Genomic DNA, 576,716 nt, shown 5'->3' with positions numbered 1-576,716 from the left:
TTACAATTATAAGCAAACTTATATTTTACCTTGTAGCATGGAGTACAGACATTACATATGAGATTAATGCATGCAGCAACCTACAAGCATTTCATAGCGTCTAAACACTAAATACATTCTTATAAGATTAATACCTATTTTGAACAAAACTTACATACAGGTGAGCTGGCTTGGTTTCCAGCTATGAGTTTGTCAGTTCTTAGCTAACACCTGCGGCCTTGGCCAGAGCTGGCACTTAGTTTACCAATGTCACATGCCCCATCACAAAAAGTTACATGTGGACGTTGAGAGGTAAACGACCCCTTCATGAGCTTGTAAGAACAAGGAGCAAAAGTTTTTTTAAAAGTGTCAGCAGTTGCTTTGTTCTGTTCAGTTTTAAGAAGCTATACTTTTACAATTGGAAGCCCAAATCCTGCTTGCCTTACTCAGTCAGTTGAGTAACTGGGACTCCTTGCATCAGTGGAGTGAGCAGGATTTGACCCTCTGTAACAAACAATGCACATGACTTGGTGTAGAACACTAACTTGCTCCTGCAGTGGTCCCACTGATGCCAGGGAGGAGCATGAATGTGAGTAATGGTGTCAAAACGTAACCCAAATATAAAAATGGTTGCCCTTAAATGACAGGCAAGTTTAAAAATTACATCATAGTATTAGTTTGGAAGTAATTGCTTTCTAAATATTTGTGAGATTAAAAAAAAAAGATTCAACTGCTCTAAAGGGAAATAAATCCCTCCAAAAGATCTAATTCTAAAAGGCCGTAAATTGGTACTTCCATTAGTTTTTTTAATTATCTTTCATTGTCTTTTTACATTTAATAAAAATATAATACAACCATATCCCATCACTTTAGGTTATAATAAAAAGACTCATATCTACTCAAATTATAACTAAAGTTTAATATTTGATACCTTAAGGGTATAGTCTGTGAACAGAAATCAATATTTTATACTGCTTCCTGAAGCACAATCCTAGTAATTTCATTTGGGAGTAGAGATTGCAAACAAGTGTAAATAATGTTGTCCTGGTTCTCACTTCACCTCCACTAGTTTTACACCAGTGTAGAGTTTATAGCTAGGTTACATATTATGAGATAAGAATCAGGCTGTCTAACGTTTGTCCATCCTTCATTACACAGAGACTGAGAAGGAAGAGAAATGGGAGGAATATTTACAGACAAACAGTAAGCTGTAAAGAATCTAAGCATTTAAGATCTAAGCAGAAGGAATGAGAATTTCTGATTCATGTAAAATTTAATTCCCAGTGCAGGAGATTAGCAGTTCTACTACTAGTTTAGTAGGGATTATTTCAATATACTAGCACCCTACACAACTTTGTAAAGGCTGCATTACCTTGATTAATTCACAGTTGATTATCTAATCCTTCATAGTGGGGTTTTATACTGAACTCAACTGAAATCAGTAGTTATACTGCCATAGATTTGCTGAAAGGAAGTATAGTATCAAGTCCCAGCAATGCAAACTCCAGTCCTTAATGTGTTACTATCCAATTTATCTCCACATCTTTCTGACTTCATTCTGTTCCAATTAGATTTTTTATGAGGTCTTTCTTCTCAAAAGATGTATTTTCACTTCTAGTGAAGTGCTTTTCATTTTGCAGAGTGTAAAACTGCTACTTGTGAATTCTCTGTGGCAAAGGATTTTCTTATCTCTACAGACTCTTTACATTTGTCCCTCTGGGTGATTAGACTCCAGTCTGGGAATGAATATTAATTTGGTTGTGTCTTTTTATTTATATATGGCACCTTTCTTAGTTGATCGATGTGCACATACTCTGTCTTGGGTATTTCTAAGATACATTCACCATGGTATCTAAGTGCTATCCATTTATATGTCATTCAGTATATTCAAGAGTGATTGCCTTTCCTCAGAGCCTTTACATTCCTCTTGTGTGCTGGGCATATGTTCTCATCACTGTTACACTTGTCATCCTCCCCATTTTCCCTCCACTGTTGGTTAAACCCACTTTATCATGGCTTGTCTTTAAGTTGGATAGTAAACTTTTCAGGGCCGGGACTGTCCCTTGTATAACACAAAGGGCTCTTGATACTAACTAAGGCCTCTCAGTATTACATTTATCCAAATAATAATGGGAACGGTGACATTACTGCAGTGAATCTTGAAAAAAGGCAGAGAACCTTCAAGCAAAGGCTGATGACATGCCCTGATGTTTCTACTGTAAATAGATAAATAAAAACCCAAGCAGGAGAAAAAGCTGCATTATATCTATTTGGATAGATAAAGTTCAGCTCTAATTCCAAACCAGAGATGTTAATGCTAGAACTACTGTACCATACATGAAGCTAAATCACATTTATTTTTCAACGCTTGCAATAACCTTTTAAAAATAACTATTATTTTCATATACCTGACAACCACTTAAGTAGCTTCTGCAAAGCATCCTACTCTTGACATGTGCAAAATGCATCCTTAGCTTGAAGGGCTTGACCCTACAACACGTTGAGTATTTGTCTGGGTTGCTGAGCACCCTCAACTCTCATTGAAGTCAGTGGGTGTCATGGGAGCTCAGCATATTCAAGGATCAATTCTTTAATTGGGTTGGACACTGGAAATCTATTGCAAGAAAGGTAATCCTATCTTTTATTTTACAAATACGAAAAGAAGTTATCTTTATAGAGCCTTTGGCAAGAGCACCTTTTTTTATAACAGAGTCCTTAAAATAATTCTTCCTTTAAACAATGAACTTTTCAAGCTAGTACTTTATTTCCTCCCCACTAGCAGAATGGACTGTTTTCTATTTGCATAATGGGCTCAAGTAGCAAATGGGTGGTTAAATGCACATTCAGCCACTTGTCGGCAAGGATTTTGCTTCAGACAAGTACAGTGCTAAAATTTTTGCTGTCATGGAACATTAAACAGGTATTCTTTCAATTTTTTACACAGTTGTCTCAATTTCTTACACTAACCTAGTAGAAAACAGACACAGATGAAGAGCTCAGTTCTTAAAAAGCAATAGGTACCATTGACATAGCCGATCATGGTGGTCTCTTCTTACCTTAGAGTCTATGAATCTACTATGGAACTGACTCAGAAGAAATGAAAAATATGTGGGAAAGCTCCTCAACTGGTACATTAAATCATTCCATGGTTTACACCAGCTGAGAATCTGGCCTTGTCCAACTCTAGTGTCTTAAATATCCTACATATCACTGTTAGGCACATCCTGGCTTTTCTGTATTGACATTAGGCCTGTGCAAGGCAAAAACGGAGCAAAGTGAAAGGAGAAATACATTCTCAGTATGAATGTGAAAAAACATTTATTTTATAAATTAATTTATAAATTAATACGCATAGCTATGGTTTTCCATTCACAAAGAAGAACCACATAACTGCAGCCACAGTGAAAAAAACAAAAGCAAATTTGGGAAAAACATCAGAAGCAAATTTGAAAGGTCCTGCTCTCTCAAATAGTTTCCCAATGCTCTCTAATGTGGCATGGTCATCTGCTCTGAATGCCTACTAACTTCCCTGCGAGAATCATCTTCCACTTTGACCCAATGAAAGCAGGATGGAAAATACCCCTGGAAGACCTAAGACACAATGACAACAGACACCTGTCCATCACAGGGGTCCTACCCCATAATGCATTAGATTTGGCTCAGACACAACATCAGGGAGGTGTATAATGCATTTGGTGGCCTCTATACTGTCCAAGTGACCACATGAGAACTAACCTAACCTAAAATTTGCAAGTGTCCTGGCTTGCTTCTGATCAAAAAATGTCTGTGGCCTCTGCAGCAGAGTAGGGGGAGATAGCTCCATTTAAGGCACAGTACACAGAAAACACACCACACTTATGGTAGATCTTGACACTGAAGTCTTTTACGTACAAACATAACAGGCAGTTTCCCCATGCTGCCCAGCTGGTTCTGAGATGGAGCAACCACCTCTGTTTTGTTCTCAGCAGCCTCTTACCCCATGATCGTCACAGTGGTGTTTGAAAGCATCTCAAGATGAAACTTTGATACTTACCCTTGAAAAATTTCCCCTTGGATTCAGCCCTGAAACAGGCATTTGTCTGTGTGCATGCTTGTATTTGCTTGTGTGTTCACAAATTGAACACAACTGTAGCCTAAGTGCCTGATTCTGAAAAGTGCTGTCCATCGCCCTTCCACCCACAATTCCCAGTGAAGTCAGTAGCAGCTGGTGACGAGAACCTTGTAGAACTGAGCCCAAGTGAAGCAGCGAGAGAGATTTTACATTACAAGACTATTTATTTTTTCCCACTTATTCAGACTGAGCATTTAACATGGTAACCACAGCAACATTTGATAGATAAGCTACAGTGTGAGAAAACAATTGCCAGTATGCAGTGTAATGTTTTGTACTTTCATGGTTTCCAGGGGGAAGAACTCATTCTCCTCAAGTAAATATAGTTTCCCCGTGCTCATCATCCACTTGAGACATTGCATCCCTGAAGATCTTGGGGGTGACTTGAGATAAATGAAAAAGCTGAATGTTTTCTGTTTAAATATCTCAGACCCCCTTCTCTCCATTTTCTTATGCATAGATGACTATATTTGATATTAGTCTAGTTTATAGCTACTTATTGAAATGAGTGTGATGCACAGAATGGTATCTGCACCCTTTCCAACTCAAATCTGTAAGATCCTTATCTTGTCATGTGGAAAATAACATTTGATGTTTTTTGTTTGGTGCACGCTCATCCATCTTTTCATTTTATTAGATTATTGTATTTTTTAAAATATTACTTTTCTAACTGAATAACAATTGCAGCTAAAAAAGTGGCTATGAACTGTTTGAACCAAGTGTAACTGGGTTACTAAGATGAAGAGGGAAATGAAAACTGAGAAAAATATCAATGCAGAAATTTGTAAACATTTGAGTCTACTCTCTGCATCACAGATCTAAGCAGTTAGTGTCCTTATAGCCAGGGAATAGATTTAATAGACAGAAAATGGCAGAAGAACAGAAACAAAATTAATAAATTATCCTAATCTATATGTATCAACATAGGTACAAATTCTCTAACTGGGACTTGAACAGGAATCCTAACATCAAATGTAGCTCCATTCTCAGTTCCATTGCTCTGTCTGCTATTGTTTCCAGTCCTTGTGAAGCATGGTGTTGATACGGAATGATCAGTGATTTAGCAATCATTTGGGATTAACCAGAGTCTTCAATAATTGAAAATTGTACCTGAGTACCTGAGTGTGTTATTTCTACTGTACTTAGTCGGCTGTTAGAAATTGCACTGGATTGTGTGTTAGAAAGTTTGATGTGATTGAAGCAATTCCTTGCTTTCTACAAAGTGTTACTGATCTCACAATGATATAAATTGGACATAACTCCACAGTAGTCAATTATGATACACCAAAGTAGAACTCATGTATATAAATCCCTTTTTCCTTGGTTTCTTTTTTGATTGATATGCTAGAAACCATAATAGCTGTGTTTAAGTATTCATATTATGCTGCGTAAGCTTATCCACATAGGCAGCATTTAATATTATATTGTCAGATACCTGTCTGATTCATGTTAATATATTCTTAATTGAATATGAAATGGTGTGCTTTAAGTTAAGGACATGTACTCAGCTCTTCAGTCCACTCATGAGAAGAGCCTGAGACTTTAATTCCTCACTCAGGAGAAATTATATCAAACTAACCCTAAATGCCTTTCCATTTTCTCTGATGTTTCTGTGGTAACAGCATGTTTCCATGGTTTCCATTATAATACTGTAAGATGTTATTACTAACAAGTGTAGAAATGTGGGCTTTTTGTTAAATACATGATTTTTTTAACATGACAAATGTCTCTTTAAGAGTGTTACCCAGCTATTTAAATTTGCCCTGAATTCAATCTTGTGTTAATGGGAGTTAAAACTTTCTGTAACTTACATGCCTTATCTGTGGAATACTCTTCTTTAACCATTAGAAACTCCCAGTCCATATCTTTATTTAAGAACAGGGCAAAGAAACATTTGTTTGCTGCCACCGTTAATCGTTCTTAATTCTGTTATAAGTGTTGTAGAAATGTGCAATGCCTGAGGCTTAGCAAGTGCTGATTTTCTGCTGTTCTGTTTGTCAGATTTGGGTCCTTGTTAACAGAGTATTATAATTTCCCATATATAGCTGCAGTACTAAAAACTAGCCTGACAGTGAGACCCCACCAGTTATATGCAGGTGTGTTTGAACTTCTGCAGTTTTAGAATAGCATTACAGTGAGCTTGAACCTGGTTTTCTTTCATTGTGTTAACAGGATACAGTAGAGTAGGCCATTCTTAATAGTTATCATGCCCTAAAAAAATGATCTGACAAATTCCTGGGTTTGTTTCTTCATTATTTAGTTTATAGCTGGTAATGGCAAGCTTCCGTTATTCTAGCATGTGATGCAGTAGGCTGTTCCTCTGGAAACTTAATAGACTTCATTCTATTTATTCTTTATTTGTTTATTTAACAGACAGTACGTTTGCTGGAAAAACAAAGAACTCGCCTTGTACAATATCAAGCCATGTCAGGTATATCTATGTTCCCATCCTCATCCCCTCTGTGATTGGCCTACCAGCATGAGGTAGCGTTTAAGTCACTGATCAGTCTTCTGCCCAATTAATTTGATACACTTGCATAAGGACACTTTATTCTTCTTTGAGAAAAATATGAAGCATTATTAATGAAATGTGATGACCTGGGTAATTAGAATGAGGGTACTTGACAAAAAAAATAAAATAAAGGAGGATGTATGTAGTTTAGGTGACCAGTGGTCAGAAGATAAATTGAGAAGCCAAAATGATTGATAATTAAGAGTTTCCCATTATCCATCTGCGGAATAGAGACCAGAAATATACTAAATTCAGTTTGGGGGGGGGGGAAGTGTTTTGTAAAGCAACAGACCCAGTTGGCTTCATAAGGAAAACTCTTCTACAGCTTTTAAACATCACTATGGAATATAACCTGTTCTATACTGACAACTACTGCTAGGTCTCTAGTAGGTTTTCAGAGCAGAGAAAACCAGAGGACTTTCACATCGGTTCTGTCTGACAAAGCAGACAGAGAGAAACTGCTGATCTTCAAGATATTCCGTATGAATGTGGTAGAACTACATTAATTAAAAATACAGCTCCATTGTTAGATCTCTCAGCAACCATCAGTACTTGGCCATACAGTGCTTGTTTCCTCCAGGAGTTGAAGTTAGGTCCCACAGAATACCAAACTGGTATAAATTACACTCATTTTGTATACCCACTCAATGCCAAATTAATACAAGGTACACTGCTTTGCCATTTACACCCATTTAGTGACCAGTGTTTATCCACTGGGTCTGATTCTGCAATAATCCAGAATCTATGTCAATTCATACCCACTGAGGATCTGGCTAAGTGGAATCACAAGCTTTGATTATGAGAGCAGAATGAGATATATAACCTACATTTGCATTTATGTCTCTACTGAATTTTGCCCATTCTCATCAGAATTTTTGGAGCAGAAACAGCAAGGATCTTAGAAGAAAGTAATTAAATTATTTGGAGTTATTTCTAATAGTTTATAATATAGCCAGATATAGTACAATAGATTTCAAAGTGACACTCAGATTAGTTGGTTTCTCTGCCATGATGTTGGCAGGCCTCATTGAAAACTAGATGAGCAATAAATCAGTAAAATATCCTTCTTTTCTATTTCCGGTAGACTGTGTCAGAGCTTACTAGAAGAAACCAGGTAAATGTTCAGTAAACCAGGAATGACATTACTAATGCAGAATTAATGGTATAAAATGGAAAGTCACCGAAGTACTGGAGAATAGACAGTAGTGTAGGGACCATCGTGCAATAGCAGGGAGATAGACCAGGGGGCCAAATAAGAATTTCCCACCTCCAGTTTGTAATAAGAGTTGAGAGCTAGCAGTGCAGTTATCTAAAATCAAACTGGGCCTGATGCCAGTGTAAAACAGGGCAGATGTTTGACTGAAGTCACAATGGTTTAACTAGTGTAAAGCTGGCAGGAGTGAGATATGCTATGTCCTACCTTTTGATAGTGTGAGTGAAGGTGTAATGGTGTGTATAAACCCCATGCCTGTGGAGAACAGGGAAAAGGGTTAATGCAGGGCTAGGAAGGGGACCAGATGGGCTTAATTACAATACACTTTGAAGGAGCTTGACTTGGCATGTGTATCTAGGTGGCGGGAGAGAAGGAAGTTGTTCCTGAGAGCCCTGGAGGAAGGCTGAAGGCATTCAAGCTGAGCGACATTGCAAGTAGCTGGAGGTGCTCCATGTGGACAGAATGATTTACTGACAGTTTTCCTTTGGGGACTGGCTGGAACAGGCCACCTCCTTTTATTCTTTTTGATTTCTTTGGCCTGAGCTACCAAAAGGGGTTTTGCTGAAGTGAGGTTCTTCTTCAAGTGCTTGCTCATGTCCATTCCGTATTAGGTGTGTGTGCTCACCACATGCACCGGTGCCGGAAGTTTTTCCCTCAGTAGTATCCGTAGGGGACTGGCTCTGGTGCCCTCTGGAGTATAAGGGGCACCACCGGCTCCCCGCACCCTTCCTTCTTGCCTCCAGTGATGATGCTGGACTGTCTGCTGCTTCAGCTAGCCTTTTCACTTTGTTTGGTATTACGAACTTTTCTTGTAAAATAGTTGTACATAGTTAACAGTTATCCCTTAGTGTGTTAGTGTGTTTTATTTGGTTAGTCCTAAACAGGACTCAGCCTAGCGACAGGGCATGCCCCGGTCCCCAAGCTTTAAGCCCTGTGATTGCTGCAAAAAACCGATGCCCATCAGCAATCCGCAAAACAACTCTGGACTTTAGAGTGAAACCCAGAACCAATTTGAGGTTCAAAGTTAGAATCATGAATGCTATGTCAGAACTGGACATATCAGATAAATCTAACATATGGGAACTGGCACTGCTAACAGTAGCTGTCTTTTCCCTTATCTTCTTCTTTGTAACCGATACAGACAGAACAAAAATGGCTCTAGGTGCCTAGGCAGTCAGCCCTTTTCCACCAACTGTGCCTTTGAAGAATTGACAGAAGGATCGGGAGCCACAATCCTGAAGACCTGAAACACCTAAAGGAAGCTGCAAGATCTGAAACAGGCCTCTTATTCTTCAGATCCTATGACCCTTCAAAACCGGATGGCTTAGCAGCAAGAGCTTCTTTAAGCAGAAGCACCTGTAGTCTGTTCTGCCTGTCTTTGTGTGCTCTGGGCATGAAAGTCCAGCAAATAGAGCACCCAGAAGGAGAGTGACCTTCTCTCAGGCACACAAGGCACCAAACATGTTCATCTGATGCCGGCTGGGTGCAAAGCGCATCTCGTAAAGCTTGGTTTCTTATCTCCAGTTCTCTCATCACTAGCCTTACACAGTATACTTAAACTATCTATACTTAAAACAAAAGGCTATACTAAGAACAACAGCTATAAATGATCAAGGAACTATAAATGGATAAAGAAACGGATCCAAAGGACCGGAGTGATTCTCCTCTGTAGGCGCAGTGGTTGGAAGGAACTGAGGCTCTAGATGGTGGAGCATTCCCTTATGTAGCCTTACCTTCAGAACGTTCAGAAATGCTGAGGAGAAGGACAGGAGGAGGCGCACATATGCTGTAATGGGCACTGCTTGGGGAAGGTTCTACTGTTAGCTGCCACCAAGGGGCACAATATCCATAAATGGGAATATGAAGAATCACTTGAAGAACTTCTGTTGTCATAGGACGAGATTCTCCTCTTCCCTACTTCAGTGGAATTACTCTGCTTCTACACCCATGGAGCTGAGATCCTAATTTGACTCCTGAGCTATTTCACAAAATAGAAAACACCAGGCTGCAGTGGAAGATCTGAATAAAATGTATTGGAATATCTCCTTAAATCTGAACCTTGTCTTAGGGAAATTCTTATAAAGACAGGTGCTACAAAATGTGGGCCTGATTCTATGAGGTGTTAAAAGCTGGCTGAGAAGGGAGCAGCCTGGGATAGAGAAAGAGCTCCATGTATGACAGAAGAATCAAGGCTGAGTATGAACTTTTGTGCTATGAGTTTAGATTTATTGAATGTTTAAATAATTTCTATTATTAAACCAGCCCAGGTGGGGTGCTGTTAGCCTCAGGAGAGACTCTGTGGAGTTCTTCAGGGGCCTGCAAGAAGGGGCTAACAGAGGCATGGTGCCTGCAAAGTGACCTTTGGCCATGAGGGGGCACTCAGGTGGCGGCCACCATATTACATCCCCCAACTACTTATCTCCTGGGAATGTTGTTCTATAGAGAGAAGAAAATAATTGACAAGGTAAAAATAATTAGACAATATAGAATTCTTCCATCACTATGAAAGTGTAATGCAAAAAAGATATTCTGTGTAGCATGAAGAGTCCAGAAATCCCATGCAGAGAAATTTAATAAGTATTAATGATATTCTGAAGAAGATACTAGACTTGTTAGTGGTGTGCAGGATGCTTAGATCATGCTAATAGTAAAGCCTAACAGATTCCCTGAATGCCTTTCATGTTGCGCTGAGATTCTAGTTTCCATGGTAACCTAGGCTGAGTTAAGAAGGGTACTGTTAAACTGTATTGCAATTTTGCTTAGTCTCTCTGAAAGAAAAATGTTGGTGGAAACCATTTCTGCACCCACTGTTGTAATCAGTGTCCTCCTCTAGTTTCTATTGTCTGCACCTGAACAAGTTCTTTAGGGGAAAATATGAGTGGTTTAGTTAATGACCTATTTGTTGATATTGGAGCTTTACCAGCTGGCAAACTGTGCGAGACATTATACAAACCTCACGAAGCAATCAGAATATAAATAGGAAACATAAACTAAGTCCCAGAAACTCTTAAAAACAGAACAAAATGGGCCAGATCCTAGCCAGAAGATCTGCCCCCAAGGACTCCCCAAGCATGGAGTCACCAGAGAAACTCCTAAGGGATCCCTTTCCCAGCATCCCATGTAGGCATCTCTAGGAGGCATGGCCAGGATACATCTATACCTTAGCAATCTCCAGCTGGCAGAATGGCCCTTTAGGGAGCATTGGCAACCAATGCAATGCTATAAAACTGCTGTGTTTGAAAGGAGAATTATACCCAGTGGACCTGATTCTTCTAGTACACCAGTTATATATATGTGACTCTGAGGAGGTCAGTGTTTAAAATTGGAGTAGGACAATGGAGAATCAGGCTCATTGTTTCTGGTACAATAGAAAGAAGTATTCATTACTATAATCTGATGATGACTGGAAACCATCAGATTCACCAACACTTCTAATTTGCATTGCATCGTTCATCTTCTTATGAAGATAGGCTAGCACAGAACAGAAGTCTTTGAATTGGGACACATGGATTCTTTTCCCAACTCTGCTAGTGACTTGCTGGGTGATCTTGGGCAAGCCACTAAATTTCTCTGTGCCTCATTTTCCCCATAATTAAAATGAGAAAAATAATATTTACTGGTAATTAACCAACATGGGATTTTTGAGAGTTCATGCAATAACACCTGCACAGTGCATTGATATCCATGGTTGAAAGCTGCTATGGAAGTGCAAGATGGTATTATTATTATTACTCAGAGATGAAATATATGTAGAATAGTGTTTCAAATGACACAACAATTAACAGAGTTTATAACAGAAAATAGGAGGAATCTGTAAACAAGAATACAAGTAGCAGTAGGGGCTCGCAAAGAACACATATTTTTCCAAATAAACCTTGCTTGAGCCTCATATTGTGAGATGATTCCCCAAAGTAGTGGCCCTTAAATTGTCCTTATGAAAATTACAGTTTTGAAAATGCTGACTGTTTAATGCTATTAAATCTATTTTTAGGAGGATGTGTGTAAGGGAGTGAAATTGCAATGCTGTAGAGTCATTCCACCTATGTTTTTGCAGATATTTTCATTTTTTTAGTGAATTTAATGTGTATGAAAGTTCCTAGATCAATATGGAATATGAAATCTCTGTTTATTCACAGAACAGGCACAACATTGGCAGTGGCTAATCAAGCATCCCCACACTACCCAACCAAAACACTGTAACCTTAACCAGGAGGGGGCACTGCTCATGATTAGAGGATGGCTGCTATTGTTAAATAAGTGTGTTGGAGGTGGCTGGAGAGTTCAAAGGGTTACCCTTCACACTGAGTCACAGATTGAGCAGAACAGAGAGTTGCATGTTGCAGCTGCAAGCAAGCTCTGGTTTGTGTCCTGTTAGGAAGATGTTAAGAAAGAATATAATAATGTAACTGATGATTACGAACTCTCCTTGTTTTTATAAGTACAACAAAGGTGGTTCATTTTCCATGCCCATTCACACCATTAGCTACTCTTTCAGACTGCCAGTGAGGTCCCCCCTGTGATGTGGCCAGCTGTTCATTAGTAAGTAGATTGAGACAGCCCCTTCATTTCACATAGGCCGGGAAGCACTTTACTTTGGCCAGATAGGACCATCCATGGTACTGGTGCCCTGTAGGTGAAAGCCAACCTATCCTTTGTCAACTCTGAGCATCCCAGTCCCAGGAGGGAGGCAGGTATTTTAGTAGGAGCATCTATCAGTACAGGTGAACATTTGCACAGTGCGTATTTCTGTTTCATCTCCTCTCTGATAACTAGTGGTACATACAGTAGGCTTCAGTTCTTTTTCAAGTGCTAGTCCATACCCTATTCCACAGCTGGCGATCGACCATTGAGTGTGCGTGCATCAGAAAACTTTTTAGTTAGCAGTACCTGGGTGGGGGAGGGGGTGGGGCATGCACCTTTTTCTCCCTTTTGTGTTCAGCAAGGGTGTAAAGGGTGGAGCCACCTCAGTTTCCTCTTACCACTGTGGATGTAAAGGAGCAACTCCATTCAGAGCAATTTACCTCTGTGGTTAGTAAGTTGCAACAGCACGTTTTCTGGACCAGGGTCATCAGAACCATCATTCGTCTGTGGGGCTGGTACCACTGATGGTTCTGCATAGTGGACTGCATGGCCCCCAGCTTCAGGCAGTGCCCCTCCTGCAAGGTTGTCGTGCCTCTCAGTGACAGTCGCAGTGAGAAGCACATTCCAGACTGGTGTGAAATTTGCAGCTTCTTCTCAAAACGGAGTCAGCATTCAAGGGGGTCTCACTTGAGGCCTTCCTTCTGGTGTGGTCCATGCATCCAGACACCAACCCTGTATGCCAGACCTTAAGATCTTCAGGAGACCTAAGGTCTTTGAAGCCCATGGTGGAGACATCTTTAAAATGTCTGGAGGCGCTCTCCAAGTTGACCTCAGTGCTGAGGAAACTCTGGGACACTGAGCAGAAGTCCTCAGGGGAGAGGAGTCATAGAATGCCTTCCCCAGGCTCAGATGCTAATCCTCATTAAACTACAAGGCCATCCAATATCAAGGTTGCTTCAACGCTTAGTAAAAGCTCCCTGATGTGAGCATTAGATGAGGAGACTCAGATGTACCACAGGTCTCTCCTAGTACTGGATCAGCCATACTGGCTTCATGGATCTCACGAGCACCTGAGTGGCCACTGGTATTGGGACTGGATCCATCCTGTGAAGCACCAACAGCAGCAAAGCAGCTTTAGCCAGTGATCAATGTCTTCCCCTCTGCACCAGCACTGAGGCTCCCCTACTACAAGCTGAAATCACTAAAGAACTAAAATTACTAAGAGCTGAAATCACTGAGCGCTGTGTTAAGTAGTGTGGGGGGCCCCTGAAGATATATTGTGGAGCGGCTGGCAGAGCAGAGCAGTTTGCGGGACGGCTGGAGGGGTTCTCTGGACGGCTGGTGGAGCAGAGTGGCTGGCGGAGCAGAGCAGTTCGCAGGATGGCTGGAGTGGCTCACGGGACGGCTGGTGGAGTGGAGTGGAGCAATTCGCGGAACGGCTGGAGTGGCTCACGGAGTGGCTGGTGGAGTGGCTGGCGGAGCGGAGTGGCTCATGGAGCAGCTGGCGGAGCAGAGTGGAGTGGAGCCCCACGGAGAGGCGGGGCAGTCGGCTTCGGGCCACGTAAGGTGCCCCTTCCCCCCCCATTTCCACCCAGGCTGGGAGGTAAAACTCTGCAGATAAACTTTCAAACTCTGGGGCTGCACTGACCAGGGACAGAGACTTTTGGGTTGTTGGACTTTTGGGACTTTGGGTGATTTTGGGTTGCTGAACTTAAGAACCAAAGGGAAAGGACACGCCCCAATTTGCTTGGGGTGGGGTTTTGCTTATGGGTTGTGTTATGAATCCTGTTGGTGGTGTTTCCCCAACATAATGCCACATTGTTTCTCTCTGTTATTAAAAGGCTTTTGCTACACTTAGACTCTGTAGGGGAAGTATTGCCTCTTAGAGGCGCCCGGGGGGTGGTATGTATTTGTCCCGGGTCACTGGGTGGGGGCTCGAGCCGGTTTTGCATTGTGTTATTGGAATGGAACCCCTAGGTATTGAACCCGGCCCTCGTTGCTGCCAACTCTGGTGGGCAGAAGGGTTACACATAAGAACAAGTTATCTAGAGACCCCATCCTAGATTCCTGCCTAAGGTGGTGTTGGAATTTCACATAAACAAAACCATCAATTCACTTGTGTTCTTCCTGAAGTCTCACGCAGGAAGAGCCAAACAGAAGTTGAATATGCTGGATGTGAGAAGGGTCTTCTGTTCTACTTGGAGCAAACTAAGCCCCTCAGGAAATCCCACGGGCTCTTTGTTGCTGGGAGACAAGTGACATCCACTTAGAGAAATCTTCAACTGATAGCCCAGTGCATGAAATATTGATTGGCAGAGACACATCTCCCTGTCAGCACATTGCTAGCACATTGCACCAGGATGCCGGCTGCCTCAGTGGTATCTTTAGTGCACTTACCCCTCAGGGACATCTACAAGCCAGCAACTTGGTCATCTGTTCACGCATGGACAAAGAATTATGCATTGGTGCAGGCAACCAGAGATGATGCCAAGTTTGGCAGGGCCATACTACATCCCCTGTTGGTGTGACTTCCTTATACCATCCTCCAGAAAGGTCTACAGCTTGGGAATCACCAGCAGTGGAAAATAATATGGACTGTCACTCAAAGAAGAAAAGGAGATTACTTACCTATACAATACTCATGCTTTTTGAGATGTGTAGTCTGTGTAAGATTCCATGACCCACATTCTGTCCCCATCACTTGGGAGTCCACAAGTCATGGGCTCCGGGAGTGGGAAAGGAAGTGAGGGTAGTGGGGCAGCTCTCTGCCCCTTATACCTTCACTGAATGCATGAGGCAGTGAAAGATGCATGCGCTGCCCCACAGTCACTGCTAACTAGAATGTTCTATAATGTATGTGCACCGAACATGCAATCATCAGCTGAAGAACATGTATATGCACTACACATCTCAAAGAACATCCATTACTGTATAGATGAGTAACGTCCTTATTTTAGGATAATCTTCATTTTAATGCACTAAAGAGCTTATTTCCATTTCAAGGATGTTACACTGATGTTGTAATCTCTCTTGCCCTAGCATGGTTTGCAGTACTGACAACTGTGAGTTGATATGGCCAGTATTTGATGGCGTGCATGTGGATAATGTAATTTTCAGCATCTTTCAAGTTTCAGACAGGCCTTTTGTATCTAATGTGAACCACCAGTTAAAGCTAATCCCTCTAAAGTTTCTAGGAAATTTTAAATGAACTGAAAGCACCAGTTGAAGGATCCAAGGCTGTTCCATTAATCTCACCGAGATTTGTAAAACTGTAAACTGTGCCTCAGCACTGTTAAAATACAACAGGATCACACTAATGGGGCTGTGATAAATGAAGGGCAGGGAATTGCTTGCTCCCTTTTATGGACACCCAGCCAGCCAGTTAGCTATAAAAATTCCTCTTAGTAGTTGTTCTCTACTTGCGTTACCTGTAAAGGGTGAAAAAGTCTCCCTGCATAGGTAAAAGGAAGGGAGTGGGCACCTGACCAAAAGAGCCAATGGGAAGGCTAGAACTTTTAAAAATTGGAAAAAAACCTTCTCCTTTGTCTGTCTGTGTTGCTCTCTGGGAGAGGCAGACGGGGCAGAACTATGTTGTAAAAAGCTTGGGCCAGGTATGAAAAATCATCAGATCATACCTAAAAACTACTCATTTGAAACCCCAGATATGTAAGTAGATCAGGAAATGTCTAGGAAGACGTGATTAGGTTTATTTCCTTTATTTCTTTATGGCTTGTGGATTCCTCTGTGCTAACCTCAAATGCTTTTGTTTTGCTTGTAACCTTTTAGCTGGACCTCAAGAAGGTTATTCTTGATGCTGAATTTTTGGAAGTGGTTTTTTTAAATCAAGCAATAGCCCAAGTTTTTCAAATGTATTCTTTCCTTTTGTTTTTAATAAAATTTACCTTTTTAAAGAGCAAGATTGGATTTTGTGTCCTAAGAGGTTTGTGCACATGTTTAATTAGCTGGTGGCAACAGCTGATTTCCTTTGTTTTCTTTCTCAGCTCTTCCCGTGAGTGTCTGTGTGTGTGTGTGTGTGTGTGTGTGTGTGTGTGTGTGTGTGAAAGGGCTTGAGGGTACCCCATAGGAAGGAATTCCCAAGTGCGCCTTCCTGGGTTCTCAAAGGGCTTTTTGCACTTGGATGAAATTGCTCATGCTTTTGTTTAATTCATTCCTCCACTCCACTCTGTGAATGCAGGGGGATAAACTGTACAGTTAGTTAAGCTGTTTTCCTCAGTTCTTTTTTTTTTAACTAAAATTTGTAGATCTCTTTTTTTAAAAAACATATTTACTTGAAAAAGGAAGTGGAAGCCATTGTATTCTTGTCAGTGCTTCATTTATAATCACATTGGCTATTTCTTAAGGCAAATCAGAAAACCTAATAATCGAAAACAGTTTGTGCGCTCTTTGCTGCCACAACACAAGTGTTGTTGCAGATACTTATATTTGCGTGGCTTTTACAAAGAGAGGGATCTACTTGTTTTAATTCATAACGCTAAAGAAACAAAGATTTGTAGACAAATGTTTAAATGGTGGTTCTAGCCTTGTTCATTAGGACAAGCATTTTGCCAAAAAGTTTTTTTTATAGGATTTTGTTTCTCTACCACAGTTTGTTCAGCTTTGCAATAAAATGTTTTAAGTGAGACATTCGACATCATTGTTATGTTTATAATATCTGTTTGTTATTTCTATAGTGTGGCACCTTAGAATTCCTCTTTACAGACAAAATAAAACAACGTCCCTGCCCTGAGGAGCTTACAGTCTAAAGTACAGATAATGCTGTAGGCCAAGTTTACCATTGTTGTAACTGGGCGCTACTCTATTGAAATCAGAGACATGCCACCTGCATATGCCAACTGTGAACCTGTGCAATGGGTCAAGACAATAGCATATTCTGGGTAGGTGGATTGTGGGGTGACAAAACAAGGGGGGAGAAGAAATTATTTGGAGAGCATGATCATTTATTTAATTTTTCAATGTTGCTAACTCAAACAATTGTATCATGAGTCCTGTAATATTTAGTGATTGTAATGATCTGAGGGTGCAGGTCCTTGGTTTCAGCAGGTCTGGGACCATGAGGGCCTGAGGTCTCTGACATGCCCTTGTTACCAGAAAGGAATACAGATGAAGCAGCACCTCAGTAATCTTGGAAGATCAGATCCTACAGGACATCCTATTGGGATACCCACAGCCTGGGGCACCTAATTGGCTTGCACCCATACTTAAGACAGGAAGTGAACTGGGTAGGTTGTCTGAGTGACTGTGCAGACATCCTGTTGCTACTGCATTGGATCCTACTCTTTGCCTGTCTCCTGCGATCTGGCTCCAACATGACTCCCGCTCTGCGCCCATCCTGATCTTGGTTCCTGCCTTGCTCTTGCTCTGTACCTGATTTTTGCCTTCCCCCTGGTTCCTGTCCCTATGCCGCACTCCTGATCATCAAATCTGACTCCAGCTCTGATCCTTGGCTCAACTCCTGAGTCCAACTTTGACCCTGGCCTTTAGGCCAGTCTGCCTATGCCCTAGTTCCTTACAGTGATTTTCTTTATGTCCTGGATTCAATAGATCTAGAAACTAAAAAAAAAAAAGCTAAGATTTTCCTGGCATCTATTGAATCTTAGCTTTTTTTTTACTTTCTAGACCTCTCGATTGCAGAGAAAAACATGACCCAGATGCATGCTGAAGGCCCAAAAACCAGAAGGCAAATAAAAACCAAAAAAATTACTGTTTTTTTTTTAAACTCTTCACATTGGATGGTAATCAGAGCAGGTTGCGCAGCAGGGACAGAAGGACGGTGAAGAAATTTGGCAGCATGTAACCTCCAGAAGAAGGAAGAGGACTGTCCATGCACCAGCAATGCAGATACAGGTGAGCAACTGTTTTCATGTTCTCTCCACAGGTACTAATGCGGAGAGTGGACTAGATGATACGTCTGAGGGAAGGGAGCAGAAGGAGATTCCACCGATTGGAAGGCATGAGATGCACTGTCCTAGGGATGGGGGTTCCACGACCGCCGCTCCCAAGAGAAGGAGGTGGGTGGTGGTAGTCGGGGACTCCCTCCTCAGGGGGACTGAGTCATCTATCTGCTGCCCGACCAGGAAAACCAAGAAGGCTGCTGCTTGCCAGGAGCTAGGATTCACGATGTAACGGAGAGACTGCTGAGACTCATCAAGACCTTGGATCGCTACCCCTTCCTGCTTCTCCATGTAGGCACCTCTGATACTGCCAAGAACGACCTTGAGCGGATCACTGCAGGCTACGTTGCTCTGGGAAGAAGGATAAAGGAGTTTGAGCTGCAAGTGGTGTTCTCGTCCATCCTCCCTGTGGAAGGAAAAGGCCCGGGTAGACACTGTCGAATCGTGGAAGTCAACGAATGGCTATGCAGGTGGTGTCAGAGAGAAGGCATTGGATTCTTTGACCATGGGATGGTGTTCCAAGAAGGAGGAGTGCTAGGCAGAGACGGGCTTCACCTAACAAAGAGAGGGAAGAGCATCTTTGCAAGCAAGCTGGCTAACCTAGTGAGGAGGGCTTTAAACTAGGTTCACCGGGGGAAGGAGACCAAAGCCCTGAGGTAAGTGGGGAAGTGGCATACCAGGAAGAAGCACGAGCAGGAGAGTGCGAGAGGGGAGGGCTCCTGCCTCATACTGAGAAAGTGGGATGATCAGCGAGTTATCTTAAGTGCCTATACACAAATGCAAGAAGCCTGGGAAACAAGCAGGGAGAACTGGAAGTCCTGGCACAGTCAAGGAATTATGATGTGATTGGAATAACAGAGACTTGGTGGGATAACTCACATGACTGGAGTATCACCATGGATGGATATAAACTGTTCAGGAAGGACAGGCAGGGCAGAAAAGGTGGGGGAGTTGCATTGTATGTAATAGAGCAGTATGACTGCTCAGAGCTCCACTATGAAGCTGCAGAAAAACCTGAGAGTCTCTGGATTAAGTTTAGAAGTGTGAGCAACAAGGGTGGTGTCATGGTGGGAGTCTGCTATAGACCACTGGACCAGGGGGATGAGGTGGATGAGGCTTTCTTCCAGCAACTAACAGAAGTTACTAGATCGCAGGCCTGGTTCTCATGGGAGACTTCAATCATCCTGATATCTGCTGGGAGATCAATACAGCGGTGCACAGACAATCCAGGAATTTTTTGGAAAGTGTAGGGGACAATTTCCTGGTGCAAGTGCTGGAGGAACCAACAAGGGGCAGAGCTCTTCTTGACCTGTTGCTCACAAACCAGGAAGAATTAGCAAGGGAAGCAAAAGTGGATGGGAACCTGGGAGGCAGTGACCATGAGATGGTCGAGTTCAGGATCCTGACACAGGGAAGAAAGGAGAGCAGCAGAATACGGACCCTGGACTTCAGAAAAGCAGACCTTGACTCCCTCAGGGAACTGGTGGGTAGGATCCCTGGGGAGAAAAACATGAGGGGGAAAGGAGTCCATGAGAGCTGGCTGTATTTTAAAGAATCCTTATTGAGGTTGCAGGAACAAACCATCCCGATGTGTAGAAAGAATCGTAAATATGGCAGGCAACCAGCTTGGCTTAACAGTGAAATCCTTGTTGATCTTAAGCACAAAAAAGAAGCTTACAAGAAGTGGAAGATTGGACAAATGACCAGGGAGAAGGATAAAAATATTGCTCAGGCATGCAGGTGTGAAATCAGAAAGGCCAAATCACACTTGGGCCTTGGCTACACTTACGGATGTACAGCACTGTGAGTTAAACCCGCCTTCGTACAGCTGAGTAGGGAAAGCGCTGCAGTCTGTCCACACTGACAGCGCATTGTTGTGGCCACATTTGCAGCATTTGCAGCTGCATTGGGAGTGGTGCATTGTGGGCAGCTATCCCAGCATTCAAGTGGCTGCAACATGCTTTTCAAATGGGGGCGGGGCGGGTGTAATGGTCTCAATTTGCAGTGGGGGAGGTCTAGGTTGGATGTTAGAAAAAACTTTTTCACTAGGAGGGTGGTGAAGCACTGGAATGGGTTACCTAGGGAAGTGGTGGAATCTTCTTCCTTAAAGGTTTTCAAAGTCAAGCTTGACAAAGCCCTGGCTGGGATGATTTAGTTGGGGATTGGTCCTGCTTTTAGCGGGGGTTAGACTAGATGACCTCCTCAGGTCCCTTCCAACCCTGATATTCTATGATTCTATGTAATGAAGATATCACAGTGTTTTTACTACGTTGTATAAACTAAATAGTAGGTAAGTTTTGCTATCTTAATGGTGACCTCTGCAGGCCTTTGGTCATAATGTATAACATACCTATTAACGTGCTTACCTCCTTTCCTATTCCTTATGCGAGGGGCAAAGTGTGGATGGGTCTTGTGAATATTTTACTGGAATGATCTTTTGCTTGTGACTTAGCTTCAGGCTTTACATGAGGCCTAGGAGGGCAGCTGCATAAAAAAGGACATAAAATTTAAGTTACTTTGAACAATTCCATCACATATCTAATGATTTATGGAAAATGTGGACACATTCATCTAAAGTTGTAAGGTAATCAAGAAAATGCCACCTTAGCAGCACTGTAAGATCACATCACTAGCTGGGAATTCTGAGAGTTCTAGAACACAGGATGAATGTAGGTACTAGTTGGTAGTGAAGCACCGTAGGGTAACATGCCAGTCTTCAGATGTGAACAGACAATATGAGCCTACAACCTAAAAGCTAAATCCTGTAGTCCTTACAAGGCCTTTTATTCAGGCAAAACATTTAAGTCATTGGTTTCAATGAGCATTTTCCCTGGGTAAGGACTACAGTGTTTTGGCCTAGAATGTGACTATAGTGACCTATTCATTCTCAGATGGTGGTAGTTGGAGTGTGTATGTGTACCGTTCCTTTAAACGTATCAGGAGTGGCTCTGAAGGAAATCTATGGAGCAGAGATACTATTGAACAGAGAGATACACAGATGCAGTAAGTTTAGAGATAATCCTGTTTTCCGTATTTCTAATTCATTTTTGAAGAAAACACCTCTTTCTGTGTTGCTTAGAGGCCCAGGCCACTTCCAGCTTTTGAGGCCCCAAGCCATAATACAAATAAAAAATGACAGCACATGAAAACAAAATAAGGCACCAAAAAAAGTGAGACATAAATTGAATATTTTTTTATTTAACAGATGCTTTTCTAGCCTTTTTCTGTGCAAATGCACTAATTATTGAGGAAAAATCTAGCTTTCATGCAATGTTGCAGTTGACATTAAGCATGGTGACCCCATTCAAATGCTCTTTTCCCATAGTTGAACAGTGATAGTTCTTTACCTGCTTCAACACATTGAAGGTGCATTCACCTGAAGCCACTGATGTAGGCAAATGGACAAAAATACGCAATGCAATTGTGATATTAGGAAACACCTGAGAGAGTCCAAGTTCGAGTATTTCATGTAGCAATTCCTTTGGCTTGCAATCCAATTTAAAGTTTGTGGAATATACTTGTTTGAGGAAGATGACCTCGTCACTGAGATCTTTTGAGATTTCTTTGTTGTACTGTTGCTGAAATTGTTCAACTGCAGAAAGTAGATCTTCATTACTCAGTCTGTTGACCTGTCAAAGAAACCCAAAAAGGGTACAAATTAGTCAGAGTGACTCAAATCGACATGTAAGGCCTGATTGAATAGAGTCAATGATAACAAGGAAGACATTGACCCTATAATGCTGCTCGGCATTGGATTCAGTAGGTAAGTTGCGAATGGTGGAGAACTCAGATGAAATGCCAATATTCTGTGCTACTAATTTGGACTCAGTCAGGATTGCGTTGCATTGTTCATGAATCTGAATGTCATTGTTAAGACTTTCAGTGTTATCCCTCTCAACATCAAGTGTAGCATTGTGTGCTTCAATTACCAGATTAGTTTGGTGAATCATTGTAAGTAGCTTCATCCACAAAGATGACATTGGAATGTGTACAAATCTGGACATGTGCTTCTGAATAGACTGACGTTCAGTTCGAGCCTGTGCAGTGAGATTGAGAGATTCAAGCTCATTTAAAGCCTTTCTCACTGAATTCAGATGCTGTGCAACTGGTTGAACGCCATCAATCTGTGCAGACCATCTAGTTTTGGACATCCCATGCAGTGAAACAGGAAGATATTGCTTCAGAATTTCCCACCTTTGTGGACTGCTACTGAAGAGATTGTACATTTGCTGATCGGTTCCAAAGTAAGTAATTGCCTCCTTGCATGATTCAGCACAGTCAACACCTACAAGGTTTAGGGTGTGGTTTCCACAGCTGGAGAAAATACAGTTTGAATTATGCTCAAGCAGAACTGCTTGTACACCTTTGTACTTCCCAGCCATATTAGATCCGTTGTTATAGGCTTGACCAGTGCAGACTTGAAAATCTAACTTAAAACCTTCTAGAATTGCTAGTACTCGAGCAGCAATTTCTTTTCCAGTTTTTCTCGTGAAATTATCAAACAAAATAAACCTTTCTTTCATTGAAAATTTTAAGCTGTCTACAATCTTAACATATCAAATAACCATAGTAGTCTGTTCCTTCTGAGAACAAGCTGGAGTGGCATCAACGATTGAAAAATACTTGGCATTTCAAATCTCATCAAGAATTGTTGTTTGTACGAATGACCCACATAGCTCAATAAACTCATTTTGTATGTGTGTGGAGAGATAATGGACTTGCGTGCACTTTTGACACTCTTGCAGTTCTCGAACACATTTAATGTGCTCTGATAAAAGTGGGTCATATTTGCTGAGGAGCTCAACTATGCCTAGAAAGTTTCCATTTGCACGATCACCAATACGTTGACTGGAACCAAAGAAAGCCAATCCCTGCTCAGAAAGAAAAAGAATGATATCCAGGATGCACTCAAGAAGTTTTTTCCAGTTATTAGTTTCTGTAGATAGTTCAGTCAAAAGTAAATTCTCAACTGAACTTTCAGCTGATGCTGCCCTACTGGCTGATTTCCATGCAACATAGTTTTCTTTGAGTGATGTCGAACTCTCATGTGATGGTATTTGGTCTGTCAACTTTCTCCAACCTCTGTTGATACTCCATCCTGATGGATCAGAGAGAACTGATGCATTTGCAGCACTTTTGTTCAAAATGAAGCAGGATGCACAGTACAGAGATTGTTTCCAGCATAACCAGTTTCTTGTGTAGGTCTCACAATTTGGAAGAGTTTTTGTCAGCAGACGAGTAGGGAAAGCATGATTATCGGCATCATTTGGGCAGCATTGCTCTTGTCAATAATTCCAATGTCAGTCACAGTCAAACCTGTAGTACTCATGAATTGCTCTTGCTGCATAAGATCTACATCTTCCTGTTGCTGTTGAGTTTCTTGATGGAACACAGGATCTTCTGCTGCATCTGTTACTGTTGGCACATCTCCTTCTTTACTACTATCCTCATGTTCAGGTATTGGCATTGAAATATCACCTGTTGCAATTGCGGAGTTTTTGTTATCTGTAGTATTGTTTGTTGGCTAAGGTGTGTTTTCCAGTGGTTTAAGAAATAAAGTTATTGGCTTTGAGCTCTTAGCTGCAGCTTCACTCAGTTGTTTTCACCATTTCTTGCTTGCACCATTTTCAAATCTCCTCTTCAAAGTGATTTATCTGGTCAATATGTAGCCTATCCACACTTGAAATATTCTGCTATAAATAAGTAGCTTATCTACACTTGAAATCTTCTACTGTAAACATGTACACGAATGCTGAATGGTACACAAATGCAGAAAAGACTTAAAATGAAGCAATACTAATTAAGAACACAAAATGAAACAGTCAGGTTGTTATCCTTATCACTGAATCAAAACTCAAGCACGCAAGGTATAATATAACAGGCTGAGCTGAAGACACAGGGATGACATATATATAGTAAACACAGACACGGATACAGACAGAGGGTTAATGTCCAAAAATTTCAAACATGTGTCCTCACAAAATTCACTGTACAAGATTGTCCTCACAAATTTTCACCTTGAATCTGGGCCTATAGACTATGAAAGCCTGTGATGAAGGCCAAGCTACCAGGCTAGGGCTCAACCAACCAACCAGTCACCTCTTTTAGCTACCATATAAAGATAATAATGAGGAATTCTCACACATAAATAATTCATTCTTCAACTAAACGTAAAACTATAAAGACACTAAAATGTAACAATTCTCTGCCTTGCAACATGCACTTGATCCAGCACCAGCCATTACTAGTAGTTTGTTTATATAATCAGCTGATCTGAGAGGACACGTTCATCACGGTCTAATCTTGTGCCATCAGAGCCGATATATTTTTATTAATATTTATGAACATTTTAAACTCTTCAATATGACAAAATCTATATCAGTTAACAAAAAAATTATGTCTTTTACCAAATCACATCTCTTATTTGCTTAAATTTGCAGCTCCAAGCCGAGAGAGTGTGTCACATTTTGGTCTGATATGGATGTGCATAAAAAGAAGTTGCAAAATTATCAAATGCCAAAAAATTAAGAAGTGTTTAAATTTGAGGCCCCCTTTGAGCTTGAGGCCCAGGCCAAAGGGGGAGTAGTAAGAGCTGGTGAATCTGTCTCTTTCCAGATTCACAGACAGACATAAATAAGTTCATCCAGCCCAAATGAGTTGTTGATGATGCATTCTAGGGACACATGGGGAAACATATTCCTATGCAACATGGTCCCCATGAAGCAGAATGAGCAGGATGATTCTATTGTGTATTGCATGAAAAGAGATACCTTTAATTTTTAAAGGAAAAAGAAAATGGAAGTAGTGCAACGTGGGTCTTAAAAGGACTGGAGAACCTTTGCTGAAAGGTTTTGTTGTGTTTTTCCCAGTGTGACTGCTGTTCTGTGAGATGACCCATCTACATCCTGTGACTATCACTCCTAATCCTTTTATTACTGGACTAGGTCAAGAGAATTGCATTTATAATTCAAACAACTGTTATACAAAGAGACTCCTATTGCAAGTGTTATGGACAGGCGAGCAGAAAGAATCAGGGCAAAAAGGGAGGCATAATTAAAAATTAGAAGTTGGGCTTCAGAAAAGAAGATTAAGGTATTAGACAGAGCCAAAAGCTGCAGTGGCTGCACAGGAGCACTTAATTTTCTTTCCGAGGGTAGGCTGCAAGCCCTGACTCCTAGACTCTTGATAATGTTTCTGTGATTGCAGTGTGAGTCAGTACAAAATGTCTCTCTGCTTTCTCCTGTTCAGCCTGGCATTATCACACCACAGTAATTACGTTAGATTTTCACAAAATGAGACAAAATAAATATGGGTTTATTGCAGGCATCAATTTTTGAATAGGGGTAAAATGGCAATTGCTTGATTTTTGAAGCAATAATTTCAATGTCGGCTAGTCCTGTTTGTCTTTTCCCCTGGCTGGATAAATGAGACTTCTTGATTCTGCAGTGGTTACTCAGACAGAGGGAATAAGGGAGTTTACCTTTGAAAGGACAGCTGGATTTGGCCCTGTGAATTTTAAGAGTGTTCTTATTTCCTCCTTTTATTTAGTATATGTAAAATATTAAAACTGATTTATTTCAGTTCTCCTTCTCCATAAGAAGGATCTTTGTGTCATGCTCTTTCTATCTCTACATGGCTGGCAATCTTGTGAACTAAGAATTTTTTGCTTTACATCAAGGTTCATGTTAGAAAAGCACAATTTAAAATAATCTTCAGTGCAATTGAGAACCACAGTTGGAAATGCGTGACTTTACCTTTCTCAATCCCCTCTGGGTATAGTCTACCACTAGCAACTGTACAGGAGTCAATGGGTTAGCTTGTGCCAACCCCTCCCCGCATTGTCCACACTGAAACCCCCTGGAGCACAAGTCTCAAATCAATTAGAGGGTGAGCAAGCTAGCGCACCTGAGAGGTGTGGGTAAGTACGTGTGTTAGCTGTGGCATGGACCCATACCCATGCCAGTTTGCTGTGTGGACGGGGGCAATGTGCCGATCAATATCTGGGTGGGGAGTATACCATCCTCCACAATTTCAGCCAAAGCAGCAGGAATATTTACCTCTACTGGGAAGTTTCACAGAGGCAAGAGCAAGTAGTATGCATACTCTTCCAGAGTCGTCTCACTCTCCTTTTAACCCCTTCTACCTTGACAGATGGCCTGGGTTTCATGCTGCTACTTCTGCATGCACACAGCTCTCAGTGACTGCGGTGGGAGTTGCAGAACTGAAACAGCTGCAGAACTAGGCCTCCTGATTGCACACAGTAAGAAGAGGGATTGGAATCCTAGATTCCTGGTTTTCAAAGTGTTTTGAGAAATGACTGTATTAGAATGTTACTGTGGGGTTCCAACTTCTTGCTTGTTTCTTCAAGTGAGAAGACATTTATTTGTAAGTGTCAGCCCTGCAAACTTAATCTGCTATCTAAAGTACAGCTGTCTGGCTAGTGCGTTGCCACCGATATAAAAAGAACATGTAGACTGAATTCTACCTTCAATTATTTTTATTATTATTTGTATTTCAGTAGTGCCTAGTAGCCTGGTCATGGACCATGACCCCATTGTGCCAGGCGCTGTACAAACACAGAACAAAAAGATGGTCCCTGCTCCAGAGAGCTTTCAATCTAATTACAAGACAACAGGTGGAGACAGACAGATGGAGGAGTATAAAAAACCAGTGAGACAGTATAGGTCATCCTGATAGGCAGCGGTCTCAGTACAGTGAGATATAGTGACCTAACTGTTGTTTTTTTTGTGGACATCATGGAAAAGATCTTGAAGGAGGATAATGCCTTAGTTCTGCAGATGTTTACAGGGAGCTCATCCAAAGCATGAATGGCCGCGCTGGGGAAAGCACAAAGGTGTTTGTTTAAAAATTGAACAAGTGGCAGATGAAAGGTGATGACGTTGGCTTATCTGAGATGGGAGCTGACAGTTTGATAGTGAATAAAAGATCCCCAGGTATGGTGGGGATAGGTCATTTTATCCCATAGTCTTCAATGCAGCTGTGCAGGTGTCAATGAAGGCAGCATTTGGCCCCCACACTAGGAAATGAGTTAACAATTCTTTTGGTGATGCATGTACCAAGGCAGAAACTGGCTCCTCCCTTAGCTCCAAATGTCCAACAGGGATAGACCATAATAAAAACTTAATTTTCTGACACTTAATCAGTATGGCTGACTCTGGTGCACATAGGGATCAGATCTGTTGAGCAAGAAGCTGCTGCTGTGTGTAGTCAATGCTCAGAGAAGAGCTGTCCTCTTAATTGTGGCAGAATCATTATACAGTTATGGCTCAGTTATAATAACCTCTATGGTAGAGGAGGATGTGAGGTGCTCCACCCCAGAGGTAGCTTCTAGAGGAATTGTACTGTACACAGCTGCAATTGTACTGTACACAGCCACAGCCACATTACCTCCAGTAATGGAGGGGGAGTACAGCCTCTGCAGCAAGCTTAGAGCAGCCTCATTCCTTCCCTGCTCCCTTTGGGGAGTCAAGCCCTTGCAGCGGCACTAGCCACCAGTAGTCCTTGAGTTCATATTTGCTTCCTGCTCCTGTGCAGGGAGCGCAAAGGGTGAGGAGAGAGGCTACTGTGCTTTCGTGACCTCCCCACCCCTCTGTGTCCCTTCAAAAGGCAAGTAGATAATGAAAGGTTCTGTGAAGACGAAGTATTGTCAGAACATGCATATTGGCAGTTGTAGCTTCCAAGTGGCAAAATGTATATTAAAAGGAGCAATTAACGCTAACAGTCTCACATTAAGAATGAGTGCATAATAAAGAAGCCTCAGCTTGAATTACCACAGATCATCCCATGTCTAACGGTAAAGAGGAAGAAGGGTGGTACATGTGGGCAAAGGGATCAGCCAAGCTGCCTTTTAGTATCTCTTCCTGTCAATCCTAAAACTGATGACTCCAACTCATGTACAGTGAGCTGTTTGTCAGTGTCGCAGCACCCCTTAGGCTCACATCCAGCAAAGAAGGCATTTGTGCCTGGTGAGGTGAAGACAAGTTCTCTACAGTTCCCTTAGGGCCTAACTCTAACTTATACCTTCTTATGCTCTCCTGTTACTTGATTTTCTTGATATACTTATCTCTTCTGGGCCTCTGGCATGTAAGTCACACCAGCTTACACTGCCTCAGAATTGCATCTGAATTTGTCCCTGAGCATCATCCTGAATCTGAGAGAAGAGATATATATCGCCTCCAGTGTGGAAGGAACTAAGGGATTTTCAATCTCTTATTTACATACATAGCTAAATGTAATGATCTGTCTAATCATATCTAAAGTGCCCTTAACTGTAGTAGTCTTTGCTCTTGTGCAGTACTCAAGGATGTGTCACCTAAGTTGAAAGGTAATTACAGTTTAGGTTCTGGTCCTGAAGTCCTGGGCAAAACTCCTACTGAAGTCAATAGGAGTTTCGTCTGAGCCAGGATTGAGTAAAACTTGAGGCTAGAGAGGCCTGGGTCATGAACTGATGTACCAGGTGAGTAGCTGGTAGGTTGGGGGGAAGGAATTCTTCCCAGCCCCCTGTGCAAAGGCAAGGAAAAAGCTATAGTAGTAGAACTATATAAGAACATAAGAACGGCCATACTGGGTCAGACCAACTGTCCATCTAGCCAGTATCCTGTCTTCCGACAATGGTCAATGCCATGTGCCCCAGAGAGAATGAATAGAACAGGTAATCATCAAGTGATCCATTCCCAGTTTCTGGCAAACAGAGGCTAGGTACAGCATCCTGGCTAATAGCCATTGATGGACCTATCCTCTATTAACTTATCTAGTTCTTTTTTGAACATTCTCTGGCAAAGAGTTCCACGGACTGACTGTGCATTGTGTGAAAAAACACTTCTTTTTGTTTGTTTTCAACCTGCTGCCTATTAATTTCATTTGGTGACCCCTAGTTCTTGTGTTATGAAAAGGAGTAAATAACACTAGTTTGTTATGAGCAGTATATGCCCAATATTTTAAGAGAGGGGACACCCTGTATCATTTTCCAATTGATTTGATTAACTAGACAAATTAATCAACATTTTAGAATCTTTAAATCAAAACTCGATGTCTTTCTAAAAGGTGACAGGTTTCAGAGTGGTAGCCGTGTTAGTCTGTATCAGCAAAAATAACGAGGAGTCCTTGTGACACCTTACAGACTAACACATTTATTTGGGCAGACGCTTTCGTGGGTTAGAGCCCACTTCATCAGATGCATGGAGTGAAAATACAGGAGCAGGTATACATACATAAAAGGATGGGGGTTGCTTTACCAAGTGTGAGGTCAGTCTAACAAGATAAATCAATTAACAGCAGGATACCAAGGGAGGAAAAATAACTTTTTTGTGTGTGTTCTAACCCCCGAAAGCTTATGCCCAAATAAATTTGTTAGTCTCTAAGGTGCCACAAGGACTCCTCGGTATTTTTTCTAAAAGGTATACGCCAGTTCAGCCACAGGTTTCTGGGCTGGATGGTGTTCACAAGATCTATGAATTTTGCTGCATCTATAATATTATATGAATATTAGCAGTGTTCTTCAGAGAATACTGCATGTAGGAGCTGGTTAAAAAGAGAATATTTTGTGATTTTTATTTTTTTTTAAAGAATAACAAGTTTTTTGTTTGAAATTTTTGGGTTTTTTTTGTTTTATTTTGTTATTTTCAACAATTATTTTCAACAATTATTTTCAACTAAACGAAAAAATTTTAAAAACATTTTGAAATTTTCATTTTGACGGAGAAAAAGATTTTCTCGCTTTTAAGCCTTTTTTTCCCTTAAAGAGGGAAAAATTGAGGAGGATTCTCCCCACCAAAAAGAAATAAACTTTTTTTTGAAAATTTTCATTCAACAATGTTGACCAAAATGAAAATTTTCCATAGAAATTTTCAATACGGTTGAAAAGCCATTTTTCAATGGAAAAAACATTGACCAATTTTGGGGGGCTAGTTCTACTGCAGATATTGAGGTAACTGGTGAGTTATACCAGATGCTTTGAGGCCCCCTGCTGGAGGCCTCATGGTCCTACCATACCCTATCCCTGGAAAGAAGCAGTAAGGTTGGTCCTCCAGGCCTGCCTAGAAAGGCTGCAGGGAAGCAGACTATCAAAGCGTAGCAGGCTGAGATAAAAGGAGCTGCAGGGCCTGAGCAGGTCAGTTGCTGGCTGGGACCAGAAGGGTGAGGAAAGCTGGAAGACACAGAAAGTCTCCAGGCAAAGAGGCCGGAGAGAGACCCTGCTCTCAAGCAGGGATAAGACAGAGAGAGCCCAAGGACTGTAACCCAAAGGTAGTGGTTCCCAAACTAGGTTCGTGGCTTGTTCAGGGTAAGCCCCTGGCAGGCTGTGAGACACTTTGTTTATCTGAGCATCCACAGGTACGGCCGCCCACAGCTTCCAGTGGCCGCAGTTCACCGTTCCCGGCCAACTGAAGCTGCGGGAAGCGGTGGCCCAGCCTGCGCTGCTTTCTGCAGCTCCCATTGTCCAGAAACAGTGAACCGTGGCCACTGGGAACTGCGGGTGGCCATACCTGTGGACGCTCAGGTAAACAAAGCGTCTCGCAGCCCACCAGGGGCTTTACCCTGAAGAAGTCGTGAACCAAGTTTGGGAACCACTGCCCTAAGGCAATGGGTGAAGGTTATGGGACCGACTGGGAAGCAGACCAGGAAATGCAGCAGCAACTATTCAGGGAAGCAGTTTGTGGCTGCTGTATACAGGGTCCCTAGTTTGGGACCCAGAGTAGTGGGTGGGCCCAGGTTCCCCCAGCAGCCAGTGGGGAAGTGGCCTGAGTCCCAAAAAGGGGACACAATTCTTTACTAAAAGCCCAAGAAAGGGGTGGGAATTTAAACAGGCCCAGAGATGGGGTGAAGACCCCAGTGAAGGCTGACCAAGCCCAGAAAACAGGGCTGAAGACCTTGGAGAGGGTCAGCCATTTGTTTAACCTTGTTGCCCTGGAAGGGGTTCATTCATGCCCATTGACGGTGTGTGACTTTGCTGGAGGGCTGAGCCACTGAAGACCTGCCTAGCGAGATCAGCAGCCTATCGGGGCTCCAGGAGAAAAAGGAGACTGCAGCACTACACCCAGGGGACAGGAGGAACTCATGAGATGTGAGTGTGCCCCATGACAGTAACATCATGTAGTTATCTAATAGAAAATTGGAAAATTAAGAATTACTGCTGTATAAGAGGAAGTGTTGGGGAATCCCTGTCGGAGTGTTTATGTATGTTTGTGTCCGTGTTTTGGGCCAGAACATGTTATCCTTACACATGCTAAACTGTACCTTACACCAGGACCAGTCCTGTGAGGCCAATGGGAATAGTGGCAGAGTCAGATATTATTGAGTGAGAGAAAGAGTATTGCATCATACTATGGTAGAGGAAAAGACTCTCTTACTTTGAAACTTGTTTGCATTTCACTGGGGAAAATGACATTTGTTAGACTGAATGGAATCAAAATGGTCCTCAGGACTGCTTTCAAGATAAACCAGTGAAATTAGGTGAGGAGCTACAGCTCAATATGGATTACCTGATAATCAGTTTTATGTTTTTGTAGCTAAGAGACTTTTTATATATTCTTAGAAGAAAGAAACAGACTGACTTTGAAATGAGTAGATTCAATGACGAAACACACAATACTATTTCTTTAGAACATTTCCCCCCCTTTTCTCTCCTACTGGGATACTGAGGAGAGAAACTTGTTTGTTCCAAAAAAGTCATGGGGGAAGCACTTGACTCATTCCATTACAAATGGCAATTGAGAATTAGCCAAGAGTCTGCCATGCTCACTACCAGTTTGCAAAAAATACAAGCAACAAAGTAATTTGTAACACACAAAGGGCCAGATCCTGAGGTTCTTATTCTGTCTGGTTTTAGAAGGACCTCAGACTGGGCCTAACACTTGTTTACCTTTGCTAAAGCATAATTTGTATATATTAAGTGGCTTATTACAAGCACAATGTGAGGAGGAAAATGTTAATTTGTTGTGTTTGTTTATGAAATGGTGAAATAATAGAATGGTGTAATTCCTGAGGTTACTCTGTGCCCCAAACATATAGGATGACAGTAGCATGGCCGGTGTACCACAGCTTCAGCAGTGTTTCAGCAGTGAGGGATTGTAGGCCCCTAGTAGCCACTCAGACATATAGGCTCCAGAGGTGATCCTGGCAATTACAGGCCGCTAAGCCTGACCTCAGTACCAGGCAAACTTGTTGAAACTATAGTAAAGACCAAAATTGTCCGACACATTGATGAACATAACTTGTTGGGGAAGAGTTAACATGGTTTTTGTAAAGGGAAATCATGCAGTATCAATCTACTAGAATTCTTTGAGGGGGTCAACAAGCATGTGGACAAGGGGGATCCAGTGGATATAGTGTACTTAGATTTTCAGAAAGCCTTTGACAAGGTCCCTCACCAAAGGCTCTTAAGCAAAGTAAGCTGTCATGGAATAAGAGGGAATGTCCTCTTATGGATTGGTGACTGGTTAAAAGATAGGAAACAAAAGGTAGGAATAAATGGTCAGTTTTCAGAATAGAGAGAGGTAAATAGTGGTGGCCCCCAGGGGTCTGTACTGGGACCCGTACATAAATGATCTGGAAAAAGGGGTAAACAGTAAGGTTTTTGTTGCCCAGTCAGACAGTTTTGAGAGATCCTTTTGTAGCTCTTCACAGTCTGCCTGCAAAATTGCAGATGATACAAAACTACTCCAGATAAGTCCCAGGCAGACTGCGAAGAGCTACAAAAGGATCTCTCAGAAGTGGGTGATTGGGCAACAACATGGCAGATGCAATTCACTGTTGATAAATGCAAAGTAATGCACACAACTGGAAAACATAATCTCAACTATACATATAAAATGATGGGGTCTGAATTAGCTGTTACCACTCAAGAAAGAGATCTTGAAGTCACTGTGGATAGTTCTCTGAAAACCTCCACTCAATATGCAGTGGCAGTCAAAAAAGCGAACAGAATGTTGGGCGTCATTAAGAAAGGGATAGATAATAAGACAGAAAATATCATATTGCCTCTATATAAATCCATGGTACGCTCACATCTTGAATACTGCATGCAGATGTGGTCGCCCCATCTCAAAAAAGATATATTGGACTTGGAAAAGGTTCAGAAAAGTGCAAAAAAAATTATTAGGGGTATAGAATGGCTTCCGTATGAGGAGAGATCAGTAAGACTGGGACTATAAAACTGGGACTATTCAGCTTGGAAAAGTGACGACTAAGAGGGGGATATGATAGAGGTGTATAAAATCATGACTGGTATGGAGAAAGTACATAAGGAAGTGTTATTTGCTTCTTCTCATAACACAAGAACTAGGGGTCACCAAATGAAATTAATAGGCAAAAGGTTTAAAACAAACAAAAGGAAGTATTTCTTCACACAACGAACAGTAAACCTGTGGAACTCTTTGACAGAGGATGTTGTGAAGGCCAAGATTATAACAGGGTTCAAAAAAGAACTAGATACATTCATGGAGGATAGGTTCATCAATGGCTATTAGCCAGGATGAGCAGGGATGGTGTCCTTAGCCTCTGTTTGCCAGAAGCTGGGAATGAGCAACAGGAAAAGGATCACTTGACGATTACCTATTCTGTTCATTCCCTCTGGGGCACCTGACGTTGGCCACTGTTGGAAGACGGGATACTGGGCTAGGTGGACCTTTGGCCTGACCCAGTATGGCCATTCTTAAGTTCTTATGTTATGTTTTTATGGCTAAGGGAAGGTTTTTACTTGGGCTGGCAGGAAAGGAGGAAAGGTTGCAAATACACTAGGTACGGAGGCTTAAACTGTTACAGTTCAAATGAGCAATAGCAGTTCCTGTTTGAGTCCCTGGGGCAGTCCAGCTGAGAGTCAGGGCTTTTTAGGCCTAGTTCCTGGGGCACCCTCTCCTGTCCAGTCTATTCAAGCAAATAAGCATTTGTGGAGTTTCCAAGCCAGGCTCAGTTAGTGTCTCTCATTGGGGCCCCACTACCCAGCTTCCCTGTCCAGTTGCTGCTGCTCCCCCAGAAGTCCCACACAGAGCTGCAGCTGTGATATCCAACAATCACAGCCAGTTCCACATGCGGCTCTGTCCACGGTTGCTGGGGCGTCTCTCCAGGAACTGTCCCTGCTGCCATGTGGCTCCCGCTCCCGAACAGAACACAGTCACTCCCTGGTTCAGGACCTTTCCCCTGGCCAGGTGAAGGGGAATTGCAGTGGGGAGGGGCCTGATGGGAAATGTAGGATCTGCTTAGTGGGAGGAAGGGGATGTCTGGGGGAGAGTGGGAATGGAGCTGATGAGAATTGAAGTCCCCTGGTTTGCAATCCATCACAATAATTTGAACATCTCTAGAATCTTCCATGAAAGGGTCTATGTGCATTTACAAACATTAATGAACTAAGCTTCACTAAATCCTGGTAAATTGGGAAGTATCATTAACTGTCCATGTTTGACAGATGAGGAAATGGAGGCACAGAGGTGAAGTGATGTGCCCAGCGACATACAACATGTCAGAGGCAGAGGTGGGTGTAGACTACAAGTCGTTTGGCTCGCTAGCATAGTGTCCTATCCATTACTAGAGCATGATTCCCTGACTATTCTATAGTCTTTTTAACAGCTGAACAAATTCATCAAACAACTCCTCATTCTGCATTCTGAGGAGAAATGACACCCCCCACACACACACAGCTACTGAGTGAAATGTAGAAAAAGTTCAAGTATTAATGTGACTTTCACAGAGTGAATTGTTAATCGTTGAGTAAATCCAACTACGAAGTTGCTGAGCTGAAAGGTTATCTGTCAGTTTACTTGCATGTACTTTCAAAGTAGAATGCAGTAAAACTTTTTTTCTAGAGCTGACGCAATTATTGGGAAAATGGGGATCAAGCTGTATAGATCCAGAAGACACAAGTTAGAATGAATTGATGGTTGTGGAGGGATTGATTGCTAGAGCCTAGATGTACCACCCCATTGCTTCACTTTAGAAGTAAATGAATAAATACAAGTGCTACAGTGTCATCTTTGATTCCCATCCACCGTCTCATCAATTACAATAGGACGATAGAAGTATTTTCCATTCTTCATTTGGTTTCTGTGGTCTAATATTCTAATAAGTATTTGACCACAATCCCCTGGGCATGCACTTGAAAAGCTGGATGTGCCCTTCACTAGGGTTGCTGTTGCTAGCTACCTTCATTAGATTTAGCATGCCAGCTGAAACAAGATGTAGCAGGGTGTAGTGCTACGGTGCACCTGCAGCTACTGGGAGCCATTAATGAGAGTTGAGTAAATATCACTCAATGGGCGAGGCACTGGGGCCAGTGGCTGAGGCAGAATCAGCTTCATCAGGTTTGGTGGTGATGCCTGGAGTCTCCCTCAGTCCCCTTGTGTTGGACTCAGCAGCCGCCATTCCTTGGCAGGTAACTCTATTTTGTTTTCTTGCTCTGGGGTGGAGTTTTGTTGGAGAAGAAACTTTGGGCTGGAACCCCCAGAGGCCCTGTGCATTGTGCATACCTCGTGAAAAATTTCTGGGTGCGCCCAGAAATAGCCCCATGGTTGTGAGTTTAGGAGATAAGGAGGGTGGTGTTAGTGGCAGTGAAAGAAAAGGGGATGGTTTAGAAGGAAAAATAAGGAACTCAGTTTTAGCCATGTTTGATTTGGAGATGAAGTTGGACAACCAGAAGGAGATTTTGGAAGGTCAGAAAGAGATGAACTGGGGAGGGGGGCGAGGGGGGGCGGAATTCCAGATCAGAAACTTGGTCTCTGTAAGTGTAAATGAGAAAATTAAAGACCTTGAAGCAAGGTTAGGATTCAGCTGTGACATCTTTTTTCATCATCCTCTACCTCCATTCTATTCTTCACTGCCTGGGGACATCTCTTACTATCTGAGTCAAGGACTTATACATTGCCTAATGGTGATAAAGGAGGAAAGCAGTGGTAAAAACGAGGCATCAGCACAGCTTGTCATAGTGCTGCTGCTGAAGGTGAATCTGTAGCTGTGAAAAATAATATACAGTTTTCTAAATGAAACTTTGAAACATGCACATGTGATCCACAGCTTCATATATATGTCTCCATCTAGGGGCTGATCCACAGAGGTTCAGAAGTCTGATCCTGCTGCAGTTACATGTTGTAGCCCTTTACCTTGAGTAGCAAAGGTTCATGGTTTTAGTGCTGAAGGTTTCAGGTTCGCCTCCTGCTGTAGTCCTGGGTAGGGTTGCCTACAGAGAGCCCACCCAGAATCTTTCCCATGAGCCTGTGCAGTGCTGCTTTTAAAACATTTTTATTGGACTATTATGACTTCTTGCTTGACTGCGGAACCATTGTTGTGATTTCAAGCCTGTAATCAGAGGAGATCAATAATTGGCATTGCAGCAAGTGATTTCATTTCTATGGAAATGAGTTCATTAGCTTTTCCTCAAACATCAGTCAACTCATGCATTTATAATTTTAAAAACACCTCATGAACAAGCCTAAATAATGAAGGGAGAGTGTCAGGTGGCAGTTATTACTTACTGCTTTATGAATCTGACAGAATGGTCTAGACCTTAATTATCAAACTTGGAAGCCTAAAATCAGGCTACAAAATCCATATTAAGCACCTAAATAAGTGGCCTGATTTTCAAAGGTGCTGAGCACTTACAGATCCCATTGAATTCACATGCAATATAAAGGTCACAGCATCACTGAAGTCATCTGGAGCTGGGGGAGCTCGGAATCTTTCTTATTCAGGCAGGCCACCTAATTAGATGCCTACCTACGGATGTAGGTACCTAACTTTAGGCACCCATGTTTGACTATTTTTTCTTTATCTTTATTAGTGATAGTTGTTGCCAGTCAATATACACAAATTGTCAAGAGTCACCACACAGTGTTATGTGAGAAACCATAGTTTTCCCAATAGTGTTATAGGAATTCATGGTGGCATCTCACTTTTTAATGGCAACTACTATGCAAAAAAGTGAGCAAAACAAGAAATCACCGAGACACTGAAGCCAAAAGTTTCAAGGACCTCTGTGCCCAGTTTAAATACACCAACCACTGATACCTGTGCAACTGGGGTAGTGTGTGTCCTTCAGGGATTTGCACACCTAAGTCATGGGCACATCATAGAAAATTTGACCCTGAAACTGCTGGGGTAAAATTTCTTCTCATTGTGGCTCACTTCAAGACTACTTTGCCCATAATGAATAAATCTGACTTAAGTGTCATGAAAACATTACTGGTTTAAATTCAGGAGCTTCCCACTTTTGTTAATAATGGGCCCAAACCCCCTTTGACATCAATGGGAATATTTCCAGAGTAAGATCTGAGTAGAACTTGAATAAGGACTTCAGGATTTAGCCCACTCAGGATTTGTGTGTTTAGTCAATTAGAGAATTGTGTAGTTGCCTCAAGGTTCAGATCACTGACTAAACATGTCTAGAAGTCACTGCATTACTTCTATCGGGCCCAATCAATCACTCATTTAAACTGCAATAGCACCTTTCTTGAGAACATCTGATCACTTTCCAAAGGCAAATCCAACTGGAATAAAATAGCATGTTCTAAAAAGGGACTGCTAAATAAAATCTTCAGGCTTGATTTAAATGCTGCTAACCGATGCATGGAACTTCATCTGTGCAGGAAGTGAGTTTCATAGGTGAGGAGCATTGTGTAACTGCACATACTGATGTCTTTCAAGATTCTCTGAGAAGTGGGGAGAGACAGGTGCGGGGAAAGGGTATTTTGTACTTTTCCACCCAGGTTAAAATCTTCTGTATATAGTGGAGTGTGATCATGCAGGGTCTGCATGACACTCTAAAATGTATCCATTGTTTCACTGGAAGCCAGGGAAACTCTTTCAGCATAGGGATGATGCACTCCAAGGTGCTTTTTTCAGGAAGTCTGGAGGCAACTTTCTCTCTTAGATGAAAATGACAGAGGCAAGTAGAAAGGAAAGCCTTCCATCATCCAAGAACTTCAGTTGTCCAGCCAGGGTATGTCCAATATAAGTGTCACATCATTTCAGTGGAAGCAATTTCTGGAAGAACACCAATTTTATCATAAAAATAATAGAAATGAAGAGCAGGAAGGGACCTTGAAGTCCTCAAGTCCAGCCCCCTGAGCTGTGGCAGGACCAAGTAAACCTAGACCATCCCGCCAGGTGTTTGTCCAACCTGTTTTTAAAAACCTCTGGTGATGGGGATTTCACAGCTTTCCTTGGAAGCCTATTCCAGAGCTAAACTACCCTTTGTGACAAAGCTCTGTCCTTGCCTCCGTGGGTCCTGCATTTCCTGGTGGATTTTGCTAGCCTCAGACGCTCACTGTGACCCTCCACGTATCTCTTCTCTCTCTAGAGACAAGGGTCACAATCTACTGAGCCATTTTCATCATAAGCCTGCGAAGGAGGTGAGGAGAAGTTATCCTTCCTTGCACAGTCTCTGTTGTCTCCCAGTCTCAGTGATTAATCAGGGGGCACGGGGGGGCCCAGGCCCACCCTCTACTCCGGGCTCCAGCTCAGGGACCCTAATAGTATCAGCTATGGTAGCTGACCTGGAGCAGCTGCCATTTCACTTACCCTGGTACCAGGATCTATAGCCATCTGGCCTTGCCCCATCACATATCCCCCCCTCTGCTCAACACCATAAAGCTGGGCAACTTGGGACGTCAGGCAGTTTGCTCATGACAGACCATCAGCATTGCCATGGTGGCATCCAGCCCTGTGCCATATGCGGAACTGGAATAGTTGGAGGGATAAGAACCACCTGGCGACCCTTGCATTCTTTTCCTTATTCCGCTGCATCCACTGGAGGGGTGCATGGTCCGTCACAAGAGTAAATCGCTGTCCTAAGAGGTAATAACGAAGTGTCTCCATAACCCATTTGACAGCAAGGCATTCTCTCTCGACTACTGCATATTTCTGTTCTCTTGGGAGAAGCTTTCTGCTTAGGTAGAGGATCGGGTGTTCCTCTTCTCCCACCATTTGCAACAGAACTGCCCCCAACCCCACCTCGGAAGCATCTGTTTGTAAAATAAATTCCCTGTTAAAGTCCGGGGCTATAAGTACGGGGAGCCGTCCGAAGGTCTGTGAATGCCCCCTCTGCTGCGTCGGTCCACTTTACCATGGCTGGACCTCGGGCCTTCACCAGGTACGTTAGGGGACTTGCCCTAGTGGCAAAGTGGGGAATAAACCGTCGGTAGTAGCCTACCATGCCTAGGAACGCACGGACCTGCTTCTTTCGGGTCGGCCGGGGCCAGTACTGCCTCAATTTTCTCCAAGTGGGTTCCCCAGTCTGGCCTATGGATGATGACATCACCTAGGTATGCAGCTGCATAACTAGTATTGGGGGCGCAGCAGCTTATCCATGAGGCGCTGGAATGTGGCTGGGGCCCCATGTAGCCCAAAAGGGAGGACGGTGTACTGGAATAGCCCATCCGGGGTGGAGAATGCGGTCTTTTCTTTAGCTTCTTTGGTCAGAGGAATCTGCCAGTACCCTTTTGTCAGATCCAGTGTAGTCAAGAATCGGGCACTACCCAGTCGGTCAAACAGTTAGTCGATGCGTGGTATGGGGTATGTATCAAACTGGGATATTTCATTCAGTCGGCGAAAGTCATTTCAGAATCTCATGGTACTGTCAGGTTTAGGCACTAGAACAAATGGACTGGACCACTGACTGTAAGATTCTTCAATAACTCCTAATTCTAACATTTTCTTTACTTCGGCCTTGATTTCTTCTCTTTTGGCTGCTGGGATTCGGTAGGGTCTCAGTGTTACCTTGGCTCCGGGGATCGTGCGGATATGGTGATAGGTTTCAGTCGCCCGCCCTAGTTTTATAGAGAACACATCTTGGTTGCGATTAATCATGTTGGCTGCCTCGATCTTTTGGATCAGCGTCAAGTCGGATGATATCCTCACTTGCTTGTGTAAGTTATCCTCCTGGGGAAGGGCCTCCTGCATTACTAAGCATGCCTCTTGATCATGCCAAGATTTTAGAAGATTGATGTGGTAACTTTGCTCCGATTTCTGGCAGCCTGGCTGCCGCACCTTATAGTTCACCTCTTCCACAGCTTCGATTACTTCATAGGGTCCCTGCCACTGGGCCTACAGTTTACTTTCTGCTGTGGGCACCAGTACCATCACCCGATCCCCTGGTTGGAACCGTCGAAGCTTTGCTTGGTGGTTATAATGGGTTCGTTGGGTCTCCTGTGCTCTCTCCAAGTGTTCCTGTGCAATGGGTGTAACTCGGGCTATCCGATCTCTCATCTGCAGTACATACTCAACTATGTTCCTTCCGGGATTTGGCTCCTCTTCCCAGGCTTCTCTGGCTATATCCAATATACCCCGAGGGTGGCGCCCATATAGTAGTTCGAATGGAGAGAAACCCGTGGAGGCTTACGGAACCTCCCGGATGGCGAACATGAGGTAAGGCAATAGGGTATCCCAATCTTTCCCATCCCGGCTCACCACTTTCCTGATCATGGCCTTGAGGGGCCTATTGAAACTTTCCACAAGGCCATCGGTTTGCGGGTGGTATACAGAGGTCCGTAGGGCTTGTACATGGAGCAATGAACAGAGATCTTTCATCAACTTGGACACGAAAGGTGTCCCTTGATCAGTCAGTATCTCCTTGGGTAGCCCAACCCGGGCAAAGATCTGTACTAGCTCCTTAGCGATTGTCTTGGAAGCTGTGTTGTGTAGGTGAACACCTTCCGGGTACCGGGTTGCATAGTCCAGTACAACAAGCACATGTTGGTGGCCCCGAGCTGTCTTCTCTAGGGGTCCTACCAGATCCATGGCTACCTGTTCGAAAGGAACCTCTTTATTGGAAGAGGTATCAAAGGAGCCCGCAAGTGTGGGCGAGGGCTATATAACTGACATTCCGGACAAGAGGTGCAGTATCGCCGGACATCTTCATGTACTCCTGGCCAGAAGAACCTCCGCAGGATCCGTGCCTGGGTTTTCTCTACTCCTAGGTGTCCTCCAAATAGGTGACTGTGGGTGAGACTCAATATGGCTTTTTGATGTTTTCGTGGCACCAGAAGTTGTTGTATCTCTTGCTCCTGTATTTACACCACATGGTACAGGAGATCTTTCTTCACTATAAAATAAGGTCTGGGACCCTGGACATTCCCATCCACAGGTATCCCATCGATCTTGGCCACCTCTTTCCTGGCATTATCATATCTGGGGTCTTCCACCTGGTCCCACCCAAAAGTCTCTCTCCCAGGACTAATCTGTCCAAGCTCCCAGGGGCTGGCTTCTGCATCTTCCAACGGCTCGCCGCCGTCATGGCTGGGGGCAGCCTCTTGCTCACCTTCTGTGGTGGAAGTTTCTCTGTTGGCTGCTCGTGTCCATCTGCCTACTAGGGAGGTCTTCTGGTCCTGGGTCAGGATCCGGGTTCCCAGGGCCTTTGCGGCCTTCTTCTCTTTTTTTGTCTTCCCGTCTTTCGGGGGGCTGAGAACAGATCCTGAGAAATCTCAGCGAACATTGGGGGTTGACATTCCCCCGGTGATGAGTCGCTGTCCTCAGGGTCCCCACTTCCCTCCAGCCTCTCTGAGGGGAGTAAATTATCAAACCCTGGATAGTCCCTCCCAATGACTACAGGATATGGGAGTTTAGGAACTACGCCCACGGTCACCTCGATGGGGTTTCCCTGAACCTCTGTCTCCACTGGGATGATGGGGTAATGGCTCACGGCCCCATGCACGCATGTCACTTCTACACGTTTGGCTTGTAGCAGCTGCCTACTTTTTACCAGCTTACCCGATAGGAGGGTGATAGCACTCCCAGAGTCCACAAGCGCTGTAGTCTCTGCTCCATTTATCCTCACTGGCCTGGGGTAATTATGCGGGGCTAATGCGACCCCCTGCAAGGTGGATAAGGGAGCATGGGATTTTCCAGTCCCCCAAGTTACATTGCATAGGCTCCTCGGTGCTGGGACACTGTGCTGCTATGTGTCCCCACTCCCCACATGCATAACATCTATAATTGCTTTTAATCACTCCCCTATCCCGGGGGTTAGGGGGTTTAGTCTCGGGGTTCCCCCCACTCAGGCCAATCCCTTCCTTCTGGGGTCCCCACTGCTTTTTGGCCCCCCCCCTTCCACCTAGGACTCCCTGGGGGTTTGGCTGCCCAACCTTCCAGGGTTGGGGTCGGGTGCTTGCTTTGAAAGGGGCCTTCCTTGGGTAGTTGGGTCAGTTTCCTGGCTGTCATCTGTCTTTCTACCAGCATGATCATCTCATCGTACGTGGACGGATCATTCTGGCCGACCCATTTGTGGAGATCTGGCGGCAGTCCCTGCATGTAATGGTTTACGACCGGGGTCTACAAAATCTCCTCCAGCCTACACACCTCGCGCTGTAACCATTTCCGCGCGAGGTGTATGAGGTCGAATAGCTGGGACCTCAGGGGTTTGCTCTCCTGGTATTTCTACTCATGGAACCTCTGGGCCCTTACCGCTGCTGTTACCCCTGATCGTGCTAGGATCTCTGCCTTCAGATGGATATAGTCAGTGGCATCCATGGCAGGCAAGTCAAAGTAGGCCTTCTGGGCCTCTCCACAGAAAAAAGGGGTGAGAATGCTGGCCCACTGCTCCTGGGGCCACGCCTCACGCTGAGCAGTCCTTTTGAATGAGAGAAGATATGCCTCTAAGTCATCTCCTGACGTCATCTTTGGCAGACAACCAGTGGCCCTCAGGGTTCACGTCCCATCGGACCCCCCGGGCCGGGTGGTGAGGATCTTCAGCTGGTCTACCACCTCTCTCAAGAGGGCACGATCTTGGGTCACCTGGCTCATCAATAATTGGTTTCCTGCTGTAGCCGCATAGACTCCTGTTGTGCCATTGCCTGAACCCGGGTGGCCTCCTGCTGGGCTGCTGTGGCTTGTACCAGAGCTCTGATCACCTCCTCTATTGTGGTACAAAGCAAACAAACAAACCAAAACAAAAAAAATCCAAAACCCCAGTGCACTTTTTTTTTAAAAAAAACCTCTTTCTTCCGCCACGCTGTGAACGAAATCCCACTGTTAACACCAGTTATGACCAAGCTCTGTCCTTGCCTCCGTGGGTCCCACATTTCCTGGCGGATTTCGCTAGCCTCAGAGGCTCACTGTGACCCTCCACGTAACCCTTCTCTCTCTAGAGACAAGGGTCACAGTCTACTGAGCCATTTTCATCATAAGCCAGCGAGGGAGGTGAGGGGAAGTTATCTTTCCTTGCAGAGTCTCTGTTGTCTCCCAGTCTCAGTGATTAATCAGGAGGCACGGGGGGGCCCAGGCCCACCCTCTACTCCGGGCTCCAGCTCAGGGACCCTAATAGTATCAGCTATGGTAGCTAACCTTTTAGAAACATGACATGTACAATTCCCTGGGCTACTTCCCCCACAGCAGCCCTCACTTCCTCAAGCTCCACTTCACCCTTACCTCAGGGCCTCCTTCCTTGTGCCTGATATGGTGTGTACTACTCAGCCTCTCCAAGAGCGCAACTTCCTTCTACAGCTCCTGACATGCACACCCACCTGACTAACTGGGAGGCTTTTAGCTAGTTTCAGCCAGCCCCTGATTGGCTTCAGGTGTCCCAATCAACCTAGCATTCTCCCTGCCTTCTGGAAAGTTCTTAATTGGCCCCAGGTGTCTTATTGACCTGGAGCAGCTTCCATTTCACGTATCCTGGTACCAGGGATTTGTTTAGCCTGGAGCTAATATATCTATCTCCCACTACTTTTCTATAGCCATCTGGCCTTGCCCCGTCACACCTTATAGTTAGAAAGTTTTTCCTAATATCTAACATAAATATCCTTTGTTGCAGATTAAGCCCATGACTTCTTCTCCTACCCTCAGTGAACATGGAGAACAATTGATTACCATCCTTTTTATAACAGCCATTAACGTATATGAAGCCTGTTATCAGGTCCATCCTGAGTCTTCTTTTCTCAAGACTAATCATGCCCAATTTTTTTTAACATTGCCTCATAGGTCTTCTAAGTCTTTTTATCATTTTTTGTTGCTCTCCTGTGGACTCTCCACATTGTTTTGGATATTTCTGTTATTTATTCTACAAATGCCTCGTCCACCTCCTCTTCCTGATTTGGTAGTGTATAGTAGCTCCTACCCTGATGTCACCCCTATTATCTTTACCCAGAGAGACTCTGAACTGGTCTGCCTCCCAACTCCTTCTGGACCTCAGAACAAGAGTATATATTCTCAATGCATAATGCAACACCTCCTTCCTTTTTACCTTGCCTGCCTTTCCTGAACAAGCTATCCCCCTCTATACTAATAGTCCAGGCATGAGACTTATCTCACCAAGTCTCTGTGATGCCAATTAAATCATCATTAAGCTAATTTATTGAGACTTCCAATTCATCCTGTTTATTCCCCATATATTGAGAGGCCAGAGTGTGGATAGTTGGTTTACTTCCAATGATTTCCTATGGGTAAATAAACGACCATCTTTAATAAGTTCAAAGTTTTATTTGAGTTTTTTCTTCAATTTCTTCCTTTTTAAGTGAGGGCCTAATCCAATGGAAAGACTTTCTTTGACTTCAGTGGGAGTTAAATCAAACCCCTGAAAAGGATCCAAAATAGAAGTGAGTCAATAATTCACAGCAAATAATTTATACAAAAAATGTACTTTTTCTTTTTGCTCAAGGACTGCCTGCAAACAAACTGAGATTTCCCCAGCTGTTGTTTCAATTTGCTCAACCAGTTTTGGGGAGATTTTTACATTTATTTTTATTTTGTGGATTGATTATACGTAGTTCACTTGTGTATTTCATATTTAACATTCAAAATTCAGTCTGTGCTGGTTAGTTATGACTTAGCTGAACTGTCACATGATACTGCTTTTGGGATTGAATTAATACAACTCTTATAGGTCCTGACCCAAACTCACTGAAAGGCAATGGAAAGACTCCCGTGGGATTTGGATCAATCCCACAATCAAGAGGACGACTTAAACTAATGTAATGGATCTTTGCCTCACTCGGGGAGTGGGAGCGGATGAGCAGACAGGGGATTTTAGAAAATGTTAAACCTTTTCTGGACCATAGAAGTCTTGCCTGAGGCAACATTTCTAGAGAAATTAAGCATCTGCAAAATTTGCAGACTGGTTGTAAAATACATATGTAACTTTGTGACATTTGTACGGAGTAATTCATGTTTGTGCAATTGTAGCTGTGAAGGGGGCATTCGGAACCTTGGCGGTCTTATGTAATTGCCCCTGCTCCAGGGTTCTGTTACTCCTATCCTCTTGCTTTTTTCAAACAGAGCCCCATACTACAGGAAATAGATCACTTCTGTGCAAATATTCGTGTGTAAGAGTTTTAAATTTGCTGTCTACCAGCCCTTGAGTGTGCAAATTTAAAACTAGCTCATTGAGAGAATTTTGTGTGATTAAAATTCAATTGATAATACATAAAGTAAATCCAAAATTCAAATAAGCCTGTCCAGTTCATTGTTAAAGTCAAGAAAAGAGTTAAGGATATGTGATAATCTAGCTTTATTCCAAAACACAGGGGTATTGTGAGACACAAAGTAGCACCTCTCTTGTCTTTTGCAGAATATCTGAAATCTGAAGTAAAGATTGCACCTAGTCTGCAGTTGTTTTAGGCTTGCATAAATATTAAACCTAGGAACTAACTGTTTTACAATAGTGTAACTCCATAGACTTCAGGAGAGATACTCCTGATTTACAGCAGCGTAACTTAGAGGAAAAGTGGGCACATGATGTGCTAAATAAAGTCTTTCAAATCCTCCTTACTCCAGGCTTTGATTGAATGGCTTCATTACCAAGCTCTTCCATGCTACATTTTGCTTCATACTCTGTTCAATGCTTATGGGAACCTTCAGGGCACTTAGGGGAATTAATATTCACACATCTTTATTTTTAGTATGTAACATTGTGTAATATCTCATGCTAGTGCCATTCTTATGAACTAGAAATGAAATTGTAAATGATTTAGGTTTCAGCAGGTACTTCCAGATTTTGCTTTTGTGAATTGTCTACCCTACTTTTCGCTTTTCTCATTGCCGGAGAAAATATATGTATTCATGTATGTGCTGTTTTAAAAATGTATTACTTCCTACACTGCTCTTTTAGGTAACCTGTCTCATTAATTAACATTCATGTGAGCAGAAATAGATATGGTGATGAGTATAATACATTTTTTGTAATCAGCCCACTGAGGAAAAGATATTTAACTCCTGCATGTTAATACTGCTTTATCCTTTGAAAAGTGTTCCCCCTGCCCCCTCTGCCAGGATGCAGAGAGAGAATGATTGAGAGGATGGTGAGGATGAAGTTGTTTCTAATGCTAAGGTATTTAGCAGCACTGACTATGTTGAACAGAAAGACCCAGTATTATTTGACTTTAAGGAATGAAGGAACTTTTCATCTCCAGAGAATAGATTTTTTTTTTCTGAGTGTAGCTGACATTCCAGTATCATGGCTGATCTTAAAATTCAACTTTTAAAACTGTTGTTGTATGCTTGACTGGTGATTAATCTAAAAGAAAAAAGCAAAGCATTTCATTAGGACATTTATTTAAGAGTGTGTGTGTGTGTATTTATATAAAAATGTTGAGTGGGTAACTTATTTTTTAATATGCATCAGGAAATGAATAGGGAATTGGAGTTTTCTGCACTGTCGATCATTTATCTAGTCTGTACTAGTTACATCCCCTTCAGAATACAGTAGGAATAGAAATGGACAGGATTACATATAAATGCTACACAAAATCACTGCCTATTGGTCCTAATTCTACTCTCATTCATACTAGTTTCATAGCAGTTTAACCTCATTGGCCTTGTGTATAGCAGTGTGGGGGTTTTTTATTGTCTTTCCATAATTTTCATTAATCCATTTTTTCTTCAGATGTCACTAGCACCAATTTAGTTCCTTTGATGTAGCAATAGTGGGAGTGCTGATGTAAATATGAACCCACAATCAATTGCATTTTAACCCTTGTCTTGTCTAGACCTAGTCATGAATAGATAACATGATGGCTAAAATGTCAGCAGGCAGCCTACACTAACTCTCCCATTGTTGATAGCATTGGTGACAGTGCAAAGGTTGGAAGTATGAAAAAAAATGCTAGTGTAGACACTGTTAATGGGACTGATTCTGAGTGAAAAAAAGAGAGGAATTGGACCTATTAATTATAGTATAAACTACAGAATCTTTCTTCTGATTACAGGTATTGATAAATAGGGCACAGCAAAATGGAATTCAAAAGCCAGATTGTTCAAATTAAATTACAAAGAAAAACAAAGCACCTGGGATAGCACATGTAGATTCAACTAGTAAAATCCATATACTGAGAATAATTTATTCATTTCCTGAACTTCCTTAATCAGGAATTAGTTAATTAAGTTTGTTTATTTTTATTCTGAGTTATATGGTTCCTATTCACATTCTCGTCCCCTAGTCACAAATAATTGGGGAATGCAGAGATGTATTTCATAATGAATCAGGCTGTTCAGAGATTATTTGCTCTCTTCAAATGGAAAGACATTGTTTCCATCATTCTACAAGCTGATTCTCAAAACGATCTTGTCCTATAAAAGATCATCCGAAACTGAGTATCAGTCAAGGCATGGCTCAAATGAAAAATCTCCCACTATAATAGAGAAAGATGTAAATCTTATTCTGACTGCAGCTGCATTAGTACAGGTACAGATAAGCTGACATTTTTTACTTACTTTGATTTCTTTCTTCTATTTTGTTTAAGTCTGTAGACCCAGCCTGCAAATGGTCCTCTTTACATTATGTTGAAAAAATGGTCAAATTACTTTATTTTCAATCTATTTCTCTATGCAATATTGTGAGCCTTGTTTCAGTGGATGATAAATATGAGACACTCCACTCATCAGCGCTCACATCAGGGAGGGAGAGCTGATGTATGACATCACTGTTTAAGTCCTCCAGATTTCAGCCTCCCTATGTTCTTCCAGCAAAGAGGCAAGTCAGTACCTAATATCCTTGACTTAAAAAAATAAAAAAAATAAAAAAATAACAAGCAAACAGAATGTTAGTTTATAGTTTGAGGCTGTCTTCATACAAAGGAAGGTAGAGGTAAAGGGAAAACACTTTTTGTTATGCAGTTCAAATTTGGAAGTGACTGTGCATGCAGTAGTGGTTAATATTATGCCATTGGGGCACTCAAAGAATATGGGAGGAGGGAACATTTATTTTACCTTGGTTTAACTTCATTCCATAGTAATGTGCTAATCTGAACAGATTTACTCTTCCAGATGAACAATCCATTGGAGACGTGGTTCGGTGCTCCAGGCTATATAGTGCACGCTCCAGTATGGGGTGCCAAAACAGGAGCTGCACAAATTCTGGCAGCTAAAGTGGTCTGAGGAGTTCTGTTAAATGTGCTGTTAATTACATCTGCGCTAAAATGATTTTCAGTGCCCTATGTAAAATTTTGACCTGGCCTCCTCACTGTGTAGGGGGCACAGCAAGAGTACTAAGAAGTGCATAGTTTGTCCCAAGTTAAAAAATGAGATGTTTTGAAGGTGTATAGGTGAATTGGAAGTGTCTCTCTCTTCTATCTCTCCATTAGACTCAGCCTCAGGTCTGTGGGTACTCAACACCAGTTTGGGTCTGAGCCTATAAATCCTTGCCATGTGGAGCCCTTCCCCGTCCCCAATTGCACAGTTTGCAAGATCAGGTCCTCAAACTTTACTTAGATTTAAAAAAGAGAGACCAAAGCAGATCAGGTAAACTTTTAAAGCAGTGTGCAGGGTTTTAGCTGCTCCCATTAGATTGTAAGCTGTTTGAAGCAGGGGCTGTTTTTCTGTTCTGTTTTTGTACAGCACCTAGTACAATGTGCTTCGGATCCATGGCTGGGGCTCATTGGCACAAGCATAATATAACTAAGACGGAGGGATCACATGGTCACCTCTGTTATTGTCAAATATGTTTCCTCTTAATTTAATACTAGTTGCATTTCATGTGAATGTCTGCAGTGCTCTAAGCACTTTGTAATTAAAATAAAATAAGGTGTGAGTCAAAGACTGTGCATTGATAAATTAAAAATATTAATGTTCTATGGGGTATGAATGTTCCAGCTAAATTAAGAGAAAATATCTCTGCACTACAAATAACATAGATCGGCTTACGGCTGAAGATGTGAAAAGTAATGCACTGTAAGTGATAATATATCAGGGTTTCTCAGTTCACTGTCAGCATCAAAGACCTGATATACATAAAATGTAGGTCATAGCATTCCATGTAACACCATATTTATCTTTAACATAAGTAGCTGAATGTTACTCTAAAACAAGAGGCATACTGATAAGAAATTTAAGTGACAAAAGCCACTGTGTGTCTTTAAGATGACTGAGTGCATCATGTGCTAGCTTCTTTTAGCAGGAGAACATGTATAGCTCAAATGCTCTGCTCTCAGGGCTGTGATGCATTGGCTAACAAAGAGAAGCAAATAGGATTGCTGGCTGTGCTAATGGTTATATTTAAAGATGAATATGAAGAATTGATCAAAGGGACATGATAGTTACTGCAGGTGCAATTGGAAGAAGATAGACAATTAAGAGAAGTGTAATAGCTATTTTCTAATTTGGAAGAAAGGCTGAAGGAATTAGGTAGTTTATAAGAAGAGACAACAAAAATTGGAAAAGATAGTAAATAGTTGAGGCAGGGGTAAGGTAAATGTGACAGTATTTGACTTTCCAAATATCAAAGAGAACCCTGTAGGTTATATTTAAGGATAAGGAAGTAGACTACAGAATTTAGGAGGAGCAGGAGGATGACAGTTCTTGGAAAGTTATTGTTACTTTTTAGACACTGTTCTCCTACAGGATATGAAGAAATGTGGTGGGGATTTGATTGCAAGAACCATGATCAAAAACACTGATTTTATTTAGTAAATAGCATTCAACAGGCAAGCGAGAAACCAGCTGTATGTAGCTGCATAAAGAAATAAAGTTTTAAAACTTGACAACAAAACATCTCATGGAAAATGGGATAAAAATAATGCTTTTCACTTCTCTACCATCTTCCATTTGAAGATCTCAATATGCTTTACAAATATGAATGAATGAGGTCTTTCAGCCGCTCCTTTATGCCAGTTAGAGCTCAGATAGTCAAATACTATTCATCAGTTTTATAATTCACAGTTGTTAAACTTTACAATTTTATTTTTATTTTCAATATTCAATCAGCTCCACTAAGTATTACTATCCTGTTTTTATAGATGGGGAACCTGAAATACAGAGAGATAAAGTTATTTTTTTACCCGAGGTCCCAGAAGAAGTCTAGAGCAGTCATAAATAGTATCCAGAGCTTCTGATTCAGAACAGCGGTAAAGACAACGCTCAATTGTTATGCTGAATAGTGATGGATTTAGGCATGTTTGCTGAATTGGGCCCTGTCATGGGGTAAGCAGCCTTCAATGGGATTAAGACCCTGTCTTACCCATGACAACCCTCTGAACTCCAACTGGGAGCAACTGTGTACTCCCATAGGTCCTGGAAGTAGGTGTGATGGAGGTGTGGCCGCACCCCACAGCTTGAAGTGGTTTCCATCATATACAGGGTTTACAGTTTGGTTCAATGGCTCTCAGCACCCCAATATAAAAATTGTTCCAGCACCCCTGGGTACTCCAGGTAGTCTATTGGCCAGTTAGGGGTGATCTGATCCCTATAAGACAGCTATCTGAGCAGTATAAAGAGCGGCTCCCTGGGCAGGAAGGGAGGCAGTGCCTCTAGAATAAGAAGAAGTCTGTAACAAAAAAGGTAGCTTTTTGGGAGGGAGCAGAAACTAGAAGGACACTCTGATGGAATATGCTCCCAAGGTGGGAGAAGCCAATTCAGAGACAACTCTGAAGAAGAGATTGGTAACCCAGCTCAGATTAGGGAGAATAGCTGGGGCTGGAAGGCAAGGGATTTGTGGGGGCTTTTGGGGAGAGAAGAGCAAGAGTTCAGAAAGAAAGGACTAGAGGCTAGGACTGGTTTTAAATGTAAGCTTTACTTGTGTTAATTTCCACTGTCAGTAAAGGAAGCCCTTGGGTCAAGGGGTTTGTTAAAAGGAAACACTAGTTTGGCCTAGTTCATACTGGGGAAAGGGAAACTGAGGTATGATATTGGGATGGGATAATGGACAAGGCCTCAGTTCGTACTTCAATCAGAAGACCAGTTGTGCTTACTGGTTTTGTGAGCTTCATAGGGGGAGTATGGGAGCTGTAGCTGAATAGAATTTACTACCTGGGAGATAGGGAATAAAACTGAAAGGCTGCAGGTAGTGCTTAGCTGCCTGCTCTGTAGTCTACCAAATGAACCAAAAGTAGTGATCTGCATCACAACAGGAAAATGAATGAGAGAAGAGGTGCTGCCGTTAAACATTATGAAAATAATTATGTAACTGAATATATGTGCAGTAGAAGAGGATGCAAAAGACAGTGACGGCTACTCTGATGAAAGCTTCCAGTAGGTTAGTGTTGACCAGAGAATTACTAAGGAGAAAAGACAGTAAGTGGAAAGATGGGAAAATATTAATATCCACAAAGAAGAGCAAAAGTAATGAAAAATTAAAACTCCCTCTCTCCTTTCCTGACAAAGGCAAAAAGAATAAGCAGTGAGATGTCAGGAATGCAGACATAGATCACTGAATAGCTGAAATTTGTCTAAATCAGGATGATGAGTGAGACATTAAAGTGCAGGAATGAAACCTATAAAAAGAGATTCAGCAAGACAGGAGGGGGTGTTACAATATGGATGAGGAACAATATTACACCTGAAGATAGGAATAGCATAATATACTGGCTTTACCAGCAGGGAGGTTTGGATTGATGTGAAAGACAAACTTGGTAAAAAATGAAACTTATAAGCAAGATGAGAACACAGGCTAAAGAATATTAATGGGGATAAGAAGATTCTTATCACAATTTTCATTTTATCATTGCTCATTCTCAAATAGCACCTAAAATTGCCAATAGCTCTGATGTTGCAGAATCAAACTATCAAAATAAAGTCCATACCGTGTGGCATTCATTGTATCTGAACAACTATTGCTCACGGCCTGTTGTTGAAATGTTAATTGTTAAACTTCAACTTCATTTTTAAGCATTGTATATTAAACTGAAGAAATGGTTTGTGTCTACATAGAAAGCAACAGAAAAAATCAGAAGGATAATCCTTCAGAATGAAAGTGGAGAATTAATGCAGGGGTTGAGAAAATAATTAAGATAATAAATGAAAAGGATTGACTCTTTGCTAAATCAAAAATAGAACTGTCAGGAGGCATAAATGGAGAAACTGGGAAGCAATATCATGCTCTACATGGCCATTGACAGCTCTTAAAACCCAGTAAAGGGTTTAGAATCAGAAAAAAGAAGTATACATCTTAAAAAGACCAGGGAATGCAGGAGATACTGTCACAAATGCACAGAGCTCAGAGGAAGTTTCTGAAGTCTCACAGGTGGCCAAACTTAATACAGTATGTGCCGTGATTGGAGGGGAATAAAGCTAAAGAATCACCAGGATATTACAGGTCATTCAGCTGAACTTTTGATTTGAGAAAAGTTTTAGAAACTAGAGAGAGAGAGAGCACCTAGCAAAGCACAGTTTAGATCAGGGATATCCAATGTAGTTTTAGGGAATAGGAAATCTCAGTGACTCTTGGAGATTCTTTGAAGATATTTTACCCAGGGTAGGCAAAGGAGGGCCCACAGTGGTACCATGTAGTTATATTTTCTGCAAGCCTGACAGTTTCATACTGGATCTAAGGCAAATAAATCTCAGAATAAGAGAAAAGTTAGCTGATTGGACAGAAAATCAGGTAAAAAGGAGGAAATTAAGAGTATTTTTGATGGAGTTTTTCCCCAAATGTAAAGAATCTGCCAGTCTGGATTTATTTGTATCTGAGTGCCTTGCAGGCCTTTTATCAACAAAAGTGACTTAAATGACACTATTGTGATGGGATCCCTGGGGTACAACCTGGAACTGGGGTATTCCTGTGCCCCCTTAAATCTCCAGCCTGGGCTGTCTCTCACAATGCTTTGCTAGGGACAAGCAGCAAACCCTTTCAGGCGCTGTTATCACTTAGTACAACAGCATGTGTAGCTCCGCTCCCAGCTAAATTGCATGAATGCTCCCCGAGCCACACACAAATCACGCAGAGAAAGGCACCAGCAAATTTCCCAAGCCCCCAGCCTTGCACCTCCGGAATATACAATCTTGCCCTGGTCAGAAGCTTGACCAGCGTAAGTTTATTACCCAGTATACACCTCCCTCAATGTGGAGAGGACACACGCTAGCCTTTGTAAACTGAGTTGAGATTTCCCAAGCACTTCACCCAAAACACACTGTTTTAGGTAAATATAAAACAGATTTATTAACTACAGAAATATAGATTTTATGTGATTATAAATGGTAGGCACAAAAGGTCAGAGATAGTTATCAAATAAAATAAGTGCACAGTATAAATCTAAAACCTTATTAGAGTAGGCGGTACTTGGATCAAGCAGTTTTTCTCACCCAACTGGATGTTTCAGATAAGTTACAGTTCTTAATACACAGGGTTTTCCTCTAAGCCTGGGAGCAGTCTCCTCAGTTCAAGTCTTTGTCTTCCCAGCATTCTTGTTGTTTCCAGCATAGGTGGGGGAGGAGAAAGGCAAAAGCATGATGCCACTGTCCCCTATTTTATATCTTCAGTCCATGTGCCTGGAAAACACTAGTCCAGACGGGCTTTGCTGAGTCACAGAATTGAGCAATCCCCCATTGTGTGATGCTTGTGCAGCACTCTTACAGCATTGTAAATCCCTTGTTTACAACTCCCCTGCTGATAAATGGTTGGTTAGCACCCTCCTGGGAGTGGACCCTCTCCTCTGTTGTCACTGAAAAACTAGCAGAGGGGACTCTCAAACTTACAACGTATTCCCATAACAACCATACAGAAAAGTCTCATAACTTCATACACATTAATGATATGCATATTTTGACAGAACAATGGGTTTCAGCAGATCATGACTTTTCATATGTTATCTTACATGGCATGCTTTGTATGCAGTATATCATAATTATATGATGGGTGAATATGGGGGTTTCATGGTGCTGCTTTGAGGTACAGAGTTTCAACATTTGTAGGTGAAGATGAACAGCAAATAATGAAGATTAGACCAGTGAGATAGGGAACCCCCTGCAAAGGATTATTTACAAATCTGAGCCAACAAAATATAATGCAGTTTTGTACAGATCAAGGTAGAATAATTGTATCTTTGTAGGTTTCAGAGTGGTAGCCGTGTTAGTCTTTATCAGCAAAAACAAAGAGGAGTCCTTGTGGCACCTTAGAGACTAACAAACAACTAACAACGACACTGATACTCACACCTTCTTGTCAACTGTTGGAAATGGATAACGTCCGCCTTGATTGCATTGGCCTCGTTAGCACTACAAAAGTAATCAACTGTTGAGAATAGGCCACTTCCACCTTAATTGAATTGTCCTTGTTAGCACTGACCCCCAACTTGGTAAGGCAACTCTCATCTTTTCATATATATACTGCTTACTGTATTTTTCACTCCATGCATCTGATGAAGTGGTTTTTAGCCCACAAAAGCTTATGCCCAAATAAATTTGTTAGTCTCTAAAGTGCCACAAGGACTCCTCATTGTTTTTGTACCTCTGTAGTTAATATAAAGCAGGAATATCTGCCAAATTGAAATACTTTATTAGACTGCCTTTTTTGTTGTTTTAATATTTGGCATAAAATTGCTGAAAATTCTTATAGCTAGTGAATATCAATGCAATCCAAGGGTATAGTGCGGAATCTACAAAATATGAAGGGATAGGGAAATTCTGTGCGTTCTTCCTTCTTAATCTGAAAGATTGTACATGTACTTGTAACAGCAAGAAATGTTCTGCTATTGCTTCCTGCTGTGAGGGGGGAGGCAGGAAGACTGAGGCACTTGCTTCTGTTACCTCTAAGCCCTCATTAAAAAAGTTGGTTTAAATAAAATGCCTTCTTTTCATCAACTCAAAACTGGGTCTTATGCCTCCATTAAGTGCAATTCAATGAAGTAGAATTCCAAGTTCAGAATCTCCCCACTGTATTTTCTACTGCTTGCATCCAATGAAGAGAGCTGTAGCTCACAAAAGCTTATGCTCAAATAAATTTGTTAGTCTCTAAGGTGCCACAAGTACTCCTGTTCTTTTTGCGGATACAGACTAACATGGCTGCTACTCTGAAAAAAGTTCAGGAGAGTTTGTCAGGGAAGTAAAGAGGTAAAAGGAAGGGACAAGTCATAAAGATGACACCAGACCTATTCTGTGGGTTCTTTTGCAACAGAACTCTCAGGCTACACCTACACTACAAGCTAGGAGTGTGATTCCCAGCTCATAGTAGCCTCAGTGAGTGTGCAAGGAATACAGGATTGGATTGTGATGATCTAGGTCAGTAGAAGGTTTGATCCTACTTCCATATCAGTCAGTGGGAGCAGAATTAGTCCCAAGGGTTCTTAAGAGTGCTTACATCCTTATATGTATTTATTCTAAATGGAATTGTGCATGTGTGCGCACATGCAACTAGCTTTTGGGACAAATTTTGCTCTTGATTTACATTGGTATAACAGAGCATATCTGTCACTCTGAATAAAATTATTCCTGAAAACAGAATCTTGCCATCATTTCCTTCTCTATTTTCAGAATTTTCATGGACATGTTCAGAATTTTCTAAATGTATTAACTGGACTTCATATTTAAAACTGTAAAAGCCAATAAAAGAGTTCTAGAAACTTTAAGTTATCAACAAGCCACCACTCAATCTGGGAATAGCATTTTAATTAACGCTTGTGATATAAATTCCGATTACAGGTAATAAAAGTTACATTCAGCTGTAAAAATTTAGGAAGAAGCTACTACGCTTATACAGTAGCTACATTTAAAAACAGAAGACTAAGGCCATGATCCTGCAAAGACTTAAGAATGTGTTTAACACTGTGAACAGCTGTATGGCTTTGGCGGGTCTACTCAAAGTGCATAAAGTTAATCATGGATATAAATCTTTGCCAGATTGAAGCCTAAATTTTCAACTGGATGCAAAAGTGCGCAAACACTTGTTTCGGAGTCTGGTGTGAGGTTGCAAATATGTGATGCACATGTTTCATTTGCAGTTTGCAGATATGCAGAGCTACGTGTCCATGCAAACCCTAACTTGAGATATTTGTACAACTCAGTTGGGTTTTGGGATGTTTGAATATTTGGTCTGTCTTAGAGGTCCTAAATGTTCTGCAGTTATCTAAAGGTATATTTATTTAATATGAATTTTCTGTATTTTTTGGCTTTTTGCATGTGTGGGGCAATAGTGAGACTCGTTTGTAAAGGAGTACATTTCCACTGACATTCACTTATACCTTGTCTGAATTTGGCTCTTTTGGGTTAAGTCTCTTCTCCCCCATTATGCTTCCCATAAAAGTTGTTTGAAAACTTATTCAAATACTAATGCTTTACAAAAAAATCAAAACCCTTCATTCTAAACATGTTTAAAGATAAAATTATATAAATGCTGAATGTTTCTGTATGCTGCCATTTTTCTGCCTAATATTATTTGAGACAGCACTCCACCAAACTCACATGCTAGTTTAAGTGGAAACACCGACCCTGGATACACTGCCATGTATTATCTGAGGAATAGGAAAAAACCATTTGGTGCCTTTTGAGCCCTATTTAGCCAAAGTTAATTTAATGCAAATGCTGGCTTTGGAAACTCAGTGATCTTCTACAGCACCATGGAGCATATGCCTGATTCACCTGATGAAGAACAACCTCTCTTTCTCCCACTCTGTAGTCAATCTCTTAGCTTGTCCACAGCAATCCACTCCATTCTGACCAAACTGCTGCTGATACTCTGTGCCTCTTATGTGGAAAGTGGTGTACATGGATGATGGGTTAAGCTCTGAGAGGACAACAATGTGTCCATATCGGGGAGGGCTTTCAGGGTCTGACAGCACATCTTTATAGATGGGCAACCACACTTCATGTCAATTTGAGTATCTGAAGGCTGTTGAGAAGAGGCATTTCCAAGCTGTGTCATGACATTGTCAATTAAAGCTAAATGGAAAGTAGTTTCTAATCTATGAAATTGTGCCCAAACATTGCTGTTGTCATAAGTGATGTTACTTTTCAGCAGCATTCTGGGCATCAGTGGCCTCACTGCTTGTAGTTCATAGTAAATAAAGAAATGCAGTAAGGCTTTGCAGGTGCACTCACTAGCCCACCCTCCCCCCAGCAAACACTGGCACATATAAAGAGCATCAGCATTGACGTAGTGAGGAAGGATGATCTTGTGATTAAGGCTCTGGACTGGTCTCCAAATGTGGTGGGTTCAGTTCCTGGCTTTGCTACAGACATTCTGTGTGGCCTTCAGGAAAGTCACTTATTCACACGCTGCCTTGGTTCTCTGCAAATGATGCGGGGCTGATCTCTAATAACTTATGAACACTGGATGTAAACTGGCTATCAAAATAGTTACTCTGCTAGGTTATTGGAAAGTTTAAGGCATGCAGGTTGGTCTAGTTAACAGCCGGGCTGTTGGGAAACTAGCAGAAAGGCAATACAATAGCTCCAGCATAACAACATCCCAGTAAACAAGACAGGGGTCATTATGAAACAATGTCTGAGCTATCAGTTGGGAAGATGCTACTTCTAAGCTCCAGCCAAAGTTATAAGACTTGTTTGTCCAAAGCCTGGAGGCAAAAGATCAAAAGGACACTAAACAGTTAAGCCCCTCTCCCAGAGAGGACAGACAAGTATCACAGGGCTGTTCATGAAGAACAGACAGAGATAGATCCGCTGGGTCTGCGGACACAAAATCTATCTTGACCACTAACACAGAGTGTTGTGGCTTAGGATAAGACAGACAAGCATGTAGGCCTTTTGTTGAATTAAAATACTTTTTCTCTTTGTTCCTGCTGTTAAGATTAAACATTACTTTTGGTTTGAGAAAGCTGCCTGGTCAACTGTATTAAGATCTTGAAGGAGAGAATTCCAGGTGTTGAACCCAGCTGGGTCTAGAGTACACAATCCCAGGTGGTAAAGCCCATGGTCTGGTCTAAGAATGGGAGAATCTCATGATGACACCCCAGGACAGGTAAAGGCAAGATACCAGATGGTGTGCACACAGTGAGAACAGAAGAGGGGTCAGAGATGAAGCTAACCCTGTACCCCTGACAATATTGGTGGTAATGTGGTGGGATGAATGTGACAGTGGCAAATTTCCACTAAGTGACAAACACAGAAAAAAGTGTTGTAGAAGAAAAAAGTGTCTTGTCTTTTGGGGAAGAAGTAGGAAAAGATAGACCGGAAGAATTAGATATGAACTGTTCATGAAAAAGCAGCTAGCAAAGTTGTGCAGAGAAAGGAAGCTAACCTCTTAAATGCTGGAAAAGACACAGCTAGTGAACCTACTGTACTTCAACAACCAGCAAAGTAATTGTGGTCCAGAACTGTGTGAGGACTTGAAAGACACCATTCGGCAGTAAAATTTGGGGGAGCTAGAGGCAAAAATGAACCTGTGGGACAGAGAGACCAAGGAGGATGACTTCCTAGCAGAAGACGTAGAGGACCAAATCAGAGCATATGCAGCAGCTGGAGTGGCAGCCAGGCTCCATCCCTACCAGGTTCCCCGAATCCATTGGCTCAGGTGTGACAGAGGTTGCAGCTGATGAGGAAAATGCTGTAGCTCGAAAGAGATGCTGCAACTAGAATGCCAGCAACTTGCTGACTCAGAGAAACAGTGCCAGCACAAGCAGATACAGCAACAGCAGGATCTGGACCTCGTGCAGCCAAAGAACCAGGGCATGATAACTCTGGTAAACTGGGACAGAATATGGAGTGTCAACTCTGTAGAGAGCAAAGATGTTAAATTGCTACCCCAAGGTTTGAATGGGAGGGTAGGGGGTATAGATGCCTATCTCACCACCTTTGAGAAGGCATGTGTCTAAAAGCAGATAGAGCGATCTCCAGGGCCTATTTTCTTACTCCCTTACTCAAGGCGAAAGCCTGCAGCCAAATGGAAGGGACAGACTGTGTGAACTACGGACAACTTAGCACCCTGTAACCATGACACATCCCTATCTGTATAATGGAGATTGTAATGTTTCCTTTCTCTGTCTTCCGTATTTAGACTGTGAATTCTTTGGGGCAGAGACTCTCCCTTACTGTGTCTCTGAACAGTGCCCAGTATTACCAATTCTTGCAATTTTACTGCAAATCTCCTGGTATTTGGTGTTTTTTCTTAAAGCCTCAGCTCCTGGAGTCAAGTAATTACTTGAGAAACTCAGCTTTTCTTAAGTTTCTGTCCCTGATAGCTCTGGAGAAAAACTAGAAAATATGACTCCTACAGACTGAAAAGTTTTGGATTCTTACTAACCTTCTGTTTTACTATTTTTAAAAATCTCAGGATTTTCAGATGAACCTTGATTTTTTTGTGGGGGTTGGCTCATAATTTTTGCATGCTTGGGGCTGGCAATACTGAGTGCCTAGCACAATGGTCTTGGTTGGCCTGCATACAAATATATAATAACACTTCATCTAACCTACAACTGGAGGACCATAGACTCTTTGAAACCTGATTCTGCATTGCTTGCCAACCCTCCCCTCTCATTGACTTGAATGGGAATTTTGGTTGTATGTGGAGTGTCGGATTGAGGCCTTGAAGAACGAAGGAATCCCAGAGCAGTTTTGGTAACTGACTAGGTAACACAAGGAGGGCTGGCAAGTTATGTGGACCCGTGGTGCCCACGGTCCAGGAATACTAAGGGCCCGGGGGCCTGGCTCCACCAATATTCAGAGCCGGGTCTCTCCCCTGGCCCCACCTGCCGCCCCCACACACCTCCCTCGGAACGTCTCCTGGGCCTGCTGCCGTCCCCAGGCGATTTAAAAGGGCCAAGAGGCCCCCAGCTGCTGTTGCCACCACCGGCAGCGCAATGGGGCTAAGATGGCTTCCTGCCCAGCCTTGCTCCACACCACTCCCGAAAGAGGCAGGCACATCCCTGTGGTTGGGATGTGTGTATCTCCGCATGCTGTCCCCACCCCGAGAGCCAACTCTGCAGCTCCCATTGGCCAGGATCTGTGGCCAATGGGAGCTGCAGGGGCAGTGCCTTCGGGCAGCAGTGCACGGAGACCCCCCAGGCCACCCCGCCTAGGAGCTCCAATGTGATATATGCCATCATGTGTCAGCAATGCCCCTCTGCCATGTACATTGGTCAAACTGGACAGTCTCTACATAAAAGAATAAATGGACACAAATCAGACGTCAAGAATTATAATATTCAAAAACCAGTCGGAGAACACTTCTATCTCTTTGGTCACTCGATTACAGACCTAAAAGTTGCAATTCTTCAATAAAAAAACTTCAAAAACAGACTCCAATGAGAGAGTGCTGAATTGGAATTAATTTGCAAACTGGATACAATTAACTTAGGCTTGAATAAAGACTGGGAGTGAATGGGTCATTACACAAAGTAAAACTATTTCTCCATGTTTATTCCCCCCCACCCCCACCCCACACCATTACTCAGACATTCTTGTCAACTGCTGGAAATGGCCCACCTTGATTATCACTACAAAAGGTCCCCCCCCCCCCCCCGCTCTCCTGCTGTAATAGCTCACCTTAAGTGATCACTCTCGTTACAGTGTGTATGGTAACACCCATTGTTTCATGTTCTCTATGTATATAAATCTCCCCACTGTATTTTCCACTGAATGCATCTGATGAAGTGAGCTGTAGCTCATGAAAGCTTATGCTCAAATAAATTTGTTAGTCTCTAAGGTGCCACAAGTACTCCTTTTCTTTTTGCGAATACAGACTAACACGGCTGCTAGTCTGAAATCTGCTGAACTGTCACTCTTTGATAGCATCTCTCTCTCTCTCTCTCTCTCTCTCAATTTGTTCGATTGCAAAGGAAATTGATTACATAACAAAAATGTAAAGTTGGACTAGCTTTATCTTTTTCTGATTTCTTATCATCAACAGTGGACATAGAGAAAACAGTTCCTGTATTATTATTCTCATGTACGCACGCTGCAACTTGTTGATGCATGACTTCCTACATTTTTAGTAGAATACTCTGTACACTGGTAAAAGTAAGTCTTAACATAAAAAAATTAATTTTAATGAACTCAGTATGTTTATTCATAACCTGTTTAATATGACTATGAAATTGATTCTTAGATTTTGTAGCCATCAAAAATGTGATTTACTTTTTATTTTTTTGCCACTGAAAATCTTCTTCTATTTTAATTGGCAAATAATCCACTGTAAAGTCCCAGAGAGCATTCAACCGATCAATTTAGCCACTCCAATGCCATTATTTTTCAAAAATGCTGTACCATTATGTGAATAATTAATCATGATTTGTAATAGTGTTTTACGCCAAATCCAGTATTGCTACATCAGTATTGTGCAGCAGGTATCACTTTTAGTGGGAATTTTTATTTATAGATAGGAAACAGTCAACAGAGAATGTTCATAAACAAAATAGTGGACATGTCATGCATAAGTTACAAGTCCAGTGTGTGGGCTTGATCCAACAAAACCCTTACTTACCTGAATAGTTCAGTTGACTTCAGTGAGTCTACTCACCTGAATGAGGGCTTCTTCTTCGAGTGATTGCTCATGTCCATTCCACTGTTGGAATGCTGGAAGTTTTTTCCTCAGTGGTATCCATAGGGGACCGGCTCTGGTGCCCTCTAGAGTGGCATGCATATGTGCCGATATAAGGGGCACTGCCGGCTCCTTCCCTCCCTCAGTTCCTTCTTGCCACCAATGTCGGTGCTGGAACACTCGCCTTGCTTTAGCAAAAAGAACAGGAGGACTTGTGGCACCTTAGAGACTAATAAATTTATTTGAGCATAAGCTTTCGTGAGCTACAGCTCACTTCATCGGAAGTCGCTTTCCTTTCAGTAGTTCTTTGAACTTTTATTGTGTAAACAGTTTTAAATAGTTATCAGTGTTCTTTAGTGTTAGTGTACTTAGTTATTCAGTCACTGAAAGGAAAGCCATTTGCTAAAGTAAGGGGAGCGTTCCAGCACCGACACTGGCGGTAAGAAAGAACTGAAGGAGGGAGGGGGCCGGCAGTGCCCCTTATACCCGTGCATCCTTTTAACATAACTGTCGATTATACCAATAATGTCACATTGCAGTAATGGGTATTATTTGCGCTGCTGCATCATCTTGCAGAATATTTTAATCATAGTTTACAACAAAAGGTTTTGGAAAATGACATTATTAGTAGTAATTATATAAAAATTATATGTAGGAGAACAGTACTTAGAATCCAACCAAAATCAAAGTCCCATTGTGCTAATGCTGTACATACACATAGTAAGAGACAGTCCCTCATTTGTTTTATATTCTCAACAGCCAAGAGAGACAGAGCTTGGAAAAAAGAAGTACTATTAGCCCCATTTTACAGATGGACAACTGTGTCACAGAGAGATTAAGTGACTTGCCCAAAGGTTCATAACTTCATAGACTTTAGGCCAGAAGGGACCATTGTGATAATCTTATCTGGCCTGGATAACACAGGCCATCAGACTTCCCTAGATTAACTTCTGTTTCAGATTCAATAGCTGTGGGTGAACTACAGCATATCTTTTAGAAAAACATCCAATTTTAATTTTAAAATGTCCAGTTATGAAGAATACACCACATGGTTCTAATGGTTAATTATCTTAAAAATGTGTGCTGTATTTCTAGTTTGTATTTGTCTACCTTTAACTTCCAGTCATTTGATCTTGTTATGCCATTAGAGAGTCAAGGTGGGTGAGGAAATATCTCTTATTGGACATTCTTTCAAGCTTCCTTCAGGTCTGCTAGATTGAAATCCCTCTATTACCAAATTTTTGTTCCCCGTGTAAGTACTTAGAGACTGTGATTAAGTCACTCCTGTAATGCTGCCTGCAGTGACTCAACAGCCTGAGTATCAACCTCAGGGCAGACTGTTAAGAACCAGGGCACAAACCCCAAATTGATTGTGCATTCTATACTTAGATTTCACCAACCAATTATTAAGTGTATAGCCCTCAGGCACTGTAACAACCTAATGATAGAGTCACAGACAGTCCCCTTGGGTTTATCTGTCTTGCCACCCAGGTAAGCCTACCTTTGAGAGAGATGGTTTCTTACACCATCACAGCAAGGTTACTCTCAGTCCCAAAGGACCAGTTACTTACCCCAGGTCAGAGGCATGTTCGATCTAAGACCAAAGACAACACTTGTATCCAATCCTATCATAAACTATTTAAAGACTTATTAAATAGGAAAAGGAAACCAGAGAGGTACTGACAAAGTTAAAGCAGATAAACATATGTACACAAATAAGTTACAATCTTAAGTTTCAAAAGGTAATAGAAGCTTCTGTAATAAGCAAACTCTGTATGTTCTTTAGGGCTAGCCTAGGCTGAGCAGCTGGGGATCTCTTGCGTATGCCTAGAAAACCTTGCCCCCCACAGTCCAAGCAGAACAGAGATCCAGTTCCTTCTTGTTAGGGATTTTTACTCCCCTCTTCCCTTGTGCTTTGAACTGCAAACTCAGGTGATGGGAGGAATCCACTGCCATGACTCATCTTCAAGGGTCAAGGATGGCAGAACAACCAATGCTTTTGTCCCCTTTAATGTCCTACAATAGTCCATCTGGTGTTGATCGACTTTTCTTGTTGGGAAGGACATAACACTTTCTCTTGGAGATCAGCACTTCACACTAGTTAATGTCTCTCTCCTGTCTGTTAATTTACACAGTCACAGAGACTCACAATACAATCACTCAAATATTACCTTACAAATGGGATGCCGAGTTATGAGTGAGGTTAATGCATGCAGCAAATCACAAGCATTCCATAAAGTCTAAACACTAAGCATACTCATATCATTCTAATATTTATTTTAACAATATTAGCACATGTCATAAATATAAAGAGAAGGGTAACCACCTTTCTATATACAGAACTATAAAATCCCTCCTGGCCAGAGGCAAAACCCTTTCACCTGTAAAGGGTTAAGAAGCTAAGATAACCTCGCTGGCACCTGACCAAAATGACCAATGAGGAGACAAGATACTTTCAAAGCTGGAGGGGGGGCGGGAAACAAAGGGTCTGTCTGTCTGTGTGATGCTTTTGCCGGGAACAGATCAGGAATGCTCTTCAGAACTCCTTAAGTTAGTAAGTAATCTAGCTAGAAATGCATTAGATTTCCTTTTGTTTAATGGCTGGTAAAATAGCTGTGCTGAATGGAATGTATATTCCTGTTTTTGTGTCTTTTTGTAACTTAAGGTTTTGCCTAGAGGGATTCTCTATATTTTGAATCTGATTACCCTGTAAGGTATTTACCATCCTGATTTTACAGAGGTGATTTTTTTACTTTTTCTTTAATTAAAATTCTTTTAAGATCCTGATTGCTTTTTCATTGTTCTTAAGATCCAAGAGTTTGGGTCTGTGTTCACCTATGGAAATTGGTGAGGATTTTTATCAAGCCTTCCCCAGGAAAGGGGGTGTAGGGCTTGGGGGGATATTTTGGGGCGAAGACGTCTCCAAGTGGGCTCTTTCCCTGTTCTTTGTTTAACACGCTTGGTGGTGGCAGCACAGGGTTCAAGGACAAGGCAAAGTTTGTACCTTGAGGAAGTTTTTAACCTAAGCTGGTGAGAATAAGCTTAGGGGGTCTTTCATGCAGGTCCCCATATCTGTACCCTAGAGTTCAGAGTGGGGAAGGAACCTTGACAGCACACAAGTGAGGCAGACTGCTTCCAGCTATGCATTTTTCAGTGTTCAGTTGAGACATGGCAACTTTGACAAGAGCTGGCACCTGGTCTGGTACTGGCACAACCTCCTTAACCTTCTCTGATAAGCTAAAGAGATAGTCAGTTACTATGAGAATGTTTTCCAGTTCTCTAATCATTCTTTGATTCTCTTCTGAATCCTCTCTAATTTTTCACCATCCTTCTTGAAGTGTGGAGACCAGAAGTGGACACAGTATTCATGTAGTTCTAGCACCAGTGCCCCATACAAAAGTAATATATTTTCCCTACTCCAACTTAAAATTACCCTGTTTATTCAGAGAGATCATTAGCCCTTTTAGACATAGTGTCACACTGGAAGTTTCTTGTTCAGCTGGTTATCCATCATGACCCTCAAGTCCTCTTCTGAGTCACTGCTGCCCAGGATAAGTACGGCCTACAGTCTTTGTTCATAAATATATACATTTACATTTGACTGTATTAAAATGCACATTGTTGGCTTGGACCCAGCTTACCAGATGATTTTAGTTTGCTCGTTATCAGTGACCTCCGTCCTCTCCATTATTTACCATTCCCCCAATCTTTGTGTCATCTGCAAATTTTAAGTCAATTATTTTGTTTTCTTCCAGATCATAGATAAAAATGTTAAATAGCATAGGGCCAAGAACAGATTCCTGTGGGACCCCAGTAGAATCACACCTTCTCCATGACAACCCCCCATTTACAGTTACATTTGGAGAGCTATCAGTTACAAAGGATGTCTGTGATTAAATTCTGGGAACTGAACCAAGGTCTCCTGTGTCCCTCTCCAGTGTCCATCACATCATCCTTTTACTGGAATCTGGTTTGCACCAGCTCCTCTATTCCTGTACTTCAAATCTTCTTGCAACTGAGGGAGAAAATACTGTTTCAAACCCTGCTGTACCATATGTACATAAGGGCAGAACACCAAATGTTGTATCATTTAAATGAAAGAGGAATCAGTGATGTTTCAGAATCTAGGAGGGTTGGCTTAGGAAAAGCATCCACAGTTTCAAGCCGCAGATTCACCTCTGGTGCAAATACACTGAAGTCAGTGGAGTTATATCATGGAGGATTATGGCCCCAAGTGCTTATCCCAGTTTATCCAAAGCATCCTTGGGCTACAACGCAGACAGGATAGGTCATAGCAACAGACCTTTGCATGAGATTTCTGGTACTAGCTTCCAGCAAGATGCCAATTACTGTGGGACATATCTTAACGGAGCTATGCTGATTTACACCAGTCTTAGCCAAAAGTATTAAAGGGAAAGGTGCAGAAAATGGAGAATAAACCAAAATTAAACTAGAGAGACAATGTGGGTGAGGTAATATCTTTTATTGGAACAACTTTTGTTGGTGAGAGAGGCAAGCTTTTGAGCTTACACAGAACTGAAGAAGAGCACTGTGTAAGCTCAGAAACTTGTCTCTCTCACTAACAGAAGTAGGTCCAATAAACGATATTACCTCACCAACCATATGTCTCTAATATCCTGGGACCAATACTGCAACAACAATATTGCATAGAAGTTAAACTAAGCATTTTCAGAGTTCAGGAAAGGTCTACTTTGGATTCATTTATATTTCTTGAAAGCTTTTGGTTAGTTCTTATTTTGTGTGGCCGTGTTTCCCCACCTCTTCACTCATATGATTATTATTACGTAGTCTGTCTTGACCCCTGACGGTATGCTTGGCTCTGTATAAAACACCAAGTGAAGACTGAAAATTATTAAGAAAGTATCCAATTCTATCAATAGATACTAATACACATAGTGCTCACCATAGCATGTTGAGCCTGATCCAACTTCCTTTAAAGTCAATGGCAAAATTCCTGGTGATTTCAGTAGTGTAGGCTTCAACCCATTGTCCCACTGAAGTTGCTGGAACTATCTGTAGTAGCAAGCACTACTCCCAGTAGCAAATGTTTGCAGGATGGAACCCTAGAACACTACTAGCACTGATATTACTGTACTTTTCCATCACATCTGTGATATGGGAAATATAGGGGAAAGGACCTATAGGACCTAACATATAAAATACAAAACAGATACATTGCAGAGTTAGAAATTGGCCCCAGCCAAAACCCTGGATCTTAATAACAACCACCATTTTTTAAACAATCTGGATCCAAATTCTGTGGCTTGAACCCTTCCCTGTTAAACAATTTTAGCTTACTGCAGGCTGAGAGCCTTATCTCCTGGGAAGAATTTCTCAGCTCCTTACAATGCATGGCAGCAATTAATGTGGGTTTTTAGAAACTACTTACTCTGCAATTGAAGGGGAAAAAATGAACACTTACCATGGCAACTAAAGCAACACAAAGTACTGTATGTCCTCAGAAAAATAGAGTATTTATAAAGAAGTACATTTGCCTTATGGACTATACTCTGGTCCTTTGCAAGAGGCAGAAATGTGCCTAGTTTTATAACATTAATATTTATTAAAGAATTTTATGACAAAGTATGAGGAGGATACAAAATCCTATTCAGCACGCTGAATAATTTCTAATGCTTATTTTTAGACCAGCATAATTATATTTGATTTACATTGCTCTGTTAATAGTGTACGTAGAGCCAAAGGGCCACAGTCTTAATCCTTTTGTGCCATTCAGGTTTCAGAAAAGGGCTGTAATCCAGCCACAAATCACCAGCGGGGCAATCCTCTGCTGACCTGTCTATGCCACTGCCTGGCCCTAGACCTGTACTCAGCCCTGACATAGGGGAGTGGTTATGGCAGAGCTCCACACTACCATGGCAATCCTATACAGTCTTAAGGACCATTAAACACAAGACTGAGGTAGCTTCCACAGCCACTGTGTCCCTCACCTCTGTGAGAGTGTTGTGTGGCAAATTTGCTTAGCCATAAGCCCAGTGGACATGTCCCCCACCACCACCCTCATCCCAGAGTTGCTGCCATTTTCCAAGGACATAGCTGTTGGCCCTGATATGCTGCTGTTCATCCGAGACTGGCACTGGATGGGCAGCACTAGATTTCAATGCATGAATGGCTGCAGCAAAAAGATATTGTGAAATCAGTCATGGCAAGTCAGCATGAACTGCAGATGTAGATGTTTTCTTCTGAAGGGAGGCAGATCTTCTTGTGGGAAGTGTCTTGTTTATTTACACCTGCTGGAGCCATTGTCAGCCTTGTGTGCAGCAGGGTGTTTTCATCTGTTATAGCCCTGCAGGCAGTTTTAAGGGTGATGGCATCTTGTCAAAGTTTTGGGGATCTATACAAGCCAACACATATATATTAGATGTAAATGTGTGTCTAAAGCAAACAGTAATGATACAGGTGGCTATATTTAGCACTGATTCAACTAGATCTGCCCTAAACTGTTGCACAATATTCTGCTGGAGTGAATACCAGTGTCAGGAGTGAGGTTCGCAGAACAATTGTCTTTGCTCCCCAAGAGGTTCCTGTTAGCTTCTGGATCAAGGCCATGTAGGAGGTGATCTTTTCCTTTGTGTTCTAGATGGGACCAGTATGTTAGATTATGGTCCAGTTTGACTCCTAAATAAGTGACAACTGGCTAGAAAGGGAGTTAATGATCCTCAACACAGCCCGGAAGGGGTTGATTGGCCAGGTTGCATTGTTCAGATGCAGTATTGTAGCCATGCTCTTAGACTCTCCTAATGTAAGTCTCCACTGATGAAGGTAAGAGGCTAGAGCATTTATGTCCTGGCTGAGTGAGCCTTCGATGTCATGTAGATTGTTACCCACATCAGTGAGACAGATATCATCCACCTATACATACTTATTAGCCTTAGTTGTTGGTAGGCTGCAATCATGTATTTTGAAAAGGAGTGATGCCTAAGCTGCCTGACTTTGTCTCCAGCTTGCAAGTTGAAGCTCTGGTTCATTTTCATTTCCATGATGAACTGCATCATGGACTTACAAGAAATAGTCTGCAACAACTTGGTGGTCAGGTCCATATGCCAAACAGCATCATATGCATCAGACAGATCGACCAGAATAGTGCAACTTTCTTGCCCTTCTCAAAGGCATCTTTCATGTCTTGTGTTAGGTGAATGACCTGATCTTGGGTACAGTGTCCTTGTCTGAAGCCAGCCTTAACAAAGGGCACTTGTGGTTCAATAATCTTGTTGCTGCACATCAGAATAAGTCTCTCAGTAAATTTGTATGTGACACAAAGGAGAAGGATTTGTTGATAGCTCTTGGGATCTCCCAGAGGCTTTTGCAATTTCAGAATGGCTACGACATTTGCCCTCTGCCAGATTTTTGGGATGCAGTTGTCCTGGAAACACCTTTTGAGGAACCGAAGCAGCCAAGTTTAGGCCTAGGTGGAATAGGAACTGTATATGGATATGATCCAGGCCTGCAGCCTTTCCTATTTTCATAATCTTTATGGTCTGCTCCAGCTCTTTGTCTGAAAAATTAGTAATCAGGTTTGAATCCACACTTGGAGCTTGCCACCTCTCTGTAATCTCAGTTTTGACTGCACAGCTGAAAGACTCATCCAAGTTCTATGTAAGCCATTAGCCACTAGCTAGGATGCAACACTATTTGTGGTGACTGGAAAATCCTTTTGCCAAGGCTAGAATCTTCTGAAAGTCTTTGGATGATCTCCCAGGCTCTCTGGCTAGAATGAATAAAGTCCATCTTTGTGACTCTTTCTCTCTATAGATCGTGCCTGGTTTGATCTAGCAGTTGAATAAATTCATTTCTCTATTTAATTGTTCATTGCCAGAAGATTTGAACTGCTGGTAGAGCTTAATTATCTGTGACAACCACCCAGGGATTATTGTTGGCAATAGGCTTTAGGGATTGATTTCTTAGCAGCTACCTTCCCTAATTCACACAAAATTTGGTAGGAGTCATTTATACTGGCCGGACATGTCAGGTGTAACTCAGCCTCTTCGCTGACAGATGTCTCTAGTTCTGCTTGAAAGATCTTCCACCAAACTTTCTGAAAATTCCACCAGACTTTCTGAAAGCTGTTTGTTGTTTGATATCTGCAGGCCAGTTGTGATCAAAGATGGCCTATATTGAGATTTTGGGAAGCTTCAAGCACCTTCTGCTCTGACCACTGTCAGCAGTTGCCCGGAAAATGAAAATTGATATTTAGGCCCTATCAAATTCACGGTCCAGTCTGGTCAATTTCATGGTCATAGGATATTAAAAATAATAAATTCCGTGATTTCAGCTATTTAAATCTGAAATTTCACAGTGTTGTAATTGTAGGGGTCCTGACCCAAAAAGGAGTTGTCGGGGGTCGCAAGGATATTGTATGGGAGGTTGTGGTACTGCTACCCTTAGTTCTGTGCTGTGCTGGTGGCAGCGCTGCCTTCAGAGCTGGGTAGTTGGAGAGCAGCGGCTGCTGGCCGGGAGCCCAGCTCTGAAGGCAGCACTGCCACCCGCAACAACGCAGAAGTAAGGGTGGCAATACCATACCATGCCATCCTTACTTCTGTGCTGCTGCCTTCTGCACTGCTGCCTTCAGAGCCTTCGGCTGCTGATTGATGGCCCAGCTCTGCAGGGAGCAACACAGAAGTAAGAGTGGCATGGTATGGTATTACCACCCTTACTTCTGCACTGCTGCTGGCAGGGCGCTGCCTTCAGAGCTGGGCATCCTGCTAACAGCCGCCGCTCTCTGCGGACCAATTCTGAAGGCAGCACAAAAGTAAGGGTGGCAATACCATGACCCCCCCTAAAAAACCCTCTGCAACTTTCTTTTGGGCAGGACCCCCAATTAGAGAAATGCTGGTCTCCCCCATGAAATCTGGGGTGTTAGATGGGGTGGGATCTGAGTTACCCAGGAAAGAATTTTCTGTAGTATCTGGCTGGTGAATCTTGCCCATATGCTAAGAGTTTAGCTGATCGCCATATTTGGGGTCGGGAAGGAATTTTCCTCCAGGTCAGATTGGAAGAGGCCCTGGAGGTTTTTCACCTTCCTCTGTAGCATGGGGCACGGGTCACTTGCTGAAGGATTCTCTGCTACTTGAAGTCTTTAAACCACGATTTGAGGACTTCAATAGCTCAGACATAGGTGAGAGGTTTTTCACAGGAATGGGTGGGTGAAATTCTGTGGCCTGCGTTGTGCAGGAGGTCAGACTAGATGATCATAATGGTCCCTTCTGACCTTAGTATCTATGAATCTATCTGTGTAGTATAGGGTAAAAGCACACAAAAGACCAGATTTCACGGTCCATGACGCAATTTTCATGGCCGTGATTTTGGTAGGGCCCTAGTGATATTGGATGAAGAGCCTGTTGCCCATTTGCTACTGTGAAAGCTTGGCATTTGTTTTGGGCTGTAGAGCAGTTGTGGGTTAGTGACTGATCCCCACTCTATTTCTCTCTCTGTGTTGTTGTCAGGGTATTTCCAACTGACATGGTGGTAACTGAAGTTGCCACAGTAGATGGAAAGATGTGGAAAGATGGCAGAGTGGGGGAATCCCATTTAACTGATGGAGGCTTATAGACATTGATCAGCATAAGCTCATTCACCTTTATTGTCTGTCATTCTACTATGTCATTTGGAGCAGATGTTGATATAGTTACAGAGGACTGCCTTTCTCTAATGTGAGTTGCAATCCCATACAGCTTGAGATGGTGATGAGCCATGACAGTGTAGCCTGGAACTGAAAGTTGGACGTCGGTGGTGGAGTGTCTCCTGAAGCAAGATTATGCATGTCTCAATGTTTGTAGCTAGGTTGAGGAAGATATCCCTTTTTAAAGCCGATATCCCTCAATATTGAAATATAGCATCTTGAACTGGCCCCAGTGCTAGGTTTGTGGCACTGGCCCTGAAAGGGACCCCATTGGAGGATGGCTCTTTCGGGCTGATTGTCACTTAGAATGTAAGCCTGCGTTCCCCATTTTGTCTACATTCATTTTTCTTTACGCTGCTGACCAAGGGCATCATGAGAGAGCAGTAGACGTACCTCAGACATAGCCAGAGTGGCTGCCATAATGCAGGTATTTGTCTTAGCCCCATGTCCACAGTGGGGACTGTGGGGCAGCGATGGAGATGGTAAAGCATGTGGAGGAGGAGTGCACAATTACAATACTGGAGGATGGACTGCAATCCCTTCCTATCCTCAGTAATGCAGCAGAAAGACGGCCTATCTAGTTATTGACTTGTGACGCATACAAAAAGTCCATACCCCAGTCTCAAACTAGTGTGCCCATTTCCCAAATTCCTTTACATGGCCTATATTCATCCCCATCTTCAGTGTGGTGGGACATACTTGCTCCTCTGTATTCAGGGACTATGGCAGTCTTTACATAGGCCGGAGCATTTGATTCTAAGGACCCAATCCAGTGCTCTTTGAAGTAAATTAAAAGACTCCCACTGTCTTAAATGGCATGGCATGGGTCCCTAATACCAAAAGAAGGGCTGTAAACTGCATCCTGACAGGAGCAATTTAGTAGGGAAAGAGAAGAAGATGACACACCCAGCACTTCAGTGTACTTAAGTAACCTTGCAATATGTCCATCTTTTTTTTTTAATGCCGGAATACATGAACTACCACGTATTCTCATAATCTGGTCAGGAAATGCAACCACAGACTTCATGATATTGGTTGTTTAGTCTATGTGCGGGTAACTAGGGGCCGGGGCCGGTGCAACCACTAGGAAAACTAGGCGGCCCCCTAAGGCGCCAAGTGGTTGGGGTGGCCAAAAGCGCGCTCCAGGGAGGAGGTGGAGCGGAGGTGAGCTGGGGCAGAGGGTCGCGGGGAGAGCTGCCTGCAGCAAGTAACAGGAGGGCGGCGCGCAGGGGAACCGCTCCCTGCCCCAGCTCACCTCTGCTCCGCCTCCTCCCCTGAACACCGCCCCGCTCTGCTTCTCTCCCTCCCAGGCTTGTGGCTCCAAACAGCTGATTGGCGCCACAAGCCTGGGTGACGGGAGAAGCAGAACAGCGCTGGCGTGCTCAGCGAGGAGGCGGAGCAGAGGTGAGCTTGGGTGGGGAGCTGCTGCATGGCTCCCCGGGCCGAGGGGAGAGGGGAGCTGCTGCACAGCTCCCCGAGCTGGGGGGGTGGGGGGGCGGGAGCTTCTGCATGGCTCCCTGAGCTGAGGGGAGGGAAGGGAGAGAGAGCTGCCACACAGCTCCCCGGGGCGAGGGGAGGGAGGGAGGAAGAGGGGGGAGCTGTCGCACGGCTCCCCGGGCCAAGGGGGGGGGTTGCTGCAGGGGGGATGCCTCGGGAGGGGGATGGGGAGATGCTGCAGGGTTCTGGGGCGGGGGGGGGTGCAAGGTGGAAGTTTCGCCTAGGGCCCTGCTAAGGGCTTGTCCATATGGTGCCTTAGTCTACACTGAAGGACCATAAATTGTAGTGCACGCTGAAGTATTACCCACTGACTTGCCCATGTGGACCCTGTTGGCATGCAGTAAAAGTTCCCTAGTGCATGTTTGAAAGGGGACTACAATGAAATACATGCTAAAAACTTGAGGTGGAAGTTGAAGAGGTTGAGGAAGAAGAAAGGTTGAGGCTGCCTTTCAGATGTTTTTCTTTAATCACAAAACACACGCATCATATGTGCATCTAAAATGATAGAAAAAAGGTTAGATGCAAAGCAATCCACAATTCAGCTTACCAACAATCTTATTGATATAACAGTATAGAAGAAAACTCTATATTTTCTATAATAAAATTTGATGAATTATTAATTTGTCATATTATATAACTTTACTTTATTTCAGTTTAAATAACTACAGAGACACTTAATCCAAGCATTGGAGTCCCAATACATTACTAACAATGCCATTAAATCTCAGCGGCATTACATCATCAGTTCAACAGGAACTCAGCCTTTCATCTACAAAAACTCCTTTCTCCCTTTCATCACCTAGGAATAGGGTGACCAGATGTCCCATTTTTATAGAGACAGTCCTGTTCTTTGGGACTTTTTCTTATATAGGCACTTATTACCCTCCCACCCCCTGTCCCGTTTTTTCACAGTTGCTATCTGGTCACCCTACCTAGGAAGCATACCCAACCCTCTCCAAAAACCCTATCGAACAAATGTCTTTTGCAGTGTGCTAAGAAAGTAATGAAATTTGGGCTACTTCAGACCAAGATTCAAAGCAAATGCCAGAGTCTCAAAGTCCTTACAGAGAACACCCTGACCCTGACCCTTCTTATGAGTTGGATCCAGCTCAATCATTTCTGCTGACTGCAGCTGTGTCAGTATGGCAAGGCAGTCTTTCAGTGTTGCCTTTTTGTTATAATATAACAGTATAAGTATATCAGAATAATAAAAGACCTTAAAGTAATGAAAATATGCAAGGGGGCAGAGTTAAGGTGTGACTTCTGTGTGATTTAAATCATAGAGATCTGCTCCTGTATTTCTTGTGCACTCAAAACTTTTGTAGGATTGGGTCCCATTTACATAGGGTATTTTTCCCTGCATTTCATTTGCTTGGTTATTTTTTAAGATAAAAGTCAATTTCCAAGAGGAAAGTAATATATTTCAATAAATATTTTGTACCTGCATGTATATTTACTTATTGATCAATGGACTTTCTTCAAATTTCTACAATACCTCCCACCCCCAAATGAACACCTAAACCAACCACTACAACAACAAAAATTACTGTGGAAAATTATAAGACACTGAAAATAGGTTTGTAAAATGAAAGTGTTACAATAATAAAAGTTAATGCATTCTGACAAGAATAAACAAAAATTATAAAGCCTCATGTGGACAATGCAGAATACAGGAAGCTATTCAAGTGAGCAAACAACAAATGAAGAATAATCCTTACTGGTAAAGAATTAATTCCAGCAAGAAATTGAATAGAGGACTTCTGCATCTGAAGCAGCAGAGTTATCTATCAGGATAAAGAAGATTATGTTTTCTGTTGTTAGTAGCTCTACAATATGTGAGGCCTAAAAGCAGCAGTCTCTTTCACAAAGTACACATACTCTGTAGATACCTTTTTCCATTGGTGTCCTCTCCAGTGGCCTGATCTATTCACTTGAAGTCAATAAAAAGACGCCAATTAATTCAGTGAACTTTGGATCTGGGCCAAAGTACCTACCGCTCTTAGCACTGGTTACCTTTTAAAACTTAAAATCAGTCTATCCTTGCTATTTAATTGGGACCTGCAGGGGGAAAATGAGTTTGTACCCTTTTAGGCTTCTTTACGATATTTGTTATGAAGACAGGCTGTGACTTTTTGTTTTTTACTTTATACAAACATGTTGTCTTATCTTGCCTGTTTTTGCTGGAGGAACCTTATATGACTCAGCTGTAGAATGGGATGTGAATGAATCAGTGATGTGGATTTCTCAACCGAAATTTCTCCTTTAGTTGTCAGGAGAGGATGATGTTGGTTGAATTTTAACAAAGAGCACTTTTCTCACCCCCATGAGAAGTCCCACTGAAGGAACTGGGACAGTTTTTGTAAGTAAGGTGAGCAAGGTTTCTCACGTTTTCTGAAGCTTGAATAGACTCATATACTCCATAGACTTTAAGGTCAGAAGGGACCATTGTGATCACCTAGTCTGACCTCCTGCACATTGCAGACCAGAGAACTTCACCCACTCCTGAAATAGACCTTTAACGTCTGGCTGAGTTACTGAAGTCCTCAAATCATGATTTAAAGACTTCAAGTTACAGAGAATTCCCCATTTACACTAGTTTAAACCTGCAAGTGACCCGTGCCTAATGCTGCAAAGGAAAGTGAAAAATCACCCGTGCCTCAGACAATTCCTTCCCAACCTCAGATATGGCAATCAGTTATACCCCGAACTTGTGGGCAAGACCTACCAGGCAGATACCTGGGAAAGAATTTTCTGTAGTAACTTAGAACCCCCGCCATCTAGTGTCCCATCTCCAGCAGTTGGAGATTTTTCCTCCGGGCAGTTGCCGATGGGCCACATGCCATTGTAGGCAGTCCCATCATACCATCCCCTCCATAAACTTGTATAGTCATTAACAAGGTTCTTGTCATGACTTTACTGACAGGCATGAAGACAACCTACACAGAGCTTACTATCTAATAAGATAATCTATAAATCTATCTAGCTTTAGCAGCAATGATTGGAGGTAGTTGACCAACAGATTTTTTGGTTCACTGGCAATTCTGAAAAATAGAAAAGAGTTTTATTTCAGGTCAAACCAAAACCAGACTATTTTGAAAATTTTGGCTAATTGAAAAATCAAAAACGTTGTTTTGGGTCAAACTAAATATTTTGTTTCAACTGAGCCCTTTTTACATTTAAAATATTTTAAAAATAAAATTAAAGAACATTTTGAAACAAAATCAGAACTTTTTGTTTTAGAAAATGTTGAAACAAACTGTTTTGATTTTTTTCAGAAGAATTTGATGGCTTTTTTATTTTACCAGAACAACTGGGTGAAATCCACATGAATTCATGTCATGTTTCATTGTTGCCAAATCTTCATTTTTCATTTAGTTTTGTCCAAAAAATTTTGCTCGGCTCTAGAGGACCCTCTGTAAAAGACCTCTCCTATGTCATTGGAAATACCAAAGCTCTTCCTCTAAATCCTGTAAGGTGCAGTGTGTTACCAAAGCCTATTGAAGTTGGGAGCACGCATTGCTGCATGGGATTGTTCAGCACCTTAAAGAATTGCAGCACCAATAGAAGCAGCATATATCCTCAGAACTTATCACGGAGAAAATTATCTTCAAGAAACAATAGCCTGGCTACTAGGGAGCTGATACAAAGCGTCACATAGGCCATGATTTTCTCCTGCCAAGCAATAGCTATATAACCTGTCCACATCTCTCTGCTTATCCACATCCTGTTTCCAGCCTTCTCTCTACCTTTCTGTCTGTCTCTCTTGTTGTATTTTCTGTCTTTTCCCTGTCTTCATACTAATGCTCTTACTTAAACTTCAGCTACTCCTTCAAGTAACCCAGTGTGAATGTCAGTTAGACTTTTCTTATCAACATGGCATTCTTTATCCTTCCAGTATGTGAATGTTAGGGGGTTTTGTGTGTGTGAATGACAATGGTTAATATCTACATATGTGAGCCAGATTTTCAGCTAATGGCATTGCTCCATTGATGGCAGTGGTGTCAACTGATTGACAGCAGCTGAGGATCTGGCCCTAGCTGTAAAAGTGAGGGACTGGGGGTTTGAAAAGCAGCAAACAGTAGCATGATTAAGTGGAGCATGGGCTTTCTCAGTGCCACAATTCTAAAAGAAATTGCTGTATATAGTATTTTACTGATTGTCACATTTGTTAACACTTCCCTGTGACAGGAAAGTAGGGGAGTGAGTTTGTGTATGTCTGGCTGGCTGGCTTGTTTCAAAATAATTGAAATAAGTGTGCCTGATATTTTAGAGAATCAAGTCAAACATGTGAGGTCACATGTCCGGGCGCACAAGGGCAGTGACCTTCCAGAGAATCATACCTTTCTCCTGCGAGGGGTTGGAGCTGCATTATTATAAATTCCTTTCATTTGACATTTCATCCAGCGGATAATGAGTTTCTTTGACTGAGGGAAAATGTAGTTTACTGACTTGTAGCAAAAGGACAAATGGAGTAATAAAAGAAAAAATAAGTTGGCATTTAAAAAAAAAGGGAAACAGATTGAACTGTAGCATGTTTCCATAGCTACCAAAGTTCTTTAACACAACAGATAAAATAGCAAACAGATTGTGGAGTATTACAATTCAGGATTTGAGTGAAACATTCTCCTATTTCTTAGCTCTAGGTATCTCATAGATGAAAAAATTAATTCCTGAGAACATGGCTGTTTGTAATCTTGTGTAAGACCCTGCTGATGTATTCATATGGAGTGCGGTGAAGCCTTCTCAAAACTGATTAGACCCATAGTACTATACAGATGCAGTTTCCTGGTTTTCTAACAGATGAGAGAGAGAGAATAAAGCACAAAACATGTCATTTCAGTGGGGGCAAATACAATTAAATATTCCCAGAAGACATATTGGAAATATACCATTTGACTAAACTGAAACCAAATGTAAGAATACATTAGAGCTATAAACAAACAGATAAATTCAGTAAAACAGGAAAACTATTTCCTTTTCTTCAATTTGTGTTCTTTTTAAATTGATCATGATCACAATGTCTACTTGATTATACCTTTATAACAGTAATTAACAATGACTAGGGGTCTCTGGAGTGCTGTAGTCTGCTTATTTTTGTATGTAGGCTTATGTTTAAATCTGTCATGCACTCCCAGTGGAGGACAAAAGATATTCTGCTGGAGCATTACAGCATTTATTAAAATGTTTTGTGTATCAAAAAAGAGAATGAGAAAGGGGAGGGGCTTTCAGTAATACTCTAGATTCTTTTAAGGTAAAATTGAATGGAAAACTGTATTTTTAAGAGTATTTGACTTGTTAAAAATCGCACCACTTGACTGAACTGATATCTAAAGTATCTCTTTCCACTGAAGTTTCACTAAAATTTTTTGCAAATAGATGGCTAGCCATGCCCACTCTGTTCATAAGCAGCATGTGATTTGATGTTTCCTGAGTGTCAGTGAAAGCACCCTGGATGACAGTAGGACCGACTCTCAGCTGCACAGAAAAAGAGTTAAATTCCTTCACAGGAGAAAGGGAATCTGCTCTTCCCTATAAGGACCGTTTTAGTTACAAGGCCTGGAGGGAAGGACCTCAATCAATGGTTTATTAAGAGACAGTCATAAAAAGAGAGGATTTGAGTGGGCTGCCTTTCTTCCATGGGGGGAAGGAGATGAACTTCTAACAGTGAGTACAGAGAATCTGTGGTGACGTGTTCTGACATATGGCTAGGTCTGGAGGATTGCTTATTATCAGCTCTACAGGGAGGACTTATCTGCTAAAGAGGGCATGGGAGGGTCTTTTCTTATCTACTAAGAAAGAGGAAAGTATATGGGTCTCTTATTCCTTGAGGATGTGGACCTCGTAAATAAGCATCACTTCCTACCTTTTTAATGTCTCTTGTGTGCCCAGAAGATAAACAGTTGCTGCAAATATTGTTCCACCAGTGACCTTTGATTGTTTGGTTAATTTCACGCAAAGCTGGGCTCTGTCTCCATTACAGCATTCATCTCGCATGGTTAAACCTAATCATGTGCGGGACACTAACAGGAGCTCTGTACTCCAGTGAAGGCTCTTCTTTGGTCCTGTTAAATACCGTTTATCTTCGGCACACCTAAGATTTTAAAGGTGACCTGCCAGGAAAAAGAATTGTTTTGGGTCATTAATGCTTGTTTAAAGGACTGAAGTGTTTTTTTCGGGGGAAGGGGTTCTGTTTGTTTCTTGTCTTTTGTTTGCTTTTCAGTAAATTAGCTAGGATTCACAACAAACATACAATTCCCAGGAGGGAAAAGTAGGGAAGACCAGATTTACATCCCTGAGACTTTAAGGTAAAACACATGCATAATATTTTCATAAACGTTTCTGGTCTTCCTTGTTCACCAAAAACAAGCAAAACTGAGTACAAACCCCATTTGGATTTTTTTTGTTTATGAAGGCCACCTTTAAAAAAATCAATTTATCTCCATTAAGAGTAACATAGTTATGATGATCACCGACTCATGAGAGCTTACCAAAAGCATTTTATAGTAAAATAGCACTCTACCCACAATTTCCATATTCCATACAAGTCCTTTATATTTTTATTTTAAGCCATCGCAAATTCTTTTGCATCCCACTTTTAAAAGGAGTATTAAAAGTGCAATTGCATTGCCCTGTATGGCAATTAACAGAACTCCATATACATCATGGTCCTGATCATCATGGTTCTTACAAAATTCAAAACTTGCTTCAGAATTGTGCTGCGACATTTAACTTCTAATTTAGTTTCATTTTTAATTTTAATTTCTAGGTTTGTAGTCCTTACAGTTGCAAACAATTCTTCCAAATGTGCATGTGAATAGAGTGTAAACTGATGTATTGTTGCTTGCCTGGATCTGCAGACATCCTAAAACCATATCTCTGGGGTGTTGATCCTGAAGTCTAATAATATCCAGTTTTAATGTAATCATTAACTATTTCATGGCTGGTTAGAGTTAGTGGACATACCAAGATAATATGCATATTCCACAATACCAAGGATGAAATCCTGGCTCTATTGAAATCAATGGTAGTTTGGTCATTGACTCTAACGGAGTCAAGATCTCATCCAAGTCTCCTCCCATACTTTCCTAGAAGCCAAAAGCTCCAGCACCCAAATCTTCCAGGTTCCTTCCTGAAAACTTCTTCCATTGAGTTATTTAATTTCCATGCAGTATTCTGCCACACATTTTAAATTAAAAATTTAGTGACAACAGAAAATACATTCAATAATAGAGAGATTAACACAAGGATTAAATACTGTTTGGATTACATTATTTTATTATGTTTTTATTTCATTATTTTTCATACATAATTCAATGAAACTACTTCAAATTATAATTTATTTGCACTGTTTCAGAATCTCTGTTCTGCTGCACTGGAGAGATTGCTGCAGAGTTCATGTAAAACTTCCCATACTATACTCAGTACAATGGCAGTCTTAGTATTCCACTAGCATATAAAGTCATGGTCTTGTTTATAAACAGCCTAACAAACAGATAAGCCATAGGACCTGCGGCTGAAGTTAGTGATGTCACACTAGTTCAGAACTGGTGGAAGTGTGAGTAGAATTAGTGTCACCCTGCTTAAGCAAGCGGCACCTACATATACATTTTTCATGGATGAGTCTTGTCTTAATCCAACCTTTTGGATACCACTTTGGCCCAGTTGTTATGGATTTGAAGCTTCTGTAGTGGTTAGCTGCAGCTGACAGAGCTCCTTTTAATTTTTTTTATGATTAATATACAAATTTGTTTTCATGTAACCGTAGGCACACATTAGCCAAGCATGATAGTGTGTGTTCTCCACACAGGCCCTGAATTAGGCAAGAGCTGAATTAGGTTAAGTGGGCCCAATCAGCTAATTAGGCTGCAAACGGGGGAGCTTTAGGCTGGAGGAAGTTAATTAGAGAGAAGTTCATCTGTGAGGGATAGGCCGGGCTTCTACAAAAGACAGAAAATTGGAAACAGAATGGGTAGCAGGAAAGAAACCTACAGTCGCCCTCTCTGAGGCTGGGGAGAAGAAGCAACCTGGTAGGAAGGACTCCAAGAGTGAGAACAGTAAGATGGTAGAGTTACACACCTTGCCTGGACTGGAACCCAGAGTAGAGGGCAGGCTTCAGTTCCCCTCCCAGCCACTGTAGAGTGGTACTATTTGGGGGCAGTGAACAGGAAGATGTCCCGAGTCTTTGTTGGAGTGATAGGGTCAGGGCAATGGGCATGAGGGCTGCCTGATATCATGTGGACAGAAGAGATTTTGAAAGACTGCTGCAGAAGGGGAACCTACTGAGTGTCCTGGCTGGAGGGTTGAGTCAGAACAAGGAAGCTGTGGTTCCTGGAGTGAGAGAGGAGCTGCAGAGGAGCAACTGATGGGGTGTAACCAGCTGGAAGAGGTGTCAGCCTGACTGAGCTAATTTCCAGAACTGCCAGGAAGTGGTGCCATCTAGTGGTGACTGGAGTCCCCCCACTGTGACACCAATCGGTTTTACTTCCTACTTTAAAAACCATCACAGGGTGAACGTGTCAACTAACCACCATACCATAGATGACTATAAACCCAGGGTAATATCCCAGTAAAGTTACTAAAAGCTATTTTCACTCTGTTCTGAATGCTGCATTAATCTTCAGAAAGGATCAGAAAATTCTCCTACTGTTTTTCTAAAACCTAGTTCAGAGACATAGAAATGCGGGACTAGAAGGGACGTTGATAGGTCATCTAGTCCAGTGCACTTAGGCAGGGCTAAATATTATCTGGATTGTCCCTGATAGGTGTTTGTCTGACCTGTTCTGAAAAACCTCCAAAGACAAAGATTCCGCAATTACCCTAGGTAATTTGTTCCAGTGCTTAACTTCCCTTACAGTTAGAAAACTGTTTTTCTAATGTCTAACCTAAATCTCCCTTCCTGAAATTTAAGCCTGTTACTTTTTGTCTTCTCAGTGGTTAAGGAGAACAATTATCACTTTCCTCTTTATAACAAGCTTTTGCATATTTGAAGACTTTCCATCTTCCCCCCTCAGTTTTCCCTTCTCCATACTAAACCCATTTTTTCACTCTCCTCATAAATCATGGTTTCTAGACCTTTAATCATTTTTTGTTGCTGTTCTCTGACTTTCTCCAATTTGTCCACATCTTCCCCAAAGTGTGGTGCCCAGAACTGGACACAGAACTCCAGTGATCTACTATAACCCCCAGATACTTTTTGCACCATACTCCTTCCTAGGCAGTCATTTCCTGTTTTGTATGTGTGCAACTGATTGCTCCTTCTAAAGCGGAGTAATCAGTTACACACGTACAAAATGGGAAATTACTGCCTAGGAAAAAGTACTGCAGAAAGGGATCTGGGGGTCATAGTGGATCACAAGCTAAATATGAGTCAAGTGTAACACTGCTTTCCTTTCCCCTCCCTCCTCCCCGACAACAATCATTCTGGGATGCATTAGCAGGAATGTTGTAAGCAAGACAGGAGAAGTATAATTCTTCTGCGCTGATTAGACCTCACCTGGAGTATTGTGTCCAGTTCTGGGTGCCACATTTCAGCAGATATGGACAAATTAGAGAAAGTCCAGAGAAGAGCAGCAAAAATGATTAAAGGTCTACAAAACATGACCTGCGAGGGACGCTGCTCGAGTGCTAGGTAGAGCCAGTGGTCCCAATGCCTGGCCAAGCTGCTTCATGCCCCTGCAAGATCCCCGTGCCTGCCGCTTGCTCGGAGCATCCCTTCTCACTCCCCCTCCCCCGAGGAGAAGTGATCTGGTGAGCAGCAGGGACCTGGGGTGGGGGAGGTGGAGTGCAGATAGGCACCTGTAGGCAGCAGGGGCAGCAGCAGGCCCGGGGGGGGGGGGGGGGGGCTTGAAGAGGCGGTGGGGCCACCGTGGCTCAGGTGTCCCTTGGGGGCGGCTGTGCCAGGGGTGGCTTTGCCTTCCCTGGCCTATTTTACCTGCCACCCGTGTTCCTAACTGTCAGGATGGTTAAGCACTGGAGTAAATTGTCTAACTTGCTCTTAAAAAATCTCCAGTGATGGAGATTCCACAACCTCCCTAGGCAAACACCTGTCAGGAACGGTCTAGAAAGATAACACTTAGTTCTGCCATGAGTGCAGGGGACTGGACTAGATGACCTCTCGAGGTCCCTTCCAGTCCTATGATTTTACTTAACAAAAGTATACCTACTTTGTGCCTTAAACTGCATTTCCTATAGGGTGCTATAATTGCTTCAAAATCTTTTAATAAAGATGTGTGTGGTTTGAAATATTTTGAAGGTTTATCCTCTTCTACCTGCCGATAATGAAAAATTGCTCCCTTTAAGTGCTCCACCTGATGAATTACCCATTAGTGCTTACTACCGAAGATCACTTATGGCAGACAATTAGAAAACAGTGAATCAATACCCTGGGGAAAATTATAATAGACTTTTTTATTTTCTATAGAAGTACAACAAATTTCTTAAATGATTTGACCTATTAATAATATGAAGGAAAAAAGAAATGAGATGGCAAAAGGAACATATATTCTCTTGAGGAATGCTCTTATGGTATCTATGCCTTTGCACAGACACTTAAAAATCAGAATGTATTCAGTTAGGAAAGCTTAGCTTAAATGAGTGTCTGGTTTGCCCAAAAAGTGTGTGTGCACAAGAATGAGAGCTTAGCTGGAATTTTTTTGCTTTCTCTCATCAGTATTAGTATTACTACCATCTTCTTAGTAGTTTTATTACAGTGACATTTAGAGGTCTCAATGGAGATCAAGACCCCATAGTGCTAGATGTATGTACATTTTGTGAGCAGGGCTGTCTCTTACTAAAAGTTTATCTAAGCCTACCAAAGTTGAGAGCAAAGTAGTATAGCCCCAATTTAGAGATGGAGCACTGAGGCTCTGAGAGATGGAGTGACTTGCTTAAGGTTGCACAGGAGAGCTGTAGCAGAACTAGGAGTTGGAACCCAAATCTCCTGAATCCCAGCCTTAATCACAAACCATCCATCTCCTTCTCAATGCTAGGGAACTGTTTATTGTTAAAAATTATATGTAATTATTTTCTGTTTTCCTGAAACTGCTTTTTCTCAAAATACTTTAATTTCTGGGGTGGCTTTGTTTCAATCAAGGCAAAGCTTAACTCAGTGAGCAAAGATTGTTTAAAACCATTGTCACTCAGCTGTAAAGCTAGTGATACCTCTTCTTCTTGTATTTGCAGCTCCATAACCTTCACCTTGGGAGTCATGTGTGTGGGAGTTAGTCTGCTGTTTGTCATGGCACAGGCGCGGGCCAAGGGACGTGCTGGCCGCCCTTCCTGCAGCCGCCATTGGCCTGGAGCGGCGAACCGCAGCCAGTGGGAGCTGCGATCGGCCGAACCTGTGGACGCGGCAGGCAAACAAACCGGTCCGGCCCACCCGGGGCTTTCCCTGAACAAGCGGCGGACCAGCTTTGAGAACCACTGCTCTATATAATTATAAGATAATATAAAAATGGCTTCCCAGTCAGTGCTCATTACTCATAGGAATGGCTTCGCCACTAAAGCTAACCCTGTTGTAAATGTGAATGCTGAAGATCCCAAGCGTGATATGTGACTCAAGAACATACTACTGGAAACATGGTTTATGGCCTTTTCATTTTCACAGGCCCTTCCTTAAATCTTGCTTTCTTTAATTTTAATTTTAACTGTGCCTATTATAGAGCATGTACAGCAATATTTGTTTATAGATTACGTAGGGCTACTCTCCTCACCCCATGGAAAGATCCATGGCAGGGATCCAAGGGGAAAGAAAACTGCTTTCCCTTACGAAGTTCCCAAAAGATGGAACACTTGGATCCCCAAGATCTTTTGGAAGCCAGAGCTTTCTCCTGACCACTGAAGTTCTCCATTTCCCTGTGGGAGTTGCACTAGATAGTGGAAGTGGGAGCGATTTCCACAACACGTGGATGCTCTGTTCAACCTCAAAGCTGTATTAACCTCTTGGCATCCACCCTCAGGGTTTCTAGAGGGTGAGGTGAACAACTCCATGTGGTGCTGGAAAAAATGACAGTCAAAGCTACTTGGATTCAAGTGCTACACATGCAAAGCAAATGAGCCTTACACCATTAAATGTTATTGTGGGTAGGCCCAATCACTGTGTGATACAGAAAATATGCATTTAGCTTAGACTAATGTGATCTAGCCATGATTAGTGAAGAAATGTCTCAAATTGCCTTCATGTGTTAAAATGCTTTCTTGACACAACATTTGTGTTTGGCCTAATATAAACTGACTGATTCTCAGACAAATCTATCCCCTCCCCCCCCCCCCCACGTCATCATATGCTACAACCCCCCTAGATCTCCAGTTCTGATTGGGACCATTAGGCACTACTGCAGTACAATAAAATATTACTTACCCTGTAGGCTCTTTGGGGCAGAAACCATCTGTCTGTATAGCATCTAGTACAATGAGGCCCTGATCTCAGTTGGGGCCCTGAGATGCTGCAGTAAAGCAAATAATTACTAATTTTGCACAGAATTGGTAGTTATATGAATATATATAAGTGCCCCATATAATTATGCTAAGATAAAACTGTTTTGCCTTGTTTTCTCCCCAACCAAACATATTTGCCTAGGGTAGAATTGAACATACCAGTTAGTAAATAGATGAATTCTCTAAACTGTAAGATTATTAATAGTGTTGTCTACCAGATGTTTTTTCTTTAAATTATCCTTCAGTATTTTCAGAGGAAAAGAATCTGGTGAACCTATATAATATCATACCCTTTCCTAATATTTTTTAGACCATGTGCCCTTCCTAGAAGAGATCATATCTTGCTAAATGTTTGTACTGCACCCAGTAGAGTGGGGCCCTGAGGCTGAGTGGGGTTTCTGGGCACTATTCTAATACACGTAATAAATACTATTAATCATTAATATTGCATTTCAAAGCTATTCTCTTTTGCCAGAGGCAGGTGGTGGGGGTATTTATGTTCTAATTTTTTTGTTAACATTTACTTCACTCTGTATTCAAATTTGAATATGCCTCCAGAGACCAAACACATGGGTGTTTTTTCAAAGCACCTTTTTAATGATATGTTTGACCACCAAGCAATTACACCCTAGATAGCCAAACAATGAGCTTCCCGTTTTTAGATTTAAGGTCACAAGGCTTGACATTATGATCACCTAGTAGTCTGACCTGCATAACATAGGCCGTAGAACTTCACCCAGTGATTCCTGCATCAAGATCACTTATTACATGTTATATTTAATATTTTTTACTGCACTGTGACCCAAACAGACTCATAGACTTTAAGGTCAGAATGGACTATCATGATGATCTAGTCTGACCTCCTGTGCATTGCAGGCCACAGAACCTCACGCACCCACTCCTGTAATAGACCCCTAACATCTGGCTGAGTTACTGAAGTCCTCAAAGCATGATTAGACTTGTTACAGAGAGTCCACCATTTACCCTAGTCGTTCTTTTCTACCACCCATCCCTTTCAATTCAGTTTTCTGCCCACCACTGTTCCACAAGTGTGTTCGGGAATCTTACTTCTAGAAGAGAGGGTAAAGATCCAGTAGCCTTCGGGAAGGCTGACATTGATACTATTCCAGCTGGGGCAGCAGATAGAGCTTGATGTGTTTTGAGAGAGTTGATTTCCCTCAAATCTATTGGCCTGAAGAACTTAACAGGATTCTTCTCTGTGCGTGCACATGGCGGTCACCAAGCAGCGAGGATGGCACGGCACTACAGTATCTTCAAAACTTGGGGGGGGGGGGGAATGTAAAACTGATCCATTTGTAATTGATCCTCTAGTGAATAATTCAAGAGCCGTAAGGCTTTTTAGTTTTTGAAAACCACTCTTTCAAGTTTTTTTTGACACCCACTGCTTAGCATGACAGCCATTCCATATGCAGATGTGTGTGAAAGATTGATTCACTGAGGGAGAAAATTAGCTTCTGGCTGTAGGCTGCAGAGAGGAGCTTCACAATGCAAATGGGGAAAACACAGGAAAAACAAAACATAGGAAATTACTGTACAAATTTGGTAAGTAACTTCTTGGATCTGTGGTGTTAGTTGCTACAGGCACAAGCTCATGTTAGTCCCCCATCAGCGCCCACTTCTTAACTCCGAAGAATCCTTTAATAGGAAGAATAGTGTGTGAGTGTGTGTGTGTATATATATAGACAATAAAGGTTCTTGCGTATGCCTTGGGTGTGTAGTGTGGGCTAGAATCAGCCCTAAGTTTTGGATGCCTTGTGCAAGACATGCAGGACCTAATGTGGGCTTCCATAATATGCACAGCACTCTGGGTATGGCGGTTGGGTGGGCCCGGGATGCTAATTATCATGGGGTATTGGGGAAGCGTTAATAATTAATGAAGGAGTTCAAGATACTTCACTGTGGGGTGATCAGAAGGATTTTGTAAGATAGAAAGGCTGGGGATGTTTTGGCAACTGCCAAGGGGATTGGTACCCTGGAATTGGCTTTTCATTGTTCAGTCGTGAGGCTGAGGTGGCCATGGAGTGGGCTGAGTACATGATGCGAAAGGATACTGACAAAGTGATGGGCCCAGTATAACGTAGATAGATAATTGGGAAGTGGCAGTGCCTGGCAGCCGGTGCTTAGCACACATGTAGGTCTGACCTTAAGTGAGATGTAAGCCTGGAGAGCAATTTTTTTCAGCTGCAGAGAATTATGTACAGCTTTATTTGATGGTATACCATCAAATATAGACTGTTATAACACATTTAGGTAAAGGATCCAGCCCCACCTGTGACTCATTCAAATCTACTTTCCAGGTGGGGAAAATTAGTGTAGCCATAGGACAGGTACATCATGTGGTTAAATCAGTCCAGGCCTCAAGATATCCACCCTGGAAGCTTCTCTTTTTAAGGGGAAGACAGCTGACCACTCCCAGTGGAGGGGGAAGGGACTGAGTTAAAAGGAGCCAGCTTAGAGAAGCTGAGTGATGGCTGCAGTTGGCCTGAATTACCCACACAGACTTCACATGGAGGGCTGTGGGGTACCTGACTTGAGGAGGTGAAACATATCTGAGTTAGTAGCCTGGGAAGGAGGCCTGTGGGACTCCTGATTCAAGGAGGGGAATATTGAAGAGACCCCAGAGGAGGGCTGTAGGATCCCTGAATCGGGGGAGGAAAGGTTGGACTTGAGGGGTGAAGGAGTAATTTGATTTGCTGTAAGAGATTTAGTAAATGAGACCTCTCACAGGGGAATCTTAGTATGACGTATTTTGGCTTGGAACTGACATCTTACAAGAGCCCCCAGAGAAAGCTGAGGGCAGTGCACTTGCAGGGCCGTGTTGTGGCATAAGGAAATGTCCTGATAATGGCTCCCTGCCACATGCTGTTTTTATAGCTATGGCACACATTGTTTAGGCCTTATTACTGTAATGAACTCCATGCAGGCAGTCAACTACACAGAGCCCCTTTATAGGCACAGGTGGATTGCCCACCTTACTGAGATTTTAATATATTCGGGATTGCTCAGCTTACTGAGATTTTAAAATACAGCCTCTTCTGTGGATGTACAGTGCCTAGCACAATGGTGTCCTGATCTGTTTCTGGGGGTCCTACACACTGCTACAATACAAATAAAGAATTAATAACCAGAAGCTCTTTGCAGTATTGGGGCACGGTTTTCAAACTGCCTAAAATCAAGTGTAGTTCTTTTCTGTAAGTACAAAAATATGTGAGGTTTTGTTTGGTTTTGGCTGATGGTATTCTGAAGCTATGTGGACACTGAATATATTAAATGGGAAGTTGGAATCTGTGTTCACTGGACAATGTCTTGGAAATGGCATACACCCTTACAGTGGCACAAGATATTCAACAGAATTTTTAAGATCTGTAAAGTCCAAGGAAGATAATCACTGCAAATGCTTTGGAAGGTGACGCTTACTGCTGGGAATGAATATGCTTCATTGTTCTCTATGTGAGCCCTCATTGATTCAAAGGTGAGAAATGACTTCTCTTTCAGAATGCCATTTGCACCAATGCACAGAGATCTGATGGATAAATCTGAGCTTTAGATTTCAGCAAGTTTACTGTTAAGGCTGGCTAGCTATCGTGTCAGAAAAATGGAAAGACAAGGTTTTGTCATGACAAAAACAAAAGTTCCTATCGTTTTTTTTAAAGGAAGTCATAGAACATACTGTTTTAATTAATATTATGCCATTTACCATGGAAAATTATAAGGAAAAGTCCTGCTCTGGCTGGGGGAAAATTACAAAAATCATAAATATTGTGACAAAGTTCCTCCTCTGCCTTAGTGGGTCCTGCACTTTTTGGCGGATTTGCTCACCTCAGAGGTTCACGGCAGCCCTCAGTTTGGCCTCTTCTGCTAGAGGCTCAAACCTGCCATTCACTCAGCTAACCCCATCACTGGCCAGCATGGGGAGAAATAGAGAACAATCTCTGCACTCTCTGTTGTCTCACCTAGTGGGTTGGGGACAGGCCAGATCCCTTTCCAAATTAGACCTTCTCTTCTGGTGTTGCTCACAGACCAGGTCAACTCCTCCTGTGTCCGATCAGGATTTGGGGGGGACCTGGGCCCGCCCTCTACACCAGGTTCCAGCCTAGGGCCCTGTGGATACAGGAGACGTAGACAGCCGATATCAGCTGCGTGACAGCTGCAGCTACAACTCCCTGGGCTACTTACCCATAGCCTCCCCCCAGCACCTTCTTTATCCTCACTGCAGGATCTTCCTCCTGAAGCCTAATCACGCTTGTAGTCCTCAGTCCTCCAGCAGCACGCTTTCTCACTCCCTGCTCCTTGCATGCCCTCCACTAACTGATGGGAGGTCCTTTTTAAGCCAGGTATCCCGATTAGTCTGTCTGCCATAATTGATTCTAGCCCTGTGGTCCCCTCCGCCCCTTCCACTGTGAGACGGCTGCACAATTTGCAGCCGGTTCGTTTCCAGACCATGCCGAGGAAACATCTATACACACTCGTGCTCCACACCCTTCACGTACTCACCCTTGTGTCCCACCCTGGCACAAAGTGGTGGGACCTCCTGCCACCTCTGGAGGGTGAGGAGCCCTGGTGGGCCAGCCTATATTCCACCCTGGTCCCAAGGCCTGCCTGGGATATCAGTTGGTGGCTCCTTCACGGGGCCACGAGCACGGGCGTGTACTTGGCGTGGTTCACCCCCGTCCTGGACACCTGCCCCTTCTGTGGCATGAGGGAGACCCTGGTGCACGTTTACCTGGAGTGCGCCAGGTTGCAGCCCCTATTCCGGCTCCTCTTAGACATCCTGTTACATTTTTGGTTGCACTTTTTCCCTCACCTTCTTATCTATGCACTCCCTTTCTGTGGCCTCACAAAGTCATGGGACCTCCTGGTCAGCCTCTTTCTAGCCCTGGCTAAAATGGCCATCTATAAAACAGGGAGAGGAGGTTGGCCAATGGGGTCTCCTATGACTGTGGGGCCTATTACCGATCCTCCGCCCACTCACGCATCCAGGCAGAGTTCCTCTGAGCGGTGTCCACTGACTCCCTTGATGCTTTTGAGGAGCAGTGGGCACTGTCCAGGGTTCTCTGCTCGGTGTCCCCATCAGGTTCCCTTTGTTTGACCCTTTGACCGCACTCCTGTTCCTGTTATTTCATTAGTTGTCCCCCAGAATCATTTGGTTTCCAGGTCCTGTGGATCCTCCCGTTAGGCTGGGGGCGGGGGTTGGGGGTGGGGTCCTTTAGCAGTGGGCGGACTTTTGCCTGCCCACTTCCTGGATCCCAATAGGATAACTGATATTAGTATGTTCTTAATTGGCTTCAGGTGTCTTAATTAGCTTGCCTGTTTTAATTGGTTCTAGCAGGTTCCTGATTGCTCTAGTGCAGCCCCTGCTCTGGCACTCAGGGAACAGAAAACTATTCATCCAGTGTCCAGTATATTTGCCTTCTACCAGACCCCTGTACCCCACTGGTCTGGGTCTGTCACAATATATAGAAACATATGAAAAGTCACGAGTCACATTATTTTAAGGAAAATATCCTTTATTTTCAATTAAATGGCTTAAAAATCAGCGTATAAGATTTAGGGAACAGCTCAAACCCATTTAAAAAACTCCTTACTCCACTTCACTGGATAGCAGTCCTTCACAGTGATGGCAGTCCTGTGCTGCATGAGGACAGCTTTGCACAATTTCTCTTAAACAGCTTAACCAACTACAAGATTTCTCTTAAGCCAGCATAACCAACTCCCAGCATAGGTAGATACACCAATGGTTCTACTAGGGCAGCCCCATGTCCCTTGAGTATCCACTTATGTATGAAAGGCTGTGGCCAGGCAAATGGGGTATGGTGCAGGTGTCCTTCCTTGATCTCTGTTACCTGTAATTCCCTTGGGCTGCTCTAAGACTGATGCAGGTTGGTCCATGATCAGCAGAGTAAAAGAGTCTCAAAGCCACCTTTGCATATGTTTCATTTCTGAGCTGTGCTAAATACTTCTCTGATATGGCTTGGGATTTTCACCCTTCTGCATTCAGCTAAATGTGCAAAAACCCATGGAAGAGCCCTACTTAGTAGTAAGGTGGCCAGGTGGCAAAGGCCATAGTGTTTTTTTGTAGAAACCCGCCAAATTCATGATTTGTCACATGCACCACAGCTGTGACAAATACACAGCCTTACTCATGGCCCATCAGTGTTAAATATTTTTTTGGGGAAGCAGAAATATACACTGTCATTTTGTCAGAGCACCAGCCAGAATTGGTCAAAGTATCACTTATCTGGAGAAGGACTGCTGTACTTGTCAGTTTTTTCATAATTGCTTTGTTCCTTTGCTTGACCAGCGCTACAGATCATTGAATAATATTCAGCAAATAATTCATTCAACAATTGTCTCCATCAATGGCTGAGTAAATTGTTTGTGAAGAAACATTTTCATTAATTGAACGGCTTTACAAAGCACCTAATCTGGCTGGGAGGCAAACTGAATCCTTAACCATCCTAAACTGGGAAATGGAATAACCTGACTGTCAGTAGCAGGTAAAATACCACACAATCAAGGAAACAATGTTAGAATATTAGAGTGCCAGCTACAGTAGCACTCTAATCTAGCCAACTAGCCATGGGTTTCTAAACTCCAGTGTGCACAATTGTAAAGATCTGGCTAATAAGGAACAGTCTCAGAACAATCCTATGATTTTCACAGGGGAGGCATAGTTAGTCAGATATGGAATTGTTTGTTATGAGTGAAATGTATGCCTCCCAGTAGAGCAGTAACATTTGCAGGGGAGAGGAAAAATCTTGCTGTTTCCCCACCACTCTTGTTATGCACTGCACTTGTTACATAACGTTTAAAAAAAGCTCGTGTATAGAAATCCCACATGAAACATGGGATTCTGTACAAAAAACATCTGCCTTGACCGTCAAAAGTAGATGCAAGTGGACCATACCAAGGCCACCAATTTGATGGCTCTCCTATTCTAACCACAGAGTGATACCGTGACTAATGAATAACTCAAGATTACCATTAAGTCACTGAGCATTATCTGTACATAATTATTTGTACCAATTTTCAATGCAGGAGATATTAAAGGCATATTGAAGGGCTTGCTTTTCATTTTTACTAATCAAGAGAAAAAAAAGTCATTTAAACTTATGGTTGATTTCTGCCTGAGAGTTTGTCCTTTTTACCAAAAGGCTAGTGGTTCAATTACTTCAATAGCTGTTTTAGCAACTTTTTGAGATTACTCAACTAAGGGACATATCAATTCCCATTATAGAATAATGGTTCTTCATGGTTAACTCCTAAATTCTCAGCAAATGAATCACCACACCTCTATGTTTTTAATTAAAATTTCTTTCAGGTTCATAGCATTGACTAATTCCACTTAACAGAAAAGGTCAGATGCCTTCCAGATGGAGGCTGAAATCTGAACTCCATTTAAGTTAATGGGTGTTATGTCATTGATTTCAATGGGGCCAGTATTTCACCCAGATTAGAGGAAACTACAGCTGGTCACTGATTTAGGATCAATTGTAAAACATCTGCTAGGAAGCTTTGAGACTGAGGAATGGTAATGATGGGCTGTGGACTAAGTAATTATTCAACTTATCCATACCACTGTATAGTTACACTTCATAACACAGTGATTGTAATTTATAAATAGTAACTGTAGTTACACTGCATTTTCAGATGCCATGGACAATGCAGTACACTGATGGTTTTTATATTGTAATGATACTTGTAGCTAGAATGTTAACTACACGACAATTACTTAATACCCTTTTCATTTAGTAATTAATACATTTTGAAATATTTACCTAGTACAACATCCTATGATGGGAAGGTTAACTATGGGGGTTGTCATTATAATTGTAACTATTCTATTATTTCAGTCATTGTATTAAAATGGGTGCTAAAATACTTATCTCTGAAGTGGCTAATGCTTTTAGCACTATACAATCCTTATTATATGGTTCAATACCTTACCTTTTTTTTCATATTGTATCTGTATCATTTGACTAAGGTCCTCTTCTGACCCCTTCTTTCCCCTTCCTCCCCAGTTTTCTCTAGTTAAGTGGCAGGACTTTTCTGGGAAAGAGGTATTTGAGGGGAGAGAGACTATTCCTGCATCTGCATTTCTATGGTTACTCCAAAACACATTTCTAGTAGAGTCCACATGATGTATGGCATTGAGTGAATCAGCAACCCCTCACATACTCTGGCCTGTGCTGTGTGGTCTTGGGAAAACCACTTAACTGCTACGAGCCTCCGTGTTCCCATCTGAAAAATGAGAATGATGGATTACTTCGCAGGTATGTTGTGCTAACTAATACTGTACAATGCTTTTAAGATGTAAAATGCTTTAAAAGAACTAAGAATCATCACTAGGGGAGCAGAAGGAGCTTAGGCATGTCAGAATTCAGCATGTGTTATTAGTTTCAAGTTGGCTCCATAATTTAGGGCAACAACTTGAATCCCAAATAAACGTATTGTTCCTGGATGCTTTAATCAAAGAAGGATGTGCTGTCTAGCTATATAAATTAATGATGCATCTTTGTATTCTTGGGATGTATAGAAGAACCTGCTGTGTTCAAAGACTTCAATATATGGGGCCAACGCTAAGTCAGATTCACTTGATCTGATCATAACAGTCCAATAGTCTGAAGAAATTTCAGTTTTTATAGGGGATGGAAAGATACATCAGTGTTTAATTCTCCATTAAATGCATTTGTACAGTATAAGATGCTGCTCAAATTATGTATCTGACAGCAAACTTCAATGGAACTTGGTGAATTTTCACTGATGGATCTTCTACTTCAAGATAAATTCTTTCATAAATATAAGAACACAAAAGAAAAGATTACATCTTACCTTCCACTGAGTTTGATATAGTCATTTGGCTTTTCCCACTTGGTGACTGCTGCAGAAAAAACAGCTATACCATTATGACAGAGCTTGGTAGCTAGGAATGTCCAACCAGGCAATGGTTCCTAGGAGCCCTTTGTTATAATTCTGCTGCCTAATTGATAGGTCATTTGAGAGTGATTATCCCTGCCTCTGATGAAGCCCTCTCCCGATACTGCCAAATCATCCCTGCCAAAAATGACTTTTATCCCTGGGGCTCATGTGTCTGAAGAGCACACTTTTTTGGCTTTGGAATACCTCACTGTGCACTCTGTTACGCATCCTGCTTCAGTGGGTGTTCTTCAGAAGAGGTCACCATCTAAAGGAGTTACTGCTTGAACTCAATTGGTGTGGCAGCTCATACTTTTTAGCATTGGAGATCACAATTTCAGTTCCTGTTGCTGACCAATGAAGACACTTGTTTCACAAGCTTCAGGTTGCTTTTAAAATCTTCAAGGAGGGAATTCCCATACCTCCCTGCCAGGTCTCAACCTGCCCAATCCTTATTTCAAATTATACCAGTTGAAGGCTGTGTTGTATTAACATATTCAAAGTAAATTCAGTAACAAAGTATAAGCGTTTCCAAAATGGAACAAGTTTTTTGTCTTTGAGCTAATGCTTCCCATTTAGCGGTTTAAATGTCGAGGACTTTTTTTTTTTCTTTTTTCAACTCAGATGAGGCCAAGGTCTTTCATGCATGTCACAAAGGATGAACTGTTTGATTCATCAAAGGGCATGTGATGAACTAGCCTTTACTTTTTCTTGTTTGGCTTTTTTTCCTATTTGACAGGATAGTAACATTACAAGAGATCTACAGATTATTCAGGCCATTGAACAATCCATACTAAAAAGAGGCTTCTGTTTTTGCAGACAAGTTCTGTATCTAATTACCTGATTATGGCTGACAATGAAGTAATTAGACATTTATAAATGCATGTGCATCTTCATTTATTTGCTGTGTGTAAGAAATTAGAATAACAAAATGGAAACCAAGTTGAGCCCCCTACCCAGAATCTGATTCTAAAGGCCAGATCTTCAGCTCCAATTCCATTAATTTAAATGGAGCTAGACCAGTTTACACCAGCAGAGGTTCTAGTTATAAGTTGTTGTTTTGTTTGTTTTTAAAGGTTACTATATGACGTTAGGCAGCATACGGAATCTTTTTGCTGCTCTATTTTGGTTAGAGGTCATCTTGACTTGTAGCAGCCATGTAACCTGGAAATTCATTTAACATTTGGTATTTTTTGTATAGAATTGTATTCTTTGTATCTGAGATTTTAAAGCAACTTTTAATATCACTGACTGCTTCCTCCCCTCCCCCCCACACACTTGTTCTAACAGGTCTATCAATTCTCAAGTGACTTTTTCTTCTGAAAAGTCTTAGCTAATTGAAAATGTCAGCTATTATATTTGATGGTACTTTCTTCGTCATTCTAATGCTTGCTCTTTCAGCAGTATTTCTGGAAAGGAACTTTATCACAGATCTAGCCATAAAGTGATGCTAAGCTGGTTTAAATCAATGTTTAATTCAGTGGAACTACCCCAACTAACAGCAGCTAAGGATCTGGTCCACTGTCTAGATATGTTAAATATCTGATGGGAGACAAGTAATTTTTCTCCTTGTTGAATGGACATTAATGCATCAAAATTCTGTTTGACAGTTGTTTGGGTATATATTTTGCATCCTTATCAGTGAGACCCTGGTGTACAAATAGTGAATAGCATGAAATTTAAAAAAACTTTAAGGCAGGAAAGTTACTACTTCAGTGATGCTGGTGGTCACTTCAGTAAAACCAATGAAGGGAATAGGCACTTTGCATCTCATTATGAAATGAACATTTGGTGTCCATTACACAACCACCTACTTTCAGTAATAGAACTCTAGCACCTCTAAATTGACAGGCATTTTAAATAACATCACAGCAAACATCATGGAAACAAACATACATCATGGAAAAACCGTCAGTCCTTTAACCATTTATTGAGGAAAGATCCGTAACACTAAATGTAAGGAAGGGTTCAAAAGTTCTTTTCTCCTAGGCATTTAGAGTTTGGAGACCCATAGATACATGGGCTGAAGACTGATATTGTCATTTTTAAATTATAGTTGAGTTGAGTGCCTTTTGTTTTTGATTAATTGCAATGTGTCATTAGGAAAAATTAATGAACTAAAATATTGTAATAAAAAAATCTGAAATGTTCATTTTATGTTAAACTTTGGAAAGAGGCTGCAATTCTGGATAGCACAGAGAAACAAAAATAAATCAAAGTTAATGCACGGAAAACTTTCAGGCCCGATTCATCCTTCGTTCAAGCTCCTTGAAGTCAAATATGTCTGTATAGGTAGTGTCCTTTCTGCACTATTATTTAAACTGCAGCATAACAGTGAATACATTGTTTTAGTGTAATGATAAACTCTAAGGGTTTATGGGAGTGGACAGAATTCTTCCTCAGAAGCAATGGAATGTGACAATTCCACATCATGCTCTTTCATGGTCCCATGGATTCCCCTCAGCAGGGTTTGGACACCTTATGTGGGGAAGGGACAGAGAAGATGTAGGTGTGGAAAGAGCAGCCATGTTGTAGCTGGTTCTTCTCTACCCCAAATATATATGAAAATAAGTCAGCAATAATTTCTACCGGTTATATATTCACTCTGATGGGGAATTTTGTTCATCAATTTATTATTAAAATTGGTTTATATAATACAATAAAAATTCTTTGGGGCATTCGTTTTGAGAATTCAAATTGACAGTTATGGAAGATTTTATTTAAAAGTTGAAACATTAAAAGTGCTGATAATAGTGCTACTTGTGTGAGATGATGGGCAACAAAGTAGCTGATGAAATGCAATCATAGAATCATAGAACTGGAAGGGACCTTGAGAGGTAATCTAGTCCTGTCCCCTGCACGTGTGGCAGGATTAAGTATTACCTAGACTAGTGGCTCTCAACCTTTCCATACTACTGTGCCCCTTTCAGGAGTCTGATTTGTCTTGTGTATCCCCAAGTTTCACCTCACTTACACTACTTGCTTACAAAATCAGACATAAAAATACAAAAGTATCACAGCACACTGTTAATGATAAATTGCTTACTTTCTCATTTTTATCATATGATAAAATAAATTAACTGGAATATAAATACTGTACTTACATTTCCGTGTATAGTATATAGAGCAGTATAAAATAGTCATTGTCTATATTAAATTTTAGTTTGTATTGACTTCACTACTGCTTTTTATGTAGCCTGTTTATAAAACTAGGCAAAATATCTAGATGAGTTGATGTACCCCCGAAAGACTTCTGTGTACCCCAAGGGGTACACATACCTCTTGTTGAGAACCACTGATCTAGACCGTCCCCGATGGGTGTTTGACAATGTTACGTGCTGCAAAGTAATGCACACTGGGAAAAATAATCCCAACTATACATACAAAATGCTTGGGTCTAAATTAGCTGTTACCACTCAAGTTGTTGTGGGTAGTTCTCTCTGTGTGCAGCAGCAGTCAAAAAAGCTGACAATGTTAGAAACAGTTAGGAAAGATATAGATAATAAAACAGAAAATACTGCTATATAAATCCATGGTGCTTCCACACCCTGAACACTGCAGTTCTGTTCATCCCATCTCAAAATATATATTAGAACTGGAAAATGTACAGAAAAGACAACAGAATGATTAGTGGTACGGAACAGCTTCCATATGGAAGAGGTTAAAGACTGGGACTGTTCAGCTTAGAAGAGAGACTTGTAAGGGGGACAGGGGATATGATAAAGACCAATAAAATCAAAATAGTGTGGAGAAAGCAAATAGGGAAGTGTTATTTACCCCTTCACTTAACACAAGGACTAGTGGTCACCTGAAGAAATTAATAGGCAGTAGGTTTAAAAACAAACAAAGAAGTACTTCATGCAACAGTTAACCTGTGGAACTCATTGCTATGAGATATTGTGAAGGCCAAATGTATAACTGAGTTCAAAAAGGATTAGATAAATTCATGGAGGATAGCTGTGACATTACCCAGTGTACAATCTGGACTGAACAGCTGTGTCCCCTCAATTCTCCAAACTGAGGTGCATTTTACGCTGCTTTTCTGTGAGAGCTACCACTCTTATTCTGCTCAAACACAGCCTACAGCATATAAATTACTCCCGGTTATATTGTATGAGTTCTATAGCCAGCCACCCTTAGATTACACTGCAGAGCAACACCAGCAAATGCCTAGTCCCAGACTTTCCTCCAGAAATGTATGTCTTGTACTGCCAAGCGCTCTCCTGGACAAGCTCATAAAAAGTCCATTTTATTAACAGAAAATGATATGCACAAGTCCAGTTATTCCAAATGAATTTCCCAAAAACTTCAATCCAAACACACTGGTTTAGATAAAAAAAGTTTATTAAGTACAAAAGATAGATTTTTAAGTGATTACGAGGAATGAGACATAAATTGGGATTAGTTACAAGAAAATGGAAGTAAAACACAATACCTAACTTTACAAGCTAAGCAAATTCAAAGCAAAGGTCTCTCTTACCATGTGTTTCAGCAGTCTTACTGGCTGAATCTCCTTCAGTCAGGATCATTCCCTCAGTCCAATGCTGTTTCTTTTGTTCAGGTGTTGTGGATGCTGTGGGTAGGGAGAAAGAGAAATAATTTGAGGCATCTGCTCCGCCTTCTTATAGCTCTTTGTCTTATTTGAGAATCATTTCCAGCGGAGGTTCAGGAAACAGTCTGTGTGAATGGGAACCCCCAACTGTTCCTTTTTCAAGATGTAGATTTTTCAGTCACATCCTCTTTCCTGCCAAAGAATGGCCACTTAACACCTGGCTGAGGCATCAGCTAGCCTTTTGTGCCTTGGGAACTGGTTCATGGCTGCTCCCCCAGACTTGGAACATGTCTTTAATATCACACAGTAGAATCTTATAAATTTACATACAATGTCACACATATTTTACCAGGACAACAATGATCAGTAAGTTATGAGTTTTCAAATGATACCTTATGAGGCATATTTTGTACAAGCTTTATCATAGTTCTATAAAACAGGTGAACATAGGGGTCCAGACTGTCACAAGGTCTAACAATGGCTATTAGCCAAAATGGTTAGGTATGCAACCCCATGCTCTGGGCATCCCTAACCCTCCAATTTCCAGAATCTGGGACCAGATGACAGAGGATAGATTACTCAAAATCGCCCTGTTCTCTTCAGTCCTTCTGAATCATTTGGCACTGGCCACTGCCGGAAGACAGGATACTGGGATAGAGGTGGACTATTGGTCTGACCCATTATGTTCTTATGCAAGATTGTTGAAAAAACAGTCAATTACCAGCTTCTGCTCCCTTCATCTTAGTTTGTGGGATGAGAGGATGACTTTGCTTCCTCTGGTTGTTTTGCACAGACTGGGAGATAGACTTGTGGGGACCCCGTACTACAGGTTATGTTTTATTTTATGACTAATCGTCTGCACACATACCACTCTTTTTTTGTAATCACAGTATAATTTATTTCATGTTACTAATGAAAGTCTGTACAAGCTTACATTGCAGCTTTTATGTCTGAAATTGAGTCACTCAATTAGTCACTCAATTACAGACCTAAAAGTGGCAATACTACAATAAAAAAAAAACTTCAAAAACAGACTCCAATGAGAAACTGCAGAACTGGCATTAATTTGCAACACCATTAAATTAGGCTTGAATAAAGACTGGGAGTGGATGGGTCATTACACAAGGTAAAAACTATTTCCCCGTGCTAATGTTTTTCCGCTACTGTTACTCACACCTTCTTGTCAACTGTTTGAAATGGACCATCCTGATCACTACAAAAGGTTTTTTTTTCCTCCTGCTGATAATAGCCCACCTTAATTGATTGGTCTCATTACAGTTGGTATGGCAACACCCATTTTTTCATGTTCTGAGTGTATATATATCTTCCTACTGTATTTTCAACTGCATGCATCCGATGAAGTGGGTTTTAGCCCACAAAAGCTTATGCCCAAATAAATTTGTTAGTCTGTAAGGTGCCACAAATACTTCTCTTTTTTTTTTTTTTTTTTTTTGCTGATACAGATTAACACGGCTACCACTCTGTAGCCTAGTTGAGTCATGCTTTGCTCATTAACCTCTTGATCTTGCTATCCATACTTCAGGCAGTTGTCCTGCAATAGTCATATGCATGTTGACCTGTTTTGCAGAATGGAATCTGAAACTTCTATTCTCCTTTTACTCTGGTTCTGCTGTTATTCTCAGTGACACTTGAAATACATTTTAAAATTACTGAAGTGGTCTCAGGTCACCATACAGGTGCACAAATTAGCTTTATTTTAAGTGACTGTAAATAGAAATACCAGAAGTCAAGTATTGGGGAGATAAGTATTGGTGTCATGATAAGAGCAAAGTATATCATTTCCATTGTACTTTGTTACAGCTGTTCTATATCAGCGCAACCAAAGTGGTCTTGTGCACTTAATGCAACAAATTAATCACCTGGTAGTTTAGATAATATATCAAGTACCTGAATTAAATGAGCTACTTAGAAAATGAAGGCATTGTGTGTTGATGCAGGATATTTAGCCACACTTCTGCTATTATATAGCTGACATTGGAAGTGAGGGGTATTCAGTATATGTGCTGTGGAAATCTTTTGTATTCTAGTACATTCTTTCATTCTGTAAAGATGCTGTACCACTAAATGTACATGTATAAAATCAGTAGCTCCAGGATATGGAGAATGTAACCACAAAGGTATACTTTCTAACATTCAGTTCTTGCTGTATCATAGAATCATAAAGATTAGGGTTGGAAGAGACCTCAGGAGGTCATCTAGTCTAACCCCTGCTCAAAGCAGGACCAACACCAACTAAATCATCCCAGCCAGGGCTTTGTCAAGCCAGGCCCTAAAAACCTCTAAGGATGGAGATTCCATCACCTCCCTAGGTAACCCATTCCAGTGCTTCACCGCCGTCCTAGTGAAATAGTGTTTCCTAATATCCAACCTAGACCTCCCCCACTGCAACTGAGACAATTGCTCCTTATTCTGTCATCTGCCACCGCTGAGAACAGCCAAGCTCCATCCTCTTTTGAACCCCACTTCAGGTAGTTGAGGGCTGCTATCATATCCCCCCTCACTCTTCCCTTCTACAGATTAAACAAGCCCAGTTCCCTCAGCCTCTCCTCATAAGTCATGTGCCCCTGCCCCCTGACACTTTTTGTTGCCCTCCACTGGACTCCCTCCAATTTGTACAAATCCTTTCTGTAGTGGAGGGCCCAAAACTGGACGCAGTACTCCAGATCTGGCCTCACCAGTACCAGTGCCAAATAGAGGGGAATAATCACTTCCCTCGATCTGCTGGCAATGCTCCTACTAATGCAGCCCAATATGCCGTTAGCCTTCTTGGCAACAAGGGCACACTGTTGACTCACATCCAGCTTCTGGTCCACTGTAATCCCCAGGTCCTTTTCTGCAGAACTACTGCTTAGCCAGTCGGTCCCCAGCCTGTAACGGTGCATGGGATTCTTCCGTCCTAAGTGCAAGACTCTGCACTTGTCCTTGTTGAACCTCATCAGATTTCTTTTGGCCCAATCCTCCAATTTCTCTAGGTCACGCTGGATCCTATCTACTTCTCCCCGCAGCTTAGTGTCATCCTCAAACTTGCTGAGGGTGCAATCCATCCCAATATCCAGATCATTAATGAAGATGTTGAACAAAACCGGCCCCAGGACCGACTCCTGGGGCACTCCGCTTGATACAGGCTGCCAACTGGATATCAAGCCATTGATCACTTCCCTTTGAACCTGACGATCTAGCCAGCTTTCTATCCACCCTACAGTCCATTCATCCAATCAAAACTTCTTTTAACTTGCTGACAAGAATACTGTGGGAGACCGTATCAAAAGCTTTGCTAAAGTCAAGATATATCACGTCCACTGCTTTCCCCATATCCACAGAGCCAGTTCTCTCATCTTAGAAGGCAATCAGGTTAGTCAGGCATGACTTGCCCTTGGTGAATCCATGCTGACTGTTCCTGATCACCTTCCTCTCCTCCAGTGCTTCAGAATGGGTTCCTTGAGGACCTGCGCAATTATTTTTTCCAGGGACTGAGGTGAGGCTAACAGGTCTGTAGTTCCCTGGATTCTCCCCATCAGGGAAAGGGAAAATATTGTAAAAATAAAGTACTTGATTCTTTACAGGCTTAGTGCCTGATCCAAGCCTATTGAGCTCAATTAAAAAAAAGATTTTCATTGAGTTTAATGGGCTTTGAATTAGGCCCTTTGTTTAGTCTAGTCACCTGAGACATAAGTGATTATTAATATGCACACTTAAAAATAAACTAGTTTTTCATAACCTATTGTAATTTGAGTATGATGCTAAACTTTGCTCTCCAATTTTTAGCCCATACATGTGCTAAAGCAAGCTCTCCTCTGCAAACTATAATGAGGGATATATCCCTCATCCTTCATGCCAAACCTCTGTAACCAGCATCTGACTGTGCTCTCTGTGTCTGTTATGATTCTTATCTTTGTATATTCTGTACTTGCCAGCCTAGTGCGCAGGGCTTTGAACTAGGTTCAGAGGGGGCAGTTAGAGGCAGGTGATAAAAGCTGAAGAAAATCTAAGATGTAAAGGAATTCAGGACAGCTGGCAGTTTCTCAAGGAGACAATATTAAAGGTCTTCTATTGCAATGCAAAGGAAGTATAGGAAGAATAGTAAGAGGCAAATATGGCTCAATCGTGCACTCTAATGAACTGAAAATCAAAAAAGGAATCCTATAAAAAGTGGAGAAACAAATTGCTAAGGAGGAGTACAGAAGAATAGCACAAGCATATAGGAAAAAAATCAGAAAGGCTAAGGCACAAAATGAGTTACACCTAGCAAGCGACATAGAAGGCAATAAGAAGAGGTTCTTTAAATACATTAGGAGCAAGAGAAAGATGAAGGAAAGCATAGGTCTTCTACTTAGCAGGGAAGAAGAGCTATTAACTGATGACATCAAGGAGGCTGAGGGATGTAACGCTTATTTTGTTCTGTCTTCACTAAAAAGGTTAATGGTGGCCAGATAATTTTCACAATTAATATTAACAAAAAGGGAAGGAATTGCAAACCAAAATAAGGGAAAAAAACAGGTTATAGAATATCTAGATAAGATAGACGTATTCAAGTAGTATAGCCTGATATTCATCCTTGGGTATTTACTTCAGTTAGTTCTTTAATCTTGGAACCATTAGCAATTAAGGCTTTTGATAGTCTCACATGACATTCTCCTAAGCAAAGTAGGGAAATGTAGTCAAGATGAAATTACTATAAGGTGAGTGCACAACTAACGGAAGGGCTGTACTCAAAGAATAGTTACCAATGGTTCGTGATCACAACCTCCCAGTTTATCTAGAGGGGTCCTGCACAGGTCAGTCCTAGGTCCTGATACTGGTACTAGTCAATATTTTCATTAATGATTTTGATAATTTAGTGGAGAATATGCTTATAAATTTACTGATGACACTAAGCTGGGAGGGGTTGCAAGGATTTTGGAGGATAGGATTACAATTCAAAACAAACTTGGCATTGGAGAACGGATCTGAAATCAACAAGACACATTTCCATAAAGACAAGTGCAAAGTACTACATTTATGAAGAAAAAATTGAATGAACAGCTATTAAATGGGGAATGACTCGATAGGTGGTAGTACTGCTAAAAAGGATCTGGGGGTTATAGTGGATCACAAATTGAATGAGTCAGTGTGATGCAGTTACAAAAGTGGCTAATGTCATTCTGGGGTATACTAACAGTACCGTTGTATATAAGACACAGGAGGTAATTGTTCTGTTTGGCACTGGTGAGGCCTCAGTGGATTACTGGGTCTAATTCTGAGTGCCACATTTTAGGAAAGATGTGGACATGCTGGAGAGAGTCCAGAGGACAACAACAAAATGATAAAAAGCTTAGAAAACCTGACCTATGAGGCAAGGTAAAGAAACTGGGCATGTTTAGTTTTGAGAAAAGAAGATAGGGACCTGATAAGTCTTCAAATATGTGAAGAGGTGTTATAAAGAGGACAGTGATCAATTGTTCTCCATGTCCACTCAAGGTAGGAAAAAGAAGTAATGGGTTTAATCTGCAGCAAGAGAGATTTAGATTAGCTATTAAGAAAAACTTTCTGACTCAAAGGGTAGGTAAGCTCAAAAATAGTTTTCCAAGGAAAGTTGTGGAATCCCCATAACTGGAGGTTTTAAAAACAGGTTGGACAAACACCGTCAGGGGTGGTCTAGATTTACTTGATCCTGCTTCAGTACAGATGGCTGGACTTAATGACTTCTCAGGGTCCCTGTCAGCCCTACATTTCTATGATTCTGTGATATTTAGTAAATTGGCAGCAGTATGATTCACAAAGCCACAAATGCTTTATGATAACAACAGTAGTTACTACACCTTGAATACTTAAACACAATATGGCTGATTATGGAAACATTAACTTCAGGACGTGTTGCATGTTACCAGTTCCTGACAGTAAAAATACTTACTTCTGATTTTTTAAATAAATTGCTTTTTAAAATAAATTAGTCATGGAAATTGTTGTCTTGCAATTAGTATCGTTAACATGTGAAAACACATCATTAGAATGTGCAATTTTGACACTTAACCAATGTAATTATGGTGTGAAATAATGTATCTTATAATTTGCTATATTAGAAGATACAAAATATAATAGATCTGCTTGGTTAAAACCTGGATATCTTATCCAGTTTTTAATATACACTTGTTTAAAATTGCAGTAGCAAGGCAGTTAGCTACACTACTGATTATAACAGGTTCTGAGAATTCAATCTCTTGATCTGTGGCATGGGAAGTAGTTTTCCTCCCTTAATACTGCCTGTGAATTTTGTTGTTAATAAGAAGTGGATGTAATGGACTTGGAAGAAAGTCCTACCATATCTTCTTAGGTGAAAGTAGATGACAGACCTCAGCTAACCCTTCTCTACGCTCAGGGGCAAGCACTGGTGCAACTACACCAATTAATGGTCATCAGTTCCTGAATTAGGGCTATTTGTGACTAAAGACAAAGCCTAGGCACTGGCTCTCTCATGCTCTACCCACTCTCAGATCCAATTAATGATACCTTCCGTGCAGCACCAAGAGTGCTTGGTTGCATGAAAAAGTAATTTTTGGACCATATTAAGGAAACAGAATGAAAACAAATTTACGGTGAGGTGAAGGCTGCTTGTATTTTTTCCTCCATTTTGGATCAATTTATTTACTTCCTCCCCCTGGATGATCTGTAAGCCTTTACATTTATTAACATTGATTCTTCCACTGTTTCATGCTGCCCTCACTGTTCTACCCTCTCCAGGGTTCTGTCCTTTGGTGTACCTCCAGTTCTGGTGTGAATATGGGTTGAATTTACATCAAAGACACTGTTGGCAAAAAAATAGCCATGAAGCAGCTGCACAACGTATGGAGAGAAGCTTGCCTTCTTTGAGAACAGTGGTCAAAATTACCTGTGAAAAAACAAACCTGGACTAAGCTACAACTAGTAGGAAACGTCACTTTAGTGATATATACTATTATAAATGTGCCAGTCCAATTCCATTGCCCCTTTACAAGTGATTTCCTGTGGCTCATAGTTTACGAGCCAATAATGTGTGGACAGAATTAGATGTCCAAGTTGTTTCACTTGAAAAAAGCCAAATGTATTGTCTCTGAAATTTAGTATTAAAAGTGTACTATCCTGTGTGATTTTTGTTGTTGCCCAGTTTAATTTTTAAACAGTTTTTACAGGTAACCTATCTAGGTTATTAAGAAAATGCCAGCAGTTTTTTGGCCAGAGGAATAATGGTATAATATAGTATTCTGTAATAAAAATGTTCTCAATTTGCATTGAATTTTTAAAAGGGCTTTGTATAGAATGTGCAACAGACCATGACTGTACTTCTTGAAGACCATACAGTGTGTAATGCTATAATATATGTAAATCCTCCTTCCTGAGCTACCTTTAAGGAGGTTCACCTTGAGTACAAAATGTTAATGAACAGATAAACAGCATACTACTGTGCATGCTAGACTCAGTGTTCAGGATTTTTTTTGCTTTTCACAGCAAGGAGCAAGCCACAGTAACCTCTCTAATGATTAGCATAATCATAAAGACCTTGTTTAAAATTTCACTTTGAATAAGTGTACCGGACTCTTTTTCCCCTTTGAAGACATTGCCTAAAAAGTTCTGTCCTATATGTCATTATAAATTGTTCCTGATCTAAATTTGTTTAAAAATAAATGACAGTCTTAGGTACTAAGAGTAGGGGCATTGAGAGTTTAACAATTGAATTAGTAAACATGCATATGCTATTAGAATGCTCCACATTGCGTTTCTTCTCAGCGCACCTTTCTAACCAAATGGTATTGAAGAGTTCACTGTTGGGGTGCAGATAAAAATGATGCTTCTTGGAATAAAATTCACCTGGTCTGTGAAGCATTCCAGTTACAATGGTCACCTTGTCCACTGAATTACAGCCACTTGTGCCTTTGCATTGTGAACCCCGCTTTTTATGTTAATGTTTTTTCCTTTTGTTTCTTGTTGTATCAATTACAGAAGCTCAGATACTCTTACAGTACTGTCAGAGTGATGCAAATCTGGAGACTTGATTTCACATGTAGACACAATTGGGCTGCAAACTGACTTTCTTCGCTTCACATATACTGTAAATTAAGTGAGAATGTTGAAAGCTCTATTCCAGATAATAAAAGCTAAATCTCATCTTGATGAACTGCCTAAAATACCAATCTATAGACCAGTGGTTCTATTTTTGTTTCTTCACCTTGATAACCATACGTGAAGGCTGAGATAGTGTCACAATTATGGAGGATTCCCAAATGCATTATTCTGCTGATGCTCAATTCCTGAATTCCCAAGCAGAAAAGCCTAATGGATAAATTTTAATCTTGAATACAATAGTGATACAGGAAAGCATCCTGTGATGGAATGTATACCCCCTGCTGGCAGAGTTCACTGGAGCTAGAGAGCAATTTAGTGCAGTCTGTTGCACCTGGAGGGCAGGCCAGGCCCAATTTAGGTTGAGGCCCAGCTGGGTGATTAATAAAAGAAGGACTTCAGGGGAGTAGAATGGAGGTAGGAAGCCCAGGAAGAGAAAGTGAGTAGGCTTTGGAATCCTCCCCTCAGAAGGAAGTTCTGGCAAGAGAATGGGGGGCGAGGGAAGGACAGGAGTGGAGTGAACTCCTGTGGTAAGCCTTGACATAAGACTGGACATCAGGGAAGCATCCCAGGACAGACAGACATCACAAAAGAACCTAAGGAGAGACAGATAAGGGAAAGAGCTGTGGAAGGCCTTGCTCTGTGGAAGAGCAAGAGAAAACTCTGGATAGCTTGGGAAGGTGTGAAAAGCCTTAGAAAACCCTGGAAGAGGCTGGTGAAAAGGGACTACGGACAGGGTAAGGAAGGAATTAGTCCGGGGGAGAGCAAGGAGTCTGAGGGAGCAGACCATCACGGCTTGCTACAGGATCCCTGGACTGGGATCTAGAGAAGACAGAGGGTCTGGGTTCCCCTACTAGCCACCAAAGAAGGTGGTGTGAAAGCCTATGGATATAAGGGGTGTAATGATCATTGAGCCCAGATTTGGGACAAAGACCTGGCAGTAGGTGGTTGGATTAAGGTTTGGTGGGAGTATCTGTTACCCTGGAAGTGGGGCAGGAACTATAAGTGATCTGACCAGAAAGCTGAGTCGTGAGAAGCAGAGTCAGAGAAGCTGTCAGCATGGGACACCAGAGGAGGAGAGCCTGCTATGCCATGCCCAACACGAGAGGGTATTCCAACTGGTAAGTCACTTTTCTACACATCCCTATTGAGGATAGCATGGGTTTAAGTCGCACTGAAGTCATTTGCACTTAAGCACGTGCTTAAAGTTAAGCATGGGCATAATGCTGTCCTGAATCAGGGCCTAAATCCAAAGAACACCATTGAGGTCCATGAAGTTGGTATGGACTTTACACCAGTAAAATTGAGATTAGAATCCAGCCACAGCTCTGTCTTTCGTTTATTTTTTATAAATAAGGAAGATTCTGAGGCAAACATGAGCAAACTAGGTCCAGGATGGTAATGATTATATGTGTTATCTTGAGCAAAGAAGAAAAAGTTCAGAAATTAGTATTGTTTTTTTTTCTGAGATACATAATTTCTTTGATAACTACTCTATAAAAACGCACATCTGTACAGTTGTCTAGATTTTGGTCTATACCTCTTTTAAATACCCACAACCATTCCTTCCCCAATTTGCAAAACAGGTGTGTAGTGAAGCAGCACTAGTATAACCTAAAAAGCTACTTCTGCTCCATTGTTAACGATAATAGGGCTACGCTAAATCAAGCAATTCTTAGAGTGCTGGGTCACAAAACCAGGAAGATTAATAAAGTAACCAAAGTCTTACCTCAATCTTTAGATTTTTATGGCTGCTTTTAGGATATGACTTATAAAACAGGAATATGGTACTCCATTTTATTAGACAAGTAAAATGTATAACTTTGTCCCCTTCTCATTGTTACATTTAAGAGCTTTGTAAAAGGCACAGTGGGGCCAGATCCTCAGCTGGTGTAAATCGGTGTACTCTAGTTAATTGATCTGTGCTGGTTTGCACCATCTGAGGATATGCTCACACAGTGTGTGATTTGAGATATAAACTTATGCAGTACACTTCTAATTTTTTGTGTATTAAAGACACCTCTGTTTAGCATCATCATGCTTTTGTAAAAGTAGGGAACAGTGGTCAACCAAAAAGCAATGACAAATCCTACGAGATTACGCACGTGTAGGGGCTGATTTGCCTAATTTACACTGCAACTTCATTGACTTCTCTTGATTTATATTGGTGTGCATGGGGAAGAGAATCAGGCCTACTGGGTGATGCTGTAAGGCATAAAGCTGAATGTCAAATGATTTTAATCCCTCTTGCAGAGTCTCTTTCTAGCTGCTTACCTCCATAAGCCTTTTATTATGGAGATTGTTTCCATAAAGGTTATGGAGTGCCTCATTGCTATGGTGTTTTCCTCTTGCCCTGGTTACAGCATGTGTAATATCAACATCTCCTTCTGTCACTGTTCTAGTCTCTTGTTTGTCCCTGTGGCTTATTCTCCATTCACTCAGGAACATGCACTATCAATCCCAAGCTATATCTGTTGAGTGAACGTGGCAAGGCATGCTAAATATGCTTACCTCATAAAGAGGCTTATAGTGACCATACTACTTCATATTCCAATCACATTATAGTTAACACAGCTGAGTTAGGTGCATTTTTTACCCAAGTAACCTCCCCCTCCTCCACAAACTGGACTCAATAACATTTTCCCTGAACAAGGATTAGAAGACTAGACCAAGGTTTGGTACTTGGATGGGAGTCCTCCAAGTAAGAACAGGGTGTTGTGTTGTCAGTAGGTGTTCCGATCCTTGCTCCTGTGAAATGTCAGTAAGGAACTGCATGCAGATAGGCAGTGGGAAATAGGGAGAATGCAGCTGCACAGTGGCCTTGTGTGTCTTCTCCTTCATTCTCATTCTAGTGGGTTTCCTCTGATTTGTTTTGCCTCTATACTGCACAGCAGAGGGGAGCATATACCCTTTGTTGTTAGTAGTCAGGTGAGAAGCCGGTGAAAATTGTCATTCAGTATAGATTAGAACAATTGTCCCCATTAAACAAGGTTTCCTTTTTGGGGAAGAGTTTAGAATTGCAGACCCATATGAGATGGTAACAGAGCAAAGATGGGTTTTTATGATACTTATAAGCAATAGTCACCTGCTAATGAATCTTTTCTGGTTAGATATTTTAATCCACCTTATTTCTTTAAATTAACTCTGTAACAAAATGGGGAGTTGAAGAGAAAATCAAAATGGCAATGAAAAATATTCATTTGTACAACTCCTGGCATTAATAACTTCTGTTCTGCATTCTATGAAGTGCCTATCTCTTTCCTACAAGACCCTACAGTATTGAACACTTATCCATGTTCTCTTGCCCAGTGTGCACAGAGCCTTCATTTTCATTTAGCTGATACTAGGTAGTTGGGATTCTTGCTCTACTTATCACCCCATAAGTTTAATTAATGTAGATTGTAAAATGTTAGCAGAAATGTCAATCACCAAACTGGAGATTCATCTCCATGCTCTTACATATTATAATCTAATAGGATTCACAAAACCTGGACAGTAGTATAGGGATGATAATGTAAGGCTACATTACGTGTCCACAGTATGTGCCTCAAACAGGTCTGTAAAGAGGCTAGGCCAGGGCTCAACCCTCCCAGCAGGGAGCCACACCGGCTCACTACACACAGTTGACTTTGGGGGAATTTGTCCGGCCACCGGAGTCACCCTCGGCAGCCGTTGCAGTAACTGGAACGAGCACCGTAGGCCCGGGCCCTGAGTCAGGGCAGGATACCAAATAGCAGCTCAGGCCCTCGGGCAGGGGCTGAGCAAATAGCCCAATGTTAGCAGGCCAGGCCCTGGGTCAGGGCTGAGCAATGAACAGTCAGTAGCTCAGACCATCAGCCAGGGGCTGAGCAAATAGTTCAATGGTAACAGGCCCAGGCCCTGGGTCAGGGCGGGGCAACAAACAGTCAATAGCTCAGGCCCTCAGGCAGGGGCTAAGTAACACAGCACAGCACAGCCCAGGTCTCCAAGGGCCTGGAAAAGGGGGAGACTGCCACCCACGAGTTGGGTGGCAGGGGGGAACGCAGGCCCACCCACCCACCCACCTGCTCCACTGCGTCCCAGCCCAGGGCCCTAGCAGCAACAAAAGACCTGCAGCTGGGTCAGTGGGGATCCTGACCGCAACACACTGACATGGGTTCTGGCAGAGTTACAGCCAGATTAGGGTCGGCTGTCCCTGGGCTACTTCCTAACTCCCCTCCTTCTGGTACCTGGATCACGGCGGTGTTCTCCGGAGGGGTCTAGCACTATGGGTTCCTCGGGGCAGTGGACAAGCGGCAGGTCTGGTAACTCTCCTGGATAGCTGGCACAGGGCACGTCCGGCCAGCCTTGGCGTGGACCTGGGGCTGCGGGGTTTTCCCAGTCACAGGCTAAGCTGGCTACATCTGGCCTCCCCAGTTCTGAGTTCTGAGGGCCGGCCTTTCTACTTCCCGGTTGCCGCCTGTCCCTCTGAGGGGCAGGCTCAGAGCTTCCTGGCTCCGCCCACTCTGGTGTCTGGAGGGGCTTGACCCTCTCTGGAGTGGCAGGGAGCCACACTGTCTCGCTACAGGGTCCCAGTCCAGGGATCCTGTAGCAAGTAGCTATGGTCTGATTGACTGACTGACTCATTGAAGCAGGAGGCTCAACCCACTTGGATATGAGGCAGGTGGGGAGGTCTACACTACCGGCTAAATCGGCACTGCTGTGATCAGTGCAGTGGTGTTGATTTAGCAGGTCTGGTGAAGAGACACTAAATTGATGGGAGAGTGTGCTCACATTGATTTCTGTACTCCACCTCCCCTAGAAGCAGAAGAGAAATCAGCAGGAGAGCATCTCCCGTCGACATAGTGCAGTGTAGACACGGCGGTAAGTGGATCTAGCTACATTGACTTCAGTTACATTATTCACATAACTGAAGTAGCATAACTTAGATCGATTTACTGCGGTAGTGTAGACCAGTCCTCAGATCTAGGGTGTGGCCTGAGCAGTCCTCAGGTGGGAGCTTGAAAATGTGATGGAAGTGTGCCTAAAGGACTCAAAACCAGAAGGCAAATAAAATCCCTAACTATATTCTTTTGTCAAAATCTTATGGATTTTTAAGCCAACTTCATGATTTTGGGGGTCTTGATTTGTGAATGTTTGGGGTTGGCAATGTGAAGCATGTGAAATGTACCCACTCACAGGCAGCTTGTTAATTTGCTGTACCTCTCTCAATATGGCCACTCCCTAGTAACAGTTATAGCTTTTAAAAGCTGAGAAGACACTTGATACAATTTGATGGACCGTAATTACCAAAATATTGGGGCTTTGGTTTATACTAGTTGTTACTAATTGTTATCAGTCGGGATTTGGGTTTGTGAGTTTAATAAGGATGTGACGTTCTGGTAAGAAAGTAGTCTTTATTTCCTGGCCTTGATCACATAATCTGAGTCAAGGTTACAAAAGATTCATACCCCTATCACATGGCAGAAGTCAGTATCCACTGAATTGAGGGATTCTAGAATTCACTTGGATCCCAATCCACTCCCTTCAAAGTCAACGGAGAGATTTCTGTTGACTTTGAAGGGAGTTGAACTGGGCTCTTACTGGGCAGACTGATCAAAAGATATTGGTTCTGTCATGAGCTTGAAATAGATGACTCCCCAACAATGAATGGCACTCCATGCAGGTTTAGGGATCTGCCTGTTGCCTAGCGCTCATTGCAGAATTGGAGCCTAAGGGCTTGTCTTCGCTTTGGGAGTAAGTCGACCTAAGTTATGCTACTCGCTTATGTCGACTTACACTGGTGTCTTCATTGTGCTGCATTGATGGGAGAGGCGCTCTGGTTGACTTCCCTTAGTCTTCTTGGAGAGCTGGAGTACCAGGGTCGACCGGAGAGCACTCTGACATCAGTTTAGCGGGTCTTCACTCAACCCGCTAAATTGATCCCTGCTGCATCGATTACAGCAGTGTCGATCTCTCCGGTAGTGAAGACCATAAGTCTGTAGAAATAACTCCAAGCACGAATCTTTTAACTCTGCTGAACATGTTTAATCTGTATTGTCCTCTGTTTCCTCCTTTTATTTAATTTAGTTCATTGATCACTGACATCTACTAAGAAGAAGAGCTTAGCTTGTAAGAAATAGTGTATGGATGTTTAAACTGACAGTGTACACTTCGTGGTACAATTAGATACAGGCCAGTTAGCAACAGAATTTTGAATTTGAACCACTTTGAGTTTTGGAGATTAGGAAAGATCTTCAGATTCAATTCCACTGATGCCAGACCTGCCTGTGTGGTTGGTTTTTGTTTTGTTCCATGCTAGATTATATATTGGAAGGGAGTCTCTTTTCTAATACTAGTTCAGATGCAGTCAGAATTTTGTAAGAATGGCTCTTCTCATGAGATTTCAATCTGAGCTGATGAGTGGCTCATTTCATGAGGCTTTCATTATTTGGGGCATAACTCTTGTGAAAAGAGTTAAGGAGGTTTGGTGCCATTGGCTCCAACCCTTGCCCTGATTCCAGCATTAAGCCTGAAACCCAAATTCTAGAATAAACCTAGGGCCTTCCACTGATGCTAGTGGAAAGAGTCCCATTGAGGTCAATGGGAATCAGACCTGGAAAATTTAGATCAAATCATGGATTTGTGACTCAGCTGTGAGGTTTTTTTGCAAAATTGTCTCTCTTGCCTCCATTTCTCCTGGCCCTGCTGCTACATGAGCAGTAGCAGCATATCTCTTCACACTCTGTAGGGGAGTCAAGAGAAGCAAGTTACTTCCTCACATCACTAAAAGAGTGCCAGGAGAATGAGCAGCAGGTCTCCTCACCTTCCTTTGAGGGGATGCAAAAGAAGGGAGCGGCAGGCATGCAAACCCCTCTTTTAGGGCTCCATTCTACAAGGTGCTGAGCCCTTTGGTCTGCTACAGTGACGCATGTAAGCATGTGTCCCACTTTAAGCATGTGAGTAGCCCCATTTAATTTAATGCACAAAGTTTGGTAAGTGCTCTGCTAGATCAGGTCAGAGTGCTCAGCACCTTGCAGAATGGAGATCAAGTGGGAACAGAGGGTTTTTTCACTATCTGATGGCTGCTATTGGGAGGAAGCTATGAGAGTCGGGGGAGAGGGACCGGAGTAAAAAACAAAAAATCCCTGGAAGCTACAGAACTGGTGACTTGCATGATAAAACAGCTCCGACTATGCTATCATTTGTATTGTGGTGGCACCTAGGAACCCAAATCATGGATCATGACTCCAACCATTCCGCATTAAAGGACAGTACTAAACAAATCTAACAGCAGTTATAACACTGCATAAATAGTTTGAGATAAAATGAGAACAAGTCTAAACCTTTGCCTTGGACTGAATTACTATAGTGTAGCTGTGACAACTGCCCAAGCTCATGCCACTACACTGTCCCCTATTGTCTCTTTTGTTGGGACTATAAACTTCTCCCTCAAATCTATTTTTTATGGTTCAGAAAAGCAAGGTAAACTCTGTTGTTTTAATGTTCATGTGCCACTGTGCTTTGTTTGGGCTGGGATGGGACCAGAAGCAGAAGTATCATGAGGAATATCAATTCTCATGGTATCCAGCCAAAATCAGTAATAACAGATTAATTTGTTGTTGGAAAATATAATTTGGGAAAAAACATCAATGTTGGTGTGCATTTGAACCACAGGGGAGTTCTAGCCTTTTGTTATACAGCCATCAATAATCCATTCTTGAAACATTGTTCATGCCATTACAGTTAAAGGTCTGTCAGTTTCTCAATTATAACCCATATATCTCAACCATTTAAAAAATGCTGCTGACTAAATGTAGGAAAACTTTTTATAAAGAAACCTCAGCAGTTTGAGTTCACTGAGTGGAGGAGAATGAGCAATGTAAGACTGATCTTATTTTATAATAAAGGTTCTTTTAAGTGCTTATTAACTGATATAGATTGTTTAATCTTGCTATTCAATAAATAGAATGAGTTATTTCACCTTTTAAAAGTGTTACAGTAATTGATGACTTCATACACCCAAGAAGAGTTAAACTGGTTTTGGACAAAGTGAAAAGGTCGGTTTCTTCAGATAACATGAGCAGATAGGTCTAGAAACTTACTTACCTCAGCTGTGGAGGCCGCCCAGAGTAACTCCACAGAGATCAAAATATAATTGAGATCAAAATCTAACCCCATAAACACAAGTCATCTGTCCCTCTTTCATTTCTATTTACATTCAGTTTGGAACACCAACTTCTGCCAAGCTGTTTTATAATTCATAAATTTATCTTTTCACTCTGACTTTAGGTCTGGGTGCAAAGAGAGTTTGCAGTATGTTGACACAAGTCCTGTCATCACCTTGACCTAAGAATTTTTGCATGGTTTCCATTTCCCTTTATTTATAATGCTGAAAAGAACTGGATCCAAAGATTATCACTATTACCTTGCAGGTCAACTGTATTTATTTCTACTAGCCCAGGGGTTCTCAAACTGGAGGTCGGGACCCCTCAGGAGGTTGCGAGGTTATTACGTGGGAGGTCGCAAGCTGCCAGCCTCTACCCCAGGGGTGGGCAAACTTTTTGGGCCGAGGGCCACATCTGGGTGGGGAAACTGTTTGCAGGGCCAGGGCAGGGGGTTGGGGTGTCGGAGGGAGTGCAGGGTGTGGGAAGGGGTGCAGTGTGCGGGAACGGGCTCAGCGCAAGGGATTAGGGCAGAGGAGGGGTGCAGGGTGTAGGAGGGGGCTCAGGGAAGGGCGTTGGAGTGCAGGAGGGGGCTCAAGGCGGAGGGTTGGGGTGCAGGGTGTGACAGGGGGCTCAGGGCAGGGAGTTGGGGGCAGGGTGCAGGAGGAGTTCGGGCTCCGGCCTGGTGCTGTTTACCTAAAGTGGCTCCGGGGTGGCAGCAGCACGTACCGGGGCCAGGGCAGACTCCCTGCATGCCTGCCCTGGCCCCACGCTGCATCGCTCCGGGAAGCGGCCGGAACCACGTCCCTGCGCGGCCCCTGCGGAGGAGGGGACACAGGGCTTCACACATTGCCCTTGCCATGCCTCCAGATACCTCCCCCAAAGCTCCCGTTGGCTGCGGTTCCCCATTCCCAGCCAATGGGAGCTGTGGGGGGCGGTGCCTGGAGGCAAGGGCAACACACGGAGCCCTCCCCCCCCGCCCCACGGACGTGGTGCCAGTGCGGGGCCTGAGGCACCACGGGGGGCAATTCCGCGGGCTGAATCCAAAGCTCTGAGGAGCCGGATCCAGCCTGTGGGCCGTAGTTTGCCCACCCCTGCTCTACCCCAAACCCCACTTTGCCGTCAGCATTTATAATGGTGTTAAATATACAAAAAAGTGTTTTTCAAGTTATAAGGAGCGGTCACACTCAGAGGCTAAGGGGTCACCAGTACAAAAGTTTGAGAACCACTGTACTAGCCTAACAGGAAAAGTACTGGCAGGGTGGAACAAACCAGTCCTTTGTATGCTGGTCGAGAATTATTAGTCAAAAACAACAAGGAGTCCAGTGGCACCTTAAAGACTAACAGATTTATTTGGGCATAAGCTTTCACGGGTAAAAAACCCTCTTCTTCCTTGTTGTTTTTGTGGATACAGACTAACACGGCTACCCCCGATACTTGACAACCATTAGTCAGTTTGTTTTTATTTAATCCTTTTTTCATTTTTTATCAAAACTTTTTTTCTCCATGTCCCTACAATGTCGCCTTTCTGTTTATCTTCGCCTCACAATATTTGAATGTATTACAGAAATAGGTTTCTCCCATCCATCCAGTTAGGTCATATGGTCCATCCCTGTACTCTCTCTAGTCTAGTTTTAAAGGTCCCATGTATAAGGCTTCCATCATTTTGCTTGTGATTCTTTACTACAGACTAATAGATCTGATTGTCAGGAAGACACTGTAGAGATTATCATCACCATTATCTTTTATACAATTAATTCCCTTGGAAAACTCATTCCAGGTATTAAGATATTTATGATTATAAACTTGATGTCACTGTAGCCAATTGTATTGTACTGTTTGTCTTCTGTAAATAGATCTCATTAGATGTTTCATAATTCTAAGGAGTACTGCACCATTCATCCTTGTGAAGTAATGGGAATATTAACATCCAGGGCTAAATCTTGCTTGGATGTACTCTCATGACGGTGGTCAGTGTGACTCTGTATGTATAAGGTCAACAGCATTTGGCCCCTAAAAGTTCTACTTAAAGCTTTGCCTTGTTTGTTATCTTTTGCTTATTTCTCAGTCACTTTTGGAAGGCTTTTTTACAGTACTGCCTTTAATGTAGTTGAACATGTTTTCTGTGCTTCAGTTACCTCTGATTTTTGCTTGAAGGTAGTTCTCTTCTCCTCCACTTAAACATGTTGGGAATGATAACATAGCAGGAAGATTATTCATTTCTATTCTACCTTTAACATCTTTGTTTTTATATAAATGTAGTAGTGAGTGCCAGACTGACAGCCCTGGAAACTGAAGTACTTTGTCCACAGAACAGGTATAGCCTGGATAGGGGTATAGTAGGCTTCCACATGCTGACCTAGTAATGTCCTCTGTCTCAATCAAGGAAACCATGTACATGGGTGAGACTCCTTGAAACCTTTGCTTTTCTTTTAACTCTGCTGACAAGAGTGCCCATTAATGACAACTGTGGTGGTGCTTTTTGTGATGTGGATACTTTTCTACTAGAAATTGTACTGAGACCTCCTTTCTCATATATCCCAACCAGCCATCAAAGGGGCCATGGCTTTTTAATTACTATCAACCTTGGCCTCATCAGAGCCAATGACTAGGGCCCTACCAAATTCACAACCATGAAAAACGTGTCACAGACCGTGAAATCTGGTCTTCCCTCATGAAATCTGTATATTATAGGGTAAAAGCACACAAAAGACCAGATTTCATGGGGAAGACAAGCGTTTCTCAAATTGGGGGTCCTGACCCAAAAGAGTATTGTGGGGGGTCACAAGGTTATTTTAGGGGGTCGCGGTATTGCCACCCTTACTTCTGCACTGCCTTCAGAGTTGGGAGACCTGAAAGCGGTGGCTGTTGGCTGGGTGCCCAGCTCTGAAGGCAGCGCCCCTCCAGCAGCAGTGCAAAAGTAAGGGTGGCAATACCATACCATGCCATCCTTACTTCTGTGCTGCTGCTGGCTGTGGTTCTGCCTTCAGAGCTGGGATCCCGGCAAGCAAATGCCACTCTCCAGCTGCCCACCTCTGAAGGTAGTGCTGCACCCTGAAGCATCACAGAAGTAAGGGTAGCAGTACCACAACCCCTCCTACAATAACCTTGCAACCCTCCCCCACCCCCAATGCCTTTTTGGGTCAGGACCCCTACAATTATAACACCGTGAAATTTCAGATTTAAATAGCTGAAATCATGGAGTTTATTATTTTTAAAATCCTAGGACCATGAAATTGACCAAAATGGACCGTGAATTTGGTAGGGTCCTACCAGTGACCTAGAAGTGAACATCTGCATATTCCATTATAGTCCCCTGAGACATCCAGTCCCCTTAGCCCTAATATGTTAATGAAAAAATCATTGTTCAGAGATGTATGTTAAGCAGAGATTGAGAGAAATGTGATATGACAAACACAATAGATGAATACAAGAGCTTTAAAGGGAAGAAAAGGAGGACTTGTGGCACCTTAGAGACTAACCAATTTATTTGAGCATGAGCTTTCGTGAGCTACAGCTCACTTCATCGGATGCATACTGTGGAAATCGCAGAAGACATTATATACACAGACACCATGAAACAATACCTCCTCCCACCCCACTCTCCTGCTGGTAATAGCTTATCTAAAGTGATCATCAAGTTGGGCCATTTCCAGCACAAATCCAGGTTTTCTCACCCTCCGCCCTCCCACAAACAAACTCACTCTCTTGCTGGTAATAGCCCATCCAAAGTGACCACTGTCTTCACAATGCGTATGATAATCAAGGTGGGCCATTTCCTGCAGAAATCCAGGTTCTCTCACCCCCTCACCCCCCTCCAAAAACCACACACACAAACTCACTCTCCTGCTGGTAATAGCCTATCCAAAGTGACCACTCTCCTTACAACCTGCATGAAAATCAAAGTGGGCCATTTCCAGCACAAATCCAGGTTTTCTCACTCCCCCACCCCCATACTCACACAAACTCACTCTCCTGCTGGTAATAGCTCATCCAAACTGACCACTCTCCCCACACTGTGCATGACAATCAAGGTGGGCCACTTCCAGCATAAATCCAAGTTTAACCAGAACGTCTGGGGGGGGGGCGGGGGGAAGGAAAAAAACAAGGGGAAATAGGCTACCTTGCATAATGACTTAGCCACTCCCAGTCTCTATTTAAGCCTAAATTAATAGTATCCAATTTGCAAATGAATTCCAATTCAGCAGTTTCTCGCTGGACTCTGGATTTGAAGTTTTTTTGTTGTAAGATAGCGACCTTCATGTCTCTGATTGCGTGACCAGAGAGATTGAAGTGTTCTCCGACTGGTTTATGAATGTTATAATTCTTGACATCTGATTTGTGTCCATTTATTCTTTTACGTAGAGACTGTCCAGTTTGACCAATGTACATGGCAGAGGGGCATTGCTGGCACATGATGGCATATATCACATTGGTGGATGTGCAGGTGAACGAGCCTCTGATAGTGTGGCTGATGTTATTAGGCCCTGTGATGGTGTCCCCTGAATAGATATGTGGGCATAGTTGGCAACGGGCTTTGTTGCAAGGATAGGTTCCTGGGTTAGTGGTTCTGTTGTGTGGTATGTGGTTGTTGGTGAGTATTCGCTTCAGGTTGGGGGGTTGTCTGTAAGCAAGGACTGGCCTGTCTCCCAAGATTTGTGAGAGTGTTGGGTCATCCTTCAGGATAGGTTGTAGATCCTTAATAATGCGTTGGAGGGGTTTTAGTTGGGGGCTGAAGGTGACAGCTAGTGGCGTCTAACAGCTAATGCCACTAGCTGTCACCTTCAGCCCCCAACTAAAACCCCTCCAACGCATTATTAAGGATCTACAACCTATCCTGAAGGATGACCCAACACTCTCACAAATCTTGGGAGACAGGCCAGTCCTTGCCTACAGACAACCCCCCAACCTGAAGCGAATACTCACCAACAACCACATACCACACAACAGAACCACTAACCCAGGAATCTATCCTTGCAACAAAGCCCGTTGCCAACTGTGCCCACATATCTATTCAGGGGACACCATCACAGGGCCTAACAACATCAGCCACACTATCAGAGGCTCGTTCACCTGCACATCCACCAATGTGATATATGCCATCATGTGCCAGCAATGCCCCTCTGCCATGTACATTGGTCAAACTGGACAGTCTCTACATAAAAGAATAAATGGACACAAATCAGATGTCAAGAATTATAACATTCATAAACCAGTCGGAGAACACTTCAATCTCTCTGGTCACGCAATCAGAGACATGAAGGTCGCTATCTTACAACAAAAAAACTTCAAATCCAGAGTCCAGCGAGAAACTGCTGAATTGGAATTCATTTGCAAATTGGATACTATTAATTTAGGCTTAAATAGAGACTGGGAGTGGCTAAGTCATTATGCAAGGTAGCCTATTTCCCCTTGTTTTTTTCCTTCCCCCCCCCCCCCCCCCCCCGACGTTCTGGTTAAACTTGGATTTATGCTGGAAGTGGCCCACCTTGATTGTCATGCACAGTGTGGGGAGAGTGGTCAGTTTGGATGAGCTATTGCCAGCAGGAGAGTGAGTTTGTGTGTGTGTGTGGCGGGGGGGGGGGGTGAGAAAACCTGGATTTGTGCTGGAAATGGCCCACCTTGATTATCATGCACATTGTAGGGGGAGTGGTCACTTCGGATGAGCTATTACCAGCAGGAGAGTGAGTTTGTGTGAGTATGGGAGTGGGGGAGTGAGAAAACCTGGATTTGTGCTGGAAATGGCCCACTTTGATTTTCATGCAGGTTGTAAGGAGAGTGGTCACTTTGGATAGGCTATTACCAGCAGGAGAGTGAGTTTGTGTGTGTGGTTTTTGGAGGGGGGTGAGGGGGTGAGAGAACCTGGATTTCTGCAGGAAATGGCCCACCTTGATTATCATACACATTGTGAAGACAGTGGTCACTTTGGATGGGCTATTACCAGCAAGAGAGTGAGTTTGTTTGTGGGAGGGCGGAGGGTGAGAGAACCTGGATTTGTGCTGGAAATGGCCCAACTTGATGATCACTTTAGATAAGCTATTACCAGCAGGAGAGTGAGGTGGGAGGAGGTATTGTTTCATGGTGTCTGTGTATATAATGTCTTCTGCGATTTCCACAGTATGCATCCGATGAAGTGAGCTGTAGCTCACGAAAGCTCATGCTCAAATAAATTGGTTAGTCTCTAAGGTGCCACAAGTCCTCCTTTTCTTTTTGCGAATACAGACTAACACGGCTGTTACTCTGAAACCTTTAAAGGGAAGAAAACTCCAAGCAATGTAGCATGGCTATTTTTATATATATATATATAAAGAACATCATTCTTAATGGTTATAGCTTCTTTGTGTATTTCTAGACTTCAGTCTTCAGACAAAATACTTTAATGTCAGCACTATCCGTTCTTCAAATAGTTTTTCAAGAACTTAGTTCTTCAAGTATATGAAGAACATATACACGTTCTTCAAACGTGTATAGGCCCTGATTCAGCACAGTCACACCAGTTGTAGGTTGGTGTCATTCCATTAGAAACTGGTGTAATCAGAGTTATGATTTATATACGTATTTAGCTTTCTAATAAAAAACATCAAAAAGTTGCATGACTTTAAAGCTTTCACTGCCAAATACCCTAAAGAAGACTACTCAAATTGACAAATTTGTGTATTTTACATATGCATAAAATGATAAATACATTTGAACACACTTTTCAAAGGCAGGCTATAATTCCATCTCATCATTTTATTATGCTATATTTAGAGAGTTATCCTAATTTTTTTTTTCTGTTAAAGCAAATATGCTGGGCTTGCAGCTACTTTTTATCTGTGTAAATCAGGAGAGACTCCATAGTGGAATTGCAACCAATGTGAAACCATAAGATCAAGAAGAATCAGACTTTTGTATCCACTTGCTAATCTAACAATGATTCAGGATTGAAGATGTTTCTTTGTTGGTATTCAACCTTTCAAATGTTATACACAGGCAGAAGTACTAATATAAATATAGCGCTGTTGGTTTAACAAAAGCATGATTTTTTTCAGCGTTCTTTGTACTCACTTGGCGGGATACACTATCTAAAGTTAACATATGCTATTTCATCAATGACTGTCAAAGAATGTGATTTTTATTGCAAATGTATCCTTTTCGCTCTTTGACATAATGTAATGCAGCAGCTGTTTGTGACACAGCAAAGTTATAGAAATACACTAGGCTATGGTAACTGCGCTGTTATTTGTTTCTTGATACCAGGGCCAGCAATACAGTAAGGCAATGTAAAGTATCACGGTCATTTAGCATAAGTAACATAACAGGAACTTCTTAGAGATGTGCTGGAAACCTGAACACTTAACATCTGAACTTATATAAATCATGTTTTGTTATGCTGAATGAATGATCTTTTAGGTCCCTTGATACTGTATTTAATATCAGACACATTCAGAAGCTGGTTAGCTTGGAACTAAGTGTGTAATCTAGGTGGTTACCCCAGGAGTATACATTTCCCCACCCTTTCGTGTTTAACCGTGACATTCTAAATTAAAACAAATACCAGACTCATTTTGTCCATCCCTAGTGCTATCTACTTTAATCCTATTTTGCCTATATACTGCACAAAGCAGACCCAACAATGAACCCAGACTTCTTTTTTATTACTTTTGGTGTCAATGGGTTTCTTCTCTGCACTGTATTTTTTATTAAAAGCTATAACTTTCATAGCCCCCTGCGCTGCAGAGCTCCATAAAGACATACATTTCTAAAGCAGAGTCAGAGTTGTAGTCCTTGGAAAACCATGGCTGGAGTCTGAATAAAAATAAAGGAATTTATTGTAAACATTTAAAAATGAACCAGTTTGCTGTATGGCTCCTTGAGGAACCATTCTGCCATGGCAGCGCCAGGTGAACTTGTTTCCTCCCTCCTTCCATAGGCCTTTTGACCCTTGTTTCTGCCATTGTGGTTTTGAAAAAATGTATTACACCAGTTTCTGATGGGAACATAAAGCTGCACAGCCATGGTCTTCTGCAGTTCAACAGTTGTAAATCTTGCCGCCTCCCCAATAGTAGGCTCTACCCTGTGGAAGTCTTAAATTCTGAAGGTCTCAGGGCACAAGTTCAGAGAATGAAGCTGGAGGAGGCCCAGTGATTCCACATAGCCATATAGAAGATCAGGTATAACAGAATAAAAGGCAAAGGCGTCTTTCCTTCTCTAGTGGACACTGCTGCTGAAAAGAAATCTTATATACAGTTAGTCATTTCTTTAGCTGTGCAATGTTGGTAATTTTAGTGGGATCCCAGGGCATGTGCAGAATCAAGGCTGGATCTCCCTACAAACAGAATAGATGGCTGCCTAGGGAAGCATATTTCAGGTAGAAGACTGATCAGTAATTGTTTTTGTGTTGGTGACTGTGATCTGATGAAGGCAGGCACACGCTGGTTTACGTACCCAAGCATAACCTCATGAGCAATACAAACTTCTATGAGGCCTTGTCTCTGCTAGTTAACAACTCATTATTGTTGATATGGGAAGTCACCTTTTGAGACCCTTGTCTAACTGTTTACTAGACCAAACTTTTTTTCCACAGAACGTGGTTGGCACAAGGCCTCTGTGGGCCAGATTCTGGCTCCTATCATGCAGGTGTGTGAGAGGAGAGATCACAGGGAGCTCTTTATTGTTATAATAATACCATGTATGCTGGTGCAGGAGGTCTCCATAATTCCACTGCTTGATTGCCAGGAACACCAGCAATGGGAGGGGGTTAACTCCACTGGAGTGCTAATCAGTGCAAAAGAGGCACTGTGGATACTCTGCACCTAGTGAAAATGTCCGCTCCTCTGTGTACTTGCTCCCATCATCTCTGGAGGCAATCTGCCCATGACTCTCTTCCAAAGGCAGAATGGCTCCAGGAACTGCTGCTGGTGTAATGTGACTCCCACAGTGGAGTGGTGACTTGAAAAGCCTTTATAGTTCATCCTGAAAACTTGTCTATGCTACAACCAAAGGTGTAGCCTGACTTCTATATTTGGAAGGGCTAGCTTCAGACAGGCCAACAGGGTCATGGGGAGGGGCTAATTCCCTACCTGCCTGGGGCTTGCAGTTTGGGGGCAGAGATGACCAATACCTGCTGATAGGCACAATTTATATGTTGCAAAGGTCACTTGACCACCCCACCCCATGCATCGCCTCTGGGTGCAGGCACCTTCCAGCCCCACCTCCCTGGGCCAGGGCAGTCAACTGATATAAACAAAATGGTGGGAGGGAAAGGCAGGAACTATTAAATGCCAGGTGCAATTTGTGCATTCGAGAAGGTTTTGAAGTATTTCAAAACAAACTTTATGCTGGATTGGCAAAAAGGACTCCTGTTGTTCTAGAATAACTGCTCTGTTAAACACCAATAAATGCTCCACATCAAAACCCACAGGATACCAAATGCACTGTCAGACATATATATAAAGTCCATTAGAACCATTAAAATATCCAGCATCGCCATTCTTAACTTTCCATAGCCTTGCTTTTCTGTCTCCTCTTTAGTAACTACAAACACTAAGCTCTTCTGTGTATTAATCTGGTGTCCCAAGGGCTGATGAGTAATGACTTCTTCCTATCCATACACAGAGACTTCTTCCTATCCATATTCCTTCCCCTGGGTCACCTGGAACATTTGATACAATCAGCCAGAACATACTACTGACTCTCTTCACAAATAGAATGGGAGCTGATGCGAAAACTCTGAAATGACACTAATCTTTCCTTGCAGCATGGATTTTAAAAGTGTTGACAGGCAACTCCACTACAGCTAGATTGCTCACCTAAGGGGTTTCATCCTTTTAAAGTTCTATATGAAACCAATGGGGGGAAGTATGAGACACCATGGTTTCAAATGCTAGCAGTATGAAGACATCCTACTGCTCTACATCTCCTTTACCTCCAACACAGGTGGCATCAACTCCCAGATAGTCTTCTATGTTGACGAGACAGGCAGCTGGCTGAAACTGAACTCAGGCAGTAGAGATGATGGTAGTAGTGGGAAGAAGAATATGGTTTGAAGACATAACATCTCACCCTCTCCTGAAGGGATCTTCCCCCAGATTGTCAAATGGCTCCTCACTGCTGCAGGACATTCAGATTACAACAGCAGCAAAAAACCTAAACCAAAACCATCACCTCTGTGTGACTTGCCAAGAGACCACACATTTTATGAAGCACGGCTTATGGGCGGTGTGATCCACACCTTTGTAACCTCCAGGCTGGACTATTTCAACTTACTCTAGGTATGAATGCTTCACCTTTAAATGAGCTTCTGTTAGTCCTCAGCAATACCAACCACTGAGAGGGTATATTTCCCACTAATGTAACGTCTGCTTAATGCACAAGCTCACCAAAGAATAGTCCTTCAGATTCAAAGTCTTAGTTTTAGTCTTCAAGCTATCTGTGGAACTGGTCCATGATACCTCAGAGGAGAGCCTTTTGCTGCATAACAACAACCAATGTTCTTCAGGACTGTGGAGCTTGTGAGAGCAGATGTTGGGCTTTCTATGCAGTAAGGCCAAGGTTTTGGAGCATAATGCCAGAGATGATTAAAACAGCCACAAATCTCAGTGCCTCCAGAAAAGAGTGTTAAGTAGAGGGAGAGAAGGAAACTTTTTTTGAAATGTAGTCCCTACTTCCCTCAAGGAAGTAGGGAGGAAAATGTGACAATTGGTCCATTATAATTTTAGTTATGCCCTGGAAATGCTCAGATATTACAGCAGTGAGCGCCATAAGAGTATCCTAGATAGATCAGTGGGAGAGAACAGCGTTAGGGTAGGATCTGCATCTACCTTCCAAGTTCTTCCAGCTCCTGAACTGCCCAAGAAAAGATTTGCTCACCCCTGGGTATTAGTCCAACTCATGGAGGTATGAGGCTCCTATCCTAAATTCTAGGGGTTTTCCTGCACATGGAAACTCCCTCTGTTGGGGAAGGTGATCTCTTGGACCTGAATATAATAGGCAGGGCTTGACCTGAGGTCCTTCCTGAGGTCTCTTCTAACCCTAATATTCTATGACCGTAGCCAGCTCAGTCTTCCAGATGGGTCCTGTCTTTAAAAGGTGCGGGGAAGGGCACTGGTGAGAAGAATGGAGGAAAGGTCATGCCTGACCAGAGCACAGCTCCATCTTGTCTTGTCGTCTTGTCATCAGTCTCTTGTTTTGTGCAGCAGCCAGTAATAAAAGCCTCAGCTGTTGCAAGGAACACTGCAGTGGACAGGTACGGAATAACTTGCCTCTAGGGTAAAGTTTCTTCATAATGCTATCTGTTAGAGGTTATCCTGATGCAGGAAGGTTTATAGGCTTTCTTGGGGGGTTGGAGGGAGGGAGGAAGCAGCAAAGGTGTGGGGTTTGAATAAATGGGGGGGGGCGGGGGCGGGGAGAGAAGTAAGGGCCTCTATGGGGATACAAGGAGGGAGGCATCCCTGAGAGGAGGGTGAGCAGGAGCACATTGGGGGAAGGAAGGAAGAGGCAATGCTGTGAGGTGGGGAGCAGGAGGGACTCAGCAGTGATGTGGGGGGTGAGAGGAAGGAGCAGTAGTAAAGGTGGGTGGCGGATAGGACCCCTGGGGGAGAGAAGGTGAGAGGAAGTAAGCAGTGGCCAGCTGAGAGGTGTACACAGGTGGCACCAGTGCTGGGGGAGCGGCGGGCTGAGGCAGGGAGGTATCTGTGAGGAGGCGCTAGTGGGCGAGAAGCAGTTGTGTGTGTGTGGGGGATGATTTTTTTTGGGGGGGAAGCAGCATATGGGGAGGAGACAGCAGCGAGGAGTGGCGCTGGGAGGACGCAACAGGGCTGGGGGGGGGGGGGAGGCAGGGGATGGGATGGGCAGTGGCTGGAGTGCAGGATCCTGGCTGGGCTGAGGAGAGCGGGGTGGAAGAGGAGGACGCGCGCGTGCAAACACTCTTCTCCCAGCGCAGCCTCGCGCTAAAGGCGCGCGAAGAGGCGGGCGCAGCCTGCCCGTTAGAGCCGCGGCAGCCGCTCGAGCTCTGACGCGGATCTTGTGGGGGCGGGAGGGGCTGGCGGCGGCGGCAGCTGCTGAGCACTGGGGCTTCTCCCGTTGACTCAGCCCTGGCAGGAGGCTGCTGTCGCTGCCGCCCGTGCACCTCCTGCGCGGGAGAGCCGGCTCTGGGCTCTGCTCCTTCCAGCCAGCGCCTGCTGCTTTGCCCGCTTCTGCCGGGTCCCGTAGCCCGCCAGCCGGGGGAAGAGCGCCGCCGTACACGATTGTTCCCTACTGATGTGGTTTTGCTGCTCCCTCGGAACCGCCTGCCCAACGTCTGTCGCTGTCCGGCGGCGGCGGCCCCCGGCGGCTTTGCGAGAAGCGGGGGGACAGGTTGGCGAGCTTGGCGGGAGCCGCCACATGCATCTCCTCGTCTGCAGTGACTGCACCTGTGAGTGAATGAAGCTGCTGCACTGAGGAGGGCCGAGAAAGAGAAGCAGCGGCTCCGGGGGTCCTCAGCATCATCTTGCGGGTCTCCGCCTCCCCCCGCCTTAACCTCCCGCCCCTGCTCCATGCGGGAGCCGAAGAGGATCTCCCCGCATGCCCTTGTGGAGGCCCACTTCTGCACCCCCCCACTGACAGGTACTGTGGGCGGGGGCAGCCTGGCCCCTCTGTGTGCGTGTGTGTCTCCTCTCGCCTTCTCTTCCCAGGGATTTATTGGATGAAGATTTTTATTCTTTTTTTTTTTCTTGGTTGGTTGGTTGGTTGGTTGCTGGTCGGTCTGTGGGGTGGGAAAGGAGAGAGACTTCAGCTGACACGGTGCCTGTGCTACAGAGCTTCCCTCGCGTTACTCTCTGCCTCGTGGGGAAATATCCAGCTGTTCATCTGAAGGGCATTTACATCATGGTTTAGCGAGGGATCTCCCACGAAAAAACTCCCCCCTCCCCTTTTCTCTAGCTCCTTCCCTTCCCCTCCCCCCAAACTACGGACCCCAATACCTTAGGAATAACCATTCCAGCTGGTTATCTCCGGGCAGCGGAGACTGATGGACAGTTACTCCACTCTGCAATGTGAGTATGTGCCTGCTGCCTTTGAGGAAGGGGCAGCTGCTGTGCTGCTGCTCCCCTTGTAGAGGCGTGTGTGGGGGTGTACCAGCGAAATGCAAGCAGCAGCGCACAACGCTCCAGTCTCCTGCATGGGCAGCAGTGAACCTTGAGGGAGCAGCTCCTTGTGGCTTCGCTGCTCGCTGGATATGCTGCTGCCGGTGGCGGGGATGGTGGGATGGAAGGGAAGCAGTGTCCTTGGGTGTGATGGTATCGACCATATGAAATCGTGTTAGGAAAGCAGCTACTGCAAAGAAGGATGGCTGTGAATACCTCTGCTGTGCACCCCCAGTAACGCTTTACCCCTCTTCCCCAAAAACCCATGTTCAGAGAATAGGGAAAGAATGGAAGGGACGATCCTCCTCCCGAGTGAGGTTGCCGCTTGTGGGTTCAGATATGGAAAGGAAATGCTGGGAAGTCTCTTGCGACGTGGAGGGGGGGGGGGGGAGGTCAATCGGTAATGGAAGCTCTTCCCTGGTTGCAGTCACCACTGACACTTGTGGAGAGGAGGGAAATTTGCTGCCGCTCTCCATGCCTCTTTTCTTAAGATCCCGCTTGATCGTGACTGTGTGGGAGACAGGGAGATTCATTAAGCACATTCTTGTTTGGAGAAGGAAAAGGAGTGTGTCTGTATACATACATACATACATATAAATTTCAAGGCATAAAAGGTCCATTTTCAGTGATTCCAAACTGCCTTTGTGTTCCATGTCTGGAAGCTGATGAGCTCCCTGTTCTGAAATTTCACTGCTGCTTCCTTCTGTTTCCACTTCTAGACAGAGGAAAGGGCGTTTATTTTAGTACTACACCAGAAGAATAGGGTGGGAGGGAGTGAAAGGCAAAAATGATGGCACAGTAAGATGGGTATTTTTTAATAAGGAATTTGCCTTACAGTAGTGATGACATATGTGATGTCAGGAACCTCAAGGAGTCTGAAGTGCTATTTCAAAGAGAGCCCTTTTTTGTAGTTGGTGTGTTGTGGTGTTGTTTTTTTTTAATATAAAGTTGTTTACCACATTGTTTCATTGCGACTAAATCAAAATATTGGAAATCTTTATTACCTAACTTGCGTCTCACTTCATCCCACCAATTAAATCATTTTCTGAATCTAGAGCACCATGATTCTTGATTCAGGCAAGTCTTCTTTAGGAACATCAGTAAAGTGATTGATATATAATCCAACTTCACTTCTTGATTCCTTCCTAATCATCATTCCAACGTAATGCCCACAGTGTGCTTGGGGTTGTTCAAGATTTAGATAAAGATATTGGGGGGAAAAGGGCTGATCTAGGGTTAACTTACATCCGTGTAACTTCACTGTCAGTTACACTGGGGAATGCATTTGGCTCAGTGAATACTGTAACATCAGGGATGAATTTGGCCCATGAGTTACTCTTAACATACACCTGTGTAAATAAGATCAGAATAAATCCCTCAGGGGCTTATAAGATCTCTGTAGGCCATAACAATTGGTTCAGTATTTCTAGTGTTCTTACTAAGGAATGGACGGTAAAGGGCTATCTAAGCCAACTTTCTGGACACAGTTAAATGCATTACTGAGTTAGTATTAAAATGAAAGTAAAACACTTGATACCTCAGTCAGGGAAGACAATTGGAGTTATTTTGTTTCTGACCAAGCCTATGAATAGACAGTGTACGTATCCTTTTCTCCCCCAGGATGCATTTAAAAAGGATAAGTTTATAGAGTAAAATGTATTTTTGCGGAGATGGTGTATTTTCATTGTCACCACCTCTTGACCCTCTGAAATAAGATATTAAGCTTAGCAATCCTCCTGGAAAGGTCTGTACCCTTTCCAATCTTCATATTTTAACTCCTGCTCAACCTCTAATGATTAGAAACAAATAGTGATGCAGTCATTTTGAAATACTAATATTGCCATCTTTCCAGAAAGATAGGCTTAATTTATTCCCTGTATGGCTTGACTTCCCTTACCTCTATTCTAAAGCAATGGTACTTTTAAACAGTAACCAGTTTGGGGATGCTTGATGTGTTAGGGATATAAGTTCACTGAAACAGTTGGTTTCTTGTAACTCCAGGAGGTTGAGAAGAAGTATGCACCAGGTCCTAGTCCTATTGAAATCAGTAGCAAAACTCCACTGATTTCAGTGGGAGCAGGATAGGGGGCCTACATGTTGGTTCAGTGGGCCTGGTTCTTCTCCCTCTAATACTGGCATAACACCATTGGCTTCAATGGGGCCGGGGGGGGGGGGGGGGATTCCTATTTTACCCTGGGGCAAGTGAAAGCAGAATCAGGCTTTTGTTGTATTTTATGGTTGGGTTGGGTATTTTTTTCTGTGAGGCAGGGCTAGTGAAAGGTTATAACAACAGTGAAAGTATTATTAAAAGTTCCCTGAGGTTAGGGAGATAAGTGGTATTTTTATCTTGGGAATTTTAACATGCCTGTTCCCATGGCAAAATGCTTAATTCTCTTATCCCATAACTTTCATCTTAAAAGCTTTATTCCTATTTTTATTTATCCCAGTTTTATTCCTATTTTGATCTGAGCTGTTCTGGATAGTTTTAATGTGCAGAAGATTTTAATATGAACTATAAAAATTGCATTTTAATGTTAGTGCTACATGATAAGACAAGGAAAGTAACTTGCAATGGCTAGCTATGTGAGTGTTGGTTTTATGCATCTATTCATCTGGAATTCAACAAGACATGTATACTTACCATGGCAACCCCTACATCAAATGTTACTGAAGATATACTGTTTCAGAAATAGCAGCACCTTCTTAAAGAAATACAAACAATAACCTACCAAATTAACTTCAGTACGTATATCAATAAATAAGGGAATAAAGTGTCTTGATCTGTTTTCTCAAATTTTAAGCTTAATTTTCTTTATAAATAAATTTTGGTTTCACTCTATTTTTTTATTTTCTTTTGATGAAAAGGAAAGGGAAAGTAGGGGAATTTTTAGGGCTGTCAAGCGATTAAAAAAATTAATCACACGATTAATCGCACTGTTAAACAATAAATACCATTTATTTAAATATTTTTTGATGTTTTCTGCATTTTCAAATGTATTGATTTCAGTTACAACACAGAATACAAAGTGCTCACTTTATATTTATTTTTGATTACAAGTATTTGCACTGTAAAAAAATAAAAGAAATAGTATTTTTCAATTCACCTAATACAAGTACTGTAGTGCAATCTCTTTATCATGAAAATGCAACTTACAAATGTAGAATTATGAACAAAAAAAGTGCATTCAAAAATAAAACAATATAAAATTTTAGAGCCTGCAAGTCCACTCAGTCCTACTTCTTGTTCAGCCAATCATTCAAACAAACAAGTTTATTTACATTTGCAGGAGATAATACTGCTTGCTTCTTGTTTACAATGTCACCTGAAAGTGAGAACAGGCGTTCTCATGGCACTGTTGTAGCTGGCGTCAGAATATATTTATGTGCCAGATGCGCTAAGGATTCACATGTCCCTTCATGCTTCAGCCACCATTCCAGGGGACATGCGTCCATACTGATGATGGGTTCTGCTCGATAACAATCCAAAGCAGTGTGGACCGACGCATGTTTGTTTTCATTATCTGAGTCAGATGCCACCAACAGAAGGGTGATTTTCTTTTTTGGTGGTTCGGGTTCTGTAGTTTCTGCATCAGAGTGTTAGTCTTTTAAGACTTCTGAAAGCATGCTCCGCATCTTGTCCCTCTCAGATTTTGGAAGGCACTTCAGATTCTTAAACCTTGGGTCGAGTGCTGTATCTATCCTTAGAAATCTCACATTAGTACCTTCTTCGCGTTTTGTGAAATCTGCAGTGAAAGTGTTCTTAAAATGAACAACATATGGTGGGTCATCATCTGAGACAGCTATAGCATGAAATGTGTGGCAGAATGCAGGTAAAACAGAGCAGGGAACATACAGTTCTCCCCCAAGGAGTTCAGCCACCAATCTAATTAACGCCTTTTTTCTTTAACAAGTGTCATCAGCATGGAAGCATGCCCTCTGGAATGGTGGCCGAAGCATGAAGGGACATACAAATGTTTGGCATATCTGGTACATAAATATCTTGCAATGCCGGCTACAAAAGTGCCATGCCAACATCTGTTCTCACTTTCTGGTGACATTGTAAATAAAAAGAGGGCAGCATTATCTCCTGTAAATGTAAACAAACTTGTTTGTCTTAGCAATTGGCTGAACAAAAAGCAGGACTGAATGGACTTGTAGGCTCTGAAGGTTTACATTGTTTTGTTTTTTTGAGTGAAGTTATATCTAGATTTGTCAGTTGCACTTTCACAACAAAGAGATTGCACTACAGTACTTGTGTGGGGTGAATTGAAAAATACTATTTCTTTTGTTTATCATTTTTACAGTGCAAATATTTGTAATAAAAATAAACACTTTGATTTCAATTACAACACAGAATACAACATATATGAAAAGTAGAAAAACATTCAAAATATTTATTATATTTCAATTGGTATTCTATTGTTTAACAGTGTGATTAAAACTACGATTAATCGTGATTAATTTTTTTGTTAATTGTGTGAGTTAACTGCGATTAATTGACAGCCCTAGTAATTTTCTTTCATGTGATTCCAACAAAAGGAAGCTACTTTGTTTTCAAACATATCCTGTATTTTAAGATCTGAATGAATTTAAGTTGATGACCATGTAATCAAGAATTTTGATATGCACAAAGAAGGTTCATTTTCAAATTGTAATAATTACAGGAAATTTTCTTTTAGAGCCATTTGAGTTTTCACCCTTTGCCAACACTTGGCATATAATACTTTGGGTTTTTGTTTTATTTTTAAACTGTGCAAACTGTGCAAACTCTCAGGTGTGTGCAACATCTTGGATGGTTTGTGTGTGTCCCTGCCCTGATGCAACCCACCCTACATGCCACAGCAGAGTAAACTTCACTGAGCAGGACTCCATCCCACACAGAAGATGTGCATCCTCTGTGTGGCTTCTTCATATCTGGTAACCGTACTACACTGATGCCATTCTCTGTGGCAGAATTTGGCCTTTAGTTCAGAAGGTAGTGTGGAAGCTATTGCCAAGTTACTTACCAGTAGTTTCTGCTGAGATTACTACAGTCTTCCATTGTGCTTAGAAAAAGGCTAGCTTTTTCTAAGAAAAAGGATAGAGGAGACCTGCTGCCCGCCTCCCCCCCAAGGGGCGCACAGAGACGTGCCAGCAGCAGGCCTAAGGCAGCTCCCTGCCTGCTCTGCCTCCCTCCGCTCCCCTTTGCTCCCGGAAGCAGCCGGGATGTCCCCATGGCCCCTTGGTGTGTGTCCGTGTCCATGCACTTCCTCCGCCCCGAGCACCAACTCCACAGCTCCCATTGGCTGAGAACTGCGGCTGATGGGAGCTGCGGGGGCAGCGCCTGCGGGCAGCAGTGCATGGAGACCCCCTTGTTTCCCCCTACCTAGGAGCCGCTGCTGGAAGAGTGTGTGTGCCGGTCACTTTGGGAGCCATGCCGCCTGAGGTATGCACCGCCCCCAAACCCCCTGCCTCAGCCCAGAGCCTGCACCATGCACCCGAACTTCCTCCCACAGCTTGCACCCCAAACTCCTGTCCCAATCAAGATACCTCACTTTATTTTCATTTACTTCCCATTACTTATAGGAGGAGGATGAAGGAAAAAAAGAGTTAAAAATGGGGGGGAGATAAGAGAGAATGTTCTTTTTCTTGGCTGGGTCACAAGGGGGGGCCACAAAAATGAAGCTGCGTACAGGGCCCCACTAACTCTAAATCTGCCACTGCTCCAGTGCTGTCTTTTTCCCAAGGTTTCATATCAGAAGATATGGTGTGGAGTGCAAATAGATCATTCTTGCCTACACTGCTGCAGCTGTATAATTTGGGTGGTTTTTTTTAAAGTGTATTTTAAATACAAATTCACAAACTTGGAAATTCAAAGGCAAGTCTGACATAAGACATTTTGCCCAGTTACACTGATGTAAATTCTGAGTAACCTCCATTAACTTCGTAGCAATTACTCTGAATTTACAGCTGTGTAACTGAGTAGAATGTGGCCTCCTGACTTCAACTCATGGAGTTGAGGCACAAGTCAAAGGCAGAGCATAAGTCCCTGGAAAAATAATGGAGCAGGTCCTCAACGAAACAATTTTGCAGCACTTGGAGGAGAGGAAGGTGATCAGGAACAGTCAACGTGGATTCACCAGGGCAAGTCATGCCTGACCAACCTGATTGCCTTCTATGATGAGAAAACTGGCTCTGTGGATATGGGGAAAGCAGTGGACGTGATATATCTTGACTTTAGAAAAGCTTTTGATGTGGTCTCCCAAAGTATTCTTGTCAGCAAGTTAAAAAAGTATGGATTGGATGAATGGACTATAAGGTAGATACAAAGCTGGCTAGATTGTTGGGCTCAATGGGTAGTGATCAATGGCTCAATGTCTAGTTGGCAGCCTGTATCAAGCGGAGTGCCCCAGGAGTCGGTCCTGGGGCCGGTTTTGTTCAACATCTTCATTAATAATCTGGATATTGGGATGGATTGCACGCTCAGCAAGTTTGAGGATGACACTAAGCTGCGGGGAGAGGTAGATATGCTGGAGGGTAGGGATAGGATCCAGAGTGACCTAGAAAAATTGGAGGATTGGGCCAAAAGAAATCTGATGAGGTTCAACAAGGACAAGTGCAGAGTCTTGCACTTAGGATGGAAGAATCCCATGCACCGTTACAGGCTGGGGACCGACTGGCTAAGCACTAGTTCTGCAGAAAAGGACCTGGGGATTACAGTGGACGAGAAGCTGGATATGAGTCAACAGTGTGCCCTTGTTGCCAAGAAGGCTAACGGCACGTTGGGCTCCATTAGTAGGAGCATTGCCAGCAGATAGAGGGAAGTGATTATTCTCCTCTATTTGGCACTGGTGAGGCCAGATCTGGAGTATTGCGTCCAGTGTTGGTCCCCCCACTACAGAAAGGATGTGGACAAATTGGAGAGAGTCCAGCAGAGGGCAACAAAAATGATCAGGGGGCTGGGGCACATGACTTACAAGGAGAGGCTGAGGGAACTGGGCTTGTTTAGTCTGCGGAAGAGAAGAGTATGGGGAGATTTGATAGCTGTCTTCAACTACCTGAAGTGGGGTTCCAAAGAGGATGGAGTTCGGCTGTTCTCAGTGGTGGCAGATGATGGAACAAGGAGCAATGGCCTCAAGTTGCAGTGGGGGAGGTCTAGGTTGGATATTAGGAAAAATATTTCACTAGGAGGGTGGTGAAGCACTGGAATGGGTTACCTAGGGAGGTGGTGGAATCTTCATCCTTAGAGGTTTTTAAGGCCCAGCTTGACAAAGCCCTGGCTGGGATGATTTAGTTGGTGTTGGTCCTGCTTTGAGCAGGGGATTGGACTAGATAACCTCCTGAGGTCTCTTCCAACCCTAATCTTCTATGATTCTGTGATTTAATTTAGAACTTCAGTCTACTTTAATCTGTCTGTTTTTCAGTTTAAAGCCTGATCTGTTAAAATTTGTACTTAAATACATGTTTTTGTTTTCCTACTACTGTACTTAATTTTATTAGAATTTTAGTGAATTCAAATGGCATATTTGATATTTGGAAGAAATGTTGCATGCCACAGAATATTATGAAAGAATATTATTAAAATAAGTATTATGTTAAAGAACCCAAGCATTAGTACATTAGTTTAGTTAAAATGTAGTGTGTGATAAATTAGAGACCGGCCACTGTGCTACTAATTTATTATTGTATTATGGTAGCAACTAGAGGCCCAAGTGATGAGTATGTTACTGTTTTTCAAGGTACCGAATGGGACTCCTAGTAAGAGAGAGCAGCTGCTTGAAGAGTTAATATTCTAAATAGGTGAAACAGACAAAGGCAGGGAGAGGGGACTTATTATCCCCTTTTTGCAAATGAGGAACTGAAGCACAGTTCAAAGGTCTGATGTGAAACCCACTGAAGTTGTTGAGATTCTCTCTATTGACTTCAGTGTACTTTGTCTCAGGCCCTTAAATGACTTGTTTGGGGTCATGTATGAAACTTGTGACAGAGCCAGGAACTGAACCCAGATCTCCAGTCCAGTGCTTTAGCCCCACGACCAATTTCTCACAAAATTTCGCACAAAATCTTTCTTTCTCTCTGTGCCTTCAGTCCTTGTTTCAAACCTACTTCTTTAGGAAGCTCTCCGTAGTTGACCTCTAATGCTCTCTATTTCTCTTACCTCACCTTATTCTCAAATTAAAAAAAAAAAATCAGTCAAGCTTCAAATACTATACATTCTAGATCTTGCCTGACCCCATCTTTCCTGTTTTCATTTTCTGTGTTTGTCTACTTTAGAATGTAAGCTCTTCAGGCAGGGACTGTTTTCATTTGTGTAAAATATCTTGCCAACATTTATTGACCTCCTTAATAATTAAATAACAATAAACGGGGAGTTTTGACAGGTACAGAACTATGATAGAAGGGAGACATAGTTATAAAGACAGGCTTGGAGGCTGGAATAGTTGAAAGTACTGATTGCTTAGGTTAAGAAGAATGAAGAGGGAGAAAGTTGCCTTTTTACTACATGGTCAGCTGTTTCGATATTATAGTTAGTTTCTGCTGATGTTATGTGGTAGGTGACAAATTTTGTTTGTCTTTGTATTTAATTTTGACTCTGTGCCTGATAATTTGTATTGTTCATGTGATGTGCATTTTGACTTTTTTGGTCATAATCAAACTAACTTTCATTACAATAAAAAATATTAAATTTGAAAAGGAGCTGAGTACTAAATTGGTGGTTTTCAACAGTGTTCTAATCTGTGAGGTTTTTTTGCTTAATGAACGGTTTTTATTCATGCCAGCATTTCAGCTTAATGTTCTAGGGCTTGTGGGTGTTAGGGAACAGAACATATTTCTATGTCTGTGAATATGATCCCACACATTTTTTTAAAAATGGGAAATTTTTTCACCGTCCTTATATGGCAAGAGATTTTTTTTCTCATACCCATGAATGTTCTCTACTGCAGCTATTTTGCAGTTTAATTTTCCTGATGAGCTGTGTGCTATATGTTTGTTAAGAGTCAGATGTGAAATGTTCTTCATTTTTTTGCTATGGAAAATAGCTTACAATATGACCTACTCAGTCATATATAGCGTACAGGCTACTATCATTGGGAGAAATGATGCTCTGATACCAATAGGCCAACATCATCATGTTCACATTACGCCTCTGGCATTTAGGGCAGTGACGAAGCTCCTCCACTCCTGTCTGTTTCTGGCAAGTCTTTCAATGGTTCCCCAGCTGTGCCCCAGGTTTTTCACCTTGGCTTCCACAGCTCTTCCCCATGTTGTTTTTGGATAGCCTCTTTTTCGTTTGCCTTCAGATGTCCAACTTATTGCTACTCTGGTGATGGAATCAGTTTCCATCTGAAGTACATGGCCAGTCCATCTCTAATGCCTCCTGGCAATGATAATGCTCATATTCTCTTGGCTGCACTGTGTCAGTAGATCTTGGTTTGAGATTGTTCTGGGCCAAAAGATACAGAGGATTTTTCTGAGGTGGGTTGTATGGAATGAAGAGAGTTTGGACATGTCATACTTTCTGATTCCCCAGCATTCTGTAATATAAAATAATGTTGAAAGTACGCAGCTCTGATAAATCTTGAGTTTGGTTTTGGTGTTGTATTTTGATGATTTCCAGACTGTATTTAATCTCCTGAAGGTGTTCCTGGCTTCGTTGATTTTGTTCTGGATATCCTGGCTTATTCCACCATCCTGGCTAATAGTGCTGCCTAAGTATGTGAATGTTTCTACGTTGGTGAGAACATAATCCTCTATCCGTACTGGTGATGGTGAGGCAATATTAAAGGTCATGATATCTGTCTTATTGCAATTGATTTTCAGTCCAATTTGCTGGCTGAATGTGTTGAGTCGAGTTGTTTTTTCTTGCATATGGTATTGGGCATGTGATAGGAGAGTGAGTTCATCTGCGAAGTCCAGGTCTTCAAGGAATGAGAAGAGTGTCCATTTAATGCCTCTAGGCATATCTTCTGTTGTACGCTGCATTGCCCAGTCAATGGCAATGCTGAAGAGGATTGGAGACATGACACACCCCTGACGTACTCCTGTTTTGACTTCAAAAGTGAGCTCACTGTAATCAACATTGCATGTAAAGTTGAAACAAAATTTTTTGATGGTGTTGATTATACGGAGAGGATTCCATATGCCCGCAGAATGTGCCATAGGCTGGTCCTGTGAATGCTATCAAAAGCCTTCTCAGAGTCTATGAAGTTTATGTAGAGCTGCTGTTGCCATTCTAAGCATTGTTCTATTATGTTTCGTAGAGTGAAGATCTGGTCTGTGCATCTACTCCATTTCAGAAAACCAGCTTGTTGTTTTCTGAGAATGCTATCAACTGCCTCTGATATAAGCTGGACTATGATCTTACACAATACTTTGCTTGGCACAGATAAAAGTGTGATACCATGCCAGTTATTACAATCACTGAGAGTTCCTTTCTTTGGTATCTTCACTATAACCCCATTGGTCCACTCATCTGGCACTTTTTCCCTTTCCCAGACTACTGTGGATAGATGCTGCTAACTCAGGATTCACCTTGAACAATTCTGCATTCAAGTTATCCTTGCCAGGAGCTTTCCCATTTTTTACGGATTTGATGGCTTGAATGACCGCTTCCTTAGCTGGGGTGTCTGTGTTGATATCTAGATCTTTTTCTGCCTCCTGGATGTTTGCTTCCTCTTTAGGTGGCTCTCTGTTCAGTAATTCTTTGAAATGCTCTGTCCAGCGTATTTATTATTCTTTTCTGTTGTTAGTAGGTGGCCTTGTTTGTCCCTTATGAGAGTGTTTGTTGGCGTCTGCTGTTTACCACTGATAAGCCCCGTCATTTTGTAGATTGTTCCTTGTTCACCACGAGCAGCTGTCTCCTCTGTTTGTGTTGCCAGATTATCAATATAATGTTGTATGTCCGCTCTCACAAGGCGTTTGACCTCCTGGTGTGCCTTGCTATACTGCTTGCGGTATTTGTCCTTTAGCTTCTGGGATTTTTTTGTCTAAAACTTTTTTCTTCAGTGCTCATCTGGTTTCTATGGTGTTCCATGTGCTGGGTGTAAGCCACTCCTCCATTCTCTTCTGCCTGTAGCCTAGACAGGCTTCACTGATCTGTTTATAAATTGCTGTTACTTTGCCCCACTTCTTATTGATCTCCTCATTTGCATTCCCCTCCTGTTCATCAAGGTCTGCAAGTGCCTGAAACATGTTCTTTAACTGCAGAACAAAGGCTTTCTGTATTTCAGGGGACTTTAGCTTGTCAATGTCATAAAGTCTATGTCTCTTGTTTGGTGGACGCACGCTTCTCAGTTTTAGATTGATGGAGGCTGTCACAAAGTGGTGGTCGCTGCCAACATCTGCACCTCTTCTCACTTTCACAACTGTCAGTGAGCATCACCATTTGCCGTTGATCATCATATCGTCAATCTGGTTCTTATCTCTGCCATTTGGAGAACACCATGTCAGCTTGTGGATTTCACGATGTTGAAATAGGTTTCCGCCGATGACTAGGTCATTCATATTACAGAAATCAACAAACCTCTCTCCATTTTCATTCATGGTGCCACACTCATGTCTTCCCATTGCTCTATTGTTGTTTGTGTTGTCCTTATGGACCTTGGCATTCAGGTCCATAAGATGGTTAGGTCATGGCATGGTCGTGGCATGGTACTCTCTCTAACTCCACCTGTAGTGTAAGGTATAATTTGCCCTTTACTACTTCATCACTGTCATTTGTCAGAGCATAGCACTGAATCAGGGTGATCTTAATCGTATTTCCCTTTCAGTCTGGCTCTCATAAGTCTGTTGCTGATGGAGTTCCATTCAAGCAGCAAATGCTCCAGTCCCTTCTTCAAAAGGATGGCAACACCCTCATGGTGTTGTCCATCATCCCGTCCAGAACACAGCAAAGTTTCTCCTGAGGCAGCTGTTAATCTCCCTGATCCCATCCATCTGTTCTCACTGACACCCAGGATGTGTAAGCTGTAACGTCTCATCTCTGCTGTGACCTGATCTAGCTTCCCTGTTTCATACACTGTCCGTATGTTCAGAAAACAAGTTTGGTTTTTGTCTTGGTGTTGAGCACTTCAGTCTTCATGCCAGTGGCTTCCTTTCAGCTTTCACCACTGGCAGTCATACAGGTCATTGACTCCTGAAGGCCATCACACACAGTAATGGTCTGTTTCTTTGCTGTTTCCATAACATATTTTGTTTTTTTACGGGGCAGGGTTGTTAGCCTTGTGCCTAACCCCCAACCTGGAGGACCAGGGTATTTGTTTTGTCTGGCCCCTGCCTCACCGACCAATCCAGTATGGTTGAACCTACCAGAAGCAAAAAGCTCCCACAGACACCAGAACATCTGGGGATGGTTGGAGCACGCAAGCTGTCCTGCCACGACAAGGCACAGACACCAGAAGACAGATACCAATAGGTGTAGCCACCTAAATTGAAATCAATAAGGGAGCCTTCTGGCTATTGTGGCCTTGAACTGTGACTCTTATTTCCTTTTTTCTCTCTAGGTTGGAGGTAGGTACCCTTCATAGAACCATAGAATATCAGGGTTGGAAGGGACCTCAGGAGGTCATCTAGTTCAACCCCCTGCTCAATGCAGGACCAATCCCCAACTAAATCATCCCAGCCAGGGCTTTGTCAAGCCTGACCTTAAAAACCTCAAAGGAAGGAGATTCCACCATCTTCCTAAGTAACACATTTCAGTGTTTCACCACCCTCCTAGTGAAAAATTTTCTACTAATATCCAACCTAAACCTCCCCCACTGCAACTTGAGACCATTTCTCCTTGTTCTGTCATCTGCTACCATTGAGAACGGTCTAGAGCCATCCTCTTTGGAACCCCCTTTCAGGTATTTGAAAGCAGCTATTAAATCCCCCCTCATTCTTCTCTTCTGCAGGCTAAACAATCCCAGTTCCCTCAGCCTCTCCTCATAAGCCATGTGCTCCAGCCCCCTAATAATTTTTGTTGCCCTCTGCTGGACTCTTTCCAATTTTTCCACATCCTTCTTGTAGTGTGGGGCCCAAAACTGGACACAGTATTCCAGATAATGTCGAATAGAAGGGAATGATGTCGAATAGATGGGAATGATTATGTCCCTTGATCTGCTGGCAATGCCCCTACTTATACAGGCCAAAATGTCATTGGCTTTCTTGGCAACAAGGGCACACTGTTGACTCATATCCAGCTTCTCATTCACTGTAACCCGTAGGTCCTTTTCTGCAGAACTGCTGCCTAGCCATTCAGTCCCCAGTCTGTGGCGGTGCATGGGATTCTTACGTCCTAAGTGCAGGACTCCTTGTTGAACCTCATCATATTTCTTTTGGCCCAATCCTCTAATTTGTCTAGGTCCCTCTGTATCCTATCCCTACCCTCCAGCGTATCTACCACTCCTCCCAGTTTAATGTCATCTGCAAACTTGCTGAGAGTGCAGTCCACGCCATCCTCCAGATCATTAATAGTGTTCAGCCTCTTTGACATTTCAAATTTGTGGTTTCTTGGCCATACAGCCAACTGAGTACTGTAAGACCAGCTAAGATTTTTGTATATTTTGACAAAGTGACATATTGCATGACATGTTGTCATGTAATAACAGAAGCTTTGTTGTCATGTCACACAGTATGTTTGGTGAAGTAAATGACTAATATTTGGGAGAGACAAGGTGGGTGAGGGAATATCTTTTATTGGACCAACTAGTGTTTTGTGGTGATATGTAGTCAGCGCTGACTAAGGAGAGACATAATTGACTACAAGAATATGAAGAGTATAGCACTGAGGATGAAGTATTGTTTAGGGTCATCTATGGGGAAATAATCAAGAGTAAAGAGTTGAGTAAAGAGTAAACAATTGAGACTAAGAACAGAAAAGGATCACAAAAAGGATCCTGATGTTGAGATGTGAAATTGTCTTCTAAAACTATGTCTGAGTCTCCATTTCTGAGATGTTATAATTAGAATATGGACAAAACACCAAAACTGCAGTGGATGCACTAAATGATCTGACACTACAGTGAATTTACCTCTTATTTCTATGATTATGATAACCTCTTACATGTCATGTGAAAACATGTTTTAATTATTGTAAGGACAGCATACAGTCTTGACCTCCCATCCTGCAGGGTGAATTCCAGTGACTAAAACTGATTTCAACCCTAAAAACACTTCCATCTTGTATACAGGAGGAATTTTAAGGGCCAGCTCTCTGTTGCCTTCCAAATGTATAGATGATACCTGGTATAGTCTGTGATGCTTGTAAGTGAGGCCTGGATGATGTAACTGGAAACAGATGGAAGTTCACTGTGTGGTCAGAGCTCTGGAGTGGGAGGCTGCACTGCTGGGGCATTGCGAGGAGGCCACCGCTCTCCATAGCATGCTTCCCCGGGGGTTAGGTGTATATCTGTGTGAAAATTAATGATGCCTTTCAACTTCTGTTACACATCTGCACCTTTCAGAGAAGGAGAGTTCGCACAGATGTAATTGGAAATGTTAATACTGGGATCTGCTGGGGGACTGGAAGATGCAGCTAGTGAGGCTGAAAAGTACTTAGGAGGGACAACCAACAAAGTTGAATCTAGAGTTCCTTCTGGATCCACTAGATTTACTTGATTTGAAAGCCACAGCCAGGGCCGACTCTAGGTTTTTTGCCTCCCCAAGCGAAAAATTTGCCACCCCGAGCTCAGGTGGGGCTGGGGCTTACAGGCGGCGCTGGAAGCGGAGGGAGTGATGTCACCTTCTCCCAGCGCCCACAGGGGCTTTACCCCTTCCCCCGCCCGGCCACGCAGAGAAGCCCCGATATAAGGGGTGGCACAAGGCAGTGCAGCAGCCAGTGCGCAGATGAGGTGGTGCAGCCCTGGCTCCACGGCAGGACTTGCCCTCTCCTCCCCAGGTAGCGGCTGGGCCCTGGCAGCTCAGCATCCCCGGGGCTGGGGCTTCCCCTTCCCGCTGTGGCCGGGGATGCGGCGTCCTCGCCCTGTCTAAGTGTTGCAGCTCTGAGAGTGCAACTGCCCTGAAAAAAAAAAGGATGGCTGGAATGCTGCCCCTGGAAATGTGCCGCCCCAAGTATGTGCTTGCTTTGCTCATGCCTAGAGCCGGTCCCGGCCACAGCCTATGCCTCCCTAGTGGTCCCCAAATCTTTCTTCCGTCCTCGCTTCCTCCATTCCTCTTTCCTGCCCCAACATATAGGAAAACATTTTGGTCCCTCAGGTTCATCTCGTGGAATTTCTTGGACCTCTGTGGGCCTAAAATATTCATGATGTAGAATTGTCGTGATCATTCTGGAATCATCAGAGAATCCAGTCTGATTTACATGAGGAACACAGTTATAGAACCATAAAAATGTAGGGCTGGAAGTTCATCCCTCTGCACCCAACACACTGAGGCAGGACCAAGTAAACCTAGACCATTCTTTACAAGTATTTGTCTGGTGTTGAGTAGAGCGGGACAATTACCTCCCGTGTCTTATATAAGAAAGACACTTCTATTAATATGCCCCAGTATGTTAGGCTTTTTCACTGCTGCATCACATTATTGGTTTATGTTCAACTTGTGATCCACTATAATCCCCAGATTCTTTTCAACAGTACTACTGCCTAGCCAGCTATTCCCAATTTTGTATTCATGGATTTGCATTTTTCCTTCCAAAATGTAGTACTTTGCATTTTATTGAATTTTGTCCTGTTGATTTCAGACCAATTCTCCAATTTATAAAAATCCGTTTGAATTCTAATCCTGTCTTCCAAAGTGCTTGCAACCCCTGCAGGCTTGGTGTCACCTGCAAATTTCATTATACTCTCTGCTCCATTATCCCATTGATTAATGAAAATGTTGGATAGTACCAGACCCAGAACAAACCCCCTGCAGAACCCTATTAGATACATGCTCCCAGTCTGACAGCCTCCCTTAGATCTGATGGATAACATATAGGGGCAAATTCTGTTCCCTGCTGCACTTGGGTATAGCTCTTTCTCACTTAAATGGGAGCATATTGCATCCTGAGATGAGTTTCAGTGTAAACAAAGAGATATTACACATATATATAATATGGATTTGCTCTTCTGTGAATTTTCTAAAATTGCGTACCTATGTGTATACCATGGAAAGGAGTTACTTTTTGAACTCTACTCATCTTATCTACAATTTATGATCAGTATTAATATTTTTCCAAGCTTTGTTCATTTCTTTAATAATTACCATGTAGCTCAATTAGATTTTAATTTGTATAATAAAATGCTTGCAATTTTCTTTAGATTATTGTTTAAGTATAAAGGAGGCTAATCAGATCAAAGAAAGAAATGTCATCAAAAGGCTTCTCATTTGTAATGCTTTTCACTTGTAGTACTAATATATTCCGAATTAGGAAGTACTGATCTAATGCAGTAGCTGTATCCGTTACTTTCAGAAATGAACAACCCATTAAAGTTTCAGTACTGAAATTAAATGCTGATATTGTCTAATGATAGTGTGTATTGTATGCTTAACAGCATACACATTTAGTTTATGCATGAAATGCTAGAGCACAGATATGTTGTATGTATAACCACACATATGCTGTATGTAACAAACTGGTTTGTAAATGTCATCCATTGAGCAATATGTGTGATTCAAAGCTACTGCCAGGATGAAGGTAAACTTCATAAGAATGTCATTGATGTCAGACAAAGTAGGCATTTCTTTACCATGCCATTTTAATGGTAACAATGTTTGTCACTTTTAAATAAAGAAGTAGTTAGTATGTATTCTGTAAGGAAGACTTTTTGTTTTGTGTCATAAAATGCAACTATTTTTGTTCTTTTGCTGGAATTACATGCGATATTGCAGTAAGTTTTATAAATACTGAAAGATTTTCCTGGCAAAGCCATGTTTAATATTCCCATGGGAGCATATATGAAAGAAGTCATGATGATATATTTGATAATATAGAAATATAAAAATGTCAAAAGGCTTGACTTGTTATCTCATGGAGGTTCAAAATCTGTGCTCTGGAAGCTCTTTTAGAATAAACATTTTCATACATTCTGCTAAGCAAATTATAGGGAAATGTACTTTTAAAAAATAAGCATTAATACACTGCTGTTGAATAATTATTTCCATTTATAATGGTGATAATGTATAAACTATGACAGTTAAAAAATTAGTCATGGGACTGTCTCTCAGAAGTAGAGGACTGCTGCAACACTGTAATCATCAGTGCTATTTTTATGTGGACCAGATTTAACATAAATAGGTGCAATACAAACTATCATCTTCTATTCAGTCCTTGCCCATGATATCTTAATTTTCAGAAAATCTCTCTCTCTCTCTCTTTGAATTTCTTGTTTTTAATTTTATACAAATACCATTCATGGGGAGGAAAAAAAAAACAGTTCACTGTACAACTCACATCTTCTCCCCCATTTTATTTGCAGTTCAACTTGAGTTTGTATGAGATGGCATAGTAAATAGCTGTATATACTGGAAAATATTTAATTAGCCCTGTTTCTCAGGTTCATTTCTGTGTAACAGAACTGTGTAACAGTTTAAAGTGCTGCTCAATTTATATTATATTATATTATATTATATTATATTTTATATTTATATTTATTTATATTAAAGTGCTGCTCAATTTATAGCTCTAGGGTCTGATCCAAAGCCCATTGAAACAAGTGGAAATCTGATTGGCGTTAGCTGTCATGTCTAAGATCCCTATTCAGATAGCACTTGAACATGTTTAAAGTACATTGATTCACTAATACAGTGGTTCTCAGACTTTCTTATATTGTGAATTGTTTCTTAAAGTAGAGGTCCTTTCATGACCACCTTCCCTCCCAACTCCAGTCCCGCATTTATGCTGTGGCAACTGTATTAATTTGGTACTTGAGAAAATAATTTTAAGACAATAATGAGGCACGATGAAAATAGACTCACTTTGAGGTGGTGAGTTTGGCTGCTTGCTTACATTTTGTATCATAGGGTGGAGAATTTGATGTTTATTAGGACTCTCACTTCCTGCAGCTTCCACTATTCTCTTCACTCTAGCTGATTTGGTAACTTAATTCTGGCCTCCTATGTGTTATTACTCCTCCACTTTGGGTATCAGGAAATCTGGTAAAGCAGAATATATATTACTGTACCAATTTTTTTTTGGTTATGAAAGACATGAAGTAATTACAGAGGGATTTGTTTAGAGTGTAGAGATCAGAAATTCCACTGGAAACACCAGTGGAATCCTAGACTGGGTGATAAGTATCAGGAAGCCTCACTTTATTGGTAGGTGCTTCAACCTTCTGCCCAAAGCAGCTCCATGTGCCACTGGGAAGTGCTCTGCAGAACACCAGTACCCTGTATAGCACAGTAGGAGAACCACTCAGCTAGTGTGTAATTATTTAGGGTACAATCCTGGACATGGAGTAGAGACCAGCTGAAAGGGTGTTCCTCTGTTGGGGTCAGAGTCCTTATTCACAACCTGTTTTGGGGCCTATGGAGCTGGTCCAGGTTTATATTGAAAGTCACAGAGTGGGTGAAAGACATTCAAAATGGTCTGTTCCTCCTCTAACATGCAATTTTGAACTAGTGGGTCTTGTGCCCACAACCCCTTCTGTTGTGAGATTTACTGGGGAGATGTGGAGTACTCTAGCGTGATCTGTCTATTTTGTGTCAAATCTTTAGTGATGAGCAGCTGCAACCATTCACTGACTTCAACAGGTTGTGCAGTTACTCAGTACCTCCCAGATTTTTGCCCATCCATTCATATCCTCTGTACAGTAGAAATACAATATTTTTGCTGTTTGAAAGGTCTTTCTGCCCCATGCTGGGTTTTATAAGTACATAGATGCACATTTTGAGCCTGCTTCTACTCCTATTTATGTTGATGGCAGTTTGGTCAGTGACTCCACTGGGTACAAGATCAGACACTTCAAAAATAAAACCACTACCCAACACATATGGTTTCTAACTCTCCTTCCCCCTGATTTTAAATATACATTTCTTTTTTTTAAAAAAAATTATATTAACCTTTTGTTAAAGGGACAAGAATAGAAAGCAGGCCACTCATGATAGAGAATGAGTTATTCATAACTGCATTAGGATAGTACTCGGCTGTGGAGAGGGTATAGATGCCAGGATAGAGAGGACTTGCTTTTGGTTAGATCTTGCCAAAGCTGCTAAAGACATTTTGCTTAGATGCACTATTAAACAAAAAATTGGAGGAAATTCATTACTAATTAAAAAAAAAACACCCAACCCAAACCCTAGTCAAATCCAATGGTGTGATAGGGAGAAAAACATAACAACTGGAAGATCAATTAGGAGTAAGAAATAAGGATGTTGGGTTTGCCAGATCTGGTTGCTGGTATACAACAGTGGTGGTTCCTTTATATTCTTTTGATACATAAGCCCTAGAGGGCTGGAGAAGCCTCCATGGTCCCTTTAAGAGGGAGAGCCAGGAGTCTGGAAAGGAATGGGGAGCTCATCTGGAATTAGCTCAATGTCCCTTCTGAGACTCTCGAAACAGCCCAGAATAGCTCATTCTCTCTCCCTCCCCCAAGTTGGCTTACTTTTCATCTTTATTCTTCTAACAATTATTTTGCAGTAAGATTTTTTTGGTAAGAAATCAGACTGTAGAGCAATAGTGCAGTTTTTCTGCACTCCCTGTCATGCCAGCCTTGACTATTGTGAGTACAGGTGCTTGAAAATCAGATTTTCAAATAAAATGTTTGTGATTTAAAAATAAAATTGCATGCCTATAATCTTAAGAATCAGTCAGGTCAGTGGCTTTCCCCTGCATATCCCTCAGAATTTTGCCAAAAGAGATTTTACTTGGCTTTATATATTTTGATATCCCTTCTCTAAATGGAACTAGTGTCTGCCCTATATTTTCCCTCCTAGGCCATTGATCCAACTCTTCTGCAGAAATTCAAAGTGGAACCCAGCCAAAGATTCTTCTCCCATCCGTGGCTTTCAGATTTCTTCCACTGCACAGTAGAAGGATTGATCCCACTTTTCCATCAGGGTCCCCAACTTCTCTCCCAAACTGGAGAGACACTTCCTCTCAGCTTTGCTCAAGTTTGATTTTTTTTATTACTATAATTCCTAAAGTCTAGAAAACCTGCATCAAAATTCTACTATAATGGCAAGGCAATTTTTGATAACTGATGTTAGAAAAAATTTACCAGCCCAGGGAGGCTCCATTTACCAAGATCTCCAGTTTACTACAGAAAGGATTAGACAAACTCATGTTCACATGATCAGTCTGACGTAAATACCACAGTCAAACTATTTGGCTTTGTCTTGATGTGCTTAATATTTTACAGCAACGAGGGTTTTAGTTCCAAATAGAAATCTAGAATTCCCTCATGGAAGTTGAATTTGGATACTAACCAAAGCACTCTTTATCTGTTGCATCATCTGTCTCTTTCACATAGCCGTAAAGACAGCTTTCCTAACTGTACTACATTCATTGGGAATTCCAAGCCTGTTTGACTCAGAAGTATCTAAGAAATATATTTAATCATTTTAGTTGAGAAGGCAAAGATCTATGCAGTGATTTATTCTATCCCTTTATAATATAATTTATAGTGTTTTATCTGTCTAGTTTTAAATGATCCAAATAATGGGGCTTCTACCCCTTTGCTTGGGGAAACTGTTCAAGAGCCTAACAATTCTTTCCCTCTCAGGATGCTGCTCTTGATATTCATTCTTCCAGTTAATAACAGTGCCACCTTAAATTATTTTTTCCTTGATGTTTTTACACTTTTCATATATTTGTTGAATGTATCCTCCCTTTCAATTTTTCTCTCAGGTGAGTTATGCACATTTAACTCTTTCGATTTCTCCTATGTCAATTATCTTAAAGACAAAGTTATATCTACTAGGCACAAGTTACTAAACAAAAAAAAGGGAGTTTCACAGAAATCAAGAAATAATTTTTCATTCATTTTACCCAGCCTTTCAGTCACAGTTAGAAAGAAAGGGGACCTTAATTCTTCTGATGCCAGGAGGGCACTGAACATTTATTTAATTATGTTGGCAGAATTTGTCAAGATGGCAGGCTATTTGTTTTATGTAATTGTGGCAGCTTTGAAATAGGTATAGGTCAAAGCTACAGATTTTGGATCCCAACTTTTCCTTTTTTGAGAGTGTTAAATTCTGGTATGGGAGGGGTATTGATTCAGGTTCATTTCTATTTCTAGAGAGACAGTTACAGCACACACTTCCAGGAGGAAATAGGACACTTTGGACAGAGCAAGAGCAACTGTAGGAATCATCAAGCTTGAAGCTTTCACTGGCATAGGACTGCAAGATGGATGGAGGTCCATCAGTATGTTCTCAAGAGCCAGATCTGCCTGCATGGAAGTTTGGTCTTTAGCAAACTCCTCACTTAGGAGAATCACACTTCATTCCATAGTTTGATACTTACCCTCTCATTTCAGTTAGATAAGAGTGTGTGTGTGTTTGGCTGTACTTCCAGAATGGCTTTGAGACATGCTACATAAAAGGATTTTTTTGTTCCACCTGGTTTTCTGCTAATTTCATTGCCTCAATCCACTAACTTTGATAGTATCAGTTTAATGACTTTTACATCAGAGTGACTAAATTAAAAAAACTCAAAGCAATTAATGTTAAAAAAGTGCATTCCAGTTAAGAATTTTTCTTTATAATAAATACTTACACTGCAATATAACATCTGTTTTTAAGAAACTTTTTAATGCACAAAAAGGATAAATCATAGCCTAACCAAAGAACAGAGTGATCTCAACAATTAAGTTATCCACAAAACTGCCTTTTATTTTTTTAAATCCTTCATCCTTTTCTTACCATCCTTATGTGGTTTGTCCTCTTTTATATGACTTGCTCTCATTTCTTTTGAGGCCAGACTTCTTCTAGGTACTGGAGAAATCCACATTAATATTCAGTGTAACAAAGTGTGTAGTCATCCTCGATTGTAAAACAAAACGAACACACACACACACACACAAATTGAATTCACATTAATAGAGATTGCACAATTAAAATCTTGTATTGCAGACCTCAATTTCCAGCAACAAGCAAGATGATCAGTGTAAGAGTTAAACATCTTTTTAAAAATGTTCAGCATGCTGTGATCTAGGAACTTACTTTTTCCCCTCTGGGTTGTCAGTTCCATCTGAAGGATAAGGATACTGTGCAGTAGACTAGTGTTCTGAAAGTGATTTAAATTGTACATTCTGCTAGCAGGTTGTTTTTTCATATCAGCCTAGTTAGTAAAATGTTAGGGTGCTTATGTAAGTTTGGTACATGGTGTTGTGGGAGGTAAGTGCTTACACGAAGTGTGAATGCTAATGAATACATTGGAGAAATCATAGAACAGAATTGTCTTGTGCAGACTGTCAACTTAGAAGGTCCCTTCCAGTCCTATGTCTGTGTTCCCTTAATCTCTATTGGGAAAACAATTGAGCATTCTTCTTTTGAGTAGAGTCCTGTAGGTGCTCCACTGTAGGTGTGCTTGCATCCTGTGCTGATGATTGGAGAAGTTTTGTAGCAGTGTCTGTTCACCCCGCACGCACACTGTTCCCTCCTGCCCCCCATGCTCTGCCATGAGGCTAACCAGCATTGTGTGGGTGAACCCCCTTAGTTCTTTATCAGCCACCCCGCTGGAGACAGTGCTTTTAGCAATCCATTCATCGGATTGTTAACTCTGTTAGAATTCAAATAGCTAGTTAGTCCTTTTCTAATCTTAGAGTTCCTCTAGTTCTTTTTCTTTCCCTAAACAACAAAAAAGAAAAAAACTTTCCCCCTTGTCTGGGGATTGCTCCAGCATGGAATATGCCCAGTTCATCAGGGTTTAAGAGGTGTCTCTCATGTAAAGAGGCCATCCCAGTAGTGGATGGACATTCCCGCTGCATCTGTTGCTTTGGGGAAAGCCACATTTCCCAAAAATTTGGTCTCTGCCATCAATTAAAGTCCAGATCTTGGAAGGACTGAGAATTGAAACTAAAACTCTTCCTCATGGAAGCAGTGCTCTAACGATTACCAGATCAAGAGTCACCCAGGCAGTGTGCATCTTTCCCACAGCCCTTGACATCTAAGGACTGTGAGTCAAAGAAAAAAAACATGGACCCCTCGTATAAGGCTTAAAAAAGACAGCTGTGAGTCCCCAGAATGAGCCAAAGACTAGCCAAAAAAGATCTTCGGCACATTCGGTATTGTCGGTATCGATGGCACCGAAGCCATCCAGACATGGTATCCATAGCTCATGAGGATCCAGTGTCTACGCCTGAAGACCTGACGGGCACAGGCACTGAAGCAATGGTACCACCAGGGAACAGCAAGGACAGGGACTGCACCACCTCTGGGAAGATGCTGCTGGTATGGACATTAGCATCGGCACAGTCAACGGCATGCCATCCAGCCTCACAGTGCCTGGTATGGCCAAGATCACTGACCCCCTCGGTGCCATCGACCAGCACCAATGACCACCATCAGTACAGAATAATGACGGCACCACAAGAGTTCAGATACTCAAAGAACCTCCCGGTACCCGAAATACGAGGGTTTATCTCAAACATGGGAATCTCCACCGGTACCATGTCATTCACCTCCATTTTCTAGTGGAGCATCTAGGAGAAAATCTGTGATGGGTTCGGTCACAGAGACCCCCTTGGGACTGTCATCTGATGTGCTGAAAGTATCTCTGAGCCCATTTTCCCTGCCAGCTTGGGACTCCAGAACCCTGTCTTATTGAGCCAGACACGCTACTGTGCTGCAACATAGACCCAGGTCTGCAGGCTTTAACTAAAAACCACTCAGCAGGTTACCTATCTCCAGCACCCAGACACCCAGCTCCCAATGGGATCCAAACCCCAAATAAATCCGTTTTACTCTATATAAAGCTTATACAGGGTAAACTCATAAATTGTCCGCCCTCTATATCGCTGATAGAGAGATATGTACAGCTGTTTTCTCCCCCCGGGTATTAATCACTTACTCTGGGTTTAATAATAAACAAAAGTGATTTTATTAAGTATAAAAAGTAGTATTTAAGTGGTTTCAAGAAATAACAGAAGGGACAAAGTAAGTTACCAAGCAAAATAAAACAAAACACGCAAGTCTAAGCCTAATATATTTAAGAAACTGAATACAGGTAAATCTCACCTTCAGAGATGTTCCAATAAGCTTCTTTCACAGACTAGACTCCTTCCTAGTCTGGACCCAATCCTTTCCCCAGTACAGTTCTTGTTTGTTCCAGCTCAGGTGGTAACTAGGGGATTTCTCATGACAGCCACCCCCTTTGTTCTGTTCCGCCCCCTTTTATAGCTTTGGCACAAGGCAGGAATCCTTTGTCTCTCTCTGGGTTCCCACCCTTCCTTCTAAATGGAAAAGCACCAGGTTTAAGATAGATTCCAGTACCAGGTGACATGATCACATGTCACTATAAGACCTCACTCTCCATTCTTTCAGAGTTGGCCTGCATGTACCCAGGAAGGTTTGCAACTAAACAGAGCCATTTACAACCAATTGTCCTGGTTAATGGGAGCCATCAAGATTCCAAACTACCATTAACGGCCCACACTTTGCATAATTACAATAGGACCTCAGAGTTATATTTCATATTCCTAGTTTCAGATACAAGAATGATACATTCATACAAATAGGATGACCACACTTAGTAGATTATAAGCTTTGTAATTATACCTTACAAGAGATCTTTTGCATAAAGCACATTCCAGTTACATCATATCCACATTCCAAGCATATTTTCATAAAGCACATGGTGTGAACATCCAGCATGGACCACCGTGAGCCTTTGAGGCACTCTCCCTTAGCCATGGTATCCAGAGTCTCTGATCCTCCCAAAGAGATCATGGAAACAAGAGGTTGGATTTGAGGAGGAGGTCATATCACAGATCAACACCTCTTCCTCCTCTCCAGATGAGGCAGTGATGCTCACTCCACTGTCTCTCACAGACACCTTCACGCTGTTTCAGGATCTGGCTAAACAGGTGGCAGATGTATTGTAGATACTTCTTGAGTAGGTAAAAGACACTCACCATAAACTCCTGGACGTCTTACACTCCTCCTCTCTCTCCAGAATAGTCCTTCTCATCAACAAGGCCCTTCTGGATCCAGCCCAGCTTGTATGTCAAACTCCAGCATCTGACATGCCTACCTGTAAATGGGCCAATAAGAAATATTACATCCTGGCATAGGATACAGATTTTCTCTTGTTTCCATCCCCTCCGTAATTTGATTGTTCTGGATGCAGTGAACTCCCGAGGTTGTCAACACCAGGTGAAGTCCACCCTGTGACAGAGATTGAAAGTGCCTTGACCTTTTTGGAAGAAAGGCCTATTCATCTGCCACACTGTAATTCAGCATTGTAAATTATCAGGCCCTGACTGCAAAACACAATTACGTCAGTTACTCCAAGTTCAAAGCATTTATTGATCAGTTCCTGGAGTCACATCATCAACCATTTCATTCCATTGTTACTGAAGGACAACTGGTGCCAAGACAGCACTCCAGTCAGCACTTGATGCAGCTGACCCAGCAGTCTGATCCATCTCCACCACTGTCATTATGCGGCAAGCATCATGGTTGCACCTTTCCGGCTTCCCTAAGGAAATGCATACAACAGTAGAGGACCTCCCTTTTGAGTGCACTAAATTGTTTGCCGAGAAGACTGATGCTTCCCTCCATATTCCAGGGCTACTCTTCAGTCATTAGGGATTTATACACCTGGACAAAAAAAGAAAATTTAGTCCTCAACCTCAACATAAATCCCGCACAACACATTTTCCAACTCAGCACTCCTCTGAGCCAAAAAGGAAAAAAAATCCAGGTTTTCAAAGCATAACCCATCAGGCCCTCAGTCTTCCTCTTCACAACCACCCGCCTCAAAACATTAGTTTTGACACCTTAGGGAAAATGGCACCCTGGGCGAACTTGCATTTTGGTGCCCTAGGGGGCATGGTGAGCCTCTCCCATTTCTCCTGGCCCTCATGGGCTCCCCAGGCGTCCCACCCTCCCTTCACCCCTAACCCTTGCACTGTGCCCCCTTCACCCCTACCTGCTGCACTCCCTTCCTGTACCCCATATCCCTGCACCCCCTTCATTCCTAGCTCCTGCACCTCCCTCCTGCTCCCCTAATTCCTGCACTGTGCCCCCTTCACTCCAGCCCCTCTCCACCCCTCCTGTGCCCCTAACCTCTGCATCCCCCTCCTGCACCCATGTGGAGAAACTGACCTGGATGCATGGATGGAGCAGCTGGCATTGCTGCTTACTCCCTCACTGGACTACTGCTGCTCCACCCCACACACCCCTAGGAGGCTGTGACGGGGGAGTGAGGAGCGATGTCAGGGTTCCCTGCATCCAGGTCACTTTCCATGCCTGGGCTAGGTAAGGAGAGGGCAGGAGAGCAACAGTTCCAGATGCCTCACAGCCCAGGTGGGGAAATTGACCAGGATGCAGGGAGCCCTGGTGTTGTGTGTGTTGTTGGGACTGTGTGAGGGAGACTGTGTGTATCATAGAGAGGGAGTGTGGGTGTGTGGTGAAGGGAGTGTGTGTGTGTGTGTGTGTGTGTGTGTGTGTGCGCTTGAGTGAATGTATGAGCACTGTCTCTTTAAGAAAGCACTCAGGGTCAGGAGCCTGAAGGCTTGTTCAGACACAAGCAGCTGCCAGCAGCTCCTGACCCAGAGAGGCAGCAGCACACACACAGATTTCCCCCTGTTCCGTCACCCCAGCTAAGTGGAGAACTGGGTACAGGGGCAAGGGGAGGAGGACACCTGGACATCAGCCTCTTCCTGCCCCTCTCTCCCCCCACAGACAGGAAGATGCTCCCAGTCCGGAGTTGCCAGGGGCAGCTCCAGGTGAGGAACTGAAGAGGGTAGGGGAACAGTAGCAGCAGCGGCCGCACATGGCAGTGGAGCAGGGAGAGGAGGGGCACCCCTGCTCGGGAGAAGTCACCTGGCTCGGCTGGTCGTCCAACTGCCTCCTGCAGCTCAGGTCCCTCCCCCTTCTCCAGACACTGCTGCTCCGCCTGCCTGCTTACCTGCTGTCTCTGCCAGCCCAGTTGGCTCTTGGCAGGTCAGGTAGGAATCAGGCAAACCCTGAGCACATTGCCCCCTTTGGCCGGCCACCCTGGGCCACTGCCCGGACCGCCCACCTCAAGGACCAGCCCTGCACCTTGGTCAGGGTACCGAGAGACCATTCCCTTCAACACCAACTGCAGCTAACCAACCTGTCATATCCATTTGGGTGCCTCCTTGCTCCATTCCACAACAGCTGGGAACATCTGAAAAAATGGCTTTTGGAAATCCTCTGCAAGGGGTATTCCATCCACTTTCACCTCCCTCCCCTACCCCCCCCCAACACTCTTCCCTGTCCCTCTTCAGGGATCCTTCTCACGAGAGTGTGTTGCGACAAAAAATAGATCTCCTTTGCCTAGGAACCATAGAACCTGGACCTTAGCACCTATGAGGCAAAGGTTTTTACACTTATTTCCTGATACCCAAGAAGAAAGGAGGTTGGAGACCCATACTGGACTTCAGAGCACTGAACAAGTTTGTCAAGGCTCAAAAATTGAAGATGGTCACGTTAGTAGTGATTATTCCATCTTTGGAAGAAGGAGATTGGTTCTCAGCTCTCAATCTATAGGATGCTTATTTCCATATATCGATCTTACCTTCCCACCGATAATTGCTCAGTTTTGCCCTACGCCAGGACCATTACTAGTATAATGTACTCCCCTTCGGCCTCTCGTCGGCTCCTGGAGTATTCTCCAAGGTCCTCTCCATAGGGTTGCTCATCTAGACTCCCAGGGGATCATGATCTACTCTTACCTGGTTGACTCTCTCTTCGGAGCCTGCTCCCTCGACAAGACTCTTCAGGTCACCCAAACAACTGTGTCAAGTTGTTCACAGCTCTGGGCCTATAGATCAATGCCCAATAATTGACGTTAATCCCTGTACAGCACCTAGTGTTTATAGGTGCCGATTTTGACTCATCGCAGGCAAGGGCACTCCTTCCACAGCACAATTTCCACGGCTTGTCCACACTCAGAGTCAGTACAAACCAGCCCTCAAATATCAGCCTGACACTACCTCCAACTTCTGGGGCACATGGCTGTGGGCATGTCTGTGATAACTCATGCCAGGCTTCACATGAGATGTCTCCAGATGTGGTTCAGCTCAGTTTACAAGCCAAACACTGACAGGCTAGACAAACCTCTATCACTGCCCACCAAAGTCAAACACTCCCAGGACCGGTGGAAGGACTCGGCAAATGTCTGCATGGAGATCCCCTTCTCACAACCTTCCCTGTCATTATTTCTCATGGGGCGCACATCTCAACAACCTCATGACAAGGCAAATGAACATCCAAGGAAATGTCTCTTCACATCAACCTCCTTGAAATCAGGGTGCTCAGGAATGCTTGTGCTCACTTCCTACCACTGATCAGAGGTACACACAGGAGTCATAACAGAGCATGCATGTACTACATAAATCATCAAGGGGGTGCCAGATCATTGTCCCTCTGTGTGGAAGCACTAAAACTATGGAATTGGTGCATTTCCCACATTGTTACAATATCAGCGGCCTACCTTTGAAGAGTACAGCACACGACAGCGGATAATATCAGCCGTAAATTCCCAAATAACCATGAATGGGAAATGAACCCAACAGTACTGCACGACATATTCAGACAGTAGGGAACACTGACTATAGATTTATTCACCGCTTACCTGAACAAGAAATGACCACTCTACTGCTCCAGGACAGGCCTCGGACAATGCTCTTTAGGGGATGCCCTCCTTCTTTTGTGGGACAAGGGCCTTCTATACGCCTTTCCCTCATTCCCTCTATTATCAAAAGTCCTGTTAAAAAGAGAGAGAACAAACATCATACTGATTGCTCCCACCTGGCCGAGACAGGCATGGTACCCTTATTGGTCACTGCTGGTGATGTGTCTGCTGATTACTCTGCAGTCCACTTCAGAACTCCTCTCACAGAATGAAGGATGCACTCTCAACCCCAACCTGCAGATACTCTATCTCAAGGCCTGGTACCTTCATGGTTCCAACACATAGAAAGATTCTGCTCCAAGGAGGTACAGAAAGTGTTACTCCACAGTAGAAAATTGGCTACCTGTTGCACTTACTTGCAAAAGTGGAACAAATTTCAGGTTTGGTGTAAATACAGACAAATTACCCCATCATCTGCTATTTTCTCAAGGGTCTTGGACAGACTCTCAAGAAGTCAGGACTATCTCTTAGTTTACTCAAAGAACACCTAGCAGCCATAGCAACTTCCATCAGTAAAAAGAGGGACACTCAGTGTTCTCGCACCCAAATACAAAGTGATTCCTCAAGGGTATAATAAACCTCTTTTCCCCAACCCATCCATCCCACCCCAATATGGAACCTAAACTTAGTGTTAAAGAGCCTGACTAGGCTGCCCTTTGAACCAATGGCCACTTGTTCACTCACACACACACTTGTCAATGAAGACAGCATTTCTGGTTGCTATCACCTCAGCAAAGAGAATACGGGAGATTGCGGCACTAATGGCACCTGCCCCTGTCTTGTGCGATATTCTTTTGGGACAAGGTTACTCTCAGACTGCACCCAAAGTTCATCCCTCAGGTGACTTTTTGTTTATTTTCACATGAATCCATTGATTCACCTCCTGACTTTTTACCATAAGCCTCACCGGGATAACAGGGAGGATATCCTGCACACGTTAGACATTAGAAAGGCTCTGGCCTTTGGAAAGACAAAGACCTTTAGGAAATCTCCTAAACTCTTCCTTTCCACTGCGGACAGATCAAAGGGTACAGAAATATCGGCAGAGAGACTCTTGAACTGCATTGAACAATGCTAAGAGATCCGCAAGGTCATTCTTCCATCTGAAATCTGTACACATTCAATGATTTTCCGCCTCGGTTGCCTTCCTCAGGAATGTCCCTGTTTCGGAAATCTGCAGAGCAGCCACCTGCGTGTCCATACAAACCTTCACAGAACACTACACGGTTATGGGCGACTCTGCTTCTGATGCCAGCTTTGGTGCTTCAGTATTATCCATAACAGATGTGACTCTGAAACCCCAACCCTCCACTGGGGATACTGCTCAGCAGTCACCTACAATGGAGCACCCATAAGGGGACACATCTCGAAGAACCATCATTACTGCACAAGGTGAATAACTTCCTCTTCTCTACTCTTAGTGGAGCAACGAAGGGCTAAACTCCACCTCTAGTCTTTTGGCTTTGCAGGAATGCATATTCAGCAGATAATTGCCTACGATCTCCCACAAAAGGGTGGTTGGCTACATCTAAGCACAAGATTTACTAATAACACTTTAGAGTCTGCTTTTTCAGAAGAGCTTAGCTGCCATTTAAAAATCCTAAATACATGTTCTGACTTTTCACAAGGGCTCGGAAGCTTGTCCCTCTCACCAACAGAAGTTGGTCCCATAAAAGATATTACCTCACCCACCTTGCCTCTCCAATACTGATTATTGTAAATCTCTTATGCACAAAGGACTAGTAAAAGCACTGGGGAAAATGTTTTTCTCTGGACTATGTAAGAGGAATGGATCTAGACAAAATAAAGATAACACATCTCCCTGTGTTTACTGATTCCAAGCTTTATTGACTAGCAAAGCATCATCTGGTGGTGCTTGTACTAAGGAAGCTCAGTCAGTTTGTTTGAATATATTTCACTCAAGGCAGAGACTGCTGGACTGAAGTTGAGAGGCTCGGGGAACTAATAAAAAGACATCTGTCCTCCTTGGTGTGACGTTATCTGATTAAAATATGACTATATATATATAATTGTTGGTAACACTGTTATATAATTGCAACAAATCTTGTACAAAGTATGTCAGGTAAGGGGTGTCTATGGAAAGGTTATGATTTGCTAAATATGATTATGCCATTTGTTTGCATGTATCATTTTTGTATCTGAAGTTATGAATATTAACTATGTACCTGTATTTCAAATGATTGCTCATGTTGTACACCCACAAGGTATTTAGCCAGCGCATTGTGAAGAGACTATTCAAGCTGAATGGCCCATCAAGTAAAACTTAACTCACAATTGTCCATGGAAGATGTCCATCCACACCTGATGGACTTTCATTTGAATGTTCTAACTAGAGTATGGTAATGGCCTCTGGTCTGACTAAGCAAAGCAGGCATGGACATATGACTTGCCCATGTGGCTCCAAACCCCATCTTGTTACCTGTAGTTTTCCACAAACTAGAATAATGCTTCACTTGGCAGAAGGTATAAAAGGCCCTGGAATCATCTCCATTTTCTCTCTTTCCTGCTCAAACCTCTGGACTATGAACTTATGCGAATAGGTGCATTCTAACCAAGGGACTGAGGACCTTCCAATGATTTGGAAGCAGACAGAGACTTAATAAGCCAGCAGTTTATTCTGTCACTGATTTTAGATACTAAAGGACTGGCAACAGCATGATTATTGGGTAAGATTTGAGTTGTATATTGACCCGGGTATGTGCCTGGTCCTTTAGGATCAGAAGAACCTTTTGTTGATTAAATTGGTTTTAAATAACCACTCATCATTAAGTCTAGTGTTTTTGGTGGTGATACAAGGACTGGAATGCCTAAGGAGACTGCTTTTCTGATTACTTGTTAGCCAGTGTGGTGAAACAGAAGTTTACTTTTGTTGCTGGTTTGGTATATCTTATGGGAGAATAATTACCAGTTTGGGGGTGTGTCTGCTCTATTTCTCAGCAGTTTGTCCTGAATTTGGTATTCTCAGTTGTGACCCACAAAGACACGGTGACACTTGGATTCAGTGCATGCACACAGTAGCCTTCTAGCTTTACCTTTGGAATCTGATGCCACAGCTTGATGAAGTAGAAATGGGGGGGGCCCAAGGAGGAAGTAAATGCTCACAGAAAATGTCAAAAACTGTACATCGCTTGTTTTCATGGAGCTTCACTCTTGAGAAAACCAAGGAAGCATAGTAAGGTAGCTTCATCAAGACTATATTTCCAGGTATATCCTCCAAGACCAAGGTGACAGTATGAGCTATTAGCAGTGTGAGCTATTAGTTTAAGAGTGGGAAACCTATAAGCCTTCCTGGAAACTTGGTGGATTCTGATTTCACTGACATTTGTTTTATACCACTGTAACTGTTTTGATTTCAGTTGTATTATTTGTGATTTACAGCAATAGAACTCAGTCCAGAATCAGGCCCTAAGATGTCGTACTGCTGCAGCCTTGATATTGCAAAATGTGGTATGTAGCAGTGTGTGCAAGGTGGATATGCTTAGTACATATGACAGTGGTATCTGCATGAGCCCAAGATAATCACTAGCTATAGTTCTCTGCACTGAGCGAGATAGTATGTCTTACTCTCCCTTGGCACCCACTGCCTTATAAGTCGAGAGTGTAAAATGGGGATGTGTTTGTTCCACTGTAGCTATGCAAAGCACATTGTTGCATGTGCTGGATAATAATATGAAGACTCCATGCTAGTAAAACTACACTGGGTCTTTAAGAGAACTATTCACAGAGATGCTGCAACTGCAGCTAACCTTCAAGCCATGGGCATATAGTTTAATTTCCTGGTGTGTCCTCCAAACTCTTTCCTTCTGCAACCTGTGCGTCTTCCTCCAAGATTTATGCAGGGTGCTACAAGAATTATTAAAGACTTCTATGTGTTGTTAGTGTCTGGCATAGTAAAATTTTTGGGGCAGCACCTTACGGTAACTATTTATACAAATGGTAATTGTGTTGTAGGTGGTCAGTAGCACTGCCTTTTAAGGTTGTCCGACTCTTCTCAAAATAAGACTGTGTTTTCAGATGCTTATATCTTTGCAACACTGTAACTGTTTTGGCTGAAATTATCCATGCTGGGTAACTACCCATTTTTAAAATTTTTATTATTATTATTAATTAATTAATTTTCAGCCAGAACAACAGTTTGGTCATTTCTGTGAATGAGGCTAGCAAAAAATATGTTTTGCCCATGTTTTTTTAAAAAAAAATTCTAGCAAACCTTTCTTTGAGAAGCTCTAGCACCCCTGTGCTTTGGAGCCAGGACTTGGAATTTGGTAGGGGTAGTCATTGTGTCAGTGATGTACCTTTTGCACTCCTAGTGAAAATCTGTCTAAAGTTGACAAATTTATGAGCCCTTAAAAATTGAGGTTTGCACATGTTCAGTAGAGACTTGAGATTTCAGCGGATAAATTCCTCATAGATTCTGTCTGCACAGGCCTAGGGCTGAAGACAAGAGGACTTTTCTGGCATTTTGCAATTGTCCTGCACCTATGCTGGGTTTAGGTCTACGCACTTGAGGGTGGGAAGCATATCTCTCCTATGCTCTCAATGAAACCTTGCTGGATGTAGGCATCATGGAGGAGGAAGCTGCCTAATTAGAATACAGAGGGAACAAGAGCCATAACTATGCAGGAGGGGAGTTCAGAAACTGAGACGAGGCTGGCAGTGGGAGAGGGAAATTTGGACTGGGAGTTGGGGGTGAGGGGCGGAGAGAAACTGGAATTGACTGGGAAGAAACACTGAGATTGGACAAAAAGAAAAGGAGTACTTGTGGCACCTTAGAGACTAACCAATTTATTTGAGCATAAGCTTTCGTGAGCTAAAGCTCACTTCATCGGGCCTGGGGAGGGATATTTGACAGGGAGCCAGTGGGGACAGAGAATATGGGTGGGAAAGGGTGGCTGGAGGCCAGGATGGGCAGCGGGAGGAGGGGGAAGAGAGAGTAGATGAGGCGTTAGGAGAGGGAGGAACTGGCACTGGCAGGGCAAGGAGACTGAGACAGCACAGGCAACCGTTATTTTGGCATTTGCGAACTTTTGAGTACTTGGTTTTGCAACTTTAATGTTCTTTTAACACAGTTCTTTGTAATAATATAGATCGGGATTTTATAGAATCTATATGAATTTCCTATCTGCATTCCTTTTAAAAAATTATACATTTTTCACTACTGCAATTATGGTTCAGTATTCCACTGTCTATAGCTTAATTATCCAGAATATTTTTGGGTTATTTTTAATTACAATGTTTAACAATACATTTGATACTTTATTGACTGAACTACAGGGTATTAAATTGTCAATTGCAGACTAATGTGCAAAGCAGATTTGGTATTACAGCTTTTAATGATTTTTTTCCCTCTTCTGTTGTGTTTTCATTTTAACCCACACTTTTTCCCAAGAAAGGAATGATGAGATATGTGAAAGCATTTTATTGTCTTGACTTCTAAGCCACCTGTTTCATTACATAGTGACTGTTGTTCGGAGCATAGGCAAACAGTTGCTCTTGGAGAAGGAGTTAATGGATTGGTCTCTTCTGAACATAGCCTGGGAATATTTTTATACACTTGTAGACAGCAGTTCAGCCTTCAGATGGGTTTGGCTAGCAGCACTAGAGTCTGCAATGCCCTTGCTCGGCTTTTCAGTTTTCTTGGATGAACCCAATAATTGTAAGCTGGAGGTGACTTGCAGATGACCTTAACTTCTACAAACTGGAGGTCTCATATTCCACAGATTAGCCTTATATCAGAAATTAAGATAATTTTTGTAAATAGTTAATCTGAGCTCTTGATCTCCTATGGCAGAAATGTCCATTTAAAAACTTTTTATATACCCAGCATTCGATAATGAACAAGTAAATCACATTTCAAGATTATAGCAGAAAAATGCTCAATACAAAGACTTACATATTGGTGACCCTTGGAAAGATCAAAGTTCAAATGTGGATTTCCCTTTCCTCGTGTACTTAGTAAGTTATAATGAGCGTACATCAAATTTCAAGAATCCATCTCAATAGAAACATGTAATGGGATGACTTATTGACAATTTTAAGTGTCCATAATCTATTAGAAACCTGGAAATTTGATGGTAGAGTCAACCAGGATGGGCTGAATACTTTCTACTATTTCTAGTTATGAACTGTAATTTGTTTGTATCCTTAAAAAATATTTTACATCTATTCATGATGCATTGTGTGCGACTCACTTCAACAACAAATTGACACTAAAGTAGTAAAACGTCCATATTGTTCTAATATTTTATTGCTGCTCAGACTAGACCTGATTGATCTGTGGGAAGACGGTGGTGACCACAAACATGAAGCCACATGCTAAGAGGTTCCATAGCTGTCCACAGCATGTTCGTAGGAGGAGGCTGTACACAAGAGGCCAAATTTTCCTCTGTTATACTCCATCAGTTTCACTGAAGTCAGTGGAGTGCCTGAGCATAACTGAGAGCAGAATTAAACCAAGATTATATTAATCAGAAATCAAAGCAGTGGAGGGTTGGGTTTTTCTGGTCTCCAGAAAGGCCTGATACATTAGAACTTTCAAAAGTAATTTCTGGAGAGCTGAAAGGAAAGTGGACACTGATACAATCCTATTTTCTGTTGTACAATCTAAAACACTTAGCAACAATCTATTACTGTGACGGAAGACCCATTTTAAGGATCCTGTTGGCCTCTTGTAGAAGCAGGGAGCTTAACCACTGACTCCAGGAGAAGCATAGTCAAGCCCTAACATTAGTGTGAAATGAATCCATAATCACTGCTATTAAGAGATTTATTTTATTTTTTTTACATTGTCTTTACAATGCATTTTGTGGAGTGACATAATTTCTCTTTCAAGCTTTAAATGGTAACTTCTTATTCTTGCTTTGCAGTACTGGTGGTTGCTTACATAACATTGTAATTATGAGGAGGCTGAATATATCCAATTTACTGACCAAATTGTAGCGCCCTATTTAAATGTCTTTTTAACATCATAAAAAGCTTAGCTCTTGTCCCCTAACACCCCTACTCTACTTGCTCTACATTGATGAAATCTTCATCATCTGGACCCATGGAAAAGAAGCCCTTGAGGAATTCCATCATGATTTCAACAATTTCCATCCAACCATTAACCTCAGCCTAGACCAATACACACAAGTGGTCCATTTCCTGGACACTACTCTGCTAATAAGCGATGGTCACATAAACACCACCCTATACCGGAAACCTACTGACCGCTGTACTTACATACATGCCTCCAGCTTCCATCCAGGACACACCACATGATCCATTGTCTACAGCCAAGCTCTAAGATACAACCACATTTGCTCCAATCCCTCAGACAGAGAAAAACACCTACAAGATCTCTATCAAGCATTCTTAAAACTACAATACCCACCTGCTGAAGTGAAAAAACAGATTGACAGAGCCAGAAGAGTACCCAGAAGTCACCTACTACAGGACAGGCCCAACAAAGGAAATAACAGAACGCCACTAGCTGTCACCTTCAGCCCCCAACTAAAACCTCTCCAGCGCATCATCAAAGATTACAACCTATCCTGAAAAATGATCCCTCACTCTCACAGATCTGGGAGACAGGCCAGTCCTCGCTTACAGACAGCCCCCCTAACCTGAAGCAAATACTCTCCAGCAACTACACACCACACAACAAAAACACTAATCCAGGAACCTATCCTTGCAACAAAGCCCGATGCCAACTCTGTCCACACATTTATTCAAGTGACACCATCATAGGACATAATCACGTTAGCCACGCCATCAGGGGCTCATTCGCCTGCACATCTACCAATCTGATATATGCCATCATGTGCCGGCAATGCCCCTCTGCCATGTACATTGGCCAAACTGGACAGTCTCTACGCGAAAGAATCAATGGACACAAATCTGACATCAGGAATCATAACATTCAAAAACTGGTAGGAGAACACTTCAACCTCTCTGGTCACTCAGTAAAAGATTTAAGGGTGGCAATTTTGCAACAGAAAAGCTTCAAAAACAGACTCCAGCGAGAAACTGCTGAGCTTGAATTAATATGCAAACTAGATACCATTAACGTGGGTTTGAATAGAGACTGGGAGTGGCTGGGTCATTACACGTATTGAATCTATTTCCCTAAGTTAAGTATCCTCATACCTTCTTGTCAACTGTCGAAATGGGCCATCTTGATTATCACTACAAAAGTTTTTTTCTCCTGCTGATAATAGCTCATTGTAACTAATTAGCCTCTCAGAGTTTGTATGGCAACTTCCAACTTATCTGTATGTGTGTGTGTGTATATATATATATATATAAAATATATATCTTCTTACTATATGTTCCATTCTATGCATCCAATGAAGTGGGCTGTAGCCCACGAAAGCTTATGCTCTAATAAATTTGTTAGTCTCTAAGGTGCTACAAGTACTCCTGTTCTTTTTTTGGATACACACAGTGGCGGATTAATGATTTTGCCACCCCTAGGCCCTGAAATAATTGCCACCCCTGCTCCCAGCCCCCCGCCGCAGCTCACCTCCGCTCCAACTCCGCCTCCTCCCCTGAGCGCGCCGCTGGGTCCTGCTTCTCCCTGCTCCCTGCCAGTACTTGTGCGCGAAACAGCTTCGCGAAGGAGGGGGGATGAGGCGGGAACACGGTGCGCTCAGGAGAGGAGGTGGGGCCAGGGTGGGGATTTGGGGAAGGGGACCAATAGGGCAGGGAGGGGGCGGGGAATGGGGGCGGGTAAGGGGTGGAGTTGGGGCAGGGCCGGGGGTGGAGGGCGCGAACCGGTGCCAGGGAAGCAGCTTTGGCTGCTATTATAAATTTGCCGCCCCTGCAAATTTGCCGCCCTAGGCCTAGGCCTTGTCAGCCTAGGTGTTAATAAGCCGCTGGATACAGACTAACACAGCTGCTACTCTGAAACCTTTTGTAAAAGTGTATTTCAAATTAAACTGTCATCTCAGTGAAAATGTATTGTTTAATTAAAGAAGCTATTATAAAAGGATAACTGAGACAACAAAATTCCAAAAGTAACTGAGTTCACCAATAGGCATTCCCTTTCTTCTTAAAACTATGTGAATGCATTCTCATCAAATGACATTTAGTAAATTGAGGCAGACATCTAACATTGTTAGTCTTAAAAATTCAAAATTTCACCCTGAGTGGCTAACATTTAGTTAGTAGAGTTAAAATGGAGATTAGTAATAACTACTTACATTATTAACATTCCCAGTTAAATTGCGTCAACACTTTAGTGCCAATCATAGGGGGAAAAGAGCTTAATAGCAAGCTACATTACAATATTGCTCTTGAGATGGGATAGCTGATCAGATATTAAAATGATTCCATAAGAAGGGGAAAATCTATACATTAACACCAGTTAAGGTTCTTCCTCATTTACCTTATTCTGATTTTTTCATTTTCTTTATCTTTCTAAATTGCATTAGGTCAAATTGTGCTCTGACTTGCATCCATATGACTCCATTAAGTCTATCTGTCTAAGGGCAGAGGTTGGTCCCATATCTGCATGCACAGCAGATGAGGTGGGCCTAGGTACATAGGGTGCTGCAGAAAGACCATGTCCAGATGACCTGATAATAGATGTAATCTACTATTTCCTGCTTTGTGTGTGAACACAGAACATGCATTGGCCATTCTCCTTTCATCTTATTCAAGCAGCATATAGTCATATTTCTTCAGTATTGGCATCTACTTCATTTTATTCTTTATTCCATGACACACAGGGCCTGGCTGTCCGCTCTCCTGTATTCTGTGCTGTCAGTGATAGCGGTGTAAATGAGGGCAAAGTGTGCCATGTGTTTGCTCTAAGTTGCGCTTCAGAACTAGACCAGCTTAAAGCTGTATTCACCCCGGTGCCTATGTTGGGCACAGAAATTCCACCCATCTGCCCCAATGGTCTGGCAACAAAAGGGGACAAGCTGCAGGAGTGAGGGAGAGAATGCTCAATGAAGGACACCACGTATCTCCTCTCCTTTCCTCATGGAGTCTCTGGCACTCAGTGGCCATCTGCAGGGAAGGGGTGCTGATTCCACAGCTCCAGGGATTTAACGTGGAGCACAGGCCATGTGAAAAGGCTGGTCTTGAAGATCTTGGTCATTGACATCAATTTGAGCAGGACTGAGGATGAGTTGGTCTGATTCTGACCTCACAAATGTTTTTAGCACTATATTAATGTCAGTGGAGTTCCCCTGATTCTCACCAATGTGAGATCAGAATCAGGCTCTAAGTATCAGGACTACCATTGTTTCTATAACTTTTTTTTTTTAAGTACAAAAGGAGTAGCCCATTGACTTTATGTTGTTCTTGGGAGTCATTTTGAATCAGAGTCTTACATACATAAATGAATTCCATGTTAGTGTCAGTGTGTTTAAAAACCAGATTCAAACGGAAAAAATGTGGATGAGGGATGCCCTGTGTTTTCCATGTTGTTTTCTCTAAAGTTTACTTACTTACAGCAAGCATCAACAGATAAAGTAACATTTAAAAATTTTATTTAAGTAAAACAACTTTAAAATTAAATGATTGAAAATGTAGTAAATACGACCCTTTAAAGAAAGACATCCAAAGAAATATTCAGTATATTGAAATATCAATATTGGTTTGGTTTTGTGTTTTATTACCCAGGGCAGCAGGCTGATTAGTATTTAGTGTTTCAGTGATGTTTCCTGTATATTTGTGATCTCATAAACAAGATCAGTATAAGCTGGTTTATTTGTAATTGCTTTAGGACTCCTGTAGCAGTTATCATTTTGATGAAGTGTCAGCGATAGAGGGCCAAATTCAGTCCTGGCTTGCGCTACGTGCAGCCTCATTAAATGTAATGAAATTCCACACTGTACAGTAAACTCTCTGAAATTATTTCTACAGACTCTGGTTGTATTGCATGAGTATATTATTGGAAGGGTGGCTGCTAATATTGTATTGACCCCAGTGACTTCACTGCTAGAAGCACAGTGGGCCTATTTCTCTTCACATTTATCCCTGTTTTCTATTAGCATAAATGCATTTATTTAATTGGAGTTACTGCTGATTTGCAGTAATGTAGTTGGAATCATGATGAAGTCAAGTACATGCAGATACAATGTTAACAAAAGAGAAGATTGTAGTATAATAGGCTACATAGCAATACTTGTGCATTTAAGCAATTTATCTAAATACTTTACAAGTAACCAGCTGCTACTTACAATGCAGTGGGCTCGATTCTGATTTCCGTTACAAGGTGGGAATAGCTCCACGGAAGGCTGGGAGTAAAACCAGTACGGGATCAGAACTGGGTTCATTGCTTTCTAAGTTCAGTAGGTAAGACATAAATTTTGCTCCCATCAAAGTTCATGGTAAAACTCCCAGGGTCAGACCTAAAGGCTCAAATTTTACTCTTAGATGTGAACATTGCTGTTGGGGATCTGAGGACAGAGTGTAGCCTCATAGTTTTACCAAAGACCTCAACAACCTTGTATTTAGCTGTCCACCGTTCACATGCTAGCGAGTAGATCTTTTTGGCATTCTCCTACCTCTTCATTTCATAGACCGCTTTGCAAGAGAGAAATTCTCTGAGATGTACTTACTCTGCCAACATGCTGATTCTTACACTGCTTGGCTTATTTAATTCTGTAAGCTACCAGACACCGTGCGAGACCCGCTGTATTTGTCCATGCACAAAATTCTCATTTACCTGTGCATATTTGTAGTTTGGACTCAGTTACATGGTTTGTCCACTAAAGTCACAAAAATGTATGGTTTTGCTGCAGGAAATGATACATTAATGGAGGCCACCTATATATTTCATGCCAAGAGGATTGAACTGGGGTCTTTTATTAGTTCCTGGGATTTAGACTGTCTATAGATATTGCAATAAACACAAGTAAGGCCAAGTCTTTTAAGATTAAAGGATCACTGTTCAGCCTTTGATGTTTAACACTTCAAAAACCTACTATTAAGAATTCAAAGATGACTGTGGTCAAAATGACTTTTTTTTTCTATGTAACTTTTGTTAACCCTCTCCAGACCTGGATACAAGTACAATAAATTTGTTAATTCTGTTATTATGATTTGGCTAATATTTGTTTCTGGTTGTGCCCACAATATTTGGGCATTTTAGGAACATAAAAGAAAACATTGTCCCTGCGCCTAAACAGCTTAATTCTTGTGCATTCTGTAGTAAAAATATTCTGAAAATTAAGTTCTTATGTAGTACTTCATGTTTTTAAAATCCTGGACACACAGAAATTACAGTCTGAAGCAAAGCTCATTAAAGTCAATGAAAAGACTCACATTGACTTGAATGGATCAGGCCCATAATGCTTTATCATATCATATCATAACTCTAGCCAGCCCACAGGTTACATTAACATAACTATTTGGGTTTAAAAAACAAAACACCACACCTGTAATAGATTGTTTTACCAAAAAACACACTCCTAACCAAAATAATTCTACTGATAAAACTTTTCGGAGTAGACCAGGCCTTAGAACCTTATAATGCCACTCATTGCTGTAGTATCTGAATATCTTCCATGTAAAATCCAATAGCAGTAGTGAAGTCCCTCTGCTTCGGGTAGGGCTTTGGTTGTTTTTGGTGCATGTTTATTAGATATAAGGGAATGTCGGTGTTGAGCATCATTCTTATGGTGGAAAGGATTCCTTGAAGAGGAAGGTTTTACAGCATTGCCTAACAAGGGTCAGATTCTGGATTTGCCTGATCTCCTCTGGATGTTTGTTCTATAACCGAATGCCTTGTCCCCAAGCTCTCACAGGCTTTGACCTAGGCTTTGATCTGCATTGTCCCAGAGTAACACAGCTGTCACTGTGGTTCATAAATCAATATTTCTTTGATGTAGTTGGGGCTTGATCTATGAATTGCTTGGAAAATTAAGATCCAGGCCTAACTGGCATTGGATGCTGACTGGGAGCCCGTGGAGGGACATGAGCATGGGTGTTGTAAGGTCATGGAAGCCTGAGCCATGAAGAAGACCGTTAGCTTGAAACTGTTTACAAATACTGGGCTCACAAGAAAAAAAATGTTTGTGACTTTCCTATAGCATTTTACATTGGCCTCTTACCAGGAAGATGATAAACTAATCAGTACAAACATTTCAGATGATTCATGCTGTGTCCTGAACAGTCTTCCTTCCAAATTCCTTTATCTACTAAAAGATTGTCAGTTCTGCTCTTTCTCCTCTCCCTGCAGGTATGTTTTTAAATAAATCTCTCTGCTCCGATATTGTAAAGGCTGATAGTGAGATTGGATAATGGCAGTACTTCTTCTTTTATACACACAACAACTATTCATATAATAGTGCTGCATATTACCCTTCTTTGTACTGCAGCATGGTTGTAGCCATGGCAGTTGATTTCCAAATTGTAAAAGAATTTGCATTATAATCCCTTGTTTTCATACACTCCTAACTTCTGAACTATTCACCTCATGGATGAAATTTTCCATGCTCTGCCTGATGGTAAATTTGTTTTACAGTAAAATCCCTTCACTTTTCTTATTGTGGGGAGGAACATTATACCAGATCTTTATGAAAAGAGTTGCAGCAAAAGCAGTTTATGAAGTTTATGGGCCAGATTCTCAGTTGGTATAAATTAGCTTTTTAATGACAGTGAAGTTGTGCTGAGTCACACAGTTTGAAGATCTGGCCCTGAAACCTGGCATGGACTAATGCTTTTGTGTGTTTGGAAGAAAAAAGGTAAAATCAACTTGTAAGCAATTTAAAAAAATAACTTCAGACCCAACTCAGTGGGCAACTGTTAAGACTTTTAGCACCATCTATTGAAGCTTCCCCTAGTCTATTCAGGTTTGTGTAATAGTGCAACAAACACTGTGTTGCCAAAGTGAGGTTTAAGATTTTCTTCTTGCCTGACCTGACCAAAGAGAAAAGGGTCTAGTTCTGCTGACAAAATTTCCAGGAGGGAGGGAGACCTGAGAGACCAAAGCCCTGCCTTAATATCAGACAGGTCAGGTGAAACTTGTGTGTGTTTAAGTAATCGTGGTGCCTACAGTTTTAGTGTACATTCTCCAGTAGTTTGCACATTCTAAGGATTCATTTAAAATAGAATGTATGGGCCTAATCATCTTCCATCTGTGGGAGGGGAACTTGGTGATAAAATCTCAGCGGTACATTTTCACATCCTTACTCACACTGAATAGTCCCTAACTCCATGAATAATCATTGGACTTCCTGAAAAATAAGAGACTACTTAACCCCAGTTCTGTCTTTGGAGCAGTGTGTCAAAGCAGTTGCTGTTTCTTCCTGTGAGTGAGATATATGCATCCACAGTATGAGAGAGATGAATGCTTGTGGCTTGGTCGCTGACAGTATGTCACCTTATTTTAATTTTTCATTTACGCTAAATGTGGGCCAAATTCTTCACTGATGATTTAAATCAGCCTTGTCCTCAGATCTAATAATAGCTCAGACACTTACCATGGTTCATGCTGCTCTAATTTGCAGCTTCATTTCATCTGGGATAGTGCCTAGATAAACTAGCTGGCTCCCGGAGAAGTTGAGATATATGGGTGAGATAATAAATAACTTGATGATTAAATGAACGGACTGACGTGTGTGAGCCAATATAGTGGGGATCATGATGGTAAATAATGATTTGCTAATTCCCCTTTTTTACCCAATATGTGACCAATTATTTTAGTGGTTTCAGGAGGATTTTACTTATTAGGGACAGAAGGCGCTCCAGGAACAAGCATGGTCTGTCAACAGATTAAGAGCTATGTTCGCAAGCTGCCAGTACTAGGGAGCTCAGAGTGTGCATATTTGTTTTAAACCAGCATAATTTTTTTCATAAAGAGCATTCTTAGAAAGCCAGGGTTATGGGTGAATGCTTTTTCTTTTCAGATACAGTCTTTCTTTCTACATGATAAGTGAAGCTTTATGGTTGGATTGGGCAGTGACTCTCAACCTTTCCAGACTACAGTACCCCTTTCAGGAGTCAAATTTGTCTTGCATACCCCCAAGTTTCACCTCACTTAAAAACTACTTGCTTACAAAATCAGACATAAAAATACAGAAGTGTCAAAGTATACTGTTACTGAAAAATTGCTTACTTTCTCATTTTTACCATATAATTATAAAATAAATCAATTGGAATTTAAATATTGTGTTTACATTTATACGTCTACGTATATAGAGCGGTATAAACAAATCATATGAAACTTTAGCTTGTATTGACTTTGCCAGTGCTTTTTATGTAGCCTGTTGTAAAACTAGGCATATTTCTAGATGAGTTGATGTACCCCCTGAAAGACCTCAGCGTGCCCCCAGGGAACACATACCCCTAATTGAGAACCAGATGGGAGATGGTAGAGTGGGGTCAATTTTATAAATGGGCCTAGAACAGGGTTGGGCAAACTTTTTGGCTCGAGGGCCACAATGAGGTTGCAATACTATATGGAGGGCTGGGTAGGGAAGGCTGTGCCTCCCCAAACAGCCTGGCCCCTGCCCCCTACCTGCCCCCTCCCACTTCCCACCCCCTGACTGCCCCCCTCAGAATCCCTGACCCATCCAGCCCCCCCTGCTCCTTGTCCCATGACTGGCCCCTCCTGGGACCTCCACCCCTAACTGCCCCCCCCCCGGACCCCACCTCCTATCCAACCCCCCCTTCTCCCTGTTCCCTGACTGCCCCGACCCCTATCCACACCCCTGCCCCCTGACAGGCCCCCCGGGACTCCCACGCCTATCCAACCACTCCCTGTCCCCTGACTGCCCCCTGGGACACCCCGCTCCCTGCCCCCTTACCATGCCGAAGCCTGCCACGCTGCCTGGCAGGAGCAGCGGGCCAGAGTGCTGAGGCTGCAGGCGAGGGGGGACAGCAGGGGAGGGGCCAGGGGCTAGCCTCCCCAGCCAGGAGCTCTGGGGCCAGGCAGGATGGTCCCGCGGGCTGAATGTGGCCTGCGGGCGTAGTTTGCCCACCTCTGGCCTAGACCAACACCCCAGCTTCACTCATTGTCACGCATAGCATACAGAATTGACTTTCCTCTAACTTTATATCCGATCCCTATGTCTTTATAATGGACAGACTCAAAATTGTGGATCAGAACACTCCCAATCCAATTCTGATATAAACTTTGCAGTTGAGGCCTATCTATCTCTAATTTTTGGATGTGAGGGGATACAACTCCTCAGTGTCGTATGTTGGATTCAGAAATAAGTCAACTGCGTATAACCTGAAAAGGTTCTTGATTTGCTCCTGTTTTGGGTGGATTCCAGCTGAATGGCTCCCAGATGAATCAAAATTTCAAGTCCCCTCAAAACACTCAGGCCCGGGACAAGGGGGAACTCACCCTCTCAGTTCTCCTGCTCTTTGACCAGATGGACTCTTGTATTTCTTCTACTTAGGAATCTTAGATCTCTCTAGTCAGGTGAAGCCCACAACAGCAGATAGCCAGCTGGAAGACATTAACTGTTGCTGCCTACCTGCCTCTTACTTTCAGCCCTGTAGAAACCCCTTGTAGCCTGATTCAAGGATTGTTCCTGCCTTCAGGCCTGATCATGCTTCGTTGAGTTTGATAATAAAATTCACACTGACTTCAGTTAGAGTATGAGGTACTTCATCTTACTTTCCTCTTGTTTCCAGGGTTTTGATATCAACAAATCATTAGAACCCTGCAAATCCACGGGTATCCGCATCTGCGGATGCGGATATCCACGGATCATTTTTGCGGATTGTGGATCGGATGCGGATACAAATTTTGTATCTGTGCAAAGCTCTACAAATCATATAGGAACTTTTCTATAATGTGCCCCCACCTCTCCCATCCAGAAAATGTATGTGTCAGTCTTTTGTATGTGGCTTGTCGTAACTTTCCTAGTTTGTCACAAGGAGTTGATTGGCATATGAATCCAGATAGCAGGTTCCTTGCTTAGATTGAGAAACACCTTGGACGCTGTAAAATCTGATGAGCAATTTGTCTCCTCTCAACCTCTTGTTGTTCAGCAGCATATGATCAAATCTGTAATGAGGCTGCTCTGGAGGATTGCATTATTTCTATTAAGTAATCTAAAATTAGTTACAGGGGAAAGGTAGATCAATAGATTGTTCTTGTCCTCAAGATCATTTGGCTAACTATTTTTCCAATCTAGTTTTCCTGGGGATCCAAACAGTTGAAAATTCTGTGTGTTCCACAAAGAATATCAATTGTTGCTATGTCTATAACATTTCCCCATAGCTGGCCATTATCATGCCTGTAGGAGGGATGATAAAAGGACAATGTTCTGTTTTGTCTGCATATGTGCCACTGCCTTCTGCTGTACAGAAAAGCAAAACCTGCTTGTGTCTACATCGCTTTCCCCCATATTAGCCAGTAGGATTTGCTTCTTTAAGATACAGACCATTGCTTTGGGGCCAAAGATCCCGAGTTTTATATCCAGTGTAGTAGCTGGGTTGTTCTTTGCATTATGTGTACAATACTTAAATTATTTTATGTAATCATTACATAACAACACTGAGAACCTGCAGCTCACTCTCTGTCCAAGGCCCTACCCTCCAATATGGAGGGTGACCTCTTTGACCTCTCTAGCCCCACAACCTTACACAACAGCTGTTATGCACAAACCTCAGTAGTGTCTATATGGGTGTGGCCATAAATTTTTTCTCTGTTAAGTTTACTGCATGCATATATAATATATGGTGTGTGGAGTCTGTACACTCACTCTCTGCCTATATATTTACTCTCCATTGTATGTAATAACTCTTGAAGCTTAAAGATTAATTATCATCTGTAAGAATTTTGTCCTTTTCCATTTGTGCAAACATTAGTTTTATTATCAACATCAGTGATTCCATCACTAATGTCTGTGAAAAGAGTGTTTAGAGTGTTTTAATGTGTGTTTCTTCTGCTAGCTGGCTGGCTCTCTGCCATTGTGAGAGCAAACATACATTGTAGCTTCTGCATAAACAGTGATCATTTATAAGCAACTTTAATGTAGAAAATTATGGCATTTAGGGGAAAAGAAGTAACCAACCACAGTAGATCATAGCAATGTTAAAGTACAAACAGCTCAAACTTCAAGCCTCAACTACTTGCCACGGTGTACTTGAAAGCTGTTTCTTATTGCCAGAAGCTTTCTGAACCGTTAATGAACATTTTAAAATATTGACTTTTTTGTTGTTGTTTGTGGTAAGTAATCCTGTTGTAAAAATATTTTAACCTACTTAAGGATTGCCTTGTAAATACAGTGCCAAGGCCAGATCCAATCTCAGTCCTTGCAGTCCTGCCTACCACTCCCATCAGCGTGGAAAACAGTCCAGAGGCATAAAGAAGAAGTAGGGCCATGACTTGTCTCCTCTTTCCACCCCCTTATAAAGGCTAGCAAGCCAGGCAGGAGGAAACAGCCCGCACCATCCAAGGGCATTGTTCAGTGAGGATGCTCCTCTTCCAGGCCAGGGCCATTGTATTAATTGCACAGTCTGTCCCTTAGCTGTTTTTCAGCTCGTTCCATGATTCAAACGGACAAATGCTTCCAGTGGTCCCAAAGAACTAAAGGCAGGTTGCAGGGTTACTTAGACACAGCTAGATGTGGTGTTTAGGTTATGTAAAATGTGTCCAGAGCCACTCGGATGGGCACTTTTTCATTTATGTATAAATAAATAATATCTAACCTGCGAACCAGTGCTTCATCTAGGCAGTGTAGGTAGCTGTGTCATACCCCAATTCCTCACTGGGGAAAAAAGAAGTTAAGGGAAAGGTAGCATATCCCTTCTGCTCTTGTGGGGCATAACCAGGATGTACCAACCATCACCCTGGCCATGTTATATGTACAGTTTGTCATATCCATTTTCCTCACCCTTTGTCTGTCCTTGCCTTTGAAAAGACTGTAAACTCTTGGGGCAGAGACTGTCTTCCTCCAGGTTTGGAAAGCATCTGGCTTTTTTTGGGCACTATATCAATATAAACAATAAGTGATTAATTAAAAAATAAATAGTGTTCATTTAAATGTTGCATTCATTTCTTGGATAGTGACTTAAAGCCAAATTTGCCATCCTTGCTCTTGATATATCTTATCTTATAGGGATGCTTGTGTCCTGAATGCTTGAGCAGTGCCTTATTCGATGAGCATTCCCTTTGCAATACGATTGAAATCAGATGGCATTACACTGCACTTTTGTGGGTTCTTGTCTTCAGTTTGGAGCATTTGCAGACTCAAATAGCCATCATTACTTCCCCTCCATCAGGGTTTTCAACAAGTAAACATCAATACAAAATGTTTGCTTTAAATGATTATTTAATAGTGTGAAGTGATTTAGAATAATCTGTCATCTGAAAATATTGGTTTACTTTGTTCTTTGGGATTAACTGCAAATTAGAATAGATTAATTAATTAGCAAATAGTAATTGCTGCAATTTAGTAGTGTATTTTGTAATATGTACTGATGATGTCATGTTTCATAGAGGAAAAACTGAGTATCATGCAGTACCAGAATAAATATTAGACAAACACTAATATTGGTCTAGATAATACTTGGTCAGAAATGGTCTAGATAATACTTAGTCTTGCCATGAGTGCAGGGGACTGGACTTGATGATGACCTCTGGAGGTCCCTTCCAGTCTTATGATTCTATGATTCTAATATCTTATAACTGGATAGTTCACATTGAAGTTTATCAGTAAGAATCATGGGTTGGTTAGCTGGTGGGTTGGTGTGATGTGTGGGTGTCCCCCTTTTTTTTTTTTTAAAGGCATTGGATTGTATTGCCTGGAGACTCCAGCCCGTCAAGAGTACAAATACAAAAATGTTCTCCTATTTGAGCCAATATTTGAATTAATTAATTTGGTCACACTTACACCCCTGTTGAATTCATTTTCTAGGGTTGTTGTGTATTGGAATTTTACTGCCAAAAACAAATTTCAGTGACAAGCACAAATATTTGCAGAAACGAAGAGTTGTGTTAGGAGACACACCCAATTAGCCTGTGCACCACTGCCATAGGAGGAATATCCTGCTGGTTAGATGTGTCTGGCCTCCTTAATTCAGTGTACACTGTGTAACTTCTCTGAAAAAATGTAAAGCATTCAGACGCATGGTGTGGTGCCCTGCTCTGAGCCATCTGGACCTGCAGCTGCAGGATGGCTGGCCCATGTACAGATCATACTGTCAGCCTCCCTCCATCTATTGTAACTTGTGTTACAGTAGCCTCTAGAGGTTTCCATCAAGATTGGCACTTTACTGTGGTAGATCTGCACAGACACACAGTCCCTGTCCTAAAGAGTTTACAGTCTAAATAGTCAAGACAGGCAAAGGGTAGGAGAAAGGAAATGTTATCATCCCCCATCTATAGCTGAGGATATGAGAGACAGAGAGATTAAATGATTTTGGAAAGTGTAGGGGACAATTTCCTGGTGAAGTGCTGGAGGAACCAACAAGGGGCAGAGCTCTTCTTGACCTGCTGCTCACAAACCGGGAAGAATTAGTAGGGGAAGCAAAAGTAGATGGGAACCTGGGAGGCAATGACCATGAGATGGTCGAGTTCAGGATCCTAACACAGGGCAGAAAGGAGAGCAGCAGAATACAGACCCTGGACTTCAGAAAAGCAGACTTTGACAACCTCAGGGAACTGATGGGCAGGATCCCCTGGGAGAATAACATGAAGGGGAAAGGAGTCCAGGGGAGCTGGCTGTATTTTAAAGAATCCTTATTGAGGTTGCAGGAACAAACCATCCCGATGTGTAGAAAGAATAGTAAATATGGCAGGCGACCGGCTTGCCTTAACAGTGAAATCCTTGTTGATCTTAAACACAAAAAAGAAGCTTACAAGAAGTGGAAGATTGGACAGATGACCAGGGAAGAGTATAAAAATATTGCTCGGGCATGCAGGAGTGAAATCAGGAAGGCCAAATCACACTTGGAGTTGCAGCTAGCAAGAGATGTTAAGAGTAACAAGAAGGGTTTCTTCAGGTATGTTAGCAACAAGAAGAAAGTCAAGGAAAGTGTGGGCCCCTTACTGAATGAGGGAGGCAACCTAGTGACAGAGGATGTGGAAACAGCTAATGTACTCAATGCTTTTTTTGCCTCTGTCTTCACGAACGAGGTTAGCTCCCAGACTGCTGCACTGGGCATCACAGCATGGGGAGGAGGTGACCACCCTCTGTGAAGAAAGAAGTGGTTCGGGACTATTTAGAAAAGCTGGACGAGCACAAGTCCATGGGGCCAGATGCGCTGCATCCAAGAGTGCTAAAGGAGTTGGCGGATGTGATTGCAGAGCCATTGGTCATTATCTTTGAAAACTCATGGTGATCGGGGGAAGTCCCGGATGACTGGAAAAAGGCTAATGTTGTGCCCTTCTTTAAAAAAGGGAAGAAGGAGGATCCTGGAAACTACAGGCCAGTCAGCCTCACCTCAGTCCCTGGAAAAATCATGGAGCAGGTCCTCAAGGAATCAATTCTGAAGCACTTAGAGGAGAGGAAAGTGATCAGGAACAGTCAGCATGGATTCACCAAGGGCTAGTCATGCCTGACTAATCTAATTGCCTTCTATGACGAGATAACTGGCTCTGTGGATGAGGGGAAAGCAGTGGACGTGTTGTTCCTTGACTTTAGCAAAGCTTTTGACACGGTCTCCCACAGTATTCTTGCCAGCAAGTTAAAGAAGTATGGGCTGGAGGAATGGACTATAAGGTGGATAGAAAGCTGGCTAGATTGTCAGGCTCAACAGGTAGTGATCAATGGCTCCATGTCTAGTTGGCAGCCAGTATCAAGTGGAGTGCCCCAAGGGTCGGTCCTGGGGCTGGTTTTGTTCAATATCTTCATTAATGATCTGGATATTGGGATGGATTGCACCCTCAGCAAGTTTGCAGATGACACTAAGCTGGGAGGATAGGTAGATATGCTGGAGGGTAGGGATAGGATCCAGAGGGACCTAGACAAATTAGAGGATTGGGCCAAAAGAAATCTGATGAGGTTCAACAAGGACAAGTGCAGAGTCTTGCACTTAGGACGGAAGAATCCCATGCACCGTTACAGGCTGGGGACCGACTGGCTAAGCAGTAGTTCTGCAGAAAAGGACCTGGGGATTACAGTGGACGAGAAGCTGGATATGAGTCAACAGTGTGCCCTTGTTGCCAAGAAAGCCAATGGCATTTTGGGATGTATACATAGGGGTATAGCCAGCAGATCGAGGGACGTGATCGTTCCCCTCTATTCGACATTGGTGAGGCCTCATCTGGAGTACTGTGTCCAGTTTTGGGCCCCGCACTACAAGAAGGATGTGGAAAAATTGGAAAACGTCCAGTGGAGTGCAACAAAAATGATTAGGGGACTGGAACACATGACTTATGAGGAGGGGCTGAGGGAACTGGGATTGTTAAGTCTGCGGAAGAGAAGAATGAGGGGGGATTTGATAGCTGCTTTCAACTACCAAAGAGGATGGATCTAGACTGTTCTCAGTGGTAGCAGATGACAGAACGAGGAGTAATGGTCTCAAGTTGTAGTGGGGGAGGTTTAGGTTGGATATTAGGAAAAACTTTTTCACTAGGAGGGTGGTAAAACGCTGGAATGCGTTACCTAGGGAGGTGGTGGAATCTCCTTCCTTAGAAGTTTGTAAGGTCAGGCTTGACAAAGGCCTGGCTGGGATGATTTAGTTGGGGATTGGTCCTGCTTTGAGCAGGGGGTTGGACTAGATGACCTCCTGAGGTCCCTTCCAACCCTGATATTCTATGATTCTATGATTTACAAGGCCACATGGAAAGTCTACAGAAGAAGAGGGAACTGGACCTAACTTGAGTTCCTGTCCAGTGCTCTTGCACATAAGACTATCTTTTAATTCTTCTTCTTCTCTTCAACTGACCACCATCCTCATCCTACTACTTCGATCCTTTCAATAAGTATAGGATTATGCCTTTAATGCAAATTTTATTATTCAGGGTATTATATTTTAGATAATGTCAGTATTTCTCTTTCAACATATTACATATATTTAACATCTTTTTTAAGAATTTTATTTTAATGAAAAACTATAGGGTCAAGTTCTGGTTTAGGTTACACTGTTCTAATGCCATGGATTTAACTGGAATTGTTCCAGATTTACACCAACATCATTGAGATCAGAGTCTATCCCATATATTTTACTTTTGTGTTTAAATAAGGCATACCTTTCACTAGATGATCCTTACATAAAAAAAGCTTTTACTTTACTGAATGTTAACTCGCATATGGAAAATAAAGCAAAACCTTTTGAATAGACATGGGCACATATGTTTTATGATCTTTATTGTGATTTATTATAGAGCCATTGGGCTAAATTCAGTCTGGCTTCAGTGTGTGCAGCTGGTTATGCAATCAAGTGGAGTTGTGTGCTCTTTCAGTATGGCAGGGCAGAATTTGGTCTATTAAAAGTACTTGTGTTTACTGCTGTTTTTTATGTTGGCTTAAAATGTATTTAGGGAGGGGTGACAGATTGGGATGAATGGAAACCAGATCCAGTGTGTATGTGAAGACGTCTAATTTGGCCAACCTGTTGGACCACAGCAAAAAGCATGAGTCTGTACACTTTAGTTAAACAGCCCAGGCCTTGTAGCTGGAGTGTGTAAAAGACCCATATCTTCTATGTATTGGGCAGAGTGGGATTCATATTACACAGTGAGCAGTGGGTTACATGTAGGGCTCTGGTTTTGAAAAGTGTCTATTATGTGGAAAAGGCAAATGTGTGGAACTAGCTAATTTGGGTGAATTGTGTCCAAGATGTGTCCCAGATTATCCCCTCTTCTTTTATTCAATGTGCCAGTTTAGCTCGATTGCCATTTAAAAAAAAAAACCAAACCCTGGAAATCTGAGTACTCTCAAATGAGAGAAATATGGTGAGGCTGATGTCCCATATATATTATGCCAATATCCACCTGGCATAAGTGACAGGAGAGCTGACCCTGAGTTTGTTGTAAATTGAACATATGCTGCATGTTTTGGGTACTTGATGCTTGATTAATAAAATCTGACTAGCCCTTTTAAACAGATAATGTTGTAAATATGGGATTTATCCTGAGGGTACTTGTATGTCTTCTGGTCTCTACCATGAACTGATGACTGTTGTATTCTCTGCTGCAGGATTCCTGTCATCCCTGCCTGGGCAGTTTTTTCATGGGGAATGTTGGAGGGATTATATACAGTGGGCATATTTTACTGCAGCTCTAAACGGGACAAATATGTAACTTCTAATTAACTTTTTCTGCTGATTGAAGCACGTACAGTGGATCACTTGAGGCCAGACATCACCATGGCCTGCTGGCTAGAGGGGAACATGCACGTGGTGACTGGGTCTGCATATTTACTGGTCCTCTTTAGAGTACTCCTGTGTAGACCCTCCCACACTGATTACACTAGGGAGAAGGGGAGGTAAGAGACTCTCCATGGTCTCTTGCCCTAGGCTGTGGGCAGGATCTAGCTTACAGTAATATTGCCTCGCCCTAAGTAATGCAGAGATGTCATCCTTTCTCTATTCACTGGTATTAAAAATATTGGGCCAAATCCTAATGTCCTTACTCAGTTCATTTTTTTTTTTTAACTCAGGCAGAGTTCTCACCCAAATTGAAACTGAACTTCAGACATAGCCCAGTAGTCGCAATTAAAAAAAAAAATGAATAAGCGTGTACAGCACATTCATGGAGGATTTAATAATCATTTTTCATGTATGGTATTGGGATATTGTAACTTAAGCTTGAAATAAATCATCTAGAGTAGGGTACGTAGCAGGTGAATTTCGGTAAAGACTTCTAATGGACCATAAGTAGTATTTATTATGAAGCATCTAGCTGATTTTAAAAAATAAGTTAGGCATTTCAGCTACAGTATTTACCTCTGAAACCCTCTGTTAATTTTGGTGATTTTGCAACCATGTTTCCTTATTTTTTAAAAAAGACAAACAAAAACCTCTTTCCTCATCTGTTTTGTAAAAAATAAAAGAGGAAACTGACTGACTAATTGAATAGACAGTGGAAACAGTGAAGCTAATTATACACAAAGTGTTGTCAAATACACATAGTAAAGAGGGAAAATGCTTCTTTAATTTCTTTGTTATACTAATCAGAAGTGTCACTTCTAAACATAATAGATGAAAAACTTCTGTAAAATTTGTTTTTTAGTCAGTGAATTTTTTTAAGAATTTTTTTAAAAGAATCAATTTTTTTTGTCTGATGCTGTGGAACAATACTACATATATCTAAGGAGAAGCACAATTGTCACACAGATAATCAGCCTGGTAAGGGTATTTAAGTTTGAATGTTCATTCACTTTCCTCTCAAGTTAAGTGACTGTCTTATCTATCATATTGTCACATTTAATGAAAAACCTATAGCCTGTTTAGCACATTTGAGGGTTTTTTTGCTTATAATCCAGCATTCAATTTGGCTTGGTGGATTGGACAGCCTTACTTTGTTTGCACTATTTTGAGTATTTCTTTCTCTTTTTTTGCATTTGAGTTTATTCGGCAGAAATTAGCTTCTGGAAATACTGAGCTGTGGAAGCTGGAAAGACTTTCTGGGCTTGGCACCCTTTGAATCTTATCCTAATTTAGAAGAACATTTGTAGAGCTATTGCCACTTTCGAATGCAGTGCTTCTGGAGTATGCATCTGTGAACAACACAGACTCTGGCATGCCATGCAGCTTCTTCACGTGGAGTCCTCCTCTGGGAGACCTATTAATAGTTGGGAATGGCACAGAGAGTTGGGCTGCATGTATGCTGTTTTAGTTTTATTTTATATTCTCACTTTTCAGAGTGGTGTAATGTCCCCAGTATAGATGCTATAAGCTGCTAGTCCAAAGTCACATAGCAGGTCAGTGCCTTAACCATATTTGTTAGACTCCAAGAGCTCAATCTATTTAGTTTATCACTATCAGGAAGTGGTCCCCAAACTTTTTACCTCTTGGGCCTCCCCCCCTGACTTGGCCCTGTCCGCACCCTCCAACCCCCCAGAACTGGGGCCGGGAGTGGAGGACACGGCTCTGGGAGGGGGGACATGGACAGGAGTAAGGGGACCAGTGGCTGGGGCCATAGCTGGGGGCTGGCCCAGGCTCCAGCTGCTCCCCCCCGAATGTTTCTCAGCACCCCCCCTAAGGGAGCATGCCCCACAGATAGGGAACCTCTGCTATAAGGCATGTTTTAAAATCCTTTAGTCATTCTCATGGCTCTTTGAACACTGTCCGATTTATCAACATCTTTCTTGAATTATGGACACAATATTCCAGCAGTGTCTCACCTGTGCCAAATATAGAGGTAACATAACCTCTCTACTCCCAGTCAAGGTTCTCCCATTCATTCATCCCAGGATCACATGAGCTCTTTTGGCCATAGGATCACACTGGGGTTCTTGTTCTGTTGATTATCCACCATGACCCCCAAATCTTTTTCAGAATCACTACTTCTCGAGATAGAGCCCCCAATCCTGCAAGTGTGGCCTACGTTCTTTGTTCTGAGATGTATGTACTTACACTTAGCTGTATTAAAATCAATATTGTTTGTTTGCACCCAGTTTTCCAGGAGATCCAAATTACTCTGTATCAGTGACTAGTCATCTTCAATATTTACCACTCCCCCAATTTTTGTGTCATCTGCAAACTTTATCAGTGGTGATTTTCAGTTTTCTTCCAAGTCTCTGATAAAAGTGTTAAATAGTGTAGGGCCAAGAACCAGCCCCTGCAGGACCCCACTAGAAACATACACACTTGATGATAATTCCCCCGTTAAAATTACAGACCTATCAGTTATCCATTTTTTCCACTTAATGTGTGCCTTGTTAATTTTAACTGCCACTCAGTTGAGAAATAGCCAGTATTATGTACAATATTTGTTATATTCCACATCTTTTTTAAGCCTTCATTCTTGCTGAATACCTTATTCCATCTCTTATTTTATATGTTACCTAATTTCCAATTCCTATACAGGTTTTTTTTGTGTTCACTTTATTATGCCAATTTACCTTAGTTGCATGGTTATTTTGTTCAAATCATCTTGATGCTTAAATTTTACTGGGGTTCGCCTGTGGGTTTCACATATTATGCTTTTAATCTCTCCAATTCATCCCTGGTCCTTATGTTCCTAGCTAGCTGATTACACACGCCCTGCAAAGTTAAATTGAAAAGTTTTGGTTAACTTCCCTCAAGATGAGCTATTAGATTTTTAATTAGGCGTTCATGAGAATGTGTTGTTTTTCATAGATTTTTTTAAGGTCAGAAGAGACCACTGTGATCATCTCATCTGACCTCTCGGATAACACAGACCATAGGAGTTACTTGAATTAATTCCTGTTTGAACTAGAGCATATCTTTAAGAAAAACATCCAGTCGTGACTTTAAAATTTCCAATGATGGAGAATCCACCACAGCCCTTGCTATACTGTTCCAGTAGTTAATTACCCTCATTAAAAATGTGTGCTTTATTTCTAGTCTAAATTTGCCTAGTTTCATCTTCCAGCCATTGAATTTTGTTATATCTTTGTCTGCTAGACTGAAGAGTTCTCTATTACCAAATTTCTATTCCCCATGTGGGTGCTTATAGACTGATCAATAACTCCCTAACATTCTCTTTGATATGCTTAAATCATTCTCGTGGCTCTTCTCTTTACCCCTCTCCATTTATCAACATCCTTTTTTGAAATGTGGTCTGCAGAACTGGACACAGTCTTCCAGGAATGGTCACACTAGTACCCAACAGAGAAATAAGATAACCTCTCTAATCCTACTAGAAATTCCCCTGTTTATACGTTCAACGATTGTGTTAGCGCTTTTAGGCCACAGCATCGCACTGGGACCTTTTGTTCAGCTGATTAGCCACCGTGACCCCTAAATCCTCTTCAGTCACTGCTTCGCAGGATAGAGTCCTCCCATTCCATAAGTATGGCCTACATTCTTTGTCTATAGATGTAGACATTTACGTTTGGTTGTATTAAAGTGCATATTGTTTGCTTGCATCCATCTTGCAAGTGATCCAGTGGCTTGTCCCCTTCATTATTTTCAACTTCCCCCCCAACCTGTGTGTCCTTTTGCAAACTTTCTGAATGATGAATTTTGTGTTGTCTTCTAGGTCACTAATAAAAATATTAAATAGCATAAGGCCAAAACCCAGTCCTTGCGGGATCGCACTGGAAACACACCCACTTGATAATCTCCTCTGTTTACAATTAAATTTTGAGACCTATCATTTAGCCAGATTTTAATCTATTTAATTTTGGCCATGTTGAACTGTTTTGGTTCTAGTTTATTAATCAAAATATTTTGTGGTACCAAGTCAAATGCTTTACACAGATCTACTGTATCAACACTATATACTATACTATATTAATGAAACTTGAACTCTTATAAAAAAAGATGTCAGGTTAGTTTGACAAGATCTATTTTCCATAAACCAAGAATGATTGGCATAAGTTATATTACCCTTCTTTAATTCTTTATTAATCACGTCCTGTATCAGCACTTCTGTTATTTTTTCTGGGATCAGTGTCAGACTTATAATTACCTGAGTCATCCTGTTCATTCTTTTTGAATTGACACAACTTTGATTGTTGATTGTTCCAGTCTGGTTTGTAGGTGTCAGGGACCTAAAATACATCACAAAAGCTACAATCATAGAACCATAGAATATCAGGGTTGGAAGGGACCTTAGGAGGTCATCTAGTCCAACCCCCTGCTCAAAGCAGGACCAATCTCCAATTTTTTTCCTCAGATCCCTAAATAGCCCCCTCAAAGATTGGACTCACAACCCTGAGTTTAGCAGGCCAAGGCTCAAACCACTGAGCTATCCCTCAATAGATTCTAATTACCAGCTGGTTGGTAGTCTCAGTAAAAGAGGCCAAACACGCAGGGTATGGAGACCAAACTTCTATAGACAGTGCCTTCAGGAGAGGAGTAAGGGGCATTGGTGGGACAGAGGTAGGGAAGGATGATTGCACTGCCCTGCCTTGATGGTACCTGTCCAAGTAGGCTCCAGGAGGCAGATTCTCGGCTGCTGTAAATTTTCAGTGGAGCTATGACCACTTACAGCAGGATCCACCCACAACTGTCAGTGAGTCTCTGTCACAAGAAATAATCTATTTGTTTCACTTTTAAAAAGTTAATTTCTCCTAAACATATTGAAGGTGGCGCATAACTTGTTTCGGTGTACTCTTTCTTCGTTGGAACAGCCATTTAGCCTCAGCATATTTGAATCATGTTTGGAAAGCTAGCTAACCACTGTGAATGGGAAGACTCTGCATATCTAGCGTGCAGTCAAGATCAAAATGCCTTTTGTCAGATATACAGGAAACCACTCCAAACTTATGCTCCCTGTTCACATGCTACATAGTCCTCATCCATTTCTAGAACTTCAGATTTACTGCAGAAGGTTACTTTTTTTTTATTTTATTTTTTTTTATTTACAAATTTAGAGTGTCAGAGTCATGCAAAGTGTCGTGGGTTTTTGTTTGTTTGTTTGTTTTTTAAAGCAATGAGTAAAAACTGAGCAGTAAAGGAGGCAGTAATGATGATTGAGCTAGCATTTGGCTATTAATATATTTTGTCAGAAAACTATTATCTTCCAAATTATAAATGGTCCAAATATGAATTGCAGTGTAATGAGCTGGCTTTTCTGTCTGTGTGTATACAGCAGGCCTCAACTGAATGAAAATTTATGCTTTCTCAAGTATTTATGCATCTTTTTTTTTTTCTTGCTGAACCACTGGAACCATTCCCAGAATTAGAGAATAACAAAATCTAAAAATGGAAAAGACAAACATTGTTTAGTACTTGCAAGACCATCTCCCTGCTAACACTGGACTGACCTGATGTTCTTTTGCCTCACCCAGGGCCAGGTTTTCCAGTCTGGCCTCTGTCTGGATTCCCCCTAGGAGGGAGATGGTGCAAAGTTGGGGGTCTGGGCTTGTGTGCTGGCATAATGTAGTTTAAAGCTCCTCTATTTTTGCAAACTGCTCATGGTCCCAAAGGGGCCATTCTGGGATCTGGGGGTTGCCAAGGCATACAGATTCCCTAGCCATGCTCCCTTTCCCTGGGATGTTCCTCCTATCCAGTTGTGTGAGGGAGAGATGACAGATGTGTTGATACAGCAGCACTGCTCTGCCAAAGATCTGACATCTTGTGTTTGGCAGAGCAGGGGTTAACCCTCCCCTTTGGCTAGCTGAAGGATCTGTGTAGGGATTTTCAGGGTAATAGCAATGGAAATTAATTAATTCCTCTCAGCACACCATAAACTCAATCCTTTTACCATTGAAGCCAACAGGAGTTTTGCTGTCCATGTTAAGTGGGGGCAGAACTGGGCCCTATAAGGGAGGGAGTGTTCTGGAGAATTGGGAGCAGCCTGGCAGTAAGATCTCACTATGAAGAAGCTTTGAGGAGAACAGGGGAGCTTTGAGGAGAACAGGGGAGAGCTGTGGAGGAAGTCTTCCTCTTCTGAGCTTGGCTGGAGTGAGCCATGCTTTAGTTTGGTCTCTGCAATAATGGTCTGACATAGCAGTGCTAGTGGAATGATCCCCCTAAACATGTGAGCTTTCTGGGAGATAATCTCCACTGAGGACACCTAGCCCATTCAGAGGAATTGCAGCTCCCAGAATTCTTATCCTTATTAAAGGGTTCAAGGATATAACAGGTATACTGTGATATGCACACTGGCCCCAAGCACCAGTGTGCACTCTTAAGTCAGTTGAGTTGCATGTAACAGAGAGCGAGCTGCTGCTCTGTTTGTGGCCAGTCTCTAGGATTGTGATGAGGCTGAGATATGTTGTGTGACTGACACCCCAAATCTTTGAGCAAAGGGAGCAGGGATTTTCAAGTACTATTTCTCTCACTGCTCAGTGCAGCGTCTTGGCTCACTGAACTGGTGCTGAGTAGCAGGGTAGATTAATGGATTTCACCTCTCAAAGGCTTTCCAGGAAGAGGAAAACAGGCACTTCAATCGTTGTTACAAATTGCCATTTAAAATAGAGGTCTTTTATACAATGCATACATTTCAAGTAGGGCTGTCGATTAATTGCAGTTAACTCATGCGATTAACTCAAAAAAATTAATCGTTATTAATCACATTGTTAAACAATAGAATACTGATTGAAATTTATTAAATATTTTGGATGTTTTTCTACATTTTCATATTTATTGTTTTCAGTGTTGTAATTGAAATCAAAGTGTATATTATTTTTATTACAAATAATTGCACTGCAAAAAAGATCAACAAAAAAAATAGTATTTTTCAATTCACCTCATACAAGTACTGCAATCTCTTTGTCATGCAATTGCAAGTTACAAATTTAGATTTTTGTTGTTGTTACATAACTGCACTCAAAAACAAAACAATGTAAAACTTCAGAGCCTACAAGTCCACTCAGACCTACTTCTTGTTCAGCCAATCGCTAAGATAAACAAGTTTGTTTACATTTACAGGAGATAATGCTGCCATCTTCTAATTTACAATGTCACCAGACAGTGAGAACAGACTTTCGCATGGCAATTTTGTAGCCAGCATTGCAAGGTATTTACATGCCAGATATGCAAAACATTCATATGCCCCTTCTTGCTTAGGCCACGATCCCAGAGGACATGCTTCTATGCTGATGACAATTGTTAAAAAAAATGCGTTAATTAAATTTGTGACTGAACTCTTTGGGGGAGAACTGTATGTCCCCTGCTGTTTTACCCGCAGTCTGTCATATATTTCATATTATAGCAGTCTCAGATGATGACCCAGCAGGTCTTCATTTTAAGAACACTTTCACTGCAGATTTGACAAAACGCAAAGAAGATACCAATGTGAGATTTCTAAAGATAGCTACAGCACTCGACCCAAGGTTTAAGATCTGAAGTGCCTTCCAAAATCTGAGAGGGATGAGGTGTGGTGCATGCTTTCAGAAGTCTTAAAAGAGCAACACTCCGGAAACTACAAAACCTGAACCACCAAAAAAGAAAATCAACCTTTTGCTGATGGCATCTGACTCAGATAATGAAAGTGAACATGCGTTGGTCTGCTCTGCTTTGGATTGTTATCGAGCAGAACCCATCATCAGCATGGATGTATGTCCCGTGGGATGGTGGTTGAAGCATGAAGGGACATATGAATCTTTAGCACATCTGGCACGTAAATATCTTGCGAGGCCGGCTACAACAGTGCCAGGAGAGTGCCTGTTCTCACTTTCAGGTGACATTGTAAACAAGAAGCAGGCAGCATTATCTCCTGCAAACGTAAACAAACTTGTTCAGTCAATCTCAGACAAACAAGAAGTAGGACTGAGTGGACTTGCAGGCTCTAAAATTTTACATTGTTTTATTTTTGAATGTAGGTTTTTTTGTACACTTCTACATTTGTAAGTTCAGCTTTCATGATAAAGAGGTTGCACTGCAGTACTTGTATTAAGGGAATTGAAAAATACTGTTTCTTTTGGTTTTTTTACAGTGCAAATACTTGTAATCAAAAATAAATATAAAGTGAACGCTATACACTTTGCATTCTGTGTTGTAATTCAAATCAATATATTTGAAAATGTAGAAAACATCCACTTTTTTTAAATAAATGGTATTCTAATATTGTTTAACAGTGCGATTAATTGCGATAAATTTTTGTAATCGCACGATTAATCGCGATTAATTTTTTTTAAACGCTTGACAGCCCTAATTTCAAGTTGATTGACCTTTCCATGTAAATTCAACTTTTTTTGTGGGGGGGGGAGGTTGGAGGTGTGTTAAATAGAAGTTTTAACTCCTTAAACACTGGAAACAATAGTACTGAATGCACATTCTGGTTTTCTAACTCCAGATTATGAATAATCATATAGTATAACCTGTGGATGTGTGCTACTCATATGAATGCCCAGTAGTAAAATGGCATATTTCTTGTATTCCACTTCTCCCTATTTTTAGCACGACTTTCTGTAGAAGTGACCAGATTATAAACTAATCTCAAATTATTTTAAATTGGAATAAGCTGAAAAAAGTGTTGTTTTTTGGGGTTTTTTTGTTTTTTTTTTTTAATTTTGGAAATTTGAAAACATTCAACACGCACATCATCAGGTAGAGATACATTTTCACTGTTTGTGCCAGTGTAGAATGAATTTCAAAACATCAGCTCATTGTCCAGGCTACATTGTCATTATTACTGTGGTTATCTAAAGTGAAGCTTTTGTTATAAATGGCCTTTATGTCGTGATATCCAAAAGGAAGGGATGAAAGGACTCTGAAGTAGACTCATAGATATTGAGGTCAGAAGGGACCATTCTGATCATCTAGTCTGACCTACTGCACAGTGCAGGTCACTGAATCTCACCCACCCACTCCTGCAATAAACCTCTCACCTATTTCTGAGCCATTGAAGTCTTCAAATCATAGTTTAAAGACTTCAAGGTGCAGAGAATACTCCAGCCAGTGACCTGTGCCCCATCCTGCAGAGGAAGGTGAAAACCCCCCAGGGCCTCTTCCAATCTGCCCTGGAGGAAAATTCCTTCCCAACCCCAAATATGGCGATCAGCTGAACCCTGAGCTTGTGGGTAAGATTCACCAGCCAGATACCCAGGAAAGAATTCTCTGTAGTAACTCAGATCCCACCCCATCTAACATTCCATCACAGGCCATTGGGCCTATTTACCATGAATAGTTAAAGATCAATTAATTGCCAAAATCATGTTATCCCATCAGACCATCTCATACCAAAATTGAACTCTTATTCCAATGTTTGATGTCCTGGTGAGGCATGTGTTTGTTTGTTTTTTTTATGTTAGGTGGCCTCCTGTTAACCTGATTGACAATACTTTCCCTGACCTGTTAGTGTTTTTCCTTCTGATTTTTGTTGTAGTTTTGGTGATAACCCTTCAGAGAGCTGGGTTTTAATCCTCTTAGTGAGAAGGGCACTGTATCCCACTAAAACAGCAGTTTTCAAACTTTACCAACTCAACGACCCCCATTTTGATTTAAAATTTTTCGTGGACCCCCAAGTCTCCTGCTCAGCCCCAGCCCCCACCCCCAATCCACCCCTTCCTCCAAGGCCCCCCTCCATTCCCTCCCCCACGCACGCCCTGTCCCCGCTCCTCCCCGGCCCTTCCAGTGCCTCCTGCACGTCACTGAAGAGCTGTTCCCCGGCATGCAGGGGGCACTGGGAAGATGGGGGAGGAGTTGATGAGCGGGGCTGGTGGCTCCAGACATGATTCTGCCCCCTCTCCGAGCATGCCCCATGCCTACTCCTCCCCTTCCCTCCCAGCTCCTCCTGCATGCCACTGAACAGCAGTTACCCAGCATGCAGGAGACACTGGGAGGGACGGGGAGGAGTTGATCAGCGGGGCCAGTGGATCCACTGGAGTACCCTTGTGGATCCCCAGGAGTCCGCGGACCCCAGTTTGAGAAACGCTGCACTAAAACATATGAGTGCTCCTTTTCAATTGGTCAAAGTGGGCAGTTTGTGAAAACAGATGAACTTCCTGGCATTAAGGGTTTATATTTTTCTTGTAGATGCTTGCCTCTAAAAGTCTTATTTGAGTGTCGTCATGTTTTTATGGTGTTAGTCTAATAACACCAGGAGTGAAGCATTCTTTTGGCTCAACTAATTATGTGACTTGCTATTGCCCTTGAATATTAAGGCAGAAAGTGGTGTTTATATGGTGAAAGTTTAAAAAAAATTGTTTAAAAACTACAAGTGGCAGAAGGAAAATGGATAAGGAAGTGGCTCAAGATCGATGATTCATGGTCTTAGTGGGATAAGTGTGGTATTAAGAGCACTTTCTGCTCAACCGCATAGCATTTTCATAGAAACCACTAATTTTATGATAGGAGGGATAGATTGGTCAATATGTCTGAAGCATGAGTGACGGATGCATAGGTTACAGATTATGATGGGCAGTGGAGTGGCACAGGCATAGTTAGGAAGTCCTTTCATATCTTTGTTGAAAGAAATAGTGAGTCCATAGGAGAACCATTATTTTCAACAAGTGTTTTTTTCCATACTCTGTGTGTGTGTGTGTGTGTGTGTGTGTGTGTGTGTGTGTGTGTCTTTATATATAAACCACTTTTGGTTTTCCAGTCCTCAGTGCTGCTGCTTGCAGTTTTATAAGAAGTGGAAATTGAGATGTCTGTTTTAAAGACTGCTGTTATCCCATATTTTAGTTTTTAAAAGGATACTATGCTTAATCTGCAGTTATACATATCTTATGAAGATATTGGCATTTAAATAGTTGTCTGTTTCTTCATTTGTTTATTGTTTCAGCTAGTTAGAATTCTTACCTGAATACTCAATCTAAGTGAATTGCACCCAACATTATAGGAGCTGTGGAAGTTCTCATGTCTCTCCATTCCCCTTACTGTGTGAATCTACTTTAAGGGGATCAGAGGTTATGGAGTGAGTGTGCAATGGGACTCCTCACCCCACTGTAGATGGTAAGGGTTAGAGATTTGAAATACTGAGATCTCAGCTTCTGCATAGAAGTTGCTTGTGAAGTTCCTTATGATACATGGTTGCAGCAGACATGCTGGTTTCTTTTCAATAACAAGTTGGATCATTCCAGGTTTACTCCTGGTGCTAGTCCAGTCAGTCCATTTTTACCCCAGGCTAGGGTAAACCACAAACAACTCTGGAGTGTCCAGACTAGTGTGTACATTCATGTTAGCTAGCTCAAGTTAACTTACTATCAATTTCTTCAAGTTCAAAAATGTGTAGACATACCCTAGGACTGCAGAAGGGGAGAGGGAGGTCAAAAGTGCTGTGTAGCAGGGTGGATAAAAATCAATGATTTTTTTTTTTAAAAATCAGATTTTTTTAAAATTTACATTGGATTTTTTTGATAAAATGCTTTTTGAGGAAAAAACCATCTAAAGATAGATACATTATAGCTCAAAGATATCTCAACATGGAATAGGGATTATAAATTCTATAGTATGAGACAATATATTCATGTAATGTTTAAGAAAAGTTTTGTAAATGAGTTCCAATAGTTCATGGATTAGGGACCCAATTTTATGGAGTTCCACAGGCTTCCACATGTATAGATTATTTAGGTTAATATTTCTATCTACCCAATGGGACTCGGTGCTCAGTCTAGAAGATACCATCAGACATGCTTAGTTTTTGCAGTTCTCAAACTATGGATTTGTCTCCCCAGAGGTAACATGCTTGTTAACAGCAAAAATGTTTTTAAATAAATAAATTAATATATAGAGGTGAGAAATAACAGACCTCAACTCTATTGTCCCTCTGCAAATTTGTGCACACAGGGTCAATCCCTTACATCTCTCTAAAAGTGCAAAGTTTCAAAAAGTTCAATGAATAGAAGATTGTTGGGGGTGGAATAGATCTGGACAAGGAGAAGAAGTCTGGAGATAAATGTGAGAAGCGAGGAACATATGCTTGTTTTGTTAAAATATTATATGTTTGCTGTTGAAGAAAAAAATCCAGAATACTTAATGTTGTTTTAGTTAAATAAAACAATTTAAATGTCTATCTGGTGGTGATCTCCTCCTAATACAGCATGGCAAGAAAATTATCCAAATATTAATGATTAACCTGTTGAATTGGAGATAGTTCACCTCCCAATGACTTCATAAATATCTGCTTCATTTACCTTTGAAATGAAATAACCAAACAATCATTCATTTTCTGATATAGCTGTAAAACTAATCTGAAAAGTTTTCAAAATAAATCTCTGTTTAAAAATGTATAGTGTGTACCTTCTAAAAATGAAATTTACATCTATCTCTGAATTGTGAAGAATATGTATTAAGGTTATAACAACCAACAAGAATGCACTTTTATGTAGAAAACCATGATTAAATTGAGTCTTCCTGACTAGTGATTTAACTTATGATTTAAATCAAATTGATTTAAATCAAATCCACTCTGCTGTGCAGGGAGGCAATCTTGGGAGCTGGTCCAGGATATTGCATCCAAAGATGCAGCTGCTCAAATGTGTCATCTTTTGTGGGGTGAATCCTGGATGTTTGGATTGCAGGAGATCCCAAAGTAGAAATTGTTCTTTGCTGCAGAGAAGGGATCAACAAGTGAAGCCATGCTCCAGGGTCTTAAGAAAGCCAGTCAGGAGCTGGTAGCATGTGGGCCAATGCCAGTGCTCCTGCTGAGGCTACAGGATAACACTGACTCCTAGAAATGTAGGGCTGGAAGGGACTTCTAAACGTAGCCCAACTCCTTGTGCTGAGGCAGGACAACAAATATACCTAGACCATCCCTGACTGGGGTTTTTCTAACCTGTTCTTGAAAAGACTGCCAGTGACACAGATTCCACAGCTTCCCTTAGTAACCTATTATGGTATTATTATCCTTACAGTTAGAAAGTTTTTCCTAGTGTCTAACCTAAATCTCCCTTGTGAGCTTGTTCTAGACCAGGGGCAAGAGACTTAATCTAATCAAGAAATTTTGTTTCTTGTGAATGTCTTTGAATGCCCAGCCAGCTTCTCTCCCTCTGCCCCCATCTCTCATGCACTATCCCCATCTTTTGGCAATTGAATGGGCACCAGTTGAATTGATCCCAGAAACATCCTTTACAGGAGCAACAAGTGGTTAATTACTGCTAGCAACAATGAATGTTTACTCCTGGGGAAATTCTGCACCAAAAAATTAAAGATTCTGCACAAAATTTAAAATTCTGCATATTTTATTTGTCAAAATAACGGAATATAATCATACTGGTTTCAATTATTTTGGTAATTTATTTAAACTATAATATAATGGGTAGAGAATGGGAGTGGGGAACATTGGAGAAAATCCCCCAAACCCCTTGCTTAATAGTAATGTAGATAGGTTTGACCATTTATTTCTAGTTATTAGTCAACAAATATATGCAGCCATATTCTCAGTATTACATCATAGGCAACTGAAGAGCAAGTGAGGGCTGGCGAATCAAACTCACAATTTATATTGGCTACTGACGATCTCCAGAAAGGTCAGTAGCAAACAGTTCATGAAGCACATTTTCATAGGACATTTTTTTTTCAGCCCAAAAATTTAGTTTAGTTCTAATCACTAAAGCACCATAAGCATTTATAAGGCCATACTGTCCTTTACACCACTCTGGCAATGTAAAGGAGACTTAAAACTTTTACACCTATTTTATACTCCTGGGGGAATTCACAAAGGCAAGGGGAACAATTCACTAAGCAAGCAGGCTGCTACATTCTGCTCTGCCTGAGGGGACAGAGCCTGCCCCACACCTATCTCCTCAGAAACACCCCGATGCTCTGCCCCTCCATGCTGAGCATGCCACAATAGCAAGCGAGAGGGACAGTGTCTGTCTGTCTGTCTCTCTCTCACACACACGCACGACTGCCTCCCCCCCCCCCCCCCCCAGCAGTGATTTACATCTCTACCGGGTGCTCCAGGTACTCGAACCGACCTGCCTTCAATGCCTGGGAGGAGTGCGTGAACACTCTTGTGACTTCGCTTTGTTTCCCCATCAGAATTCATTTTTCTGCATGGAAACAATGAAATCTATGGGGGACATGAATTTTGCAAATGTGCAGTGATGCAGAATACCCCCAGCAGTAAATGTTACATAACTTTTTAGAAAACATCTATAACTGAAAAAGCATTGAAGTCCAAATATAAAAATAATTCTTGCTTTGGATCAAAACCATAATTTCTAGTAGGTGCCTTGTGATGTGCAAATGGAGAACGTCAATAAGTTGAAACAAAATCCTTTGACAGATAGATATTCAGGCATGTCTACAGCCTTGGTATGTTTTTAATCTAGAGAAGGCCTAATAAAGAGTCTTGCATTGCTACTTGTTTGTTACCATACCATAGCAACAAAATAGACTAGTTATTGTCTAACTTGCATCTCAGTCATATTTTTCTCATTTATTAGGCATATTCATACTTCGTTATATTCTGTCAATAAATTTTTCACAGCCAACTAGAGAATGTTAGTTCATGCCTTGAAACTTTTTTAATTAAAACAAATATTTGCAGCTGTTAGTTCAGTTTTGCAAGCTGGTACTGAGGTGGAGGGAACAAAGAGAGCCAAACATGAGTAATCATAACATGAATTTGTCAAAATTCACCATTTCACAGCACACAACAGAGGTCTGAGTGAATTCAGTTTATGAATAGAACCAGTGATATCTCCATAAACTTAAGCAAAGTTAAAGTGAAATTTGTACAGTATTGGGCTTCTATAGACAACTGAGGCCCACCCAGATTTTCTAATATTCAGTAATTCCCTTTTAATTTTTAACATTTGAATCTATATTTTAAGTATACACTTTGCCCTGAGAGAGTGTGTTGGGGGCATTAACTGATATTTTTAAATAGAGGACAAAGAAATAATAGAACTGATATTTAGGCTTTATGCTGTTTTTCATCTTGCATACTGTCTGCTGTTGGATTATTTTGCCTATATGCCAATACATTAATGAATAGCTAAATTAGAATTGTAGGACTGGAAGGGACCACGAGAGGTCATCCAGTGCAGTCCCCCGCAATCCGGTAGGAATAAGTATTACCTAGACCATCCCTAACAGGGGTTTGTCTAACCTGCTGATAAAAATCTCCAATGACAGAGATTCCACAACCTCCTTAGGCAGTTTATTCCAAAGCTTAACCACCGTGATGGTTAGTACGCTTTAATATCCAACCTAAATCACCCTTGCTGCAATTTAAGCCCATTGCTGCTTGTTCTATCCTCAGCAGTTAAAGAGAACAAATTTTCTCCCTCCTCTTTGAAACAACCTATTATGTACTTGAAAACTATTATCATGTCCTCTCTGTCTTCTCCAGAGAAAACAAACCCAGTTTTTTTCAATCTTCGCTCATGTTTTCTAGACCTTGAATAATTTTTGTTGCTTTTCTCTGGACTTTCTCCAATTTATCCACATCTTTCCTGAAATGTGGCGCCTAGAACTGGACGCAATATTCCAATTAAGGCCTAATCAGCATGAAGTAGAGGGGAAGAATTACTTCTTGTCTTGCTTACAACACTCCTGCTAATGCATCCCAGAATGGTGCTTGCTTGCTTTTTTTTTTTTTGCGTGCAGCTGTGTTACACTCTTGACTCATCTTTAGTTTGTGATCCACTGTGACCCCTCCCACGCACCCATATCCCTTTCTGCAGTACTCCCTCCTAGGTAGTCATTTCTTCATCATCATGGCAAATCCTAAAGGGACGTAGCCTCCGTGCAGATCAAGTGCCATCCGGATTGATTTCTAGCTAGGTCCTTAATGTGGTCTTTCTGTCTATTTGAGTTATGTCTATCACTGGCATCACTGAAGCTTTTGGCCACTGTGATTCACTGGCCACATAGCAGCATTCCTTGGTAAACACGCTTCCTAATTCATTGGTCTTCCATTCTAATTATATGTTTGTACCAAAAGAAGCCACTGAAACTGAATCAGTGCTGATAGACGTGATTGCTGGGTTTGTGCAGGAATATCCTCCTTTCTGATCTTGTCCTTCCACTCAATATGGAGCTGATGGTGAATACAACAAGAATCAAAAACATCAATGCACTGCTCGTCAGCCTTCCTCAGTGCCCATGTTTCACTGTCATACAGTAGAGTTGGTATAACGATGGTGAGCTTGGGGGTCAAAACATGGCAGCAGCTGCTGTTATACATGTGTCCACATCCCCAGTAGTGTCAATGATACTGAGCATTATTTGACAATTGCCACCTGCTTGAAGTCCCATCTGGACAGGTTAAACCTGAGCTGTTTGTAATCTGAAGAGGGAGGCTGCTTGATGACAATGGCCAGGCATAGGGTTGGCTGTTCTACTGGTCAAAAAATAAGTAATTTGACCTGTTAAATGTTGATCATATATTTTCAGGTAATGTCAAAAATGGTCAAATATTTAAAGCACTAATTTATTAGAATAATAACACAAATTTCTGCTTGTCTAGTCATTTTAGTTTGTGACTTCTTCAAGGCAGGGACTGCGTCTTTAAACTCGTTTTAATGTGCTTTGTAAACCACCATGTATGCTGGTGTCCTGGTATACAAATACATACACACACACACACATTTGTACTAGAAGATTGCACCCAATCAAAATGCTCAACTTTCAAATAAAAAAAAAAAGAGGAATCCTTGTGGCACCTTAGAGACTAACAAATTTATTTGAGCATAAGCTTTCATGGGCTAGAACCCACTTCATCAGATGTATGAAGTAAATGATAGAGGAGCAGGTATAAATACATGAAAGTATGTGGGTTGCTTTACCAAGTGTTAGGTCAGTCTAATGAGATAAATCAATTAACAGCAGGATACCAAGGGAGGAGAAATAACTTTTGAAATGGTAAGAGAGTGGCCCATTTCAGACAGTTGACAAGAAGGTATGAGTAACAGTAGGGAGAAATTAGTATTGGGGAAATTAAATTAAAGTTTTGTAATGACCCAACCACTCCCAGTCTTTATTCAGGCCTAGTTTGATGGTGTCCAGTTTGCAAATTAATTCCAGTTCTGCAGTTTCAGGATTTCAGTTCGTTTTCGAAGTTTTGTTGTTGAAGAATTGCCACTTTGAGGTTTTAGAGTGACCAGAGAGATTGAAGTGTTATCATACTGGTTTTTGAATGTTATGATTCCTGATGTCAGATTTGTGTCCATTTATTCTTATGCATAGAGACTGTCCGGTTTGGCCAATGTACATGGCAGAGGGGCATTGCTGGCACATGATGGCATATATCACATTGGTAGATGTGCAGATAATCCTGCTGTCAGGGTGTTTATTGATTTATCTTGTTAGACCAGGAGTATGCAAAACTTTTTGGCCTGAGGGCCACATTGGGTTGCGAAACTGTATGGAGGGCTGAGTAGGGAAGACTATGCCTCCCCAAACAGCCTGGCCCCACCCCCTATCTGCCCCCTTCCACGTCCTGCCTCCCTCAGAACTCCTGACCCATCCAAACCCCCCTGCTCCTTGTCCCCTGACTGCCCTCTCCTGGGACCCCAACCCCTAACCGCCCCCCCAGGACCCCACCCCCTATCCAACTTCCCCCGCTCCCTGTCCCCTGACTGCCACGACACACCCCTGCCCCCTGACAGGCTCCCCAGGACTCCAATGTCTATCCAACTTGCCCTGTTCCCAGTCCCCTGACCGCCCCCCCAGCACCTCCGCCCCATCCAACTGCCCCCTGCTCCCTGTCCCCTGACTGCCCCACCCCCTATCCACCCTTCCACCCCTAACCGCCCCCCGGGACCCTACCTCCATCCAACCTCCCCTGCTCCCTGTCCAGTGACTGCCCCGATGCCTATCCACACCCCCGCCCCTAACCACTCCCAGGGATCCCACCCCCATCCAACCCTCCCTGTCCCCTGACTGCCCCGACCCCTATCCACCCCCCCACCCTCCCGGGACTCCCACACCTATCCAACCACCGCCTGCTCCCTGTCCCCCGACGGTCCCCAGGACTCCTGCCCCTTATCCAACCCCCCCCACTCCCCGCCCCCTTACCATGCCGCTCAGAGCGGCAGGAGCTCTCAGCCTCGCTACCTGGCCGGAGCCAGCAATGCTGCCACGCTGCCCGACAGGAGCGGAAGGCCAGAGCACTGGCGACGCAGCACACTGAAGCTGCGGGGGAGGGAAGACAGCAGAGGAGGAGCCAGGGGCTAGTCTCCCTGGCTGGGAGCTCAGGGGCCGGGCAGGACTGTCTGGCCCGTTGGCCATAGTTTCTCCACCTCTGCGTAAGACTGACCTAACACTTGGTAAAGCAACCCACATCGTTTCATGTATTTATACCTGCTCCTGTATCTTTTACTTCATACATCTGGTGAAGTGGGTTCTAGCCCATGAAAGCTTATGCCCAAATAAATTTGTTAGTCTCCAAGGTGCCACAAGGACTCCTTTTTTTGTGTGCTGATACAGACTGACACGACTACCACTGAAAACTTTCAATTAGTTCACCTTTTTCCCAGCATTAGCATGTAATGAAGTAAATGATCAAGACATTTAAATAGGATTGCTAACAGATTGCAGCATGATGCAATCAAAAAGGAAGGCTGCCACCTACATGAGGGTCTTCTTGCTAGAATATCTGACAATATTTGACAGCCTGAGGTTGGCAGCCAAACTTTGATAGGACATGAAGCTTAAAAGGAATTCACACATGTATTGTTTGGAAAATGGTGATTGTGCTTTGCTAAAGTCATTGTCTTTAATTCCCACATATGGTCAGACCACAGCTCAACTCTGATTTAACCCTTTAAGTCCAGGTAGGTAGCAGTACAAAATTGAGCAGGTATACTGAGGCACTTACAATATTCATAAAAATAATACAGATAACTCCATTAGTCTCCACATAAATGGTTCCATAAAGTATCATTAACAGTCCATGAGAGGGCTTGACAGCAGACACCATTTGACATATGTAACCAATGCATCACTGTTAATCTTCTAGTGACACATTGTTTTTATCAATATGAGCATCCGTATGGTGAAAAAAATTGTATTCCCTTTGGAAGTATACAGCTTTTGAAAATGAATTATTGGGGTGAAGCAGGTGAGCAGCTCAATTTCATTTCAGTAAGAGCCACAACCATACATTGATAACATTTCACTGTTGAGTTTCAAATGGAAAACGTGGACGATGGGAAGCATGTTAACTGTTGCTCATCATTGGTTGGACATGTAACTGATTACACAGGCTATTGAAGTATTGTCATTGAAACACCACTTGCAAAATGGAAGAATGCAAAACAATTACAGCAGAGTCACCAATTCCTAGTATTGGCCTCATTTAAGACTCTTTCCCAGTTCCTAGCACAACAGAAAAGAGGAGAGAAAAGGGGTAGCCAAAGTCCCCAACGTAAGTGATAATGATCAGAGATGACTGGTGTGTGGCGTCCTTTCTTCCCTTCCTCAATATTTAGGTAAGTTCGAGTTTGCTATGTACAACTTTTTCTATGCAATAGTTCTTTGAAGAGTGTTCAAGTTTCTTGACAAGATGCTCCCCACATCTCAGGCATTCGCTGAGGCAAAAAACAGGGAACTAATATGGAACATTAACACATTTGATAGTTGCAATACATATACTCCAGTCATTTAGGGTACTTCAACATTAAAGGTGATTATTCTTTTCTGTATGCTCTCTCTGTAGAATGGAAAACATAATAATCCATAAGGATCTTTCCCAATTCCAGGGGAACACTAGCTGGCTGGGGCAGGGGTCTGTATTTGTATAAGGTAATTGTCCTATACATTTATTTTCATGAGCTTTTGAGAATGTAGAGCAGGGGTGGACAAACTATGGCTCGAGGCCTCCAGCCGTTTTAATCCAGCCCTTGAGCTCCTGCCAGGGAGCGGGGTCTGGGGCTTACCCCGCTCTGGTGCTCCAGGTGGGGAGCGGGGTCAGGGGCTTGCCCTGCTCCGCGTAGCTCCTGGAAGCAGCGGCATGTCCCCCCTCCCCCTCTTACATGTAGGGGCAGCCAGGGGGCTCCACACACTGCCTGGCCGCGCCTCCACGTAGGAGCCAGAGGGGGGACATGCCGCTGCTTCTGGGAGCTGCTTGAGGTAAGCGCTGCCTGGAGCCTGCCCCAGCCCCAACCCCCTCCCACCCTCTGAACCCCCAATTTCATGAGCATTCATGGCCCACCATACAATTTCCATACCCAGATATGGCTCTCGGGCCAAAATGTTTGCCCACCCCTGATGTAGAGCCACTTTGATATGCTCATAGTCAAAAGTCACCTTTTTGTAGTTCACCTTTATTAAATAATAATGTTCTATATTTTATATTAACTTTGTACATATTTCAAGTCTGTAACCTATTTCATCTTGACAGAGACTTATAAAACTTCTGGACACCTGACTAGTGCTAATATGTCAAATTAAATAAACATTAACATAATTCCTAAATTGTGAAGTGGTGTATCTTGTTCCATTCTCAAACACAACTGAAGGCAAAGACTGGACTGAAGTTACGGTGGAAGCTTGGAAAGCATCCCGTGCTTAACAATCGTGTTTGACAATCACTTGGCAAATGTGTCAGATTCAAAAAGGTGTAGAAGAGCTTGTGAAGTCCCATACAATTTACATTTGGTTTGTTGTTCAAGCCCATTACTGATGTTGCATGAGTGTAACTGAAAGCAGAATTTGGTGCATTATCTGAGGTATGATATTAATAAAAATCTCTTTGGATAACTCCCATGGTTTACTCCATACATGAGTTTTAATTCTTATGATGGAATCTCTTTTACTAGTTCCAGCTGACTGGTCCCTTTGTCATCCTGAGTCACAAGATTATAAACTTTTGATAATATTTGCAGTCATTTCCTCCATTTACCATGTCTATTTTTTCTAACTGGGAACTCCTCACTGATGGCCTAAGCTCGGCTGTCATGTTTTCAGGGGTAAATAATTGTAGATGTAATTATTTGTGCCAACAATTTAGTTGATTTAGGTGCCTAGATCTATGATTAGACCCACAGTTAGGGACTTAGCTCTCTGAATGTCCTAAATTGAGCCTGTCAATAACGGTAGGTTAAAAATTGTACCAACAATGACTTTTGCCCATAATTTGTGGAGTAAAAATTGAAGCCAGCTTCTAAAAATCTGACTAAGATATAATGGGTGTAATATGAACTTTTCTGTTGACTTAACTAGTATTATTTTTTCCCCACCAATGTTCTCAATTTTAATGTAGAGAATAATTTTCAAACGAGTAGAATCTAAGTGTGATCAGTGTACTACTTATCAGAAGAGATCTATAAAAATGATGTCGTGATCAACATCTTCCAAAGTTGGGGATTTCCCCAGATAGACTTGTTTACAACACGGCACAACAGGAAGTGTCAGCAGTTCTGTTCCTTTCTGAATCACCGCCCGTGCTTGTTCGCAGATGCCTTTCTGCTGTATACCACCTGCTGTATGCATTCCCACCCTTCCTGCTTGTTCACAAGTTCCTGCTGAAGGTCAGAAGAGACAGAGCATCAATGATCTTGATAGCACCAGCGTGGCCGTGTCAACACTGGCTCACCACGCTTCTAGATCTGTTGGTGGACATGCCTATAACCCTGCCCCTGGTCCCAGACTTGATCACTCAGGACCATGGCCACCTCCAGCATCCCAATCTGGAGTCTCTCCACCTCACAGCATGGAAACTCTGTGGCTAAACCCTTTGGAGCTCTCATGCTTAGACTCTCTTAGGGAGGTTCTCCTTGGCAGCAGGAAACCATCCACTAGAGTCATTTATTTGGCAAGTGGAAGAGATTCTTGATTTGGTCACTACAAAATGACACTCAGCCTTTGCAGACATTAGTTCCCTCCATCTACGTACTACACCTGAAACAGCAAGGCCTGTTGGTGTTGTCAGTAAAGATACACCTGGCCGCCATGTTGGCTTTCATCCCAGTTCAGCCAGCCGGTCAGTTTTGGCTAACCTCATGGTTGGTTGCTTCTTCAAAGAACTAGGTAGACCAGGGATGGGCAAATGTTTTGGCCCGAGGGCCACATCTGGGTGGGGAAATAGTATGCAGGGCCATGAATGTAGGGCTGGGGCAGGGGTTTGGGATGCAGGGTGCAGCAGGGGGCTCAGGACAGGGGGTTGCAGTGTGGGGTGCAGGAGGGGTTCGGGCTCTGGCCCGGCGCCGCTTACCTGGAGCAGCTCTGGGGTGGCAACAGGGCTAAGGCAGGCTCCCTGCCTACCCTGGCCCTGTGCCGCTCCCAGAAGCAGCCGGCACCACGTCCCTGTGGCCCCTGGGGGAGGTAGGGGCAGAGGGCTCCGCGCACTGCCCTCGCCTGTGGGTACCTCCCCCAAAGCTCCCATTGGCTGCGGTTCCCCATTCCCGGCCAAGGGGAGCTATAGGGGGTGGTGCCTGCAGATGAGGCCATAGTTTGACCACACCTGAGGTAGACTGTACCATCAAGTAAGGCAGCCAGTCCTTCCATGGGATCTCAACATGGTGCTCTCGAGGCTGATGGGCCCTCTTTTTGAGCCCCTAGCAACATACTCTCTCCTGTACTTTTCCTGGAAAGTTGCATTTTTGGTGGCTATAACTTCAGCCAGGAGGGTGTCTGAGCTTAAGACCTTGAATTCTGAGCCCCCTCATACCGTTTTTTATAAGGACAAGGTACAGTTGTGGCCACACCCAGCTTTTCTCTGAAAGGTAGTTTCGCAATTCCACGTGAACCAGGACATATTTCTTCCAGTGTTCTTCCCTAAGCCGCATGCTAGCAACTGGGAACAAATACTCCACTCCTTGGATGTCAGACGAGCTATTTGGGGAATCAACTCAACTCTTCGTTGCAATTGCAGAACTAATAAAGGGGCTCCCTGTGTTGTCCCAAAAAATCTCCTCATGGATCACGGCCTGTATTAGGGCATGTTACGACTTGGCAAAGATACCTGCTCCTGTGCTGATGGCACACTTCACAAGGGCACAGGCGTCCTCAGCGGCATTCCTGGCACAAGTCCCCATCCAAGACATCTGCAGGGCAGACACATGGGCGTCAATTCGTACATTTACATCACACTATGGCATTACGCACAGGACAGACTAGATGCAGCATTTGGTAGAGCGGTGTGCAATTGGTGACCCACTGAACTCCGACCCCTCCTTCTAGGACAGACGTGGGTGAACTACATCCGTGGGCTACATCTGGCCCGCGGGACTGTCCTGCCCTGCCCCTGAGCTCCTGGCTGGGGAGGCTAGCCCCCAGTCCCTCCCCTGCTGTCTCCCCTCCCCTGCAACCTCAGTGCACTACACTGCCAGCACTCTGGCCTGCCGCTCCTGCCGGGCAGCACGGGTGGAGTGACTGGGTCCAGCTGGGCGGTGGGGCTGCGAGCGCTTGCCGCTCTGAGCATCAAGGTAAGGGGGTGGGGGGGAGTTTGGATAAGGGGCAGGGGGTTCCAGGGGGCAACCAGGGGACAGGGAGCAGGGGGCATTGGATAGGTGTGGGAGTCCTGTGGGGGAGCTGTCAGGGGGTGGGGGTGTGGATAGAGGTTGGGGCAGTCAGGGAGCAAGGGGTTGTATAGGGGTTGTGGTCCCAGGGGGCAGTTAGCGGTGGGGGGGTGGATATGGATCGGGGCAGTCAGGGAATGGGGGGGTTGGATGGGGTCCTGGGAGGGCGGGTTAGGGGCGGGGATCCTGGGAGGGGACAGTCAAGGGACAAGGAGCAGGGGGGGGTTGGATGGGTTGGGGGTTCTGAGTGAGGGGCAGTCAGGGGGCAGAAAGTGGGAGAGGGCGGGGACCAGGCTGTTTAGGGAGGCACAGCCTTCCCTACCTGGCCCTCCATACAGTTTTGCAATGCTGGGCCAAAAAGTCTGCCCACCCCTGTTCTAGGAGATGTTTGGGAATCACCTATTTGAAATCGTCATGAGCAAGCAATCGAAGTAAAAATGGTTATTTCCCTTCTCGTAACTGTTTTTTGAGGTGTGTTGCTCATGTCCATATCAAGACTACCCGCTTGCCCCTCTGTTGGAATACTCCAGCAAGAAGGAACTGAAGAGGCTGCAGGTACCTATATACATACACTTCAATGAAAGTGCGACTCTAGGGGGCTCCACATCTGACCCAACAGGTACCTCTAGGGGAAAAACCTTCTGACGACTGTGCACACGGCACGCACATACCTACTTGGAATGGACATGAGCAACACATCTCAAAGAGCAACAGTTATGAGAAGATAGGTAACCATTTTTTACATAACTTTGATCTCAGTTAGGAAGATATCAGTTATACATTCTGGTTGAAGAATAACTGAGGAGCTTACTTTTTGTGAGTCTGCTGGAACAAAACTGTGAACTAATAAGTGCTTAAATATACCCTTGAACATGGGTCTCTTTATTGGTTTTTTGATTTTCAAGTTCTTATGCTGCCACCGATTTTGCCACAGTATCTGAGTGCCTTGAAATTAAAGTATGAGCAGTGTGTATCTGGAAAGTGTTCCCTTAGCTGAAGGCATGTGGCAAATACTATACTGAATGGTAGATCTGGTGTTGGATCCCAGTGACCATGAGCATAGTGAGTAAAGTTTTTTCAAGACGGGCCCCTGACTGGAAAAATCAGCATTACACAATTCATCTAAATCAGCTGCTGCACCTCCTAAGTAAACATATCAAAAATCTTCCCAGTATTCGTCCTGCATTAAAGAAAAGTTACACTCAACGTATGCCCCTCTCTGCCTGTCTTCTGAAGCTGCCCTTCGGTTTTGAACATATGGACTAGTGTCATTTTTTGAGATTTTTTTGGCTTTTTAAAAATTCATTCTTTTCAACTGTAATTGTTCTGGAAGATAGAATAAGTATGATGATAAGAGACTTGGCTTTATTGCTGGTTTTAAAAAGTTGCAAACCTTTCAAAAAGTTGTTTGTTTTTGAAGCTTTAGAAAATAATAGATTTCAAAATGTTTTGTGAATTTTTTTTAAAATAGGCCTTTTTCTGACCAGAAAGCTTCAAATTCTTCATTTGAAAAATTTTGACCATTTCTATTTGATCTTTCTTTTGTTTTTAGTGTTCACAATAATTACTCTTTTAATGCATGGATTTGTTAGTTTCTACATTGTGACAAAGCTCTGTCCTTGCCTCCATGGGTCTCGCGTTTCCTGGCGGATTTCGCTAGTCTCAGAGGCTCACTATGACCCTCCACGTAACCCTTCTTCCTCTAGAGACAAGGGTCACAGTGTACTGAGCCATTTTCATCATAAGCCAGCAAGGTAGGTGAGGAGAAGTTATCCTTCCTTGCACAGTCTCTGTTGTCTCCCAGTCTCAGTGATTAATCAAGGGGCAAAGGTGTCGGGGAGGGAGCCCGGGCCCACCCTCTACTCTGGGCTCCAGCCCAGGGACCCTAATAGTATCAGCTATGGTAGCTGACCTTTTAGAAACATGACATGTACAATTCCCTGGGCTACTTCCCCCACAGCAGCCCTCACTTCCTCAGACTCCACTTCACCCTTACCTCAGGGCCTCCTTCCTTGTGCCTGATATGGTGTGTACTACTCAGCCTCTTCAACAGCACAACTTCCTCTCACAGCTCCTGACATGCACACCCACCTGACTGACTAAGAGGCTTTTAACTAGTTTCAGCCAGCCCCTGATTGGCTTCAGGTGTCCCAATCAACCTAGCATTCTCCCTGCCTTCTGGAAAGTTCTTAATTGGCCCCAGGTGTCTTAATTGACCTGGAGCAGCTTCCATTTCACTTATCCTGGTACCAGGGATTTGTTTAGCCTGGAGCTAATATATCTATCTCCCACTACTTTTCTATAGCCATCTGGCCTTGCCCTGTCACAACATACACAGGCTTTGGGAGCTCTAGTTAGAATTTGTGCTGCTGAAATACATTAGCTTTTGGTTTGGAGAAGAAATCAGACGATTTTAAGGGAATATTCAATTTTTCTTTACCCAATTTAGTGTACGCAGTAGGATTGTTTAGATTTTATTCTGAGGTTAAATGATATATGTAACAAAATATCATCTGAAATTTATGGAACTGAAAAGGGCATATTTTCAGTTATATTATTTTTTCTATTGATTGTCTAAGATTCTTACTTTTCTATAGTTCTTTCATTTCCCCCCCAAAAACTGAAGTTTTAAACCAAAAACTGATTCATCCACTTTGGGACTAGCTTTCCTTTTGTTTGTAGTCATTTGCTAGAAACATCTGGCTAGGAGTATCAGCTTGTGCTCCTTACTGAAAATCATTATATTGTTACATTATATGCCATTTTCTGTCTCCTGTTAAATCTTCTATTTTGAGTGTTGATTGTTCATCTTATTGCCTATAGCAAATTATGTTCTACATATTAAATAAGATTATAAACTTTATTTCCATATTGCTAAAATGAATTGAGATGTTTTGCTTATTTTTAAATAAGAATAAAATTAAGCTTTACAAAGAGTCATTCTTCTTTCTGAAAATGTTAACTGTAATATTTTTATGTATCAGTAGAGATGGAGCCTTCCATAGAGTAGCTGACTAGTTGATCTGTATAGTGTGCAACTTAAAAAAGCCTAACAAACAGGGAAATTTTTTAAGAAGCCAGGGATTTTACATATAGGTGAGTGGCTGCATCATAATAATCAGTACATTATGTGGGGGGAAACAATGAGGTGTGCAATTATTATTAATTTAATTATTTAATCATTAACATTCTTTATTTATTTTTGAAAGAATATGACCTGAATATACATTTACAAGTCTAAGAATATCAATATATATGCTCCAATTATGATGTGATCCACTGATCCTCATCTGCTTTTAGCACTTACTGGAAGTGGAGTGTCTCATGGATTATGAAATGCTATAAGAATGTATTAAATTTAGTTTCTGGAATCCTATTGTTAATATACAAACAAGGGGCCTGCTTTTACTTCCACTCACTTCAGTGGGAGCACTTGGATTGTGGCCTATGACATCCTACAAATAAAATCACCGGTATCAGGCGTCGGCCCTGATTCTTCTGTCACTTGCACTGGAGTCAGGCAATTTATGCTGGAGTTAAACCTGCAGGAGAAGAATCAGGCCCAGTTTTTTTGGGTGGGGGGGTAGGAAAATGATTGTGCAAAGAACCACAGTTACGTTTCTGTGCTTAACCGCCTCCCAGTTATTGAATCTTCCCAATCGAATAAAAATATTTAATTGAAACACTGATACTGATTTTTTGAAATATATTCCATGTTATGTTTTGCCAAGTCAGTTAATTTAATTAATTTTTCCATAAGCTTGGAACTTCCTAAAATAATAGAGGTCCAGATTCAGCATGCATTACAGAACTCAGTGGGACTACTCATGTGTTTAATGTTAGACACATGGGTGCTGGAATGGGGGTACCAGGGGACCAAGGCTCCATCAGTTTTTAGAATCATAGAAACATAGAATATCAGGGTTGGAAGGGACCTCAGGAGGTCATCTAGTCCAACCCCCTGCTCAAAGCAGAACCAATCCCCAATCAAATCATCCCAGCCAGGGCTTTGTCAAGCCTGACCTTAAAAACTTCCAAGGAAGGAGATTCTACCACCTCCCTAGGTAACGCATTCCAGTGTTTCACCACCCTCCTAGTGAAAAAGTTTTTCCTAATATCCAACCTAAACCTCCCCCACTGCAACTTGAGACCATTACTCCTTGTCCTGTCCTCTTCTACCACTGAGAATAGTCTAGAACCATCCTCTCTGGAACCACCTCTCAGGTAGTTGAAAGCAGCTATCAAATCCCCCCTCATTCTTCTCTTCTGCAGACTAAACAATCCCAGTTCCCTCAGCCTTTCCTCATAAGTCATGTGTTCCAGACCCCTAATCATTTTACTTGCCTTAAGGGTGAGCAGGGGCAAAGAGAAGTGAGCAGGGGGGAAGGAACGGTTTGGGGGAGGGCAGAGTGGGGGCAGGACCATCGTTCTGGCGACCGCGGCCCTCTCTCTTCTAGGGAACTTCCAGTACTCCTGGGTAGGCACATGCTGAATTGGGGGCGGGGGAGGGATTACTTCCCAGTACACTGGTGGATGCTGTTATGGACTGTATTTGAGCTTTTTTTGAGGGTGGGGGAATTCTTTGTCTTATATGTTTATATGAACACACACGGTACTACTGGTACACATGCTTCAAATACTACTAACATTTTGTTACACTGTACCACAGTACTTACAATGGATAAGGCTCCAAATCTGTCAATGCTCACTTTTTTTTTATTTCATGTTTCTCTCTTTTCCCTTATTACAATTTAATTAAAGTTGTAAACAAAAGACAACTACTTTACTGCAGCACACAAATTGGAGCTGGCATTCTAAACTTTACAGGTACACTGCTGAATTTCCTTGCCGGTACCTATTTTAGGGTAATTTATAGGAGAAGCAGTAGTGACACCTGTAGTTAAGGGGGGGGTCTAAAATTTTCCATTTTAACCTATTTTTAGTTGTGTAACTTTCACTGAAATTATTCAGTGCTTCGTCTCTGCCTCAAATTGTTGTTTTAAGTTTGAGCAGATCTGTTGCAACTGTGTCTGAGAACGGAACTGGTGAAAAATAGATCATTGTCCTTGTGTTTAAACACATTTCCTACCATAGTTTTGAACCATTCTAGCACTTCAGAGGATCTGGGAGGAGGAGGGTTGTGTAAAGTTGAAATTTGTCAAGGATCTAGTTATAACATCAAAGTAGTACCTTTTGCTATCCCAGTGAAATTTTGTTCAGATTAGCGTGAGTTATATGCAGCAGGAAAATCACCATTTGTACATGCTCCATAGAATTAATTTTCTGAGTATTCCAACTGCACTCAGAATGCTCCCAGGCCCCACTGATGTGATCATGTAATTAAAAACTGTAGCATAATGTAGAGACGCAAGGGGGTAGAATTAAAGCTTTCTTTGGCATTTCTTAACTTTTAAGTGCTTGACTTTGCAACATTCTTTTTAACTAACCTTTTTTTTTTAAGGAAGCTAATAAAAGTATTATCAAACGCTGCCATTTTGTCATTCAGGCTGGGGCATAGAACACCTAAAGATTGATAGCCGAGAGCAACAGCACTGGCTTTTCAAAAGGCTTTCAAATAATGTTACTATATGTATAGGCATTCTTTAAAAGCCTTTTGAAGAGTAATTTTCCCCTGGAGGTTCACTAGTGAACAACAATGTACTGTACCAGAAAGGAGACAGCATCTGTAGAAGACTTTTAAAAGTTGCTGTTTTTCTTACCCAGTTTATTCTTGAAATACTAGCAAAAACAAACAAACAAACAAAAAAACCCTAATCCTTATACTTATTTTATTTTATTTGCTTGAGGTGTATTTTATTTTCAGGGTGTGTATCTGACTTGAAGTGTGGGTGATTATAACTGGCTACATATGTATTGTTCTATCGTCAAATGTTAGTTTAAAGAATCCTGAAGAATAAATGAACAGCATCCTGGATTTAGTTACTGGTTTAGTTTTGCCTGGCTGGTCCTGTATTTTTTAGCCCTTTCAGTATTCCAGTGGCTGACCTGTTGAATGTCTCTAGGGTTTCCTATAGCTGGGCAGTCCCTTCTCATCCCCATGTGCCTCTCTCCCCTCCCTGAATGCGTTGTGGGTTAAATGCATCAGTAAAGTTCATATTAGGTATAGCATTCTCTGGGGACGTTGTATGTAATTCACTTGTATCTAAGGAAGGTATATTTTGAAGCCTAAACAGACAGTGGCCCTTCTTGTTTGTAGCAGGAATTACTTTATTGCCTTGAGACTAGAGCTGGTCGAAACTGGAATTTCTGCTCCACAGGTGATACTGACATTTCAGCATTTGTTTTCAACTGAGTCAGACCAAAACCAAAAAAAGTCTCAATTTCTCATTTCCTGTGAAACAAAATGTATATAAATAATGCATTTTGGGTCAGACAGAATGCTCAATTTTGAAAGGCTTCGTTTTGATTTTGACTTTGTTTCTTTATTGTAATGTAATATCAAATAAATTTCTTAATGAAAAATTGTTTCAAAAGCAAAACATGAAAACATTGCCTTCTGATAAGGTTGAAACAGTTGTATGCAGTACAGTTGTAGCTGTGTTGTCCCAGGATATTAGAGAGATATGGTGGGTGCCCAATAAAAGATATTACCTCACCCACCTTGTCTCTCTAAGGTTGAAACAGAACATTTCAACCTTATCAAAATGCCTTGTTTATTTTTCTAAATGAAATTTAATTAAAATCAACTTGGAAAGTTAATTTCTATGAAATGGCATTTTCTTACAAAATGTTACATTGGAAAATTTAAAACCAGCTCTATTTGTAAAACTTAGAAGTCAGAATTCCTGGAATTCTCTGTCCACATGTGGAATTTGCATGGCCAGAAATTCAGGTAGTTGCATGTTACCAAACCAGAGAAGCTGCCAAAATGATAACTAAAGAGGGTTGAATTTTTTCTTTCAGAACTTTTTTCGAAGGAAGTAATTTTTAATTTTTTTTATGAAACCATGTATTTTTGTGGAAAGTTTATTTTTTTAAATTTTCTTAATATTTTTCCAATGGGAGAAAAAGAAAACAAAAACAAGAAGAAAACCTTTTTCTCAAAACTGAAAACTTTTTTACACCCCCTTTTTTTTCTCCCCCTCCCTTTCTCATAATATTTTAAGCCAGGCTTATGATTTTTTTGGATTCTGGAGGTTGGCAGTACTGTTCCTGCCACTATTCCAACTCCCTCTATACACATTCCCAGCACTTTAAATATTCCCTCTTGTCTTTTTTCAGTTGTCATGGCATAGGAGTTTGGAGTGGATAGGTGAGACAAGGGTAACACACTAGATCGTGGGCCTTACAGAAGGGTGAGAAAAGGATTGCTAATTGAACGATTTTGCACTGGACTTGAGATTTGGCCATTAGTGTTCCCATTTTTTTTAGAAAATATCTTTTTCCCAACCCTCCTTCCTGCCCTTCCCCCCAAGTTTGCTTGTTTAGATTGAGTAGCCTCAGTGAAACAGTGGTGCATGTAACCTAACAGGCGGGAAGCTTCCCAGCATCACACATTTGTTATTAGGACTTCTTTCACAGTATTCTTTTCAGCACAAATTCTGACCTAGTTATACTCACATGGGGCCTGTTTAAACACAACTAATTAAAATTTACTTCTTTTTTTTTTAAAGGAACGCACTACGTGAAAAAACCTTGAGTCAGAATGATCGCTACCTAGACGTCTGCAGCTACAGGAACTATTAGCAAGTAGATACTGCATTATTTTGATATTCATAAGTATTTATTTAAAAATTAACAATATTTTTACAATCTGATCTGTTTTAATTCTGAAATGGTGGTTGGCATTAGTATTATCATTTTAATATTTAAACAAAGAGGGGAGAAAACATTAATGATTAATTTTAATAAATGAATTGATAACATTATTTTAGTGCTATATAATATATGGAGTGTCTCTTTCTGTCCTGCAGGATGTTAAGTTTCAACTTCTTTCAAGATACTCCTGGTCATTTTAATCTTAATTGTACTCTTACTATTTATCCCAGTTAAATCCACTCAAGTCGTTGAAACTATTCCAGGTTTATATCTGTATAACTGAGCTTAAAATGTTTTTCTGTATCAATTACTATTTCTCAGATCAGATCTGAGAAGACACATTTTGTGGAAATACCAACAGGATCACCTCTGAGATGCCCACTAATGCTCATTTTGCAATGATCAGCTTTTTACACTTGGCTTGTAAACATTAAATATATTTTGGAAGCTTACGTTTTAATGAATCTCCGTGCAGACAAAAAATACCAATATGCTAAAAGGGTTTGCTTTATTTTTATCATTACTTTATGACATTTTCAAGGAGTGAAATATGAGGGATTATTAGAGAACATATGGCATTTAGATGAGTAGGAATAAGTGAATTAGGAAACTACTGCATTGAACAATAAGCAAGAAAAAGTGACAGTTTGTCAGAAAAACCTTTTCGATTATCTTTATTGGATCCTGGTAATATGTTTAGACTTATTTTTCATGCAGTTATTTTTTTTCTTTCTGAAATGTGATCTGTGTGCTTTGATAATTATCTAAAAGTGGCAGCATCAGTTTGTCTGTTTTTACCCCATCTCAGAGTTTCTAATTTTCAAAAACTTGCAGAATATGCAAGGATGAATTTGGTCAAATAGCTGTTGTTCAAATGCCCTGTAATCCAAACTCTGAAAAATGAGTGATCTAAGAAAATATGATAAAGTTTTGTACTCAAACATAAACACTAGATACGGTGGAAACTTTTGTGTCAGATGACAAAATATGCATACTGCATTTTTAGTATTAAAGTTATTCAACACAATTTGTTTCACAAAGGGAATTCCTCTAGAGCAGAGGTGGGCAAACTACGGCCCGCGAGCCACATCCGGCCCGTGGAACCGTCCTGCCCAGCCCCTGAGCTCCCGGCCAGGGAGGCTATTTCCTGGCCCCATCCCCACTGCTCCCCCTCCCCTGCAGCCACGCCGGCAGCGCTCTCGCCTGCCACTCCTGTCGGGCAGTGCGGCAGGGTGGCTGGCTCCGGCATGGTATGGGGTTGGATAAGGGGCAGAGGGTCCTGAGGGGCAGTCAGAAGACAGGGAGCAGGGCACGGTTGGATGGGGCGGAGGTTCTGCGGGGCGGGGGGCAGTCAGGGAACAGGGAGCAGGGGGAGTTGGATGGGGTGGTTAGGGGGCGGTTAGGGGCGGGGGTGTGGATGGGGGTCGTGGCAGTCAAGGGACAAGGAGAGGGTGGGGGGGACAAGGAGAGGGTTGAATAGGGGGTTGGGTCCCAGGGGGCGGTTAGGGGCAGGGGGTCCTGGGAGGGTGTGGTCAGGGATCAAGGAGCAGGTCGGGGGTTCTGAGGGAGGTGGGAAGTGGGAGGGGGTGGATAGGGGGCGGGGGCCAGGCTGTTTGGGGAGGCACAGCCTTCCCTACCTGGCCCACCATACAGTTGCGCAAGCCCGATGTGGCCCTCGGGCCAAAAAGTTTGCCCACCCCTGCTCTAGTGGTAAACTTCTATATAGGCTTGAAAAATCAAATTAACTTTGGAAATATGTCTTGCAATATTTATACAGTAATTTTAATAACAGCTATATAAACAGACTGGGCCAGATGCTCAACTGTTGTAAATGGGCCTAGCCTATTGCAAAATGAAGGTAATGAAGTTCTGCTGATTTACACTAGTTTGGGAAACCAGTTTCATGTCTAAGAAATGTAACTGAAGCTGTATAATCTACTCTCAGTGAGGTACTTTCTCTTTTTTTAAATAAAACATTAAGTTCTCCTCCTGCCGCACCTGGACTTTTTAGTTAGGCTCCATCAACAAGTCAGATGTCCTGTATTGCGGGAACTGCTGCCTCCATCATCACACTTCATAGTTAGTCCCTGCCCGGTGAACCTGACATCAGGGTAAAATTTTGGCCCCACTGAAGTCAATGGCATTGTGTAACTCCACTGAATTCCGAAGAGTGAGTGAACAGCCTCTTGAATATAGTTAACTCCACTTGTATCTCAGTATGCGTTAGGCAGTATCTGACCCTGTATTGCTCTTGGCAGAACTTTGACAGTTGCTTTTGCTGTTAATTGAGAATGGAATTGTATTTTTAGGCTTGCCTATCAACACTGAGACAGTATGGCCACACTTTACACTGCTTTGCACCTTATGGACCTGTTTCCTCATTGCATTACTTCAAGTTTAGATTGATGTAACTCCAATGGCTAGAACTAGTCTAAAACTGGAGTAATTCATTTGTGAATCAGGCCCAGAGTTGTCATTACATTTATGCAAAGTGGATGTAAAACACTAACATCCTGCTTATGTAAGGTTTATATCCCTTTTTCATTCATTTTGCACAAGAGTAAATGACTACACACAGAGTGTGAGGCAGTGGATAATCAAGCCCACTTAGGGCCAGATCGAACTGAGCTTGGCCAATTTGCACCAGCTGCGCTCAGCTTGTCCAGAGTTTTTGTATAAACTATTCTGTTTAATATGCAGGATATGACAGTTCATTTTATGAAGCAATACAAATTCAACCTGCAACTACATAGATTAATTTTTTGATGTAAATGTAGTTATTTTACCATTCATCTTTATTCTTTATCTTCAATCAGATGAAATTATTTATAATTGGAGAAACAAAACAAGAAAGATGAAATATCATGGGCATCCTTCTCCCTCTGAAAGCGGAGGAGGAATCCAGGGAACCTGTGAAATAACTTAGGCCTTAACCTTGTGAGTTACAATGTCTGTGGGACTCAGGGTAGGAACAAGGATCTGCCACTACACCAGGGGTGGGCAAACGTTTTGGCCCGAGGGTGACATCTGGGTGGGGAAGTTGCAAGCAGGGCCATGAATGTAGGGCTAGCGCAGGTGGTAAGGGTGTGGGAGGGAGTGCAGGGTGTGGGAGGGGGTGCAGTGTGCAGGAAGGGGCTCAGGGCAAGGGGCGCAGGAGGAGTGTGGGATGTACGAGGGCCTCAGGGCAGGGGATTGGGGTGCAGGAGGGGGTGTGGCAAGCGGGAGGGGGCTCAGGGCTGGGGGTTGAGGTACAGGGAGGGATGCAGAGTGCGGGAGGGGGCTCAGGGCAGAGGGTTGGGGTGTGGAGTGCAGGAGGGGTTTGAGTGTGGGCTCCCCCAGTGCTACCTCCCCTGAAGCTCCCATTGGCTGTGGTTCCCTGTTCCGGGCCAATGGGAGCTGCAGGGGGCAGTGCCTGCAGGCGAGGGCAGAGCGCGGAGCCCTCTTGCCCCCCTCCTTCCCCAGGGGCCACAGGGATGTGGTGCCAGCCGCTTCCAGAAGCAGCCAGGGCAGGCAGGGAGCCTGCCTTAGCCCCACATCGCCATGGGGGTGGCAATCCTGCAGGAAGGATCCAAAGCCCTGATGGGCTGGATCTGTCCCAAAGGCCATAGTTTGCCCACCCCTGCTCTACACTGTAACTTGTAGGATGGGAGGGTTTGTGTGTGTGTGTGTGGGGGGGGGACTTTTTATAAAACTACATCTAAAGCAATATTGATGACCATGTATTATGTGAAATATAAATTTGCCATTAGAGATGTGTAGGGCCTTACCAAATTCACAGTCCATTTTGGTCAATTTCACGGTTGTAGGATTTAAAAAATAATAAATTTCATTATTTCAACTATTTAAATCTGAAATTTCACAGTGTTGTAACTGTAGGGGTTCTGACCTGAAAAGGAGTTGTGGGAAGGTTGCAAGGTTATTATGGGGGTGGGGGTGGTACTGTTACCCTTACTTCTCCTCTGCTACTGGTGACTGCTCTGCCTTCAGAGCTGGACAGCTGGGGAGCAGCAGCTGCTGGCCGGGAGCCCAGCTCTGAAGGTAAAGCCACCACCAGCAGCTGCACAGAAGTAAGGAAGGCATGGTATGGTATTGCCACCCTTATTTCTGCACTGCTGCCTGCAGAGCTGGGCCCTCAGTCAGTAGCCACCACTCTCCAGCTGCCTAGTTCTGAAGTTCTATTGCCACCTTTACTTCTGCGCAGCTGCTGGCAGAGTGCTGCTTTCAGAGCTGGGCACCCAGCCAACAGCCACCACTCTCTGGCCACGCAGCTCTGAAGGCAGCGCAGAAGTAAGGGTGGCAATACCGCGACCCCCCTAAAATAACCTTGTGACCCCCTTGCAACTCCCTTTTGGGTCAGAATCCCCAATTTGAGAAATGTTGGTCTCCCCCATGAAATCTGTATAGTATAGGGTAAAATACTCATGAGCGATGGAATTTTACTGACTGAACTCCCAGTGTAGAGAGCACTGTATTGATGGGAGGGCTTCTCCCATCGACATAGGTACTGCCTATCAGGGAGGTGGAGTACCTACACTGACGGGAGAAGCTCTCCCATGCTGTAAATGTAGACAAGCGGTCAGTACAGTAGAATCTCAGAGTTACAGACACCTCAGGAATGGAGGTTGTCCATAACTCTGAAATGTTCGTGACTCTGAACATAACACAGCTCTGGTTCCAGCAGTTAACACTCCAGGCCAGGTTCCAGAGGCAGCTAGGTAGCTTCCTTGCAAGGTGGAAGGGAGGATGGTGGTGAAAACAGAGCATTCCTGCCTCCCCCCCCCCGCAGGCGAGGGAACGGCACCCCCCCGCCCTTCACACACACACCCCCAGGCCAGGGGAGAGGGCATGAAAACAGCACTCATGGCTTACAGGAAAGCAGCCAGACTCTAATGCTGCTCCTACTCCGGCTGCCTTGGGCTGGCAGCAGGGGCTCACAGCTTTGCCTGAAAATCTCAGCATCTTCAATTCCTAGGTGTAAGTGGGTGCCCTGGGGTAGCCCAGATGTGCCTACCCTTAAGATGCAATATAGGCACTGTAAAATATTTGCTTTTTTATGTGTCTCTGCTGCTGCTGATTGGTTACTTTTCACATGGTGTCCAGTTGACTGGTCAGTCCGTAATTCTGGTGTTCGTATCTTTGAGGTTCTACTGTATTATGAGATCAACTGCTTTTCACCATAAAGGTGACCTGAAGGGAAATCAAACTTTGATTTAGGCCCTTGTTTATTGCTTGATAAAAGAAGGCCTGACTGTTTGTTTTCCACTTCCTACCAAAAAAAAAATCTGCATATTTTAATATTGCATATTCACATCTGTCTATAGTGTTTTTAGCAGACAAATATCACCACTTACATCAAGCAAATAAAACACAACATGTGAGGGTGTGCTTTTTATTTAGAATTTTTATTACACTCTGTTAAAACGATATATACATTTTAAAGTGTATGGTTACTTGCAAAATTAGAGCCGATCCAATTTCAGATTTTGAACAACCCCCTATATTTTGGTGTGGACTGGTGTATAATATTAATTATACATTGATGAGCCAATGTATTATGCTAATCTTGGATTCTGATGACATATTGTTAGTTTATCAGTGATAGAGTCAAACTTTTTTAGTAACCTCAACCAAACTTATAAGTTTGCACTCAGTTGTACACACACAATATTTTTATCTATTCAAAACCCCAAATTTGTACTTAAAATACTTGCACATGCCATATGAGAGGATGTGTGTAAACGCACAAGCTTGGGGGAGGGATTGCACTTCAGAATTGTGGGTATACATTTAAAGGCTACTTATGTGCATATAACAATGTGTAGACCTATTTTGTGTAATTTTTTAAAAAATTGCTGAAACTGTGCCATAGGAGGTTAGCTGTAGCACACTTCACGGGATCTCCCAACAAGGTGAAAAAATTTCATACGTTGATATGTTAAACTGATTTTTTCAAAACTGTCCCTTTAAAAAGGAAAGAAATAATTAAAGGAAGTTGAGGGAACAATTTGTTCCATAAGTCCGTAGGGATTTCTACTTTGTAGATCAGAATGGCATTTATAGTAGTTGAATTTAAATCCAGAAGACAGTTACTTTTTTTGATCCATTCCATCTTGTCTATATCATAAAAGATAAGTGTGTGACAATTAAATGTTTTTATTATAATTCTGTCTATTGTATATGATCATGAATGTCACAATTTTAGTTCAATAAATCCCATGGTGATCTTGGTCTATGGGAATTTTCAAACTTAATACACTTCTTTATTTTTAGAGGGTATGTGTACATATATCCGTGCTTTGACACCCAACTAATCTGAACTAGAAATAAACAAAAAGTGCTAAATACAGAACAATAGGTCTGATTCACCACTATTCACTGTAGTTTTTACACTCGTATAACCATCAGAATTAATGGCATGACATTAGTAACACTGGAGAAATGTCATGATGAATCAGGCCCAATAGGTGTTTTACCTTCTGGCTAGGGTGTGAACAGGGAGAAACATTCTTTAAAATTATAATAAACTGGGTTGAGATCTCAGATGAGATGCCATCTTCTGTTGCCTATTCGCCCACCTTTCCCACAAGCACCTTCACGCTTTCTGGCATGTAACTTTTACTCATGAAATGTCTTCTGCATTCTATTCTGTCATCTTTCACATCCTCCCTCAAGACCCATTTCTACTATGATGCTCACAGTAAATTGCTAATGGATAAAGACCAGGCATGTGACCAGTAAGGATTACTGATATCATTAATATCTTTTTTTAACCAAAACAAATTTTTCTTACTCAAAACTAGCTAATTGTACACCTAGATAACCATATTCAATAGACAGTGTGGATGAGGTAATATCTTTTATTGGACCAACTTCCATTCGCTAGAGATACAAGCTTTCAAGCTTCTCTCTCTCTCCCTAGCCAACAGACATTGGTTCAGTAAAAGATATTACATCACGCACCTTGTCGCTCTAATATCCTGGGACCGACACAGCTACAAGTACGCTGCATATGTTTCTCTTACTAACAAGAACTTTTTATCCTTTCTGGTTACTTTTGCCCTTATTTTCAGTTTCCCACGCCCTCCATTTGTGTTTTGCCTACTTGATGCATCTTTTTTTAAATTATATTGCCTGCTGCAATGAGTTGACAATGCTTGGTTACTGTATTTTTGTTCAGGGCCTCTCACAGAGGGCCTCCAATTTCACTGAGGCCTCTGAGTGCTGACGCAGTACAAATAAGTCATCATAATTATACCAGGTTTTATGGGGCACTGTTGTTTTCACTGATTTTTTTGAACAGTAGGATGGAAAGTTAAGGGAAGAAAATAACTTGTCTTCACTCATCTGAAACTGATATCTCAGCTGCCAACGCTTCTGTTGATTCACTTACATTCTCTTGTTCCTTCAAAAAAATTTTAGACAGCTCCCACTGAGAGGATGACTGTACATGTAGGCTAAGTATGAAATCCTTTACTTTACTATAAATTAAAAAGAAATCAGCCAATGCCTCTAAAGAGAAACATTTTCCTTCTAAAATTCAGGATAACAGTTTTTAAAATATTGGAAGAATCAGAAGCTTTCATTTACACCAGTGTAAATCTGGAGAAGCTCCATTAATTTAAGTGGAATTGGTCTACTTGTCTGTAGATTGTGTCTGTGTGTTCACACAGGGATACAGGATTCAAATTTAAAAGGAATAATGGTACTCTTTTTTTTTTTACTCCCTGAGCAATGTTGAGCATAGGAAATAGCATGGAGTAGTTAGAAAGACAATGAATAGACTAAAAAAAGTGAGTCTGCCGTAGGTACTCGGAGTATAAGAAGTGCAACTGTACAGCTTTGTAATATTAAAACAGCTGTCATTTTTTCTGATATGGCAAATGCACTAACTTTTTCATTAATATGTTGTTGTAATTGTATTGTCCCCTAAAACACAAGTAATGAATGAAGTATGTATGTACATCCTTAGAACATGACTAGCACTGGCCATGTTAACTCTTGCAAGTTGGCATTTGGACCAATCACCAACTTAGAGATACTTATGTCTTCCTTTTAATTAGTCATATGCAAAGTGTACAAAGTGCAGAATTTTCAAGAAAGAGAAATATCAGAGGAGGTATTTTTCTACTTGTCTATAAAACAGTTGCATTTTGAGGTAATTGCATCCAGTGTGGATGAAAAAAATAACTAAACTAAACTTTTAAATGTTTTAAGATTCCTTTTCTGACTCCTTGTTTCTCTACCTGACTGCCTGCAGAGTTTGATATGTGAGTTACAAAAATATTTTTTTAAATGAAACCAGAGGCCCTATTATTTTCTAACTTGGGTGTAAATCTGGAGTAAATCCACTAGTCAATGAAGTTACATCTGTATAAGTGGAAGGAGAATTGAGACCCAGGAATTTATCTGTTTCAGATCTAAGGGTCAGATTCTCCTTGTTACAGCTGAAGAGAGGAGTGAGTACAAAGGAGCTGTTTGGGCCACTGCAAACCTGAGGCCAGTTCTGTATAGGCCCAGTCCCTGGCATAGTTTAGAGCAGCCTTAGCCTCTTTAAGCTGTAACATAATGCTCTAAATTATATCAGCTGCAAACGGCTTCCCATGGCTGATCCAACAGCTTGGGATAGCTAGAGTATAGGGCACTTCGTCTGTGCCCTAGACCTGTGCCCTGCAACAGGAGCTCATAGCATGGTAACAAAGGGAGTCACTGTAATGGCACAATATCACTTTAGTGTCCTGTCCCCACCCGCCACCCCACCCCAGAAGAGGGGGGAGGAGCTAACATTTCACTTTTGCCTCTCAAGCCATCTGTTGTTAATTTGCGGATTTCTCATTGTGACAGAGGTGGGGAAGTATTTGAAAGCCCTTTGCTGCCTGGAATTGACAGGAGTGTAGAACTTTTTACATTCCTTTTAAGTAAGGACATTCTGCCTAGCTTTTTATTTTAAAAGTTTGTAAATGGCTATTATGTGACTATAAACAGTTACCTGGAATATAGTAGCTGCTCCTGATTCTCATCTGCTGAAATTTATTTTTGTTTTCCAAATTAAGTGGTCATTAAATAAATAAAAATCGATAGCCTGTAAACTTGCCCTTGCACTCTTTCTGTGCTTAGAAAGAATAGTTAAATATAATGTCTGACAAAAAGGAGGCAATGGTGTACATGTAAAACCTTCAGTTTACGAAGCACAGAGAGGAAGCAAATGGCATGATGGCAAGAGCTAGCCATGATGTCAAAGGGGAAGAGAACTCTGGTGAAAAGATGTGTATTCTGCACAGCTTTATTGATTCTCATAATTGAGTGCAGACTTTCTCATGGATCCCCTACGTATACTGACATGGTAGAACCCACTCCTCACCTCCTCCACAAGGCCACCATCCCTGCATAGCTAAAAGGGACATGCATGGAAGATGCAACTAGATATTTTCACCAGTAGTAGCAATGGTATAACTTTAAAAGAATTCACACTGGGAGTTTGACTCCATTTTCAATATGAGGAAACTTAATATAAAGAATCAAAATATGTTTACATAATATATTATGTAATATGCTATTAGTATAATAAATTGCAATATCGCATGTAACGTTTTAAAGTCACTAATGAACATGTTCAATACCTTATTTCTAAACTCTGAAAAGTTATGAACAGATTAACATAAGTCTGAAAAGATAAAATAAAAACAAGCTACCTTAATGGTGAATTTGGGAAAAGTAAAAAGCTTGATTTGATTAAGGAGAGAGAACAATGGATTTTTCAGATCTTTTATCAATCAAGTTAAGAGCCCTTTTAAACATACCTGAGTATTTCTTTCTTAATAAGGTCATCTGAAGTTTTGATTGAAAAGTATTATTATTATCATCCAGATTTAAACCATAAAGTGAGTTCTGCTGGCATTATAGTCTGTTTTAAAGACTTTTTTTTAAATGGCTATCCAGTCTGAAAATGGGCATTATGGAAGCATGTACCAGCTACAATTTAAAATTTTCTAGGAAGATAGTTGGTGATCATCTTTTTCAGTAGGCCCTAGAGATCTTCCATTTAACAACAAAATAACTTTAATTAAATGTTTACATAACTAACATAACAGCAACTAGGTCCTGGTGTTGATTGCAGCCCACAGTCCAGAACCCTGCCTTCCAAAATGGAGGATGACCTTTGCTCTTTGCAGCTAAACCCATCCTTACATAACAGCAGCTGTTCCACACATCCTTCTATTTTAATAATAAAAAAAAAGAATAAGACTGTGAAGGCTGCATATATATATGCTTCAAAGCCCCAGTCTTGGTTTCTCCAATATAGTAGTACTGCACCTAATTCCTGAACTGACATTTTGCTGTAAACTGAACCATGTGTACAGAAACGGTGCTGCAAATCTGGTTCTAGCTTTGACTGCTTTGGAATATTTTTTAATGCTCCTTATTGCTCCTCCTGAAGTTATGTCTGTTCCCCAACTGTCTGGTAGGTGATCTCTAGTCCCTCTTTTAGAAGCAGCAAAATAGCTTTCAGGGTGTTGTTCCTCTTCTCTGTTTACCATCTGCTTCCCTTGATGAGAAGGAGAAATGGGCTTCATGGCAAACTGTGTTCAAATTTTATTTTTTGTCATTCAGGCTGAAACTGAGACCTTCACATTTGGTCCCAGATGTGGATTCAGTGGCAATGAGTTCATTGGATTCTGAGCAGCGAATATCCATAAGCTTCTTAGCTGGCAATGCTGTGTTCACCTACCCATCCCTGTGGGAGTTGCACTCTTGTGTGGAAAAGGAGTTTCTCAAAGTTTCCATTCTTTGCAGGCTCACAAACTGTGCAGACTCTATCAAAATCAGTACTGTCCATGGATGAGAGCAGGAAACTCTTGGGTGAAAAGCACTGTCCACACCAATTATTAATCTTAACTAATGTAAAGCTTTGATAAGGAAACTTTAGGACAATATATTACCATCTTAATCAAGCTAAAGCATAAGTAAAGCAGATCGAATAGGATACATCAATCAATTACTGGCGGTGCATGTAGGCTGTTTCTGTCATTGTCAGATCCGTGCTGGTTTGATCTGGTATAAGTCCTGCCTTGCTTCCCACCCTCCCCCACTTTGCTAAACACATCCTTTCATACCTTGCTTCATAATATCACACAAATACAAATTATTAAAACTACATCATCTATAAATATTTTATTCTGAATATATTTCTAATATATTTTTACTTATCCTGCTAAAACTCTAATTGGTATTCCTTATCTATCTTTTTAAACCACTGCTTTCATATATTTATTATTTCTTACAACTCTTCTATTATTGTTACTTATCTCAGTTATCTGCTTTTTGTGTCCTTGGAGTTGCTGGCTAGTTCTCCCTAGTCTGTTTCATTAGGGAGCTCTACATCTAGCTAGTAAATTGCACATTTGTCTGGTTGCTTCGCCCTGTTATCTACACAGACCGAGGATCCACTGTAGATAAGACACAAACCAACTTTCTGATTTTTTACAACCTTTGAAATCTGTGTTAACAAGAAACACGGAAAGCAGAAAAGTTCCCTTTTACATTTTCTTATAATATCTACTTCTATAAGATTATTTAATATAAATTTATTTAGTTCATTATACATTTCTTTACAAAAGTATTAAATATATCTAGGGTCTCTGCACCAACTACAGTCAATAATAAGGCCACTTCACTGGCTGGCACTATTCATTTTATCTGCATCCACTTCAGTCATATGCAACAAGGATTTCTGTTTCAAACTCTTCCATGGTTCCTCCACATTCCCCCAAACCTTACTCCTGGTGGTGGTTTCCAGCTGTCCATGCTTAGTGGGTTTATATGTGTAGTTCAGGTATCTGGAATTGCTGTGAAAATTCTTTGATTGCTCTTAAATATATCTATATATCTATACCATGTGGTGGTATTCTTAGTAAGGTATGGAGCAATTGTATTTAACACTTTATGTTATTTTTATTTGTACATTACATAAATTACAAAACAACACCCCAAACTTGGAGTTGACTGCATCCCCTGCATTTCAGAACCCTGCCTCACAAAGCGGAAGATGACCTATACACAGGACAAATTTACAATACCCCCAAATTTACAATACCCTAGGAGTGGTCAGTGAGTAGGGTTGTACAGTTAAGGCTCCACCCATTCCCTGTCCCTCCCTGTACATTCCTCGCCTACCTCTGCAGTTAAGGGGGGGAGCAAATGGACCACTAATCTCTTTATCATGAAAGTTGAACTTACAAATGTAAAATTATGTACAAAAATACCCGCATTCAAAAATAAAACTATGTAAAACTTAAGAGCCTACAGGTCCACTCAGTCCTCCTTCTTGGTCAACCAATCACTGAGACAAACAAGGTTGGTTACAATTTGCAGGAGATAATGCTGCCTGCTTCTTGTTTACACTGTCACCTGAAAGTGAGAACAGGAGTTCACATGGCTCTGGTGGAGCTGGTGTTGCAAGATATTTACATGCCAGATGCACTAAAGATTCATATGCTTCAACTACCATTCCAGAGGACATGCTTCCATGCTGATGATGGGTTCTGCTTGATAACGATCCAAAGCAGTGCGGACCGATGCATGTTCATTTTCATCATCTGAGTCAGATGCCACCAGCAGAAGGTTGATTTTTCTTTTTTGGTGGTTTGGGTTCTGTAGTTTCTGCATCAGAGTGTTGGTATTTTAAGACTTCTAAAAGCATGCTCCACACCTCGTCCCTCTTCAGATTCTTAAACCTTGGGTCGAGTGCTGTAGCTATTTTTAGAAATCTCATATCAGTACCATCTTTGCATTTTGTAAAATCTGCTGTGAAAGGGTTCTTAAAATGAACATGTGCTGGGTCATCATCTGAGACTGCTATAACATGAAATATATGCAGAATATGGGTAAAACAGAGCAGGAGACATACAATTCTCCCCCCAAGGAGTACAGTCACAAATTTAATTGACACATTTTATTTTTAACATGCATCATTAGCATGGAAGCATGTCCTCTGGAATGGTGGCCAAAGCATGAAGGGGCATAAGAATGTTTAGAATCTCTGGCATATAAATACATTGCAACGCCAGCCACAATAGTGCCATGTGAACACCTGTTCTTACTTTTGAGAAGTGGTGTTATCCTGTTGCTGCTGAGAACTTCGGGCTCATTACTGAGCTGAGTCGTGCTGTGAGGAGGGAGACAAAGGTGGGTCAGAGCCAAATATCCCAACCCTGGGCCAGCCAAGGTCATCAGCATAGAAGCATGTCCTCTGGAATGGTGGCCAAAACATGAAGGGGTATATGAATGTTTAGCATATCTGGCATGTAAATACCTTGCAACGCTGACTACAAAAGTGCCATGTGCATGCCTGTTCTCACTTTCAGGTGATGTAAATAAGAAGTGGGCAGCGGTATCTCCCGTCAGTGTTAAGAAACTTGTTTGTTTTTAGCGATTGGCAGAATAAGAAGTGGGACTGAGTGGACTTGTAGGCTCCAAAATTTTACGCTGTTTTGTTTTTGAGTGCAATTATGTAACCAAAAAAAATCTGCGTTTGTAGGTTACACTTTCACGATAAATAGATTGCACTTCAGTACTTGTATGAGGTGAACTGAAAAATACTATTTCTTTTGTTTATCTTTTTTACAGTGCATATGTTTGTAATAAAAAATAATAACATAAAGTGAGCACTGAGCACTTTAATTGAAATCAATATTGAAAATGTAGAAAAACATCCAAAAATATTTAATAAATTTCAGTTGGTATTCTGTTGTTATAAGTGCGATTAATTTTTTGAGTTAATCACGTGAGCTAACTGCGATTAATTGACAGCCCTAATAGTAATATAAAGTGAGCACTGTACACTTTGTATTCTGTGTTTTAATTTAAATCAATATATTTGAAAATGTAAAAAGCATTCAAAAATATTTTAAATAAGTGGTATTCTGTTATTTTTTAACAGCACGATTAATCACTATTAATTTTTTTAGTTGCTTGACAGCCCTAATTACAACTGAAGTAATATGACATTGTAACAAGCTGGCCTTCTCCCCAGCACACAAAAGGACCCACAGCCACACCCAGAGTCTTTCCAGTCAGTTTTATTTTCCCAACATAAGCAAAACTAACAAAATCAATTCCTCAGCCCACTCTGGGCTACATCCCCTGTACCATCCCCTTTAACTCTGTCCTTCCTGCTTCAAGGCTTCCTGCAGAAATCTTCCATGCTCTGTTCACTGAGCACTCTCATGCCAGACTTTCTCTTTGGAGGCTTTTTTCACCCGCAGATTCCCACAGCTTCCCCTTCCCAGGTGACTCTGGCAGTCTTCCTGCTGCTCCCGCTTCACTCACCAGGTCTCACTCTGCTCTAGGCTCAGCGTGCTCTACTTTAAACCTGATTGGGGCCAGTCCTCCTGTGTGACATCTTCAAGGTGAAGCTCTCACCTTTGATTCACTCCTGAAATCCTCCCCGTCTCCTGCCTCCACTTCTCTCACTGGTTTCTTCCAAGAGAAAATTGACAAAATATGACATGAACTTCTCTCTCCTCTCTGCTTGCCTTCTTCTTCTCCTTTTTTCTTCCCCCACTACAACTCTCTCCTCCTCTTTCCTGTCGCAAATGCGAACATTTTGTCTCATCCAATCCCTCCACTCGCCCCAATGACCCCATCCCATCTCCTGATCTCCCTTGCAACCTACTGTCATTCCCTCCCTTACTCTTCTCCTTAATCTCCCACTCTTGTTTGGCTCTTCACCTCATGATACAAGCATATTTAGTATCTCTCGTCTTTAAAAACCTGTCTTTGTCCATACTCCCCATCTCCCTTTTCCTTTTTATCACTAAGATCCTTGAATGCCTTGTTTACAGTCACTATCTGGAGTGCCTCTCCTCCAATTCCATTCTAGATCCCCTCCTATGCAGTTTCTACCTCTTTCACACCACTGAAGGCACTGTCACCAAAGTCTCTCATGATCTTTTCCTAGCTGAAGCTCAGAACCAGTACTCCATCTTCACCCTCCTTGAGTTGTCATAGAATCATAGAAATGTAGAACTGGAGGGACCTTGATAGGTCATCTAGTGTCCATTCCTCTGCAAAGAGGCAGGACTAAGTATTCACATTCCTTACAGGTGTTTGTATAATCTGTTCTTAAAAACCTCCAGTGATGGAGATTCCACATCCTCCCTAGGTAACTTTTTCCAGAGCTTAACTGTCCTTACAGTTAGGAAGTTTTTCCTAGTGTCTAACCTAAATCCCCCTTTCTGCAATTTAAGCCTATTACATCTTGTCCTGTCTGCAGTGCGTAAGGGAACAACTTATCATTATGCTATTTATAACAATCTTTTATGTACTTGAAAATTGTTACAATGTCCCCCCTCAGTCTTCTCTTCCTCAGACTATGCAAACTGATTTATTTCAACCTTTCCACATAGGTCACACTTTTAAGACCTTTCTAGATGCCTTTGACACTGTAAACCATGCTCTTCTTGAAATTTGTCCCTTAGCTTCTTTCTTTATTAAGTCAATGTTATTCTTTCAAGTATAGCCCTTGACACTAACTATAACTTTGGTTTCAGAGTAGCAGCCGTGTTAGTCTGTATTCACAAAAAGAAAAGGAGTACTTGTGGCACCTTAGAGACTAACAAATTTATTTGAGCATAAGCTTTTGTGAGCTACAGCTGACTTCATTGGATGCATTCAGTGAAAAATACAGTGGGGAGATTTATATACATAGAGAACATGAAACAATGGGTGTTACCATACACACTGTAACCAGAGTGATCACTTAAGGTGAGCTATTACCAGCAGGAGAGCGGGGGGGTGGGAGGGCGGGGGCGGGGAACCGTTTGTAGTGATAATCAAGGTGGGCCATTTCCAGCAGTTGACAAGAATGTCTGAGGAACAGTGGGGGGGGGCGGCTGAGGGGGGGATAAACATGGGGAAATAGTGCTTTTCCCCGTACTTCCCTGACATCACCATGTGGGAGGAGATTCCCACAAACATCCACAAAGCTACCTTATCATCCTCCTTCAAATCCCTCCTTCAAACTCGTTTTCTAGAGGGTCTACAAAAAGTTGACAATGGTGAGGCTGCTGGTGGCCAAGAAGCGTCTCATTATTTTCCTGTATTATCGTCTGTCTGTGTCTCTGTCGGGTCTGAATAGCAGTCTGCATGATGAGACACTGCTTAGGCGACTAAAAATGTGCCAAAACTTTAGGGTATATACCCTACACAACTCTCTGTACGTCCAGGCATGTACAACAGCATGTACTGTTGTTAGCAGTGTTGTGTCCTGCTGGTGGAGTTTTGTCCTGCTACAGTGAAAGGCTGCAGCTCCAGCAACTCCCTGCTGCCAGTCTTTCTCTGCTGCCAGTGTCGTTCATTGCTGCATGTAGCTACACTCTGCAACGTGGATGCAGCCTGCTTTTCACTGTGGCTTGTAGCTACTCATATCCTACGTGTCACCACCAGTGTAGACAATATCTTACAATGTAAGCTCTTTCGGGCAGGGACCATCTTTTTGTTATATCTTTGTACAGTGCCTAGCACAATGGGATCCTGATCCATAACTAGGGCTCCTAGTCCTAGGCACTACTGTAATACAAATAAATAATGATAACAGTGAACACAGTTCAGGAAAAGTATTCATAAGAGGACTTATAGATTGAATACAGCAAATTTCATATTCTGTCAGTGTCAGTTAACAATTATAGTTAGTGTCAAGGGCTATATTGGAAAGAGTAACATTGACTTTGATAAACGTCTGGAATTACTGTCACCAGAGTAGACTGTACTACACTAGAAGTTTGTGTATATTTATGAGTGGATGCCAGTGGGCTGTCTCTGTTTTCTTATAGCTAAGAATTAAACAAGCAAGTGGGTGGATGCTAAAATCTTACTCTGTGGTTTGTCCATGTACTTCTCTGTGTTGTTTCATACAGCAAGAACTTACTCTGACTTTTAGCATTTATGGTAATTACTTAAGGAAAGTATCTTGGTCTACTTGTGTGCAATCTCTAGCGGAAGAATGCCTGGTCATCTAAATGAGCTGAGACAAGGAAGGGCATTATGTTTAATAAGAGTGGATAATTTAGCAATTAAAAGTATGGCTCCTGGACAAAAGCACCAATGAGCAATGGAAATACTGTAAAAGCAAAAAGGACTCATACTTGCTGGGAGAAAAAGTACCAATAAGACTGTATCTTCCAGAATTATTCTGGAAGCAACAGTTACTAAAAGGCCAGTTGACATGTCACATCAGGCAACTACTGTATTTCTCAACAGAAAGAACTAGACATCAGCTTTGGTTGGTAAGTCCAACCCATGATGAAAAGGACAAAAGTTGTCACCAAAGACAAGGGTAAGAGAGACTGCATAATTGGGCATAAAAGGACTGATTATACTCTACAAATTCCTGGACCTTTTTAAAAGCTTGACATTCCAGTATTCTAAATCTCAGCTTTTGATAGCTCAGCTGTGAGAAAAAACAGAATGTTTGTACCATAAGAACAGCATCTGAATTGATTTAAACACCATTGGAACAGATTAGTTATAAGAGGGAACATATTTAAGAAAATGTAGGTATGGGGTCTCTACTGGTGGGAAAAACAATAACTATTTTAAAGTTAGATTAATAAGCAAGTAGCTATTTTGAATACTCAGGACAACTTTTTGTATCCCATGAATGAGAAATGAATTTAATTCCTACAGCCTTTCGTGAAAATGACTCTTTTAGACTCATTGTCATTGGGTTCACAGATTTCAGAATCCATTATTTTTAGGCTTGGAAGGATTAGATTTTTATTAGTAAATGTTGGTAAACATCAATTTCAGCATACACACAACATAGCAAAAAATATTTCCATCACTGATGATAAAAATTTATAGATAGGCAAAGTAAGAAAAATGCTGCTTGATAAATCAGTTGATTTATGGATATTTATTTTGTATATTTTGACATGTGATGTTGACAATTTGTGTTTTAATGGTTATGAAGCTTAAGTTTTTGAATTGCACTGTCTACCATCATTAATTATTGTCTGACCCCCATAATTTCCCACAACAGTGAACATTTAAATTGATCAAAATGAAAAAGCCTATACCCCATAATTTGCACAATTGTGAACATTTAAATAAATAAATCTTAAAAAATATTTAAAAATAAACATATAATTGGTCAAAATTATACAAAAATTGAATTTTGCCTAGCCTAATTAACTGGTGATTTTATGTGGCTGATTGTATTTATTCTGTGCTTTTTCCATAGCTACAAAGATTATCATAATAAGACTTAGTGAGAATTCATTCTTTCCATCAGAGTGGGGTAAATTCATGATTGATATAACACCACTGGAGTGTTTCACCTGAGTTGAATTTAGCCCATTCAGCCAAATTGCAAACCTGGGGTAAACATATGTATGTCACTGGTCAAATTCATCAGTGCTACAAATGGTGATGAAGTGTATGTATCTAAATTGGTCAGAAAATGAAATAAGTGGTAGTGTAACTTGATTAATTTGGAATTCAGAGAGGCAACAGAAGGACAGCTTACATGATGGAGTGGAATGTGTTTGGAAGAGGCACATTGCTGGAAAAGCAACCAACAGAAGGATGTAAGTTAAACCACTTCTCCCCTCCCTCAGTGTGAACACACACACTTTATTTTACAACCTGCCTCTCTGTCTTTTTCTCTCCCCACCACCACTGGCTGAACATGTGCCTGTTAAAACATGCATTGTTGGTCTGAAGGTGCTGCTTGAAGTTATGCATGAAGAGGGAGCATCCTACATAGCCAACTTTCCTGTCTGAGGTGTCCCCCTGCACATTTCCTTCTCTCCTTGTTGCATAGCAAAGGAAATCAGTAGACCTGCACCGATCAAACTTAGAACACAGGGCTGGCATTTTAAACAGGACTAATCTAAACTGATGATAATGCCCATGTATTTTTCTTAATGCAGAGTTCAATTTCATAAACAGCTGAAGGGACATTTTTCTGCCTTAATAACATAGACAATTGCCCTACTTTAATAGTGATCCCATAGAGCCCTATAGAGGCAATATAGATGCATCTCAGGCAACCAAAGATGGTGGTTTGGTTTCTAATTCCCTGTTCTCTTTTATAGTGGTTGTTATTTCTTTGAGACCTTCCAGGCATTTTGCAGGCAGTAAAATGGAAAGCTAATGTATCCTGGAAATTTTACAGTTTTCATACTAAACTCATACTGACCAGCATAATAGGAAAGGGTAGCTCCCAGCAGCTTCCACAACAGATTGATGATTGATGATGCATGCAAATAAAGGACATAGCAATCTCTATAAAAGAAAAAAGATGATGCTTTTTTGGCCAGTGATGCTCTTCTCAATTTATCTCAAAATTGCTGGGGAAATTGAGGGTGGCAAGAACTGCTTAAATAGTGAAAGAGGAAAAGTGCAAAATGGTGAAACATACATTCATGGAAAACAGGGCTGTAAAAAGCAAGAAAACAGGCATATGCTATCTGCAGGTTTACTGAGTGAAGCAAAAGTGAATCAAAACAAGTCATTCCTCAGTACTATGTGGCATGACTGTGTAGTAATAAAATTTAAACTCATTGCTATGATCCTTGTGAATTTCTTGGTGTAACTATATGTGGAAGGACTCCAATAATGGATTCATCTTTTGTGTGTGTGACTTTTTGGGTCCTCTTTGTCTCATTAACTTAATTGAAAATGAGTTTATATGTTTAAAAAGCTAAGGTACATATTCAGTAAAGATGGGTATGTTAGTGGGTTTTTTCAAGTTTTGAGGTGTAATCTTCTGTTGTGATTTCCTGAAGACAATAATTTTGGTTTGCAAAGGACATTATGATTCTTCTTAGACAAAGATATATTTTATAGGCCAGTAGTTTATTTTATAGCCCAGTAGTGATATCAACTCTTTTTCCTGCCGTATGACTTGTGATATTTCTTTGGCTTTTCCTTAGGTGATTAGCCTTTGATATTCCTTTTTCTTAGAATTTGAATCTTGCTTAATTTTAAGCAGAAGTGGTTAATATAGCACAATATATGTAGAGAAAAGGAAAATAATCTATTGAGATGCCTCTACAAATCCACACGAGAAATTCACATCTCTCAGGCTATATATATATACTTGGAGTTGGGGTGAGATTCCCAGCTTGAACAGACATACTTGTGCTAATTCTCATTGAGCTAGTGTGATAAAAACAGTAGTGTAGCGGCAATAGCATGGGCAGCAGTGGCAGGAGCTACCATCCCTGCGTACATACCCATGTGTGGCTCCCTTGCGCCACTGCAGCTACACTACTATTTTTAGCGCACTACCTCAGTGAGAGTTAGCATGAGTATGTCTACTCAAGCTGGAAATCACATCCATTACAATTACAGACATAGCCTCAATTCTCCCTCAAGAAAATGTAGTTTTTAGAATGATTTTTCCTGTCATGAGGGGAACTTTTCTCTAGTGTGAAGATAGTTCAAGTTCTGAAGATCAGACGTGAAATTACCCAACGTTTTGGGGACTTTCAAATGGGGGGCAGGGGTGTGTGGAACATCTCTATTTTAAAACTCCAATAGCAGTTCTCTAATTATCTGTGAGTAAAAGGGATTGTTAACATCTTGTGGCTTAATCCTGCTCCGCAATATATAGGAGAGAACCATTGCATGCTCTGTGGAATCCAGAAGAAGCACAACACGGGTGATTTTATAAGACATTATGGTCCATGTGTTCGCAGGTACCAGGTATTTGAGGACAAAAATGACTATTTAGATGCCTAACTGTGCATTTGGATATATGAATACCCAGTTTGCATGCACAGTTGTGAGAATTGTACACATATATTAGGCTTGCACTTGTGCATCATTTTTGTACCGTGACATGGTTGTCTTTGATAATTTGTCTGGCACAAATACCAGAATATTAGATGATAGGATCAAGTACATAGTGTTTAAGATCACTTACATGTTTTTATTTTATTATTATTTATTTTATTTTAGTATATTATTTGTATTACCATAGAACCTAGGAGCCCTAGTCAGGGACCAGAATCACATTTGTACTAGTCGCTGTTCAAACACAGAGTAAAGGACAGGTCCTGCTCCAAAGGGATTACAATCCAAGTACAATAGAACCTCAGAGTTATGAACACCAGAATTATGAACTGATTGGTCAGGCATCCTGCTCATTTGGAACCCAAAGTACGCTATCAGGCAGCAGAGACAAGACAAAAAAATTAATACTGTACAGTACTGTGTTAAACTACTAAAATAAAGGGAGAGTTTAAAAAAAAAAGATTTGACAAGGTAGGAAAACTGTTTCTGTGCTTGTTGCGTTTTAAATTAAGATAGTTAAAAGCAGCATTTTTCTTCTGCATAGTAAAGTTTCAAAGCTGTATTAAGTCAGTATTCAGTTGTAAACTTTTAAAAGAACAACCATAAGGTTTTGTTCAGAGTTACAAACATTTCTGAGTTATGAACAATCTCCATTCCCGAGGTGTTTGTAACTCTGAGGTTCTACTGTATAGGACAAAAGACAACACAGGGATATAGACAGACAGGAGTACAGTACATATTTTCCAATATGAGAAAATATTAGTCAGCATGATATGTAGTAACCTCAGCACACTTGCAGCCTAGCAATTGTCAAGAAAAGTTTTAAGGAGGGATTTAAAGGAGGATAATGGGGTAGCTTGGTAAATGTTTATAGCGGCTTAGTTATCCAGCCACAATACAGCTCAACTGCTCTCCTCCTCAGCCAGTTCCAAGCTTCCAGGTTTCCTCCTTTTTTAAGTCCTATACCCAGCACAGGTTTAGCAGAGCAGGGTTAATTAAATAGTGGGACAACTATGGATCTGCTGGCCCCTAAAGGGGCAAGGCCATCTTGTTACAAGTCAAAACAACATTTTTGTAATGATTGATAAACCTGTTTGGGAAAGGGATGGGCTGAGGACATATATGATGTCTGGATGTGGGGATACTTTGCTTTGATGTGGGAATACAATGTAAGCAAACAAACTTATTTCTAACATGCCTTAATGTTTATTTATTTAGACATCTATGAACTATCTATTCCTGGCAAAGGCAACTTATATATATGATGGATTGCCTAGACAACATGTTAGTTACTCACTATAGCAGGGGTGGGCAAACATTTTGGCCCGAGGGCCATATCTGGATATAGAAATTGTATGGCGAGCCATGAATGCTCATAAAATTGGGGGTTGGGGTACAGGAGGGGGTGAGGGCTCTGGCTGGGGGGTGCAGGCTCTGTGGTGGGTCCAGAAATAAGAAGTTCAGTGTGTGGGAGGGGGCTCTGGGCTGGGGCAGACGGTTGGGGTGGGGATGGTGAGGGCTCTGGCTGGGGGTGCTGGCTCTGGGGTGGGGATGATGGTTTGGAGTGCAGGAGGGTGCTCCAGGCTGGGATCAAGGGGTTCGGAGGGCAGGACAGGCATATGGGCTGGGGCAGGGGGTTGGGGCGTGGGAGGGGTTCAGGGGTGCAGGCTCCAGGCAGTGCTTACCTCAAGCGGCTTCCAGAAGCAGCGGCATCTTCCCCCCCCCACCCGTCTCCTACGCAGAGGCACAGCCAGGCAGCTCTACACGCTGCCCCATCCACAGATGCCGCCCCCGCAGCTCCTATTGGCCCAATAGGAGCTGTGGGGGCAGCACTTGGGGTGGGGGCAGCGTGGTGAGCCCTTTAACTGCCCCTACATGTAGGAGCCGGAGGGGGGTCGTGCCACTGTTTCCGGGAGCTGCGTGGAGCCACTGTTCACAAGGAGCAGGGCAAGCCTCCAACCCCGCTCCCTGACTGGAGTGCCAGAGCGGGGCAAGCCCCCGACCCTGGTCTTCGGTGGGAGCTGGAGGGTCGGATTAAAATGTCTGAAGGCCTGGATACGGCCCCCCGGGCCGTAGTTTGCCCACCCCTGCACTATAGAAATAAGTTTGTTTGCTTACATTGGTCTCCCATGCTGTCCTTGTCACAAAAAATTGTTACTTTTTTCAGTATCTGTCTTTGGTAATTCATCGTTGTTGGTTGTAATTAAAAACTTAATTTTCAAAATGTACTTCAATGTTTTCATTGCTTCCTATGATCGCTGAAACTTTCAGACTAAGATAAGCTATTACCAGCAGGAGAGTGGGGTGGGAGGAGGTATTGTTTCATGGTGTCTGTGTATATAATGTCTTCTGCGATTTCCACAGTATGCATCCGATGAAGTGAGCTGTAGCTCACGAAAGCTCATCCTCAAATAAATTGGTTAGTCTCTAAGGTGCCACAAGTCCTCCTTTTCTTTTTTCAGACTAAAATACACTCAGTGAAATGGGTATAATTTTCCTTTAGTAAGGATAATGTAGAAAAACTGGTGTAAATCACTAAAATATTTGGATATTCTCTAAAGCATCTTTCATGTGATAGGAAGAAATCTGCACTCTGAAAATTACAGTATATTTAAATATCAGTTTATTCAATTATGAATACCTTGGCAGGTAAATTTGTTTTCTGTGTTTTGTTATGGATACAGATTCTGTTAATTTGTATAGAACAGTAAACAATGTGTTAGTGTGGGGTCAAGGAATACAGCATATTTTATTCTTAATCCATACAGAATCTCTTGAAACTGAAGGACAACTTCAGGTACAAATCAAACTGCATACAAGTTTTAATTTTCGCCCCGTTTCAGGAAAGCAATTGAGCACATGCTTAACTTACAGTTAAAAATGTATGTAGGCACCCTTTCTGAAAAAGGTTAATTTTTTTCCTTGTATTGCAAGCTTTTTGGGGCAGGGATTCTCTCTTACTATATGTTTGTACGGCATCTTGCACAATGGGCCCCTGAACTGATTGGAATTTCTAGGTGTTGGTAGGATGCAAATCAAAAGTAATTTTAAACATGGATTATGTTGAATTGTTGATACATAACTAATTATTCAAACTCTTCAACTTTCCCTATAAAAAGAAACTGGCCAAAACTAAAATCTTTTATCTGAGCACACAACAATTTTAGGTGTTTGGGTAGAATGAGATGCAAATTTGAACCACTTCTCTTTTGCATTTTCAAAATTGTCACAACTTCTGTCCATCGCTGTCTGAAATGAAGGTGAACCAAAATCCAAAACCAATTTTTCCAGAAATTGCCACACTGAAATTCAGGAGTTAGGGACCTGCTCAAACTTCTACTAAAATCATTGGGAGTCTTTACAGTGACTTCAGTGGGAAGTGGATTGATTCCTAGGTTAGAATGCAAGCCCATAAGCTAATTTTCTGACTTTGCAAATTTAATATCATCTCTGTTGTAAATGCCAGAAGTTTCATGATGTTCAAGTTGTACATGAAGTCCCAGATCTTATTGCAACTATAGATAAAATTACCTTTCTAATGATGTGACAACCTCCAACCATTTTATGGGGGGTCTTTGGGGATCAGGCAGAGAAGTTGCAATCTAATTATTCATGCTCTAATATCTGTTATGTTGTAGGATTTTCAGAATCTAAAGATGAACTTTAATACAGTTGTGACATTGCACTCTATATGATTTTATAAAAATATGCTAATGAGTGTGAATACAATGTAACTGGAATATGCTTAATGCAAAAGGTCTCTTGTAAGGTATCATTACAAAGTTTATAATCTACTGAGTGTGGTCATCCTATTTGTATAAATGTATCACTCTTGTATCTGAAACTAGAAATATGAAATATAACTCTGAGGTCCTATTGCAGTTATGCAAAGTGTGGCCCATTAATGGTGGTTTGGAATCTTAATGGTTCCCATTAACCAGGACAATTGACTGTAGATGGCTCTGTTTTACTTGTCAGTCTTCCTGTATACCTGTGGGCTGGCAAGTGGGTAATGAAGTCTTACAGTGACATGTGATCATGTCATCTGAACTGGAATCCATCTTTAACTTGGTGCTTTTCCATTGAGAAGGAGGGGTGGGAACCCAGAGGGACAAAGGATTCCCGCCTTATGCAAAAGATATATAAGTGGGTGGAACAGAGCAAATATGAGGGCCATCATGAGAAGTCCCCTAGCTACCACCTGAGCTGAAACAAGGGCTGTACCAGGGGAAAGGATTGTGCCCAGACTAGGAAGGCATCCAGTCTGTGAAAGAAACTTATTGAAACATCTCTGAGGGTGAGATTTTATCTGTATTCAGTTTTATTACTGTACTAGGCTTAGACTTGCATGTTTTATTTTATTTTGCTTGGTAATTCACTTTGTTCTGTCTGTTACTACTTGGAACCACTTAAATCTTACTTCTTCTTTGAGTGCTTGTTCACGCCCATTACACATTAGGTGTGCATGCACCGCGTGCACGAGCGTTGGAAACTTTTTCCCTTAGCGGCTCCCGTTGGGCCAGCGGGCCCCCCGAGTGGCACCACTGTGCCGTGCATATATACCCCTGCCAGCCCGACCCCCTCCACTTCCTTCTTACCATCCATGGCAGCACTGGAACAACCTCTCTCGAAGAAGAAGAGCAGTCCCTTAGCCTTTAGAGTAGCAGTATTTCACAAGGACAAGCTACAGCTCCGGCCGCACCCCAAGTTCCTCCCTAAGGTGGTCTCCCAATTCTATCTGGGCCAGGACATTTGTCTGCCGGTGTTCTTCCTGAAACCCCATATGGACCCGAGTCACCGCAGCTTGCATACCCTGGATGTGCGTTGAGAGCTGGCGTTCTATTTGGAGCGCACCAAGCCCTTTTGCAAATCCACGCAGCTGTTTGTGGCTGTAGCCAAGAGGCTGAAAGGCCTCCCAGTGTCGGTGCAGCGGATTTCGTCTTGGATTACAAGCTGCATTCGGGCGTGCTATGAGCTCGCAGGTGTTCTGGCCCCAGCGGTCACGACCCACTCGACCAAGGCGCAGGCGACTTCCATGGCATTCCTGTCACAGGTCCTGATCCAGGAGATCTGTAGAGCAGCCACCTGGTCCTCGGTGCACACCTTCACCACCCACTATGCAGTCAACCAGCAGGCCAGAGAGGACGCGGCAGTTGGCAGAGCGGTCCTCCAAGCAGTTGTTCTGTGACTCCTACCCTCTTCCAGAGGTAAGCTTGTAATTCACCTAATGTGGAATGGACGTGAACAAGCACTCGAAGAAGAAAAATGGTTACTTACTTTCTCATAACTGTTGTTCTTCGAGATGCGTTGTTCATGTCCATTCCACCACCCACCCTCCTACCCCTCTGTTGGAGTCACCGGCAAGAAGGAACTGGAGGGGGTCGGGCTGGCAGGGATATATATGCACGGTGCAGTGGCGCCACTCAGGGGGCCCATTGGCCCAACGGGAGCTGCTAAGGGAAAAAGTTTCCGATGCTCGTGCATGCGGCGTGCATACACCTAATGTGGAATGGACGTGAACAACACATCTTGAAGAACAACAGTTACGAGAAAGTAAGTAACCATTTTTTCTGTATTTAATAAAATCACTTTTTACTTATTAATTAACCCAGGGTATGTATTAATACCTGGGGGGGTGGGGAAACAGCTGTGCATATCTCTCTATCAGTGTTATAGAGGGCGAACAATTTATGAGTTTACACTGTATAAGTTTTATACAGGATAAAACAGATTTATTTGGGTTTGGACCCCATTGGGAGTTTGGCATCTGAGCGTTAAAGACAGGAACACTTCTTAAGCTGCTTTCAGTTTAAGCCTACAGCTGTTAAGGGACGTGGTTCAGACCTGGGTCTGGGTTTGTAGTAGGCTAGCGGGTCTGGCTCAAACCAGGCAGGGCACTGAAGTCCCAAGCTGCCAGGGCAGGAAAGCAGGAGCAGAAGTAGTCTTGGCACATCAGTTGGCAGTTCCCAAGGTGGTTTCTGTGATCCAACCTGTCACAACAGTAATGATCTAATAATTTTAAATAAGACTAGTTTTCAGAATATTTATGACTGGAATGGTTTCCTTGTGTATATTCCATCCTTCTTATAGTTTCTTATCTTTGCCTCTCTCCCTGCACACAACTACAACATCTTTTTTTCTATAAAGAAATGAAGCTATGGTATCTCCATACCCAAAGAGCGACCATTTAGTTCAGTCTACAGTTATATTTACTTTAGATTAAGGGAAATGATAAGAAATTAACAAAAACCTCCATAGGAGAGCATAGTGTTTGTATCTTCTCTGTAACAGTGTATAGTAACCAAGGACAAAGGACTTAAATATCTGTTCTAATGATGATAGTGCCTTCCACTAAAGCTGGCAGGTTCATGGGGATGTGAAAGGGATTGCTGGTTGGCTAAGGTGCAGGGGGCTCCAGAGTAGTCAATGATAATATGCATCAATCAGGCTTTAAACCTCTCTTAACCATCTTACATTCTGTCTCAGTGGGTAATATTTTAGCCATATACATGTGCATGCGTAGGGGTATGTAAGGAGCCTTATCTCCATGCACTGTTAAACAATTTCTATTCATATGCTCTCTATGTAATTTTGTAATGCATTTTCTTTACTGGGCTTTATTTAGCCCTGGCTTCAACCAGAATATCTCTCCAGGGCAACTAGAAGTGGTCTAAGCTGACAAGTTCAATAGTGGGCAGTGCTGGGTGGAACTTGGGATGTGGACAGGGCATTCTGGGGATGTGCTGCTTCAGTGCATACTGCATTTGTCCTCCCTGATGGAACCCCTGGGGAAAGCAGCTGTGAATTCTTTTATGCCAGTAGGTGTGTTGAGAGCCAGCATTTCTGGGATTTTGTCATCAGTGGGAATAAATGCATAGCAAGTTTTGAAGTCTAACTGAAAGGTGTTTGAGTTACATGAACACCAGAAAAGTTTCTAAAAAATGTGTTTATTGGTGAAAACTCCCTCCCTCTCTCCTTTTGATATTTCTAAATTACCAAATAGATTTTTTTCCAGATTAATTTATCTTTTAAAAAAGAGATTTGCTTATTGTCAGGTAAAGTATAAACAGGAGAAATTTCAGCACAAACTCTAATTTGTGTTGGAAGGTTATAAGAACTTGAAAAATAAATAGAGGCTTATGATGAAGGAGCTTCCTTATCCATAACTCTAGCATCACAAGCATGATACTGTGACTGTGGATAAAAAAAATCTTGCCTAAGTTTAAAAAAACACCATTTCAGGGACAAAGAATGGATTATATTCACAAAGTAAAACAATGTGGGTAAGCAAAGAAATACACTACTGAGAACTCATACACTTTTTCCTGCTGACTTAACCAAAAACATGGAACTGAAATGATTCCCATGGTGAGATGCAGTTGACAGTAAGGTCAACAGTACATGTAAACAGTAAAAGCCAACAGAAGCAGCTAGAGTGCAAAATACAGTCTTGGCTGCCAAACAGGTAGCTATAATATCCTTCCACACACTTATTATTATTAAGTAAATAATATTATTGTATTAATAATAATGAATAATTGTAACTGGTTAGTATTTCATGTCTAAAGAACTCTGGGCTCCTTAATTATAGCAGTAGGTTAGCATATCTCATAACTACCAGGCTGAGAATGGCCAACTTGTAAATGAAGTTATAAATTAAATGAGCACAAAACTACTCAATTAAAATAAAAAGGATAAACAAAGCAAGAAAGTCATGGTCATTAGGTGCCAGGAATGTACTCCTAGGGAAGAGGGCTTTTGGCTTGGGGGAATTTAGAGGATTTTTGTTTTTGTTTTTAACTACAGCCATGTGCTCAGCTTCATATGCGCACAGTCCATATCCTAAAGAGTGGAAATATAATTAAATACATAAAATACAAGGAAAAATCCTGGTCCATTGAAGTAAATGGCAGAACTCCCATTGACTTGAATAAGGGAAGGATTTTACCCATAGTTCAGAGATATGTGCATAATACTATGAGTAATGGTGCAAGCTTAAATCAACTACAATACCTCTGGACAGATGTGTTTTAAGGAGTTTGAAGGAAGAAATTGATAGATAGAAGAACAAAGTATGTTGTGGAAGCATAGCATTGGGAAAGGATTCACAGGGAGACGTTAGAAGGGAGGAGTAACTGGAGAGTAGAAGGAAACCTTGGAGGTTCAGGTTCAAGCCCTCAAGTGAATTTATATCATCTCAGCTGTCCCAGTGTGTAAGTGAGAGTAGTGCTTGGATTGAAGAGCAGTTGGGGGTGATGTTGGTGCAATAAGGGGCAGAAAGTTCAAGGACTTAGCCAACAGCAAAGGAAACATCTTTTGAGGATATCTGCTCCAGATCATCAGGATGGTAGGGGTCTTTCTGGATTCCTTGCTGCTATTAGTTGCACAGATAGCAAGAGATGTTAGAAAGATTGTCTTCTACCTATATCTGTCTAGGAGGTCTTTAGTTCTCGTGACATATAGTGACCTGGCCACAGTGATCCATACATTTGTGACCTCCAGGCTCAATTATTGCCACACACTATATGTAGTAATTAATAGTTCCTAGAATATGAATAATGATGATGGTGCTAATAAGATAGAAATGAAAAAGGGAAAGAAAACTACTCCTTCTCCCCCACACACAAATTGCCAATTCATATCAGAGTGGGAAGAGAACTAAAGGAAAGAAACATGATACGGTAGGGTTTGTGATACTGATTGCAAGATGCTTTGATACTTTAGTGATGAGATGGTCTGGGTGATCATTGTGCCTTCATAATATTTTCTGTAGCTGAGTTTCACCAGCTCAAAAAATCCATAGGAAATTATTTAAGGAAAAACGGGTAGTCTGTGAGTCAAATCCTGACCATTATTGAAAGCAATGGGACTGTTGCCATTATTTTTATGGAGGCCACATTATTTTTATGTGTTAATCTCTACTGGATCTATGCATGTTCTAACAGGGAGGGATTAAATGCTTAACGTAGGGAGGATTCAGAGAGTCAGGCTGGCAATTTTATGCCTTTGCTTAAAAGACCATTGTACTCTTCAATGTGGTCTTTTCAGAATTTTCAGTGCTGTATGTTTTCTGATGGTGTCCAATGTGCTGTGATATACATGTAATCAACCATGTAATTGGCCACTGTTCCATTTATCTGAGCACACAATGCCCCTCAGATTTTATGAGATTACACATTACTTTAGCATGCATATGGACAAGAATGTGTGAAAAGGAACTCAGTGAAGTGGACTGTCTGCTGCCATGAATATGATTAAATGTTTTCTGGATACTATAGTAAATGGCAACATTATTTCTCCTTTCAGATCTGCAATATTTTTATTCTAAGACTATGTAGTCATTCTCACTATCACTCAATGACTTTGAGACACTATCAGGTTCCTCTAACCTTCCTCACAATTTCATGAAGGGCTTTTCTGGATGGAATTACAAGGGTACAGTTATTCTAATGCTCAGTGTCCCTGCAAGAAACACAAGCTAGTTCTTTAGTTCTTGTTAGTTGATTGTTTTCTTTTCTATTTGAGATGGAAATTGAGTTTTGCCCCAGGCTAATAAACTATGGAAGTGCATTAGGGAGATAAGACTTCTCTGAGTTAAATAATGCACACACAAATAAACATTTTAAAGAAAGTGCAAGGTTACACTGATAGTTTGTGGTTTTGTGGTAAAATCCTTAACAAATCGATTTTAAACAATGGATGTATTGGAGTGAAAAGCCAACAAAAGCCACACAATCTAAATATAACCACAGAAAGCTAAACTATGTTCATTTATAATATTGTTTTAACTTTCTTTTTTTTCCTTCTTGTGGCATCCCGTGCTACTTACTACTTTTGAAGGAGATTGGCAGTGGATTATAATTTACTTCTAAAAGCAAATTGCATTAAATGCTTTATAATTAAATTTTCTTGCATTTTCAAAAGTTTTTCAAGTGCTTTCTTAGTCCCCAAGCTGGGGCATTTGAAATAATGCTGGCCGTGATCAGTATCACTGATGACATGACAACATAAGGGGATCCAGTGCAAGCTGTTATAAGGCTCAAGGTGAAAGTATAGTAATTGTCTGGTTTCACCCCCAGAATTGTTAGGAGATTTGCTGTATGGTTTGAGGTCCATCATATGTTGTGATAGGCATGTGTAGGACCCATGGATCTTGATAGATGTGTTGCAGGGGAGGTATTGGTCATAGTAGCAGTGGAGAGATGGCCGCAGGTTACATTCACTACACTCTCAAATGAACTCTTCCAGAAAAATGATAAAAGACAAACCCTATCATTTGTGAACAAATACTTTGCACAAAACATTCTCTCCATATCTGACCTCCCAGTTCTCATTCTCAAAACAAACCTGCACAACACCTTCAGAAGACAAAACTGGGAGCTTAAATTCATAACTGCTAGACACCAAAAATTATTGACTCAATAAAGGCAATGGTTTTATTTCTCATTACAACAGTCTGTAACCCACTAACTCTCTTTGGGCCTACAGCTGCAGAGGGGTTAACTGCCCACTTCATTTTGAATTGTTTCTTGCAACAATCTGTTCCACCTTGTATTTAGCTGTGACACTCTTCCTTTCCAAGACCTGAAGAAGAGCTCTGTGGAGCTTGAATGTTTTTCTCTCTCACCAACAAAAGTTGGTCCAATAAAAGATATTACCTCACCCACCTTGTCTCTGTCTCAGATATAGTAATTTTAGAATTTCAGACAGAAGTGTGATTTTTTTTTAAAGTTAAACACATCTCTTTGAATTGTGTTTTCAAACTCATTTTGTCTTCCGCAGTCAGAACAAAGGAAAATGGCTGCCTTTTAGTCATACAGGATAACATCAAGAAAGACTTCTGCAAAGAAAATCAAAATGAGGTCTGCTTATGCTTTGGAAATTAAGTGGTGAGCAGGTAGAAAAAATTACTGATCCTATGCTTTGGAGGTACCTAAAGTTTGAACAAACCAGTTTGTTCTATCTCTAAATTAAAGTTTAATGAGCTATATGTGAAACCATATTTTCCTACGTTATCTATCTTTTAAATTGAGGAGAAAGCATTCCTGTTTTATGATTAGTGAGAGACAGGGATTAGTAATTTTCCTTCACAAAAAATCCTCTAATTGAGCACAGATTAGATTGTTCTAATTAATTTCCTTACAACAAATGTTTTTGCAAGATTAAACGCTTTCTAAGAAAAGAAGCTTTGCAGATTATTATAAAGAGATCCAGCACCAAGCTATTAAATTGCATTGTTTATATTTGTTCTGCTGCTGCAGTTTTTCTCTCTCTAATATAATTCAGAAAGAAATCAGAGAAAAGCATTTACAATACAGATTATCACAATTTTCTAGGCTTTTGTTAAAGGATAAATTTTATACTATTTTCCATTACTTTGAGCTGCCTTGTTGAATAATACATTTTGTTGGGATTTAAATAGAAACAACTATATTAAAATAATAGTAAAGTTCCTCAAGCAAAACCACAAAAGAAAGGAAGTTTTGGGTTTCAGCCTAGTGTCTACATTGGCATTGTATCATGCATGAGCTTCTGTTGGATTGCTCTACAACTCTTGGAAATATATTTTAATCTCTGAATGATAATTTAACAAAGCGCCAGCCAGTGATGAAACACAAAGTTGCTGAGTGCATATTTAAGTTTGAATTATTTTTCTTTGTGTGTATGTGTGGTTTTAATTGTGAACAGTAATATTACTTCAGTGCAGTATTTTGTGCTAATTGGGCTGAAATATTGTTAGAGACTTCACCACATGGAGCTCACTAACATTGCTCCAACGCAAGTCTGAGCAGATCTTTCCCTGCAGTTGCTCCTCCTGGCTGTTGATGACTGCCATGGTGCTGGCACTAGAACAAAAAGCAGGGAGATTGTGGGTGCCCAGGCAATGTGGAGAAGAAAAGGGAAGCAGCCTGACTTTAATGCAGAGGAGTGAGGAGCAGGGAGAGGAAAGGGGGCACAAGCATTGGCACAGGTGTGATAGGATGGACAGAGGCAGGCTGAGGGAATGCAATCTTGGGTGGGGGCTTGGAGAAGGAAAAGCAGAGACAGACTGGGGAGTACAGGAGAGAGTGTTGGGTGACTGTTTGAGGCAGCAGGACCTGTTTAGTTAGAAAAACACATCTCTTCATTCAACTTTAATTTGTATCATTTGATATCATTCCAAAATGCTTCATCTGAATGGTGAAGACATCTTTTCCATCCTGAGAATGAGGGGCCATGTTTCAGAGGGTAACAGTCTGCTACTGCTTGTTATTCTGGTATCTTAAGAGGTAGTGGATATACGCCCCAGAGGGCTGAAAAAAGATTCTACAGGCAACCTTAATTCTGGCTGAGGGAAGCTGGAATGTGGCGGTCCACAAGGTTCTGTGGCAGTTGTGGGATGATGCTTGGGGAGAGGAAGGGCCCTTGCAAGTGGGAAGGAAAGTCCGGGCAGTCTCAGGCTGGGCATCACAAGTCAATGGCCACTTTAAAAAATGTGGCTGTTATTGTGTCCTCCCCGTTTTTCTCCCCTCTGCAAATGATGCCAGCATTGAAATCTGTTTCTCTACTTCTCCCACAATGGTCTCCCCACCTCTTTCCTCACTCCCCACTTCTGGCTGAAGTTCCATGAAGTTGTGGTTGAAAATTGGGTGAAGGTGATTGAAACTGAGCACCTGAAAAGTGAGGTGCATAAAATTAGTGGCCACTTTTGAAAACATGGTTATTAAGTAGGGAGGGGCAGAGCGTATGTGAGGCCTTGAATGTAAGAAAAATAAGTGTGATCTTGATGCAGTGGAGGAGTGGGAGTGAAGGGATTCTGAGGGAAGGGAGTGACGTGGTCACAAAATCCCATGAAGATCTACAAATGAGTGTGACTTGAGGGTGCAGGGAAAGATATTATATTCTAAGCACCATGTCCCACCTTCTCCTTTCAGTAGTGCCAGTCATATATATATGCCTCTGGGGGGCGGGGGGAGACGGGGAAGATGTTAGATTATGTAGTCCATGACTGTGTCAGTGAAGAATTGTCCCCATATTGCTAGTGTTTTGTCCAGTCTACTTTAAATTTTTCATATGCTTTTGTAAACTATAATGTTAAAATACTTGCATTTTAACAGTTGATATTAACTAAAAATGCAATTTCATTATTATACATAAAAGCTCAACATCTGGTCTAGTTGAAATATAAAATTACTTTACTTTTTGTTCTCACTTTTAGTTTTGACCCTTCGGCCAAAACCAGTCAACAGAAAATTTGTTATTGGCATTGCCAAATGAAAAACCAGGTGCCCTTTGCTTCCGTTGATGTTTATTTCTGCATCTTTCTCTTGTTCTTCACATCTTGAGAAACAGATATTGGTTCTGACAGCTTTCATATGTTAATTCATTGGGATTGCTAGAGGCAGACACACTTCCTTGTCTGAATCTTGTTAGAGTTTAACATTTGAGTGTGTATTTACCCCAGAAGAATGTATGTATTCTGTGGCGTATTGAGAAGCCAAAGAAGCACAATGGAAACAGGATCTGGCACACTAAACCCATGTTATCCATCCATAACAGCAGTTGCCTGTTATGTTTCAATTAAGTCATTGTTTAGGTAGTGTGAATGATCTGTTTTTACTCAGCTATAGAGGCAACTCCCTTTGATGTGTGTTGGAGTTGTCTGGGGCATATATTCCAAATAATTCTTTCACTGAAGTCTGTATTGCTACTCTAAATTGACAGGAGTGCAAATGAGAGCACACTGTGACCCCACGTATCACAAACAATGGTTCCTTTTTACTAAGAAATGATGAATCATAGAATATCAGGGTTGGAAGAGACCTCAGGAGGTCATCTAGTCCCAACCCCCTGCTCAAAGCAGGACCAATCCCCAATTTTTGCCCCAGACCCCTAAATGGCCTCCTCAAGGATTGAACTCACAACCCTGGGTTTAGCAGGCCAATGCTCAAACCATAAACAAATGTCTCTTATTTTTATTGATATTTTGCATGGATATACAGCTGTACTCTAAGTGGAGCAGTCTGGCTGGTGACCACTGCGGGGTACTTGATCTACTTTGCTGCACTTTCCCATAAAGTAACACACACACAAACTTTCCAAATGGTTTAGAACAGTGCTACTCAAAGTGGTGGTCCGCGGACCGGTGCCGGTCCGCAAGCCATCAGCTGCCAGTCTGCGCGCACATTGGAAAAAAAAATTGCTGGTCCCCCACATCAGATAGCTTGAGAAACACTGGTTTAGAAGGTAGGTGATGGAAACAATACTGGGAATGCTGCGTCAAGTCCCATAACAGCCTGATTTATCTGTGGTCATGTTCAAATAATTCTTGTAAAAGCAAATGTCTGCAATATCAGCCTCAAATTTAGATACTGTAGCAGTGTATCTGGCTACTGAATATAGTGTGCATGAAACAGGAGGTTGGTTTAAATATTTTTGATCAGTTGAAAAACAATAGGGCATGATTGTGTAAACCCTTACTCACATGAGTAGTTCCATTTACTTGAGTGGACAGATTATTTATGTAAGTAAGGGTTTCAGGAGCTGGCCCTAGAGGTGTAATTTGATAAAATTTCACAAATGTATATATTGCATTCCCTTCCACAAAAAATAATGGTATGAAACTCAAAGTAATCTTTTGCATTAACAAAGAATGTTGAAAGGCAGGAATGACAGCTAAGGTATCCAATGTAAAGATTGTTTGCATACTAGCAGTTTTGTAACCAATTGTTTTGTATGGCTTTTTATCATCTTGATGAAAGTGCAAAAAACAAACAGACCCAACCAGCGACTGTAGAAAGAAAAAAATCATATGCTCTCTTGAAATCCAGAAAAAATTACATGGGTTAACTATATATTTTAGTCATAGACAGTCAGAATTAAAACTAGTACCACCGCTAGTTTTAATTAAGTTGATGATAATGGACCAAAGCATAAAGTACAAAGCCTGCCATTGACTCTTTGCCAGGTGAAGGGGTTTATGGACACAGGATTAATGCAGACATATATAAATCCCCCTTCCTCTAATCCTATAAGGATGGAAAAATAGACTCCAAGACATATATAATTCAGATTGCATATGCAAGTGAGAAGATTTTATTATTAAACTACTGTCTTAGTAATAACCCTAATATTATCAAATATGGTGATGATTTTAGAAAACAGTAATTATTTTCTTTTCCTTTAGTGCAGTGTTTGGAGATGACAACCAAAAGGAAAATTATTGGCCGTCTGGTGCCATGCCGATGTTTCCGGGGTGAAGAAGAAATCATCTCTGTGCTAGATTACTCCCATTGCAGCCTACAGCAGGTGCCAAAGGAGGTTTTTAACTTAGAACGGACATTAGAGGAGCTTTACCTAGATGCCAATCAAATTGAAGATCTACCTAAGGTAAATACTGTTCTTTCTGTAATAGAGAAATACAAGTTGTGTTACTAAATGAGCATTTTAAATGAACTTTGATTTTGAAGAGGGTCTGTATAAAAATAACACCTTCTGATAGAACAGGTTTTACTTTTACAATATATTTTTACTGGTTTTTTTTTGTTTTGTTTGTTTATGTATTTTTCTTCCATTAGCTCTGCAGAGCCAATATACTAAGAGAGATTGAGCAGGATTCTATTCCTTCTAGTACACAGTACAGAAAATGTAGATTGGGAGCATCTTTTTCCGTTTAGTGATACTAAGGGGACATTCAATGAAATAAAAAAGTGGGAAATTCAAAACTGATAAAAGGAACAGGATGGATTTGATTAAAATCAAATTGATTTAAATCACGATTTAAATCACTAGTCAGGAAGACTCGATTTAATCATGGATTTCTACATGAAAGTACATTCTTGTTGGTTGTAATAACCTTAATACATATTCTTTACAACTCAGAGATAGATGAAGGTTTCATTTTCAATCACCTTCACAATATACATTTTTAAAGTGATTTATTTTGAAAACTTTTCAGATTAGTTTTACAGCTATATCAGAAAGTGAATAATTGTTTGGTTATTTCATTTACCAAATGAAGCAAATAGTTCACCTCCCAGTGACTTCATAAATATCTCCAATTCAACAGGTTAATCATTAATATTTGGAGGATTTTCTTGCCATGCTGTATTAGGAGGAGAACATCACCAGACAGATATTTAAATTGTTTTATTTAACTAAAAGAACAATGTTATGTATTCTGGACTTTTTTTCTTCAACAACAAACATATCCTATTTTAACAAAACAAGCATATGAATTTTTGAATTTAGTTAAACATTCAAGTTTTTTAAAATCAGGTTTGTGTTTGTTAAAATCGTTTTTAACTAAAATAGTTAAATATATTATTTAAAAAAACAAAAATTAAATTGACTATGTCAGCCAGGTCAATATGAGAAACTTAAAATATTGGCTTCTGCAGCTAACTCAGTTGTCTTCACCTTCATTTTCCTGCTTGTTCATAATCTGGAAAAGAAAAACAAGCTTTCCTGCTTTTTCAGGTCCCAAACGATTTCTCAGTTTGGAATGAATTAGTCCAAAGGAAGAAAATATTGTTTCTACACCAGCAGAAGAAGCTACTGCTGTTAAAAGTGAGATTATCACTTCAACGGTCTCTGAATCCAAGTGCTTAAGTGACATCAACCTGTTCACTGGTGTGACTTTCTTTAAAACATCATCAGCAAACATATTTCTTGAATGGTTCACCCATAGCTTTGAAGTTTATTATAGTTGGCATTATGGAGGGATGATTGCTGGATCTCCATGTCAGAGCCAACTCCTCTTCTTCAGCAGTTAAGGTTTCACCCTGGTAGCGAGTATTAAGAGTATTTTCAGCAAAATGAGCTGGAGATAGTGCTTGTCCCTTTCATTTTTTTAATGTTTGTAATTTAACTCTGTCATTGCATATTTCTCTTTTTAAGATCTCACTCAGTTCCTTCCAAATTTCAACAGCGTCAGCATCTGCATTGTGTTCAAGGCTACAGAAATAGGCTTCAGGGTACTCAGCATGCGTTCAACATTTCTCTTAAGTCCAATGTTGAGAACTTTGCCTGTGACAGTGCCATTTATTTTTTCACGATTTTGTTTACACACTGTCATCAGATTAGGCCAGTTCTTGATATAGTGCTCAATACAGTCCACTACTGAGTTCCATCACATGTCTTGTGGGAGAGTTAGCTTGGTTCCTCTCACTTTTTTCAGAGCAGCTGCTGCAAAGTGGTTGTTACGGAAGTATTTTTCAATTTCAACAACATTAGCCTTTATTTCTGGAACACTGACGTCTTTGGCTAGGAGGTGCATCAAATGAGCACTGCAACCATATGTTATTAGCTTGGGACTCTCTTCACTCTCTTCTAAATAATTTCTTCTCACCTTGGATACATTTGCAGCATTGTCTGTGAGCAAGCTGCCTACTAGACACTTGATTTTTTTTCACAGTTTGTTGTAGCTTTTACTGCTACTTCTTGTAACTATTCTCCTGTGTGTGCATTTCCTGATGTATCAATTGTTTCTGTAAGGAAGACATTCCCTTCTTCTGTTTTCACACAAGCACATACAACAGGGTCATTGTGGACATTGCTCCACCCATCAAGAATCAGGTTAATAATTTCACCCTCTAGACCTTTTGCACACTGCTCAATTTCTCTTTCATACACTTTATCCAGCAATTTGCCTGCGACATCTGCTCTGTTGGGTGGACTGTATCCTGGTCTTAATGACTGAACCATGTTAATGAAGTTTGGGTTCTCAATCATACGGAAAGGAGAGTTTGCTAACAAACCGGACAATTTTTTCATCAATTACCTCTTTTTGTAATCTGCTGGTTCTTATCACAAACTTATCTATGGTTGTTTCTGGATGATGCAGATTTTTTTTTCTTTTTGCTATAGGTGATAATCTGTGGCTATGTGACATACATGTGACTGAAACACTATCATTGGCAGATAACTCTGAAGCTATAGGTTTCAGAGTAGCAGCTGTGTTAGTCTGTATCCGCAAAAAGAAAAGGAGGACTTGTGGCACCTTAGAGACTAACATCCGATGAAGTGAGCTGTAGCTCACGAAAGCTTATGCTCAAATAAATTTGTTAGTCTCTAAGGTGCCACAAGTCCTCCTTTTTTTTTTTTTTTCCTGAAACTATTGAAAATTATGGTGATCTTGAAGGTGGATAGTCTTCAGAATCCTGTATGTTGAGGATGGATTATCCTAAACAAAATAAGTCAATGCAGTTATTTAATTATTATTACCATATTGCTCATTTAGTATTACTCATTGCATTCACTGACACTCAGTACGACTTTAAAGGTGAAATTGTAAAAGAAAGATCTGCCTATTTCAGCTATTTATTTTTTATCACAACTGCATCTAAAATGATAGTACCATAGAGTAACAACTGTATTTTTTTCTCAAACATGAAAGTTCAAGAATAGTCCAGAGGGAAGTCAGGCAGTCCTTAAGAAAGAAGTATGAAATTGAAAAGTTTACCAAGCTGAAGATCTTGTATGTTCAGACATGTTCCTTTCATCATCTTTAACGCAGCTTCCTCCCTAGAAGGAACACTTCTCTTGATGTTGTTTCATTTGGGCAACCAGGCCTTGCATTTCTTTGTTGCACTGTTTGCATTTTGCACACATACCTGTCTTACCCACAGGTAGAGGAACTTCATTAAAATATTCCCAAACTGGGTCTCTTTTATGTCCTGTTGCCATTATAGGTTTTCCCTTCTAGTGAGAGAATGGTATGGTGGATCTCAAATCAATAAAGGCTACACTCAGAAAGATCTCAAGACTTCTGGAATATGCTGCTCAAACAGTTTCACTTTTGTTTCTACTGCCTTTCCCTCCCTTCTCACATTTATCTCCAGACTTCTTCTCCTTGTCCAGATCTATTCCGCCCCCACCCCCAATCTTCTATTAATTGATCTTTTTGAAACTTTGCACTTTTAGATAGAGGTAAGAGATCTGTGTACACAAATTTGCAGAGGGCCAATAGGGTTGAGGTCTGTTATTTCTAACCTCTATATATTTATTTATTTAAAAACATTTTTGCTGTTAACAAGCATGTTATCTCTGGAGACACAAATCCACAGCTTGAGAACTGCAAAACTAAGCAGCTCTGATGGTATCTTCTAGACTGAGCACTGAGTCCCATTGGGTAGATAGAAAGATTAACCTAAGTAATCTATACAGAAGCCTGTGGAACTCCGTAAGATTGGGTCCCTAATCCATGAACTATTGGAACTCATTTACAAAACTTTTCTTAAACATTACATGAAGATATTGTCTCATACTATAGAATTAGAATTTATAATCCCTATTCCATGATGAGATATCTTTGAGCTACAATGTATCTTAATTAAAACTATATTTTGATAGGTTTTTTCCTCAAAAAGCATTTTATCAAAAAAAATCCAATTCAAGTGAAAAAAATCCATTGATTTTTATCCACTCTGAAAAGGAAATACACCTCCTGGCCGCTGTGGCTAGTGGGGGAACCCAGTAGCCCGCAGGTGCTGCAGGCAGCAGGTGCGCCGGCAGCTCCCATCCATGGAAGGGGGGACCCTGGAGCTCTGACACACAATCCAGGCCCCTGGAGCTCCTAGCCACTACACAGCTGCCCCACTGCAGGCAGTGTGGGCACCTATAGATCCCCATTTTGTCACAGATATTTTTAGTAAAAGTCAGGGACAGGTCACGGCTTCCATGAATTTTTCTTTATTGCCCGTTACCTGTCTGTGACTTTTACTAAAAATATCTGTGACAAAATCTTAGCCTTAGTCATGTTTAATGACAATAAAAATTTTGGAAGGGATATTAAATGTATGTTTCAGGGATTAAGCAAATCTCTAACTATTAGAGATCAGGTGGAGGCCTAGGTGCAGGACAGATTATCCCATATCTGCCTATTACAAGGTTTTTACGTCTTCCTCTCAAGCGTCCGGTTCTTGTCAGAGGCAGGATACTGGACTAGATGGACCTTGGATCTAATCCAGTCTGGCAATTCTTATGTGCCCCATCAACAGAATTGTTTATTAAGGCCAAAATATTCAGAACTGTTCAATAACGTTGTGCTTCAAGCTGTGGGTGCCCAATTGAGATGCCTTGTATCTGACTGCCACCTAGTTGGGCCACTGGCTATGTGTCACAATTTGGACCCTATTATTTTATCTGCACTTTTTGATGGGAAGAACTACCTTGAATTAATGCATTTTATAAGATTATTGTGAAACTGCAGTGAATCAGCACCATAGCAAATACAATGAGATAGTATGGCAGTTATTTATACGTTATTATGGATGGCAAAGTGTGAACAAGCAACAGAGAATTAGAAAATCATCTGCTGGATTCTTAAAGCTGGATCAGTCTCCAGAAGCTGAGAGGAAGTATTAACTTTTAGAAAGCTAATTAATGATTGTCAAGGTTTCTTCCCCACTCTGAACTCTAGGGTACAGACCGGGGGGGGGGGGGAACCTGCATGAAAGACCCCCTAAGCTTATTCTTATCAGCTTAGGTTAAAAACTTCCTCAAGGAACAAACTTTGCCTTGTCCTTGAACCCTATGCTGCCACCACCAAGTGCGTTAAACAAAGAACAGGGAAAGAGCCCACTTGGAGACATCTTCCCCCCCAAATATCCCCCCAAGCCCTACACCCCCTTTCCTGGGGAAGGCTTGATAAAAATCCTCACCAATTTGCATAGGTGAACACAGACCAAAACCCTTGTATCTTAAGAACAATGAAAAAGCAATCAGGATCGTAAAAAAAGAATTTTAATTAAAGAAAAAGTAAAAGAATCACCTCTGTAAAATCAGGATGGTAAATACCTTACAGGGTAATCAGATTCAAAACATAGAGAATCCCTCTAGGCAAAACCTTAAATTACAAAAAGACACAAAAACAGGAATATGTATTCCATTCAGCACAGCTATTTTACCAGCCATTAAACAAAAGAAAATCTCACGCATTTCTAGCTAGATTGCTTACTAACTTTTTACAGGAGTTCTGAAGAGCATTCCTGATCTGTTCCCGGCAAAAGCATCACACAGACAGACAGACCCTTTGTCCCCCACCCCCCTCCAGCTTTGAAAGTATCTTGTCTCCTCATTGGTCATTTTGGTCAGGTGCCAGTGAGGTTATCTTAGCTTCTTAACCCTTTACAGGTGAAAGGGTTTTGTCTCTGGCCAGGAGGGATTTTATAGTTCTGTATACAGAAAGGTGGTTACCCTTCCCTTTATATTTATGACAATGATAGTGAATGAAAGGCATGGGAGTTCTCAGAATTTTGAGTGATGATTTAGAGTGATGAGGAGAGACCACATTTAAGAAACTGAAAGAAGAGTTTACAGACAAGCTTTCAAGGCCACATTAGCTTTTTCATCCCACTGAGCAGTCTATTAAACAGTAAGGACAAAAATGCAAAAACTCAAGTCAATATCAAGTATAGAGGGGAGCAAGAGAGAGCTGCTAATTGACTATCTGAACTGGAGAGGTTTTGTGCACTCTCAACTGGCCACTAGCAATAGTATTTGCCAACTCATGGATGTTAGGAGAGGTCCCACAAGACTGAAGAAGGGCTAATGTAGTACCTATCTTAAAAAGGAGAAGCCAGGGAACTGTAGACCAGTCAGCCTACACTCGATACTGGGGAGCTACTACAGCAATGTATAAAACGTTCAGTTTGCGAATGTCTGGGGGGTGAAGGCATAATCACTAGCAGCCAGGTTAGACTTACTAAGAACAAATCATGCCAAACCACCATGATTTCCTTCTTTGACAGGGTGATTGGTTTAGTGGATAGGGGGAATGCAGTGGACATAATGTACCTGGACTTTAGCAAGGCTCTTGACACAGCCCCACATGACATTCTGGTAAGTAAGCTGGAGAAATGAGGGCTTGGCGGAACTACATTAAGTGGATACGTAACTGGTTATACAACTGCAAACAAAGAGTAGCTATTAATGGAATGATATCCCATTGAAAGAAAGTCTCAGGTGGGCTTCCATGGGGATCTGTTCTGGGTCCAGTGTTATGTAATATCTTTATTAATGATCTGGATGTTGGAATAGGGAGTTCATATTGATCAAATTTGAAGATGATACAAAGCTGGGAGGGAGTGACACAAACACTTTGGAGGAGAGAGCTAAAATCCAGAGGGATCTTGATAAATTGGAGAACTGGGTTATAGACAACAAAATGAAATTCAGTAAAGACAAATGTAAGGTGCTACACTTATGGAAGAAAAACCTAATGCACAAATACAGATTGGGGGATAACTGGCTTGGCAGCAGCACTGCTGAAAAGGATCTGAGAGTTGTGGTGGATCACAACTTCAACATGAGTCAAAAACGTGATGCTGTTGCAAAAAAGCAAATTCAATTTTAGGTTGCATTAACAGAGGGATAGCATGCAAGTCACAGGAGGTGATAGTACCACTCTACTCGTCAGTGGTTAGGCCTCAGCTGGAGTACTGTGTCCAATTTTGGTCACCAATGTATAGAAAGGATGTAACAAAACTGGAAAGGCAAGTGACAAAGATGATCCAAGGGATGGAATGCAAGCCATCTGAGCAAAGGCTGAAGGAACTGGGTATGTTTAGTTTGGAACAGAGGAGATTAAAGGGGAACATGATAGCGGACTTTAGTAACAAGTAAAAGATAATGGAATAACCTGCTCAAAGCAGAATTTTCTTCTTAACCGTTTTCAGTTAGTGGTGGTTTTATTATATGAAATGTTGGAGCTTATATTTCTTCCTAATGAAAACAAACAAACAAGCAGAACCTCCAAGAAAATAATCCTAGTTAATGTATCTATAGATGTTCAATCCTTTCCCCTCAATGGTGTTTTGTGGTTATAAAATTGTAAAAATTTTTCTTTTATCAATTTTAAATTTGTTGTATTTGTTTTATTGAACTTCCCCTTGTTCTTGTATCATATTAAAACATTAATAGGACTTCCCAATTTGCCTTCTTTATAAGATTCATTATTTTTAATAACTCTGTTATGTCCTCTCTTAATAATCACTTCCATAAACTCAGAAGTTCCAGTCTTTACATTCTCTCTTCAGATGAAAGTCTTTCCATGCTTCAGATCCATTTTATCACTCATCTCTGAACCTCTCCTGTTTCTGCCATGTCTATTATAAATTAAGGTCAACAATATTCCAAGTGAGAGTGTACCATTGTTTTATATAATGACATTGTAGTATATTCAGTACTTTCAATTGCATTCCTTTTACCGAACACATTGAGCAAAAGTTTTCATTGAGTTTGTCCATTAGTGTGCATAAGGAGTTCAAATTTTTGATTCCAGAGAGAATTAATTTTCATTTTTTAACACTGAATTCTGTCTGTCATTCACTGAGGTTTAAGTGCCTCTGAAGTAATTCAAGGCTTTCTCTAGTCTTGATTAACCCAGATACTTTTGTGTTTTTCTACAGATTTAAAAAAAGATATAAAGAAATCATTTAGCTTCTCTGTAATGTCCTTATCCACCTTAATTGCTTCCTTTACTCTCTGACCATCCAGCAGACTGCACCAGTTATTGTGCAGGCTTCTTACCAATTTCTGATAGTCATTTGTTTGGCTTGAATGACCTCTTACACTTGCCCTTCAAGTATACTTTTCTCTGGATTTTTCTGCTTCCCTGTTTTCTTTAAGGTATCCATTCCTTCTGCTATTCTGGTATGTTATGCTCAGGTAGTCTTCATGCTGAATCTACGGATTTAATTTTCTCACTTTTCATTTTAATGTCCTGGAGTTACTGTTGCAATTGGGACTATATTTTCATGAGTCCTTTCCCTCTTCAGGGAAAGACTGGCAGGACTGGAAAACCCCATGAGGTCACATTTGTGATAAGCCATTATAGGAGTAGGATGATCAGTTACAGTCTCTGACACATCCACATGTTCTGGAATGGTGTTTGTTTCACCAATAGAAGAAGGGTCAGTCTCTGAAACACCTACAGGTTTTGGAATGATGTCTGTGCTACTGAGAGAAGATGTTGCTTCTGATGGATTCGCTTTGAAAAATGATGTCAGCTCCGGAAGATTTTGGAAAATTTCACTAGTTTTTTATTTCTTTTCTTCTGCCAGTTTACATTTCTGTGTTCCACTTGGTTGGTTACGTTTAATCCTGCCCCTTATCTCAGTTATCTTATCTCTGAACTTAAAAAAAAAAATTACACAACGTACACTATTTTTATGTATATATATTATATATATATAAGAAAGAAAAAAAAATCAAGTACATATAACTCAGAAGAATATATCAATAATAAAACATAAATTTATTGCAAAACATGACAGGATCTGATTTCCTCGCATTATTTCAATCTATGTTAATAGGACGCCTCCCTGGTTTAGGTGGGGATAAGTAATAAAAAGAGAACAGAAAAACGGGGAAGAGTGTGTAGTGGAGTGTAAGGAAGGCTAACAAAGTTCTGATTTTTCCCATGATGTCTACTTCGATGCTTTTTTTGAAATACCAAATGTCAAATTTTTTCCAAAAAAATGAGATTTTTTATTGGTGCCCTCTGCTTTGCTGGTGCCCTAAGTACGTGCTTAGTCTACCTATTGGGTAATCCAGCCCTGCCTGTTTGAAATGAATGGGGGCTGTAAATCAGCTTGTCACTGCAGAAGGCAGTTTGCTTTTAGGTTTTGGCTGGGTGACACATTAATTTGTAGCAGATGAAAAATCCTAAAATAGGGTAGCTACTTCAAAAGGATAAGGTGATTCAGTGAAGGCTTTGTACAAATATAGTTGAACAGGCTGACATCCTCTTTATGTACCTAGTGAAACTGAAAGGAACATAACACTGTATTGTTTCTTCAGTAAAATAGGGATGTAACTTATCCAAATGTGAATTTTTTTCTGCAAGAACATTTTCTTCATTATATTGCATAGGAAGTAGAGAAATTGAGGAGAAATCCTATAACCTGTATATAAAATGAAAAAAAAATTTAGTTCCTTCTAGTCTGGAAAAATGTAGAACTGAAAAATAATTCATCTTAAGTTAATATAAGTGCAGGGGACTAACAATTGGCCACTACCAGTTAATTCTGTGGCCTTTTCTTTTGGGCTTCGTTTGTTCTTTAATACAAAAAAGAAACTGGAGCAATAAAAAATGGTTCTGTTCTTCAATTAAGATAATTCAAATAATTCTTCAACTATTAACTTGATGCACTGGACCTTTCCCTAGCTAGGGGTCTGTAGAGCTTTCCTTCCCTCTCACAGCCTTCCGCTGCAGCTACAGGAGAGTGCACTCCAAGACCTCACCTGGTCCTCCCTGCTCTCATGGATCTGGGGCTCACCTTTATATCCCCTGGCTGGGAATCATCAGCCCCAATCATTGAATGCTCTCCAGCTGTGCCAGATGATTCTCTGTACCTGCTTGTACCAGAACGGGAAGGAAGCCCAACTCCCCTGCTCCCTGTTCACATAGGCCTTTAAAGGAGCAGACTGTCCTGTTTCAAGATGAAATGTATGTGATAAATTGGAGATACTTTTCATTTCAAAGGCTATGTCCTCTTTATTTAAAAAAAGTACACAGTGGATCAGTGGTGCTAAAAATTGCACTGAAATTGAATATTCAAAGTAGACTTGATCATCCCATGAAAATATGCAATCCTTCTCTGTCTAATAAGGCAAGGGCCCTGGTGAAGTACAGCTCATGTACATAAGTGTGTAGGCATTATAAATTACCTGCAAAGTTCCTCTGCATTGAATTTTCCAACTGGGTTATAATTATTTTAGCAGGGAGAGTTGGATAGTTTGTGAATCTGCCCAACAATGAGCTCTGTTTGCACTTCTGAAAAAAAAATTAAAAGTAATATTTCTTTGTCATCCTGACATTTAATTTTCCCATTCCATTCCATTCACCAATCCATTTTATGTTGACTTAATTTATGTCTATATCTGTAGAGTCTAAAGAACAATATTTTTGCCTTACTATAGCTGCACTGAGAGCCTTCAAGATCTATTTGCATGAAACCAAGAAGTTGAGAATTATAGAATAATCCACTGTGTAACCTAAATCACAGCACCATTAGCATCACTTGGTTTCCTGCCTAAAAGGAATAAAAACAAACTTCAAATATATTAAGGGCTGTTATAGAGTTAAGAGTTATCAATCATACTCCAAATCCACTGAAGGTAGTGCAAGAAGTAATTGGCTTAATCTGCAGCAAGGGAGATTTAATTTAGATATTAGGAAAAACTTTCTAAGTGTAAGGATAGCTAAACAATGGAATAAGCTTCTAATGGAGGTTGTGGAATCCCAGTACTTTTTAAGAATAGGTTAGATAAATAACTATCAGGGATGGTCTAGGTATACTTGGTCCTGCTTCACTGCATGGGGCTGAACTAGATGACCTCCGAGTGACCCGTCCAGCACTACATATATTTGAGTCTATGATTCTATAAAGACATATTGTCTGATAATTAAGTTTGAGTTCTAATGGCACGATTATAAAAGTCTAAAAGTTTAATAAGGTTTTAAATTGTTGTTAAAGTAATTTTGTGCCTGTTCAGATGTATTCCCACTCTTGCCTTATTGCTGCTATTACTTATAATTTCTTTCTGAGAGTGTTCCATTATAGAATTATTCCAGAAGAAATCATTTTCTTAATGGAAATTAGTTTTCACTAGGCTTCTTTATTCACCAGTCCAAATGCCTGATCACAGTTCAGTGGCTCTCAAACTTTCCGAAGTTCTGGACCTCTTTTCTAATTTTTGTAAAAATAGTTTACCCTCTGTCAAATGAGTCTGTATAAATATAACTGAGAAGATAACAATTTGTGAATTTTATAATATTACTACTATCAGGAGAAAGATAAAAGGGGGAAAATAGGGGTGACATCATGGTAGGGGTCTACTATCTTTACAAAAATACAAAACACAAGATCTGATAGTAGTGGGGGACTGTAATTACCTAGACATCTGGGTAATATGCAAAATACAAAATTTCCAATAAGTTCCTGTAATCCATTAGGAACAATTTTTGTTTCAGAAAATTGAATGGAGGGCAGCCATTTTAGACTTGATCCTGACCAACTGTGAAGAATTGGTTGTGAATCTGAAGCTGGAAGGCAATTTGGGTGAAAGTGATCATGAAATGAAAGATTTCATGGTTCTAAGGAAAGAAAGGAGTGAGAACACCAGAATAATGACAATTGTCTTAAAAAAAACCCCAATGTTGTAAGTGCAATGCAGTTGTGATAAAGTTTAATATCATTCTGGAGTGTGTCAACAGGAGTGTTGTATGTAAGACATAAGAGGTAATTGACCCGCTCTACTTGGCACTGATGAGGCCTCAGCTGTAGTATTGTGTTCAGTTCTGGGTGCCACACTTTAGGAAAGACGTAGACAGATTGGAGAGAGTCCAGAAGGGAATGACAAAAAGTGATAAAAGGCTTAGAAAACCCTGATCTATAAGGAAAGGTTAAAAAAAGTTGGCTTGTTTAGTCTTGAGAAGACTTTGGGGAGACCTGATGGTCTTCATTATGTGAAGAGGTGTTATAAAGAAGACAGTGATCAATTGTTCTCCATGTCCACTGAAGTTAGGACTAAAAGTAATGGGATTAATCTGTAGTGAGGAAGATTAGGTTAGATATTAGGAAAAGCTTTCTAAGTAAGAGGGTAGTTAGAAATAGGGAAGTTACGGAATCCCCATCATTGGACGATTTTAAGAACAGGTTAGACAAACACCTGTCAGAGATGGTCTAGATTTACTTGGTCCTGCCTCAGTGCAAAGGGCAGAACTTGATGACTTCTCAATGAGTTCCCTTCCAGCCCTACATTTCTATGATTTAGTGAAAATTCCAATAGCTTACTGTTGTATTAGTATCAGAGGGGTAGTCGTGTTAGTCTGGATCTGTAAAAGCGGCAAAGAGTCCTGTGGCACCTTAGACTAACAGACATATTGCAGCATAAGCTTTTGTGGGTGAATACCCACTTCATCGGATGCATGTATTAGTTTGAAGTAATGAAGACCTCTAGTGGCTAGAAATTGTAGCTACAGTCCATATGGTATCTATATTTATGTGACTCCATAGTCCTCTCTAGAAGTGCTGCAGTTCTTAAAAACAGAGAATGCTGTGGTGCTGATTTTTATCTGCATTCTAAAGGAGTGTGTTTTTGTACATAGTGTTATTAAGAAATACACTGTTCTCCTGAGAGCAGTTTCCTTTTTGTATCAGTGGCTAGACAGCAGAAATGCACAAATAGGTTTGGGAGCAGGGGTAAACAGTATGTGTCCTAGACCCCAGCTCTGCAATAGTTTTTTTTTAGAAGTGTAAGTTTTCTTAATTTTGTAATGAAAATGTCCCTCTACATGGGTATGATATAGGGTTGTCGATTAATAGCAGTTACTTCAAGCGACTAACTCAAAAAAATTAATCATGATTAATCGCACTGTTAAACAATAGAATACCAATTGAAATGTATTAAATATTTTTGGATGTTTTTCTACATTTTCAAATATTTCTATTACAACACAGAATATAAAATGTACAGTGCTCACTTTATATTATTTTTATTACAAATTTTTGCACTGTAAAATGATAAACAAAAGAAATAGTATTTTTCTACTCACCTCATACAAGTACTGTAGTGCAAGCTCTATCATGAAAGTGTAGATTTTTACAAATGTAGATTTTTTTTTGTAACATAACTGCACTCAAAAACAAAATAATGTAAAACTTTAGCACCTACAAGTCCACTCAGTCCTACTTCTTGTTCAGCCAATCATTAAGACAAACAAGTTTGTTACGTTTACGGGAGATACTGCTGCCTGGTTCTTATTTACAATGTCACCTGAAAGTGAGAACAGTCGTTCGCTTGGCACTTTTGTAGCTGGTGTTGCAAGGTATTTACTGCCAGATATGCTAAACATTTGTATGCCCCTTCATGCTTTGGCCATCATTCCAGAGAACATGCTTCAATGCTGATGATGCTTGTTAAAAAAATAATGCATTAATTAAATTTGCGACTGAACTCCTTAGGGGGAGAATTGTATGTCTCCTGTTCTGTTTTACCCACATTCTGCCATTTTTTTCGTATTATAGCAGTCTTGGATGATGACCCAACACATGTTCGTTTTAATAACACTTTCAGGGCAGATTTGACAAAATGCAAAGAAGGTACCAATGTGTGATTTCTAAAAATTGCTACAGCACTTGACCCAGGGTTTAAGAATCTGAAGTGCCATCCAAAATCTGAAAGGGTGAGGTGTGGAGCATGCTTTCAGAAGTCTTAAAAGAGCAACACTACAGGACCTGAACCACCAAAAAAGGAAAATCAACCTTCTGCTGGTGGCATCTGACTCAGATGATGAAAATGAACATGAGTCGGTCTGCACTGCTTTGGATCATTATCGAGCAGAACACGTCATTTGCATGGACACATGTCCTCTGGAATGGTGGTTGAAGCATGAAGGGACATATGACTCTTTAGTGCACCTGGCATGTAAATATCTTGCGATGCCGGCTACACCAGTGCCATGCAAACTCCTGTTCTCGCTTTCAGGTGATGTAAACAAGAAGCAGGTAGCATTATCTCCTGCAAATTGTAACCAGACTTGTTTGTCTGAGCGATTGGCTGCAGTAGGACTGAATGGACTTGTAGGCTTTAAAGTTTTATATTGTTTTATTTTTGAATGCAGGGTTTTTTTGTACATAATTCTACATTTGTAAGTTCAACTTTCATAATAAAGAGTACGTGTATTAGGTGCATTGAAAAATACTTTTTCTTTTGTTTTTTACAGTGCAAATATTTATAATCAAAAATAAATATAAAGTGAGTACTATACACTTTGTATTCTGTGTTGTAATTGAAAGCAATATATTTGAAAATGTAGAAAACATCCAAATATATTTAAATAAATGGTATTCTATTATTTAGCAGTGCAATTAATTGTGATTAATTTTTTTAATCGCTTGACAGCCCTAGTATGATATTTTTGTAATAAACATAAAAGCAATTCTTAGGATAATGCCTTTGTTGAAAGGAAAAGAGAAGGCTTAACAGCAAAAGTCTTAGTCAATGCATAGAGGAAGTCTAAAGGAAGCCTTTCAATTAAAAAAACCACTCCTATTTCTTAGAAATTCATGGTGGTCATTGTCCTATATGTTTCATTCTGCCTATATTCTATTCGTGTGATTCCCACGAATCGCCAGCTTGGGTTAAAGCTGGTTTTGGACTTTCAGTTTTGGAGAAAGTAGACTGCCTTGAAAAGCAACACAGAGGGTTCTTGTTATTAAAAGGCTCAGATGTAAAGTTATAGTGTTTTCAAAAGAAGTGAAAGCCTGAAAATGAGCTAAAATTTAAATGACTTATTTAGTCCACATTAGCTTTTGAGCATCATTTGTGGATTAATTCCCTGCTACCCGGTTTCCTTTATTTGCTCAGTTTGGTAATCAAATCAAGCTACATTCTCAAATAGACATTTGGGTACAAATTTAAACGTCATTTGGATATGAAACATTGCAAAAAAGAGATATCAAAGCTGTTTTGAAAATATCATTAACTTCTGAAGAGTCATGAAGATTCTTCCAAAGGAGAGTAAGCTCTTTTTGGAATCCATAGACTCATTCAAAGACCACTGGGTATACTTGTTTTCTAATCATATTAATGTGACTAGTAATAACAAACTCATTTTTACAAGGTAACAGCTTAAGAATCTGCAGTACAGAAATGAGGGGTTGGGGTTAAGTACCTATGCACTGCAAGATATATGCAGTCTGTATGATAGGTGGCTAGGGGAGAGATCACTTCGCAGATATCTGAAGCCAGCTGTATACAGGGTGGTGCTTCTGGTGACATCAATTTTTTAACAGTCAGGCCAGCCAGGCATGGACTGAGTTTTCCTGTCCTCCCCTCTCCCAGTCTATTTTTCCATAATATGTCCTCTATACTAATAGGAGCACACAGTCCCTGTGTTTGGAGAGTATGTGGACTGTTCCCTGCATGCATCCATGGGGGGAGACAAACCACCCCAAGGGAGGAGAGTGTGCTACGGTTTCACCCCCACACCTGCACCAGCTTGAGGAATGGATTGAGTGAGTGATGGAGAGCAGGCTTCCCCATCTTAAAGGTGCAGCTTGCTTACTCCTCATAAAAAAGCTCTATACTTGCCCCTTACAATGGACTGTGTCTAAATGACACATTCTAGCCCTAGAGACATCTCTTGCTCAGTACAGTATTGTCTCCATTATTTTACTATTTATCTTGGGTTTGAAGTTCTGTATTGGATAACAACTGCTATTATATGGAAGAAACATCAGTATAAATGCATACCATATGATATATTGATTAGAGCTGGTCAGAAAATGAAATTTTGTTCCATAGGAAATTCCAACACTTGGAAAAAATTGTTTTGAATTGGAACAAAAAGCAGAACTTTCAAAATTTCCTATGGAGTGAAAATTATGAAAAATAATAATATATTAAAATGAATATTTTAATATAATATAAAAGTTGAAGCAAATTGAATTGAAATATAAAGTTGTAATGAAACATTTTACCTTATTGGCAATTCTGAAATACACTGAGAAAACTGAAATGAATATTTCATCTTTTTCCCATCAAAAATTTCATCATAATTGACACATTCACATGAAACATTTTTATTTTGAAGAATTTGCATTTTCTGATGGAAAAAAGCTCTGCTGAAAAATTTTCAAATAGCTCTATGATTGATATAAAATTATAGGACTACAAGGGACCTCCTGGATCATCAAGACCAGTCCCCTGCTATCATGAGCAACCCCACCATATAATCACATTCATAAACTTATAAAGGTCCATCTTAAAACTATACTTCATTAGGAATTATTTGTAAGCAGCACATTTATCTCTGGGTAATCTTCCTTGTTTAAAGTGTAATGTAATATGTAAGTATGTCTTCCCAAACAGTTTTAATATAGGTTGATTGGTTATTTTTAGCTTATTATTTTGCTGTCCTCAGGGTATTTTTATGATACAGTTATTATTGCATCTGTGTGTAAATAACAATGGTAAACTGAATTTTACTAAAACATGTTAATTGCAATTGTTCTTTTTCATGTTGTAGCAATTGTTCAACTGTCAAGCTCTGCGTAAACTGAGTATACCAGACAACGACCTTTCAAGCCTGCCAACCACTATTGCTAGTTTAGTTAATCTCAAGGAACTTGACATCAGTAAAAATGGTAAGAACACAACAGTAAAATAATTTGAAATTTTGTGGTGAAATTTTTGAACATTTTGCATAGCATTGCTGTAATAAGATTTTAATGCTAAATGAATGAAAAAATTACTCTTCTAGAAAACTCTAAAACAAATGAACTAAATTTTGCTTTCTGTTTACATCCAAAGTAGTTTCACTCCTTTTACTGGGCTCTCTGACATTTCACTGTGGTCAGTAAAGATTTCATCCCCATCCTCCAATATACATCTGTGTGCAATGCCTGCCATAATATGGCCTTGATAGCGTAAAATAGCTATAGAACCTGAAATTCATTTTATGTTTTATAAGGATTAATATGTTCCCAATGCACAATATACAGTAGCAGATAAAGTGAGATTTAAAAATAAATAAAATCATATGACAAATAGTTTAACCATTTAGCAAGTCAACAATGAATCTGAATGTTGGAATTAAAACAATTTTAGTGATATTCCAGTTTCAGCTTGAATTATGGTGTGATTAAGAGACAGATGACAGTACCATAGCATGGATTTGTTTATGTTCAGTTTTTCACTGTAACAATATTAGCTAATTGGATATTCTTTTCTAGCAGATTTTCATTATTGGTCTAGGTGAAGATCCCAAAAACAAAACCCAGAAAACTATTTTTGGCACTGTACACCTGAATCATTTTATTCTGGTCAAAACTGTTTTTAAAATATATTTTGATTCCTACTCCTGCTTTCTTGTGAATCTTACAGTGACTTACAGTGAAACTTACAGTAGATATTCATCGTGCTAAGGTCCACATATATGTTTCTTCATCCTGTTTGCATTTTAGGGGCAGAATTAGACCTGTCAGTCACTAACAGCGGGGGATACTCTGTCCCATTAAGTTCCCTCCATTTTATTCTGTCTCCAAAGTGGCCCATGGCTCAGCCAGACCTCCCTGCTGTAGAGCTTTTCAGAGGAAAATTCCAAACTTTTTCAAAAATTTTGACTAACAATTTGGTTCATAAATTTCTGTCCAACTCCCAGCCACGTCCCAGGGCTGCATTCGCCTTTGAGGGAGATTGTTCCCTTGGCTCCACTTCCCCTTCCAAGGTGTTTGCAGTGGCTGTTGCCCCTGCAGACTTCAGGGGGCTTGTATTCACTATGAAAAAAGGCCTATTCTTAACTTAGGTAATTTGATGTAAAATCCTAGTAAAGACAAGGCAGGGTATAGTTTTTGCACGAGCTAGCAGGACATGCTATTTTGAGTTAAGAATACAACTTTTTTTATAGTGAAGATAAAGCCAGGGAGAGAGCTAGGCTGAGAAAATCCAGAAGTAAATGGAAGGGCCTGAGTGTCCTACTTATCCCCTTATCAAGTGTCTCCAATGGAGCTTGGCCAGCTCTGTGAGTAGAGTTTCCCTTGAAGCCCAAGCCTGACGGGGTTGCATTGGTGCCACCCTCCTACAGGCCAGTAGCCAGGCAAGACTGGAAAAAAGGTGGCTCCAGGGGCAAGCAGCCACCTGTCCCCCATCTCCATGAGTGGTGTGAAACCAGAAGGGCAGTGCACCGGATAGAAGATTGCACCTGAGTCTCTCTAGCCTGCACAAGCAGCCATGCCTCTGACTACACAGCTCAGTCTTTGTCTCCCTCTCTTCTTCCCCATGGGTCATGGATGGAGGGGCACTGGACACACCATGGGCATTGCCAACACCAGAGAGTGCGAAAAGGGATAATAGGCCCCAAGGCTGAGACCTCCAAAGGAAACACAGATCTATCTAGCCCATATGGATTACATGCAAGAGAGAGGGTATAGCTTCTGGGAAACCTGTCCCTGAGTCCCAGGCCAATTCCTTCATTGAGAGACTCAGAGAGAGCCCATTCAGGGGAGGGTAGACAAATCCCACCTCTTTGAGAACAGGGAAATTGCTTGCTGCTTGGAGATTTCTTTGAAAATATTTCAGTTTCCTTCTGAAGCAGGATTATGGGGATAAACTACTGATAGTGAAATGAATGAATAAAATCAGCACCTGGGTCCCCTGCTCATCTCCATGTAGTGCAGCAGGACAGATAACCGTCAGTGTCCACTTTCCTTCCTCAAGGAGTAAGGGTTGACATGATTACAGTTTAAAAGTACCTGCAGGGGGAACAGAAATTTGGTAATAGAAAGTTCTTCAATCTGTCAGACAAAGGTGTAGGAAGAGCCAGTGGCTTGAAGTTGAAGCTAGACAAACTCAAATTTGAAATAAGGCACACATTTTTAACAGTGAGGGTAATTAACCATTGGAACAATTTATCACAGTTTGTGGTGGATTCTCCATCACTGGTCTTAAGGTGCTTTTGAAAATTTTATCCGAGGACAAGGTTAGAGTTGTAAACAAAGAGGCCAGAGAAGACAGGAAGTACAAGCAGGAAAAGACAAAGTTCAAAAATGAATGAAAGGCAGAAATAGTTAGTAGAAAATAAATCTTATTTTTAATTCTGGGGGAAGATAAATACCCAAATATTAGTAAAGTTATTCTAACACACTATATCAGATATGGACATTTTGCTTTTTCATCCCCAAAATAAAGATCATACTTAAAATTGAAATGGAAAAAGGTTAGACTTTACTTTAAAAATAGAATGTGGCTGGGAAATGGCACAAAGCTACTAGTTTCCATTAACAGCATAGGACTGTAATCTCCTAGTCCTTGGGTGACATGCTCAGGTGTAATATTTCTTGTGTCAGCACTCTATAGCTGATTTTGCATTTGAGTTTGTCACCTGGTGGGTTATTTCACTCCGTTCACAGAGTAAACAGACAGATGCTGTTTCCATGTCATGTCTAATAAAAAAAATTAACATCAAATAACTTCAACTGATGACTCACATTACTTAGAATACAGACAGTTATACTGTTACAGACAAAGTACTTAAAATATTCTAACATTTTAACCAGTCAGGGAGGAGGGTCAGTGAATAGAAAATATCAGCAGTTCTCACTGCTAGTAATGTTGTTGTGCATTTCTACTTGCACCAGTAGCCATACCTGAAAGTCTGCTAACCCTGCTATGGTTATGATTTTTTGAGCTATGTCCTGCTATTTATGGAAAAGTTAAATTCCTGCTGGCTTCAGTGGCAGTTCTACACAGGGAACAATGGCAAGATGTGACGCTGCAAATGTTTTTCACAGTCCCGGCACTTTAGGAACACAGTAAGCTATACATAGACTCTTTAGGTAAGACTTCTAGTCAATTGGGTTTTCAGACATTAGTTTCTGTATTTGTACCAACATTATAAACGTAAGCAGAGTTCTTGTCATCTATGGGGCTAAGTAGCAAATTAAACTCATGAATCATTTACTTAGATGTCCAGGTAATCTAAATTTCTTTGCAGCTCTTTGCACTCATAAAATTGTGAGCAAAGAAAAAGGCTTGGCTCAGACTGGTTGAAAATTTGGCATTTTATATTCTTTATTCAGAAACATACTGAAAGACAGCATTCATGTTGGCTCTCCAGTGATTTAAAAACAGAGAAAACTAACAATTATATTACAAAATCTGGACTTATGATGTCACCTTTTCAGACCCCAGAACACAATATATATCAAACACATTTCCTAGAATCCATAATTTGGTTGTCCAATTAAGTAAGTATGTTGTCATTCTTTTTGGTTTTTGAACTATCTGTGATTTATTTTTCTTGCTTAATTAACAAGTTGAAACTGTATTTATTCCAGTCATGCTCTCCTGGAGAGAAGCAAGTAGTTAATGTAAGCATTCATAATAAATTCTCAGAAAGGTTAAGAGTTTTTGAGAAGAGGTAAAGAATTAAGTTCCACTCTCATTTAGTCTTTTTGTTGTTTTTAAACCAAAATGGATAGAACTCAATTGAATAAATCAGTCAGACTTTGATATGCACCCTGACACATAGATTTGTAATTATTAGCTGTTTCTTTTTGATATCCATAGTTGATTCTTATACTTACATAGACCATTGGGAGCCATTTCTTTCTCTCGGTTTCTCTCATAATTTGGGTGTATATCAGTTTAGTTAGGGGGAAGTTATTTCATGGAATAGGAGTGAAATTAACAATTAAGGAAATGTCCATGGGATCCCTGGAGTACAATCTGCAGCTGAGGTACTACTGTGTCCTCTTAATTCTCCAGCCTGGGCTGTCTTTCACAATGATTTGCTGGTAACAAGCCCCCCACCCAGCTAAGTTGTGTGAATGCTCCCTGAACCACTCACAAATCACACAGAAAAAGGCACCAGCAAATCTCCTAAGCCCCCAGCCTTGCACCCCTGGAATATACCATCTTGCCCTCCTCAGAAACCTGACCAGTGTAAGTTTATTACCAACTCGACTCCTCCCTCGATGTGGAGAGGACACCTGCTAGCCTTTGTAAACTGAGCTGAGATTTCCCAGGCACTTCAACCAAATACACTGTTTTAGGTAAATATAAAACAGATGTATTAACTAGAGAAAGGTAGATTTTAAATTATTATAAGTGGCAGGTGCAAAAGGTTAGAGATAGTTATCTTTTATTTTCTTTGGTAAGTGCTCAGTTTAAATCTTAAATCATATTAGACTAGGCAGTATTTGAATCAAGCAGTTTTCCTCACCCCACTAGGTGTTGCAGGTAGTTTACAGGTCTTAATACACAGGCTTCCCCTTTAAGCCTGGTACCAATCTCCTCAGTTCAAGTCTTTGTCTTTCAAGCACTCTTGTTGCTTCCAACTTAAGTAAGGGAGGAGAAAGATAAAAGCATGATACCACTGTCACCTATTTTATATCTTCAGTCCATGTGCCTAGAAAACACTAGCCCCCAGACACGTCTTGGTGGGCTTTGCTGAGTCACGTAGTTGAGCAATCCCCCATTGTGTGATGTTTGTGCAGCTCTCTTACAGCATTGCAGATCCCTTGTTTAAAACTCCCCTGCTGATTAATGGTTGTTTAACCATTGTTTAACCCTACCTGGAGAGGATCATCTTCTTTGTTGTCACTGGAGAACTGGCAGTGTATGACTCTCAAACTTTCAACATATTTCAATAATAACTATACAGCAAAATCTCATGTCTTTATACACACTAACAGTATACATATTTTGACCTAACAATGGGTTTCAGCAGATCAAGACCTTTCCTACAGTATCTTAATGGCATGCTTTGTATGAAATATACCATAATTATATGATGGGGTGAATATGGGGGTTCCAGGGTGCTGCTTTGAGTGCCACAATAATTTTTTTGCTGTTTTATACCCTTGGATCTTTTTTGTAGGGCTGGAAGCTGTACTTCAGTGAGGCTTGATGAGTGCTTAGACTTTAAGCCTATATATTGAGATCCACTTACATTTTGTGTGTACCATGGCTTCCTTGCTGTTCAATATAGAAGTGATGTCCTAGTCATTTCTTTGCTGGACATAACATAGGTCGTGCATAGCAGTTGCAATTACCATTGACTGAAGAATTCTTGTCTGAAATTCTAGGATAAAAGGATTTTTCTAATGTATTCATGATCAAGAACTGCAATATATAAAATTTTGCCAGTTCTAATATTTTAACTGTCACAGTCACAAAATATAGACAAAATACTTGTCATAACCCTACATTGGTGGTACTCAGCATTGGATCCAGTGGGAGTTTTGCAAATGATGGCTACTGTCCTGTTGACCTGCCAGAAGAATTTGCCCAAATACTGCAGTTGATTTGGGGGAATATAAGCTTTAGCACCTGTTGGTTAGCCACCTCATATACAACTGAAAGATCACTAATAATGAAAAAAATACAAAAACCTATTGTGTCTGAATGCTGACCTGAATTTATAGCAGTACTCTACATTACTAATGAAAACTTCTTGGTGAAGATAGAATCATAAAAATGTAGGACTGGAAGGGACTTCCAGACATATAGTCCAATACCTGTATTGAGGCAGGACACAGTATTATCATTCTAGACTGTCTCTGACTAATGTTTGTTTAACTTGTTCTTAACCTCCACAACCTCCCAAGGTAATTTGTTCCCGTGCTTAACTACCCTTACAGATAGGAAGTTTTTTTCTAATGTCTAACCTAAATCTCCCTTGCTGCAATTTAAGCCCATTACTTCTTGTCCTATCCTCAGTGGTTAAGGAAAACCACTCCCCTTTATAACAACTTTTTATGTACTTGAAGATTATTATCAGGTCCCCCTCAGTCTTCTCTTCTCCAGACTAAAGAAACCCAATTTTTTCAATCTTTCCTCATAGCTCAAGATTTCTAGACCTTTAATCATTTTTGTTGCTCTCCTTTGGGCTTTCTCCAGTTTGTCCACATCTTTCCTGAAGTGTCCAGAACTGGAGGACACAGTACTCCAGTTGAGGCCTTATAAGTGTTGAGTGGAGTGGAACAATTACTTCTCATTAATTGATTTCAGCACTCTTGCTAATACATCCCAGAATGAAGTTCACTTTTTTTGCAACAGCATTACATTGTTAGCTCATATCTAGTTTGCGATCCACTGTAACCCCAGATCCCTTTCTGCAGTACTCCTTCCTTGGCAGTCATTTCCCAGTTTGTAGTTGTGCAGTTGATTTATTGAATTTTATCCTATTTATTTCAGACCATTTCTCCAGTTTGTCAAGATCATTTTGAGTTGTAGTCCTATCCTCCAAAGTCCTTGCCCCTCCTCTCAATTTGGTATCGTCTGCAAACTTTATAAGTGTACTCTCTATGCCATTATCCAAATCATTTATGAAGATATTGAATAGAACTGGACCCAGGACAGATCCCTCTGGGACCTCACTTGATATGCTCTTCCAGCTTGATTGTGAACCATTGATAACTACTCTCTGAATATGGTTTTCCAGCCAGTTATGCACCCACCTTATAGGAGGTTCATCTAGACCAGTAGTTTCAAAACTTTTTTCATTTGTGGACCCCTAAAACATTTCAAATGCAGTACCAGACCCCTTTGGAAATCCTAGGTATAGTCTACGGATCCCCAGAGGTCCATGGACCACAGGTTGAAAACCACTGATCTAGACTATATTTCTCAAGTTTGTTTATAAGAAGGTCATGTGAGACAGTATCAAAAACCTTACTAAAGTTGAGATATATCACATCTACTGCTTCCCGCTACCCACAAGGTTTGTTATACTGTCAAAGAAGGATATTAGGTTGGTTTGACATGATCTGTTCTTGACAAATTTGTGTTGACTGTTACTACCTTATTTTCTTCTAGGTGCTTACAGACTGTTTGGTTATTTGCTCCATTATGTTTCGGTACCAACGTTAAGTTGGCTGGCCTTTAATTCCGTGGGTTGTCCTTATTCCCCTTTTTATAAATAGACTATATTTGCCCTTTTCCAGTCCTCTGGTATCTCTCCCATCCTCAAAGATAATCAGTAATGTGCCCAGAGATCTCTTCAGCCAGTTCCTTAAGTATTCTAGGATGTATCTCATCAGGCTCTGTTGATTTAGACATCTAACTTGACTAAATTAGATATTGACTAAGCAAGTTTAGCAGTTTTTCATAGAACATCCTTATAATACCTTTCAAACTTTTTTTCTTTCTAGGGATTCAAGATTTTCCAGAAACTATAAAGTGCTGTAAGTGTTTAACAATTATTGAAGCCAGTGTCAATCCAATTTCTAAGTGAGTATCAATAATTAGAGTTATGTTTATATTTATCACTGCAGATATTTTATAGATATGGAAGTGAAAAGTAAAGGTTCACTGCAAAACTCATGTATAACATTAATTTAATTATTTTGTTAATTAAGATCCCAAATTAAGGATGAATTTCACCCAAGTTGATGCATCTGTGCACAGCTCTCTACACCACTCAAGACCTGCAGTGCCTCTGCAGACAGAGAAAGAAACATTGGCAGAGTAGTCATGTACTAGACATTTTCCTCTCGAGGGTCTAACCTAATACTCTAAAGGCTTTTTGTACAATGAGGATGCAAATCTACTTAGTGTATTATGTTTTCAAGTAGTAATATGCCATGCTGCACTCTGGGGCTTTCACTGCTCTTTAGTATTGTCTACGTGGATATTACGGTGTGGAAATCTGGTGCCTGTAGTTTTATGCCCTTGCTTGCTGCTCAGTAACTTGCTGTGTAGACAGAGCCAGGTTGTTGGAAAGGGGTCACTCTGGATCTTCATTTATGCGAATCTGTTGGGTCGAATCTTCTGCAGCCATTATTCATGCCAGAGAGGCTGTGTTGTAGCATTGTTACTCGCATGTCAATGGGTGTGAATTCTATCCAGTCATCCACTTAGTGCCCAGCACAAAGTCTGATCACTCTGGATTTTTGATGGGAGGGGTGAATTTTACTCTGATTAAAAATGTATTATGTGTAGATTACACAAATACAAATACTTACTTTCCAATTTTACATAACATATTTGAAAACCTTTCCTTCTTCTATGTGGATTCCAAACATGGGTTCGCATGTACACCAGAGCCGGAACTGTTCATAGTAGTATCCATTGACCCTCATGTCACATGTCCGAGGATTTAAGACACCGTGCAGGTCGACGCCACTCCAGTTCCCTCTTACCGCTGCATGGCCAGAATCAGAACCCTTGTTCCTCAGTGCTCCTAGCTTGCTTCAAGTACTGCCTTTTTCATCTTTTTTTCTTGTACACAGATTTTTCTTCTCTAGATGTAGTTAGTTGTCCATTCAGATAGTTGCTAGTTGTTACCATTTTGGACTTTCCCTCCCTTTGTGGGACTCTTCCCCAGCCTGGGGACTATCATAGAAGATTAGGGTTGAAAAATGCCCAACGGTCGTCGAGCAAGGGCCCGGGCCAAGCTGCCAGGCCACTCCAGAGCCACGTATCCATGCCGCCCTGGTTGGGGCTCCCAGCCCCCTCAAAGGTCCACCACCAACTCCTGGGAGCGGTATGGGACCCACACCTTTGGCACCATTGTTGTCCAAGGTGCAGAGAGACCAGACGTCTCCGCCTGTGCAGCTAACGACTCAGGTGCCACAGGACTTGGATAAGGCTCCCCAAGAGGGCAAGCCAGACACTAAGACCCCTAAAGGGGCAGAGGAGCACCACCGGTCACTGGAGAAGAGGCGACGATCTGCCGCATTGTGTTGCGGATCCTGGGACATGTCCAACACTCACCCTTGGTCGCCCAGAACAGTGTCAAGTTACCCTTGGCGCTACTCACCTGCACGAGGATGTCATTCCCCATATTATTCCTGGCACTGGTCATCCTCCTGTCAGTTGTCCTCTTGACATTGGTACTGATGGCCAGCACAGTGGGAGCGTTTCCTGTCTCTGCTTCGGTACGATCTCTTTGGTACCAATGACAGTCTCCCATCTCTGGTCATTGGTCAGAAAGCCAGTGACCAGCAAGCAGATGCAGGCGTCGACAGCCCCTCCCTGGTCACTGGATGGTTATTCCTCTGTCATGGAAAGCCAGTTCAGCCCGTTGCCCAGGTACCATCGGCAAGATTGGGCACTAGAGCCTGGGCTGTCGTCTGCCTCACTGCAGTGGCAGCCCAGCCAGGCCAGCACAGTGGGCTTATTGGAGCGCATGGAGAGTACTGGTGATGACGATGCCCCCTTTGCAGCGCTCTTTGGTTGCCGCTTTGGAGCATTGTTCAGTGCAACAATGGCACCGGGCTTGGTGCCGGGAACCTGTTCAGAGGTTGGGGCGAAGGAGTCTGTGTCCATCCCTAAGTCTCCCTCTCTGGAGGTGGTAGAACCCCTGGGACTCCCTCCAGCAGTCCAATCTTCCTCATCATCAATGGACAAGGTGCTCGTGTGGCCTTCAAGGGATAGCGCTCCGGACGACTTCAAGGAACATCAGGCCTTACTTCGGCGTGTAGCTGAGGATTTTGGCCTGGAGGTTTGGGGATGACAGAGCAGGAGGACACCCTCTTTAATGTCCTCTCAGCTTCTGTGCCCACCCGGGTGACCCTACCCGTACATGAAGGAGTTCTTAAAATTGCCAAGGGCCTATGGACAACCCCTTCTTTCATCCCTTCCATCTCCAAAAGGGCTGAAAAGAAGTACTTTGAATACCTATAAACCCACCCACCGCAAGTCTCGCTGGTTGTGTCTGTGGCCAATGAAAAAGACAAACAGGATCACACCTCCTCAACTCCCAAGAACGAAGAGGCCAAAAGACTCGATCTCTTTGGGAGAAAAATGGCCAGCTTATAGTTTCGGGTGGCAAATCATCAGACCCTGTTGGGTAGATATAATTTTAATCTCTGGGATGCTCTGCACAAGTTCCAGGAATCTCTCCCACAGGGTCTGGCCCAGGAGTTTGGCACCCCTGCCGCTAAAGCCCTAGCAACCTTGTCAGGGCTCTGCAAGCAGAAGGGACACTAGTTTCAGCCATTGCCACCCTTCTTCCTCTCGCTCGCCTGCGCAACTTGGTCCCACCAAGCGCTTAGAGGCCCAAAAGCGCTCATTTTGAGGGTGCGCTCAAGAGCGACGCCCCAGTCAGTTACACAGATCCTACCTGATCTTTCCTTGCCCCTACCATTTGGCTTGGTTGCGGGTAACCTCGGACCTTTGGGTCCTGGATATAATATCTCGGGGCTATACCTTCAATTTATGGCAGCTCCTCCCTCCCACCCACCCCCATCCCTCTTCAGGGACTATTCTCACGAGCAGCTCCTCTTGCAGGAGGTCAAAAAGCTCCTGTGCCTGGGGGTTGTGGAGGAGGTTCCTCGGGACATGAAAGGACGAGGATTCTACTCCCGTTTCTTCCTAATCCCAAAGGCAAATGGGGTGGGGGGGGGAGGGACTAAGACCCGTCCTGGACCTGTGTCATCTGAATAAGTCTCTCAAGAAGTTGAAGTTCCTTATGGTTTCCCTGGCCTCCATCATCCCCTCCCTGGATCCAGGGGACTGGTACGCTGGTCTCGACTTAAAGGACATTTATTTTCATGTCTCCATATTCCCAGGGCACAGGCGTTTCCTCCATTTTATAGTGGTGGGACCCCATTTCCAGTTCACAGCACTGCCCTTTGGCCTGTCTTCAGCACTCACGGTGTTCACAAAATGCATGGCAGCAGTGAAGGCTTATCTGAGACATTGAGGGGTCCAAATTTTCCCGTATCTTGACGACTGGCTCATCAAGGACAGATCTCCAGAGCAGGTGCAAAGGAAGCTGATCTGGTGCATTCCACCTGCCGCAATCTGGGTCTGTTGATAAACAATAAAAAGTCCATGTTAACGCCAGTCCGTCGCATAGAATTTATCAGAACAATTCTTGACTCCATGCAGGCCAGGGCCTTCCTTCTGGAAGCATGATCTCAGGCCCTGTCAGATCTGATCTCCCATGTAAAGAACCAACTGCTCACCACGGCGTACACCTGCCTGCAACTGCTGGGCCACATGGCTTCCTGCATGTACGTGGTCAGCCATGCTCGACTTCATCTACGGCCTCTGCAAGCGTGGCTGGCCTCGGTCTATATCCCCAGCAGGCACGCCCTGGACCAAGTGATCACGGTTCCAAACCACATCCTTTTGTCCCTGGACTGGTGGCTGGATCCCGAGTCAGTGCTGTAGGGAGTTCCCTTTGTGACCCCGTCACTGATCCTGGTCTCAGATGCATCGGATCTGGGCTTCGGGAACCCACTTGGGCAAGCTCAGCATACAGGGTAGTTGGTTTTGACATGATCTAGCCCTTCATATCAACATCAGGGAGCTCAGAGCAGTTTTTCTGGCCTGCCAGGCTTTGTTGCCTCACCTGAAAGGCAAGGAGGTGCAGGTCCTGACGGACAATATCGCCACAAAGTATTACATCAACGGGCATGGTGGTGCCAGGTCTTTGGCCCTTTATTGGGAGGTGCTTAGCCTCTGGGACTTTTATGTGCGGCATGCCATTCATCTGGTAGCCGCACACCTACCTGGAAGCAAGAACATCTTGGCAGATCACATCAGCAGGACCTTCTTGTCTCTCCACGAATGGTCACTCCATCTGGAGGTGGTCAGACTAATCTTTAACAGGTGGGGGACTCTCCAGGTGGACCTGTTTGTGTCCAGGCGGAACTGAAAGTGCCATGTGTTCTGTTCTCTGCAGGGAAGGGACAAGGGCTCCCTGTCAGACGCCTTCTTGATCCCGTGGTCAGGAGTGCTGCTGTACGCCTTCTCTGTGCCGTTAATCCACAGGGTCCTGGTAAAGGTGAAGACGTTCGCTTTGTCCTACATCCTGATAGCCCTAGCATGGCCTCGCCAGCACTGATTCATCATGCTGCTAAGTCTTTCGGCAGCCGCCCCGCTGCAGCTGCCTCTTCGGCTGGATCTGCTGTCCCAGAGCCACGGCAATCTGCTGCATCCGAACCTGGTGGCACGGTACTTGACAGCTTGGCTACTGCATGGCTAAGTTTGGATGAATGGGCATGTTCTGCTGGTGTCTAATGGGTTTTTGCTGGGCAGCAGGAAACCCTCCACCAGGACAACCTACTTGGGAAAATGGAAACGATTCACGTGTTGGGCCTCAAATTGGCACATTTAGGCTGAAGAGACCCCGCTGCAGGACATCTTGGATTATTTGCTGCACGTTAAGCTCCAGGGCCTGTCCGTCCCTCTCTTTGGTCAAAGTCCACATGGAGGCCATTTCAGCGTTCCACCCTCTGTTTCAAGGCAGGTCAGTCTTTGCCCATCCTATGGTGGCACAGTTCTTGAAAGGTCTGGAGTGCCTCTCCCACACGCCTGGGACCCAGTTTCCCCATGGAACCTGAATCTTGTGCTGTCAAGGCTCATGAGTCCTCCCTTCGAACCCTTGGCTTCCTGCTCCCTCCTGCTTCTTTCCTGGAAGGTTTCTTTGTTGGTCACTATAACTGTGGCCCTCAAGGTATCCAAGATCAGGGCGCTCACCTGGGAGCTGCCTTATACTGTCTTCTACAAGGATAAGGTCCAGTTGCACCCGCACCCGGCATTTCTGCACAAAGTCATTTCCCAGTTTCATACTGGTCAGGACATATACTTACCAGTCTTCTGTCCCAAGCCTCATGCATCGGATGAAGACTGCAGGCTGCATATCCTGAAAGTCAGTCATACGTTGGCCTTCTACATAGACAGAACGAAGCCATTCTGTAAGTCAACGCAGTTGTTCGTTGCTGTCGCAGACAGAATGAAGGGTTGCCCTGTGTCTGCCCAAAGAATATCGTCACGGATCATGGCCTGCATCTGCTACTGTTATGAGCTGGCAAAGGTGCACTCATTGTGACAGCTCACTCAACTAGGGTGCTGGCATAATTGGCTGCCTTCCTGGCGCAGGTGTCGATCCAAGAAATCTGTCAGGCTGCTACCTGGTCATTCATCCACACATTTGCAACTCATTACGTGCTTACCCAGCAAGCTCGAGATGACCTTGGCTTTGGCAGAGCAGTATTGCAAGCGGCAAGACTGTGAACTCTGAGCCCACCTCCATGGATACTGCTTTTGAGTCACCCTAGAATGGAATTGTAATGAGCAAGCACTCGAAGAAGAAAAAACGGTTACCCACCTTTTCATAACTACTGTTTTTCAAAATGTGTTGCTCATGTCCATTCCATTACCCGCCCTCCTGCCCCTCTGTCAGAGTTGTCGGTAAGAAGGATCTGAGAGGGCGTAGGGCTGGTGGCACCTGATGTACTGCCGCTTGAGTGCAGCACTCCAGAGGGCACCACGGCCGACTCTACGGATACTGCTAAGGCAAAAATCTCCAACAACTGCACACGTGGGCACATGCACACCTAGAATGGAATGGACATGAGCAGCACATCTTGAAGAACAACAGTTATGAAAAATTGAGTAACCCGTTTTTTTTCAACACCTCTTGGACGAGGGCAACTTAGTGGCCAAAGTAGCCCTTGAAGCCTCAGTCGATGCTGCTTATGCTGTCTCCCACTCCCTGGCTTCTGGACTGGTGCTCCGCTGTGACTTCTGGCTGCAGTCCAGCGGTTTCCTGAAGGAGGTCCAAATCACACTTGAGGACCTCCCTTTTGATAACGAAAAACTGTTCAGTGACAAAACTGATGAATCCTTAAGGGAATGGAGGGACTCTCAGGCCACCCTCTGGTTGCTGGGCCTCTATACCTCTGCCCCTACCTACAGGTGGCACTGGTTGTCTTTCTACTGCCTCTACCTCGGCTGCCTCTTCCTGTCCTCAATGTGAACCCCTAGGCAGAACTTTTGACTCCTTCCACGGGAACTGAGAATCCTCCTCCACTTCCCAGATTCCGCTACCAGTCACCTTTGGGTGTTTGCCCACAACTGGGGCAAAATCACCACCGATCTTTGGGTGTTGGACATCTTTTGACATGGCTACCTGATCAAATGCCCTCTCTTTCCCTTCTCGCCACCCTTGCCCGGGCCACTCCGGGGATCCCTCCCCACACCATTTTCTACAACAGGAAGTGGATGTCCTCCTCCAGAAGGGTGCCGTAGAGCATATTCCACGGCACTGCCATGGCTTCTACTCCTCCTATATCCTCGTGCTGAAGAAGCAGGGAGGCCTCTGGACATCCAGTCCCTGAACAAATTTATTTGTAAATTCTGTTTTTGCATGGTCACGCTCCGCCTTATCCTCCCATGTCTTCTGCGTGGTGCCTGGTTCGTGGCTCTTAATATGAAAAATGCCTACTTTAATATAGACACCCACCCTGCTCACTTCAAATTCCTATGCTTCATGGTGGGCACCTCCCATTATCAGTTCTGGGTCTTCCCTTTCGTGATTGCCACTACCCCCCCATGTCTTCATGAAGGTTTCTGCAGTTGTGGCAGGTTACATGCGTCAACTAGGGCATTCCCTCTTCCGCTACCTTGACGACTGGCTTCTTGTTGCAGCCTCCCATACCAGCCTTCTCATCAACATCTGGACCCTGTGTGCCCTGCTTGGCTACCTGGGTATCTGTATCAATGAGGACAAATGGGTGCTGCTCCCCATGCACAACCCTCACCTTTATCAGGGCGCGTCTGGATTCTGTCGCGGCCTGCATCTTTTTCCCCTCCCACCGCTTTGCTGCCCTTACCGCTCTTATCGCACAACTACACAACCGGTCATGCACATGCGTTCACCAGTGCTTCTCCCTCTTAGGCCATATGACTGCCTGCGCCACAGTTGCTCCGTTTGCTCGCTTGCATATGCTCCAACTGTAGCTATGCTCAACCTATGACCTGCAAAGGGACGCTCTCACCAAGCTTGTACTCATCCCCCCCTTGTCCTGGCCTCCTTGTCTTGGTGATGCAACCCATCCACAGTCCTCACGGGCATTCTGTTCGCACTTCCTATGCCTCGCTCTACTCTCACCACTGATGCCTCGCTAGCGGGCTGGGGAGCCCACTTGGACAGTTGCATGGCTCAGGGCCTCTAGTCACCCCGAGAGGCAAGGATGCACATCAAAATCCCGAAACTACGTGCCATTCGCTTTGCCTCTCAGGCCTTTCTGCCACTCCTCCATTCGTGCCATGTCCAGGTGTTGTCCAACAACATGGCGGCATCATCTATGTCCACAAGCAAGGCGGGGCCTGGATCCCCTCCCTCCGTGCAGAGGGCATTCTCCTTCGGAATTGGTGCCTCCAGTACAGCATCACCCTCCATGTTGTATACCTTCCCTGCCTGAGCAACGTCCTTGTGGTCCAACTCAGTCACTCCTTCCATGCCAATCATGAGTTGCAACTCCATGATCCGCTCCATCTTTCACCAATGGGGCATGCCTTGATGGGACCTCTTCGCCATGGCAACCAACCACAAACTTCCGCTCTTCTACCACCCTCAGTCCCAGCTTTCAGGGAGACGCCTTTCTTATTCCCTGGACCAACATGCTCTGTTATGCCTTCCCACCCATTCCCCTGCTTCCCCAGGTCCTGCGCAAGATCTGGCGGGATTGAGCAATGGTTGCCATCACCTCCGCATGGTGCATCAGCGAACTGGGAGCCATGATAATGGGACTGCCCTTCACCATCTTCCACTGTGACAAGGTCTCCCTACGCCTTCATCCCAAATTCCTTCCCAAAGTGGTCTCCCCATTCCACCTCAACTAGCACGCTGCATTCCCTGCTGAGCACTAGCCTTCTACCTCCAGCACACCCGTGACTTCTGCGCGTCCTCTAGTCTCTTCCTCGCCATTGCTGTTGAGGCTGCACTCTCTCATCGCAACATCTCTCCCCCTGCATTGTGGACTGTTATGCTCTCTCTTGCTTCCTCCCCCACCGCCAGGAGTCACAGCCCACTCCACATGGGCTCATGCTGCCACGTCAGCTTTCCTTACAGACATCACATGGCAGGACATGTGCCAGGCAGCCACTTGGTCCTCCATCCAAACCTTTACCACTCATTATGCCCTCACCCTGCTGCAGTGGCGGATGCGGCTGTTTGCTGCACCATCCTTCTGACTGTGACTTCTGGAGAGCCCTCACGCCTGCCTCCACGCTGAGTACTGCTCGCTACTCTCCTGCATTTGGAATCCATATAGGGACCATCATTTGAAGAAGAAGAAGAGATTACTTACTGTAACTGGAGGTTCCTTGAGATGTGTGGTCCCTATCTGGATTCCAATCCCGCTCTTCATCCCCTCTGCTCTGGGCTTTGCTACTGCCTGGTAAGAGGGAACTGGAGCAGCATCGACCCTCATGGCCTCTTAAAGCTTCGGGTGCACCACACAGTTGACACATGTGCGGGTCAGTGGACATTACTATGAACAGTTCTGGCACATGGAATGCATGTACACCCACGTTGGAATCCAGATAGGGACCACATATCTCGAAGAACCTCCAGTTACAGTAAGTAACCTTCTGTTACTATTCTTCCAAGGTCCCAATCCTGCAAAGATTTACAAGTAAGTGTGTTCATAGGTCTTTGGGAGGGTCAAGACCCAAGTTTTGAGTTTAAGATTTTCTACTTTTCCCCTGCAAAAATTGATAACATAAACAAACATACCAAACAACACAGAATGCAGTATTGTACTATTTTTGACGCTTGATGTCATCAACTGCTGCAAGCCTGGAAGCATGAGTAAAGGGAAAAGTAATTTTTGAACATATTATAAGGTAATTCAAAATGGACATTTAAATGTTTTAAAACTTCAACTCTGGGAATGCGTTACTAGTTAGTATGCAATAGATGAAACAGATAAGCAGAGAGCTCTTTAATAACATGTGACATTCAAATTAATGGGTTTTATGCACAAGCACAACTGCAGAATCAGGGTCTAAGACTATTGTATAGGACCCGTGAAAGCTAGAAAAAAAGAGATCGCTGAAATGTTGGTAATAGCATGTTTCAGGTGCTCATTAAATGTAATTTCTTGTTTTGTGGTATATTTCTGTGGTTTCCTGGAGTAGATTTTATTGTCCAAATATTTGTTCTAAAATTACATTGACATTTTAAATGTACATGTATGTTCTTTTAATGATTGTGGATTTTAAAGTCTGTAAATGTAGCTTTCAGATTATTAACCTTTGACAAAAAAATGCAATGGAGCATATTGAGTTATTGATCTGTATATTATGATTTGCCCTATGGCGTATTACGAAGACACTCAAAATGAAACACTGATGTAAAGAAAAGATGAAATCTTGTGTTAATTGAGTTATTTGACCAAGGACTCAAAATTCATTCCTGTATTAATCTGACACCTAAAACTGGTTATAAATTAAATGATCACATTTTGAAAAATACATGCCTAATCTTGTAAACCCTGACTTATGTAATGACTGTCACATGAATAAAGGTTTCTCCAGTCAGGCCCCTAGTTCATACAGAATATATGATGTGGTAGATTGTTTTAAAATGTATGCTAGTGTTCATTTATAATTGCCAGATTATAGTGTCATAATAAAAAATTGTAAGAGATAATGTAATATTTGAGCTCTTTGATGTGACATTGTTTGGCTTGGCATCTGTAGCATCTTTTTCATTATTCTGAGGTATAAGACCTTCTATTTAATGGGCTTGGTTCTACATGGTGTTGAGTACAATGGCTCAATCTAACAGAACAGTTGTAATCCCATTAAAGTCAGTGGCTAAATGCTTAATTGTCCCACCTCAATATTTTCTAAATAATGTACTATTGTATGGAATTTCCTTGGGTTGCCTAACCAATTTACCTAGATAACTCCATTCTGCTCAAACAGTGACAGGATTTGCATGCCACCAGATTGAAAATGTTGTGCATTCTGCAACCTGTTGTTGCTTTAAAACTGCCATATTCCCCGAACATGTGTGGCTGCCTATTCCCTGAACAGTGGTAGTCCTGGGCAAGCAGTTTATTTTGTGCCAGTCTCTCTTGCCTACATCTGATTCCAGGAGGATGCTTGTGGGTGGAGAGCCAATGGAAAGATCTCTAGGGATACGTCTACACTGCAGTTTTTAGCCTGCAGCCTGAGCCCTGTGAATGTAAACCCATGTCAATTGACCTGGGCTCTGAGACTTGCTGCTCCAGGAATTTTATTGCGGTATAGACTTACCCTAGGAGACTGTTCTACCCAGCAGCCCAATGGCTGCTCTAAGTTGTGCAGAGGGTCAGTTTAGCTAACCTTGGCTGGCCCAGGGTTGGGATATTTGGCTCTGACCCACCTTTGTCTCCCTCCTCACAGCACGACTCAGCTCAGTAATGAGCCCAAAGTTCTCAGCAGCAACAGGATCACACCACTTCTCAAAAGTAAGAACAGGTGTTCACATGGCACTTTTGTGGCCGGCGTTGCAATGTATTTATATGCCAGAGATTCTAAACATTCTTATGCCCCTTCATGCTTTGGCCACCATTCCAGAGGACATGCTTCCATGCTAATGATGCGTGTTAAAAATAAAATGCGTCAATTAAATTTGTGACTGTACTCCTTGGGGGAGAATTGTATGTCTCCTGCTCTGTTTTACCCGCATTCGGCATATATTTCATGTGATAGCACTCTCGGATGATGACCCAGCACACGATCATTTTAAGAACATTTTCACAGCAGATTTGGCAAAATGCAAAGAAGGTACCAAATTGAGATTTCTAAAAATAGCTACAGCACTCACCCAAGAAGTGAGAATCTTAAGAATCTGAAGTGCTTCCAAAATCTGAGCGGGATGAGGTGTGGAGAATGCTTTTAGAAGTCTTAAAAGAGCAACACCCTGATGCGAAAACTACAGAACCCAAACCACCAAAAAGGAAAATGAACCTTCTGCTGGTGGCATCTGACTCCAATGATGAAAATGAACATGCATCAGTCTGCACTACTTTGGATCGTTATCAAGCAGAACCCATCATCAGCATGTAAGCATGTCCTCTGGAATGGTGGTTGAAGCATGAAGGGACATATGAATCTTTAGCACATCTGGCTAAAATATCTTGCAATGCCAGCTACAACAGTGCCATGTGAACGCCTGTTCTCACTTTCAGGTGACATTGTAAACAAGAAGCAGGCAGCATTATCTCCTGCAAATTGTAACCAACCTTGTTTGTCTGAGTGATTGGCTGACCAAGAAGTAGGACTGAGTGGACTTGTAGGCTCTAAAGTTTTACATTGTTTTATTTTTGAAGGCAGGTTTTTTTGTACATAATTCTACATTTGTAAATTCAACTTTCATTATAAAGAGATTTCACTGCAGTACTTGTATGAGATAAATTGAAAAATAATTTTTTTTGTTTTTTACAGTGCAAATATTTGTAATAAAAAATAAATATAAAGTGAGCACTGTACACTTTTTATTCTGTGTTGTAATTGAAATTAATATATTTGAAAATGTAGTAAACATCCAAAAATATTTAAAATAAATGGTATTCTATTGTTGTTTAACAGCGCGATTAATCACGATTAATTTTTTAATGGCGTGACAGCCCTAATGTATATACAATTACTTTACTACCTTTATAATCAAAAGACATGCTATATCCTAGAGAAATAGAGCCCCACTCAAGAAGTTATGAAAAGTGAAGTACTCAGCATATGCTTGCCATTTCAGTAAAAAAAAAAAATCCTCTGATAAAAAGCTTAAAGTAGGACAAGAGAGAAGGATGAAGCCACTTTAATGTGTCAGGCACATAAATTTCATCCTGTGACAGTAACAGGGAAAAGTTGAGTGATATTTGTTTTAATAACAAGCAAAAATGCCACCTGTAACAATTTTCTCTATCAATTCTTCTTTTTCATAAGCTGTGTAGCTAAGGGGTGTGAGGGTGGAGAACTTATGCTTCTCCATAGAGATTTACATTTGCATTGTTTCTATAGCAACCCAGATTCAAAGACTAAATCTTTAACTTCTCTTTAGGCTGCCAGATGGTTTCACGCAGCTTCTAAACTTGACCCAGCTCTACCTAAACGATGCCTTTCTGGAGTTTCTTCCAGCTAACTTTGGAAGGTAAGTTAATTGTTAAACCACATTACCACTTCACAAGCAATTGATTTAGTCTTAAAGATCATTTAGAAGCGGTGTGCATGAAAAACAGAAAATATATGATTGTTCGTCCCTGCAATCCAGTTTTGATGAATGATAGGAGGCAGGAGTGGAACTGGTTTCAGCTGGGTGGTTGGGGAAGACATCCTGAGTAGTGGGGAGCTGTTAAGTGAGTTAGGAGGATATGGATGTGGGAAGAGGAATAGTTAAGCTACAGGACAGTAGAATAACAGCAGTTAGATTGATGACCTCCAGAACTAGCTAGTGTGTGCCAGCACTGTGTAAGCAAATTGGTTTACTGCAATACTTTGATCCAGCTTCTCAGTGGCCAGTGTTTGTGCTTCTCTTTACTTGTTCTTGACCAAAAGTGACTGCTACTTTTTGGCCAAAGGGGCAGAAGGAACAAAGTAGGGTCTGTTCTGGTAGTCTCTGTTTCTGGTTGCTTCCTCTGGTGAGGAATCCAAGGGCTGCCGGTCAGGAAGAAAGAGAAAAATTAAATGAGTATGGCAGAGTGAGCAAAGTAGAGATGTGAAAGTGAGATCCAGAGAAGAAGGGAAAAAGGGAATGTAGACTGATTCAGATAGATATAGAGAAGAAATGAACAGAGTAGTAGGAAGACAAAGCTGAAAAAATAGAAAAACAGAAAAACCAGGAGGAGGGAAAAAAACCAAGAAATAAGAGAAGCTGGAGCAGGAGATACTTAAAAAAAAGCTGAGTCTGCAGAAACAGGGTAGCAAGTACAGTTTGAGTGTTGGCAATAAGGATGTTGGAAATGCACTATTGCTCACTTTGCCTTTGGAAACTGCCTTGAAGTTGGCTAGCTCATTGACCCATACCATACATTGTGTACATACAGTAAATATGTAAAGTACACTTACCCAGGACTGGCTCTAGGCACCAGTAAAGCAAGCACGTGCTTGGGGTGGCACATTTCCAGGGGCGGCATTCCGGCCACCCTTTTTTTCCCCCCTGCCCCGCTCAGTCAACCAATAAGCCCCTGCGTGGGGCGGGGCAGGAGGCTCAGCACGGGGTTCCCGGCCCGGGGCAGTCCCTGCCCTGGCCCCCCGTCACTGGGGGAGCGGGGTGATGCGGCTTCTCCCCCCCCGCCCGCCCTGCCACACGTGTCACAAGCGGCGGAGGAGCCGGAGCCGAGTGGAGTGGGGCCCGGGATTGGGGCAGGACCCGCAGCCGGTAAGGGATCCGCTGCCCTGGGCGGCTCGGCGCTGGGTGGGCGCCCCTGGTCCGCCCCCATCCCCGTGGCTGACCCGCCCCCCGGCCACTCTGTCAGTTACTGTCCCCTCTGCAGGGGTGGGGCTGGGTCTGAGATTGGGCTGGGGACCCACCGGCAGGATGTACAGCCCCAAGCACCTCACTCCAAACACTGCCATAGCATTACACATTCTTTTAACATTACCAGTATCAGTGACTTCTGGTGAGCGCAGTTTCTCAAAACTGAAATTACTAAAAAATTATTTGAGGTCCACCATGTCTCAGAATCATTTGTCAGGACTCGCATTAATTTCAATTGAAAGTACCATTGCAAAAAATTTAGATTTCACTGAATTATTAAAAGACTACGCAAGTATAAAAACCAAAAAAATTCAGTTCCTGTAAATTCTTTTAATTTATGAGAAACTGGGTGCACCGGAAGACACTAACATTTTTCATTACAGTGTATAGTTGAACCCAAATTTATTTATAATTGTGATTTTGTTAAAATTAAATGAGTACACTAGTAGGAAATTGTTTTATTTCACTAACTACAAATTCTCTGTTTTCATTTTTTTTTAATTTTAAACAGTCAAAAGAAACAAAAAAAATTGCGAAGTGCAAACTTGTAAAAGCCAAAAAAAAAAGGGGGGGGGCGGGGGTGGCCAAAATTGTTTTTTGCTTGCGGCGGCAAAAAACCTAGAGCTGGCCCTGCACTTAGTTTATGTGTTGAGGATATAGAAAATATGATACATGGTGGTGTGGTATAAAGGTTTTATCAGTTTGGGATGATCATATTATTCATGAGTGGTGAAGCCACAAGTTACTTACGCAGATCATCTCAAATGAATTTTTACAAAATCTTTCATGTTTTTTTGTAAGCTGCAAAACACATTTCAGAAAAAACTATTTTAGGAAAATTTTTCGATTGTTATTTTTTAAAAATAATGTATTGGGAGTATTTCTTGTAACCTTCTGCGTATAAAGCTGGTTGCCTTAGTTACCATGAGTCTGATTGTACAGGACTCAGAGGGAGCCACAAAAGCTCTGATAATAACTTAAAATAGTTTTTCTATACATAAAAAAGTCATGACTTCAAAGTCTGTTATTTTTACAGTTGAGCTTATAATTAGGCTTTATTTGCAGGCCTAATTATCGCAACAGTTAACTCTCCACAGATTCTTTACAGCTGAAATTGTAGGACTTTGGGTCAGGAATAGAGATCCTTTGGCTCCTATACCCTTCATCACTGGGGTTAATAATGATCTAAGATAAAAGAACCCAGGAATAGTGGCATGATTTGAAGTCCATTGAAGTCAATGGGTGGCATTTGATGTCACCATGGCTGAGCTCTGGAACAAGCCCTTAAAGCCAAAAACTCTTGAGTTCTAATCCTGGTTCCTCAACCCCCATTTTGTGTGTCCCTGTTTTGTGTCAGTTTTCCCATTTGTGAGCTTACTGTTCTACCTCAAAGTTTGTTGTGAGTATTCATTATTTAATGTTTGTACAATGCAGTATAGAGACCCTAATTCAATAGAGCACTTATGCTCATGGCGAACTGTGAGCTTGTGCTTCAATCCCATGGAAGTCAATGGGGATCTGTGTCGGGGAAGCAGTTTGCCTGTGTGCAGTCAGTTGTAGGATCAAGGCCCAAAAATGCAAAAAGAAATTGTGATCTCTACAAAAATGTGTGTAAACTTGTGAACAGTCATTCAAAATGCCATGCATCTGTGTAAGTGCTCTAAATGTTTTAAACAATTTTAACCCTTTTACATGGGTATTCATGATTTTCCAGAACAAAACCTATTGCCAATAATCAAAGCTTGATGCAACTTAAGCTGAAGTTGGTTAGTATTACAGAACTGGAAATATTTGTGGTAAATTAAGTTTCACCATATTTCTCTTGTATAAATAATCAGCAAAAATTGATTCAGAATTATTTCTAGCAACTGACACATCATAGTACTTTCCAGCAGAGACTGGCCAGGTATATAAAAATAATGTAATGCAAATACACGGCTAAATCTTTTTGTACTGGAATAAACAGTTCTCCAGTAATTCTTATTGGTGTCAGAAGTATTTTCTCACTTGAATGTATTAATCATATTGTTTTATATTGGTATTTCTAGACTTGTCAAATTGCGTATCTTGGAGTTAAGAGAAAATCATTTGAAAACTCTACCAAAGTAAGTGAGACTTAATGTTTTTTTTAACTGAGTTCTGTCCTGAAGTTCACAAACAGTGTAAAATATTTCCACTGATAATTGTGCAATCTGGATGAGTTATTTTTATGTAAGTTATTTATTTTCTGTTGTCTAAAGAAACTATATATTTATGGAATATGTTAGACAAGAAGTTGTTGTGCATGCAAGTTGTTGTGCCTGCAAGTGGTGAGCAAATCACACAAGGAGGGGGATGGAGACAGGTAAAACATTACTCCACAAATTAATGTGTATACTCCAATATGCATCATTTTAAAATCTAAAACCTAAACAAAATTGGCAAATGAAGGATGCAGAAGTTAGGGCAAAACACTCATGATCTTAGAGTAGGCAACAATACTTTATTCATAAGATAGCTAACTGTTCAGTAATTTGTTGAAAATCAGTATTTATCAAACCTTGCTAGTGTCCCATTATATGTTACTTAATTTACCCTATAGGCAGCACTTTTAAAAAGAAATGCACATATCAAAATATCTTTTGAACATTAGAGATTTTAAGGGGAACATTTGCCTTTGTTTGTCTGATTACCTCTCTACTGTCTCATTGCTTTCAGTGGGTAGGTATCTGAGGGCAGAATTTGTCCCTGATGTTTTCTAAAGGAAGGTAACATTTTTCTGAGGTTGAAAGCAGATTTTTAACAATAGTTAGGAGTCATATTTCTGTATAAAACTATTTCCCCTCTTCTAGAAATCATATAACTTTGGTAAAAGAAACAAGATGTTATGCTGTTACTGAGAAGGCATTAAAATATGGGCCCTGTCCAGCAAAGTACATGTGCAGCCATTGAGGATGTGTGTGACCAGGAAGGCAACATTTATTCCTGTACACTAGACCAATTTTGCAGAAGTCAACCTCTTGTACGAAGGACTAATACAAAACCCAAATTTTCAACAGGCAGGAAACTCCTGCAACAATCAGCAACTCCTTGTAAATATGCTACACAATCATTTATCGTTTTTATCCTTTCAGCTACTGATGGTAAATTCATTTACTATCCAACTAATTTATACTATACTATGTCTATTTATATTTGACACGCATCACACAGCTCTTGTATGCCTTAATTAATTGAATCAGTTACAAATCATAGATCTGATCATGCAGTATTTTCATACCCAAAATGTCCATTGAGGTCAGTGGTTGTTTTGAGTGTTCAAGAATTCAGGATCAGCTCCCTCCAATAGAACTTACACTATTAATGGTAGTCTATATCTCTGACCCAGTCCTACTCCCCTTGAAGTCAATGAGAGTTTTGCCATTGATTTCAGTTGCAGCAGGATTGGGTACAGATTGTGTGCTGTCACAATTAATGCTAGGGACTCGCATATTTCATAGCTTGTATAGGCTGATCTTATCACACACACCAGGGCTTCTGGAGGGGAATGGAGGGATGTAAGGAGTACACACACATTCTCCTCACCCACCCTCCAACTCCCTATGTACTGCCCTGCCATCCCTCTCTTTCTCAGGGATTCCCTGCAACCCCACAATATCCGCTCATGACAGTCGCTTGTGTCTCCCCATTCTTCCTGACATACCAGTATATTGTGTGCACCCCTATTTCCACTTTTGTCCCATGCCGGGGGCTCTGTGTGCCCCCCTTCCCCCATACCAGGTTCCCTCAATCTTCCCCTCTTTTCCCCTATATTCCCTATTTCCCCCATCCTCCCATACCAGAGTCCTCCAACCTCCTCTTCAGCAGGGATTCTGTGTGCCCGATTCCCCCCTACTCTATGGGGCTCTGTGGCTTCGCTTTCTCCATTTGAAGGTCCCCTATTCCCCCCTTTACAGGAGTGCTGTGTGCAATCTTATTCTCCCCTTTTTACCCCATGCCTCCCATTTTCCCTACCCCTATACCAGGGTCTTCCAATCTTTCCCCACCTGGGATTCTGTGTGCCCCCCATGCCAGTGTCACTCATTCCTTCCATGGCAAGGGTTCAGTGTGAACCCTCATTTTTCCCATTCCTCCCCACCCCGATGGCAAGAGCTCTGTCTTCCTCCCATTTTTTGTTTCACCCCTGTTTCCACTTCACCCTTGTGCTAGTGTCTCTGTCTACCCCTTCCCCATGTCCCCCCATCAGGGGTTCTGTATGTCCCACAGCAGTGTCCTCCATTCTACCCCCATGCCAATGGCTGTGTGCAAACCCCAGTTCTCCCTTCCTCCTCCCCCTTCCCCACCATTATTCTTCTTTCTGCCCAGGAAATAAGTAATTTGGGGTATCAACATGTTCATGGGAACATCATGGGAAGATGAGGAGAAATGAGTTAGGAGCATTGTTATGCTGGAAGGCAATGAGTACGATCAGGAAGTTCTTTGAGCTATAGATAATTCATAGATTCCAAGGCTAGAAGGGACCCTTATGATCATCTAGTCTGACCTCCTGTATAACACAGGCCATAGAAGTCCCCCAAAATAATTCCTAAAGCATGTCTTTTAGAAAAACATCTAATATTGATTTAAAAATTGTCAGTGATGGAGAATCCACCGTGAGCCCTGGCAAATTGTTTCAACGATTGATTGCTCGCCCTGTTAAAAATTTGGAAAAAGAAAAGGAGTACTTGTGGCACCTTAGAGACTAACCAATTTATTTGAGCATAAGCTTTTATTCTTCATTTCCAGTCTGAACACCTTATTTCCAGTCTTATTACAGAGATGCTTGAGGGTGTGGCTATGCTAAAGAGCTGGCAGGGGCTTTGTGTGTCTCCCATTTTTCCCTTTTTGGCTTTCTGATTTTCATCACAATCATTAGAGTTCTGGCTATTGACGCTTAGAACATTCCCCTGGAATTTTGGAATTGATTGGATGCAGCATTCAAAAGTTATTGCATTACCGACAGACAGAGAAATACCACTAAGTTGAGTGTAGGGCCTTCATAAACTTGGCCAGTTATCACTATTTATTTATGTATGTGTTTGTTTATTTCTATAATGAATTATGCTTTACAGGCAGATTTCTAGTTTCTAGGATGGTGATTCTATTTAGAAGACTCACAGTGTAGCTTGTGTTCTCAATAACTTCAATACTTCAAAACAATGAAACAATACCTTTTTTGAGGATGATAGGTATAATTTTATTCCCACACTGTGTTTTTGCCATTAATTAATTGCTTTGTAAACATAATTATGTGGATAAGATATTTCTGGTTTTGTGAATGCTGCACTGACTCTTGTAAAACAGTGAGGAAATTCTAGTTGTCCATATATGTCCTCTGCTCTTTGCTATGGCAGAAAGTATTTATATACCCTGCTGAGAAGACCTGGAAATAAATACTATTTCCCTATGTAAATGACTTATTTGACGGTTGTAGCTAAAACTATGAGAGAAGTGGGAAATCTACGTTATGAAATGTTATAAGGTGAAGTTCACCTGAGGTAGAGGACATTGGCAAAAGGTCATTTCTGCTTCACATTGGGACTGTAGAGTGGCCATGTAAGGTTACCTTTGCACCATCTTTATGCCATAGAAGAGTTTTCTGTGTACGGGAACAAATGAGATGTCCCAGTGTAGTGGATTGGCTCCCATTAAAACATAGGCTGCAGGTAGCAGCCAGAGGGATACACTGCAACCTCTTGTCCTGTTTCCAGGTTAGTAGGTGAATTCCATCTTATGCTTTGCTCAAATTCAGCACAGTTAATTGGGGTATGTATAGAAAATAACAGGTAGCTGAAGACCATAAGACAATAGACCCTGTCATGAGGGAATGGGTGAGTACTATTGCTGGAGTCTGTGAAACAGAGGGGCCTGGGAATGTGGCACACATGGAGATTGTGGCAGCCGGGGGGAGGGTGGATTATGGGAATGCAGGCTTTTCTGGTGTTCTGATTTGCACCAAAATCAATGGTGTTTCAAAGTTGTTATGTTACAGACAAAGAGAGAAACGCCTTGAGTTGAATGCTTTGCTCGGGAAATAAAAATAGCATTATTATGACAAGTATACAGTGTCTAACTGAAAGGCGTATCTGTCCGTTAAAAGAAGTAGTATTATAAATCAAAATATTCCTTAACATAGCTGTACAAAAAGTCATCTGGATCTTTCATCTACGGGCTTGAAAGGCTTACATTTTCGTGCAGTGATTTGATGAGAGAATTTGGTGGTCAAGATTGAGTACACTATTGAGTAAGAGAATCTTGTTGTAGATGGAAATTATTTGAATGATTCTAATGGAAAGCAAGGCATGAAAAGGAGAGAAAAGAGAATTTCATTTTGAAAAATGTACTTTTGAGTATATCTTTTTTAAACATGCTGTCTGACCATGCTTCCATTTAAATCAGCTTCTATTGATTTCCTAATAATAGGAGCTGGATTGCCTTTTCCCCCCTATTTTCATATTAAATATAATTTAGAAAAACGATTTGAGGTATAGATATGGGAGAGTAGAGGAAGATATTTGAAATTCTGCATGTCCTTACAGCTATCTGTGATATTTTGAAGCAAATATTTGGATTCTTGGCATAGATAAGTATTAAGTACTTTTTGTTTATCATAGTTTAACAATTGCAATATATCACACAAGTTTACAGTTCAAGATTTCTATTGAGTAAAATGTATCCATGGTAACTGACTATAAAGGGATATTAAGTTATTTGCATTAACTGTATCTTGATGAAAGGTGGCTTTCTATGCAAGCAATAAATCTCCAGCATATTTATTTACTACAATTTACATGAAAATGCTCAGTGCTTTCTTTTTCTCTGTTGTTTTAAGATTATCAGAGAAGGACTGATGGTATCTAAAAGCATGCCCAAACATTCCAATTTTTTTTCTGGATGCTTTCCTGATGGAAATTAGTGATGCATTGTGCAATAAAGGTGTTTTTTAAATAAAAAAAAAACAGAATCTTTTTTGACAAGCCTATAGAACAGTCAGAATAATATATGAAACTGATCTGTTGTATATGGATAAGTAAATATCTTACTTTCATTTTAAAAGATAGTATTTTGTGTTCCTGTCTTTTGTCTGCAGTAATTTCTCTGACAGAAAACATTACAGAGTTAGATTTATAAAGTATAATCTTTTTTCCTTGTTTAATTAATTTGCATTGTACTTCATACAAACATTCTGACAGGATTTTTACTGTAAATTACTCGTTCATTTTTGTCTCATTTGCTTATTTAGTTAATATTTATATTTCTTGCTATGAGCTTGTTAACATTTGGAAATATTAAGAGATTGGAAGTAGTTTAGAAATCATTGACTAATATTGAAAAATCACATCTAATATTATATTAGTGACCTAAACGGATACATAATGAAATTAAAAAAGTATATTTTTTCCTTCGTTACATCTGTTAAATGCTTTGGGTAGTTTGAGCTTTTAACCAATAATTATGAAACTTAAACTATCTCCCTGTTTTAAGCAACATTACAAACTACTTCACAGGGCCATCTTTTGGCTTAGAAAAACAAACAAGATAACTATTTCTTGATTCTATTTATACAAAGATATAATTCCTCTTTAATCATTGTAAGAATGTGCTATCTTAGTTAGCCCTCCCCCTCCAAAGGGGTGGGGTGGGGGCTAAATACAGAACACCGGGCAATGGCAAACAGTGGCCTAAACAGCAACTGAAGTTGTACGTTGCACAACAGTGGCTAACAAAGTCATCACCATCCAGGAATAAATCAAGTCTTTCCTTGTTTTATCGGTCCTTGGAAATTTAGTCTCAAAATGGTTGTGTGTTAAGCCTGTTCACTCCAACAGCCCTTTCATATATGGTCCTGCAAGGTTCTAGTCTGTTACCCTTTCTTGTGTAATGTGTATGTGAAGCCACTAGTTGAGATTGGGTGCTCTCCATAAATCAGCTAACACATTTTTTGATGATTTTCAAAACCCATCTATCCCTTGTAACAGCGAAACAAACATGCAGAATTGATGTTACATAATTTATGGACAGCCCCATGGAAGGTGTTTTGGCCCAATCCAATTGCACTGAAGTCAATGGAAATATTTCTGTTGATATCACTGGAGTTTGGATCAGATCCTTTGTGCTGTGGCACCAGTGTGTAACTTATTTTGTATCAGAAAAGATGATGCAGTTTCCTTGCTTCCCCAATACCTAGCTGAGTCTGGGAACTATATGACGGTGAGAAGGCTGAAACTCAATCCAGGGGGAAAAAAGGAATGTAGGTTGCTGTAGGGGAAGCAACTTGATGAATTGCTAGGGGAGAATTATAGGTTTCAGAGTAACAGCCGTGTTAGTCTGTATTCGCAAAAAGAAAAGGAGTACTTGTGGCACCTTAGAGACTAACCAATTTATTTGAGCATGAGCTTTTGTGAGATGAAGTGAGCTGTAGCTCACGAAAGCTCATGCTCAAACAAATTGGTTAGTCTCTAAGGTGCCACAAGTACTCCTTTTCTTTTTAGGGGAGAATTATAACACCTTTATCAAGAGGAGTGTACTTTTAAGGTGCCTTTTGAACTACTGGCTGTTCTTAGAGTACCAGTTAGTGAACGGTTGCTTGCTTGTAACATTTTTTTCATCAGTAGTGATCTAGGAGATGTCAGCCTTTATTTGATATTGTGGACCTTACAATAGTTATCCATGCCTTGCTACCTCCAGGATGGACTATTGCGGTGATTTCTATTTGGTCCTACCCCCCATGGAGATCACTCACAGACTTAACTAGAGGAGAATGTAGCAGCACATTAATCATTACAAATCATGAACTGCACTGGCTTCTCATATGGTTCTTCTTAGTGCACTTCACGAGGTTTGGTTCTATTATCTAAAATGTGATGTGGTTTAGGACCCAGCTTCCTTAAACACTGCCCCGTCTCCACATCCACCATGACAATTCAGATCAGCTAAGGTGAATTTTCTCACAGCTTGTACATGCACTCTTTTGAGGACTGGAGACGTGACTTTAATGGAGGTTCCCTACAATGGAACTCACTCTCTTTGGGGGTCTGCCAGAGCCTGAGTTTACCACTATTTACACAGCAGTGCAGAGCACATCCTGTTGATCAAGCCTTTACTTAACTATGGATTATAATGATGTTATTTACTACTTTAGGGTTGGCAGTGGGGCTGTTTGTACTATTTTTTTTATTATGGAAAGTTTATTTTAATATGATATTAGATTTCACATACACCCTGCACCCAGGGCCATGGAGAATGATACAGTGATATTATTATATAAGTAAACTACATAATTAACTGTAAAACACTCATACCTGTGTACCTGTGTATTAAGGGTCTCGAGCCTCCAGGTCTTAGTGAACAGCATGATCTACACACTTGAATAGGACTGCCAGAGGGCAGCGGGACACAATATTTTGGCAAAGTGAGAGGCACTCACACTTGTAGTATATCATTATATAGAAATAATAGCTGGCAAAGAAAAAAAAGCAATTAAATACGCTTCTCTTTCTCTGTCAATTTTTTGTTCATTTTTATTTTTGCACTTTGTATAATATATGAACTTAGGTGTTACCCTGATTTTGCTGGGAGTTCCACACATGAAGAGACTTCTGGATCAGAAGTAGATTATTAGAAAAGCTAAAGAGGTTTTTATGCCTCTTGCAGAGAAGGTGTCAGGACTAGTCTGATGATGCCAAACAGGTTAAATATTCTCAAACAGCCCTACTGAAGTCAATGAGTAAGTATTCACAACGTGACGAAAGCTTGCAAAATTGGCCCAATAACAATTTTGTATCAATTTTATATTAGTCATAGGTAACAATATTACCAGTAAATTCTTTCATCAAAGAGAGAGAGAGAGAGAAAAAAGTGTGTTTTAACTGTCTTTTCCCTTACCAGACGTATCCCTAATGGATTTCATTATTAAAGCAGTGAAGCTACAATTGTTCATAACTTCACTGCATATTCAGAACTGGACAGGTGTGAATAAGTAATTTCCATTATCCTGCCTACAAGATTAATTGTATGGCACTGTGCATTGTTTTGTAAATGAAATTTATATCCCAACATTCAGTTATACAATTACAATTAAAGAAGTTGGCAAAAATTGCTTTCTAAGAATTCTTTCTCTTTTTTTCTTTAAACTGATATGTAGAATGAGATGTGATATTAGGAAACAAGATGTTACAAAATATGTCATATGTTTGGGGTGTGTCCCTGCAATTACGATCTATGGTGCCCCAAATCCATCCCATAATTTTCAATCTTTTGTTCAAGGTTTTCAATACAAATGAGACTAACTTTATTCTTTTGTTATATACAGTCTGAATATTGAGATGTGATTTTCATATACACTTGCTAGAATCATAATGGTTTTATGCAAAAAGTTGTCTGGTTTTAAATATGTACATATTTGACACAGAGAGAGAGACTATTTCTCTGACAGACCAAATAGCCCTTATATTGTAGATGCTTCCCTTTTTGGTTCCTTGATCTGCTTTTTTGTCCATTATTATTAATTAAAGGGTTGTTCTACACTATTCATGTTTGGTGCACATACAAATTCCTCTTGTAACTTTTATTCTGCTAATAGATATTCTTTTAAGTGGATTCAGCTTTTACTGTTTTATAAACTGAAAAATAGGGTTTTTTTCAACAGAAGATTAATATGAAATATGAAAACACAAAACATAGAAAAAGTAGGTTGGTTTATTTTGCTATGCTATTACTGCTATAAAAAGCCCTGATGTTTACTGTTTTATTTCTTCTGTCTAATAAGACACATGATGCACCACATAAAAATAGATTTTGTCAAATTTATCATTTTAAAATAAATTGAAATTAGCGGTACATGTTCTGTATGTAACTAAGCAATCTCCTGGCTGTTGACATTTTAGATGAATTATGTATTTAATATTTTTAATTCAGTGTAAATTAAAACTTGTACTAGACATATTAGATCATTAATCATTACAAAAAGGCATTTATAAGACTATAACATTATATGGTTACAGCACTTTGGGATCAATTGTACCTTTAAGGCACTGGCCCTCATTAAGGATTATGAACAGGTGCAACACTCTGCTGTGAGCTACTGGAGGTACAATGCCTGTATCAGACGCAACGCTTTGCAGAGCTAAAAGAGTGCAAACCTCATGCCACATAATTACAAGATTCAGTGTACTCTTTTATCTGCATTGTGACTTTATTTGCCCCGTCTGTTCAATCTGAAGATGCGGGAGCCACTGTGGATAATAGCCTTGTGCATTCCTTGTGACCAAGAGATTGTCATTATTGCCTAGAGGCTGAGAGGGCATACAAGGAATGGGAGTGCCTCTCCCACTCGTCCCCAGTTTTGAACTTACACAGTGCCCATACACAATCTGGCCCTGGTATTTTTGTCTGGACCATTCTCACTGTTGACATTCATACTGATGTATGAAATCTTCAAGTATATTAGAAGAATATTATTAATAAAGGACAGTGCCTCACCAAAAGTAATGAATTTGATCCTCAGTGGCTAGATAAAAAACTCAGGCGTGTGCTGATATGTGGAGTTTGCTGTTATATTTTATGTAAATGTGTGTGTAACCATCAGTTTTGTACATTCTTAGCCTATGTAATGGCCTATTCATCTCACTGTTACCCTTATTATCCATTTCCCCTCTTATTTGTAATGTCAATTAGTGTACCTTGTTTGAAATTAGATTGTAAGGTCACTGGAGTAGGGAACCATGTCTTTCTTTATTTATATGATTGTCAAGTGTCTAGCACAACAGGATCTGATCCTGTGTCTGTCTGTATTCATATCTTTTTGAAGCTACTTACCAAACATTGTTTCAAAGAGAAGAATCTCAAAGTGCAACCTTTAAAAGTATAAGGTTTTACCCTACACTCGTTACTCAAGTAAAACTTTCTTTAACTTCATCATAAGACTCAGACTTTTTATGATTTTGACTGCAAGTATAGAATACAATCCTGTAAGAGCTCCACATGTGGAACTCCCTCTAAGTCCAATAGGGAGTTCCATGTGAAGACTGATCCAATCATGACTCTCAAATTTGTATGATTATTTCAAAATCTAAGGTGGACAAAGCATTTAATTAATTGAGCTTGAGGAATTGTCTGTGTGGTATAATGTACCTATAAGGTTTTCTGAAGTTTTGGAAGTGGAGTTCACTGGGCGTGTCTTGCCTTCAGGTTTTAGATTTTATATATATAAAATGAGTGTCACTGTCCCTATGAATTTTTATTGTAGATACAAATATTTAAATAATGCAGAAATCCTTTTGCTACTAATTGTTATGTAAGTGAATTCTTACACTATGTGGAGTCAACTTTACTTTGCAGAGCCATGTCAGCAGTCTCCATTTTGAATTTGGCTGTGTCATCCCAGACTGCAGCTTGAAGGATGTGTGTTTTTTGGACACGCGGGTTCAATACATTAAGTAATAGGCAGCAGATCTTCCACAATTTGGATCAGTTTGCCTCTAGAAAAACAGAAAAGCAAAAGTGTTGGCATTCAAACTAGGTGAATAGAAAAAGGATGTGGCTTTGCTCTCTTAGTAGCAAATAACATATGACTATTTTCTCAGTTTTCCTATCTCAGTAAGTGTTCAAATTGATCAGTTAGCCACTTCCAGAGTTACTATTGAATGTTCTTTTAGTAGCCATTTTAACTTTGTTTTCCAAGGGCATGACCTGTGCACTGGTAGAAGAGAATACAGGGGGCATAAGGCATCCTCTTATTCTCCTGTGCCAGTGAACTATCACATCATTTTCTGCAAGGGGAAGCAAGCTATTCAGAACTACTGCATATCCCCCTCATACAGATGGGCAGGAGGGTGGAGCCTTTATTCCACCTCCCCAGTGTGGCTGGTGGCATATTTGTACCAGCATGTTGGGAAAGATATGGTATGAAAGTATAGACTTAATGTTTACTCCTTCCGTAGAACGGTGGGGCATCTCAGAGGGAATTTGTCAAAATAACCATCCCAGGCTGCTCTAGTAGCAGCAAAATAATGTACTGCCCCTTGCTCTGGGCTGGGTCATAGACTGATGATCTAGCCCCAAATCTAAATGAATAGATCCCTGATTTTTCTTTGAAATGTGTTTCAGCTGTAATAGCAAAATATACAAAATTCAGAGATTCAAAGCTCTTCCATCAATATTCTGCATTCTATTCATGTGCGTCTAGTGAAAATTCTGTTACTTGTGTCAAGGCACTGCTGAGTTACTATGCATACCTGGTAAATCTCCATCAATCCTTCAAATGGAGTTGATGGAGACTTTTACAACATGGTTCAAAATGAATCTTCAAATTTATCTAACAATCACATTTAAGCCTGATCTGCATACTTCTGCTTTAGAAACTCATTAATTTGCTTTGAATTATGTTATTATATCCTGAGATAAAATCCTGTCCTGAATAGTCATTGTTCATCAGAGCAACAAATGTGTCACTCCTAAATTGAATGTTTGGGGACATTAATATCCTGTTGACTTTCTGAGAGGAATTAACAGTGTTTCACATCTTATGAAATAATCTGCATAATGACACTTGCTTTTGTCTAGACTGGGCAGTCAGAAAATCTGTTTACACTTTAATGCACTCAAGGATTTCTGCAAAAGATAGCAATGTATTTAGAGTGATGTTTTCTCTTACTGATGTCTGATGATTAGAGAAAATACTTTTCCAGGATTTTGTGGGAGTCCTTCAGATAGAGATGAGATAGTATTAAACATTGAAGAATGCCAGATAGGATAGGTAATAAATATAATTGTAAACAAATAGTGAATGGTTAGCAATAAATCTGAGAAATAGAGATTACTATTAATTTATGAAAAGTATTCTTATTTCTCTTACTCCTCATAGTGACTCACTGTCTCCCACTTCCTACTGCTTCCCTGATCCTGACAGTGGGAGCTGACACTAACATAATGGAATGTTACGCTTTCAGGAAACAGTGTACAGTAGAGACATTTTCAAAGAGGCAGGTGTTTAGAGGTTAATGTGTTAGAAACACAGGACAATTAGAAAATAATGTTACCCTTTGGTGACTTGTTGCATATCTACCTCTCTGTGTCTCAGAATTCACTTGCCTGGATGGCTAGAAAAGGCCATGGCGCTGGAACAAATGCTCAAAAGTAGCCTCTAAATTTGCAGGCATAATTTGTTTGCAGTAGTTTTCGCATGTGCAATATCTCATCCAGGCTTTTGTATATTCAAATTGTACACCTTGTATTTGAGCATCCGAGCTGCATTTTCTCAAGCAAATTGGGTAGGGAGTGATCATGCATTTTGCAAAATTGAGGCTGTAAGTTTTTGATCAGGAATGAGTCCCCTTTAAATATTTAGCCAGAAGACTATATTGTTCAGATCCTTCATTATGGTCAAAGAGCCTTAAGCCATCCTTGTTCTTCCCACAATCCTGGGTTTGTCTTCTTTTTCTGACATGTTTTTTCTCTGAATATAGCTTTAAATATTTCAGTTTTTCCCCTGTGGTTAAGTTACTGTTGTCAGTAGTATGTTGTGGAAATACTGTACTCAAATGGAGAACTTCAGAATGTTAAAGGTTTGAACTGGGTGGTGGATCAGCACATAACATCCACATTCTGCGCAAGGCAAAATCCTGGTGTTTTTTTTTTAAAAATCTAAAAACGGTAAGTCTTTATCATGATTAAGAGAAATAAGATTGCTTTTATATAGTAACAGTCTTTTCAATATCCCTTTGGAGAAGAGCATATACATTGTTGTTTTGTAATATGTTTGTCAATCAAATTAAGAAAGTTTTGAAAGGTTGATTTTTTACTTCATATATTATCTCTGTCCCTTCGATTTGTGATCATTTAAATGCAGTTGTCCTTCATTGCTGAAATCTTAGTACTGACCAATTGGAGGGAAAATGAAATCACTTTATAGGATATGATTACTGTAGACCTTTTTTCCTTGTGTTAAGATGTACTTTACAATGTAAATTAGCCTGTTCAATCCTCTAATGTGAGTTAATGCTTACAAAGTATGTTCTATAGAATGTAGGACTTATGTTTGTAATTGCACTGTATTTGTTTTCAAATGTAATAAAAGATATTCATGTAAAAATATAGATTGTGTTTTTTGACACCAACAAAGTCTTCTTTCAAAGAAGAATTACTAATAAAGAAACATTCTTTCAGAAATTGAGGCCACTTGATAAATCATTAAGACTTGCCTGTAAATATGTGATAAATGGTGGAAAAAATTATGTATAATATTTTGCTTTATTTTCTGTCTGCCTCTTTGAATGTCTCAAGTTGCAGCACATTTCTGTTTTACCTTATATTTAGTTGCTGTTTTATTTTTACATAATTGAACATATATTATATATTTCTAGCACCATAAAGAACATTTTCCACCAAATTTTATGCAAAAAGAGTATCTGTTCTATTTTGGAAAATATTTTATAATTAAAATTTTGAATTTGACTTCAGTGGGGCCAGGATTTCAGACCTAGAATGTAAAGCAATCTCAGGCGTGTTCTACTACTTGCCAAGGGAATATTATGTAAACATCATTCACTGGATTTACCCATATTTTCAGACAGAAAAGTACTAAGACTTTGGACAACTAGAAGAGATCATTGAGGGATCAGTGGTGAACCCAATAAGAAGTAGATGTGGGAGTCTTGTGATACTTACTCCCACTTGAATCTGAACCAAATATACAATAAGTGAGAAATTGGAATATCATCACAGAACAGATACAAACTCTCCAGAGTATTACAGAAATTTCTGGCTCACATGTTTTATGCCATGGTAGGTAGCATGGGGGAATTAACCATGGGAGTAGGAGTTAGGAGACCTGATTTCTAGTCCCAACTCTTCCATTGCCTCATTATGTGGTTTTGGACAAGTCGCTTCATGTCTCTGGGCTTGTCTATACTGGCAGACTAAATTGGCGCTGCTGCGATTGATGCAGCGGCGTCGATTTAGTGAGTCTGGGGAAGACACGATAAGTCGATGGGAGAGCACTCTCCTGTTGACTTCAGTACTCCACCTCCCCAAGAGCATCTCCCGCTGACATAGCGCTGTGTAGACACTGGGTTAGGTCAGTGTAAGCTGTGTCGCTCAGGGGGTTGATTTTTTCATACCTCTGAGCAATGCAACTTACATCGACTTAAGTGGCAGTGTAGACCAGGCCAGAAGGTTCCGTTTCCCCTGTATGCATTAGCAGGAATAATTAAGAGGTGTTGTGAAGATAAACTAGTTAGTGTTTTAAAGCACTTCAATCATTTTAAGGGCTATATGAGTGCTAAGTATTAGTTATTTTTTTAACTTTCTCCACCTAAATTTACATTGGCATTTGTGTTATTCTTAAATGACTACTTAATTTCTGAAATACAGTACCAATCTGCAGTCTATTCACAAATTCACACTGGATGCTTAAGCATATTTTGTGTATATAATATTGGAATGGTACCTGTGAGAATACAGTCTGCTCCCCACTTCTCCTCTGCCCCAACAGATTATTACATGCTAGACAGTAATACCCACGGCCACCAGTTACCCAATCTCACTGTTAGCTGTTTTGTGTATGTATTTTAGTGTTCCTAGGAGCTTATTTATTGTTTCTAGAAGAGTAATTAGATTGGTTTAGGTGGAATATTCAGGTCATTTCCAATTGTGAGATGGTAATAGCACTTAAACTCTTCCACATAGCCCTGTTCATGAACTAAAGTCATTCTCTACTTCGGTGTGGTCTGTCCCTTCAGCAACCTCCAACTTGATTGTAGACAGGGACATGAATCACAAAGTTCAGATGTGGATACAAATTTTTCCAAATCTGCAGTTTGGTTTGCACCCAGATTGTTTGTATTGTACAGTACATTGCCATTGTCCCACTGCCTGTTAGTTGAAAGAATGAAGGGGAGGTGTCTGAGAAAATGTATTATGTTTTATTCAGTGATGCTTGGTTACAGAATTGATTATAATTAATATTTTTAGGACAAAATATTGCCTCTCTCTCCCCAGACTCCTTTGTTGGGTTGGGAGTCGGAAATGCAGCAGAAATGCAGTGGAACTATCACACACGGGAACTGTACATCTCTTTGGGGCCAGAGCTGTACTCTGTACAGTTCGCTTCTCTCTGCGGCAGCAAATAGGACAGTTTAGATGAATGTGAAGGATCGGCCAGGGAAGGAGCCAGTAGACATGCCACCATGTGGATCCACAGCATGAGGCCAGATCATGTCCTGCTGCTCTGTGGAGGACACACAGAATCCCCTTGCCTTGTGAAACTGTATAGCAGTGGGGCATAACTGCAATCACTGTGCTCCACAGAGATCAGGGACTGCTCCTTAAAAGGAGGCAGGGAGGCTGGAGAGAGGAAATGGGACCATCATCCTGCATCTACTCCATATTGGCCCGTGGAGCTGTCTAGATGCACTATGCTGGCCTGTCTGAAAGCAGCAGGCACCCAACTTCTTCTGTGCATCAGGAAGCTCTGAGAAGAATGCAAGCTGTGCCAGAGCATAATATAGCCACAAATTCTCAGCTACAGGGCATACAGGGACCCCAGCTGTCACGACAGCCCATATCTTTTATTATGGAGAGCTGCTGTAAATTGGGAGAAATTCCTTATACTTTACCCCTTTTAAATATCTTATGCATAATTTATTTATCAAGCTCTATGCTGGGGAAGGAGCTGGAGGGTGCTGACACATTTGCCCTTATTTGGATCATTTTATTTTCATCTCTCCACAGAAATTCTCTGCAAAGATTTTCTATGAAAAACATCAAGTCTATTCTGTTTGTCTGTTTCAATGCTACATCTCTTTTCCATACAGAAATACAACAATAATGTTTTATCAGCAAGTGATTTTTCAATTTATTCCTTAAACTGGTCTTTCTGATTCACCAGATCTTCAATAGCTGCTGGAATACATTACTTGCTTTTCATAGCTTTTTATATACCTCTTTTGGATCTTACACATCCATTTCAATATAGCTACCCAGGTAAGGCAAAATGTTTCCACTACTATTTTTCTGCCATAAAAATGATCTTGCCTCCTGTCTGATAACTTTAATTAACTTTAATTTTTAAAAACAAAGATAAGATGAAGGATCAACTTACCTTTGACAAGATGTCATTCCTTCTCTGATGAGGTTGCTGTAGACCAGAATAGTATCTGCAAAGTCAAGATCAGTTTATTATTTCTACAGTTGATACAAAAAAGTTTACCATCTGAGAGAGCTCATTTTAAAGCCTAATCCATAATAGTCCTTAAGGTGAGGATCTTCTCTGGTGGTGTGGGGTTCCATGTTTTGCCTTCTCATCTATGTCCAAATCAACTCAGCTTAGTTTGTAAGTAAACACATAATATTTCTATCTGCAAACTCAACTTAGAGTCTAAGAGTCAAAATGGGTTGTTTTTGTCTCATGCAACATCACTAATAAAGGCTCTGCAGGCCCAAATCAGCCCTGAGTTATTCCTGCACAACCACATTGACGTAAAACCATGCCCCAAATTACACTTGTATTCTGTGGCAGTGGTTCTCAAATCCAGTCTGCCTCTTGTTCAGGGAAAGCCCCTGGCAGGCCAGACAGGTTTGTTTACCTGCCGCATCCACAGGTTCAGCCGATCGCAGCTCCCACTGGCCGTGGTTCACTGCTCCAGGCCAATGGGGGCTGTGGGAAGCAGCGCGGGCCCAGGGACGTGCTGGCCGCCCTTCCCGCAGCCCCCATTGGCCTGGAGCAGCGAAACGCGGCCACTGGGAGCCACGATGGGCCGAACCTGCGGACGCGGCAGGTAAACAAACCAGTCCGGCCCGGCAGGGGCTTTCCCTGAACAAGCAGCGGACCGGCTTTGAGAACCACTGCTCTATGGTATAACTTTGTAGAAATGAATAAACAAATTTGTTGGTGATGCACAAGGAATAGAATCCAGTTCATACTTTTTTAGCTGTGTTCTTTTTGTTAAACTAAGAGGTGAAAAAGTGGTCAAAACATATTTTTGCCACTAAAGTAAATAGATGAAAGAATGCACGCAGAGAGAAAATCAGTTGAGTAAGAAGATACCATTTTCAGACTATCATGCTTTTAAGAATGATGGTGATAGGAAATCCATATGAAGTTCCAAATTTTCACTCATTTTTACTTAGGGGAAAAAACCTTGTGTATGCAGATTGCAGCAGGGAAAAAAGTTTATTACCCTGTACAACCTCCATCTAAAAACTGTTTTTGGAAGGTGAGAAAGCAGTGCACTGAGAGTTATTGTCTTGCCAACTTTCTAATTCCTAATGGTAAAACACCATAAGTATTACAATTCAGGTGTAAATCTTAAAGACACTGTGCATAAGATAACAACATGAAATTATTAGCTGACATTATTAATCTATTTGGTATAGGTAAAAAGATTTGTGAATTTGCATGCAATATATCAAACATGCCTGAAAAGAAAAGAATCCCACTGACATATTTTCAAATAGAGTTCAAGCTATTTTTTCTTACATGTTAGTGTAGCAGTTCTGTATATTGCTTTTCTGAGACATGTCAGAGTCTTTGTATGATCATTTTAAACATTTTGCAGTATGTTTTAGGAATAAACTGTGTCATACTTTACCCATTTCTTTAGCCTTAAGGAGTCACATTCCTATCTTTCTGGTTACAACTCTGCAGGAATTTTTCAATAATTTTGTTTAGAAGATACTCAGAAATCAGAGTAATTGCACACTCAGTTGCTCTTTACAAATGTGGATTGAGCAATATAATTGTTATAATTAAATGATTTAGGAGTCAATGGGACTTGTGCTCTTAAGTCACTTAGGCACTATTGAAAATCTCATATTAGGGGGAAGATCCTAAATTGGTGTAAATTGTCATAGCTGCATTGAAGTAAATGGAGCTATGGTAATTTATACCTGCTGAGGATCTGTCCCTAGGTGTCTATATATGGATTCAGAAGTCTAACTTTACATTCCTACTTTTGAAAATGTAAGCCCATTCCTTTAACATCTCTTCCTAGCTTATTATAAAGGTTTTACTTGGTTTCCCATCTTTGGAAGCTACAAATGTTTTCATCCTGGTTGATGACCTATTACTTGAAAAATCAGCTCTAGCTGAATTTAATAAATCATCTAGTGCCAAAGTCTTCTAGAAGATCGGGAATGTGCTGCCAATATTTATTAATATTGTTAATTGTTAATTATTGTTAATAATTAATATTATTAAGTGGCTTCCTCAAAGTAGCTCCCCGTTAAGTTGTCATAAGTCCTGTGTAGCAGGGGTCCATGTGCTTCTAAGGAGTCAGACTGGCAAATGTATTTGTTTGTTTTCCTAGTATTAAAAAAAAAAAATGCTTTCTCAAGGTGAAAGGTACTTTGCTCCTGATAAATATACTGGCTAGACCTGATGCAAAGGGGATAGAAAGCTGTCCTAAAGTAAATGCCCTTGTGGAAGGGAATCCCAGACTGACACAAAGCCAGTTATGCTGGTTCTCTGCCACCTCCGAAGTAATAAGCATGTGCAGAGGGGGCGTATCCAGAACTTCTTGTATTTCAATAGTCTGGACCAATACTTCTCATATAAATTAGAGACTGCTCCAACTTATGAGTTGGGATGAACTGGTCCCTATCTGTCCTATGATTGGAGGAGAGCAAAGATGACTTTAAGCGAGCTTTGTCCAACAGGATTCCAGGATTTGGCCCCCTATGTACATTGATAGCATAGCAGAGTGTTCATGTTGTTTAACATGTGAGGTGGGCAGAGGAAGTAGAAAGTAAAAGTTGAAACCTTGTGAGTGGGTTGAAGGGTTTCCTTGCCCTGGATTTTTTTGTTTTGTTTTTGTTTAGCTAAATACATAACATTTGATGCAGTCCGGTGCATTCCTGAATCAGTAATTTTGCTCTTACGTGAGTCCCAGGGATATAATTGCTGGCAGGGATTTAACAATATAGTGAACACACAGAGGAAGTTGACATTTCAGAGGCAAGGAAATCATCTCAACCTTCCTTCCATTCAGTTTGTGGTGGAATTTTAAAAGAGCATTGACAGCTTTTCCCAGCACAACTTGAAATTAAATGTACTGAGTAATTCCTTATGACTCTTATTAGGGAGGCTTGATATGTTTGAATGTATGTATGGAAATTTTTGAAAGTACTTCCTGCAAAACTTCTTTTGTCAGTTGGATCTCCCTAGAGATATTTTTAGTTCTGTACATTAAACCCTAATAAAACCCAGAATGCGAACATTCCTTAATGTTAAAGTTTGGATTTGAATTTGAACTTTCTGAACAGACCCCATCTCTGTAATGGACCATCTGGATTTTGGTTTGGACCTTTTTAGCCAGGGTGTTAATTAAGCTAATTACTTTCTGATTACTCTTCAGTATATTAAGAAGTCTGCTATGCACTTAGATTTGTCAGATAATCACTGGTCTCAGTGCTTAGCTGATCCACAGATCAGAGGATCTCTTTCTGTTCTCTGAGGATGTGTTTCTCGAGATGCCATCTTTGTTTGCTTCAGTGATTATTCTGACACCAACAGTTATTTGTCCTTCGTGTCAAAATGAGGAATTGATTCCCCTGGCTTTGCCTCCTCTTATGATATAGTTGTTTTATGTGATACATGGAAGTGGTTTAGTATATTCCGCCTCTTAAAATTAGGTCAACATGCTGCTCATAAACTAAGCCTCTTCACTGGCATAGTAGTAGCAATATTATTTCTTTCTCCTGACATTCTGACCATCTCTTGTCACCTCCCCCTCTGCCTCAATCTTCTTTACTGGCTTCACGTCTTATTCCTCATCATATTGCACAACTCCATCTCTGCCTGTGGCACACATCTGTTCTCAAGTCCTCCTGTTCCTTCTGCCTTTGCTTTTCTCAAGTCTCCTGTGTGACTGTCTTCCTTGTATTTCTCTCCCAATCTCCTCTCCAGGTAGCCCCATTAAGCTTGGAATACTGTCCCCCATCTCATCCCAAAAGTGACTCCCCTTTCCTCATTCAAATACCACCTCAAAACTCCCTTCTTCGATGGGGCCAGCGATAATCTAACTAAACTTGAACATCCATAACTGCACAATCAGTCACTGATTACACGATGAGTCAACTTTCAATCAGTATACATTTTATTTTACTTTACAGTATTTTTTCAACTTAATGTATTACACCTTTGTGTAGACAACTGAAACAGGAGAGGGAATTTTGCATTTTAATGAGAACAGTATGGGATTTTTAACTACTGTAAATCTATGGGATCTTGGTTTTATTTTTTTCAACTGAAATAGGGAACTTCTAGCAGAGCATAGCTCCTAAATGAGATATTAATTCAGTATGGACTCACAGAGGAGTATGTCACCTACTGAATCCCAGTGCATAGAGCAGATCTCAGTTATTTGGTAAGTAACCCTCTTTCTTCTGAGTCAGTATTTAATCAGTGCTTCAGCATAGTGTTATGGGGTGGTGTGTGGCTTCCATAAGTGACTTTAATAGGAATTTTGCTTGTGTAAAGACTAAGGACTTCAAAATTTGGCCCAATGGAATAAAGTGTGATTCATCTGGGCTAAAACCATGTACAAAAGCTTTCTTAATTGTTTCCATCCACAGTAGCAGGGCATATAACCACAATCCCTACTGCCACATTCTCTCTGTAAAAGAAGACATAGCTGGCTTGAGCCCCAAATTGTTCTCCCAGCTACCCAAAATGCCCTGTTAGTAGCCCACAGACAGAACTTCCATGGCTCTTTTGTACACAGGGGGTTACATCTGTTTCCCTCCAATCTTGAAAAACTCAGTTTTGAAGAGCCTTATTGATTATCTCTAACAGCAATCAGCAAAATAAAAATCCATGCAAAACTTGATGAATCTCTGCTTAGATTATAATACATGATTAAATATTATGATTGACAGTTACATTTGAAAACGTGGCTGCAGAATACACAACCACCTACTAAATTGTTGTTATACTTACCTGATCTCTTTATGTCAGAAGCTAAAAAGTGTAAGGACAGGTCTACACTACTGCTTAAGTCAATCTAACTTACTTCGCTCAGGGGTGTGAAAAAGGCCTCCTCCCGAGCAACACAAGTTGTGTGCTGTCTGCACCAGTGCTATGTTGGTGGGAGACGCTCTCCCACTGACATAACTTCTGCTTCTTGCCAATGTGGAGTAATTATGCTGATGGGAGAGCACTCTCCTGTTGGCATAGCATGTCTCCAACAGATGCGCTACAGCAGCTCAGCTGCATCAATGTAGCACTGTACTGTAGATTTGAGTTCTTTTCAACCTTCAACATGTATTTCACAATAGTACTATGCACTTCGTATGGCTGTGGCCTACATGACCAACTATTTCTTTTACCCGATTTTCTTCATACTCTGAATGTCTGTGAGATTTTGAGCTTACTGTTTCCTTGTGACTGCAATAGAAATATATTTTTGTATAAAAGGCATATCTGTTATATATACCATATACTTGTGCTTTGGCAGCATTTCTTCAGTGCTCACCTTTGTGCAAATGGCTTTTCCAAGTATCTCTCTCACATCATTCAGGTAGACTGATTCACTCAAAGTTCAAGAACTTTGTCCAGTCTCCTCACCAACTGTCGCTTGGGATTATCAATTGAGTTTTGTACATGTTTAACATTGTTCCCTTAAGGAATATAATGGTGCTTCCCTTATTCAACAGTTCTCTCTACTAGCTGAACTGAGCTAGAGGAACTGTCTCACTGGGCAGAGACTTGTAGGATTTTTTTTTTTAAGTCATAGCTCCTGAGTGCAAATCTGAAGCTAGATACCCTCCACTGGTATAGACCCTGGTACAGAGTCAGCAGGGGATTCATGCTATGCAATATGAGGCCCGGTGGTCCCACAATCTTCTCTCCATTAAAGGGGCTGGTGAGCAGCCACTGTATCCCACAAATTGAGTAGTTACTAGGAAATAGAATTCTCTTGAAGATTCTGCCAGATATTAAAACGTGTACTTTCTCAACTGAAACCCTGGGGAAGGTTAATGGTGGAAAGACTGTCTACACTTCTATAGCAGAGAAATTAGATGGGGAGTTTCCAAGTCCCTGTCAAATAACTGGAATGGTAATGCCACTGCCTGCAAGCTCAGTGCCATCTTCGATTACTCTTGTTCTTCTCCCCAGTGTAATACACAGATTGTCACTAAATCCTGTCACTTCATTTACATCTCTAAAATCCATCTTCCTCTCTCCATTCTTACCATATCCATGCCTTAGTATTCATATATTGACTAGTCTTGCCTCCTCCAGGCCTCTTAAATGTTGTTGTTAAAATAATCTTTCCCTGCTGCTCTGACCATTTCACTCCTGTCTTGGCATCCCTTCAGTGGCTTCCCTTACTTTGCCTTCAAAGTTCATCACAACCCCACTTCCCTTAACTCTGTTTATACTCTCTTCTCCCCCTCCCCCTCAAGACCTGCACAGTGAGACCCTGTTTCTGTTATTTTTGCAAGAAAAGGAAAATAGGAAGTTCTAACTGCATGGCTAGCAGAGTCTGTCCCTTAGATCTTTTTTTTTTAGACTGTCTCATAGCTTTAGATGCCCTTACAATTCCTAGAATATTATTTACTACTTTCAACCTTTCCAAGTAGGCTAGCACCTCTGAAGCCTCCAAGATATTATTTTGTACAGAATAAGGACTGAGGGCCTATTCAGTAATACGATTGAACTATTTGTTCAATAGTATTAATACAATCAGGTTGGTTTAGATGTAAATTACTAATGAAAAAAGATAAAGTATATTAAATTTGGTAAATTTGTTTGCCTGGGTATTGTAAAGCTTCCGTGCTATGTAACTAGAAAATTTTTTTTTTGTACATAGCCATTGTGATGTAGTTACCTATGTAACTGTTGCATTTGTTTTCTGTGTAGGGCACCTTTAAATATCAAAGAACACTTTTGTCTGCAGAGATGTCTACAATGCAATTGGAGATATGATTAAAGCTAGCTTGGGTATGTCTACTTTGTGCTGCAATCTAGCTAGCTCCAAGTACCAAAAGCAGTATAGCCACAGCCGCAGAGGCTGTCATATGAGCTAGTCCAGTACAAACCTTCCAGGGAGTCTGGGTATATACTTGGGTATATACCTCGGCTGCAGCTCACACTACCATGTCTTCACTGCTCTTGGTGCCTGAGCTAGCTAGATTAAAGCTTGCTCAGATACATCTACTCATGCTGCAGTCACACCTTCAAATGCAGTGCAGATATACTTGCAGTCATTTTAAGAGGCAGAATTGCTGCAGCCTATTAAAGAGACTCTGTGCTCTCTTATGAGATTTTATATTTGAACTTTGTTTTACTTTTGACTTTCAACTAAAATAAGTCATCTAGTCTGAAAGTATACATTTTGTTCTTTCTAGGTAGAAACCATGACCTATATAAGTACTCCTATCTGTGTATACAGTTTATGCATGGTCCCTAGTATCAATGGAATCTTCATTTTATTCTAAGCCATCACCATTCCCAATGGAGGTCTTGGCTTTTGCCCTGGAAGTGCTCCTGGATTTTTACAAGTGTGCTGATTGTCATGAGAGCATATTAAAAACAGAAACAAGAATCAAAGGGGTTTTTGTTCTTTCCTAGATAAGTAGCTGGTGGGTGAGAGCCAAGTACTTAGACTCAGCGTTTCCAAGGTATGTCTGTTCTGCTAAACCTTGGTTTCTGGGTTTTCAGTAGTACCTCTCTAAACTTTCTCATATTGGTTAATAATTCAGTGTACTAACTTAGCCCCTTTTCTGCTGTTCCATGCAGTAAATGGGAAAACTCCCACTGGCTGCAAAATTGAACCCTTAGATGTGCATTCTAAAAACAGGTCTCTCAGACTTGCTCATTCTGTAAAGGCAAAACTAATAAATCAGGTTACAAAGCACATATCATGTATTCTTTAGAGAGCGTTTGTTGGGTTATAGTTGTATACCCTGTTTGTTATTGCTAGGTAGCATCCAGTGAAAGGAAAAGGAAGACTTGATTCTCCACTGCCCTACTACTTGTGGAGTCATTTACACCTGTGCAAAATGGGTGTAAAACCTTGCCAAATCAGAATAGCATAAGTGTAGATGTCAATGAGAATCAGCCCCTAATGTTTTTGCTATTGCATATGTAAAACTTGGCTAAAATTACAAAAATTACTTTCTCCAATTTGTCCACATCTTTCTTAAAGTGGGGCATCCAGCTGAGGCCTCACCAGTGACAAGTTGAATGGAACATTTACCTCACCTGTCTTACATGCAACATTCCTGTTAATATACCCCAGAATAATATGAGCCTTTTTCACAACTGTATCGCGCTGTTGACTCATTCAGTTTGTTATCCCCTATAGCCCCCTCTGATTATTTTCAGCAGTACTACTGCTTCCTCAGTTATTCCCCATTTTGTATTTGTGCATTTGATTTTTCCTTTGTACGTGTAGCACTTTCCACTTGTCTTGACTGATGTCAATTTCAGACCAGTTGTCCAATTTATCAAGGTTCTTTTGAATTCTAGTCCTGTCTTCCAAAGTGCTTGTTTGGTATCATTCACAAATTTCATAAACCTACTCTCCACCCCATTATCCAAGTCATTATTGAAAATATTGAATAATACTGGACCCAGGACAGACCCTTGCAGGACTTCATTAGATACATCCTCCCAGCTTGACAGCCAACCATTGAATGTGGTCTTTCAGCAAGTTTTTTATCCACCTTATAGCAATTTCATCTAGACCACATTTCCCACTTTGCTCATAAAAATGTCATATGGCACTGTGTCATAAGCCTTACCAAAATAAACATAGATCATGTCTGCTGCTTCCTCCGTAACCACTTGGCCAGTAACTCTGTCAAAAAAGGAAATTAGGTTGGTTTAGCATGAGTTCTTCTTAACAAATCTATACTGATTATTACTTATCACCATATTATCTTCTAGGTGCTTACAAACTGATTGTTTAATAATTTGTTCAAGTATCTTTCCAAGTACTGAAGTAAGGCTGACTGATATATAAGTCCCTGAATCCTCTTTGTTCTTCTTTTTCACCCAGCTTGCCTGACACCTTCAGATTTGCAACCAACTTCTCCCTGTTGATCAGAATCAAGTTTAAAATAGTTGCCCCATTAGCTATTTCTTGCACCTTCTGAAACAAGAAGTCCCGAGCACATTCTAAGAAATTTTTTTGACATTTTGTGTTTTACTGTATTACTTTTCCAACACATCTGGCTAGTTAAAGTTCCCCATGGCTACCAGGTCTTGTGTTTTGGCTATTTGTGTTCTTCTAGAAATGCCTCATCTGCCCTCTCCTCTTGATTTGGTGGTCCACAGTAGATCCCCTAACATGGTCACCCCTGTTTTTCCCCTTTTGTCTTCACCCAGAGACTTGTGTATGTCTATGTATGTATTTTTACATATATTCTGAATGCCTTTATTTAGACATATTTAGAAATCTCACAGCTGTGAATTTCACAAGTGCCACAGATTTTTCCACTAAAACTAGCATTATAAAACTATTATTAGAATTCCAGAAAAACATATTTAACTCTAGGGAAGAGGATAATAGATCAGTTTAACTCATTGTAGCCAGTTAAGATGCGTGTTTGATCTGACTAGATAACATTACTCCAGAGTTCCTTGAAATAATATAAATTTACTAATATAAAGTGTCACATGACTGTTTTCCATCAGCCACGAACCAGGATGTTCCTCATGTAAAAATAATTTTGTAGGACTTTTGAGAGGCTTAAGTACAGTGCTTTGAGATCCTTGAATGAATGGCACTACACAAATGCCAAGGTATTAATATATAAATTCTACCCCTGGAGCCAGGCCCACACACTGGCAGAATTTGTCTCTGAATAAGACATCAAACTAAAATCCTTTCTGTCAATATCTGATGGCTGTCCAAGTGGAAGCTTCACAGTGTGCAGCGTGAACCCCAATTTCCTGGCCAGTATTCCATCTCTCAGTAAAATGAATTGTCAAGTGCCAGTGAGAAATTGCTGAATGCCTACATAGTTACTTTTCTACCATCTGGCTTATGATTGTGAAGTGTTTTAAGTGTACCTTGAGTAAGAAAAGCATGATCTAAAGTGGAATTCTTCTTTCTATATTTTTTTAATTGAAAAAAAGATGGTTTTATTCATTATTTTGTTCTGTTTTGTGCATAACAAAGAAATATAAAACTAACATATGTAGGTGAATATTCATCACAGTAAGCATACTTGTAATATAATATTGCTGCAAAAATTCAGTCAGTAACAGTTCAGAATGACAATTTATACTGTGTACTGCATTTGTATATTAATTTAATTCTTACAATCTTTTTAATTAAGTTAAAGTGCAGAGATGGAGTTTGTTAGGTTAAAAAACAAATGGCATAAAATAATGTTCATTAACCATAATTTAAAATTATGGGCCCAATTCTCTGTTTCAGCCAAGCTGCACTTGGCATAAAACAGATCTGAGAGGGCCAAAGGTGCTTTAAGCTACCTTTATGCTACCCCGACGTTATGGCTGGGCTGGGCCCAAGTATAAGTTAGAGCCACGGCCCCATATAGCCGTTCTGGAAGCCAGAGATCATCAGCATGCTGGGATGCCCTGACTGTTCCCCTTTTCTTTGGTTATGCCCCCTACATTTGAGGCTAGCAGATAGGAAGGTATACCAGTGCCTACAGTGGTTCTCTGCCACTGAAAGCTTTTCCTATCCAGGGGGAGCTTCCAGGGGCCTAAAGAATGTGTTCAGCAATGCACAGCTGCTTGTGCAAGGCCAGGATCTGGCCCTGCGTGTACAGTTATATTCATATCTATGAAAACAAGGATGACTTATGTTTTGATATTTAAGCATCTCTAATTTTCAGTTTGTCGCTAATTAAGAAAGATGCCAGATTTATTTAAATCATTTAAGTTAAAATACAGTAATTCAATAATTGTAAACAAAATGGGTAATAGTTATTAACTGTAAAAATGTGACTGACTTTTATGAGTGTTGGACCACTGCATAATTAAAGATAACTTATAGTGTGATTAATTGATTCAGGATGGTTCCTGCTGAATAATTACATTAAACAAGGACATGTCAATACAATTTACTACTATTTCTCACTTTCCACTACATCACATAGTGGTTTCAGGTGCACAAACTACATTATCTAACTGCCACAGAAAACATATAAGTAAGGCTATGAGTCTGTTACGGATTCTATGACTTTCTGGAACGTCTATGACTTCCGCAACGGCAGTGGCCAGTGTGGCTGACCCCAGGACCATCCTGTAGTAAGATGAGGCCCTGAAACATAAACTCTTGTATCAGAGGCCCAGTCTGAGGCCTGAAGCCTGAACCAAAGTACTTCCAGGCATTGCTAAGCAAAGGGTGGGCTGTGAGCCAGAGGCAGGCCCCACTCACAGAAGTTGGCAAGAAGAGGGCTGCTAGAAGCAGGTGCATCCACACATAAGTGCTAATAAGAGGAACTCGTGCCAAGATAGCATCAGAACACTCCACAGAGATAACAAGGAACAGGCAGGTGCATCTTAAAAGACAGGGTCAAAAGGACAACATGATGGATATATTTGTTTGAACCAACATGTAACGGGAGAAGCAGCACCCTAATGAGTAAAGGGGCTGCACCTCAATATGTCAGGAGGGATGAGTAATCTGTTCTGCACCTGTATAAGACTAGGTCTGGAAGGGCACATCATCGTCCAGCCTAGGGGGCAGTGGAGTGTCCCACCACTGACTGAGCTGTGTCCATTGCCAGGGGGCACATATTCGTAGTATGTCCAGTAGAGTCTATAGGAAACTATTAATGTGCTTTGTTTGACAATAAACCTGGCCGGGTGCCTTTGTACCTTACTAGAGTCTGTGGTCTTTGGGGGTTCTCTCGGGGTCTGCTGTGTCAGCTATCTGCACAGAGCTGGGGCAGCACGCAGAGGGAACATGCACACAGCCAACTGTTATCATCAAACAAGAGCAGAGCACCAAACCGGTAGCTACTGACAACACACCCAACTAGCTAGTCCTGGGGCCAGCTGCTGGGGCGGCCCAGCTGGGATGACCCTAGGAGGGCTGCTGGATCAGCAAAGGTTCTGGGGGCAGCAGCGGTCCCGGAGGCCATCGGAGCAGTGGTCCCAGGGGGCCTCAGAACAGTGGGCAGCTGGGGTAGTCAGACTGCACCACTGGAGCAGTGGCCAGCCATTGGGCCCCCCCAGAGCAGCAGCGTCCCAGGAGTCGCAGAGCAGCTAAGATTTGGTCGGGTATTTATAGTAAAAGTCATGGAGAGGTCACAGGCCGTGAATTTTTGTTTATTGCTTATGACCTGTCCATGACTTTTACTAAAAATACCCATGACTAAGCCTTATATATGAGACCTAAGGAAAGAACTCTGTGAAGTTCAAAAGCTTGTCCCTTCCACCTTGTTTCTCTCAGAAAATTTAGAATATTGCTTGTGGGGGAGGAGCCAGAACCATGATCTACTATTTTTTGACTTCATTTCAGAGTTAGATTGGATATAGTAAATTGATTCACTGCTGTACATGGTACGAATCAAAAAGATTTTTGAAAATAATCCCAGGAAAGATATTAAGAGGCCAATATGGTACCGTCAGGAGCTCTTTAGTGACATGAAAGTCAAAAAGGAATTCTATAAATAGTGGAAACATAGCAAAATTGCTAAGGAGGAATACAAAAGAATTGCACAGGCATGTAGGGACAAAATCGGAAATGCAAAGGTACAAAATGAGTTACACTCTGTAAGAGACAAAGACCAACAGAAAGAGGTTCTATAAATTCGTTAGGAAAGATGAAGGAAAGTGTAGGTCCTTTACTTAGTGAGGAAGCATAGCTAATAATGATAGATATCAAAAAGGCAGACAGTGGGCAGCTGGGTTGTGCTTCGGTCTTCACTAAAAACGTAAATTGAGATGACAAGGGGAAGGAATGCAAGCCAAAACAGGGAAAGAACAGGTTAAAGAATATTTAAATAAGTTAGATGTATTCAATTTGGCAGGGCCTGATAAAATTCATCATACGATATTTAAGGAACTAGCTGAAGCAATCTTGGAACCATTGGCAATTATGTTTGAGAACTCATGGAGGACGAGTAAGGTCCCAGAGGATGGGAGGAGGAGAAACATAGTACTGATCTTTAAAAAAAGGAACAAAGAGGACCTGGAGAATTATAGACCAGTCAGCCTAACTTTGATATCTGGAAAGATATTGGAACAAATTATTAAACAACCAATTTGTAAGCACCTAGAGGATAATAAGATTATAATAATACTATCCAGGGTGGATTTGTTAAGAACAAATCATGCCAAACCAACCTTGTTTCCTTTTTTGACATGGTTACTGCCATAGTGGATGGGGGAAGCAGGAGGTGTGAGGTGTCTTGATTTTAGTAAAGCTTTTGACATGGGTCCATATGACATTCTCATAAGCAAACTAGGGAATGTGGTCTAGATGAAATTATTATGCAGTGTGTGAAAAATTGGTTGAAAGTTACTCAGAGTAATTAGAAAAGGTTTCATATCAAAATGGGAGAACATATCTAATGGGGGTCCTGTTGGTTTGGGTCCAGTAGTGTTCAATATTTTCATTAATGACTTAGATAATAGGGTGGAGAGTAGGCTTATAAAATTTGTGGATGACACCAAGCAATGAGGGGTTGGAAGCAGGTTAGAGGACGGGATTAAAATTGAAAACAACCTTGATAAATTGGAGAATTCTTCTGAAATTAACATCAGTCAAGACAAGTGGAAAGTGCTACACTTAGGAAAGAAAAATCAAATGCACGAATACAAAATAGGGAATAACTGACTAGGCAGTAGTACTGCTGAAAAAGGATCTGGGGATTATAGTGGTTCACAAATTGAGTATGAGTCAACAGTATGATGCAGTTGTGAAAAAGTCTAATATAATTCCGGGCTTTATTATAGGAGTGTTGTATGTAATACAGGTGAGGTAATTGTGCCGCTCTATTCTTCACTGGTGAGACTTTAATGTGTCCATTTCTGGGCACCACCTTTTAAAAAGATGTGGACACACTGGAAAGAGTCCAGAGGAGAGCAATGCAAATGATAAAAGGTTTAGAAAACTAGACCTCTGAAGAAAGGTTAAAAAAATAAACTGGGCACATTTTGTCTTGAGAAAAGAAGAGAGAGGGGAGACCTGATACATTTTTGAATGACAAGAAGAAGTAATGGGCTTAATCTGCAGCAAGGGAGATGTAGGTTAGGTATTAGGAAAAACTTTCCAACTATAAAGGATAGTTAAGCAAAGAAGTTGGTTTACAAAGGAGGTAGTGCTATCTTGATGATTGGAGATATTAAAGAAAAAGTTAGATAAACACCCATTAGGGATGGTCTAGGTATCCTTGGTCCTGCCTCAGCATAGGGGGTTGGACTGGATGATCTTACATTTTGATTATTCTGTGATTCCATGATTATGCTAACACATTTACCTTTGACTGCTGAATTTTACAATAATTAAAGTCTTTTAAAGAGCACTATTCAAAGCAATTTCCACTGTGGGCCCAATCTTATACTTGAAAAAATGTCAAGGGCTCATGCTTATTCCTTACTGCCTGTACCTACAAAATGGCTAGATATACAAAAGTCTCTTGCAGTGAAAGGGCTCTGCAAGCATGGGAGAGGCACACTCCCCCAGCCTGTGGTGTATTCTGCACCAATCACCAACCCGGTATCTGGGATTCCAGAATAAAAAGCTGGTGATAACTTGGTAGCAGATGCACATAAGTGTTTGGAAATGAAATAGTTTTTTCAAGGTTTTGGTTTTAGTTGATGTATAAGAGAGGTTACTTGATTTAAGGATTCAGAAAAATAGTGTTACCAGGTACTGAGAAGATAACCTCTCAAATATATCAGAGACAATGTAAAACCAGGAAAACATGTATTCAATAACTATGCAATGGGATTGGTTGAGCAAAGCTGCCAAGAGTTCAGCTGCAAGTGATCCCAGGTTTGATGCATGACCATGGGATGGATCTTATGTATAATAGTGGTACAGGCACTCTCCAGAGCCACTGACTACTATATTCCAATACCACCCATGGACCGAAGGAATTAGTGATCCCCTGAATCTGATGCCATTATTGGAGCTACTAGTTGGGAAAGAACCCTTCCCAAATCTGATCCAGGGTGCCAGCAGCTTCAGATGAGGCAGCCTGGCTCAATCAGGAGGAATTTGGGAGCTAGGATTTATTCAGCTGCCAAAAGAAGTGAACTGTGCAAAGGCTGTTAATCCTTGTCTGGAAATGTTGGGTTTTTTACTATGTTTGGAAATACAACATACAGAATATCTTTATTTGGGCTTTGATGTGCACTCAGACATGCCACTCCATCATGGCCCCTTTTGCTGCTACCTAGGGAGTAGCAGATAAGTGCTACTTACTGTCTCAACAGGTCCTGTTCAACATGGTATATCCTACAGAAAGCAGCTAGTGCTACATTACATAGCTTCCTTATTCACTGAGGATAGTGAGCAAATGGCTTCCTTCTAGGGATATACAAGAAGTATTCCTGTATGAGCTCAAACCCCATGGTGCACATTCTGAGAAGATTTGTACACCTTGTAAGGCTGATTTTCATGTAATCTGGACTGAGAAAAGAGGATAGCAATATATTATCCTGCCTTTATTTATTTATTTCATTGGCCGTGCAAGACACATTGTGCAGGAAGAAGGTGCAGAAATCCAGAAAGGAAGATGTAAAGTAAAAAGAGGGGGGAAATGGGAAATTTTGAAAAACACAATAAAGAATATTGAGAGAGAAACCTGATAGGGTAGAGAACTTTGTTATATAATGGGAATTTATTCTGTACTCATATAACCAATTAAACAGAGATGGACCTGAATTGAAATCCTGTATCCAATTCTCCTCTCCTAACAACTGTGGAAGCTATATAGGGGAAGAAATGCAGATGCAATACAGGTCAAAATTGTGCAGTTTGGGCCTCTCTGTATAGTGGATCAAAGCAGAATCTGAAATCTGACCAGTCCCTAAATTCAGTAGGGTTCAAGACCTGGACCCAAACTGAGATCCTCGTTTTGGAGCTCAGGTTCAACTCTACAATAAACAAAGCTAACAGTAATTTTAGCAGCATATATAAGAGGAAATATTATCAAGAGGGTGACCTTTTTTGAAATTCTTTTTTTACATACTACACACAGACACTTTTTTCCCTTGACAATCAGATATGCATGCATTTTCATTCCACCTGATACAAGGGAAAAACACTTTCCATTTACTATTTGTAGAATCATATGTCTTTGTGATACCCTGGGAAAAGTAGAACATCTTGTTTCAAACCCCTTTATATTGAATTAGATTAGAACTCTCAAGATTCCAGTTCAGTAGGCCAAATAGTAGTGTTAGTCCCCTTCTACACCGGCAGTTCCATCTTTTGGGCATTGAAATTGATTTTTCTCATCTTAGCATTTGAAGATCCAGAGTGTGCCCTTTGCCCCATCGCCTGAGAGTGTACAGTGGCACGAACAGCAGAGGAAGTGGAGGCAGCAGCTTTTCGGGCACCAGAAATGGCAGCATCAGGAGCATCAGTACGAGTAGACTGTGTTGAGGTAGTTCTCCTGCACTATACTATGAAACCAAACCGTTTTGGTATACTACATGCTGATGGAGGCTGCCTCTTTGTTTCTGAATATTGTGCAAAATATTTGCTGTCTATTAAATGTTGCATAGTTTTCCTATGTGGTTTAAAGGGGAAAATCCCGCTTCCCTTATTTGAACCTCTGCTTAATTATGCACTTGGCCAAACCTCTGCAACATGTTGGTGCGCAGCCGTGCATTTTGCAGATTAATATTCCTAATTGCCATGCAACCAAAGCAGGTGTTATGCCTTGTTGATTGTGTAGACCTAAGAAATAATATTTATAATAAGAATAATTCTAAAGGGCCATAAGAAACCCAGGCGAACTTAATGTTGGAGGACAGTTATTTAACTTAATATGAAAACTTCTAGAGTTACTTAAAGTCTTCAGAGACAAATCACTTACTTTAATATTTTGTCATAGTCCCTGATGACATTTACTGATTCTCGGTTGATTATTATTTCAGAGTACAAAATCCTGAGTTTTCAAATTTTCCTAAATTGAAATGGGTGTTGCATTATCACTTTCTTGTGGTAGCTATCTCTATTCATGTGTAACAGCGTTTTCTATCTGATGAAAATTAATTTTTAATTAAACATATTAGATTATCTGTGAAGTCCAGATAACATATTTAATACTATGTAATGCATTAATTTACACATGGCTTAGCTTTTTACACTACATATACCATCTTATACTGTATAAATCAGTGGTTTTCATTTTTTTCATTTGTGGACCTCTATACAATTTTAAATGAAGATATGGATATCTTTGGAAATTTTAGATATCATATCTCTGTTCTATGGTAACGACAACCTTTTGCAGACCCCTTAAACATAGTGTGTGGACCCCCAGAGGTCTGCAGACCACAGATTGAAAACCACAGGTATAAATGGTATATATTGTCTCGAGGTTCATTTTATAGCTGATACTGGCTTCACATGTAATTCGTTAGTTGGTATGCAAATAAACTGATGTGTGAGTTTTACTGGGTGTACATGGTAACACTTTCATTAGTACTAGTTAAAATATAACTACACTGCAATGGGAAAAGTAAGCTAAATTGCAGGTTTTACAAAGTAAATTTAAAATTGTATCATGAGAGAATTATGAAGTTACACAGTAGTCTTAAAGTGGAAGGACCTGAAGGGAATGTATTTTTGATCGTGCGATCATTAACAAATTAAAATCTAGGTTATTGTATACAAAGGTGATATGAAAACAACTTACATATTATTTGGAAATAATACATCAGCAATAAAGGCAACATTGTTGCTTTTGGTTGCTTTTCATTTCCCAAGCAATAATGGCTTCCATTTATCACTATCTAGCACAAAAATTTCACCTTGTATCCAGCTGGACAGGAAAATGGTGTATGTCAGACCCTAATTCCCTATATTCTAACTGACAAAAATGACAAGATATTAGCAGGTGTGCATTAGATCCATGGCAATTGTGTTGTATTTATTACCACATAAATATAAGCTGTCCTGATATATGGATTCTCATTCATGATTTTACCACATTTATAGATGCTGCTGTTTTTCATGAGTATATAATGCTTTGTATGTGAAAAACTTGAATCTGGTGAAAAGTATGTGTTCTAAGGGCCAACTCCTTCTTGCCATAATCTCCATTTGAAGCCCATGGGAATACTCATCATGACTAAGGTGACCAGGATTTGGCCAGTAATGTGAATGTTTGTGTTTCTATAAAATGTAAATCTGGACCAGGTTTGCAGCTTGTTTAAAATGTTTGGAGTATGACCGCTATGTGCAATCTAACAAAGACAATTGGAGTAAACATCACAAGGGGAGCCTGTATTAGCAATTTCTTAGGTTTACAATAATATTTTATATTTAATGCCACTGACTTCTACCAATTGAATCATAATTTATGGAGTGTGAATGTTGTTAATATCACGGTAATAGCTGCTGATATTTCATCAACTGTAAAACATTCTAAAGTACTAAGTTATTTAGTTTTTCACATAGTTTCAATTTTACAGAAATCTGCTTTTCCACTGATGTGTATAGGAGTGACAGCCTGATCTTCTGCCTATTGAAGTCGATGGCAAAACTTCCATTGACTGCAGAAGCATAGGGTCAGGCCCTCTATGTATAAATCTGACACTTATTTATGAATGGAAGAATAGACTCTTTAAATCTAGTGCAGCATAGTTAAACATTTATGTCAAAAACCTTACTAAAACCTTTGTATACAGTTTAAGTCACAATAATTGCATGAGATCCTTTAAGTAATGGGTATTAAACTAAGGATTAGTTTTGAGTGCCCCTTTACAATGCCATCTTTGATGTAGTAACCCTCATTAGAACTTTGATTAATTTTTCTTACAAGAGATATATAATGATTATATAAAATAATTTGTAAATACTGGAAAGTACAATGAATGTTATATAATTCCATTAAGTGCAATGAAATTATTATATGGCATTGTGCGATATCTTTTTATACATTATAAACCAATGGAAACTGTCCTGTCACCTCTTTAGAAAACCTATAATTTCTTAAGTTGTTTGCTTGACTATGGTCATCACTAATTATGCAAAATATTGCTTAAACGGTATAGTTCTGAGCACATTTTGCAATAATTTTATGCAGAAGTTAAAATTCTAGAAAACAAACCAATTTTCAAAGACATCTTTGTTTGTGAGACTGAAAATAATGTACAATAAACGTAGGTTTTGTTTTATGTATACTTGCAGAACAAACTAGACTGTAGAATTAATTGCTCCTTAAAATATCAACTTCATCTTACTTGAGAAGAGTTTTAAACATAAATTTAAAAAAATATAGAAATAGCATATTGCTGTTCATTTTCTGGTGCCAAATTAGCAGGTATTTTCTGAATGATAAGGGTATTTTTCCTTGGAGCATTTGTTGTCAGCATAAGCATGGTGGAGCACAATCACTGACAGTTTTTAATTCCTTAAATATTGAACGGTAAAGGTACAGGTAATAATTACCTCTGTGAGAAACAAAATTTTATATTAGAATGTAATATTAATTGTCAACTGAAAATTTAAGAGCCAAGCTTTTTCTCTTTTCACATGTGAAGGCATTGTACTAAATAATGTATGTACATGTATTGTATAATATTGCTGAAAAACTGTAATGGCAAACAAAGGCATGTTACCAGGTAGTGTAAATAACTGTGTACTTGGAATACTAATTTTACATTTTGAAGTATGTTTCTATGGAAGTAAAAGCCTTTGTATGATATTAAGAAATGAAAGATGCTATGGGAGAGGTGTTCAAAGAACTCTCAGAATTCACAAAGTTGCATTCATCATTTCCAAGGTCAGTCTGAGAGCTTGTACTGCTTGAGGGACTGTTAATCTGTATAAGAGCTGAATCTTTTTCATATGATTTATACAAGATACTTCCATCCACAAAGGAATAGTTGGCGAGATGCTAGAAAATTAAATGTAATCATTATTCAGAAACTAATTCCAATCTTGCAGACTCTTTCTTCTAGGGTACCTCATACTAGTCTGAGGAGTTCCATTGATATCATGGTACTAATGCTATCGTTAGTATTGAAAACTTGCATCAATGTAACTAATGTCTAAATTCTGATTAAACTAAACTGCTACATTAAGTGTCTGAACTGGTATAACTAGATCAATTATAAATTGATTTACATAAACTGGTGCAAATTTTCTATTTTAGACAAGCCCTTAGGCAGTTGGGTTTAGTGAGTTACAATTAGGATGACCAGATGTCCCAATTTTATAGGGACAGTCCCGATATTTGGGGCTTTTTCTTATAGAGGCACCTATTACCTCTCACCCCTGTCCCGATTTTTCACACTTGCTATCTGGTTACCCTAGTTACAACTCATCACAAAGCAAATTGTTATCAGAGAGCTAGTAATAATTGTTAATTGTTTTCATATTTTTCTTTTTTCAGACTGAGTACTTTCTGCCCTTTGTTTAATTGAGTTTCCTTTTCCTGGATATGTGGATTTCTGTGAAATTTTACATGACATTTTCCAGTCAGAAATACAAGACAGTGATAAGTCAGGAGGAGGAGATGGGATGCATTTTTAGCTGGAATTTTATTGTACCATAAAACTGGAACAGAATACTTTTGGGGAGGGGATTTAAAGCACTCATTTGATTGAGATGATTTCATTACCTTTTAGTGCTTTGTTCTGTCTTGAATGACTCCAACTTTTTGTCGAAATAACTTTACCTGTTAAATGTTTAATGTGGAAAGGTACAATATTTTTATCACTCCTTCTGGTTTTAAATCAGTTGCAGTTTTAACTAGTGTGCATTTTAAGAACAAAGCTGTATTAAGGGACAAGTTGGAAGTTGAGGGCAGCAGAGAACGAAATCAGTCTCAGCCTCTGCCTGACTAAGGGCTTGTCTAAACAGTTTGGCAATGTGAAGTATGGAATGGAGGATGATTTCTAAAGTGCACTAATGTGTTACTCATTAATTGGTCCCAGTAGACCCTGCTGGTGCACACTAAAAGTTCCCGAGCGTGCTCTTATGCAGTACTGTTTGAAACAGTATTATGTTAAAGGGAACTAGAGAGGTTTTAGTGTACACCAGCAGGGTCTATGGGGACCAGATGAAAGAAATGAGAATGTGAGCTGTAACAGTGATATGCACATCCTAAAATGCTCAGTGATCAACAAGACGTAGTTGGTTTGCAGGTCTAAAGGACTGGCGGTGAGGTGGGGGGTGTCTGAGATTTTACTAATTTTGAAGTGAAGAAAAACAGTAGGAGAACAATGAACACGTAGAAGAAAATCATATGGAAGGCACAGAGGTTAAAGAAACGAGTCAAAATAGAGAGACCAGTGAAGATTATTTAATAATATAGGGACAAGTCCTACAGTCCTTGCTCTGGTGAAAATTCCAGTAACACCAGAGTCAAAGGACTGCAGGATTTGGCTAATACATTGAGGGTTCCAAACGAATGGTTTAAATAGTCTTGTATTGATTACTTTATCTTGCTTAACTTCTCCTAAATTTGAAAATGCAGTAATTTATATATTATATTGTACTATAAGTGTAATGTAAAGGCTCATGAGCTATTCAGATGATACATGTGAGGGGAGTTACTGAGTTGGTTTGCTGCTGGAGCATTTGTCTGAGAAGCTAGAGATACACTTTAACAACTTCTCGCTGTAAAACAATTACTGTATGTTACAGAGACATTTGTCTGGCTTCAGGTACGTGTTTGTACAGCAGCACAATCGGGTCCTCATCCATGACTAGGGTTCACTGGCATTGTGATAGTACAAATAATATAATAATAATATTATGTGCATAGTAGTATCAGAATTGTCACACTGGTGTTCATATCCTGACTTAAATGTTTGACCCTCATGTATGAGGTTTGAAGTTATGCTGAAGGCTGGAGTACAATAGGTTAACCAAAGTGTCTGCTTAATTACAGAAATCTAATTAAGCAGATAGCTTTTTAAACTTGGTAGCTGAACATTTGCTTGTCTATTTCCGTCTCACTTTACCAACCTCTTCAAAGAAAACTGATTTATTATTTTTATGTGACTATTGCATTCTACTACAAAAGAGTAGTATTTATAAAAAAATTTCTATGAAATAAAAGAAGGCCTTGTCTATATTTGAAGAACTTAAACATGAGATAAAGTTTCATCTTAATAAATGCATATCAGTATTTTCTATCTGACATTCTGCACAAGGTCAGGTAGTTTTCCATATTTTAGATATAACCTCTTTGATTACTGAATTTACTTCTCACAAATTAGCGTGAAAAACGTTGACAGTATAGCATGCTACCCATTATGACTTTTATCATTCTATACTTTTCCAATTTAGCCATCCATAATCTTTTAGTGGTAATTTCCAGTGTGGGTAAAAGGATGGGCACATCCATTGTTGTTCGTAGGAGTTATGCATTTCACCTGTAGTACATGTCACTGAAAAGATGTACCCAAATATAAACTCTGTTTCTTTAAAAGTTTGTTTTATACTTGGTATTGATCTTCCAGAAAAGTAAATGTCTCCTGTAACAACCAAGCATTAAAAATACACTTTCATTTCATATTTAATAAGTATCTTTTACATTTGCCACATATTATATGAGGTTACCCAGTAGCACGTTCTGTCAGAAGATAAACACAATGGAAAATACCATCTTGATTTCCATTGAAACATCGCAGTGAGAAAAATTATACCCAGTTGCGTATAGGGAGTTGACATAGCTTAAGTGGACTTATTGCGGTGTCTACACTGCGCGGGGTCAACAGGAGAAACTCTCCCGTCGACTTACCTTACGCTTCTCATTCCGGTGGAGTCAATGGGAGAGCGATCTGCAGTCGATTTAGCGAGTCTTCACTAGACCTGCTAAATGGACCCCCGGTGGATCGATGGCCGCAGCATCGATCCCCAGTAAGTGTAGACATACCTTTAGTAGGACTATGCCCCACCACCATCTGTGCAGTTGAGATTAAGGATACCTTAATTGTGGCTCTAAGTTCTCTTTGGTGCAGACACTGGAAGTAGCTCGCCTCAAAAAGTAAGTGGTATCAAGAGATGCAGGCAGTATGTTGAGCCGGGACACAACTCACACATACACTCCACCCTCACCCCAGCCCTGACCAAAATGCCAGCCTGCTGCTAAAGAAAAAGTAAACTACAAAAATTTTTAGGGATTGTTTGATTACTTCCTGCAACCACAGGAAACAGGGGGCAGGGGGTGGGGCGGAAGAGCAGAAAGGAAAGGAACTGTAATTCCAGTATGCAGCATATCCTCATACTTTTGTGCCTATGTCTTCCACATTTCCTGAGAAATACTCCCATACAGGCATTCCAATTCTACAAAAAACAAAAGATTACTGAACAATATAAAATATTTTTGAATTAATGGGCAGAAAAGTCATAGACCATGGTAATCTACTAATATAGAGCATAATTGAATTATTACATGCATGAAAGAGATAGACCCAGGTGTTAACCTTCATAATCTCCCCAAAGTTCAGAGGTTCTTGGTTCAGCACACCATAGAGAGCCACAGGTTAGTCACCAAGTTGAGAGCTGGATCTAAATGTCTGGAGTGTATAATTCTGGAGTTTTGGTATAAGCCATTTTCTATTTCTTTCTTTCAAAATATATTTGTACAAATGAAGATCAATGATATGCTACCTGACATCAATTCCAGTAAATATAGAAATGTTTAGAATAATTCAGATCTGCAAATCTAACTGGTATAATCATCTAAACGGGGTTCCGTTACAAGCTTGTATAAAATATTACTCATGGGTACTGGGTCCCCAGCCAGAATGTACCAAGACCCTGAACCCCAGCACCTCTCCCCTAGCAGCAAGTGCCAGAACGGTAGGCACGGAAGGGAGATGGACACGGCGACGGCACCACCATGGTCCCCAAGGCAGGAACTTTCCTCCTCGGGCTCGGAGGCTGAGGAGACTGCGTGTCCCTTGAGCCAGGCCTACCCAGACAGATCGGGGTGGGGGTTCCACCAGGACTATGAGCCGGTGCACACCCACAGGACCAGTGGCCCACCCTGTGGCACTTTTGGAACCCGTGGGTGTTCCCCCAGGCATCAGAAACCCAGACGCAACGATCGGTGTCGGGGCATCAGAGAGGCAGTCGGTGACAATCTCCTGCCCGTGCCCCTCCTTCTCCCCTCCCAGACTCCAAAGTAAGGATCCGAGCAAGGTGTCTACTAGCACCTTCTGGACTTGGATGAGGCCACCCTTATGGGGGACGCAGAGCCAGCTCCTCCCCCTGCTCTCCCCTCCTCGTCCTCCTCACCTAACGAGGCAGTGCCAGGACCATCCCAGACAGTGCCTCAGGACGATTTCAAGGCACACCCAGAGCTGTTAAAGCGGGTGGTGGCGAACCTGGGGTTAGAAGCAGAGGAGCTGGCGGAACCCTCTGACACCCTCTTTGACATTTTGGCCGTGGTGGCCCCCTCTAGGGTAGCACTGCTGGTCCATGAAGGGGTGGTAAAATTGGTCAAAACCTTATGGCAGACCCCGTCCTCTCTCCCGTCCATCTCCAAATGGGCGGAGAGGAAATATTACGTCCCTGCTCAGGGCTTTAAGTCCTTATATTCCCACCCAGCCCCAAACTCGAGAGGTTTATACGGCCAACTAAAGAGACAGGCAGAGACAACCTGGCCCAACTCCCAAGAACAAAGACGGAAAGAGGCTAAACTTATTCGGCAGAAAAATTTATTCGTCTGCCAGCCTCCAATTACACATGGCAAACCATCAGGCTTTACTTGAGAGGTCTGACTTCACAGTGTGGCAGTCTGTGGCCAAGTTCGCAGACTCGCTGCCAGAGGACTCCAAGAAGGAATTCCTGGCTATTTTAGAGGAAGAGAGAAAAGTGGCAAAACCTCCCTTCAGACAGCCTCTGACATGGCGGACTCAGTGGCCAGGTCCATCACTATGGCTGTGGCAATGAGACAAGCGTCGTGGCTGCTATCTTCGGGACCAGCCGTCAGTTCAGGACCTCCCTTTCAATGGCCTAGGCCTGTTTGTGGAACAGACAGTCTCATGGTTACATGGGTTTTAGGACTCTACGGCTACTTTATGTTCCCTAGGACTCTACACGCTGGCCCCTGCCAGAAAGAGGTTTAAGCCACAGCAACCTCAAAGACCAGGAGGCCAAGCCCGACCAGAGCTCTACCATAAAAAGGGCAAGGGCTACAAGCACCATCAAGGCCAACAACCAGCCTCTTCCTCCTATTCGGGCTCTGCCCGCTACTCGCCCGGAAGCAAGGCAGCATTTTGAGGGTGTGCCCAAGGACGACCTTCCAGTCTGCAGCCAGGATCCTGCATCCCTTTTGTTTTCAAATCACCTGTTTCCTTTCCTCCCTGCTTGGGCTGCTGTAACATCGGACTGGTGGATCCTCAGTACAGGAACAGTGAGATATACCCTCCAGTTTATTTCTATTCCCCTCTCCACCCCCCTTCCCCATCCCTCTTCAGGGACCCTTCTCATGAGCAACTTCTCACCCATGAGGTGCAAGCCCTCCTGTGGTAGGGGCCATAGAGGAAGCCCCCATGCATCTAAGAGGGAAAGGGTTCTACTCTCTGTATTTCCTGATACTGAAGACCAATGGGGGTCTGCACCCCATATTGGACCTACAAAGCCTCAACAAATATCTCAAAAAGTTGAAGTTCCGCATGGTCTCCCTGGCCTCTATTATCCCCTCCCGGAATCCTGGAGATTGGTACACTGCCCTCGACCTAAGGGACGTGTACTTTCATATCTCAATTTTCCACAGGCACAGGAGGTTTCTGTAGTTCGTAGTAGGATGGGCCCGCTACCAATTCACAGTGCTCCCGTTTGGCCTGGCTACAGCATCAAAGGTGTTCACGAAATGCATGGCGGTACTTGAAGCTTGCCTAAGATGCCGGGATGTTCAGATCTACCTGTACCTCAATGATTGGCTCATCGGGGTCGTTTGAAGGTACAGGTTCATCACAGTATCGAGCTGGTTCAAGCCACTTGCCGAGCTCTGGGTCGCTTGATAAATGAACAAAAATCCACCTGGGTCCCAGGTGCAGAGAATAGAGTTCATCAGGGTGGTTTTGGACTCTACCTGAAACAGGGCTTTTCTCCTGGAACCCAGATTCAAGGCAATGTAGGATCTCATTGCCCAACTTACCAGTCACCAGATCACCACAGCCAGGGTATTCCTCAGGTTGCTAGGGCACAAGGCAGTGTGCACTTATGCCACTTGGCAGCATGCACAACTATGATTCAGACCCCTCCAGATGTGGCTGGTGTTGGTCTACACCCCAGCCAGGCACCACCTGGACAAGGTCCTCACAATTCCACCACAGGTACTTACTGCTCTGGAATGGGGGTCCGACCTGGGAAATATGTCCGAAGGGGTACCCTTTGCAACTCTGAAACCCATGATGGTACTAGTATCAGATGTGTCCAACCTGGGTTGGGGAGTCCACTCTGGATCACTCAAAACCCAGGGATTTGGTCCCAGGAAGAGCTGTCACTGCACATCAATGTCAGGGAACTCAGGGCCATCCGTTTGGCTTGCAAAGTGTTCCTTCCTCAGTGGTCCCATCAGGTGGTACAGATGTTGATGGACAATACAGCGTCCGTGTTCTATGTCAACAGACAAGAGGGAGCATGGTCTTCAGCCCTCTATCCAGCACGACATTCACATCGAGGCTCTAAATCTCCCTGGCGTCCGAAACACGCTGGGGGATTGCCTTAGCAGGTCATTCTTTTCTCTCCACGAGTGGTCCCTCCACTCGGAGGTCATCAGAATGATCTTCCAGAGGTGGGGAACTCTATAAGTGGACCTATTTGCCACCAGGCAGAACAGGAAATGCCACCAGTTCTTCTCCCTGCAAGATCTCAACAGTGGGTCGCTTTCTGATGCCTTTCTCCTGTCTTGGACAGGCGACCTGATGTATGACTTCCCGCTGATCCTGCTTATCAGCAGCACGCTCATGAAGATCAAAAGGGACAAAGCCAGAGTCGTCATGATCTCCCCGTCATGGCTTTGCCAGCATTGTTTTGGCGTGCTCATGGACTTGGCAACAGTCGCCTTATGGAAACTTTGTAATGAGTGAAAAGAAGCTGCGTCAGTCTGGTCTGACCAAGATATTGTTTGCACCTACCAATAACCAAAAATAACTTTGATTCCTTCTCCCACTGCTGTTTGTAAGTTACTCAAAAATTTTCCTACCTTCTGTTGAAAATCTTGTCCCTAGTTTTGAGGGTTTTTTTGCTGTCTTTTGTCCTTGTATTTAATATCAGTCCAAAAGGTGCATAGATTATACTGCTACTCTCACTGGAGCATCTTACAAATACCATTTACGTATTACTTTAAGTATCTTGGGCCTTATTCGTTGCTGGTGTAATTCAAATGGCTTTAACAGAGTCAGTTTATGCTTGGGATGACTCTGTCCTCTCTACTCTAAACAATACAATTCAGGGTGAAATCCTGGCCACATTGGTCTACACTGCAGCTTGGAAGGTGCTATTCCCAGCCCGATAGACAGATTCACACTAGCACACTAAAGCACCAGTGTGAACATTGTGATACTGGAAGCAGCCTGGGTATTTATCATCCTTCTTAGCCTTTGGACCTTTTCTGTTCTCTTGCTGTGTAGAATGGAGCTCTAAATTTCATAGCCTGAATGTGGCCTAACTTTGTTATGCAGTGCTGGAAAATAAAATCTCCCAAGTGCATTCTTATTCTGCCTTTTGTCACACTCGGGTCCTTCTGATTTTGTGAAATTCAGATAGTTTAATTTAAATATACATTTCAGTGATGTTTGTAACCTGTATCCGGGGGCAGGGGGAGGGGGGAGAATGCAATGTAGCACATAACAGGAATGTAAAGAATGGGGGGTTTTTTGGAGTAGGGTTTTTTTGTTTGTTTGTTTTGGGTTTTTTTGTTTTTTGTTGTTGTTTTTTTGCAGGAGTAGGGGAGGAATTACAGTTGGTTTATGCAGGACCAAGATAAATGACCTCATATCTAGAATTTTATTGTCAGTAAGATTCTTGCCTTTCATAATTTGCAGCTTCATTGATTGAGGTACAAGGTGGTCAAATGAGTTTTTCATGATTACACAGTGATTAATCACAGATGTAAATTCAGGTTCCTCCTGATACAGTCCTTTACCATACTCACTGTGGTTGATTAATTATTACGAGGCATAAATTACCTCGTATTCTTGATTTTTCATTGCATTTCATGGTGTTCCAAAGAAGGTGAGCTGCTTTTGTAGGCTTTGCTGTTCCATGTCTACACAGTGCTGCAGTATGGGCAGCAAGGAGCTTCACCACCCTGAAGGGAGCTCAGGGGAGGAAGTCTGCTGTGAGGGAGTACAGCAAGTTTCCCCACACACAGATGTGGGATCTCTACATCCCTTTTGGGTGTCTTGTATGCCAGGGAGTGCACAGAGGAAAAAATATCTGTCCTACATTGCAATTGTGCCCTGTAGTGGAGCAGAAGCTCGAGGCAGGAGGAGCTCATTATGCTTTCCCACTTCCTTAGTGCACCCACAGAATAGCATAAACAATCCGGTCCAATCTGGTAATTTTTTAGTACTTTCCTCCATTTCACTGTTGTACCAGCTGTCTGTTGATCCCTAGAAAAAACGTCCCTCAGACTTTCTAATGTAGAAAGATAGTGAGAGACAGAAAAAGAATAAACTGTTATAATATGCTTAAAGAATATTAAATTCTTGCCCTATATCTTTTATCTAATGAAGAACATTTCTCTTTCTATGTAAGATTATGAAGTTGTTTCCACAGTACTTTGACATGAGAGACAGCCAAATTTGGCCCTGAATATTATTTCACTATTAAAGTGGGTCTTTATCTAAGGACTGGCAAATCACCAATACATTTAAAACACTGTATGTGTCCTGGGCTGTTTTGTCTCCTTTCATTTTGGTTAATCTCTTGGACAGGGCTAATCACATCAAATCCCCTATTGAGCATTGTTGCTCTTTATGTTATAAAATGGCAAATTACATTAAATATCTAGTAGGTTTCACTTCTTAAATAAATGTCACCACTAGATATCTTGGTACAGTGTATAATTGCTTAATTAAAAATTGTGTTCCAGAGTTTATCTTGAGTGTTTACGTTGATTTATTTAAGATAATAGATCAGGAAAAATCCATAATAATATTTGTCAGCGTAACTGTTTAGTTATGGCAGGAATGAAAGATTAGTTCTTCTTCGAGTGATTGCTCATGTGTATTCCACAATAGGTGTGCGTGCTTGCCACGTGCACCGGTGCCGGAAGTTTTTCCCCTAGCAGTACCCGTAGCGACCCCTGGAGCGGCACCTGCCTGGCGCGCTATAAGGGGGGCTGCACTCCCCCAGCCCTCAGTTCCTTCTTGCCGCCAGTGAAGGTGCGTCGGAACTGCTCAGCTCCAGCTTTGCTGCAGCTCGTCCCCAGCTCTTCATTTGTTCAGTAGTACCTGCAGTCAGTTACCTAATTCAGTTAGTTTAGTTAGTCATTGAGCCCAGGCCAGGGCATGCCCTGCGCCCCAGGCTTTAAGTTGTGTGGCTCTTGTAGGCGCTCTATGCCAAGGAGCGACCCACACACAGATTGTCTGTGCTGCTTGGGAGAAACCCATATCAGCGAAACGTGCAAGACCTGCAAGTCTTTCAAGCCCTGGACTAAAAAAGAAAGGGACGTTAGGCTCCGGGCCATCCCGATGGAGTCGGCGCTGGTCCTGGCCCTGACCCCGGCACGCCACTCCGAACTTGTACCCGGCACTGCGGTGTCGGTACATGGAGACCCTCCGGTACCATCATCCCGTCAGCACCGCTCCCCATCCACGGGGCACGCCAAGAGGACCGGAAAGAATCCCTCTTCACAACGGCACTGAGGGAAGTCTGGGACAGAGGCTAGGCCCATGTCGGGTAGTCCTCGATCCCCATCGGGCCCTAGGCCTCCGACTCACATTGAGCAGAGTAGCCCGGTCCCTTCGGAGCAGGCCTCTCTGGATGTCCAGATGCCATCTACGCCCAAAGCCCTCCAGGCAGCCAGGGATGTCATGTCCATGCCAGTGCCCAGAGCTCCGCCAATGTCGGCCCCATGCTCCAGAGGCAAGCCACTGCTGGGATCTCCGCAGTCACCACCAGCCCAGTACCGGTCTTGGTCGAGGGAACGTTCCCGATACCGCTCACCACCCAGCGACCATTCAGGGCTCAGTCCATGTAGATTGCCCTTGACGCCGGCCAGACTGTCCGGATGGGTGCCGTCCAACCGGGACTCCCGTCACCGCTCATCTTTGCAAAGCGAATGTGTACGAGACCATGGCAGACGTCGCCAACGGTCCTCGTCTCGCAGGAGATACTGCAGTCGGTTGTGGCACAATCATCGATGCCGTTCACGCTCTGACTCCAGTTCCAAGTCTCTGCCAAGGCACCATAGCCCCAGGCGTTGATTGCCGGCATCTTGCCAACGCGGGTCTGCCCATCGAGGCCGTTCGCGAAGCAGCTACTACCATCGGTGCCGCTCCTCCACATCGAGATCGCCGTCCCGTGGCCGACGAAGATCCTGGCACTGCCGATACTCCTGGTCCAGAGGCAGCAGCGGATCATATGCCAGCCTGGCCTCCCCTCACAGCCGCCCATCTACAGGGCAAACTAGCCAGCCCCGCTGGTGCCTCAGCAAGCGCAATGGCACGAAGTGTCGTGGCCAGCCCAGTGGTACCAGTGGGCACCGTGGCCTCTGGCGCAGCCCCCGGTGGGGGCTCGCTCGGTAGCTAGGGCCTCGGAAGCTCTGTCGGCGTCCATCTTTAGACCACCAGAAAAAAGGTTAGTGGGACCTGTGTCCTCAGTACCGTGCCTGGAGTCCAACCAGGTGGAGGATCCTCCGGTGCCGGACGACATCCAAAGCACCGCATCGGCCTCACCCTGTCCGGAGGAGCTGATTGCGGCCCCGCCCCCCTCCGTCCCGCAGGAGGACTACCGGGCCCACCAAGGCCTCCTAAAAAGGGTGGCAGCGAGCCTCCACCTCCAGGCTGAGGAGATGGAAGAGCCCTCAGACTCCCTGTTCAATGTGCTGTCCCCTTCAGCACCAGACAGGGTGGCCTTGCCTCTCCATGAAGGGGTGGCAAGAATTTCAAATGCCTTGTGGCAAACACCAGCCTCGTTGGCTCCCATCTCTAAAAAGGCGGAGCGCAAGTACTTTGTACCCACAAAGGGACACGAGTATCTGTATACCCACCCAGCGCCCAACTCCTTGGTGGTCAAGTCGGTCAACCACAGGGAGCGGCAGGGGAAACCAGCCCCGACCCCCAAGAACAAAGACTCTCGGAGGCTGGATACTTTCGGGAGAAAAATTTATTCGTTGTCAAGCTTTCAGCTACGAGTAGCAAACCATCAGGCTCTCCTGGGTCGCTACGAGTTTAAACTCTGGGAATCCCTCCCCAAGATTGAGGACTCCCTCCAGGAGTGCGATAAGAAGGAATTAAGGTGCTTGTGGAGGAAGTGGCGGTGGCCGCAAGGGCATCCCTGCAGGCTGCTTCGGATGCAGCGGACATGGCTGCACGGTCCATGGCCTCAGCGGTGTCCATGAGACGGGCATCGTGGCTTCTGCTCTCTGGGCTCTCCAGCGAAGCGCAGTTGTCAATGCAGGATCTCCCTTTCTACGGGAAGGCTCTGTTTGCTCAGGAAACAGACACAAGGCTGCATGATATGAAAGACTCCCGCATGACCCTCCAGACCTTGGGCCTCTATGTCCCTCCTCCGGCAAAACCCAAGTTCAAGCCACAGCAGGCTCCCGCCCAGGCCGCCCTCCCGAAGTACGAGGCCACCCACAAAAAGCAGTGGGACTATAGAAAGCGCCCACAACAGCAATCCCGGCCTGCCCCCCCACGTGGGTCTTCTAAGGTCAAGCAGGCGGGCAAAATATGTTCTTGACGGGATGCTCGGGGGTACCACTCCAGTACTCAGCAGGGGCCTACCCCCAATAAATCTCCCTTTCTCCAATCGGTTGTGTGCTTTCCTCCCGGAATGGTCGCGGCTCACCTCGGACCAATGGGTCCTCAACACCATCTCCTGAGGTTACACCCTTCAGTTTACCTCCTCCCCACCCAACTGCCCTCCGCCCCCATCCCTCCTGGGGGACCCCTCTCACGAGGCTCTGCTCGAGCAGGAGGTGGGGTGGCTCCTGGACCTAGAAGCTATAGAGGCGGTGCCCAAGGAGTTCCTGGGCAAGGGGTATTACTCCCGGTATTTCCTTATCCCGAAGGCCAAAGGGAGGCTCAGGCCCATCATGGACCTGCGAGGCCTGAACCAGTACATGGTGAAACTCAAGCTCCGCACAGTTTCCCTGGCCTCCATCATCCCCTCCCTGCATCCTGGGGACTGGTACGCTGCCCTTGATCTACAGGATGCATACTTCCACATCCACATATTCGAGGGGCACAGGCACTTCCTCTGTTTCGTGGTGGGACAGAGTCACTACCAATTCACAATCCTACCTTTTGGTCACAATCCACTGCCCCCAGGGTCTTTACAAAGTGTATGGCGGTGGTAGCAGCCTACCTCAGACACCAGGGGGTCCAAATATTCCCATATCTGGACAACTGGCTAGTCAAAGGCACCTCCTGGTCACAGGTGAGGGATCATGTGGCACTCCTCCTGTCCACATGTACTGCCCTGGGCCTGTTGATAAACAATGCCTGCGGTAGTGGTCCACCCTAAACAACATGCTCCAAGGAGTCCCGTTCAGGGCCCCGTCATTGGAGCTGGTGTCCGACTCGTTGGACCTGGGTTGGGGTGGCCCATGTGGGGAACTTTCCGACCCAATGCCTGTGGTCTCTACAAGACCTACCCATTCATATAAACGTCAAGGAACTCAGGGCGGTACGGCTGGCGTGCATGGCCTTCCACTCTCACCTGGAGGGCAAGGTAGTCAGGGTCCTCACGGACAACACGGCCTCGATGTTCTATATGAATAGGCAAGGCAGTGCCTGATCCTCTGCCCTCTGCCACGAAGCCCTCAGTCTGTGGGACTTCTGTATAGCCCACGACATTTACCTAAAAGCCTTCCACCTGCCGGGCGTCCGGAATGTGAGGGGGGATCGTTTGGGCAGGAATTTTTCCTCTCAGCACAAGTGGTCTCTACACCCGGAAGTGGATCACCAGCTCTTCCAAAGGTGGGGAACTCCCCAGGTGGACCTATTCGCGACTCAGCAGAACCAGCGATGCCCCCAGTTCTGCTCTGGGGGGCCTGGGGCGGGGCGCTATCTCCAATGCCTTTATCCTGTCCTGGTCAGCCGGCTTCTCTACACCTTTCCCCCATTCTGTCTAATCAGCAGGGCCCTGGAGAAAACAAAGATGGACAAAGCTAGGGTCCTCCTCGTTGCCCCAGCATGGCCCAGGCAGCACTGGTATGGGACCCTCTTGGGGCTAGCGGTAGCTCCGCCATGGCAGTTTCTGCTCCGCCCGGACCTGCTTTCTCAGGACCAGGGCCGCCTCCTCCATCCCAACCTAGCAATGCTTCATCTCACGGCGTGGCTGCTCAGTGACAAGGAAAGGACGTGCTCGGAACAGGTTCAGCGCATCCTCCTCGAAAGTAGACGGCCCTCCACTCACTGCTCCTGTGTGGCGAAGTGGTGTTGGTTTTTGAGGTGGGCGGCAGGCCAGGGTGCTTCCCTGACAGCCGTCCTGATCCAGCTTATCCTTGATTACCTCCTCCACCTGAGGGCCCAGGGCGCCATCGTCAGTCAGGGTACACTTGGTGGCCATATCGGCCTTTCATCCCCCGGTGCAAGGGCACACGGTGTTTTCCCATGCTATGACCAGCTGGTTCCTTAAGGGTTTGGACCGTCTCTATCCATATTCCAGGACCCTGGTTCCACAGTGGAACCTAAACCTGGTGATGGCTCGTCTCACAAGGGCCCCGTTTGAACCACTGGCCACGTGTTCCTGGTCTCACCTCTCATGGAAGGTGTCTTCCTGGTAGCTATCATGTTGGCCAGGCTGGTCTCGGAGCTCAGGGCCCTAACCTCCGAACCGCCGTATACAGTTCTTCACAAGGACAAGGTCCAGCTCCGCCCACCCCCCACGTTCCTCCCGAAGGTCGTCTCCGCCTACCACATGGGTCAGGACATTTTTCTGCCAGTCCTCTGCCCCAAGCCTCACGTGACTAGTGAGGAACGCCGTCTCCACACACTTGACGTGAGGTGAGCTCTGGCTTTCTACCTCGAGCAGACCAAGCCTTTCAGAAAGCCTTCGCAACTGTTCATCACCTCTGCTGAGCGCGTGAAGGGTCAGCTGATTTACACTCAGCAGCTTTCTAAGTGGATCACTTCGTGCATCCGTTCCTGTTATGAGCTGTCAGGGGTTCCCCCGCCGCCCATTGTGAGAGCACACTCGACTCGGGCGCAGGCCTTGTCGGCTGCCTTCGTGGCCCACGTCCCCATCCAGGACATTTGTAGGGCTGCCACGTGATCTTCAGTTCAGACATTCACCTCGCACTATGTGATCGTCTCCCAGGCCAAGGATGATGCTGGGTTCCACAGGGCTGTACTCCGTCCCAAGAACTTGTGAACTCCTGCTCACCTCCAACAGATATAGCTTGGAATCACCTATTGTGGAATATGCATGAGCAATCACTCGAAGAAGGAAAGACAGTTACCTTTTCTGTAACTGGTGTTCTTCGAGATGTGTAGCTCATGGCTATTCCACACCCCACCCTCCTTCCCCTCTGTCGGAGTTGTCTGGCAAGAAGGAACTGAGGGTGTGGGGGAGTGCAGCGCCCCTTATACCGCGCCTGGCAGGGACCGCTCCAAGGGTTGTGGGGGGATACTCCCCCTACTGGTACTGCTAGGGGAAAAACTTCCGGCGAGCACGCACACCTATTGTGGAATAGACATGAGCAACACATCTCAAAAAACACCAGTTACGGAAAAGGTAACTGTCTTTTTCAGATTATCAATAAAATGTAAATGTACAATAACAGAGTAATCTTGTTATGTTATTACTGTATATTCCTTTTCTTTTCTCACTTCATTTCCTCCTATTGTTTGTTACATGTATGCAGGGCCAGAAATGCCCATGAGCAGAGGACTAGTCTCAGGACTGTGCATTACTTCAGGCTAGCATAAGCCCTCAAAATAGGGTTTAAGTGGGAATTAATTGTTACGTAGACTCTGTGCTGCGCCTCTGCACACGGATGAATTTCAATGTCATTATGTCATGTCTGAAATTAGACTGCAAACTCTTTGGGGCAAGGACCATGTGTTAGTACTTTTTCTGTAAAGCCCCTAATTCATTTTTGGGGGTGGTATAAATAAAAATTTTCATTAGAATTGTGAAAATATATATGACTTCATATTTTTTTTAAAATACTTGGGTCAAATTCATTCTTGGAGTGACTCAGGTTAAATCAGTAAAATTATAGAATGGTTCAATTTGCTTCCTTGTGGCTATCTTTGTATTAGAAGTAATATTTTTTGCTTCAGAAACTTAAGCAAATATGCCTTAAATCTGAAACAAATTGCATAGACTCTGCTCTTATATCCATGTAAATCTGATGTAATTCCATTGAAGCCCATGGCTTTATCTGGTATAACAGTGCAGAATTTGGCCCAAAATTTCAAGGTAAAATTTTCACCTTACATATTTTCCTTGTCTGTTACAGGTCAATGCACAAACTGACGCAGCTGGAGAGGCTTGACCTAGGCAATAATGAGTTCTCTGAGCTGGTAAGTAAAAAAGTTTTGGTAGAATGTGTGTGTGTTAGACCTTTTATACATGGAGAATTAAATTTTTAACTTAAAAGATGTTTTGGCACTGGGCACATTTATTAGTAAAATAATGAATTTGCCATGGCTCAGAGGATTGGTAATGGAATTACAGGACCTTTCAATTCCAGCAAGTTTTTTGAAATCAGGCCGAAGTTGGAAGTGAATCTCAATAACAACTAATAGATGTGGGAGGCCTACCAATATGTGAAATGAATTGGTGATTCCATCATAGTTACTTTTGAACAGGTGTTAGTATTTCCAAAGCTACCACCACATTTGGCAGTAAGTGGCATACTACTCTTACTAGCAGGGCTAAACTTTTCAAAAGCACTTATGTGACTTAGGAGCCTAAGTCCGATTGACTTTCACTGAGGCTCCTAAATGCCTAAGTCATTTTTGAAAATGAGACTTAGACACCGAAGTTACTTGGGTGCTTTAGAAAATTGTACTCAATCTCAATAAAGAGGCAAAGGACTGATTTAACATCATCTATACGTGTGTTTCTATTATGTCAGGGATGAGGCACTTTTGTGGGGCAATGTGAGGAAATTTAAACTGATCTTCTGTTGTGCTTATTCTGTGGATGATAATTGATGATTTCGCCGATAGGAGCTATTAATCCAGCACATTTATCAGGCACTAAATCCCTTCCTTCTATCAGTCTGGCTTAGGTATTTCTATAGCACCATCACACTAATACCTAAATTACAACTTTTGATAGTATGATGTATGTCTACCCTTATGTGTGTAAAGCAGCTAGCACACAATTGACATGATATAAATAATCATTAATATTTAACAGTAAACAATGTCAGCTTGGTCATCAGCAGTGGGCTTCTTAATAACATTGAATTCAATCAATTAAAACAATAAATTCTGAATGAGCTGATGAATAACAAATTATTTAGCGTTTTGTTTGGTGACATCAAGTACAAGAGAGGTTGAGGCCACTTTGTACCACTGCTGCCTCATCTTCCGTAAGGCTTTCAACTGCCAGAGATCTTTGTCATGGTCTAGGCCTTTGTAAAACAGCATGTTTGTATGTACTGATATTTTGGGGCAGATTCATCCCTTGTGTATGGAGTTATGCTGTTGATGAATTAGCCACAATAAGCCTATCTGTGAGAAAGCACAGAAGTCCAGGAATGATCTAACATTAAGCTGTAAGCTTTTTATTTGAAAAGTAAGATTTAATGTTCTTCAAAAACAATTTTGAAATTGCCAGTGATTAGGATATGTTGGCTCTTTCCAAAAAGTCCAAAGAGATACATGGAAATATTTCTTTATTTGGATAATGTGCAGCAAAATAGATGTCAGCATTATTGTCTGAAAGAGATGTACTTTATTTCAGAAATAAGAAATGGACCTATTAGGATGAAAATGGTGAAAAATTCTGGTTGAGTGAAAAATGTATGCACTTAATATAATGGGTAAATGTGAACTCAGGACCCTGTATCTGAAGTTCTCACAGTATACGAAAAATCCATTCGGTTGCAAGGGTATAATAGAACAGGATTTGACCCATTTCCTCTAATATAAATAATTTCTGAGAAACTGTATGTGAAGTAAAGATTGTCATTAATCATAAATCCAGGTAAATTCTTATTAGAGAAATCTAGTTATACGTCTGTATGTTTTGTTGCATGCACATATTGTTGGCAGTACAAACCATCCATTTCTAACTGGCATGCGTAATATGTTAAAACTAATTCTGAAGCGTTAGTGACATTACAGTTCACTACTATGGAAAGAGTGCTCTTTTGCATAATTATATAAATCACAGAACAGGAGGAGGTTTTAAAAGGAGAAAGTTTCTACTCAGATATAATATCATATATATATATATATATATATAATGATACATTATATATGTATATATCATATGTATATCATGTTAAAAAAACAACAACCCAGCTTCAGTGTGTACGTAAACTGAAGCCTGGTTGTTGTCACTGTTCATGACAACCTTTGTTGGAAGGGTACGGGACAAGGAACTGCCCTGACAGGACACATAATTTTCCACGCTAATGACAGCTGTGTGTATGTTAAGGCCACCACTATGCAAAACATACATTTTAATCTCGCCACTTCTGCAGGCAATAATATTATTTATTGGCCTGCAAATAAAATTCTACAATTAGCCCTTAGGTTTCAAATACCCTTTAATTGGACTGCCTTAGTACCTAACCGGTTCCAAAATTTGCTTTCATTCCTACCAAAGGTCCAAAAAATCTCTAAATTACAAAAAAAAAATTCATATGCTCCAAAACATATATCAAATTGAAAAATGTGCTTTTCATACAGCCTATAGAGTGTCTACTTTGTGTACTAAGTATAATGTATTGTGTTTTGTAACTAAGGCTATATAGCAACCCCATCACATTATTGCAATGGGAATGCTAATACTTTTATTGCTGTTGTTTAGCTTAAAATTATGTTATTGCTGTTGTAAAAAACGTAATACTATCAGCACCTTTTATGTGCATACTAACCATGCTTTGTCGTTGCATTCAACTAAAACCCAAAGGCTAAACCATTTAATCTAAAATCAAAAATACAAAATTTAATACAAATAAAATTTTAAAACTAAAAGTTGTACTAGAAGTACAAAAGTGGGGAGTGTGGAAGTAGAGGAAAGGATGAAGGGAATTTGAACGCAGATATCTTAAATTCTAGGAATAGAGCAAGAGGCAGGCTAACACTAGCTCTGATAACGCGAGACTTTAAAGCAGGGCCTGAGAAGCGAGTGGGAAAGAACTGTAAGAGATACTGTTTTTTGACCTTGTGTTAGGTAAGAATGGAACACAGACTATAGCAGGAACTGCTGAGAAAAGTAAGATAGAAGGAAGGTGTATGTATAAACAAGACATGGTTGTTGATCATTACTGTCTCTAACAAAGGTATAAATGTTTGCCCTAATTGTTTATCTAAGGGAGACCTGCCTGGAACGGGGGAACCCCTGTCCGGTATACTCTCCCCTTGCAAGTGCTAAAAAAAAATAAACTGTCTCTAATTTGTTGCAACCAGCCTAAGAGAGAAGACTCTGTTTTCTTCCACAAAGCAAACAGTGAGTTGAGGAACTGATTTTGGTTCTTGCTTAAGTATGGACAATAAAAGCCTGCCTAAAAAGAAGACTGCAGGGGTAGTAGTATGTCCTTGAAAGCTGGGAGAAGCCCTGCCTTTTGACACTGGCTAATAGGGGAGAATGGGGCTCTGAATGACAACTTCCATAAGGCAGTGCGCTGATAGGGCAATGCAGTAAAGCATTTCAGGTCAGTTCAACGAAACAAAATATTCCAATATCACAAACTGACCCAAAACAATTTTTTTTTTATTTTTCCTGATGGAAAATTTTTGCAAAAAGCAAAAATTTACTGCAGAAATGTACAAAAATCAATACTACAAAACGACAGATTTCCTATTTTAACAGTCTAGTTTTAAGTGTAATAAAAAAATTAAGCCAATGAAGTTAGTCAGTTTCACGAATGAAATGTTGCCCAATCTTACATTATGCAAGTATCTGAAGCCTGCTAATAAAGCTGTTTCTTGATTTTTTTTTCACAAGCAGTAATTTGACTAAAAAGCTGAAGTGTGCCTGAGACATATGATACTCAGAGAGAGGGTCTTGCTATCACTAAAGTCTTCTAGTCTTGAAAAAGTGGATTCTTAAAATCATTGCTGAGAACAAGGATTTGGGAGATATAGGTAATTCAGAAGTGCATTAGATGCTCCAGTAGCAGAGCAAAGTGTACACTGTTATGCTGCCCTCACTGTTAAGACTGTATATTATGTCAAAAGCAAAATTTAACATAAGCTCCAAACTAAGAACTAGTCTTTCAAGCCAACACATCTATCTTGAAGCTCCACAGTCCTGACTTCTGTTCTCTGTTTTATTCAGAAATTACATTTTGACAGCTGATAATATTCTAATTGCATTAAGATTTTCTAAGGCCTTTGCATCCATTTCTGCTAGAGAGCTTTCTGAGATTTCCTATACCATTTGATAAAGAACAATAATGTATGTAAATTAAAGAACTGTACTGCTTAATTAATTTTTATTTCTGAAAGCCTGATGTAGATGATTAATATATTTATAAAGAAGGAAGGAGGACAGGGAAACCATTTGGAAAAAAAATGCAGAATTAATGAGCGTGTTGATTACACAATTTATTTTTTCTCTAGCCTGAGGTTCTGGAACAAATACAAAACCTAAAGGAATTGTGGATGGACAATAATTCACTTCAGATACTGCCTGGGGTATGGACATTTATATTATGTAATTATTTTCTTGTAAGATATAATGAATAATTGTGTGTGTGTGTGTGTGTGTGTGTGTACACACACACAGAGGAATTATTTTCATTTAATAATAGATGGAGATCTCCGTCTTAGAATGTGGTGTGAAATAAAACAAGACATTTTAAACTTTGCATTATTGCACAATAATATTGAAATGAGGAAATATTGCTCTATAGTAGCATTGCATAATTCTGTTGAATCTTGTTTTAATATGTGGAAATGTCCACTTTATTTGTTTTTTTGGTCATACATTTGTAAATTGTCATTTTCTTAAACTGTATGGGTTTTTGAATGCTAGGGTAGTTATTGTGTTTTCCTGTCAGATGGAAGGAAAATGGATGTTGATACATCTGGGCTTAGTTAGGCTGAAAATAACTTCTATGACAGGTGGGCTATGGAAGCTTGGCGAGCATTGTGGGTTGCACTACCCCAGAGGCTGTTTGTTCGGGTGAAAATCCCCTCTCTTTAGTTACTACTGGAATACCTCAGTAGGCCTTCCATGCTGCCCCTTCTGAAGAAAAAAACCTCTTATTCCACCAAGCTCAATTGACATATTTAGTGGGCAGACACTTGTAAATGGTCTCATAGGAAATTACTGAGTATGCTCAGAGAGTCCTTCATACATCCTGATGCAGGAGAAGGCATATCCATGGCTTACATGTACAACCTGAAGCCTGAATCTCCTCATGATTCACTCTGTGCTTTGTTGTTGTGGACCAAAGACACTATATAGTGTAACATCTAGAGAAACAAATCCTGGATGCGCATTTCTAATTCAAACAATATACCCATTAAGCCAAATTCTGGCCCTATCTGTTTGTGCTCACAGTCAAAAACATCCTCACAGCACTAATCTACTCAGTGCCTGCAGATACCTCAGTCTCTTCTCAGAGAATGTCTTTCAGATGCAATCAGATGGTCTTTATATGGCCACCCCTTACACCTCCCCAAGAGTTAAGTCTGTAAAATCAGCCTCTCCACTCCAGCTGGGGCATGATGAATGCATGTGTTGCAGATGTTCAGTGAGAGGAGTGGAGTTTCATTCCAAATTGTTTCATCCAGGGATATTGAATGGTATGTGCAGGAAAGAGAATTTCAGCTGACAGCTCTAAAATGGAACTGAAAACAGGAATGGAAACAGGGACTTTGAGACTGTTTCCTCCTCTGTACCTCAGGCCAATCCATCTCTCTCATACTGCAACAGCTCTGAGAGATAAATGTTACTGAAGGCTCTAGAAACTTGAATGAGTCTGTTGTGGGGGCTGTGTGAGAGACAATGAGGAGTGATGATGGTGTTCCAGAGATGGGAAGCTACCCTCTGCCCCCCTGCTTTACTAGGCCCAACAATCCTAGGAACAGCTAGCCAGTTGCAAAGCTGTGTTACTTAGCAATAAGAATTTCCTGCTTGGACAGGAAACACTGGATGTGGTTTATTTAGGCCGCAACTTTATTCTTAAATGTCTGTGGGTATCTGGCAGATAAAAGTGTACAGTGCAGGTAATTCTATAATTATTTCACTATATCCCCAGGTGGCTTCTGTCAGCCCTCCCCCTTACCCAGGCAACCTGCTGCTGGGACCTCACCATCCCCCCCACTTTGTATGAAGGTTAAGGGAGTGCTGCTCCAGATAAAAGATGGCTTTTCCTGCCCGGGTATGGACCTATATAGTCTCCCCTCTCTTGTGGTCACCTGGGGGTTGGGTCAGCGTCCCTACACTAACCTGGTCTGTAGCTCTCTAGCCCGTAAAGGGCGCACACTTTTTCCAACAAGCAAGACAATAGCCACCACTGCTTAATGTACAGGGAGGTCATTTCTGCTAACAGGACTCTACTAGGAAGCTAATTAACCTTACTGTTTAGACTAGGTTCTAAGTCAAAACCAAATTGGTAGCTATGAGATCAAATACACTCTGTATACATTTTTAGAAACATTCAGTAGAAACCTACCAGTTTATCTCGAGATAAATTATGTCCAAACTTGCTGAGCTATTCTTCTATTTTTACCAAATAATGCATTTCACATACTTAGGAATGTGAGAATTGCCATACCAGATTAGACCAATGGCCTACGTAGTCCTTATCCTGTTTCTGACAGTGGCCAGTACTGGGTGTTTCAGAGTAAAATGTAAAATCCCTATTAATGAACAACTATCCAATAAGATGCAGTCCTAGTTCAGAGCTCTCTGCACCTTTTCCTTGGTCTTTCCAAGTGCTCCTCCTTCAGCAATCAACCTTTTACCTATGCCTGGGAGGAATCCCGCAGTTTTCCCACTCTTAGACCACGGCCAGGACTACTGTACCCTGTGTGCCACCTGTAATTCCTCAGCAAGCCTGACTGCATCTGGTACCTGAAAGTCTTCCCTAAAGGAGCTGTGACCCATGGTGAATAGAGTGACCCAAAACTATTGTTTAATGTCAACAGTAGGGACAAAGCATAACAAGAGAAAAGGGTTGTTTTTTAACACAATAAAAGATTTAAACACATCTCTGTCTTACTTTTAGGCTTACGCAGGCATAGCTAATCTCAAGCATAGCTAATCACAGACACCCTGAGGAGTGGGCTTCAGACTGCTCCCCAGCAGTTTCTGCCTCACTCTTTGCCTGTTCTTCAGGGGCTGCCCCTTTATGTACCCCAGAGTTTTGTTTCACATTTTCCCACCTGGATTCCCCCTCCTGTAGCTCAGCATGGTCCGAGGTAAAACTTAAAAAATGAGTGACACATACATTCTCCTTTCTTCTTATGTGGCATCTCCGTTACTGGAGGTTTGCAACCATAGTAGACATTCTGTACAATCCTCTGCTAATCTCTTTATGGACAAATAATCCTTTTGATCCACCTAGGATTCCACATTGTCCACCCAAGATCTTCTTTTTCTTCTTCAAGTTCTTGCTCATGTCGATTCCATTCTAGGTGTGCATGTGCCCACATGCGGGGCTGTCGGAGATTTTTGCCTTAGTGGTATCCGTAGGGCCAGCTGTGGCGCCCCCTTGAGTGCTGCGCTCATGCATCGGTATATTAGGCACCGCCGGCCCTATGCCCTCTCAGTTCCTTCTTACTGCCCATTGTAGTTAGTTGGAGCTCCTTTCCTTGCGTATCAAGGGCTAGCAGTTTCGTCTCTTCTGACTTCGAACCTTAGGGCCTCGTAAATAGTTGTTTATAGTAGTTAGTGTTAAGTAGATGTTAAGTGTGGTTAGGAGTTAGAAGTTAAAGTCCCAGAAGAGACTTTGCTCCAGGCGGGGCATGCCCCGGTCTCTGAGATTTAAGCCCTGCGTGGACTGTAACAGGCCTATGCCTGTAAGTGACCCCTACAGCAGCTGCCTCAAGTGCTTGGGGGAAATCACATGTGAAGGACAAGTGTTGTATTTGTAAAAATTTCTGACCCAGGACTCAGAAAGAGCGGGATATTCATTTGCGGGCTCTCCTCATGGAGGCTGCCATTTGTCCAGCTTCCGAGCCATCCCACCAAGACTTGCCTAGTATGTTGGCCTCGGTGCACAGCACCCTTGTCGCCGGTGCCCAGAAGGAAAACGAAGAAGCACTGCTTCCCGGCACCGAACAAGAAAGGCCATGGGGCATCAGGCAAAAGACCTAGTTCAGGCCTCCCTGCCACTCTGGACGCACATGGACATGCCTCCACGGTTGGGGCCCTTAGTTGCTTAAAGGATCCACCACCGACTCCCGGGACTGGTAGGGACCCAAACTTCTAGCGGCATCGATGCCTTCCCAAGCTCCCCTGGTTCTGAGAGAGCAGAGGCCTCCGCCCTCATGTGCTACAGGAAACAGCAAAGGCTCCCTATGAGGGCAAGCCAGCTGCTAAGACCCCTTAGGGGACAGTGGAGCACCACCGATCCCCCGAGAGAAGGCAGTGCTCTCCATCTTCGTGCTGCAGATTTCCGACGTCGCAGCCCAGATCCTCTGGGGCTTACCCTCAGTCACCAGCATTGCGATTGCAGTCCCCACCATCTTGACGCGGATCGCCAAGGAGGAAGTGCCAGTCTCCGTACTACCAGCTCCATTCACCCTCCCATCAGTCGTCGTCTTGGTGCAGATCTCGGTCCCCTGCCCCATGGGAGCACTCCCCGTTGTGATTCCAGTCCGCCCTGCCACTGGTCCCCTCGATACCAGCCCTGATCCTCCCACTGCAAACACTGGTCTCCAGCATCGACGCTCAGCAGGCAGTCACAGGGGTTGATGGTCCTGCCATGGTCACTGGAAGAGGATTCGGCTGGTACGGAAGGGCAGTTCAGCCCCTTGCCAAGACTCCATTAGTGTGATTGGGCACCTGAGGATGCACCAACATCCACAGCGCTGCCTTGGCAGCACGGCCAGTACAGTGGCCGTATTGGAGTGCATGGGCATGCCGGTGATGACGATGTCCCCTTTGCATTGCTCATCTGCTGCCACCTCAGAGCAATAGCTGGCGTTACCGGCGGCACCGGGTTCGATGCATGAGACCCACTCAGAGGTTGGGGTAGAGGAGATAGTGTCCACCCCAAAACTCCCCCACTGGAGTTGATGCCTCCCCCGGCAGTACAGTCATTTGTCATCATCCCCAGACGAGGCACTCACGGGACCCTCCTGGGCTAGCCCGCCTGACGATTTTAAAGAACACCAGGCCCTGCTTCGGTAGGTGGCCAAGAACTTGGGCCTAGAGGTGGAGGAGATGGCCGAGCAGGCGGACACCTTGTTCAATGTCCTCTCAGCCACTACCCTGGTATGTGTTGCACTACCAATGCATGACAGGGTCCTGAAAATTGCCAAGGCCCTCTGGCAAACCCCGTTGTCCATCCCTCCCACCTCCAAAAGGGCCAAAAAGAAGTACTTCATCCCGACCAAGGTGTTTGAGAACCTTTATACCCACCCACCTCTGGGCTTGCTGGTTGTCTCTGCGGCCAACAAAAAGGACAAGCAGGGGCACACTAGTTCAACTCCCAAAAACAAAGAGGCCAAAAGACTGGTCCTTTTGGGGAGAAAAATTTATTCAACAGCCAGCCTGCAATTCTGGGTGGCAAACCATCAGGCCCTCTTGGGCAGGTACAATTTTATCTTATGTGACTCCCTTTGTAAGTTCAAGGAGTCCCTCCCTCAGGGTCTGGCCCAGGAATTCAGCACCCTTGTGGAGGAGGGCACCACGGTGACTAGGTGCTCCCTCCAGATCACGTGGGACTCGGCAGCTAGGGTGGTCGCGTTGGTAGTGGTCATGAGCTTCAGACCACCAGCCTGTCCCAAGAGATGCAGATGCAGACCTCTATGCAGGACCCCCTATTCAATGGGAATGCTCTCTTTTTGGAGCAGACTGATGTGAGGCTGCATGGGTTAAAGGACTTGGACCACCCTTCGCTTGCTTGGCATGTATATGCTGCAGTCTGAATGGAAGCACCTAGAATGGAATGGACATGAGCAACATATCTCGAAGACCAACAGTTAAGAATGGTAGGTAACTGTTTTTTCTGCCTTGTTCTTCTTATATCAATTGTCTCTTCCAGTGCCCATAAACATGGCTTGCACTGAATCTCTTAAAAGGTGCCCTGAACTCAAATCTTTCTTTTCATAGTTTTCATTCATCTGGCAAGCATATGCTGAGTTCCTATTATCTCCAATACTTCTTTGTTGGTTACTTGGTCTATCCATGATACTTTCAGAATTCTTCTCTAATACCATAATTCGAAGGATTGTAATTTCTTTTTTTCAGTTGTTTGAATGTCCATGTTTCATATCTGTATTTTAATAATGACCAAACATAGTTCCTTCTTGCCACCAGTGAAGGTGCGTTGGAACTACTCTGCTCCAGCTTTGCTGTATCTCGTCCCCAGAACTGTTTGTTCGTTCAGTGTTGGTACCCGTAGTTAGTTAGCTGTTTAGTTAGTTCAGTTAGTCAGAGAGCCTGGGCCGGGGCATGCCCTGCGCCCCGGGTTTTAGGTCATGCGGCACTTGTAGGCCATCTATGCCAAGGAGTGACCAGCATGCAGACTGTCTGCACTGTTTGGGAGAAACCCATATCAGCAATCATTGCAAAATTTGCAAGTCGTTTAAGCCTCGGACCAAGAGAGAGAGGGACATTAGGCCCAGGCCATTCTCATGGAGTCGGCGCTGACCCCGACTCCAACACACCTCTCCGAGTCGGCACCGGGCATTGTGATGTCAGTGCGCCGCGACATTCTGGTGCCATCGACCAGTCGGCACCGCTCCCTGTCCTCAGGGCACGCCAAGAAGGCCAGAAAGATGCCTTCTTCGCAGCTGCACCAAAGGAAACCCAGCCCAGAGGCTAGACCCATGTCGGGCAGTTCTCGATCCCCACCAGCCTCCAGGCCTCGGACTCACTTAGAGCAGAGTAGCCCGGCCTCTTTGGAGCAGACCTCCCTAGAAGTCCGGATGCCATCCACGCCGGAGGCCCTGAAGGAGGCCCGGGACGTTATGTCCATGCCGGTACCAGAAGCACCGCCGATGTTGGCCCCACGCTTCAGGGGCAAGCCACCGCTGGGATCTCCACAGTCACCCGCAGCTTGGTACCGGTCTCGGTCCAGGGAACATTCTCAATGCCGTTCGCCGCCCAGCAACCGTTCAGGGAAAAGTCCACATGGATCACCCTTGACTCCCACCAGATTGTCTGGTTGGGTTCCGTCAAACCGAGACTCTCGGCACTGCTCCACCTCAAGGAGCAAATACTGACGGGACCGAGGCAGGCGTCGCCAAAGGTCCTTGTCTTGGAGGGGTTATTGCAGCCGGTCATGGCATGGACGTCGACGACGTTCCCGCTCGGAATCCTGCTCCAAGACTCCGCCAAGGCATCGCCTCCGCAACCCTGGGCGTCGATTGCTGGTATCTCGCCGTCGCGGGCCAGCCGGAGCCGATCGCAGAGCAGCTGTTACCAACGGTACCAGTCCTCCGCATCAGGATCGCAGTCCCATGGTCAGCGTTGCTCCCAGCACTGCCACTCCTCCCGGTCCGGGGACAGCAGCAGGTCGTACGTCAGCCCGGCCTCCATTTGTAGTCGTCCAACAGTGGGCCAGGCCAGCCAGGCCGAACAGCAGGCCCTGCCAGTGCCGCAGTAGGTACAGTGGCACCGAGCGCCGTGGCTGGCCCAATGGTACCAGTGGGCACCGTGGCCGCTGATGCAGCCCCCAATGGGGGCTCACTCGGTGGCCGGAGCCTCGGAAGCACCGTTGGCCTCCCTCTCCAGACCTCCAAGGAAGGAGTCGGTGGGACGTACATCCTTGGCACCATGCCCAGAGACCGACCAGGTGGTGGACCCTCCAGTGCCAGCAGACACCCGGAGTACCACACCAGCCTCCTGGCACTCCCCGGATGAGGCGATTATGGCCCCGCCCCCCTCCGTCCCTCAGGAGGACTTTAGGGCCCACGAAGAACTCTTTAAAAAGGTGGCATCAAGCCTCCACCTCCAGGCAGAGGAGATGGAGGAGCCCTCGGACTCCCTGTTTAATGTGCTGTCCTCTTCGGCACCAGGCAGGGTAGCCTTGCCTCTCCATGAAGGGGTGGCAAAAATTTCAAATGCGCTGTGGCAAACACCGGCCTCCTTGGCCCCCATCTCTAAGAGGGCAGAAAGCAAGTACTTTGTACCTGCCAAGGGACACGAGTACTTATACACCCATCCGGCGCCTAACTCCGTGGTGGTCGAGTCGGTCAACCACAGGGAATGGCAGGGCCAGCCAGCCCCTACCCTGAAAAATAAAGATTCACGGAGGCTGGACTGTTTTGGAAGAAAAATTTATTCGTCCTCGAGCTTCCACTTAGGAGTGGCAAACCACCAGGCTCTCCTGGGCCGGTCTGAGTTCAATCTGTGCGGCTCCCTGCCCAAGTTCGAGCACTCCCTCCAGGAGCATGATAGGAAGGAGTTCAAATCGCTGGTGGAGGAGGGTACAGCGGCTGCCAGGGTTTTGGATGCAGCGGACACAGCTGTGCGGTCCATGGCCTCCGCGGTGTCCATGAGAAGGGCGTCATGGCTCCTGCTCTCTGGGCTGTCCAGTGAGGCGCAGACCTCCATGCAGGATCTCCCGTTTGATGGCAAAGCTCTGCTTGCGGAGCAAACGGATACAAGGCTGCATGGCATGAAAGACTCCCTCACGAACCTGCAGACTCTGGGTCTCTATGTTCCAGCTCCTGCTAAATCTAAGTTCAAGCTGCAGCAGACTCCCGCTCAGGCCACCCACCCGAAATACGAGGCCGCCCATAAGAAGTCATGGGACTATAAAAGGTGCCCTCAGAGGCAGTCTCGGCCTGCCCCCCAACGTGGGTCCTCCAAGGGCAAGCAGGCAGGGGAAAGGCGTTTTTGATGGGATGCTCGGGGGTGCCCTGCCAGTTCTCATCAGGGATCCATCGTCAATAAAGCTTCCCTTCTCCAACTGGTTGTGTGCTTTCCTCCCAGAGTGGTCGCGGTTGACCTCGGACCGATGGGTCCTCAACAGCATCTCCTGGGGCTACACCCTCCAGTTTACTTCCTACCCGCCCAACCATCCCCCACCCCCAGCTTCCTGTGGGAACCCTTGCATGAAGCTCTGCTCGAGCAGGAGGTGGAGCAGCTCCTGGGCCTAGGAGTACTGGAAGTGGTGCCTGGGGAGTTCAAAGGCAAGGGGTACTACTCCCGCTATTTCCTTATCCCGAAGACCAAAGCAGGACTCAGGCCCATCCTGGACCTGCGAGGTCTGAACCAGTACATGGTGAAGCTCAAGTTCCACATGGTCTCCCTGGCCTCCATCATCCCCTCCCTGGACTGGTACACTGCCCTCAATCTGCAGGACACGTACTTCCACGTTCCACGCCCTGACCTCCGAGCCACCATACACGGTTTTTCATAAGGTCAAGGTCTAGCTCTGCCCATACCCTGCGTTCCTCCCGAAGGTGGTCTCCGCCTATCACATGGGTCAGGACATTTTTCTGCCGGTCCTCTGGCCCAAGCCCCACGCATCCAGTGAGGAGTGCCATATCCACACGCTCCATGTGCGACGGGCTCTGGCTTTCTACCTCGAGCTTTCTACCAAGCAGTTCAGAAAGTCCTCGCAACTGTTCATTGCCTCGGTTGAGCGCATGAGGGGTCATTCGATCTCCACTCAGCGGCTTTCCAACTGGATCACTTTGTGCATCCGTACCCATTATGAGCTGGCGGGTATCCCCCCACCACCGATTGTGAAGGTGCACTCAATTTGAGCGCAGGCCTCGTCGGCTGCCTTCTTGGCCCACGTCCCCGTCCAGGACATTTGTAGGGCCGCCACGTGGTCTTTGGTTCACACGTTCACCTCGCACTATGTGATCATCTCCCAAACCAGGGATTACGCTGGGTTCAGCAGGGCTGTGCTCCATCCTGAGAATTTGTGAACTCCTACCCACCTCCCACAGATATAGCTTGGAATCACCTATTGTGAAATACACATGAGCAATCACTCGAAGAATAAAAGACAGTTACCTTTTCCGTAACTGGTGTTCTTCGAGATGCGTTGCTCATGTCTGTTCCACATCCCACCCTCCTTCCCCTCTGTCGGAGTTGTCTGGCAAGAAGGACCTGATGATGGGGGGAGTGCGCAGCTCCCCTTATACTCCCGCCATGGAAGCGCCACTCCAGGGGCACTCCCCCCTACGGGTACAGCTAAGGGAAAAACTTCCGGCACCGGTGCACGTGGCGAGCATGCCGGTTCCCGGCCAGTGGGAGCTGGGGGTGGGCAGTGCCTGCAGGCGAAAGCCATGTGGAGCTACTCGCATGCCTCCACCTAGGAGCCGGACCTGCTGCTGGCTGCTTCTGGGGCACAGCGCAGTATGCGGTGCCAGGACAGGCAGCAAGCCTGCCTTAACATCCCCACTGCACCACTGACTAGGAGCCACCAGAGGTAAGCCCACGCCCCAATTCCTTACCCCAGCCCTGAGCCCCCCCCAAACCCTGAGTCTCTCATTCCTGTCCCCGCCCCAGAGCCCTGACCCCATCCCACATCCCAAACCCCTCATCCCCAGCTCCATTGCGTCGCAGGCATCAACAATTTTCTTCAACTGGGCCCCCAGAAAAAAAGTTTGAAAACCACTGCTGTAGATTATAACAGCACTTGAAAAAAAAATAATTGCGTATAGCTCATGTTAATGTTACTAGAAAGAAAAGGAGTACTTGTGGCACCTTAGAGACTAACCAATTTATTTGAGCCTGAGCTTTCGTGAGCTACAGCTCACTTCATCGGATGCATACTGTGGAAACTGCAGAAGACATTATATACACACAGAGACCATGAAACAATACCTCCTCCCACCCCACTCTCCTGCTGGTAATAGCTTATCTAAAGTGATCATCAAGTCGGGCCATTTCCAGCACAAATCCAGGTTTTCTCACTCTCCGCCCCCCCCCCCCCACACAAACTCACTCTCCTGCTGGTAATAGCCCATCCAAAGTGACCACTCTCTTCACACTTTGGGCTATTACCAGCAGGAGAGTGAGTTTGTGTGGGGGGGGGGGCGGAGGGTGAGAAAACCTGGATTTGTGGTGGAAATGGCCCGACTTGATGATCACTTTAGATTAGCTATTACCAGCAGGAGAGTGGGGTGGGAGGAGGTATTGTTTCATGGTCTCTGTGTGTATATAATGTCTTCTGCAGTTTCCACAGTATGCATCCGATGAAGTGAGCTGTAGCTCACGAAAGCTCATGCTCAAATAAATTGGTTAGTCTCTAAGGTGCCACAAGTACTCCTTTTCTTTTTGCGAATACAGACTAACACGGCTGTTACTCTGAAACCTGTTAATGTTACTGTGCTGCATTATCTCACAATAACTTGGCAATTATCTGTTGCTACTGTAGGTCCACCTCTGCCTATTTTTTTCAATATGTTAATTCTACCTTCAAGTTTAATAGATATAAACTTAGGAAAAATCACAAGCACTGCTTATGTTAATTTTTCCTGGTGCACTTTTGTGTGATGACTAATGTGCCAATGCTACGCTAGCAGAACAAAAATCATTTCCTTTCTAAATGTTACATTTGATTTGTCAGATGTGATTCGTCATGGATACACCTTTAAAAGTATAGTTGGCATTTTTACTAGGGTTATAGCTTTTTAGAAAGTATTAACAACCTAACTTCAGTTTAGGCTACTAACACTTTAATGTTAAACAGATTTTGCGAGAGATCCCAGAAAGCTACAGAATTCCTGAGGGTAACCAAATTGATCATTGATGGCATTGCTGCAGTTGAAACATTGTATTTGGGCAGTGAATTATTGGCTTTAAGATCCAGCCAGATTTTAAGTCAGCACCCATAATTGTATAAAATTTAGACCATATCAGCTTGACCCCTAAAAAGACTTATTCACGTATCTAGTCTCACACTGAGGTCAAGGACAACTGGGGCTGGTCTACACTGAAAACTTACACTGGCATGCTAGATCTGTCTGAGGTGTCAAAAATCCACATCTCTGGGAGATATAACTATGTCTATCTAACCCCCACTGTAGACAGTGCTAGGTTGATAGAAGAATTCGTCTGTCAACCTAGCTTCCACCTCTTGGGGAGGTGGATTAGCTACAGTGATAGCAGAACTCCTGCTATTGCTGTAGTAAGTGTGTACGCTGAAGCCCTACAGTGGTGCAGCTACAGCATTTTAAGTGTAGACATACCCTCACATAAGTATAGACTGATTGTGTGAGTAAGAGTTCCTAGGATTGGTCCCTAGTTGAAGAACCAATGACCTTTTGTGGTTTTTATTTATTTATTTATTTACTTATTTATTTATTGGGGAAAAAAATTTTGCAGAGTTGATCGGGCTGGTTCATCTAAACAACAAAAAACAAGCAATAGTTGATTTTCCAATTGCCTGGAATTATAGCAAATTTTAGAGGATTTTTAATGCTGATGACCACCATTTTATTAGACTTTATATAATCACATAATTTTTAGAAATAACATCAATTGTTTTCAACTTTCTCAGATGTCAGCCCTTCATTTTGTGGTTATCTGAACAGGGAAGCTCTCAAATCAGTTTTATTTTATCGAAGCAACAGCAATCTGGGTAAAAATAAATGTTCAGATAGCAAAAGATAAGCCTGGGCTACTACTGTACATTTCTGTTAAGCATTAGAGATTCCTATGGAATGCATATCTGCTCAGCTAACCCTGTTTATACCATGTCGTTAAGTCTATAGGGAAGTTAAAACAGCTGGTGTACCTGGATATGTCAAAAAACAGGATAGAAACTGTTGACTTGGACGTATCAGGATGTGAAGCACTTGAAGATCTCCTGTTGTCATCCAATGTGTTACAACAACTGCCAGACTCTCTAGGTGAGAAGAGTAAATGCTGATTGATAAGCTTTTAAATTTGTCGGTGTTGTTTATACCTCTGCAGCAGAGATGAGCCTGAATTACCAAGCTAGAATCCAGACCCCCAAGTTCAAGAGTTGTTTAGAATTGGTGCTCTGGTTCAAATTGCAAAGACAGGATCAGGATCTGCATCGAAATACAAACTTCCCCCCTGTTTGGAGGAACTGAGATCTGGTGTTTTAGTTCTGGATCATCTCTACTTTACAGTAAAGAAAGATGTTATTGGTCAAGTTACTCTGATGTAAATTTGATAGTGTGTATGACAGTCCATTTATATATACTAATTGCTTTAAAATCTAAGGGACAAATCCTGCTCTGTTACAATGGTGCAACCGAAACTGACACCAATGAGGATGCACCAGTATAAATGGGAAAAGACATGGGGTCAAAATATTTTATTTTCTGTTTTTGACTATTTGGTTTATATATAATTTCTAATGGAATTATTCGCAAAAAGAAAAGGAGTACTTGTGGCACCTTAGAGACTAACCAATTTATTTGAGCATGAGCTTTCGTGAGCTACAGCTCACTTCATCGGATGCATACTGTGGAAACTGCAGAAGACATTATATAAACAGAGACCATGAAACAATACCTCCTCCCACCCCACTCTCCTGCTGGTAATAGCTTATCTAAAGTGATCATCAAGTTGAGCCATTTCCAGCACAAATCCAGGTTTTCTCACCTGGGTTTGTGCTGGAAATGGCTCAACTTGATGATCACTTTAGATAAGCTATTACCAGCAGGAGAGTGGGGTGGGAGGAGGTATTGTTTCATGGTCTCTGTGTATGTAATGTCTTCTGCAGTTTCCACAGTATGCATCCGATGAAGTGAGCTGTAGCTCACGAAAGCTCATGCTCAAATAAATTGGTTAGTCTCTAAGGTGCCACAAGTACTCCTTTTCTTTTTGCAAATACAGACTAACACGGCTGTTACTCTGAAACCTAATGGAATTATTATTACTTCTGCAATTACAAATACTTACAAAACAAATATGCACATTCCTGTAAAGAATTGTTTTTTTGTTACTTTGCAATCTTACTTTATTTTCCACTATTTAAAAAAAGTTATCAACTGTTCAATCTAAAACATTTGTATTATTTTTATCAGAATATGCCATGTACTTGGAATAATCCGATAATAGTGAAGGCCATATTACTAGACATGGTATATAGATAGATGACATTCACGCTGAGTCCTTTTTATCTAAGTGTGTTCATTTTCTATGCACAGTCAGCATCTTTCTTTGGTATTATAAAGTTTAGACGTGTCAAATACAATTTAATTTTAAGTGCCAAATGCAAATATTGGGCCTCCGTTCAGCAAAGCACTTAAGCATATGCTTAACTTTCAGCCCATGCTTAAGAGTTTAGCTGTATCAAGGCCATTTTCAGTTAAATATATGGAAATATTTTATCTTCATTAAAAATGTAATTTTTATTTATATAGTCATTTTGATTGTATTAGATTTTCATAATTTCTTTTCATGTCTTTCCCTGATTCAGCAAAGTACTTAAGCACATACAAGCACTTGACTTCATTGGGACACTGCTTCCAAATAGGCAAATGCTTGCTGATTTGGTGTCTAAATCCACAGTTAATCATCTGAGACACTTTTGTTAGCTCTGAGTTTTGCTTTGAATATAAGATTACAAATGTATAATTTAAAAACCTTTGACACTGAAATTAAAATAAAATTTTAGGGACAAATCCTGATCTGTTTGTTAAATCCAAAGTAGGCATGGAATTCATAACATTTCTCCAGTTCTATACTGGTACTAGTTAAAACAGAATTTAGCATGTAGAAATCTGATTTGTAAAAGACTAATTAAAACAATTTGTTAATCACCCTACCACTGTGCACATAGCAACCATTATGCAAGTTGGTCTTCCAGTTAACTGAAAGAAAAGGAGCATTGCCTCTTTAAGAGCTCCTTGACAGCAGACTGGGAAAAGAGGGAAAGTTTACAGGGATAGACAGGAAGGGCAGGAAGCAGTTGGGGCCAGGTCAGAACAATGTCACTGTATTATCCTTTCTGCTGGAAGCGTGGTGGGATATTTACATGCAGCCACAGAAAAGCACTCGGTACCAGGATGGGACCAGCTGATGCACCTTGAATGCTCTTTGGCAGCCTGGGAGCAGACACAGGATGCAAATATGGAAGGAATCTGTGGATATCTGGGAATCCAGCTAGGATGGCGGGGAGGCAGCCAAGCATTTTCTGGCGACTTGCTGTGGCAGATGTCCAGTGCAGGTACCTGGTATGGAAGGAATATGGTTATCAAATAAAATAGATTGGACAAAGATTTGAAGTAAAGTATCCCTTTGAAGGATTTGAAGGAAAGCTAAATAAGGGGGTGCTGGGCCTCTCACATCTGCACCAACAGGGAACAGACACCCTCCTCCTTGCATTCATGAATATGCTACAGGAAATGCTCCCGCATTGGCCGTCCACTCTGGAAGAAAGATAGGAAGCCATGGATGGTTTAATTAGGTCACAACCTAAGTTCCCTCTAAGCTGCGCGGCAGCCTTCTTAGCACTGCACAGGCACTCAGGGAACCAGTTTAACCAAAAACTCTTGTTGTTTTGTTGTTGTTTTTTGTCAGTCCATTACTCTTTTCTCTTAACTCCTGCTATTGTTGCCATCGGAATACAGGAGTTTCACATTCCCCATCTGTGAATGTAGACCCCAGTCCTGCATATATTTGTGTGTGTGCTTAACTTTAAGCACGTAAATAACTCCATTCATACTTGAAGTTAAGCATGTGCACATGTGCATTCAGGATTGGAGGTATAATGTGTATGCTGCAATAACTCCTTAATAGTACAATATGTACTTAGAACAGACTAAGTTCTGAGTACTTAATCTCAGGGCCTGATCAATTCCTAACAAAGTCAATGGAAAGACAGCAGTTTGATTATACACTTAACATTTATGAAAGAAAATTGTGTGTATTTTCTGTAAACTAGCACAGATTCTCCTAAGGCACTGATTCAGTAAAGTACTTAAGCTTGTTCCTTAGTCACCCTTATTCAGGATAATATTTAAGCACATGTTTAACTTTAAGCACATATTTTATTTCCATTAACTTCAATGGGACATAAGTATATACTTAGTGCTGTGCTGAATCAGGGTCTGAATGAATTTGGTATTAAACACCCTTGTTTATTTAAGGAAATAAACAAGTTATGGGAATATATGAAAAAATCATAACAAGAAATATTTTACTTTTCTATCACACCTCTCTACCCACATATCTGTCATTTAAAATACCTTTCTCTGTTTTGTAGGATTGTTGAAAAGGCTTACAACGCTAAAAGTAGATGACAATCAGCTTACAGTACTGCCCAATGCAATTGGAAAGTAAGTAGAAGAAACCTGCCTTGCTTTGCCATATGCATATTGTTTTGAAAAATACAAAAGTAAGATAACCTACTGAAATGAGAACTAATTTAAGAATATGGGCCTAACTCTCATCTTATGTATGAAGTCAATGGAGTTGTGTTAGTGTATATAAGCAGAAAATCACATGCCATTATCTGTTGTGTTTTCCATATACAAAGAGCAAAGATATATTTTCAGTCTAAATTATCTGTAGTTCAGATCAATAGAGCAACAAAACCAGAAAGAAAAAAAGTAAAGTCTTCTCTCAAGAAGTGTGTGTGTCTCTTCGGTGATGGCCTCCACTGAATTCTGAGAACAAAATGGCTGCCAAACTTTACACACACGAACATTGCTTGTAATTTTTAAAGGAGTAGAACATATTGCATAAAACAAAAGGAATGACAATTTCATAGGTACATATTGCACAATGTGGATAATACTGTGTAAATAATCTCATAACAGTGTTCTGCAATAACTCCTTAACTCTGTAGTTGTATGAGAAGTTATTTGGGTCTTGATACAATATGGTCTGTCAGTTGTACTGGAGTTCATAGTGCTTTTTGATTTAGTCTTGGGTTTATTGTGGAGTTAAAGCTCAAATTCATTACAAAATTCAAGACGTAAACCTCTCTCTAAAAGGGTGAAAAGATCTACCTACTTTTCAAATAGACTGCTATTATATGTGTCATAAATATAAAGGGAAGGGTAACCACCTTTCTGTATACATAACTATAAAATCCCCACATCTGTATCCTAAAGTTCAGAGTGGGGAAGGAATCTTGACATGCTGGCAGAGCGGTGGGATCAATCTGAGATTTTTTGGGGATCATTTTGAACCAGAAGCACAGTGGGATTTTAAAAGAACATTTTTTTTCCTTTGGGCTGCTTGAAAGCAGGTTTTAAGCTGAAAGCAGTAGAGGTTTTTTTTTGTCTCTGCTTGGGGGCCAGAGCAGCAGGCATAACAAAAGGGATCTTTCTTTTTGAGCTGGAGTTTTCTCTACCTAAAGGCAGGGTAGTTAACCTCCTGCAGGGAAATTCACAAGTTTTTCACAGACCTGAAGAGGTGTTTTTTTTTAAGCTAAGAGCAACTAGAGGGTTTTTCTGTCTATTTGCCTGAAGACAAAGGATTTTCTGTAGGCTGACAATAGCTATCAGAGAACATAAGTATCACATTACAGCACAAAAATTTTACAAGCCAGGTGTTTTTTGTTTTATTTTGTTGTTTTCTTTCTAACTCTTGGGTGTAAAGTTAGTTTAAAACAGAGAGGCTAACATGACAGAAACCAAGGCACAACACAAACTGGAGTTAACCAGACTGGAGGCAGTGAAAGAGGCAGAAAAAGCCCTAGAGGCTGCCCACAGGAGAGAAATGGAGGTAAAGGAAAAAGAATGGAAGCATTCTGAGGAGGAAAAAGAGGCTGCCCACAGGAGAACTATGGAGGTAAAGGAAAAAGAATGGAAGCATGCTAAGGAGGAAAAGGAAAAAGAGAGGAAGCATGCTGAGGAGGAAAAGGAAAAAGAGAGGAAGCATGCACTGGAGATGGAGAAGGCAAAGGCTCAGCAGAATATACAAACAAACCCTAGTAATCCTTCTCCAGGTACCACTTCCCATCCCAGAAAGTTCCCCACCTACAAGGCAGGCGATGATACCAAGGCCTTCTTAGAAAACTTTGAAAGGGCCTGCCTTGGGTACCGCATCTCTACAGACCAATACATGATAGAGCTGAGGCCGCAGCTAAGTGGACCCTTAGCCGAGGTGGCAGCTGAAATGCCAAAGGAACACATGAACAAGTATGAACTGTTTAAAACCAAGGCGAGAGTCAGAATGGGGCTAACACCCGAGCATTCCCGTCGGCGGTTCAGAGCCCTAAGGTGGAAACCAGATATGTCATTTACCCGGCATGCCTACCGCATTGTGAAACATTGGGGTGCCTGGATATCAGGATCAAGTGTTAAATCTCCGGAAGAGTTGCCCTTCCTAATGCAAATGGAGCAGTTCTTAGAGGGTGTTCCTGAGGAAATAGAAAGATACATCCTATATGGGAAGCTCACAACTGTAACCGAGGCAGGGGAGATTGGAGCCAAATGGGTGGAGGTGGCAGAAAAGAAAAAAACTAGTAGCAGTTGGGGTGAATATCAGAAGAGGCAAACCGGAACAAAACGGGTAGAGGGAGGAGAGAGGAACAATCCTGGTCGCAGTTGGAGCGGAGACCAGAAGGGACAACCTCTGACCTCACCCTACTACCGGGGACAGCCCAAAGCCCCAACTACACACCAAGGAACACTCCAGACACCTTATCATCCTGCCAAACCATTCTCCACCAATACACCTCGCCCCAGTGACCCGTCAGCTGGACGATGTTTTAAATGTAACAAGACGGGGCATGTAAAGGCCAACTGCCCCAAGAACCCCAACAGATTATGGTTCATTGCCCCGGAATCACACCAAAGGTCCTCAGGCCCAGATGCCTCCCAGATATCCTCGGAGTGGAGGGAAACTGTGACTGTGGGCGGGAAGAAGGTCACCGCGTGGAAGGACACTGGAGCACAAGTGTCGGCTATCCATGCTTCCTTAGTGGACCCCAATTTAATCGACCCAGAGATCCGAGTGACGATTCAACCCTTCAAGTCAAACTCTTTTGACTAGCCTACAGCCAAGTTGCTGGTCCAGGACAAGAGCTGGTCAGGAACATGGACTTTTGCAGTCTATGATGATTATCCCATCCCCATGCTGTTGGGGGAAGACTTGGCCAATCATGTGAAGCTAGCCAAGAGGGTGGGAATGGTCACCCGCAGCCAGGCTAAGCAAGCCATCCCACCTAGCTCTGTTCTGGAAACTTCTACCAGGACCCGGTCAGAGGTGATGAACCCGGACCCCAAGCCAACGTCTGCAACAGCAGTAGTGGATACAGTCCCAGAGACCCAGACAGAGCCAGTCCCAGAACCGGAACCGGCAGCAGCTGATAACCTTACACAAGAGGCTCAGTAGGAACCTGAACCCCAACATAGTGCACCAGCAGAGAGCTGTTCACAGTCAACGGAAACAGCCCTATCACCTGCATTGCTTCCAGGGGGACGAAGCCTAGGTCCACAATCCAATGAGGAACTGATGTCTCCAGCATCAAGGGAACAGTTTGAGACCGAATAGGAAGCAGATGAAAGCCTCCGGGGAGCTTAGACGGCGGTACGGAGCAACCCACCGCCTCTCAGCTCTTCTAATCGATCCAGGTTTGTTGTAGAAAGAGGACTTTTATACAAGGAAACTCTTTCTGGTGGACACCAGGAAGACTGGCATCCTCAGAGACAGTTGGTAGTTCCAACTAAGTACTGGGTAAAGCTCTTGAGCTTAGCCCACGATCATCCTAGTGGCCATGCTGGGGTGAACAGGACCAAAGACCATTTGGGGAGGTCATTCCACTGGGAGGGAATGGGCAAGGATGTTTCTATCTACGTCCGGTCTTGTGAGGTATGCCAAAGAGTGGGAAAACCCCAAGACCAGGTCAAAGCCCCTCTCCAGCCACTCCCCATCATTAAGGTTCCATTTCAGCAAGTAGCTGTGGATATTCTGGGTCCTTTTCTGAAAACCAGAGGAAAGCAGTACATCCTGACTTTCATGGATTTTGCCACCCGATGGCCGGAAGCAGTAGCTCTAAGCAACACCAGGGCTAAAAGTGTGTGCCAGGCACTAACAGACATTTTTGCCAGGCTAGGTTGGCCCTCCAACATCCTCACAGATGCAGGAACTAATTTCCTGGCAGGAACTATGGAAAGCCTTTGGGAAGCTCATGGGGTGAATCACTTGGTTGCCACCCCTTACCATCATCAAACAAATGGCCTGGTGGAGAAATTTAATGGAACTTTGGGGGCCATGATACGTAAATTTGTAAATGAGCACTCCAGTAATTGGGACCTAGTGTTGCAGCAGTTGCTCTTTGCCTACAGAGCTGTACCACATCCCAGTTTAGGGTTTTCACCATCTGAACTTGTATATGGCCGCGAGGTTAAGGAGCCATTACAGTCGGTGAAGCAGCAATAGGAGGGGTTTACACCTTCTCCAGGAACTAACATTCTGGACTTTGTAACCAACCTACAAAACATCCTCCGATCCTCTTTAGCTCTTGCTAAAGAAAACCCACAGGATGCTCAAAAAGCTGGAGGGGGGGAAACAAAGGGTCTGTCTGTCTGTGTGATGCTTTTGCTGGGACCAGGTCAGGAATGCAGGTCAGAACTTCTGTTAAGTTAGTAAGTAATCTAGTAATCTAGAAATGCGTTAGATTTCCTTTTGTTAAATGGCTGGTAAAATAGGTTGTGCTGAATGGAATGTATATTCCTGTTTTTGTGTCTTTTTGTAATTTAAGGTTTTGCCTAGAGGGATTCTCTATGTTTTGAATCTGATTACCTTGTAAGGTATTTACCATCCTGATTTTACAGAGGTGATTCTTTTACTTTTTCTTTAATTAAAATTCTTCTTTTAAGAACTTCATTGTTCTTAAGATCCAAGGGTTTGGGTCTGTGTTCACTTAGTAATTGGTGAGGATTTTTATTAAGCCTTCCCCAGGAAAGGGGGTGTAGGGCTTGGGGAAATATTTTGGGGGGAAGACGTCTCCAAATGGGCTCTTTCCCTGTTCTTTGTTTAACACACTTGGTGGTGGCAGCATAGGGTTCAAGGACAAGGCAAAGTTTGTACCTTGAGGAAGTTTTTAACCTAAGCTGGTAAGAATAAGCTTAGGGGATCTTTCATGCAGGTCCCCACATCTGTACCCTAGAGTTCAGAGTGGGGAAGGAACCTTGACAATATGCATTCTTTTTTTATAGAAAACTGATATAGAGCTGACACTTCTGTGTTAAAAGCATTTTTCCCCTCTACCGTTTTTACTGCTGCAATGTGGATCAAATGAATGCTTGTAGGGATTTTTAGAATATACTGTATTGTCTGCTAGAATTTAATACCACATCTGCATGCAGTAGGATTTTTAAAGAACAAGTTTGTTCAAGCAATACAGTTTTTCAGGATATGAATAGTTTGTCTTCTGTAAGAGAGCCTGACAATGTGCTCTACCTATACAATTTTAAAAAATTAACATAAAACAGTTAGCATTTTGCTAAATCATATTCCTTTTGAAGTTATCTGTTTTTTAAACATTTTCCAGATGTTTAACCTGAGTTTAATAAGCAGTAGTGAAAACAAATAGGTACCTAAATTATGGAGTTCATTCAGATGCTTGCTTTGGTGGAGATTTTATTTTATTTTTATCTTTCTTTTTAGGTAGGTATTTATGGTAAGTATAGTGATTGTATACCCATCATACGAAATGTGATATTTGAATATTTTTATATTATAGCATTTTAATTTACATAAAGGTGACCAGAGCTTGGACTGGGCATTTATTTAAAAGCTCTAAATCCAAATACTTTCTTGTTGATAGAACATAGATTTTTTTTCTGATTCATTAGATACAGAACTGCTGCACACCAGAATGAAGTTAGAGAACCTTTGAACAAATAGCAAAATGCTGCAAGTCGATCTCACTTGTGAGCCACAGGAAACTCACTCTGTAGCTTAGTATGGTGGGCAGAGCATTCCCACACTCCTCACTCTAGTAAAGCCCTCTTCAGCAAACCCTGCTTTACTTCAGGCAGCATTCTTAGGTCTGCTCTGTCCTGAAGACTTCATTATAAAGCTCTCTTGAATAGCTCATTATACTTCTCCAAAAATATATAGATTTAAGTTGACAGGTTTCAGAGTAGCAGCCGTGTTAGTCTGTATCCGCAAAAAGAACAGGAAGCTTATGCTCAAATAAATTTGTTAGTCTCTAAAGTGCCACAAGTACTCCTGTTCTTTTTGTAGATTTAAGTGTATTCTGACTCAATACCAAATATGTTAAGGCCTGTAGAACTGCTTTAGTCTCTACTCTGTATAATTAGAGCTAACAAGTACCCACTCCAGCCTGTATTTGTTTTTTGCAGGATCTTTCAAAAATAACTTAATTAACTGTTGGTATGACATTCAAAAAAATTCTAAATTCTGCAACATTACAACAGTAAGCAATGAAAGCTGAATTTTGGCTTGAAATAGCTTACCTGATGGAGGGTCACTGGATTTATGTGATGTGCATTGGTGTATAGCAATAGAAGGTTTCATGAATCCTATGAGACAGTCTATAAGCAGTAATATTGAAAGCCAGGTAGATCTGAAGATGATAGAAATTATATTGGACACTATCCAGATGGTTCATGCACTAGTTGGCACTTTGGTGGCTTTTTGCAGTGTGCATTTTTTAAAAAAGAATCCTGTCATTAAGATATTATCTCAGTGATTGAATTGTTCAGAATTGAAAGGAATCCTCTGGTCTTTTGCCAACTTTCTGTTAAATATAGTTTCTCAAGAAGCCTTAATTAGATTTCAAAAGAGAGATACTGCAGCTCTAAGAGGTGGATTTGCAGAACACTAGGGTAGACAGCTAATACTGCTATATCATTTTTGAATGATTGTGCTTGTTAAATTTAGGGGCCTGGCAGTATTAGAGGTGAAGTAATTTTCTTCCATAGAATGAGCATTGTACCTATAACTTCAAACTGTGCTTCCTTTTTCTGACTCATTCATTATTTTAGACAGTTTCCTGCTGGGTCTTTCTCAAAAAGTGGTAGCCATGGCACACACTGGAACATATTATTGTAATATAAAAATCAACAATGAGAAGGCGAGAACTGACTCTCTCCGGAGTCGGATGTTATAATGACATAGAGAGCAGTCTGTCACCTGTTTGATACTTGCCCTAATAGGACTGCCAAAAAGGTGGTGGTGGTTAGTCACTATCAGCCTAGACTCAAAACGATATTTAGGGTTCAGCCCTGTGAGATGCTGAACAGTGTGGCCCCAATCCAAACATTTAAACATGTGTTTAACATTAAGAACTCTGAATAGTCCCAATGGTTTCCCATTGCTTAAGTGCTTTGCTGGATTGACCCCATAGAGAGAAAAATCACTCATCTCTAGAGATGTGTGTCATTCATGACCCGGAGATATTATTTGCACACATGCTGGCTGAAAATGACACAATGAGAGCAGAAAACTAACTAACTTGTCAGATGGGAAGGATGGTATCAGAGGAGCTGGCCCTTTATGGAGAGTTAGAGGGAGACAGGGAGATGAGGCTAGGTTGGGTCTCCAGTCTTGTTTCACTACTTCTCCCTGGGCGGCTTTGTCAGTCAGAGCTGCTATATCTTGTTTACTGAGTCTGGTTCCCTTTCGCCACCCAGGATGGCAAAATATATCTGCAGTAGTGACCTGGAGTTGGGACTTTCTAGCATGGAACTAAGTGGTACTGTGCTAAAGAAGCAATTGGGTAGAGCGTTTCCAATTTCAGGAAACACTGTTTTTAGCAGGTCTCAGTTCACATACACAATATGGTGGAAATACTTGAGCAAAGGAAAACTTTTGTATTTTGTAGCACATGCACTGCACTGTTGAATACAAACTATTGTAAGAAAGTATTCTGATGTAACTCATGTAATGAATATCATTTGAGTGACTTCCAGAATGCATGTCATATAAATCCTGGCAATTACTACAACAAACATAAGTACATGGAACAGCTACCTTGTTCACTGTTGTTCTTATCACAAAATCAAACAAATTGATGATTGCTTATCAACAAAGTTGTTGTTTTATTATATGATGAGACTCAAACTGCACTTCTGGCACACCCAAAAGACACACTGATTGCAGGGAGCATTTTTGGTGTGCAAAAAATGTAGATTCAGGCCTGATACCTACCTTCCTTAATGCAAATTACACGTCAATGTGAGGTAAAATATCCAGGTGATATTCAGTACCAAATCATCACCACTCTCCTAGTATTCTTTGGTGCTTTAAACAGTATACATTTTTTAAAAAATGATAGATGAAGTCAAGAAAATACTTGAGGAAAAATGCATCTGTCGGAAAGACTGGAAAGCATTATTTTCCCTTCATTTATCTCATCTGTAGCTATCCTTCTGGTGGATCTACACAGTTAAAGTAAAGTAGGAAAGACTGCAACAAGTGAAAGGGGGGAAACAATGCAGAAAAGTAATAACTAAATCATGGTGTGAGAGGGCTTCTTTAAGTTACAGGCTTCTTCCAGCATCTAGTATCTTATCAGGTGATATTTTGTTATCCATTCCATCCTTCCCCAACTTTAGGATGATTGATCAAATATGTGGTTAAAATGACATAATGAAACCGAGGACTTCTTAAGGTGTGGGTTACTTTTCTCTCAAGTACAGGTAGAGTATGTGTTGGGCATAGCCCCATGGCTTCCAGGGGACACAGCAGACCCATAAAGGTCCATTGCCTTCATACTCTACACACCCAGGGAGAATATGAGTGGAGCCTCAGTGAGTGATGAGGTTATTGGAACCCTAACTAAATTCATATGATAAGCTGCTGTGACCAAACTCTGAACAATGAAAATTAGACTTCTGAATTACACATCTGTTTTACCCTGTTGTCAAGTATCACTTTGACTGTGTTCCCTCTGTTATCACAAACTTCATTGCTGATCATTAACAAGAGGGAAAGAGGTTGAAAATGTATATGTCAGATGGTACCTTTTAACTAAAATTACATTGCTTATTAAGGTTTCAGTGGCACTCCTTGTGTGGCTCTTGAAATTTACTGTTTGCAGGATAGTGTTTGTAATATTCCCAATTTCTAGGTCTAAGTAGGGACAGGGGAGTTGTGCTAAATCAGCACATCACCTGGCAGACCCTAGGTGGTTGTGGGCAGCTTCCAAGGTGGCATCCTTTCCACTATACTTTCTACTATAAGGGTCCTCTATCAGGTCTATGCCTATTCCTGCCAGGAAAGACCTTGAATGAACTAGGCCAACGTGTTTGAGTATTACCTTTGCAAAATATTGCTCTTTGTCTGGTTTCAAGGACAGGTTGACAGATACAAAACTTGTAACAAAATAGCTGGCAAAGCTTTCAGCTGTTCTCCTCACAATTCACTTCATTAATCACCGTATAGCTCATGGAAGGGTGATGTGCTTCAGTCCTTCAACCTATTGAGGTCAGGTAGTTACAGGAAAGTGCTGAAAACCAGCTGAGCCCCGGGTGTAGATTAGCTGCTGCAGGCATTACATTTCTCAGAGTCTGAAAGCTGGAAGAGTTTTTTAAATAATTTAGTTGGGTAAAAATAATTTTAAAGAAATATTGAAAGGTCCAGATCTGCAACTGTTGCTCACTTATAACGGTCATTGACTTTAGTGTTATGATTGTACCCATGAGTGTGAGCACTGTTCACCTGAGTGAAGGTCACATTCTTAGACCTCACTTTTCTCTTATTTATATTTTAAACCTTAAATCTCTTACACTACAATCATAGCTAGATTGACATGGGTGAGGCACCTCTGAAGCATGCAAGTGGGGATTCTCATCTCCACTACAGCCTTTTACATTGCTATGTGCTTTTAGAGGTGCAGCACAACAATGATACAGGGCAGATATTGAGATAATTTACTTTTTCATAAAGGGAGCATGTTAGTATTTAGTACAGTTTTGTATTAAAGACTTGGCATGAAAACCTTGAAGTACTTTAAGTTCAATAGCCAAATACTCTTAAAATGACTTATTTCTGTTTGCTTTTGTATTAATTTTTGCTATACAGTTGGCTATTCCATATTGTGTTTCGAAACAATCTCGGAAGATAATCTGTCAAAATTTGAAAGATAAGCATACTTACAAAGAATACATCTTCTACTTTAATGGCTAATTATAACAGGCTTTGTTGAATTTGGATCAGTGTTTGGCTCTCTCCACTAACCAGCTTTTTGTATCAGAGTTTGTGTCAGTGACATCAGCTGAAACTTTTTTCAGTAGAGTATAAAGGTACTTTCTTCTCACCAAACAGTTTTTTTCCGCCTATCATCTTTTTTTGTGTGTATGTCCAGTGCCTAGCACACTGGGTCCGTGATCCTTGACAGATGCCTCTAGTCTAGGCATTTCTACACGACAAATAATAAATAACAATAATAATATATGGGACAGAATGGTATCCCTTAAAAATACCTAGCTAGTTTTGCCTTAGATAAATAGATAGGATTACCTCAGTATTACCAATACTTAACTATACTTAGGTGTATATGATTATTTATATTTTCAACCTTTTGTTCTGTGAGAATCTGAATAATTAATGTTACTTTTTCAGTATATGATTTGCAAATGTAGTAATCTGACACTATAAACTTGCAGAGATTTGAAACTGTTCATTTGTGTTGTCTTACTTTTTCAAAAAGTCTAACAACGTGTTTAAAATTTCAGTTTATCTCTATTAGAAGAATTTGACTGCAGCTGTAATGAACTGGAGTCCCTACCTTCTACCATTGGTTACCTTCATAGCCTGCGAACATTAGCTGTGGATGAGAACTTCCTGTCTGAATTGCCTAGAGAAGTGAGAAACTGATTCTGTTTTTAAATTATTAATTAGTATGTTTTACAGGAAGGGCCTAACCTTGCAGTCTTTACTCAGACAAAACACCCACTGAAGTTATGGCAGGTGTATGGAAGTTTTCCCTCACTCGGCAGAATGGGGTCATAAATAATCCAGATGGAAGGCCAAGTCCTATTTGCCTTAATCACTTGTTCCATTGGAACAGGTAATATCACTCACGTGAGCAAGACAAGCAGGATTTGACCCTGTTCGTTTTTCTCATGTGTTACTAATGCTTGTATGTAGTGTTGTTGTAGCTGGGTTGGTTCCAGGATATTGGAGAGACAAGGTGGGTGAGTGAATATCTTTTATTAGACCAACTTCTGGGGGTGAGAGAGACAAGCTTTTGAGCTTACTCAGAGTTCTGCTTCAGCTCACCTCCATGTTAACTGAAAAAGAGTTCTGTGTAAGCTCAAAACCTTGTCTCTCAACAACAGAAGTTGGTCCAATAAAAGATGTTATCTTGCCCACCTCTCTTACATTTTGTTTGTCATTTTACATTGTAAACCGAGGGCTTATGCCCTTGACTGTTAATGTCAATATCAATGTAAAATAGGGAGACTAGAATTGGAAATGAGTATTTCATTAATGAACACATTATGATAATAGAAAGCATTTTAATCAAACTATGTGAAGAAATGTGATGTGTATACATACATCTTAATATAGCAGGAAGCTATTGATAGCAAATAGGTTAAATTATAACTTTAAAAGCCAAATAAAGGACCTGATTCTACTCCCACTGAGGTCATTTGGGCTCAAAGTATTATCTCAGAAGTACACAATAAGTAGTCATTGTCTCGTTCATTAATTTTAAAGACATAATTAGGCCACCTTCTCAGATAAGGAGAATTAGTGGTGAAAAACTTTGGCAAAGTGAGAATCCTAACTTCTTGTCTTTTATGCCCATAGATTGGAAGCTGTAAGAACGTAACGGTTATGTCCCTGCGCTCTAACAAGCTAGAATTTCTTCCTGATGAGATTGGTCAGATGCAGAAGTTGAGAGTGTTAAATCTGAGTGATAACAGGTATACTTTGCATAATTTAATCATCCCACCCTAGAAGTGTTTTGCTGAACAAGGATTTTAAATATTCAAAGTTTATGGCTGCTGAGGTGGTGTTCTTTCATCATTAAGCACCCTGTCTTGGTCCCATTGAACTCCATATCAAAACTACATTGCGGCCAATGGATTCACAAAAGTAAAATCCTGATACCACTCGTGTCTCCTACTATTATCATGTGAAAATGTGACCACTTATGTTCATGAAGGTTTTGCTTCATGAAAAAGTTTATGTAAGCCGTATGATGGTATATATTATGATCTTGATTAAAAGATGGTCACATACTGGTGTATGATATGTCTTTAGGTGCAAGCACAATAGCATGTAAACATCCAGGGGGAAATCCTGGCTCCATTGAAGTCAATGGCAAAACACCAAAAATAAGGCATTTTAATATGGCCACATGTAAGTGTATACGTCTAGGAACAAAGAATGCATAGTATACTTAGTCTCCCAACCTATATCCTGGGAAGCAGGAACTCTGAAAAAGACTTGCATTCCTTGTAAATATGAACAGGGGAATATCAAGTAGGACTAGAGAGATTATATTATCTTTGTATTTGGCTTTGGTGTGACTGCTAATACAATATTGTGCCAGTTCTTGTGTCCACAATTCAAGAAGGATGTTGATAAATCAGTGAGGATTCAGAGAAGAGCCACAGGAATGATTAAAGGATAGGAAAGCATGCCTTCTAGTGACAGACTCCAGGAACTCAATTGGTTTAGCTTAACCAAGAGAAGGTTAAGGGGTGACTTTATAGACAAATCAAATATATACATGGGGAACAAAACTTTGATGATGGGCTTTTCAATTTAAAAGACAAAGGTATAACAAGATCCAGTAGCTGGAAGTTGAGCTAGACAAATTCATACTAAAAATAATGTGCACATTTTTAATGGTGAGTATAATAAACCACTGGAACAATTTGCCAGGGTTTGTGGTGGATTTTCCATCACTGGACATCTTAAAATCAAGATTGGATTTTGAAAATAGTGTGCTCTAGTTCAAACAGAATGATTTCAGGGAAGTCCTATCGCCTGTGTTATACACATGATCAGACTAGATGATAACAGTCTCTTTTGATTTTATAATCTATTAACCTAAGGCCAAACCCTTTTCTTCACATACCTAGTCCCATTGACGTAAATATGGCTATTTGCATGAATGAGATGAGAATTATTTGACTCCACATATAAACATTGGGAAAGACTGTTTTATCAAAAAAATTCATTCATACACGTACTTCAAGAATAACTTAGATATGACCCTTTTCAGCAAAATAAAAAGAGATACAGGTTTGTTCAGTAGTGTGGCACATGGTACATGGAGCCAATACTGTCACCAATGATTATCTTCTGAAATCAGTCAGAATTTTGGGAAGGACTTTGCACATCTATGATTGGGGGCCATTAACAGAAATTAGTTCACCAACACATTATAAATCCTTAACACAGAAATATCCTATGGTACACTTGATAACAATTATCCACTCATTGGAACATTTTCTTAAAGTCAGTTAGATGTCATAGGACCTGATTTTTTGCTCTGACAGCAGAAAAAATCTGGAGTAACTTCACTGAAGTCAAGGTAGTTACACCAGTGTAAACCTGGTATGAGAGCAGAATCAGGCTCATAATAGGATGATAGAACTAGTTCAGAGAAATTAGGAGCTAGAGCAAACTTAGATCTTTTCTGAGATTTGAAAAACTGTGGTGTGCGTTTATTGCTTTTTTGTTTTTTTAAATTTTCACATCTTGGTGGTCACTGATTTCAGTAGTGACTGAATGTGGAATTACTGAAATACTGTGAACAACACTTTTTTATCATGGCACTTCGAACTTGGGTGAAATTAGGAATTACTGAAAAATCCTGATCTCACACGATTTCGAGACCAAACTGTTAGGATAAATTTCAGATAAGTATTCTGATGTTCTGGTTCTTAGCCAAGACTTAGACTTACAGATTTTCCCCATCACTAATCATGAAATTATGTAAAATATTAATCATATGTAAAAGTATTGTTGGTATCCTTCCATTATCATACAAACAAGTAACACATGCTTAGTTCTATATTCTTATTGTGGAAAATCATCACCTTCCCAGAGGTTGAGTCACAAATAGCAATCATCCCTGTTCTATGGGCCTGACTGCTGAAGCCTTCCTTGTGATACTTCCTTTGTCAAATAGGACACAACACTCAGTAGTTTTAATTCTCACTCTTCTTTAGATACCTTGGTCATTATTTGGGTACTTATCTGGGTACTCACCAAATTATTATTTGTGTATTCACCAAAAATAAGTACAGAGGTTTATGAATTTAGAAAATGGTCCCGGGTGTATTAAGTGCTCTACAGGGTTTAACTTGTCTTACAATAGAATCCTCCAGCTAATATTCCGTATAAAATGTTTCACATACTATGAGCGTCTTTGGGGAAGAGGTACAAACAAAGTTTGGAGAAATGTAAGTATAGGGTTTGTTGTTTGTGTTTGTTTATTTGGAACATGGTAAAATCTGAATCCAGTATTGAACACACAATATTCAATGGGTGATCCTGCTGAACAAAAGAGAAATGACCCATCAAGAAAGAAAAATTCAGGCTGTTTCTGTCCACAGACTTAGAATGAAAGGCCAAAATGAACATTTCCCTCCCCCCCCCAGAAAATATTTTTTTGCCCTCATTCCATACTGTATTCCATTTAGTACTGTTTACATTATTAGAGGACCATTATACAAGGCACTGGTGAGACCTCATCTGGAATATTGTGTGCAGTTCTGGTCTCCCATGTTTAAGAAGGATGAATTCAAACTGGAACATGTACGGAGAAGGGCTACTAGGATGATCCGAGGAATGGAAAACCTGTCTTATGAAAGGAAACTCAAAGAGCTTGGCTTGTTTAGCCTAACCAAAAGAAGGCTGAGGGGAGATATGATTGCTGTCTATAAATATATCAGAGAGATAAATACCAGGGAGGGAGAGGAATTATTTAAGCTCGGTACCAAAGTGGACACAAGAACAAATGGATATAAACTGGTCACCAGGAAGTTTAGACTTGAAATTAGATGAAGGTTTCTAACCATCAGAGGAGTGAAGTTCTGGAACAGCCTTCCAAGGAGAGCAGTGGGGGCAAAAGACATATCTGGCTTCAAGACTAAGCTTGATAAGTTTATGGAGGAGATGGTATGATGGGATAGCCTCATTTTGGCAATTAATTGATCTTTGACTATTGGTGGTATATATGCCCAATGGCCTGTGATGGGATGTTAGATGGGGTGGAATCTGAGTTACTACAGAGAATTCTTTCCTGGGTGTCTGGCTGGTGAGTCTTGCCCACATGATCAGGGTTTAGCTGATCGCCATATTCGGGGTCGGGAAGGAATTTTCCTTCAGGGCAGATTGGCAGAGGCCCTGGGGGTGTTTCACCTTCCTTTGCAGCATGGGGCACGGGTCACTTGCTGGAGGATTCTCTGCACCTTGAAGTCTTTAAACCACAATTTAAGGACTTCAATAACTCAGACATAGGTTAGGGGTTTGTTACAGGAGTGGGTGGGTGAGATACTGTGGCTTGCTTTGTGCAGGCAGTCAGACTAGACAATCATAATGGTCCCTTCTGACCTTAAAGTCTATAATTCTAGGATGCGCAGGGACATTTTCCATATTTTGGAAGACAAATGCATTATCAGAATTTGTCCTAGATTTTTTTAATTTTGCCATGCTAATTTAAATTAATTACTGAGGATTGCGAATGGGGAATTACTGAGGATTGCGAATTATATATTACAGATAAGGTATCAGTTCAGAACCAGCCATGCAGTGTAAGGAAATAAAGGCTAAACTACCTTTTTAATCCTAAAGGCAGACTCTCCAAGTCACAGAGGAGACACCTTCGTAGGCAAGAGTAGAGAAGGTGGCACAGCAGCTATCCACAGCTGATCTGTGAATAAATGAGGGAATCCAATAAATTGACTAAAACCAAAAGAGACATTACTGCTTTCCCTGGACAAGATGTCAGTTAACTAGCTCCTAAAGTGTTACAGATTTTAAAATAACTTTACACTTAACGCAGCTTGAGCTTTTAAAAATTGATCCAGGTTAAATCCGTAGACCAACACAGACTCATTGTTGAAGTGATCTGGCTCATATTGTCAGAAAATATGGGTAGTACTGAACTGAAGCTAAAATAGCTTACCAACTCTTTTCTAGACATAGGCAAATTTGATGTTAGTTGGCTCTTTATAGTACATCTCAGTTTATAACTAGAATGTAATCTAATAATAATGATAGAAAGGAATAGCTTCAAAGTCTTTATCTCAGCTTAGTCGCTGATATGTAATTTATGACAGGATATGGAATCATTTCTTACTGACAGTTTGGGACCTAGGAATATATTTAGAAAGGTTTTTTTCCTTTTAAAGAACTTCAGGGGAAATTCTACTTTTCCTTATCTTCTGTCAGTCAGGAGAACACTTTTTATATGAAAATTAAACATTAGAAAAGGGAACACATTGTTCCATACCTGTCAGGGCTGTTCGCAAGTTACTGTAAATAGTGGTTTTATTGAATAGCCAGCTGGGGAGTTAGCATGCTATCAAAGTATTGTTTCATGACTTCCTGTTTTTTATTTAAAATATTTCAATTTTTATATCTATCAATGTCTGCTGTGATTTTCACATTTATATATTGTTCTGTTTAATTAAATGAATGTGAATACAGACAATCTGAATGGCACTAATATGCTGTTTTAAAAATTCAGTTATCACTTGTGTTAATCTCTTTAAAGAAGTTAGTTTTTCCAAGAGATTGTAATTTTAATTATTGGTGATTTAAAGCTTGTATTTAAATCGAAATCCTGTAGCTCAAACAAGGAAATAAGGTCAGCAGAAGGCTTTGAATGCATTGAAACTGGTATGATTCCTCTCCTCAAAGTGGTAGAGAAGTGAAAGATGTGATGATCCCACACAGTACAAACCTGTGAACTCCAGCCTCCCTAACACCATGGGAAATGGCCACAGGAACTAGTGGGTGTGGAGCAATCACATAGGAGCCTATGATTTCAGATTCCAACTCACTTCCACATCCCTGATAGCCACAGATGCTTATTTACTCAGGCCTAATGCATGCCAGGAAGAGATTTAGGACCATAGTGGAAATGATTGCTTTGATACCATGTGTTCTTCTTTGAGTGCTGTCCTTGTGGGTGCTCCACTCTAGGAGACGGTGCGGCCTGGCGCCGTTGATCGGAGATCTTCAGTAGCAGTGCCTGGTCAGGACGCATGCGCTCAGTTGGTATCTCCCGTCTCCTTGGAATCTTCCTGAGCGCATGCGTCCCGCACACTCCTCAGTTCCTTCTCAACCGTCCTCGGCTGAAGACGGGACTCGGGGCAGTGCTCATCTCTTCCCTGGTCACTGTAGGAAATAAGTAGAAAAAAATTGAAATAGTTAGTTAACCATTTCCCAGTTCTCCCTTTCCTTTAGCATCGTTCTTTAGTTTAAAAAAAAATTTTTTTTCCTCAAGTTAGTCTCTTGTTGAGACTTCCCTGGCCGCTCATACTTTTGCTATGCCACGGTCGGCCAGGCACTCACTCTGCATTAAAAACCTTGGTGAGACACACGTCCCTGTGAAGTGTCTCCACTGCACCAACTTAAAAACTAGATCTTGTCATGACAGACTTGTGGCCAAAAATGCTTCTAGTTGAGAAAGCTCTGCAACTGCCTACAGAGAAGGGCAGTAAACCCTCTCCCTCATGCTTCCCTGCTAAGGCAGAACCGACTGGGAGCCTGGCTTCACACTCCCATGCGTAGAGGCAAGAAGCTTTGCAGCTGCCTATGGAGAAGGGCAGTAAACCCTCTCCCTTCCCTCTCCGCCTTCTCCCCCCCGGCACACAGCTCGCCCCTCCCCCTCCCCCCCAGCCCTTCCCGGCACACAGCTGAGTCCTGCTCCCGTCTCCAGAGCGTGGCACACAGCCCCCTCTGGCCCAGCTCGCCCATGCCTCAGCCTGGCCGGCCCAGAGGACCCTGCCCCCCACTCCAGAGCTTGGCATTCAGCCTCCCCTCCCCCGCCCCCTCCAGCCCAGCCAGCCATTCCACGCCGCCTCTCCCCCCAGAGCCTGGCAGACACGGTCCCCCCCCCGAGCCCCCGTCACCAGCAGAGCCCCCCGGGCAGCACATGGAGCCCCCTCCCAGGCAGCCCGAGCCTCCCCCTCGCCCTACCCCCACAGCCCGGGCACCCAGCACTCCTTCCCCACCTCCCACCTCACCTCCTCAGGTCCAGGGGAGCCAGGGCTGGGCATGGGGCTGGCACCTGCAGTGGGAGAGCGATCCCAAGCCCGCCCCCCCTCCGCCCGGCCGCCTCCCAACTGTGAGCTCATCGCCGCTCATCCCACCGGAGCCCTTTTTGGTGCCCCCAAATCTTGGAGCCCGAGGCAGCCTCCTAGTTTGCCTAGTGGTTACACCGGCCCTGCCTGCGGGGCTCTAACAAATGCTTCAGGGCTCCTACGAAAGTGAAATTAAAATCATTCCGGGCTGCCAATCACACTCCATCCTCGAAGGACAACAACCTAGGGAGCAACAACAAATTCCTGCATCAGCAGGATATCTCTGTGGTCCCTTAGCCTGACTCTCCACTCCTAGACACAGAGCACTCACTGTTTGAGCAGCAGCTCTCACCACCTCATCTTATAGTGAGAACAACACAGCAGCAGGCAGAGTTCTCCCCGTCTGAGTCTCCCCGTCAACCGGAGCCATACATACCCCTAGACATAGCGCATCATAAGAATCAGCTGCAGAAGACGCCCTCATGCCTCCACCTCCACAAAACATGGACGACTTTAATCAATTCCAGGAATTTTTCAAGAGACTGGCACTCAGCTAGCACATCCCTTTGAAGGAAGTCCAGGAGACACAACGTAGACTCTTCAAAATCCTCCAACCCTCAAAGATCACACTACCCATAAACAAAGCCCTCGTAGAACCAGCTGATACTCTCTGGCAGACCCCTCCCTCCATCCTGCCAGCATGCAAGAAAGCTGAAAGTAAATACTACATGCCGGCAAGGGACATCGATTTCTTAATTTCCCACCCACAACCCAATTCTCTGTGGTGGATGCAGCGACGCAGAGAGCAAAGCAGCCACACCACCGGCCCACTCCACAGGACAAGGACCTCAAACGCCGTGACCTCCTGGGCTGCAAGGTTTCTACCTCTTCTACTCTATAAGTTAGAATTGCAAATTATTCCGCCCTCCTTGCAAGCTGTGATTATGACAACTACAACAGGCTCTTTGATTTTACCTCCCACATACCGGAGGACAGGAGAGCGGACTTCAAGTCAGTCCTTGTCGAGGATTAATTGGTGTCTAGGACGACGCTACAAGTGCCCATGGACATGGCTGATACAGCAGCCCGCACCACAGCCACTGCAGTGGTGATGTGCATGTCTTCCTGGCTCTCGGCACCCCGTATCCCCAAAGATTTGCAGACCAAAGTATAGGATCTCCTCTTTGACAAAGATAAACTCTTTTCCAAAAAAACTGATGAAGTCCTTCACACTGTGAAAGACTGTAGAGCCACTTTGCGCACATTGGGCATATACCCATTCATCCCCAGGATACCACGGTACTTCCCACCCATCAGGTAACAAACAAAAATTTTGAAGTGCTGGTCCGGGGTCTATGCGACCACCTCTTGACTCCGCCGCTTATTTGCCCATTTGGCTACCGTCTCCAGGCTTTCCGCCATGTTTGGCAACAGATCACGCAGGACTGCTGGGTCCTGGAAATAGTTCAGTCAGGTACTCCATCCCTTTCTTATCTTCCCCGCCCACCCTTTCCCCTTCCCTGTCCCTCTTCAGGGATCCCTCTCATGAGCACTTTCACCGCATGGAGGTGGCTCATCGTCTCCACCTAGGTGCAGTCGAATATGTGCTGACGCAACATTGGGGAAAGAGTTCTACTCCCACTGCTTTCTGACCCAAAAGAAAGGCGGGGGTTGAGACCTATTTTAGACCTACACCTAGTGGGCTAGTTTGTACATGTACAAAAATTCAAGATGGTCACACTGGGCACAATACCTGCGTTGGAACAAGGGGACTGTTTCACAGCCTTCAACCTACAAAACGACTATTTCCATATATCCATTCATCCAACACACAGATGCTTCCTGCGATTCACACTCGGACATGACCACTTTCAATACAGAGTACTTTCATTCGGTCTCTCCGCAGCACCTTGGGTATTCTCCAAGACCCTGGCTGTAGTTGTAGCCCACCTCCACAAACACGGGATTGTACTTTTCCCCTACTTAGATGACTGCCTTATCAAAGCCAGCTCTTACGACGAGACCTTAAAACTGACAAACTTTACCATCTACCTTTTCCACAGTCTAGGCTTGCGAATAAATTTCCAAAAATCCACCCTAATACCTACACAGCAGACAGAGTTCATTGGAGCTCACCTGGAATCGATTCAAACCAGAGCCTCGCTTCCACACAATAGATTCCTCACTATTATGTATCTCATATGCACAATCTCTGTTTGCCTCAGAATACCTGTCTTCAGCTTCTTGGTCACATGGCAGCCACCACCTTTGTGGTCAAATACACCAGGCTGCACATGAGATGCATTCTGGGTTGGCTCAATTCCAACTACAAACCCAACAGACACAGTTTCTGCATAACACAGACTCTGCCACCGAACGTATTGACCTCCCTACATTGGTGGACAAAACCAGAGAACCTATGCACGGGTGTTCCCTTCCATCCACACTCCCCAGTACTCATGCTTACCACGGACGCTTCCCAGATATGTTGGGGAGTGCACCTAGGCGACCACAAGGCACAGAACTGCTGGTCCCTATCAAGACCTGTCTGCACATCAATCTCACACTCAGCAGACACTTCTCCGAGGAACACAAATAGGAATTACACCCCATGATACTCTGACAGTTCTTCTCCCACTCCATCAATAGACTTGTTTGCCACTCCTCAAAACCGCAAATGCCATCCATTTTGCTCCAGAGCGGGACTCAGAAACCCATCTCTAGGGGATGTTTTCCTCATTCCTTGAAACAGCTCCCTCAGGTACGCTTTTCCACCGATTCCACTGATACATAGGGTTCTACGCAAGCTCACAGAGGACAAGGCCTGGGTCATACTTATTGCCTCAGCTTGGCCCAGATGGACATGATATCCTTACCTGCTACGCATGTCCATCCATCCTCCCCGGTCTCTCCCTGACAGACCAGATCTCCTCTCCCAGAACCACAGTCGGCTTCTTCATCCGCAGCTCTGGAAACTCCATCTGACAGCGTGGTTCCTTCATGGTTTCAATCCCATGAATTAGCCTGCCTGGAACTGGTCCAACATGTCCTCTTTAACAGTAGAAGGGACTCCACTCATAAGGCTTACCTGCAAAAATGGAAATACTTCTCCATCTGGTGCTTCCAGAGACGCCTGACACCTCAGACTGCAACCCTCCCTGACACCTTAGACTGTCTTTTCGAACTAAAAGAGGAAGGGCTTTCACTCAGTTCTATCAGAGTACACCTCGCGGCCCTTACCACCTTCTATGACACTCTGGACGGCTATTCACTTTTCTCCCACCTCACCATTAAACTCTTCCTCGCTGGCGTGCAACATCTCTACCCTAAGATTCATTCACCAGTAGCCTCCTGGAGTCTCAGCCTACTTCTCCACACTCATCCCTGCTACACATGTCCATGTAAGTGGCTTCTTGGTTACCATAACATCAACGAGAAGGGTTGGTGAAATAAGCGCCCTGATGGCCTATCCTCCCTACACCATTTTCTCTAAAGACAAGGTAACTATGTGACCCCACCCCAAATTCCTCCCAAAGGTGGTGTCCACCTCCCACCTTAACCAGCCAATACACTTACCTGTATTCCATTCCAAGCCTCACACAACTCCACAGGAAATGGGGTTACATATCCCGAACGTCCGACGGGCTCTTGCATTCTATCTCTAAGCAAAGACTCTCCAGGTGGATCTCGGACTGCATCAGGTCCTGCTATCAGACCCAGAATGTTCAACCACCAGAGGGTGTTAGGACTCATTCTACTAGAGCAATGTCAACATCCATTGCCTTCCTTCACAACATACCTATTACAGACATATGCGAGGTGGCCACGTGGACGTCTGACCACACATTTGCCAAACATTATGCCATCACACAGGATACCACGGCAGACATTATAGTCGGCCATACGGTACTGTCTACCGTTGTCCCTCACGCAACTCCAAAATCCCACCAACCATAGTGGGTACTGCTTCACATTCACCTAGAGTGGAGCACCCACAGGGACAGCACTCGAAGAAGAAGAGAAAGTTATTCACCTTGCAGTAACTGAAGTTCTTTGAGATGTGTGTCCCGGTGGGTGCTCCACTCCCCGCCCTCATCCACTCTACTTTCAAGTATTAGTATGATTTCTCCACGGAAGAGAAGAAACTGAGGAGGGTGCAGGATATGCTCTCAGGAAGATTCCAACGAGATGGGAGATACCAACTGAGTGCGTGCGTCCTGACCAGGCACTGCTACCGAAGATCTCCGATCAACGGCGCCGGGACGCACCGTCACCTAGAGTGGAGCACCCACAGGGACTCACATCTCAAAGAACTTCAGTTACTGCAAGGCGAGTAACTTTCTCATTTGCTTTTGAATTATATGTTAATTTAGTTTAGGTAACTCCTTCATAAATTATCCATGCACCAGTTCATCTTTCACCTAGGATAACTTAATATTGTGAATACATTTTTCCTTAACTATGTATTACACAAAAAAGCAATTATGTAAGTAATTTTCCAAACTGTCTAGTGAGAAATGTAAGCATTTAAGCATGAAAGATAAGCACTTTGTTGAATAGCACATTTATAGACTTTAGACTTCTTTGTGCAGTTGGTATACTTTCTGAATGTTCTCATCAGAAATGCTAGATAAATGGAGGCAAGGCAGATTAAACACTCTTTAAAATTTTAATGGGCATAGTGCACTTTTCTATCATCTATTCTGCTCAGCAGAGGACGCATATAGGGCCATATTTTTAGAGGTGAAAATCAGCATCGCTTCAATGAAATCAGTGGAGCTATGCTGATTTACAGCAGCTGGGGATATGACTATTGTCTGTCATCAGTAATCAGTCTACACCAATACAATATATATATTGTGGTAAACCCAGGACAAACATCTACAAAAGGGGGGTAGTAATTAGTCCCAGGGGTTTAAAAGGCCCCTCCCTATCCACTGAGGAGAGAGAACCACAAGGCAATAAGGTTCAGCTGGAAAAGGGGTTGCTAGGGAACCAATTAGGTTCAGCTGACTCCAACTACTTGGGACCTTTTAAACCCTCCCCTGGTGGTAGGAGGGGAAAAATGAGGGAGTGAGAGGAGCAGGGAAGTTGCCAGTAGGCTGTTTGCAGCAAGACACCAGACCTTCCCATTAGGGAGGCTGCACTCGCTCCCCAGAAGGGAAGGAAAACAAGCACAAGGGACTGACTGAGGAGAGGAGTAGCAGGACCCTGTGCCACCTATAAGGATTCGCCTTGCTCCAAACCTGAGTCTCCAAGGCTAAAAAGGACTGAGCCTACTGAGGCGAACAAGGTTTTTTGCCACTATATATATATAAATATATGCCTCTATTGCATCCTTTTGTAGCTACAGTGTAACATTATTCTGACTGAGCAGCCAAGAAAAAACATCTACTTGTTTCTTCATCATTCACAGCGTAAATCAGTGTGCTAACTGTGATTAGTATTATGGGGTCAATTTTCAGAAGTGTGGTTGAAATGCAAAATTTACTTTAGTAGTTCAGTTGCTGATTCAAATCTGAGTTACCAGCACTTCTAACCGTTAGTTTGAGGGCACAAATCAAGAAGATAAGTTCATATGATCAGATTTGCATTGATGATTCAATTCAGGTACAAAAACAGGGTGACAAATTTTATGAAATCAGATTGTGACCACAAAAGAAAGCAGAGTATCGCCTTAGCTGAAAATACAATAGGAATAATGAACAATGTTTGAAACAGATATATGTAAATGATTGCCCTCCCATTTTCATGTCTTACATCTTAACTATGGTTATTAAATTCACAAAATACATGCACTGTATATAATATAAAAGATATATTATATAGATTTCAAATTGCTCTGGCATAAATTTTCAAAAATGACTTGCAATTTTGCATGCCTTCATAGTTTTGGTGCTGAAATTGAGACACCTTAAAGCAGTGGTCCCCAAACTTTTGAGGGTCATGCCCGTTTACCCCTGTCTGTTCTTCCCTGCCTCCCCAGAGTCGAGGCTGGGAACAGGGCTGTGGCTGAAGGAGTGGGGGGGAGGATACGGATAAGGGGGCTGAGGCTGGAGGTGCATTTGGGGCAGGGAGCAAGGCCAGGAATGGGGCCAGGCACAGGGCTGGGAGCTGGGGAGGTTGCTGCGGGTGGGACCGGAGCACAGTTGGGGGCAGAAAGGGGCTGGATGGCACTCCCTCCCCACTCCCATGGGGGCTGGCCTGGGCCCCACTGCGATCCCAAAAAGGTTCATGCCCCACAGTTCAAGGACGTTGCCTGAAAATATGCTCCCATTAGGGTGTCTTTAACTGGGCATCCAAACTCACATTTTTGAAAATGTGTCCATTCTGTTTTGTTCTCATAAGTAAGACTAAGATTTAGTCATGGGTATTTTTAGTAAAAGTTATGGACAGGTCACAGGCAATAAACAAAAAACCATGACCCATGACCTGTCCCTGACTTTTACTATAAATACCCATTACTAAATCCCTGCTCCTGGGCCCCGCTGCTCTGAGGCCCCCAGGGACCGCTCTCCTGATGACTTCTAGGTCCATCCCTGGGGCCACTGCTCCAGCTGCCCCCAGGACCGCTGCTGCTTGGGCAGTCCCTGAGGCCACCCGTCAGACCGATGCTGGGGCACTCCCCAGGGCTGCTGCTCGGATGGTCACCGAGGGCGCCCCCTGAGACCACTGCTGCTTGGGCAGTCCCCAGGGCCAGCCACACAGCAGTGGCTGGTGTGGCTGGCCCCAGAGCCAGCTACTCGGGTGCCCCTTGGCCAGCCGCACTGGCCACTGCAGCTGTGGGAGTCACAGAAGTTGCAGAAAGTCACAGAATGTGGATAGTATTTGTTATATAGACTACTTTATTGAAAATATTTAAATTCAATTAAGAATATTAAATATGAACATGAAAACTGTCATATCTGTCATAACTGTTGGAGTTACATATGTGGGTCACTGTTAGAGCTGGTTGAAAATTTTTCATGAAAACTTTTTTTCCATCAAAAAAATGCCAGTTCATTACAACTGAAATATATTTTGTGGAAACATATATAATTTGATGAAAATTTCATCTAGAAAGTTTCTTAGGTCCACGCTGAAATTTCAGGATTCAGCCACCAGCTGAATTTTGAAATTCTGTTTCGTGAAGAATTTCAAAAATCTCCTTTGAGTGTTTTTACCTTGACCACACAAAGTCTTTCAGATTGTCTCCTAAATTTTTTGTAGCCTTTGATAAAAGAATTAAAGGACAACCAGTTACAGCCCAGTGTATGTCACATTGGATTTCTGACTTTATCCAGCTCTGTATGATCCAGCAAAAGTTTCTCCTCCGAGGATAATAGTCCATTCCAATAGAGCTCAGTCCACTTTGTCAGCCTTCTGGATTAACATAGCTATTGTGACCATGCTGCTATTTTACAAATATCCATCTGGATGTATTTTTTCCAGATACTACACTTTCACTCAAGCTTCCCGGGATGACACCTACTTTAGAAAATCAGTGCTACATTCTCTCCTAGTAATCCGAAGTCCCACCACCTGTAAGGAAACCACCGGTGAATCACTTACAGCAGGATATATATGTGCACAATCACTTGAAGGAGAAAAAACAGTTACTTACCTCTACAGAAACTGTTCTTCTAGATGTATTGTGCACATAGTAATTCCAGATCGTTCCACCTTCCCTGCTACTTTGGGTATTAGTTAGATGGCGGTGGGAAGGAACAAAGAGGGAGGCAGTGGCATCCATGCCCCTCTATATCCTCAGCTCCATGCATGAGGATAGTTGGGGCACATGCACCGCATAGTGGTACTGCTGGCAAAAGTCTCCAACTCAAATGCATTGGGTGCATATATACCTACAGTGGAATGTATATGTGTACAACACATCTCAAAGAACAATAATTACTATACAAGTAAAAGTAATCAATTTTGCCTCTCTGATGAGGCTGAAACCCCCATTAATGAGCATGTGAGGTGCCTTTCTTATGGGATACCTCCAGTAAATTCACTATATGTAAGTCCTTTTCGAAAAAGGACTTTAAAAGTCAGAGGTGTGAGGCTTAAAATGTTTCTTGACTACTTCATGTGCCTGCATCAGACCTGGGTCCTTCTGACTCCCCTGGGATGTTAGCCTGTGATGCTGAGAAGTGCCCTTCTGAGCCTGGCATCTGATAGCTCCAGGGCTCCATCTACTTAACCTTCAACTTCCAGATGTCCGTGTTAGAGTGCTGAGAGAAAGGATTGTTGTTCCGCCTTGAAGAATAGAGAGAGATCTCCTCAAAAGACTTCTGCAAGGAAGAGGTCAAAATCGCCTCTCCACTTCTAATCTAAGAAGACTCCATGGCCCAAAGTGTGTACTGGAGGAGTTTCAACAGTACCAACTATCAGATACCGTTCACTGAGAGTACATTCTCCGTGATCACTACCAAGACTACAACTACTAAGGTGTTACGGCACTCCATGTGTCTGCATCAGCTGCTACCTCCATTGATTCTTTTACGTAGAGACTGTCCAGTTTGACCAATGTACATGGCAGAGGGGCATTGCTGGCACATGATGGCATATATCACATTGGTAGATGTGCAGGTGAACGAGCCTCTGATAGTGTGGCTGATGTGATTAGGCCCTATGATGGTTTCCCCTGAATAGATATGTGGACACAGTTGGCAACGGGCTTTGTTGCAAGGATAGGATCCTGGGTTAGTGGTTCTGTTGTTTGGTCTGTGGTTGCTGGTGAGTATTTGCTTCAGGCTGGGGGGCTGTCTGTAAGCAAGGACTGGCCTGTCTCCCAAGATCTGTGAGAGTGATGGGTTGTCCTTCAGGATAGGTTGTAGATCCTTGATGATGCGTTGGAGAGGTTTTAGTTGGGGGCTGAAGGTGATGGCTAGTGGCGTTCTGTTATTTTCTTTGTTGGGCCTGTCCTGTAGTAGGTAACTTCTGGGTACTCTTCTGGCTCTGTCCATCTGTTTCTTCACTTCAGCACGTGGGTATTGTAGTTGTAAGAATGCTTGATAGAGATCTTGTAGGTGTTTGTCTCTGTCTGAGGGGTTGGAGCAAATGGGGTTGTATCATAGAGCTTGGCTGTAGACAATGGATCCTGTGGTGTGGTCTGGATGAAAGCTGGAGGCATGTAGGTAGGAATAGTGGTAGTAGGTTTCCGGTATTGGGTGGTGTTTATGTGACCATCGCTTATTAGCACCGTAGTGTCCAAGAAGTGGATCTCTTGTGTGGACTGGTCCAGGCTGAGGTTGATGGTGGGATGGAAATCATTGAAATCATGGTGGAATTCCTCAAGGGCTTCTTTTCCATGGGTCCAGATGATGAAGATGTCATCAATGTAGCGCAAGTAGAGTAGGGGCATTAGAGGATGAGAGCTGAGGAAGCATTGTTCTAAGTCAGCCATAAAAATGTTGGCATACTGTGGGGCCATGTGGGTACCCATAACAGTGCCGCTGATTTGAAGGTATACATTGTCCCCAAATGTGAAATAGTTATGGGTGAGGACAAAGTCACAAAGTTCAGCCACCAGGTTTGCCGTGACATTATCAGTGATACTGTTCCTGACGGCTAGTAGTCCATCTTTGTGTGGAATGTTGGTGTAGAGGGCTTCTACATCCATAGTGGCCAGGATGGTGTTTTCAGGAAGATCACCGATGGATTGTCGTTTCCTCAGGAAGTCAGTGGTGTCTCGAAGATAGCTGGTAATAGCTCACCTTAAGTGATCACTCTCGTTACAGTGTGTATGGTAACACCCATTGTTTCATGTTCTCTATGTATATAGATCTCCCCACTGTATTTTCCACTAAATGCATCCGATGAAGTGAGCTGTAGCTCGCGAAAGCTTATGCTCAAATAAATTTGTTAGCCTCTAAGGTGCCACAAGTACTCCTTTTCTTTTTGCGAATACAGACTAACACGGCTGCTACTCTGAAATGTATCGGTACTGAGCACATTAGAACTAAGTAGCTCCTGCTGCTTCTATGCACTATACTTTAACCCCCAGGTTCACAGCCCTATCTACCTTGGTACCAATGAGGTCCATGGTATTGAAGGACCTCCAGGTTACTGAAGAACCTGAATCCCTGCTTTCAGTAGGGCTTCACATTTCACTGGTATCTGGGCCCACTGTCACAACAGTACCAAACTTTTCTCAAGCATTGACTGCAGTTGTGGGGTTACAATTTAGTACCTCTGTCTCTGCAGCCACTCTTTTGGAAATGGACTTATCTTATTCTTCTTCCGACTCCCAACGAAGTGGGGAGGGATCTCTCACCTATTCCTCTAAAGCCCCTTCTTCTGAGTTTTATGGGTCAGAGAGGAGTCTGGGGTCTCCTACAGATCTAAACAGCGAATGTATGGAGCCATGAGGGTAGTCATGCCCTGGTATCCTTCCCTTTGGGCCCCTACTCTCTTTCCTTTATAATATTCCTGGATGGCTGTACTGGAGCTTCTGAGGTTGTTATCATGAGCATACCTCGCATGCACCACCTCAGAGAGAGAGCAACATAGAGACTGAAAACAGTGCAGCCTCAAGCATCCTCTTTGTGATACTTGGCCTCCAGAGAAAGTCTGTGAGGAAGAACAACAACTCTGAGATGAGGACACAGAGCAAAATATTTCTACTCAAATTATTGCCTCATACCCATGGAGAATGGAGGCCAATTTTGGGATTGAGGTGAGGCTGACTGGCCTGTAGTTCCCAGGATCCTCCTTCTTCCCTTTTTTAAAGATGGGCACTACATTAGCCTTTTTCCAGTCGTCCGGGACTTCCCCCGATCGCCATGAGTTTTCAAAGATAATGGCCAATGGCTCTGCAATCACATCTGCCAACTCCTTTAGCACTCTCGGATGCAGCGCATCCGGCCCCATGGACTTGTGCTCGTCCAGCTTTTCTAAATAGTCCCAAACCACTTCTTTCTCCACAGAGGGCTGGTCACCTCCTCCCCATGCTGTGCTGCCCAAAGCAATAGTCTGGGAGCTGACCTTGTTCGTGAAGACAGAGGCAAAAAAAGCATTGTGTACATTAGCTTTTTCCACATCCTCTGTCAGTAGGTTGCCTCCCTCATTCAGTAAGGGGCCCACACTTTCCTTGACTTTCTTCTTGTTGGTAACATACCTGAAGAAACCCTTCTTGTTACTCTTAACATCTCTTGCTAGCTGCAACTCCAAGTGTGATTTGGCTTTACACTGATTTCACTCCTGCATGCCCGAGCAATATTTTTATACTCTTCCCTGGTCATCTGTCCAATCTTCCACTTCTTGTAAGCTTCTTTTTTGTGTTTAAGATCAGCAAGGATGTCACTGTTAAGCCAAGCTGGTCGCCTGCCATATTTACTATTCTTTCTACACATCGGGATGGTTTGTTCCTGTAACCTCAATAAGGATTCTTTAAAATACAGCCAGCTCTCCTGGACTGCTTTCCCCCTCATGTTATTCTCCCAGGGGATCCTGCCCATCAGTTCTCTGAGGGAGTCAAAGTCTGCTTTTCTGAAGTCCAGGGTCCATATTCTGCTGCTCTCCTTTCTTTCCTGTGTCAGGATCCTGAACTCGACCATCTCATGGTCACTGCCTCCCAGGTTCCCATCCACTTTAGCTTCCCCTACTAATTCTTCCCGCTTTGTGAGCATCAGGTCAAGAAGAGCTCTGCCCCTAGTTGGTTCCTCCAGCACTTGCACCAGGAAGTTGTCCCCTACACTTTCCAAAAACTTCCTGGATTGTCTGTGCACCACTGTATTGCTCTCCCAGCAGATATCAGGGTGACTGAAGTCTCCCATGAGAACCATGGCCTGCGATCTAGTAACTTCCGTGAGTTGCTGGAAGAAAGCCTCGTCCACCTCATCCCCCTGGTCCGGTGGTCTATAGCAGACTGCTACCACGACATCACCCTTGTTGCTCACACTTCTAAACTTAATCCAGAGACACTCAGGTTTTTCTGCAGTTTCATACTTGAGCTCTGAGCTCCCTTACATACAGTGCAACTCCCCCACCTTTTCTGCCCTGCCTGTCCTTCCTGAACAGTTTATATCCATCCATGCCAGTTCTCCAGTCATGTGAGTTATGCCACCAAGTCTCTGTTATTCCAATCACATTATAATTCCTTGACTGTGCCAGGACTTCCAGTTCTCCCTGCTTGTTTCCCAGGCTTTTTGCATTTGTGTATAGGCTCTTGAGATAACTCGCTGATCATCCCTCTTTCTCTCTTTTCTCTCCCTCTTTGAGCAGACACTTTTCATCAGAGCACAAGTGGACAATTCACAATTCAGCTGATTTTCAAGGAAAGGGGTCATTCATCAATAGACTTTTTGTGACAAAGAGAAACAAGAAATGTTTGTTATCCTAGCAGTTCTGGTACTCAAACTGGTGAAATTGTTGAGACGTCCTCTGAAACTACTTTTGCTATTCTCAGACCTGTTGTCCCAGAATGGAGGAGCCATCCTCCATCGCAGCTCATGCACCCTACATCTAACAGGATAATTTCTGGATGGAAGTTGTCAGGCTGCCTGCAGTGGCTCAAGAGCATGAGTACCAACCTCATGGTAGATATTTATGGAGCCCAAAATGGTTGTGAGTTCTATCATTAGATTTCACCAACCATTTACCAAGTGAGAATTCCTCGAACACTATAAGAGCCTTAACATGGAGACACAGACAGTCTCCTTGGGTACCCCAATTTATCTCACCATCCACTTAAGCTTACCTGTGTGATAGATTGTTGCCTTACACCAAAGAGCAATATTCAGATTACTCCCAATCCCAAAAGAGAGTTTTTCCATCTATAAGACATCCAACCCCCACATGAGACCTTAATTGTGTAGTGGCAGGTCTCATGCCTATCCATGAAGATTTCCTTCCCTGTAGAAGTCACATCAGCTATGAGAGTGGGTGAGATAGGAGCATTCATGGGGAATCCCCCTCCCATACTGTTTTCCACTGTGACATGGTATCTCTTAGGCAACACCATAAATTCATATCAAAAATAGTGCTGAGCTTCCATTTAAATCAGGTTATATATCTACCTACATTTTTTCACAAACCTCCTTCTAATAATGGCCAAGCTAAGCTACATAGCCTTGGTGTATGTAGGGCTCTACTCTTTTACCTACAGTGAATAAAACCTTTTAGGTGCTCTCCTCGGCTATTCTTATACTTTGCAAAGAAGACTACCGTATTTTCATCCAAAGATTATCTAAGTGGGTTTTGGGGTGTATTAGACACTTCTATGAAATAGCTAAATTACATCCACCAGATAATTTTAGAATCCATTCCACTAGGGTGCAGGCAGCCTTGACTGCTTTTTTGTGAAGCATTCCTATAGTTGACATCTGTGAAGCTGCCACCTGGGGTTCCGTATGTACTTTTACCAGACATTATGCCATATTAATGGAAGCTTCCAGAGCAGACACTTCTGATGGCAGAGCTGTTTTACAGTTTATTTTTAAGTGAAACTGAGCACCCATCATCTTAGTTAAATAACTCATGAGATTCACCAAGAGTGGAAAATAAATATCTGAATACTAAAAGACGAAAGAAAAGTTACTTATCTGTACAGTACAGTATCTGGAGGGTTTTTTTGTGTGTTGTCCATATGCAGTATATATATTCCACAACCTGCACTTCTTCCCCTCTGCTTCAGAGTACTATTATGGACTGTATTCTGTGGTAGAGATGGGACTTAGTGGCAGTTGGTCCCACATCACCCTTTCTGCCTGCGGTATGGAAGTATGAGGGCACTCAGGGCTCATGCACAGCCCCCACAGACACTGCTGGCCAAAAAACTCCAACCTCAAACGCATGGAGTGCATGCACACAAATAAGAGTTAAATATATATTTATGGACAACACATCTCAAAGAGCTCCAGTTACTGTACAAGTTACTTTCTTTTTTGTTGTGATGCAGAATGAAAACAAATTTGGAAACCTCCAGAAATTTTCACAAAACAGAATACTTGTTTTCTGGCCAGTCCTAATCACTGTAAGATTTATTAGTTCACAAGTCTCTTATCCTTCAGGGAGTGTCATAAATCAGCATGATGCATCTGAGGCTAGATTTTATATTTGGATCTCTGAGACTCGGGAGAAATGAATCCTCCCAAAAATGAATCCTCCCAACTTTAACTTTCAGTTAGTGAAGCCCTGATTCTGCTTCCATTAACCCAGTGGCAAATCAACTTCACTGGGAGCAGGATCAAGCCCGCAAATGAGCTCCAGAGCCGCATTTTCTTTGAGGGCTTACTCATGTCCATTCCATATTACGTGTGTGTGCTCGCCACATGCACTGGTGCCGGAAGTTTTTCCCTCAGTAGTAGCCGTAGGGGATGGGCTCTGGCGCCCTCTGGAGTGGCACCCACATGGCATGGTATAAGGTTGGCTTTGGGATGCAGCAACCGGCACCGGTCGGACAAGAGCCACCGCTCAACTTGATCCTGGTCACCAGAGACCGACCGCTCTGCTGGTAGCTCCGGCTCAGAGCAGGATTCCCTGACTGCGGGACAAGCCTCGGTACCGACAATGCAGACGACATTATCAGTACCAAAATCTGTCCCATGGTCCCAAGTGCAGTGGCTGGCGCCATGGTACCCGTGGAACCCTTGGGGATTCTCCCAAGCTGCTCGATTGGTGTCGGGAGCCTCCGAGAGGCTAGCGGTCTCAGTATCCCATCCTCCTGTGGTACTGGAGACTTTGGGGGGTAGGACCCTGAAGGTTCAGGAGGAGCCAGGGGAGCAAGCTGCTGGACCACCAATGGACGTGGAGGTTCCCACAGCACTGGCATCATCCTTGTTGTCGCCAGACGAGGCTATCACGGGGCCCCCTCATCCATTCCCTCAGGATGACGCCAAGGCGCACCAGGAACTTTTGAAGAAGGTTGCTTTTAACCTGGGGCTTCAGGCAGAGGAACTGGAAGAGCCCTCGAACTCTCTGTTTGACATCCTCTGCTCCTTGGCTCCTGCCAAGGTGGCTCTACTCTTTCATGAAGGGGTTTCTAAGATCACTAATGCCCTGTGGCAGACCCCCTCTTCCCTGGCCCCTATCTCTAAAAGGGCCAAATGCAAGTACTTCATGCCAACCAAAGGGCATGAGTACTTTTACTCCCACCCAGCCCCTAGTTCCCTTGTGGTCGAGGCAGTTAACCACAAGAAGAGGCAGGGACAACCCAGGGCCACTCCCAAAAATAAAGACACCAGGAGGCTGGATCTTTTTGGGCGAAAGGTTTATTCGCATTCCAACCTTCAGCTAAGAGTGGCCAACCACAAAGTCTTGCTTGGCCAATATGACTTTAATATGTGGCAAGCCATAGCCAAGTTCGTAGGGTCGCTCCCAGAGGTGTCCAAGAAGGAGTTCCGAGTGATCCTTGATGAGGGCAAGACTGTGGCCAGGGAGGCCCTCCAGGTGGTGTCAGACGCTGCGGATGCTGCTGCCCTCACTATGGCTTCCGCTATCTCCATGCTGCGAGCCTCTTGGTTGCTCCTCTCTGGGTTGTCCACAGAGGCTCAGCAGTCAGTGCAGGACCTGTCCTTCGACAGTTGGGCCCTATTTGTGGAGCAAACAGACAGCAAGTTGCATGGCCTCAAGGACTCCTGCACCACCCTATAAACCCTGGGTCTCTATGTCCCAACCCCAGCGCGTAAGCGGTTCAAACCGCAGCAGCCGCAGGGCCAGGGGAGTCAGCCTCGGCAGGACCAGCCCCATAAACAAGACAAGGGCTACAAACGCCCCCCGAGCCACCCACCTCCACCCTCTGCCCAGTTGGGCTTTACCCGTAATAAGCAAGGGGCCAAATGATCATTTTGAGGGTGTGCCCAAGGGCAACCTACCAGACTATTCCCCAGATCCATCCTTCTCTGTGTTCTCCAACCGCCTTTCCCTCTTCCTCCCTTCATGGATGGCTATAACCTCAGACTGATGGGTCCTCAGCACAGTGAAACGGGGTTATACCCTCCAGTTCCTTTCTACCCCCCTTCCCACCCACCTTCCCCGTCCCTCTTCAGGGACCCCTCTCACGAGAGTCTCCTCATGCAGGAGGTAAAGGGATTACTAGAGCTGGGTGGGGTGGAAGAAGTTCCTCTCGAGTACAGGAACAAGGGGCTCTATTTCCGGTACTTCTTAATCCCAAAGGGCAAGCATGGTCTACAGCTCATCCTGGACCTGTGAGATCTCAACAAGTACTTAAAGAAGTTGAAGTTCTGCATGGTTTTCCTGGTTTCTATTATCCCCTCCCTGGATCCGGGAGACTGTATGCCGCCCTTGACTTGAAGGATGAATACTTCTACATAGCGATCTTTCAAGGACACAGACGCTTCCTCCGGTTTATGGTGGGGCCCCACCACTACCAGTTTGAGGTCCTCCCATTTGGCCTGGTGACAGCACCGAGAGTGTTTACCAAGTGCATGTCAGTGGTAGCGGCTTACCTCAGGTGCCGCAATATTCAGATTCACACGTACCTCAACGACTGGCTTGTCAAGGGCAGCTCCAGGTCTCAAGTCCAAAGGGATGTTGCGGTGCTTCAGGCCACGTGCCGCTCTCTGGGCCTACTGGTAAACAACAAAAAGTCGATGTTAGTGCCAGTGCAGAGGATAGAGTTCATCGGAGCAGTCCTCGACTCACCCTGTGCCGGGTGTTTCTGCCGCTGGAAAGGTTGACGAACCTCATCGCGGAAGTCTCTGCATTCCCTCTGACTACAGCCAGGGTCTGTCTGCACCTCTTGGGTCTCATGGCAGCATGTACTTACGTGGTCCGCCATGCCAGGCTCCGAATGCGGCCCCTGCAACAATGGCTGCGGACAGTCTATTCCCAGTCCAGAGACCCCCTGGAAAAGATTGTTAACATTCCCCAGGTGATACTTACCTTGGTGCAATGGTGGACCGACCACAGGACGGTCCTGGAGGGAGTTCCATTCGACAACTCCTCTCACTCTATCCGAGTTGGTGTCGGACGCCTTTGACCTCGGCTGGGGTGTGCATCTCAGTGATCTCCAGACACAGGGGATGTGGTCCCCGGAGGAGGTGAAGTTGCACATAAACTGCTCAAAAAGCTCTGAGCAGTCCAGCTGGCATGTGGAGTCTTCCTGCCCCACCTGTTGGGCAAGGTGGTACGAGTACTGACGGACAACACAGCTTCGATGTTCTACATCAACAGGCAAGTGGGAGTGCACTTGTCAACTCTCTGCCAAGAGGCACATCCAGAGCTAGCCTGCATGAGCTTCCAAAGGTGGGGAACTCCCCAAGTGGACCTATTCGCTACCAGACAGAACAGAAAATGCCACTGGTTTTGCTCCCGGCAAGGTCTGAGCAAGGGCTCCCTCTCCGATGCCTTCCTCTTGCTGTGGTCTTGGAACCTGATGTACGCATTCCCTCCGATTCTGTTCATCAGCAGGGCCCTGGCAAAGATCAACAGAGACATAGCACAGGTTGTTGTGATCGCCCCAGCGTGGGCTTGCCAACATTGGTTCGGCATGTACATGAGGTTGTCAGTGGTCCCTCCTTAGCCTCTGCCCAACTGCCCAGACCTGTGTCACAGGACCATGGCCAGCTCCTACACCCAACCTGGAGTCCCTCCACCTCCCACAGTGGATTCTGCGTGGCTGAACCCGGAGGGACAGACCTGTTTGGAAGGAGGCCGACAGGTCCTCTTGGGGAGTGGGAAGCCCTCAACCAGACTGACTTACCTGGCCAAGTGGATGAGGTTTTTCCACTGTGCATCCAAGCGCAGCATCTCTCCCTTGCTTTCTTCCATACAGGCTGTCCTGGACTACCTGCTCCATTTGAGGAACCAGGGCCTGGCACACTCTTCCATTAGAGTGCATCTAGCAACCATCTCCACTTTTCACCTGCCAATCCAAGGACAGACGGTGTTTTCCTATGATATGACAGTCAGATTCTTGAGAGGGCTTGAGAAACTCTTCCTTCAGGTACGGACTCCTGTCCCGCAGTGGGATCCTAACTTGATCCTCTCTAGGCTCGCTGGCCCCCCCTTTGAGCCTCTAAGTTCCTGCTCCCTTTCCCACCTGTCGTGGAAGGTCGCATTCCTGGTGGCAGTGACATCGGCAAGACGGGTCTCTGAAATTAAAGCCTTGACCTCAGAACCTCTGTACACAGTCTTCTACAAAGATAAGATTCAGTTGCGGTCCCACCCACCTTTTCTGCCAAAGGTTTCCACCTTCCATATGAACCAGAACATCTTCCTCCCAGTGTTCTGTCCCAAACTGCACAAGACCAGTGAGGAGAGGCATCTTCATGCCCTGGACATCCGGAGGGCCTTGGCTTTCTACTGAGAATGTACTAAGCCTTTCTGAAAATCTACTCAACTCTTCATCACTACAGCGGATAGGATGAAGGGGCCCCTGGTGTCCTCACAAAGGATTTCCAATTATGCACCAATTACCTGGTGCATAAGGACCTGTTACGACCTGGTGGGGGTTCCGCCGCTGGCAATTGTCAGAGCCCACTCGATGAGAGCGCAGGCATCTTTGGCGGCCTTCCTGGTGCACATCCCTATCCATGACACCTGTAGATCCGCAACGTGGTCCTCTGTTCACACGTTTACCGCTCATTGTGCCATCACTCAGCAGGCCAGAGACGATGCTGGGTTCAGCAGAGCTGTGTTGCAATCTACACGTCCGTGAACTCCTACCCACCTTCAGGGGTACTGCTTTGGAGTCGCCTAATATGGAATGGCCATGAGCAAGCACTTGAAGAAGAAAAGACAATTACCTTTTCCGTAATTGATGTTCTTCGAGATGTGTTGCTCATGTCCATTCCACAACCCGCCCTCCTTTCCCACTGTCGGAGTTTCCGGCAAGAAGGAACTGAAGGTGGAGGGAACCGGTGGTGCCACTCCAGAGCCAGAGCCAGAGCCAGTCCCCTATGGATACTACTGAGGGAAAAACTTCCAGCACCGGTGCATGTGGCGAGCACACACACCTAATATGCAATGGACATGAGCAACACATCTCGAAGAACACTAGGTATGGAAAAGATAACTGTCTTTTTCTAGCTGTGACAGAATACTATACATTTTTTTATTGTACAGAAAGGCCTAATTTTGGCAAAACAAGTCATTTGGATATCTGGCATTAAAAAAATGTACCAGATAACATAAATATGTGTATTTACACAGGCTGCTGTTTGCATCTAAAACACATAAATTTATTTCCAAATATCAGAGACTCTAAAGACTAAATAAAAGTGATATATGAAATGGTACACTAGACAAAATTCTGTTCTCATTCATACTGGTGCAACCTCATTGAAGTCAATGGATTTGCAGTGGTGTAATTGAGACCAAATTATGGTCCTTTTACACTTACACTATATTAGACTCCCTTAATCCTACCCACACCTACCTACTAGTATGTGAATTAGTGTAAGGGGATGTAAGTTTATGTAATGTACACATGAGGAGCCAGAAAAAAAAGTGTACCCGTGTGTAAGTTAAAATACAACACATTCTTACTCATTCCTGTTAGTTGCCTTTCTTACTACAGTTCTCTCTCTGTCTCCTCAGTGCAAGACATATACCAGTGTACATTCCCTTATACTCAAGCATGGGGAGCCAAAGTTGGGGCAATAAATAAGATACAGGGGGCATCTAATTATATTTTGATAAATAAAAGGGAGTTTAAATGGGTCTGGAAGAAGTCGACGTGTATAGCATGCACTGTCTGGGGCCACAGGAGAAGATTTAAATTTGAAATGGGCCATCTTGATTATCACTACAAAAGTTTTTTTTCTCCTGCTGATAATAGCCCACCTTAATCAATTAGTCTCATTAGAGTTGGTATGGCAACCCCCATTTTTTCATGATCTATCTATCTATCTCTCTCTTCCTACTGTATTTTCCACTGCATGCATCTGATGAAGTGGGCATTAGCCCACGAAAGCTTATGCTCCAATAAATTTGTTAGTCTCTAAGGTGCCACAAGTACTCCTCATTCTTTTTTTTAAATTCTATGTTAGCTACACATCCCTCTAAACTTTCTTAGACCCAATTCTGAATTTGAAAATTTCACCATGCATTGCTGTGTGCATGAATTAGTTTGTCTCAAGTAGTAATTAATTAATCTGTGATCCACTTTTCTGATAACATAGTAGTAAAAACTAAATTTGAGATAGTTTAGGCATTGTTTCCTTTCTTGTGGGTACTAATAATAGGATTTAAAATGTATAACACTTTTCCGTCCATAGAGCCATTTTACACACCAGGAATTGGAGATTATCTCACAGGGGTAATATATATTCATATTTAGCAATGGAATTTCATTCATTTTGATAGTCAACTAATCAGTCATAGAGCCCCCCCCCCGGACTTGAGGAGAGGGGGCTCTGTGACTGATTAGTTGGACAGACAGATGAAGCCTAAGTCTAATGCAGGGGTGGGCAAACCTTTTGGCCCGCGGGCCACATCTGGGTATGGAAATTGTATGGTGGGCCATGAATGCTCACGAAATTTGGGTTGGGGTGCAGGAGGGGGTGAGGGCTCTGGGATGGGGCTGCAGGCTCTGGAATGGGGCCAGAAATTAGGAGTTCAGGGTGTGGGGGGGGTCTCTGGGCTGGGGCAGGAGGTTGAGATTCAGGAGAGGGATCAGGGCAGGGGCTTGGGGCATGGGAGGGGGTCAGGGGTGCAGGCTTCGGGTGGTGCTTACATCAAGCAGCTCCTGGAAGCAGTGGCATGTCCCCCCTCTGGCTCCTATGTGGAGGTGCGGTCAGGCGGCTCTGTGCGGTGCCCCATCCTCAGGCGCCTCCCTGAAGCTCCCATTCACTGCAGTTACTGGCCAATGGGAGCTGCGGGGCTGGTGCTTGGGGTGAGGGCAGCGCACAGAGCCCCCTGGCTGCCCCTAAACGTAGGAGCCAGAGTGGGGACATGCTGCTGCTTCTGGGAGCCTCGGCATGCATGCAGGAAGCGGCCTCCGACCCTGCTCCCTGCCTGAAGCACAGGAACAGGGCAAGCCCTAGACCCCGCTTTCCAGCAGGAGGTCGAAGGCCGGTTTAAACTGGCTGGAGGGCCGGATGTGGCCCACGGGCTGTAGTTTGCCCACCCCGGGTCTAATGGCTCCTGTGGATACAGCAGGAGAGTTTATAAATTCTGCACCAGAAAGAAAGGCTCCCTTTTCGCTCTTGAGATTAGAGTAGTACGCGGTTTGGGGGCCTTGTTGTTGGCATCATGCCAGTTTCCTTTTGGGGGATGGGAGGAAATATTTGTCTTCACTGCCCGTTTAGCCAGGGTGGTGTGGGTTTTTTCACCTTCCCGGGACCTAGAGGGTAGGTTAGGCTGTAAAATTCATTTTGTTGTAACTTGGCAGGTGCTCAGTGCAGGAAATCATTCAGTAAGAGGTATAGTTTCCTCATAAACTGGAAGTGGATTAGTAGAAAGCACCTCCTAAAGAAGGAATGGGGTTAGGGCCTCTAATCTCTGGAGACAATCCCCTCTTTCTGACTTACCCCCCAATTAAGCTTTCTACAAGTGGAGGGTGATGGAGATCAGCAATGGTGCTGGGAACAGGTTGACAAGATGGAGGGCTGATGGCAGCTGTCCACCAGGTGGTACAGATTACAAAGGAAGGATGATTTGCACTGGATGAATTATTGAGATATGTTACTTAATAAAGGCTAGTTAAACCACATTCCTGGTGTCTTTTCTGTCTTCCTGTGGGGCCTGGGACAAAAACTTTCAGGCCTTCATTATGCCTCATATAGAAACAAGCAAAAAAGAAAAGGAAAACAAAAAAGGGGACAGGGAGAGAAAATTTCCCATTCCCACCCTTCTTTTGCAGGTCACTTTTAGCAGATCGAGCTAACTGATATTACATGAAAATATCTGTTCACATATATAACTACATTTTCCAGTTTAGAACTTTTGTTTTATTGTTACATTTCATTTTGTCTTATGGGAAAAATCATAATGACTGTATTATAGAGTCTCTTCAAAAAGGGGTTTCATATTATTGCAGAATATATTCTAATAGAAAATTAAAATGCTAAATGGTATGTTGTATCTATAAACAAATCCCCTTAACGCAAGTACTTTCCAAGAAATACTGTGTTATGAGCCATTATTTTGGTTGTCTGATCTTTATTGATATTGTATAATGCCAGGCAAATTCGAATAATAACTTCTTATTGTGCAAGGGGGAGAATATTCATACAACTACCAATACGTATGTTAACAATAAGGCACTTTAATATCTCAAAGGCACTTTATCAGTTTGTTCAGGCTCAACATGTGGCTCTAGCTTTTAAATGCAATAATTCAATGAGAATATCCTTTATAAAAATATCTTTCTTTAAAACCAAAAAAGAAAATAAAAATGAAAAATGCCACCAATTTCAGTATGATTCAGCTGAAATACATTGTATAAAAATCTTGACAATGTCCCTTTAAAAGAGGCTACTGCACACATGAGACATTCATGTTGTTCCAATATTGTTGTTTACAGACTGAAGAATTTACCATTCACTTTTACTAAGCTTAAAGAACTTGCAGCTTTGTGGCTATCTGACAACCAGGTAATAACTTTTAATGTATGTCTTTTCATTAGTAATAAAGAGCAAGATATCTTGGTAAGGGCCATAGATAAAACCTATGTTTTAACAGACTATTGTTCGATTTATGAAGCTTTTAGTCCCAACAGTTTCCATACAGTCCTCTGTATTAGCTATCTAGATATAGGTTCTGCTGAATGCTGTGATATTAATTGGAAAAGCTCACCTTTGAGGGATTTACTGCTTTCAACAGGTGGGATTGTATGTCCTGACCCAAATTAATAAGTTAAGGCCAAGAGTATTCACAGAAAACTCTAGTGAATGGGATCACTCATGGCCTGTGTTGGGACACAAGGGCCTAAGGATTTTATACTGGGCATATTCTCTGTCTTTTGTATTCTTTAATCCTTCTGTGCCTCCATTCTTGTCTTCTGGCTTCCCATTCCCTATCTATTCCTCTGTTTTTGTTTACTCCTTCTCCCCCCATTTTAACCTGTTCATGTGGAAGAGGGATTTCTTCCATTAACTTTTACACTTGAGGCTCTCGTTTGGTGTTTTGCTATCTTTCTATGCTTTTAAATTATCAGTGATAACTATTTAATTCTTTGCTAATAGAAAGTAAACATAGTAATTAGAACTAGAGTAAGTGTCTAAGTCCCATTGTCAAAATTGACTTAGGTATTTAGTAGCCTAACTCCCATTGATTTTTATCTCCGTAGTGCTGAGGGACTTTAGGCACTTCTGAACATTTTAATCCTTGTCTAAAATCGGGAGTGTGGGGGTTACAAAAATTCATGAAGCGTTTTTTTTCCCTTGGTTTTCTTCTAAATAAAGGTTTCATTAGAAAAGTTTCCAACCAGAGCCAATAATATTTTAAGTGTTCGAGGCTTAATCCTCAGTTGGTGGATATCAGCATAGCTCTGTGGAAGTCAACAGCGTTATGCAGATTTACATCATCTGAAATTCTGGTCCTCTGTGCATTTTCCATTTTTCTTCTTTTTAAAAAAGCCCCAAAATTACAACTTCTCAATTTTTTTATTTTTGCCACAGCTAAGCCATGACAAGCAACCAACCTTAGGCCCAGATCCTACAAATATTTATGCACTATTTGTACATTTAAAATTAAGAACATTCATAAGTTTTTGCAGGATCAGGGTCTTATTATTCATCTGTAGCATGAAAATCTGTAACTAACATGAGACTACTGATCCCAGAGTTCCAGAAAAAATATGTTGGTCAAGTCCTAAATGCCAAATCTTGTAGTCTTCACTTGATCCTTATATTCCTGCGCTCTTTGAATAGCCTTAACGTCCATTAAAGTCAATGGGAGTTTGGGGCATATAAAGAATACACAAAGAGGGTCCTTGGTCCTTCTTTAGGGAAATCTTTCATCAACTTCTGTTGGAGTTTCTTGAGTGCTCCTAGATTTGGTCCAGTGTTAAAATGTTAACAGGCATCTTTATACGTTAATACTGTCTGTATTTTTGGGGATTTATTGTTAAACTAATTATGCAGCCAGCATTAGTGCTCAGAAATTTAACAATTCAACCAATTTACAATTTGAAGATTAAGTCGTTTCAACCACTACGCATGTTCGTAGAAAAAGGAATTCACGATTTTAGGCATTTAAACTGTTATTATAAAGGGAAGAGAACTTAATTTTCACAAAAAGTAAATATTCAACGTAGCTAAAAGTGATACTTCCATTATTGCAATAACTTCAATAACCTCTTCTTTTTCTCCCTAGAATTGTATAGTTATTGCAGATAACTGTTGCCTCTTGAATTCAGGTCTGATCAGTATAATTCTGCATGGTCCAAACTTCTTTTCACTGTAAACTAATCTATTCTGTTTGTGTGCAAAAGCCACTGAGACCCTGATCCTGCAACTGTCTGTCTACACTGCAGTGTAAGCCCATGCTTGAGCCCAGGCTGAAGCTTAACCCCCTTGTATCGACACTGCAATTGAGCTAACACAGGGCTCAGACCTAGGGTCTCAGGACCCTGCAGGACTGGATGATCTGAGCTCAAGTTAAGCCAGGACCCAGGGTCTGAGCTCTATTGCTTAATTGCAGTGTAAACACAGTCCTGCTTGACTCAGGTTCCAAGAGTCAGCTGGAAGTATCCCAAAATTCCACAGGATAACTTTCTTAGTCCTCTCTATCCCAATGATCTACAGTCCACTCTATTGAAAATGGAAGCCTCCCCCACTCTGCCAACGGCAACAGCTCAGGTCAGCATTAACCCATTCTCTTCTGATCACCAATCTGAAAACACACTATCAGAGAGCCTCCTGGGTTTACAATGGAGAGTGAATCAGTCAAGCCTGTTGCAAAGCTAGCTGCTTCAAACTTTCTGTAACACACAGGGCAGGTAGTAACATTTTCTCACAGTGCACCATGGTCCTAGGGCTAGAGCAGCCACATTTTTTTGAGGGGAGGGGATACTAGGGACTCTAGGATATGGTTACTTGGAGCCGGGTCTGTGCACTGCAGTGTGGATGCCAGGGTCCTAGGTTCGAGCATGGGTTAGAAAAGTCTCGATGTAGAGTTAAAATACAATGTAGACACTCAAGCCCAGGATTCCCTAATGTGGATCAGCTGACTCAAGTCCCACTAACGCTGGGCTTACATTGCAGTGTAGACATACCCTATGTGGGAGGACTCCTGTACCAATACTGAGTACTGTTGACTTCAGTGAGGTTTAGCACAGACACGGAGGTCTGTTTGTGCTGAGTCAGTTGCAGGATTGGAGCCTAAGATGTTCCTCTCCCAACAAACATAGAGTATATATATTGCTGACTCATGTTTAATAAGTAATAGTTCAGCAAGACACTTTGCTCACCATAAGAACAAATTTAATCAAATAAGGAGATTTATTGTTTATATCAAGTAATTTTACTCATTCTTAACGTTATTTTTACTCATATAGCTAATTTTCAGAATTTTAAATGACATATATATATATATACCTGAATATAAAAAGCAAGCAAGCAAACAAACAAACTGATGGGAGGAGGGTGGGAAACAATGAGTGGACGTCAATGCAGTAAACTAGAGCCTTCTCTCTCTTCTCCTTCCTATTCCTACCTGTCAAAAACTGATCAGTAGAATGTGACCCCTTACAAACATAGAAATGTCACCCCAAAATAAAATGAAAAGTTAATGTGGACAATTGAGTGCCTGTTTAAGAGCCCATCTAGTTTGTACACCAACTGAGAGCCTATATTCTTTTAAGGACACATTATTTTCTTCAACTTATTGGACTTCTCTACAAAAGATCATAGATTAATTTGCATTAATTTAATTAAAATATACCAGTATCATCATAATACTCATTGCATACTTAGAACACAATCTCTAGTCACTTGCACCAGTTTTATACCAGTGTAACTCTACTGCCTTCAGTGGAATTACTCCTGATTTACTCAACCGTGAATAAGATTAGAATCAGACACTCGGTGCTTACACTGTTCCCACCATCCTCTGCTTCTCATTTCACTCAGTCACTACAGTGTGTCAGACTCTGTTTTCCTTACATTGGAAATATTCCTACTGAAGTCAGGAGGAATGTTATACATGTAATAAGAGTGAGGAATCGAAGAAAAAAATTCCCCATCAGAATAATATGTTTTTTCAGTCAGCAACTGCAAGAACAATTTCACTTAGACCAAGGACCCAATTCTTACTTTCTTTTTTATATTTTCTATTTATCAGATCATAAAATCTGATTTTCTTGGAATTCTTATAAACAATCTTTCTTCTTTTCTTTATAGTCCAAGGCCCTTATCCCTCTGCAAACTGAGGCTCATCCAGAAACAAAGCAAAGAGTACTGACTAACTACATGTTTCCCCAGCAACCCCGCGGAGATGAAGGTAAAATACTGTCAGCAATTTATTACAAAAGCAAAAACGTGTTTATAATGCTTATTTAAATCCTGGTGAGAAAGTGTGGAGTATATTTTTAAATATTGAAACCATGGTTCTGTGGATGAGAATGGCTACAGCTGTTTATATAACAAACAGTGTATACAAGGCAGTATATATTCAGTCATACTGAAAGATTCTAAACAGGCTCTTTTTGTATGTTAAATCTAAGTCCTTTTCTGGATTCTGGATTGAGATTGATATTTGTTCTCCCTTTTCTTTTTTTGGGGTGGGGAGTATCAGCATTATGCCTTCTGACACACTGTGTAAACCCCCTGAATTCACTTCATTAGGATTGCCTGGGGCCAATGAAAGGCAGAATTTTGTCTGATACTTACATTAGACAGGAGGATGGCCAGTGCTCTTTCATAGATCTGGTAGCAGGAGGCACTCATCTAGTGAGTTTCCACCACTTTCCCATCCTCCCTATTCTGACCTAAACTACAGTAAGATGGGATACATCTTAACCTTCTGCTAAAGCAATCCTGTGACTTCACTAGGAGTCTTGAAATCCCATATTTGACAATATTTAGTTCAAACACAACCAGTTTGCACCACCCCTTTCAACTTCACCTTATTACATTAAAAATTATGCCACTTGTTTATAGGTTGTGACAAATTTTTGTCACTTTTCACACCCTTTGGATGATTTAACTGTGAAACCCAAGGTGCAGGCCTCAGCACAACAAACATTTTTGTCATTTAGAGTTTAAACTACGTTTCATTTGTTTTGCTTGGTGCACTAATTCCACATTCTGTTACAAAGCAGTTTTACTAAGATATTACCTGAATTTTAACTGTAGATTTCCAGTCAGACAGCGATAGCTTTAACCCTACTTTATGGGAGGAGCAGCGACAGCAACGGATGACGGTAGCCTTTGAATTTGAAGAGAAAAAGGAAGCGGAGGAAAATGCAGGAAAAGTTAAGGTAACTAGTTAGACTTCACTTTTTCTTGCTTTATATATTGTGGACAAAAGTTCTCATACACAAATGCCATGGTAACATGTTTTTAGTTTTTAAACTTGCAGAGAGTGTTTGAGACCAAATATTATCATTCATGAAAAATGAGGGGTCTGTTTTCCCTGCAGTATGCACTAATAATTTCCATTCATGCTCTTGTTACCTGACTGTCAAATTCTGAGTTTCTTCTTTAAGTGCTTGCTCATGTCCATTCTATGCTAGTTGTGTGCATGCCGTGTGCACTGTTGCCGGAGACTTTTCCCTTAGTGGTTTCCATAGGGCCATCTCTAGCACCTTCTGGAGTCATGTGACAATGCGCCAATACAAGGGGCACCGCCAGCCACACACACTCTCGGTTCCTTCTTACCACCCATGATGGTTACTGGAATGATCCTTCTTGCTGTGCCAAGGTCTCTTTCCAGTTGTTTGGACTTTCTCAGTTTATTCTTAATGTAGTTACTGTAGTTAGTGTATATAGTTTTTAGAGTTAACATATATAGTCGTGTAAATAGTTGTCCCTGTCATTGAGGGACTTTTCACCCCAGGGACTGGGCATGCCTCAGGCTTCAAGACATGTGCCTCTTGCGACAAGCCGATGCCAGTGAGTGACCCACACTATAAGTGTCTAAAGCGTCTGGAGGAATCTTATGATAAAGATAAGTGCCAGATCTGCAGGGACTTCAGACCTCACACTAGAAAAGACAGGGACATTTGACTGAAGGCCATTCTCCTGGAGGTGGCCCTCAGAAAATTTTCGGAACCAAGCCATTCTAAATCGGTGCCAAGCACTTCGACATTCGTTCAGAGTGCTCCACTGGCACCGTGCTTTTCCTGGCACTGTTCTCCATCTCTGATGCTGAGGAAGAAGCATAACAAACACTGAGAGAGGGTGCTCTCTTGTGCAGAAGAGGGATAAGTGGGGAATGGACTAGACCGATGAGTCCAGCTTGGGGCCTACCGCCGACTACTGGAAGCAGCTGCTATGCTAGGCTTCCTTTGACACCGGAGGCGTTCCAGGCAGCAAAGGACCTGCTGTCTCTCCTGATTCCGCCAACCCTGCAGGGACCACCAGCAGCCAAGGCGTCCAGGAACAGGGGAGAGCAGGAAGCACAGAGCTCCTTCCCGGGACTGGCCACCTTGGCTCCCCCTAGGAGCAAGCCTTCCATGATCCTGGCACAATGGTCACTGACCTGCCACTGATCCCCAGACTGCTGGGACCACCTGGTGGCAGAAGCGGGTTCTGCTTCATATGGTCGCCACAGGAAGAATCTTCTTCGTAGTCCAAAGGGAAATCCTTTGCCCCACCAAAATCTTCCACCAGTACCCACCAGACTTTTGGTACTGGTCCTCTGGCTGGCAGATGGCAAGCAAGCCAAGGGCCAATGCAGTGGCCATATTGGAACCCCGGGAGTATTTGCTGGTACCGGCACCCCCTTCTCACCACTCACACTCAGTGGCCTCAGAGAGATGCACTATCAGCCCTAGCTGCTTGGCACCAGACCCTGATTCTGGTACTGATCCCAGTGGATGTAGTGGAGGCAGAGGAGGAGGAGGGAGCTCCCCCTTCTTCATCATTCGCAGCTGAAGCTGTGGCAGGACACAGTAAGTTACTCCCTCGGAACAATATCAGGGCCCACCAAGACCTCCTTAAAAGAGTCACTGTGAACCCGGGTCTGGAGATTGAGGAGCTTAAGGAGTCAGCACACAGCCTGATCAACATCCTGGTGGCAGCTGCCCCCTCCAAAGTGGTATTGCCCATCAGTGAAATGGTGATGAGGCCAGTCAAAACGCTGTGGCAAACCCGATCTTCTCTGCCCCGCATCTCAAAGAGGGCAGAGAAGAAATACTATGTACCTGGGGGTCCCTGGTAGTGTCAGCAGGAAATGAGCGGGACAGGCAGGGTTATTTGAGTGCCAGCCCTAAGAATAAAGATGCCAAAAGACTAGACCTTTTTGGGCAGAAAGTTTATTCAACAGGCAGCCTCCAGTTACATATTTCCAAAGCAGGCTTTGCTAGGGAGGTATGATTTTAATCTATAGGACTCATTGTCCAAATTTAGGGACTCCCTCCTGCAGGAGTCGAGACAGGAGTTCATAGCAGTCTTGGAGGAGAGCAAGATTGTGAGGAGGATCTCCCTCCAGGTGGCTCTGGATGCAGCAGACTCAGCTGCAAGGACTATGGTGTCTGCAATCACCATGAGGCATTGTTCATGGCTCCAGTCCTTGGACCTCCCTCACAAGGTTCAACAGGATCTACTCTTTGAAGACTCCTCCCTGTTTTCGGAGCAGAGACTCAAAGCTTCACTGCCTCAAGGACACGAGGGCTGCCCTGCCGACCTTAGGACTTGATATGCTCTCAGCATCCCGAAAGCACTTTAAACCCCAGCAGCCTTCCAAATTTGTGGCACCTCCCAGACAGGAGCCCCACAAAAGAAAAGGGAAAGGTTACAAGCCTTGCCAACCCCTCCCGTCCACTTCCGTCTTCCAGTTGAGCGCTCATAGATATCCCGGTAGGGCCAACCAGGCCTTTTGAAGGTGTGCCCAATGGCATTATACCAGTCTCAGCTCTGGATCCAGCCCCTCTTTTGTTTTTGGACCATCTTGTCACCCTTCAGCACAGCGTGGTCATGTATAACATTGGACCATTGGGTCCTCAGTACTGTAACAGTCGGTTACATCCTCCAGTTTGTGTCCACCCCTCCCTCCCAACCCAGTCCCTCCTCAGGGACTCTTCTCACGAGCAACTAGTCGCCCAGGAGGTGCAATCCCTCCTATGTGTGGGGGCCATAAAGGAAGGTCCCCGAGACTTGAGAAGGAAGGGGTTTTACTCCCAGTGTTTCCTAATACCAAAGGGGGTCTACAGCCTATCATGGACCTGCATCATCTCAACAGATATCTCAGTTAACTAAGGTTCTGTATGGTCTCCTTGGTCTCCCATCATTTCCTCCCTGGATCCAGGAAACTGGTACACTGCCCTCAACATAAAGGATGTTTATTTTCACATGTCTATCTTCCATGGCCACAGAATTTTTCAGGTTTGTAGTGGGTCAATGCTGCTATCAATTCACCGGTCTTCCATTTGACCTATCGCCAGCCCCATGGGTCTTCACAAAGTGTATGGCAGTAGTAGTATATCAGTCTTCCTCAAGCTCCAAGGTGATCAAAGGTTGGTCACAGGCTCAGGTACAGCACAGCATCAGTACAGTCTGGGCCACATTCCAGGCACTGGGCCGGCTGATAAACAAGGAAAAGTCAGCTCTGGTCCTGGTTCAGAGGATAGAGTTCATTGGGGAAGTGCTTGACTCGTCCCAAGCCTGCTGGTACAGTATGCACTTCAGCCCTCTCTAGATGTGGCTGGCATCAGTCTACTCCCTAAGTAGGCACCATTTAGATTCAGTGCTCACAGTCCCACTTCCAGTCCCATCTTCCATGACCTGGTGGAAAGACCAAGGATCAGTAATGAAGAGGGTAGCCTTTACTGCCCCTTAACTCTCGGTCACTTTAGTCTTGGACACATCAGACATAGGGTGTGGAGCCCACCTCTGCAACCTCAGGACCCAGGGCTCTAGTCCCAAGAAGAACTCTTCCTACATATAAACGTCAGGTAACTCAGGGCAGTATGCTTAGCTTGCCAAGTGTTACTTCCGCACATCTCAGACCAAGTGGTGCAGGTCTTGACAGACAACACTGCATCCATGTTTTACACCAACAAGCAGGAAGCGGCTTGATCTTCAGCCTTGTGCTGTCTTCTGGATGTGGGACTTCTGCTTGAAACATACCATTCAGCTTGAGGCGATGCATCTCCCGGGAGCCTGAAACATACCAGCAGATCACCTCAGCAGAGTCTTTCCTCTCACCACAGGTAGTCTCTTCACCCGGAGGTCGTCAGTGTCATCTTCCAGAGATGGAGGCCTTCCCAGGTTGACCTCTTCACCACCAAGCAGAACAGGAAATGCCATTAGTTCTGCTTGCTGCACAGCTCCTGCTCCAATGCCTTCCTGCTCTAGTGAGCAGACCATCTACTGTACACCTTTCCTCCAATCACCTGGGTTCACAAGGTTCTCCTAAAAATCAAATTGGGCAAGGTGAGGGTCATCCTGATAGCACACCACCATTGGTTTGGCATACTTCTGGGCCTCTCGGTGGCAGCCCCACTCATGCTCCCACTCTGCCCAGACTTGATCTCAGAAGACCACGGCAGGTTGCTTCACCCAAACCTTGCCTCCCTGTTCCTGATGGCATGGATGCTGCGTGGCTGAACTCCAAGGAACTGGCCTGCTCAGATCAGGTTTGACAGGTCTTGCTAAGCAATAGAAAGCTTCCACCAAGGCTACCTACTTGGCCCAGTGGAAATGTTTCTGTTGTTGGGCCTTGGAATGGAATCTCTCTCCCTTCTGATCTTCCCTGCAGCCTATCTGGCTCACCTAAAGCAGCAAGGTCTGGCTGTTGCATCTATTAAGGTTCATTTGACAGCCATTTCAGCCTTCCACCCTCCAGTGAACGGTATTTTCTCACGAGTTGATGGTCCAGTTTCTCAAGGGGCTGGAAAGACTCCATCCTCAAGTTTGCGAGCCCCCCCTTAGGACTTAAACCTTGTCCTATCAAGGCTCACAGGGGCCCCCTTCGAGTTGTTAGCATCGTGCTCCCTACTGCTTCTCTCCTGGAAGGTCACCTTCCTGGTGGCTATCACCTTGGCCAAAAGGATTTCTGAGATCAAAGCCCTTACGTTGGCACCTCCTTACATGGTGTTCTTCAAGGACAAGGTACAACTACGTCCCTATCCAGCCTTTCTACCAAAGGTGGTGTCACAATTCCACAATAACCAGGTCATTTTTCTACCTGTCTTTTTCCCAAAACCTCATAAGTCTGCTGAGGAATGTTGGCTTCATGTGTTGGACTTTAGGTAGGCCCTCGCCTTTTATATTGAAAGGACTAAGCCAATAAGGGAAAAATCTCTGGCAACAGTGCATGCGGCGCACGCTCACCTAGCATGGAATGGGAATGAGCAACACATCTCGAAGAACAACAGTTATGGAAGGTTAATAACCATTTTTCCCCGTGATACTCTAAGACCCATAATATTTTGCCTTGCTGTTTAGATACAAAGGTGATAGGTGCCTCCATAAATACCTGAGATACATTTTATGAATGCATGGAGACAGAAAATTGCACATGAATGTTTGCAACCTGGTCTGGCAGCACTGAAATGATACTGGCTGCCACAGTCTAAGTGCATCTTGACATGCCCTTCTTGTGACAGCCCAGGTAAAGAATAATAATGTGAGAGAGATGCAAGCTGATAGCCAATTAGAGATGGTCCTTTTACAACAGGCTAATCTTACACATTCATATCAAATGAATGAAATACACTTTCTAGGGATCTTTTTCCATTTTATACTAAATACAAGAGATGAAGTTAGCTCCCTCAGTGTAGAAAGATATAATAAGGAATGCTATTGGATGTAGGGACAAATATTAGTAGAACGAATTAATGGTGACATCACTTCCACTGCTACATACTACTTTGGGATACTTAGAAGGAGTAAAAAGGAATTCATAATTCACATAACATGCAGAAAACAGAGCACTTAGCACACAGGATTAGATGCTGTTTTGGAGCACTTAGCCATAGCCCTGAGTAGGTGACTCATGAGGCAGAATCCTCCCCCACTCCCGCCCCACAGTTCCCCCTTCGCTACCTTATAGCCTTTTAATTAATACTTACATTTTATGTGATCCCTAAATTCCTTTATCAAATGATACGTCAAAGAGGGCCATGTTGTAGCCATAACTGTTCAAGGAATGGAGAGTGAAAAGAGCATCCTCCCAGTTCGTGCACTCTATATAGAGAGCCTGGACCATTTTCTGGGCCTGAGTGAGAGTTTTAAATGAGTGTAACTCCAGGATTGTCATTGGAGTCGTTTTTTATTTTCATGGGTGTGAGAGCATCATCAGTTCCATCTGTCCTCAGGTGGGCACAAAAACGTCTAGTGAATTATTACAGAATGAATACTTCACCGTTGTAAGTCTTTGACCATTACTGTAAGAGACCCAAACCAGAAAATGACATCTGAGATAATGTCTTATGAGCAACAATAAAATCACAGCTTTTTAAATTCTAAAAAATAAATCAAAAACTTAATAAAATTATGGCTTCTATTTGTATTTTATGTTTGGAGTTTCAATTTTCTTTTGACTTTTTTTCTTTTGTTTTATTATGAGTCCTCTTCCACTTGGTTGTGATCAGATTAAATACACTCTAGTCCACTGTTTATTTGGTGTTAAATAGAAAATACATTGACTTAAAAGTCATGCACTCATAATTAATAGGTTACATTGAAATCTTACAGGAGATTGATCACAGTTTTCTGGTTCAGTACATAAGTACAAACCCAGTGAACAGTGGATTAAAATGCCAGTTTTATCCATTAGTATATTATCAGTTCAAAAAACCAAAAATTGCACTATAGACCTTTTCTAACAATTTAGAAATGAGCTGGAACAGAATACCATTCTTGTATTAACATAGTATTACTGCTTCATAATGTGAAGAATTTGTAGTCCTATTAGCTCTGTATAGTAGAATATTACTTCTAGTTCTAAAAATACAGTGTGACATAAATATAATTTAGTTACAATTGTTAAAAGACACATAATAATATAGAAAATTGCCAATAAACTAAAAGAGTTTCCATTACAATACAAAGAACCTTTTTTGTCTTTGTGTATGTTTGTAATGTTTCCTAAAGAATTTTCAGAACTATATTTTAACATTGTGTATGAATAACTATGATAACATGATTGTACAGAAAATGTTCACAGTATTATTACTACTGTTACTTGGATGGTGTTCATGTTTCTTATGCACTTAGTTAAATTATAACAAAGCATTTTGAAATAGTTGCATACTTTTATATATACAAAAACTACTATGTTAATCATAGGGCACTAGAAATTTTCAAATGTTAATAGAGATGCTAGCAGTCAAAATCTTGACTTCCAGCTCTAAGAGGTGAGGAAATCTAAATTGCATCATATGCTATTTGCCAGTACTCAGTTATGGAAAGCATTGTCCTTTTCTGTCTATAGCATTCATAGAATCATAAAAGTGTAGGACTGGAAGGGACCTCAGTAGGTCAGTCCAGTCCCCTGCACTTGAGGCAGGAATAAGTAATGACTAGACCATTCCTCAGAGGTATTTGTCTAACCTGTTCTTAAAAGCTTCTAATGATGGAGATTCCACAGCCTTCCTAGGCAATTTGTTACAGTGCTTAGGTGCCCTGACAGTTCAGAAGTTTTCCAAATCTTCAACCTAAATCTCCCTTGCTGCAATTAACCCCATTCCTTCTTGTCCTATCCTCAGAGGTTAACGAGAACAATTTTTCACCCTTCTCCTTGTAACAACCTTTTACGTACTTGAAAACTATTATCACAATGGTTCCCAAACTTGTTCCGCCGCTTGTGCAAGGAAAGCCCCTGGTGGGTCGTGCCGGTTTGTTTACCTGCTGCATCTGCAGGTTCAGCCGATCCCTTGGCCCGCGCCGCTTCCAGCAGCTCCCATTGGCCTGGAGCAGTGAACCACGGCCACTGGGAGCCACAATTGGCCGAATCTGCGGACGCGGCAGGTAAACAAACTGGCGCGGCCCGCCCGGGGCTTTCCCTGCACAAGCAGTGAAACAAGTTTGGGAACCGCTGTATTATCATGTTCCCCCTCAGTCTTCTCTTCTCCAGACTAAACAAACACAATTTTTTCAGTCTTCCCTCCTAGGTCAGGTTTTCTAGACATTTTATTATTTTTGTTGCTCTCCTGTTACCCGGGGTTTTCCACATCCAAAGTTCTTGATAACTTTACTCTTGACAAGGAGATGTCAGGAAATAAATCAATGGGGACACAGCCATCTGACTAATAGATGGTTGACACAAGCAGTACAATACCACAGTGCTCTTACTTAAAGCTACACTTTATTTAGTCTTAAGCACTGACGCACGTACGCAACAGATTAGTAAAACACCCCAACCCTCAATAATTACTGAAGCTGGAATGGTTTTTGAGTGGTACAGCTGTAGCCATCCGATGGCCAATCTTTTGTCTGCCAGTGGGGTCCTAAGATGTGTCCACAAAGTGATCCAACTATTCCAAACTTATCCACCCTTATTTATTGTGTTAGTATGACAATAAAATATCAATCAAAAAACTTAAGGAAGCAATTTCAAAGGTTAAACAAGAGTTTTCCTCAGATCTCTCATTAGATGTGTTTTTGCAAAGTCTGTACGTTGACCGTCCTGACAAACACATCCCAGAGGGCAAATATAGATAAGCTTCCTGTTTTCTAAAAATACATTCCTCAGCAATTTCAACAGAGATCTTATCAGGAAGGATGCAAGGAAAGGCTCTCTTCTTGTGGTCACTCAAATCTACTCCCCTCCTGGTTTAGTTATGCTGAGGCCTACTGACTTGACTGTTTTTGGTGATAAGCATGATAATCAATATTCCAGCTACTGATAGTGGTCCAGGCAATTTGCTGATCCACCAAAATCTCCCTGTACACTCCTTCTGGACTTTGTCCACATCTTTCCTGAATGTGATGCCTAGAAATGGACACACTACTCCAGTTGAGCACTTATCAGGGCAGAGTAGAGCGGAAGGATTACTTCTCATGTCTTACTTACAATACTCCTACTGATACGTCCCAGAATGCTGTTTGCTTTTTTTGCAGCAGTGTTATACTGTTGACTCATATTTAGCTTGTGAACCACTCTGACTCCCAGATCTCTTTCTGCAGTACTCCTTCCTAAGCAGTCATTTCCCATTTTGTATGTGTGCAATTGATTGATCTCTACTAAGAGGAGTACTTGGCATTTGTCCATATTGAGTTTCATCCTATTTACTTCAGACCGTTTCTTCAGTTTGTCCAGATCATTTTGAATTTTAGTCCTGTCCTCCAAAACACTTGCAACACCTCTCAGCTTGGTATCATCCACAAACTTTATAAGTGTACTTTCTATGCCATTGTCTTAATCATTTACGAAGATATTGAACAGAACTGGATCCAGGACCGATCCCTGTGGTACCCCACTCGATACGCCCTTCCAGCTTGACTGTGAACCACTGATAACTACTCTCTGGGAATGATTTTCCAGCCAGTTATGCACCCTCTTATGGTAGCTCAATCTAGGCTATATTTCCCTAGTTTGTTTATGAGAAACATCATACAAGATGGTATCAAAAGCCTTACAAAAGTCAAGGTATACCACATCTACCACTTCCCCTGTATCCACAAGGCTTGTTACTCTGTCAAAGAAAGCTGTTAGGTTGGTTTGACATGATTTGTTCTTGACAAATCTATGTTGACTGTTACTTATTATCTTTTAGGTGTTTGAAAATTGATTGCTTGATTATTTGCTCCGAGTACTGAAGTTCTGCTGATTGGTCTGTAACTTCCTGGGTTGTCCTTTTCCCCCTTCTTATAGATTGGCAGTACATTTTCCCTATTTCAGTCCTCTGTAATGTCTCCTGTCTTCCATTAATTTTTGAAAATAATTGCTAATGGGTCAGGTATCACCTCAGTCAGCTCCTTGAGTATTCTAGGATGTATTTAATCAGGCCCTGCCGACTTGAAGACATCTAATTTTTAACTTGTTCTTTCCCTATTTTAGCCTGAGAGCCTGCCTCATTTTCATTAGCATTCCCTTTTTTAGACGTCTGATTGCTTCTAACCTTTTGGTGAAAACTGAAACAAAAAAATCATTTAGTACTGTCATTTCCACATGTTCTGTTATTGTCTTTCCCCCACTCATTGAGTAATGGGCCTTGGTCATCCTCTTGCTTCTAATGTATTTATAGAATGTCGTCTTGTTATTTTTTATGTCTCTAGCTCATTTAATCTCATTTTATGCCTTGGCCTTTCTAATTTTGTCTGTACATGCTTGTGTTGGCTTTTTTTTAATATTCTTCCTTCATAATTTGACCTAGTTTCCACTTTTTGTAGGATTCTTTTTTGAGTTTCAGAACATCAAAGATCTCCTGATTAACCCCAGGTGGTCTCTTCTATATTTCCTATCTTTCCTATGCAGTGGGGTAATAATGTTTCTTTGAAAAACTGCCAACTCTCTTGAACTGTTTTTTCCCTTAGACTTGCTTCCCATGGGATCTTACCTACCAACTCCCTGATTATGCTAAAGTCTGCCTTCTTGAAATCCATTCTTTATTCTGTTTCTTTATTTTCTCTCCTACTATTCATTAGAATCATGAACGCCATCATTTCATGATTACTTTCACCCAAGTTGCCTTCCAGTTTCAAATTCTCAACCAGTTCCTCCCTATTAGTCAAAATCAAATCAAGAACAATCTCTCCTCTAGTGCTTTCTCCATCTTCTGAAATAAAAAATTGTTTCCAGTCATTAAAACATATTTCATCATATCATATTTATACTTATATACATTACAAACACAGCATGAATATCTATTTCAGTGCAATATGAATGTGTTTCAATAGTGATGTTTCACTTGAATAAACTGTACTTTTTAAAAGAAGACATACTGTGCAGGACAAATGTTCTGTACTTTGGTTCAAATGATGCACTTTACTGTGCAGTGCAGAAGGAGCAAGTATAAACAAAACTGGCCTTGTGTTCAGAATGCATGGAAATAGGGATCAACACCAGGGTGACATGATCTGCTTCTCCTTCCTGGGAAAGCTTCTGCATGTGAACAACATTTGGTTGTGGCTTTGCAGATTTGAGAAAGGTCATATTAGAGTGGAGATAGTTGGAACAAGGGAGGAGATGCTCTGCATGATGCGCTTTTCCCCTCAATCCATGAATTTTCCATTCATGATTCAAGATGCCAAACTAGAATTCATGGTGTGTGGAGTAGAATTTGCACTCAGTGTTCTTCTTTGAGTGCTGTCCCTTGTGGGTGCTCCACATTAAGTGTTTGTGCACCCCTGCACTCATAATCGGAGGTTTGTAGTAGCAGTACCTGGTTGGGTCTCACATGCATGGTCCCCATCTCGCACAGCTTCAGGCAGTTAACTGGTGTTGTGCGACCAACCCCCCTCAGTTCTTTCTCTACCACCTTTGGCTTTGAGTCGGAGAACTTAGCAGCGCCTCGCTACTTACTTCTTTTAGCCTATTTACTACCGTTATTTAGTTAGGATAGTTAGTTGATTCATTTTTCTCTTTCCCCCATCGCCTCTTTTAAAAAAAAATTATTTTATTATTATTAGTCTCCTCATTAGAAGCTGGGTTTTAGTTGATCCTTTAGGATAGTCAGCCTCTCTGGGGGCAAAAGCCTGACAGGAATGCCCTGTTCCCCGGGCTTTAATCATTGCCTTACCCGGAGGCTCTCCATACCACTTTTGGACAGATGTGCTCATTGTGTTCGCTGCCTAGGCGAAACACACAACACAGAAGTGTCCTCAATGCCAAAAGTTAACTGACCAAACAAGAAAGGCTAGAGACTTACAACTAAAACTCCTTCTCATGGAGAAGTCTCTCAGACCAGCGTCTAAGCCCAAAGCCTGGACCCCACCTGGACAAGCCGCACCAACCATGGCTTCTGATAAGGGTCCTTCCACCACCCAGGCTTCTGATCAACCTGCTAAAAAAAGTGTCCAACAAATGGGTAACTACCTCCCCAATGCAGGAAATAGCCAAGAAGTGCCATTCCGCAAACGGCATCAGCATCGGCCGCTCAAGGCGCCGAGACAGCAGGACCATCAGGCACCGCTGGTAACGCGGGACGTAAGGACTCTAAAAGAGCCACCTCGGATGTAGGCACTAAGGGGAAATCAAAACCCCATGCCTCAGCATTGATGCAGCCAAAGCTGCAATAAACATACAGCAGTGCAGCACCAGTGCAGACTGTGGCTCACTCTTTGATCCACGCACCAGCACAGCCTATGGTGCTGGCATATACATTGTGGCTCCCAGCACTGACGATCATGCAGCCTCTGGTGCAGATTATGCAGACACCGCAGCAGCTCCTATGGCACAAAGTTCTCTTAGTCAGATCTACACCTGACTCTCCCATCCTCGACACCAAATCTCCTTGCGACTCCCTCACACTCCACTCCACCCTTTTCGAGCAATGATGAGGCGGCTGAGGAAGGACAAATAGATTCTCCTCTACACTCTCATGCCCACCATGAGCCGCTGTGACGCTCTGTACCTCGGGGGAACACCTTACACCCCCATGTTCATCCTTATAATATGATTGTGTGGTATCCAGTGCAAAGTTTGTCATGTCGGGTGTGTTCAGAAGGCTCATGACACACTGAGCATTGTTGTTATAGTAATGTTATAGGTTGTAATTTCAGGCATATAGTTATGAGGCTGAAAATGTGTCCTCAAGCCCGGCAAAACTCTCCAAGAGCAGAGGGGCAGTTCACACCTCATCAGGGCATGTATAGGACAAACCCAGCCCAGCCCCACAGGAACAAAGGACACTGGCCTAGGCAGCAACAAAGGATCTGTTGGACTCTCGAGTGTCACCCCCCTTCCCTTCGTTAGTCAGGGACTACGATGAGGTAATGCTCATCTGACTCTGAAGAGGGGTGGGGGACAAAGCCAAGAAGGAAGAAAGAACATGATAAAAGGGAGAGACCTTTGCCATGCTCTTCCTCTCTCTTCCACCTCCATCTACAGACATCACCACTAAGGGCAACCAGCCAGCCTGCAGTGAGAAGCATCTAAGTTTGTAAGGCATTGAAAATGTTAAGATCAGCTTAGAATGCTTTTATTTCATTTGACCAAATCTGACTTGTTATGCTTTGACTTATAATCATTTAAAATCTATCTTTGTAGTTAATACATTTGTTTGTTTATTCTGCCTGAAGTAGTGGGGAAGTACCTCAGACCAGGAAGGGGCACTATCTACCCACCTGTCACATCTTCCCCAGATTACGCCGTCATGCCCATATGGGGGATGATTTCAAACAATTCCAGGACCTATTTAAAAGGGTGGCTAGCTCTCTGGACATCTATCTGGAAGAAGTCCAGGTGACACAGCACAAACTAATGGACACTTTGAATACTTCCTCTTCTTCCAAAATTGCTTTACCTATAGACGATAATAATGAAACCTGTCAAGACCACTTGAAAGACCCCTGCAACTGCTCCTCCAGTCTGCAAGAGGTCTGACAAAAAAATATTATGTGCCAGCGCAGGGCACAGAGTTCCTCTTCTCCCATCCGGCGCTCAATTCACTGGTGTCGACGCAGGCCATGAACATGGCAGAGAGTCACATCCCATATCACACCTTATGATAAGGACTAGAAAAGACTCAAATTTTTCGACCGCAAGGCTTATTCTTCGGCTACACTACACTTCCGAATAGCCAGTTATGAGGCCTTGCTGGCAAAGAATGATTATAATAACTACAAAAAGTTTTATGAATGTATTGCATTTATTTCTGAAGATAAAAAAGAACTATTTACAGCACTTGTGGCAGAGGGACAACTCATCTCTAGAACAGCCCTCCATGCTGCACTAGATTCTGCGGACACAGCTGCAAGATCAGTGACGACCGCAGTGGTGATGAGGAGAGCCTCATGGCTCCATCTCTCTGGGTTCCCTAGGGAAGTACAGTCCACGGTCAAAGACTTCGAGGGGCCCAAACTCTTTGCCACAAAGACGGATGACTCTCCATATGCTCAAAGATTCACGGGTGACATTCAGATCTCTGGGGATCTATACATCTAGACCCAAGAAAAGACGGAGGAGTTACTATGCCCCTCAACGCTACCGCCACACTATGCCCTTCAATGCTACTGCCACAACAACAGCAGTATGAATCACAAGGTCGCATACAGAGACCATCGAGGAGACCACAGCCTACTCCTCCATCATCTGCGTTGTAGCCATCCGCATCCAGGCAACTAATCTGAACCCTTGGTTGAGGGCCTGAGAACCCAATGTCTGTCTGTCTGCTGGAGACATTATTCTTTCCTGACCATTCAGAGATCACCAAGTTCTGTTTTATCCAATTTGGAAAACCATCACATTCGACAGATAGGTGCTAGAAATCATACAAACTGGTTACTCCATCCACTTTCTTTTCAAACCCCCTATCCATCCTCCCTCCCCATCTCTCTTCCACAGGCACCAACTTTTGTTGGTGCCGATGGGTGCGCACGCCCCCCCAACCCCGATTCCGCCCCCTCCCTGCCCCTGTTGGATCCCTCCCCAAATCCCCGCCCTGGCCCTGCCTCTTCCCCAAGCATGCCGTGTTCCCCCTCCTCCCCCTTCCCTCCCAGGCTTGCCGTGCGGAACAGCTGTTTCGCAGCGCAGGCGCTGAGAGGAAGGGGGGAGAAGCAGGACGCATCGGTCCGCTCAGGGGAGGAGGCGGAGTGGAAGCGGAGGTGAGCTGGGGCAGGGGGGCGGGTTGGGGAGCTGCCAGTGGGTGCTACACATCCACCAATTTTTCCCCATGGGTCTCCAGCCCCGGAGCACCCACGGAGTCGGCGCCTATGCCCTCTTCAGGGACCCCCTCATGAGCATCTACTGCATCAGGACGTAATCCATCTCATACATCTAAGAGCAGTAGAACCCATTCCAACAAAACACAGAGGGAGGGGATTTTATTCCCACTATTTTCTCACGAAGGAAAAGTCGGGTGGGTGGAGACGCATACTTGACTTATGGCGACTCAACAAGATTGTGAAGACACAACAATTCAAGATGGTCACACTAGGCACCATAATCCCAGCACTAGAAAGAGGGGAGTGGTTTTCGGCCCTCGACCTCCTGGATGTGTATTTTCATATAACGATCCATCCCTCCCATCGGAGGTTTCTCCGATTTACTATTGGACAGGAACATTTCCAATACAAGGTTCTTCCTTTCAGCCTCTCCACTGCCCCTCAAGTTTTTTCAAAGATAGTAGCAGTGGTTGCAACCTACCTCTGCAGAAACGGAATCATGATATTCCCGTTCTTGGATGACTGCCTGCTGAAAGCACCAACACGGCAAGCAGCCTTACAACCCACCAAACAGATGGACCCTCTTTATGAGATTAGGCCTCCAAATAAATGCAAAAATATCTACTCTAACACCTGTGCAACAGCTAGAGTTCATTGGGGCCCATCTCAATTTTCCTGAGGTCACAGACTCTACCAAGGCAACGCTTTATCACTCGAACCAATCTCAGATCCATGGAATGAAACAGTCCACAGGTATCTGCCAGGACTAGCCTTCAACTTTTCGGCCACATGGCTACCATGACCTTTGTCATGAGACACACGAGATTACACATGCGTTACCTGCAAGCGTGGCTCCATATAAACTATGTCCTCCACAGACACAGCATAAACAAACGCCTCACTATGCCAAACAAAATAAGACTCCCTACTCTGGTGGACACAACCAGACAATGTCTGCACAGAGGTGCCCTTCGTTCAGAAGACCCCAACACTAACCATCACTACGGACGCTTCGTTCTTGGGCTGGAGGGGCACATCTGCATCCGCATTCTATCCAGAGCCGCTGGTCCCCTGCAGAATCCCTTCTCCACATAAATCTGTTAGAACTGTGAGCCATCCGCAATGCCTGCTCCAACTTCCTGCCAGTCATCAAAGTCAAGACCATTCAGATCCTTACAGACAACCTGGCTTGTATGTTTTACATAAACAGACAAGGGAGAGCACGATCGCACTGCCTGTGCATGGAAGCCATGAGACTCTGGCAATGATGCATCATATGACTGGAGGGGTGTTAATGAGCTACTTCACCTGGAATGGTCCCTTGAAATATGTGTTATTTACTTATGCTAAACAATCTGTTCAAATCTTATATTTAGCAGTGGCACTTTGAGTTAGGCTATGTCTACACTGTGCAGCTTATAGTGACACAGCTGTGCTGCTAAAGCCTTGCTGCTGTAAGGTACACAGTGTAGCCGCTCTTTGTCTGCAGGAGAGAGCTCCCCTGCCGACAAAATAAAACCACCCCCAATGAGGGGTTGGTAGCTTCATTGTCGGGAGAGTCTCTCCCACTGACAAAGCGCTGTCCACACTTGTGCTTTTTGTTGGTAAAACTTTTGTTAGTCAGGGGTGTGTTTTTTTCACACCCCTGAGCGACAAAAGTTTTACCAATGAAGGTGCAGTGTAGACATAGCCTTAGTTTCCCAGACCTGAAGAAGAGCTCTGTGTAAGCTCAAAAGCTTGTCTCTCTCACCAACAGAAGTTGGTCCAATAAAAGATATTACCTCACCCACCTTGTCTCCCTAATGCAGGGGTAATCAATAGGCAGACCATGATCCAAATCTAGACCAGACACTTTTGAGTGGACCGCAGGGGCAGAGGCGATACGTGGACAGCTCCAGATGCCTCCGGAGGATACTCCCAGAAGCAAGGAGTTAGCACTGCTCCTGGCAGACGCATTGTGTGTGTCCCTGCAGTGCTGGGAGGGAGCAGCTGTGTATTAACGCCTAGGCCGACAAGGCAAATTTGCAGGGGCAGCAAATTTATAACAGGTTTCAGAGTAACAGCCGTGTTAGTCTGTATTCGCAAAAAGAAAAGGAGTACTTGTGGCACCTTAGAGACTAACCAATTTATTTGAGCATAAGCTTTCGTGAGCTACAGCTCACTTCATCGGCCAGAGGCTGCTTCCCCCGGTGCTGGTTTGTGCCCTCTGCCCCCGTACCAACTCCACCCCTTCCCTGCCCCCATTCCCGCACCCTCCCTGTCCCTATTGGTCCTCTTCCCCAAATCCCTGCCCCGGCCCCACCTCCTCTCCTGAGTGTGCCATGTTCCCCCCTTTTTCCCCCTCCTTTGCGAAGTTGTTTCGCGCAAAAGCACTGACAGGGAGCGGGGAGAAGCAGGACCCGGCAGTGCGCACAGGGGAGGAGGTGGAGGTGAGCTGGGGCAGGGCGGGGTGGCAATTATTTCAGGACCTAGGGGCTGCAAAATCTTTAATCCGCCACTGGGAGGGAGGAAGCAGCAGGCTGAGCTCCTCCTTCTGTCCCCCTCACATGGGACTGCTTTGCCTTCCCTGCTGCTGGAGTCTCAGCACTGCTGCCTGCTTTGCAGACCATCTACAGCACTGGTTCTCAACCTTTCTAGATTACTTTACCCCTTTCATGAGTCTGATGTGTCTTGCATACCCCAGGGTTTCACCTCTCTTAAAAACTACTTGCTTAGAAGATCAGACATAAAAATCCAAAAGTCAGAGCACACTATTACTGACAAATTGCTTACTTTCTCATTTTTACCATATAGTTATAAAAGAAATCAATTGGAATATAAATATTGTACTTACATTTCAGTGTATAGAGCAGTATAAGCAAGTCCTTGTATGAAATTTTATTTGTACTGACTTCGCTAGTGCTTTTTATGTAGCCTGTTGTAAAACAAGGCAAATATCTAGATTAGTTGATGTACCCTCTGGAAGACTTCTGTGTACCCCCAGGGGTACGTGTACCCCTGGTTGAGAATCAGTGATCTACAGGTGAGAGGCAGTGTGGGAAGGCAAAGCGGCCCCATGGGGGTGGGGGCGGGAGAAGGAGCTGAGCCAGCTGCCCTACTGCTTCCTCTCTTCCTGGCTGCAGGGACACATGGAGAGTGCCACTTCCAGGGGCGGTGCTGCCTCCTGGAAAATTGCGGGGGGGGCATGTGACCCCACAGAATCTTTCATTTGGGCCCTCCACTAGCCACAGTCACATATAGCCTCTGCACGCAGGCTGAAGCTGAGCACAGAGCCATGCTTGTGCTTCAAGTGGTCCCCGTAGCCCCTCCCACCCCTAAGCGGTGCCCGGAGCCCGCTCCCTGGCCTTGTGCCTCCCCTCCCCAAGTGGTCCCTGGAGCTCCCCACCCTGGCTTCATGTCCTCCCCTTTTCTGTCCTTTGGGGCCAATCCCCAGAGTCCTCTCCAGCCCCTGCTCCTTCAGCCTGCCTCTTTCCCATCCCAGTCCACTTCCAGTCACCCGCTTCTGCCACATCCCGGCCTCCCCCCTTCTCTTCAGGGATGCTATCTGGAGTCTTCTTGGTCCTTCCTGCTACCCAGAACCTCCTTCTTGTCCCTCTGCTATCCCGGCCCCCAAAAGGAGCATCGCACTGCTAGTGGATCATAGTCCAACAACTTCACCTCCTGGCTCCGAGCTCAAAAGTACTCACACACATTCACATCCAGCTTTGCTGCCCAACTCCCAGCCCATACCCATTCCTCTCCCACCCCATCTTTGCTATTTGGCTCAATTGGTGGGGAAGCACTTCAAATTTGTTGAACCATGTAGTTCAAACCAGTCCCGTATGTCCCGTTTTCAGTTTAGGGAAATAAGGTCCCCTTACTCTCCGGGCAGGGAGGGTGGGAAGCTGGCAGGTGATCGGGAAGCTTGTGGGGCGGGGGGACGGGGGGGGGCAATTGCGGGTTAGGAGAGGGGATCTGGGTGAGGGTCTGGACCTTGACTATACCTTGACCAAGAAATTTGGACCTATACAAAAAATAATTGACTGCCCATGCTCTAATGTAACTTCAGTCATATTTCCAGTATGAAGGAGGACTACAGAGAAGCACAGAATGTTTTTGTGAATACAAGTCTGTCACTTAACATGTAGGGCCAGATTTCTGGGGGGAGAGTGCTAGTACCCTGTGCAACTCTAGTGATTTCAGCTGAGTTTTATAACTCAGCACAGAATTTGGTTTGTTGTTTGGATATTTAATTAAATCATTGGTATTGGGTAACCGATTTTTATTGGAGTTGTGCATAACTTTCACTTTGTATCTTTCATACTTGAAATTGACGGTAAATCAGTTATTGTCTGCTGAAATGTATTTGATATTTGACATTTAAAAAGAAATTCTTCCATTCAGGAATTTAGCATTTTGGAAGTTTTTTTCCTCCAGTGACATGCTACGTCTGAGGTAGCATTAAATGTGAAATATAAAAGAATACTAATACAAAGGAAATCTAGAATTCATTGGTAATTGTTATTCTTAATATCATTTTAATATCAATTATGAAAATGCATGCATCCCAACAGATTTTTGTCTAGCACAGCTGCCAGTATTTTTTTTACTAAATGGTTAATACAGTGATAAACTGAGTCTTATTGAAGACCATTGTATTGTATGTCTTGCCTCTCTTTATGTAGCTCATTTAGATACAGTGTATTTTTCAATACTCCTTCATCATGCATAGACTGTTTGGCTTGATTCCCAGTCACCCATAAGGTTATATTCTTCCATTTAAATCATGGCCCAGATTTTGTGGTAAATCAAATGCATAATTAGGCCACATATAAATATTATTTCCTTCAACTGTAAATCAACCAATGCTTTAGCAAGGCTATATTTTACACATCATTTCCAATTTCTTTTTCCTGTGGGAGTTCCATATTAACTTGTAATATAGTAATCATACATTTACATTTTGTATTTAAAAGCATGTCAAAACATACTATCTTTAATATATACTTTATTATAGTAGAGAACTGAATACTAGTTCCCATAGCTTTTAGTTTTCAAATCAGTCATGTTTTTGAATTTCTAGGACATGCATATCAACAGATGTCTGCTGCATTTGGGGACCTTTAGAAAATTTTCTAAGTAGAAAATATATCTCTGATAGAAATTAAGATGCTATTATGTATATCTTTAAGGAATTAGTTATGCCACCCTGAGTCACACTGAGTAGTATAGGAAATCAACAGGGCTATACAGGACTATCAGGAGTAAGGTACCATTCAGTGTGACTCACTGCTAAGTCACTAAGGATTTATTCTCCTGTTTTTGTTTATGCATAAGAATAGATCTCATTGACATCACTGCAAGCTACATGTACATATCAAGGGAAAAATAGTTCCCCAGTAGGTTAGATTTTGCCCTCAGTTATTCTGATGTAAATCCAAAATAACTCCAATGAATATAGGAAAATTATTCTGGATTTTCACAGATGTCATTAAGAACAGGATGTGATCTGATCTGATAGTGGTCTTAATCCGAGAGTAGAATATGAACCTCAATATTCTTACATGGTAAAAAACTGAACATAAAGGGAAAAATTCTGATCTGTGATTGACATCAGAGGGGGAAGTTATACTTTAGATAGACACTAGTATAACTGAAATTAGATTCCAGCCCACAGACTTTGAAAATGACTCGTAATTAGATCTCAGTGACATTTTTCAAACAAAACTTTGTGAATTAATGTTGAATTTGCTAAATTGTTTAGCAAAGAAAGAAATGTTTAATTTTGACATTTTTTAAATGAATCATTTTGATTTTTTGATTGAAACTACTGTTTGAATTTTGCTTCAGTTTAATTTTTTTAAAGGTAAAAACAATGATGTCAAATGAAACAAAACGTTCAACCACTGAACTGAAAAATCAGTTATTCACACAGCTCATAGTGACAAATGTATGTAGCACATTTCTCAAATATTTTAATTCACTGCTTGTACATTATACACTTATCCATAGTACTGTAACCATAGATTTAACTTGCATGTTATTTTTATTTTGTATTTGTGCTTTAATTCTTTTGATAAATGTTTAGGTTGAAATAAATCTAAAACGTTATCCAACTCCATACCCAGAAGATTTAAAGAACATGGTAAAATCTGTTCAAAATCTGGTTGGTAAAACAAGCCATGGAGTGAGGCCTGAGAACTCAACACCAGCTGCCAACAGTGAGCAAACTATGAAAGAAAAGTATGAGCACAAGTGGCCTATGGCAGCAAAGGAGATTTCAGTGGAGGTAATATTACAAGATTATTGTTACTTTCCAGAGCTCAATGTGGGTTTTAACCTGGCTCTATTACATTGTTTTATATCTGATCTTAAAATCATAGGCAATTGTTTCTGGTTTTAACTTTTTTATTAGAATCAGATTAATTTTTCCTAGTTTTTCTTTAAAATTAATTAAGACTCATTTTCTAAATTTTCAGTCTGAATTTACATAAGGATCTATTCTGCTGTTCATGTGTGTCTGTAACTCTCCTAAATTTTAATGGCAGTGAGATATACATAGCAGTAGCAGAATAGACTATATAATAATTTACATCTCAGTCATATACTCATAAGTGTCTTCTTGATTCAGATATGTAATGGCAAATATAATGATTTAGGGCAAGAGTCTGCCATTTACTCACATTGAGTCTGATCCTAAGGTTACTGAAGTCAACAAGAGTCTTTCCATTGACTTCAATGAACTTTACGTCAGGCCCATTCAATAGTATTTACTGCAGAAGTCTCATAGATGTCAGTTGGACTACTTATGAAGTAAGGTACTATTCATTGTGAGTTGCGGAACCTGCTCCTTAAAAAATAGATACTTACCAAAAGAAGGTAAGTCCTTATATTGTCCTTATATTGTAAAAGGCTGCAATTCTAGCGTGAACATTGTTGAAAGTTGTTTCCAAAATTTAGTACTAGCTATATGGAGCCAAATTCAGAGCTGGTGTAAGTCAATTCCTTTGATTTCAGTGGACATTTGCTCACTTATACAAAGTCTGAAGTTAGACTCTTTTTTAAACCAATTAATTACAATTTAAAAACACGAATTACAGCTATGATGATGCTTGCAGTACTTACTGATCATTTTATAACATACCTGGAGAGATCCATGGAAAGCACCTCACACACTTTTGGAAGCCCCTACAAAACCCAGATTTTAAAAAGAAAATAAATTAGAAAACAAAGTCATGCAATCTTTATCAAATTTTCTTTTCACTTCTTTGTAATTTAACTGTTACAATTGATGCATTATCCTTGAAAGGTACCACCCTGTGGCCGGCCGTTGCTGTGTAATTACATTAATTTGTCTTCTCCCATTGTGCATGTACCACTGCAGATTGGGTTGTTTTCACACATCCAATAGTCCTAGTAACCGTTGCTCCACTTATTGCACTGGTATGTGTTTCATTTACAGTGACAATATTTCCATTTCTTTTGGGCTTGTTCTTATTAAAGCACACTTTAGCACACTTATTTTCCCTTGGGACTGCTTCCACAAATGTTCGCAAAATCTAGGTACTGCTTCAGCTGCGTTCTTTGAATCAGAGTTTTCAAAATCAAATAATTTGCTGTTTTCTTTATAGTCCTTGAATCGAAATGTTATTTCTTTTAACTCTCTGAAATACATTCTAATCATTTAACTTTCACCAAATGTTGTTACAATCCTGTTCCTTCAGTCAGGGTGTTTGTGCCATTTTGTTCTCATCAACTAGATAAATCTGTATTGTATCATTTAGCTTTGAACAGCAGGGAGCCCGGAGCCCAGGTGGCACCTGGTCCAGGAGCCAGGAGCCCAGGTAGCAGCTGGGCTCCCAGTGGGAAACAGAGAGCCCAGGTGGCAGCCTGGCGGGGAGCGGGAAGCCCAGGTGGGGGACTAGGGAGCCCAGGCGGTAGCCTGGTGAGGACCGGGGAGCTGGGTGGCAGCCCAGCTGGGAGTGGGGAGGTATCAGGGCTCTCAGCGGGGAGCCAGGAGCCTGGGTGGCAGCCCAGCCTGAAGTGGACACCGTGGGTGGCAGCCAGGCGGGAGGGCAGGAGCTGGGGGGCAGCCGGGGTCTAGCTGGAGCTCCCCACTCACCCCAGGGTAACAGTCCAAGCTGTGAGCCACATGTGGGGTTCATAGCAGGGAGCCTAACAGCCTTTCTTTTCAATTTCATGGTTCTGGAGGGGAGCTGTGAAATTGACAAGCATGATAGCCCACAGCCGTTGTAAGTAACAGTGTCTATATGGACACTGTGCTGCCCTAACTACACCAAGCTAATCCCTGCGCCTCTTGTGGAAGTGGAATTATGATATCGCTGTAGTAAGGCATTTACATCGGTGGGAGCAAGGCTGTAGTGTAGACACTGACACAATTAGGTCAGTGTAAGGCAGCTTACATTGACCTAACTCTGTAGTGTAGACCAAGCAATAGAAAATAAAGCATTCCAAAAGAGCCACCTGTCTGATTCAGACAACATTCATAACTTGACTTTGAAAATCCCATACAGGAAGAAGAAAGAACATACAGAAAGTTCAGAGGTACAATAAGAAACTTAACATGCAGTGTGCTTCAAAAATTACAGTATATCACAGCTTGAGAATGCTACACATGTACATTTTCAAAAAGGACATTGGATGATAAGTTTGTATACTGGGATGGAAACTGACTGATGCATTGGCAAAATGTTATTAAATAATGGCCAGCTTTAAGTTGTGTGTGTGTTTATTATGTTGTATAGGAAATACAAAATAGTATAAAGGAACTGTAACTCTGGTGTATCAAAATAATTTAAGGTCTTGAATATATTACAATAAACATGGAGTATGTGTCAGAAACAAATATATATATTCGTTGTGCCAACACTGAGGGACTGACTAAACTGGCTGACAAGGAATTTAAGGAATTTTGAGAAGGCATAACTACATGTAAGGCAAAAACATTAAACTATCACTACAGAAGTATAATAGTACTCTCGAAGGACTGTATATGTGGCAATCCTCTCACTTATATTTGCTTTCAATCATATTACTAAAAGCAATTAATAAAGTATAAACCTTATAAAACTATGAAAATAAGAGCAATAGTAACATGGTTTTAGTGTACAATATTGTACATTTTTAATTAATGAAATTGTGTTTTCGAATATTGCATCTCTTTCCCTCCTTTCATCTTCTCCACAAAGTCATGTAACTCACTATTGATGGAATAACTGCCAACAAAGTGCTGGGGACACAGAGCCTTATAGTGCCTCAACCCCCCTCCACCTTCTGAAGCAGAAGTGCTCAGCTACAAATATACCTCCAGCAAGGCTCAAACCACCTCTCTTCCCCCAACATTCCCTCTATCACTCCTGCTTATAAATGTCAACTTTTTCCTCCCTCTCCCTTCTAACACCACTCATTCCCTACCTCTCTCTCTACTACCAACTCTCCTCTGCCAAATGTCCATTCTTCTCCCATGACAGAGACCATCATTCCCTCTTCCCCAAACCTGTGTCCACTCTTCTCAAAAGGTCTTTTCTGAATCTGTCTTCACCCTAACTCATCGACCGTCCATGTCTCTCCCCAAGGCTGTGTCCCATACCAGCCTTCCTACTCCTTGAGGCTGGGTACCCCCCACAAGGCAATCCCTTGGAGCCTGTGTTCCATCAGAGTGACCCTTATGGCTGCATTCCATAACTGCCTTCCCAGGGTCCCCCCCTCTCAGGCTTAAATCCCCCGTGTAACTCCTCTAGATAGTGTGTTTTCCACTATCTCCCTTCCCCCGTTGTGTCCTTCACAAGGTCTCCATGCGCAGTCTCTTCCTCATACCTGAACCATGTCCATGTCATGATGGGAAGGGAAGAGAAGAAGCACAGAGAACAGTCCCTCTTCATATCTCCATTCCTTTCACTTAGCTGCCCTGTTCTGTGAGTTCCTAATTTTAATTACTCCTCCGTGGTTCAAGCCACTATCTCACTTCCCTTCTTCCTCTTTCTTGTTTCTTGGTGTTTTCAGAGCATATCAGATAGCAGGTTAGTACAGAAAATCAGTCAGATTGGAGATGTCAGACAGTGCAGCATTTGGACCCAGTTACATGTATGGAATCATAAAGATTCTCAAAGAGGGAAGCAGCAACTGTCTGGTTGGAAATGAAAAACAAAGGGATAAATTGGGCTAAAACACTTCTGAGTGAAGTAAGAGATCATCAAGCAGTAGCAGCTGCTGGGTGAGTGGATCATGAACAAATGGATGAGTCTAGAGCATTTCTGACTGGAGGCTGGGTTGTTGACTTAACAAGATAGTTTTATGGTTGAGCTGTGGACAAAGAATCTAATGCTGGAAATGACAGCTGTAAAAGAGGAGCTACTGCTGGGAACAACTGAGAAGGCCCCTCAACCATAAATTATTTTACTTTTTAAATTAAATGGGTTCAATCTTACACAATCTAAGGACTCAATTTGTATTTATTTCCGTACTAGGACGGCAAAAGGGCAGGGTCTAAGAAATCCATTGAGTTAATTCCCCTTACTCTTCCTTATCAGCCCCTAAAATCAATATATTTTTGCCCCTTTTGACCCGAGCAGCAAGTCAAAGTTTGGGGTCCAGTGAGTGTACCAGTTGGGAATAAAAATTGGTGGTAGTCAGGTAATACAGTTTTTTTTATTTACAGAGAATGTACGAAGTCCTCTGTCTCTGACCACAGAAGGAATGAAATAGCACGAAACAGCTTCTTTTGCTCATAGCACCAGGAGCATTCTTTCCAGCCTGTGGTCCTGACCCAAAAACCTCTCCCTAGGCTTCTTCCAGGGACAGCAATCATACTTTCAATAGCTTCCTTCTGTGTGCGTGAGCGTGTGGGTCCCCCCCCCCCTCATTCCTTCTCAGTTTCTCCGTGTCCTGTCTTCCCCTACACACACCTGCCCAAAACAATACTTAACAAAAGCTCCTCGGTGGGTTCATGCACTCCTTTTGTCTTAGTTGGGGCTTATGCTTACCCTTAGGTGTGAATTCACCATTCAGTTAACATATGAACCACAATCCCATAACAAGGTTTCATCCAATTCATACAATATCAGAAACAATACTTAAGGGGGAACCATGGATGATTAGATTTGTGGATTAGCGGACCTGGGTTCTATTCCTGGCTCTGCCATTGATTCTCTGTGACCTGGGGCAAGTCACTTGACCTCTCTGTGCCTCAGTTTCCTTATCTGTGTGTTGGGATAATAGTGCTTACTTATCTTGATAAAATTATATGAGATATATGGATGAAAAAGAAATATGTAAATGCTAGTTATTGTAAAACAAGGGTTTTATAAGTAGATCAGAGATGAGTCAGAATCTTTGGGATTCTATCAGACCATTTAAAGTTCTCCCTGCATTTCCAACCCTAATTTTTCTTTACATTATTGTTTAAATTCTGTGAAGCTAGTGAATTTTGATATTCAAAATGTTTTTCAATTTAATCCAAATATGAATTATTCTATTAAAGAGAACTGTAAACTATAATTTCTAAAATAAACTTTCAAGTCATAATTAACCAAACGTGTCAGAACACATATTTCAACCAATAAAAGCACACGTTTTGTTTAAAAACAGAAACAAATGACTTACCGGTCTAATTCTTTGCAGGAGGGATTTTAGCAGCACACATCTTGTTTGCATTATGTAGGAAACCTTTTGAAATTCAGCCAGATTAGCATTTGCTCTCAAAACACAGGGTTAACATTATTATTAGCCTAAATTCATAGAAAATTCTTTTGGAGCCAAGATAGCTGTTTGGTTCAGTGCAGATGTAGGGACAGTTGAATTTGTAAAGATCTGTCCTATTGTAGTTGGAACAAATGAACGAGTAGTACTTAATTCGTCAATAAGTTAATAGTTTTTTCTAAATTTTCATTCATTTCTACTTAAATTTTACATTTTTGTAAGCTTTACTCCATCAAGAATGTGTGTGTGGTTTTGACACATCTCAAGTTCTGTCTAGTTCATCTGCATTTTCAGAATAAACACGCTATCATCATAATATTAGTGCTTTGTTATAATATTTTATGAATAAGTAGAATTGTAGTGTGACAAATTCAGCATGATTAGAATGATATTGTCTGTGCCTGGTTTATGTAGTTCCATGTTCATGACAAATGTGGCTGTTTCTTCATTGCCTTCTGCAAGTCCACCTTATTATAGTTTTATTTTATACTTCAGTATTATTCTCTCTCTCAGGATTCCTTTGGACATCCTGCTAATGACATGAGGATAGGAGAACTTCGCCCTTCAATGGCTGAGGCTCCCTTGTACCAACCCAAACTTGTTCTTCTGGGTAAAGAAAAGAAAGGTACTACAGTATGTTGACTCCCAAAAGTGTTCAGTGAAGGCATGTTTAATGCGTGCAGCTAGATAGATGAGCTAGAAATAATACATTGTGCTGGGATGTATTGGATACTACACTCTGATTTGCAGATATCTTACAAACATGTTTTTAAATATATGCATAATATCAGTTTGAACATTTATTTTTCCAGTATGTATAGTTTCCGAATTCTCCAACCCCACATAATGCTTGTTCTATTTTATTTCAGAATCAACAGATGAATCTGAAGCAGATAAAATCCACTGTCTCAATAACAGTGTTTCCTCAGGCACTTACTCAGACTATTCACCTTCCCAAGCTTCCTCAGGGTCCTCTAATGCTCGTGTTAAAATGGGGTCCTTGCAAACAACTGCCAAAGAAGCAGTGAATAATTCTTTGTGGGGTAACAGGTGTGTATATGTTTACTGGGTCTGATTCTCTGTTGCCTCTCACTTTGTGTAGTCATATACAGCTGGGCAAAGTGAGGGCATACTGGGTATTTAAGGCTGTCAAACAAGAAGAGTAGCATTTTACACCCATTTTGCCCTGGTGGAGATAACAATACAAGGTGAAGACAGTGGAGAGTCAGGTTCTCTATTATATTTTCTAAAGTGAAATAACCAAATACTGAAAGTGCATAGATCCTGAGCTGCAGCTGAGGAGTGCTTGGCACACTTTAGGATTGACAGAATGCTTGTAACCTTTATACTCCCACAGCCCTCAGTTTGTCCTAAAATAGGACCCCTGCACAAATAAGAGAAGCCTGAAAGCTGCTTTAATTTTCACTGGTTATCAACAGCCTCAAGGGGATCATTGTAGCAGCTGGAGATTGCCAGGGCACAGGGCACTTCTCCTCTTCCACAGCCATGCCCCTACACTGGCAACACAGAATAGAAACTGCTACAGCAGCTCTTTGCCACTGAAATGTGTCCCTACACATGGGGAATCCTCCACGGGCAGGTTAAGCTTGCTTTATGGGGACACCATTGCATTGCTGCAGAAGCACAAAGCTGTCCAACTGGACAAGAGGATCAGGGCCATCATGCACCAAATTTTCAGAAGCTTCATTTTGCAGCCTGGAATTGTGTTAATTCCTGGATTTATGACAGCAGAGGCTTTTATAGCTGAATTATTTTGTGCAGAGTTACAGCTACATTTTGCTGAAAAATAAGTTATATTACATACAAAAAAATGTTAAAACAGTTATTTAGGTTGCAAAGCTAAGCTCTCAAAAGTTAGAAAATGCCAGATTTTGTGACAAAGCACCGGCATAATTTCTATATGTATTGTAATATAATCCAAAGGGATAGATATATATGAGAAAACATTAGGATGTTTTGTAAGACTTTCTTTCTGCTGATACTCACTTATTGTAACAGAGGCCCTGATAGTCTTCATTGCATTTTATTTTTACTTTTTGCAGGCTTGCGCAGTCTTTTCCACAGCCTCTTGAGACAAAGCCATTACTCAGCCAGCTAGAGTCTGCTCCAGTGGGAAATCTGCAGCAGCGCAATGATAGGCATCCAATGAGTGACACTTTTGCTGACAGCTGGAATGATACCCCACACTATGATAACACAGGGTTTGTTGCAGAGGAGAGCACAGTGGAGAATCCTAGCACTAACCCTCTCTTATGCTCTAAATCTAGAAGCACATCTGCTCATGGACGCAGGCCTTTAATTAGACAAGACAGGATAGTTGGCATTCCCCTGGAACTTGAACAGCCTACACTCAGAAACACACCTGAATCAGAAGTGCCTCCTCCCAATCCTTGGCAGAATTGGACCAGAACTCCAAGTCCTTTTGAAGATAGGACAGCTTTTCCTTCTAAATTGGAGAGCACCCCCACCACCAGCCCTTTGCCTGAAAGGAAAGATCATATCAAAGAATCTCCTGAAGCAGCTAGCACTTTTTCTCCAGGAGTAGCATGGGAGTATCATGATTCAAATGCTAACAGAAGTCTTAGTAATGTCTTTTCACATATTCATTGCCGTCCAGAGTCTTCTAAAAGTGTTATTGCAATGAGCAAGAGTACAGAGAGGCTTTCCCCAATGATGAGAGATTTAAAAACTAGTAAATTTAAGAAGTCGCAAAGTATTGATGAGATCGACATTGGTACATATAAAGTTTATAATATTCCATTAGAAAACTATGCATCCCGTAATGACAATGCAGGAACCCATGAAAGACTAGATAAAATGGTAGGACAGGAGCATGGTATGTCTAGTATGTCTCGTAGCCAGTCTGTACCAATGCTAGATGATGAGTTGCTGAGTTATGGAAGTGTTAAGGTACAGCAGCAGCAAAAGCCTTCTGTAACCAAAAAAGTCTATCAGTTTGACCAAAGCTTCAACCCTCAAGGAGCAGTGGAAGTTAAAGCAGAAAAGAGGATACCACCACCTTTTCAACACAATCCAGAATATGTTCCCCAGCAGAGTAAAAACATTGCCAAGGATTTGGTTAGTCCAAGAGCCTATAGAGGATATCCCCCCATGGAGCACATGTTTTCATTCTCTCAGCCTTCAGTTAATGAGGAGGCTGTTAGTGCTCAGTTCTCAACCCAGGGATCAAGGTCAGGATTTTTGAGAAGAGCAGATTCATTGGCAAGCTCCACTGAAATGTCAATGTATAGAAGAGTAAGCGAACCTCACGAACTGCCTCAGAGTGATAGGTATAGCAGACCTCAGTATAGAGCAGCTATGGAACGCCAAAGCAGTATCTCAGTGTCTGAAACCCAGTTCCTCAAAAGGAATGGCAGGTATGAAGATGAACACCCTTCATATCAAGAAGTGAAAGCCCAGTCTGGAAGTTTTCCAGTTAAAAACCTTACACAAAGGAGGCCATTGTCTGCAAGAAGCTACAGTACAGAGAGTTATGGTACATCTCAGACTAGACCAGTTTCAGCTCGGCCTACAATGGCAGCTCTATTGGAAAAGATACCATCAGACTATAACTTGGGTAACTATGGTGACAAGCCTTCAGATAACAGTGATATAAAAACAAGGCCTACCCCTGTGAAGGGAAATGAGAGCTGTGCTAAAATGCCTGCTGACTGGAGACAACAGCTACTTAGACATATAGAAGCTAGAAGGTTAGACAGGGTATGTTTGACATTTCTCTGGAATTAATGCTCTAGTTTTATATTTTAATATTTCTAAGTATGTGCACGTACAGTGGTGAATATACAAATTTCTGATTCTGAGATTCCCTGTATTTGTGTTATGGGGAACTCCTCTGTGAAGGATTTTGTTAACATAAGATATATAATCAATTAGTATTGGGGGTTCTTGGGTAAATGATTTACGGAGGCTTATGTATAAAAGTGTTTGGTACCAAAAAACCTGCTTCATTTAGTTACTACTTTGGGACTGTCTGAAACGCTACAACCATAATTTCTATCAAAGAGCAGTATCAGCCACAGTAGAAGATTCTGAAATAAAACTAGAAAGGACTGAATCTTAGTGGAAAAATCTAATTTTTACTTAAAAATATGAAGTTCCCTATTCAGCTTTGTAAGGGCTATTTCATGGTGTATTTTAAGAAAAAATTGAAAAAACTTTTTAAAACTCATTTAGATGGCAGTATAGGTACCAAGATTTTCAGTTTTTGGTCTTAACTCCACTTAAAAAGTAGAGTAAGGGTCTGGTGCTGGCTGTACCTCTAGGAAGTGCACAGCACAGTTTGGGGAGGAGGGGCCAAAGATGGCTTTATGTCACCCACCTTTGCATCTGTGACACTTTGGGGTTCAATCCAGATCAGTAAGGAGTGTGTCACCACCTGCTTTGAAACTCTGGGTGCCTTAAATGTTATGCTGTGGTGGCTCACAGCCCTGACACAAACAGCCTGAACACAAGCATGCATGTCAGACCCTGGCTTCCACTGCTTAATTACTGTTTCAGAGTGACCCCAAGACCCTCCCAGTCCTGAATTTCCCCCAAACCATCTGCTGTGTAGTGTCCAGTCCTTCTGACTGTAGCACTCACAGAATCTTATTAAGTTTGTTGCTCCTTTAAAGAGACTATACTCTGCAGCTCATTAATCTAACTGGGGTTTGACAATCACTGTTATTTCAATCACAGCACTGGTCGGTTTAGATAAAAGGTAAAAACAAGCTTATTCAATCAAAAAGAGAGAGATTTATGTGAGGATAAGGGGTAAAAATAGAGAGAGTTACCAACAAACAAAAGTCAAAATATGCTTTCTAATGGCAAAGATCTCACTTAAGCTACAGTCTTTGGTGAGGAAACTACCTTGTATAATCTTCCTTTTCCAGCAGTCGGTGACTAGCTCTTGGAATCCCCACAGAGTCCAAGGCTCTGGTTTTCCTTATCTCCTCAAGTGAAGAATAACTTAGGGGTTCTCTGCTCCTCTCTTTATAGTCCAGTAAACCTTTGAAAAGTATCTCTCTGAGTTCATTGACCCTTCTTCGAAGGGCAGGAAGGCTTCCTGGGAGTGCAGTCTCCATCCCCCGCTGACAATGTGATCACTTTTTCCCCACTTGCACTCCTTATGGCTTTTTTTGCCTGGCTTGCAAATATTCTTTTGTCACATCTTACTCAATTTAGATGGAATATACATGCAAGCAGACGCAACCACATTCCTTTGTTCGGGGGGCGGGGGCGAAAGATTATTTTATCAACTCCTTCTGATATGCCTGGTTAAACACGTTTTAGTCATAACTCCAGAAAATCTGTGTAATCCTTGTGGGTTGATAGTACATACATCATGCAAGAATATTAATGATCAGTGAGTTATTCATTTTCCAGTGATATATTACATGACACCTTTTAAATATATATCGTGACAAGTGTTAGCTGTAGTGAGTATGTCAGGCCTCACAGGAGTTGCTGACACAGAGTAGCGAACCCCCAAGGGACCTCTGTGTCACAGCATACTTCAGATTCTTGGCTGCTCTAGGTTCAAAAATGGTCCCCAGTGAGGGTGACCTTATTTCCCTAAGGGAAAATGGGATACTGCGTAGGGCTCGTCCAAGTCTCTCATCCAACCCCCCAAGCAGAGCTGGTCTGAGCTGCTTGCCTGAGTTCCCTCCTGCATGCAGGGCTATCCCAAGCTACCTGGCATCACTGCTTGCCTGAACCCCCCTGCATGGGTCTGGCGTTTGCCGCTCACTCTCCCCGGGATTGCCAACCCTGCAGGATTGTCCTGGAGTCTTCAGGAATTAGACTAATCTTTGATTAAACATTATGTCATGTGATGAAACCTCCAGGAATACGTCCAACCACAACTGGCAACCCTACTCCCCCCTCCCCGAACATTCTTCCGTGCCCCATTGGAGAGGGTGCCCCACTTTTTGGGCAAAACTGGGCATTTGTCCCAAAAATCAGGACACCCTGGGTAGGGCTTAAAAAGGACACTGTCCTGACCAAAATGGGACATATGGTTACCCTATCCCCAGCATAAAGTGTATAGCTAACATACAGTAGCCTATCTTGAATGATCTAGGTGCTGCAACATAACCCATAACCTCCATAGTGCCATGCATTATGGACCTGCCCCTTATAATGCCTCCTTCCCTATCCCTGTCATCCCCCTGTGGTGGAGCTTGCAGATAGGACAGGATAAGGCCATGCAGGGAATTATTTTGTGGCCCCATAAGGTGCTTTTTAAGCCCTACTATGCTGCCACAGCCAGGAGACAGAAAATCTGTTCCTAAAGTTTCATAGCACCAAAGCTACCTCTGAAGCACAGCTGAGTGCCACGTTGGCTTAGGAGAAACATGGAACGTTTCCCACTGAAGTCTCACCGCTTGAACTCCTGATTGTCACATTTTAAAGGATACTTGTGCATCCTTTGTCAGGCAGGCCTGCAAGAAAAACAGGCACCTTGGCTGCTGTGAATTTTTACTTTCAAATAAAAGGTAAATTATCTACTTTCCATAGAGGCTCAACCACCTCCAAATATTGGCAACCAGATTTAGACCTTATCTTTGATGTCTAATTGCCAACACTCTTCAAATGGCCAAATTTGTGGGAATTGCTTGTTTTCCAGATTAGGATTCAGTACTCCCAGTTTAGTTTTGTAAGTAAAGGTTCAACTTTAAAGCAGGGCCAATATTTGAAAAACACCGAAGCCAGGCTGGAAGAGGAAAGAAGGAGTTGCTGGGGGCTGGTGACTACAAACCAAAGCAATGTTGCCTTTAAAAATAAAATTAAACTAGGTAATTAAAAAAATTATACTGTTTTTCTTCTTCCTTTTTTTTTTAAACCCATCTAACTTACATAAAGGATAGCTGGATAGTAGATTTGTTTTTTATATAAATGAGATGATTTCGTAATAAGGGTTCAAATTCTGCTCTCATTTACAGATGTGCAATGGGGGTATACTTTAAGGCAGAATATGGTCTGTGGTTGGTAATGTATCATTCATGACTAATTGGGGTTTCAAACATGACATCACTTTAAAAAAAAAAGGTCAAACCAATGAAAACTACTGACTAGAGCTGGTCAGAAAATTGATTTTCCATCCGTCAAAAAATTTTGAGATTGGGAAAAAAATTCATTCTGAATTGGGACATAAAGCTGGAATTTTGAAATTTTTTGCAGAACTAAACTCTGGGAAAAAATTGTTTAGGGTCACTAAAAATGTTTTGTTTTGATATATATGACATTTTCAATTTTGATTTTGATCCCCCTTTTATTTTTATAAAAAATAAGTAAATTTTAAATGAAAAGATGTTTTGAAATGAAAAATAAAAACTTTGTTCTGACAATTTTGAAATAGGATGTTTTGACATTTTCAAAATGATTTCCAATTTTTAAATGAAATTTCACTGAAATCCATACAATTTCACAAAAAAATCAGTTTAATCAAAATGGTATTTTCTGAATGAAAACTGTTTTAACAAAAATGTTCCAGTCAGTTCTACTTCTGACAATCACTAACCGAAGACATATTAAAGTAAATAATTGATTGGTCTAGGTTTTGAAGACAAACTCATTACGACTTTTCTTCTCCAGCTTTGGGATGGTAGTGGCTTTCAGAAGTTCTTCATACATGACTCCATTGCCTTTAATATGCACTCTTCATTGAAAAACTAACTCAGAAGGCTTAATTCTTTTGATTTCCAGGAGTCCTTACCAAAAGAAAAATGAAACCTGCTAATGGTTTTGTCAGAAGTGAGATGGGTGTACTGCTGAAACCCTACCTTTTCAGTAATGCTCAGAGAGCATTGAAAGGCTCTGGATAGTGTTTGGCAATAGTGTATTACAAATACATCATAGCTTTTTAAAAAGAGGGAAAAAACATAAGTAAACTGTCAAAAGTGTATTCTAACCCTCATTGGTATTTTTAGGGGGCAATATTAAACCTGTAGCTTATTTAACTTTGTAATGGTAGCATTGGATATTCACAACTATTGCTTTTCAGTGTGGAGATTATTGTTATACCCATTTAGCTGTAGAAAGATGAGCATCTTTATTTTCCATGCAAAATATAGTATTGATGATATAATATTTCTATGCATGGTTTGACTATCCAGCCAAAAATACACTTTATAAATATGGGCTTGTTTCATAAACCAAAGCGGCTTTGAAAAACTGCTGTGATCTAATGTGTAAATTATATGCATTTTTAAAATGTATTCAAATACATAATTTATGCTGGATCTTAACAACTCTGAAGTCAAGATACCCATTGCTATTCATGTACTAAAGAATGATGCATATTAAAATAACATTAAGGCTCAAACAGACAAACTTTAAAAAATGTATCTTGAAGATTGACACTTCTTCCTTACCTCCGTTGCTGTACATGTGGTATGTAAAATTACTCCGTGTTTGGAGACCACATAATACCTAATGAAAATGTGGTATCTTAAGGACAGAGGTTTCAGGCTAAACTTTGTATTTTCTGGATTTTGTTGGTTTAGGACACACTTTACAATTATTTTCAATATTTGTGTTTGGTGTAAGGAATACATTCATTCATATAAAGCATGCAGTGAAGATCCTGATTAATTAAATTAGGTTCATATTGATTAATGCAATTGAAAGTGATCTAATATACAGTAAATTTGCAGTATACAGTCAGAAACTGAGACTGTGACCATGGCGATACTTTGCACAAGATCAGTTTTATGGACCAACCTTTATGGAGATGTAGGAAGTGTAACAACCTTCATGTAAAAGGTCTTTGCTCCAGATGAAAACATATTGTGCTAACTGATAGAATTCTCAACCCAAACATATCAGATTGCCTGTGCAGCTGGTTTGTAGCTGCTAATAGAGGAAATGGGCAGTAGTGGATCCAGCCAGCTGATCCTGTCATGTGGAATTTTGGTCCATTTAGTCCATGCGTGCACAGACCCATTCACTGTGTGTCTGTCCCAACCAAAATCCTCTCTTCCACAAAGAGCTTAGCACACAAGATGGTACAGAGACCTCTTGTATGGATTTCCCTGCTATTACTTCCCAGCACTTCAAATACACAGAATTTTGGACCATCCGTGGGAGCATAGGCGTCCCTGGTCCTATATCCATAAAATGATGTGTACCATACAATATACCAGAGTTTTCAGACTATGGGTATAAAAAATATTTCATTTTCTATCAGTGTTATAGTCTTTTTATGGTATCCATTTTATGTATAACCAGTACTGTATGTGCTTTTGTTCAACTGAGTGCATGCATCAAAAAGCTACTTATTTCTTGGTATCGTTTGTTTGCTTAAACTAAAACCTGTGAAGTTAACCATGTTTGTGCGATACTTAATTCAATGAGCATGTGTGTTCATATCCTGTCACGTGGTTATTTCCTTTACTCAGACCGCTGCTTACAAACACCACACTGTTAACCTTGGCATGCTGCACTCTGGAGGTTTGTCAGCAATGCATGCAGGCAGAAGCATGACTTTAAACTTGCAGACTAGATCTAAATTTGAAAACCAAATTCAGCAAGAGCTACCTCTACCAAAAGTAAGTATGGGATAGCCAGTATATACCAACATCACAGAATAAATTAATACCCTTTGCTTTTTCCTGCTTTAGCTTTTCATGCTTATACCCTGTAATCAGTCCAAAAAGCAAAGATGCTGGTACCATAGTTTGCCTAGTTAATAACCTTGCTTTTTGGATTAACTAGCTCACATGGCTGTTATTGCTGCTTTCTGCTCTTGTGTTGCAGACTAATGTTATCCTGATTATATGTTCTGGGAATAGTGCTGGGATTATGTTTCATGTTGTAGATGTTTAATCCTAGAAATGGTACTGTAGACATTTTTTTAAGAATGTATGTAGATTGCATCACAGGAGCCAAGGTGTTCCACTTTCCACTAATTTATCTGTAACAGCACTGACACGCTTTGAGCCCCTACTGGCTACAATTACAGTATTTTTAAATTTTGGTTTTAAGTATTGGGGATATAGAAAAGAAAATTAGTGTTCTAAAACTTTTCAGTTTCTGATTTCATACCAATTCTTGATATATTGGTGCATGTATATATGCATCATACACATGTATAAACATCTACTAATCTACATGGTTCATGAACGAAGTAGCTATAACAAGATAAAGTAGAATGTTACCCATTAAAATCTTGCCAAAATATTCATAGTGTGATGTAGAAGGGACTTTAATCTCTGCTTTAACACATGTGAGAGTAGTCTCACTGAAGTAAGGACAGGTCCTTGCAAGGAATAGCGTTGACATAAAATTCCAAACAGTCATATTATTTATGCATGTGCATATGAAATCAGAGTAACTACTCACATGCTCTAATGTTAGCCATGTGGCATAAGAGTTTTGCTGACCTGGAGTCTAACAGCCTGATCTAACTATTAATACATATAGTGTATTGTATTTCCCAGCCAGTAAGCATACCGGAATATTTCAACAGTACAAATACACACATTGCATTGCTAAGCTGCACCGAATAACTTATCCTTTCACATTTGGTTAGTTTCTTATGCCCTTCACTCTCTGCTTATCCAGAGTGTTACAAACCTTCATATTTGTACTTGTACATCTCCAATGTGGCAAAAGTAATGACAACCAAATTGTCATCTTAAATATAGATGTGTACTCACTTAGAAAAGGAGTTTTCCAGCATTTGTCATATTTTTTTTCTTTCAAAGACTGTTGATATATCTTTGGGTGATATATTAATTCTTATTCCAGGTCCTAGCAAGGAATCATTTTGACATGTAATTCCAGACTGCCTTAGTATTTCATGCATGTGTATTTATGAATGAGGTATTTCATATATCATGCACATCAAGAACTTTAGGTCATATGCTATATTTGACTTTAATGCATTCTGATCAATGGGGAGTTACATGTGTGGATCTAGGGTGATATATGACCCCACGTGCGTATTCTTGTGACCAGCAACTAAGGACTCTCCAAGCTCTTACTCTAATATTCCTTCTGTTAAGCACTCAATCACAATCTGCTACATGCCACCATAAAATCTCATCTTAAAAAATGTGGAAGAATGATATTCTCTTACTATACAATTTGCAAAGCAAAGACAAAGTTAGTGCTGATGTAATACTTTGAATTCCTAATACTGCTTATTTTTATTCCTTGATATCTTCTAGAACATTTTGCATTTCTGGCTGTGGGACATAAATAACTTGTGAACTAAATGCTAAACTATAAATCTTTCACTGGCACTATGTAGATCTTTGAAAGGTGTCTACTGGAAATTTTGGAATTGTCTGCAAGTGTGTTGTGGACTCAGACTGTTTTCACAGAAAATGTTGATTCCGTTTTTATTCAAAGAAGGGTAATACAGTAGAATGTTTATAACTAAACATAAGTCACTTGAAATTCTCACATTCAGAATGCATACCTCACAGGAAAAAAGATTGCTTACATATATCAACCTTTTCTTTCTGAAAACTGAATGCCTGTGGGCAATCCAGATCCATGGAGCCTGCAAATTTAATGATTGTGGCAGCTTTTGATGTGTTCTCTCTGACTTGTTGTTTAAGATTTTTTTTATCATTATCCTAGTTATTAAAATAACCTTAGTTCATTTTGCAGGTGTCTCCACATCTAGACAGACTGAAACAACACCATCATACATTTAAACATCTGCAATGTTTTATTGGTTTCTTAATTTTCAGTTCTACATTTGTCTACTTAAAAGTTTTGAAAGGGATACATTCTATATGCATGTAATCCCTGCTGACATTAATTGGAGTATATATTGATGGAAGAGCAAATTTTAATACATTTTAAACAATACTATGCTTAAGTTAATGATGTTCAGCTATAGGGTCAACTGGATCTGATTTTAATTTTAACTCTGAGAACTCAAGCAAGGGACAGAAACTCTAGAAGCAAAAGTATTCCTCCAGTATGTAGGTGCATTAAAGGAAGGAGATGTAGCAGGGAGTTTGTCCCCACAGCACACTCGCACACAATCTGGTTTCTAGTGCTAGGAATCAAGGGGAGCAGCTAGTGCTTTTAACAGAGAGCTAAGAGCCCAATAAATGGTGTGTTTTGGAGTAGGAGGAGAGGACCTGTGCCTCAGCCCCTTATATACCAGGATTGCTGTACTAGGGAGAATGCCTGTTATACCAATTGAGCAGTTATAGCAAGAATGACTACATCAATTGTTTATTCCAGGCCTTCTCCTCCTCTCATTTACAGCAGCATAATTCCTTTGACTCCAAAGGAGTTACTGATTTCCATTGGTGAAAGTAAGAAGGATCATGTGCATTATGCTTTTCAAAGCTGTAATATATCCAGACAACACCACTTGGGTGGTTTGCTCCCTTTTTTTCTCCCTAGTGTTGCTCAGACTCAGAAGAGCAATAATTAAGGCCTAACTGGCCAATGGCAGCTCAAAGAGTCAAAGAAAACAATTAGGGATGTAAAAAGAAAAGGAGTACTTGTGGCACCTTAGCAACTAAGCAATTTATTTGAGCATAAGCTTTCGTGAGCTACAGCTCACTTCATCGGATGAAGTGAGCTGTAGCTCACGAAAGCTTATGCTCAAATAAATTGCTTAGTCGCTAAGGTGCCACAAGTACTCCTTTTCTTTTTGCGAATACAGACTAACACGGCTGCTACTCTGAAACCTGTAATTAGGGATGTGTTTATCTTTCTTAATCTGTTCTACTGCTTCTACTATCACATTGAACTGTTGCTTCTTACTTTTTATCTAGATTTAATCGGTGTAAAACTTCTATTGATTTGCAGTTCATTCAGCCTCTGTCAAATGAATAACTTTATAAGCAGCCAAATTCATTTTCCTGTCAAAAACGAAAAGCTCTATCATCACAGATTTTTCCCAATCTTGTACAGAAAACAGTAAACAACTGCATCATTTTTCTTTATTCCACAGCTTTAAATCACCTCTACAATTACAGTCACTGTCTTATAAAAATGGCACCACATTCTCTGTAGTGGAAAAAGGAACTTCTTTCAGAAGAATGCCTTCAATTTTAAAGTTCATATGATAATTATTTTTAACACTGTATGGATTCTTGCTTAGATGAACTTCAGGATCAAAAGTATATTACTCTCTCCCCTAGGACCAATCAAACAGTCACACAGTATGTTACTTTGTCAGAAAATATTGTCATAGAGGCACAGTCCTTTGAATAGCATATAGCACATGATTTGTTTTTAAATGTTCTTATCAGTTTTACAAAGTAGGAGTAACTCTGGGGATTAACTGGTGAAATTAGTCACATCACACGGGTGACACACTTGCTTTTCTCTGTGTACTTTTGTTCTCAGAATAGAGACTATGCAATGGGAAGTTTTCATTTCTAATGTTCCTCACTTGAATAATCTCTCAAGATATACATCTCATTTTCATGACTCCAAGGGGATTGCAATCATGCAGTCTCATTCAACCAAACTGAGAAACAGGGTAGGAGGCATTGGCAGTACTCAGATATCTAAAGGGTTTCCACAAGCAAAAAAACCAATTGGAAATAATCTAAAACAATGGCCCAGATTCTGAACTGCAGACAAGGAAAACAGTAGAATGTAAGCAGTACGGTAATGGCTCTAAGCAACTTTTGCATTCCTTTGATCCTTCTTGGCACTGGGCCCGTCCCTGGCATATAATAGAGTGGTTTAAAATCTGCTTTAATTTATGCTATCTGCTGATGGTCCCAAGGGTCTGTTACAATAGATGAGGGATCAGCCAAATGTAATGGACTCACAGCCATGCTCTCATTCTCCTAGCCATGCATTTGTGCCAGCAGAAGTATCATCAGAGGATCCTCCACATTGTAGAAATTCTCCTGTGGCTGGATCTGCCCTGTAATGGCAGGATTTTGAAAGGATTCAGACAAGAAAGTTATGTTTATGTGAATAAAAATTAATTAAGCCTAACTAAAAAAATTAATAAATGGAAAATAAAATTAGATTAAGATAGAATAGGACACCAAGACCACAAAAATGACTGAAAAAGAGATGAGTAAAGTTACCAGTGAAGGAAAATGACCAGGATTAAATGTGTCCAAGGGGGAGGAAACAGAAAAGAATAATAGAAGTATGACCCTGTTTCAGGAAAGCACTTAAACATGTGCTTAAGTCCATCCTATTTGGGAAAGCACTTAAGTATGTGCCTAATTTTAAGCATGTGCTTAAGTACCATTGACTTAATTGGAATTTAAACATATGCTTAAGTGCTTTCCTGAACTGGGGTCTGTAAGAGTAGTGCAAAAGGTAACCCAAGGTATGATAACTATAACTTCAGTATTGTCTGTATTAAATATAACATTTTTAAAAAATGCATTGTAAATTTAACATTTCATATTTACATTATAGATGATGGTGAGATATTTATACATTCTTTCATTGCTCTTTACTTACTTACAGTTTGAATGAGCAGTACAATGTTTTTAGATTGTGTGATTCTGTAGCACACTATTGTGTTAAAAATGTAATTTCAGAAAAATATTTACTGTTCTATGATTTCAGAATTTGAGTTAATTTTCTCACTTCTCTCATTATTGCCAAGATAATTAATGAGCATCTAAAGTTCTCCCATTTAAAGTAAGGTCCACAGACAACAGTGCAGTCAAGACTGCAGCAAGTATACAGTTCTTATACATTAACACGATATAGGGATAAAGCATAAAATGATTCCCATTACAAATGAAATGCTGTGCAATTGAACAAGGTGGATTTGGGGCAAAAGTAAGTGGTGGTTTTATACAGTGATCTGTCAAGGCACTAAAGTATATCCTACCATTTTTACAACAGACCCCATCACAGCAGAGCAACATTCTAGACAATGGACAAGAAGATGTTTCTGCTAGTAGCCAATGGAATCCATATCCACTTGGAAGGCGGGATGTGCCACCAGATACCATTACTAAAAAGGTAACCAGTAGCAACATGATGATATAAAATCAGACATTTATGTACTGGCAGCTTTTTCCTTCTCCCACCAAAATCAGCAGCAATCCCCTTACTCCAGTTGGCTTTAGTGGACACAGGATAGGTGCAATGCATTTTTTCTTCAAGGCTTAGAACAGCTTGTAAATTCATAATCTAAGGGTCATATTTTCAGTTCTAACCTGTTTTTTGAGCTCATTTATGCCAAGTTAACTTATTATGTTTGCAAAAGTGGATGCATGTACCAGTATGTTCTGCATACACAAACTAGAGAGCTGGGCAAATAACTGCACACTCGAGCTGCACAAAATATTTATATTCCTACATTCTTAGGGTACAGTAATTTAATGCAGTAATTTAAAACTAAGTGGCGGAGAAAGAGACCAGCTCAAGGCTTGCTGAAAATTTGGCCATTGGTGGTAAATTTTTTAATGAATATTCATAAAACTGAAGGACAAAGGATTTTAATAAACTAAAATGTTTTAAAAACTTAAGTTTAAAAAGATCTAACTGTAAAAATATTAGTGATAATTAAATTGTTAATCTACACGTGTTGGTTCTGATCTTTCTTGCACTAGTTAGAGGAGTGAACAGAGGAAGTGAGTAAAAATGGTGTACGTGAATCAGAGTCAGGTCCAAAGACATAATGAATATATTTGCGAATGCTGCACTTCAAATACCTTTAAGTATTGATCAGGTAAATATTTTCCTACTGGCTTCAGATTTTTTCATTCAACACAGAAGCAGCAGTCTTTGCCATTACAAAAATTATAGAGTGAAAAGAGGTCATTTATAAATGTGCAGGAGAATTGCTCAAGTAGGGCATCAGGTCCAGATGCAATAGAAGTCACTCTGCTCAGTGCAGCCCAGGGACCGTTCCCTCCTGGAACCCCCAGAAACATAAATCATTGCAAGAGACAAAGGGTGGTTGAAGGCAGATGGAGCCCTGGCCTTGCATTTGTGGAGCTGGGCACTGAGAGTAGGCTGAACCACTCAAAGGGATTGTATAGTATACACAGGAACTGGGAGAAGGATTCTACTTCCTGAGAGGAGTTACACCTGATTTTCTCCAATATATGTGAGGTCAGGATTAGACTCATCAGCTCAAACAATATATTTTATATCTTGTATTGGAACTCTGATATGCATTATTGTGATAAGAAACTGCAAAGTGAAATCCGTATTAGACATTTCAATATCCTGCTATACAGATGTGGTATGTGGTATGTTAAAACATTACACAATGCATCAGAATCTGTTTAACTCATTGGCACTATCCATTGTTGTAGCCATCGTCAGCAGTTTGAATTGCATTGGCAATAACGGACTCCCAGCTTCAAATAATTAACTTTTATGATGGATGTTAAAATAATATATAGAATACAAATGAAATCAAGGGAAAACATTCCATACAATAGAGATGTTTTTTCAGCAGAATTTCTGTTTCTGTTTCTAAGTGATTTCTGTTTCTAGAAAAGGATTTATTCTCAACTTAACCTTTATACAGCAGAAACCATGCTATAAAGGCACAAGAAGCATTGATATAATCTTTGCAAACAAAATCTATGAAAATGAAAGAGAGAATGAATGATGAATATTATTTACTTTTTATTCTCAATAGGTATTTTAACGTGTATTTATGACAATGCTAATTTCCCTTGCATTGAACGTGACCTAGAATATTTTGTTTTGTTTTTTCACCAGTTGAAGGCTTAAATGTAGCAATCATTTTGAAATTAATTTCAGAGTCTTCTGTAAAATTAAATTCTCATATACTGAATAATGTGATTTTGTAAAAATAAATAAGGGGTAAAACTGCACTTCCACTAGCATAATCACACTAGCTTTAATGGGTTTGTGTCAATGCAAATGAGAGCAGAATCTGGTACAGAGCCCCATGTGTGTAACCTATCCATAATAAATCTAATTTCTTCAGTTTAAATGACAGAATATATATCATGTAAATGATCCATACCTGTAGGACCAGTGTTGATTAGTTACATGGTAACTACGAGGCAGTGGGTTATCACCATGTAACTGCAGTATGTATGTATTGTACCATACAACCATGGTAATTACCGTGCAACTATACAATTACATAGTAATTCATGGTTATTTCTCTCCTCTTAACTATGCAGCGTGTAGATTAAATGCTGGTTACTTCTAGCTCCAAGGTGATCAATTACACAGTAATCTGCAGGCATTCATTAGAATATTTCCATTAAAAAGTAGTTTGGTATTTTTGCCCTTTGATTTAGAATGCCACTCTGTAAATTTATTCATTTGCTGAAAAACAGTCCTCTCCTCATTTTAATACTGGAGATGCACTTTTTCTGTGGTGCCTACGAGAAACTAGTTGACAAAGTCATCTACATATTTATCTTATGAGTTAACTGCTCATTTATGAGAAAGAAAGGGATTCACTGTTAGGAAATAAGATCACTGAAATTGAAGCTGGGGATTGCTCAAGGGGCAGATGAATGAGGTTGAATGAAGGAGGGGAAATAGAAGAAAGATAGCCAGACATAAACCTGGTGTATCTGCCACAAGAGGATCACCCCAGTGGCATGGAGCCAGAATACAAGCACCAACATCACCCACTCCCTTCCTTGCAGCTGATATAGGGAACATGGCTAGGGAAAAGGTGTGTGGGCCAGGGCATTTCTGCACCTTGGCTGCTGTATGAGCCCCTTGAGATTCATTTGGTCTGTGGTGAATTTGGTACAAGTTAGTGGTCTATGCTAGTACACATGACCAATGGACTGCTGGCCTAGAATTAGAATATGCAAAAGTGATTAAAACTGCTGTTGCCCTCCTCTTCTGAGTTGAGTGCATGCCTTGGCCATAGCTGAGGAGCTGGTGCTCTGTTTTGTTTTCATTATGTGCATCTGTCACTCAGTCCTGAGGTGATCCAAGCCAATAAAATAGATATGAAGATTTTTTTGGTGTTGGGCCACAATTTCTGTATTTAAGACCTTTAAGCAGATTTCTTCCTCTGAGGAAGACAGTCCACCTGCTGTGGACTTCTGTGAAGGACATCTTCAGGTTACATTTGTGCCGTGACTTGAAGCTGATGAGATGCTACTCATTTTCAAGCATCCCATGATGACTATCTGGTGAAAATAGTCGGGCTCAACGGGCAGTGATCAATGGCTCCATGTCTAGTTGGCAGCCGGTATCAAGAGGAGTGCCCCAAGGGTCGGTCCTCAGGCCGGTTTTGTTCAATATCTTCATAAATGATCTGGAGGATGGTGTGGATAGCACCCTCAGCAAGTTTGCAGATTACACTAAACTGGGAGGAGAGGTAGATACGCTGGAGGGTAGGGATAGGATACAGAGGGACCTAGACAAAATTAGAGGATTGGGCCAAAAGAAATCTGATGGGGTTCAACAAGGACAAGTGCAGAGTCTTGCACTTAGGACGGAAGAATCCCATGCACCGCTACAGACTAGGGACCGAATGGCTCGGCAGCAGTTCTGCAGAAAAGGACCTGGGGTTACAGTGGACGAGAAGCTGGATATGAGTCAACAGTGTGCCCTTGTTGCCAAGAAGGCCAATGGCATTTTGGGATGTATACGTAGGGGCATTGCCAGCAGATCGAGAGACGTGATCGTTCCCCTCTATTCGACATTGGTGAGGACTCATCTGGAGTACTGTGTCCCACACTACAAGAAGGATGTGGAAAAATTGGAAAACGTCCAGCGGAGGGCAACAAAAATGATTAGGGGACTGGAACACATGACTTATGAGGAGAGGCTGAGGGAACTGGGATTGTTTAGTCTGCGGAAGAGAAGAATGAGGGGGGATTTGATAGCTGCTTTCAACTACCTGAAAGGGGGTTCCAAAGAGGATGGCTCTAGACTGTTCTCAGTGGTAGCTGATGACAGAACAAGGAGTAATGGTCTCAAGTTGCAGTGGGGGAGGTTTAGGTTGGATATTAGGAAAAAAATTTTCACTAGGGTGGTGAAACACTGGAATGCGTTACCTAGGGAGGTGGTGGAATCTCCTTCCTTAGAAGTTTTTAAGGTCAGGCTTGACAAAGCCCTGGCTGGGATGATTTAGTTGTGGATTGGTCCTGCTTTGAGCAGGGGGTTGGACGAGATGACCTCCTGAGGTCCCTTCCAACCCTGATATTCTATGATTCTATGATTCTATGAAAATCCAAGTACAGAGTCAATGTGAAACTACGGATATATTCTGGCCAGATCCTCAGCTTGTATAAATTGGCATAGCTTCATTAAACAGCTAAGGATCTGGCCAGTTATCATTAAGGCATATTGTTTTGAGTCACTAGATCAGATTTCTCCTTCTGGCCATGTTCTGCCTCTGTGATCTTGGGCAAGGCACTGAAGTTCTCTCAGGGTCTCTAACATGCCTGTCATAAATTGCTGAGTTTACGTACTCTAAAGATGGCCAGTAACATAGGATTGTGATGTTTCATGGAGGTAGTAAGATATGAGCATTCCTTGGAGCATTCATTTTACTCATTCCTTTATGGCTAAGTTGCATGCCAATTATTAATAAGCATCAACAGTTCAATCCTGTCATCATAAACAGTATAAATTGTTTTCAATTAATTTATTTTTAAATGATTTGACTCAAATGTGTATGTAATGTATGTGTATAAGCAGAATGTATGTTGAAAAGTAAGCAAGTGTGCAACTTTACCATGTCAAGAATAGAGTAACATACAAACCAAACCCCACATGTTAGAGCAATAAAATTGAAAATGTGACAGATAAGCAGGGATTGAAGACTATTATCAGTGGCCTTTCTCTGATAAATATCAAAAGACAGTGAAAAAAATAACACCAGTTCAATATTTTCCATAATTTAGAAAAGTTTGAATCTTTTCAAATTACAAACTACTAGCTCTTTTCAAAAAGTTGATAATCCGATTAGTGACATTGGTAAACATAAGGTCATGTAAAAAACACATTCTTTATTGGGACAATGCATTGACACTGAATAGTATCCACTTGGCTTCTGCTAGCCTGTGACATGATTATAAACAAAAGCACTGAATTTAAACTATATTATAAAATGTGATTTTTAATAGATAATCCTGAAACAGTGTACAATTTAGGCCAATATTTGTGATCAATAGAGAATAAGCTCTATTCCAAACTATCCTCAAATTCAATGCTACCCAATATTTAACATTTTTTAGAATGTGCTGCAAAATCATCTTATTTATTTCATCGTTATATATTTTCATTTCATGAGATTTTCTGACCAGAAACATATAACATGAAATAAGGCATAAAATATTTTGCTTTTATGTATCAGACTCTGTACATTTGATCTCAGTTATGGCTCCTAGATTCACTAAATGCAATGGATAAATCCTTGCTGGTTTTAATCACGGTTGTTTCCAACTGTGGTCAAAAGGCAAACCTCTGATATTTATTTAAGAGGTTTGCTTTTACTTGACTGTGTAAGTTGTAATAATTGCTTCTTTTCAGCTTCCTGAATTTCTGGCCTAACGGGTTACGTTACCCACAGGCAGGTAGCCATATCCAGACTTTGATGGGATCTCAAAGCCTACAACATCGGAGTCGAGAGCAGCAATATGAAGGAAACATGAATAAAGTTACCATTCAGCAGTTTCAATCACCACTGCCAATTCAGATCCCTTCTTCACAGAGCTCTCGGGCACCTCAGGCGGGGAGGTGCTTAATTCAAACCAAAGGGCAGAGGAGTATGGATGGTTATCAAGAGCAGGTGAGAAAATGTGTATATAAATAACATGCTGATGAAGCAACATTTGGGGGGGGGGAGGTTTCCTGTCAGGTAGCAGCTAAATTGTTAGGAAAGTGAGGGGCTATATTAACAGGAAGTTGTGATTCTTGGTCTATGTAAGGGTTATCAATTTCCAAGGATTTTGATTCGTGTTTTATGATTGTGTGTACATGCTTGGGCTTGTTGATTATGAATGGCAGTTACCATATACACAACATTGAATAATGTGAGTGATTAGTCTGATATTTTATGGAAGGAGCAGAACTTTGAGCCTACTTATATTTGAATTCCTGTGGATAGATTTTAAAGATAACTTTCTGTCTGCAACAGAATCATGATTTTTTTCAAAGCATTTTGGTTTTGTTTTATGGTTGCATTATTCCACTGAGGTTGCACTTAACACAGTACTAGCAAATTGAATGGACACAAATTGTACTATTGATCATGCCATTTTTCTAAAAGCATTCATTGAAATGTCTCAGGGGCCTTAATCAGCTCCAGTCTTTTTATTTGTGCCTGTAGCAATTTGTTTCACTTGGAAAATGTATACCCACTCCCATTCCTGTCCACTTTCTAACTGGGTACTTGAATACTTATAATATTTGGAAACCTAAAAAGCCTACTTACAAACAAATATGATCCACTTTTTATCAGAAAGGTTACTGACATTTTCCCCTGATTGACTAATTAAGATGGGTGCTTGAGTAACAAGTATGTCATAAATGTACCCATGTTGTGGACAGCTGACAGATTTATACATAAATGTGTTTTTAAAGTTTTATTCCTGAAAGTACTGCTTAAATTTAAATGTGATGTTTTTACTTAACATTAACTGAAAACCTAAAGTCCGACACAATGCAAATTCATATATTTTTCCATTTACTTTAATGGGAGCCATAACAGGCCTATTATTGCAGTTATTTTAATAGTATCATTATTAATCTAAGAATTGACACTTTCTGAGATGGTCCAACGGATCCAGAGTTTTTTGGCCTTTAGGACACAATGCAGCCAATCTCTTCTTTCTGGCATTAATTTGAGAGGCAGAGTACCAAGGGATGATGGGGGAATTGATTGGTTGTGGAGGATGATCCTATTTTCTACCACTGAAGAAAGGAGGATTCATGTGCATTTAGATGTGTTTTATTGAATAGTGTATAGGCTCTTAGGTATGAGGAAGAGTGTGTATTTTAGATGTCTGAACATTAAATAAACAAAACATTGAAGAAAAAGAGCTTTTAAGGAGTAAGACTCAGAGAAATGAGAAACCGCATTTTTTCACGTGGCTTCTGCATATTACCACTGGTGGTGTCTGGTGCCTCTGGCATTGAGTTGCAGAATTTTTCTAGTGAGCAGTGTCTGTGAACGTCACTCACCTCATCCCTCCCTCATAGAGGATTCTGAGGATATAAAATGGGGAGAGGCCTTAGCTAGCCTTCAGTTCCTTTTAAACCACCAAAAGTGCAGTGATCTGAAATGAGGACACTGCGTGTAATAACTTTCCTCATCAGTTTCTTTTAATTTTGCCCTTTGTGGCTATTTTCTTTTGAGTTAGTTAGATTAACAGTTACTTTGTAAGGTGTTCTTCAGTCAGACGAATAAAGAAGAAACAGTACCTGTCAGGCACAGTTATTGTTTGCATGATCCTCAGAAATGTGAGGGCATATTAAAAATGATGAAATATCACATTTGTGTACTTCAAAACAACATTATTATGGTTTTTAATACTCTGTACAATATAATTCAGAATGGTCAACTCCAATAGTTAACCATAAACCAAAATGTGTCAGGCAGAGACACAATTGTTTAGAAGATTAGCTTTAATGATGGTGTTCGATTATCTTTCCATATCTTTTTAACATAGTTTTGTGTGAGAATAGAAAAGAATCCTGGACTGGGATTTAGTATCAGTGGTGGAATAAGTGGACAAGGAAATCCATTCAAACCTTCTGATAAGGTAAGATGTGAATTTCTTCCTAATGGTCTTTATTACAGAGAGCCAAACAATGTCCTCAGATACAAGCATGTGAAATTCAATAGAAGTTGTGAACATACAGAAATTGGTCCAGGATGTGACTTTTTTAAACAAAAATGGGTATTTTCCTTCTGGTTGATAAATAAAGGTTTAATCAAAACAGGCTATTCCCTTTATTGCACTAGTTAATCTTTTCACGCAGTTTGCCTTTTCCCAAGTACCAACTTCCTTGACTTGTTGTAAGTAGGGTTGCCAATTTCCTAATTCCAGTAAACCGAACACCCTTGCCCCGCCTGCTGCCCCATCACTGCCCTTCCCCTTCCCTGAGGCCCCGCCCCTGCCCAAGGCCCCGCCCCTGTTCCCTCCATCCCCCCTCCCTCCATCGCTTGCTCTTCCCACCCTCGGTCATGTGCTCATTTTCACTGCAAGGCCCAAACAGGCATATTTATTGTTTTGACAGATGTATTATGCTAAGTTCAGGTTTTATTTGTTACAGGATGCTAGAGCTGGCAGCAAAATAGTCAAAAAGGGTAATTTTTTAAAAAATGAAATTTCACAAAGGTTTTCATGATTCTTTCCTTTCCCTCTTCCGATTTTTCATAACCAGCTCCAGTTTTTTGTTCACTAAAGTTATTGTAAATTTATTTGTGGAATTAGGACCACACATTATCAAAGCTGCAATGGGTCCATTAAAGGCCCAGTCCTGAAGCCCAAATACAAATCCGTAGAGCAAAACCACAGAAATGCACACCTGTCCAAATATCTATATAAATAAATATGTAGAAACTGACTTCCACACCTACATGCAGATACACACATGTATTCATGTGTACACATCTAGCATGCACTAACACGTATACTTCCACATTATTTATTATTACAATTGTTGTTTAGTGCCTAGAGACCCCAACTAAGATCAGGACTCCATGTTGATAGGTGCTGGACATACACATAAAAAGAGAGTCTGCAACAAAGAGTTTATAATGTAGCTAGACAAAGGTGGGGACAAATGTATGATACATTGGCTCTTCTGCAATTACTAGTCAACAACATTCACTTTTTAAGAAATAATACATTTCTTTTAGAGTTCCCTTCTGTTTTAAAAACTTGTTATGAAATGAATACACAGACATATTTTATGTCATCAATTTTTTGTGCACAAGCCAGAAAAAGAAATAAAAGTCAGAGAGTTAGGCTGCAAATTTTATTCACACAGTTATACACACATCCGGCAATACACACACTTCCCTACACAAAGACACACAGTCTCTTACACACATACAATGCATGCATGCACACACTTGCTGACACAGAGACACTTTTTCATACACTTTTCTGGGTGCTGCCTGGAGGGGAAAAGATGGAGGTGGGGGTGAAGGAGAGGGGATGGAGAGGGAAAGAGGCCAAGGACGAGAGCAGGGTGGAGGTGAGAAGGAGGGTATGGGGGGGTCTGTGGGGGCCAGTGGGGATGCAGGGGGAGGCAGAAGGCTACAGGGGGTGTAGGGGGCACAGGGTGTATAGTGACATAATGGGAGTGCAGCAGTGTATGGAGGTGAATGGGATGCAAGGGTGTGAGGGGGTGAGGGACATGGGGGTGGTGGTCTGGGAGGTGGAGAAGATGGGTAGGAGAGCACTGTAGAGGGTACAGGGCTGGGATGGATGGTGTTGGGGGCAGGATGGGACGGGGAGGGATGCAGTGAGGGGGATGGGGGACGGGGGGTGGGACAGGGAGGGGAGGGATGCAATGACAGGGGCCTTGGAGTGTGGGAGGGGGGTGGGACGGAGAGGGATGCAGTGAGGGGGATGGGGGTGTAGCCACATTCCCAGCACTCGGAGATGGGGACACACATACCTCCAACTCCTTCTGGAGGAGAAGAGGGCTGGGCAACAGCAACACCTGGTCACCCTCGTTGTAAGGGTATATTTTTTCCAGAACAAACCTAGGACCTGATCCAACTCCTTCTGAAGTAGTTGAAAAGATTCCTGTTGATTTCAGTGGGAGTTGGATTGGTCCGCTAACTAGGAGGATAAATTCACTGGTATTTTAAACAGTAGTAGTATCATTAACTAGCTTCAATTGCCTAGACTTTTGCCTACTCTGCCAAACACAACAGATTCTATCTGTACTCTGCAGATTAATAGTTGTGGAAAGGTCTATAGAAGACTCTGCACAAACTTCCCTATAAACGAGCATGCCTTTTAGTAATCAGGATTGTGAAGTTTTTGGTAATAAATATCTGGATCCATTGCATGTTTACACTAAATAGTCTAGGAGAATGATGTATTTCTTTAGTCAGCAAAATGGGGACAAATAAAAATGTGACAATCAAGGGTTATCAAATTCAAATGGTCTAGAGATTAGAAAGTGGACTCTGAGGCCTCTGAATTAATCTGTGATGTGTACTAAAACTAAGTGGAGCTTGTTACATATAAAGGACTATAGGTTTGTATATTTTAAACATGGTGTATTCTGTGTCAAGATTAGACCCAATCCTACTGGGTGGCCAGCACCTCATCTCTGCACCCGTCTATGCCCACTAATTTCAGCGTGAGCTGAGAATGCTCATCAAATCATAAGATTGGTGTATTTTTTTTAAACAAATCCTCATAAGTAGCCTTAGACCCCTTTTTTTTAAATTTCCCATCAGCATCGATTAAAATTGAAAGGAAAATTAATATTTACAGAAAATGTCAAACGCCTTTGAAAATACCCATGTAATATGGACAGGTTCTAACGATTTTTTATGTTGTCAGTTAGTGAATTTGGACTGCAGGGAGTAGATCATTTTATTCTGTATAACCAATAGACATTTGAACCTGTAGTACTTAAAACTGTATTGGTATTGGTTGAAATGCTGCTTAATATGGTCTTTCCAATGTACTTTATAACTAATGTAAATGTGACCCATTTGTCCGTGTCCCAAGCCAGTGGGGGCTGTGGGAAGCGGTGTGGGCCAAGGGATGTGCTGGCTGAACCTGCAGACACTGCAGGTAAACAAACAAAAGCCTGCCAGTGGCTTTCCCACATGGGCCGCATGCCAAAGGTTGCCAATCCCTGCCCTAACTAATTAAATTGATATCAGCAGAGAAACACCAAGAGAGCACAATACAGAGGTGCTGTAACTTGGGACTGCTGCTTAGCTACTTATAAAGTTTTAGCTTTAAAGCATTAACAGGATTATTTAAAGCCTTCAGATCAGCAAACAGGCAGTTGGACAGATTTCAGGAAATGATTATATTGGTCTCTTACAGGATGTTTAGCAAGCATCAATCCTTTAAAGTTCTTTATGAAAGCTTCTGTAATGTATGTAGTCAGGTACTTGCTTGATGAAACAGTATTTCACTGAAGTAAAAGTCTATAATCACTGGTCTACTTCTGTTCATACAAATCTGTATAAAGCTTTTAAACTTGTAATAGGTAAAATTATCAATGAGAGAAACAGTTCTAACACATCTTTGAAAGGTGCATGCGATAATTGGGGTCAAATCTACAGGGTATATTCAGAAAAGCTGAGTACTGGAAGGATTCCAGATGATTTAAAATAAAAATGTCCTATGGTGCATATATAGTTCAACACCATGCTTCTGGAGCTGGACAAATCACTCTTAGTGACTGGTTCATGTATGTATATTTCTAAATTATTATTGCATTGTTACTGGCAGTTTTTCTACTGTTGCACAATATCAAATTTTTTTAAATCTCAGTGAATGGGACCTTTTAGAAACTGAGCTACATAGAAATGGGGTCATTGCTGAAGTTTCTCCATTTTTAATACAAAATATCAAAAGAACCTTTAGCTAGTGCTTGGTAATAGAATCCTAACCTCTGTTACTTCTGACTTATAGGGTATCTTTGTTACTAGGGTTCAGCCTGATGGACCAGCATCCAGCCTGCTCCAGCCTGGTGATAAGATCCTTAAGGTAAGAAGGAACTATGTTTTTTGTTTAGTTTGTAATTTTAATTTAGTTCTAGATCAAATTTGCACAATATACAAATAAGTTTTTCCTCACTGCCAATTAGTTTAGACATTCCCACTTTTTGTTAGCTAATTTATTTTATTAATTTAGTTTATAATTAATTCATAGTACTTTATTTAGGGCTAGACATTTCTCTTCCCTTTCTCAGAGGGAATGGGAACAAACCAGTGTGGAAGGGATGGGAAACATGAAGAAAGGAGACAACTTGTCTCAGTGTCATGCACCACCTTTCTGAGAGCAGAAGAAACCCCTCCTGGAGAAATCTCTGAGATCAGAGAGTGGTGTTACACAGTAGTGGGGCATGAGGTCCAAGCAGCATTCATTCTTCTCTGTGGCTTCTGCTCCCTCAGAGGATATAGTGTTCAGGCACAGGAGGAAAGAGCTAATGGAGGAGGCTACTAGACCCTGCAGAGAATGGTTCAGAGAGAAAGTCTGTTGCCATGGTTGGCTCAGGCTCCATAGGCTTATGCTTTGGGTACACAGGATCAAGAAACTGTGACCTTTCTCCCTCCCATAGACCACAGTCTGCTCCTTTTTGAAATGAGCCTGTGGCATCAAGATAAACCTAGTAAACGGTTTTTCCCCTATTGTTTTTGCCCTCCCATGTACTTTTCAGAGAGGGGAGCATTGGGCTCTTCTTTATGTACAGTGAGGTGCCTGTCTCGTTACCTCTGTCTACATGCAATGCACATAGAGCAATAATCAGTTCCGGAGAACAGATTGACCAAAAATAAAGAATGGTCCTCCACACAGTTCTCACACACAGGTAAAACCCTGGAAAAAATAAATGTGCTTGGCATCAAGATTAACAGATTCCAGCTCTGTTAAACTAACAGGATAATACACTCCAAAGGAAAGGCATCTTCACTGGTAATGCCCTTTCACCTTCCCTGCAGAGTTGAAATCATGGATCTATTAGCAGGAATATGATCTCAAGCTATCTGGATGATTCGGGTAAGGATCTGTAAAGGACCAAACTATATATAAACCCATACTTCAAATGGTAACAGATAGAACAGTCCCATTTATTGTCTTTAAATGCAAAGCAAACAACAGAGCTACTCTGAGATAATAAAAAGCAGTTTTACCTATAACTTTCTAAAATTAATAGTGACTAAAAGAAATAAACATAGTGTGTGCAATATTTTTTTACCTCAACAATTGTGCTGTTGTATAAATTAATAACATGATGCTATTTCAGTGTTATTCCTTTGTTTCTTGTATGTGAATGAAAGCAAGAATTTGAACATTTTATTAAATGGCTGACAACTCGAGTCATGTTTATGATTTTCACATTTTCTTCCAGTATAAGACCAAATTTCTCTGCAGTCACATTTTCACAAAGAAATGTGACTGCAGTACTTTGCCTCTGCTTCACTGTGGGAATATCTTTGAAATACTCTCACCAGAAGAACTGACATCCCTTGTGCTGGAGAACAAAAACATGTGAATGGCCTCAGAAGAAACCTGGGGCCTTTTTTGTCAATTGATTTCAAATGAAAGTTCTACATTTTAGTATGGACTATTTAAATTAAGTCCCCTGGTGTAATCCAGGCAAAGGCAAGGAAAGCTGCCCTGACGGCATTTTAGAAATTCTCCACTGGTGGAAGATCAAGATTTCCCACTTAGAAGTAATGGCAAATAACGATATTTTTTCCAAAAAAAATGCTTTTCTACAGAATCCTGGAAACCATTATTTTTACCTGGAAAATGTATTGTCACTGTAAATGGTATTTTCAGGCAGAGTGAGTATGTGCGTGAGGGAAGAGTGATTATAGCTGTGCAAAAGGTTCATAGCGGACTTTGAAACCTCTTGAACTTATCCTGGGGTTGAGGCTCATTGCATTTTGCAAACTTCTATAATGGGGCAATCTGCAATTACACTACTGTATCATACCTGTGCCTCTGTTCTCCCTTGCACTAGAAAGAATCTCATTGACTTCAACAAGCTTTGAATCAGGCCTTCATTGTTGCTAATTTGTTTGCAGTTAACATACATCTATATGAACTAATTTATTAATGTTATATTATACAATTACTTGAAGGTGTTCCCAGAGAGAAATGAATTAAAGAAATCGGCTAACAAATCTAAAATAAGTGTTTTAAATAAGCAACAGCTAGAATTATAAAGCAGAACATTGAAGGTAGGTTAAGTAAAGTAAAGCAAACAAAGAATAGTACAAAAATTAGTGAGGTAAGAATGTTGTCTAAAGTTGCATTAGAATGTTGTCTAATGTGCAGAAACTGTGGGAGTATTCCTGATAGAATCCTTTGTAGATTGTACTGTTTTATGCAACTGTGGATGATGGATTCTACTATTCTGTACATTATATCATTTTTATCTAGGGTGTACAGTTCACACCTAGTTTAATTTCATAGTTGTCATGTTATCTCAAATGATTTTTCATGATGTCATACATCAGGGACACTTGTTGACAAGCACTCACAGTACAACATGTTAATGGCATTGAGTTATCTGCCATTAACAGTGACATTAGCATGTGTCACCGCTTTAATAAATTGTTCTGTACTTCCTACATTGTAGCCTGATAATTGCAGAAGTGCAGTAATTTGACCAACCCCATGAGAGATAATTTCTGGAAATACCTTTGTCACTGGGTTGACTCAGTGCTTTTTAGAATCAAAGCAACTGATTTCAAGAGATGCAAAGGAATGCTGGAGGTATAATAGCAGCAATACATAATTGCATGGGATGCCTGCTTTCCATTTTAAATTATTCAGAATTTTTCTGTTAATCTGGTCTGTACTCCTTCACTTATACATCAACAGGCAGGAGTCTTCATGATCTAATTAAATACAGGAAAGACAAAACATATTTATTCCAAATAGGTGACAAGTAATAATAATACATTTACCTGCAACTTTTGGAACTGCGTTCTCTCTCTTTAATGCTGTCCATACCGCAAGAGTGAATGCACTGTAACTGAAAAACAATGCAGATGGTTTACCTACCAACCTAATTTATTATACTTTTTATAATTCTGATCTCATTTGGATAGTGACACTCAATTAATTATGATTACTTTGTTGTTTAGAGGGAAAGCAGGTTAGAGGAAAATATTTATTGTACCTAGTAGACTGCAAGGTCTAACAACATGATTCATGGTGGTAGCCTAGAACCAATTTTGCCTCTGAACACCATTCAATTACCGTAGGTAACTGAAAAACAGCTTCAAGTGCAAAACAATTAAAGAAGTGCAACTGTCTCCTGTTAGTGAACTACTTTAGCAAAATTTATCCAGTTAATAAAATAGGATTGCATGTGACCCGTATGTAGAAATGTGGAGAGAAGAGGAAACACACAAGCAGCCTTTGCTTCCCCAACTGTGCGCCCTTAAAAGGTGTGGGAAGAAAGTGATGCTCAGCTCTCCCTCTCCTCTGTGCAATGCCTGGCAAAGCTGGCTAGATGTGTCAGAGGACTAAACTGAACTTCATGAAGAGGAATAGCAGCAGTCACAGTACCTGCCTCTACCTGGTTGGTGCCACCACTGGGGTAGTGCCTTTCAGGCACAATTAAGTCAAGGGAGTTTACATTGCTGTTTTGTTCTGAAGAGTGACTTTCTAAAAATGGCATCACGACATTCCAGGTTTATTTCTCACAGTTTCCATATCAAATGTAATATGTTTTTTCTCAGGACCAAACTCAAGCTGGGAAGTATCACTCAAGAAAGGTTTTACTTTTGTACATTATCACCAGTAACAGACACACACTAGGCAAATTATGTCCTCGGTTACCCTTGTGCAACCCTACTGTCTTCCAATTATACGTTCGCTTGTATCTGTACAACGCCACAGAAGGCTAATGGGGTTGTGCAGAAGTCAGTGAGTGATCTGACCTGCAGAACCTCTATTACTGATAATGGTGTGCAAGGATGAGAGAACCCAGCTTGTGCCTGAGAGTCCAGGTAAATTTGCGGAATTGGCAAAGTATAATCTATTTACTTTTATACAGAGCAAATTCAATTTGGAATCAGTGAGACAGTAACCATGGAACTCCATATGCCAATTTTTTCAGAGTAACTTTTCAGAGTAGAACTGTACATTTATAAACTGAGTTTTAAAAACCACGATAGTGATTTGAAATAATGATTATCAATCTTAAATCAAAATGTTTGTTATCAATTTAAGGCAGCAAAAATTCCTTAATCATATAGTAAATCAGCAAGCTGCGGTAGTACTCATTGTCTTGCCTCTGATAATGTTTACAATGTAGTTTAGAATTATGGAAATAAACCTGAATATCTAAATAATCTTAATATTATTGGGTATATAAACTCAACGGTTAATAACTTGACAAACAATTTTAAGTACAGTATTCCATGACATGTATGTCTTTATCTGTCTCATTAATCATTTTATGACATTTTCTTTAAGACCAATATACAATTGGAATATTTTGTTCAGAAAAGTTTGAAAGTACCCAGGTGATTGTGTGGGATATGTGACCTTTCCAGACATAAATATCTACAGCTTTCAGAGCTGTACAAGCACTGGAAGGAAGCAGATCTTGGCACCACAGCAGCCTGGCCTATTCAGAGTCAGTTTGTTGCAGATGCTCCAGAAGAACCAGGTCCATGTTGACATGTTAAAAAATAAGCTGGGAGATTTCATGCAGTCATGTGCCGTCCCTCCATACACCCACAGGTTATGTTTCATGGGCATTAGTTCTTCTCTTTATGGTCCTTCACCTCTAGTAATGTTGGAGTAGCTGTCCTGCAAGTGTGGGGACAAATTGGATCCAAACCAAACTATGAACCAAGATTTTATTTTTTAAAAACAAAAGGCTTTATTGGATTAAATCTGCTTCTATGTCCAGTTCTCACCCTAGTTACCAGTTTGGATCTTTTTAAGGGCTCCTCCCTTCTTCTCCAGGTATAGAAGGGTGTTGTTGGGAAAGGATAGGAAAAGCTCATCACCCTTATCCCCTTGCCCCAGTCACCTGTCATTTTTTACTTCGTCAGCTGTATGGTGCTTGTCCCCCTTCCTGTTTATAGCTCAGTGGTTCCCAAACTTGTTCCGCCGCTTGTGCAGGGAAAGCCTCTGACGGGCCGGGGACTGGTTTGTTTACCTTCCGCGTCCGCAGGTTTGGCCGATCGCAGCTCCCAGTGGCCGCGGTTCGCTGCTCCAGGCCAATGGGAACTGCTGGAAGCGGCGGCCAGTATGTCCCTCGGCCTGCGCCGCTTCCAGCAGCTCCCATTGTCCTGGAGCAACGAACCGTGGCCATTGGGAGCCGTGATGGGCCGAACCTGCGGACGCAGAAGGTAAACAAACTGGCCCGGGCCGCCAGGGGCTTTCCCTGCAGAAGCGGCGGAACAAGTTTGGGAACCACTGTTATAGCTGGTCAAAAACACTGTTTTCATCAAAATTTCACCATATTTATGTTGACATTCCAAAATTTTAAATTTTTTAACCAGTTCTATTCCTAGACAACATCTGGAACAGAGCTGTCAGCTAGAGAAGGCCCAAACTGCACTTTGCAGAGTGACACCTGGTGACTTTATTATTTGGATTACAGAAATGTCTAGAGCAACCCAAACCCAAGATTGAAGTCCTGTTTTGCTAAGCACTACATACACAGTAAAACTGTAAGAAACAGTCCTTATCTTGAAGAGCGCAGACTCTAATAGGCAAAGGCAGACAAAGTATTATCACCCCTCTTTCACAAATAGGGAATTAAGTCTGGTTAAGTGACTTGCCTATGATCACAGACAAGAATTGAACCCGGATTGCCAATCCAGTATCTTAACCACAAGACCAGCTTGCTTCCTCACAGTGAAATGTTGGTGGATTCTTGGAGCGTGCTCATTCTTAGTAGCCCTATTGCCACTTATAGCTAACTAGCTGTGTCAAATCTGAGATATAAATATGTTTCTTACTGTAGGTTATGCATTTCAAGATCTATATAAAGATAGATATGCACCCAACCCTTCTGTGCACAAAATTCTCAGTGCTTAAACCGGAGTCCTGCATGTAGAGGGCTTGCTGGATTGGACTCCTATACACTTAGGTCCAGATTCACAAAGGGATTAAAGTGTCTAACTGCCACTAACTGCTTAAGTCCAACATTTAGCTACCACTGGCATTCACCACTTAGCTGCTGCCTAATTCTGTAGGCCTCTAAGTCTATCTTTTTCCCAGTATAGGCACCTAAATATCTGCTGCTGAGCATGTGCACAGCTAACTCAGTGCTGATGTCCAGGTGCCTAGCTCATGCCTAAGCGGTGGCAGAATTGTAAAACTAGGCATTGCCCTACCTTTGTCACCTGCAGGGCCTGATCCAGTAGATGTACTCGAAGGCCAGAGGAGGAAGTGATGGTCGTACCTTTATAATCTTTAGCTGAGTAGTTAGCACAGTCACCCAGGATATTCTCTGTTCAATTCTCTGTTCAGATCTCTATTTAATTGGTTATACAAAATGGAACAATTTCAACAGGAGAGACAGAGAGACACCCCATAATATCCCATAGCTCAGTGATTAGAGCACTCTTCTGATTCAAATTCCTGCTCCACACCAGACAGAAGGAGGAATGGAATTGACTGGATTGACTGCTATAACCACTAGGCAAAAGCTAATAAAGTGGGGAGGAAGCACAAGCACCACAGTTTTTTTGTTTTGTTTTTTTTTCAAGAAAGGGCTTAGGCACCTAACTCCAGGAGAGGGTTCATGGCTCTTAATCCCGAGCAGAGATAGGCATCTCCCTTTGGCCTGAATTTAGGCAGCTAAATTCCTTTGAGAAGTGGAGCTTAAACTGCACCTGTCTCCTCAGCATTTCCTACTGGCTGTGTGAGGCAGCTCCCTGTTCAGTGTGCTGGCTTTTGTGAATCCCATTCTTAGGCACCTAACTCTTCGCAGGCCTGGGCACCTAACTTGGGACTATGAATTCCACAGAGTGGCAGGCCACCTAAGCATCACAGTACCAAGTATTGCAAGGCCTAAGTCCCTTTGTGACTCGCCCTTTGGAGAGAGACAAAGTGGGTGAGGTAATATCTTTTATTGGACCCACTTCTGATGGTGGAGGACAAGTTTTTGAGCTTCACAGAGCTCTTCCTCAGGTCAGGTCTGCCGAGAAGAGCTCTTGAAGCTCAAAGGCTTATCCCTTTCATCAACAAAAGCTGGTCCAATAAAAGATGTTGCCCCACTCACCTTGTTCTCTCTCAACACAGCCACAAGACTGTTGGGACCAACACAGCCACAAGAACTCTACCCCTTAAGGTCTGATTCTGCCACCCTTTCTCATGTAGTGTAGTACTTTACGTAAGTAGCCAGAAGTAAGATTGTAGCTATCCGAATGTAAGAGAAATTAGTTCAATTTGTTAGAAATTCACTTTATACCATGCCATCTGCTGTAATTTTATTAAAATGGACTGAAGGCAGTAGAAATTAAACTGTGCTTTAGTCTGCATGTAAGGCAAAGTGTCCTTTTAATTTTTTTAAACATCAATAATATATCATCCAAAATAGCTTAAAGAAATAATCGCTGTGGCTTCTGAATTTTCCAAAATATAAATTGATTTAATATTGCTGCCCTTTAAAAGCTGATTTGGCTTTAGTGGATCAGTGATGAAAACTTGTACTGACACAAAAACACTGGAGAAAATAATACAGTGACTACATTGTGAATCAATGCAAAGTTGATTAAGTCAGCCCACTCATACATCCCTAAATCTGCACCTAATTAATGGCAGTGCTCTCAAAGTCAGTTTTATTGTCTGAAATATGAACTCATTCAACAAAATAGTGTGGAGCAAGAATGGAATGGTCAATGCTTCCTTCATTTTCTCACATGATATGCTTACCCTGTATTATTCTTGATCAAAGAATGTTTTATTGTTCATGGTTGGGGAGTTTTTGTGGGGTGCCGCAAGCACCTTGGTAGGAGAAAAGTTACACATTAAAATGTAAGGGCCTGGTGCTTACCTATTTGGATTTTCCCCATGTGGTTAAGGAAATTGCAAATTCTTAGTTATGCAGTTTCCTCCTCCTGTGTTCTTCCATTAGGAGAATAGTTCTTCCATTATCCCCAGGCAAAACTCGAAGAAACTTTGGTCCTCAAAATGTTGTGGAACTCTTTTTCCTCTGCACTGCCACCAGACATCTTCCCTCCCATTCCCACAGCCCCATATTTCCCAAATTCAATTTAATCTCTCATTGACCAATGCCCCGCCTAATCTCTCCCTGGAGGAGGAGAGAGGGAGGGTTCCCAGGACAGGGGAGGAGCCCTTGAAAGTTAACATAAATCAGTTTGGCTCACAGAGTTGGTGTGGGGAGGGACATTCTGTAGGAAGTAGCCAGCTTGCCCCTTTCAGTATTGAAGCGGCCCAACCACAAAACGCATCTGCAAAGGGGCTTCTACCAGGATGTGGAAGGATAGGTAGCGGAGTATAGTGCAGAGACTGCACTCTTCCACATCCTTTAGGCCAAGTACTCTGGGATCTGCTACCATTCACTCATAAAAGTGGAGAATAGTGTTGTACTCTGACTGGAAGGAAGGGTTGAGAGTGACATACAGACATGAATACTCTCTCAAGGAGCTGAAGAGAACTTCACTGCAGTAATACAGAATTGGTCACTTTTTTGATGCTCCTTACCTTCCCCAGGGCAGGGCTATCCTCCCACACTAGCCCCTTTTAGTCTTCTCCAACTATCCAAACATTTACTCATTACAAGAGGAAACTCTCCTACCCACATTGAAGGGCCCAGGCATCACCCCCACCACCAACTGAATCTTTCTCTCTCTTTTTCTGAGTCAGCCCTCCTTCCTCTATCCATTTGCATAGAAATGAAGGACTGGAAGGGACCTCTGTGGGTCATCTAGTCCAGTCCTCTGAACTGAGGCAGGACTAAGTATTACCTAGATCATCCCTGACAGGTGTTTGCCTAACCTGCTCTTAAAAACCTTGAGGGACAGAGATTCCGCAACCTCCGTAGGTAATTTGTTCCAGTACTTAACTACCCTGACGGTTAGGAAGTGTTTCCTAGTGTCTAACGTGAATCTTCCTTGCTGCAACTTAAACCCATTACTTCTTGTTCTGAACATCTCTCCCAGTGCTTCAGTTTGGAACTGTACCTCCCAATTTAACTTTCTATTTGAATAAATAATTGAATAACATTGTTTTAAACATGCTTCTAAGACATAAACTTCTCCTCAGTGTGGGACATCAGAAATGAAGAACACTTACTAGCTGAAATAGATGGAGATGCGGGAAGCAGCAGCAAGTAGCAAAATGACCACTTTAGGGCTACAGGTACTTCTCTCTGCCAAATTTAAAGAGTGAGACCAGCAAAAGGCATTTTGGAAAAAGGTTCCACTAGAGAATAACATGGAAGTTAAAATGGAAGGCTTTTCGAGGGGAGGAGAAAGTTGTGTGTGCTATCACTGAACATATGGCCTTGTTCTTCCCTGGCTCTCCGGTAGCATGGGGTACAAAAAATTGTTATTGTAGTATTAGTATTTGGCTTGAATAGCACAAAATGAGCTTTCTTCGCTCATTTCCATCCCAAGGAATTGATTAAAATCAGAGTTGCTAAAAAACAAACAAAGAAAAAACATATGCCCTGAGTGGCAAAATTGAGAAACATCTGAAAATGTGGATGCGTTTGGATCTGGGGTATTGTTTCAATCCATTGTACAATCAGATTCCAGGCCCAAATTTTGGATTGTAGTGGGGATATAGGCTTCCCCAGAATTTGGAGGTGTTTGAATTGGGATATTAGGTTTGGGCCCACTTGGGCCTAATTCTCCTCTGCCTTATTTATAAACATTTGTGCAGAAACTGATAACTACTCTCTGAGTATGGTTTTTCAACAAGTTGTGTACCCACCTTATAGTAATTTTATCTAGGCCACGTTTCCCTCGTTTGCTTATGAGGATGTTATGTGGGACTGTGTCAGAAGCCTCAGTAAAATCAAGTTATATCACGTCTGTTGCTTCTCCCCAATCCAGTAGGTCTGTAAGTCTGTCAGAGGACAAAATAGGTACTATGTTTGCTTTCTCCAGTCATCTGGCACTTCACCCATCTTCCATAAATTCTTGAAGACAATCAGTAATGGTTCCAACATAGCTTCTGCTAGTTCCTTAAGTACTCTGGGTGAATTTCATCAGGCCCTGCTGACTTGAATACATCTTTTAAAAAGCTGCATTATTATCCTAAAACCACAGAAAGTTTAGTGGATTTATAGTCTTTTTAAAATGCAATTAACAGTATGAAATTATTCTGGAGTTTTTGTACTCTGAGATTATCAATAAAGTTTAACTGAAATAAATTGAAAATGTAATTCAGGGATTTTAATGGGTTGGTTTTGCTCTGTTTTAAAGCCATGAAGATGTTTACTGTCTATTGTTATAAAGAAGTCACTGAAATGAGGAAAAAAGATGTACTAATTAATGTATTAGGTTAAGGAGAATTTGTCATATGCACAGTAAACACAATAACAGAATTCTCTGGTTTGTTATTAATTCATAGCTGAATATGACTGTTCAAACTTTAAGGCCAGATAGTTTTCTTATGGTTTTGATATGGAGAGTCCTGGGACTCAAGACACCTGTGTTCCATTCCCAGTTCTGCGTCAGACTTCTTTAACTAAGTAAGGCCTGGTCTACACTGGGGGGGGGGGGGAGGGGAGGCGAGCTAAGTTGGTCTAAGTTATGCAGCTTCAGTTACGAAAACAGCATAGCTGAAGTTGACGTATTTAGAGCTCTTACCGCGGTGTCTTCACTGCGGTAGGTCGACTGCTGCTGCTGCTCCCCCGTCAACTCCGCCTACACTTCTCACTCCAGTGGAGTACCAGAGTAGATGGAAGAGCGCTCAGTGGTCGATTTATTGTGTCTTCACTACAGGCAATAAATCGACCCCTGCTGGATCGATCGCTCCGGAGGTAAGTGTAGACATGCCCTAGGGGTTGGTCTGCACTGGAAACTTACATCAGCATAGCCCCCAGTGTAAACAGCAGTAGGTCAATGGAAGAATTCTTCTGTTGACCTAGCTACTGCCTCTCAGGGAAGTGAATTACCTATGCTGATGGGAGAATCCCTCCCATCGGCATAGGTAGTGTCTACACTGAAGCGCTACAGTGGTTCTGTTGTAGCAGTTGATGTGTAGACATACCCTAAGTCACTTAAACATTCTGTATGCCAATATCACCACTTATAAAAGGGGATATTAATACAGATATCACATGGAACTATTGTGAGGTTTAATTCATTAATGTTTGTAAAGTGCTTTAAGATCCTCAGGTAGAAGGTGCTGTATTGATGCCAAGTGTTAATTATTTGGAGGATGAAAAGTCATTTGTTTCTGTAGCTTCCTTTTGGCTTCTTTGTGGAACATTAAACTATATCTCATTATCAACCAGAATTCTCATATCTTTCTTCTGTCACTCATAAACTCATAGATAATTTAACTGCTTATCAGGTAAGAAACATTTATATTGTTATAAAAATGGCAGGAATTTTAATAGATCATTTTAGAATGACTATACTGTAAAAGTCCAGAAAACATGACAAGAAAAATATCTAGTTATCCCAAATAACTTTTGCTTTCATATGTTAGTGTCCTTCAAGTCCAGCAACATCAACATAAAAAGTATTATTTTCAGAGAGCAGCAGGCAGCCAATTTTCATGTTATTTAAGTGAGAAAATGCAGAATGTGACTTTCCCCTGTAAAAAAGTGAAAATAAAAAATAACGCCTCAGTTCTTCCCCCTTACACACATTGAGTAGTGTCTTATTCTACAAGTAGTATCTTTGACTTCAGTGGAACTACTCCAAAGGGCTATGGTGGCAGAACCTTGCCCTGAATGAATGCAAACCATCAAGATTATTTGCTACTTACCAAGAAGTGTTTCCTATATTTGATGGGTACACAATACACAGTGATTGGGGAAAGAAAGGCTCGTGCTCAAGTGACCAAACTTTGCCAACTCTCAAAACAAAATATGGAGACACCTTGGAGAAGAAGTTGGTTGTGCAAGATATCGTCTCCTAAAGGCAGAGTATATATGTGAAACCACTGCTCACAGGGCTCACCAGTCCTTAGGATGTTTAATGTGATGGTGTGATGAGCAGAGTGGAAAAAAGGGGATCTCTACAGGTAGAAGCTGTTCAAGGAGGATGGGCAAGTCATGCAAATGAGCTCCTGTCCACCCTAGCCCTCTGAGCAGCTTGTGCAGTTTCTCTGGGGCTGTGAGGGTTGCAGGAGTTACATCCGCCATGGAAATGGCAGAGGATGAGACCTTAATCTGCACCTTGCAGTAGTACTAAAGGGGGGACAGTGGTGGGCCTTCTCCACTCCCACAGTTTTCATGGGGAGAAGGGGATATTCAGCTCAGTGGACTTTGTCACTGCTCTGTGGCTAATATAGTATTTACACAGGCTGGGATTTCAAAGGAGTGTAAAGGAGTTAGGTGCCTAACTTCTGTTGAATTTCAGAGGGATTTGAGTGCGTACTTCCCATTAGTTCCTTTAGAAATACCAGCCAAAATCAACAGGGGTTGCAAGTGCTGTGCCCCTTCCAGGATCAAGTACGATATCTGTCAGGATTCCACCAAGGGTAGACAGAGCCAAGGGTCAGAGCAGGGGCAAAACCAAGGCTGGAATAAGAGAGGATTTTGTAGTCCGGTCCAGCCAGGGTTGATACCAAGGGTCTGAGTCTGAGTCAGGTTTCAGGGTCCAAGTCAGGAGGCAAAGTCCAAATCAAGGCAAAGTCAAGCCAGCGATTCAAGAGCAAGGAACAGTTATGACAGCTACAGAAGTTCTATACTGTTGTCTGGAAACTTCCTGGAATACCTCTTGGGTTTATACAGGGCAAGGAGCCACAGGGTTTCTGTCTGTCAAACCCTTGAGACGGAACTTCCCATGGTCTGGGTCCACAGCAGATCATAGGAAGTGAAGCACAAGTTAGTTACAGCTGCCGCTGGGTGACAACCTGGAGCTGCCAGCTGCCTGGTAGCTCTACAGGCCTGGGTTCTAGACTCAGACTTTAAGGTCAAAGGGGACCATTGTGATCTTCTAGTCTGACCTCCTGCACATTGCAGGCCACAGAACCTAACCTCACCTGTGGGGCCTTACAATATCACTCTATTTCCAAGGTGGTTATACGTGCTGTAGTGTGCATTCATCTTGAGACAAATGTGGCTAATCCAGTTCCTCTGAGCTAGGAAGTATATCTAACCTGTGGGTATACAACAAACAGTAATGGGTCATAGAGTGGCCCATTTTAGCTTGAAGAAGCTAAAATTCCATCATCAAGCTGAAGGATGGTTGCGGTAATTTCCCTTTCTCTGTTGGGTTTCATCTCACTACTAGATATTGCCCCACCAGAGATTATTTACCACAAGGAATCTTAATACCCTCTGACAAGCCAATACGGGTTACTATATGTGATTGAACTGTACTATCAGAGTCTGAGTTAGACAGTAAGTAACTGGGGTCAGGGACTGTCATCTTAAATATTTGTTCTGTACCAAATGCACTGCTGACACTCAGTAAATAATAAGTTATTAATAATGATAACATAGTGGCAAATTATCCAGAACCCAGCCACTATGCTTTCCTTTTTCAGATTTCAGAACCTGGCCATTGCTTAAATTCTGGCCAACAAACTTGGGATGGATTCTTGGTAAGTCTGCCATTGAATTAGACTTGATGAGGATTTTTCTGTAAAGATGGTATAAATGGTGAAAAAATGTTATAAAACTTATTTCTTTTCATTGCAGATGGCAGTGAGAACACATGAAGAGGCAGATACTTCCTGATCCCATTTCAGAGTCAATCTTCTGTCCTGAAGAAATATTGCATAACACAGTCCATTGTAGAGCATGTTTAGAATGTCTGAGGTATCAAAAGTGAGATTTTTGTGTGTGTATTGAGGAAGCTGTTTAGCTCACCCCATGTAAAATATTTTGGGTCTTTGCAATAACATGCATGCTATGTGACATGGCCCATGAATGGGGAACATTTCTCCTCAAAAAGCCTACCCTTCCTGTTTTGTTTTTTTTTAAAGTCAACATTGAATTTTTTAGGAATGGTGCGGAAATAATGGCAAATATACAGACCCAATCTACAGAAGTTCCCACTGAGTAAATCAAGTTACAAATGTTTCAGGGAAAGATTTTGGGCCAGGGCTAAAGATACCAGGAAACCACATGCTTTGCAGGTAAAGAACTGCTAATTCCTCAGAAATGTCCCTTCTTTTTCAAGGCCATTCAGCTATAGGGACTTTGGAATGGATTGTATTTAATTTCTCAGTACAATAGCTCCCTATTAATTTTCAACACGACTAGGTCAGAAAAATCTCCAGAGCAACAGCAACATGAAGTGTGTCTTTTCCATTTTCTCTGGAGTCCTGACTGGGAGCCGCTGAAAATATCCATTCAGAGCTACAGTGCTTCATGTCCTACATATGAAGCTTGTGAGTGTTCATGGTCTCTTGGCTTCCAGTCACGGCCTCCAGGTTAAAAATATCTCCTTCTTAACTGCTGTAAGGAATGTGACTCAGAATGAAATGTCTTCCTTCAGATAAGACTGAAGGATTTTGCTGTACCTTCTGAAGCAGCAACAAGCATCTGAATCAGAAATGACAGTAAGAAAGGAAAACTGTGGTAGGAGCATAAGTGGAGATGAGTCTTCAATTCCTTGGCTGATTTTTCTATGCTTTTTGTTTCCTTTTGTGGTGCACTGAGTCTCCAAGCCTGTTATGCAATTCAGGTGTAGAGGAATTTCTAGTCTGCTTATGCAGTTGCCGTCATTTGACTTGACATTGGGCATTCTGAAGCTCAGAGGTTGTTCTGTAGCAGATAAAAGAGGAGGTCTCCCTTAGAAACAGAACTGACAGTTGTCAAAGAATTTAGAATAAAATAGAGTTACTGGATCTGATTCCCACTGCCTATTTCCTTGTGTAGTCAGTTACTGCTAGGCAAAATGCATGTAAAACTATCAAATCAGAATTCTTGTCTGACATTTGGTTAACATTTTACACCCATTTTGCATTAACTTTATGGAAGTGCCATTTTCATGGATGTAAAATTATTTTTTGGGGTCTTGAATGATATTGGTAACAAAATAACACAACTCTGTAAACTACCCATTGAAGTAAACTCACTGACCTTTAATGCCTAGGCTACATTTGGAAAAAACCTGTTGGGATTAAATCATTTATTCCTGATTTTTATTTTATTTTATTTTATTGATAACTGAAAGCTTGTCATTCAGTAGAAGCTGTAATATAATACTCTTCCTCAGTGAAGAATTACCCTCTTTCAAAATGGTTGTCATCTCTCATTGTTCTCAGTCAAAGTAACACCGCAGTAACATCATGGGTGGGGGAGAAAAAAAATTACTTTGTCATTTACCATCTCTTTAATTTCATCTGGGCTATGGACACTAAAATGCATTAATCTTAATTGCATGGTCATCACTGTAGGACAGAGTTAAGGTTGTTTGGGTGGTCCTCACTGTACAATTCTATAATATGTTTGGATCCATTTTAACTTTAATCGTAACTCTGAATTTCCTGGATTTGTAATTCTTGTTTTGTTTTTATTTTATTGGTTTGGGCGGGGGGAGATAATTAAAACATCCCTGTAATATATTTTCACAGTAAATTATTGATATGTACTCTCAACCTTGCCTCCATCTTAACATAATTGTTTGTCTAGGAATTAGATCTAAATGACTATGCAGGGTACAAGGCAATGGAGAGCAAGGCCCATAAATCCTAGACATACATGGATTTACTAGCCTGTGTTACAGGGTGTGGGGTGATACAGCACATAGGCTGAAAGAAATAGAGGATTCCTGATTGTCATTTATCCATATGTTACCTAACAGAGAATTTTCTTTCCAGTTGTGGCCTCTTTCAGCTGCTCTGGAAGTGTAATGTGGGGTAAACTGGCACCCTGGGAAATACTCCCTCTCTAAAGAGGGTTTCTCCAGTGACTAGGGCTGGTCTTATGCAACCCTCACTTGCAGAATCCAGCATCTTGTGGCTAAGAGTGCACTGTTCTTTGGCTTATTCTAAGTGAGTAGAACAGATTGCAGGAAGCTGTGTGATTTTGCTGTAACAAAGATCAGCTAATGAGGTCGCTGTGTACCCCAAACACAGCCCTGAATGCCAGAGTATCCTTTTGGGGGTTTACTTTTTGGAACACAAATGAATGCCTTTGAAACCTTTTTCTTCCTGATATTTGTACCGTTTCTCAGTGCTAAATTATATTACTGTATGAAGCAAAACAAAAATTAATAAAAGGAGTTGCTCTTTACTGTAGTGTTGTCTTTATTTGCAGCATGGTTCTGCCTGTTACTTCTTTACTTATACCTTTAAAGTACATGTACATAACTGTTGTGGCTACTTTGCTGTTACTACATGGCACTTTCCCTACCTTCTCTTTCCCCACCATCAGGAGTTTGCATCCTGAATCCTTTGCATCCATTACGCATTAGTGTGTTCATGAAGATTCCAACTGTGCAGTTGCCTTTCAAATGAGAGATTCTTCATGATTCATGAAGAACAGAATAAAATGGACTCTTTCATTTTTTCACCACACATAGGGGCCTGATCCTTTGCTTTTTCAAGACAATGGATGTGTTCATGTAGAACAGGATCTGGACCCACATGTAGCTTCTTCAGAAATTGCAGATCCGCTCAGATATTATCATTTCTTTATTTTTAATTTATGAAATATACTTCTCCAACAAAATTCAAACCTCTTTACAAAAATGAAAAAACAATGAACAACAAATATCAGAACAAAATGTATTTCCAGCCCAAACCGCTTGGAACCTGCCTCTTCAGTTACCTCTCCTATCTTTGACAAAAGCCCATGTAAACAGATGAGCCTTTGTACCTTGGACTTGCATAGATCAAGAGTGGAAGATCTTCCATCAAGAGGTCCTGTTTCTTGCCCCTAGATATTCAAATTTAGTGACTTAGTAAAATTGCTACAACTGATGACAACTTTATGCAATGTTTGTGTAGAGAGTTGCATGTGTGAGAGACAACATCATTTGGAATTTAGGGACGTTAATCCAGACTTAGACTGATGTAACCAAAAGCAGAATTTGGCCCATCTAGATCACACCAATTCTGTAGAAATACAGCATTTTTTTTCTTGGGATTCATAGTCATCACCTATTATTTTTAAAAACTTAATGAAATCCTCATGTTTTTATAAGTAATCTATTCATATTTTCAAATACCAGACCCCTATCACATCTACCATTCAGCTTTCTGTGGTGGGCCTGAATTCAGTGCAATTACTCCTGATTTTTCCTAATGTAAATGAGTACAGAATGTGGTCTAATACAACATACACATAATTTTTTGTGTGTAATTTCTTGGATGCAACAGAAGATATGATTAAAACACTGGCCTTCAGTGAAAAGTGCAGTGAAGACATTCTCCTAAAGAACATGTGAGCTACAGCATACCAGCAGTCAGAAGCGGATAAAGTACTTGAAAAATAACACAAATTGAAATAATCTACAATTACACATCTTCTGGACATAACATGAAAACATCAACAGGTGTAGCCTGAAAAGAGGCAAAAATTCTGTGGCCCCAAGAACTTGCAGCAAGAGAGTATTGTGGCATGTTAGTCATGTGAAAGAATGCAGGACTAAATTAAAAAAAAAATCCCTCTGGACTGTTGTTGCAAGTTGGCAAGGTCCTGCATACAAGGGAGTATATGTGACTGTGTTGTGTTGGGGCCACGTTGTGACTGCTGTCTGTAGGAGTATGTGGAGCGATCATACACCTGGAAATGCTTATGTCATGTAATCAGTAGTCTTATGCTTTGGCATATTTACCTTCAGTAGCTTGTCCACAAACTAGTGTTGACTGCCCCTATGGTGATATGCCTAGACTCAACTCAAGAGCTGGATCTTTGTGCTTCTGAGGTGGGAGTAACAGGTCTGTCTGCTATGGTGTCTAGATACTACAACAGGCAAAGTAGAGATTAGAACTAGATGTAAGCAACTTGCTCAGCAGTTACCTATCCTCCTAATACATAGTTACCCATCTGTCATTTTCCCGTCATTGTGAACTTTTCTGTTAGTAGTTAATGATGCATTAGACAGAATTAACTTCCTTGGAATTTTCATTTGGAAACTACAGGGATTAGCACCCTATAAATTGCTAAAATTATTGATAGATTCAGAGGGCATGCTTCCTGACTAAAGGACTCAGCCTGCAGCCCCTATGCATGCAGAACTCCCAATAGCTTCATTTAGGAGTTCCACACACAGTAACTTCACCATCAGGCTATCACTGCAGATAGCTCACTCTTTATTCAACTGACATATCCACTTTGTCCATATAGAGTCCTTCCCTGAGTGTTTGCTGTGTTCTGTCCCTTCTATCACTGCTAGATGATGGTACCATAACACGTACATACTTGGCTACACCTTCTGCTTGCTTGGAGACCTCTGAAACTAACTTCTTACGCTTTGTCAAACTATGCTTGCTGGGGTAACATCTACTTTATGTATCCCAAGATTAAATCTATACCTTTGATGGTCCAGTTAAATCTCTAATTTTATAGCTCTACTGTTGTGTAAGATGCTGTTATAGCAGAATTTTTTAAAAAGTTATAAGAAGTGAATTGTTGCATTATTATTATTTAATTAGAACATTATTGTTATTCTCTTCAAGGTACGGAATCACATTTCTACCAATCAAAAGTAATCAATGTTCTTTTTAATTTTTGAACCATCAAGTTTCTTTTACTTTAATTTTCAGCTCTCCTCCAAAAAATGAAAAAGTGCTAAACATAACTTCATTTGATTGTTTCCTGTTTTCATTTGTGTGTTACAGGCAAATGGACACAGTTTTGTACATATGGAACATGAGAAAGCTGTATTACTACTGAAGAGTTTCCAGAATACAGTAGACCTAGTTATTCAACGTGAGCTTACTGTCTAAGTATTTTTTATAAATAGTAAACATATGTCTAGCCAGATCTAATGTTCAAACAGAAATTTATACATAGGAAACAAATTTTGCCAATTGCTGGATCAATGGCAAACATTAGTGCCAAATGTATAATACTATATGTTAGTACTGCGCCTCTTGAAAAATGTTAACTATATAAATATGATGTTCATGTGGTTATGTATTAGTTTTAATTGTCAGCCTCTGGCTGTGCATTGGTGCAGTTTCTTTTTTAATCAAGTTACTTCTCAAAGTGGATTTCATATAACTTCAGAACACAGAAGCACACAAAAGCTCTTTATGAATTCTGCTGTCCATCGAAAATACTGCCTCAAAGTTGTATATATCTTTATAAAGAAAAACATATATTGAGCTGTAATTCCCATAAAATATTTCTATCACCAGTGGTATACTAAAAGATTATAGAGAAAAAATATTTTCATAGACACCACTAAGAAAGTAAATATTAAATTTGAATTTTAGTATGTTGATTTTTTCAATGCAAATATATATGCCTTATAGAAGTAACTGTACAAGTACAGTGTTTAGTGCTGAGTCCATACTAATTAGCTGAATTATTGCAATACAGCGTGAAATACTTCATAAATTATACTTTCAAGCCTGGGACCTACACATAATAGTCTAGGCAAAAATTAATTGCTTTTGTCTGATCCTTTTAGCTGATTACCTGTAAGTTTGTGAAATAGACAAGATAATTTTAGATAGTGATGTTCCTCAAATAAAAGCAGTGAGTGGTGGGTGGCAGGAAAACCTAACGCTTTATTTCTGTGACTGTTTTAATTTATTTAAAATTATAGAACCTTTTCAGTAAATTTTGATCCCAATACTCCCACCATCTTATTCTGAGCCAGACTAGAATACCCCCGAGTAAGCATGGCCAAATCTAGCCCTTTGTGGGCAACAGTCCCGTTTAAATCAGTGGGACTACTCAGAGTCAGGTAAAATACATCGCTAGTAAGCCTAGATGACATTTAAAATATTTTCTCTCAGAGGTGTGCAAAATAAATAACAGTAGGTAAATCTTAGAACTGTGCTAAGGGGACAGGAATAGACACAGCACAAAGCTACAGTACATTGGTATTAGTTCAGTAATCGAAATTTTAGTAATTCCTACAGCTGACAGCATGGAAAATCAGTTTCTGTGCCATGGATAAGTCTACATGTATTGGGTCAATCCTGTTTCCATTGAAGTCAATGGTAAAATAATTGTGACTGCTAATCGCAGCAGGAATGAGCCTCTTATAAGAGTTTTTGAAGGAAGTAAAATGAGTATTGGTTTTACTAAACTTGAACATTTTTAAAAAACACAAATCACCTGAATTGTGGCTATTGTAGATTTTAAAGGTCACTGTCAAGAACATTTTAGTTAATTTGAGGTGTTTCTCTATTGCCTATGTAATACCAACAGACCCCGGTTGTCGACAGGCAGGATCGAACTGGGGACTTCTGGAGCTTAACGCATGAGTCACTATTGCATGAGCTAAAAGTCAACTCCTCTTAGCTAAGGCTGTAGAGCAGACTCAATCTCTCTCTCTCTCTTTAGGTGGTCTTAGTGCCACCAGATGGGACAGAACATCAGCCCAGGAAGTGTGTGGGTTACACTTACACTAACTAAAGTTTTCCCTCTCCCCTCTGATTAATTTACATTTTGACTAGTTTTAGTTTAATTGAAAAATATAATTAAACAGCTTTTTTTTTTAAGTCAGTTTATGTAATGTCCTGTCTACTATATGGTCTTCTGTTGCTCATTAGATATTTGAGGTGCGGCTTGTTCCCTGATGAATGTTTTGAATTGTCTTATTTTGATTTCATTTATTTTCAGCTGGCATTTTGCAGCTGTTGCTATGTGACAATATGGTTGGAGATTTGGTCAGTCAGCTTCATCACAATGACAAATTGTGGTTCTGAAGGAATTGGGGACTTTGGGTGCATGGGAATGCAGGGTTAGGGCTTTTGTTTGTATTTACACATTTCCTGGTTTTAAAATGGTGACTGTTCACATCCCCTTTATTGTTTGCTTTCCACAAACATGAATGATTACATTTTTCACTGCAAAACTGGAAAGTTTATTCCAAAACTGCACATGTAAGTTCTCACAGAAAACAAATGTTCATTTTGTATAAGAGTTCTTATTCAGGAGGCAGAAATACCATGTAACTTATCTGACTATAACTGATCCACACCGCTCTAATTTTAAATATTTACACCCAAATAGTTTGAATTTAGTTATTCTTTCAGCTAAGAGTACAGAGGAGATGTCAAATTCCTCTATTTGAAGATATTCAGCAAATACATTCAAATTAGTTATTCAAGGTAAATTATTTATTCAGTTATTTGTTTCAGCCCGTGGTGCAGGAATGCAGCATCTTTAACAGTGTAACAGCTGCAGAATTGCAGAGACCATTATTCAAATTCTCAGCATCATCAGCTATCCCTTTCATAATAAAACAGTCAAGAGATGCTCACATCCATTCTTTATGTGCAGAAATTCACTCAGTGTAAACACACTAAATGTAATACATTCTAGTCATTCTATGGGAATTTCATTGTAATTTATTTGCATAGCTCAAATATTTCCCTTGACTTCTGCTTCTGGCAAGAAAACTGAGTAAATAAAAAGTTAGTTTTGAGTCACGTTGTAACATTGCCTACTACAGAATGGGATGCAGCCAACCATCCGTCCCCTAAGCAAAACTAGAAGACAGACTCTTGAAGCATGTTGCAAAATTAAATATTTTATTTATAGAGCACCAAGATATGGTAGGCTTTTTTTTTTTTTTACAGAGACAAGTGGGTTGACAAGGGTTCTACCCTATGGAGCCTACAAACTACACAGACAACATATCAAAGAAAGATGTAATATAACAAAAGCCAAGTGATCTTTAGTGTGTTGTTTGTGCCACATTTTGTTCTGATGGATTTCTGAGGTCCTCTTTTTATTACATACACTGATTATGCCAATGTGGTTTGTAAGCCTGAGTGTTACAAGATATTGTGGCAAGATGGCTGATTTTAGTTTGGTGGGTCCTGTGCTTTTCTTGGTGGGGAGCTAAGATGCCACCCTTTGCCTCTGCTCTTAGGTGCCAAGGGTCCCACTACTAGCCCAGGAAGGTGGTAGAGGAGGGAGGCAGGGGAGGGGTCTGGGTTTTCTCCTCGCTCTGAGTCCCAGCCTCTCTCAACCCCTGTGGGTTTCTTACCCTCGGTCCTTAGATGCTCAGGGGGAAGGGAGTCTCCCTGTCCTGCTGGGCAGGGTCTCCCTTACTCCAGTTCTCAGATCTTCCAAATCTTGCAACACATCTCAGTGAGTGAGTGAGCCCTCCTCTTCTGGCTGCCTGATGCAGGGGGTTTTATTAGGTTCCTAACAGGGCCTTAATTGACTGCAGGTGATCCAATTAACCTGCAGCCACCTTCCCTAGTTTACAGGGAACCACGCCTTAATTAGCCTTGAGCTTATCTATCTAGCACTCTCCCACTGCTCCCTGGCCCTCCTGTATCACAATATACAAGTAGCTTTTTTGTTCTCCCTACCTCTCCTCTAGCTCTTTCTTGTCCACTGTATAGTTGGCTAGGTCTAGATCTGCATTTGGAGACTTTAACTTCCCCCTTAATTAATGAAGTCTTTGTTGGGAGTAAAACCAGACATTCCAGTGGAACCTCTGTCACATTTAAGCCTTATGCTGCAGATTTTGGAGACAACGGAAGCTTGGCTAAGTAAAAGAGCTTTTCCTGATAAGTGAGCAGGAGTTCAGGCTTTCCATTCAGCCAGTAGTTAAGCTTCAAGATGTGTCTTCCCCACCCCCCCAAAAAGCAAGCATGATTCTCTTTGTATTTTGTTGTATTTATATACAAATTGGCAGAGGGGAAGCTTATATTTTGAGCAATGAAGGAAGTCTTCGTTGTGGCTAATTAGGATGTGGTATTCTTGTTTTAATGTAACACACCTTTGTCTTTTCTGGAGAGATTCAGTAGATGCAGTTAGGAAGTAACATATTACACGTATACCTTGGTGCAGCTATCTTGTTAAATTTGAGATTCTAGGGCAGGTACTGGCAGCGGATGAATAGCATATATATGACGTGGTTATTTTCATGTTTAGTCAATGAGTTCTGAGGCAGGCAGCTGTGATCTCAAAATTGCATCTAGCTTCCTGGGTCCCGGCTATTAGATAGTACACACTACACCATGTGCTTTCATATCAAGTACACAATAGCTAAAGCTCCAGAATTATTTCTTTTAGCTACTAAAGACAATGACTGAAACATGGTATTTCAGAAATAAAACCAGAAACTCCAAATTGCCTTTGGAACTTCTACCCTTTTCAATTCCCAGCTTCCTGTAGGCTTTCAGCTGTGCTAAATTTGTTCCCATGGTAACACTTCTGCTAGCCCTAAAACTGTGACACTGCTTTTTAGGTTTCTGCACAACAAAGCTCATCTAGTGCTCCTCAAGTAAAGGTTAGATTAAAAGTGCAGGGCATTGCTACAATTCCCTTGTTCTGGTTTTACAGCAGCTGTTAAGGAACACAAAATGGTTACTATCACAGTTCACATGGCATGTCACTGTACAGAAACTAGAATTTATTGTGGTTTCAACTCCCAAACACCACTATGAAAATGTATAACAAAAGTATCAACTGTATCTCAGCCAAACCTGTACAGTATTTAGCCAATGCAACAGTAACTCCCCAATCTACCATATTTACAGATAGTCATATAAAATTGGTTCAAGAAAGGGCACAACCCACTTTTGTGTTTCCAGTTTTATACAGAACCCCCATCCAGATTTTTGGGGTTTGGGTTAGTTTCTCTTAAGCTTGTTCTGAGCCTAAAGCTCTTCTTTCCCCAGTTGCATCCAACTAGTTGATGCCACAGCTGGAATTGAGTACTGGCCAACAACCTCTGGCCACAGGTCATTCTCAGAATGGGAGAAATATCTAAAGAGACAAGACCACAGGAGACTCACTGCATTTCCTAAAGAAGTCTCCAGTCTCAATAACAATTCTTTACCCATTCTGTTTTTGTGTTTTATTGTAATTAAAGATTTAACCTTTCAAGTATATTTTCATTCACTGAAATGTATTTTCTAACAAGCCAGATTTGTAAAAATATATCTCTCCCTTTATTTATCACAATCCCTCTCCTTTATGCAATTATATTACAGCCTGATCTACTAGAGGCTACTCAAACTATAACTAAGGTGGCTTCTTGACAGTGTCTCTACTCTGTTTATACACAGGGACAATTTTAAGGAAGTTCACTACTGACATGTAAAATAGAAATCTGCCAGCTATTTGTTGAATTTCCCAGGCTGAAAAAGCACAGGCAGATGTTACTAGGTTTTCTGAAAATTAAGAAACTTGCAAAAAATTGCTTTAGCTCATTTGGTTATTTTTACAGCTACAAACTCATTCTATGAGCACTTCCCCGAGTATCAGTAATTCTTGACAGTTCAAAAGCATCTGACCATAATAAACTGTTAAAAGGATTGAACGTAATATGTTTAGGAAATCTGCTTGCTGCTGATATTACTATGTACTACTCACATTACATCTTGCTCCTGCTTGTAACTCTAGCCAATCCCTGTTATTTAACTTATGTGGTCAGATGTGTATTTTGTGCATTAGTAAAGAAAAAGTGATGATTGAGTTCATTTTCACAAACCATAGTTTCTCTTCCTATCCTGTACAAGTGAACATTCAAAAGAAGCATAGGACCTGATTCTGCCACAGGCTACATGTCCCAACTCCCAGGGAAGTCAGTGGGAGTTTAGGGTCATATCCATTAGCTCAATTAGCTTTGCAATATGTGCCACCCATCTTCCTAACTAGAAAAGGGTACTGTCAACTTCCGTAAAGTTAGCTTGTGAATGTACTGGGTACAGCCTCCATTCACCTCATGCTCAGAAGTTACCATGCAAACCCAATTGGACTAAAGTAAACATTAATATAACCACCCGTTTGTAATTTTGTGTCCTGTTATGAAGATTGGCAGTCGCCAACAGTGGGCTTTGAATTGGCCATCCAAGAGTGACATATACTTACTAGCTTTTCATTTTCTGTGTCTGGGCTTTTTATATTTTAAACTTCCAAATGTAAGTGTTAAAATAAAATAGTCATCCAGTCAATTTTAGATTTCAAATAAGTGGAATTTCAAATAAAGTTATACATTTTGCTTGCTTGTTAACCAGATTTGTTTATTTCACTGTACTGTAAATATGAGCTAAACATAAAAACAATGATGCAACTTTCAGGCCAGTAGTTTGGATTGGATATTAATTGAGTTGGTCTTTTTATGACTCCAGTTTTGGTATGCTTAATAAATGGCCTTACAGCCATACGTGTGCAGCACAACAGTGACACCCAGAGGCCAGGCAATGTAACCAGAGCTCCTTTTCCTCAGAGTGGCAGTTTGAATTTTGATCAGACCTCAGTGAAATTACACCTTTGCAAAAGTAAATTCTCAGAAGGTATTATTTGATACTTATAGCATTTTAAACAGTTCCTTGTTTTGTTAGAAATTCCTTGGCAATCCTTATGAGCATTAATAGCCTCAGACAATTCAAGCAGATATTCTGTATAATAATGCACGCCATTTCATTGCATATAGTATTTACTTGCTCCCTTGTAAAGCATTTAATGAAGAACCACCAACAAGCCACAACAGTGCAGCACAAGAGGCTTGATCTTTATCAATTGGGGCCTTTTAGGCCTCTTTGCTAGCCTAAGTGGGTTTACTCTGAAATCATGGTCAAAACAAAGACTTATGTTTTCTACTTGTGAGTACTGTATCCAGTTCAAAACCAACAGCTTACTTTATTAAAAATTTTACCATTTTATAAAAGACATGTTTAATTATGATGGAGATGGCTGTATTGTAATTAATATTTTGAGATAATTGTGATATTGAGCTTAAATTATATACAAAAGTCATTTTTGTATGTGTTAAAAAGATTGCTATATTACAAATGACTAACTGTACTTTTCAGTTTAATTACAGTATTGATGTAAATAAAGCTGAATGAAGAAATATTTACTACTTTATTAACATAGATTGTGAATGTATTTAATGTTTTTGCAGTATAAGGACTTACTGAACTTGAAAGCTGCTTCATTTTATGTGCAAAAAGGTACTTTAAAACTATATTTTAAATCTATTGATTCAGTGAAATCAATTATCTTGTTAGTTAATTTGCACATGCAAGTTGTATCCTTCCAGTTTTATTTTATGTATTGACACTAATTGGTAAGGTGCATATTGTGTTTAGGATGCATTTTGCAGATGCTTTCTGTACATAAAAAAATACAGGGACTAAAACAATGCTGTGCAGTGTATAGCAGAGCCATTTTTCGGCTTTGGTGTACCAACTTTTTCAGTATTTAAAAAGTGTTTTGAATAACATTAAAAAAGTCTCTTTATTGTACAAATAATAAAAATGTCACCTTATTGTAACTAACTTTTGTCATCTTTTAATATAAGAAGGGATATCAATTATCCAAAAGTAAATAATTTTACTGCTGTGTCGTCTGGCTTATGGAAAGAATTGTTGGTCTCTATCTAGTTCCTTTTAAACTGCTGTTTAATATGTTGTTTGATTTAATGAGAAGAAAAAAGTAGTGAAGATAAAGATGCAGTTATCAAATATTCACTAAATATTTATTTACTAAATATATAACCTGAGGGGGTAATGGTTGAGACTCTGCCATTATTTTTAATTGCCACAGTTAATTTAAAAAGTTCAGAGTAAAAAAAACCAAACGCATATCCAAACTTTCCAGTATACTCCCATCATTCAGCAAGTGTTTGAGTATTCTTCTGGGGAGGCATCATACAGTAGAACCTCAGTTCTGAACTGCCCAGTCAACCACACACCTCATTTGGAACTGCAAGTATACAATCAGGCAGCAGCAGTAGAGACAAAAAAAAAAAAAAAAAAAAAAAGCAAATACAGAACAATAGTGTGTTAAATGTAAATTATTTTAAAAAATTGAGGGAAAGTTTAAAACAATTTGAAACTGGTTTTGTGCTTGTTTCATTTAAGTGAAGATGGTTAAAAGCAGAATTTTATTTTTCTTCTGTATAGTGAAGTTTCAAACTGTATTAACTCAGTGAAAAGGAGGACTTGTGGCACCTTAGAGACTAACAAATTGCTTTGAGCATAAGCTTTCGTGAGCTACAGCTCACTTCAGCCTATGCTTAAATAAATTGGTTAGTCTCTAAGGTGCCACAAGTCCTCCTTTTTTTTCCGAATACAGACTAACACGGCTGCTACTCTGAAACCTGTCATTAACTCAATGTTGTAAACTTTTGAAAGAACAACCAAAATGTTTTGTTTAGTTACGTACAACCTCCATTTCCAAAGTGTTCAAAACTGTGAGGTTTTACTGTAAAATTATCACAACTATATGAAGAAAAGCTACAGCACCTGAAGGTCTAAAATTCAGTGTCTATATAGAATGTGCTTTGTATAGAAGCTGGAAGAGTGCCTCAGTAATCTAAATATTAGACTTGATACAGCTATAAAATGCTGGGTACCATTCATTCAAATAAGGGCAACTTTGGCCTTCAACCATTAGCCTTCCCACATAAATACATTGTCATTTGACTTGGGTGGGTTTTTTTCCTTTTGGATGGGGCTATGTCTTAAAACAGTAACACATCTACTCAAACGCCCAACCTCCTTGTCCTTTTCTATTGCTATGTAGTGTTATGTGCCAGCTGTTTGCTGTCCTCCCTCTCCAGAAGGGGTTACATTACAGTGCTGTTGCATATACAGTGTATTGTGATAATTTATGATGAAAGGTGCTCATTAAATGTAAGACATTAGGGATGGGTAGATTTACTTTGTCTTAATTTTGGACCTACTCAACCATCATTGGGTTGAAAGTTTTTAATTGGAGTGGCTTTTTAATTCTGCTGTTGGATAGGAGAGATGGGGAAGGGAGAAAGAGAAAACTGTTGAATGAAAGCATAGTTTATACACACCATACATAATATACAGGATATCCACTTTAGCTGTCTTCTAATGACATGAGCAGGGTGAATGTGGCAAGAGGCCGCTTTTCTATTCCTAATAATTAGCACAGGATTCTCTTTAGGTATAAGATCTCATTTTCTTTTAAGTTCAATCAGGGCGGCGGGGGAAATGGGTTGCAATTAGAAGAAAAAGGCTTGGAAAAATTACTTTTGCAAGCCAAGGTAGGTAGAGATGTTCACCCATTCCTAATGTATGTTCTGTAGTTTAGTCTGTAAGAATTAAAAGCCATCTGACCTCCAGTACAATACTGAATTCCCTTGAAAATATGGCCTTAAAAACGTGGCAGCCCCATCAGTCTTCAATACAGTTTGGAAGTGAAGTGTTCGAAGAAAAGTCATTGCAAACCACCATGGGATCAATTTTGATTTAGGCTACAATTTGTTGCATATAAAAGCCTAAAAAAGAGCAATGTATATACATTTACATTGCAGTTCAGAGCTGACACACATCCCCCTACAAGTTTATCACCAGTGTTGATGCATCTTAAGGTGCCATTTCCAGGATGAACAAACACATTTGTATGTAATATGGCAAGCATATCTAAATGTTATTGAGCTAGAGAGCTTGACTGGTACATTAAACTAAACAAAGGTAATGGTTTACACCCAACAGGAAATATTTATTTATTACTATTCAAACAAGTAGAAGTCAATCACTTTTGTAAACACATTCTTCACACTCTTTGTAGCACAGTTCATACTGTATCCTTACTATTATTATTATAGCATTGCTGTGTAATTTAAGGTTTCAGGCATTTAACAGTCAGCAGACAGTGTGAAACACTTACCTATTTGATTAAGAGCTCACCTGCTATAAAGCATTTGGTCTCACAGCTATGGACAATACAAACCTAAGAAAATCAGAAAGTTTACTTTTTACCTTTTATGCAACCCCTTTAGTGTTCTTAAAATTAATTCATAATTTTTTAAACTGAATTGTAAAAAAAAAAAATATTGCCTTTATTAATGGTAGTATCCAATGAAATCACTGCATTACAAATAAAGAAAATTAGCATTGTAGTATTTTCAATTGAAATGTTGATCTGTGCAACTCTGGAAGAAAATCTGTGAGATTTTATGGATGGGCTTCTTTTTGGGGGGGTGGGGAACATGCAGACAAAAAGCAGTCAATAATTGACAAACAGGAAGGAAGTCAGTTAAAATGGTGTATGGCCTTTGGGTTTCTGATGGTAAAAATCTTGCTTGTATTTTGATCCATAAGCCCAACAAAAGAATAAGTGTACTCTGATCAAGTAGGAATTCGACTTTTTAGGTATTCTAGTACAGCAGCTGTTCCTTTTGCCAAAATCGCTGCTCGAGGAGTACGGAATGGATTTCCTTCTAGCAGAAGTGTCCTGGGGAAGTACAGAAATAAAAATGATTACTGTCAGTGCTTTTGCTTGTGCCAGCACATTCATACATCATGCACACTTATGGCTTTTTAGAAAAATAAAAGAATCCTGCTTAAAGATGAAATAGTAATACGATGTTATGAATTTCTGCTACTCTATTTCATATTGGCATAATTCAAGTGCTAATAGTATGCCAACATATGTAGTGATGGACAGTTATGTGTGCATAATATACACATGTGCCCTGCAATACCGTACATTTAGGGGAACATACACTTTTTCAGTAAAACCCCTGGCCACTGGGCAGGATGGGGAAAAGAGCTTATTAAAATAAATGATAAAATCAATGGGAATAACTGGTTGTAGCATTGAGCTATGCTAAATGGCAATGTTGCCTTTTCCCAACTTAGTTGTTATGCACAGGCTCTCAGGTAAGCATAAGTCACTGGCCCTTTAAGTCCTGTCTCCAGAGCATATTCCCATATGTTCCCTTCAAGCCTTCCCCATCACCTAGAATCTGTGTCTGAACATGTCAGATCCTTAGGCCATGTATAAATAGGGAAAAAAGATGTATTTTTATTGTGTTAACTAACATATTCAAATTCTAATCATGAACAGCATTTGTCAGCGCTACATAAGCTACTTTTAGAGTTCACTAGAAAACTACACTCCATAAGTCTGCAAGAGTCTCATAGCCCATACATTCATGTTCTTGAAAATGTGATTATCCAATAAATCTAAAACAAAGTCACTTGTAAAATCCTGAGTCAGAAAAACAAGTATGCTGTTTACTCTGAGAAATTTGGGTGACTCAGCACCTCTTCTCAAGCCACATCAGTTGTGCAGCAGGTGGTTCCCACTTATGCCACTATGGTAAGAGAACAACTGCTATTTCTGTTGGGAAAAGTAGTGCGAGGGTTCATAACTTGGCCATTTTAAACAATGCTGAACCGAAGCTTGGTTTACAAGCTGTCTGCCCACTTGAGATTTCCATTTCATTCACAAAAATGGTTTAAACTGGTAAAGCTAGTGATAGGCTGAAGAGCGGTTATTGAAGAAGTTATTTGTCCCTGTATGACTTCAAAACCTTAATTTTAAAAATTAAATTTTATTTAATAAATTGCAAGAAGGAACACAGGACTTGCCAGACCAGTGATCCATTTAGTCTAATTTCTTGTCTTTGTCAACACCAGTAACATCACAGTGGTGAAATGACCAGCCCCTAGAGCAAGTTTCTATCCCAACCCTTTCATGTAGGGGTTGGATTATTCCCTGAACCTTGAGAGCTTATATTCTCAAAATGGTTATCTACTGAATCTAACCAGGGGGTTAAAGCACTCACCTGGCATGGAGGAGACCTGGGGTCTCCCACAACCAGGCATATGCCCTCCATCCCAGATGAGTGCTCTAACCACTGGCCTCTCTTTTTCACTTCCTGCACCCTGGACCTAAAAACCTTTCCAATGAAAGTTTCATTGAAACCATCCTCTCTCATGAAAAGCTTTGGTTTCAACTAACTGGCATTTTCTGACAAAAAATGTTCTGTAGAAAAATTCCTGACCAGCTCTAGTGCATACATACATTTCCTTTTATCAATGTAAATTTGTTACCTTCCACTTTAATAACCTCCCCCCAATATTGTATTGTGGAAAAAAATACATATTTGCTCTCAATTTACCTTTTCTGTAACAATCATTTTTTGACTTTTTTTTTTTTAAATCTCTCTTCTCTAAACCAGAATGGTCCCAAATCTTTCATTCTCTCCTTATCTTTCATTAGCCTTGTTATGCCGCTAATAATTTGCGATCCCCATCTCTGAACGACTTGTCTCTAGTATAAACATTGAGATTGAGCAAGCAGGACTGAACAGAGTATGCCAGGTGAGGACATAAAATTAATTTATAAAGTGCCCATATAATTTTTCAGTGTTATTTTCTATCACATTCTTTATGCACCTTAACATTTTTTGGGGGGGGGGGCGGGGGGGGAGGAGGTTCTATTTAAACGCTGCTGAAGCACAATGAGCAGAGATTTTCATGGAGCTTATACATTTATACCCAGATCTTTCTCCTGAATGCTCAAAGTAATTTAGAACCTACGAATGTAGCTGAGGAGTTCAAATTATTCCTTCCAATATGGGTTATCATACAGATGTCACCGCTGTATTCATCTGCCATCACATTGCCCATTCACCTATCTTTGTTATGAAATTCCTCAGTGGCTTTTCCAATCGTCTACTCTAAATATTGTGTCCTTTGCAAATGATGCCACTTTACTAACCCCCCCTTCCTGATCACTGATCAATATATTAAATACCAGTCTTGGTGCAAGCTCTTTGGGCAGCTTACTGTGAGTCTTTTAACAAATAGCCATGGGTCAAATGTCAATAAATGGGGTATTATACATGAGTCTCTGTTATGAACAATCCCTGAAGTAAGTAAAGATAAGGCAAGTTAAGAACAGACCAGCAGCTAAATTCTAAATTTTCCTAAATTTGTGGGTTTATTAAAGTTGGACTAACTGCCAAGTTTGATGCTCGAGGCCAAACGCCACATTCAGATACCCCTATGTAATGTGAGCTAGCCTCTAACGTGAAGTATAATTTTCATGGTACTCTGTTTAATAAATAGATAAATAAAATCATGAACCAAAAATTGCCTCTAGTCTCAATTAGTCAGAGAAACTATGAAAAAAACTGCAGCTGCTTCACAGTTGATGACTAGAGGTCAGGCATTTTATGAATTTAGACCAACATACAAGTACACTGTTACTCTACCATTTTCCTTGTGACTAAAAAAAAGGCCTAAAAAACAGTCATCAAAACCAAAAGTTATTGTGCAGTTTTAAAAAAAAAGTCACCTAAGATTTATGCAGTTTCCAAGCTCTGGTGGCACTTGAAGGAGGTCATTATTCTGAAGGTCTAAGGTGCCAAGCTTGTCCATCTTCCTTATTTGCAGAGGGTCGATGGATCCAACCTGATTGTTACTGAGTAGGATAGTTTCAAGTGTTGGGATGCGATAAAGAACATTGGGAAATATTTTAAACCTACCAAAAAATAAAAATAAATTCACTTAAGGAATCAAATCAGAAACAGACATACAAAATGGGTAACAGAACAGATAACAGTGAGGTGAAAGACTAGATTTAACTGAGTTTATTTAATAATAATCACTCATTAAAGGTGCATTTTTGGGAAGGTGGCAGTAATATTGATTAGTCTACTTGACAAACATAAAAGCAGAATATAATTTGCATGATGACTGCTCAGTGCTCATGTGACAGAGAACAAAAGGCCGGCAGCACTCATTTTGTAAAACTGAACACAGCAATGATGTCAGCTGGACATATTCCTCCTACAGTCTGAGCTAACAGTTCCTGTAAACATATTCATTACATTCCCCAACCTTAACCCTGCTTGTTTTATACCAATGAAAAATTGTCACCATTCAGATACCAACCCCCCACCCCAAATCCCACCATACTTATGGCCACTTTCTATATTAAAACAAGAGCCCTGCATTTACAGACACCATGTTTCTGGTCCACGGCACAAAGAAATTAAGTAGAAGCTTTGTTACTTGTACTGCTAAATACTAACAGCTGTATTTCTAGCATAATGCATAGCACCTAGTGATTTGGCAAAAAAACTAAATCACCCCATTTTCACAGCTTGTTTTCATTAATTAAGACACAGGCAAGATTTGGTTCCAAAAAGAGTGTTTTCCTTTTAAATATTAATACAGGAAGAACCTTCAATACTGCTTAAAAACAAAACGGATCTTCACTTAGTCATTAAAAAAAAAAAAACGCAATTAAAACAATCCTGTGTTAAACAGAATGCTGTTGATTGTCTTAGTGAAAGGAAAATTACTTCCACTCCACAGAATTCTATTCATTTTTTTCTTGCTGGAAAACACTAAGATGTTACAGATCTAATCAGAGTTCACAATGGGGGTGCTTTTTGGGGGGGGGGGGAAGGGTCTCTTTCTTCCCACTCACAGTTTTTATTCTGCTCTTTTAATGGCAACATTTTCAAGAGTCTCACTGCAGCCAGGATGGCCAGAGACAAGGGGGGGTGCTTTGGGAGAGACTGTTTTTTAAAAAACTTTAAGCATAGCTTTTGGGAAACAAACATAGCTTGATTGGAGCAATGGAGCCAGCCACTGGGTTTAGCCACATGTATTGCTGTGACTCCTGGTGGAAGGAATCACTAGCGAAGGCAGGAGGGGCCTGCCATTCTCTGCAGCATTCAAATGAGATGGGAATTAGAAAGAGAATAAATATGAATCAGAATCTATTTAAATCACTGTTATAAATATATAACTAGCTCTGATTATTACTAAATAACAACTATGTCTCAGGAAACCAGTGACATATATTGCTCCCTGCAAGCACCAGCCATTTGCTGCAGCAATAAGTTATTTGAAAAATAAGCACCATACGGTGCATGCAAAAGAGTATATGCCGATAAATCCCATTGTGCTTTGTAAACTGCTTTAAAAGTTTGGCCCCAATTGGCACCAGCATAGGCAGAGAAAGCTAGCATCTCTATGAATCACAGCCTAGTACCGGGTATGTATCAGCTACTGAAGAAAGTTCCCTTACACACTGTTCACATAGGGCCAGATCCAGCAAAGTGCTGACTTTGATACATTCAAGCAAATTGACATATGGTTTCAATGAAAAAACCTGGAACAGGCACAAGGGACAATTTATATTTTCTTGTAAAACTGACCCTTTTTTAAATGGGCTGAAAATTATATTAAACTAACCAGCACCAAGCAATGCCGTTTGTGAAAGGAATCAAAATCTATACTTTCACACATTGTTTCCTGCCAAACAGACAACAAGCTGGGCAGGAGTTTGTGTTTACACTTGGTAAGAAGCAGTTTGCCCTGAAAAGTTCTGGTTGGCAATGGTGCCAAATGTTCAAGCCTGCTCCAAATCATGGTAAGTAGTTTCTTCCTAAAACCATGAGGCACCATTAACTAAAACTGGGAGATGCAAGCTCATTATGAGTCAAGAAAACGAAAGGCTTTGGTAGATAGCCCAGGTCTGGAAACCTTTATCGCTGGTAAAATATGAAGAGTGAAATTCTGGCCCTACTGTCCAAACCTCCATTGACTTCAGTAGGGCCAGGATTTTACAAGAAATGTCTATCACTGAAACAGGGTGAAGCCAGTGACTGGCAGGAAACCCTCAAAAATACCCACAGACACCCTTTAAAAAAAAAAAAAATCACAAGTACAGAGTATTTTTCCTATCAGGTGCCCCCATCCCAGCATCAGTGACAGACTATTCCTGTGTTAATTATCAGCAGATGGAAGAAAAGAACACTTGCACCTGCTTAAATAAGACATGCAGTGCAACCCCGTTCCTTAGTTAACATATTTGCAGAATGCTTTGAACATTTAAACATTGAACATTACTGAGGCTGGGAAAGCAGGAAAAAGGTGTTTTTCTCACTGAAAAAAACAATGAAAGGAGGTAACTAACATCTCAAATTATTCTCCATTGTTTTCATTAGTGACTTGGAAACAAAACTTCTCAACTAGCAGAATCAGAACCCTAATATGAACAGGTTCAGTAGTACGGAGGAGGGAGAAGCATTGCCATTTTTATTCTCCTATGCACATTGCTTCAAACACACAAAGAGGATTACCACATGATGGTCTTTGCCTAATTCTCATTATATATTAATAGGTCTATCTGCAAGGGTACTTACCTATTAAAGCAAAGATTTATTATTTGCAGTCTTATCAGAGCTTCCATTTCCTCAGGTAAAGATGTCAAAAAGTTATTTCTGAATTGTAAACAAAGAAAAGCAGCATTTACTAATCTTTAGCAAATTGAAGGTTTTCCAGAAATCAAAATTTGCTAGTCTGTCCTTGAGCTGATGTTACTAACAACATGCTAAACCAGTCAACTGCCTCATGGGTATGCCAAAACCACAGTCAGTACAGATGGGCATTGAAATCATTGCTTTCTTTAGCATTTGATTGTTGCCAGTCAGAGAACAGATTTTATCATAAAGACATACCCAAACATTTTGTAATGTGGCATCACCTTCATTTGACAATAACTTTCAGTATGTACGGAGTAGGAATTAAGTAAATCAGATCTTTAATCAAGTCACCGCCATAATTTCAATATAGCATTTATATAGTACCGTAAGGTGTACCCAGCACTGTACAATGGTCAATGTGACCTGTAAAGAACCCCCCAAGGAACTTATGGACTAAAACCACATGTAGTTACAGTTCAGAACATTTCAGTCAAAGTGTGCAAAGAGCTGGCATCCCCCACCCCACCTCTAACATAGAACATACATACAATGGCATTGCCCAAATCCACCCTCTTTCTTAAAAGGTTTTCAGGAGCTTCTTAAATGAGAAGAGAAAGGGGGGTTGAGGAGAAAAAAATGGGCCATTTCATATATAGTACTCAAGTAAGGGGGACCAATCACTGAGAGTCATTAAATGTTGCAGTCTTAGAGTAACCAATCTGCCCTCACTCCCTTCCTGGGGCACTCAGCCTGGTTCCCTCCCCATCAGCCACCTCACATGGTCTTACCCATCCCTGCAACTTGCAGTCTAACTCTTCCTCCCTCTTCAGCAGCACATACATTTAAGCCAACTTGTTTTAATTTAACTAAGCCAATGCAAGCTGCTGTGTCTGGCTACTTTTCACTTTGCCCTATACCCTGGTAATAAGTGCCAATGACAATTCTACCACCTTGAATGAACACCCTGAGAAGTTATGGAGATTAAATGTATCCATCTGAATGACAATAAGGAGCCTACTGGAAGTTACTGAAGCCACTACAAATATAGTTGCCCAAGGACACACTCCAAGCTGATTAATCTCTAGTCCTTAGGGAATTCTGCACCAAAAAATTAAAAATTCTGCATACAAAAAATAAAAATTTTGCACAGAATATTTTAAAATTCTGCAAATTTTACTTGTCAGTAAATAAATGTGGCTCCAGCATGGCAGTGCGGAGCACAGGCCACTGGCTGCATTGAAGTGGGAGATCACCCTGAAGCTCCCACCTCCCCCGGTACAGGGACTTGGCAGTGAGGCTGCACCCAACCCTGACACAGTGCAAGGGTCGGGCCTGCCCCAGAAACATCCTGGAGCCCAGCCCCTTCTGTGCCAGGTGCACCAGGTGTGAATGGGCAGGCTCAGCCCAGCAGAATCCAAGGGTGGGGGGATCCAGGTGTGGGGTGAGAAGTTTCTGTAGGGGACAATCTGGATGCGGGTGGTTCAGTGGTAGATATGGCTGCAAAGGGGCTTGTTGGGAGGAGGGGTTCCAGGTGCAGGGGCAATGGGAGTCTGCAAGGGATCCAGGTGAAGGTGGTTGGGGCTCAGAGGGGGAGGGGGGGTAGGGGTGTTGGCGTGGGGAGCTCAGAGGAGGGATCTGAGTGCTGGAGGAGTGGGGTTGATGGGATGGGGGTCAAGGTGTAGCTGGTTGAGGTTCAGTGGGGTGGATGTCTGTGGGGTGGAGCTTGTCAGGAGGGATCCAGGTATAGGGGGGTGGGGCTTGTCAGGGTGAGGGTTCGATGTGCCTGCTTAATGGGGGAGCCCCAGCTGCTGCTCAGGGGACTCTGCATGCTGGGCTCCCACTTCTCCCCGTGATTTCCCTATCACCTTTTCTTCCCCATCTCATCTCCCTCCCCCACTACCCTATGCCTCATCCTCCTCCCCTCATTCCAGGGGTGCTGGAACTATTTGTATAGTGGGGGTGCTGAAAGCCATTGAACCAAGCTGTAAAGCCTGTATATAATGGAAACCACTTCAAGCCAGGGGATGCGGCAGCACCCCCGCACTGCTAGTTCCAGCACCTATGCCTCACTCCCACATTCCCCTCCCCCTGTCCTATTCCACCCCGCCCTTCCTTCCCCACTGCCTCTTACCCCCACCCTCTCACCCCCCTTCCCTCATTTTCCCCGCCCCACCACGGGCACTCACCGTTGCAGAGAAAAGAGGAAGGCTCCTAGCAAGGAAGAGTTTGACTGGCACTAGAACCCAGGAGGCAGCGTTCAGCTGCATAGTCAGAGGAGCCCACGCAGCCTCCTTCAGCGGGGCAGCTCTGCGCTTGTAGAAATGGGGGGAGGGGGAGCCAGTGGCATGTAACCCTATGTGTTCCCTCACGCCTCGCTTCTGCTGGGGGGGGGGCAATCCCCCCCTCAAAAAACTGCACCCATGGTCGTATCCCCACATGGCTTCCCTTTGCTTCCCTGCTGTTTTCTGCAGGGAAGCACAGGAATTCTGCAAGAGGAGTGTTTTCTGCGAGTACGCAGTGCCGCAGAATTGTCCCAGGAGTAATTCTCAGAGAGAGTAACTGTTTGGTACTGCTGTCACAACTGCCCTTAAGGCTCTTTTCTCAGAGTCACTTAAACTTCATGAGAGCCTTTACATCCCTGATGCAGAGCATTTCAGACAGATCATGTCTTATTTACTTAGGGCTTGCACACTTGATCAATTTTCAATGATTAGGTCTAGGCTACCTGATCACCATCCAACTCCAAGCCTGCAAACTGTTCAACCATCAAAGAAACAATTAGGAAAATTAAAGATTATTGCAGTACTGCAATACTGTACCAACAGATGGTTTAAAAAGGCATGAAAAGAAATTACTCTAAAAGGAAGTCCAGCAAAACATCACAAACCTGATATCCAAGTGTGTCAATTTATGAAGTACACAGAGCTCCAGGGAAATGGAGGAGAGCTTATTGAAGCCAAGATTGACATCACAGACTGATTCTTTCAGCTCCACAATCCTGCAACCCATTACAAATAAAGTTTCTTACTTGAGTAAAACATCTCCCTTTTTATTAAAAAGAAAAGGAGTACTTGTGGCACCTTAGAGACTAACAAATTTATTTGAGCATGTAGCTCACGAAAGCTTATGCTCAAATAAATTTGTTAGTCTCTAAGGTGCCACAAGTACTCCTTTTCTTTTTGCGAATACAGACTAACACGGCTGCTACTCTGAAACCTCCCTTTTTATTGTGTGTGTAATTTATAAAAATCAACTTTCTTTTTATGGAACTTTCATTGATACATCAGGTATTTTCTGTGCTCTTTGGGATTTCAGTGGCAGTGTTGGCAGGAGGAAAATAATGGGAGATGCACTTATGAAAGTGGACTGTCCTTGAGGCTTATATTTTAACGCCAAGACAAAAGCCCACAGTTAACTTTCTAAGGTTGCCCTCACTCATCCAAATGTCAGGGTTTACTATTAAAGTGCAGTCAGGAAACAAAATATTTCAGAAAGCTGTGGCAAAAACAGACTGGACTTTCACGGTTAACTTCCGCACTGTAAATGCTGTTTTACTAAAAAGGCACTGAAGAGTCACTCTTCTTATTAGCCACAATGAAATGCAATAGCTTGTTTCAATGTTGAAATTAACTTCCAGTCTTTCATTTCTGTTTCATTGAATCATTATTGTGAATTACAGAGAACATTGTATTTGTTCCTCTTGTAAGCAGTGTACTGAGATAATTCTGAGACACTGATGTGAACTATTTGGAAGTTCATGAAGTTAATTGAAATCCCACAGATTAAGGCCTTACTTTAACCAATAAGGAAGGTAATTAACATGCAGAGTATTCATCTCTCCAAATTGTGATTTCTCCTGAAATTCCTTCCTGTCAAGCAGCTATTCACATACATGGTTCACCTACACCTTCCTCCCGCAATCTTTAATACAGTGACTAAACAAATGGGGCTGTTTACACACAGACACAAACACTGGTTTAATGAACTGATTTTTCTACAGAATTCTAGGAATACACTTGTATTGAAGAGAGAGTTTCATTTAGGAAATAGAACAAAATGACTGTCCCTATCAGTTGTATTTGTTTTTGTTCAGTGCCTAGTACAATGGAGTCCTAGTCCATTATAATGACTCCTGGGCACTACTGCAATACAAATAAATAACAGGTCTATGTACAGACATGCAGGCATATATGATTATTATATATTTATATCACAGTGTTGCTTCGAGACCCCAGTTAGGATCACAGCCTTATTGTGCTAGGGCTGTACAAACATATGAAGAGATGGTCCCTTCCCAGAAGAGTTTATAAGCATTCATGCAGCGCTCAATTCAACAGCTTCTACTCAAGTGAGACTCCCATTTAAGATAATTTTCGTTTGAATAAGGACTGCAAGATCAAAACTGTGGTATGTATGCAAAATACAGTATAACAGCAAGAAACTAGCTAACATATAGAACCAAGAGCGAATGTTATTTCATTCACATTTTTGGGTGTCTAGGTACTGCAGCTTATATACTCTGTCAGAATGCAAGGATAGGTGTTCTTCTTATCAGATAATATTTTTTATTTTACTGTAGCCCTAATCAGGATTGTGGCTCCTCCTTCCCTTGGGTGGGCTCTCTTCCTGACTGTTCATCTCTGCCTCACTGCATGGATGGTAACTTGGCAGTTCTGATCTGTGGCTCCTAGCTTGAGCCACAAGGATATTGTGCCAGACAGGGGAGTCAATTTCAGTAGCTCTCAGCTCCCCTGTTCAGCATCAGGTTAGAACATCTTCATTCAAATCCCTCCTGAAAACTCACTTCTTTCTTGAGGCCCACAAACAGTAACTCATGTTGTAAAAAAGATATCACTGTGCTATTAAATAAATTAGAATTAAGCACATTCTTGTGTCATCTGTTTAGTCTGTCAGCTCCTTGGGGCAGGGATCATATCTTCCTTTTTATCTAGTACAGCACACTCTTAAGTGCTTTACAAATAAAAGACTGTGTTGCTCCCACTAAAGTTATTGCAACGCTTTGCATGGACTTCCATTGAGGTAGAATGAAGCCCAATAATATCTAGTGCTACAGTACTAGTGGTTTCATGTTTGGAGAATCTGCCAGACTATCACTGAAGGGGGGAAATGTTGAAATTATTTATGCTTGCAGGAAACACTAAACTGAAGTACCTGCAAAAGTTGCATTTTAAGTTGGACCTCATCTATAGCACACAGCTGTCAGCTCTCAAAGCACTGGAACCACACAAATTATTTCTTTGGATAGGAAAAGGTAAACCACTTTGTGGTGATAACAATGAACAATCCTACAGATTCACCAAACTGGTCAACTGGCTGTACTGTATTTTTATTATGTGAAGTGTCACTGAAGTATCCCCTCATTTGTTTCAACAACACTTAAAGCAAAAAAATAAAAACACACACACACGCATGTGTGTAATGAAAGTATTACTCAGCCATATCTTCTCCTAGCTATGCTTCTTTCACCTACAATTAGCATCTAGGTAAAATACCTGCACGCTACTCGGAATAAGCAAAGTCCTTTTTAAGAAAAGGTGCAATTCTCTTATTCATAGCATCATAACATAAAATACATCTTGAAGTAGAAATTAAGATATGGAGTAAATATTCTTGGCAAGAAGGTTAAAAACACAACATTTTAATACATTGCAGAGGGACAAAGAGAGAAAAGAATTATTAGGATATAGAATGACATCTACCAAGGAGCAACTGTACCTTTTTGGAATTTCATTCAGCTGATTCTTGCTGAAGTTTACAGTAGTGACAGAATTGCTTCCGACTGCATTAAATATTTCATCAGGAATCACAGCTGCTCGTTTCTCACTAAACAAAAAGCATCTTATTTAGCAGAGTAACATGAACATGTCAATTATTCTCTGTTCATTAACTGGACATTCTTCCTCTTTTAGAAGATAATCAACAGAAAAAATGTACCGAAATGTGGATGTTTTTGAATTCCGCTTAACCCGAAAGATATCAGAACATGGTGCCATGGTACCTCGTGCATAGGCAATTTTATCACCTCATGCTGTGATCCTGACCTGTTGTCAGACCTTAAAAGATAAGCAGTCTTAGGCCAGATCAATACCTCAAACACGTAAGTGCTGGAGGAAAAGATGCTGGGACTACCCAGGTGTCACTCTTACCTCAGAATCAATGCCCCAGTATAGTGCCACAGGGTCCCTGATGCTGGAGTTGTTATCTTTCAGATGAGAAATAAAGCTGAATTTCTGAACATTTGTGGTAATTAAAGATCCCATGGCACTTTTCATTAGAAAAAGGGCATTAACCCTATTGTTCTGGCCCTATTCCAGATCCAATAATTACATTGTGCACACACCTGCAGTTTCCAATGGATGTGGTATTTTTTCCACTTCTTCGCCTAACCTGTGAAGCATTGCTTCCATTTCCAAAAGTAGTTGAAGAGATTCCTTACAAAGGGGTTTTGGGAGGGTAATTTCTGAATGTTTTTAAAACACTTGAGATCTGATAAAAGGTGCTAAAAGTGTCTGATGCATTAACATTTCAGTGAGCTTTAAAGAAACTCTACCATGCTGGTTACAGGGCACACAAAATAAAAAGATACAGAAGCAATACCAGGATGTGCAAGAGTTTAGGATCTCTGCATGTCTGGGATGCACCATATAGGGCTGGCATACCATATAGGACTGGCCAGAAAACAAGAATTCTGCCTTGCAAAAATGTTAGAGGTTTTAGAATTTATTTTCATTCCCAACCAGAACGAAAATGAAACCTGAATTTTTCACAAAAAAACCTGTGTGAGAGACAGAGAGAGACACACACACCAAAATAGACAATAGAGTGGTGGCCAGGGCCCTTACCTGGGATGTGAGTGATCGAGGCTCAAGTCCTGCCTGGTTTGGAGCAGGGACTTGAACTTTGGTCTCCCAGGGTATGTCTACACTGCAATTAAAAACCCATGGCTGCCTGCGACAGCTGACTCAGGCTCACAAGACTTGGGCTAAAGGGCTGTTTAACTGAAGTGTAGATGTCCCAGGCTCTGGATGGAGACTGGGCTCTAGGACCTGCAAGGTGGGAGAGTCCCAGAGCTCAGGCTGCAGCCCAAGCCAAAAACGTCTACACCACAATTAAACAGCCCTGCAGCCTGAGCACCACGAGCCTGTCAGCTAACACAGGCCAACCATGGGTGTCTAATTGCAGCGTAGATATGCCCACACATCCTAGGTGTGTGTCCTAATCACTGGGCAGTTCTGAATGAGTGCCTGGGACTCTGGCTGTCTTGACCTAAGAAATCTTCTTGATGAATTTTTTTTCCAAACTTGATACATTTCCACAAAATGTTTCAGTTTTGACAAAACAATGTTTTTTGACAGAAAAAAGTTTCGTCAAAAATATTTTGACCAGCTCAAGCACTGAGAGTCTGAAAACAAAGGAAATGTAAAACAAGAAAGTATTCTTACAGTTCTAGAAATAGATAGCCTTGTGAAACACATACCTATATTCTAATACTTTTAATGCAGTTATGGCATGAATGTTAATCCTTGACTCACTTGGAAGAGTCATGGCTGTCACAGGAGACCCCTCATTCAGGCTAGTTGTATCGTCTAGAGAAAACATAACCATACATGTAAAAAAAACCAACAAAAAAACAAACAAAAAAACAGCGTTTAATAAATGTTAATACTCGTATAAGCACACATGCAGTACCCCTCTCTCTAGAGTTCCTACTGTTTGTTATCTGTCATCTTGAGGAAAATGGTGTCAGTGGTTAGAGAACAGTCTGGAATGTATCTCTCTAGTAAATCCAGAGAATTAAAGAATCCAAATCTATAACTGTGCATGTATGGAGCTGCAGCAACAGGCTTTAAGACTCAATGTACCCGTGGGTTAGTGTAAGAATCTGTCAGAAAATACAACTATATTCTAAACCTAATTTCCACTAAAAAAGGAAACTATACAGATTTTAAGCAGCACTTATGAAAAAATGTATGGGAGCAGATATAGATTAACACATCCAGTCATGCTTTTACTACAAAGGGGTCAAAAACAACAACATGCATTATTTTTCAAGCCAAATTTCTATGGAACAGGACTGCTGCAGTCATCAGTTTATCTAGCTCTCAGATCTCATACTTAGATATTGCAATAAGTGTAAGTATAACTTTATCATCTACACCCTAGTGTCTCTATATAAACTAAGTGAGTCTGATAAACTACTTATATCCATACTCACTTTACGAAGTTAGTGCTAGGATTTAATTTTTCAGGACAATATTGAAGAACCTGACATTTCAAAAGCCATGTGCAACCCTGTACAAGGCACTGAACTGATTGTTTAATACTGCCATCTTCTGGTGCAAAGAGATAAACACATTATAAAAAGGAATAAATCAGCCATACATAGTCAGTGAAAGGTATTATACTAGAAGGAAAAATGGTCCTGAGTATGTGTATTCAAACACCTATGCTCAGGCTATATGCTACCAAGGCCCCTTCTATATTAAATAGAGAAAGTTTCTCTAAATTCTTAAGTGTATGAAGTAATTTATTTATATATATATATCTATTTACCATATAAACCAAATAACTAGAAAATTTAATTCGTTTTCAGGCATACCACCATATTTTTTCCATTAGCTTTATAACAGAGATATTTAAATGAAAGATCCTGAGAAATTCTGGATAGGGTAGAAAGGTTCATTGTTTTTCTCTCTTGAAAAGAGCAGAAACAAGCATAGGCAGTGGGGTGGCTGGGGCTAGAGAGGGCTTGGTTCCCATCCCCCCAATCTATTTTCTTATTTTTCACTTAGGTGCTTTTGAAAATTTTATCCAGGTTCTTTCATACTATTACATAGCTTTTTGACTCTCCTATCCAGAGTAATAGAGGCTATATTCAAATGTAGCATCTATATCTTCCAAGATCAAATCAGTGTTCTCTATTCAAGGTAAGGGGAAAGTACCCCACCAAAATATCAAACTGGCTATCCAGAGAAATAAAACATTCTCCTGAAACATTCAATCTAATTCACTAGTTTAAGATTTTTTATGTTAGCCACAACATCGTTAATGGAAATAAACTACTAAATGGGGAGAAGCCCGTTCAGATGGATTTGAACAACGTTTATCATAATCTATTTTTTCCCTTCTCATTTCAGGCAATCCAAAAATACCGTTTACGTTCTTAATTAGCTAAAATAAGTCCTCATTTAGCTTAATTAGCTAAAATAAGTTCTCATAAAAGATTATTTAAGGCAGACTCACCTACACAGACACCTACCTTGGGCAGTTTAAATTTGTAATCCCCGGGTAATGTTATTTTGCAAGTACAATTAACACTCAAATAGAGGATCAGCATTTCACACTGTACGATCAAACCACTGGGCAGATGAAGGATCTTAAAAATGGTGAACTGCAGGATGTAGGTCAACTAGGAGGTTCAGAAGAAAAGCTACCATCTGAATTCCTTATGCAGAGTTTAGAGGCCATAAACTCATACGGCCACAAGAGGAAAGCAATTTAAATTATCATTATTCTAAATACCCCAGAACAAATTCTTATTATTTGGATATAGTCAAATTTGTGTCATCCTCTGTGAAAATGAGGAAAGGAACATCAGTGTTAAATTATAACAGCAAATTGTTGTGGAAAAAGAGCACTGCTAATTATATTAGGAGAATCGGACAAGATAACCAGGGCAACTGTTCTAAGTTCTAATGCATTTGAAGCCACAACAGTTTAAAAAAAAAAGTCTCTTCTTTCAACATATATTGCAAAGTAATCCTGTACCTTGGATTTTGCTTCTCAGATACTTCAGGAGCTCTTGGGTGCCTTTCTAAAAATGCAGACAAAAAACATGAAGATAAAAGCACCTGTGAATCAGTATTTCTGTAGTTTTATTAGAAACAATGAATGAAAAGAGCCAGTATTGTAGGAAAAGCTCATAGCACTGCATGTTATTAAGGTTGCCTGACACTTCTCACTATAAGATCATGTTTTCAGTTGATTATCAACGTTGACAAAAACTTTAACCATTTGGGCTGAAGATTTCCATGTCTGGTATCTGCCTCACGCTAATTTGGGGCGGGGGGGGGGGAGAATGTCAGTAGTTAGGATATAGATATTCAGGCCTGTCGGTAAAGGCCTGTACTCGAAGAATTTAGGTGTATTCTTATCACTTGGCTAGTTAGAGGTATAAAAGAAAGAATCAAAATCACTGTCTGCCAGTGTAAGGTCCTTCTCTTACTATGACAGTCTGAGGCCCTGTTCTTAGATTAAGGCCTTTGGCTAAGCAACAGAGGCAACCATAAGCTGGGAAGTGAACGGTCACATCCTCACATTCCAAACTAGTCACATTGAAATAAGGTGCTATTGGGCTGTTAGGAATACAATCCTGTCCTGATAGTGCCTATCATCTCCAGAGAAAGGGAAGTGCCTAGAAAATGTAAAAGGAAACTTAGTTTGATAGCATCTGTCTGGCAAGAACTCACTTATCAATAGCTGGGATGTGAAATCCTCACTTCTGTATTGTTTTGTCATTATAGTTCCCACTTTGCTATTAGAAAAGGAGTACTTGTGGCACCTTAGAGACTAACCAATTTATTTGAGCATAAGCTTATGTTCAAATAAATTGGTTAGTCTCTAAGGTGCCACAAGTACTCCTTTTCTTTTTGCGAATACAGACTAACACGGCTGTTACTCTGAAACCTGTCACTTTGCTATTGTTTGTCTGCATAATCTCTGTCTGGTTCTGTGAGCGTTCCTGTCTGCTGTATAATTAATTTTGCTGGGTTTAAACTAATTAAGGTGGTGGGATATAATTGGTTACATAATCATGTTACAATATGTTAGGATTGGTTAGTTAAATTTCAGGAAAATGATTGGTTAAGGTATAGCAAAGCAGAACTCAAGTTTTACTATATAGTCTGCAGTCAATCAGGAAGTGAGTGAGTGGGTGGGGGAGATGGGAACAGGGAATGGGGGTAAGGAAATTGGAATCATGTTTTGCTAAAGGGGAAAATGGGAACAGGGAATGGGAGTGGGGAAATTGGAATCATGTTTGGCTAAGGGCAGGAATGGGAACAGGGACACAGGTGTAAGGCTCTGTGGTGTCAGAGCTGGGAAGGAGGATACTAAGGAAGGAAACTGGAATCATGCTTGCTGGAAGTTCACCCCAATAAACATCGAATTGTTTGCACCTTTGGACTTCGGGTATTGTTGCTCTCTGTTTATGCAAGAAGAACCAGGGAAGTAAGTGGGTGAAGGAATAAGCCCCCTAATATCAGTCATTTCCAAGAATGAAGTCTGACAAAACAATGTGGTTTTCTCTATGTTAAAAAAATTACGGTGACCTTTTCTTTAAAAAGCTCTAATGCCTTCATGCTTTGGAGCAAAGACTTGAAATTTGGCAGAGGGTTGGCCGTTGGCTGTTCCTGTGAACATCCACCCAGATTTGGCTAAAATGTAACAAGCCCTTGAAAAAATCTCAGTTCACACTAGCTCAGTAGAGAGTTCCTCATAGAGTGATCAGTTCAGTTTTCTGTACACTCTTCCCCACAAAGTGACTGGGCATGCTTCCTCCTGCCCCAGGATATAGGGGTGAAGCCAGATTTTTCCTGTAATTGCCACCCGTGGCTGCTGCAGGGTTAGGAAATGTAGCCGGTATCTGAGGTGCTCTCAGTGATCTCCCTGCTGACACCCAGATAGCATGGAGGAGGGAACCTAACTGGAATGCAGAGGGGACAAGAGCTGGACTAGCGGGAGGGAAAGGATGGGTCAAGGAGCCTAATGAGATTGGGAATGGAGAGGAGGGGAAGAGAGAAACTGTGACTGGAAGTTGGGGGAGGATGGAGACTGGATGAGAGTCCAAGCGGGAAGAGAAGCTGGGACTGGCTGAGCAAGAAGAGTGGGACTGGGAGCCAGATGGGAGAATAGAGCTGGTTGAGCAAGGAGACCGGGGTTGGGAGCTGGTGATGGAGGAGACTGAGACTGAAAGGTGCTGAGGAACAAAATGGGCCCCAGAATGCTGGAGTGTATACCACTGAGATCTGCAGAGGAGCTGGAGTGAGACTGGGATAAGAAATTAGTGGGGGGAATGGAGACGTTTGACAAGGAGCTGGGCTATGGGGAGAGCACGGGGACTGGCTGGGGGAAAAAAATGGGAAAAGGAACAGAGATAGGAGACTGGGACAAGGAGCCAGGCAGGGGTGGGGTGGGAGCCTGAGATGGAATGAAGAACCTAGAGTGAGAGACTGGGAACTGGTAACAGATTAGACAGATCAAACAAGGAGCTAGGTGGAACTGGTTGGGCCAGGAGACAGAGGACAAGATGTTGGGCTGGGGTGGAAACAAGAGAGACTAGGAATGGAGGAGGTGGAACTGGGACTCAAACAGGCAATTTGGAGTGGGAGACTAAGACTGGCTAGGCACAGAGACTGAGATGAGAAGGTTGAGGAATGGAGACTGAGACTATGTAGGGAAGAAGAATGGGGCTGGGACAAGGAGCCAGGGATGGGGAAGAGACAGGGCAGAAGGATCTGCGACCACTACAGAACACTCTCCTCCAGAACCTGGTGAAGAATGCAAGTTTTCTGAGTCTCACCATTCCTCCGCTCTCAGCGAATATATGTCAAACCCACAGGTAAAGTGTGTCTGTCATCCTCTATGAGGACAGCACTCCAGGTGGACCCCTTACTATTGTCGTCATTTACTCTGTTAGCTCCAGCGGCAGAGGTCTGTGTGGAGAACCTAATGGTTCCAACCCCACTGATGAACCATGTGGATTTCAATATAATAGCAAATGAGGGAATTTCTGATTTTTCAATTTTCTTTTTAAAAACATAGGAAATTACACAAAAAATACATTAAAAGAACATTATTAAGGTTCCTAAGTTAAGCACCCAAAAGTTAGGAAGTGCCAGAATTAATGTTGTCTGTGAAACCTAAATTTGCCCCCCCTTATGACTGCACTATGATACAGTCTTTAGTTCCATGTTCACCTACCATTTTTCCCACAGGACCCTGCCTCATTTGTTGCAGAAACTGGAAGTACTGCAGAAGCTGAAGTACTACTTGTAGTACTGGACCATAAAGGTTTAGGCCCACTCATAATTAAAGGCCTGCCCCCTCAATTAAGGAGGATGAACCACTAAGCCTAGGCCACAGTTGATTTCTGGGGACAACAAATGACCTCACTTCCACTCCTGTTTTTCCAAAGGTTAAAAAAAAATCAGAGATCCAGAGGGGGATACCGAGCAGAGAACCCGACAGCACCCGCTGTTCCTCAAGGGAGTCCAGGGAGTCAATGGACTCTACTCAGAGGCATGATTGAAGAAGGGAACAGAAACAGGCCCCACAGCTTCCTCCTCCTGGTACGATGGGTGGCCACCTTGGCCAACACCAGGAGGTTGACAAAGTGGTCCTGCAATTTTGTGGGGCCACAGATGGGGTGTGCAAAAATCAAGAGGTGAGGAGAGAAGCACAGCCAGAACCTTAGTAAGTGGTTTTGGAGGAGTCGGAAGAGGGGCTGTAACTTGATGCACCCCATGTGGATGTGTGCCCTGAAAGTTGTGTAATGAACGAGGCAGAGAATTACAGAAAGAAAATGGATGGCCTCGTGGTTAAGGCAGATGAACGCTGTTCTGGGGAACTGGATTCTATGCCTGCCTCTGGCACAGAGCTTCTATATGATGCTAGGGAAGTCATTTAAACCAAACTTTTCATATGTGGTTACTGATTGTGTTCCTCGTTTACTGGTGCCTAACTTAATATCCTGGGGTCTGATTTACAGAAGTGCTGAATCACACAAAACTGCAGCTGAAGTCAATGCGAGTTCTGCTCTGAACATACAAAGTGGTATATAATGCTAAGTGCTCTGAAAAATCAGGTTCTAGCTGTCTCAAATTGGGCAGCCAAAATTAAGGGATACTTCTGACCTTAATTTCTCAGTTTCCGATCTGTAAAATGGGGATAATACCATACCCTCGCTTCACAGAGGTATTGTAAACAGTAATTCTGAAGCACTCAGATACTATAGTGATAAGCACCTGTGATGGGGTATTCAAATCCTGTACCAGTAAGGAGGAATTAAGAACTAACTCTGGCCCTGGGCAACCCTACCCTACCACACCTGCAAAGCATGTAGGGCTTGGAGGAGGAGCTCAAAAGGAGAACAGATCAGCTCTGTAGGAGGGAAGACAACGGAGTAAAGTGACCTTCACATGCAGCTCCTGGAAAGAAGCACTGCAGGTGATCCAGCTGCCTGAGCTTTCTGGCTGTGGTGACTTTGCCAAACCCAAAGAGAAAGGACATGCAGAAGGTCTGAGACGTTACCTCTGATTTCAGTTTTTAGTGACTATGTACTGGGAAAGGGGGGGACTAGCAGGAAGTGATCCAGGGAAGCAGCAGTATAGCATTTTGGGTGCATAATTTAGCTGCCTACTATTGCACCTGGAATTGGAACCCTAGGAGAGGGCAGGTGCCTGTTCTTCATATGGGGGAATTTGGACAAGAGAAGGCCTTGAAGTCAAAGAAGAGTCAAGACCCTGAAACCTCGACTCAGGTGAGTTCTGGAGCCCTTCGCCTGACTATAGGTCTGTCTATTGCTCGATTCTTTATATATCCCAAAAAGGGCAGACATAAATATGTGACCTGGATGGAGGGCTGAGTCACAAGAGGGGGCAGACCATTGCAGGGCTGGAGCAGTTATCTGCAGGGTATGCCCAGAAAGAGGAGCGCCTGCTACACCTGCACCCGGCCACAACGAGTCAATTCCTTCACAGTGCCACAGAAAAACCCACGAGAAAATTAATAATTCTGTATTCAGAGTAGGGTTTGAATAGTATGTAGGCCAAAAACTGAAGAATGAGGAGAAAAACTATTGAATAGCTTCTCATTAATTTATCATCATCCATCCTGTGCACTGAATGAAGTAGGAATTCCATGGAAAAAGACAGGATATAATAATGTAACTAAAGACTCTACCATAATGCATACACATGGCAGGAGACAACATGAATTAAGGTTCTTCTTCAAGTGATTGTTCATGTCCATTCCAAGCAGGCATGTGCACACCATGTGCACGCCAGCCGGAAGATTTTTCCCCTAGCAGCGTTCGTAGGGTTGGCCTGTGCGCCCCCTGGAGTGGTGCCTTCACGGTGCTGAATATCGGGCCCCGCCAACCCCCCACCCTCTCAGTTCCTTCTTACCGCCCGTGACGGCTAGCTGGAACTTTGCTCGCTCTTACAGCAAGCACCTTAGCAGTGTCTTTCTTCTTACTGTACATAGTTCAATAGTTATTCTCTATAGTTATACCTTTTCATATAGTTAGTAGTGGTTTGTTAGATAGTTCGTTTCCCCTTCGGGGGTATGTCCAGGTCTCCGGGGTTTAAACTCTATGAGTCCTATGGAAAGTTTATGCCCAAGAGTGATCCTCACTCGTCTTGCCTGCGATGCCTTAGTGAGACTCACCAAAAGGACAAGTGCCATATTTGCAAGGACAGAGAGCAGAGACTAAAACTGCTCATGGAGGCAGCTCTAAGACCGCAATCCAACTCGGGACCCAACAACCAGCACCGAGCACGTCCTCTTTGGTGTGCAGCGCTCCAGCGCCAACGGCGCGCGAAACAGGCCCGACTAAGGACTCTAAAGCCCACTGGCACAGCCACTATTCGGGCCGTAGGGCGTTGGCCTCAGTTCGGCACCGTTCTCCATCTCCGGTGCCGGTAAAGAAGAAGAGGCTGGTGAGGGACTGATCACCCCCCTTGAAACCTAAGGGGCCGTCGCTGTCCGCGAGTGGCTCGGCACAGACCGCCTCGCTTCCGCCCAGGGTTTCGTCGACTCCTGCGCCGGCCAGGGTCCAGTTGAGTCCGAACCCTCCTCGGTCCCCGGACCATCTGATGGACATACAACCACCATCAACGCCGGAGGAGTTCAAGGCAGCAACAGACCTGATGCGCCTCCCAGTGCCGTCCTCCCCACAAAGGAGGGACAAATCTCCGGCGACCGCACGCCCACTGTTCCACTCCAGGGGAAAGCCAACCACGATGGCCTGTCGGTGTCCATCCCCGGCACTGCCTACACAGACGCAGGAAGCGCACTGCTCCCTGGAAGCGAGTCGTTGTTCGTTGGCGACACAGGGGACTGTTCCTTTGTGGTCTTCTTATTCGGAGACCTCGGAGTCGGAGGTGGACTCAGCTCAATCTAGCAGATCACAGAGCAGAAGGTCCAGGTCCCGGTGCAGTCACCAACCATACCCAGCACCGTGGCAGCAACAGTGGCAACTCAATGGCCCTTCTGGACACCCAGGACGTACCATCAGAGCCAGGGTCAAGTCCATGGTCCGCGCTCCAGAACGGTGTTGGTGTCCTCGGTGTCGTTCGTGCCACAGTCAGCGCCGGCACCACCTGTGACGACGGTGCCCTCGGGCGGAGTGGCCCCGCCGACTCACATGGTTTCGGCATCGATACCTCAGCCAGCTCCGGCACTGGCTCTCCAGGTGAGGGCACCTGTGGAAGCCTCAGCTCCATCCCTACCGACCCAAATGGTCTCGGTCCCACTGGATTATCTGCCCCGGCACTGGCTGCGGCGCAGAGTTCTTCATCGGTACTGGCTCCACAGCCCAAGTACCACATGCTGAGGGACCCCCGGGGGGGGGCCGAAGGCAGTGAACTGGGCCCACCTCCTGTTCTCTCTTCCTCGTCCTCACCCGATGAAGCGGTTGCGGGGACTTCGACGGCCCCAGCTTTGGAGACGGGCCGCCCAAAGCCTGGGGATTCAGGCAGAGGAGGTGGAAGCGGATTTATACCCTGTCATAGACATCCTGGCTCCCTCCGGCCCATCCAGGGTTGCATTGCCATTTATCTAGTCGATAACCGAAACATCTAAGAACTTGTGGCAAACTCCTGCTTCTCTGGCACCTACAGCCAAGAAATCCGAGCGCCGCTACTCTGTTCCCTCTAGAGGGTATGAACATCTTTACACCCACCCTCCTCCGGACTCTTTGGTGGTCTAAGCGGCCAATCAGAGAGAACATCAAGGGTTTCAAGGATCCACCCCTAAAAACAGGGATGCCAAGAAACTGGACCTGTTTGGTTGGAAGGTCTACTCGACAGGAGGCCTGCAACTTCGTATAGACAACCAGCAGGCCATAATAAGCCGCTACGGGCATAGCACCTGCTCGTCTATGGCTAAGTTTACAGAACTTCTGCCCCAGGAAGCTCGAGGGGAGTTCTCTGCGCTCGTGGAGGGGAAACTGGTCTCCCAAGCGTCTTCGCAAGCGGCCTTGGACGCGGCCTCCCACACTTTGGCCACAGGGGTAGTTACAAGGAGAGGCTCCTGGCTACAGGTCTCTGGTCTTCCCCACAAGGTCCAGCAGACCATTCAAGACCTTCCCTTAGAGGGTGTAGCTCTCTTCTCAGAGAAGATGGATAAGAGACTTCACAGCTTGAAGGACTCAAGGGCTACCCTTTGTTTGCTGGGGCTTCACACGTCTGCTACCCAGCGCAGACATTTTCGGCCTCAACCTGTCCCTCGTCCTTATCAACCCCAAAACCACCAGGACGCTCCACGTAGGCGGAACAGGAGCACTCGGAGGAGGCAACGCCCTCCCTCTGGACAAAGCTCGGGCCAGCCCAGGTCCCCACCAAGCTCTAGACCACACTTCTGAGGGTATGGTCGAGGATGGCTTGCCAGTACGACCTTTGGATCCTTCCCATCTTACTTTCTCGTCCCGTCTATCCCCCTTCTACAGTCCCTGGTCTCGAATTACTTCAGACCAATGGGTGCTCCGCACGGTAGAGAGGGGATATTCCATCCAATTCTGTACCCTCCTGCCCCCCGCAACCCCCTTCCCTGTCCCTCTTCAGGGACCCCTCTCACGAGCAACTTCTAATTCAAGAGGTTCAGTCCCTCCTCTCGGAAGGGGCAGTGGAGGAGGTTCCTCAGGAGCTAAGGGGCAAGGGTTTCTACTCCTGGTATTTCCTCATACTGAAGGCCAAGAGGGGGCCTCAGACCCATACTGGACCTGCGACAGCTCAACAAATATGTAAAGAAACTCAAGTTTTGCATGGCCTCACTAACCTCCATTATCCCCTCACTGGATCCAGGAGACTGGTACATCACCCTCGACTTGAAGGACGCGTATTTTCATATCGCAATAGTCCCACACCTCAGACGCTACCTCAGGTTCGTGGTGAACAGAGACCACTACCAGTTTGCCGTCCTCCCGTTCAGACTGTTGACTGCCCCCCAAGTATTCACAAAATGCATGGCAGTCGTGCAGCGTTCCTGCACAAGCGCCAGATACAGGTCTTTCCATACCTCGACGACTGGCTGATCAAAGGTCGCTCAAGAGCCCAGGTGGAGGCTCAGGTAGAGTTTATAAGGAGGACCTTCCTCGACTTAGGTCTCCTCCTGAACGAGGAGAAATCTACTCTATCCCTGGTGCAGAGATTAGAGTTCATAGGCGCAGTCCTGGACTCTACCCAAGCCAGGGCGTACCTCCCGGAGGCCAGGTTTCACTCACTTCAGGACATCACACAGAGCCTCAGACGGTTCCCCACGACGTCAGCAAGAAACTGTCTAAAGCTGCTGGGACACATGGCCTCCTGCACATACGTGGTGCACCATGCCAGGTTCAGGCTGTGCCCACTCCAGTCTTGGCTGGCGTCGGTGTACCAACCAGCCAGAGATGCGTTGGACAGACTCGTAACCCTGCCCCGCCTGGTACTGGACTCTCTCCTATGGTGGCTAGACCCTCGAATGGTTTGCGCAGGGGTGCCTTTTGCCAGCCCTCAGCCCTCGCTCACCTTGGTGTCAGATGCCTTGGATCTGGGTTGGAGGGCTCACCTAGGGGACCCCAAGGCCTCTGGTGGACCTCACTCTTCACATAGAATCATAGGATATCAGGGTTGGAAGGGACCTCAGGAGGTCATCTAGTCCAACCCCCTGCTCAAAGCAGGACCAATCCCCAATTAAATCATCTCAGCCAGCGCTTTGTCAAGCCTGACCTTAAAAACTTCTAAGGAAGGAGATTCCACCACCTCCCTAGCTAACGCATTCCAGTGTTTCACCACCCCCCTAGTGAAAAAGTTTTTCCTAATATCCAACCTAAATCTCCCCCACTGCAACTTGAGACCATTACTCCTTGTTCTGTCATCAGCTACCACTGAGAACAGTCTAGAGCCATCCTCTTTGGAACCCCCTTTCAGGTAGTTGAAAGCAGCTATCAAATCCCCCCTCATTCTTCTCTTCCGTAGACTAAACAATCCCAGTTCCCTCAGCCTCTCCTCATAACTCATGTGTTCCAGTCCCCTAATCATTTTTGTTGCCCTCCACTGGACTCTTTCCAATTTTTCCACATCCTTCTTGTAGTGTGGGGCCCAAAACTGGACACAGTACTCCAGATGAGGCCTCACCAATGTCGAATAGAGGGGAACGATCATGTCCCTCGATCTGCTGGCAATGCCCCTACACATACATCCCAAAATGCCATTGGCCTTCTTGGAAACAAGGGCACACTGTTGACTCATATCCAGCTTCTCATCCACTGTAACCCTTAGGTCCTTTTCTGCAGAACTGCTGCCGAGCCATTAGGTCCCTAGTCTCTAGTGGTGCATTGGATTCTTCCGTCCTAAGTGCAGGACTCTGCACTTGTCCTTGTTGAACCTCATCAGACTTCTTTTGGCCCAATCCTCCAATTTCTCTAGGTCCCTCTGTATCCTATCCCTACCCTCCAGCGTATCTACCTCTCCTCCCAGTTTAGTGTCACCTGCAAACTTGCTGAGGGTGCAATCCACACCATCCTCCAGATCATTTATGAAGATATTGAACAAAACCGGCCCCAGGACCGACCCTTGGGGCACTCCACTTGATACCGGCTGCCAACTAGACATGGAGCCATTGATCACTACCCGTTGAGCCCGACAATCTAGCCAGCTTTCTATCCACCTTATAGTCCATTCATCCAGCCCATACTTCTTTAACTTGCTGGCAAGAATACTGTGGGAGACAGTGTCAAAAGCTTTGCTAAAGTCAAGGAACAACACGTCCATTGCTTTTCCCTCATCCACAGAGCCAGTTATCTCATCATAGAAGGCAATTAGATTAGTCAGGCACGACTTGCCCTTGGTGAATCCATGCTGACTGTTCCTGATCACTTTCCTCTCCTCTAAGTGCTTCAGAATTGATTCCTTGAGGACCTGCTCCATGATTTTTCCAGGGACTGAGGTGAGGCTGACTGGCTTGTAGTTCCCAGGATCCTCCTCCTTCCCTTTTTTAAAGATGGGCACTACATTAGCCTTTTTCCAGTCGTCCGGGACTTCCCCTGATCGCCATGAGTTTTCAAAGATAATGGCCAATGGCTCTGCAATCACATCCCCCAACTCCTTTAGCACTCTCGGATGCAACGCATCCGGCCCCATGGACTTGTGCACGTCCAGCTTTTCTAAATAGTCCCGAACCACTTCTTTCTCCACAGAGGGCTGGTCACCTCCTCCCCACATGCTGTGCTGCCCAAAGCAGTAGTCTGGGAGCTGACCTTGTTCGTGAAGACAGAGGCAAAAAAAGCATTGAGTACATTAGCTTTTTCCACATCCTCTGTCACTAGGTTGCCTCCCTCATTCAGTAAGGGGCCCACACTTTCCTTGACTTTCTTCTTGTTGCTAACATACCTGAAGAAACCCTTCTTGTTACTCTTAACATCTCTTGCTAGCTGAGACTCCAGGTATGATTTGACCTTCCTGATATCACTCCAGCATGCCCGAGCAATATTTTTATACTCATCCCTGGTCATTTGTCCAATCTTCCACTTCTCGTAAGCTTCTTTTTTGTATTTAAGATCAGCAAGGATTTCACTGTTAAGCCAAGCTGGTCGCCTGCCATATTTACTATTCTTTCTACACATCAGGATGGTTTGTCCCTGTAACCTCAATAAGGATTCTTTAAAATACAGCCAGCTCTCCTGGACTGCTTTCCCCCTCATGTTATTCTCCCAGGGGATCCTGCCCATCAGTTCCCTGAGGGAGTCAAAGTCTGCTTTTCTGAAGTCCAGGGTCCGTATTCCGGTGCTTTCCTTTCTTCCTTGTGTCAGGATCCTGAACTCGACCATCTCATGGTCACTGCCTCCCAGGTTCCCATCCACTTTAGCTTCCCCTACTAATTCTTCCCAGTTTGTGAGCATCAGGTCAAGAAGAGCTCTGCCCCTAGTTGGTTCCTCCAGCACTTGCACCAGGAAGTTGTCCCCTACACTTTCCAAAAACTTCCTGGATTGTCTGTGCACTGCTGTATTGCTCTCCCAGCAGATATCAGGATGATTGAAGTCTCCCATGAGAACCCGGGCGTGCGATCTAGTAACTTCTGCAAGTTGCCGGAAGAAAGCCTTGTCCACCTCATCCCCCGGTCCGGTGGTCTATAGTAGACTCCCACCATGACATCACCCTTGTTGCTCATACTTCTAAACTTAATCCAGAGAGTCTCAGGTTTTTCTGCAGTTTCTTACTTGAGCTCTGAGCAGTCATACTGATCTCTTACATACATTGCAACTCCCCCACTTTTTCTGCCCTGCCTGTCCTTCCTGAACATCCATGACAGTACTCCAGTCATGTGAGTTATCCCACCAAGTCTCTGTTATTCTAATCACATCAAAATTCCTTGACTGTGCCAGGACTTCCAGTTCTCCCTGCTTGTTTCCCAGGCTTCGTGCATTTGTGTATAGGCACTTGAGATAACCCGCTGATCGCCCCTCTTTCTCAGTATGAGGCAGGAGCCCTCTCCTCTCACGCACTCCTGCTCGTGCTTCCTCCTGGTATCCCACTTCCCTACTTATCTCAGGGCTTTGGTCTGAGGGCAGTGCGTCTGGCATGCTTTCAAAACACACATAATGGGCAGATGTGTTTCAATCCTCACGGACAACACCTCATCAATGTCAAAGATCTGAGGGCAGTGCGTCTGGTATGCTATGCTTTCAAAACACATAATGGGCAGATGTGTTTCAATCCTCACAGACAACACCTCAGCAATGTTTTAGATCAACAAACAGGAGGGTGCTTGCTCCTCTCCCCTGTGCCGAGAAGCCCTTGCGCTGTGGAACTTCTGCATAGAGCACTCGATCCACCTGCAGGCTTCATACCTCCCAGGGGTGCGAAACACGCTGGCGGACAACCTCAGCCGGACCTTCAGTGGCCACGAGTGGTCCCTTCAGCCAGACATGGTGAGCTCAATCTTCCGGTTCTGGGGCTCTCCCCAGATAGACCTGTTCGCCACTCCGGGCAACAGGAAATGTCAGACATTCTGTTCTCTTGGGAGCCATGGCTCAGGGTCCATTGGGGACACCTTCCTTCTCTCATGGGAGGGCTGCCTGCTATATGCTTTCCCACCCATTCCCCTAGCCCACAGGGTGCTCCTCAAGATCTGCAGGGAGCTGGCCCGAGTCATACTAATAGCGTCAGCAATGGTTCACCTCGCTTCTGGAAATGTCCATAGTGGCCCCACTCACCATACCGCTGGTCCCCGACCTGATCACGCAGGACCAGGGCCGACTCCGGCACCCGAATCTGGAGTCGCTCCACCTTATGGCCTGGATGCTCCATGGCTAAGTGCCACAGAGCTGTCTTGTTCGGATCAGGTCAGACAAGTCCTCCTGGGTAGTAAAAGCCCTCCACCAGGGCTACTTACCTGGCCAAGTGGAAAAGGTTTTCCATCTGGGTGGAGCAACATAGTCAGTCACCGCTCCTCACCTCCATACCGTTTATAGTGGACTACCTCCTTCACCTAAAGCATCAAGACTTGTCCTGGTCATCAATAAGGGTCCACTTTTTGGCCGCTATCTCCACCTTCCATCCGGGCTCAGATGGTCTCTCAGTCTTTGCAAACCCTATGGTCAGTCGTTTTCTCAAGGGTTTGGACAGGCTCTTCCCACACAAGCGTCAGCCTGTCCCTGCCTTGGACCTCAATTTAGTCCTCTCCAGGCTTACAGGCCTGCCATTTGAACCTCTGGCCACCTGCTCCCTGTTATATCTTTCATTCAAGGTCACGTTCCTCATGGCAATTTACCTCGACTCAACGGGTTTCTGAGCTCAGGGCCTTCACGTCTGAGCCCCCTTACACAGTTTTTCATAAGAATAAGCTCCAGCTCAGGCCTCATCCGGTTTTTCTCCCGAAGGTCGTCTCCCATTTTCACATGACCCAGGACATCTTCCTCCCAGTGTTTTATCCCAAGCCACACTCCTCCGATAGGGAGCGTAGGCTGCACTCACTGGACGTGCGTAGGGCCTTAGCCTTCTACATAGAGAGAATTAAGTTGTTCCGGAAGTCCGTCCAACTCTTTGTAGCCATGGCGGACAGAATGAAGGGCCTCGCGGTATCCTCTCAACGTACATCGTCATGGATAACGTCCTGCATTAGGGAGTGCTATACCCTGGGAAAGGAGCCCACTCCACAGATAACCGCTCACTCTACCAGGGCCCAGGCCTCCTCTGCGGCGTTCCTGGCACAAGTCCCTATTCAGGAAATTTGCAGGGCAGCCATGTGGTCCTCGATACATACATTTACATTGCACTATGCACAACTGTCCAGGGATGATGTGGTTTTTGGACGAGCCGCGCTCTTTTCTGTGGATAACTCTGACCCCACCTCCTGAGCTCTAGCTTGTGAATCGCCTGCTTGGAATGGACAATCACTCGAAGAAAAAACGGTTACTCACTTTCTCGTAACTGTTCTTCGAGATGTGTTGTTCATGTCCATTCCAATACCCACCCTCCTACCTCTCTGTCGGAATAGTCGGCAAGAAGGAACTGAGGGGGTGTGGGAGTCGGTGGGGCCCGAAATTGGGCGCCGTGAAGGCGCCACTCCAGGGGGCGCCCAGGCCGACCCTACAGACGCTGCTGGGGGAAAAATCTTCCGGCTGGCGTGCACGCAGCGCGCACACACCCGCTTAGAATGGACATGAACAACACATCTCGAAGAACAACAGTTACGAGAAAGTGAGTAACTGTTTTTTACACAAGCAACCGTAATTGTAGCATTCCCAAACTTTTGAGAGCTTGCCTTTGTAATTTTAATAAAGTCCTGTAACATAGTTTGATATATCAAGCTGTATCTGATTCCTAAGTATACTTACCTGTAACATGTCTCTTCGAATAGTTCTCAAAGGATTTCCCTCTAGTGCCAGGAGTTTCAACTGAGGAAGATTCCCCAGAGCACAAGGCAAGCTGCAAACAGAAGTAGCTCGTTTCAGAGAGTGACTTCAACAAAACTAGAATATGATTTGCACCAGTCAGTCAGATCACCCACTATTCTGAATCTTAGATACACAAGGATATCACATGTAAGAAAGAAGATGTAGTGGAATGAAAACCACAAAAGGTAAAGTGAATTAGAAGAACCCGCTCACGGTTCAATTTTATTTTATAACTGAATCATTTAGTTGTTTTACAAAAATACTGAAGCACAATATAAGTTTATAACTACAAAATTATTAGAATAATAATTCACTGCTTCAAACAATGAAGATTGATTTAATTAGTTATGCCTCACCACAGATTCATGTGGTTTTTAATCTTACCTACTGATATCATTGTTGGTTAAGTCAAGTCGCTCCAACCCCTGAAGCAGAGTAATTTCATCAGGCAGTGATTTTAGCTTGTTATCTCTAAGCTCTAACACACAGAGAGAACTCAGATGCTTAAGATGCTCTGCACTTAACACTTCAATCTGATTTTCACCAACATGTAACTCCTGTTGAAGCAGAGATCAGCAAAATTATATTTCTGTGGCAAATGTAATTTACTCATCTCATTTCTGACACTGCACCCCCATTTTTGGTTGTCCAACTTCACAAAGTGAAGGGGATAATGTTCATAATTACAAGTCACTTCTGAAAATCTTGGCCTTAAAAACCTAACTGCAGGAACTCACATTTGAAAATGTTAGACTTAAATCCTTTTTGTCCTTAAAGCTCTGTTGCTTATCCCATTTCTGAAGGGTTTGTTATTGAAAAGTAACAACACTATCATTGTTATAGATACCACAGATAATTCATTTAAAATAAAAATAGAACATGGCCTAATTACTAAAGAGGAGAATTTTTTTTTCATTTCCTTCACAGCCCTTTCCTTACCAAAGACACTTACACTAAACTGATTATTAATATTAAAAAGTTATGGGACTAATTGTAAATAAAGCAGATATGCTCTCAAAGCATACATGTCTCAAAGCATGGGAGGAAGAGAAGTATGTAGAAAAGAAAGGGGGTAGGTTCCCTTGTAGGCTCCCCACTTACATACAGAAGACACATCTTTCGTCATCAAAACATTTAAGAAACTTCAATATAGACTTAGAAACACCACCACAATAAGTATTCTATAGTCTGTCACACAGCTAATATGCAAAATCCTGCATCATCAAGTATTAAGAATTCTGGTCACAAACTAACATTTGGGTATAGGGTTTGTATGTTCTGAAAGACTATATATCTTCCTTGCAACAAAAAGCTAGGAATAGCAATAACTTCCTTTCCAGTAAAGCTGGATCTTTGGACATCACAACACGTTGATCTAGGTAGGTTTTGTTATAGGTTCACACTATATGACTCTGTGTATGTCTATGAGACTCACAGAATGCAACAAAAGTAGGCCTTGCGATGTAATGGGATTTATTTTAGGTTTTGTCTTCTGCAGTTCTCAAATCACAAAACAAATGTGAATAGAATTCACAGTCTATACCTGGAGAGATGTGCTTCTGATATCAGCTTTCAGAATACCTTTACTCAAGACAGGTCCATCTTCGTGTTAGGTACAGTTCAGACGGACAGCCCATCATTTTACAAAATGCTTGGAATAACAAAGCATTTCTAGAGACTAGTATAAATCATATCTACTGTATATTATTACATTCAGTTTTTTCAGTCATTCCCCTTAATCCAAATTTGTACTTTCCCAAATTTAAAGATAGTTATAAATTTGTCTTCCAGTTTAAGTTTAACTGTGCAACTGTTACTACTGTACACACTGGTAACAATTCTATGCCTAGCATTATAGGTTAAGCTAATGTTTAAAGTAATTTGTGATAATTTACATGTTCACAACAGCAAAGCAAGGTTAAGAAAAAAATTTACTCCAACATATTTAGATTACAAAAGCTGTAACAAAACTTACCTTCAGTAACTTGAATGATGGAAATTCTGGTAAGTACTGTAATTTATTTTTTCTTAGATAAAGCTGTTCTAAAGATGCCATGCTGGCCAATTCAGAAGGTATGGTCTCCAACTGGTTTTTAGTACAATCCAGTTGTTTTAACCCTAGAGAAATAATTTCAATGGTGAAAAACTGAAATATCAAAAAATTCTAAAACTTACTTTTGCTAGAGAGACAGATGGCACACAGAAATATGCTTTTTTAAAACTAGCTTTGTGTGGCAGCTGCCAATTTCAGAAATACCTACACCTTCAGTGTTTGCAAAAGCTTTCTGTTTGTCTAATTATAAACAGACTTCAAAGATTTTCAGAGTATTCTATCCACATTAAATATTAAGTATTCAATGACAATGCAGAGAGTTGGCCACATGGTAGGCCTTGTTTGGGGGCTCAGATTGGAGGTGGTATGGCGGGAGCACAAATCGGTCTATACACACTTTAACTATGTCAGTTTAGAAACTAACAGTCTCCCATCAGTACACAATCTGGTCCTCTTTATCTGCTACAGCAATTACAGTCCATGTTTAGCTTAAATGGCTATTAAGGCTGATGATTGAAGATGATTCAAAGATTAAAGCTGAACTTTTACAAGTAATCCATTTATACCTTCTCCAGCTCTAATTTCACCACCTCCTTTATGCGCTTGGTTTTCCATACAGCATATGCCATAAGGAAAAGGCTCATCTGTTATATAATCTTAACAAGAACACTAGCCTCTAAGCAGAACAAGGTTTATCCTTGCTCTTCTTTGAATACTCCTCACATTCTATCAAGAAATGCCAGCTATCGGAAACCTGAAGTTTGATATCCAGGAAAACCAGCGAGCTAGGACTTATTTCAGCCAATACCTCTCATTATACCTATTTATTCAGCTGCAATAAAAATGCAAGCAACTTCTTTCGAGATAAGAGACTATAGATTTATTGTAAGACATTTAAAATGCTGTGGGAAACTAGTTTACTTTTCATTGCGCTGATTTCTGCTGGCAGGCTCCTCAGTTGGTTATGGGCCAAATTGAGTCGCACCAACCTGGTTAGGAAAGCAAAACTGGATGGAATGGTTGCAAGTTGGTTGTTGGAAAGATCCTGGGTAGGGGGAAAAAAAAAAGAACTGAGAAATGGTAGACAAAATGGCTTTGAAGAGTGTTTAGAAACAGCCCATGTGCAAAGTTAATCACTGAGAGAGAACATCAAATGTAGTTGGGTAGCATGTTTGGGAGTCTCCTCGTTTAGGGACAAGAGCAGACGACACGGTTCTCCAGCAGTGGTGAGAGTAGCGTCAACGACAGTAGTTTTTCTATCCCATGCTTCAAACATCCTTACATTTTGTTGGCTTTTCTTTAACTGCTGCCATGGATTGATAGATTATTATATTGAGCTGTCCATGACGACAACAGGGGTGGGATATTCAAAAGTGCATAAGTGACTTAGGAGCCCAGCTCCCTTTGACTTTTTGCCGCACATTTGAAAGACTTTGGAAAGGGTTTAATATTAACTTCAAGATAATAAACTTTCCTTCTATTGTGTTAAGCTAAGTGTGATGCTGCAAAAAGCTCAAATATTTGGCAAACTAAAGAAAACGGTTTCAATCAGACAGTGTCACATCCAATGGTACACAGAAATCATTAGAATATTTTAAAATACTTATGAAGTGGGTGTAGGTGGTAGCCCTGTCAAAGATAGGCTTTTTGAACTGCCACTAGCAAAGTGCAGATAAACCAGCTAACCAAGAAAAAAAATCCATTAGAAAAACATGCAACTTACTAACTCTTCTAAACTGATAAGCTGTCCAAACCCATCTGGTAAATGAATCAACTCATTGTGTTGGAGAAGCAGGCTCTTCAACTGACTCAGCTGCGTCAGCTCTTCTGGAACATTTTTCAGCTTGTTGTGACTAGTAATAAAATGATAAATGTAAAGGGATACATCAGTATGAACCTGTTCTAAACTCAACTGTTCGTGAAATATTTCTGTTTCACACGGCACTGTGCAAGACAGGGTTAAGGTAGTAGTGCAAATGTAAATGGATATAAATATTAAGCAGCTTTTTACTGGTTAGTTTTCTAGGTTGTCCTCTGTTTATTTTCCCAAGAAGACTTTAAACCTCCATCTGAAGTTACGCTTCAGCTGAATCTTGCCTAGTTGCTATTCTATCAGACAGCATCTTAAACAAAGAAAATTGTACCTATATTTTTCAGTCCACAAATCTGAACGTTCATATGGTAAGAACCACTTTTCAGCATGAATAAGCTTTTAAAATTTCATTGTCAAACACATTCCATATGAAGAGTACTTTTTATCCTTTAAACTGAAGCTGTTAGACTGAGCGCACATCTTCCTTTGAAGAATTAATAGATGAAAACCTAAAAACTACCACAAGACTGAGGAAAGGCCTTTCCTGATCACATCAAAACTCAAATATTGAGGTTTTCAGTGTTTTAAATTTGTTCATGAAGTACAAAGACAAATTCTGTCAATACAGAGCCAAAAAAGAGCATAAAGGCTTGTGGAGTTGCCTTGCAAGTCTCGGATCTGACTCAAAGCTCATTGAAGTCAATGGACAGACTTCAGTTCACTTCAGTGTGCTTCAGATCAAGTGCCTAATCACCAGAAAGCAATGCACCTTGCTATATATAGTAACTTAGGCCAAGACTTTCAGATGTAGTGAAGGAATTGAATCCCCAACTCTCACTGACTTTTAATAAGTTAAGAGAGTTGGGTGCGTAGCTCCCTTTGCACTTTTGAAAAATCCCATCCTTAGTGCCCGGAATCTTTAACATCCTTATTTGTCACGTGATAGGAGGAGTAACAACATATAGTGTACATTTATCAGGAAATCAAACTGAAGTTTTATGACATCAAAATATGTAAATGTACAGACAACATATGTTTTCTGTGAGCAGTGACATCTCCAGGACTCAGGCTCCCACTTTTTCAGAGTGTGTTTAACTACAAATAATGTTGGCCTTCTTCATGAAAGGAGTGCTTTCCGTCTGTCTTTAGGGCTGCCTTGCTAGAATTCTATTCACTCACTAGTCCCAGAAGATATTGCGGGGGGAGAATGCCAGCCCACAGACCTCAACAGGCAAATGGGATGTCATTACATTTTTCATTTATCAGGCAATTAAATGAGTAGATTCTGTATCTGAGCTGGTAAATTTTCACAACAATTTTACATGACACATGTGAGCATGTTCAGATCACTGTTTTCTCCAAGCATCCTTACATGTGTCAAGTGTCAGCAGTGGGATCACATTTCAGATAAAAATATGACTTAGTCACAACACTTCTAAGAACTGAAACCTGAGAGATCCAGGGTCTTGGGTCTGAGATGTACACTTACACAAGTAAGGATTAACATCACTGGGCTAAAAGCTCTGAAAATTAGCTGGAAGAATGGTGTATAGAAAAAACAATGAACATAATCATTGACCAATAACAGTTAAAAAAGTGACAAATCAAGGCCTCAATCATGCAAGTAGAACCATGAAGGCAGATCCCAATGCCTGTGCAATGTGTCTGCCTAGACACAGCAGTTTGTCTGCATGATTCTCTTTGCACAATCAAGGACCAAAATGGGACTCTGTCATTTTATGAATTGTACACTAAAATACCAAACTGAAAGCCTGACTACACTCACAAAGTTCTCCCCTCACTGCTACAACCACATTTAACAACACTGAACATAGTGCTGGTTTAGAGAGCTTTTCTTAAATTACAGTCAGACAATTTTAGAAGATTTTAAGGTTCTCAAACACTCAACACATATTTACTGTATTCAGAGTTGTAAAACATATTTACCTGACATTAAGCTTCTGAAGATTTTCCAAAAATCCTATAGCAGAAGGAATAGATGTCAGCTGATTATCATGTACCTAGAAACAAAAAGGTTTTTAGAAGTGTAACTGCTTGTCAATACCCCTTTTTTATATATAGCCAAGAAACAAACTATTCTATGCGTATACAAAAGAAAATTTTGTACAAGAGCCTTGACAAGTGCCAATTGTCAGGATATTTTCATTCCTAATAGAACACTACAGAGTTACCAGTCTGATAAAAGCTTCACTCAGTTGACAGGAAAAGCTGTGAGCAGCATAGGTGAGAGATGAACTAAAAAGGATGGGGGAGAGTAAAAAAAATCAGCCTCCCTCCAGTGGGGTACAGGGGAGGCCTGCCCGCCCGCCCTCCCTCCCACCGCGGGACAGGCAGTAAAGCTCTGCTTTTTTTCCCCAGCAGACAGGAGGAAAAGGGCAGAGGAGAATTTACCGGACACTTTGAAATCAAGATGAAAGACATTTCTCTACTGGGAAGTCCAGTTCTCTTCTTCCCAGCTGCTTGATGGGGGCAATTCTCACCCAAAGTGCTATAGCTGAATCCTTTGATTTGAGATTTCTCCAACCTCACACAGACACAAACTTCTGATCTTCTGTATCTACCTCTGGCTGTATCTAAGTTTTTCCAAGTTCTAAGTACATCTATTCCTTAATTTTTCACTCCTTCAGGAATCCTCCAAGAACCCCATTCAAATGCCCTTATTCGCCAGCTACCATCCACAAAAGGGCAGTGCCTGGGCAATCCTTCCCTCCAAGAAAGAAGAAAAAACTCTCTCCCAAACCAACCAGTACCACTGTTTAGCTGGTTAAGGGCATCAGAGTATGCTTCCATGCCAACAGGATCTGAGCACATTGCCTCTGCAGCACTCCAGGTGCCAAACCCACAAGATATTACAGTGTTATTGCAGTGCTCTTGTGATATACTAGAAACCTGAAGTACTGAGATACAATCGCGCTGCATCTGAGAGTGCTAAAGGAGTTGGGGGATGTGATTGCAGAGCCATTGGCCATTATCTTTGAAAACTCATGGCGATCGGGGGAAGTCCCGGACGAATGGAAAAAGGCTAATATAATGCCCATCTTTAAAAAAGGGAAGAAGGAGGATCCTGGGAACTACAAGCCAGTCAGCCTCACCTCAGTCCCTGGAAAAATCATGGAGCAGGTCCTCAAGGAATCAATTCTGAAGCACTTAGAGGAAAGCAAAGTGATCAGGAACAGTCAGCATGGATTCACCAAGGCAAGTCATGCCTGACTAATCTAATTGCCTTCTATGACGAGATAACTGGCTCTGTGGATGAGGGGAAAGCAGTGGACGTGTTGTTCCTTGACTTTAGCAAAGCTTATGACACTGTCTCCCACGGTATTCTTGCCAGCGAGATAAAGAAGTATGGGCTGGATGAATGGACTATAAGGTGGATAGAAAGCTGGCTAGATTGTCGGGCTCAACGGGTCGTGATCAATGGCTCCATGTCTAGTTGGCAGCCGGTATCAAGTGGAATGCCCCAAGGGTCAGTACTTGGGCCAGTTTTGTTCAATATCTTCATAAATGATCTGGAGGATGGTGTGGATTGCACCCTCAGCAAGTTTGCAGATGACACTAAACTGGGAGAAGAGGCAGATACGCTGGAGGGTAGGGATAGGATACAGAGGGACCTAGACAAATTAGAGGATTGGGCCAAAAGAAATCTGATGGGGTTCAACAAGGACAAGTGCAGAGTCCTGCACTTAGGACGGAAGAATCCAATGCACCGCTACAGACTAGGGACCGAATGGCTCGGCAGCAGTTCTGCAGAAAAGGACCTAAGGGTTACAGTGGATGAGAAGCTGGATATGAGTCAACAGTGTGCCCTTGTTGCCAAGAAGACCAATGGCATTTTGGGATGTATGTGTAGGGGCATTGCCAGCAGATTGAGGGACATGATCGTTTCCCTCTATTCGACACTGGTGAGGCCTCATCTGGAGTACTGTGTCCAGTTTTGGGCCCCACACTATAAGAAGGATGTGGAAAAATTGGAAAGAGTCCAGTGGAGGGCAACAAAAATGATTAGGGGACTGGAACACATGAGTTATGAGGAGAGGCTGAGGGAACTGGGATTGTTTAGTCTACGGAAGAGAAGAATGAGGGGGGATTTGATAGCTGCTTTCAACTACCTGAAAGGGGGTTCCAAAGAGGATGGCTCTAGACTGTTCTCAGTGGTAGCTGATGACAGAACAAGGAGTAATGGTCTCAAGTTGCAGTGGGGGAGGTTTAGGTTGGATATTAGGAAAAACTTTTTCACTAGGAGGGTGGTGAAACACTGGAATGCGTTACCTAGGGAGGTGGTGGAATCTCCTTCCTTAGAAGTTTTTAAGATCAGGCTTGACAAAGCCCTGGCTGGAATGATTTAATTGGGGATTGGTCCTGCTTTGAGCAGGGGGTTGGACTAGATGACTCCTGAGGTCCCTTCCAACCCTGATATTCTATGATTCTATGGTGGCTAAATAAATACCTAGAGAGTTTGTGGGGAAGGGGTGTAGACCAGGGACTCAAAATTCAATTTTGGGTCCTGAAGATCCCCCAGGTGCCTTTTCTCCTCAAAGACACTATCTAGGCAAATCTTCATCAAGGAGGAGGACTGGACTTTTGTCCTCACAGGCAAGATATTTAATAATTGTCCATTATGGAGTATCTGGGACCTTCTTGTGAAAAATTTGGTTCTGGCCACTGTCAAAAACAGGATACTAGATTAGATGCACCATTAATCGGATATGTTATAACAATTCCTACATTTCCCTAGGAACACATCAATACCACTTTAATACACCCAGCATTTAATACAAGAGAGGGGAACTTGAGACCTCTGTGAGGAAATCTAGTCCTTCCCCCACCCTTCCAGAATGCAAGCACAATCTGATAACAGGTGCTCTTTACTTACATCCAGTACAGTGAGAGCAGGCAAAAGTCTGACATCCTCAGAAAGACACTGCAGTTTGTTTGAGGCTAAGATGAGTTTGGTCAGATCTGTTTGCTCCCACCAGCGATCAGCAGCACCAAAAGACAGATTTTGATGGGCTTCCTCCGGAATATCCAAATTTATTCGCCACACATTCGCAGGTACTACACACATAAAAAAGTGGCATATTTGTACAATAAATGTCTCCAATATTTAACATTAGGCTTTTACTGTCACTGTGATTATCCAAAAATGTTTAATAATTTTATTCTTCATAGAGCTGGTTAGAACATTTGTCCAAATGAAATGGACAAAAAATTGACTACTTTCACTAGTATTTCCCCGCTATTTTCTGATCAGCACTCATTCTTAACCAAAGTACTTATGTAATCATAAATTGTAGCTAACCAGCTAAATTGGCTGAGCATCATGGAGAGTGTGAGAAGGATGGTATCAGATCCTCATAACTGAAAGGGCTTGAAAAAGGCATTTACAATTCTGGCAATCTACAGGATCCCCAGCTGCTCCTGAATAGTCAGCTGCCACTACTTGTCTAAAGGACCTTTTTTAATAACCTGTGCTTGGTTGCAACAGCCACATCCTTTTCTTTTGGCTTTGGACCTTGCCAGTGGCATTTATACCTTTGTAACATCCAGATTTGAGTATTATAATGCGCTATCCCTCGGGACTGTTCAGAAGCTTCAGCTAGAGCAGAATCCATCAGCTCGCTTATTGCCAAGGTTAGCCTTATACAAAGAGAGCCCATCACACCTATGACCTACAGACCACAATGGCTTCCAATGCATTCCCAAGCCCTATGTGACTGGGATCCTAGCTTTCAGAAGCCTTTCTGCAAAAGCTGCACCAGTTCGGATCTACCATCCTTAGCAAAAAGGGGAGCCCTTTTTAACATACAAGCCCAGACCCCCACATGAGCAGATAAAAGAAACATGTAGCATCACATCTTCAAAGCACAGTGTCCTCCCTGAGTTATTCAGAGCCCGCAAGGGGGACAGCCTGGCCCTAGTGTGAAGCACTCGCCCTGAGTCCCGTGGCAGGGCCTCCACACTGGAGCAGCCCGCCCAGCCCTGCCCTGGGGCACCCACCTACCCAGCCCGGAGAGGCGGGTGCTCCAGGCAGCATGTCTGCCCCTGGGGGAAAGGCAGGGCCTGGCCCCGGCGCACAAAGGGGGAGGGATGCGCCGGTCTCCTTCACGCCTTCGGGAGACACCAGGCCCCCCACACCTGCCGCGGAGCCCCAGGCTGTCGCTCTCACCCTCACTCAAGTCGCGGCCTGCCAGGTTTAACTGGCCGCTCTTCCTGGCCGCTCTGATCAGCCCCTGCGGCACCGCGGGCCCCGGCTCCCCCGCGTCCCGCCTGAAGCCGGCGCGAGAATCTCCCCCTCCCCCTCGGCGTGCCGCCGCCATGTCCCCAGAAAGCGCCAAGGCGCGGCGCGGCGCGGCCCGCCCCGCCTCCCCCCGACCCCGTCAGCCCGCCCCACTAGCCAGGGAAGCAGGCGGAGCCAGCCACGGCCTCCGCGTTCAGCGCTGCCGGGTGCGGTACGGTAGGGGAAGTCACCGCCTGCCCTGGGATGCCTCTGGCGCTCCACCCCCAACGTGGGCCCCTCTGCCCCAATGACCCCTTCAGGCCCTGTCCGCCGCCTCAGTAAGTGAGACTGGGAAATCGGTCCCCATCTTCCCTTGCTGGCTACCGTACACTCGCCCCCCAGACGTCTCCTTATGTCTGTGGTGGTGTGGTTTGTCATCCTGTGTTAAAGGGGGACCTAGCAGTGCCAAGCGCGATGTATGGGTCAGTGACCACAGCCGTCCGGTGTTTGTTAGCATTAACCCCGCGGGGTATTGTTCCATTTATTGAAATATCTCAGTCCCTTCTTGAATCTTGCTCGAGCCCTTCCTTACTGATGTGTAAGCCAGAGAGGCTCCAGGTTAACTTTTAGACCCCAGGCTGAGTGAGTTTGCAGGGCTGGCTGTTAGAAAAACCATCTTGTAAACTGAACGAATTGGATTGGAGTCATCCTGAAAAAATAAACCCAGAACCCCCACAACGTCCTCCCACAAAGTAACTTTTCAGAGTAGACTCACACTTTAAAACCTTGTGATTGTTTTGTTAAAACCTAGTTCACTCAAACATCTGACAAACACCTGGGAGAAAAGCTTTGCAAAAGATTCACCTCATTTCAAATAGAGGGCTGAGCGTGCTCCTGCTCCCTCCAGAGAAACCCTGTTTTTCCCAGAAGACCCCATGGATAATAGGAGAGCTAATATATTTATATTATGCTAGAAAGGCCAGGCAAGTGAAGGACATGATATGTAATCAGACCATTTAAAACTTTGCTCATAAGTTATTTTGTAAACTATTTAACAAATACTTTGGAGAAAAACTCTTTGTTGAACATTCAGCATGTCTGCATCTTCAGCTAAAGATGGAGAAAGACCCCAATGCCCTCAGTTATCCAGGAGTCCTCAAATGAAAACAGGGGAGATTTGCCATTCCTGATATTTCTAAGAAAAAGCAAGCAGAAAAAAAACCCATTTCAAAACTTCTTTATATACAATAAACAAACACAAAGGGCACTAAACAAGATTTGTTTTCTTTTACAGGTCACATTTAATGTGATCAGTATGTGGAATTGTCTTGTTTTAAAATAATATACACTGATGCTTTTGCTATCAAACATATTTGGGGGAGATTAATGGTGGACAACTCTCACCCACCAAGACAATACAATTGTGGTAGGAAGGCTGTTCTTCCCCCAGCCACATCCCTTCTAACCCTTGATATTTCTCTATAACAGACACTCATCCTCTATTCATTTTCACCTCTTCCCACACCTGCTTCCTGAAGACATCTGTCCTGAGCATGCATGCTGTATTTCCCATTTCTCAAACCCCAATCCTTGCTGTGAGGGACTCCCTCCCGCCCGCTTCATGCACACTCTCTTCCCTGAGAGACAATGGTCTCTTTCATGTAATTCCCCCCCCCCCCCCATACACACACACATACTTCTTCTTCCTCCCCTCCTCCTCCCTGATGAAGCAAAGAAATGTCTCATGCCTGGTTTCCAATCCCATTTCCTCAAAGAGGAAAGATGGATGTTTCTTATAGCACAGTCTTTCTCTCATTCTAGGTCCCCTGAAAAAAATGGAAAGAGATAGGCTCCCCACATCCTTTTCTCCCACCACAAATTGGAATTCCATAACTGATTCTACTGTACTGGTGGTGGAATCTCCTTCCTTTGAAGTTTTTAAGATCAGGCTTGACAAAGCCCTGGCTGGGATGATTTAGTTGGAGATTGGTCCTGCTTTGAGTAGGGGGTTGGACTAGATGACCTTCTGAGGTCCCTTCCAACCCTGATATTCTATGATTCTAAGTGACCTAAGAAGGTATTAATTATGATTATACATATTTTTCAACTACCCAGACATCTGTTTGAAAAATAATACAGCAGGGCACAGATTATCCAACAAATTATTTGAATATATTGGAGACAGTGTTTTATTTCAGAAGTTTAAAAGATCTGGACAAACTGGAGAAATGGTCTGAAGTAAATAGGATGAACTTCAATGAGGACAAATGCAAAGTACTCCACTTGGAAGGAATAATCAGTTGCACAGATACAAAATGGGAAATGACTACCTAGGAAGGAGTACTGCAGAAAGGGATCTGAGGGTCATAGTAGATCACAAGCTAAATATGAGTAAGCAATGTAACACTTGCAAAAAAAGCAAACATTCTGGGATGAATTAGCAGGAGTGTTGTAATCAAGAAATGAGAAGTAATTCTACTCTGTGCTGATTAGGCCTCAACTGAAGAATTTGTGTCCAGTTCTGGGCACCAGATTTCAGGAAAAATGTGGACAAATTGCAGAAAGTCCAGAGAAGAGCAACAAAAATGATTATAGGTCCAGAAAACTTGACCTATGAGGGAAGATTGAAAAAACTGGGTTTGTATAGTCTGGAAAAGAGAAGACTCAAAGTGGAGGGATTGGCCATTAAATTTACTTCAGTAACAGCAAGTTTACTTCAGTTACAACAAGCTCAGGCTGCAGACTGGTTTCATTTTCAGCATAAGAGTTAGAAAAAAATTACTCTAGAACTGAAAAATGACTAGGAAATTAATATTATTCAGGTATTTTAAATTTGAGATGAAATACTGTAGTCTACTTCTCGTGTCAGTGCACATCTTGCTTGCAGTTCAATATCTACCCTGGGAAGTCTACTTTAAATTGACAACAGTAAAATAACTAGGAGCAGACTTTACCAGCTGCTGACCACACTCAACTCCCATTGGAGTCATTTGGAGAAACGGGTGGCTTAGCACTGTCCTGCTAATGCAGGGTCTGCTGGTCCTGAAGGATCAGAGGAGGCGCCCTGCGGCTGTAGGCCTCGTGGACCCTCAAGGATAGGGAGGGGGCGCCCACCCAGGCTACAGCCTCCTCAGCTAAGAGCGCTCTGTGCCGAGAGCCCCGGGCAGGCCTCAGACTAGGCCTTACGCCTTCTGCTCTGGCTGAACTTTCTCCGCCCCCTGGGGATTCAGTTGAAGCGATTCCGGAGTCGGAAACGGAGATAATCCCCCTCGCGCCCAGCCACCGTCTCGCCTGCCTAGCCTCCAGAGTAGCTCTCTCTACTGCACACGCGCGGCTCAGTCAAGGCACCAGGGTGACGCGTGCGCAGGAGCACCAAGCGCGGCAAGACGTGGTTGACTAGTACGCATGTGCATTAACCGCGAGTTCTTGGGAGAGGTGCAGGTAATACACATGCGCACATCGGGGTTCTGTGGGAGAAGCGACTTGTGCGTCTGCACGGGACCACTGAAGTACGCAGCTCGCGCCTGCGTAGAGAAGAGCAGTAAAGGATTGTGGGATACTAGTCTGTGGCCCGGGTAGGCTGGTGGAACAGGCAGCTGGTGGCAGTTATTGCGCGACAACGGTTGTTTTGTGTGCGGGGCCCGTGCTTGTGCCCGGACGGGAAGCGGCAGGGGACATAGCAGAAAGCTACCCGGTTCCTAACGCGCTCTTCCCTCTCCCTGATGTGTTTGTAGCACTGGAGTGGGCGGCAGCGCGATGGCTTCAAGCAGCGGCACCGACGTGATTCAGGTCACCAATGTCTCTCCTAGCGCCAGCTCCGAGCAGATGCGGACACTCTTCGGTTTCCTGGGCAAGATCGAGGAGCTGCGCCTCTTCCCTCCCGAGTGAGTCCGCCAGCGCCCCCCTACCCCCAAGTCCCCTTCCTCCCCTGCGCCATACAGGCTTCCCCTCCTCCATTTCAGGGCGACGTCCCGCCTCTTTCCCATCGCACCCCGCGCCTCGCCGCCTACTGCTGAGAGACCCGCTGGGCCGTGAAGCTTTAGGCCGTGGGGCGGCGGGATTTGGCTTCCCGCCGAAGCTTTAGCATACGCCGCAGCCTGTCGCTTGTGTAGACCAGCCACCGTAAGGGATAGCTAGCAGCGAGGTACCGGGGCCGCTTGAGAGCTGCGTGTCTCAGCTCCTACAGGCGGCTTCTCCTCGCCTAGGAACGCGCCAGATTAGTTCACGGCTGGGTTCATGTTCCAGTAATAACATGCGTGGTATCGACGCGTGAGAGAAGGGCCTGAGCCTGTGTGCAGTTATCCCTGCTAAATGCACGTCACCTTCCTTGCTGGCTGTTCCAGGGGCCTCCAACTGATAACCCGTCTGTGGTGGGATTGTCCCTCACATACGGAACCACCGCACACCTGTTAGACAGCTGCCATTAAAAAAAAAAAGCCTTTGCTTTTTTCTTTACAAATTTGGGATTTTCTCTCCTTAATACACAGAGAAGGTGCAAGGTGGGTAGTAAATTTCGAACCAGTGATTGAGTGATGGTCATACATCCAAAAAAAAATTAAGAACTTCAGTAAATAGTGCTTTGTGTTGCTGGGAGTAACTTCCCCACTCCTCCAATCTACTTCTAATGGATTGCAGTTATTTGTAAAAGGGTCTCAGCTATATGAAAATATAACTCATGACAACTTTTTTTTTTTTTTAGAAAAAATTTAAAACAATTCTTGAAATACATGCATGTTCTTGTTAACACACACACAATCTGCCCAACTCACAAATGGTAATCCCAAATCCATGCGAGGAAAATCTTTAAACTATTACAGGTGATTTTGTGTGTGTGTGTGTGCTTATTGTGATACATTGGATGAAAGGCTATTTTTAAAGGACTGAAAACTGCAAGCTTCTGTTTGTACTCATTTTGTTTGTGAAGCGTGGTTGCCTTTGTTACTCAAAAAAATAGGTTAATATAATAAGTGAGGTCAAAATAAATGCATTTTGTCACACAGATCATGGATGTCACCACCACATGGAATTTTGGGTGTGTAACTATAATATGTAATGTCCATATGATGATTTTTTCAGTCGTGACAAACTGCCTTTATTTTGACTGTGCCTGTTTTAGTCTCCCCTCAGGTGGTTTCTAACATACCAATTTTTTCACCTAGTTTCAAATAGTTGCTATTGGGGGTGGGGGGAAAATCACCTCAAAGCTTCTTTCATCCTGTCACAGGTTCCACCCGCCCAAAAAAAAGAAAAGAAAAAGAAAATTCCTCCAGTGCTCCTAGATGGATATGTACATATATTCCAACACAGGATTTTCTGTGGTCTTGGTGTTTTGTGTTATTTTCAAATGGACATTTTGCAATCTGAACTCCATGTTAATGCAGTTTTCTGTTGGAATTTGTAGTGTAGAGGAAAACTAATTGAATTAATACAATTGCATTAAAGTTGGTGACAGCTTTTTATTATTTGAATAATGTCAAAAATATGAATGTTTAAATTTGTACATGTGGGAAAATCATATTTAAGTGCCAGAAAAGTAACAAGGAGTTAGCTGTCTTTAGCAAGAGAAATCTGTTTAGGTTGTTATATGGTCCTGTTCACTGTATTTGAACATCTCGCAATCATTAAAAAGAACAAGGAGGAGTCTTTGTGGCACCTTAGAGACTAATAAATTTATTTGGGCATAAGCTTTTGTGGGCTAAAACCCGCTTCTGGGTTTTGGCCCACGAAAGCTTATGCCCAAATAAATGCTAGTCTCTAAAGTGCCACAAGGACTCCTCCTTGTTTTTGCTGATACAGACTAATATGGCTACCTGTCACAATCATTAATTCATTTTATATTTTCAAGACCTGTATGAGGTGGATGTTACCATCACTCTAAAGATGAGAACCTAAGGCATAGGGTAGATTGAGTGACTTTCTCAAGGGAGTCTGGTTGAACTGAGTATTGAATATTGAACTTAGGTCTCCCAAATACCAGTTTAGTGCTTCTACCACTTCTGTGCAGAGGGCTCCAGACAGTAGTTTCTTCTAGAAATAACTTCTGAAGCTCCATCTTTTCCTGCTGGTGAGCTCATCTGCTCCCTTGTTTTTGTATATGGCCCTAGGTGTTCTTAATTGGTCCCCACTCATTCACACAGACAGCTGCATTCAGTTCAAGAGTACATTATTGTCACAACAAACTACAAGTTTTGGCAAAGTGTAAGAGACAGAATGTTCATGTCTTTGTCAGAGGTAGATAAAAATCTGCCCTGGACAGAGCACGATCGCTAGGGGACACATTGCATTCTTATTGAAGAAATGAAAGATTGCCAAAGCAAATATTTGTACTTTACTACATTAGGAGAACTGTGTAATGTGTTTATCTTGACAGTCTATTTCAACAGTATTTTGTCCATTTTAAGATTGATTTCATAGTTAAAATCCATTTCTGGCATGTACTGTTTAAGTTACACATTACACACAAATAGACTTTGAAAGAATATTTATTAAGACTGCAAAGTAAGCACTCAAGTTAAGATATGCTCTGGGAGTGAATCATAATTCTGTAATGAAAGGAGACTCTTGTCTGTAGGACTCCATCATTAATTGTTGCAGAAGTTCGAAGGTGTGTAGTGATTGAGGCATGGGGTTGCAGAAATAGAAACTATGATCTCATGGTTAAGTGGTCCTACTGGTAACCCTCTCATTCTCTCTCCAACCCTGTTTAATCCCCAGAGCAGATCCACACTATGCACTGAATGAGGCAGGGCTTCTGTGGAAAAAATACTATGTGATCATGTAATTAAAATTGTATCATAATGCACAAGAAAACTAAATTAAGGTTGCACAAGTAACCTTAATACTAACGTTTCCCGACTTCTTAGTGCATGAATTAAGGTTGTCACCTTGGCATTCTTTTAACTTTGTGTGTAGTTTCCTAGGTATTCTTCCCTAACCCAATTCTCAGAAACGTCTGAACCATTTTGACAGAAGTTTTCCAACAATAGTTCAGCCACAGGAAGACACCTGGCATTAAAAAATGTCATCCTAATTAAAGTTTGGCAAAGCTATAAGCATCTGAAAACAGGCTTTTTAATGGAAAGTTTGGGGTAATCTTAATAATAGGTGGTGCTAATAGCCTTGCCGAGGAAGACTGCAATGAAGATTATTTTGAGAGCACAACAGAATACAGAGTTTCCTCTAGAGTTTAAGGCTTAGTCCATCATTTCTATTGAGGAAAGTTTACATTTTTCTTACTTTCGTTGTAGAGTGCGCAGAAAGTTAATTCCTGGGTGGCAAATCTGGATCTCAGGTTTTTTACCATTCTTTCTATTCCGTCTCCTTCCCTGCCCCCAAAAATGGACAAACTGGTTAAAAAAAAAAAAGTTTGTTTTTTAAAGCTCCTGTGGCATGGAAGTATAACAATGTATATTGAATCTATCCCAGTTTTGATTCATTAACTATTTTTATACAGGGAGGAAATCTGTCCGTTAAAGATTTTATCTTCAAGAAGTAGAAGGCAGGGCAAAGGAGCTACTGGGCTATTTTAGCGATTGAGTGTATTTAGTGGTTACAATATGTACCTTTCCCACAGAACTTTGTATGTCACAGGCCCATTACAAACTTATGTACCCTGTTATCACCGTGCCTCAGCTTTATTCTAGAGTGATCTTTATGCAGTATAGCTTCTTCTGAGATGTCATCAAGAATGCAGGTTTGTTGTGCTGGTGGCTTTTGTGACCTTCCTATTCTTCAGAAATTGGGTTCCGAACCCAGATTTATTTTGTGTAGATCAGTTAGAATAGTGTTTCTTAGTCTTTGATATCAGGCACCAGCTTGCTGCCTTCCTAAACTGTGTCAAAAGCTGGGGGGAGGAAAAAACAAAGGGTCTGTCTGGGTGATACTTTTGCCGGGCACAGAACAGGAATGGAGTCTTAGAATTTAGTAAGTAATCTAACTAGATATACGTTAAATTATGATTTCTTTAAATGGCTGAGAAATTAAGTTGTGCTGAATAGAATGAATATTCCTGTCTGTGTGTCTTTTTGTAACTTAAGGTTTTGCCTAGAGGGATTCTCTATGTTTTGAATCCAATTACCCTGTAAGGTATTTACCATCCTGATTTTACAGAGGTGATTCTTTTTACTGTTTCTTCTATTAAAATGTTTCTTTTCAAGAACTGAATGCTTTTTTCATCGTTCTAAGATCCAAGGATTTGGGTCTGTGGTCACCTATGCAAATTGGTGAGGATTTTTACCAAACCTTCCCCAGGAAGTGGGTTGCAAGGGTTGGGAGGATTTGGGGGGGAAAGACGTTTCCAAACAATGTTTCCCAATAAACCCAGATAAATGTTTGGTGGTGGCAGTGGAAGTCCAAGGGCAAAGGGTAAAATAGTTTGTACCTTGGGGAAGTTTTAACCTAAGCTGGTAAAAGTAAGCTTGGGGGGTTTTCATGCAAGTCCCCACATCTGTACCGTAGAGTTCAGAGTGGGGAAGGAACCTTGACAGTAGTATAATTCAGAATTTAATTCACAGATACAAATAGTGGTTTCTCCTTATTTCTAGCCCAAAACTTAAGAGTTCTGTAGTAAGGTTTCATTACTGATTCCTGTTTCAGAGTGGTAGCCGTGTTAGTCTGTATCAGCAAAAATGACAAGGAGTCCTTGTGGCACCTTAGAGACTGACACATTTATTTGGGCACAAGCTTTCGTGGGCTAAAACCGAAATTACCGATTCAGTTATTTTTGTAAGATGTGCTATGAATTGTCATTTTCATTCTATATTATGCTTGTCAAATACCACAAAATGTACTTTGTGTATTAGTAATTCAGAGTGGGTCTCTCCTAGTCAGCATAAACCATATTAAATTATACCAAATACATATCTTTGGTTAATAAAATTTGACTATGAAGTTTTCTAGTAATCTTATTTATATTTGTATTTAGAAGTCAAATAAAAGTCATAACACCAATACAAAACTTTGAGAAAACTAGTCTATATACAGTAGTAAGAAGATCAAACTGCAACAGCAATCCAATTTACGACCTGGTGAGATTGCCTGCAGTTAGTAAGTATCTGTGAAAGTACGCTTTTTGGTTTTCAATTCAGGGATTTTAAAACTAGACTTATAGTCAAGGACCCATTGCGCATAGCAATGTTATAGCTGCAGAAATAGTTGAAAAACCAGGATTCTATTGGGAGAAAATATTCCCACTCTACCTACCCCCTCTCAGATTTAATGTACTGTATAGGGAATGCTAAAGTAATGTATTGTAGAGAGTATTTCTGACTGTACATCATTTTGGAATGAAAAGCTTGGGCTGATCCTGAATCCTCTGCCTTTGATGGTTGTGGTAGGATATTCCTGAGCATGATAGACTTTGGCATTTGTATTTACTGTAAACTGTTAAAGGAATCATACAGTGGTAAAAGCATTACAGTATTGTGAATATGCTGGTGTTGAACTGTCTCCTTTTCCCTGGAACCTGACAGAGCTATTACCCTTCTCTCCTGGTACTTGGAAGAACAGGGACCTGGTTGAAAACGTAGCTGGCTTATATTCAGCCCTAATAAGAAAAATGGCATTGGTTGGCAAAGAGAAGTACTTTAAACTGGTTTTCCTAAACACTCTTATGGTGTCAGTTGCCAGGCATAACACCTGTCATCTCTAGCCTAGTGAATACTCCTCTCAGGGTATGTCTACACTACGAGATTAGGTCAATATTATAGAAGTCAATTTTTAGAAATCGATTTTATACAGTCGATTGCGTATGTCCACACTAAGCGCATTAAGTCAGCGGAGTGCAATCCTCACTACCATGGCTAGCGTCAGTTTTTGGAGCGTTGCACTCTGGGTAGCTATCGCACCGTTCCCGTAGTCTCCACTGCCAACTGGAATTCTGGGTTGAGCTCCCAATGCCTGATGGGGCAAAAACATTGTCGCGGGTGGTTTTGCGTACAAGTCATCAGTCGCCCCTCCTTCTGTGAAAGCAACGGCAGACAATTGTTTCGCACCTTTTTTCCATGCAGTCGCCATACTGCCGTCAGCAGACAGTGCACTAGGACTGCTAACAGTCGTTGTCATCCACTGCAACTCTGCTCTCCTGGTGCCATGATTCTACCTCGCAGGTCCTCTCATCGTTCTGTATAAATATCTATTCTCGTGACATCTGTTGTCATCCACCGCTTCCGCTGCAACTCTGCTCTCCTGCAGATGCCATACCACAGCAAGCATGGAGCCCGCTCAGCTCACTGCTGCTGTTGTGAGCATTGCAAACACCTCGTGCATTATCCTGCAGCATGTGCAGAACCTGCAAAAGCAGGTGAGAAGGCAACGACAGCGCGATCACGATAGTGATGAGGATGTGGACACAGACTTCTCTCAAAGCACGGGCCTTGGCAATTTGGACATCCTGGTGGTAATGGGGCAGGTTCATGCCGTGGAACACCGATTCTGGGCTCGGGAAACAAGCACAGAGTGGTGGGACCGCATAGCGTTGCAGGTCTGGGATGATTCCCAGTGGCTGCGAAACTTTCGCAAGCGTAAGGGCACTTTCATGGAACTTTGTGACTTGCTTTCCCCTGCCGTGAAGCGCAAGAATACCAAGATGAGAGTAGCCCTCACAGTTCACAAGTGAGTGGCGATAGCCCTCTGGAAGCTTGCAATGCCAGACAGCTACCGGTCAGTCGGGAATCAATTTGGAGTGGGTAAATCTACTGTGGGGGGCTGCTGTGATCCAAGTAGCCAGAGCAATCACTGAGCTGCTGCTATCAAGGGTAGTGATTCTGGGAAACATGCAGGTCATAGTGGATGGCTTTGCTGCCATGGGGTTCCCTAACTGTGGTGGGGCGATAGAAAGAATGCATATCCCTGTCTTGGGACCAGCCCACTTTGGCAGCCAGTACGTAAACCGCAAGGGGTACTTTTCAATTGTGCTGCAAGCACTGGTGGATCACAAGGAACGTCAAAGTGGGATGGCCGGGAAAGGTGCACGACACAGCATCTTCAAGAACTCTGGTCTGTTTGAACAGCTGCAGGAAGGAACTTACTTCCCAGACCAGAAAATAACTGTTGGGGATACTGAAATGCCTATAGTTATACTTGGGGACCCAGCCTACCCCTTAATGTCATGGCTCATGAAGCCAAACACAGGCACCCTAGACAGTAGTAAGGAGCTGTTCAACTATAGGCTGAGCAAGTGAAGAATGGTGGTAGAACGTGCATTTGGACATTTAAAAGCTCGCTGGCGCAGTTTACTGACTAGAGTGGATCTCAGCGAAACCAATATTTCCATTGTTATTGCTGCTTGCTGTGTGCTCCAAAATATCTGAGAGTAAGGGGGAGAAGTTTATGGCGGGGTGGGAGATTGAGGCAAATCTTCTGGCGGCCGATTACACACATCCAGACATCAGGGCGATTAGAAGAGCACAGCTGGACCCTGCGCATCAGAGAAGCTTTGAAAAACAGTTTCATGACTGGCCAGGCTACGGTGTGACAGTTCTGTTTTTCTCCTTGATGAAAGCCCGCCCCCGTGGCTGACTCTACTTCCCTGTAAGCCAACCGATCTCCCCCCTTCAATCACCACTTTCAGAGGCAATAATGTCATTATTGTTTCAAAATCATGCATTCTTTATTAATTCATCACACAAATAGGGGAAAAACTGGCAAGGTAGCCTGGGAGGGGTGGGTGAGGAGGGAAGCACCGGGTGGGGTGGTGGCTGAGGGGAGGTGGGAAGGACAAGGCCACACTACAGTTCAAAACTTATTGGATGCCAGCCTTCTGTTGCTTGGGCAATCCTCTAGGGTGGAGTGGCTGGGTGCCCGTAGCCTCCCTCCCCCCGCACCAGCCTGCGTTCTTGGGCATCTTGGTAAGGAGGATATGGAACTTGGGGAGGAGGTCAAGTGGTTATACAGGGGTTGCAGCGACAATCTCTGCTCCTGCTGCTTTTCCTGCAGCTCCACCAGATACCTGAGCATGTCAGTTTGCTCCCCTGTTAGACTAAGCATTACATCCTGCCTCCTTTCATTGCGCTCCTCCCTCCTCTCAATGCATTCATTTAACGCTTTCCTGGACTCTGCCGTTGTTTGCCTCCTCGCATTCTGCTGAGCTCTTTCAATGCGGGAGGACTGCATGAGCTCTGAGAACATGTCATCGTGAGTGTGTTTTTTTTCGCCTTCTAATCTACGCTAGCCTCTGGGACAGAGATGATAGGGGGAGCGTAGAAACATTTTCAGCTGTGGGAGGAAAAAAAGGGAGAGTAGTATTGAAAAAGATACATCTTAGAGAACAAAGGAAAGACTATTTCACACTGAATCAAGTGATTCATATTACATAGCACATGCTTTTGGTACAAGGTCGCATTTTGCCTCTTATATTGAGTGCCTGCCGGTTTGGTGTGAGACATCACACACTTTCGGCTTGCAGACAGCCATGGTAAGGCAAAGGGTTTCGGCTTCTTCAACCTTCATAACGTGGGAATGGTTTCAAACAGCAGCGTCCTCCTTTCCCATACCAAGCAAAGCCTGTTGGGTTGGCCATTTATAAGGAGGGGCTGTGGTTTTAGGGTGAATGTGGAGCACAACCCAACCCCCACCCCAGTTCTCTGGGATGATCGCTTCAGCTCCCCCCACACACACATACACTGCGCGGCTAGTATCAGGGAAGATCGCTGTCAGCCAAACATGAACAGCTCAGCATGAACTAGCCTCCCCCCACTGCGTGGCTAACAACGGAGATGATTTCTTTTCAGCCAAAGGCAAACAGCCCAGCAGGAACGGGCACCTCTGAATGTCCCCTTAAACAAATTTCCCATATTTCAATCAGGTGACCATGAATGATATCACTCTCCTGAGGCTAACACAGACAGTACCTCCAGGAGAGCTTCATGGAGATGTCCCTGGAGGATTTCTGCTCCATCCACAGACACGTTAACAGACTTTTCCAGTAGCTATACTGGCCGTGAATGCATCCCAAGTCTTCAGGGCAAATTAATCATTAAACACACTTGCTTTTAAACCCTGTATTATGTTTACAAAGGTACACTCACCTGAGGTGCCTTCTCTGGCTTCATGGTCCGGGAGCCCGCCTTGGGAGGGTATTGGCTCCAGGGTGATGAACAGTTCCTGGCTGCCGGAGACAAGGGATTCTCCGCTTGTCTGCTGTGCGCTATCCTCAACCTTTTCCTTCTCATCTTCCTCATCCACAAAATCCTCATCCCTGTTGCATGAGACTCCCCCCTTACAGGTGTCCAGAGACAGTGGTGGGGAAGTGGTAGGGGTTCCCCCTAGAATTGCATGCAGCTCATCATAGAAGTGGCATGTAAGGGGTTCTGACCTGGAGCAACCGTTTGCATCCTTTGTTTTTTGGTAGGCTTGCCTCAGCTCCTTAACTTTCATACAGCATTGCTGTGTGTCCCTGTTGTATCTTCTATCCATCATGACCTTGGAGATTTTGGCAAATATATTGGCATTTCGTCTTTTGGAACGAAGTTCTGCCTGCATGGATTCTTCTCCCCATACAGCGATCAGATCCAGTACCTCCCGTTCGGTCCATGCTGGAGCTCTTTTGCAATTCTGAGACTCCATGGTCACCTGTGCTGATCAGCTCACCATACTGGCCAAACAGGAAATGAAATTCAAAAGTTCCCCGGGGCTTTTCCTGTCTACCTGGCCAGTGCATCTGAGTTGAGAGTGCTATCCCAGAGCACAATGGAGCACTCTGGGATAGCTCCCGGAGGCCAATACTGTCGAATTGCGTTCATGCTACCCCGTATTCGGCCCAGGGAGGTCGATTTTAGCACTACTCCCCTTGCCGGGGAGGAGCACAGAAATCGATTTTAGGAGCCCTTTAAGTCGACAAAACAGACTTGGTCGTGTGGATGGGTGCAGGGTTAAATCAACCTAACGCTGCTAAAGTTGACCTAAACTCGTAGTGTAAACCAGGGCTCAGATGCAGATCTTGTCATATCTCAGTCACTTGAGGGCCAGCACATACCACCCTTTTCAGGTGGGGTAAACTAGCAAGAATCTTTGTGAAGAGTATGAAACACTATCTGCTAATTCACTTTTGGGCAAAATAAATGACCTACAAAGCCATAAATGGCCTGTGTTCTAGGCATCTTAGACAAACTACTTGGAGGGGAATACTTAGGCTAGATACCTCATGATGAAGCGTGGAAAGAATTGGGGACAAAGCATTGTGTGTCAGGTGCTCACCTCTGAAATCTGATCCCGTCAGAACTACACTTGCTACCTTAAGGGTGCAATAAGCCATTTTTATCCAATCTGTCCTTAATGGAATATGCTGAATAGCCACACTGTTTAATCTTTTTGAGGCAATTTGCCGCCAAGGGTCTTGCTTCTGAATTGTGTGCTGCTGGTTTTTCTCTTTCAGCAGTTAAGTGTATTTAGATACTACAGTGATGGGCAAGAGGGATGGGGAACTAAAATTGAGTTTGCAGTTAGAATAGCTACATGGCATGTACAACATATTTTCCTAGTGGAACAATTATAACTTTAGTGAAAAACACCATTCAGTGTCAAAAGGCTCACATCACATTGAAATAAATCTATATTCACCTGACCAATAAAAAGCACTTATTGAGGATGATCTTCTGTAGCAAACTTCAATTTTCTGCACTGTTGAGTGTAGATCCATTTTAAAGATTTAGAGGAAAAATATGTACTTTTCACTCTAATTTTAGGCATTACTGTTTGCCCAAATGTTTTTTTTTTTTTTTTTTTTTTAAAGTGCCTTGAGGCAGTGACCAAGTTGGGAAAATTTTAGCTTCATTAGATGAGTTTCAGAAATTGGTGTGACTGATCATGGATTTGAAATTAACCGTTGGCTGCTATCAATCTAATAATTTACTAAAATTTCATTAAATTACCATGTGCTAGCCAGTCATTGCGGGGTATCAAAGCTTTAGTGTTTGTATTGCCTGTGTGATGTCACAACTTTCCAAATATATGGAATCAAACTATTGACATGAATCAGGTGAAATGGGTAGGTTGATGAGAGGACATTGTGTAAGCAGATTCTGTCTCCATCAAAGAATCTTTTTCGGAAACGGGTTAAAAAAAATGATGGAGATTTTAAAATGTAACATGTTTGAGTCTTTATGACATGGCATTCTGCATTTTCTTGCAGCAGGAATTATTTGCTTTCTTTATACAGTTCTACCAATTCTATTTAAACTAAGCAGCATCAGTTTTGTAACTTATCTAAGTCATTGGGTTTGAGTAAGGATTCAGTGGTATTGAGAATTACAGAATTTACATTTGGAATAGTAGTATGTACAGTTCTTATGATTTTTCAGCTTAGTAAGTTCCTGATCAAAAGTCAGTGCACTGAAAAGGTAAATGCTGCTGAAGAAAGTGCCAGAACCACTTCTTGGCAAAATTAGAGTGAGAATAACAGACAGTACTGAAGAAATGACAGTGGGGTATCGCAGAACCACTAAGATGACCTGCTCAAAAGAGGAATGCGGTCAAAAGCAGCCCTGGAATGGCTTTGTCTTAAAACCTACTTAATTGTGATGGTATTATTGCTTGTTAGATTCTGTCAAGGTTATTTATGGCTCAGGTACTTAAGGCCAAGCTACATAGGCAAACCAAGATCTAAGAGAAATATTAAGCTAAGATGTTAATACTGTTAAAATATGAAAGTCCAAGTACTGTTCAGTCTTTTTGGTTGCTGTTCTAGTCCTTTCATGTACATAAGAATATGAAGCCTGATGTAGCCGAGTCTCAGTTCTTGAAGGTTAGACTTTGCTTTGTTAGATTGGGATCTTGCATTCAAGATTTCAGTTGGTCAGACAAATATGAAGTAAAATAAGAAGTAGTACTTTCTGATCAGTGTAGATTGCTTTAAATCACTGATTTTAATCTGTTTGCATCATGAAGCAGGAAACCTTTATTTAAATCTATTTTAATCTTGTTTTGTATTTGCACTTATTTTCCAAAAGAGAAGTTGATTCTCATTGGCTAGTAACCATTACATGTTGACTTGCAACTAAATTTAGCCTTTATACTAAATTTGGTGCTTCTCTTTGCTAACCAGGAGGATAACTGTATACACATTCATTTAAGTAGTTGTATACCTTAACATATGTATTCAGATTCTTAACTTTTATTATGTTAGAAAATGGTGAATGATGCATTACTTATTTACTAGATTGATATTTTACCTTTGATTTGTCGAGTTCTATTTGGAAAAATGCACAAAAACCGCATTCTAAATTTTTTTATTAGTTAAATAAAACGAGCTTAAGTGTGCTGGATACATAAGAAAAAAAGTTTATCGCAACATGTTTTGCATTTAAAACAAACTGATTTATTAAACAAAGGAAGTGTTGTTGTCTCTAGTTATTGATTTCTTTCTGGTCACCATGGCCTTCAAGATTGTAGAACTAAGAAGTGTCATTCTCTCTTACTTAGTTTTTATTCATAGATGGAAGGGGGAAACAAGCTGTCCTGCTTTTTCAACTCACAATCAGTTTCTTAGCTTTAAATGAACTAGTTATTGAACTGAACTAGTTGAATGAACTGAAATGAGAAAATAGTCTCTTTGCACCTGCAGAAGAGGCTACTGCTGTTAGAAGCTGCGTTTAGCACTTCAGCAAATTCTGGTTTCCAGTGCTTAGCCAGTGACTTCCACCAGTGTAGTGATTTGACTTTCAAAGATGCTGCTTTTTTTTTAATTTAATTTTAAATGATTTTAAGATTATAGTAAATGAAGGCTTTGACATAAGTTATCGTACTTTTAAATAGGTTTATTTTATTTAAATTTTTAAATAAAGGAATCAGAAGTTTTAAAAAAAATTAACATTTGTTTTTAGCCACCCTGTTTTGAAAACATAAAGTCCAAATTATGAACCCTTTATAGATTAATTCAAACACCTTGAATTGCACCAGGATACTAATTAGAAGCCAGTAATCTATTGTGAACAGGTAAAATATGCTCCATGTTTGTAGGTATCTGAATGAAGACAATCTTCATTTGATAGACAATTTTTCAGCCACAGTGTTTCTACTGCTCAGAACTGCAAGATATTTGTGGGGAGTTGTGTCCGCAACATCGATAGGGGTCTTGCCTCATCTACCATGCAAGTGTGGCTGCTGCCTGAGACTCCCTCACTGGCTGGGTAGTTTATTCCTCTGTGTAAATGAAAACTCCACTCCTACCAGGGTAAATGAAAAAACAAATTCCAAACCTTTACACATGCTCTTTGGACACCTTGAAGCTGATGTCCCTTACAACCTTCAACTCTTCGCCCCTTATCACGGAGAAATGGAAAAGATCTTCCCACTCTCTGCCAGAAATTCCAGGGTTCTTCACCCTCCCTAGGATCCTGCAACAAACAGTTTTACATGGTCCCAATGTGTATTTCCCTTGGGTAGTCATTCAGCTTTAATTGCAGCTCCACCAACAGTTGCTGCAGGTGAACTGTGGCATAGACATGAACCTGGATCTGCCCTATAAGGGACATTCTAGTCTCCTTCAAGTTCGCTACATAAGAATTCAAAAACTCTTGATGCGATTGGTGAGATTTAAAATCCATTGCCTGCCACCTTAATTTCTTGACTTTCTGTTTGATCTATTTCTGGTCCTGTGTTGTTGCAAATTCTAGTTCTGTGTATAATGTGCCCAGCTTCAAATTTGAACTTCATGCTTTTTGTGCATTTTGGAAGTTGGTCATAAGGAAACGCATGATAAACTTTAGCCTAAAAGATAAACCTATTGAAAATGTGTGAATAGCTAAATGAAAGTGCTATTTTAATCATTACTCTGTGCTTAATACAACTTCAAAAATTATTTTGGACCAAAAGCAGAGGGTGTAGAAATTGCTGTGTTTGGAATTTCTGTGGGGGCATATACCTTCTTTCTCTTGCCGCTGCCACCACCGCCCTTTCACATCTTACCCACTGGATCACTCTCCTGAATCATGCTTACCAGTTTGTATTCAGATAACTGGCTAATTTAGAGAAGATTGTGTGTGGTAGAATTAGCATTTATTTATCTGTTGCAAATGGGGGAATAAAATTAATTTCCTATCCTGTAGTTAGATCTCTGGTGATCACGGCAAAGCAACTTCATTCAGTATCATTTCATTCTTATGTACGCGTTCTTATCAATCATCATTGTTAATGAAAGCTTAATGGTAAGAACTGATACAAAATTCAAACCACACTGCAACACTTGTGCTATATATTCAAATACATAGTCTTTAGACTTAATACAGTGAACAGATTGCAGAAGTTTAAGTGTTTTTAATGAATTTGTCTGATTTTTTGTTAAGTTTGTATCTAATATCCCCCTTTTTTTTTCCTTTTTCTTTAGTGATTCTCCTTTGCCTGTTTCATCACGGGTCTGTTTTGTAAAGTTCCATGATCCTGACTCAGCAGTTGTGGCCCAGCATCTGACAAACACTGTGTTCGTTGACAGAGCGTTGATAGTCGTACCATATGCAGAAGGTTTGTGAATTGTTTAATGACCTATGAAGTCGTCATAAGATGGCAGTCTACCCCAGTATAGTTCAGTAGAGTGAGGTTTAGTAACGTGTAAAATATCTAAGATATTAACGTTTTGAAACCCTTGGTACGCTGTCATTAGGTCTTTCATTAAAGCAAATTTTTGTTTTTCTGTTGACACCCGATGAAAGCTGGAAGTTTTCCTGTTAATCTTTTATATAAGAAAATCTTACATTTAAGGTGTGAATATTTTTAAGCAGAATTATATGAAAATTATGCTCTTAATTCATCAAAGTCCCTAAGACATGTTTCTAACCAGACTTAAAAATGCTGACTTGTATGCATAAGAAACATTGCCTTAAAGATGAATTATTCAGGATATGTATTTTTATATAATTTCCTCATGCAAGTTTTTTCTCCCTCTTTGAGAGTGAATGGGGGAGTGGATTAGCAGTTATTTTGCAGTGTCCTTGCTACTTCGTTTAGTTGACAACTTCTCTGAAAAAACATTCACCCTCCCTGTAAATTCCAGTATACCAAGGGTTTGAATGATTATGCTTTAAGATGAAAGTGAGATCTTCCAAGAGGTGCCAAATGGGCACTGGGTATTAGATTTTATTCCAAGTTTTCTTGTTCAGGCTTGCTATATTTTATAGAATTTCACTGAATAATAAACTCTTCTCTCTGTTATTTGTGTGTGTGATTTTTGTAGTGGAGAAGGCAAATGCAAAGCCCTTCCAGATGACTGAAACACAGTGGGTCCTCTGCAGCTACAGGGGATTCTAGACATTAACTAAAGGCCAGCAAGCACTCAAGTCCCCAAGTGTTTTCCTGGTGTAACCACTTGTTAACTACATTTTCTCTTCTTCTTCTTTTTTTTTTTTTTTAACATTATAGGGTGTTACAGTAATTTGAAAGACAGTGAGCAGGTTTTTTGGAACTTGTTTTAAAACAATGTGTCGAGAAGACAACACTTCTTACAGAAGTCTCATTAAACTTTACTAGGCTTTAGAAGTAGTTTATTTCAAATATACTGATTATTGGTTTATTCTTAAATTTTTTACTTAAAATCCTTTTGAAATAGAGTAAAATCTCTGCGGATTAAGTCATATTACAGTAACAAATTTAAGATAAGGCCTATGTTGTTCAGACTTTTGACAAGGCAATTTAATTCTGTCAGCTGTCTTCCATGGCTGTTGAGCAGTCATAGGTTCTTGTTAAAAGAAAAATTTTAAAAGAAATTAAACATTTAAGACTTAATTACTTACTTTAAAATTTGTAGCATGATCTGTAATTGAGTCATTTTTCAAAATACAGAACACTTTCTAAGTAGTTGCTTTGGTTTACATTAATCTGGGTAAAAAGTGAATCTTAAGGAATTTCTTCCTTATTCTTATTTATACGTTATTAAGTCATGCTATAATAACAGTATCTCTTTCAATAGCATTTAAATATTTTATAGGCCCTTGTTTAAGAACTTTAAACTCAATATTTGAATTACTGATGGGTAATGTGGTTCTCTGTCAGTATGACTGATGGATTTGCTTGGTGGTGGATAAACTTGGCATTTAGAGAAATCTGCCCAATAGTTTCAGTTCAGAATGTGCTAAAGATGATATGTTACAAGTTAAACCAATACTAGCATTTTAGTGGGCCTATTTTGAACAAGGAGTTTCTTGTGGGATGAGCGGCATCTTGTGTGTGGTTCTGGAGATTCAGAATTCTGGACATGATATGGCATATCACAGTACAGAGTCTGCTGTTTTCAAGTTAAATTTAAGTCCCTTATTTTTGTAATAAAATGTTTGCTTTTATACTTGGAATACAGAGTTTTCTCTTTATATTTATCAGTAGGGCCCCAATTCAACAAGGTACTTAAGCACAGTACAGGAAGGTATTTGAAGTCAGCAAGACTACTTACGTGCTTATAGCTAGGCACATGCTTAAGTAGTCTGCTGAACTGGAGCCCAATACTCTATAATTTCTATTGTGATATTCTGTATTAATGTTGTCCATCACTAAAGTAAATGTTAATTATTACACTGCACAGATAATAGTCCCCTATATCACAATCACAGTCCAGTTTTAGCTTTTACTGACATTTTTGGTGTTGGCTGTTGCTTTGTGTGTTAGACCTATACACAAAGTCTACGGTAAGGCATAGTATTAATTTTAATTTTCACTGTGATATTCCTAGATTTGGAAGGAATTTTAATATTAAAGATGGTTGGGGGGTTATTTAGGTTCTTTGGTTAATATTTGTTTCTTTTGTCTGTTTCTTTTTCTTTCATTTCTACACATTCAAGCAGTATTTCTTGGTTCTAACAAAGCAGCAGTAAAAAAAAACTTTGCCGCATGAAAATTAACTGGTGAGGGGCCTCATTGCTTTTTTTAAATTGTAGTTTTATTTATTTCTAAATACTTTAAAAAAAAAAAAAAAGAGGATCAGATGCATGACTTTTTTTTTAATGGATGCAGATCTTCTGAGGTGTCTCAAGATAAATCAGAGGAGTTGTATTTAGATGCCAGAAATGTTGTATTTGCACTAATTTGAAATATGTGTAGATATAATTTATAATATCCTCTGAGACATAATTTTGCATGCAAAATTACCCCTAATCTCTATAGGTATGTTAATATATTGATGCATTAATGCCCTATATCTAAATGACCTTTTCCCCCCCTCTCCCTCCATAACTTTTGGTATCTAAATTGATGACCGCTCAATGACACAAGCAAGATAACACTGCTGTGTATTATACATTTGTTTGTATTATCGGCACTTCTCAGTATAGGTGGAAGGAACCATTACCTTTATTTAACAGTGGTTTTTCTTTTTTGTTGTTGTGTTTTACAGTTCTTTTCCCTGGTTCAGCCTGAACTATATACCAGGCCCTGCTGAAAATACCACCCAACAGTTTTCTTCTGCAGCTTATCCAGTTTCTCTTAAGTGCCCTGTACATATTGTATGTTTTATGATGAGATGCAGTTTCTCAATATGTATTACAGAAACACTACTGGTATTTGCAAATATATAGTAAAATTGTATTATTGAACTCTCATTTTGGGGGCTTGGGCACATTAACAGATTAATCCATCTGTATAGGGCTTTTGCTGTTGGATAGAATAAAAATTACCTACATACATATTTGTTTCGTAGTAGGACCCTTAATAAGATTGTTCTGTGTGCAGAATAGGCAGTAAAATCAGCCACACTTGTCTTAGTTGGCTACAAGAGTTTGGGCCAGAAGTTTTTTCTGAAATGGCAATATGTAGCAGCATTCTTGGTACAGTAAGTGTGGCACATAATGGAACATATGCATTTTACTGGACAGGTAAGGAATGTGCCACAATATATTGTATATACACACACAGCGTGTATTTGGAGATCTACAGACACTTTCATATTCATTTGACGAGTCAGCAAAAGCCCTACGCTTTATTCAACAAAATATTTCCTTACCGTCTCTTAATTTTTACAAAATTTGTATGGTAGGTGTAAAAAATCATAGTGAACTGTACCATATTATTAACCCCTAAATCAAACTTTTTTTGTCTTGTGTATCTTGATTTTTCTGTGTGCTTTATAGTGAAGCAGCCGACACGAGTCGTTGTTCATAAAACAGCTTTTGAAAGTTGAGAGCACACCCCTGGAGAACCGACTGTGCTTGCTTACGTTTGGTTCATGACTTAAAAATCGAGTACAGGTGATGAAATCTTGGCAGTGTTAACAAAAAAGTAGTGTGTATTGTGCTATTTTTTACGCTAGAAACTTAACCATTTGTAGAGAAAAAGGAACAGTCAAATTTTCACACATTGAAGTTTCATTCTGACATAAAATTTAATGATAAATATTAATAGAAATCAAGCTTTATATTTTAGCCAACATAAGTACTTTCAACAAACTCAGGTGGTGTATCAGGGAGACATTTTCTGGGTGTATTTGTGTGTTTTCTGACCTTGAGAGAGAATATATTCTAATGCAAGGCTGTTTCTCTGCAGGAATTATTCCTGATGAGACTAAGGCTTTATCTCTTTTGGCACCAGCTAATGCTGTGGCAGGTCTGCTGCCTGGAGGTGGTCTCCTGCCTACTCCCAACCCACTTTCTCAGGTAGGTTTTCATTTGCTTGGAGTGAAAGGAATACTGTACATATTTTGCTAGATCTTAATCTACTAAATTAATGCACTTGGGCAAATAGGCTTGGATGGCAAGAAGAGATTTGACTGTGTATTGATCATTGTAGTGGTTTAGTTAAATACTGTAACCATACTGCAAATCAGTTGTACCATGATGAACTGTATGGTATAACAATGGTAGGTTGTTAGTGTGGAGACTGGGTTTTTACAAGCATGCTCAGAAATTTAATTAGTGCTTCTGGTAGCCTGTATAAGTTCTTCAGTGACTCCTAACCATGGGGAAGAAGAGTTTGGGATTAAATTATTCAGAAGATTTTATCAGACTTCTGTTGGGGCAAGTTCTCAGTTCTATCTCTTTATATTAAAACCGTTAAATAACTTGGTCCAGAACTGGCTTTAAATACAGTTATTGTTTGAAGGGTTAGTTTCTCTTAAGATGGACTGTATACATTCTTGAAAATGTGTATATTGTACACAGATCCTTAACTTCAATTGTGCCAATCTGAAATGTGCTTTACTTTGAAATTTATTTAATAGATTTTCTAATATGATTATTTAGGCTTTCTCAGAAACTATTATGGCTGGTATGGATTTTCAAAAGCATCTAAAGGAGTTAGGTGCCCAGCTTCCATTGACTTTCAGTGGGAGTTGGGCATATAACTTCAGTAGGCAGTTTCAGAATTCCATTATTGTTTTCATAGAATCTGTTTGAGTATCCTTGTATGCCTTTAAAGGGGGAGGGAAAGTACATACTTACTATGCAGATCTGTTTTCTGTGTGTATTCAGTCATAATTGCTCACTTCAGTGAGAAAAATGGTGGGGGGGGGAAGGCGTTGTGTATTTTTAAAACTGCCTTTTACTTTGGCTAGCATTGCAGACCCACTGCAACTAAAATAGTGAGATGGATTCTGTTCCTTCCTTTTTAGCATCTGCAGTTGTTTACTAAATTCTAATGGCTTACATCTGGTCAGTCAGTTTGCACAGGTATTTCTGAAGGTATAATATCACCTTCAGAGCCTTTTATTGGGCATGATGAATGCTACAGAAAGAATCCTGGTAGAGTTTGTAGTCTGGCTGTTAAAATTGCCTTTTTAATTGTAATCTAAGCATACTTGCTATAGAAAGTGAAGCAATAAACATAGTGATATTTTTAGTCACTTTTCCAAAAAAAAAAAAAAAAAAAGTCATTTTAAGTTGTTTGTGTGGAATATAATGGCAAAGTCTTTTTGGTTGGTGGTTGTTTCCCTCCTACCCACCCAGCCCAAGGGAGTGGGAGGCAATCTTTTTTTCCCCCTAAAATTCCTATAGTATAAACTTCTATATGTTTCAGTTTGCAAATACATAAGTAGGAGAGGCGAAGTGCTCTTACTGGCACTTTTGCTAAAGGGTATATTAATGTACATGACTGCTAGATTGGGTTTAAATTAGGAGGTCATGTGGTACTGTTAAAGGGATTGTACTGTGTCAATGCCTGTTTTTTAATGTATCATCTGTGTGTTATAGATTGGTGCTGTTCCTTTAGCTGCTTTGGGAGCTCCTGCTCTTGATCCTGCCCTAGCTGCTCTTGGGCTTCCTGGAGCAAACTTAAACTCTCAGGTATGTAAATGACTTTTTATTTTTTTCCCAGCTTTGGCAGACTTTTAGACTGTGATCAGTAGATTGTGATCCACCAGTATATTAATTGACAGACTGAAGGTCCAGGACTTGCTATATTTATTCCTGAACCAGTGCTAAAAAAATACTGCTATAGCAAGGGACCAAATTGGGCATAGTTTTAAGTTCCAGTAATTTTTAGAAATTAATCCCATTTTTCATATGATACAGTACATTTGTTTATGGGCCTAGCAGTTTGATAGTACAACTTAAAAATCCTTTTGCAGTCTTGCTTCTTTTCTAATTTAATCCTGACACTTGAGATAATATATACTAAAGAATTACTGTCTCTAAAACCCAGTGGTTGATTCCAACTGAAGACTTGGAACACCAGCATTCAAATGGTGTAGGTCAGACTCCTGGGGGAATTCTGTGCCTAAAAATTCTGCACAGAATATTTTAAAGTTCTGCAAATTTTATTTGTCAAAATAACACTTTATAATCATGCCATTTTCAATTATTTTGGTAATTTATTTCAAAATGTCTGTCTGCAAGTATGTCTGTAACAATACAGACACACACACACAAATTCCCCCAGAAGTAGAAGGTTAAAGAAACCACTGAACCCTAGTCCCTGTTTCTTTGTGTTGTCTCTGCATTTCTCAACTGTAAGCACTTTGTGCTCTTGTTTTTAGCTATATTCCATGTGTATTCAGGCCTGGTTAACCTGTCAATGTGTTAAAGCAAATTTCATGCTTTTCAACATGTTTTAAAATGTCTCTTCACAGTCTCTTGCGGCAGATCAGCTACTAAAGCTTATGAGCACAGTGGATCCAAAGTAAGTGCAAGTGATAGCTTTCAGTATTTAGGTTTATATTGGCGTGCACTTAATCTTGAGGGTAATGTTTCATGTCACTCAATACTGACCCATTTCCCACACCTGGCCAGATAAAGACTGGAAGAAACTAGCTTCCTGTGGAAGCCACCTGGGCTGGGGGTGGGGGTGGGGAGTTGGTTCACCGTAGCACTAGGCATCAAAGACTGTGTTTCTCTTAATTTGGTGGCGAGAGGAATTCAGTTTTTTCATTACTCCATGCCCTTTATGTAAAGAAACTTGTGGTGCAGTCACTTAAATCCTTTTAAACCATTAGGTACAAGCAAGTACACCTTGCACTGGAACAAGTTGACTTCTGAAAACAAAGTTAAAACGGAATCTTGTGTTCTGCAGGTCAAATCAATCTGAATTAGTTTACTTTCTCCTCTAAGGATTTACCCTTTAAGCCGATCAGAATAAAAATTTCTGCCTTTTCAAAAAATATTTGAGGGGTAACATTGGCAACTGGTATCTATACAAGACAATAAATGGACCCCTTACTACTTGTGGGCTCAATAGTGATACCCTGGGCCAAAGCAATAAGAGGATGTAAGCTGTCCCATGTCCTCATACCCTGTATCACTGCTTCCAGCACAGAGCAGTTTTGTGGAGCTTGCTACATATGATGTCTATCCAACCTCTTTCCATTTCTTCCCTGCCCACCCCTGTGAGTAGGGGAAGGAGCAATGTAGTTACATTGGATACACATGAATACGCTTCATCTCCAGTTGTGCTTTGGTCTTCTTGATTACACCCCTGCATGCTCAAGCAATATTTTTATACTCCTCCCTAGTCATCTGTCCAAGTTTTCACTTCTTGTAAGCATCCTTTTTGTGTTTAAGCCCACCGTAATTTCTCTGTTAAGCCAAGCTGGACACCTGCCATATTTACTGTTCTTTCTGCGCATCGGGATGATTTGTTCCTGTGCCCTCAATAAGGCTTCTTTAAAATACAGCCAGTCTTCTGGCCTCCTTACCCCCTCATCTTAACCTCTCAGGGGGTCCTGTCCATCAGTTCCCTGAGGGAGTCAAAGTCTGCTTTTCTGAAGTCCAGGGTCCGTATTCTGCTGCTTTCCTTTCTTCCTTTTGTCAGGATCCTGAACTCGACCATCTCATGGTGATCACTGGGCATGCTCATGCTGCCCAGTGTGCAGTGGTGTGGTCATGGTGCCTGGCTCATGTTGTCCTGTGCGCAGAGGTGTGGCCATCGAGCATGGCTCCTGCAGCCCTGTGTGTGATGGTGTGGTTGTGGTGGGTTCAGTCAGATAGGCTGGAGGGTGAATGGTAAAAAATCATTTTGCCAGCCAGCCTTGGAACCACAGATAGCAACTGTGCACATGACACTCTTTCCCCCAAGCAGTGGCAAGACCAGGAGGGAGTTTGACTCAGAGCTGCAATCTCCTTCTTGGGCTAATCAAAGAGCAGTACCCCTTACTTCCAAGCAAGCTGCAGTCTGCCCAGTCTAGGCCAGTATTCGTTTAAAAAGTCAGTTTTTTTAAAAAAATCTGAAATTTCATTTTCACTTCACTTAATGGCTTGTTCCAGGTTGAACCATGTAGCTGCAGGTCTTGTCTCACCAAGTCTGAAATCTGATACCTCCAGTAAAGAAATAGAGGAAGCTATGAAAAGAGTAAGAGAAGCACAATCACTGATTTCTGCAGCCATAGAGCCAGGTAATTGAACTACTTTTAAATATTTGGTTAAACACAATTTTTGGCGGTATAGCCGCTAAAAAGGGCTTATACACTGTAAAACATAGTTTTCATACTTCCTTATTTCATTAATGGGTTAATTTTTAATTGCAAAGTGTTGCTACTGCAGAAGAGCCTTCAAAAGTGGTTGAATGATTCACCTGGAGCTCAATTAGACCACACAGTTATTAATCTGTTATGTAAATGATGGAAGAGTGCTCTGGAGAATAAATTAGTGAATGAGACACATCATTTATCAAAGTGCATTTGATTGAAGATGATGAAATGCCTAAATCGCCCCCAGAATGAATTCTAGAGGAGTTGCTATAGCCACCTCTGCTTCAAGTTTTTTATTGAAAATATCAGGTGGTCAGATCACTTGGTTGTCAGTAAAGTGTGCTATTCTCAGTGATTGCTAGTGTTCATGTGACCAGATTAGGAAGTAGCGAAAAGGAGAGGAGGGCATTTTTGTCATAATTTGGGATAAAAATTCTGTTTCAGGGAGAGTTGGCCAATTCATTTTCAAATTCTAAATTGACACACAATGAACCTGAAACATGACCTTAAAGGTAAAAGAATGTGGTCGTGCCCTATTTTCTTTTGTTGCTTTACAATAGGTTAAAGAAGTCTGAATGCTTTAAATGTATTTTGAGATAGAAGGGAACTTGAGAGAAGCTCCATTGATCAGAAGTGTTAACTCTAGTCATCTTGATTTCTGTTCTAGGACTCTCTTTTAAAGGATCCAAAGCAGTGAGTTGGGTTTCTCAGCCCTTAAATGAAGGGGTGGGAATGCTGAAACTTTAACATAAGTTTTTCTTCCCACAGCTAAATGCTTGAGTTGAGCAGGTGTGAAAATTTTTTTTCACTAGTATGAATAAAAATCACTTCCCCTCTAAATCAAGTTTCATGTTATGTCATAGTCTACTAGTTCTCCATAGCATCTTCCAAGAACAGGCTAGACCAGACCAGAATTTCTGATATTTAAAACAAAACAAAAACACCACCACCACCAAAAAACAACTTTTCAAGCTTTCTTTTGCTTCTTTATGATGTCTGAAGAGGGTGCAAACACACACTTACTTCCTTTTATGGGTGGTCTTAAAGATAGATACCACTTTTACCTTTGTACTAATGTTTCCCCTTCGTAATTTCAGATAAAAAAGATGAAAAACGAAGGCATTCAAGATCAAGATCACGATCAAGAAGGAGGAGAACTCCTTCTACTTCTAGGCACAGGTTAGATTTCTCACTCCATAAATATTAACAGAAATAAGTGCCTTACACAGTTCCTTCAAAATTCCGTTTAAAACGTTAAGCTTGGCAATACCGGCTGTTAGGTATAAATAGAGAAAAAAGCAAATCTGTTTAGTGGTGTTAAGTTGACCACCAGGACCAGTGCAGAGTATGACAGTGAGTAAAGCCATGTAGAGAGCTTGGGAACGTGGATTGGAAAGTGACATTGTAGCACAGACAGTCCTGTACTTTACAGCACCAAGAGTTGCACTGACAACTTGCTCGGAGCCTTAAGAGTGTCTACTGAAACATTTTTATTTCTCACCCTGTGTGGTGGAGCAGATGTCCCACACAAGCAGAAAAAGGGTTAAGGAGAGCCTGTGGTCTCATCTAGCCTCGCCCTGCTATACCTTTAGCCAATGCCAAACCTGCAGGGGGAATAAAAGGAGAGAGCCTGGCTCAGTTGGGGGCTAGTTGGTCAGGAAGGAGGGACAGAGGGACCTGAAGGGAGCTTTGCCTGCAGAGCTGTAGCAGGACAGTCACTGGAGGGGAGCAGTTAGACCCCAGGAGTGAGCAGCTCGTCTCTCCCTCCCTCCCTCCCTCCCCCCGTGGCTGTGTTATGGTGCCTAGAAGGTCTCCAGGAGGTTGCTGCTCTCTCCATGCTATATGGATTTGATGGAGAATACAGGCAATGACCTTCTTCCTGTGGAAGGGAGCTGGTCAAACCTTAAAAAAGGAGGGACCCTAAACAAATGCCACCAGCCCCCGTAGCTGGATGCATATGGATTAGCTGCTGAAATGAATGGCTGAGCAGAATGCTCAACAGCAACTCTTCCAGCCAATGGCCAACCAGCGGGAGCAGTTAATCCATGATCTAGCAGCCCAACCGCAGCAGCTGGTACAACAATTGGTCACCCTAATACAGCCAGCCACTACAGTGGTACCAGCAGGCCTAGACCCAATGTCAGATCCTGTTCCTGTCAGGAACAGAGATAGGGCCTAATAGTGACACCAAGGTGTTCCTCAAAATCTTTGAACAGGTAGTCACAGCAGCTCGTTGGCCCCTTGAACAGCAGGCAGATTTGCTTGCCCTATACTTAACTGGGAGAGTGCAAATGGTTTATGTAACTTTAGACCTTTTTACTGCCTGAGATTATGGACAGGTCAAAGTGGCCATCCACAATGCTCTGGATGTCTCAGAAGAGACGTTCTGACACTTCCTGGAGGAGTAGTATCCTCTGAGAGCATGGCTCCCCCCCCCCCCCCCCCCCTCCAGTTGCCCAAAAGCTATGAGATTTGTGTGGAGATGGCTCAGACCTCAGATAAAGACATGAACCTTGGTGGTAGAGAGAATTTTATTCAAAAAGTTCACCCAGAGACTCCCCTTCTCCACTCCCTCCCCCGAGGGAAAGGACTGGATCCTACAGCTTCAACCTGAGGCAATGACTGACACCCTTTGCCTCATGGAGTACTATCTGACAACCAAGATCCCCATGATGATGATCTGCTACGGGCCTGCTGGAGCCAAGGGACGAGCACAGGCGAATGAGAGAGCTGGCCACAGAGGCTGATGTCTTGGCAGGGGTTCCACCCTGCTGACCCCTTACCAGGACACATGAGGTGAGGTCCTGTGTGTTGCAGGGACGTTGGATAGCCTGGACCAAAGGTCTGGAGCTGTTGACCTGGGTCCCAGTTCAAGAAACCACCAAGCTGCCTGGCCTTAAGAAGGGAACAACTATGGAAACTGAAGTGGGGAGACCCTACTCAGAGGGGACTTTTCAGGGACCCCAGGGGATGCTGATCACAGCAGCAAAGCCCAAAACATGGCTGTCCTGGGCATTGTTCCCAAGATCGCAGCTTTCGGCATATCTGGATAGCGGGAGCCCATGTTTGAAGAGCAAAGTCTTGTGAAGTTGATCACCCCCATAAGGGTGATCTTTTGGACTCAGCATATTCTCAATCCTGATGTTGATCTTGGTGGTCCCAAATCCTGGATCACCCTGGGTAACTCTCCTTCTATGATATGTACACAGGGACATGAAACCCTACCCTCGCGTCCAAGTTAACCTAATTGTGGGGAAGCATAATGGTTGGCCTGGCCCCATCCCTTGCCTATTCAGTTATTAATGGCTGAGATTGGGAATATTTCAGGGATCTGATGAAGGAATCTTTGGGACCTTTTTCTGAGCAACAAGTCTCCCCAATTCCACATACCCTAGTGAACCTGGTGTGGGAGATGTCTCTTCTCCAGGAGCAGGAACTTTCACGCAAATTGGCAACAGCCAAACAGAGTGACGCCCAATATTATCCCAACTTGGAGACCCTTTCTTCCCTCGAGTATGAGATCATAACAAAATTTTCAAACTCCTTGAAGAATGGAAAGCTAATGACATCCTGAGCTGACCCTATACCCAAGTGATGGTTGTCGGTGAGGAATTGGTGGAACCTTGACTAGATGAAGCTTCCCTCATTTTGAGAGAAGGCCAACTGCCTATTTCACCTTGAGAGAGACTACCAGACCAAGGAAATGAGAAAACCAGCTTCTGGTGCCCAGATCCTACCAGAGGGAGGTTATATGGCTGGTCCACACCAGATCCTTCATGGGCACCTTGGGATGGAGAAAACACTGTCTCGAATTCTAGCCTGGGCTTTTTGGCCTTTAGTGTATATGGACTTCCCCAGCTTTTGTGCTTCGTGTGCCAGCTCACAGCACTCTGGACAGTAGTTCCCCTCCCACCCATGAACATACCCTTTGAATGTATTGGAATGGACATAGTTGGCCCCGTAACTATGCTGCAAGCTACCAGTACATTCTGGTGCTTGTAGACTATGCCACCTCGTATCCTGAAGCTCATACGTGTGTGCTCCATAAATACCAGAGTAGCTGCTTCTGAACTTTTGAAGATCTTTGCCTGGGTTTGGGTTCCATGGGAAATTATAATGGACTTGTGTACAAACCTCATTTCCCAGACAATGAAGCAAGAATGTCAGTTGTGAAAATGAAGACTCTCTGAATGTTTGTCCACTGTTCCCACAGAGATGGGCTAATGGAACACTTTAACAGGTTGCTAAAGAATATGCTGAGAAGGTTCATAGCTATGGATATCTGCCACTGGGACCATGTGAGGTGCCACAATCCTCCACCGGCTTCCTAACATTTGAGCTATTATGTGGGAGACAAGCATGAGGGGTTTTGGATCTCATTCAGCAAATGTGGGAAGAACGGTCACCTCAGTTTGACATTGTGGTACAGTGTGTTCTTAGACTTCAGGAGAAGCCTGAAGTTCTAGGCTCATTTGCCAGTAAGAACCTCCTAGGTGCCCAGATCACACAGGAAGCATCCTGTCATAAAGGGATCCACCTCCAGGTGTTTCACCCTGAGGATCAAGTTCTCTTGTTATTTCCAAATTCGTGTGGAATCAAAGCTGCTGTCAGGGGCCTTATGAGGTGATACAACAAGTGGAGCCTGTGAATTATGAGATCCAGCAACAGACAGACAGAAATTCAAAGTTTACCCCATGAATCTTTTAATGCTATGGAAAGCCTTGTTCATAGCCCCTACCCGCTGGAGACCAAATTAGTCCCGCAGGCCACTGCAGTCTTGAGGGTTGGGATGATCAAAATCAGGAGCAATGTCACTCCAGAACAGAGGGTCCAGCCCCACCAGCTGATCACTGCTGCCTTCTCCACTGTGTTTTCTGTGCAGCCCAGATGAGCTCATCTGATCACTCATCACGTCCAGACTGAACCAGAACACTTGAGTCCAAGAAAATCTACAACCCCATCATCCCAAGAGGATGAGAAAAACTAACTGATGCTCCTGCTTCACAGTGCTAGTGCTGAGAATAATTGAGTTGTTTACTGACTGGAGAGCCCAGTAACGCTGGTCCCTAAGCCAGTTAGGACCACTTGCTTTTGCATAGATTTCAGGAAAGTCATCATATTGAAAGTTGATGCCTACCCTCTGCCATGTGTTGACTAATTCTTGACTGGCTAGATGAGGTGGAGTACATTACCCTCATGCCTGAGACCTGGGGAAAAAACAGCCTTGCTTCCCCTTTTGGCTTCTTTTCAATTCTTGATTTGCTGTTTGGATTCCATGACCCCCCAGCCACATTCAGAAGGTTAATGGACCAGGTCTTCCAGCCCCATAACATGCTGCTGCATACCTGGATGACATCGTAATCTGTAGTCAGACTTTTGATGATCATCTGAAACATGTAACTGCCGTGCTCCTGTTCCTTAGGGTGGCTGGCCTCACTGCAAACCCTACTAAATGCCATCTGGCAAAAATGAGATGACGTACGTAGAGTACATCCTGGGGAAGGGCAAGGTGCAACCCTTGTGGATAAGGTCCAGGCCCTACAGACACGCCCTTCACCAGCCCCAAAGAAACAGGTACACTGTTTCCTAAGACTGAAATAATGCTACCAACAGTTTATTACTGGCTTTTTGGCCATGCAGCCTCTCTTATGGATCTCATTAAACCAATAGCCAAAGAAATTCCAGTGGACCAACATATGTGAAAAGGCCTTTCAGACCCATAGGGCTCACCTCTTCTGAGAACCTGTCTCGTATAGCTGCAGCTTCACTAGGAAATTCCCACTACAGAGTAACACCTCTGATGTGGGACTAGAGGCGGTCTTATCCCAGTTGGTGGAATGTGAAAAAAACACCCCACCCTCTACCTTGGTTGGAAATTATTCCCAATGGAGAAGGCATATTCCATAATCACGAAAGAGGCATAGTCAGTGAAGTGGACCATGGACTTGCTGTTATACTACCTTCTTGGCAATAATTTCAATTTAGTTAGCAACCATGCCGTGCTACGTTGGCTCCACGCCATGAAAGACACCCAACCCCAAATTACGAAGATGGTATCTATCTCTCAAGCCCTTCTCCTTCCACATCCAGTACATCACACAAATTGTGATTGTTTTTCTTGGGAGAGCTGGTGGGGGAGGGAGGTACCCAAAATGGTATTTGGGGGTGGGAGATGTGATGGGATAGAAAGGCCCCACACCAGCAGAGAAAGAGTTAAGGAGAGCCTGTGGGCAAGGCTGGCTCCCACGTGAGCTATATCTGCACCCAGTGCTAAGCCTGGAGGAGGAATAAAAGGACGGAACCTGGCTGTTGGGAGCTGGCTGGTCAGCACAAAGGATGGAGTTCTGCCTTTCTGCTTGCAGAGCTGCGGAAGAACGGGTCTGCTAGCTGGAGGAACATTTAACCCCAGAAACAGGCAATGCATGAGTATGAGACTGGGAGACAAGCCTGAAGAGAAGGGTGGGGTGCTCCACTGGAAGACTGGGGGATGGCCCAGAATTGACTTGGGTGTGCTTTTTCATTTGGAACTGTTTTAGGCCTCTTTCCCCCTCCTCCCTCACAGTGGGATAAGACTGAAGGGACAACTAATTCATGGGCCAGAGGCCTACTACAGTGTCACCAGAAGGGGGGACTCATTTCTCTCCTTGGAAGACCCAAGTTAGGGCACTTCAAAGGTCCCCATGAGGGTGTTGCTCTTGCCACACTATTACACTGTGTTTATAATCTAATTAAGTATTTTACCTCTTATCAATGCAATTTTAAAAACTGAATGCATTAATCTTCCCCAATCCCAAACCCTTCCCTCTTCATTGCTGTCAACAACTAACCTATTCTATCGTTTGGCCAATCTTCATGTTTTACTTATCCTACCACTGCGTCCTCTATGCTGCAAAGTAATGTCTGTTTGTACTACTTTAAATCTGTCCTTTCATTTTTCATCCTTAGTTGTATAATCCATGCTCAGGTAATCACATGTCTAGATTTCTGCAGGGTTCTCTTTAAGGTTGACTGTGTTTGCAATATCAAACACTGGGAAATTTGTTTGCAACATATATTTGGGTTATGCAATATTCAGACACGCACAAATTATATGTGCTGATGCCACTACTGCCGGCTTCTGATTCAACAATGACACATACGTATTTGATATGGTCTCACATGACCTTCTCATAAACAAACTAAGAAAATGCAACATAGATGAAGCTACTAATAAGCTACTAATAAGGTGGGTGCAAAACTGGTTGGAAAACCGTTCCCAGAGAGTAGTTAACAGTGGTTCACATTGCTGGAAGGGCATAAAAAGTGGGGTCCCGCAGGGATCAGTTCTGAGTCTGGTTCTGTTCAATATCTTCATCAGTGATTTAGATGATGGCATAGAGAGTACGTTATAAAGTTTGCGGACGATACTAAGCTGGGAGGGGTTGCAAGTGCTTTGGAGGCTAGGGTTAAAATTCCAAATGATCTGGACAAACTGGAGAAATGGTCTGAAGTAAACAGGATGAAATTCAATGAGGACAAATGCAAAGTACTGCATTTAGGAAGGAGCAATCAGTTGCACACATACAAAATAGGAAATTACTGCCTAGAAAGGAATACTGTGGAAAGGGATCTGGGAGTCATAGTTAAATATGAGTGAACAGTGTAACACTGTTGCAAAAAAAGCAAACATCATTCTGTGATATATTAGCAGGAGTTTCGTAAGCAAGATACGAGAAGTAATTCTTCCGCTCTACTCCGTGCTGGTTAGGCCTCAACTGGAATATTGTGTCCAGTCCTGGGCACCACGTTTCAGGGAAGATGTGGACAAATTGCAAAAAGTCCAGAGAAGAGAAACAAAAATGATTTAAGCTCTAGAAGACATAACCTACGAGGGAAGATTGAAAAAACTGGGTTTGTTAAGTCTGGAAAAAAGATGACTGAGAAGGGGACATAACAGTTTTCAAGTACATAAAAGGTTGTTACAAGGAGGAGGGAAATAAATTGTTCTTAACCTCTGAGGATAGGACAAGAAGCAATAGGATTAAATTGCAGTAAGGGAGGTTTAGGTTGGACATTAGGAAAAACTTCCTAACTGTCAGGGTGGTTAAGCACTGGAATAAATTGCCTAGGGAGGTTGTGGAATCTCCATGGAGATTTTTAAGAGCAGGTTAGACACACCTGTCAGGAATGGTTTAGATAATACTTAGTCCTGTCATGAGAGCAGGGGACTGGACTAGATTCAATGATTTCAAAGTGGATAATATTTTCAGAAACATTCACTTTTAGTTTAAAAAAATATATATATTCACACTCATTTGACTCGGTCTTCACTCCAAAAACACTGTTTCATATACTGAATGCATATTCCACTGGGCTGTTTGCTCCTGGTAAACACAGCAAATTTTACTCCATATACTAGTGGCTTAAACACTTTAGGGTTTTTTTTTAGAATGTCCTGACTGATAAAATATCCTGGTTTTACATTTAAGGTGTTCCAATGCAATATCTTGGCACTTTGTCTCTGGCCTCTCAGTTCTTATCTTGCACCTCAATAGTCTGTCCACAGTTAGGTCATGCTAATTATGTCCCTCCTGTCTTCATACTGCTCTACTGGGTCCCCTAAATCTTCTGCATCAAGTTTCAGCTTGACCTGCAGTGTTCCACGAGTGTTTGCATCTCTCATCTGCCTGCCAACATGCTTTACCAAATACTTTTTCCTCTAGCTCTCATCTCCATGCCTTCTGTGCTGCTCCTACTGCTGATCAGTATGCATTCACTTTCTCCATTTCAAATAATTCCTCCAAAACTTCCTTGCCACCCTGTCTGTTTTCTTCTGCTACCATAAGTGTTTACTCACACATCGAAGTACATAATGTTGCCTAGCTGATAGAGGTTTCCATCACTCGTTCATTACCTGTACTTTGTGGCGCTTTCTTTTCTGTTGTGGCCTTTCTGGGCATGACTTTATGGGTTCCATCTTTATTTTTTCTGTATGCGCTGACCGCTTTTAACTAATAGTCTGGTATGCCTAGGTCAAATATATTTTCGTAATCCTGAGGCTAATGTGTTGTTCGATAGACGATCAAGAAGCAGATCAAGGAGGAGGTCACATTCAAAGTCAAGAAGTAGGCGGCGATCTAAAAGTCCAAGAAGGAGGAGATCTCATTCCAGAGAGAGAGGCAGAAGGTCTAGGAGCGCATCCAAAACTAAGTAATTCCCTCTTGCAACTTCAGAAATTTTCTAGAAATCCAGTTGTTAATTCTGAAATATATGTAATTTAACTTCTATTAAAGAAAATAGCCAGGTCATCAACTACTGCCAAGTAATTTGTGGCACAGTAATAAAAACTAACAGTGATAGATATTGAAGTGTAGCACTGACGAGGTTTAAACAAATAACATTTTTGCATAATCTAACTTTTCATGTCTTTGAGGAAGTATCTTCGTAAGAGTAGGTTTGTGTGATGCCCAAAGTTAAGATACCTGAGTATGTATTTAAGAACTTAAATGTGGCCTCATTTTCATAGATGCTGAAAACATGCAGCTCCTGTTAGTTTCAGTGGGAGCTGCGGATGCTTATTACATTTAAAAATCAGTTGTAACTTTTAGCATCTAAGCTTGGTAACTTCTTGGCTGTCTCAAAAAGAATTAAAATTGCTGTTCTGCTATTTCAGTAATTGTCCCACTCTGCTTTCACTCTCTCACTAATGAGTTTCACAGTGGAGAGACAATTTGTGCTGTAAAATGTCAGAGAGTTGTGGTTATCTGGTATTATTTCCTGTTCTTGGGACATGCAAATATTTGTCTCTAAAACTGACTGGTTTTGAATATATAACATTTCATTGCCTTTCAAGGGATAAAAAGAAGGAAGAGAAGGAAAAGAAACGTTCTAAAACTCCACCAAAAAGCTACAGCACAACCAGACGATCGAGAAGCACAAGCAGGTACCAGAACTTGGGTTAATTTCTTAGTCTGTGTTTCAAGGATAGTATATAGTGGTATTGGTGTAAAAGTTTCTAAACTGGTTTGTTACATCATTGTGACAATTGTCCTCTTTCACCTCTGAAGAAATCAGTTATAATTTGCTGCGGAGTATTGCTATAGATTATGAATTAGCACTTCAACTAGGGTTACAGAGACTTACAGGAGCTGTTCCAACAAAACCACCACAGCCCATTTATCAAAGTACCTTCAGCTCCCACTTCAAGGAAACTGAAATAGAGACTCAGTCTTACCTGGAGCATTTAAAGAAATCTAGCCTTATTGATCTAGGCACATCTCTCTCTTTTTGTTTGTTTGGGGTTTTTTTACTGTAAATCTCATACACAAAAAAAAATATCAATCTTAAATTAACATACTCCGAGTGCTTCTGGACTCCTGAAAAGGTCACAACTCAGAGACGGTTTACTGTGACAGCTTGAAAACTACAGGAACATACCTGCGTTTATTTTGTCCACCTATAAAAGAATAATAGGAGAAAATGTACTTTCAAATAAAGCACCTCTTAAATGAGTGTGTGAGAGAGAGAGAGAGATGGATGTACCTGGACTTATGAAGGGCCTCAAATAAGTTTAAGTGCTAAGAAGGTATTTTTTGGTCTCTGAAAATAGATTTCTGCTCCTTCCTTGTTAAAAATGGATGTTGTTTGAAACAAAACCATTTTCCTATTGAAAACTGTACATGATAGCTGAAAATCAAGCTGTTTCGTCTGACTGCTACACCATTAATATCTGTAATAAGAACTTAGATGGCAATTTATTTCATGATAGTGGAGGTAGAATAGAGGGCAGCTTGTGCTGCTTATCAACAGCTGCATTGGCTTTGCAGTGCTGATAATAGTAAGTATGTCTTTGGTAAAACAAGCAGGAGTGTCTCTGTAGAGCAATACTCCTTTAGAGTGTAGATATGAGCCAGTAGAAATATATTTAAGTTAATATAAACTCTATAATTTAAACACTTCTGACTCTGAGATGTTTTTGGACTGTTCTACCCTTTAATGCCTACAGAGATCGACGGCGCAGAAGAAGCAGGAGTGGAACAAGGTCACCTAAAAAGCCCAGGTCCCCTAAAAGAAAACTGTCTCGGTCCCCATCTCCAAGAAGGTCAGTGTGCTAGCAGGCCTCTGAATTCAGTTGCTCTGTATCTCTAATTTTCAAAGGGGTGTCTGGGGAGGAAACAGTCCTGGTGCCTGAAATGTTTGAGCTATAGTGGAGGGGTATAGTTTTATCCTTTTCAACCAAGGAATTTCTTGAACTTTGCTGTAAATTCTCCATGAAAGGGAAGTCATGATTGTTGTTCTGGCACTAATAAATGTGTGTGGGAGGGTGTGTTGCATTCTGGAAATAAACTTCATGTCCTGCCTTGCACTGTTTAGAAAATTCCCCATGCTGTCTTTTCACCTCCCTCTCTTCCTTTGAGCTGCGATAGGGAGTTGGCTGGATGTGATTGTATTCTAAAGGAATACTTAACCTTGGCTCAACTGATGTTTTGTGATTGTGGTGGTGGCTTAAGCTAGGTTTTTGGCATGAGGGGCTGGTTCTGTGTGAGAGAATTACAGTAAAGTGTTAACCTTAGTTTTTGCAATGTGCAAAGATTGAGCAAGGTACTCTACTGTCATCTTAGACATAAAAAGGAAAAGAAGAAGGATAAAGACAAAGAGAGAAGCAGAGATGAGAGAGAGCGGTCAACGAGCAAGAAGAAAAAAAGCAAAGACAAAGAGAAGGATCGGGAAAGAAAATCCGAGAGTGACAAAGACGTAAAAGTATGTTTAAAAACTTGTTTAGTTTCACTGCCTTTGGTGTAGTATTAACCTTAAACCCATAAGAACCTTGAGGCAAGTTTTACTTTTACTTTTTCATCTCGGCAAAGCAGGTCACAAGGGATTATGATGAAGAAGAACAAGGATATGACAGCGAGAAAGAGAAAAAGGAAGAAAAGAAAGTAGCAGATTCTGCTTCCCCCAAAATAAAGGAATCACCAGTGGATAAGGGAAGTGGAGATTCAGCAAGAGAATCCAAAGTAAATGGGGATGATCATCATGAAGAAGACATGGATATGAGTGACTGAATATTGCCTTTGCAGTGAATGCAGCTGCAGACATGCATCAGTGTCATTCCTGTGTGATTCTTTTATGCTGTACTTGTTAATCCTAAATCTAGATGTATACAGCTCTAATCTATAAATGGTTGTAAAGCTCCTGATATTAATTTACATCAAAAGCTTTATAGTGAGAGGTACTTTGGTTGCCATTCTTGCTATGGCCAAATTTGGTTTGAGTAGCCAAGTAGATCTTATTAACTTGGTGCTGCTTCAAGCAAAAGTGAAAAGCTGCATGCATCTACAGCAGGCATGGATTGTTTATGTTGTATGATCTCCTTTAGTAAATTGGCTCACTTATGATAGTGTTTCTAGAGTTTGATTCATTGCAGTAATAGAGCAGTATAGGGAATGCACTGATTGCATGTTAATTGTGGCAGAAACATCCTAAATGTTCTAAGAAAATTCTACAACATATGATGGATCTTTTTAAGGGTCTTAAGTGTGGCTACACAAAATTAATATTCATAGTTACATCTGGAAATAAGCATTCTGATATAAATAGATAATCTTTTTAGCCATGTGGCTATTTTTGGGGGGTGGGTGGATGGGTTTTGTTTCATTTTGACAAGGTTAAAATGCACTAACCTTTTCTGATGGCTAATGTTGATGGTCTTTTACTCAGTCAATTTAAAATCCATCTCAGGCAGTGGAGAGAGGTATAGTTTAATTCCTAACTACTTCTCTTGGGTCTGGGGAGGTCAAATTTTCTGATGTAGTAATGCAAAGTCTCCTGACTTGCCCAGTGTCCAATGATTAGAGGTTGCTTTGTGCAGTTTTCGTCACCCAGTTTTTTATTTTTATTGTATTTGTTCATGAGCTAAATATGTTGCAAAAAGAGGTAGTGCATTTTAAAATTGACCTTTGTATGCTTTTAAAAGCAAGTCTACTTGATAATGTACTTTTTACTTGATCTCAAGTTGTATAAACTAATAAATTTGTGTTTACTGTCACTGCAATAGTAATCTTATGCACACAGTGATTCCATGTTATGCAAAGTAGTTAGATGAGCTGTTTTCTTAGTTAAAGACGTTTCAGAGCTTTTACTTTTGTGCAGGTAAAAACAAAAGTGGGCTACAGTCTGTGCCATGTTGATGTACAGTTTCTGAAATTGTTTTACAAGACTTTGATAATAAAACCCTTAAATTTATGCTCATGTTTCTGTAAAACTGTACTTGTATTTATTTACATTATTGAATGTATGAAATTACCTCATTCATTTAGAATTGACTTTTTCCCCCCTCACCACCTCCTTTAACAGTATCACAGTTTAAATCCATTTCTTTTACTAGTAAATGTGGTGAAGAAAACTGTTAAGCCAGTCTGTCTTTCAGCTCTGAGTTAAGCCTTTTCTCCCTCAGTACAGTATGTATTTTACCTTAACTGGGGATAAAAAGTAATAGACCTGAATGAGAACTTAAAAGTGTTAAGTACTTTTCAGATATATTTTTCTCATTGTTAAGTATGTATTTTCATTGAAATGTAAACACTTTCACCTTTTATCTTCTCTAGAATGGTGATGGAAGATTAGCAGGAACAGGATAATGAAATGCAAGGGTGTGCATCAGCTATACATCTCTAAAAGCTAACCTATTAAAGAAGGTCCTGAAATGACAGAACAATTCACTGGTTTAAATGAGTAGGTATTGGAGTCAAACTAAAATTAGCACAAGTGCTTGCAATTTTTGAGTCTGGTTTTTAAAATTGTCACTTTTCCACAGACATTTTAAAATGAAACTTGCCATTTAGACATGCAGTGTCATTTTTAGATTTTGTAGAAATGTAACTTTTAAAAAACTGTTGAGTATTTTGTCAATACAGAGAGGTATATGTCAATACAAAGAGTTCTCCTAGCCTTTTCTTTCTAGTTGAGTGAAACAAGCTGATAATCCCCATTAATCAAGAAAAAAGACATGCATACTGCATCTTCTAGTTAAGTTACATTTCCTTCACGTTTGAATTAAGTTTACCTTATCTTGCTAGCAGGTACAGAACAAAAAAAAGGCCTCCTGCTTTTATTAAAACATTTGTGGATTATTAACACTATTGCATAAGCATTGACCAATGAGGAGATCCTGTCCTCAGATAACCAACAAATGTGGTGGGTACAAACTTGGAAAAACACTACACAAATTAAGTTTACACTGTTTTTTTAAATAGGAGCATTGTGTGTTAGAATTGGTTTGTGTAAATATAACTCAAGTGCAAGTGCCTGAAGACACAGTGGAAGTAACAAAAAAGGTTTACAAACTACTATTTACTAATTCACATTCATTCACCAGTGCAATGAGTGAATCCTTCTACCTGTTATAAAATTGAACACAGATACCCTAGTTGCCATTCAGAAATCAGCATGTGCTAAATTCATTTTTTCACTAGCAGACAACTTTGGGATCATTTTGGCAAATGTTCACTTTTAAATGTAGAATACTTTGAAGTTAGCTTAGATCATATCTTAGTGTGTGGTGGATACCACTTCATCAGCTGGGGACAAATATAAATGAGATGTGGCCTAGCAAGCTTTTAATGTCCCCATGCATTGAGGTACACTAAGTCTATGATTGGTGGCAGCTACTCCTGAGCCTTCACTGGTAGCTCCACCACATGTGAATTGCCCCCACTCCTCTTGATGGAGTGTCAGCTTTGAAGCCTGAGAAATGCTAACATTCAGCATTTTACCAAAATCACTAACTGTGCTTATGTTAATCAGAAAACATACATTCTTCAAGTATATGTCCGTATGAGTGCTCCAGTGTAGGATGGACAGGCATCCGTGCTTTCTCAGGCCTGTGCAGAGCAGCACCTCAGGCCTTCAAATGAGGCATGGACCCACCACCACTCAGTTCCTTCTTTACTGCCTGTGGCTTGAGATGAAGCAATTGCTTGTCTGGTGCTTCTCAACTTCCTGCCTTGCTTTGTATTCTGATTTTTGTCCTTATTTCTTTAATGTTGTATGGTTGTGTTTAGAAAGGGTTACTCCCATCCCCACCCCCATCTTCCCTTCAGTCCTCTACCACTCTGGTTTATGCCAAAGACCCAGGGTTCAAGCCCTGACAGACCTGCCCAGAGTGATGGGAATTCAAGCTTGCCTTGTAGTGATGGGAATTCAAGCTCTCCCCTGCCTCAGAGGCACCCATATCCCATCTGCATCTAATGTCTGTATGGAGTTTAAAGATGGGTCTCAGAAAGAGGCTAGACTGAAGCATCTTCTACTAGAGTGCTCACTAGCCTCAGGAGGGCTCCGCTTTCCACTTGTGTACATCAACCTTAAATTCCTGGACTATCCCATGGCAGCAGCACTTTCAAAGGCTAGAATGTCTAAGAAGACTACTTTCTCCTTCCAGAGTATCCAAGAGGGACAGGTCACCTCATAAACCCCCCTCTAAGACCTCATATCCCCCAAGGGATGCAACTAAGGCTCCATCTGAGCCTGGGTACCAAGCCCCTAGTATTGCACAAGAAGCAGCATAGTACTGACATTTCCAGGCACTAAGATCAGGCACTAAGATCAGGCACAGGCCTCCTCTGCATACCACAGGAGAGTTATGTCCCTTACATCAGGGTTTCAAGATCAGAGAAGCTCTTCTACAAGCCTCACCAGTAGTGTGCTCACCATCTTTGCAAAGCCAGGTCCCAGTACCAACTCAGTCTTCTGGACATCATAGGCCTCCAGATTTCTTTTCCCAGAGGACTTATTTATACCAGTTGTACCAGAATCTCTCCTGCTGTGGTCCTTTACCATGACCCCTTCCCTGGTGCTGCTTAGATTGAACGTTGGCCAGACCTCCAGCCTTCAGTACCCATGTCTGATGCTCCCTCCTTCAGCCCAGGGGATGATACTTCTCAGAGTCTGAAGGCCTCCATAGAGGGCTCTTTTTCATCACCTTGCTACTACACCCTAATGAGCCTAATTCAGATCCCACCAGACATCCTGGAGACGGCTTATGACTATCCGTGGGACCCTTCCCCTCTCCATCCCCTCAGTGGGTTTACTAGAATTCCTGGGTCACCTTAGGGAACAATTTTATAAGGGTTCTAACCAGAAAGAGATCCCCAGTACCAGCTGGAACCATATCATTCACAGGCATTGACTGATAAACCTTGGGTACCCCAGGATCACCATTTGATACTCCAGTACCTTATGCACCTCAGCACTAGGAGACACCCAGGAGCAGTTCTCCCCCCTCCAAGGGAGGGAAACTCACCCCCATCAGCTAAATCCTTTTCATCCCTGGTTGAGGCAGTAATGCCTCCACAACTTTCTTGCACCAATGACTCTGGGGCTTTCCAAGACATCTGACAGAATCCCTCCAGATCCTATTAGAGGAAGTCTAGGACTCTCACCTGCTCACAGAGACTAGTAAACAGGTGCCATGATCCAGCCCTAGTTGTAGGCAGATAAAAAGTACTACATTCCAGTCAAGAAAAGGGAGCATTTATTTTCACACCCTACTTCTAATTCACTGGTGGGTGGATGTGGCTAATAAAGGGTAGAGGCAGGCCTATTCCAGACCCTCTCCTTATAAGGAGTCCAAAAGTTTAGACTTCCAGGGTAGGACAACGTACTCTTCAGAAGCTCTCCTATTTTGTGTTGCAAACTACCAGGCCCTGTTGGCAAAATGACTTCAACACATTCCACATTTTCCTTTTATTTGACATCTGCCAGAGGACCAGATGGAACAATTTCAGGCCATGATTTCAAAGGGCCAGTTATAGGCAGAAACTCCCTCCAAGCTGCTGTAGATATCCCAGACAGCTTCTAGATCCTTAGCCACAGCACTGTGGAGAGCGTCCTATTGTCTGGTCTCCCAAGAGGCGCAGATTATAGTTGAAGGTCTTCTTCTCCCCCTCTCCCCTTGGAAGAGCCCAGCTCTTCAACTGTGACGTGGATGTCTCCCTACACACACTGAAGGATTTGAGAGCTACCTTACAGTCACTGGATATCTGAGTTACTGCAACAAAAAGATGGTTTGGTAACTATAAATATAACAGCCATCTAGGCCATTCTAGTACACCAAGCAACAGGCTTTCTGAGACCTTCCTACTTTCAAAGGAGGAGATCTGTTCCTCAGAATAGGGGACTACCACTTTCTACAGCAATACCTGCACCTCCCTCTAAGAAATAATTTTGGTGTCTCGGTTGAAGGCCTCAACCAAATGTTCCTACCTGGATCCTGTGTTGAATGATTCCATTCATCTCCCCTTCGCTCCCCCTGAGATCAGCTATCCCACTTCCTCCCTGCCTGGGCACAAAGTACCTCAGACAGATGGATTTTGGAGGTGATCAATGTGGGATACTTCATCCACACTGTCCCTTCATCCCTATTCCTCTTCAGGAACTCCTCTCACAAAGATCTCTTGAAACAAGAGGTCCAGTCTCACTGTTGGGGATGATTGAGCCAGTTGCCCCAGAGTTTATCAGAAGAAAGTTCTGTTCCAACTATTTCCTAGTTCCCAAAAGGGGTGGAGGATGGAGACTAATCCTCAACCTAAGAAACCTGAACCTCCTTTCTCAGCACTTCAGGATGGTTGACGCTAGGCACTATAATCCTGTTCCTAGATTCAGGAGACTTGTTGGTCACCATCAACCTCTATGCCGCCTGCTTTTGTGTAGCTATCCACCCATCCCACAAACAGTTCCTACGCTTCAATTTAGGCTTAAAAGATTTACCAGTAGCAAGTCCTTTCTTTCAGGCTCTTCACAGCGTCTGTGGTCTTTACAAAGCTTTCAGCAGTGCGGCCCATCTACATCAGTGGGGCATAGAAATCCTCACCTGGATGCTTGGCTCCTCAGGGGTTGATCAGCTGTAGAGATCCAGTCTGCAACCTCCAGGACTCCCTCTTTCAATCTCTAGGCCTCAGCATCAATAAAAAGAATTCTACACTGACGTCTGGAGACTAGACTTTATTGGAGCCATTCTAGGCTCCCTAACTGCCAGTGCCTCTTGCCAAAGAGAGATTCTCTATCAGGTTTAATCTTGCCAATACAACATAGCTTGCAAACAATGGCAAGAACCTGCCTACAACTTGTATGCCTCCACATTTGTCATGCCTCCTGCAAGACTGCCCCTCAGGTGCCTTCAGATATGACGTAAGGTCAGAGCAAGATCCCAGTCTTTATGTGCAGCATTGCTTAAGCTTTGAAATTGGTGCATGTTCTGTTAGCCAGTTGAGATTTCTATCTTCCAGGATGCCAGAATACACATTCTGACTAGACACTTCCTTCAGGACCACAAATGGGAGCTCAACAATGCTGTCTTCCTTAGCATCTGCCAGACTTGGGGGTCCCCAGAAGCAGACCTCTGCCACCTAAACAACATGAAATTCTGTCCTGCTCCAAGGGAAAATGTCTGCAACTCATTGGAAGATACCCTCAACACTGTGCCCACACCCCTGTATCCTAGTGCATACTTACCTGAAGATCTTACTCAGATTGCATCAGGAAAGAACGAGGGTTTATCCTCGTAGCATCATCCTGTCCAAGACTTGAACCTCCAGCTCAGACTTCTTCTCCGGAAGGATCTCCTGTCACAGAACTCAGGGACCATGATCCATCCCAACGTTCTCTTTAAATCTGAGAGCATGGAACTAACCTGTTCGGAGTTCAGTCAATTATCCTGTCTAGCAGGAAACCTAGCACTTGCAAAACTTACATTCAAAAGAGGAAATGCTTCTACGTCTGGTCTTCCATTCACTCTTCTGAAGCCTTAATGGATCTGCTTTCCACAATCCTGGACTACCTCTTAGATAAGCCTTGTCTTTAAATCCATGAGCCCAGAGTACATCTGGCTGCTATAACAGCTTTCTTCTCCCCCATTAAAGGCTTCAGTCTTTGCCCATCTTATTACAGCTAGATTCCTACAGGTTGCCTCCTGTACAGAAAGCAGCACCTCCCATGGGACCTCAGTTTGGTTCTCAATGCCCTGAGGAAATCTCCATTTTAACCAATTCTACCTGTTCTCTTTCCTGCCTCTCCTATATGGCAGCTCAGCCCTAAGAGCACTGAGCTCTTTCTTCTAGCTGAAGTGATAGCTAGAAGAAAGAGCTCAGTGCTCTTAGGCCTGAGCTGCCATATACCACTTTTTATAAAGACATGATTACACTGCATCCCCATCCTCATTTGCTCTCAAAGTTCTCTTCAGAATCCCACATTGATAAAGGGATTCATCTGCCAGCGTTCTACCCAAAACCTCAGTCCTCTAGAGAGGAGACCAGCCTACATAAAATAGATGCCAGAAGGGCCGTTGCCTTCTACCTTGACAGGACTAAGACCTGACAGGCACCTCCTATGCTATTTGTGTTATTGCGGGGGAGGATGAAGGGTTAACCTATTTCCACTCAGATTGTCAAATTGGATTTCAGGTTGCATCTTAACATGCTATGAATCAACTGGGATACAGACCTCCCTCACAGAGTGACAGCACGTTCCACTCGAGCTCAGTCCACAACTATCTCTCTCCTGAAGGTGTTTCCATAACTTAAATTTGTAGGCCTGCAACTTGGTTTCCCATTTTTACCTTTGCTAAGAATTACATGATCTTACCTGCGTCCAAGGATACTACCATCTTTGGTAATGCAGTCCTCCAAACTGTCTTGGACTTACCTCCTCAGCAAGATACTGCTTGGGCATCTTCTGTGGTGAAGCAGCCACAAGGACATATACTCAGAGGAGAGGTTACATACCTTACAATAACTTGAGTTCTCTGAAATGTGTCCTCCTCCTCCCACCCTCTTTCCCTTTTAGCTCTGGAGGCTCTGCTTTGCAGTAGTGAAGAAACTGAGTGGAAGCAGGTCTGTGCCTCCTTATATGCCCTTGTTCGGAGGCACAAAGTGCTGCTCTGCAAATGTGCAAGCCTGTGAACACTGCTTTGCATTCTCTGGTTGAGTGTGCCTGGGTGCACATATAGCCTACTGCAGAGCACCCATATAGGGACAAAAATTTCAATGAACTGTTACTTTTAAAATAAGTAACCTCTCCTTCCCTGCCCCATCCCCAAATCCCTTCTATTCCTGTCCACAAATGAGGACTGAAGAAGAGATGTATTCTCTTTGTGGTGCCAAAAGTCATGTGCCATTGCATTGAGTAAAGAGCTGTCTTCTGCTTAAAAGAAAGCATAAAGTATACATAAGTGTGTGCAGTGATTCCTCTTGGTAGCTCTAGTTGTAATAGTTAGATTAAAGGCAGGCCTTCATGTCACTTCGACACCTTTGCAATCCTTATCTGGATAGCATGGAGATTATATTTCAGAACTGCTGCTTGCAATTAAATTGGATGCACCTCAGTATAAGAAGATGGTGTAAAGAGATTATTTCTCAACCTCAAGTGTATATACTTAGTGATACAAAAATTGCAGTAGTATCAACCTTAACTTATATTTAATACAATCAACCTGTTCTGTGCATACCTGAGACATTCTGAATAGCACTGATTGAATTTTCCATTAGAACATCTGTAAGAAAATGCCATTTCATTGAAAACAAAACTTAGAACGCTTTGATTTCAGCAGTTTTGTTCAGGGAGGGAGTGGGGGAAGCATTAGCCAATCCAAATGTTTCAAACTCTTGAAATGAAACACTTGGTTTTGTGGGAAATTGTTTCCACTCAGATTCAAAACAAAGCCAAATGTGAAATAGTTCTTGCACAGCTCTAATTCTGAATTAAATATAATTCACCACCAGGAACTGATGTGTAACTGACATTTCCCACATTCTCATTAAGGTAAGAGTATCTCCAACTTGTTCTGCCCTGCCCCTCCCAATAATCAACTCTGTTTATTCAGTGCTGTGCTGAAAAATTGTAAATGGATTCACTAGTTAATAAAAATGCATATTACAGATAGCCAACATGCAAGGGAGCTATTTACTAACCTTGCAATAACTAGTAAAATATTCAGATTAAGGTCCAACTTCAAGCATTTCAGGATAGTTATAATTGCACTTTTCACTGCTATTTTAAAAAATACTTCTCATAATTAACATTCCTAGGGTTACCATACGGCCATATTTTCCCAGACATGTCTGGCTTTTTGGGTCTTAAATTGCCATCTGGGAGGAATTTTTAAATATCTAAAAGCGTCTGGGATTTTGCCGTTATTTTTCCCCAAAGAAGAGTTGATCATTCAAGAAAGAGAGTGAATGTTGATCACTCAAGAGAGTGCCCGCTTTTTCCCCCTAGCTCCCAGCGTTCATGCCACGAAACAGTTGTTTCGCATGGCTGGGAAGGAGCAGGAACTCAGCAAGCTCAGGGGAGGAGGCGGGGATTTGGGGGAAGGGGTCCAATGGGGCAGGGAGGGGGTGGAGTTGGGGGAGGGACTTTGGGGAAGGGGTTGGAATGGGGGCAGGGAAGGGGTGGAGCTGTGGGCAGGGCATGAGCAAATATCCCCCCCCATGGAGTGTCCTCTTTTTTGAATGTTCAAATATGGTAACCCTAAACATTCCAGCATTTTACCGTAGTGTTTGACCTGCAAAGGATCATCTTGGTCCCTGCTTTTGCTGCTTTGATGTAAAGCTTGTAAATT

At 41.9% G+C, this 576,716-nt stretch overlaps 3 protein-coding genes and 1 long non-coding RNA gene across 21 annotated transcripts; 2 read left to right on the top strand and 2 right to left on the bottom strand.

Annotated features, from left to right (window-relative positions):
- Window positions 1-127,064: 127,064 nt before the first annotated feature.
- Window positions 127,065-485,810, top strand: LRRC7 (leucine rich repeat containing 7). 6 transcript variants are annotated; one of them, XM_043520846.1, is made up of 27 exons: window positions 127,065-127,756; window positions 212,439-212,514; window positions 248,549-248,751; window positions 265,403-265,520; window positions 273,030-273,108; window positions 285,671-285,760; window positions 289,135-289,191; window positions 340,832-340,895; window positions 345,120-345,194; window positions 357,356-357,500; window positions 360,833-360,905; window positions 371,232-371,361; window positions 372,313-372,428; window positions 401,191-401,260; window positions 405,011-405,110; window positions 405,965-406,089; window positions 426,612-426,812; window positions 432,755-432,866; window positions 433,111-433,291; window positions 434,305-435,982; window positions 441,664-441,813; window positions 447,074-447,193; window positions 452,715-452,933; window positions 454,816-454,908; window positions 458,773-458,847; window positions 472,486-472,542; window positions 472,640-475,181. In XM_043520846.1, coding segments are annotated over exons 2-27 (4,371 nt in total). In that variant the 5' UTR covers window positions 127,065-127,756; window positions 212,439-212,513; the 3' UTR covers window positions 472,679-475,181. The 6 variants fall into 6 exon arrangements, with proteins under 6 accessions (XP_043376781.1, XP_043376779.1, XP_043376780.1 ...); XM_043520844.1 differs by lacking the exons at window positions 472,486-472,542; window positions 472,640-475,181 and adding an exon at window positions 477,736-485,810; XM_043520845.1 differs by lacking the exons at window positions 472,486-472,542; window positions 472,640-475,181 and adding an exon at window positions 477,736-485,810 and having other exon boundaries at window positions 127,065-128,184.
- Window positions 475,572-477,750, bottom strand: LOC122461400. The gene is made up of 2 exons (XR_006283261.1): window positions 476,730-477,750; window positions 475,572-475,828 (listed from the first exon to the last, which is right to left on the bottom strand). It is a non-coding gene; the product is annotated as an uncharacterized LOC122461400 (long non-coding RNA).
- Window positions 485,811-488,007: 2,197 nt separating the features above from the next.
- On the bottom strand, window positions 488,008-528,462 carry LRRC40 (leucine rich repeat containing 40). 2 transcript variants are annotated; one of them, XM_027825907.3, is made up of 15 exons: window positions 528,271-528,462; window positions 526,978-527,159; window positions 524,031-524,104; window positions 521,994-522,123; window positions 521,192-521,315; window positions 520,193-520,335; window positions 518,602-518,774; window positions 518,158-518,248; window positions 503,832-503,877; window positions 501,541-501,649; window positions 499,779-499,886; window positions 496,930-497,040; window positions 493,983-494,060; window positions 491,117-491,302; window positions 488,008-488,260 (listed from the first exon to the last, which is right to left on the bottom strand). In XM_027825907.3, exons 1-15 carry the CDS (start codon window positions 528,419-528,421, stop codon window positions 488,155-488,157), a joined length of 1,812 nt encoding a protein of 603 aa, XP_027681708.2. In that variant the 5' UTR covers window positions 528,422-528,462; the 3' UTR covers window positions 488,008-488,154. The 2 variants fall into 2 exon arrangements, with proteins under 2 accessions (XP_027681708.2, XP_043376770.1); XM_043520835.1 differs by having other exon boundaries at window positions 528,106-528,454.
- A 65-nt stretch (window positions 528,463-528,527) lies between these two features.
- On the top strand, window positions 528,528-569,040 carry SRSF11 (serine and arginine rich splicing factor 11). 12 transcript variants are annotated; one of them, XM_037907370.2, is made up of 13 exons: window positions 528,528-528,659; window positions 532,056-532,205; window positions 546,641-546,774; window positions 550,774-550,883; window positions 552,414-552,506; window positions 553,292-553,341; window positions 554,922-555,049; window positions 556,222-556,303; window positions 564,182-564,313; window positions 564,957-565,046; window positions 566,109-566,204; window positions 566,725-566,863; window positions 568,711-569,040. In XM_037907370.2, exons 1-13 carry the CDS (start codon window positions 528,586-528,588, stop codon window positions 568,741-568,743), a joined length of 1,311 nt encoding a protein of 436 aa, XP_037763298.1. In that variant the 5' UTR covers window positions 528,528-528,585; the 3' UTR covers window positions 568,744-569,040. The 12 variants fall into 12 exon arrangements, with proteins under 12 accessions (XP_037763298.1, XP_037763297.1, XP_027681673.2 ...); XM_037907369.2 differs by lacking the exon at window positions 568,711-569,040 and adding an exon at window positions 566,974-568,348; XM_027825872.3 differs by lacking the exon at window positions 568,711-569,040 and adding an exon at window positions 566,971-568,348.
- The last annotated feature ends 7,676 nt before the right edge of the window (window positions 569,041-576,716 follow it).

Source organism: Chelonia mydas, chromosome 8 (assembly GCF_015237465.2).
Source record: "Chelonia mydas isolate rCheMyd1 chromosome 8, rCheMyd1.pri.v2, whole genome shotgun sequence".
Lineage (NCBI taxonomy): Eukaryota > Metazoa > Chordata > Testudines > Cheloniidae > Chelonia > Chelonia mydas.
This window is presented reverse-complemented; position numbering and strand designations above follow the sequence as displayed.

Excerpts from the sequence above, each read along its gene's own strand:
- LRRC7 (XM_043520844.1), top strand. Across the intron at positions 401,261-405,010 it reads TGTGGCTATCTGACAACCAG|TCCAAGGCCCTTATCCCTCT; the intron begins GTAATAACTTTT and ends TTTTCTTTATAG. Across the intron at positions 454,909-458,772 it reads CATTCAAACCTTCTGATAAG|GGTATCTTTGTTACTAGGGT; the intron begins GTAAGATGTGAA and ends TCTGACTTATAG.
- LRRC40 (XM_043520835.1), bottom strand. The coding sequence starts at position 528,421 with ATGGCGGCGGCACGCCGAGGGGGAGGGGGAGATTCTCGCGCCGGCTTC. Across the intron at positions 522,124-524,030 it reads CTTCAGAAGCTTAATGTCAG|TCACAACAAGCTGAAAAATG; the intron begins GTAAATATGTTT and ends TTTTATTACTAG. Across the intron at positions 503,878-518,157 it reads TTCGAAGAGACATGTTACAG|AAAGGCACCCAAGAGCTCCT; the intron begins GTAAGTATACTT and ends CTGCATTTTTAG.
- SRSF11 (XM_027825872.3), top strand. The coding sequence starts at position 528,586 with ATGCCTCTGGCGCTCCACCCCCAACGTGGGCCCCTCTGCCCCAATGAC. Across the intron at positions 546,775-550,773 it reads AGTCGTACCATATGCAGAAG|GAATTATTCCTGATGAGACT; the intron begins GTTTGTGAATTG and ends GTTTCTCTGCAG. Across the intron at positions 552,507-553,291 it reads GAGCAAACTTAAACTCTCAG|TCTCTTGCGGCAGATCAGCT; the intron begins GTATGTAAATGA and ends GTCTCTTCACAG.